The 576,716-nt window shown below is 40.4% G+C and overlaps 7 protein-coding genes and 1 non-coding gene across 37 annotated transcripts; 3 read left to right on the forward strand and 5 right to left on the reverse strand.

Moving 5' to 3' along the window:
• Nucleotides 1-4,024: 4,024 nt before the first annotated feature.
• NEMP2 (nuclear envelope integral membrane protein 2) lies at nucleotides 4,025-42,094 on the forward strand. 7 transcript variants are annotated; one of them, XM_015474563.3, is made up of 12 exons: nucleotides 4,046-4,314; nucleotides 12,416-12,531; nucleotides 17,788-18,019; nucleotides 18,167-18,239; nucleotides 19,580-19,673; nucleotides 20,490-20,604; nucleotides 22,438-22,666; nucleotides 27,428-27,604; nucleotides 28,305-28,891; nucleotides 35,231-35,354; nucleotides 36,707-36,841; nucleotides 38,499-42,094. In XM_015474563.3, the coding sequence occupies exons 1-9, from the start codon at nucleotides 4,209-4,211 to the stop codon at nucleotides 28,444-28,446; spliced, it is 1,284 nt and encodes a 427-aa protein (XP_015330049.1). In that variant the 5' UTR covers nucleotides 4,046-4,208; the 3' UTR covers nucleotides 28,447-28,891; nucleotides 35,231-35,354; nucleotides 36,707-36,841; nucleotides 38,499-42,094. The 7 variants fall into 7 exon arrangements, with proteins under 7 accessions (XP_059733727.1, XP_015330049.1, XP_059733712.1 ...); XM_059877729.1 differs by having other exon boundaries at nucleotides 28,305-35,354; XM_024979690.2 differs by having other exon boundaries at nucleotides 34,192-36,841.
• Nucleotides 36,311-125,461, reverse strand: MFSD6 (major facilitator superfamily domain containing 6). Of its 7 annotated transcripts, XM_005202247.5 has the most exons (9): nucleotides 125,161-125,461; nucleotides 107,514-107,597; nucleotides 97,915-99,523; nucleotides 66,762-66,859; nucleotides 42,932-43,093; nucleotides 41,995-42,093; nucleotides 40,336-40,616; nucleotides 38,585-38,609; nucleotides 36,311-38,435 (listed from the first exon to the last, which is right to left on the reverse strand). In XM_005202247.5, exons 3-9 carry the CDS (start codon nucleotides 99,468-99,470, stop codon nucleotides 38,425-38,427), a joined length of 2,232 nt encoding a protein of 743 aa, XP_005202304.2. In that variant the 5' UTR covers nucleotides 99,471-99,523; nucleotides 107,514-107,597; nucleotides 125,161-125,461; the 3' UTR covers nucleotides 36,311-38,424. The 7 variants fall into 7 exon arrangements, with proteins under 7 accessions (XP_005202304.2, XP_024835417.1, XP_002685265.2 ...); XM_024979649.2 differs by lacking the exon at nucleotides 107,514-107,597; XM_002685219.7 differs by lacking the exon at nucleotides 38,585-38,609.
• Nucleotides 125,462-152,413: 26,952 nt separating this feature from the next.
• INPP1 (inositol polyphosphate-1-phosphatase) lies at nucleotides 152,414-188,478 on the reverse strand. 8 transcript variants are annotated; one of them, XM_005202192.4, is made up of 6 exons: nucleotides 188,245-188,478; nucleotides 162,547-162,810; nucleotides 160,294-160,354; nucleotides 157,215-157,415; nucleotides 154,517-154,691; nucleotides 152,414-153,148 (listed from the first exon to the last, which is right to left on the reverse strand). In XM_005202192.4, exons 2-6 carry the CDS (start codon nucleotides 162,748-162,750, stop codon nucleotides 152,587-152,589), a joined length of 1,203 nt encoding a protein of 400 aa, XP_005202249.1. In that variant the 5' UTR covers nucleotides 162,751-162,810; nucleotides 188,245-188,478; the 3' UTR covers nucleotides 152,414-152,586.
• Nucleotides 188,479-198,539: 10,061 nt separating this feature from the next.
• On the forward strand, nucleotides 198,540-354,014 carry HIBCH (3-hydroxyisobutyryl-CoA hydrolase). Of its 7 annotated transcripts, XR_003030586.2 has the most exons (15): nucleotides 198,540-198,657; nucleotides 210,654-210,696; nucleotides 226,108-226,248; nucleotides 228,045-228,129; nucleotides 231,904-231,984; nucleotides 243,314-243,366; nucleotides 270,893-270,971; nucleotides 282,895-283,040; nucleotides 288,653-288,739; nucleotides 293,467-293,525; nucleotides 294,232-294,313; nucleotides 304,543-304,662; nucleotides 309,180-309,213; nucleotides 346,778-346,897; nucleotides 350,967-354,014. XR_003030586.2 is itself a non-coding variant. In XM_059877750.1 (14 exons), exons 1-14 carry the CDS (start codon nucleotides 198,623-198,625, stop codon nucleotides 340,822-340,824), a joined length of 1,125 nt encoding a protein of 374 aa, XP_059733733.1. In that variant the 5' UTR covers nucleotides 198,540-198,622; the 3' UTR covers nucleotides 340,825-343,682. The 7 variants fall into 7 exon arrangements, 6 of the variants coding, with proteins under 6 accessions (XP_059733733.1, XP_024835497.1, XP_024835466.1 ...); XM_059877750.1 differs by lacking the exons at nucleotides 346,778-346,897; nucleotides 350,967-354,014 and adding an exon at nucleotides 340,745-343,682; XM_024979729.2 differs by lacking the exons at nucleotides 346,778-346,897; nucleotides 350,967-354,014 and adding an exon at nucleotides 322,423-327,212.
• On the reverse strand, nucleotides 205,415-205,486 carry TRNAW-CCA (transfer RNA tryptophan (anticodon CCA)). Its single transcript has one exon. It is a non-coding gene; the product is annotated as a tRNA-Trp (tRNA).
• On the reverse strand, nucleotides 315,122-396,019 carry C2H2orf88 (chromosome 2 C2orf88 homolog). Of its 5 annotated transcripts, none has more exons than XM_059877048.1 (3): nucleotides 391,504-391,621; nucleotides 322,647-322,688; nucleotides 315,122-318,887 (listed from the first exon to the last, which is right to left on the reverse strand). In XM_059877048.1, the coding sequence occupies exon 3, from the start codon at nucleotides 318,715-318,717 to the stop codon at nucleotides 318,430-318,432; it is 288 nt and encodes a 95-aa protein (XP_059733031.1). In that variant the 5' UTR covers nucleotides 318,718-318,887; nucleotides 322,647-322,688; nucleotides 391,504-391,621; the 3' UTR covers nucleotides 315,122-318,429.
• LOC132342936 (protein kish-A-like) lies at nucleotides 383,742-384,817 on the reverse strand. The gene has a single exon (XM_059877767.1). It carries the CDS (start codon nucleotides 384,750-384,752, stop codon nucleotides 384,570-384,572), a length of 183 nt encoding a protein of 60 aa, XP_059733750.1. The 5' UTR covers nucleotides 384,753-384,817; the 3' UTR covers nucleotides 383,742-384,569.
• A 100,513-nt stretch (nucleotides 396,020-496,532) lies between the features above and the next one.
• MSTN (myostatin) lies at nucleotides 496,533-503,160 on the forward strand. The gene is given in 3 exon segments (NM_001001525.3): nucleotides 496,533-497,038; nucleotides 498,867-499,240; nucleotides 501,273-503,160. Coding segments are annotated over 3 exon segments (1,128 nt in total). The 5' UTR covers nucleotides 496,533-496,665; the 3' UTR covers nucleotides 501,654-503,160.
• The last annotated feature ends 73,556 nt before the right edge of the window (nucleotides 503,161-576,716 follow it).

Genomic DNA, 576,716 nt, shown 5'->3' on the forward strand with positions numbered 1-576,716 from the left:
TAATCATCAAACACTTGAATATTTTTTCCCCACGACTTGTACAGTATGGTCCGAAGACTATTTGCCTTAGAATTGTAAACGTGGATTCCTACGTCATTGCACGGACCTAATAAATAAAGATCTTTGGAGATGCGACTCAACCATACCAAAATCTGAGAACCACTACTTTAAAGAATACCACAGCTCTCAATTTGAACAGAAAGATTGCATTTGACCAATTATGTTTTATCAAGGTCTTTAGCAATTTAGAGAACATATGATGTATTTCTTAATAAATTATGGTTATTCTAATCCTTCCCAACATCATTTATTCATACTGAAAAGCTACCTATCTGATGTGAATTATTAAAGTTACTGAGCTAGGATATGGCAAGTCAATTTCAAAGTATTTTCTAGATGAAACATGCTACAAAAAACATGATCCAACAAGTCAGTGTCTCTTTCTATTCTTTTATGAGAAAATCTTGAACAACCTGTTTTTTTTTCTCTTGATGTATAAAATTCTAAAAATGGGAATTGTTAAATAAATGACGACATACAGCTTCTGTAATCTTTGTGGCATTGCTGGGTATCATTACAGTCTTTCTAAATCTTCCTTTATGGAAGAATCCAAAGTAACAGAACTTTGCCTGTTTTCTTCTAATTCATTTAATTAAACCTTCTACCAACCTAGAAACCAAGTGAAAGTTCCTAAATAATTTCTGACATGAACTAAATTTTACTTCTGATTCATAATGACTGATTATAACCCTGTGACAGTTACAGAAAATTAATTACAAAGAGCAAGAACTCCAGAAATAAAAACGCAGAGGCTGAAATTTGAATTGCAGTCTTTATCACATTATGTGAAAATAGTCAAATGGAATTAAAGAACTTGGGTCACTTATTATGTATTGGTTTTTGAAAAAAATAAGTAGATGTCATATTCTAGCAATATGAATTACATAAAATGCACACACGGTATTTTAGTTGTGATTACAAACTTGCCCCATATTCTACTTCCAGTCAAGCATGAAACTTATAAAACTCATAGTCCTAATATTTTTTAATTACTTGGGGTAAATATTAAGAAGAGACATTTGGGTCTCTATGCCAAATGGACTGACTCAGTCTCAGGAGGGTATGTCCTGGGAATCTGCCTTTACAGCGTTAAATATTTAAATATTACCCACACCACTAGCATTCTGCCGAGAGTTCTAACGTCTTCCTCATCTATGAGTTCCAGACAGGCAGTGCTTTGTTTGTCTTAGAGTTTGCCACAGAGTGTTTACTGGAAATCCATAGCTGAAATCTGTAGGCAATACAATTGGGCAACTTCTTCAAATAGACAATGAGTTTTGTCCTTTTTCAAGCATCTCTTTTGGGGTAGAAATGTATTGGCTGGTGTTAAAATCTAGGTACAATTAATTGTCTTATATCACCTGGGCAAGTATAATGGCAACCCCCAATTACAACTTTCTTACCTCACTGATCCACTGATAGGCCAACATATTCTGTTTTCTAACAGAAAGATAGAAAGCAAACCTGTATAATATCCCAGAAAGCTTTGAACAGAAGATTCTGCAGGAGTCTTGTTTATATGGATTTGGTATTGGTTTGGTTTGTTTAATCAGTATCATTGTCTTCTAGAAAGGCACCACAAATGCTGATGTAATTTAAGCACAATAGACTGCACTAATCACAGATTGTTAATCCCATCTGCTTCTCATGAAAAGGAAGCAGTATTCCATAATGATGTGAAAGAACCCGTGAGTTTTCCTAAATCTGACCACTCTCCTTACTCTTAATCTTACTCTCCTTACTCTGTCTTCTTGTATTTCTCTCTCCACAGTTCTTTAGTATCTTTTTCCCCCCTTCATTGCCACTGTCACCACAAAGCTTATCTATTTTCATATGAGCGGTTTTCATAAGAGAGAAAGTTTTGGGGAGGTTTAGTTTAATTTCATCATAGTCCCCCAGTGATAAAATGGTCACCTTCTAAGATTCTGTTATCTCTAGGAAAATATTTATTGCTATCCTTTAAAGCAGAATGTGGTGTTTTGATTTAGCTTCCTTAATAAGCTAAAGATATTTATTAAGAATATTCTACATGAATAGCACTTAAAATATTAATTTAATACACACTTGTTTCCTTTTATTCCTCTACTTGATACAGATGTAGGAAAACATTTCTGTCATTTGAGAATATACCTGTTTCTTTTAGCCACATTTCATAATGCCATTCAAAATTAGACTAAATCAAAATAAATATGGTTAGAAAAAAGTGTTGTGCAAGGGGCAAGTGGGGTTAGGGTCTCTGCTATTTCTCTGGAGGTAGTCTTCAGGGTCAGACAAGATAGGAGTTCAAATAATAACAGTTTGTAAAAATCATCCTCCCCAAGAGCCCCTTACAAGATTTCTGAACTCTAAGAGTTCTTTATAAGATTTCTGAATTTGCAGAAAGCAATAATTGGGTGTACACATGGCACCAGGGGTTTGAAGGCAGTTGGTTTAACTTTACTTTGAAGCCAGGGAAAGTCTAGTGGGTTTTACTCAGACCTTTGGGGGAAATGAGGCTAAACTATTTTTAGAGGATCATTTCTGTCACAATTGGGTTCTCTGGAGTATCTTCGCAGAAGCCCAAAATTAGAAAAGAGGAAATGAGCTCTTGTTCTACTGAATGTTTAGTGTTGTGAAATACTGAATCACATTAATGGGTTTCCAAGGCCTGAAGAGGATCTGTGCCTTTAAAAAAAAAAGTACAGTTTAACGGTGTTTCAGACTAGGAGTTCTCTACTCATTATTGCTATTAAAACCACTCAAGATATTTTTCCAGTTTTATTGAGATACTGACATATAACATTGTGCTTGTTTTAGGGGTACAACATAGGGATTTGATATATGTATATACTGTAAATATAATCAATTTATTTAACATCCACTTCCTCACAGTTGCACGCTTTTGTTTAAATGATGAGAACTTCTAAGATCTGCTGCCAGCAGTTTTCAAATATAGGTTACAGTATTGTTAACTTAAGTCACCATTACATCCTTAGAACTTATAAATGGAAATTTCCACCTTTTGACCACCTTCACCCAGTTCCCTCGTCTCCCCACCCCTTCTCCGGCAACCACCAATCTGTTCTCTGTATCTTTTTACACACACACACACACACACAAGCTAGTTTCAAGGGGTATGTTATATTGGTGAGAGAATGTTTTCAGTTCAGTTCAGTCGCTCAGTCGTGTCCGCCTCTTTGCGACCCCATGGACTGCAGCATGCCAAGCCTCCATGTCCATCACCAACTCCCGGAGTTTACCCAAACTCATGTCCATTGAGTCGGCGATGCCATCCAGCCATCTCATCCTCTGTGGTCCCCTTCTCCTCCTGCCTTCAATCTTTCCTAGCATCTGGGTCTTTTCAAATAAGTCAGTTCTTCGCATCAAATGGCCAAAGTATTGGAGTTCCAGCTTCCACATCAGTCCTTCCAATGAACACCCAGGACTGCTCTCCTTTAGAATGGACTGGTTGGGTCTCTTTGGAGTCCAAGGGACTCTCAAGAGTCTTCTCCGAGAGACTGTTTTACATGCTCTTTGTACTGAAATGTGAGAAGTCAGTCTATTTAAGCAACCAAATTGCAAATTTGTTGTTATAAACAAAAAGGAAAATGAAAGATGAATTGATTTTTATTTTTTTATAAGTAAAGGGGGTTGCTGAAGATTGACGGCAGACGGGGACGGCAGAGGATGAGATGGTTGGATAGTATCACCAACTGGATGGACAGGCGTTTGAGCAAGCTCCAAGAGTTGGTGATGGACAGGGAAGCCTGGCGCGCTGCAGTCCATGGGGTCTCGGACACGACGGAGCGACTGAACTGAACTGCCCTAGCCTTCCTGGGATGTCACGCAAGGGAACTCTGGAAACTGAGCCCTAAAACCCGGCAGTCGGGGGTCAGGGCAGGTTTCTGCACAGACGGTCCTTTCGGGCCCGCACCCTCCGGGGTTAGAGCGGGCCCAAGAGCCTCCAGGGGGAGACGGGGCGGAGCCCGGCGGGGCGGGGGCTGGACAGCGGCCGCACCCTTCCTCCGCCGGGGGAGGCGGGACGTCCGCCCTTCCCGCGTGCAGGCCGCGCCGCCCCCCGCTCTCCTCCTGCGCACCGCGCCATTTCCGCTACTCTCGCCCGAGGAACCCCTCCGCCCAGGGCCGAGCGCGGCTGGCCCTCGAGCGGCATGAGGCTGACCCCCGAGACGTGCTGGCTGCTGCTCTGGCTGCCGCCTCTGGCCGCGCAGCCCGCGGGCGGCGAGCGCGGGGAGGAGGAGGCGGCAGCCGTCTCAGGTAACCGCGGGCACGGGCTGCGGGCGCGCGCGCCCCCTCTCTCTCCGGCCTCCTGTCGCCCTTCCCCCCTCTTCGTCCCCGCCCACGCCGACACCCCGGCCCGGCGGTGACCCAGGCTCTCCCCGCCCCCGCGGCGCGGAGCCGGGCGCGGGCGGCGTCTCCCTGCCAGATTTAAGGCTTCCTCCGCGAGCGCGGCCCTTACCGCCTGCTTCGGCTTCCCTGGACTCTGCCGGGGACTGGATTTTAGGATTAGAAGCAGCTGCAAAGTTCATTCTGGCCCAGTTCCCACGTTTTACAGAAGCAACCAAAGTCCAGAGAAGTTTTGATTTGTCCAAGGACCTGAGGACAAGTCATTGTTACAGATGATCCTTGTCTCCAGACTTTCAACACAGGACATTTGTATTTATCAATTTAGGTCGAAAAATATTCTTTCCCTATCTAGCCGCAACTTTGGACTCAAGATTCGGGATGGTAAAAGCTTAGCTTTAGAATTACACTGAAATTCTGCTACCCTGACTAGTTCTGTGACCTTGAGTCAGTCAAGCCACTACCGGTCGCGTGTAAAACATGGATAATAATATTTCACAGGATTGTCGTGATGTGTAACGTGTGTGCAGTCCCTGGTCCAGAGGAAACAGGAAATGGTAGCTGCTTCTGGTATGGCTATCTGTGGCGTGCTCTCAAGATCCTGACTCCGGGCAGGGCAAGAGTTCTAACTTCAGTTCTGCTATGAGCTTAACATTTCTATTTCATTAATTTTCCCCATTAAATCCTTTAAAAGATTTCCTGGACTCACGGTCCACTAACTTCCCTTCATCTTTTTGCCCACCTTCGGTTGCAAGGGAGGCAACCAGCTGTGGGCTTATAGGTGGGGAAAGCTGCCTCCTTCTGTTAAAATCCGGATTGTCTATGAATGAAGGCAGTTACCAGATTTTCAGCTGGAGCTGCCAACTCCTGGTAGTCTCACAGTGAGGTACTTGGGGCTATTCTAGATCAGTTTTCATTGAATAGAAGTTTGTCAAGTGTTTACTTTCTACTGGGCAGTGTTAAAAGTGCTTTGATTGCATTATCTTATTTAATACCCATAGTAGCCCTATAGGGTAGGAACCATTAAATACGTATTTTACAGAAGAGGGCTTGGTAGTAAAAGAGGTAACCAGTATATACTGATAAAAAAATAAAGCACAGATCTGTCTAAGAGTTTCGGAGCATGGCAGCAGCCAGAACATTGTAAGTAGCCTGGACCAGCATCCAGAACTTTGATTTCTTCTTCGGTCATTACATTCAGCCACTCACTCGTAGAATTATCTTGGTCCAGGCAGATAATCTTTAAGGGCCATAGTTTTCCCATCAGTAAAACAAAAATCTTCTGTTGCTGAATGTTCTCCAATATTTTCCTTACCTTTTTCTCTTTTTAAGGGAATCTTTTTTTTTTTTTTTGGCTTTGGTGGATCTTTGTTACTGCTCAGGCTTTTCTCTAGTTGTGATGAGTGGATGCTACTCTTCGTTGAGGTGTGCAGACTTCTCATTGTGAAGGCTTTTCTTGTGGCGCGCGGACTCCAGGATGCGTAGGCTTCTGTAGTTGTGGCTCGTGGGCTCCAGCGCGCAGGCCCAGCGGCTGTGGCTCGTGGGCTCCAGCGCGCAGGCCCAGCGGCTGTGGCTCGTGGGCTCCAGCGCGCAGGCCCAGCGGCTGTGGCTCCTGGGCTCCAGCGCGCAGGCCCAGCGGCTGTGGCTCCTGGGCTCCAGCGCGCAGGCTCAGCGGCTGTGGCGCACAGGCTTAGTTACTCCGAGGCATGTGGAACCTTCCTGCACCAGGGGTTGAACCAACATCTCCTCATTGACAGGCAGACTCTCATACACTGTGTGCGCTACCTTTTCTTTACTTTTATTTGCCTCAATGAGCCCGTTGTTTTTCAGGTTTCAGCTGGTACTTCGTTTTCAAAATAGGGCCCAGCTATAATGTGAGATGCTTGGATTAGATGATACTTCCTGTTCTAGAAATCTGTCTTCCAATAACACACACACTTAGACACACACATACCCTTACACACCCTTCCATGGAATGGAGAACATCCAGACTGAGGCCAGAACAGCTTTCTGGCTCCCCATTTGGAGGAAAGTCAGAGGCAATTGATACAGGAGGAGCAGACAGTTGTCTGGCTAAGAGGAAGAGAACCTTCAAACCAAAGTAACCAGGAGTTTGGAACCAGCGGGCGAGGTCCTTAGATGAAATTCAGGCCACTGCGATGAATTCCCAGGATTGAACCATAGTGATAGGCCATTTGAAACCACAGCTTTCAAATTCATCCATGGGGAAGAAAATCAATACTTGAAGTTAAAATCAGACCAGAATGTGCATTTGCATATGATAGTTGCAGTTTCCTTCTCTACCTTCTTGCATAGAGAATGCAATGAAGAGAAATGAAGATCAAGATTCATATTCAAGCCAGGTTAGAAAAACAACAAGTACGGTTAATAGAGAAGTTCTTTTGTAACTTTGATACTACCTGCTAATTAGTTTGAATTTGAACTTACAAAATAATACCCAAAAAAATCCTCCCGCCCTGCGAACTCTCAGGAGTTCAAGTTTATTGCTTTTTAACTCTTCTCCCTGCCTTACCTTATCCCTAAAGAAAAGCAGTCATATAGGCCAGATGGGGAAAGTGGGAGCCTGATTTAATAAGTGATTTTATTATTCTATTATAATTTCATCTGAAGATATTTTTTCCCATAAGGGCATGTAAGGTTAAATTTTCAGAAGGAACATTGCTGAAATATTTTTACGTTGGAGATTGTTTAAAATCTGCAAACACCTGAAGAGTGTTTGTGCTCTTTATTTTTAGCATATTCTATAAGTAGATTTAAGTACTACCTGCCCTTTTTTGAAGTTTTGACAATATTTTTACCTTAAAAAGTAAGTTTAGTTTATGACTAAACTCTTTAATTATATCCTTATACCTGTAGGAAAACTAATAAATGACAAAAGTAGTACGGAAGAGTAATTTTAAATTTATTGGTTGAAGCAAGTGATGTGAAGCGGTCTCTTTTATATATGATATGTAGTCCTAACATTAGATTGAATGTTTTCAAGTCGAGTGGTGTTTTAAATGAACTAAGGGATCGCAGTGGTAAAGGGAACCCTGACTCAAATCCTTTGGTCATGTAAAGAACTGAGCTTCGTCATAGCAGTTTGGGCACAGCTGGCCAGAAACCCACTGTTCTCTAGAAGTCGGGGTTATTGACAGGTTCAGGAGAGCCTGCCGAGGATTGCAGGTGGTTAAGGAGGGCTGTGCTCGGTGGTGGCCTTGCTGGGTCGTCATAGTAAGGATGGCACTTGGGGTCGGTCCTGCAGATGCTCCGAGGTGCTTGGGAACTGAGGCAGAGCTGGGCCGGCCCACACTTGCAGACCATTCTCCTGACCTGAATCAGGGTTGAGGAAGTGAGTACCCAGGTTACGGGGGTGGGGGGGCACCCGCTGGGAAGGAGATGGGTTTCAGCTCCGGGGAAGCAGCGGCTCTTTCTGGGCAGGTGTACTCTCTTCTGACCCAGTGAATGATTGTTTTGACATTTGTATGTATCCCTAAAAGTTTCCTTTTGTTTTCTGGATTGCCTTGTAAGGGGATGTTGCTATTATTGAGATATATGTCCTTTTGCCCAATCTACCACCAGGAAGTTCCAATGGTACCTGATTGAATGGGCAAAGACCGAGGCTGCATGAATAAATGACACCTGCCGACATGCCCGCAGCCTCATAGCCTTCAGTGTCAGGGCTTGAACAGGTGACAAAATTCAGCCAATCAGTCAAGCTGGCTACAGTTTTTGTCTGCCCCCCTCCAGCGGAGGTAGAGGAAGTAGAAACTGCCTAATGAAATGTCTCTAGAAGAAGATAACTGAAAGGAGGCGAGGCCTAGGAAAGACATGACCTTTATAAATCATCGAAATGAAAAGATCTGGTTCCCTCTAGGAAGACAATAGGCCAGCTGTGTTAAGAACCTTGGTTGTCAAAGTTACTATCTTACGCTGGCCCAACTAGTCCATGACTTAAGACTCCTTGGAGTGAATTCGCTTGGAGCTAGGGTTGAGCTTTCTTGTAGCTTGAGTTTCTAGTTCCTTAGGTAGTTAGGAATTCTTGTGTGGGTTGACTGAGGTGCAGTCACCTCAGGAGACAGGTGGTAACAGAGCAGCCAGAGAACATCATGAAATGCCAGTGCCTCGTCTGTGATGTCTCCTGTGTGAATTCAATGTCAGTCTCACCTCCAAAGCCAGACGTTGCTCTGGAGAATTCCAGGGGAGATGCTGTTGGCAACATGCTCTTAGTAGTAGATCTGTAGGTGTCAAAAATCAGGGCAGCCTGCCTCTATCTGTGCTTTCCTTAATCTGGTTGAAGACCAGGTGACATCGGAGCTAGTTCTCGTCCTCCAGCTGGGAGGTCCCTTACAGAGAATGCGCTGACGTACCGTATCGAGTACAACGGCAGCAAGCGGATTCCCGCCTCTTGTCTCCCGCTCCCTCCTCTGCCTGGTGAGGAGAGAGAAGATGGTTCCCAGCTCGAGGGGTGTTAAGGGTTAGCGCTCTCACCCTGTAGTTCAGGGCACAGGGATGCTGGGATAGGGAAGGGGCGGTGGAGCCTGCAGGTTCTGTTGTGGGGATGGCCATGGTGCAGGCTGGACAGGTGCTGAGCATCAGGTTGCTTCAAGGGGAGCCTGGAGAGCACCCCCTCTTATGGTGCCAGCACTGGCCAGGCTCTTGTGAAGACTGGCCATTGCAGGGAAAGAACAAATTGGCCAAAATGGCGTCGTCAGGCTCTCTTGCCCCACGTTTTGTAGATGGTGATGATGTAACCACTGAGATCACTTAAAGTGCTGCACGTGCACATCACGAGGTACCCAGCTGACCATGGGCTGCTTTTGTTCTGTAAGCACATATAAGCTCCACCTGGGAGTGACCTTGTGGCTGTGTTGTGGCTGCATTATGTCTGTGTCTGCTGGGTCAACCACGAGAGGAGAGAAGACAGCGTGTCTGCAGTTCCTATCGCTCCTCGAGTTTTCTTCCAGCTTCCCTGCTTGTGCCTTGCCTGCCATGGGTTCATCAAACAGCGCGCACAGTGAGATACAGCGAGACAGCCTTGCGTTCACTAGGTCAACTCTGCGACCCTGTGGACTGAAGCCTACCAGGCTCCTCCGTCCATGGGATTTTTCCAGGCAAGAGTACTGGAGTGGGTTGCCATTTCCTTCTCCAGGGGATCTTCCTGACCCAGGGATCGAACCCGGGTCCCCTGTATTATAGGCAGATGCTTTTACCGTCTGAGCCACCAGGGAAGTCCTAAATAACCCACCAGTCCTCTGCAATTACAGCACACGAGTAAAAGACGAATACTTAAATGTGGGGATACAGTAATGAACATGCCGTGTCCTGAACTTCATGAAGGGAGAGTATCAACTAAAAAATATGTATGTAATATGAAGAGAAGAAAGCAGAGTAAGAAGGGAGGGGTTGGAGTGTGCCGTTTTAGACAGCAGGGTCAGAGAAGGCCTTGCTAAGAAGGGAACGTTTGAGCACACAAATGTTATCTATTGGAAGGAGAAACTCTGCCAGGATCTGGGGAAAGCAGTTGCAAGCGGAGGAAACCGCTTGCAGGAAAGCTTGAGGCGGGGGCAGCTCAGCGTCCTGAGGACAGGTTGACCGATGTGGCCAGAGGTGCCTGGATCCCAGGAAAGGAGAGCAGGTTTTGCTTTGAGAAGTCGTTTGGGGAGGGGGTGGTTGAAGAGGTAAACGATGTGCTCTGATTGATGTTTCTAAAAGGTCCATGTGCTGGAAAGAGGATAGTTGTGGAGGGGGGAATTGAGGCGGTTCTGGGAGCCGACCAGCTCGCAGTCCTTTACGTTCATCCAAGTGCATGAAGCCTGTCTGGACGACAGGAACATTTACTCCTAAAGTCAAGCTATTGCCCTGTACCCAGATTGCATCATCTTGCTCGTAGCTGAAGAGTTACAAATATCAAATGATTTAGGAGACAGTCTTAGGACCAAAATGAAAAAAAGCCTCAGTGGAAGGTAACGTTTGCTTGTGACGCTCAGGCTCCACAGCACATTTCCTCTGCCCACTAACAAGCCCGCTAGCCATCAGTTCCCACTTGTGTGAACTGATTTGACCTGTGTAGACGTGGAACTCTCTGAGAGGAAGGACCCTGGAAGGACCACAAGAAAAGCCCCTACGGTGGGCACACGTAGTTTGAGGAGCAACCCTGAGGAAGGAACAGCTGGGGTTCATGTTCTCACGATGGTCTGGGCTGCTGGGGTCTGCAGACCGCTCTTCACCTGCCTCTCCCCCACCTCCACGTGTGCTCCCTCCGCAGTGACAGGCAGGGATCCCCTCTTTTATTGGAGACTCCCAGCAGAAAGATCTCCGCTCTGGCTGACCGATTTCACGTGGTTCCTCCTGAGTCATTACGGGTCACCCCGTCCTTCCCCAGCTTTGGTGTATTTCAGATTTTCCTGGAGAAACAACTGATCACACTCTCCTTAGGGGAGTCAGGGGTTGGCCTGTGGTTTCTCTGTGTGCCCTGTTGATGTTCCATGCTTGACAGATGTGGTGGTGGTACCCTGTCCTAGGTCCAGGACTGGCTTTTGAGTTTCATCTCCCTTTATTTATAATTCAGTAGCAGCAGCTGCAGAGTAAAATGAACCCCATTACTTTATAATTTGGTTGTGGCATTTACTACAGTCATTTACCACCTGTAATGCAGTACTTGTCTTCTGTTTCACAGTGTTATGCTGTGTTACATATTACATACTATATATTGCATATTACCTAGAACACACACACACATGTATGTACACATCTGTTTTGAGCCAGACTTCTCCTGTGCTCCAGACCTGTCATCTTTACCTAGTCCCATCAACCAAGACCTCAGTACATCTAGAAGTGAACTCATGCCCTTTTCACTGGACAGACTTGCTTCTTCTCTGGTATTCTGTATGTGGATAAAGGGCCTCACCATCTCCCCGCTCACCAGAACCATCAGGTTGCCTCTGAATCTCTAAGTCTGTTGATCCGACTTGCTAGGTGTTTTTGATCTGCTCTTTCTCCCTCCTGCTTGGTTCATTTCTTACTCAGATTGCTTCGGGAGCCCCCACAGCTCCGCGTGCCATGCTCTTCCCCTCTGGGTTTCACATGGCTTCCAGAATGCTCTTTCCAAGACACGCCTGTGTTTTCTGTTCCCGCAGGTCCGTTTGCCCTCCTCTCCCCTGCTCAGTGCCAGGGAGCTGGCCTCTGCGGGCTTCTTCGCCCTCTGGCTTCCCACTGGGTTTGGCCGATGAGAGACTGGTAGGGGGTGGGGGCAGGAGAGAGCTGCCCCTGGAGTCCCGGCAGTGTCTGTTCCCTTGGGTTGCTGTCCTCTCAGCTCTGGCACCTCCAGTGACAGCGGGTCCCCCTTTGCCATCTCAGGCCTAGGAAGATTGAAGGCTTTCTGCTGTTGTCGGTGCCTGGGAACCCCCATCCACGTCTTCACTGAACTCTTCTCAGTTAAACCCTCTGGCATGTCAGCAGTTTCCTCCTGAAACTTTGTTTGCCTGAAATCCCTCAGTGCTCTGCTTTCAGCCAGAAGTCCTTGTTACTCACTGTAATGATAATTGCTGCTTAGCTCTCTAGCTGCAAGTGTTAAAATGCCCTTGTGTATTCCCTGCGTGCCATCCTCATGAATGGCTAGACCACGTCCATCGTTTCCCTCATCTCTGTGGATCTCTGCGCACTTGTCACCCCCACCCCCTGACTTCTAGATCACTGCCCCCAGCTGTGGTCAGTGGTCCACTCAAATTTCCTCCTCTCCAGGAAGCCTCTCAGTCCTTCCCCTCTCTTTCAAGATTGAAGATGTGCCTGTTCTCCTTGCTCTTACCGTCCTTCCATCTGCCATATGACTTTTGTTATTAGACTGTAATATTTTTTGTCTCCTGCTAGGCTGGAAAGACTGAAGGACTATAATTACTGCCTAGAATAATTTAATGTTCATAAAGTATAAAAGCAGTCATCATTAACCCTGTGAATAAAAAAGATTTTGGGCAATTATATATTTAGGAAATATATTCTCTTTTCCATCTTTCAGTTTCTACGTGTCAAGTTTTGAAGGAGATGAAGATAATTAAAGCTTCTCTGTCAGGCTGTTACTGCTACAATCAAAATTCCCAAGTGCAATGGAAGTATATATGGTCAACTGTGCAGGTAAGAGCTTACTTTCAAATTATGTCTTAGGAACAGAGACTTTAAAGGTACTATTTCAAGAGTAGAAATAGACATAGAGCTTTTATATGACTTAGAGCTATTACCAGTAGGAAAGCTGCCTGGGGAATCACACGGTAGTTCAAGCAGAGGGATGTGGTAGAAACATAAACTCTCCATATTCTTCATCAGCCCTTCTTCATCCACTCCAAGTAAATATACTATATGATGCAGTGTGCTTGCTGTTGAGACATGGCTCAGGGCAACATCCTCTCATGTACTTCCAAAATCATTGCTGTCTCAGGCCTTTCTATATATATATTATAGAAATTCTGAAGTTATCTCTGATCTCACATATGGTCAAGATAGTCATCCTGGAGTGCAAAGTCAAGTGGGCCTTAGGAAGCATCACTATGAACAAAGCTAGTGGAGGTGATGGAATTCCGGTTGAGCTCTTTCAAATCCTAAAAGATGATGCTGTGAAAGTGCTGCACTCAATATGTCAGTGAATTTGGAAAACTCAGCAGTAGCCACGGGACTAGAAAAGGTCAGTTTCAATTCTAATCCCAAAGAAAGGCAATGCCAAAGAATGCTCAAACTACCGCACAATTGCACTCATCTCACACGCTAGTAAAGTAATACTCAAAAGTTCTCCAAGCCAGGCTTTAATAGTACATGAACCATGAACTTCCAGATGTTCAATCTGGATTTAGAAAAGGCAAAGGAACCAAAGATCAAATTGCCAATATCCACTGGATCATAAAAAAAGCAAGAGAGTTCCATAAAAACATCTACTTCTGCTTTATTGACTATGCCAAAGCCTTTGACTGTGTGGATCACAAGAAACTGTGGAAAATTCTGAAAGAGATGGGAATACCAGACCACCTGACCTGCCTCTTGAGGAATCTGTATGCAAGTCCGGAAGCAACAGTTAGAACTGGACATGGAACAACAGACTGGTTCCAATTAGGAAAAGGAGTACGTCAAGGCTGTATATTGTCACCCTGCTCATTTAACTTATATGCAGAGTACATCATGAGAAACGCTGGACTAGAAGAAACACAAGCTGGAATCAAGATTGCCGGCAGAAATAACAATAACCTCAGATATGCAGATGACACCACCCTTATGGCAGAAAGTGAAGAGGAACTAAAGAGCCTCTTGATGAAAGTGAAAGAGGAGAGTGAAAAAGTTGGCTTAAAGCTCAACATTCAGAAAACTAAGATCATGGCATCTGGTCCCATCACTTCATGGGAAATAGATGGGGAAACGGTGGAAACAGTGTCAGACTTTATTTTTTTGGGCTCTGCAGACTGCAGCCATGAGATAAAAAGACGATTACTCCTTGGAAGGAAAGTTATGACCAACCTAGATAGCGTATTCAAAAGCAGAGACATTACTTTGCCAACAAAGGTCCGTCTAGTCAAGGCTATGGTTTTCCCTGTGGTCATGTATGGAAGTGAGAGTTGGACTGTGAAGAAGGCTGAGCGCCGAAGAATTGATGCTTTTGAACTGTGGTGTTGGAGAAGACTCTTGAGAGTCCCTTGGACTGCAAGGAGATCCAACCAGTCCATTCTGAAGGAGATCAGCCCTGGGATTTCTTTGGAGGGAATGATGCTAAAGCTGAAACTCCAGTACTTTGGCCACCTCATGCAAAGAGTTGACTCATTGGAAAAGACTCTGATGCTGGGAGGGATTGGGGGCAGGAGGAGAAGGGGATGACAGAGGATGAGATGGCTGGATGGCATCACTCACTCAATGGACCTGAGTCTGAGTGAACTCCGGGAGTTGGTGATGGACAGGGAGGCCTGGCGTGCTGCGATTCATGGGGTTGCAAAGAGTTGGACACGACTGAGTGACTGAACTGACTGAACTGAACTGAAGGTGTCTATCAGTTTGCAGTTTTACTACTACAAAATGACTATCCTCACTTCTGTGGTGAATGAATATTTTGAGGGGATAATTTGAGACTAGGTATATATTCTGTTGCTCATCAAACTTTCACCCGTTAGTTTTATTATCCATTGATGATGCTTGCCTAAATCAGTCATCATCACAGTGTTTATCAAATGGTGATTTTCTAATTCCATTATTCCTTCTACAGTTGGCTTTCTTCCTTAAGGAAGAGTTTATCTCTCCAATTTTATTTAGATCCATATAGTCTCGTGGATTGCCAGTTCATTCACTGGACTACAGTTGATTACTTGTGTTATTTATTTTTATATTCATATTGTCCTGGATTTGGCCAGTAAGAGCCCCTTCAAACTAGCTCCTATGACTTTTACCTTGTGCTTATCATTATTTGAGCACTTCTTTACCTTCTGGCAAATAGGATGTTCCCAGGCTTACTCTGTGATTTCTTAGACCCGGCTCTGGAGTCATACATTTTCTGAGGAGCCTTAAGTGTTAGGTGTGTTCATCACTACTGGGTATCATTGTCAAATGTGTTTGTACACACATACGCATCCATATTCCTGTACACATAACTGTTCTTCCTTCCTTTCTTCCTTACTGTCTGTCAAAAACCATGCATTCTTCTCTCTCCAGTACCACTGGATTCTAGAGTCTTCATCCTTTCTATCTCTGTAACTCTCTTCTTGGATTGTGAGAAACCTGGTTCCCATTATCTTCAATATATTTTCCTATTCCTAGAGTAATTTCAGAGTTGCTAAGCCATACTGTTGTGAAAAGCAAACCTAGTAACAAGAACTCAGCATTTGTTTACAACGTTTCATCCTCATAGTTTGCACTATCTAAATACTAATGGGGTTACAAATCTAAATACTGTGCTCAAAAGTTACTTGGGTTCCTGCATTCCCACCCATCTCCCTCAAATCTGGTTATATTATTCATTTGGAATACATTTGTTCCTATTTGTTACCATTGCAGAGTTCTTCCTCATTCTAGTTGATTTTATTGTCATTATTTTTTTTAGTGTGTACAACATTAAAAGGGTACAATATTAAAGGCCCCAAAGTCAAAACTACACAAAGATGTTCTCAGAGAAGTGTCCCTCCATCTCATCCCTCTGACCCTTTCCCATTGGATACATGCAGGGAATCAGTTTTGTTATCTTTCCTGTGTTTCTTTTTGCAAAAGAAGCAGTGAGGCATATTTATAGATCATACTTAAAGCCATGAGGCTAAGCAGTGAGTTTAGATAGAGAAAAGGAAAGGATCAGTGGCTGAGACTGGGTCAGTTTGCTATTAAGACATCGGGGTTGAAGGGGGGGATGTGCAGCAGAGGAGACAGAGAAGGAAGAGCAGGTTGAGGAGGAACGCCGGGAGCCCAGGAAGTGCCAGAGGGAGGAGCGGGGGAGGGCCCAGCCGCGCCGGACTCTGAGGACGGGTCAGACAGGATGACAGGGAATGCACTGACCGTTTGGTTTAGCAACATGGAGGTCGCTGGTGACCTTGTCAGGGGCAGCCTGTTGGGAACGAAAGCCTGACTGAAGTTCTAAAGACAGAAATAGGGGAGAGGAACTGGAGAATGCAGAAGAATTTTATTGCAGTGGGAAGCGAGGAAAAGGGTGATAGCTGGAGGGTAAAAGGAAGTCAGTAGAAGGTTTTCGTGTGTGTGTGTGTGTGTGTTTTTTTATGAGAAAAATACTGTCATGTCTGTAAGCTGATGGGAATAATCTAGAAAAGTGAGAAGAAGTTCTGGTGGGATGTCCTTGAGCAGCTGAGTGTGTCGGATCCAGGGCACAGGTTGGGAGCTTATCTTTAGAATGGAGCATGTCAGTCTCCTTGTGGTGGAAATTTCCTCCGAAATACACAAGCTGGAAGCAGAGCATGTGCCTGCAGGTGCTGACAGGTGGGGAGATATGGGGTTAGGAGCCCGTCCAGGTTCTCTTCAATCTCTTCCGTTCTCTGTGAAGATGGAAGAATCCTCAGCCAACAGTGAGGAGGGGAGGAGTTATTGGGGTGTTGAGGACGGAGAAGCTGTGAGGTCAGGGTTGAAGAGAAGGGAAGAGTGACTGGACAGGAATGGGTGGTGTGATGGCAGGCAGCCCTCTGGTCCCACTTCAGGTTCCCACACACGGATTTGAAGAGAGCACTGCTGGTTTTTCCAGCACAATGGTGCAAATGCAGAAGTGGGAAAGGTGGAGGGTTGAATTTTGTGAGTGAGTGTGACAGAGCACGAGGGGTACAGACGAGGATTCATGGAGGGAATGTTTCGTGATGATCGATCATGGAACTCAGTGGGCAAAAAAGGGGCTGAGGCCACCCAGGGTGCGGAGGAGGGGAGAGACGCTTGATCAGTGCTGGGGTCCATGCTTGCTGGCGGCCGGGAGTCAGCGGGGCACGCTGGAAAGACAGGTGGTGGTTGTCTAGTGGGGTGCATTTGATGCAGCCTGTATTTGGGGCTGCAGTTTGGGACTGACAGGATCTAGCCTGTGGCCGCGAGAGTGATTACCTGAGGTGTGTGGAGAAGAGGAGCTGTAAGAGGGGAGAAGTTCGGAGAACCAAGAGGCCAGGATGTTGGAAGGACAGGATGTGTGTATTGTGTGAATTTAGTCCCAGAGACGTATAACAGGAAGTAGTATTTGGAGAGCAACGGTGAGCCAGGAGCTGAAGTCCCAAGAGGTTTGAGGTGTAGGTGGACAGATTGTGGGTGGTACCACCTGATGCCTGAGATTCAGGGCTGCTGCTCTCACTCCCCTTCTCAGGCTCGCCCTCTCCTTGGACAAGGAAGAAAGAGAGGGATAAAGGCAGCAGCAGAGTGTCGTTTAATGGTCCCTGGGCTGTTGGCCTCTGCTCAGCGTTCTAGATGGCGCTTTGCTGCGGGAGTTGAGTAGGACCTGGGGTTGGGTCCCTCTTCAAAGGACATGGTGACAGAAGCCTGAATCACATGCTCAGCTGGTCCGGAAGACAGAAATGTTTTTTTTCTCAGTCACAGTGGAAACAGTAGAGAGAGAGAGCCTCTTCTCATGAGGTTTATAACCCAGTAGTTGCTGCCCGTTATTTTCTCTCATCTTTTTTCGTGTGGCCTTTGGTCACAGTAAGCTGCTGGAAGAAGGCGTTAAATCAGCCACAACTCGGGAAGAAGCATCCACTCTCAGAAGTGTCTGTGGTCCCATATGTGTTGGCTACACCAGAAATCCAGGTCCATCCCTGGGATCAGAACGTGACCAAGTACTCTGAGTGTTCTTTACTCACCCAGTTCTGGGTTCTCTTTATTCCTTTGCTCATAATTTTGAGAAGCTGTTAAGAAGTTTTAACTTTTCTGTTTGTAAATTTGTTGATTCTTGTTTCATAGGTGAAAATTAACAGTTCAGACCTGTTCAATGTTGTATATATCACAGAAAGGTATAATTGCCAGTATCCAGAAACCATTCTATCCATCATCAGATGTATGATTCATAACTTTTGGACACCAGAGGAGTCTAATGATATAACCATCACCATCCATCCATACGGACAGACTGTGTGTTTCTCTGTGAAGCCAGCCAGGAAGATCTTTATCTATACGATAAGTGTGAAACAAAACAGTAAGTCTGTTTTTATTATACGTGACTTTCTGGTTCAGCTTTTCTGGAGTGACATTTCAGTAAGCTGCCTGTCTTTCACTGACTGCATTGACACAGAATCCTTGTTTGTCGTGTTTCTGTGTTTGTTTGTTTGTTTTTTTGCTCCAGTTGTGGATTTCAAGCTCGTCTTTGTGTTTGTGGTGGGCATCTTCCTCTTCTTTTACGCAAAGACCTTGAGTCGGTAAGTATTCATTTTTACTTTCTTAATTTTGTGAGTCAAAAAGGGTAGAACAGGAGGATTCCCTGCTGGTCCAGTGGTTAGGACTCTGGGCTTTCACTGCCAAGGGCCCGGGCTCAGTCCCTGGTCAGAGAACTGAGATGACATAAGCCACAGGGCATAGCCGGCAAGGGAAAAAAAAGAGTAGGACACTTTTGACCTTGTGCTAAATGTTTCCATACTAGTTGTAGTTCTTGCTTTAGGTTTTGCCAACAACAGGTCTCAAGATAGTTTTGAAAAGGTTTTTAAAACCAGTGAGAGTTATTTGTATAACGTGGCGTGTTCCGGTTACACCGTGTTTTCACACGCATTATTTTGTATCATGTATCAGCATACGTTATTTTAACTGATTTGTTTCTCTTAACAACTGTGTGAGCTCTGGATGCTGATTCTCATTTTATGGATGAGAAAACCAGCATCCATCATCACAAGACTAGCCTTGCCAGGGCTGAGATTCACACTCAGGTTTTCTGATGCCGTGCCTCTCTCTCTTACATTTGTACCACCTCCTGGATTTGTGACTCTGATACAGAAGGTTGGATTTAATGTATTATCCTGATGCTTTCTTTCTTATAACTTCTTTTTGGAAAAATTTCTTTTCAGTAATATTTTACTTCTTGACTTGCTATTCTGAACATTGTTTATTTTTGAGCTTTTCATTAGAGCTTCACAGTGTGTATTTAATGTCCTCCATGGTCTTAATTAACTATATGTTGCTTGCATAACCTGAAGAGTAAAGCTTGGACTCAGAGGAGCTGGGCTGCAAGCCTGAATCCTTCCAACTGGCAGATACTGACTGGAGGAAGGTCTTTAACTTCTTGGTGCCTGGGTTTCCTCCCACATAAAACTGAGACATGGATAGCTATTGCACATGGAGTAGGAAATGGCACCCCACTCTAGTATTCTTGCCTGGAAAATCCTGGCAGGCTACAGTCCATGGGATCACAAAAGAGTTGGACATGACTGAGCAGTTGAGCATACACGTAGCTCCTATACAGGGCTATTGTGAATGCATGTAAAGCTCTCAGACAAGTGCCTGCCACATGATAGGTGCTCCAGTAATTACTGTTGGACCAGATTCTGAACACAGGAGATAACTCAGACGTTCTGTTCTGAGTCAGTGGCAAGCTATTTACCATAAATTTCAAGTAGAGATTTCACTTTTTAAGAGTATAGGATATAATTACAGCTGGCATCTTAGTTTTTCCTCTTAGTATTCTTTATTGCATCTGTCAAATTCCACGTTTCTAATACCGAAAGTGTGACTTGGCATTTAAATGACTTTTTTCTGCTTGTCTTGACAGAAGCCCTGTTTTCTTTTACTCTTCGGGGACTGTGCTAGGTGTTCTAATGACATTAGTCTTTGTCCTGTTGCTGGTGAAAAAGTTCATTCCTAAGGTAGGTATATCAGGTACAGATGAATTAAAAAATGGAAATCATTATCTTATAAACATGAAAAATTGATTAAAGTTAATTCATGTTTATTATGACAGTTCCTAATTTCTACATTGTATAAACTGGCTTAAATTGTGTCTTTTCTTAAGAGATTCTATTTTCATTTGTTACAATGTATAGGTTTCAGAATTACATTTTGGCCATACTTTTTTTGAGACCCTTTTATTTTCTAGATAGTGCAACGTTCTTATGAGTGATGGGGACTCATCCTATGCTGAATGAAAATTTCTCTTGTCATAGTTGAGGAATGTCATGATGCTGAACCATCAGGGCCTTGAATAACAGTGTTGCAACACCTGGGGATTTCTTCATCGTTATTAGTTCCCCCAAAACATCTTCCATAAAAGAATGGCCTGCACTTAGTTGAGGATACATATGTATTAGTTCTCGATGCTAATGTTGGGTTTACTCTGATGAAAGCCTATAACACCAGCATTATTTTGAGATAAATTTATTTAGAACAATGTTTCTCCAACTGTAACGTACATGCAAGTCACCTGGAGTCCTGTTGAAGTGCAGTCTCTGACTCAGGAGTCTGCTGTGGGCCTGAGAATCTTAGTTGCCACTAGATTCCTAATGACACTGAAGCTCCTGGTGCACGGACCATACCTTTAGTGAGACTTGAGAAGAGTGTCTTGTCTTGACTTCAGTGTAGTTTGATATACAGATTTCAAATACAAAGGGTTTTATTTGTTTACTTCTACTTTTATGAGCGTGAATGAACCAAAAACCATGTGATTTATTTTCTTCCGCACACAGTATAGCACCTTTTGGGCTCTAATGCTTGGTTGTTGGTTTGCTTCAGTTTATATTCTGGGGCAACTGATGGAAGAGCTGAAGAGACTGTGGTATGAAGGCAGAATATGTGTATTAGGTAGGTAAAGATTTGAAAAATACAGTCTGTTATTGGTAAAGCTGAAAAGTACAGCCAGGGGCCCTTTCTTGACATACGCTCCAGCATTCAGATTTTCATTTTGAACTAAGGAGAAGAACTGTTAAAAATAATATTTTATTCCCACAGTTGGTGGTTTCAGTTCATTAGATATCATTTTAGACTATTTCTCTTTGACATTCTTCTTAGTTTTCTACTCTGATGATCAAAAGAGCAGAACAGCACTTGCCCTTTTTGACTGCACATGCTTTTAAATTGCAGTTAATAACCACCTCTGAATTGTAATGAAAAAATTGCTCTAAAATGCAACTCTTTATTTCTTTTTCTTAATGTATTTGTTACAAAAGGTAAGAAATTGTAAATGACCAATGAAAACTTGACTTTTAGAGACAGACTTGTTATTGTCATTTAAAAGAACAAAAATATCAACTTTTTAGAGTGTTTTAATTGGGAAATAACAGAGAATGGGAGAATCCATTTTCTCCTAACCTCTTAGTCCTGAATTTCTCATATAAGTACTCCCACCCAAAGCAAAAGCAATCGATTTTTGTTTCCCTTGAAGCTTTTATGTTTTTAGTCCATTATTCTTTTTATAGTAATGCATTTTCAAAGTAAATTACTGCTGCTATGGTGTGTTTCTTTAAATACTTGACTTAATACTTCTATAAGGCAAGAACATTTTCCTCTATAGTTCAATAACTAAATCTTTAAAAATTAATAGTTACCTAAGATTATCTGTTACCTAGGCCATGTTCAGCTTTCCTAAACATCCTTGATATTTGGTTTTATAAGGTAGGATATAGTCCAGAATCACATTTTGCATATATTGTGTCCCTTAAGTCTCGTTTAATCCATAACAGCTTTCTGGTTTGGGCTTTTTCCCCCCCATCTCAGTGATATGCTAAAGAGACCAAGTTAGTTGCCTTACAGCATGTTCCACTTTCTGGGTTTCTCTGATTATTCCTTTGTGGTTTAATTTAACTTGTTTCTCTCCTGTATCTTATATAAGCTGGAAATTGGGTCTTGAGACTTGCTTAGATACAAATGAAATGCTCACTGAATACCTGAGAGGTGATGTGCTCTCGACATTGGATCGCCACTTGTCCCTCTGTTCATAGCACAGAAGCTGAGCACCAGAATGCAAGGGTGATAGCTGATCCCGTCACTGTAAAATCACTTTGATTTAGTGATTAGAAAATTAAAAATGGGTTTTGTGGCAGACTATGATGTACACTAAGGCTTATTCCTGACCAAAGCAGCTGTGATAACATCTGTCCTCTATGACTCTGGGCCAGAAAAAAGGTACACTTATGTAGTAGTATTATACATCCTTCGGAGAAGGCAATGGCACCCCACTCCAGTACTCTTGCCTGGAAAATCCCGTGGACGGAGGAGCCTGGTAGGCTGCAGTCCATGGGGTCGCTAAGAGTAGGACACGACTGAGCGACTTCACTTTCACTCTTCACTTTCGTGCATTGGAGAAGGAAATGGCAACCCACTCCAGTGTTCTTGCCTGGAGAATCCCAGGAACAGGGCAGCCTGGTGGGCTGCCGTCTGTGGGGTCGCACAGAGTTGGACACGACTGAAGCAACTTAGCTGCAGTAGCAGCAGCATATATCCTTAAGTACTGCAGGGTCCACCTAGTATCTCACAGGGGAGGAATAACTAGCCCTAAATGCATTTTTCAGCTTCACTGGGGAAAGAAAAATGCAGGTGTTCTGATATGTTCTTAGCTCTAAGTCATGACTCCGCCAGGTTTTTCCCATAACTTTGCAGATCTGGCATTACGTTTTGTACATCTTTCTGCTCTTACAGGCTACATCTTGACAGTTGGCTGTGTCAGCTTTGCTGTTTGCTACAAGCACGGGCCCCTGGTGGAGGAGAGGAGCGTGGTGCTCCTGGCATGGCTGCTGCGGCTCCTGTCCCTGCTGCTGGTGTACATGGGGGTATCCGCGCCCCAGTTCGCCTGCACGGCCGCCCTGCTCCTCTTCCTGTCATCTGGGAGTCGGTGCTATCCACGGAGCGTGCTCGCCTGTGTCGGGAGGTATGTGGCCTCTTTTCTTTCCTCCATCATAAGTTTGATGTTTTGAGCTCTGGTTTTATTTATTCTTTGGGGGAATTTTTTGGACACGTCTTATTTGATATCACAATTCACTCCACTTCATCTGGAGATTTCAGATTTCCCTCTGAGAAGGGGGTAAGGTTAGAGAATGTAAGTGCCTGATCCAAACTCCATTGCTAGCCGTCGTTAGCCCCCGATTACCAGGTAATGACGGCTCACCCAGAATTCACTAAAATCCGTAACAAATTACTTGGGCGTGGCGTCACCTAACATTTTACATTTCCTTTCTTTTGCGCCCAAGGACTGCTTTGGGGCTACTTGTGCTTACAAGATACGAGGGAACAGAACTGAATAACAAATTGTTGAAAGTTACAATTTATATAGTCAGGACTTTCTTTTTTCTTAGGTTTTAAGATAAGGCTTAAATGTCCTTCAGCCATGGAGTCTGAGCACCTGTCCTGTGCCAGGTACACAGGTAAAGGAGTGGCCCCCACCCTGGAGGTGTGCTCGTGGAGACATAGGCGTATGGGTGCTAGAGCAAGTGTTCAGATAGGCCTGCCCATCTGAAGTACGCCTGCTTAGTCACTCGGTTGTGTCCAACTCTTTGTGATCCTATGGACTGTAGCCTGCCAGGCTTCTCTGTTCATGGGGATTCTCCAGGCAAGAATACTGGAGTGGGTCGCCATTTCCTCCTCCAGGGGATCTTCCCGACCCAGGAATTGAACCCAGGTCTCCTGTGACGCAGGCAGATTCTTTACCACTGAGCCATTGAGGAAACCCACCCAGAAAGTGTAGCATGTAGAAAAAGTTCAGGAAAGTTTCTGGAAAAGAGACTAATGGGCTGAATCCTAATGAATCAAAACAGCCAGATGAATAAATGTAGGAAAGGCCTTCCTGATAGGGAGAAAGCCCCGTTTGCAGGCAAGTGAAGTGGATGTGGAGGCCTCTCAGGCAGTGCTGGAGAATCTAATCTGATCCTGTACATGGTGGAGGCACTGCCCTTTCTGCATGTCAGGCCATGCACTCTAACTGCTGCCCAGACAGGAGTTAGAAATCAAATGCTTGGGGCCCCAGAAGGTACCGAGTGAAGGATTCCTAGCAGAGGCAAGGCAGAAGTGAGACTGTACAAAGTTCTGCAACTGCCCCAGAGAAATGGGGTCAGTTACCACTCAGTTGGAGCTGATGATTGCCATTTGGGAATACGGGCCTTGCCAGATCACCTCGTTTTCTAGAAAAGCTGGGAACGTGGATTGAATGTCAAGTCTTACGATTTTTAAATGGTGGCAACTAAAGAAAGGCAATGCCAAAGAATGCTCAAACTACCACACAATTGCACTCATCTCACACGCTAGTAAGGTAATGCTCAAGATTCTCCAAGCCAGGCTTCAGCAATACGTGAACCGTGAACTTCCTGATGTTCAAGCTGGTTTTAGAAAAGGCAGATGAACCAGAGATCAAATCGCCAACATCCGCTAGATCATGAAAAAAGCAAGAGAGTTCCAGAAAAACATCTATTTCTGCTTTATCAACTATGCCAAAGCCTTTGACTGTGTGGATCGCAATAAACTGTGGAAAATTCTGAAAGAGATGGGAATACCAGACCACTCAACCTGCCTCTTGAGAAATCTGTATGCAGGTCAGGAAGCAACAGTTAGAACTGGACGTGGAACAACAGCCTGGTTCCAAATAGGAAAAGGAGTATGTCAAGGCTGTATATTATCACCCTGCTTATTTAACTTATATGCAGAGGACATCATGAGAAACGCTGGACTGGAAGAAACACAAGCTGGAATCAAGATTGCTGGGAGAAATATCAATAACCTCAGATATGCAGATGACACCACCATTATGGCAGAAAGTGAAGAGGAACTCAAAAGCCTCTTGATGAAAGTGAAAGAGGAGAGTGAAAAAGTTGGCTTAAAGCTCAACATTCAGAAAACGAAGATCATGGCATCTGGTCCCATCACTTCGTGGCAAATAGATGACGAAACAGTGGAGACAGTGTCACTTTATTTTTCTGGGCTCCAAAATCACTGCAATTGGCGATTGCAGCCATGAAATTAAAAGACGCTTGCTCCTTGGAAGGAAAGTTATGACTAGCCTAGATAGTATATTCAAAAGCAGAAGCATTACTTTGCCAACAAAGGCCCGTCTGGTCAAAGCTGTGGTTTTTCCTGTGGTCATGTATGGATGTGAGAGTTGGACTGTGAAGAAGGCTGAGCGCCAAAGAATTGATGCTTTTGAACTGTGGTGTTGGAGAAGACTCTTGAGAGTCCCTTGGACTGCAAGGAGATCCAACCAGTCCATTCTGAAGGAGATCAGCCCTGGGATTTCTTTGGAAGGAATGATGCTGAATCTGAAACTTCAGTACTTTGGCCACTTCCTGCCAAGAGTTGACTCATTGGAAGGGACTCTGATGCTGGGAGGGATTGGGGGCAGGAGGAGAAGGGGATGACAGAGGATGAGATGGCTGGATGGCATCACTGACTCGATGGACGTGAGTCTCGGTGAACTCCGGGAGTTGGTGATGGACAGGGAGGCCTGGCGTGCTGCGATTCATGCGGTCCCAAAGAGTCAGACACGACTGAGTGACTGAACTGAACTGAACTAATATGAAAATAAAAACACAATCAACAAGCCAGAATCCAAGCAGAAGCCACAGTCACTCATTGGGCAGTGCGATGGGGCCCATCTGTCTTTGGGTGCAGAGGGTGGAGGTTAAGGGCAGGTATGGGGGCAGGAGACCAGTCATCAGACGTCACAGGGGTCCAGGCAAGAGGTGAGCAGGGCCTGGAGCAGGGCAGTGAGAGCAAGGCTAGAAGAGGGAGTTAGTGAATGTTTACGAGGTAAACTTGACTGTGAGGAGACTCTGTGCCAGCTGATAGTTTATGTATCTGCTGATTCCACGGGGGGTGATGTCACAGGGTTAAAGGGGCACCAGAGGCAGGGCAGGGCCTCTCTGCAGAGGATGCTGGCAAGGCTGCTGCCAACTGCTTTCTCTCTGCCCTGTCTCAGAGGCAGACGCTGACTGGGGCTCTTGGAGATGCCTCTGCCAGGAGGGGACTGGCCACTGCACACCCTTTAGGCCTCTCGTCCCTTGTCTGGCTTGTGGCCTGAGGAACCCAGGAGAATTCCTTCCACTTTCCTTGTCAACATCCACTACCCTGCCAAGAGCCGAGTGTGTTCTCTTATCTGCACAGTGATCCTCTTATGCATTTGCTGTGCATTCTGTTTAACACAGACCTAACGATCAAAATGGACTGTAACTTCGTCAACTTTTCATATTGCTGGTGAGTGATTATGTGAAGGATTAGGAAATAAAATAGGAACTCATAGGGTAAACAATAAGCCAAAGAAATAATACTTTGATCGTACAGTACTTTCTAGTTTACAAAGAGCTGTTTGAATACATTTTGATAATATATGGTGTTACTATTTTGTCTCTGTCGAACACTTACTGTGCTAAGCATTTGACACAAAGTAATGGTTTTCATCTGTCCAGTGACCTCCTGAGGTAGACGGATGTTGCTTTCACTTTTCTTCCGTGTGAGCAAAGTGAGGCTCAGAACTGTGAAGGAGCTGCCCAGCTCACACAGTGGGTAAACCTCACAGCTCAAAGCATGCCCCTTCTTGTGCTCCAAGCCCGGGCGTTTTCCTCCATGGAGACCAGGCTAGGTGTTCAGTGCTCAGAATAGGAGGAGGAAATAATGTCAGTGGTTCCCTAATCCAGTTTATCAACCAGCAGACGAGCTGTAAAAGTTTACAGATGTTCAGGCCCCAAACCTCAAGGAAGCAAACATACGTTAAAACACCTCCTGGTGATTTTGTTGCTCATTTGTATTTGGGAATCTTTGGTTAAATTTTAAACCACCTAAAACATTTTTTTAAAACTCACTGATAAATATATGTGTTAAAACCTCTTCATCATTACCATTCCTTATGAGATTCTTCTAGGACTGTTTTGGTTGGAAAAAAGTTCCATTTGTGAGCCCTTCCATATGTAGCAAAAGAATAATGATTTTAATATTATGAATTACTGTGTGTACAGGACCCTTGTACTCGGGGGAAGTGTATTTACTTCCTCTGAGGTTAGTCAGTGTCTGCACCACTAGGTGGAGGCCATACCCCGCACATCTTCCCAGCTTCTCTGTTGAGACTCAGTGGCAAGTGATTCTGCTGGGTCTCCATAAAAGGTCATCTCAAAGGTTTGCTGCTGTTGGTGCCCAAGAAAATCAGCAGGGCAGGCAAAAAGAAGCCAGGTTTTTAATTGCCTGATTTGAAAGCACCGAGGAAGAAAAATACAATTATGTCTCTATCAGAAATTGATGCTCAGGACTTCTTGGTGATCCAGTTGGCTAAGGCTTTACACTTCCAATGCAGGAGGCCCAGGCTCAGTCCCTGGTTGGGGAACTAGATCCCACGTGCCACAACTAAGTCTGCATGCCACAGCTAAAGATCCCATGGGCCGCAGTGAAGATGCCTCAGCCCAAAAAAGAGAAAAAGGATCCTCGGTGCCTTAGGACATTATTTAAGCTGGTCCAGGAAGAGGGGGAGTGTGCAGTTAGGCCCAAATTACACGTTCTATAAACTTCAATTGGGATAACAAGAGAAATAAGTATAGTATGATATAGAGGAAGTTAAGAATTATTACTTTCTAAGACATGTATTTTTATAAATCTTAAGAGTTGAATTGAGCAACGAGATATGGCCAGGAATCTAGCAACCAAATGCTGCCTGTTTTAGGAAAATGAAGAAATGGTTTACATCAGAGAAGCCGGCGGTGAAGTTTCTTACTGAAGATGAGTACAGGGAACAAGCTGATGCCGCCACAACCTGCGCCCTGGAGGAGCTCCGCCAGGCCTGCCGCAGCCCCGGCTTCCCGTCCTGGCTGGCGGTCTCCAGGCTCCAGGAGCCGAAAAAGTAAGCCTTGCCCCGCTGCCCACACCACAGCTGGGTTGGCGTTACCCCGGAAATAACATGGCAGTTTGGACCAGGTACTTAAGGCTAGAAACACAGCTTCCCGGGTAACATGACATGGAAGCTATCGAGCTTCTTTTGCTTCAGTGCTCTGCATTGCACCGTAGAACTGCCAGGGTCGGAGTAAATGTTGATCTGATGTATTATATAGGGAAGGCCATAAAGACCACTCATAGGAGAAGGGAGACAGAATGGGATGCGTCATCTGCTTCTCATGCTTTAGGGCTGGAAACTCATTTATAAAGTTCACCAAGAAAGAAAGCTCTGCCCCAGCCTCTTTTCTTTACTGTTTTTCCTTCTTCATTGCTTTATCCAAACAGCAGCGCTCTCAAATTAAAAATCGAAGGGGGAAAGACACTAAAATAGTAAATAATACATTTAATAAGAGAGAAAAGGAATTAGAAAACTGGAGTGGGTCTGTTTCGCAGCACCTGGGCTTCCAAGTCTGCCTGCTTCCTGATCCTTTCCTGAATGTCTGGAGGAGCACACAGCCATTCCTGTTCTCACACCCACTGTGCAAATGCCATCCTGTACTGATGCAAAGCCAAATTTCATTAAGGGGGATAAGTAGCCAGGGAACATGTTATCTTCCAAATAAAGCTTTCTGTGATAACATTAACTTTATTTTTAAAACAAATACTAGGTTTGCAGACTTCGTTCTGGGAGGAAGCCACTTGTCGCCTGAAGAAGTGAGGCTCCATGAAGAACAGTATGGCCTTGGGGGTGCCTTCTTGGAAGAGCAGCTCTTTCACCTGAGGACTCCTGACAGTCTGCCTGCACAGTGACTTCATCCTGGACAAGGAAGTGGGCATGGGCGGGCGGGCAGAACTGTCCAAGGAACAGTGGCCAAAGCGCTCGCCACAGAGAAACATCAAACCATACCGGAAAGGAAAGCTAAACTTCATTGAAGATAACTGATCCTTCTTGGTCAGTTCTGTGTGTTGTCCTGTAGGCGGCCACTGAGATTGTGTGACGATCATTATCACTTTCCTTGAATGAAGACTCTCGTTAGGAACAAGGGAATCGTGTTGATCTTCAAAGGTCTAGTCAATGTGAATAAGTTCCTTGTCAACTCCAGGTCATTAAAGCCTCTCTTAAACCTCAGAACCTGCAACAAAGTAGTGCACTGCTCTTCCTGCCTGTTATCAGTGTCAGGGCTGGAAGAGACCTGGGATATGCTGGACCAGTGTTTTCCAAAGTGTAGTCCACAGGATGCTGCAGTGTTAGCAGGTAAGCGATCCTGAGGTCAACCAGGATGGATGCTGCAGGACTTCTCGGAGCCTTCAGTAATGCTAATGCGTGTTGCGTGAACCTCCTGAAGAGGGGAAATGGTGTGTAGCAGTCTCTGACTTAATTTGAAAACAGAACCCTTCTTTATGAGATTAATATTCCTTGGACAGAATGTTTAGAAAATGCTGATGGTGAAGGAATGGAGACTTGGAAAAGTTAAATAACTTATCCAAGACCACAGAGATTTTTAGAGGCAGCCCTGGGACTAGAACTCCAGCCCTACTGCTTCCTATGATTCAGGTAGAAGAGACTTTTAGAAGCAAGCTGAGGGGCCATCTCTCCACAGCCTTGGGTCTTACAGTATTGGTGACGTATTTTTTTACTTTTTAATAATACCCAAGTAACTGATACCTTCAGTAAAGAGAAACATTTCCTAAGGTTATATTTTAAAGTTTTGACAAGACTTTTATAGACATATATTTAAGATTAGAAGTTAGAATTACTTTTCTAGATCTTTGTGTGTGCGTTGAAATTGTTGAACTACTTTTTGTATTTCTTTGTATGTTGAAATTTAACCTCAAGTTTACTGGCCTGTTTTTTAAAATTGCGTAATTATATATAACAATTTCCTACAAAACAGATTTGTGTTCTTCCTTATAGAGAACAGATCTTTCTTTTTCTTGATCCATGATGTTAATTCTGGAATGAAGTGAGAGACTGATGGTGAGCTTTGACCCTGAGGAAAAGAGGCCAAAACCTAGGTGTGAGGAAAGATCTGAATGTGGCACAGCAACCCAGGGGTTAAGATGTTGTTGAATTGATTCTTTTTAAGAATCAAACATGGACTCTTCTGCTATGGGGGGGGGCCTTGAGTAGCAGCATAAAGGACAAGACATCTCCCGTCTCTCGTCTGCATTGAGTAAAGGGGTTCTGCCCTCCTCAGGTGGTTGGCACGGGCTCTGTGCCTCATGCCACCGTGGGCGTGTAGCTGGGGAGCACAAGGGAACCTTCGTTGTGTTCCTGCTTCCACAGGCTGCCTCGTAAAAGCTCACCATTGCTAGCAAATTGGACTGTTGGACACCAGCATATGTGGGTGAGAGGTAGTGTAGGTGGCCATGTTTAAATAATCGTATCATTCTATATTATTCTTTAAAGGTTTTACAACATATATCACAAAAATTGCTTTGTGAACTAGTTGTTTAGTTTGCCTGTAATACTTAGGGCTGAATTACAAGAGAGTGTCCATCTGACATTTAGGACAGTATTTGAATTCATGACTTTTTTTTTTTTAATCAAGAAATTTAAGAAATTCTAGATTTTAAGAGGTTTGGAATAGTTGATATCTAAACATGTGAAAGAGTTAAGACCCCCAGAATGGCATCAAGAAAAGACAAAGGATCTTATATTTTTTTGTATGTGATTATTACTCCAGAGTTTAGAGAAGTACAATGTTTAAATCACTTTTTTTTTGGTCCAACTGAAAGAAGGATCCTGTGCAAAAATAACATAATGGATGTAGAATTTTGAAGACTCCTGCAGTAAGACAGGTATTTTTAGCTGACCCTAAGAGCCAGATGCTTTCTGTATTTTTTTTATTTCCTCTTTTACATATTTTTAATATGTAATATTAAATATTAAAAATATTTTAAATAACTTATTGAGATATAATTTATATACACATCTATTTAGAGTGTACAGTTCATGATTCTTAATATATTCAGAGTTGTACAACCATTGCCATAATCAATTTTAGAACATTTCTGTCACTCTGAAAAAAACCACTGTGCCCGTCAGCAGTCACTCACTGCTTGGCCCCAGTCTTCTTTCCCGGAGCCACAGCACCTAGCAGTCTCCTCTCCACCTCTCTGTATGTGCATATTCTGAACATTTCATATCAGTGCATGCATGCTGCTCTGCAGCTTCAGTCAATAGCCTCATACAATTTGTAGCCTTTGGTTTCTGGCATTTTTCATTTAGTATAATATTTTTTTTTAACTTATTTATTTTTTAATTGAAGGATAATTGCTTTACGGAATTTTGTTGTTTTCTGTCAAACCTCAACATGAATCAGCCATAGGTATACATATATCCCCTCCCTTTTGAACCTCCCTCCCATCTGCCGCCCCATGCCTCCCCTCTAGGTTGGTACAGAGCCCCTGTTTGAGTTTCCTGAGCCATACAGCACATTCCCGTTGGCTATCTATTTGACATATGGTAATGTAAGTTTCCATGTTACTCTCTCCATACATCTCACCCTCTCCTCCCCTCTCCCCATGTCCGTAAGTATTCTCTGTGTCTGTTTCTCCATTGCTGCCCATTCTTCGGTACCATTTTTCTAGATTCCATATATATGCGTCAGAATACGATGTTTATCTAGCTCTTCCTGGCTTACCTCACTCTGTATAATAGGTTCTAGGTTCATCCACGTCATTAGAACAGACTCAAATGCATTCCTTTTTATGGCTGAGTAATGTTCCATTGTGTATATGTACCACAACTTCTGTATCCATTTATCTGTCAGTGGGCATCTAGGTCGCTTCCATGTTCTAGCTATTGTAAATAGAGCTGGAGTGAACAATGGGATACCTGTGTCTTTTTCAATTTTTATTTCCTCAGGGTATATGCTTAGGAGTGGGATTGCTAGGTCATATGGGTGGTTTTATTCTTGTTTTTTAAGGAATCTCCATACCATCTTCCATAGTGGCTTGTACCAATTTACATTCAACAGTGCAAGAGTGTTCCCTTTTCTCCACATCCTCTCCAGCATTTATTGTTTGTGGACTTTTGGGCGATGGCCATTCTGACTGGTGTGAGGTGATATCTCATTGTAGTTTTGATTTGCATTTCTCTAGTAATGAGCGATGTTGAGCATCTTTTCATGTGTTTGCTAGCCATCTGTATGTCTTCTTTGAAGAAACGTCTATTTAAATATTTTCCCCACGTTTTGATTGGGTTGTTTTGTTTTTCTGGTATTGAGTTGTACGAGCTGCTTGTATATTTTGGAAATTAATCCTTTGTCAGTTGTTTCATTTGCTATTGTTTTCTCCCATTCTGAGGATTTTCTTTTCACCTTGCTTATAGTTTCCTTTGCTGTGCAAACGCTTTTAAGTTTAATCAGGCCCAACTTGTTTACTTTTGTTTTTATTTCCATTACTCTAGGAAGTAATGAGGATCTTGCTTTGATTTATGTCATCGAGCATTCTGCCTGTGTTTTCCTCTAAGAGTTTTATAGTTTCTGGTCTTACATTTAGGTCTTTAATCCATTTTGAGTTTATCTTTGTGTATGGTGTTAGGAAGTGTTCTAATTTCATTCTTTTACATGTAGCTGTCCAGTTTTCCCAGCACCATTTATTGAAGAGGCTGTCTTTGCCCCCACTGTATATATTCTTGCCTCCTTTGTCAAAAATAAGGTACCCATAGGTGCATGGGTTCATTTCTGGGTTTTCTACCTTGTTCTATTGGTCTATATTTCTGTTTTTATGCCAGTCCCATACTGTAGCTTTGTAATATAATCTGAAGTCAGGAAGGTTGATTCCTCCAGCTCCATTCTTCTTTCTCAAGGCTGCTTTGGCTATTTGGGGTCTTTTGTTTCCATATGAATTGTGAAATTTTTTGTTCTAGGTCTGTGAAAAATGTCATTGGTAATTTGATAGGGATCACATTGAATCTGTAGATTGCATTTGGTAGTGTAGTCATTTTCACAATATTGATTCTTCCTACCTAGGAACATGGAATAGCTCTTCATCTGTTTATGTTGTCTATGATTTCTTTCATCAGTGTCTTATAATTTTCTGTGTACAGTTCTTTTGTCTCCTTAGGTAAGTTTATTCCCAGATACTTCTTTTTGTTGCAGTGGTAAATGGGGTTGATTCCTTAATTGCTCTTTCTGATTTTTCATTGTTAGTATGTAGAATGCAAGTGATTTCTATGTATTGATTTTGTATGCTGCAACTTTGCTAAATTCACTGATTAGTAATTTTCTGATACTATTTTTAGGGTTTTCTATGTGCAGTATTGTGCCATCTGCAAACAGTGAGAGTTTTACTTCTTTTCTGATCTGGATTCCTTTTATTTATTTTTCTTCTCTGATTGCTATAGCTAGGACTTCCAGAACTATGTTGAATAACAGTGGTGAAAGTGGACACTCCTGATCTTAGGGGGAATGCTTTCAGTTTTTCACCATTGAGACTCATGTTTGCTGTAGGCTTATATATGGCCTTTATTCTGTTGAGGTAAGTTCCTTCTGTGCCCATTTTTTGAAGAGTTTTAATCATAAATGGGTACTGAATTTTGTCAAAGGTTTTTCCTGCATCTGTTGAGGTTATCATATGGTTTTAATCTATCAGTTTGTTAATATGGTGTATCACAATGATTGATTTGTGTTTATTGAAGAATCCTTGCATTGCTGGAATAATCCCAACTTGATCATGGTGTATTAGCTTTTTGATGTGTTGCTGAATTCTGTTTGCTAAAATTTTGTTGAGGATTTTTGCATCTATGTTCATCAGTGATATTGGCCTGTAGTTCTTTTTTTGTGTTGTCTTTGTCTGGTTTTGGTATCAGGGTAATGGTGGCCTTACAGAATGAATTTGAGAGTGTTCCTTTGTCTTTGATTTTTTTGAAATCTTTTTTGAGAAGGATAGGTATAAATTCCCCTTTATATGTTTGGTAGAATTCCCCAATGAAGCCATCTGGTCCTGGAGTTTGGTTTGCAGGGAGTTTTATTATTTCAGATTCTATCTTTTCTAGTGATCGATCTGTTCAAATTGCTTGTTTTTTCTTGACTCAGTCTTGGCAGGCTGTATGTTTCTAGAAATTTGTTTCTTCTAGGTTGCCCAGTTTGTTGGCATATAACATTACTTGTCATTTATCCCCCCATCCTCTTCAACTTATGTTTTGATTAATTTTATCCTTTAATATCTCTGATCACTTAATGTTTACAGTTCATGTTGGAACTTATTAGAATAAGTTCCAATGGAACTAATAATGGAATGCCTTATTAGACAGCTTACTGGGTATAGGTAAGCATGTAACATAGTACTAGAGTACTATATCTATAGTACTATAGATAGATAATACTAATCTGTGGTACTATAGATTATGCATGCATAATCCAGCGTGCAGTGGATTCAAATGTCACAAAATACTCAGAGCTGGAACTTGATTGGAGAAATGAGACAGCATTTGTGTCTGTCTGCCACACAAGAATGCTGGCAGTATTATGGAGTGCGTACTGTGTGTAAGGCATGTCATTTAGACATCAGAAGTAAGGCCGATGCTTGATGACCTTGACTTTACAGAGGAGGTCCCTGATGCCACACAGGTTACTTCCAGGTGTAAGTCCCCACTGGCAGCAGCGAGACGCACATCCACACGGTGGGGCTCCATGGCCAGCACTCTAGAGGTCCTTGGGTTGCCGTCAGAAAGTGGGGACCTCCCTGGAGCCACAGTGGGGTAAGTGGTCCTGCATTCACACCTGAAGGAGATGGGAGCTGAGTGAGAATAAGGTACTCACCTGGTCTGGCTCATATCTTCCCCCTCTGGACATCACCAAGTTTCTGGCTTACTGGTTTAAAGTCTTACTTTAAATCACAGTTTGTCCTTGCGTAAGGTAAGTCGCTTTGTGATTTGAGAGCCCACTTCCCCTTCCCCCTTTATTCTCTGTCTGTCCAGACACCAGCCTTTCTCCAGTCTGCCTGGTGATTTGGGATTCTTGAGCCAGGGGTTCACAGGACTGCTCTGGGGCTTCAGAAGTAGCTTTCTCCATTTCTCGCACCCAGGAACAGAAGAATTTCTGAAGAGAAAACCATCTTTTGCTTCCCTACATTCAGCTCTGTCACAACCTAAGAGTCGATGTGGAGTTAGGCAGTGATTCTAGGTTAGTCACTCACAGGAAGCCACACCCATTGTTACTGGGCGCTTGTTGTGTGCTGATAACCTTGTCATTTTGTCCTTAAAACCACATGAGGTGGTGTAACGTAATGCCTCTTCACAAAATAATGTTAATTTTAGGGTCCAGCCTTTCACAGTGAAGATGAGAAAACTAAGACCCAGAGATCTGCCAAAGGTGGTTTCTTCCTCTGTTTCTGCATGTCCAGCATAATAGCCAGGAGCCACATGTGGCGGTTTAAACAGCAAGAGAAATTGAATTCCTCGGATGTACTAGCCACATGGCAACCACTTAAGAACTGCTTGTGGCTTATGGCTGCCACACTAGAGGGCGCTCTTCTACAAGGCTGTCGCCTCAGGACATGGAGCAGTGGATGTGTCAGCTGGCCCTTCCTGACTCCATGGCATTGGTCTTCAGAATCCCCGCTGACCTCCAAGTTTTCTCTGCAGGTTGCCAAACCTTCCAAGTTACCCCCAGGGTGGCACTCACGACTAACAGCTGGAGTTTGAAGGTGCTGGACTTCCACGTATCTGGAATATCTAGGGATCCTAAATGGAGCTACAACCGTGCCCTGTGAGTACCAGGCACGTGAGGGGGGGATTCAGAATGACCAGGGCTTTTCTTCAGGCTCATTTTACCACAACAGAAGCAGGGAAGGCCTCCCCGCCTCCTGGGGTCAGGGAAAGTCCTGGGTGGACATTAGGTGGGTTTGAGTTTTGAATCCTGGCTTTGTGACCTGGGCCCCATAACATAAGCTGAGTTAGCTGCAGAATCCTCATACTTAACGTGGGGACAGTGATACGTATCACAGCGGGTGGTTGTAAGGCAGAAGAACAAGGTCATCAGCACACTGCAAGCACCCGGTAACAACGGGTGTGGCTTCCTGTGAGTAACTAACCTCCCAGAATCGCTGCCTAACTCCAGATCCACTGCAAGGAATACTGCTTAAATAATGGTCCCAGCGCCATGGCAGCCTCCACCCTGGCAGTTTTGGAGGAACTGCCATCAGAGGGAAGCACTTCAACAGCATTCTGCTTCCTGTGGCCCATGACAAGATGAATAAGCCAGTAAGGCTGTGATCTTCCTGTGAATTCCTTATACTTTTCATGAGGTTTTTTTGGTAGGTGGAGGTATGTGTGTTAGGGTCATCTGTTATCTACTGAAGGCTCTGAGCAATAGTTTACTAATTCGCAACTAACCTCTTCAGATACCACATGCGCTCAGCGCTTTGCCTGATTTACTTTTTCTACAATTAAGGGAAAAATATGAAACAGGTCATTAAGGCACTGATTGCCAGCCTGGGCTTTGTGACTTCCCTAGGTATTTCCAGGGGTTCTCAAAAGGGATTATAAAATTATCAAATCAAAATTTAATTTGCACTCTATTTTTTAATGGCACTTTAAGGACAGAAGTCACAAAGTCTACAAACCCATGAAGGTGTCTGTTCTGAAAGGTTGGAAATTACTGCATTGTTGAATCAGCTCTCAGAGTAAATGTCTCATAATAAAGGTCTGTAGAATTTGATCTCATTCATTACAGAGCAAGGGACTTTTATTTGTTTGGTCACATCATTATCATTTAGGAAATATTTAAAAATGGTTAGGTTTATTTGAACATGTCAACTGTGCATTTCCAAAACAGCAGGCTTTTCAGAGGAATAAATCAGAACTGTAAACACAAGACACAGTAGAAGTTTTTTGACTTCCTACAGTCAGTTTCACAAATCCACATACTGTATATTCATAGGTGAGGTTCAGCCTGTCACCCGTCTCTCTATTTCTATAATTACATAAGCATAATAAATACATCTGATTTTTAAAGGTCACTTAAAATGAGTTATGATAATTTACAGTACAGTACATTTCAGTCAAGTGCAAAAATAACTATTTGCTTAATTCTGTTCCTTCCCATTATTTTATTTTTAGGCTGTGTGCTGTGGTAAAGCTAGATATCCAAGTGTAGAGTGCCTTCTCCCAGATGCTGTTGTGGGCAGAAGTGCGGTGTCGTGAGGAAGCCCTTACTTTACAGTTGGTCCTGCCTAGTTGGGGTCAGAGAGGAAGGTGAGTTTTTCATTTTTAACTCTGTTCTTTTCTTTCCTCTCCTCTGTGCTCATCCACAGTATCGTAGACACTGTGTAACTGACCTTCCTTCAGCTGAAGCCGTGTTCCCTTGTCCACAGCCCTCCCCCAAGGCTTCCTGTAACCTCAGCGTTCATTTTTAGCAGCATGCTCTACGCAGGAGTCACCTGGCCACTGTCCTGACTGTAGCTGCAGTATCCCAGTAGTGTGCTCATACCTGAACTGTCCAGTGTCTGACTGTGTCTTCATGGGAAAGAATGTACTGATATTTGTGTCTTAGGTCATTGGAAAGTGTACTTAACTTCTTATTTCTGTCTTTCCCGTTCCTGGCTTCCTGTCACCACCTTTTCCCCTCACCAAAAACAAAACAAAAACTGAGCCATTATGTAATTTTAAAAAATTGTATCCCTCCCCAGGCACTTAAATCTTATACTGTTATTTGTAAGTAGTACTGCTTAATTAAAAGAAACCCTTAGGAATTCATTGATTTTGTGTTTGTTTTATTCCATCAGCTAATTAGAGCCCAAATCACTAGAAAGCTGTAAATAGTGATAGAGGCTATTTACAGTATCAATATATTTAGTAAACCTTTGTCTATCAAGCCACAGCATACTGAGTTGGTTGGTTTATTTCAAATATTCCTTCCTCTGGTCTTAAAGCCCATTTAAAACAGAAGGCATTTTAAAGCTCAGCTTAGCTTGCAGTGGTCAGTAACAGCTTTTGCTGCTCCAAGAATTGACTATTTTCATTATATACCATACACATATAAAAATATATTTCCTAGAGATATCCCGAGTTTCTAACGAAACTTTTTCCTTTTTTTTTTTTTCTTTCGTATTAAACAAAAACATAGATGCTACCAACTTTTATCTGGTTACTTTTAAAATAAGTCTTATAATTTTTAAATGGTTCTTTTTAAAAGAAACAAAATTATAGATGTATTCTGTTTCTTCCCCGTTTGCATTAAGAACCAAATAATCAGAATAAATAATCAGAAGAGGGAACTTACATCAGCATTCACCTTGAAACACTTTCTTCCCCTCCACCCATTCAGTGTAACTGCTGGCTCCAACTCTTACTGCCCTGGCAGAGAAGTCCTGTGGTCCTTAACCTACAAACCCAGAACCGAAAGCCCTCACTGACTCCGTTTTCCCCCGTGACTCCGGTGGGGCTGGGGGAGGTGGCCTGCTTCTGCCAATATGTACTGCAGCTCCTGTGTGTGTGAGTGTCTCCATGGTGATGAGTTCAGGTGTTTAGAAGCGTATGTGGCGCTATGCTCCTCAAGTGAGGCGTGTCCTGGGTTCAGGCGCCTCTCCCTCCGTCCTGGCAGAGGAGCCCAGCTCCATGCAGGGTGTGAGGTGAGCGGGACGCCTCAGTGTCCCCCAGCGGCAGGCGGAGCCTGGTGGTCCTCACTGTCTTCTGCGCGCGGGTCCACACTGGGGTGAGCAGGGCTGCTCTGCGTCTGAGATGCGGCTGCTGGAGGGGATGGCTGGCTTCTAGGTGGGTCAGGGGGAGCCTCACATGGTCCAGGCTGGGCTCCACCAGCTGCAGAAGTTTTCTGATTCTCACTGGTCCCCTGGAAGGTAAAGATAGGATATGCCCCATGGTCAGTGCTAGCAAACTTTTTATATGCTTTCAGGTAAGACAGAGGCAGCATGGGGAGAGCATCCTGAAGCAGCGACTTCAGGAAACAAGTAATTGAGGAATAAGGGTGGAACGGCTTACCTTTCATCTCCTTTCCTACGTGCAACTGCCAAAGCCGCATGAAAAACATAAACACTGTAAGCAGATGTACCTTGTGGATAAAGGATACATTACTACCAAAATGCCTGTTACTCTGAGGAAAACAGTCTACATCAGCAGATGCTTCCTGGGCCACCACTGGCCATTGTGGCAAGTCGCTGGGTGAGCAGCATGGAATGGAAACTCATGCCGTTTGCTGAGGCCAGAGCATTCAAGGCTGGAAGGCACCTTGTCTAACAGGGAGTGAGGAAGGCGTTCTCGGCCTTGGAGATGGGACCAGGAAAAGAAAGGTCCTGAAATGAAGAATCCTGATGTGTATTTAACTAAACAAATAAGGTGGAACATCAATGTAAAAAAAAAAAAGTAAATGAGCCCCTATGTGACCAGCTGGTTTGAGGGAGCACCTATCACTCCAGAACATCACCTACACCATGTCTGTAAAATACCACATTCCTGGTTTCTGAAAATCAAAAAATATGTTTTTGTTTTTGTTTAATGGATTGCCCTCCAAACTAATACCCATCACTTCAAATAGCTAAGCACCAAAAAAAAAAAGTTTTATTTCTGTAATTGATTCTAAAATGTGAAAGAAAAAATCGTATGATGACTTCTTTATAAGTTATACCAGCTAGTTTTAATTAATCTTAACATACCAGAAAAAAATGTTTCATGATACTTAAGCCTCATAGGCTTCTGTGAAAATGAGGATAAGTGTCCGAAGTATGAAAACACTGCCGTTTGGGCAGAAGACCTTATTTTTTTCTCCTGCTTCACCTCCTTCATACGGTCTTCCACCCTCTTATCGTCCCTCTTGACTTGTGAGCAGAGGATTTGCATGAGTTTATCTTGATAGACCAGTAAGATCATACATGGACTAGACGTTACCAGCAAAGAATCAGATTTGGTTTAAGCTATAGAAATACTATGTTAGTTTACAAAATTGTGATAAATTAATGTATTTCAAATTAAAGAAATTATCAAAGTACTCTTTAAGTCTTTCTCCTTTATTTTTTTTCCTCCTGTGTCCTCTGAAACTGCTCTAGATATAAAACTGACGATTCATCCCATGAAAGAGAATGATTTGATTAAAAGAACACAGGGACGTTAAACTCGTTACTTTGGCTAAACGAAGTCACACTTAATCATTTTCCAAAAGTATTAATATAGCTTCAGTGACAATTACCTACAATGTTTTATCCATGCGATTCGACTCTACTCAGGAGAGACCACAACTCTAAGGATAAGAAAAACCACACTTTTTATCTTTGAGGTGAGCCCACCAGCAAATCCACACTCCACTCGGGTATCCTATAAGACGCCTACAGTGGCTCAGAGTACTAACTAATTCATCAGATATTTATTGACATACTACTATATAGAAAGTCCCCACTAGGATTTTTAAATTAGAGATTAATATATATATAATCCACCAAGGCAAGAACCATATATCCACACAGTAACTAGTGTCCATCAACACAGACATTTTAAAGAAATATAGAAAATCAGAATGAACTTCTTTCAAGAAGTACTGTCTTCTCTGGAGGCCTTTCTGAACTGTGTAAGGCAGAGTTTTCCCTATGAGACCTTGTATACACCTCTGTAACACACTTGTCACGAAAGTACTGAAATTACCTGTCTGCATGTTTATTTCCCCCGTCAGACCTCCCAGAAGTTTCGCTGAACGAACATCTGGAACAACCAGGCCCGTGTAAGGTGGGGCAGAGGACCTTTACCTGGAGAGGCTGTATCTCAGAAGCACGGCTGTCCCTCGTGAGCTGCATCAACTCTTTGATCTGGTAGAGTGCGTAGGCAAAGGTCACCCAGGGAGAGGAACTGACCCCCCAGGCTGGCTTGTTCACATCCTCCTGTTCTTCCTGGTGCTTGGTTTTCTTGGGGGGAAGTCTGGGCTCAGTGCGTGGCATAACATCTTCTGTCTGTTGTTGGACCAAGTCGATGGTTGCTATGGGAACAGGGCTAGAAGGAACAGGAATCCTTTCTGCCAACATCGTCTTGTCTGGAGAGAAAATCGTGTTTAAATCATTTGTCAATTTTCTGCATATTTAAACAGATGCATGTAAGTATATATAAACAGTAAAAAATAAACAGACAACCTTGATAAGCCCATTCTAGTGTGCTTGGGAATGTCAGCAAGTTGCAGTGCAGCAAGGGAGGCTTCTCTACCTGGTGGAGATTACTGAGCAAATGAATGTGATGTCTGCCTTCCAGGTCTTACAGAGCCTAACAGACATGAACATATTTTTGAAACGTATTGTTAATGTATCAGTATATCATATTTGTGGGGCATAGGTTATAGCTTCAGCCCACTTAAAGTAACTGAAATTGTAAAGATAAGCATCAAAATGGGAAAATCACATGACAGATGCTTTTATCAGACTTCTACTGAAGACATGGACCAAGCTATGTAAGAGATATGATGTGGTTAGGATTATGGTAGAACAAGACTGAGAAAAGTCAGCATTGGTCTTTCTGACTGAGTAACTTGTTGGCATTAAAATTTGTCTCTGGGGTTTCTGTAACAAGTTAGTTTTTCTCTTAATAGAAGCACTTTGAGTACTTGAGGCAAATGCTCCTCAAAGGACAAGACACCATAGAAGATGAGCCTGTTTCAGGACTCAGGAGCTGAGAAAGAATATTTGTTTTAATGGTTGGCCTTCTTCATTCAAAAACAAATTAAAAAGTTCACCGCCCAAATAAGTTGAAAACTTGTTTTCATCCACATATTATATTGGATATAACCTTAGTGTATAGTAATTTTAATGAAGTCCATATCTAATCTGCCTGCAATGCAGGAGACCTTGGTTCAATCCCTGGGTTGGGAAGATCCCCTGGAGAAGGGAATGGCAACCCACTCTAGGACTCTTGCCTGGAGAATCCCATGGACCAAGGAGCCTGGTGGGCCACAGCCCATGGGGTCACAAAGAGTTGGACACGACTAAGCAGCTACCATTTTCACTCTCATGCCTAATTAAGGGAAGACTTCAAATTAACGTTTAGGCTTTTTTTTTTTTTCAGATGAAGTTAAGGCACAGAGATGAATACCACTTCCTGTCCCTAATAGTAAAATGACTGTACAGTCCTTTATGTATTTAAAATTTAAATCTCTTTAGAATACCAGAGAAATTTAAAACCAATACTTTCCCCAGTACCTTGTACCATAAGACAAAACAAAAGGAAGAAAACCCCGTTTTATTTAAACAACCAGTATTCTTTTCAACACAGCAAGTGGCATCTCTCCAGCCGTGGTGCACACGAGCTCAGAGCCACGCAGGTCTGTGGCACATTGTTACCACCTCTGGGTTTCTCAGGGGTATGTGCAGAACTCCCCTTGGCTTCAGCCTTTAGAACCATTAAGGATCAATGAACATGTCTACCTTCTTCCTCATCTGGTACTGCCAGCCACTGGATCAGGGCAAAGAGCAGGAGGATCACCAGGCAGGCCATGCCAATTCCTCGGAAGGTTGCAGCAGCCCCTGTGAAAACAAGTGACACTCTAGAGAGTAGTTCCTGGAAAGGCGGGTAGCCCTCACCCAGGCCTGTAGATGTTCTAAAGCTGACAAAGGCAGCAGAGCAGAGAATGGCAAGTGGCCGTTAGCTTCATACCGAAGGAAAAACAAGTCTGGGTAGTTGTCAAGAGACCCAAGAGCTGGTATTGCATATCTGTCATTGATCAGACTGCATTTATAAAATAAAGGGACTGTCTCTGAGTGCCTTTTTCAAATGCAGTGGGCTCTCTTCTTCATAAAGGCCATCTACCTGTTATAAACAGTCCTATTAATCTGTAGTTAAAACAGCCAAGCTCAATAGGTGCTATAAATTCAGACATCTCTGAGCCCACCTTCTATAGATGACTGAGTAGTCCAAGATCCTGGAGCAGAATAATCCCACCTCCACCTCGGCCCCTGTATTTCCGGTAAGGGGGAGCTGATGGAGCAGACAGACTGTTACCACAGGCGCAGGGAGGTCACCAAAGCCAGATGGAGAAACAGTGATGATTCTCTTTTCTCCAGCGTTTTCATCAACAGGTTTAGGGCACTTCACACCAAAATCACGCGGGCTTGTTCCTTTGTTTGGCTCCTCTGAGGTACCTGGGTTGCACTGCGGTTAACTGTCTGTCTGCTCTAATCCTCTTAACTACTGAAGCACACTGCACTGCAATTCTGACTACTGTGAAAGCTAGAAAAAGAATATGAAAACGAGAGTCTAGCTTCTGGCGATCTTCAGTAATAACCTGAGCGTTTATGGAGGTGTTGCTGAAAATTTTTAAGGTTTCATCAAAGAAGAAAGGGAAAGAAAGCAAGCCATCCTTACCAAAAAAGTTGACTAACACGCCTCCAATCATGGCACCACAGCCTCTCCCCAAACCCAGATGCAGGCCTTGCAGGATGCCCTGAGCAGACGTCCTCAGCTCAGGGGGAACCGCGGCACTGAGATAAGAAATGCAGGCCGCCCAGATGGCCGCGTGTGTCACTCCTGGGGAGAGAGGGGAGCAGGCGGGATGGCTGATCAGCACTCCTCAGGCTACTCTTTTTTGGAATGTGAGTTACTAATGAGGTACATACACGTGTACACATACACACATATATACACATCTAACAAAGATGTATACTTTTTGTGGTAAAATACACGTAACAAAATTCGTCATTTAACCATTTTTAAGTGTATGGTTCGGCGGCTTTAAGTACAATTCCAGTTTTGTGCACCCATCACTGCCATCCATCTCCAGAATTTATTTTCAGCACAAACTGAAATTCTGCACCTGTTAAACAACACCATCTCCAGGCCTTGAGAACCACCGTTTATTCTCTATGTGAGTATGACTGCTTGGGTACCTCATACAAGTGGGCTCATACAGGCTTGGTTCTTTGGTGTCTAGCTTCTTTCACTTAGCATAAAGCCTTCAGAGTTCGTCCATGTTACATGTGCCAGAATTTCCTTCCTTTTTATGGCTTATGGATATGTAGCCTTGCAACACTGTTTATCCATTGATCTCTTGAGGGATATTTGGGTTGTTTCCACCTTTTGGCTGTTGCGAATGCTGCTGCTGTGAACACTGAAGTGCAAGTGTCTGAGTCCCCATGTCAGTTCTTTGGGGGTATATACCTTAAAGTGGAATTACTGGGTTACATGGTAATATATTTAACACTTTGAGGGTCTGTTTTCCACAGTAGCTGCACCCTTTCACATTCCCAGAAATGCCCACTAGAAATTCCCACTCAAGAATTTCAGTTTTTCCATATCTTACCAGATGTTATCTTCTGTGTCTTTATAATAACGATACTAATGGTTATTAGGGCTTCCCAGGTGGCACTAGTGGTAAAGAACCCGCCTACCAATGCAGGAGACATGAAGAGATGCAGGTTCGATCCCTAGGTCGGGAAAAGCCCCTGGAGGCGGGCACGGCAACCCACTCCAGTATTCTTGCCCGGGGAATCCCCATGGACAGAGAAGCCTAGCAAGCTATAGTGCACACGGTTGCGTACTGTCAGACATAACTGAAGCGACTTAGCACAATGGGTATGAAGTGGTATCGCACCGTGGTTTTGATTTGCATTCCCTAATAGCTACTGATACTGAATGTTTTTCATTTATTAGCCATCTATAAATCTTCTTGGAGAAAATCTATGCAAGTCTTTGCTCATTTTCAAATTGGGTTGTTTGGGTTTCTTTGCTGTTGTAGTCGTTTTTAAATATATTTTGGATATTAAAACCTTTTATTGGGTACCTATTTTGACATTAAGAACAGATACATAGATCAATGGAACAGAATAGACCTCAGAAATAAACCCATGCACATACAGTCGATTAGTCTACAACAAAGGAGGTAAGAATATACAGTGGGGAAAAGGCAGCGTCTTTACCGTGTGGTGTTGGAAAACATGAACAGCTACATGTAAATCAATGAAATTAGGACACTCCCACATACCATATACAAAAGAAACTCAAAATGGTTTGAAGACCTAAATGTGAGACATGGCACCATAAAATTCCTAGAGGAGAACATAGGCAAAACATTCTCTGACATAAATTGTAGAAATATTTTCTTAGATCAGTCTCCCAAAGCAATAAAGAAATAAAAGCAATAATAAATGGGACTTGATCAAACTTAAAAAGATTTTGCACAGAAATCATCAACAAAATAAAAAGACAACCTAAGGAATGGAAGAAAATACTTGCAAGTGATGTGGCCAACGAGGAGTTACTATCCAGAATCTCCAAACAGCTCATAAAACTCAATATTGTAAAAACAAAGAATGGGCAGAAATCCTAAACAGACATTTTTCCAAAGAAGACATACAAATGGCCAACATACACATGAAAAGATGCTCATCATTGCTCATCATTAGAGAAATGCAAGTCAAAACCACAGAAAGGTATCACCTCACACTATTCAAAATGATCATCATTTAAAAAGTCTGAAAATGCTGGAGAGGGTGTTGAGAAAAGAGAGCTCTCCTACTCTTTGGGGGGAATGTAAACTTGTGCAGCCACTATGGTAAAAGAGGTTTGGAGGTTCCTTAAAATGCTAAAATAGAGCTAGCATGTGACCCAGTAATCCAACTCCTGGATAATTATCTGGAAAAGGCAAAAATTCTAATTTGAAAAGATATGTGTACCCTAATGTTCACAGCAGCACCATTTACAATAGCAAGACAGAGAAGCAACCAAATGCCCGTCAGTGCATGACTGGCTCAAAAGATGTGGCACACAGATGCACAGTGGGATATAACTCAGCCAAAAAAATGAAACATTCCCATTGACAGCAACAGGCATGCGCCTAGAAGTGTTATAACGAAGTTAGGCAGATAAAGACAGTTACTATATGATATCACTTATATGTGGGATGTAAAAAATAATACAGATGAATCCATATACAAACCAGAAACAGGCTCACAGCCATAGAAAACAAACATATAGTTATCATAGGGGAGAGGGAGGGAAGGGGGTACAAATTAGGAATATGGAATTAACAGATAAAACTACTATACAAAAAGCAGATAAGCAATAAGGATTTACGGTATAACAGGAAATTCAGTATCTTGTAATAACTTGTAATGAAATATAATCTAAAAAAACCACTTTGCTGTACATCTGAAAATAATGAAGTAAATCAAGTACGATTTTTAAAAATTATTTCCAATTTTTCCAGTATATTAGCACTATGATTAACATTTTCAGAGAGATAGCTTTTATGTATCTTATTTACATTGGCTATAATTCTATAAGTGGGGTTAATGACTCGAAGGATATAATCATTTTTTTCTTTTTTGCCTTTTAATATATAGTTCAGTTTGTTTTCCAAAAGACTGCAGGGACTATTTACAATGCCTCATCACCAGTTTCATTATATCTTCACCATTGGTTGGCAGGGAGAGGAGGATAAAGATAATAGGTTGGGAAAAAATTGATCATTAAGGTACAGCATCTACACACTAAATGAATTTAAGTCTTTATTAGAACACAGCTTTACATGGAACAGGAAGATACCATCACAGCAGGTTTATAAACAGCCGCAAAGGATTAAGAAGTCATCTGGTACTGCTTACATTAAGATATGGGCTTGCTCCTGAAAACTAATCTCGCTTGGAGATAACATCATCAGAAAGTTTTAACCCATGTTTTGGAAAATTAAACTGAAAGAGTAATATTCATTTAAGATTTAATCTGACAATCTGCTTCTGGCCAAACTGGAATAACAGGTACTGGATTTACTTCCTTCTTGAAACAACCAAAAACTGGACAAAATATATGAAACAATAGTTCCTAAGACACTGGACGTCAGCAATAAGGGCAGTGATCTCTGAGAGACGGGAAACAGCGAGGGGCCCAGTGCACTGGGCCAGAGTCCGACAGCCGCAAGGCACAGAGCGGGCCAGCAAACTGAGGAGATGGGGCACAGTCTGGGAAGACGGGGCAGCCGGGACTCCCGGTCAGAGAGCCAGAGAGAGCGCGCCACAGGAACTCCAGAGGCCCGCAGATGGCTTCCCTCAAGTGTCCAGCAGAGTGCTGCTTAACAGGTGCATGTGTTAGAAACCGTCCAAAGCCAGGTAAAGAAATGCCCAAGACAATACAAAAAACACTCCTCAGAGCCCATCCAGGGCCGGGAATAGTACCCGTTTCTACCAGCCAAACTGGAAAAACTCGTGATTCCTGGGACTGCTCGATTCAGAAGGGTCTTGTTTTAGGACAACCAACAGGGACCTTCTGTACAGCACAGGGAGCTCTGCTTACTGTTCCACGGCAGCGAGGATGGGAGGGGAGTTCGGGGAGAACGGGTACATGTATGTATGTGGCTGAGTACCTTTGCTGTCCGCCTGAAACTCTCACAATTGCTGTTAATCAGCTACACTCTAATGCAAAATAAGGTTTTTAAAAGACACTGAGGATAAAAACAAACAAAAGGTCGTGTGTTAGTATTACGAAAGAGCCCTAGTTTAAACAACGTTCTGGTCCCATCTAAGTAATGTTTAAAAGCAAGACTCAAGAGGGTCATACTCTTTCTAAGTTTAGGTATGTTCCAGAACAAAGCTCAAGAATATTTGTAGGAAAGCAAAAATATTCAGCACCTAAGGTAAAATTCACAGTGTTGAGCATGTAATCAAATACATTGCTATTCAGTTGCTAAGTTGTGTAGGCCTCTGACACCCCATGGACTGCGGCACACCAAGCTCCTCTGTCCTCCACTATCTCCCAGAGTTTGCTCATATTCACGTCCATTGAGTCGATAATGCCGTCTAACCGTTTCATCCTTTGTTGTCGCCTTCTCCTTTTGCCTTCAGTCCTTCACAGCATCAGGGTATTTTCCAATGAGTCAGCTCGTTGCATCAAGTGGCCAAAGTACTGGAGTTTCAGCTTCAGCATCAGACCTTCCAATGAACAGCCAGGACTGATCTCCTTTAGGATGGACTGGTTGGCTGTCCGAGGGACTCTCAAGTCTTCTCCAACACCACAGTTCAAAAGCAACAATTCTTCGGCGCTCAGCTTTCTTCACAGTCCAACTCTCACATCCATACACAACCACTGGAAAAACCATAGCTTTGACTAGACTCTCAAGAGTCTTCTCCAGCACAATTTGAAAGGATCAGTTCTTTGGTGCTCAGCCTTCTTTATGGTCCAACTCGCATCTGTACATGACTACTGGAAAAACCAAAGCTGTGACTATATGGACCTTTGTCGGCAAAGTGATGTCTCTGCTTTTTAATACACTGTCTGGGTTTGTCATAGCTTTCCTTCCAAGGAGCAGCGTCTTTTAATTTCATGGCTGCAGTCACCATCTGCAGTGATTTTGGAGACCAAAAAAAATAAAGTCTTTACTGCTTTCACTTTTTCCCCTTCTATTTGCCATGAAGTGATGGGACCAGATACCATGATCTTAGTTTTTGAATATTCAATTATAGGCTAGCTTTTTCACTCTCCTCTTTCACCTTTATTATGAAGCTCTTTAGTTTCTCTTCACTTTCTGCCATTATAGTGATATCATCTGCATATCTGAGGCTTTTGATATTTCTCCCAGCAATCGATTCCAGCTTGTGATTCATCCAGCCCAGAATTTCACATGTTGTACAATTCATATAAGTTAAATTAACAGGGTGACAATAGATAGCCTTGTCATACCGCTTTCACAGTGTTGAACCAGTGAGTTGTTCCATGTCTGGTTCTGTTAGGTTGGTGCAAAAGTAACTGCAGTTCTGCTCTGTAGAACTTTACCATTTGATATTAGAATACATTCTTAAATATATGTGGTTATGTTATACATCATTTTAATGGGTGTTTCTCGCTTCATTTTTTTGCTAATGACATTATTTGCTGTTTATACTTAGGGAAATGATGTTAGACAAAAAGCAGATTTTATCAGTTTCTTGATTCAAGTTCAAAATGAGTCATAAAACAGCAGAGACACTCACATCACCAATGCATTTGGCTCAGAAACTAACGAATATACAGTGCCGTGGCGGTTCAAGTTTTACAAAGGAGACAAAAGCCTCAAAAGATGAGGAGTGCAATGGCCTGCCATAGGCAGCTGACAACAACCAAGAACCGTCATCGAAGTTGTGAAAGAACTCAACGTTGACCATTCTGTGGTCATTTAGTATTGAAGCAAATTGGAAAGGTGAAAAAGCTCCATAAGTGGTTGCCTCATGAGCTGACCAAAAATTTTAAAAAATCGTTCTGAAGTGTCATCTCAAAGTCTGCAAAATAGCAAGCCGTTTCTCCATCAGATTGTGACAAAAAGTGGATTTTATATGACAGCTGGTGATGGCCATCTCAAGGGTTGACCGAGAAGCTCCAAAGCACTTCCCAAAGCCCCAGATTTGCACCAAAAAGATCATGGTCACTGGTGGTCTGCTGCCAGTCTGATCCACTACAGCTTTCTGAATCCTGGTGAAACCATTACCTTTGAGAAGTATGCTCAGCAAATTGATGAGATGCAGTAAAAACTGCAATGACTGCAGTTGGCATTGGTCAACAGAAGGGGCCCAGTTCTTCCCCGTGACAACGCCCGACAGCATGCCGCATAATCAACGGTTCACGAGTTGAACAAATTGGGCTCTGAAGTTTTGCCTCAGTAGCCAGATTCACCTGACCTTGCATCAACTGACTACCCTTTCTTCAAGCATCTCGACAACTTTTTGCAGGTAAAAGCCTTCCACAACCAGCAGGAAGCAGAAAATGCTTTCCAAGAGTTAACTGAATCCTGAAGAGAGGGTTTTTATGCTACAGGAATAAACAGATTTATTTCTCATTGGCAAAAATGTGTTGACTGTAATCATTATTATTTTTATTAATAAAGATGTTTTAAGCCTAGTTAAAACGATTTCAAGTTCACGGTCCGAAACTGCAATTACATTGCACCAATGAATAAATGTTACTTCTTGACCACATACAGGTTTCTCAGGAGACATGTAAGGTGGTCTGGTATTCCCATCTCTAAGAATTTTCCACAGTTTGTTGTGACCCACACAGTCAAAAGCTTTAGCGTAGTCAATGAAGCAGATTTTTTTCTGGAATTCACTTGCTTTTTTTACTATCCAATGGACATTGGCAATTTGATCTCTGGTTCCTCTGCCTTTTCTAAACCCAGCTTGTACATCTGGAAGTTCTTGGCTCACATACTGCTGAAGCCTAGCTTGAAAGATTTTGAGCATTGCTAGCAGAGCCTGGTGGGCTGCCATCTATGGGGTCGCACAGAGTCGGACACGACTGAAGCGACTTAGCAGCAGCAGCAGCAGGTGAAATGAGAGCAACTGCATGGTAGTTGAAACATTCTTTGGCATTGCCCTTCTTGGGGATTGGAATGAAAACTGACCATTTCCAGTCCTGTGGCCACTACTGAGTTTTCCACATTTACTGGCATATTGAGTGCAGCACTTTAATGGCATCATCTTTTTAGGATTTTAGATAGCTCAGCTGGAATTCTGTTACCTCCACTAGCATTGTTCATAGTAATACTTCTTAAGGCCCACTTGACTTCACACTCCAGGATGTCTGGCTCTAGGTGAGTGACCTCATCACCATGGTTATCCGGGTCATTAGGACCTTTTCTATATAGTTCTGTGTATCTTGTCACCTCTTCTTTATCTCTTATGCTTCTATTAGGTCCTTACCATTTCTGTCCTTTATCATGCCCATTCTTGCATGAAATGTTCCCTTGGTATTTCCTGAAGAGATCGCTAGTCCTTCCCATTCTACTGTTTTCCTCAATTTCTTTGCATTGTTGATTTAAGAAGGCCTTCTTATCTCCCCTTGCTATTCTCTGGAAGTCTGTATTCAGTTGGATACACTACTCTTTCTCCTTTGCCTTTGCCTTCTCTTCTTTCGTCAGCTTTTTGTAAAGCCTCCTCAGATAACCACTTTGCTTTTTTGCGTTTCTTTTTCTGTGGGATGGTTTTGGTCACTGCTTCCTGTACAATGTTATGAACCTCCATCCATAGTTCTTCAGGCACTCTGAATATCAGATCTAATCCCTTGAATCTACTTGCACTTCCACTGTATAATCATAAGGGATTTGATTTCGGTCGTACCTGAATGGCCTAGTGGTTTTCCATACTTTCCTCAATTTAAGTCTGAAGTCTGCAATAAGGTGCTCATGATCTGAGCTGGTCAGGTTCAGGTTTTGTTTTTGCTGACTACAGTACAGAGGCTCTCCATCTTCAGCTGCAGAGAATAGAATCCATCTGATTTTGGTACTGACCATCTGGTGATGTCCATGTACAGAGGCATCTCTTGGGTTGTTGGGAAAGGGTGTTTGCTAAGACCACCATGTTCTTTTGACAAAACTCTGTTAGCCTTTGCCCTGATTCATTTTGTACTCCAACACCAAACCTGCTTGTTATTCCTGGTAACTCTTGACTTTCTACTTTTACACTCCAGTCCCCTATGATGAAAATGACCTCTTTTTTGGGTGTCAGTTCTAGAAGATGTTGTAGGTCTTCATCAGTTCTGTAGCTCAGTCATGTCCGACTCTTTGAGACCCCATGGACTACAGCACAGCAGGCTTCCCTGTCCATCACCAACTCCTGGAGCTTGCTCAAACTTATGTCCATCAAGTCGGTGACACAATCCAACCATCTCATCTTCTGTCGTCCCCTTCTCCTCCCGCCTTCAATCTTTCCCACCATCAGGATCTTTTGCAATGAATCAGTTCTTCACATCAGGTGGCCAAAGTATTGGAGTTTCAGCTTCAACATCAGTCCTTCCAATGAATATTCAGGACCGATTTCCTTTAGGATGGACTGGTTGGATGTCCTTGCAGTCTAAGGGACTCTCAGGAGTCTTCTCCAACACCACAGTTCAAGTATCATTTCTTCAGTGCTCAGCATTCTTTATAGTCCAACTCTCACATCCATACATAACTACTGGAAAAAACATAGGTTTGACTAGACGGACCTTTGTTGGCAAAGTAATGTCTCTGCTTTTTAATTATGCTGTCTAGGTTGGTCACAGCTTTTCTTCTAAGTAGCAAGCATCTTTTAATTTCATGGCTGCAGTCACCTTCTGCAGTGATTTTGGAGCCCAAGAAAATAAAGTCTGTCACTATTTCCATTGTTTCCCCATCTGTTTGCCATGAAGTGATGGGACCAGATGCCATGATCTTAGTTTTTGTAGGTCTTCATCAGTTCAGTTGCTCAGTCATGTCTGATTCTGTGCGACCCCATGGATGGACTGCAGCACTCCCGGCTGTTCTTCACCATTTCCCATAGTTTGCTCAAACTCATGTCCATCTAGTCACTGATGCCATCCAACCATCTCATCCTCTGTCATCCTCTTCTTCTTTGAATGTTGAGTTTTAAGCCAACTTTTTCATTTTCCTCTTTCACTTTCATCAAGAGGTTCTTTAGTTCTTCTTCACTTTCTGCCATAAGGATGGTGTCATCTGCATATCTGAGGTTATTGATATTTCTCCCAGCAATCTTGATTGTAGCTTATGCTTCATCCAACTTGGCATTTTGCATGATGTACTCTGCATATAAACTAAATAAACAGGGTGATAATATACAGCCTTGATGTACTCCTTTCCCAATTTGGAACCAGTTCCATGTCCAGTTCTGTTGTTCCATGTCCAGTTTTAAGTTGCTTCTTGACCTGCATACAGGTTTCTCAGGAGGCAGGTAAGGTAGTCTTATATTCCCATCTCTTGAAGAATTTTCCACATTATGTTGTGATCCACACAGTCAAAGGCTTTGGCATAGTCAATAAAGCAGAAATAGATGTTTATATGGAACTCTCTTGTTTTTTTGATGATCCATTTTCAATGTTGGCAATTTGATTTCTGGTTCCTCTGTCTTTTCTAAATCTAACTTGAACATCTGGAAGTTCACAGTTCATGTACTATTGAAGTCTGGCTTGGAGAATTTTGAGCATTACTTTGCTAGCATGTGAGATGAGTGCAGTTGTATGGTAGTTTGAATGTTCTATGGCATTGTCTTTCTTTGAGATTGGAATGAAAACTGACCTTTTTCAGTCCTGTGGCCACTGCAGAGTTTTCCAAATTTGCTGGCATATTGAGTGCAGCACTTTCACAGCATCATCTTTCAGGATTTGAAATAGCTCAACTGGAATTCCATCACCTCCACTAGCTTTGTTCGTAGTGATGCTTCCTAAGGCCCACTTGACTTCACATTCCAGGGTGTCTGGCTCTAGGTGAGTGATCACACCATCGTGGTTATCTGGGTCATGAAGATCTTTTTTGTACAGTTCTGTGTATTCTTGCTACCTCTTAATATCTTCTGCTTCTGTAAGGTCCATACCATTTCTGTCCTTTACTCTGCCTATCTTTGCATGAAATGTTCCCTTGGTATCTCTAATTTTCTTGAAGAGATCTCAGGTCTTTCTCATTCTACTGTTTTCCTCTATTTCTTTGCACTGATCACGGAGGAAGGCTTTCTTATCTCTCCTTGCTATTCTTTGGAACTCTGCATTCAGATGGGTTTATCTTTCCTTTTCTTCTTTGCCTTTAGCTTCTCTTCTTTTCTCAGCTATTTGTAAGGCCTCCTCAGACAACCATTTTGCCTTTCTGAATTTCTTTTTCTTGGGGATGGTCTTGATCACTGCCTCCTGTACAATGTCACGAACCTCTATCCATAGTTCTTCAGGCAACCTATCAGATCTAAAGCCTTGGGTCTATTTGTCACTTCTACTTTGTAATCGTAAGCTCTAGACAGTCAGCAAAAACAAGGCCTGGAGTTGACTGTGCCTCAGTTCATGAACTCCTTATTGCAAAATTAAGAGTTAAATTGAAGAAAGTAGGGAAAAACCTCTAGACCATTCAGGTATGACCTAAATGAAATCCTTTATGATTATACAGTAGGTCTCTATAGAACTGGTCAACTTTAGCTTCTTCAGCATCAGCGGTTGACCATAATAGAATAAACATTATTTTCACTGGGTACATTAGATTATATGCCTTGAGAAATACCACAATAATTTTTCTTATGTATGTTTCAGTAATCATTTAAAGTAGGTTGTTTTTTAACTAGAAAGATGAGCTAGATGATTAGAGGCATACTTAATTAATTTCAACAGAATTCAAATGAAATATTTGCTTTATCGGGCTTAACAACTACAGTACCTTAGATAATGCCAGCCTTCTCCAAATTGAACAATGCCTGGATAGAATCTTGATTATAAATGTTGACAGTAGTATACAATTTAAATATTATAATATATATATATATCTATTTAAACAAAAATTTTTAAAGATGCTGCTAACGCTAACTTTTCAGATATGACTGTTTTTTCATTAGCACTTAGGGAAAAACCTCAAAACTATTCCAATAAATAAAATGAAATTCATTCAAAATCAATTCTAATTAATAACCAGCATAGATTTTGGAAGTCATTTCTTAAAGATGAATCATCAAAGACCTGAAACCACATGAGATGGTTTTAAATTAATTTTAATGGTGATGCCAACTCGATTGTTATGTCTGTGTTTCAGCAATCAATTACAGGATTTACAAGGAGACACAGATGGGTCTACGTATTTATATGATGCTCAGTGTGTCTGACTCTTTGCAACCTCATAGACTAGCCCGCCAAGCTCCTCTGTCCATGGGGATTCTCCTGGCAAAAACAGTGGAGTGGGTTGCCATGCTCTCCTCCAGGGGATCTTCCCAACCCAGGGATCAAACCCAGGTCTCCCACGTTGCAGGCGGATTCTTTACCATCTAAGCCATCAGGGAAGCCCTTTATGTTACCAAATGGTAACAATGTATTTTTGCTATAATTCTATATCAAATATAATTCTAGCAGTTATTCTCTTAAATGTGAAGGCTTGGACACACACAAAATCTTTCAATAATAAAGAGTTTGTTTTCTTTCTTTTTTTTCCAGTCCTAAGGCAATGGCACCCCACTCCAGTACTCTTGCCTGGAAAATCCCATGGGCGGAGGAGCCCGGTAGGTGGCAGTCCATGGGGTCACGAAGAGTCAGACATGACTGAGCAACTTCACTTTCACTTTTCACTTTCATGCATTGGAGAAGGAAATGGCAACCCACCCCAGTGTTCTTGCCTGGAGAATCCCAAGGATGGGGGAGCCTGGTGGGCTGCCGTCTATGGGGTCGCAGAGTCGGACACGACTGAAGCGACTTAGCAGCAGCAGCAGCAGCAGCAGTGTGTATACTGGCAACCCACTCCAGTGTTCTTGCCTGGAGAATCCCAGGGATGGGGGAGCCTGGTGGGCTGCCGTCTATGGGGTCGCACAGAGTCGGACACGACTGAAGTGACTTAGCAGCAGCAGTAGCAAGGGCTTTCTAAAACTTTGAGTCTTTTAGGATAATTAAAGCATTTTCCAGCAGGATGACTGAAAATTAGGATACTTTTAAACTAAATTTGTTGGCTGGTATTAAGTGGCAGTTATAAAAAACTCTCTGTAGTTAGAATCCTAGAGTTTCCTTATTGCTTTGGGGGACTGATTAGATAATTGGAAACTACATTCTTTAAAGCAACTCAGGGCTTTAACTGAAGGGAAAAATAGTAAAGCATTTAGAGAAAAAATTTTCTCTGGTACTAAAAGCAGAAGAATGAAAGCAATTCTGTCTATATGCTCCAACATTTTCCAAGGTAGATGTAGAATTAAAATTGGTTCATCTGAAATACCTTATTTCAAAATATCATGTAAGTGGAAGAATCCATATTACTTCCAAGAACTAGCAAATCTAAATCCACAAGAGAGCATTCGGTTGATAACAACACCTTGTATACAAAAGACTATTGTGGAGTTGTAGTTCTTGTTCTTAAACTAATGCAGACTTCTAGTAATTCTATTAATAATCTGAAACACTTGCCAATATTTTTACTACACTTGTGTTCTAGTCCTCTAACTTTGAATCATAAAGCAATCTAAAAATCTAAAAAAAGAATCCATTTTCCATATTTGTAAAATTGTATTTTAGGTATAAAAAAACTTTCCTTTAAAATTTAAAGGGTAAGAGATATCATAAGCAGGAAAAAGAAAAGGTTTCTTATGTGCTTGCCTTTTTATTAGATAACTATGAAAAGGAATAGGTGATTATTCTCTACATAATGAAATAAGCTAATGTATTCAGTGGCATGGGTAAATATGTTTATGCTAGAGTTACCCATTTTTAAACCTTGTAGTATGAGATAACTAAGTTGGTGGATCAAACAGGACAAATTAAAAGATGTTACCTCCCTGACTGATAATAGTAACAAAAGCACATGAACTGATTCTCCTTGCAATATGTATTACTCTTCCTTGACAACTCGTCATCAAACCACTGGTAACTTTGAGTGGCAATTCAACACCAACTCACATAACAGGTGCTTAATAAAGGTGTTTGGCAATTCAACACCATAGGTTAACTGACAACTAGTGATTCTCCAAGATCACACAGGTCATGGAAACTTAGCTTCTCAGCCTTTTCCCCTTCCCTGGGTCCCTCAGGATCACCTTCAAGGCTAACAGAAATTTAGAGATACTTTCACACCACCTGCTGCCAGGACCTTAGCTGTTTGTGAATACACTACATTTCAGTAACCTTGAACCACTGGAAAGAATTAAGATGAATGTTTAACTTTTCCCATTAATAATGATAATTTTTAAGTCTGTGGTGGCTTAGTGGTAAAGAACCTGCCTGCCAATGCAAGAGACGTGGGTTCAATCCCTGGGTCGGGAAGACTCCCTGGAGAAGGAAATGGCAATCCACTCCAGTATTCTTGCCTGGGAAGTCCCACGGACAGAGGAACCTGGCGGGCTACATCCATGGGATCACAAAAAGAGTCGGACATGACTTAGTGACTAAACAACAACAACAATAATTTCCATTAATGTTATTACAGCAGCTTACTCTACCAGAACTGTGCTAAGTATTTTATATAGCATTATCTCATCTGTTGTTCTTAGTAACAGTTACCATTTTTTTCTTCATTTTCCAAAAGGGAAACCAAGGGACAGAGATTAAAGTGCCTTCTCCAAAGTGATACAGACATCAGGGTAGTGGAACAGAATTTGAAGCACTTCAGTGCTTAAGAAATAAACTGTACCTTCTCATAACTATTGAAAATATTCCATAATAGTGTGTGTTAGCCGCTCAGTCGTGTCCAACTCTTTGTGACCCTATGGACTGGACCCCGCCAGACTCCTCTGTCCATGGGGTTTTCCAGGCAAGAATATTGGAGTGGGTTGCCATTTCCTTCTCTTTATTATTCTATAATAAAGGTAATCATCTAATTTGAGAGGTTTTATTGATAATATCAAACATGCCCAACAACCTATCAATTTTTTTCAAGTATATTCTCACTACCTTCCTCTCTTCCCTTCTAAAAGTGCTCAGAGCACACATAATATCGAGTTTTTTATCTGCCCCAGAGAACTCCATACCTTATAATACTCAACATTCCCACCTGATTCTGCCACATGAAGTTCAAGATTGTTCAGTCTTGGCTCACAAACATGCTCTATTACAATGCATGGCAGGTATGAACAAGAAAAAAAATCCTTCTTCCCAAGTAGACAGCTGCTCTTTGTACAATGCTGCTTGGCTTGGGGAAATCACATCATAATGGCAGGGAGGGGTGAGAACTGACAAAGCACTGGGGAACTAGGGTGGTTTTGTTTTTCTTGCTCTGTCACTGACATGCGCTTACTCAACAAAACAGACACATCCCTTTAGCACTGGCACACTAGATCACCTGTGACAAACCTTTTCCATGCACGGACCAAAGCAGACATTTCAATTAGTTCACTGGACCATTCAAACGTTGAGATTAAAAGACGTTTCTGAGAGATCAACGTGGTGAAAATCAGTAAGAGACTCTTCTTCAAAAAACAACACAAGAAAAAGAAAAACCAAACAGAACCTCCGTTGGGCAGGCAATAAAAAAAGGAGTCAGTACTGGTTACGGCCGTGCTGCTGTGGTGAGAGACAGGCCTCGGAGCCTTAGTGGTCTCACCCACTGCGCGGTTTCTTGCCTTGCTCACGTCAAGTCCAGTGGGCAAGGAGCCCCTCAGGGCCCCGAGGCGGGCTCACTGCTGCGCTCCACACACGGGCACCTGGGCAGCAGTGCCCGGTGGAGGAGGGAGGAGAAGATGACACGGGGAAGCCTTTAGAGGGGGTTTACAAGCGACACGTCATTCCTGCTTACTACCAGTCAGTCATCTGCTCATACCTAACTGCTAGGGAGACAGGCAGGTGGAGTCCAGCATGTGTCTATGAAGAAAGGGACACAGCAGGTAAACAGCAAGCCAGTCTCTCTGCCGAAGTCAGGGCCACCAACAGCAAGGGACCTTCCAAAGAGAGAAGAGGACCCCACCAAGAACAGTGGTCCTAGCAGAAGCTTCAAGAACCTTCTGTGTCTTACATGAAGGTAACTTTATGAATGGCAGGCGACAATCGATGCTCCCAAGCCCACCAACATACTTAAGAAACCGCTGCAAGAATCTGCTTCATTTATTCCTTCACGAGCACTTACCGAGCAGCCAGACTAGGTGCCAGAGGCCCTGCTCTGCACTGAGACTGTGGCGATACACAGAACATATCTCTAAGCACTACAGAGCTTACAGTCTCGCGGATGGAAGGGGATAGGATGCACTTGAAGGAGGAGCTGACCGAGCTCCCTGAGGAGAATGAACAGGCTAGGGCCTGGCTCAGGGCTTCACACACACTGGCAACTGAGCAAAAGAGCTGGAATGAAACTCAGCAGGCAGTGGCCTGCGGGCTGGGATATGAGGAAAAAGCATTTGTGGAAAAAAGGTACCCTGGGTAAGGATGGAGAAAACTAACTCCCATGTGTGAGTGAAAGTGGAAAGCAGAAATGAAGCTTCTATAAACTTCACTTTGCAAAAAAAAAAAAAAAAAAGACTTATAAGTTGCTTTTAAAAAAAAAAAAAGGGTCTGTAGTTAATACACCAATGTTTTGGGGGCCTTTGTGAATTTTACATGCTGGCATAATAACCTTGCGTGTGTGCTAAGTTGCTTCAGTCATGTCCGATTCTTGGTGACCCCACGCACTATAGCCCAGGCTCCTCTGTCCATAGGATTCTCCGGGCAAGAGTACTGGAGTGGGATAGCATGCCCTTCTCCGGGGGATCTTCATGACCCAGGAATCAAACTCGAGTCTCTTACCTTTCCTGCATTGGCAAGCAGGTACTAAATCACTAGCGCCACCTGGGAAGTTATTATACCCTTCAGCTCAGATCAGTTCAGTCGCTCAGTCCTGTCTGACTCTTTGCGACCCCATGAACCACAGCACGCCAGGCCTCCCTGTCCATCACCAACTGCCAGAGTTTACCCAAACTCATGTCCATTGAATCCGTGATGCCATCCTATCATCTCACCCTCTGTCATCCCCTTCTCCTGCTCTCAATCTCTCCCAGCATCAGGGTTGTTTCAAATGAGTCAGCTCTTTGCATCAGGTGGCCAAAGTATTGGAGTTTCAGCTCAGCATCAGTCCTTCCAATGAATACCCAGGACCGATCTCCTTTAGGATGAACTGGTTGGATCTCCTTGCAGTCCAAGGGACTCTCAAGAGTCTTCTCCAACACCACAGTTCAAAAGCATCAATTCTTTGGTGCTCAGCTTTCTTTATAGTCCAACTGTCACATCCATAAGTGACGACTGGAAAAACCATAGCCTTGACTAGACGGACCTCTGTCAGCAAAGTAATGTCTCTGCTTTTTAATATGCTGTCTAGGTTGGTCATAACTTTCCTTCCAAGGAGTAAGCGTCTTTTAATTTCATGGCTGCAGTCACCATCTGCAGTGATTTTAGAGCCCCAAAAATAAAGTCAGCCACTATTGCCACTGTTTCCCCATCTATTTGCCATGAAGTGATTGGGACCAGATGCCATGATCTTAGTTTTCTGAATGTTGAGCTTTAAGCCAACATTTTACTCTCCTCTTTCACTTTCATCAAGAGGCTCTTTAGTTCCTCTTCACTTTCTGCCATAAGGGTGGTGTCATCTGCATATCTGAGGTTATTGATATTTCTCCTGGCAATCTTGATTCCAGCTTGTACTTCTTCCAGCCCAGCATTTCTCATGATGTACTCTGCATATAAGTTGAATAAGCAGGGTGACAATATATAGCCTTGACATACTCCTTTTCCTATTTGGAACCAGTCTGTTGTTCCATGTCCAGTTCTAACTGTTGCTTCCGGACCTGCATACAGGTTTCTCAAGAGGCAGGTCAGGTGGTCTGGTATTTCCATCTCTTGAAGAATGTTCCATAGTTTATTGTGATCCACACAGTCAAAGGCTTTGGCATAGTCAATAAAGCAGAAATAGATGTTTTTCTGGAACTCTCTTGCTTTTTCCATGATCCAGTGGATGTTGGCAATTTGATCTCTGGTTCCTCTGCCTTTTCTAACACCAGCTTGAACATCTGGAAGTTCATGGTTCATGTATTGCTGAAGCCTGGCTTGGAGAATTTTGAACATTACTTTACCAGCGTGTGAGATGAGTGCAACTGTGTGGTAGTTTGAGCATTCTTTGGCATTGCCTTTCTTTGGGATTGGAAAGAAAACTGACCTTTTCCAGTCCTGTGGCCACTGCTGAGTTTTCCAAATTTGCTGACATATTGAGTGCAGCACTTTCACAGCATCATCTTTTAGGATTTGAAATAGCTCAACTGGAATTCCATCACCTCCACTAGCTTTGTTCGTAGTGATGCTTTCTAAGGCCCACTTGACTTCACATTCCAGGATGTCTGGCTCTAGGTGAGTGATCACACCATCGTGATTAACTGGGTCATGAAGATCTTTTTTGTACAGTTCTTCTGTGTATTCTTGCCACCTCTTCTTGATATCTTCTGCTTCTGTTAGGTCCATACCATTTCTGTCCTTTATTGAGCCCATCTTTGCCTTAAATGTTTCCTAGTATCTCTGATTTTCTTATTTTTTAATTATTTTTTTTTAATTAAAAAAATTTTTAATTTTATTTTTAAACTTTACAATATTGTATTAGTTTTGCCAAATATCGAAATGAATCCGCCACAGGTATACATGTGTTCCCCATCCTGAACCCTCCTCCCTCCCCATACCTTCCCTCTGGGTCGTCCCAGTGCACCAGCCCCAAGCATCCAGTATCGTGCATCGAACCTGGACTGGCGACTCGTTTCATACATGATATTATACATGTTTCAATGCCATTCTCCCAAATCTCCCCACCCTCTCCCTCTCCCAGAGTCCACAAGACTGATCTATATATCAGTGTCTCTTTTGCTGTCTCGTACACAGGGTTATTGTTACTATCTTTCTAAATTCCATATATATGTGTTAGTATACTGTATTGGTGTTTTTCTTTCTGGCTTACTTCACTCTGTATAATAGGCTCCAGTTTCATTCATCTCATTAGAACCGATTCAAATGTATTCTTTTTAATGGCTGAGTAATACTCCATTGTGTATATGTACCACTGCTTTCTTATCCATTCATCTGCTGATAATCTCTAGTCTTTCTTGTTTTATTGTTTTCCTGTATTTCTTTGCATGGATCACTGAATAAGGCTTTCTTATCTCTCCTTGCTATTCTTTGGAAGTCTGCATTCAGATGGGTATGTCTTTCCTTTTCTCCTTTGCTTTTCACTTCTCTTCTTTTCACGCTTGGCATATCTTGAAACAAGTTTGAGAAGCCTGCCAGCACACACTGCTGTGTGTAAGGTCGAGACTGAAAAGCACTATGTCCCAGTTGTTCAGTGTCTCCTCATAGCAGCCTCCCAGAAGAACTTCTTTATTGCAGAGCTTGTAAACATTTCACTTCCCCGAAGATAACTTTAAAAACCTGTTCACTGACTAGTCACTTATGGCAAGGCTTTAATGCATAGTCGCAATTTAACTTTTTAGAGTAGGATTTTCTAAATTATATTTCTCCTGGTCCTAATTTTTATGATAATTCTTTGTTTTACTTTATTGCATATTATTTAACATTTATTGAAAGCTAACTATGTGCCAGGTAATATGCTAAATACTTTGCATAAATTAATTTATTTAACACTCATTTCAGCCTGATCTGTGGCACAAAAGTCTAAGAGGCTTAGAGTGAGTGATTAAGCAGTTTGTGTAAAGGACACAGACCTACAGGTAGGGGAGCTGGCAAGATGATCTAATTCAAGCACTGTATGGTTTCCAGATTATTGCATATTTTGGTATGCTGTCTCAAATAATATACAGGACAATGTAGGAGCATAAATAAGTAAATAATTAAGACGCACTGATGTTTTTAGAAAGACGCAGTGGATGGCAGGATGGCATCCTAGGGGAAAAGCTATCATATTAAAGATTCAACTTTTAAATTTAGTTTTCAGCTTTTCTTCCCATATTTGTAAGTCTCTGAGACAGAACCTCCTGTATTATTCAAAAGCTTTAATAATTAGAAAACATCAACTACATTTCATCTCTCAGGGGACTGTGAAACCAGAAAAAAAGCATTTATAGTATGTCTTCCTATGACCATGTCTCTTTGAAGAATTCAAAAAGCATAAGATGTGGTCTTTGCTCTTAAGGGTTAAAACCAAGTCAGGAAGTAATATTTGTTCCATAAAATAACTGGGTAACAAGTAAGTGCTAAACTGTAACACAGTCCCTAAGTTTGAGAACAGTTCAGAAAAGGAAGAGCTAAATGTCAGATGCAATTTGCCAGCAAAGCATTCTTGGGGCAGGAGATATTTAAATTCTAAAGGGACAAAATAATGTCTATTTTGAAGATGTTATGTATTAATAAGAACTTTCAGTAACTGTAAAGCATGGGCACGATAAAGAATAAAACTGCTCTGTTACAATTTATAAGATTCTTTTGATTAAAAATTCACAGTAACATCAATGACCTCCGTATGTCAGTCTACCCACTGAAATATCAAGAGCATTCTGTATATATTATGTATTCATGTGACAAGCTACTTGTGTTTCAAGAGTTAAGTCAGACAGAAAATTTCCAATATGGATGATAGCAGCCTAGAATCACAGCTAGAATTTCCACTGTCAGATAAGGACCACATAGCTAATATTTCATAATTCCGCACTCTACCAGAACATGAGAGGAGAGGAAACGTGATTCTCACTTGGCTGAGCAGGCATACTAAACAAGAAGGTAAAGCTTCATGAATGTCAGTTCAAGCCTTCCTACTGGTGACATTAAAAAACTATCTTCTATCAAAATCTTAACCCACATCTTACTGATCAAGCGTCCTGCAGACGAGGAACCAACACAGACCTCATTTTCACAGTTCAGTGCTCGAGCCATTAAGGTGAGCACCACAGAAGGACCTCTTCAGTTACAGCAGTCCTGGTCTGGCCTTCTTCTCCTTAAATACATTTTAATAGCAAGAATAATTTGGATCACATGCATCTCTAAGTCTTGCAAGGGTTTATAACTAATACCCACATAAAAATGAGCATAACAAATCTGACCTTGATTTTTTTTTTGACCTTGATTTTTATCAAAAGTGTATACTCCTGCTCACAATCAAGAATATATTTAAATGCTTCTCATACAGAAGGAGAAAAACCTATGGGTTTTGAAAATGAGATCTTTAAATAAATATAAACTATCCCACCCCTTCCACTGCAACCAGCAATGCTCTGAGGCACTTAGACTCACCATCTCTTTTTAAATTAAATTACAGGCTCCTTACCACCGACTACCAGTTGGTAAAGAATTGGCCTGCAATGCAGGAGACCTGGGTTCCATCCCTGGGTCAGGAAGAGTCCCCTTGAGAAAGAAATGGCAACCCACTCCAGTATTCTTGCCTGGAGAATCCCATGGACAGAGGAGCCTGGCAGGCGACAGTCCATGGGGTCAGAGAGTCTAACATGACTTAGCTACTAAACCACCACAGGCTCTTTATGAGTAGAAAATGTATCTTTCTGCTGCTTTACATGGTAGCACCAGTTGCCTACTGAACAACACATTTGCTGCAAGAGACACTGGCTACTATATGTAAGAAAGAGCAGGGAAAAGAAACATGCTCGTGATCCCCAACAGTGTCCAACAGTCTTACCTCTATCCCCAGATAGTTACCCACATGGCCTCTTTCCTAGGGGCCTAGAGGAGAAGAAATATGCTTTATCCCCATCCCATCTGCCAATTATTACCAGCATGGCCTGAGGAACCAAATGCTAAGATGATGATAAACAGCTTCCAGGAATGTGGAATAACAAGGCATCCTCCATCAGTTACAGGCAGCCCCAAAAAGGAAGAGAGGAGCAGCCCGAGATATGGGTTCAAGCATACCCCTTGTCTCTGCCCCTTTGGTTGCTCAGAGGGTGCTGGTTCTCATGGTGTTTGTGGAACGAGGCAAGGGGTGAGAGGGACGATGAGGAGCCAGCCCTCGCCTCTTTTTTTTTAAGAAGACCCTCTCGTGTGGCTCGGGGGAAGAATTAAAGAGTGCAAGTGCTGTCGTGAGTATTAGGGTGAAAGCCAACCTCCCCCACCCCACCCTCCCCTCCTATGGCTGGGTCTTTGGAAACTGTCAGGTAGCAGTTCCTGCCACGGGGTTACGGGGCATCTATCGTGACAGCGGGCTTGGCCTGTAATTAAATCGTTCCTGCTTTGTCATCATTTCTTGTCTGACTGCATCACCATTAGAGCTGCCTAAAGCACCAGGACTTGACAGTCATTTGGACAAGCCTTGCAAATATGCAAGAATCCAGACTGGAAAACAACCCTGTTCACTCAGAAGTGTGTTCCTAAAACGCAGGATTTACTCCACATAGATAATCCACTGTTTTCCGTGGCAGGCACGGGTCAAAGGCAAGGGAGACTGTGGTGTACAGCCAAAACACTCAGGCCTCACTTCCGCCAGGGGATGGACCCGTCCCCTCCAGGCTTAGACACAGAGAGCACTGTGGAGCCAGTCCCAGAGCCCTGTTAGATGAGGAGGCTCTTTGTATTTACAGATTCCCCCTTTTTACTTACTTCAGATCAGTAACTAGGTCTCTGCTGGCACAAGGTGAAATAAAATCAAACACAGAGGTATAAACTGCAGCCTGCCACAGGAGGCAGGGTGACCTGGAAATTTATATTTCCAGGTAGGAAATATAAATATAGCCGGAGAGGCATGTATGTACAATTTATAAAACCACGTCCTGGGTCAGCAGCTGAGGACGACAAACCCACCGAGCCCTCGCCAGGGTCTCCCACTCGGGTTCCCGGGAGGCTAGTCTGCTCCGCACAGACTGCTTCGGCAGGGGGCTCTGCTCTAAGCCAGCATCTCCACTTCTCTTTAGGTCCCTGGCTGGAGTCCTAGTCCCCCTTCAACATCCTGCTCACCTATGATCTCCTTGGGGAATCTTTTAACAATATCTCCATCCTCCCACTCTCTGCTTCACAAAGCTGATCATTCCCTCTCTGCAGCATCTCTGGTACCTGGCACATTGCTCCTGATCCATCTAACACACAGGGTAGCAGGCATGTGTTTACACAACTGCCTTCCAGAACAGTTGGCGAGACCTTGAGGGCTAAGTTAATACATTGTTTTTTAATTCCATTCCTAGCACCCGGCATCCTGCTTGACTTGTGGTGGCTGTTAAACATTTCTTTGATAAATTAACAGGAGAAAAAGTGTCTCGATTCACAACAGCATTTGTTTTCTTCCCTCTTAAAAAATTCTTGTTATAAATATCTTCTTTAATCATAAAAAAAAAAAAACTTCTCTCATTAGCTCTATTTTCTTAAGTCACTAACGCAAACCATCTTTTTTCATCTAATTCATATTAAATTAAAAGGAGAGAAAAAAGTACATGCATGTATTATTATGACAGGTATACTGGGTTTTTTTGTTTGTTTGTTTCATTTCTTAGATAAGGGTCTGCACCTGATATCATACCAATAAATAAAGTAGTTAAACCAGGTGCACATCCTCCTCATAGAACAGAGTAGGAATTAGAGGTGGAATTCCTAAGAACTGTGTTGCATATATCTTGTTATCATTGCACATTTCTTTCCTGCATTTCATATTTTGTGCTTTTTCTTATATGACAGAACACTGAGATGTATGCTCCACCTTAAGACTCTTCAAGAGTTCTCATGATTACAAACAATTTCTTACAAGACCAAATTTCCATTTTATATATATATATATATATTTATAAATAGAATCTGTTTTCATCATTTATACCACTGCATCAGACCTGTGAAAAACATCTTTAAAGTGTGTACATACTTGAATTTTATAATTATCATATGACTATAAATTATGTCTCCTTTCAATTCGGATAATTTTTTTTTCTTGAAACGATGGCATTTGATGAATGACCTTGCATTTTGTACATTTCAGTTAGATATATAATTGTGAATCTTTCATCTTCTATATTATGATAGAGAATTATGTTGATGGTACTGTATTTGTATCTTCAGGGTTACGGAAAATGATAACAGCAATCAATAAAGCTAATGAAATTGTATATAGTCACAGATTATTTGGTACAATTAATGATTTAGGAGCCTGGGAGGTCCCAGAAGACCTAAATTCCAATGATGTTGTCCTGAACCTTTATTTTAATCATAATACCAATCACCAAATGGAACAGCCAAGCTGCTAACAGAGCTTCTCAGGATACAGTCTGGCTTATATAGAGCTAATGAATAGAAATCTATGTTTTCACTGTTCTTAAACCACATGGCAAGAAACTTTTTTCAAAGTTACATGTTTCAGGGAAACAGTCTAGTGAAGCAAAGAGAAGAGCTTAGGTCAGGATATTTGAGCAAAGATTTTAAAGGTTCACAGGAAAACAACAGTCTGACTGTAAAGCTTTAGTTACAAATCACTAGCTGTGATCAAAGTAACTGAAGAAATAAAATAATTATGGCAAACATTTTTATCAATTAGTTAACTGACAAAAACACCAAAATCTTTAAAACATAAATCCTCTTATATTTAAAACCACCTTTGGATGTGCACACCTCACAATTGTATGTAAGAGTTTATTGCAGAGTTCCTCTTTCTTTGTTGAATCACAGGGTGTGGGAAATAGTCCAGCTTTGTTTGGCTTGACAAACACAGAACACTCAGAGGAACTGAAGAGCCAGTCCCGCTGATGTCACCTCTTCCTTCACAACCATTTCAAACTCATATAAAACAGTGTGTCTGTCCTTCCTTTGTAGAGTCAGATGCTGAAGGCCACTGAACTTTCATGCAGTCATAACTCAGGTAGAAAAATAATCCTAACTCCAACTATTAACTTACCTTGAAGAACTTCCATGGGCAGAACAGTCCAGGCGTTTTCCAGGTAGGAAATATAAATATAGCGAGCTGTATTACAGGCCAGACCAATGTACAGAACCCTAAAAAAAAAAAAAAAGAGTCACTAGTAGAAATACAAAACATGCAAACATCAACTCCTTTTCCCCCTGCCCAGAATATCCCTGATCCAACAGATGGCTTTCCAAATTCAGGAGTGGAGAAACTAAAGGACAATTAAATGCAACCATGAACTCTTAGGAATAAGAAGACTGCTTCTAACATATCTGCTCTCAGCCTTTTCAAAATGCTTGTTAATATAAAAGCAAACGTTGCCCTTCCTGAAACTTAATTAGTCACAGAGATGATGCTTTTTTAAGATAGTCTGGGCACACTGCCATCTGTAATGACATTGCTGGCTTCCTTCCAGGTGGCTGTAGGGTAAATATGCCTAGGATTGTAACTACCTCACTATGATGGGGAAGGACAGGATAAAAATGAGAACGTATGAACATGTGGCCTCACTTGCAATACACAAGACACCGAGTAGCTTCACAAGGAGACTCTCAAGGTCATTGAAAACTATCCTCCAGTGATGAATAATAAACTACTTGGAAATCAAATACTTTTTTCCTATGAGTTCAATTGATACAAGTTCATTATTTTTAAAAAATCCATGATATCGCATGCTTATGAAATTGATAAATGCATATCAGCCTCTAGCTTTCACCCTCACAATCACCGCCACCAAAATTACAAGTGAAAACACGATGAACAAAAGCCTCAAGTGGTGAATCCAAGCACAAGGTTCCGATCTCTCTCTTCTGAGCCAGTTGGGCTGGTTTAGACGCACACGGCGGCTTCTTCTCTCTACAGAATACAGCCTGGGGGGTTTCCTTCTATTGGTTGTTTTCCATTTCTTGGGTAATTTCCAAGCTTAATACTTTTCTTGTTTTCTAAATCCAAGTGAATGAAAAGTAGAAGGTAAAAGAAGGAAACCAATCTGACGGTCAGCAGTTATTTTCCTAATTTTGCTCGACCGTGTTTTTATACCAAAATCATTCCTATAAACAATGTTCTCTTTTTCCAACACTGGATTAAGGAAAGGAAATGCTCGGAGCTATCCAGCTGGCGTTAACGGCAAATATGTGCAGAAGATGGGGGAAGGCAACAAAAGGGCTGAGGTGGTGGCAGGGGCTAGGAAACGGGTATCAGGCACGATTTGGGAGATCTTCAACGGTGAACTGGCCGGGTTATCATAACCTTTGGATTCTGTGTTCTTCTTATTTGTATGCTTTGAGGGAAAAAGTATGTCTCAAACCTGTGTGATAAAAAGTCAGCCGAGCAAACTTGCTATAAATCCGTCAACCAGGGCCCTTCTGCTAGGAAATAACAAAAAATCCACAGGCGATTAAAATGTAAAGTGCACTATACAAAAAACAAGGTACACAAATGTTTCCTTCCAGGTTCTAAGGCAGCCCTGATGTGGACATCAGCTTCACCTCACTCACGCTCAGCAAACACGCTCTATAAAGGGCCATACAGTAAACATGCTTCCAGATCTTCTGCAACTACTCAACTCTGCCTTTGTGGCGTGAAAGCAACCATAGACAAAACGTAAATGAATGAGCATCGATGGCTGTGTTCCAGTACAGATTGAATTAGGAACACTGAAATTTAAATTTCATGTCATTTTCATGTATTGCAAAATAGAAGTTTTTTTTTTTTTCAACCATCTGAAAGGGTAGAAACAATTCTTAGTTCCTGGACCCTACCAAATAGGCAGCAGGCCAGATCTGGCCCCTGGGTCACAGCTAGCCAACCTCTGACCTAGCTCATTAGTTCTGATTAACTTTGTACATCAGAGCTACTTGGGCAGGTGTTAACAACTACAGATGTCAAGGCCCATACCACTCTCAATTAGGCTGAACCCAGGCTCTGTGCTTTTAAAAGCTCCCCCGGTTATTCAGATACTAAGCTAAAGATGGAGAACCACTGATCTGGCCCTTTCCAGGAAGCTCCCAGTAATTCTTGCCCATAATCCCATCATGAAATATTGGGCAATACATCTTCCTCGTGTTCTTATTGCCTGTGCGTGGTAACTTGCTTCAGTTCTGTCTGACTCTTTGCGACCCCATGGACTGTAGCCCACCAGGCTCCTCTGTGCATGGGATTCTCCAGGCAAGGATCCTGGAGTGGGCTGCCATTTCCTTTTCCAGGGGATCTTTCTGACCCAGGGATTGAACCTGTGTCTCTTATGTCATATTGCCTGTCCTGAAGCTTTCTTTTGAGCCCACTTTTGAATCAGTTACCACGACAACCACTATTCAATCCAGGCCACGGTCCATAGGTCTTGGCTCCAAGTAACCCAGAATTGACTGGCCCAGTTTGAGAGGCAGACTGTGCTATACTTCAAACCTCTGCCCATGTGGAATTCAGTCGAATCTGTAACTTTTGGGAGCCTTAGGTCTCAGATTACCACCAACAAACCCAGGGGATACAAGTTGATACATCCTTCTTTTCCACACTGCTAATCTCATAACTGATAGTCCTTCAGGACCAAACATGTGCCTTAAAGGAAAAACACAAAGTAAGTATCCAGGGCAAGTTACTTCATGTCTCAGAGCCTCAGTTTCCTTATATATCAAGTAGACAGTAACATCAGCTCTGCAGGCTCATTGTGATCATTACAACACAGTGAGTTGCCCATGATAAGCACTCAGTAAAAGGTGTTATTATTACTAGTCTTATTAAAGAATAGTATCCAAGTATCTATTTTTCTGATAAAACTTTGATCCCAGAATTCCAAAAGAGAGTGTGGAGCTTTCCTTCCTTACCAACCATTCTGGGGAAGCCAATGGCTTCAAAAAATCATCAAAGGTAAAAGGATAAGCAGAAAGGAAGACGGCATTTTGGTCTATGAAAAGAGAAAGTAGTAGATACATATTTATTGAATAATCAGTGAAAAGTACTGCAGCAAGCTAAGAATCTCTCTACTATCTGAATGGGATATTTAAACTGAGACATTATTCACTGACTTTTGTGCTGATTGTGTCATCTCTAAAATGCATATGTTGAAATTCTAAGTTCTAAACCCTAGGATCTCAGAGTATGGATATGAAAGAAGGACCTTTAAAGAGGTAATTAAGGTAAGATGATGTAACATCAGTTCAGTCTCTCAGTCGTGTCCGACTCTTTGCAACCCCACAGACTGCAGCACACCAGGCTTCCCTGTCCATCACCAACTCCCAGAGCTTGCTCAAACCCATGTCCATTGAGTCGGTGATGCCATCCAACCATTTCATTCTCTGTCGTCCCCTTCTCCTCCCTCCCTCAATCTTTCCTAGCATCAGGGTCTTTTCAAACGAGTCAGTTCTTCACATCAAGTGGCCAAAGTATTGGAGTTTCAGCTTCAGCATCAGTCCTTCCAATGAATACTCAGGACTGACAGATCTCCTTTAGGACTGACTGGTTGGATCTCCTTGCAATCCAAGGGACTCTCAGGAGTCTTCTCCAACACCACAGTTCAAAAGCATCAATTCTTCTGCGCTCAGCTTTCTTCACAGTCAAACTCTCACATCCATACATGACCACTGGAAAAACCATAGCCTTGACTAGACGGACCTTTGTTGGCAAAGTAATGTCTCTGCTTTTTAATTATGCTGTCTAGGTCGGTCATAACTTTTCTTCCAAGTAGCAAGCGTCTCTTAATCTCATGGCTGCAGTCACTGTCTGCAGTGATTTTAGAGCCCCCGAAAATAAAGTCTGTCACTGTTTCCATTGTTTCCCCATCTATTTGCCAGGAAGTGATGTAACATGGGTGGGCCCTAATCCCACGTGACTGGTGACCTGATAAGATAGGGTAGCGACAGACACAGAGGAGGGACCAGGTGAGGACAGTGGAAGGCCAGCCAGGGAAAGAAGTCCTCAGAAGACACGCATCCTGCCAGCACTGTGGCCTGGGACTTTCAGCTTCCAGAACTGTGAGGAAATAACACTTCTGCTTTGTGGGGTGACAGCTCTAGCAAATGAATACATGCACACTCGTGGAATTAAGACTTGCTAATAAAAAGGAATTTACAATATGTTTTACTAAATCATCTTCTGGACCATCAAATTCATTATACCGCATAGAGAGCACACGTTTGAGGTCCAGAACTTTTCCTGGGCACTAAGAGGTCTGGAAATACAGAAGAGTCTGAAAAAGGCCTCTCAGTGAAATATGGAGACCTACCAAGCACCTATAGTGAAACAGCTCAGAAACAATATCAGTGCTTTCCTGTTTCACAGCTGGAAGTCGGTAAGTATAAAAGTAGACAAGAAATAAAGACAATTTTAGAACTGGTGGCATAGATAAATTAACTGTAAAGAACACAGTTGGTAAGGTGCAGATGATTCAGCAGAAAATACCACACCATGGAAAACTCAAATCACACGTCAAACTCCTTGATTTGATACTTGAGCAAAATATAACGGTGGGAGAAAAGTACTCTTGAGATTCTAATTTCTTACAAAACTACAACCCACAGTATTAACAAGATAAGTTGATTGGTGATTATCTTATAATAAAACGGGTACTTTTTTTTTTCCCCCCAGAAAGACAGTATTCAAGATACAGATATAATTAATTGTGAGTCATCCTGCAATTCCTAACACAGTTGTGGGTTAATTATGATGCCCTACTTTTGTAGTTCAAACCATCTATAACATGGCTGAATGCCCCCTGAGAACATTTCTAAACCACAGAGAACATGAACTTTGCTCAATAAACATTAACGAGGTAACACTCTGTGCTATACACTATGCTGGACTAAAGGGGAATTTTAAAAAATGAAGTGAAATTGGGATTTCTTTAGTGATCCAGGACTAACACTCCACGCTCGCAACTCAGGGAGCCCAAGTTCAATCCCTGGTCAGGAAACTAGGTCCCCTGTTGCTGCGATGAAAGGGTCCTACATGCTGCAACAAAGGTCGATGGTCCTTCATGCCATTACTAAGGCCCAGCGCAGATGAATAAATGAGCAAAAATAAACATTTAAAAAATGTTTCTTAAAAAATGGAGAAATCCTCCACGCCTTCAAGTAACTTAGTCTAGTGGGGAGACAGACACAGAAGCAAGTTAAGTTAAATACAATACTCCAGGAGGTGTGTGACAAAGGAGACATTCCAAGACATCTGCTGCTGCTGCTGCTAAGTCGCTTCAGTCATGTCTGACTCTGTGCAACCCCATAGATGGCAGCCCACCAGGCTCCCTCGTCCCTGGGATTCTCCAGGCAAGAACACTGGAGTGGGTTGCCATTGCCTTCTCCAACGCATGAAAGTGAAAAGTGAAAGCGAAGCCGCTCAGTCATGCCCGACTCTTAGCGACCCCATGGACTGCAGCCTACCAGGCTCCTCCATCCATGGGATTTTCCAGGCAAGAGTACTGGAGTGGGGTGCCATCACCTTCTCCACAAGGCACCCGGGTTAGAAGCAAATGGACAAAGAGGGAGGGCTGAGCATCACAGGCAGAGGAAGAGTAGAAGGTTAACCATGAGACCTCAAGCATGTATATGTAGATAGGGTGTTTGAAAGATATAAGAAGGATCAAAGTCTCAGGATTTATGAAGAGATGAGTGAACCTCTCCAGTCCAGATCCACTCTGAAAATTATCCTCTGTTCCAGAGACAATACAGGTTATGAGCAGCAGAGAAAGACTGAAGAAGGATTATACTACAATGCTCTCAAACGAATGAGACAAAAGAGCAATACCACAGGGAGAGAACCCATTCTCAGCTGAATGAGTAACTGGCAGCAAGCATGTTGCCAAGCCTCTAAGGGACAAACAGAAAAGTTTCTCATAAAAGAAAAACCATGGGAGGGGACTTTCCTGTTGGTCTAGTGGTTAAGAGTCTACCTGCCAATGCAGAGGACACAGGTTTGATCCCCGGTCCAGGAAGACCCCACATGCCGTGGAGCAACTGAGCCCATGCACCACAGTTACTGAGCCCACACACTCTAGAGCCTGTGCTCCGCAACAAAAGAAGCTGCTACAATGAGAAGCCTGCGCACTGCAACTAGAGACAGCCCAAGTGCAGCAATAAAGACCCAGCGCAACCAAAAAGAAAAGTTTTTTTTTTTTTTAATTTTAAAGAACACTGGATGAAAACAAAATACCCTGGGTAAAGATGTTTTTTATCAACCAGACATGAGGTATTTGCAGATGGAGACTGAACATGCGCTCAACCTGTGGTTCAAGTCCTTCCACAAAGACACAGTATTCCCACGCACACAAGTGTTGCTCCAGGACTGGAACAAACCAAGATTCAGAAAGTAACACTGTGGCAGGTCACAGAGCACTATGCAATGTCCTCAGCTACACCTGGCTGGAGCTTCACAGGAATACCAACTGCTAATGGGGAAGAAGCGGTCCTAAGTACCAGACGCTTGGAGTACTGTCTGCGGTTTGCCTCAGGCCTGAGTCAGCTTAGGTTTGCTGAAGGGTGAACAGTACATGGGCTCACCTTTTAGGCTGGGTTCCGTTATTCCCAGGTCGTTCTTTTCTGGTCTATATAAACTTGTCAGAAAAACAAACAAACAAGCAAATTCCTTCAGACACCATTACAGATGTCTTTCTAGAGCAGGCAGACACCAGCTACTAATTAAAGTCAGCATTCAGTGTAAACAGTGAATGAAGAATGAAGCTTATTTCCAGTGTAATTACCAGTTCATACTGACAACCTTATAGTAAGATGATGTTCCCGACTGTCAGCTCTAAAAGGTAGGAAAACACATACAGACTTTTTAGAAGACAACTAAAATAGAAGATTTAAGCCCCAAAGAGTTAAATTTTAGCTAGAGAATTCCTGTTTCCTCATATCCATCCCCCTCCTCCCATCCAGCCTCCACGAGGGACCCTCACTGTGGGTGTGCTCAGAGGGGTTCTCTGCCCCGTCTAGTAGAAAGGGGTTCACTGTCACCGTCTGCAGCCTCTTGTCCTGCCTCCCCTTTCTTGTCCCATACCCAGGGCTGGCTGGCTTGAGTGGACCCTGGCTGGCATTCCTGGGAATTCCCACCCGAGCTCCCGTCATGGGCAGTTCTCATGCTACAGTGGTAGCAAACACAACCAGACAGGCCGTGGAGGTGTGGCCGAGAGGCAGGGGCCCAGCAACGTGCGGCAGCAGCGGCCACGCCCACGCCCGGCGCTCGCCCAGCAGCGGCGAGCCGCTGACACACCACCGCTTCCTGCTTCCAAGACACGACCTTGGGGGCTAGTATCTCTGACTGTGAGAGTCTGATCCTTGAAAGGGCTGATCTCTTCTAAGGAACCTTCTCAAATGTCCCCAGGGGTAACTGATCCCCTCTCGCCCTGTTCTTCTGTTAGACTCTGTTTCCATCCGAGTGCTCGTCACAGCCTACACGTGCTGCACACAGATGACTGAGCGTTCCTGGGAGGCGAGGACTGGGTCTGGGTCACCTTGTTCTCAAAAGGAGCCCCTCTGCTCACGCGCTCTGTGAATCATAGTAACTTAATAAAACTGATGTAGATGGGTAACACCTGAGGACAAAAACCAGCACTATTCTCAGGAAAACAGTATTTCAGGATGGGCCGCTCTCATTTTGGATGGCATAATTTTTTATCATACGGGACACACCCATTCACTGGGGGATGTTTAGGATCCTGGCTCTTGGGCACTAAATCTCTGGAAAAACTAAAATGCTCTCCCCTCCACCCCTGACACACATACACTTCTAAACCTCCTTTTGGGAACTATTAGAAAGATCTCTCTGAAACAAAGGCCTCCTGGTCACTGTGTTATAATGCTGAGTGTGTGTCTCCATATTCAAATTATATCAGTACATAAACAAATCTGCAAGACACAGACACTAAAACATGACCGATGGTTATCTTAGAGATTTGTGATAATAGATCATTCACTGTCTAAGGAGTGCATTTCTGTAGATTAGAGTTTGTATAGTGGGTTATGTACTTTTTGATAATCATATAAAAATTAAGATTTAAAAGATGGGAAAAACTATACAATTAGGCATAGGAAAGCAACCATTAAAAACCTAGGTTAAAATAATAGAAAGACTAGTAGAATTCCATATTCAGATGGTCTTTAAAGTATCTTTACATCTGTGTTCTACACTAAAGAAACCAAAACCAATGGAAATCATAAACCCCAATAACAGAATCGTTTTCAAGGAAAAGATTTTGCCCTACATCCAAAGATTAGCAAATGTTTTTATATTTTTGTGTTTTAAAATGCTTAAGTTGTGAATATATCACATTTCATCAATAATCCACCAGCCACTAACCATCTGGATCTGATGCTGTCACCTAAAGCAAGCTAAAAGTCACTCAGTTCAGTCGCTCAGTCATGTCCAACTCTCTGTGACCCCATGGACCACAGCACGCCAGGCCTCCCTGTCCATCACCAACTCCTGGAGTTTACTCAGACTCATGTCCATTGAGTCGGTGATGCCATCCAACCATCTCATCCTCTGGCGTCCCCTTCTACTCCCACCTTCAATCTTTCCCAGCATCAAGGTCTTTTCAAATGAGTCAGTTCTTCACATCAAGTGGCCAAAGTATTGGAGTTTCAGCTTCAGCATCAGTCCTTCCAATGAATATTCAGGGCTTATTTCCTTTAGGATGGACTGGTTGGATCTCCTTGCTGTCCAAGGGACTCTCAAGAGTTCCCCAACACCACAGTTCAAAAGCATCAATTCTTCAGCACTCAGCTCTCTTCACAGTCCACCTCTCACATCCATACATGACCACTGGAAAAACCATAGCTTTGACTAGATGGATCTGTGTTGGCCAAGTAATGTCTCTGCTTTTTAATATGCTGTCTAGGTTGGTCATTACTTTTCTTCCAAGGAGCAGCATCTTTTAATTTCATGGCTGCAATCACCATCTGAAGTGATTTTGGAGCCAAAAAAAAAAAATGAAGCCAGCCACTGTTTCCATTGTTTACCCTTCTATTTGCCATGAAGTGATGGGACTGGATGCCATGATCTTAGTTTTCTGAATTGAGTTGAGCTTTAAGCCAACTTTTTCACTCTCCTCTTTCACTTTCATCAAGAGGCTCTTTAGTTCTTCTTCACTTTCTGCCATAACAGTCATCTGCATATCTGAGGTTATTGATATTTCTCCCGGCAATCTTGATTCCAGCTTGTGCTTCATCCAGCCCAGCATTTCTCATGATGTACTCTGCACAGAACTAAAATAAGCAGGGTGACAATATACAGCCTTGACATACTCCTTTCCCGATTTGGAACCAGTCTGTTGTTTCATGTCCAGTTCTAACTGTTGCTTCCTGACCTGCATACAAATTTCTGAAGAGCAGGTCAGGTGGTCTGGTATTCCCACCACCAATTTAAGAATTTTCCACAGTTTGTTGTGATCCACACAGTCTAAGGCTTTGGCATAGTCAATAAAGCAGAAGTAGATGTTTTTATGGAACTCTCTTGCTTTTTCAATGATCCAGTGGATCATTGAATTTGATCTCTGGTTCCTCTGCCTTTTCTAAATCCAGCTTAAACATCCAGAAGTTCATGGTTCATATACTGTTGAAGCCTGGCTTGGAGAATTTTGAGCATTACTTTGGTCTCTGGTTCCTTTGCCTTTTCTAAATCCAGCTTAAACATCCAGAAGTTCATGGTTCATGTACTGTTGAAGCCTGGCTTGGAGAATTTTGAGCATTACTTTGGTCTCTGGTTCCTTTGCCTTTTCTAAATCCAGCTTAAACATCCAGAAGTTCATGGTTCAGGTACTGTTGAAGCCTGGCTTGGAGAATGTATAATAGGCTCCAGTTTCATCCACCTCATTAGAACTGATTCACATGTATTCTTTTTAATGGCTGAGTAATACTCCATTGTGTATATGTACCACAGCTTTCTTATCCATTCATCTGCTGATGGACAACTAGGTTGCTTCCATGTCCTGGCTATTATAAACAGTGCTGCGATGAACATTGGGGTACACGTGTCTCTTTCCCTTCTGGTTTCCTCAGTGTGTATGCCCAGCAGTGGGATTGCTGGATCATAAGGCAGTTCTATTTCCAGTTTTTTAAGGAATCTCCACACTGTTCTCCATAGTGGCTGTACTAGTTTGCATTCCCACCAACAGTGTAAGAGGGTTCCCTTTTCTCCACACCCTCTCCAGCATTTATTATTTGTAGACTTTTGGATCGCAGCCATTCTGACTGGTGTGAAATGGTACCTCATAGTGGTTTTGATTTGTATTTCATATTCTAACACCATACACAAAAATAAACTCAAAATGGATTAAAGATCTAAACATAAGACCAGAAACTATAAAACTCCTAGAGGAGAACATAGGCAAAACACTCTCTGACATACATCACAGCAGGATGCTCTATGACCCACCTCCAGAATATTGGAAATAAAAGCAAAAATAAACAAATTGACCTAATTAACCTTAAAAGCTTCTGCACATCAAAGGAAACTATTAGCAAGGTGAAAAGACAGCCTTCAGAATGGGAGAAAATAATAGCAAATGAAGCAACCGACAAACAATTAATCTCAAAAATATACAAGCAACTCCTACAGCTCAACTCCAGAAAAATAAACGACCCAATCAAAAAATGGGCCAAAGAACTAAATAGACATTTCTCCAAAGAAGACATACAGATGGCTAACAAACACATGAAAAGATGCTCAACATCACTCATTATCTATTGTTTTCCTTATTTCTTTGCATTGATCACTGAGGAAGGCTTTCTTATCTCTCCTTGCTATTCTTTGGAACTGCTGAATAGCAAATACAGCATTCTAATCCTCACGTCAGAGGAAGAGAGTTACATACACATGTGTGCACTTACACATGAAGAGAATATCTCTGGAAGAAGATGCTAGCCCTCATGTCACTAAGGGGCTCCGGGGGACAGGGTAGGGGGGCTGAGGGGCTGTCCCAAGGGTGGGAGAGACAGACTTTACTGGTTATCTTTCAGTGCTCTCGTGTATGTGTGTGCTCAGTCATTCAATCAAGTCTGACTCTTTGCAATTGCATGGACTGTGGCCCACCAGGCTTCTCTGTCCATGGGATTTTCCAAGCAAGAATACTGGAGTGGGTTGCTATTTCCTTCCCCAGGGGATCTTCCTGACCCAGGGATCAAACCTGCATCTCTGTGTCTCCTGCACTGGCAGGCAGATTCTTCACCACTAGCACCACCTGGGAAACGCCTTGTGTATATCTACTTTCTCAAAGAATAGGGATCAATTATGTTTCATGTAGCTGTAAGCAGACACAGTAAGTGATGTATGATGTCTGACCCAGGGCTCTCCTACCAGAAGGAATAATTATCTAGATTCCTATTTTGGTTTAAAAACAATACAACGTCCTGGAAGAATGGATCCATGTGTATGTACAGCTGAGTGCCTTCACTGTTCACCTGATACCATCATAAGATTGTTAATCGGCTGTACTTCAACAGAAAATCAAACGCTTAAATGAAAAAACAATACAACCTCCTAACTTAATTAATTAAGTCAAATAGTCATACAAATAGTTAAGAAAGGCACATGAAATACTCAGTATTGCCATGATTGGTTCCTTCTGGACAAAGAAAATTGGTATTCTGTAGAGATAAACTTAAGAAAGTATTCATTTGCCTCAAGAGCCACCTGGATCATCTGAAAGTATTATATGTAATACAATAGGGAACTCGGAATCAAAACTGCTAACGAAAAAGTTTCTATTATAAAGCTTCTTTTTTCAGTAGCCTTTATGACACAGTGCTCTGCCTAGCTCTCTGTCCTCTAGCCGCATGAATTCCCAAGGGACCCACTGGGCCACTGTCCCCACCCATTCCTACCTGTGCCCTGATGTCCCACTCCTCCTCCAGAGCTCACTCAGCTCCTTACATGTGATCACAGTATCATGTGCTTCTCCTCATAACCCTTTTCTGAGTTGTAACTGTACACTGACAACTTGACTGTATGCTCCATGCAGGGTGATGTCTATTTAATATTATGTTGATGTAGATTTATCCACTCTGCTTGACACATAGTACACACTCAACAAATACTCATGGACTAGTGGGAAAATATCAATACTTTAAATAGAACATTACACAACAAATATTTATTGAACATAATCTGTGCTAAGTGCCAGGTGTAGGGCAGTGAACAAGGTATAAATGTAAACTCTGCACAAACTATCCTTCTAATTGTATGTATATGTAGGCACCTGCTGGGCTTCTCTGCTGGGCTCAGCTGGTAAAGAATCCACCTGCAATGCAGGAGACCTGGGTTCGATCCCTGGTTTGGGAAGATACCCTGCAGAAGGGAATGGCTATCCACTCCAGTATTCTTGTCTGTAGAATTCCAAGGACAGAGGAGCCTGGCAGGCCACAGTCTTTAGGGCTGCAAAAGAGTATGTCTGACTCTTTTGCAACACACAGGCACCCATTATATTGGTAATTATACATGCATACTTGTAATTATATACATATGTATATTATAATAAGATACTTGATCATGGTATAGGAATAAGTGATGGGTATGTGGGTTTTCCAAGTGGTGCCAGTGGTAGAGAATCTGCCTACCAATTCAGGAGATCCAAGAGACATGGGTTCTATCCCTGGGTCTGGAAGATCTCCTGGAAAAGGAAGGCAACCTACTCCAGTATTCTTGCCTGCAAAATCCCATGGGCAGAGGAGCCTGGTGGGCTACAGTCTATGGGGTCGCAAAGACTCAGACATGATTGAATGACTGAAAATATGTGTACTTAGTCAAAGGCTGAAGGTCTTTCTTTTTCTTTTCACGTGAAAGAATAAACTGTCTTATAAAAGAGGCCTACAACTAGGCTGATTAAAACAGTGGATGTCCACATTTGGCAGTATTCTTGATTAATGTTAACAGGCTACGCTTGAAGATAAATATCCAGTCATTTATGAACAAACAATAGTTCAATGAATAGTTGACTGCAGTTTGTATTTTGGGGGGGCATCCTGAAGTACTATTCAATGGATCCCCAGCACATGTGCACAAGCAGATAACAAGGCTCTTGGGTACCCACAGGCCTATCTCACCAGGGTGAGAATTAGCATATAAGCCACAAAGCTCAAAGAGTCAGTCAGTGGTGCTGCCATGCCAACCACAGCACAGCCAAAGGGATCACCAACAGGGACTCTGGAAGACATCAAGCTTCTATCGCCAAATACAGCTGGCCACTAGCCCATCTTTGTAGAACACAGCATAAGACTCATACCATATGTCAGAAGAGTAAATTGGGGAGGGGGGAAGAATATCCATTTAGCTGTGTATGTTTTCTACAGCTACTAATATTTCCTTCTATTTTTTCTGCTAGAAAAAGAAAAGGTAAAAGTGAAGTCTTAGTCTCTGCTGGTCTTAAGTCATTCTTTATTTGCTGCCTTCAAATCTTTCTTCTCCAAATGACCAACAAGCTAAGCTAAGAGAATGACAGTGGTAACCATCAGCCAGGTCAAGGTGCTGGTTCCTGGCCATTTGTACATTTCTCCATTGCTCTTTTAGTTTTTATCAATCTGCTTTTTCTCAGCTTGTGTATATCTCTAGGTAGAAAAATAAGGACGTTTAAAATAAAATAGAAAAAAACAAAAACAAAATATACCCCTGATTAATGGAGCCCAACCAGCTGAAAGATACAATATGCTGTTTTGTTGTTCTACTTTCCATCTGGGCAAAAATCACATGACCAAATACACGTACATATACATACACATACATATACATCCCCACACACCACGATTTTGTTTAAAAACTTTCCGTAAGATGGCCTGAAGTACACATAAAATACAAACTCTGTAATTTCCAGACAGGAACCACTGACATCCGTCATAGCAATTAATTTGAAAAAGGCCTCAGGAGTTTTAGTTGACCCTATGCTGTAAACAAGTCCATCAAAATTCAGGCTGAAGGAATATCATGACCAAACCAAAAGGACATAATAATCCTACTGTTCTTGACTTTGGCCAGACCATAGCAGGAAGTGGTTACAATCAGGAGATCACTGACCAAAAAAAAAAGAAAAAAAAGGAGTCTGAATGAGGGGGAAGATAAAAAGAGGAGAGTCTAGGATAAGATGTTCTGTGGAAAATCCCTGAGGGAACTGGAGAAGCAAAGCTGTAGGAGGCACATTCAGATATGTGAGGGGCTTTTCTGCTGAACAGGGAGTGGGCTGTGTGGGCCCAGAGTCATACCTGTGAGCAGTCAGCCAAACAGGCATGTTGTTTCAGCTGCTAAGCAGAAACAAAGGGAATGCAGCACTTTGTCCTTTCAGCTGCATTTGATCCTGGAAAGATGTGGACCTGCCTGGGACCTCCGGTGAAAGCCTGGAATATACCCAATAGGAGACAGCAAGCTCTGGTCACACCTTTTGAGACCCAGTTACAGCCACACCTAAGGCCATCTGCTGGACTGTTCAGTTAGACAATACCCTCCTTGTTTTGTTTAAATACCCTGGGTAAGGTTTTCTGCCACCTCAAGTCAAAGAGTCCTAAGTGACCCAAGATCTTAGCTGCCTTGTGAGGTAGCAAGTTCCACATGATTAGAAGGGTCCAAACAAAGGCTAAGTAACCATCTACCAAGGATTAGGGGGAGAGAAGCCAACTGGGCTGAACTTAGGCCCCTGTTATTTTACTGGGGCTACCACAACAAATGGGCTTCCCAGGTGGTACAGTGCTAAAGAATTCACCTGCCAGTGTGGGAGATGAAGGGGATGTGGGTTTGATCCTTGGCTCAGGAATATCCTCTGGAGGAGGAAATGGCAACCCATTCCAGTATTCTTGCCTGGAAAATCCCAAGGACAGAGGAGCCTGGTGGGCTACAGTCCATGGGGTCATGAAGAGTCAGACACAACACAGGGACTAAGCAAAGGGCACCATAACAAATACCACAGACTGGGCAGCTTAAATTTATTCTCTCCTCATTCTGGAGGCTCTAGGTCTACGACCACGGTGTCGGCAGGATTCGGGTCTTCTGAGGCCTCTCTCTTTGGCGTGTAGATGACTACCCTTTGCCTGTGTCCTCACGTGGTCCCCTCTGCATGTGTCTGTGCCCCAATCTCCTCTTCTCAAAAGACAGCAGTCACATTCGATTGCTGCTGCTGCTGCTAAGTCACTTCAGTCGTGTCCGACTCTGTGTGACCCCAGAGACGGCAGCCCACCAGGCTCCCCCATCCCTGGGATTCTCCAGGCAAGAATACTGGAGTGGGTTGCCATTTTCTTCTCCAGTGCATGAAAGTGAAAAGTGAAAGTGAAGCCGCTCAGTTGTGTCCAACTCTTCGAGACCCCATGGACTGCAGCCTACCAGGCTCCTGCATCCATGGGATTTTCCAGGCAAGAGTACTGGAGTGGGGTGCCATTTCCTTCTCCAGTCACATTCGATTAGGGGCCACCCTAATCAGTCAGTTCAGTCACTCAGTCGCGTCTGACTCTTTGCGACCCTATGAATCGCAGCACGTGAGGCCTCCCTGTCCATCGAGTCAGTGATGCCATCAAGCCATCTCATCCTCTGTCGTCCCCTTTTCCTCCTGCCCACAATCCCTCCCAGCATCAGAGTCTTTTCCAATGAGTCAACTCTTCTCATGAAGTGGCCAAGGTACTGGAGTTTCAGCTTCAGCATCAGTCCATCCAATGAACACCCAAGACTGATGTTCCTTTAGAATGGACTGGTTGGATCTCCTTGCAATCCAAGGGACTCTCAAGAGTCTTCTCCAACACCACAGGTCAAAAGCATCAATTCTTCAGCACTCAGCTTTCTTCACAGTCCAACTTTCACATCCATACATGACCACTGGAAAAACCATAGCCTTGACTAGACGGACCTTTGTTGGCAAAGTAATGTCTCTGCTTTTGAATATGCTATCTAGGTTGGTCATAACTTTCCTTCCAAGGAGTAAGCGTCTTTTAATTTCATGGCTCCAATCACCATCTGGAGTGATTTTGGAGCCCAGAAAAATAAAGTCTGATACTGTTTCCATTTTTTCCCCCATCTATCTTCCATGAAGTGATGGGACTGGATGCCATGATCTTCGTTTTCTGAATGTTGAGATTTAAGCCAACTTTTTCACTCTCCTCTTCCACTTTCATCAAGAGACTCTTTAGTTTTTCACTTTCTGCTGTAAGGGTGGCATCATCTGCATATCTGAGGTTATTGATATTTCTCCCGGCAATCTTGATTCCAGCTTGTGCTTCTTCCAGCCCCGCATTTCTCATGATGTACTCTGCACAAAAGTTAAATAAGCAGGGTGACAATATACAGCCTTGACATACTCCTTTTCCTATTTGGAACCAGTCTGTTGTTCCATGTCCAGTTCCAACTGTTGCTTCCTGACCTGCATACAGGTTTCTCAAGAGGCAGGTCAGGTGGTCTGGTATTTCCATCTCTTTCAGAATCTTCCACATTTTGTTGTGATCCACATAGTCAAAGGCTTTGGCATAGTCAATAAAGCAGAAATAGATATTTTTCTAGAATTCTCTTGCTTTTTCGATGATCCAGCAGATGTTGGCAATTTGATCTCTGGTTCCTCTGCCTTTTCTAAAACCAGCTTGAACATCTGGAAATTCATGGTTCACGTATTGCTGAAGCCTGGCTTGGAGAATTTTGAGCATTACTTTACTAGAGTGTGAGATGAGTGCAATTGTGCAGTAGTTTGAGCATTCTTTGGCATTGCCTTTCTTTGGGATTGGAATGAAAACTGACCTTGTCCAGTCCTGTGGCCACTGCTGAGTTTTCCAAATTTGCTGACATATTGAGTGCAGCACTTTCACAGCATCATCTTTTAGGATTTGAAATAGCTCAACTGGAATTCCATCACCTCCACTAGCTTTGTTCGTAGTGATGCTTCCTAAGGCCCACTTGACTTCCCATTCCAGGATGTCTGTCTCTAAGTGAGTGATCACACCATTGTGATTATCTGGGTCATGAAGATCTTTTTTGTACAGTTCTTCTGTGTATTCTTGCCACCTCTTCTTAATATCTTCTGCTTCTGTTAGGTCCATACCATTTCTGTCCTTTATTGAGCCCATCTTTGCATGAAATGTTCCCTTGGTATCTCTCATTTTCTTGAAGAGATCTCTAGTCTTTTCCTAATAGCCTCACTTTAATTTACCTCTCTAAGGACCACATTTCCTAATGCAGTCACATTCTGGAGTACTGGGGATTAGGACTTTAACAGGTGAATTTCAAGGGCCACAATTCAGCTCACAAAAATGACCTCTAAGCCTACTTACAACTCCAACATGAAAGAAAGTTGAGTAAAAAGTCCTAATTTGTTTTGCTCAAAAGCCATCTAGGCCTCCCCTGTGGTACAGTGGTTAAGAATCTGCCTGCCAGTGCAGGGGACCCGGGCTTGATCCCTGCTCCAGAAGAGCCCACATGTCCTGGGGCAACTAAGCCCACGCACCATAACTACCAAAGCCCGAGGACCCCAGAGCCTGTGCTCCACAGTGAGAAGTCAGCGCAGGGAGGAGCCCACACGTGGCAACTGGAGAGCAGCCCCCGCACCCTGCAACTCGAGAAGCCTGCACGTAACAACAAAGACCCAGCGCAGCTAAACAGAAAAAATACACACACTTGGCAAGTGTGACTGTAAGAAGAAGCCATCTGCTCCGTGGACCAGAGACAGAGCCTGGGCAAGCAGAGGCAGCTTCCCTGGGCCTCTGAAGTCAAAGCGAGTCCGCACCCTTAGAGGAGGAGTGTTAGCATTTTGTACAACCCAATCTACTGTATTTACTCATTTATGTTATCTAGGGCATTGCTGTTTACTCTTCCAGAGCTGATGTAAAATGAAAGGCTTTGACAAACAGTGCTAATTTACACATTTTCACAAGGGGCAGTGCGACAGGGCGCCTGCTGCACCCGGGCTGAAGCGGTGGCATCCAGGGCACACACAACAGGAAGGGGACTTTTCTCAGGAGTGGTTCTGGGTCATACTACAGGCATTTTGAAAAGATCAAATAAGCATGTTAAGAAAAACACAAAACAGTGCGCAAATGTGTAAACTCCCATTAGGTACAATGCACATATCTCAGCAAGAGCAGCCAAGTCTTTTACAAATTCCATCTGAGCCAGCACATGGAGAAATGTTTAAGGTTTAGGATGCTAACATCCACTGAAGTCAGCGGGTGCTGGAGAAAGAACATTCTCCATACAGATCCCAGTGGCTGCTGTCATCAATCACCTCCCCTATCACGGTCTGGTGTCACGGCATGGCCTGGATGAGTTGGCATGAATGGCTCTGTGTACATTTCTGACTTATCAGCAAAAGCCACGAACACCTAAGTCCCTGGTGGGGTGGCCAGGGAGGAGTGAGATCTGACGTGTGGTTTTTCACATAGAGAAACCAAGCAAAGTAAAAAAATTAGATCATTAGCATCAACAAAGACACAACATCAAATCCAACCCCCTTGTTTCACAGAGACAAGAAAATGCAGGTCCAGAGAGGCAGGAGAGGGCCACAATTAGTAGGCCAGTGGAAGGCCAAGGGCCCTCTGCTCTGTGGCTCTTAGGCCGGTAACAAAGTGCTCTGCTCCTACTGCAAGGCCCCTGCGTAAAGTCAAACCTACACACAGGCTTGAAGAAACATCTCTGAATTGGATTCAGGAAGTTGGGTATATGTTTAGGTTGACTTTAGAAGATGGTTGGCTGGATGGCATCACTGACTCGATGGACATGAGTTTGAGTGAACTCCAGGAGTTGGTGATGGACGGGGAGGCCTGGCGTGCTGAGATTCATGGGGTTGCAAAGAGACTGAGTGACTGAACTGGACTGACTGAAGATTTTAAACTTTGATGAGTCAGTAGGAATGAGGGAAGAGGAAAGTAGAAAAACAAAGGCCACTCAACAGCTGCCCAATATCCTGGATCACAAAAGAAACATTCACCCAGAAACAAAATTTTGGGATGCTAGATGGAATGGCTCAAAAGACCCTTTCTACTGATGCAGAACCAGAGACCTCAAGTACCAGTGCTGTGGTAGGACACAGGGTGAACCAGCATTTCTGCCTCCACCCACGGGCTGGAAAAGGGCTGCCTCCAGCAAGCAGACTTCTAAGTCAAATAATCAGAAGTTGACTGCATGGTTTGGGTTGGGTAAGGAGCAGAAGGGATTGCCTGGCGGCTCAGCAGGAAAGAATCCACCTGCAACGCGGGGGACCCAGGTTCCATCCCTGGGTTGGGCAGATCCCCTGGAGGAAGAAATGGCAAGCCATGCCCGTGTTCTTGCCTGGAGAACCCCAAGGACAGAGGAGCCTGGTGGGCTATGGCCCATGGGGTCACAGAGCCACACACAACTGAGCCGCTAAGCGTGCACACACATTCAAATTGTAATGCCTACAAAAATATCATAGATTCATTTCTATTAGTGATCTAGAAATTGGAAATGGAAACAATGATTTTCTGATTTAGCCTAATTAGGAAACTGAGCATAAAACTGTTCCCCTATAAAAACTACAAGAATCTTCTTTGTGGAATAAAGTATATTACAGCTATTAGTAGCATTCCTGAGGTAGGGTAATAAAAATCAATCCTACACTCGGGCATTTGTGTTAAATAATAATAATAATAATTGATGTGTTTGCTGGTCTAGTCTTGGTTTGTTTTCTTTCCCAGTTTAATTGCACCTAACAGATAAACACTGGGGCTTCCCTGGTGGCTCAGAGGTTAAAGCGTCTGCCTAGAATTCAGGAGACCCAGGTTCGATCCCTGGGTCAGAAGATCCCCTGGGGAAGGAAATGGCAACCCACTCCAGTACTCTTGCCTGGAGAATCCCATGGAGGGAGGGGCCTGGTAGTCTACAGTCCATGGTGTCACAAAGAGTCCGACACGACTGATCGACTTCACTTTCACTTTCAACAGATAAACAGTAGCCACAGAAGATAACCCTTAAGCCATTAGGCCATTTGGGGCATCATATTCCCTCTGGCATTGCGTTTCTCCAGGCAGAAATCCACTCTGGAATGAAGTCCTTGAGTTATGAGTTAATAACACCAAAAGAGCATTAAAGATACAGCCACAACTTCATGTCCTGACTTTAGAATATAATTTTCTTCCCCTTACAAGCACTGAACTTGTCTCTTCCCGAAAGTCCTGCTCCATGGTACAGCTTCCAGAAGTAACGCTGATAGCGTCATGTGTCTTGTTTGAGGTAGGTGATTGCCCCCAATAGCTTTACTAGCTGAAGGGAAGGCAGGAGAGCGGAGGAGGAGGATGGTCACAGAAATCCCGGGCTGAAGTTAGCTGTTGTGCCAAGGTTTCCCACAAACATCTCTAGCTTCATTCTCTCTCCCGAGATCTAGACTCATAAACACAACTCCCCATTAGGCATCTTTCTCATCTAATAGGACCTCCACAAGTCCCATTCTTCAGAACTGATACCCCTTCCCTGGGTTTCCTTGCTTGGTGAGTGGCACCACCAGCCATTTGGTATCCAATTCACAAGATGACTCTTCTCACTCCACCTACAGTAGGCCTGCCCCCCCAAAACTCTTGATTTTACTTGCTTTACTCTTTTCCAACTCCCAGTGTCTCAGGTACCTAAGTTAACACTTCTGTGACACCTAGTATTTTCCTTTTATGTTATGGTCCTCCACCCCCTACCAGACAGTGAACTCCTTGAGAGAGGAACCTTATCTGTCTTGTTCAGCACTGCATTCATAGAATAGAACCTGGTCACTTAATAAAGACTTCTTTAAAGAAATACTGAGAGAACGTAATATTTAACTGTGAATTAGCTCTGTTAATGACGTATGATACCTAGTCATGTCTGATGGCTGGTCATCGTACATACATTTCTGTATGATACCTAGTCATCATTAAAAACAGTTTTGCCACTTATATTCAGTGTGAATTGGTTTAATCACATTACTCTCTTCCTAACACTTCTTGAGGGTAGTTAATCTGGAGGAATGACAATTTCACTGGGGGTAAAAAAAAATAATTTGAGAGAATGGGGTATTTTAGAGGAATGGAGAGCTTACCAGGAAGACAAAAGAGGGTGGTTGGAACAGGTGAAAAAGTTGTATCGGACACTGCTCACTGAGAGCAGTCTGAGATGTGAGGCTCGGCTGCATAAAGGGGCAAAATACTCTCCAGTCTAAGACGGTGCCTACGAACCTACAAGGCAGCTGAGAACACAGGCTTTGGAGTCTGTGTGGTTGGTTTGAATTCTACCTCTGCTAGTTACTAGCTGTATGACTGTGGGCAACTTACCTTTGCACCTTGAAGTTCCCCACTCTATGATGGACATAGCAGTGCCTAACTCACAAGGATAAACGGGGGCTTGAAGACAAAACATTTCACACAGTGCCTTGGAGGGCACTTGGATGTAGTAAATGCTGAAATGACAGTGTTAACAACTATTATTATTTTCTCAATATTATACTATAATTATAATGTTTGTTAAGTTTGGAGATTTCTTAATTTAAAATTTTTATTTTTTAATAAAATTTAAATTTTTTAATTTAAAAAATTTGCTATTCTGCAATTTTGAAGTTGCTAAAAAAAAAAAAAATTTTTATCTGGGACTGGTGGAAGGCACATCAACAAAGGTCATGCATGAGTCACCAGCTTGTGACTCAAGCAAGAAAGGACAACTCATTATTTATCTGAAACTCAGAGAACAAAGTAAAATGGGACTTCTCTAAAGTAGGGCAGAATAAACAATAATAAATGCTCCACCCAGAGAAGTGTTGCAGAAAGGGAACCCCTTCCAGGACCTGAGAGCGGGCTCTTGTCTAACATTCAGAAAGGAATTGTCCGGAAATGAATGGTCCAAGGAGACACAGTTGACAAACCATAAAACCCGAGACAGCGAGCCATGCAGCAGAGTCCTCCTGGCTTCCTTTAGCCTGTTGCTGTCCGCCCTTCCCAGTAAAGTCTCACGCTCTGTCAGCCGTGTCTCCCTGGATAATTCACTTCCAAGTGTTAGATCCCCTCTGGGGCCCTGGAAGGGGTCCCCCTTCCTGCAATAGAAGTGTTTTAAAGAAACATCAAGGCAGACATCTGTTCATGTCACCTCTTGCTCAGACTCACCAATGACTTCCCATTTCTCTCAGGGAAACACACTCTCTCTCAGTGGGACCCGGAGCCCTTGCACGAGCCCTGCCCACCTTGCTGACTTTATCACTCCTCATTCCTCGTTCAGGCGACATGCACACTTGTGGTTGGTTCCCTCATCTTCCCTGGGCGGCTTCTGTGCAAACACCACTCTGCTCAGATGTCCCTTCCTTAGAGAAAGCCTCTCTGTAAGCTCAAGCGGAAAAGTCGCCTCTTCTCAGTCGCTCTGGGAACCTGAGTCCTGCGTGAATTTTGCCACGTCGTCATTCATCATGATCAGAAATGAGATAATCTGTGTACTGTTCACTGTCTACCCCAATAGAGGCTCGTCCTATGAGGACTGGCCTTTGTCTATCTCATCACACATTCCAAATATCCCCAAGACCTACAAAAGTGCCTGTCACATAGGGCATGTTTAAGAAACACGTGTTGAAGGAGTGAATTAATAACAACAGGAATAACACCACCTGTTGTTTACAGCTGAGCACTTACTATATGCTATGCATTATCTTATTAATCTTAACAATGGTATCAAGTCAGATACAATTATTACCACCATGTCACAAATGAGGAACCTGAGGCTTAACAAAGCTAAATTGCTGGCTTATCCAAGGTCAGATACAGTTGAGCACTTATTATATTGCTATGCATTACCTTATTAATCTTAACAATGGTATGAAGTTAGATACTATAGTAAGTGTGGGATTTGAACCCAGGTCAAACGCACACACGCACACATGTGTACTTTTTACAGGTGAACCAGCAAAAAGAAGAACACAAGGAGACAGGAGAACTACTAGACGACCCAACACTCCTACCAGGGTTTGGGAAGATGACTAGGGTCAACCCTGGGCCAATTTACTTTCTGCTCCTGTTCATTCTCCTAAGTGGAGTGAAAGCCTGGCCAACATCCACAGTTATTACCAAGGACCATGCCAATCCTCCATTGCTGAGGTGACCTCGCTGCACTCAGCAGTCAACCACACCACACAGCCTCACAGTCCAAAACTACGGTCCCCAGACGAATGTAACTCAACACTGATTCTTTCTGAAAATGTCTGAGCTTCCTTCCATGTGTTATCTTTTTAAAGGAAAGAAAAAGTTAACAAGCTACTGTTTGTCAGCCTCCAGACTACTATTCGAAGATGTTGGTGACAGCAGACCAAAGGTGAAGAAGAGATGATTAATACTTGAGAAATAAGAATGGGGTGCGATTCTTCCAGTTGGAAAGGTTTTGGAGGGATATGCTATGAAGGAAGCTTGAAGAAAAATTCTTATCTACTATTCAAAGTATCCTATTGAAATTATATAATTAAAATCTACCAAGCATCACAAGAATAAGTAGAAATAAGTTAGCCACACTGCTTAGGCTTTTGACTTGCACAAAAAAGGCAGTAATTGACACTGTATGACTCAAGATAATTAAACAGCTGGTGCAAACACTCATACTTGGACTCACGTCAGCAATAAAATGCATGATCTCTGGGATATCACTTGACTTTTTAGTACCTTGATCTCTTAATATATAAAGAAATATTATAATTACTGCCCAAGTCAGGGTTATTTGATACATTTTGATATTAATTCTTAATGAGGTACTATAAATTTCCACCTGATTTCATTTTAAAGAAAAAGAACTAAGACCTGAAGCCATGATAACTATGTAAAAGTAGACTTCTAATCATTAAATGTGTGCTACTTAGGGAAAGCTATACGGGAGAGCCAGGTGCTCAATGGTAAAGAGTCCTGCCGATGCAGGAGATGAGGATGCAATCCCTGGGTCAGGAAGATCCCCTGGAGTAGGAAATGGCAACCCACTTCAGTACTCTTGACTGGAAAATTCCATGGACAGAGGAGCCTGGTGGGCTACAGTCCATGGGGTCAGAAAGCGTTGGACCCAACTGCTGCTGCTGCTCTGCTAAGTCACTTCAGTCGTGTCAGACTCTGTGCAACCCCATAGATGGCAGCCCACCAGGCTCCCCCGTCCCTGGGATTCTCCAGGCAAGAACACTGGAGTGGGTTGCCATTTCCTTCTCCAATGCATGAAAGTGAAAAGGGAAAGTGAAGTCGCTCAGTCGTGTCCAACTCCTAGGGACCCCATGGACTGCAGCCCACCAGGCTCCTCCATCCATGGGGTTTTTCAGGCAAGAGTACTGGAGTGGGGTAGCGGCACAAAATCTCAGTGTTTATTTTACCTGATATATAAAGATACAATATGTCTCCTTAGAACATATACAGCTTTAAACAAACATAAGCTCTCTCTCACTCTCTCTCACACACATATCTGGTTCCTTTATGGGAAGATAATTATATTGATTCACTATAAACAGACCTAAGCTTCAAGCTCTTTTCCAATCGAAAATACCAAAAAAGGGAGAGAATACATATATCTAGCACCAAGAATGGAAACTTTGAATATTTTGCTGTCCTTCCTTAAAGAAACAAAATGTTACAGATAAACGGAGGGCTTCCCCTGCCCTCTTTCTTCCCCAACCAGTCCCCTTCTTTTTATGTCCTGTCTAGAAAGCTAGGGCTATATGAACTCAGGATGCATTTTCCCTCCATAAATTTAAGTGTTTTTTTTTCTATACAATTAGGCATATCCATAAAAGTATGTATAACTTTTGAAACGTATTGCTAAAATTTGCATAAGTGCACCAAACTGTGTATTATTTTGCTTTCTCCCCCATTCAACATCATGGTTGGAGAGCTTTCTATGTTGACATACTGATATAGTACATTCCTTTCCTGCATACTATTCCGTCTTACGACTATCCTACTCTGAATGCACCTATTCCCCAACTGATGAATATTTAGACCAGTTCTCTTTCTCACTGTTAGAAAGCTGCAGTAAGCAAGCAGCATCTTTGTACATGTCTCTCTGCATGTGTGTAAAAGTTTCTTTGATGGCTCATACGGTAAAGAATCTGCCTGCAACATGGGAGACCTGGGTTTGATTCCTAGGTTGGGAAGATCCCCTGGAGGAGGGCATGGCAACCCACTCCATTATTCTTGCTTGGAGAATTCCCATGGACAGAGGAGCCTGGCAGACTATAGTCCATGGGGTCACAGAGTCGGATACGACTGAGCAAATAAGCACCGCACACAGCAAAAGTTTCTCTAGGCAGGTAAGTATCTTAAAATGCAATTATCAAGCCATAGGAAATGTCCAACTTGTACATTACCATGGACTGCTGAATTGGTCTCCACAGTGGTTATCAAGCAACATAATCTACCAGAAGATTGGCTAAATAATAATAAAAAAAATCAAGAGAATTAATATATGCAAGTCACTGTTCTAAGCAATTAATGTGCTTTATCTCATTTAATTTTCATGAAAAAGAGGTTAATACTAATGATATTCCTACTTACAGATGACAAAACAGACATACAAAAAGTTATATAACTTCTCCAAGGCCACATGGTTCCAAGAGGCACAGTCAAGTTCTACACCAGCAACACGCCCCCAGTCCATGCTTGTAAACACTGTGGACACTGCCTTTCACGAATAAGGACGGGAAGAGACCTTTCCCTGGAGACTGCAGCTATTTCCTTTCTCCATTTTCTTACTCTTGATCCCTGTTCCTTTCATTCCTTGTCCCTTTATTTTTCCCTCTCCCTTACTCACGTCTCCCTTGGTCCACTTGTAAACATGTCTAGAAGACCATGGCTCAGGTGATGGCATTGGAGGGGTGCTCAGAAAGGCACTTGCTCCTGAAGCAAGATGTGGAAACAGGTTACAGTATCATATAGTTCCCCATAAACATGAGGATACAAGGATACCTACTTTAAACCATAAAAGAGACCAACATTTCAGTAAGATCAGAAACTCAGAACAGAATCTTGGAGACAAGCATAACTGATTTTCCTCAGCCCATTTCTCTTCTTCAACAAGGCTTCCTTGCTCACTTTGCTCATGTTTCTGGTTTTAACTATCCCAAATCTGTATTCCCAACCCTAACCTCTTTTTGGGCTTTTATAACAGTCAACTGTCTGTTAGACACTCCCACAGAGATGTTTCAATTTTAAGGTAAACAAACCCATGACTGGATTCTGACGAACTTCTACCCTCTCCTCTGTTCTGTATCTTCTCAGATTTCCTCCTGGGTCTGGCAGAACCACTGCACCCAAACTGAAACCCGAAGGTCTCTCCATCACTTCTCACATCAAGCCGTTCCACTGATTCTACCTCCCACCACACTCCGTCTCTGAACCTCTGCTGCTACTGCTATATTCCAGGCCTAATCATCTCTCACTTGGACTGTTTTAAGAAACTTCTCAGTGGGCTTCTGCTTCCAAGTTCCCCACTGCGCTGCAAATAAATCAACACCGGTGGCTCTCCTTGGCTCTGAACCTTGCCACACTGCCCTACTGCACCCAGGATAAAGCTCCTTTCCTAATCCCAGCTCCCATCTGGCCTTCTCTCCCCCCATCTTTTCCAACCCCCTTCCTTTTAGTGTTCATCCTTGCATCCTATTAATCTAGGTTGTCCAGGCCTAAATAAACTCTTCAATTAAACTAAACAAGTATGCAGAGTTTTGATTTTTAAATGATAGAGTAATAGTTACTCCTTTAGATCATGTTTAATTTCAAACGAGATGGTTGAATGGCATTACCAACTCAATGGACATGACTTTGAGCTAGCTCCAGAAGATGGTGAAGGACAGGGAGGCCTGGAGTGCTGCAGTCCATGGGGTGGCAAAGAGTCGGATACGACTCAGTGACTGAATAACAATGACAACATGAGAAATAAGCCTTATCATCTTTTTTCTATTGTGGTAAAGTCACTTTGTAAATAAAAAATAACATTCCACTAAGAAAAGAGAAGGAAAAAATGTTCAGGTCCATCCTCTGTTGTTGTTTTATTTTTTAAATCAAGAATTGAATTATTCTATTTCCATTGTTTCCCTTCATTGTGGCGATTGCCAGTATAAGTTCGAAGCAGTTAAGGACTGTGGATGTCAGGATATGATGAGGGAAACAGGCACCAACCTTAATTCAGGGTGGTTAGACAGACGCCGGAAGAGCTGAGAAGCCAGAGAACCTGGAGAAAGCTGCAGACAGCCTCCGCAAGGCCTAGGTCTGAAGGATGGGGGTGAGAGCCGCATTACCAGAGCTTAAGGTCACAGCGCACAGAGCCACAGGTTAGCGGTGACTTGACAGGGCATGGAGGACTCGGGTTGACAGGAGGCAGGGCTGAGTCTGGGAGCAGGGCTGAGCACCGCAAAGCGGGGAACTGAGCACATCGAGTGAGGCCTGCAGAGGGCGGCCCTCAGTCTCCAGCTGAGTACTGGTCAACACCTGCATCTGAGCAAATCACCGAAGCCGGGGCAAGAACCACGTGAAAGGATTACAGGGAACAATCTCCAAAGTTCACCCAAGATGAAAGAGGGAAGGTTTTTCCCTTTCTTCACACCCTCTCATTCTCCACCTGGGCCTCTCACCAGCCTGGCAGTTACCACCCTGGCTGGAATACCTAGGTACACACCCCCAGACAGCTTAAGGCAATTGGTCTACATGTAGCTGGAGCATTAGGAGTTTTAAAAGCTCTCCCAGTGTGAGTCTACCATCTGAGCACCACTGCAGCAGTGGACCCAGAAGACCAGGGGCTGGGAGAAGCAGCTTGTGGAAGCCTGCACCGTGCCCCGCGAGGTGCGGAGAGGCCCCACGAGCCAAGGGGGCCAGGATCAACAATGAGGCCGAAGAGGCAGGTAGAAGCAAGGGAGAGGATACGAAGCAAGAAAGTCATAAACACAGCCCTAAATCTCCAGCTCTAGGTCAGCTCCCCCGACCTCACCAGCTGCGGTTTCCGCCCTCTTCTGATGCTGCCGGCTATCCCTCCAGTGACAGGCTGCTAACACTGCCGCACGCGTCCTCAGCTGTGGGCCGGCGTCCCGCTCTCTGCTCTGGCTCTCTCTGCAGCACCCACCAGGAATGTCTGTGTTCCTTCTCTTGCTAGTAGCATCATGTATTTCCCTCTCTCCTCCCTAAATGACCAGCCAACTCATTTGGATACTTGGCAACTATTTAGTAGTAATTAATGGCTAATGATGGTTAATATATTATCGCTTCCAGACAGTATTTGCATGACAAAACTGACTGAGTACAAGAATTTCAGGTCAAAGTCAGAATTGCTTGAGTAGATTTTTGTGTGTCCCTTAAAATGTAAGTCAATTTGAATTGCATAACATAGGTGATGGCCTAATATTAAATGGTAATGATTTTTGTTGTTCTTCTTAGTCACTCAGTCATGTGTGACTTTTTGTGACCCTATGGACTTCAGCATGCCAGGCTTTCCTGTCCTTCACTATCTCCTGGGGTTTGCTCAAACAAATGATTAATTAAAATGTATTTTGATCACAACTCTACTGATGGTTGCTGAAACATTCAACAACGTGAATATAGCCTTAAAATATATTTATATTTCTAGATAAAGAAATCTAGTCATTGTCATTACATAAATTAGCCTAGAAACGTACTTGCTGTAAATACCCAAGTTTTGTGGGTTTGAATCAAAAGAAATTTACTTTTTTAGTGGAAATAGGAAGCATTATCCTATTTACCTGAGATAGCCACTTTCCAGTGGGGAAAAAATCCAAGATTGAAATCAGAAATCATTTACTCTGTGTGTGTTTAGACTGATAGATACGTTAGTCAATGAAAAATGGGGCCCAAACTGCAGAACTGTTACAATAGTAAGTGGTTCAAAATTGGACATGCTGTTTTAAACATTGTTTTCTGGTATGATGGTTTCTTTACTACGAACCTATATAAACTTACAAAATCTACTTTTTAAAAATTCTTTTTGTTGCTGTTTTCTTAATTTATTTTTAATTGAAGAAAAATTACAATACTGTATTGGTTTCTGCCATACATCAACTTTTGACTACATTAGGATAGTTACAATTTTTGTGGTTATGCTGCCTCCTATAAACAAACCCCCATAAGATGGTCACAGAACACTGGAAAACATGAGTGCATATATGTGGGCCAGACAGATCTCTCCTTATGATCCTACAAGGAAAACATAAAGGCTATTCACAGAAAGAGATTTCTGTTTATCAGCGAATACATGATATTCTTCCAATTAAAAAGTGAAACTGTCATCACTACATTTTTAAGCCCTCAAATCTCAACCACCACTAACCGGGCTCCAAAAATTCTCACCAAAAGAAACATATCCATTCTACCTAAACACATGGGCATAATCTCACCACAGCTATCAGAATCAACAGGATAAAAATCCAAAAGCAGTAAATGACCACAAACTGATGGAATCCCAGTAGGCTTCTGGGAACAACAATGTGACCACAACAGCTTTCTTCTTCCATTACATCATTTAAGGAAAAAAAGATGCTTTTGTATGTAAAACTAGAAAATTAAGGTTAAGTGAGTCATTAATTTTTATATAATGAGATATTAGCATTCATGTAATGAGTTTTTATGTAATGAGTTCTCTTTTATAAAAAGAAAACACAAGTGTGAAGTTTATGTAATTACCAAACCTAATAGTAAACCCGCTAGGATTCTATCATAAAGCTGTACACTAAAAAAAAAAAAGCTATATACTTTAGACAAAAGCCAAAGGTAAAAGAGACATTACTTTTCGTAGCATATGAAGACCTTAACAATTTCTGTGAAAATAAAACCTACATGCACACTCTGTACTGGGTCGACATTCAATTAACATTACTGAGTGATTAAATCATGATGTCTAGAAAAGCCACTCATGAGTAAGACCTAACAAAGTACCTTTCTGGGAATAAATGGCTGTGGGTTTTAAACACACTATTAGGTGAGAGGAGATCCTGCTCATACAACCCAACCAAGCTGAAGAAATTCATCACCGTGAGTCTAATTCATTACAGCGCAGACAACATAAACATGACCTGGACAAGGTTAAAGGACAACCCCAGACCATAATATCAGAAGGCTCTTTGCCGACTGGCCCCACTGAGTGTGCCTCAGGGACCCTGTGTCTCTGGTGGCTGTCCATACAGTGCCTGACTTTGTTTGTGACAACAAAGGGGTCAAAGATTTGAGACGGAGAAGGAACGGGACACAGCCTCCCAAAGCAAAATCAAACAAGGAAAAATAGCCACAATTGCATTGGGAAAAGAAAGATTCTAGGTTGAAACCTGACAATAGAAAATATTTTCTTCAGTTAGTCAAAGGAATATTAAAGGAAAAAAGATCAATGTTTCTCAGATCTTGCCAGCATCTATTTCTCCTTCATAATTTCTCATAGAAACAGTAGATTTAAAGATTACCACATACACACAAACACACATGGTTGCTTTTAATTACAGCAACTTCAAATTTTAGGGACAGACATGCCATGCCTTTCTGTGAGGTTTAAGTGTATCTGGCTCCACACTTTAGAGCCAAGAGCAAAGCAGAAAGACATAAAGAGCAAGGTACTATTCACACAACTTCAGACAAACATTAGTGGTAAGAAACTTTACATAAAAAATACTAGGTATTTATAGATTTTTCTGCTTAAAAGGATTACATGGGAAATTTTAGGTAGAAGAAAGATTTTTAAGTATCCCATGCTTTCATGGCAGATAAAAATGCAGAGACCCATGTAATAATCAGAAAAAATTATATAAGATGCTCTTCCATGTAATATCATGGATTAATGATTTTGGTGGGTCACATCACAGCCTTATTAAATATAATGGACATCTTCAATACACCAAATGTTCAAGGTGTTTCTGCATCAGCAAGTAGCTGAGAATAACTGAAGGCTGAAAAAACATAATCCTCTTTATCTACTTAAACCCTTCTTCATAAATGTCTTAGACAGCTGGACCCTTCAAGGTCCATAGAGTAACAGAGTCGACTAAATTGGTGCTTATATACTTGAAAACGTTTAATGTAAGAGTCCCTTAGCATACAGAGGGGAAACATCATATATTGAGATAATTCAACTAGGTTCATCATTTCCTTCCTTTTGATTCTATTTTAAAGAGAAAGAGCAACCGAAATTGCCACTCCCACCTAAACCTTACCCCCAACACAAATTATAAATGTGCTCAAAGGATCTTATAAACTATGAAAAGATAGAGTTCAACTGCGAGGGGCAGCAACAGTAGGCATGCTCTTACCTGATGTGGCCAATCAGTTCAATAAGCTTGTGACTAAAAAAATAAGCTGTCAGCTCAGACACGTGGCTCAGGACTGAACAGACCCCAAAGAGAGTTGTTGTTCCATTCAGGTCCTCCAAATGCCAGTAGAGAAAGGTGAACACGAAGCCATATCCGAAACCCATAAACCAAGCCACGAACAACACGGAGCCGTACTGCACACTGCAAAGCAGCCTGATCAAGTCCCAGAAGCTGAAGGCCTGCGAGTGGCTGGTGGCGGTCGGTGTCTCCTCAGAGGACTCCGTGGAGTTGTTCCGCTCCACCTGAGGGATCTCTACCTCTTTCCCTTTACTTTCACTGTTTTTGAAGTGGCTGTAGCGGAACCGGAACTGAGTAGCAACAATCAAGGCCATGGTCATGAGAACCCCAAAGACGAAGAAGACGATCTGGTAGTTCCGGTACTCGGGCGGCTTACAGCCCTTCCCTTCGATGAGCACGTCTACGTGGGTGTAGTCGATGCCGATGCCCACAGACAGCATGGCCAGGCCCCAGCCCAGGGACCCCCACATGCGCTGCAGGCCGTAGCGGTCTCTGTGCTTCCCCAGGTACTGGAGTGTTACTGTGTCCACGATTGTGACGGAGGAGGCACTGAAAAACTCTCCTATGACAACAACTACCAAGACCACCAAGAAGATGGCCTCCACTTCTTGTTGATCATAAACAAGAGTGACTCGGTCAGAAGGTACAGACTTGGTGGTCGTGACCATAGAAGTGGTTGTCTCCCTGGCTGAATTTCCTGGCGGGGTAGAGGAGGTTGCAGTGCTTGAGTTCAAGGTCACAATATGGTCAATAATTTCATCAGTCTGAGTCTGCAGAGTGGGTGCACTGGTCTTGTTTGGAGCTGTCGAGAAGATGACAGTTTCTGTGACGTTGGGCCCCACTTCTGACATCACTGGCCCACCATAAGGAAGCAGTTGCCTTTTGTCACGAATTCTTGGGGAGGTGGTGATGAAAGAGACAATGGAGGAATTCGTCGGCAGGATAGTGAATGGGTGACTTGAATTGGTGGGATGAACTGTCGGGGGGATCTTTGGTACACATCGCAAGGTAGCGGGTTTGACAAATCCAATGCCCAGGTTGAATAAAACCCAACACAAAAGAGAAAAGAGGAGGACGATTTTGCCTTTTTTAAAGCGATCTGCAACTACACCCCAAAAGGGGGCACTGCAGAATTCAATGAAGTATCGAATACCTACCAGCAGTCCACTCTGGCTGGGTGACATTCCCAGCTGCTTGTAATACACAGGCAAAAGGGGGTAGAGAGAGCCATATGCAGAGTAAAAGAAAAAATAAAAGACCTTGGAAATGAGAAGATCATTGTTTATCTTAACGCAGTGTTTCTCTATCCAGTCTATTTCCTCCTCGGGAATAGCAGCTGTTTCAGAGGGGGACGGCGTTTCATTTGAAGGTGGTTCTGGTTCCCTGGAAATACCATTAAAAGGATCAGCAAGCACGTATTTCCTCTTCTGTTCCTCTTCATCATCGGTTAAGATGGCAACTTTATCATCTGTCGCCATGGCTTATCACCACCATTAGAAAGTTGACGACCTTCAAAATTTTGGCTGTTGATCTGTAAAGTAAAATTTAAAAGAAGGCTTAGTATGAAAATGATAACATTTAAACATAAGAGTTTCACCTTGTAGGAAATAGAGGAGTTTCAAACTACAGCTAAAAATAATAATTGTGAGAGAGAACTATCACCATTCACTTGCAGCCATACAATAATGATAAGGAAAAATAACTTTACAAAAATTAAGTGCTCTCTCTGTGGCCACTGACTGGCTATAAGTACATCTTCTAATGGTTCATTCTTCAGGTTCATTCTCAATCTTTTCACTGATTCCTAGGGAAAATGTACAAATAATAGGGATTACGTCTAAACCAAAGAGTGGGTAAACAGTATTTACAGTTTCTCGAGTTTACTTTTCAAACAAACCCATTGCACTATGAAGTCTAGAATGCTTAGAAAATAAAGGCAGCTAAAACCATTTCAGTTTCTAGGGGAAAAAAACAGAAATAAGCCCTTAACCATGACTACAAATGTGATGAGAAAAAGGGACCCAATCGCACATTTGCATCTGCAGTTGGTCACTACAGCCATAACAACGATATCCTGATAAGGAAGTAGTCCTTACGTTGCTTATATCACATACATTTTCTTTTTTTTTTCTCTCTTTTTTTTTTACATACATTTTCCAGATGTGCTTTTATAGACTGTAGTTTAAGAAAATGTCAGAAAAACAGCAGATAGCATTTCCTGAGCACGTACTCTGCACCAGACAACACTGAAAGGCCTTTAAATGTGTTAATTCACATTCATCACAATATCTCTACTGTCTTCTCCATTTTACAGATGAGAAAAAATGAGGCGTAGTGAGTTTAAATAACTCACATGTGCACAACAAGGATTTGAACTCCAATATTATGATTTTAGGCTTCCCATATGGCTCAGTGATAAAGAATCCACCTGCCAATGCAGGAGATGCAGGTTCAATCCCTGGATCAGGAAGATGCCCTGGAGAAGGAAATGGCAATCCACTTCAGTATTCTTGCCTGGGAAATCCCGTGGACAGAGGAGCTTGGGAAGCTACAGTCCATGGGGTCGCGAAAGAGTCAGACATGACTTAGCAACTAAAACAACGGCATTATGGCTTTAGGACATATACTCTAGTATAGCACACTAAACTGCCAAATATCACATTTTGGATAATAAAGTGCTATTAAATCTTTTTATGAGACAGGGTGTTTCATATGAAAGATAAGCAATATAACAAAGGGATAAACTTATCGGAACAATGCCACATTCCCCGGAATGTCCTTTTCTTCTACTATACAAATGATTAAAGAGTCAAAAGGTCTTGCTTACATCAAGATTTGTCAAGGTGCAATGAGTATATTTGTATGTAGGAGGTGTACATATTAAATATCTATTAATTCCTTTCATCTTCTTCACTAGAGAGAAATAACTCCACCCTTTGGAGTACATTTTGCTCTCCCTTTTCCCAAAATGAGAAGTAAATTTCTGAAGATCTTCCAAAATCATGCTTGTAAACATTTAAAAATCTCTACCTAGCTCCAGGCAGACAGTAGAAACATAACGTAATGAGGCCTGTGTAATAAGTCAAATAAGTCAAATTATCTTTTATCACCAAAAGCCAGGTGTCAACATAGTTCTAGCTTTGAAAATGTTCATATATTTCTCTTTTTTTTGGTTAAGTTTTTTTTTTTAATTTGAGGTAAAAATTAAAATTCATGTAACAAAATTAAATTCATGTAACAAAAAATGAGCCATTTTCTTTTTTTCTTTTTTAGATTTTTATTTTTTTTATTATTTTTTTAAATTTTATTTTATTTTTAAACTTTACAATATTGTATTAGTTTTGCCAAATATCGAAATGAATCCGCCACAGGTAAAGTGAATGATTCAGTGGAATGTAGCACTTTCACAATGTTGTACAGCCATCACCTCTCTCTAGTTCCCAAATCACAGTTTTCTTAATCATGGAAAACTTTTTTCATCTCCCACAAAACTTGAAGGAAAAGCAAAATCCAACCTTCTGCTGCCAGGCTAAAAGATTTTCCTCACTGTTCTCTATTATTTTTCTTTCATCATTAGTGCCTCCACCTACTCAAGTCAGCACCTCCAATTCTATTTCATCACCTGAAAAACACAGTCATTCTCCTTTGGACTTATTTTCTAAATTAATTTAAGTTTGAGTTCAAACTTCAAAGAAATATTTGTCATTTTTAAAATGTATAAAAATCACATGACACTTCTGGTAAAAATGGCAGATTGAGCACATCTGTTTTACTGCATCCCTAAACCTGACTCAAACGGCAACACCAACAAACATCCACGCTTTTAAAGTCATAATCCAAGCTGTGAAAATTAAAAGGTACATAATAGCAATAAAATAAAATTCCGGAAGCCAAAACATAGACAACTGGTAAATAATGGTGAATCTGAGAAAACTGGAACCCTGGTTGACAGTGGGGAAAGCCAAGAACAATAAATTACAATTCATTCCTCAGAGTCCCTCAAAGGCTCACAGGTTGGCCATATGAGGTTTATCTGCAAGTAAGAGGGTATGTGTTTAAGTGGGGGTTGCTGCTAACAACAGAGTTAATGGAAAGTCTGGACCCCAGCGCAGAAGGCTCAGTCCCCTTCCCCTCTCCACCTAGCTAGCCAATCAACTAGAGGATATCCCTCTGGAGAGGATAAAACGGAGTTCTTGAGTCATAGAGGACCAGTAACAGCTGAGATTACGGCACCATACTGAAAAGAGGGGGCCGCTGAGTGAACATACACATCCGAGATTCAAGCCCTGGCCTGGACCCCAAGCCCTATCCCACTTGCCACACTAGGTTCTCAGAGGCTGGAAGGGTCTTCCCTGGAGAATTTGACCAACCCAAGAGAAATGACCTCTCAATCATGATATTGAAACCTCCCCAACTAAACTATCCAAGCAAATCACTCCACACAGGAGCTCAGGGTCTTAACAAGCCCTGTCACTAAATGTGAGCAGTCACCAAGAATTCTAAGACATTTAACAAATGGCTCTTACAGGAAAGAGGGAATCAAAACAGACAGGAAAAAAAATCAATATGGAGAAAACAGAAGTTCTATGAGGAGGAAAATAGTTCTTAAATATAACATTAATATTTTCATAAATAAGATACATACATGCTACAAACATGCTTGAAACAAATAAAAAAAATAGAAAGTTGAAGAACAGAAATAATAGAAAGTCTCAGCAGTGTAAGAAATATATATATAAAGAAAAACAAAATGGAAATGTTAGAACTGGAAAATACAATAACCAAAACACAAAAACTCTATGGATGGACTCAACAGCAGAATGGAGGAGAGGGAAGAATCAGTGAACTGCAAGTATAATAGAAATTATACAATCTTAACAACAGAAAAAAAATAGATTGAAAAAAAATTAACAGGGCTTCAAGGACCTGTGGGACTATAACAAAAGATTGAACATTAATGACATCAGAGTCCTTAAAGGAGAAGAGAAAAAGAGCAGCGCTGAAGTATTCAAAGAAACAAAGGCTGAAAACATCTCAAAAGTGGCAAGAGACATGAACCTACAGATTTAAGCTGAATGAACTCTGAACAAGTGAAACCCACACCAAGACACAACATAGTCAAACTGTAAAAACCAAACACACAAAAAATCTTGAGGGCAGAGACAGAAATCACAACTTACCAACAGGGGAAAAACCATTCAAATGATAGAATGTTTGTTTCTTTAAAACCGGACCCAAGAAGAAATACAATATTTTTTAAATGCTGAAAGAGAAAAATTGTCAAGCAAGAATCCAGTATCCAGAAAAAAAGACAGTCGAAAACCCAGGAAACTATGGACCAATATCCCTTATGAACACAGACATGAAAATCCTTAACAAAGTATTAGAAAATTTAGCAAGAAGAATTGTGCATTATGACCCTGTGGGATTTATTCCAAGGATGCAAGGCTGCTGCAGTACTTGAAATTCAATCCATATAATCCACCATATAAACAAGCAAAGGAAAAAAAAAGGTATCATGGTCCTAACAACTGATGCAGAAGAAGCGTTTGACGAAATTAAACACTCATTCCTGAAAAGTCTCAAAAAATTGGAATAAAAGGGATCTTCTTCAACTCAATAAAGATCTCCTACAAAACCCCACAGGTAGCATTACTTTTAATGGTGGAAGACTGAATGCTTTTTCTCTAAGATAGGGAAGAAGGGAAGATGTTCTCATCACTCTTAGGCAACGTCGTGGTGGAAGTTCTAGCCAGTGCAATACAGGGAAAAACAGGAAACAAAAAGTATATAGATCAAAAAGGAAGAAACTGTCTCTGTTTACAGTGGCACAATTGTCCATGCAGGAAATCCCAAGAAATATAAAAAGCTTCTAGAAAGAAGAAATATTTCAGTATAAATTAACAAAACATGTACAGGACTATAAGCTGAAAAACTACAAAATGCCAGTAAAAGAAAGAAATCTGAAGAAATGGAGAGCTATATCATGTTCATGGGCTGCAACACTCAACACAGTAAAGACTTCAATTATTCTCAAATTTATATACAAGTTTAACACGGTCCCTATCAAAATCTCAGGAAGGCTTTCTGGGAATTTGGGTGAGATCACTCTAAAATTTGTCTGAACAGGAAAAGGAATTAGAATAGCTAAAGCTGGTGTCTCAGATGGTAGAGAGCCTGCCTGCAGTGCGGGAGACCGGGGTTCGACTCCTGGGTCAGGAAGATCCCCTGGAGAAGGAAATGGCAATCCACTCCAGCACTCTTGACTGGAAAATGCCATGGACGGAGGAACCTGATAGGCTACAATCCATGGGGTCGCAAAGAGTCGGACACGACTGAGAGACTTCACTTCACTTTAAAGCAACATTGAAAAAGATTTATCACCTGAAGTGAAGTCGCTCAGTCGTATCTGACTCTTTGGGACCCCATGGACTGTAGCCTGCCAGGCTCCTCCGTCCCTGGGATTCTCCAGGCAGGAATACTGGAGTGGGTTGCCATTTCCTTTTCCAGGAGATCTTCCCGACCCAGGGATCGAACCCAGGTCTCCCGTATTGCAGGCAGATGCTTTTACCATCTGAGCCACCAGGGAAGCAACATTGAAAAAGATTTATCACCTAGCCACATACTAATCAGGCTGTGTGATGCTGGCAGAAGAACAGACACATAGATGAGTGGGACAGAGCAGAGAGCCCGAGAATAAATCTATGCAAACATGTCCAAGTGATATCTGACAAAGATGCAAAAACAATTTGGTGAGAGAAAGATGATGACCTTTTCAACAAACAGTGCTGGTGCAATTAGACATCAGTAGGCAAAAAATAAATGGCTCATACGTTATATGAACACTCACTCAAAACACATCATGGATTTGAATGAAAAACTATAAAACTTTTAGGGGAAAAAGACCCCTAGATTCTAGTGCTAGGCAAACAGTTCTTAGACTTAATACCAACAGCATGACTCATAAAAGGAAAAATTGATAAATTAGACGTTATCAAAATTAAAAACTTTTGGCCGAAACCAACACAATATTGTAAAGCAGTTATTCTCCAATTAAAAATAAATTGATTTTTTAAAAATTAAAAACTTTTGCTCTGGGAAAGACTCTATTAAAAGAATGAAAAGAGGACTTTTCCTGGTGGCCCAGTGGTAAAGAATCTGCCTTCCAGTGCCGGAAAAGTGGTTTCAATCCCTGGTCCAGGAAGATTCCATATGCTGAGGGGCAGCTAAGCCCATACACCACACGAAGACTCATCACAGCCAAAAAAGACAAGACAAGACAAGCTGTAGACTGGGAGAAAATATTTGCAAGCCACATATTCAACAAAGGGCTAGTAGTATCTAGAATATGTAAAGAATTCTCAAAACTCAACAGAAAATATACCAAACAATCCAATTAAAAAACAGACAAGACATGAAGAGACATTTCATCAAAGAGAATATATAGGATATACAGATGCAAATAAACTTGTGAAAAAATGTTCATTGTCACTAACCATTAGGACATAAGTTAAAAACATGATATACCACTACATATCTATAAGAATGGATAAAATAAAAAATAGTAACAACACCAAATTCTAACATCAATAAAGAGAAATTAGATCATTCATACATTGCTGTTAGGGATGTTAAATGGTACAGCCACTCTGCAAAGCAGTTTGGCAATTTCTTATAAATTTAAACAGTGACTAGTGACCCAGCAATTTCACTTTTGGGCATTTATCCCAGAAAAGTGAAAGCTTATTTTCACACAAACACCTGTTCACAAATAAAGCAGCTTTATTGTAATAGCCAAAACCTGGAAACAGCGTAGGTGTCCATTGCGGATGAATGGTTAAACAAACCGTGGCACCTCAATACCACTGAAAACTGTTCAGCAATAAAAGGGAATAAATGACTGACACAGTAACCTGAATAAATCTCCAGAGAATTAAAAAGAGAGAAAAAAGCCAATCTCAAAAGATGATGTACTCCATGATTCCATTCACAGACCATCCTAGGAGTAACAGAAGTACTGGTGTGGAGAACACAAGAGAGAATGCTGGGGCTCACCAGGAGTGGTGTGGGAGGGGGAGGAGATGGCTGCAAAAGTGTGACAGGAGGGCTCTGGTGCCCTGAAAGTGCTCTGCATCTCGACTGTATCAATGTCAGCTGTTCTCCTAATGGTTTTGCAAGATGTTACCACTGGGGAAAAGTGGGTACTGGATCAATGGGCTCTCTCTGTATTATTTCCTATAATTGTATGTGAATCTACAATTATCTCAGAATAAAACAGGTTAATTTTAAAAACTCAAGATAGCAGTTACCCTGGGGTGAGGTAGTAGCTAGAAGAAGGTCTGGGGTCCTGATAATTGTTTTCTTTTTTAATCTGGATCTTTTATTAAATGGAAGTGTTCACTTTGTAAGACGTCAGTGAACTATATTATTTTTCAACAGAAAATTAACTTGGGGGGGGTGGGGTGGGAAGGGGGTTCAAGAGGGAGGGGATATATATACATACATACACACACATATACTCAAGGCTAATTCACATTTTTGTATGGCAGAACCAGCACAACATTGTAAAGCAATTATCCTCCAATTAAAAATAAAATTAAAAAAATAAAGTGAAGCACAGAAACAAAAATGAACTTAAAGACTTAAAATATAAAAAGAAAAGAGATGAAAGTACAAGAGAAAAGACAATTATAGGATCACCCAGAAAGACAGGTATCTAAAAAACTGCAACTCTGAGACAAAACAGAGAAAATGAAGAGATGGGAATTCTTTAATTCAAGAAAATTTCTCAGAACTGAAATATATGAGCTGTCTGAAATGACCATGGAGTACTTGACATAGTGGATAAAGCAGACCCAAGCCAAAGCACATGAGCAAGCTCTCAGAACTTGAGAACAATCGGATAGTCCTACAAACTCTTAGAGGATAAAATGTGTCACATACTAAGGACCAGGAACCAGAATGGCTTCAGGAGTCCCAGCAATAACCCTGGAAGCTATTCCCAACCAAATTATCACTCAAGTTTATAGGGGGAAAAAGACACTTTACATACGCAATTTCTCAAAAAACAAATGCACCTCTCGTATATCCTTTCTTAGGTTGAGCACCGCCAAAACAAGGGAATAACACAAGAGAGAGTAAGACATGGAATTTAGAAAGTAAGAGAACTAACACAGGAGAGAGGCAAAGGAAAGATGGTGTGCTGGTGGCTAGAGGTCCTAGGCTGGCACAAAGGGCAGGTGTCACTGGGGCAGGTCTGTAGGCACCAAGCAGATGCTTTGTCAGCAAAGTGACATCGCCAGGATACCAGTACCTCTGAATGTCCTAAGGTCAGACCATTGCTGAGAGTTTAGGGATTAATTACTGGTAAGTGTAGAGAAAAGTAAATAAAACCCTATAAGAAAACAAAAAGTTGCACAGGAAAAGACAAATAATCATACTTCGCTATTCATACATGTCTCAGCTACATGGTCACAGTAATGTAAGCAGTGAGTAGTAAACTATTCAAAACTGCCACGTACCTATATGAAGAAAACAGGGAAATGAGAAGGCTGAATGCGCATGGAGAGCCGAGGCAGGATGGACACTTAGCTCTGTATCTTCCACTGTGGGAAAACAATAGATAATGCCTTCATTTAAAAACCACGAACTCAGAATACCAGCTTTTTATTTCAAAACACACTGGTAAATATCAGAATAATCACCTTAAAAGCAGAAAGTGAAAGTGAAGCTGTTCAGTCCTGTCCGACTTTTAGCAACCCCATGGACAGCAGCCTACCAGGCTCCTCCGCCCATGGGATTTCCCAGGCAAGAGTACTGGAGTGGGGTGCCTTTGCCTTCTCCCCTTAAAAGCAGAGAATGTATTAATATTTGCCTCTGAGAGAAGAAATGAGGCAAGATGGTGTAAAAAGTCTAATTAAAAAAAAAAAAAAGCCTTGCAAACTTGCTCAGTTTTTTAAAAAAGCTTTGTATATACATAACTCATTTTAAAAATAAAAATCAAAGCTAAAAAATAATTATGCAGTTGTAAGAGCTATGTTTTTTTGAAAGATAATAATCAAAAGCAGTTACTAGTATCCTTCCATCACAGACTAAAAAGAGTTTTCAGATTTGTACAGATCAAATTCTAACTGCACGAATTCTAGCCAGGTGGCCTTTATTTAATTATTCTCCATAAATCAACTGCTGATTCTATAACAAGTGGGTCAGAGAAGGACACAAAGTTGCCTTTAAAAAGCATAATTTCTAAATTGTTCAAGGGATGATGAAGAACTAATGCCCAAATAGTAATTCAAAGTTGCAAAATATCTTACATTAGGAGGTTGATTTAAACCTTGATGAGTGACTTTCCCCTAAACCATTCTTTCCTCTCCATCAGATTCAAATGATTTTTGATTATCATAAGGTTATGAAAGGTTTCTCTTGGTACCTGAGTCCAGGTGTTAAGTAGTTCTCAGAGTATCAACCAATGCAAAGTAGTGAAGAAAATGTTCATGTAATATGACATTCAGTACCTGTTATATGAATGTCACATTCAGTAACTTTTTTATATGAACTTCAAATCTAAAAATACAAACAAAAACTTTTTGTTTCAACTCAGGATATTAGTGTTTAGACACTAAAATTTTCAGGTCATCCTTAGATACTGAAGAAAAGGAACTGAGATAATCCACATTGTGAATACAGAAACAAAATAAAGTATAACTATAGCCATCTGTAGACTGGTTCCAAACTGGTTCCAAATTGGGAAAGGAGTAGGTCAAGGCTGTATATTGTCACCCTGCTTATTTAACTTATATGCAGAGTACATCATGAGAAATGCTGGGCTGGATGAAGCACAAGCTGGAATCAAGATTGCCGGGAGAAATATCAATAACCTCAGATATGCAGATGACACCACCCTTATGGCAGAAAGTGAAGAAGAACTAAAGAGCCTCTTGATGAAAGTGAAAGAGGAGAGTGAAAAAGTTGGCTTAAAACTCAAGATTCAGGAAACTAAGATCACAGCATCTGGTCCCATCACTTCATGGCAAACAGATGGGGGAACAATGGAAACAGTGAGAGACTTTATTTTCTTGGGCTCCAAAATCACTTCAGGTGGTGACTGCAGCCATGAAATGAAAAGACGCTTGCTACTTGGAAGAAAACTTATGACCAACAGCATATTAAAAAGCAAAGATATTACTTTGCCAACAAAGGTTCATCTAGTCAAAGCTATGGTTTTTCCAGTAGTCATGTATGCATTTGAGAGTTGGACTATAAAGAAAGCTGAGCCCTGAAGTGATGCTTTTGAACTGTGGTGTTGGAGAAGACTCTTGAGAGTCCCTTGGACTGCAAGGAGTCCATCCTAAAGTCCAACCAGTCCATCCTAAAGAATATCAGTCCTGAATATTCCTTGGAAGGACTGATGATGAAGCTGAAACTCCAATACTTTGGCCACCTGATGCAAAGAACTGACTAATTGAAAAAGACCCTGATGCTGGGAAAGATTGAAGGTGGGAGGAGAAGGGGACGACAGAGGATGAGCTGGTTGGATGGTATCACCAACTCAATGGACATGAGTTTGAGTAAGCCCGGGAGTTGGTGATGGACAGGGAGGCCTGGCATGCTGCAGTCCATGGGGTAGCAAAGAGTTGGACAAGACTGAGCATCTGAACCTAACTGATAGCCAGCTGTGTAATTAAAAGATCAGGAACAAAAAAGAAACAAATGAACTCCACCAAAACCTCTGTGTTTTACTAAAATTGAAACGTGTCCCAAAGCAGGACATGCTTTGGCTGACTTAGATTACATTTAATTTGCCATAAGGATTGACAGAATAAGTATAGGGAATAGTAAGAATATTTATATGTTGGATGAAGTACTTACTCTGTCTGCAAACCTAGGAGAGATTTTGTTTATTTAACAGTCCATCAACTTGAACCCATTAAGCTAATATTTTGTTTTAAACTTCTGAATCTTAAAGATTTTTTAAAACAAACTTTTAAAAAGAGAGAAGACATCTTAAATTATAAGCAGAAAAAAATCTATGAACTTCTCTGGAAAATCTTTATATAGGTTTGCTGCTGCTGCTGCTAAGTCACTTCAGTCGTGTCTGACTCTGTGCGACCCCATAGACGGCAGCCCACCAGGCCCCGAAGTCCCTGGGGTTCTCTAGGCAAGAACACTGGAGTGGGTTCCCATTTCCTTCTCCAGTGCATGAAAGTGAAAAGTGAAAGTGAAGTTGCTCAGTCGTGTCTGACTCTTAGCGACCCCATGGACTGCAGCCTACCAGGCTCCTCCATCCATGGGATTTTCCAGGCAAGAGTATTGGAGTTGGGTGCCATTGCCTTCTCCGATAGGTTTGCAGTTAATCCTACTTGGATGAAGAGGGCAGGGGGGGCTTTTGTTTTTCAGAAAATCAGAAAAATTTTCTCACCTGGCACTCTCTAATGATCGTAATCAACATCATTACTGTGAAAACCTGGAAAGGCATTCAACTAGTATCTACACCAAGTCATTAAAAAATAGCAGGTATTTCTGAATTATTGATGAGAGGTGATTAAATCATTCTTGTTAAAATTGATAGCTTTCTTCATTAAATATTTAAATTCAAACTGCTAAACCATATACTGAGTTACCCACAAGTAGATGAGTATGGAAGCAGATTCAACTTTTGAAGAAAAAAATCTTAAACCTGAATATATTACTTGGAACAACAAATGCCAAAGGTCAGATCTACCAACACACTATGATGATGTGTGCTTTACTGTAGCAGTGACATAACCATTGGTGACGGAGAGGAAACAACCCTTGGCTTACCCAGAAGGAGACATTCCCTCCTGGCAACATTGCTCTCTTAATGCACTGCTGCCCAGAGACCAGAACTGAGGCTGCAGATGGGGAAAGAGCTACCCTGTCAGCTCTTATGGGCCACTCACTAGGCTTCTGAGCAACTCAGATCATAGAGCAGAACTTTAACTATGGCTGCAATTTATTCCCAACACAGACATGGAAAAACCGCTGTAAATGAGCCTTAAGTGAAGTTGCTCAGTCGTGTCCGACTCTTTACGACCCCATGGACTGCAGCCCACCAGGCTCTTCCGTCCATGGAATTTTCCAGGCAAGAGTACTGGAGTGTGGAGAAGGCAATGGCACCCCACTCCAGTACTCCTGCCTGGAAAATCCCATGGACGGAGGAGCCTGGTAGGCTGCAGTCCATGGGGTCGCTCGAGTCAGACACGACTGAGCAACTTCACTTTCACTTTTCACTTTCATGCATTGAAGAAGGAAATGGCAACCCACTCCAGTGTTCTTGCCTGGAGAATCCCAGGGACGGGTGGGCTGTCTCTGGGGTCGCACAGAGTCAGACACGACTGAAGCGACTTAGCAGCAGCAGTTAGCAGTACTGGAGTGGGTTGCCATTTCCTTCTCCAGGGGATCTTCTCAACCCAGGGATCGAACCCGGGCCTCCCACACTGGAGGCAGACGCTTTTACTGTCTGAGCCACCAGGGAGCCTTAGCATCCTGGTATTCACACAGTGCACTGTGAACCGTTCAGTTCAACCCCCAGTGTTTTCCAGAATAGAGTTTTCCTTAAAGGCACAGCACTCAATGTCAATTCCAACAGACCTTTTTTTCAATAAGGACTGCTTTAGCATCTGCTACACACTGAGCCAACGTCATGAAAAAGAAATATAAGGTCGGTTTTATAACAGTCCCACATGCTGCAGGGCCACTAAGGTACGCAAAGGTGAATGCCTGTTGTGGAATCTGCCTTTTCCTCTGCGAGCATTTTGACATGACTCCTTTATGGCTGCATGAAATTGTGAAAGAACCAAAGCAGTTCTAGTCTTGTCAACCCTGTCTGATTCTCCAGGGTCCAACTGGAGCCCTGCAGGTGCTCAGTGCTACCCACAGACTCCCCACAACCCTTCCCAGAACCCAGAACCTGCCATTTCTTGTCATTCATGGTGGACCTTTCCCAAGCTTGTAGCAAAATGCGTCTGCTAGGGGACAAACTGATCCAAGTGGTGGTTAATTCATAGCCTGCGGCTGCCCACTTTAGACAATGCTTTTGTATTTTAATAGGAGCTTAGTGGGCTATATTATTCTCACTATTATTACTAAATAAAACACAACACTTAAACAGCACTTGCTGTGGGCTTAAAATGGACTAACTCATTATTCCTCACAACAGTTCTCTGGGGCAATATGATTACTTCCCCCACGTTTCCGATGAGGAACTTGAGAAAGAAAGAAGGTAAACAATTACCCCAAGGGAATAAGTGGCAGATCTGGGATTCAAATTGCGAAGTCTCTTCTCTTAGCAGCCACTGCCTCTTGACACGCAGGGCAGCTACTAGACAGGGAGCCAAAGACCTGGTCTTGGGTCTCAAAGACTTCATAGTTAAAAGGTGAGCCCAAAGCACAAGGAAGGTTTAAATGACAAGTCAGAAGAATAACAGAAGCCACAGAACACTGCAAAATCAAAAAATGTTACTGACAACAGGCGTGCTTCCGGAGTTCAGAGAAGAGAGCCCAGATTCCAGATGGGAGCTGTCAAGAGGATGAAGGACTTAACCTGACCCTTGACAGATGTGCAGGGTTAGGCTTTAGGCAAAGAGGATGAGAAAACTACTCCGGGATGAGGGAAAGAAAAGACAGCAAGACTTCTTTACAAGGTTAACGCTGGGGCTGATGAGGCGAGCAGACAGTAATAGCTTACAGGAGGCCTCAAGTAGTAAGCTATGGGATGAATGGACAGAATACAAAATACTACATTAGGGACTGATAATGAAGATAAAAGGCTTCCCTGGTGGCTCAGTGGTAAAGAATCTGCCTGCCAATGCAGAAGATGCGGGTTTGCTCCCTGGGTTGGCAAGACCCCTGGAAAAGGAAATGGCAACCCACTCCAGTATTCTCAGGAAATCCTAAGGACAGGGAGGAGCCTGGTAGGTTATACTCCACGGGATCGCAAAGGAATTGGACACAACTTAGTGACTAAACAACAGCAATGAAGACATTCTTTTTTTTAACCCCACAAATATAAATCTAGCATCAACTATTAGATGGGATGCATGCTTGGTGAGCAACAATTCAAACAGTGAAGAACCTGCTGCCCTGCTATTGAATCCAGTGGTGAGCCAAAGGGCAGGGGCAAGTGTGGGCAACACAGGAGTCTCTGGGGTGGGTCTTAACAGAGTGGGAGTCTTAAAGGATGAGTAAGAGACACCCACAGAGGAGGCACAGGGGAGGGGCTGAGCACGATGCCAAGGCGTTCCTGAGTGGGAGGTGAGACGGGCAGAGACTGAGAGCCTCCCTCTGCTACCGTCAAGCTCTGTAGCTTTGGGAAGGCTTCCAGCTTCTCCAAGTCTTATTCTTCCTCATCTACAACATGTGGAATACATGGATATTTTTCCATTAGGGTAGCCGTGAGGATGAAAAAAAAGATGATGCCTGTTGAACTCTTAGCACGGCGCCCAATCTGTAAGAATGTATGCATGTTATTTATTTTGAGCATAATGGAGAGCCACGAAAGAGAAGAGGAGGGCAGAATGACCACATCTGTATTTTGCAATGATCGTCAGAGGTTCAGTATGGAAAGCAGATCGGCAGCATTCTGTTACTGCAACCTCTACTAAGGATTTCCTAACATTTGATCTTTTCTTGTACTGTGGCTCAATGGTAAAAAACCTGCCAGCCAATGCAGGAGATGTGGGTTTGACCCCTGAGTCATGAAGATCCCCCCACTCCGGTATTCTCACCTGGGAAATCCCATGGACAGAGGAGCCTGGTGGGCTACAGTTTATGGGGTCACAAAGAGTCAGACATGATTAAGCGACTAAACAACAACAACTGCACTTAACACTAATTGCAAATACTAATATCCTGTGATGGAACCATTGTAGCAGAAATTTATGAATCTAATGCGATCTTTTACAATGTCTGGAAATCAAATAAACTGGCAGTATTTTCCTGACTCCTTCCTCAACTTCTGGAGGTTGCTCTCACACCTGAGCTGTTGCATGATTTAGGGGTGATTTTACTGCTATTTTAATAGATATTTCCTGTGTGCCCCAACTAGATCATAAACATCTCGAGGGAAGAATTCAGGACTTAGTATATTGCCCTTTACTCTTACTGCTAAGTCGCTTCAGTCGTGTCCGACTCTGTGCAACCCCATAGATGGCAGCCCACCAGGCTCCCCCGTCCCTGGGATTCTCCAGGCAAGAACACTGGAGTGGGTTGCCACTGCCTTCTCCAATGCATGAAAGTGAAAAGTGAAAGGGAAGTTGCTCAGTTGTCTCCAACTCTTAGCGACCCCATGGACTGCAGCCTATCAGGCTTCTCCATCCATGGGATTTTCCAGGCAAGAGTACTGGAGTGGGGTGCCATTGCTTTCCCCACCTTTACTCTTAAGCTCTCAATAAATATTGGTTATCTTTTACAAATACCTGATGGCAAGATTCTAAAGGTTTTACTAAGGCTTAAAATGGCAGACATTTATTTTAGGAAGTGCAGAGAGAAGTCCCAGTTGCTCTCTTGGCTTTGACACAGCAGTGCCTCTTTCAGCCTCCCTTTCCTCAGTATAAAATGGAGACTGAAAACACAAACCCAAGTCAACTAACTCTCAGAGGGATTCTGGGGCTTAAATGAAATAATGTATGAAAAAGCAATTTTTCTAACTCAAAAGCAACATAGGAAAATTCGGTGGTGGTGGCTGTGATCTTATTCCAGGGTATGATATTTCATTACAACTCTGGGTCTTATTTTGCCATTACTCCAAAAGCATTCTTCCCAAGTGTTCTCGTGGTAATCTCTGGCACCACCCTTGAACCCCGGCACCCAGCTAGTATTTTATCCATCATTGCTCATGAATTTACATCCATAACCATTCCCATGACTACAGCCTAGCTGCGGAGTGGGGAGGAGGTGCACAGGCTCATTAGAGGATACATTGTTGGATTATGAACTAGAATAATTAAGTAAACCAGGCAAGAAATAACTATCCATTTAAAATACAGCCCCCTTAGGAACATTTTAATTATATTTGTAACATAGTAAATGTGAAAGAAAGGAGATGAAACTATCTCTAACATATTTTCCTTCACTTGCTAAGATGGTGAAAAGAACAAATTATTTTCATCTCAAGAAGAAGAGAGGCAGAATAGACTTTAACCTTAAATAAGGTTTTAGTGATTAAAGCCAAGTGGATTTTCACTTCTACTTTGTGAAAGACACACTTAAATATCAATTTTAAAAACTGTAATTTAGATTCTCAGACGTTATCAGCTATCATAGAAACAGATTTCTATTAATTCCTTTAAGGCTTTTGGTTAAATATTGTGTCAAGAGGTTACAGTATAAATTTGAAGCAAGGCCCAGAACCTCATTTCCTTCTCTCTCTCAAATAAACCTCCTGTCTTAAAACAAGCCCAGTGTGAGGTACAAGCAATGGTTCATAGTATAGCATGGAAAAAAAGTGTTTAAAATTTTTTTTTATTATCTTGTGAATTTATCCAAACCAAAAAAATCCAATCAGATCAGATCAGATCAGTCGCTCAGTCGTGTCCAACTCTTTGCGACCCCATGAATCGCAGCATCTGTCATCCCCTTCTCCTCTTGCCCCCAATCCCTCCCAGTATAAGAGTCTTTTCCAATTAGTCAACTCTTCACATGAGGTGGCCAAAGTACTGGAGTTTCAGCTTTAGCATCATTCCTTCCAAAGAAATCCCAGGGCTGATCTCCTTCAGAATGGACTGGTTGGATCTCCTTGCAGTCCAAGGGACTCGCAAGAGTCTTCTCCAACACCACAGGTCAAAAGCATCAATTCTTCGGCGCTCAGCCTTCTTCACAGTCCAACTCTCACATCCATACATGACCACTGGAAAAACCATAGCGTTGACTAGATGAACCTTTGTTGGCAAAGTAATGTCTCTGCTTTTCAATATGCTGTCTAGGTTGGTCATAACTTTCCTCCCAAGGAGTAAGCGTCTTTTAATTTCATGGCTGCAGTCACCATCTGCAGTGATTTTGGAGCCCAGAAAAATAAAGTCTAACACTGTTTCCACTGTTTCCCCATCTATTTCCCATGAAGTGATGGGACCGGATGTCATGATCTTCATTTTCTGAATGTTGAGCTTTAAGCCAACTTTTTCACTCTCCACTTTCACTTTCATCAAAAGGCTTTTGAGTTCCTCTTCACTTTCTGCCATAAGGGTGGTGTCATCTGCATATCTGAGGTTATTGATATTTCTCCTGGCAATCTTGATTCCAGCTTGTGTTTCTTCCAGTCCAGCATTTCTCATGATGTACTCTGCATATAAGTTAAATAAACAGGGTGACAATATACAGCCTTGACAAACTCCTTTTCCTATTTGGAACCAGTCTGTTGTTCCATGTCCAGTTCCAACTGTTGCTTCCTGACCTGCATACAAATTTCTCAAGAGGCAGATCAGGTGGTCTGGTATTCCCATCTCTTTCAGAATTTTCCACAAAGTGTTCAAAATAGGAAGTGAAATTTACTGGACATGCTGTTAGTGACGCCCTGCATTATTTGTCAAGAAGAGAAACAATATAAGGATTTAAGGGGGTCACAGGTTTGTAAAAATTAGAATCAGTGCAGAGTCATCTCTCTCTAAACCAAGATCAATAGCCAGATGCATCAATGAAACTGTTTAGAATAACCAAGCTCCTGAATAGGCTGGGTTTCCAATATTCACTGAACTTCCATAGCTGAAGCTTAGAAACCTTTTCCCCACTGAAATAATATTACAAATAGTGGTGGAACTCAGATGATGGAACCAACAGTGCTAAAAGTTACAACGTGCATAACTTTTCAGTTCAGTCGCTCAGTCGTGTCTGACTCTTTGTGACCCCATGAATCGCAGCACGCCAGGCCTCCCTGTCCATCACCAACTCCCAGAGTTCACCAAGACTCACATCCATCGAGTCAGTGATGCCATCCAGCCATCTCATCCTTTGTCGTCCCCTTCTCCTCCTGCTCCCAATCCCTCCCAGCATCAGAGTCTTTTCCAACAAGGGGAAATTCTTTCTTAATACTTTTCAACCTGTAATGTAAGCAACATGTCATGAAAGACAAGCCCACTCAGAGGTTCCCCATCCACTCTCCTCCATCCAGGAGCCACGGAAGTGGGCATGGAGCCACCAGCCACTTGCTTCCTCCAGGGCAACAGTTCTATGAAACTGTGGCGTTCCTGCCAGTGATCTTAGAAACCACTGAATAAATGCGTCATACATACATGTTCCACTCATTTCCAAATGTATGTTGATGCTACCATCATATTATCTTCTTCTCTAATAAATGTTTATGCAATTCCGATTAGCTTTCTGACATTATGCGGTTTCTCAGACAGGGGCCCCTACAAGGGCAATTAGCGTCAAGTCGGAGCCCGAGAACCATGGTGTCTGCAAACACCTTGGAGGTAATAGAACAGGTACTGCATTAGAAGAGGAGAGGAAAAGGAAAGTATGAAACCTGGTCAACACGAGCACAAGCCCAGTTATACTGGGAGCCTCGATTATCAAATTATTTACTATTTTAATGATTGTAAACACAATCTTTGTTTCTTTGCCAAGAAGTTAACACAGAAAAATCTTACCTTTTTGTTTCTCTTTTCTTATTTTTTCAAAGCATAAAACAAAGAATTTTTAAAAGGTTGATAATGAAAGTTGAATTATTTAGAGTCTTCTCTGTAAAGTACCACTGTATACTTCAGAAGCAATTTATACAGAATATATATGATTATAAAAGGAATTTCAATTCAATTAAAATGCTTTTTGACTTTTAAAAGGTTTTTTATTTTTAAACCTATGTGAATGCTTGTTTTATATACAGACACACATTCATTTTTTTTTTTCAAATCTGTTCAGAAAAGGACTGACCTGAGCAAATACAATTATTATAGGACCATGAGTCTAAAATCTAGAAATACAGGAAATACGAAATACTAGAAACACAAGAAAATTAGACTGTGGAAAAATAAGAATTATACTGAGAAACAAAGAGACAACTCCAGGTATTAGTTCTATAACACTGGGTTAGGACATCAGCACGTGTGTCCGTTGTGTAAAATAATGCTGTATTTATAATGGGTGCTTGATAAATGCTTATTCAATAAAAGACTGGCTTAGTCAAGAAAAGACTTACTTGGCTATTCTGGCATTATTAGTCACTGAGAAAGTTACGAGGCTTAAAGAGTGTACAGTCTATACATAAGACATGGCATTCTAAACAAAAATTTATAGTTGCTTCTTTCTCAAACATGTCTTTTATGAGTTTACAATCTAGATCAAAATATAGATCTCACAGTTTAAAATACATTCTTCCATAGACATGTAGCTATCACCAATGACTTTTCCTTATACCCTCTAACTACACTATAGTTTAAAACAAAATTTTATATACTAAGCACATTCCAGCATATGTAATCTAATTTGTCTTGCTTTTTATGCTGTTAGGACTCTGTTGAATTCAGAGCTACCAAGTGCTATCAGTTTCTTTCAGATTTATTACCTAGCCCATTAAATAAGGCACTTCAATAAACATACCATACTAATACTTTTGAAAATGAAAATATTCAATGCTGGTAAAGATAAATATTAATAGGCACTCTCATTAACTGAGAGTAGAAGAAAAGTCTTTCTAGAAGGCAAGGATTTAAGTGTATGGATGTTTATCATAATGATGAGAACTGAAACAAAGTCAGTGATCAGCAATGGAAGCAGTTGAATTATGTATCTGAACATAAGAGAAAAAAAAGAAACTTATACCCACAGGATGGAAAACTGAACTTAACAGAACTTAAAATTAATAGATAAATGTTCATGAAAAAAAAAAAAGCATTAAGTGGAGAAAAAGCAAGACACAAACCTGTATGTAAGAGTTTACATTTGTAAATTTTGTCCTTTATACAAAATATACTTTAGAAAAAGATTTGAAAATAATATCAAAATGTTACTCTAAAAGTAAAATTAGGAGTTATTTAAATTTTTTTTCTTTTAGTTTACTGAATTTTTTTTCCCAACAAGTATCACTTTGAAAATACATATTTAAAAGGAATCATTTGAAATACAAAGCATCTGAGTGATAACTGGGACACCTTTGATCCTGCAGTCCCGGAAAGGTCACTGGGACTTGCTCAATTGAAGTCTGCCTATCACTGTGTGGGATCCTGCAGGAACAACTGAAAGGGCCAGTTATAAGAGCTTTGAGATGCTCTTAAAAGATAAAACATCTTCAAAATAGGGGAACCTCATTTATAGGAAATAAAAGGTAAATGGATATCATTTTTACACTTTTGAAACTCTTTTATTCAAACTCTCTCATAAAGGTGAGTTTGGGTTCTATCTGTTCATTAAACACAATTTCCCAGGAATCATTTTCAAACAGAAGAAGGCACGCCACAATAGCTACAGAAGCTGGGCTATGCTGGATTGGATCAGTGCATTTCTGTAAAAGTCATAGAGAGTTAGTGTGTCACTTTGTATGGTTCTGCTTTAAGTGTTTAGTGTGGGGGCTTTGGGCTTGGCTCTGCTGAGAAAGGCCTTGGTTACCTTGGGCCAAGGGTATTCTACCTTAACCTTGTCCCTAAAAATGCCCAGAGCAGTTATAAGAATTGAGCATGTGGCTCACAGGGATGCAGTCCTCCTCCTCTGGGAGTCCTGAGCTCTGCTGGCCCCGTCTCCAATCTTCACTCCATGGTGGCCATGTGGGAAGTGGGGTAGGAGCACCTGCCCCACTCTACGGAACCACTTGGGGCTAGGATGCCAGCCTAGGCTTTTTGCTCACTTTCACTGGACACAATTCATCCATAAATCAGACTTGTTGAGACAACACCAGTTCCTCTTTCCAGTTCTTCTTTTATCCCCCGCAAAGCCACACCAGAGCTCTCTCGGCCACCGCTGATTCACGGCGTCCCATCTCTTTCTCTCCCCCAAGTTCCACTCTTGGTCTCAGATCAAAACATTTCCTCATTCACAGTTGAGAAAAGAGTCATTCAGACTTGGACTTCCCTGTTTTCTGCACATTCTCTGAATCTGTCTCCCCTACTCAAACACAGGCCAGGACAAATGTCAGAAAAGATGTCTCAGCCCTGCTTTCCTCAATCTTCTTTTATATCTCTGGAATATGGTTTTTCTAAGAGCCTAGTATTCTTCCTATCTTTGCCCCCATCCTTTCCTATTCTTAATATTCAGCGGGACCACCAGGTTCCATGGTAATACAGGCCAGTCATTCACATTTCCAAACCTTAACATCTCTTCAATGTAACGGACAAAGGGATAAAGGCAGATGAAAGCTACTTTCACTTTTTTCTTTTTTTCTTGCCAGGCCTCAAGGCATGTGGCATCCTAGTTCCTGACCAGGAACAGAACCTGCACCCACTACAGCAGAAGCACATGGTCATAACCACTGGACCTCCCGCGAAGTCAGGAAAGCTACTTTTATTACACAACATTTGGGATATTTTTTGTTGGTGCTGAGGTAGGGGTGTGTATGTGTGTCTGTTCGCATATGCTATTTAAAGCCACAGACTAGCAACCAGAGTTGCAATAGCTATAGCATAATATAGACATATATTAATATACAGGTTCACAGCTTAGGTGTTCCACATTTTTTATTTGGTTTGGTTTAGTTTTCTATTTGGGCTGAGGGCCCATAAATCATTACCTTAGCAAATGACTCTCATAGTTTTCAAAAGTGCCCAGCCAACTAACTTAAATGATACCATTATACAAAGTAGCAAATAAGTATCTTATAAATACAAAGAAGGAAAACCAGCTACAAAGCAAATGTTACTGAAACCCAACAATAGGGCTAAGTACTGGATAACATGTCATTCAGGATTTAGGACAATAAATCAAGCTGACACGGGCCTTCTCACCCTCCAAAATGCCAGTAAAGTATAATAATGGCCACAGACAGCTACTGTTGGGTAATTAACTGTGGAAGAATCATATCCAAGTGGAATGTTCTGGATGGAGACATTAGGATGTTTTCTTTGCCCCATGCAGAATTCACAGCAGATATATATGTCTGCATTTCCCAAGAATCCAAAATGCTGTGTCCTGGAAAATAACACATTCATTTTGCTCTGGGGAAAAGGTTTTACCCAAACTGGCTTTCCACTAGGGTAGGATTTTGCACTTGATTTGTGGGTTTAAAGAGGACCTACTGAGCAACAAAGTTTCCTAAATCAAAAGACTGAGACTTCCCTCAGACCAAAACAGAATTAGAACCCTACACGAAATGTTGGATGTCACTTAAAATTGTCAGAATATCTCTTATGCAAAATAATTTTACAGTTACCCTTTTCTCAGGATTGCCTATTACATTTACAATGAACCAATCTTATTCACTTTTCCTTCATGTAAAAAACACAAGGAAGAACGTGTTTCCTTGATTCTGAAAACCGTGAATGCATTTGATTCTGGATTTCTAAGTCTGAGCAGGGAAATGTATTAATTTTTAAGAATTCTAAGCAGTGTTTTTTATTAGTATTATATAAAACTAAGCCAAATTGTGGGATTGTATATATACCCATCAGACAAGATTATCTATATATACACATATGTATGTTTCTAAACTATATGTGTATGGATATATATATATGTATGCATCAGATTAGATTAACTTGATAATAGCTTCCTGCTCGTGAAATTATGTTACTAAAAATAATTACACCTGTGAAGTCATTTCATAGACATGACACAGCAGGTAAATTTATATCTCCTACTCCTAACTTCTGGGCTTCCCAAGTGGCTCAGTGGTAAAGAATTTGCTTGCCAAGGGAGGAGACACAAATTTGATCCCTGGGTTGAGAAGATCCCCTGGAGGAGGAAATGGCAACCCACTCCAGTATGCTTGCTGGGGAAATCCCATGGACAGAGGAGCCTAGCAGGCTAGAGTCCACTGGGTTGCAGAGTCAGACACGACTGAGCACACAATGCACGCACTCCTACCTTCCACATAAAGACCAATTATGCTTCCACAGATAGCCACCACTAGCAAGAGCAGGAAGAAATCCTTACCACCCTCTCCAGCAGATAACCTGGGGTGGGTGTGGGCTTCCCTGGTGGCTCAGTGGTAAAGAATCTACCTGCCAATGCAGGAGACATGGGTCTGATCCCTGGTCCAGGAATATCCCACATGCCACAGAGCAACTAAGCCCACGAGCCACAACTACTGAGCCTGTGCTCTAGAGCCTGGGAACTGCCTCTGGGGCCTGCGTACCCTAGAGCCCTGCTCCCCACGAAGCGAAGCTGCTGCGGGGAGAAGCCTATGCACTGCAACTAGACAGCAGCCCTCGCTCGCTGCAACTAGAGAAAACTGCAAGCAGCAAAGACCCAGCACAGCCAAAAAATAAATAAAATTTTTAAAAATTGGGGTGTGTGTACCAAAGCATTCTTATTATGGAGGAAAATCGGGCATACTATAGAATATGCTATAGGTATTATTAGAAAAGATAAAACTTAGTCATCCAAGATTCATCACCCTTTGCTCCCCTACCTGCAAATTCCAGAATACCACCTTCCTCTTTGACATCCTGAGTCCCATGTTTCACTCCTCTAATATTACAGAGTTTAGGCACATTCACTTTTTTCCTTATTTTCTGTTATTAAGTGAATCAATTCTACTCTTTTTATTTCTCTATTTAGTTTATATAATAAAAGAACAAGTGCCTGTTGCAAAAAAAAAAAAAAATGTTTAGTAAGCCCAAAATAACTTTATAAGGTAAAAAGGAAAAGTGCCCTCCTCTCTTTATCATCTGAACCCACTTCCTTCAGGAAGCCACCTGAAGAGACAAGGTATATGTGTGCTTGTATGCAGGTCTGTATATAAAGATCTTCTGCAATTTCCTTTTTTCACTTACCATATCATGATTTTTTTCCTAAGATAATGTGCCAAAGCAGTTAACAGACACATTTACATGTAGTGCACTTCCTTTCCCTACAATGAGACTGCTAAATCAAGATTTACTGAATAGCAAAAGAAGTAAAACAAAAAACCTCTCGGTCTAATACTAACATATCTGGTTATGATCATTTTTACACTTGCCTTCAACATACAAATGGTGAAAACAAACGGGTGAATGTACATGCATAAATACATATGCACTATAAGTATGTAGATTATCTTACACAGATAAATGTTAACATAGTAATGTATGTATATTGAAATGAAATTAATTTTCAAAGGCAAGAAGCAAAGGAAGGCACCCATGTAGGTGGTGAGGCTTCTGGGTCTTGAATAGGGAGGGACACCGTGTGGAAATTTCCTGGGCTTTGGAGGCAGAGACACAGGGTCAAATTTAACCCCACCTCCTACAGATTTTGTGGTTTTTGTATGTCTCTTAACCATTTGAGCTTCCTTTTCATCATCTGTAAAATGGGAAAAGATTTATCTTACAGAGTTTTAGAATTTAAGTGTTTAAGATGGTGCCTTGAACATTCTAAGTGCTCAAAAAGTGCCTTATTACCGTTAATAATCCAGAAACTATATATTCTAGACCTGGTGACCTGATACCTCATATCACCAAATACCTACAAACCCTGCTATTTTGTTTATCTTTGTGTTTTGGTTTGGCTTCATGTTTTTATATTGATTTTATTCATACAGACACGGAAAATGTCTTAGAAATAAATTACTGTAAACATGCCTAGTAGCTGTAATGCATTATCGAAATATGATCCTTTCTCCTCCTAGTCCCCCAGGGTATCTTGCTCTGGGCTCAGTAGCAATTTCCAAGCCTCCTCCTTAAAGCAATCCTAAGTTTTGCTTACAACTTGTGACAAACGCAAGTCATCTGAGTACCACAAAATCACTGAAAATACCTCTCATGTCTGCTGATGCCCAGCAGCTTCAAGTGTCAAAAGCTGACCTTTCCAGTGAAGCTGCCTCCTGGCCTCCCCTTTCACTTGCCAAGGCCATCAATGATGCACACGTACACCTGTGGCAGACCAGTGGCCACGTCTCGGGGAAAGAAATGCCCTGCAGACACCAGGGGCCTGCTTTTATCACCTCCTTGGTCAACCGGACATCCACCACACCTTTTGCATTCATTTACTTTTGAAGAGGTTAGACTTCCACAAAATCCTAAACTTCTAGAACAATTAGAGAGAAGCTTGTCCACTATACTGTTCAACCATCTCCTTTGACAGGTGAGAAAACGGAGGCTCAAGATGTGACCCGTCTGACGACATACAAATAATCTAGACACCAGTTGGGATTAAAACCTCAGCTCTCTAAGGTTCATTCCTATTACTGACAGGTATGGTTTTATCTGTTCCAGTAGCTCTGTCAAATGTTTACTGAATATTTTCGGATGAAAGGAAACCTTCTTGGTTGCGAGTGTGTGGGAGAGGAGAAACCACACCGTGTCCTGGCCTTAAGGGTAATCAATCCACCTGCCTCTTCACATGGGGGTGGATAAATGAAGGGGAAAGTTGCATCTGGGATTTTTCACCATCCTACTTAAATTTGTAGGGGGCTGTGTAGAAGATAAACTGGACCCCAAAGGCCTAGAAACCCCTACTGTTACCTCAAAATGGCTCTAGGGACACGTTAGGCCAAGTTGAAGTAAAAAGAAGCACAGAGGTGGTGTATTTCTTCTAGGATGGTAGTAGGCAAGGGAAAGAGGGCTTTTTGGGGTTTTTTCCCCCTATTTGTTCACCTGGGGGAAGCAGACGCTGTCAATTTCCTCCTCTAGCCACACAAGCGTCTATGTATCTGTTCGCTGGCTGCGTGCTGGTTTTCGCCAACGATGTTTATGGCAAGGGCGCGAGTGGGGCTGGGCCAAAAAGGGCCTGGACACTGGGGCCCAACCTCACCCCGCACCCCGGCTGCTGCCGGCGCCGGGCGAGGGCTCCCTTGGGCAGCGCCTTTGTTTTCCTGACTCCAGTTACGTTTGCGGAAGTGCTGCCCGCGCCGGGGTGCCGGCTATAGCCGGCCCTAGCACCCCAAAAGATGACAAACGACTGGGGAATCCAAGGGGAGGGAGACAGCAGCGGGTGATCGGGGCTGAGAGCGGTGACACCCCTCGCCCCGACGCCCGGGCTCTGGACCCGTCCTCGCCAGCCGCCCCCCCTCCGCACAGCAGGTGTGCGCGCCGCAGGGGGGGCTCCCCGCCCTTGGCTCGGCCCCCGGCGCTCCGGGCCCCGACTCACCTGCGGCGGCGGCGGCGGCGCTCAGCTGCGCGGGGCGCGGGGCACCATCTCCCCCCGGCGCGGGGCGGCGGCTCTGGGCGCCCGGGCGGCGGCTGTCGGGGCGGCGCGCACCATCTCGGGCGGATAGCCGGCTCCTCCGGGGCTGCGGCGGGGGAATGCGAGCCGGTGGGGAGACCAGGAGCGGCGAGCCGAGCACACCGGCCGGCCCGACCTCCTCTCTCTCTCCACTCCTGCCTCCTCCTCCCGCCCGGCCTCCGCCGCTCGCTACCGGCTGGACCCGTTTCAGGGCCGAGCGCTGAGCAGCCGCCGCCAGGTGCAGCGCTCCGCCTCCTGCGGCGGCGGCGGCGGCGGCTGCGTCGGCGGCAGCTCCTCCCGGCTTCCCGCCCGCCTGGGCGGCCCCGGGGGACCCGCGGCCTCAGCCCTGCCCGGGAATCGCGCCGAGCTGGTGGAGAGGAGACGCGAGGGTCGATCCTCGGGTCCCCCGACCCCGGCTGAGACCCACCCCCGACAAGGCGAACGATGCGGGCCTAGCTCCGGGGGGATGGGGCGGAGAGCGAACGGAAGGCTGGTTGGGAATTGTAAATATCAGCAACAATCATAGCCATCGTTTATTGAGCGTCTATTAAGTGCCAAGCAGAATGCCGACAGTATTAACGCGTTCGTTCTGCGTCTCTAGACCGACCGTGGCCTGGCCAACAGTCCTCAGGTGACCCGGGAGAGAGGAGCTGGGCAGGAGACAAATAACCAGGGTGGCAGGACTCACCAGGGAAGGGCCGAGACTGAAGCAGGCTTTCAAACTGAGAAGGTGCTACCCGAGTATCTCGCTGAAGAGATAACGATGTGTGTTGCATCAGAAATGTAATTAGAGTTGTATTTCTGGCTAGACATGCAGAGAGGGTGGGGAGAGTGGAGTTGGCTGTAAAAGGTATTCCTTCAGCAGGCATTTTTGGCTGTAATAGGTATTCCTTCAGCAGAAGGAATTTTGGGGGCGCCTGTGATGGGCTTTTGGGGTACCAGATCCTGCTCTCAGGGAGCTTATGTCTTGTTCTGGCAATAACGACAATAATAATGACAGCTAACATGGATGAATGTTTCTCATATAGGAAGCTCTGTTTAAGTACTGTTTAAGTTTTACCGTAATCCTAAAAATACAGGTACTATTATTCCCATCTTACAACTGAGGACACCAAGGCTGAAACTGAATGTGACCTACCTAAAATGACTTAAATAGTAAAAGGTGAGAAGCCATTCATGTCTAGAGTTTTAGCTCTTAACCACGAAATCGTACTGATGAGAATTTTATAGGCCACGAAGCTTTAGGGTCAGAGGCCTAGAGCTTTAGAATAAAACAAAGTTATGCAGTCACCGTGGCCCCTCCTGGAATCTGGGACTGGGTACCTGAAGCTTATGCTCCATTAGCCTCATGATGAACCCACTTGCAATACAGATAAAAGCGAAACAACGAAAGGCACTGGGTGTTAAAGCCTCATGAAGGAGATGGAGGTGGTGATCGGACTCTGAAAAGGACAGGCTTTGGTCTGGTGTGGCCTATAGATGGCTTCCCACGCAGAATTGGGAACTGAAGAACTACAACCAGTTGGTAGCTGTCATAACAGAATTATCATGCTTCTTATCTGTCCCAATATTAAAGAAGCAACCTTTGGAAAAAGAAAAGGAAGAAAGTGAACAAACTCCAGGTCTAACATGATTCAGTTTCTCTCCTGTGTATGAAAGGAAGGCAGGAAGGACCTGGGTGGGGTGTGGGGGATTGTTCTTAATCTAGAGCTGCCCAGAGGTGGTTCCATGTTGACAAGTGAAGCGAAATCATTCTAGAAGTTGAAGCTGGTTTCAGATAGGAAGGGTGCCCTCAAGGGTCAGCAGAGCACAAAATGTTGTTTTAATTGGCATTTTTAGGGCAGGATTTTTTTCCTGGTGTATGTGTGTGTGCTCAGTCATGTCTGATTTTTTGCGACCCCAGAGACTGTAGTCCACCAGGTTCCTCTGTCTATGGAATTCTCCAGGCAAGAATACTAGAGTGGGTTACCATTTCCTACTCCAGGTTTTTCCTGATAGCCCCTTCCCTTTTCAGTATAACTAAGGAGAAGATGAAAATATGCAGAAACAAAAAGTGACCTGCTTCTCCTCCCACATCTCCCTACCCCTGGTGAAGTGACTAGTGGGTGTGGATTGGGAAATTAGCTTTCAACTACACTACAAGGCAAGCTGTCCTAGAGATCATTGCCCAGAAAGGCTCAAAGACAAAATTAGGGTGTTGAAATCACGTGGCTAATTGAATCAATTTAAAACGCAGAAGAAGAGATCAGGAGATAGATTAACACACAGACTAGGGTATAAGCAGATGGTATATTTTATGAAATATGCAGAGAACCTGTGCCTTTATCTCCTGTGTCAGTTTTCCTGTGCTGATCATGGGATTATAAGGATCAGAGTTGAGGTGGATCCTGGCAGTCAGAGGGTACCTGGGGCCAGAGGAAGCACGTATTTTCTCTACTGAGAGATAAGAAGTGAGGATGGCTGGCCAGTTCCAGCTCTCCAATTAGCCTGATGAGCAGCTGTGGGATTTTATCGGCATTTCTCAGGCAGAGAACAAATGGAGTCTGTGTAGCTGTCACCAGTGGGTGGTCATTTGAAGCCTGCCTGAATATTGAGTGCTAGTAAGCTTCATGAATATTTACTGTTCCAAGAATATTTGGTGCCTACTTGGACTTTCGGACATTTCCTCTCTACGTTCAGCTGATATATGCACTACTTAGTCTTACAAACTACTTGCTTTTATTTAATTTCTTCTCCTTATCGTGTTTGTTTCTCTTCTTTCCTTTGGCAGAATTGACTTCTTAAATAACAAAGCAAACATATTACAATAGGTAATAGTGAGAAAAAATAGCTCACACTTACATAGAACTTACCTGTGCCAGGTACTGTTCAAAGCCCTTTTTAAGTATTTATTGATTTAAGCCTCACGACAGTCACATACACGTAGGTACTGTTATCACCTCATTTTACAAAAGAGGAAATCGGTGCATATAAATGTGGAGTGACTACCAAACTCAAACCACTTGTCAGTGATAGAATCTGCATCTAGGTAGAATCGCACCTCGGTAGTCCAGCTCCAGGGCCCAGGCTCTTAATCAGTCCCTCTTCCTAGCATATGCAAACCCTTACAAACATGAATATTCACATATGGCAGCTTGGGGGATTTTATTTTAAGCCAAATGATGTCATCCAGTTTTCTCTCAGCAACATGGGACACGATGGACCCGCAGCTCACCTTGAAACTCTCCCTTCCACTGACTTCTGTGACGGACAGCCTTGGGTTTTGCAATTCCTCTCGGGCCACTTCAGGTTCCACTTCAGTTTTGTTCTTGGCCTCTCTTTCCTCCTTTTTTTCTGTGATTGCTCTCACCCCCTCCCTTGGCTTTAATCCCGGAATATTTAAGGATGCCCCCAACCCCTCTCTCCAGGGCAGCTCCTCTCCTGGTGCCGGACCCATGTGGCCAATTCCACAGGGTGTTTGTTTCACAGGCGCCCATCTACCACCCCTCCCCCACTGGCTTTTACTTCTGGGTTCCCAAACCGCCCTGGGCTTCTCTGGTGGCTTAGATGGTAAAGAATCTGTCTGCAGTGCAGGAGACCTGGGTTTGATCCCCAGGTTAGGAAGATCCCTTGGAGAAGGGAATGGCTACCCACTCCAGTATTCTTGCTTGGAGAATTCCATGGACAGAGGAACCAGGCGGGTTACAGTCTGTGAGGTTGCAAAGAGTCAGACACATCTGTGCGATTGACACTTTCACTTTAAACCATCATCCCCACCTGGTTGTGCAAAGCGCTGTACTTACCTCTCCCTTCACCCTAACCCCCACACCCAGCATGTTAATTTCCTATGCTGCTCTCACAAGCTACCATGAATGCAGTGAAGTAAAACAGCAGAAATTTACTATCTTACATGTCTGTAAGTTGGAAATCCAAAGTGGGTTTCTCCAGGCTAGAACCAATGTGTCTGCAGGGCTGCATTCCACCTGTAGGCTTTGGGGGAGAATCCACTTTTTGGACTTCTCCACCTTCTAGAGGCTTCTTGGCTCCTAGCCCCTTTCTCTCTTCTTCACAGTATATACATCACTCTGACCTCTGCTTCAGCAGCCACACTGTCTCTTCTGACCCTCCTGCCTCCCTCTTATAAGATCCCTTTTGATTACACTGGGCTCACCTTCCTGGTCCAGGGTCATCTCTTCCTCTCATGAACCCTGACTTGATCATATATCCAAAGTCCTTCTGGCAATGAAGGTAACAGAGTTGCAGGCTCCTGGGATTTGGACATGGACATATCTAGGAGGCCATGATTCTGCCTATCACACCCAGTAAACACCAAGCCCTGTGGAGTCCACCTTTCAAAATATTCCTGGAATTTGACCTCTTCTCTGTATTCCTGTGCTGTGCTCATGCATGAGGTACTCTCTCCTCTGCCTTATGACGGTCACTTCTCTGGCCTCTCTGCCTCAGAGTGTTTTCTCACCCCAATCAATCTTCCTTATTTCAACCAAAGTAATCCTTAAGAACACGAGACAGTGTCATTTATTTGCAGCCCCTCAGGGTTGCCCAACACCATGGGGTACCTACCGTTTCTGTGTTGTGCCTCCTGGATGGGCTACCAGCAGACCTTAATTCTCTACTTAAAACCCATCCAAGTGGTTAGGACTTTACGTTTTCACTGCCAGGACACAGGAACCCTGGTCAGGGGAACTAAAAATCCTGAGATCCCATAAGCAGTCTAGCTCAGCAAAATAAATAAATAAATAAATACACCATCCATCCAAGGCCTCCTTTACTGTAACAAAGAGATTCAAAAGTCCAGTAGTTAAATAGGATTATAATTTTTTTTTCTCATGTAGCAATCCACAAGTAGGTAATCCACGATTGATAGTATGACCCCACCATCCACACAACACGGATTCCATGCTTGGTCCAGGTTGACCATTTCCAGCAGCAGCACATGGGCCAGGGAGAGGATAAGCTCTGGCACTTAAAGGGAAGCCCTCAAACTCTCACACTTGCACACATCATGTCCATACGTATCACCTTGGCTGAGACAGTTGCATGTCCATATCTGAGTGCAAAGGAGGGAAAGAGTTTTAGCTACGCGGCCAAAGACCCAGCTGAACTCCATTGCTACGAAAGAAAGGGAGAATGGATTCTGGGAGTCAAGGAGCAGTCTTCCACAGGAGAGAAAACAGTGTCACACAAGGGAAAAATGAAAGAAGGTAACTTAGATTGGAAGATAGGGAGGACCCTTTGAGGAAGTAAGAGTAAACTGGACCTGAGGCATAAGTTGGAGATGACCAGGTGGAGAGCTCTGGGAAGATTTTTCCCCTAAGAAGGAGCTAACTTGAGGCAGCTTAGGTAACTGGAGCAGAGGGAGTGGTGGCCTAAAGGGAAATGTCAAGAGATGAGGTTGGAGAAGTAGGCAAGAACCAGGTCAGGCGACAACCTTCATGTGATGGGCATCACAGCAAGCATCTTGAATTTTAATTCACATTCAGTGAGATCTATTGAAGAATGCTTAGGAGATCTGACTTGTGTCTTTAAATCACTGCAGCTGCTACATGGAGAATGGTATGGAGAGGGCAGAAGTGGAAGTGAGACTCAGTTGGAAAGGAGTTAGTGGTGAGGAGAGAGATTAGCAGTGTTTTGGGGGCAGGGTGATGAGCAGTGGGATGAAGAGAAGTGGACGGATTCGAGAGAGTGTGTTGGAAAGTGTCTCAGCACACTTGGCGATGTACTGGGTGTGGGAGGCAAGGGAAAGGAGGTGTAAGAATGACTCACAAGTTTCTGGCTCGAGCAGCTGGGTGGATGGTGACAACCTTTACAGAGAGGGAGAAGACCGTGGGAGGAGCAGGTTGGAGGGGAGAAAGGAAGAGCTCACATTTTGGCATAAGTTGGAGGAGCCTGTGAGACTTGCCAGTGGAGCTGTGAAGTAGTCAGTTAAGTCTGTGTTTACAAAACTCAGAAGAGAGGGTTGGACCTGGCAGTTATCCAAATCGATGTGCTATTTACGATCACAGGAATGAAGGGGTCACCATATACTAACAGAACCCTGAGAAAGGCCAACATTTACCAGTTGGTATAAGAGGAGGAAGGGCTTCCCAGGTGGCTCAGTGGTTAAGAATCCACCTGCCAAGCAGGAGATGGAGGTTCGATCCCTGGGTCGGGAAGATCCCCTGGAGAAGGAAATTGCAACCCACTCTTGTATTCTTGCCTGGGAAATCCCATGGACAGAGGAGCTTGGCGGGCTGCAGTCCATGGGGTCTCAAAGAGTGGGACACAACTTAGTGACCAAACAATTCAACAACAATATAGGAAGAGGAGCCAAGAAGGATGAGCCATAGAAGTAGGAGGAAGGTCTACTAATTGTGGTCATCTTACTATACATGGTAATACATCTATTGCAGTGGAGCAGAGTTAAACTCTGGTGATAGAAGGAAATATAAAATCCGGTCCCTTCCATCAGAGGCTTGTGAATTTACTAGCAAAGACCTGGCTATAAGTAGATTGATTATAATAGAAGGTAGCATATGCTATGAGTGGTACACAGATTATCTTTTTAAAAACATCACTTTCATTATTTCTGGCCCATTGCATTAAGTTTCAATCTTTAACTACTTTCAATCAAATGCTAAGTCTTGCCAACTTTATCTCCTTGGTATTTTGCTAATATGTTTCATCTTATCCATCTGTACACACAGTACTCCAAGGCCCTAACGCAACAGTCTCAATAATGACTTTGCTTTTTCCATCCTTGCACATCAATCCAGTACGAACCAAAGCAGCTAAAATGGATCTCAGTTATGTGATTTTTAAAAATATACTTATTTGGGGGAGTTCCCTGATGGCCTCATGGTCAGGATTCCAGGCTTTCACTGTCATGGCCTGGGTTCAATCCCTGGTCAGGGAACTGAGATCCTGCAAGCCACGTGGCATGGCTGAAACAAACATATATACAATTAAAAGTTATTAAAGTGGTAAATTTCATGTAATATTTTTTGCCATAATTTTAAAAAGTGAGTTTATGAAGCAACTAATATGAGAATTGATTTTAGAAGATATGTTGGCAAACTTCATGGCAAAATTATCCTGTTTATACATTTTAGATTCTGCTGATATTATAAATTATACTCAAATTCCACCCTGAAAGAAAAAAAAAAAACCACAGAAATCAACCTGAAAGAATATGTAATGGCAAAATACAGAACAATATGAGAAATAAAATACATAATAATATTGAATTTTAAGTGAAAGAATAAAATAAATATCCATGAGTCAACACTAAAATAAATAAATGAATAAACAAGTGAGGAAGAAGGAAAACATTTTTGTTCAAAAATTCCAATTCATAAATGTAGAAGTAATGAGGAAAATAGAAAATGTCCATTAGAACATCACAGTAATAACAGATCTAGCATGTAGAACAATGTTGAAAAAAAGCAAAATTGAAGGATTTACAGTATTTAATTTCTACACTTACTATAAACCTATGGTAATCAAGACATTGAGGTATCGGTATAAAGATATAGGGACCAATGGAACAGAATGGAGAGCCCAGAAGTAAATTCACAGGCATATACAACTCATTTTCAACAAAGCTACAAAGGCAATTCAGTAGAAAAAGAATAATCTTTTCAAAATAGGTGCTGGAACAATTGGCTCTCCATATTTAAGAAGTGAACCTTGATTCATGTTGATGTATGACAGAAACCAACACAACATTATAAAGCAATTAAAATGATTAATTAAATTAAACTAATTTAATTTAAACATTGATAATTAAAAATAAATTAAAATAATTTTAAGTGAACCTTGACTTACCTTTTACCATACATAAAAATTAACTCAAAATTAATCATATAGATAAAACATAAAACTTCAAGAAGAAAATGGGAGAAAACTATAGTTACATTTAATTTGGCAAGTTTTATTAAACAGAATACAAAAAATACAAACTATAAAGAAAATAGTCAATAAATTAGATTTCATCAAAATTAGAAACTTTGCTTTTCCAAACACAATGCTCTACAAATGGAAATACAAGATATAGAATGGGAAAAATTACTTTCAACCGTATATCCAACAAATGACTTGCATCTAGAATATTTAAGAATTCTCACAACTCAATAATAAGACAAATAACTCAACTTTAAAATAGACAAAAGTTTTCAAAAGATACTTTGCTAAGAAGGTATATCAAGGGCAAATAAGCCCATGAAAAGATGGCCAATATCACTAGTCATTATAGCAATGCTTTTAGTTGGGGGCAGTTTTGCTCCTACACACCAAAGACATTTGGCAATATATGGAGACACGTTTGATTGTCACAACTGAGGTGGGAAGTACTACCGGCACGGAGTGAGTAGAGGCCAGGGATGCCCCCTAAAGTTCCTGCAATGCACAGTGCAACCCCCAACACAAAGAGTTGTTTGGTCCAAAATGTCAATAGTAAATGGGGCTTCCTAGGTGGCGCTGCACCCCATTCCAGTACTCTTGCCTGGAAAATCCCATGGATGGAGGAGCCTGGTAGGCTGCAGTCCATGGGGTCGTGAAGGCTCGGACACGACTGAGCGACTTCACTTTCACTTTTCACTTTGATGCATTGGAGAAGGCAATGGCAACCCACTCCAGTGTTCTTGCCTGGAGAATCCCAGGGACGGGGGAGCCAGGTGGGCTGCCGTCTATGGGGTCGCACAGAGTTGGACATGACTGAAGTGACTTAGCAGCAGCAGGTGGCGCTAGTGATAAAGAACTTGCCTGCCAATGCACGAGATGTAAGAAACTCGGGTTTTACCCCAGAGTACGGAAGATGCCCTGGAGAAGGAAATGGGCCCCCACTCCAGTATTCTTGCCTGGAGAATCCTGTGGACGGAGGAGATTGGCAGGCTATGGTCCATCGAATCGCAGAGTCAGACATGACTGAAGCAACTTAGCAAACACACATACACGTCATTACTAATAATGTTGAAAAATCCTGCTTTGCTGCTGCTGCTGCTGCTAAGTCGCTTCAGTCGTGTCGGACTCTGTGCGACCCCATAGACCGCAGCCCACCTGGCTCCCCCGTCCCTGGGATTCTCCAGGCAAGAACACTGGAGTGGGTTGCCATTTCCTTCTCCAATGCATCAAAGTGAAAAGTGAAAGTGAAGTCGCTCAGTCGTGTCCGACCCTTCGAGACACCATGGACTGCAGCCTACCAGACTCCTCCGTCCATGGGATTTTCCAGGCAAGAGTACTGGAGTGGGGTGCCATTGCCTTCTCCGAATCCTGCTTTAGAGAAGCACAATACATGTTGTTGAATAGGCAAATAAGTAACATTAAAAATGAGCATACTAACTGTTGTAGAGTATGTGGAGAAACTAGAACCTCATACAAAGCTGCTGGGAATATAAAATCATTATAATACTTTGGGAAATAATTTGGCAGTTTCTTAAAAAGTCAATCATAAAGTTACCCACAGTTATTCCACTCCTAGGTACTTCCCTAAGAGAAATGAAGGCTTACGTTCACATAAAGTCTTACACATGAATGTACGCAGCAGCTTTATTTGTAATAGCCGAGACCTGGAAACAACGTAAATGTCCACCATTTTGCGAACGGATAAGCAGATTGTGGTTTTTGCATGCAGTGGGATTACTACTCAGCAACTAAAAGAAACAGACTAGAGATGCATGCATTGATGAATATGTAAACATACATGGATGAATATAAAAAATAATTATCGAGGAAAGAAGGTAAACAGCCACCTATAAAAAAATGTTTTATAATTCCTTTTATAAAACTCTTAAAAATGCAAACTGATCCATAGGAACAGAAAGCAGATAGCTGACTGCCTGGGAATGGAGCTGGGTGGAGAAGGGAGGGGAGAGAGGGCATAATTATAAAAGGGTGTGAGGACATTTTAGAGGATGATTAATACGCTCTTTACCTTGACTGTGGTGACTGTTTCAAGATGATTTATAAACGCTTATCAACGTGTGAAAGTGAAAGTTGCTCCGTCGTGTCCGACTCTTTGCGACCCCATAGACTATACGGACCATGGAATTCTCCAGGCCAAAATACTGGAGTGAGTGGCCATTCCCTTCTCTGGGGGATCTTCCCAACTCAGGGATCAAACCCAGGTCTCCTGCGTTGCAGGCAGATTCTTTACCAGCTGAGCCACCAGGGAAGCCCCTTATCAAAGTATAGGCTTTCAATAGGTGCAGCAGCTCCTATGTCAGTTATAACTCAGCAAAGCTTAGGAGGCCTGGAGGTTGCAGCTCATGTTGCTCTTAGTGAGTAAAATCATCCCTTCCGTCCTGGACCACATCTTATTCCAAAAGCCAAACGCAACTCTGCAGTACTGGAGTGAAAGGCAATCAGTACCTCTGAGTATTCTTGACTGCTAACACTCTGCCTGGTAGGAGTGACCTATACTGACAGGCACCCTATACTTGGGTCCAAAGGACCCAAGATATTATACAGCAGATGAGGAAATTTCCCTCCCTTGCTATATAAAATTACTGTTTAATAATAAACTGTTACTAATAAGGATAATCCACACATGTTAAGGAGCCAGAAAAGTACACCTAATTATACCCATCTTCCACATGCTTGCTGAAACATTCTTCCAGAAGTTCTAGTCAATGCAATATGAAAATGAAAGATGGGTTATACATGTGGAAAAGGAAGAAACAAAATCATAATATTTATACTGTTTGATTGTATACCTAGAAAATTTGGGAGAATCAAACTGAAGAATTATTAGAATTAATAATAGGCTTGTGTAATATGATAAGGTACAAAATTAATATACAGGAATCAGTATTTCCCAAATAGCACTTTAAAAACTAACACTATAGTATGGGGAGGAAAATGACTCCATTCAGACAACATTTTCTCCATCCTGATCACTTCTTCTGAACATTTTCTAAAGCTTCTGCATCCTTCTTCAAGTGTTTTATTTGGGGGAAGGAATCAACTAAAATGGTCCTTATGCCTTTCTGGAAAAGCTATCACTGTGGTATCCAAAGTGGCATCATTTCCCCTGGATTCAGTGTAAAGCCTCGGTCTCTACCTCGTTCAGTATTCTGCCTGCCACAGCCATGGCAGGCTCTGTCCTATCATTTCAGTATCTGGGAATTTACTAATCAACTGATTTGCACAAAATGTAAATACGGAATTTTTTTATACTGGTTATTTTTCTATATGATGATAGACTCACTTAATTCAGGAGAGCTGTGTAGGTAAAGCAACATATTTGTAATTATGAAAGTGAAGTCGTTCAGTCGTGTCTGACTCTTTGCGACCCCATGGACTGTAGCCCACCAGGCTCCTCCTTCCATGGGATTCTCCAGGCAGGAATACTGGAGCAGGTTGCCATTTCCTTCTCCAGGGGATCTTCCCGATCCAGGGATCGAACTCAGGTCTCCCACATCGCAGGCAGAGGCTTTAACCTCTAAGCCACCAGGGAAGCAGTAATTATAGATTTAGTTAAACAACAATGAAAGCAAATACTTGTATACTCACCAACTTGTGCAAATAGAATTTACTACTTTTTCTACATGGCATTTTAAATATATCTCAAAGTATGAAACAATTAAAATATTTTTGGTTATTTAAAACCAAATAGGTTTTATTATTAAATACCCCAACTGTTCACTGTGGGACCCTGAATTCTGAAGGAACTGAGTTCCCTCAACTGTGTGAAACTTTCTAGATATGAGAGTCTCCTATAAAATTAATGAACTGAGAATTGGTTATCTTTAAGGCCTCTTTAGCTAAAAATTTTTGTAATTGCATTCTGTACATCTCAAGCATTTTCATCTTCGTCTTGCTTTTAAAATATTATGCAGTAAATGTTTCCCTTTAAAGCCAAAAGCAGCTCCATAGGTCAGGAGTTAGAGCACTGGTCTTGTAAAGTCAGAAGCCTTGTACTTTCCTTTGTGTTGCTACTGCTGTACATTTGTTTGTAATATTAATATTCGTCTTGTAACCTATTTTTAAAATGTTATTATATGGTACATGGGGAATGTAAAAGGAACCATAACTCTATCTATCATCACTTAACTAGATTCAAAGTTGAGTCTCTGTTAAATTTAATATTGCCAAAATAAATGGGAATGACTTTTACATTCTTAATACCAGGTCATTATTTTACTATTGACAATATGTAAGTAACTTAATGATTATTCAAATACTGTTGGTTAGGCACTGAAAGTCCTGGTAAAGTCCTTCCTGAAATGAAGTAATGCAGAGCGCAGAGAGAACAAGCATGGCATGAAGGTCCTGGCTGTCCCGGCGAAGAGCACGTATTCACAGCCTGCTTCAAGAGCACGTCACAGCTGACCCTCGAACAGCATTGTGTGAGGCCGTTTATGTGGGTTTTCTTCCAATAAATATCAGTTCAGTTCAGTTCACTCAGTCGTGTCCAACTCTTTGTGACCCCAAGAACTGCAGCACGCCAGGCCTCCGTCCATCACCAACTCGCAGAGTCCACCCAAACCCATGTCCGTCGAGTCAGTGATGCCATCCAACCATCTCACCCTCTGTTGTCCCCTTCTCCTCCCACCTTCAATCTTTCCCAGCATCAGGGTCTTTTCCAATGAGTCAGTTCTTTGCATCAGGTGGCCAAAGTATTGGAGTTTCAGCTTCAGCATCAGTCCTTGCAATGAACACCCAGGACTGATCTCCTTCAGAATGGACTGGTTGGATCTCCTTGCAGTCCAAGGGACTCTCAAGAGTCTTCTCCAACACCACAATTCAAAAGCAAATTCTTTAGTGCTCAGCTTTCTTTATAGTCCAACTCTCACATCCATACACAACCACTGGAAAAACCATGCTTTGACTAGATGGACCTTTGTTGGCAAAGTAATGTCTCTGCTTTTTAATATGCTGTCACGGTTGGTCATACATTTTCTTTCAAGGAGCAAGCGTCTTTTAATTTCATGGCTGCAGTCACCATCTGCAATGATTTTGGAGCCCAAAAAAATAAAGTCTCTCCCTGTTTCCGCTGTTTTCCTATCTATTTCCCATGAAGTGATGGGACCAGATGCCATGATCTTAGTTTTCTGAATCTTGAGTTTTAAGCCAACTTTTTCACTCTCCTCTTTCACTTTCATCAAGAGGCTCTTTAGTGCTTTGCTTTCTGCCATAAAGGCAGTGTCTTCTGCATATTTGAGGTTATTAATATTTCTCCCTGCAATCTTGATTCCAGCTTGTGCTTCATACAGCCTGACATTTTGCATGATGTGCTCTGCATATAACTTAAATAAGCATGGTGACAGTATACAGATTTGATATACTCCTTTCCCGATTTGGAACCAGTCTGTTGTTCCATGTCCAGTTCTAACTGTTGCTTCTTGACCTGCATACAGATTTCTCAGGAGAATACCAATACCAATAAATATACTATCTGTGTTTTCATTTTATAGATCTTTAACTGTGAGGAAAAGCTTGTATTTGATTAAAGATCCCGAAATATGGAATCAAAAAAAACTAGTATTTGAGCCCTGCTGCTGCTGCTAAGTCACTTCAGTCGTGTCCGACTCTGTGCGACCCCATAGATGGCAGCCCACCAGGCTCCGCCGTCCCTGGGATTCTCCAGGCAAGAACACTTGAGTGGGTTGCCATTTCCTTCTCCAATACAAGAAAGTGAAAAGTGAAAGTGAAGTCGCTCAGTCGTGCAGACTCCTAGCAACCCCATGGACTGCAGCCTTCCAGGCTCCTCCATCCGTGGGATCCTCCAGGCAAGAGTACTGGAGTGGGGTGCCATTGCCTTCTCCGGATTTGAGCCCTGCTGCTGCTGCTGCTAATTCGCTTCAGTCGTGTCCGACTCTGTGCGACCCCATAGACGGCAGCCCACCAGGCTCCCCCGTCCCTGGGATTCTCCAGGCAAGAATACTGGAGTGGGTTGCCATTTCCTTCTCCAACGCATGAAAGTGAGAAGTGAAAGGGAAGTCGATCAGTCTTGCCTGACTCCCAGCAATCCCATGGACTGCAGCCCACCAGGCTCCTCTGACCATGGGATCCTCCAGGCAAGAGCACTAATTCTATCCAAAATGTTGTTCCTGCCCTCTTGGTGAGTCATTTGTCAATTCCTTTATTTTTGAGGCAGAGATAACAGTCCATGGATTTTCAACTGCACAAGTGGACAGCACCCTGAACCCTCTTCATTGTTCAAGGGTCAACTGTATTTGAGGAAAAATACTTGACTATATTCAAGTGATCCTCCTTAAAATATTCCTCCATAATACTATGGGTAGCACTCCTTTGTAGATAATTAGATATAGGAAACCAGCTCCAGTGTTTTAACACTCATGTCACATATTTGGGGGCATATTGATTCAATTGTTCATTCATTCAACCAATATTTACTAAGCACTTGTGCTTCCCTGATAGCTCAGTGGTAAAGAATCCACCTGCAATGCAGGAGACCCTGGTTCAATTCCTGGGTTGGGAAGATCCGCTGGAGAAGGGATAGGCTACCCACTCCAGTATTCTTGCGCTTCCCTTGTTGCTCAGCTGGTAAAGAACCTGCCTGCAATGCAGGAGACCTGGGTTCGATCCCTGGGTTGGGAAGTTCCCCTGGAGAAGGGAAAGGCTACCCACTCCAGTATTCTGGCCTGGAGAATTCCATGGTCCATGGGGTCGCAAAGAGTCGGACATGACTGAACGACTTTAATCTAATCTAAGCACTTACTTTGTGCCCCACACTGTTCTACGTGCTAGGAACAGAGCCGAATAACAAAATCCCTACTCCCATCAAGCTTATATTCTAGAGGGAAAATATAAGTTGTAGCCCAAATGTTAGTTTTTTCTTAAAGAAATGTAGTATCAAGTTTTGTTTCACTGTTTTCCCCGAGTTATAGAAAGTAATTCTTGTCTATTGGAAACAACAAAAAAGATGATACAGAAAAGGAAGATTCTTTTGTAATCCCACAGGTTGGCATAATTACCATGAATAGTTTGATATATATACTTCAGTTCAGTTCAGTCGCTCAGTCATGTCTGACTCTTTGCGACCCCATGAATCGCAGCACGCCAGGCCTCCCCGTCCATCACCAACTCCCGGAGTTCACTCAGACTCATGTCCATCGAGTCGGTGATGCCATCCAGCCATCTCATCCTCTGTCGTCCCCTTCTCCTCCTGCCCCCAATCCCTCCCAGCATCAGAGTCTTTATACAGAGTGTAAAAAATTATTTTTAACTTACAAACTGTACTGCTTTTCTATGAAATGTTTTTTTTTCACTTACCAACAGTGTACCATGAGTTTGTTTTCATATAGTGCCTTTAGATGTAACTCTTCCTTTTTCTTGCACAATATACCATCCTATCAATTCAGTTCAGTCACTCAGTCACGTCTGACTCTTTGCGACCCAGTGGACTGCAGCACGCCTGGCTTCCCTGCCCATCACCAACTCCTGGAATTTGCTCAAACTCATATCCCTCGAGTCAGTGATGCCATCTAACCATCTCATCCTCTGTCGTCCCCTTCTCCTCCTGCCTTCAATCTTTCCCAGCATCAGGGTCTTTTCTAATGAGTCAGTTCTTCACATCATATATAGGCTGCAATTTATTTTAACCATTCTTCCATTTATGATCTTGGAGGTGATTTCCAGTTTTTCCATGATAACTAGTACTTTCAGTGTTTTGTTTAAAAAATCTTTGCCCAGCCCATGGTATTTTAAACACACACTGTAGGGCTGAGAGACAGAGAGCCCCCAGTGGCAGCTGCCTTCCTGGGCTGGGAAGACAGAAATCGGAGTTAGGGACTTTAACAGCCATTATCTAAGGGCTTAAGATCCCAGAGGAAAGAGGAATATACAGCAGTGAGATGGATGCTTTGACTGCAGTTTCCTTCCAGGGCTTTTCCAAATTCTAAATTGTACAAATGTGGGGTAAAAGGCTGAGAAACTCAGCAAAGAGCTGCTAGGTGCAAAGAGACTCAAAATCTAAGATGAAATTTTGACAGTCTCACCTGTTTTTCTTAATTTCCTGTGTGTGTGTGTGTGTGTGGTGGGGAACAGGGGTGGGAAGTGGGCTGTAAGAAAGGCTTGAATGCCAAGCTAAAGCCCAGGAACTAGGAGAAAGTCACCAGAGGGTATTAGGGAATGGAGGACCTGACTGAAACTCAGTTTCATGATGTAGGCATTGGAAGAGCCTCTGGTGAGTGTCCTTCCAACGAGGACAGTGTAGCATAGACAGCTGTGTCCACCCATGGTCACAGATCACTCACAGCAGCTGAGCCAAGGCCACTACCCCTAGTCTAGGTTTTCTTGAACTACTGCAGGTGCCTCAAAGCCATATTGGCAGTGTGTGTGCAAGGGGAGTCAGGGCCAAGGGGAGGGCTGGCCAAACATGGTGACTTTGGAAGTTTGAAGGATGAAAGGATGTTGGAGCCCAGGGTATGGGGAGACAGCAGGGAGGAAGAGCTCAAGGATAAGAATAGGACCCCAGAGCTTCCCTCAGGGAAGGATATGAGAGAGAAGAGCTAGAATCAGAAAACTAAAAGGCTGGAGGAGTCTATGAAGAAGGGGGTGGGCAGGATGGGAACCATGATTACTTTCGGAACTGTTGAGTTTCACCAACTGGCAAGATGTGGAGGCAGAAACGGTCAGCAGGTAATTAGATATATGGGTCTGGAGTTTAAAAGAGAGATTGGGGTTTTCTCCTCATTCTAATCCATTCATTCCTTTATTCTTTTCCATCTTTTACAAATCTGGGAATCAAGTATACAGGTGATATAAAGTTGTAAATATCGATGAGATCTTTAAGTGGATAAGTACATAAAGAAAAGAATTTCTAAGCATGGTATTATTACGATTTTACTCCACTCCCACCCCAAAAGCCACAATAGAGATAATCTGATTTATTATGAAAACTACATGTCATGGTTAGAATCCCAGAAAAGTATTGTATAGATTCTACTTGAACCTGATTAATGACTTTAAAATTAATGGTAGTTAGAACACAATTCATTTCATGGCTGGAAACTTCAAATTCTTTGAAAGCCTCATGTATTGAGTTCAAACTTGCTTCCCTATAATCTTTGCTCATTGGTTCTGTAATATAAGTATTTACACTTTTATCTTCTTTCCACAGTAAAACTGTATAATTCAAGGACTACACTAATGCTTACAACTGGCCAACTAATCATCAGCATATAATTAGTTTTAAAGACGAGCAATGGAATATTAAAACAACCTGATCTACTTTTCTCACCTATTAGATTTGAAAGATTGACGCTATCTTGTTTTGGCAAATGAATATTCTGATCCTTTGTTGATGATATTTCTATTGGTACACCTTTTCTGGAGGATACTTTGTCACTAGGCACCGAAATTTAAAATGTCCATTTTTATTTTATTTTTTGCCATGCCATGCTGCAAGTGGAATCTAGTTCCCTGCCGCTGCTGCTAAGTCACTTCAGTCATGTCCGACTCTGTGTAACCCCATAGATGGCAGCCCACCAGGCTCTGCCGTCCCTGGGATTCTCCAGGCAAGAACACTGGAGTGGGTTGCCATTTCCTTCTCCAACGCATGAAAGTGAAAAGTGAAAGGGAAGTAGCTCAGTCGTATCCGACTCTTAGCGACCGACCCCATGGACCGCAGCCTACCAGGCTCCTCCATCCATGGGATTTTCCAGGCAAGAGTACTGGAGTTGGGTGCCATTGCCTTCTCTGCTAGTTCCCTGATCAGGAATCAAACCTGTGCCTTCTGCATTGAGAGCAAACAGTGTTAACCACTGGACCACCAGGAAAGTCCCTAAAATGTCCATTTTTGATCTAGCAGTTCCACTTCTAGGAATTTATCTAAATGAAATAATTAGAGAGTGCCTGGAAAATCCCATGGATGGAGGAGCCTGGTGGGCTGCAGTCCATGGGGTCGCTAAGAGTCGGACACGACTGAGCTACCTCCGTTTCACTTTTCACTTTCATGCATTGGAGAAAGAAATGGCAACCCACTCCAGTGCTCTTGCCTGGAGAATCCCAGGGACGGGGGAGCCTGGTGGGCTGCCGTCTATGAGGTCGCACAGAGTCGGACACGACTGAAGTGACTTAGCAGCAGCAGCAGCAGCAGCAGATATACACATTCATCAAGCATATCTGTTGGCTTTTTTCTTTCCTGGTAAATGTTTTAATTAAGTGTTAATATAGTGTGTGTGCTCAGTTTTACCTGACTCTTTTGCGACCCCATGGACTGTGGCCTGCCAGGCTCCTCTGTCCATAGGATTCTCCAGGCAAGCATACTAGAGTGGGTCACCATTTCCTCCTCCAGGAGATCTTTCCAACCTAGGAATCGAACCTGTGGCTCCTGCATGTACTGCATTGGCAGGTGGATTATTTACCACTGCAGCACCTGGGAAGCCCTGTAAATACAGTGAAATGACTAAACTTAAGTCTATAGGGCAATGAATTTTTACAAAGTGAACACACCTATGTGTCTGCCATCGAGGTGTAGACCATTACTGGTGTTTCCCCATCACTGCTGCTGCTAAGTTGCTCAGTCGTGTCCGACTCTATGCAATCCCATAGACAGCAGCCCACCAGGCTCTGCCGTCCCTGGGGCTCTCCAGGCAAGAACACTATAGTGGGGTGCCATTGCCTTCTCCCGCCATCACTGCCTTCCCAAAGGGAATCATTACTCTCAGGTTGAAGATCAAGTTCCCAGAGAAGCAGATACTGACATTACTGTACAGCTGGGACCAGTACTTATGGGAGAGAAGGTGGTAGAAGGCCAGGGGTCCAGAGGAAAAAGGAAAGAGAGGGAAGAAACATGATTGGGCAGAAGTAAAAGTGGCTGAATTACAGCCTCAACAAAGTCTTCAGCTAACTCTACAGGGCACTCTGAACCTGGGACAGCTGTTCAGAGTTTTCCCAGGTTGAGTGAGGGCCTTTATAGCCAGCTCCATAATTGGGGATATAATTGGAGGTCAAATAGCTCTCTTCACCTGAGGCACTTCCTAAGAAGACTTCCTGAAGGGGGACCTTGAGGGTGTATTCCATGAGGGCGGCTTGGTTTTGAAGATTAGAGTATCACCCAGCATATACTTTTGTGTGTTGCCTCTGTCATTTCACATTATGTATGTGAAATACGTGCTGTTTCATTCCATTTCTGTGTACCATACTATATTTATTCATTCTATGATAGTTGAGCATTGGCTTAGTTTTCTGGTTTGGGCTATTATGAATACTGCTGATATGGACATTCTTATACATGTCTTTTGATGATTATTTGCATGCATTTCTGTTGGGTATGTACCAAGAGAAGGGTCATAGAATAAGTACATGTTCAGCTTTATTAAATATTGCCAAATATTTTTGTACAAATTGTAATTCCACCAGTGAGTATATGTAAGAGACTTAGTTGTTTCAAATTCTCACTAATATTTGACACTGATTGTTAAGCTTTAATTATTGTGGTGGATGTAGTGGCTCTACAGTGTTAAAATGCATTTTCCTGATGATTAGTGATGTTTATGCTTTTGATATGCTTATCAGCCATTTACTCTCTTTTGTAAAGGGTTTTGTGGCCACTTTTCAATTGGACTTCGTATATTTTTCTCGCTGATTTATAGGAGTCTTTTATATCTACAGGATATAGATCTTTTGCTAGGTATATGTTACAAATATCTCTCCTACGCTGTGGCTTATGTTTTCATTCTTCTATGCAGAGAAAGAAAACAACTCTAGGAAAGTTGACTAAAATGCCAACAGTAGTTTTGTCTGGAAGTTAGTTTTTCCTTCTTTCTACTTTTTCATATTTTGTAGTTCTTTAAGAAGCATGTAATGAAGAAATAATTTAAAACACAATGAAAGAAATGAGTTTTTAAAGAAAAACAGCATATTGAAAACATGATGTGTGTATCTGTATGCATGTGTGTGTGCACACGTGCTTAGTCATGTCTGACTCAGTCGTGTTTGACCCATCAGGCTCCTCTGTCCGTGGAATTTTCCAAGCAAGAATACTGGAGTGGGTTGCCATTTCCTCCTCTGGGGATCTTCTCGACCCATGGATTGAACCCACGCCTTTTGTGTCTCCTGCATTGGCAGGCAGATTCTTTATCACTGCACCACTTGGGAAGCCTTTAAAACATGATGATGTATTTTAAAGGCGACCCATCGGAAGTGGTTAGTGTGGACAGGAACTTTGCTACAATTTTCCTTCACTGTTACATACGTGCCTATGCAAATCTGCTAGAGACACCTGGTGGAGAGTGTTGTAAAGTTTACAGCAAATGTTCCAATGTGCTCAAATTGCTTGAGAAGTTAGAGCAGGGAGGGCCAGCTTACTTACCAGGGGAGAAATGTTTGTAAAACATATTTTGGTTCTCTTATCATCTCAGCTTCCAAATAACTGAAAAGATTCTGCTACTCCCAGGTTTGGGTAGACCTAGCTCACCAATGGGCTGAGTTTGGACCTGACCAACAAATATGATAAAAATCCAGAGCAAACAAAAGACAGTGAGGTTAGGAGTAGAAATGGGGCCAGTTCACAGCTGGATACATAGTTGGTAGCACCCTGGAAAGATGAAATAGTGGGGCTCCCTTACAGAAAGCAGGAGAAAATGTTGACATTAAAGATACTAAAGTTAAAAGGTTTTCCTTTCTTCTATTCTCTCTTTCAACCTGTCATGCTATTATTTGCTATTTAATGTCAATAAGAAAATTCTTAAATTTAAATTGTTAGCTTGAATTTTACCATTTGTATTTATATAGCACAATGCCAGTTTTAAGTATAAGAGTGTAACTCATATGTGCAATCACCAAAATTACACGTTTCATTTTTCATAGCTTGTGCGTGTGCGCCGAGCCACTTCAGTCGTGTTGACTCTTTGGGACCCCATGGACTGTAGCCTGCCAGGTTCCTCTGTCCCTGGGATTCTCCAGACAAGAATACTGGAGTGGGTTGCCATGCCCTCCTCCATGGGATTTTCCCGACCCAGGGACTGAACCCATGTCTCTTGCATTGCAGGTAGATTCTTTACTGTTTAAGCCACCAGGGAAGCCCATGGATACATATATTATCCTCACTACAAAAGTGGAAAGAATGCAGAAAAGTAACTCAGCTGGTTTTTAGTTCAATTCTTGATATGTACACATCCTGCTAACTCTTTCTACCTTCAGTTTTCTGGCAAGGAAAAACAAGAAGAAAAGGAATTATGGGTGGCCCTATCTTTTAAAAAATATTTACTTATTTATTTGGCTGCACTGGGTCTCAGTTGAGGCATGCAGGATCCAGTTCCCCGATCAGGGAACAAACCTGGGCCCCTGCATTGGGAATGCACAGGCTTAGCCACTCGACCGCCAGGAAGTCCCTAGGTGGCCCTAACTTTCCCTTTCTTTCCATGCCATCATTTTCATCCTACGTGATTTGGTGTAATTATACAGGGAAAAAAAATACTAAAGGGCATAATAGATTTCCTTGGTCTTTTTATGTTTCTGAGAATGCCAGTACCATCCTTTGGCATTCCAAGCAAATTCTAGTTCTAGGGGGCTGTTCAATTCAGTCGCTCAGTCGTGTCCAACTCTTTGTGACCCCATGAGTCGCAGCACGCCAGGCCTCCCTGTCCATCACCAACTCCCGGAGTCCACTCAAACTCACGTCCATCGAGACAATGATGCCATCCAGCCATCTCATCCTCTGTCATCCCCTTCTCCTCCTGCCCCCAATCCCTCCCAGCATCAGAGTCTTTTCCAATGAGTCAACTCTTCACATGAGGTAGCCAAAGTACTGGAGTTTCAGCTTTAGCATCATTCCTTCCAAAGAAATCCCAGGACTGATATCCTTTAGAATGGACTGGTTGGATTTCCTTGCAGTTCAAGGGACTCTCAAGAGTCTTCTCCAGCACCACAGTTCAAAAGCATCAATTCTTCGGCGCTCAGCCTTCTTCACAGTCCAACTCTCACATCCATACATGACCACAGGAAAAACCATAGCCTTGACTAGAAGGACCTTTGTTGCCGAAGTATTGTCTCTGCTTTTCAATATGCTATCTAGGTTGGTCATAACTTTCCTTCCAAGGAGTAAGCGTCTTTTAATTTCACGGCTGCAGTCACCATCTGCAGTGATTTGGGAAAAAATAAAGTCTGACACTGTTTCCATTGTTTCCCCATCTATTTCCCATGAAGTGATGGGACCAGATGCCATGATCTTCGTTTTCTGAATGTTGAGCTTTAAGCCAACTTTTTCACTCTCCTCTTTCACTTTCATCAAGAGGCTCTTTAGTTCCTCTTCACTTTCTGCCATAAGGGTGGTGTCATCTGCATATCTGAGGTTATTGATATTTCTCCTGGCAATCTTGATTCCAGCTTGTGCTTCTTCCAGCCCAGTGTTTCTCATGATGTACTCTGCACAGAAGTTAAATAAACAGGGTGACAATATACAGCCTTGACATACTCCTTTTCCTATTTGGAACCAGGCTGTTGTTCCATGTCCAGTTCTAACTGTTGCTTCCTGACCTGCGTATAGGTTTCTCAAGAGGCAGGTCAGTTGGTCTGATATTCCCATCTCTTTCAGAATTTTCCAGTTTCTTGTGATCCACATAGTCAAAGGCTTTGGCGTAGTCAATAAAGCAGAAATAGATGTTTTTCTGGAACTCTCTTGCTTTTTCGATGATCCAGCGGATATTGGCAATTTGATCTCTGGTTCCTCTGCCTTTTCTAAAACCAGCTTGAACATCTGGAAGTTCACGGTTCACATATTGCTGAAGCCTAGCTTGGAGAATTTTGAGCATTACTTTACTAGCGTGTGAGATGAGTGCAATTGTGCAGTAGTTTGAGCATTCTTTGGCATTGCCCTTCTTTGGGATTGGAATGAAAGCTGACCTTTTCTAGTCCTGTGGCCACTGCTGAGTTTTCCAAATTTGCCATCCCCACCTAATTAGTCATAATAAATGTAATTCACTTACCTTGTACTTGCTTTAAGTCTCACTGAACCTCTATACATCAGGGGTCTGTAGGAATTCTGTGCTCACACGGCACTGTGAACACTACATGAATGGAGTGGGGTTAGGGGGAAGAGGCAAACACATTTGTACATCACATCTCTGTTCACACGCATGCTCCACTCTCCTAGAAACTTAATTTACAAGTTCAAAGACAAAACGTTTGAGAATTTCAAGACGGCACTTGCAGAACCAAGCATGGTCCCGTGAGAAGCCTTCTGCACCCGCACAAGTCACAAGCCCATGAAGCCAGCCTAAGGATGGTCTTTTTTTCTTTTAATGGAAAAAGCTCTTAATCCTATATGACAATGGCTCCCTGAGGATCAGGAGCATTGAAAATACAGCCTAGAAAAGGAAAATCATATTAAAAATTACAGACATTTTGTTACAAAGTAGTCACAATGTTGGCTAGGCTGATTATCAAATAGAAATTATAAGCATATAAACCTTTTAAGAAATATGTCTTAAAAAGTGCTTAGCACAGCTACTTCCCCTGGACCAGTTTCAAAGATCCATTTGTATACACACCAGCTTTTAATTGAGTTCCCTGCCACTCTGAGGGGACAGTCACAGTCCCTTAGGCGTGCTTTATGGATATGTGTTACAATATCAGTACCAAGCCTGGCACAATGAAAGGTCTTAACTATGGATGTGAAAGGTTATGACTTACCGTTTCTACTCTTCCTTTGCATTTAGCACTTACAGAAAAAATAAAATAAAAACAAAACTGAAGCACAAGAAGGAAACTCTCAGACACTTTTGTCTGCTTTTTCCTCCTTTTCAGAATGTATGTTTGACCTTTTCTGCCATGGAGTGGGCAGGGCTGTTTCTGTGCCGAGTGTGCGGTGCGCGGTCAGTCGCTCAGTCATGTCCAACCCTTTTACAACCCCATGGATTGTAGCCTGCCAGGCTCCTTTGTCCATGGGACTTCCCAGGCAAGAATACTGGAGTGAGTTGCTATTTCCTTCTCCAGGGGATCTTCCCGACCCAGGGATAGAACCCATATCTCTTACGTCTCCTGCATTGGCAGGCGGGTTCTTTGCCACTGAACCCCTGGGGGCGCCTGCATAATTACTGCGTGTGCGTGTTAGTCACTCGGTCGTGTTTGACTCTGTGACCCCATGCACAGAGGGTAGGGGGTAGGGTCCTCAGTCCATGCAATTCTCCAGGCAAGAATACTGGAGTGGGGTGCCATTTCCTTCTCCAGGGGATCTTCCCAACCTGGGGATCGAACCCACGTCTTCTGCATTGGCCGGCACATTCTTTAACGCTGAGCCACCAGGGAAGCCTTACCATCTTGACAAATGTATTTATGCACTCTTCATTCTTTGGGGGATGAAGTGGATAAGTACGTCAAAAGTAGATGAGTGTAGCTAAGCGTTGAAAACATCTGCTCTTAAATGTCATGAGACCTTAGTGAATAGAACAAAAGGTGTGTGATCAGAGGTCAGATGAAGACAGAAGCCTGGACGACTCATTTGGCCCAGGTGATGGAGATTGCTAGATGTCCTCTAATGCCCGGCTCCTAACTCCCGGGGTGATAAAAAGCCTGGTTTTCAGTTGAGCCCATGGTTGCTCCAAATGGAGACTTCCTACGTGCAGTCATGTGGCTAGGTTCTGGTCAGTGACGTGAAAAACTGCCCTTCCCTTCTTTGTCTTCTCCTCTGTCTTGCTGCCTAAAATGCAGATTCTGTTGTCTTAGACCTGAGAAGGAGGGTCATGGTCTGGGGTTGGGAGAGCAGTGAGATGGAAGGAGTGTGACTCCCTGAGGACTTTGGGGTGGAGCCTCCTTTCAGCTCTGGACTGCTCACCAAATACTTTTGATCTTATTTAAGCCATTATTATTTTGGCATTTTGCCACTCACAGTTAAACCTAATGCTACTGCAAACTTATCCTGGCTGCACTTCTTCTAGACAGAAGGGCTATCTTATAGGACTTTACACTCAGACTCAAAGATCTGCTTTTTCATACTCCCATCATTATAACACAGCAGAAAGCCCTTTATACAATATGTACCCCTTGGCATGTCAAAATCTCATTCAGAGAGCCTATAACTAGGGGCTTAAGAGGCCACAGCAAAAAATTAGCAATACATAAAGTGCATTAAAAGGAAATAACCATTAGAACCCTACTCAACATGGCTGCCAGTCCTCAGGAGCAGTTGAATTGAGACTGGTGTGATGGTTAAGTGGAAGCATGTGGCTAGTGTAGAGAGTAACAGGTATATTTGGAAGGTTGAGCCAAGAGGATCAATCTCCTGAGTGATTGGATGTGGGCTGTAGGAGCAAGAGAGGAACCAACACTGACCTGGCTTCCCAGGGACTGCTCTTACTGATGTGCAGGGGGCTCTCTTTTTATCATCCTCTATTTAAGCAACCTGGCAGATTCATCTGTCTGCCAGCCTCCTGCAAAAAAACCCTGGCTGATGCACAAGACGCTCGATCTTGGCGACCAACAGGCTACTCTTTGGAGCACCCAACCCCTAATTCCCACTCCATCAACTGAGTTGTGTGTTTGCTTAGACTGATTGACTTCATTCAAAAATCATATTTCAATGGCATCTTTAATAATAGATCAAGTATAATGTAAAATGAATTTGAAAACAAAGAATTTAAGGCTTTTAAAGTATTGATAGAAATGAGTCTTAAAAACTTACTGAGTATGAGACAATTGTAAAGATAGAGGGGAAAAAATTAAAATCCAGAATGATTATGTTGTCAGACTATATGGCAAATATTTTTTAACTTCTTCCTCTAAAGAAATCAGAGCCTGAGAATTCCCTGGTGGAACCAGTGATTAGGAATAGGTACTTCCACTGCCAGGTCAGGTTCAGTTCCTGGTGGGGGAACTAAGATCCAGTAAGTCACACTGTGCAGCCAAAAAGAAAGAAATCAGAGCTACAGATCACACTCCCATACGTGTGGTTAATGCAAGACCGGCACACACATGCTTAAGGAAGGGCCTTAGCTTTCTGGCAAAGATTGACAATGGACGGATGTGTGCAATAGATGTTTACAGAATGTATTGGATTCTCCGTTCTATCCAGTTTCCCCCCCAATAAAATGGCACATTGATAGATCACATAAATAAATAGATCACATTGAAGATGACTGTTTTCACTGCGTTGTTATTGATAATTTACATATTCTAAAAATGTTTATGTGCACAACATGCTTTTTCTTGAACTATATTCTATTTTTCCATTCTGATGACTATCAGGCAGCACAACCAGTTTCTGGGGTTTGGTTTCTAATGTGTTTTGTGAAGAATGAACTCACTTTGACTTAAAAATCAACCTTTAAAATTAGAATATACAGCTCGAGGACCCACCATCAATCACAAAGCATGTACAGACTTTTAAAAGCTATGTAACTTTTTCACTAAATAAGTCGTTGAATCTTCTGTGTGCAATGAGATACCTTTAAATAGCCTCCAATTAAAATAAATAAATTTAAAAAAATAAACTAAAAGTTTGACATACTGTGATTCCTTTGTAATTGCAGATAAACAGAGGATGCTGCAGAAAATCTTTTGGCCTCAAGAGGGCGTAGGGCAGAAAGGAGATAGCTGAGAGTTTGGTATCTCCAGATGGTGGAAATCTCTCCTCACCAGGGCTGCTAAAGAGATAGGAAAAAGAGGTCTCACCCACCTCAGAGGACATTCAACATGGGATTCTAGCAGACCAACGACTGTATGTATTTAACTCTACCTCTGGTTTTTGAAGTGTAATAAATACTATGCAAAAACTACAGAAATGTCTTTATCCTCTCCTGTCTTACTGACAGAAGAGTATGTTAAGTGAGAGTATTAGAGAGAACTAGAGACATAATTAGTGGCAGAATCAGAGAATTAGAATGAGAGAATAAGAATATAGATTTGAGAGAGAGTTTCAGAATGTGTGTCTGAGTGTGGATGTGTGTGAGTGTGAGAGTTCATGAGTAGGATGGTGCCATCAGGGTTCCGGGCTTTAATTCTTGTAAGAAACAGTGTCACTGAAAGCGCATGAACACGGCCAAATTATGCTTTAGATTCACAGTTCTAAATGTTCTGCCAAAGGCTAAAGCTGAAGATTTTTGTTCCAGACAGGAAACACACAACCCCCTTTGCTCTCCCTAATATTTCAGTGACCTTAACTTATCATCTCTAAACTCATGTTCTAAAGAGCTTTATTAATTGAGCAGGAATTTTTCCTGTCTTCAATATTTTATTGAAGCATTTCAAGCAGCAATAATTGCACAAAATCCTCTATAAAGAATCTCACACATTTAACTGCTGCATGAATATCATTCATTTATTAGCATTATGAACACATAATGGAAAAATGCTCCCCCAAAGAGGAAGGCGAATGTTGACTGTCAATAGGACAAAGCTGTCTTCAAAAGACAAGAGATGTGGAAATTAGGTCCACAGTTGGGCTGTGGAGCCCATGAGGATGGAGCTCATCTACGTGTGTGTAGCCACAGGGGCAAGGTGCTGGAGGAGGCGGCTCAAGAACGTCTCCAGCTGCTTCTCTGATCTGTATGCGATGAGTCCTCCCTTGTTGGCCCACTGATCTACTCCAGCAGCGCCTTCGTTTCCCACGTGATACACCAGCTGTGGCAAGTCAAGGCCCGTGTCAGGATTTCTTTCCAGGCATTCTTTTAAGTCCACCATGCCCCCACCCATGGCCCTGAGGATGGCGTGGGCAGCACAGGAGTCCCACTTGAACGTGGTATCTTCTGAGAAGATGTAAATGTCAGCGAGGCCGAGGATCACACAGAGGCTCTTGTAACCAGCCCCAGCTGCCCGGAAGATGCGCTCTCCACACACATGCGACAACGCGCCCTTGATGGTCTCCTTTTCACTGGTACTAATGACCACTGAGAACCGGCAGGAGCCTTCGGAGCTGGGGTTTTGGGTCCCTTGGCTCTGCGCTTCGCTGTTGCTTCTTGTAGAGACAGGAGGCAGAAGGGAATGGATATTGGTCCCCAGGTAAGAAAGGCCCCAGTAGCACTGTCCTTTCCACCTACGGAAGAGAACGTTCAGTTTGTGGCGGCAAGTTATCACATTGGTTTTTCATTGCTCCTGTGGCTTCCCAACTTGATGTGGAAAATATATAACATAGTGAGTCTCAAGGCCCTTAAGCCTAGAGATAGTAATCAAATGGCTAATTCATTTCTAAAAGTTACTCCCTGTGCATGTTGCTGCCTGTGTTGTTGCCAGTTAGGAATGCGTTCAGTTTTTTTTTTTTTTTTTTTTTGCATTATCACATTCATCTAGGACAGTGCTAAAATATTTGTGGGATTTCTAGCCTCTGGGAACACAGCGAAGTTTCACTGCCTCTTTTTGCATTTAAAGTCTAATGGGGATAAAGATGAACAGATAAATAAGATTTTCAATCCGCAAATCTTTCACAATGCTGAATTTTTTTCAACCGGTAACGCCTTTTCATCTTCCAATTCACTAGCTCCACTTTGGCTTTAACATCAAGAAAGATGGACTCTTTTTTTTGGTGGGGGGGGGGTGGGCAACAACAAAAATACCATCTAACATTTCTCAGTGTTTAACTTACTCTATACGCTGGATAGTTTCTTTCCAGAGAAGGAGACTGAGGCTTAGAGAATGTAAGTGTTTAAGAATGTAAATCAGTGGTAGAATCTGCTATCAAACCCAGGATTTGTGCCAACTACTTTGTCAACCATTTCTAGGTCATGATTATGTCAACATCCAGTCCCACTTATTTTTAACTTCTTGACGACCCTTTAAAGATAACAAACACTTTCAGTTTGGAAGAAGGCAGGGAAGAGGAAAAATATCAACACTGCAGAGGTATAGTTTAAGACTATTAAAGAACAAACAATTCTTAGTTACTTGAAGCAAGTCAAAATTTAATTAAAAAATATATAGTTCTACATGAGTGGAAAAAAATGTCATTTATTTCAGTAAAAAGCTGAAACCACAGGAGAAAAGCTGCTTCTACTTGAACCCTGCCATGCTCTGGAGTCAACCCTGTCATACTCGGATCCGTCGGCCGCGGATCAGGGTAACCAAAGGCTTGGCCACCCTCTATGCTCTTCGAACAGTCCACGGGAGTGTGAGGAAGGTGGAAGCAGATAAGAAAGTGATACTGACAGTTTTTTTGTTTGTTTTTATAGGGAGAGGTTCTAATCCTGGCCATACCTACTTATCTTTTCGTTAGATCATTTTCACATTTTGTTGTGAAACCTAGGATTGAAAATTAAAGGACCATTCATTCAAACATGGAGATTTTTAGTAGGAATGCCCAATGTATCGAGTCATGGGAATGTCACATGGAGAGATAATCCTGACAATAAACAAAGCTGAGGTTGTAAATTCTGAAAACCATAATATGCCGAAAATATTCAATTTTTACCTGCGGGTGTGTAGGTCTTGTGATACAAAAGGTTGGTTGATGACTCCCATGAGAGGCACCCCTGTCTGTATGTCATAGACACCAATCAAAACAGTGACGCACTGAAGTCCACTGGGGAAGATTCCTTGGTTGGGTGTAATGTCAGCAGAACCTTTTATATACTGGTAAGTTGAATCTGAAAAATGAAGCAAATCTGTTAGGATTCAGGTAATGATTATTTAGAAGATAATGATGAAGACACCTGTAAAACCTGTCCTAGATCATTTCTAATTTGGTAACAGCTATGGTCTAAATGTTTGTGTCCCCCAAAATTCTAACCCTCAGAAGTTGATGGTATTAGTAAGTAGGGCCTTTGGGAGGTACTTCAGTCCTCGGGGTGGAATCTCATGAATGGGATTAATGATATTCTTAGTCTCTTCCACTTTATGAGTACACTGTGAGTGTTAGTCGCTCAGTCGTGTCTGACTCTTTTGCAACCCCATGGAATGTAGCCGGCCAGGCTCCTCTGTCCATGGGATTCTGCAGCCAAGATTACTGGAGAGGGTTGCCATCCCCTTCTCGGGGGATTTTCCTGATCCAGGGATCAAACCCGGGTCTCCTGTATTGCAGGCAGATTCTTTACTGTCCGAGTACACAGTGAAAAGACGCCAATTATGAATCAGGAAGAAGACTCTCACCTAATCATGCTGGCACTTTGATACTGGACTTCTCAGCCTCTGAAACTGTGAGATATAAATTTATCTTGTTTAAAAGCTACCTAGTCCATGGTATCTTGTTATAGCAGCCCAAATGGACTAAGATAATAACCAATCACGTTTTACCTCTGGGTGCCACTTATATGGAATTATTATTTGACCTTTTGTACTTCACTTTTAAGCTGCTTGTGTTTCATTTTCCCAACCATACATAAATTCTTGGACAAAGGGGACATGTCTACAATTCCTATGGCAGCTAGCATGTCTTCCTTCCTTTTTGTGTTGTTAATTGCTCAGTCATGAACAACTCTTTGTGACCCCATAGGACTGGAGCCACCAGGCTCCTCTGTCCATGGAGTTCTCCAGGTGGGAATACTAGAGTGGGGAGCCATTCGCTTCTCCAGGGCATAACACCTTGCAAATGGTAAGAAGCACTCAAATATTCATCACCATGTCAAAATCATTTAAAAGGTATGGGGGTTCCTTTGAGCTCTTACTAATCAGAGGACAGGTCCAACCAAGGTGGGCGGGAAAGTCTCCTTCCAGGAATCTGAATTCCATTTCATTTGAATTCCATCAGGGATGGAATTGCCTTTTTACTTGTTTGTTTTGTCCCTCAAATTAGGAGGAAAGAGACAATGGTGTCACAAGAGGAAGAAGCTCAGACAGTAAAGCGTCTGCCTACAATGCGGGAGACCCGGGTTCAATCCCTGGGTCGGGAAGATCCCCTGGAGAAGGAAATGGCAACCCATTCCAGTACTCTTGCCTGGAAAATCCCATGGACTAAGGAGCCTGGTAGGCTACCGTCCATGGGGTCGCAAAGAACCTGGGAAAAAGAAGCTAAGGAGTGAGGTTTCTGCTTAAAAGATGTACCTGCCAGCAGCTGACTGCCAGCATCTAGTGAATTAATACCCAGTTAAGGATGTGCCAGGCACAAGATCCAGAGAGCTAGCTAACAGAATCAATTCAGGACAAAAACAAAACAAGGTTTCAGTTCCTCAAAAACCATAACTGAGGCCGATTTACCTTTAGGCGATAAAAGATCCTGGAAAACATTCATAGTCTACATAACAATCCACTGACTGAATGCTCTACTGCTGTGATTAAAGGCATGTCTATCACGTAGGGGAGAAGGTGTAGGGGAGAAGGTGAGGGGAGTCTGCCTACTCAGCTTAATGATTGGTCCCAGTTGTGTTGGGTACACTATGCCAGGAAGCTGGGGGAAAAGTGGGACTTAGACCGAGGGCATTATATTAACGGCATCATTGAGATAGGCCTATAGTTTTAAAACAATGAACTATAGATTATGGTTCTACCATAATCATGACCAAAAAAATAATGGCGAGGTATACACAGGACTCACCAACCGACTGCTAGGAGTCACATTCAGTTGTGTTTTGCCTGACCTGTACAGCGGTTCTGCTTGTTTACTTACTTAAGTGAGTTAGGAGCCAGGAGTTAAATTGTGAGAGCTCATTTAAAAACCTGGATTTGCGTTTTTATTATTTTTAAATCTGAAGATCTGCACTGTACTTCCAGATGGTAATAATCTGCCGGAGCTGAATGTTCTCAAGATGCATGTGTGTTCAATTAGTTATAGCTGCCATCATTTCATTCTTCTCTCATATTTAGCAGTCTGGCCCCTGAGGTCTTTCAAAAATGAGTTAATTCAGTTTTGTATATGTGCCTTTATATGTGTGTGTGTGTGTATACACACATGTGTGTTATAAATATGTGTATATGTATATAATACACACCTCAACTCTTCATTTATTTATTTAGGCCCCAGTGTGTAGCTTGTGGGGTCTCAGTTCCCCAACCAGGGATTGAACCCAGGTTACAGCAGTGAGAGTCATTTATCATTTTAAAACTTCAAAAATTTAAAAACTTCTAGGAGAGTTAAACCATATCCTCAATTTTCATTTTTCCAACACTACCCCCTCACAAAAAAAGGATTACTAAGGAGAGCAAAGAGACAAAAGCAAACACTCTCCCCTGCTTACCTATAGGATCCACCCAGATTCCCAAGATGTCCTGTGGAATGTTGATCTCTACTGAATCCAGAGCTGGGTCACTGAAGAAAACGTCCTGGTGCACAACCTTGGCTAAGGCCTCAGATGCCAGTTTGTTACCATTAAGGACTTTGCTGAGAAGAGCTACTGTTTCTTCCTCTGTTGGACCCAGTCTCATGATAATCTTTTCCCCTAGAGTCAAGACAAACTGAAGACCATCACATCTCAAGTTTCAGAGGAGAAAGAACAGGGGATTGGGAGAAGCACCTCAGATTAGGTGAGGATAACACATCCAGCCCATTCCACTGTTCATTTTTCCTTTTTCCTTAACACCAAAACATTTTGTATTGGGGTCCAGCCAATTAACAATGCTGTGATAGTTCCAGGTGAACAGTGAGGGGACTCAGCCATACATACACATGTATCCATCCTCCCTGAAACTCTCTTCCCATCCAGGCTGGCACAGAATATTGAGCAGAGTTCCCTGTGCTATACAATAGGTTTCTGTTGGTTATCCATTTTAAATATAGCCCAACTCCACTATTCTAAACTGGAGAATCCCATGGACAGAGGACCCTGGTGGGCTACAGTCCATGGGGTCACAAAGAATTAGACACAACTGAGCGACCAACACACACATACACACACACACACAAAGATATCCAGTCTAGTGTCTCCTAATCTGGCTAACCGCCAGAATCTCCCCAGTGGGCTTCATAAAGTCAAAGCTGATTCAGTAGTCACTCAACCACCTCACAGTGAGAAATGAAATCCAGGCACCAAAGGGCCTTCTCTCCAAAAAAAGTTCCCACATGGGCACATGCACAGTTTTTGTATCCAGTTTAAGGCAGCTCATGTTAAGAATCCTGAACCCTGAGTCTTTGATAAACAATATTCTGTGTCTTTTACCTTGTGGCTTTTAATATCCTGGAGGTCACCCTGTTCACGTTTGAATATGTTGATTGAAAAGAAAAGAGTTTTTAATAAGTACACAGAAAGGCTTCTACCTCCCTCTATGATGCTGCTTTTAACTAAAAACTGTCTATGCTCCGTAAATATAAGATGACATACATTCGTCTTTAAATGTGGTAAAGCTGTAGGACTCTAAATCACATATGTAGAATAGCTCTCCTCTGTGAAACCACTGGGAATCAGGATGTAAGCAAAGCTGCTTCTGCAATTGGAACCCCACGTTACCAAGTCCATGTGTTCGCCATCACTTTAAAGATACTTCTTAGACCCCTGCTTCATCTGGTTTCCAACCCCCCAAGCACAAATGAGAAGAGAGGCTCTCCTAGGACTTTTACCAACAAAAAGCGACAGCAATGCAGAATATAAATTTCTAAAAATTAAGAAAACATGGCACTTTGGGGCTCCTGAGGTATCTCGACAAACACTCCTAGCTATCCTAGCCATCCCAAGAACCAGCAGCGGCGCCATCACTGGAGCGCCTGTTAGACATTCAGAACTTTAGTCCCCATCCCAGACCTGCTGAGGTCTGACAGGATCCCCCGGTGACTCCTGTGACTGTTCGAGTTTGGGAAGCACACTGTGAATCTATGACAGTGACGATTCTGAAACAGCAAGAATCAGTCAATTAAGTTTAATTCAAATTACATGAGATTGTTAAAGTTGGGGAATAATGTTAATCACCACCACTTGTTGAGCAGCTACTCTAGGCTCGGGAAAAGTCATGGGTTCACTCAAAGGAGCAAATCGTATCACCTTACTCCACGGCTTAAAGTTTGCCGCTGAATTCTCATCATACTTAAGGAAACTCCTTCCTTTGAACTTCCATGATCTTATCTCACCTCATCCACCAGCTCCTCCTCTACCATAGGTCTCTGCCCTCTAATAAACTAAAACCATCCTTTCCTTCAGTTCTCAGGAAAATGTATGTGGAATGCATTTTTGCCTCTATCATTCTAGATAAATATTACAATAACTGTTTATGCTGTAGCCAAATATAGGTTTTTCAGTGTAGGATTTCTTATGGGGGTAAGTCACAGGTGATTTTTTTTAACCTTAAGTTTAACTGACATTTCTCTTTCTTCTTACTGAGTGTCACAGAACTATCTTAATACGCATCCCATGAAATGACAAATTTTTTCCAGAGTTAATCCAGAAATTAGTTTCCTTTGTAAATATGCCTCTAGATGTTTAACTATTTGTCACATGATCTGTTTAAAGTTCACTATTTTAATGTTCTACCATAAAACAAACAAAACCCAGGCAAACTAAAAACCGCTTGCTTCTCTAAAAAAGGGTCAGAGATGTTGTATTTTTCTCTCTACCACAAGGGAACACGGGGGTCCATCAAAGGAGAATTTGGCTCACAGGAAACCAATTAGAGTTAAAACTTGGTGCTAAAAGGAACCTTTTAGGTTGTCCCGCTCCCTTTACAGAGGTTCTGAGACCAGAGAAGCAGAGATCATTCAGGGACAGGGGCTTCTGCACATGCTCAGCCTAGGTCTGTGGACTACCCAAAGTGTCAGTCACTCAGTCCTACCCGACTCTGTGTGACCCCATGGACTGTGGCCCACCAGGCTTCTCTGTTCATGGGATTCTCCAGACAAGAATACTGGAGTGGGTTGCCGTTCCCTTCTGCAGGGGATCTTCCTGATCCAGGGATGGAACCTGGGTCTCCTGAATTGCAGGTGCATTCTTTACTGCTGACCCACCGGGGAAGCCCATGGGCTCTCCAGGAGGTCCACAAATGGGTCTACTTGGACGTGAGATCGTCTGCACATCTGTGTAGATCTGCATCCTTTGCGGGGCATCTATAACTTCCATCAGATTCTCAAAGGGCCGTGCAACTTTCCCAAAGGTTAAATCATTGTTCAATGCTACAGAGTTACAGCTAGAATACATGTGAACTTGCTAAATAATTCTAAGATGCCACATCTCTGTCTTACGTGGCAGGTTATCCTGAAGTGCTGAATGAAGTTTAACATTCAAATGTGTTATCTACATGAAAGGCCTCCAAACATTCATTTCATGATGTAAGTTGAAAATAAAAATACCATATGATAATTAAGTTATAAAATTATATTAAGATTCTTGTACTTACCCAAATCATTAGTAAATTCATTGGATTCTTCTCCAAAAATTTTTTTCCCCAAGCCTGGAAACTGAATGATTCAGAATATGACAAGAATGCAAAACAGCAACAAAAAAAACCCCACATTCATGCTCAATTCTGAACAGATTTCCACTTTATATTTCAAACTAAATAGCACAATAGGTCAGAAATTTGAGAGTTTACAATTCCAGAAATCAATCCAAGTATAATAAGTGAAGTCAGATTGGTTCCGCACTTTTCTAATATCAGTAGTTTTCTATACTTCCCTGCTCCTTTGCCCCTTTAGAAAGTCCAAATCATGGTAGAAGTCTGGTTTCTTTATGTTCTGTTGAGTCTGCAGAAGTACTTCTAGAACTTCATCCTTCTAGTTAAGGGCCATGAGCTAGAATGCTTACAAAGGAGATGTTTTAACTGCTGCTCCTACAAAGTACCCAAGTAACTTGCACAAGTTAATGTTACTGACAAGTACCTAAGATGATTACTTGAACCCGGATAGAAAGGAACAGAGGATAACATTTAATTTTGTTTTCTGCACATGTTAAGGTATCCTTAACCATCAGGCTAGGAAGGCCATGTAGCAAAAAAGGGGAAATATTTTACTTGCCAACAACTTATGCATCAATATTTTGATGGAATGAAGAAACAAACAAAAAGAAACAAGCTAAATAGGAAGCTTCTCTCATCTTTGTATGACCAGGAAGCTTTTGGACACATTTTGCTTCTGATTTTCTCTGTAGTAAAGATAATTTCTCTCAAAATATGTGCTGAATTATGGTAAGAGTACAATTCTCAGGCAATGAAAGCAAGGAAATGCTTCAAATGTTTGAGCTCAGTTATTCACAGATGGCCAATGGATGTAACAGTGCCCACAACTACTTGTTATTTTTAACTCTTTTGAAGAACAATGAAAGTCACCACATAATGGCACTGAACCTCTCGATGAAGTCATCAAAGGCTGAAGCTCCAGCCCCCCAGTTTGCCTAGAGACCCTTTCTGAGGCTGTAGTACGTAAGTAAGAGTCATGACACTTTATACAAACCAAAAGTGAGTGTCATTTATGTGTTCATAAATCCTGGCAGATACTTCGTGAATGAACAACTGCCTGAACTTGTTATAATGCTCTGAGGCAAATATTAGCCCACAAAACTTACACTTCTAATCCAGTTGCTCAACCACCCCTTCTACCCAGCTCTCTTGATCAGTAACAAAAATAAATTTCCTTCCACTGGATCCAGATTGTATAGGGCATGAAAAAGAACAGTTTGTAGAAATTTCAAGGGGTCATTTATTCTCTCTTCCTACCTGTGGTCAAGGACTCACTTAAATTATTCTAAACAATCCCTAACATTTTGAGAATTTCATAGAAACAATTCCAATATTTTGTAGGGCTTTCTGACATAAAATTCTATCCTCCCAAATCTAAAAGAAAAGTAATTCGATTATTACATAATAGGTAATATAGTATCACAAACAGCATAGACTCTGGAGTTGGTCAGCCCATGTTCAAAAACCAGCTCTTCCATTCATTTGCTGTGCAACCCTAGGCAAGTTATTTAACCTCTGTGTCTCCCTTTTCTCTTCCATTACATTGAAATAGTTCTTACCTCATAAAATTGTTATTTGTTAAACTAATATATTTAAAGCCCTTAGATAAGTACTTGGCTCATAGTAAGCATTTACAAGTGCTTGCTAATGTTATTGTTTGCTATAACTGCTTATGAATATAGTTTATTTACCCTAGTCAGCTTAAAATACCTAGAATTACAATCATTGTTAGTTACAAACAACGTTTTCCTACTAAAATAAAGAGAGACTCTAAGTCTCCAGAACCCTATGAGGCTATCACTGAGGCAACCATTAGGTAAATGACTATGTCAAAAGGTGGGACTTAATATTATCAAGTTAAAAAAAAAGTTATAAAACAGTATGTTCTCATTTCTTTAGAGTTAAGTTAAACCTGCCATGCACACATAGAAGGAAAACATTCTAATATTTAGCAAAACAGTTGTGGTTTTCTCTAGTGATAGAATTAGGAGGATTATTTTTCAACATTTAAGTTTTTCCTGTAACACACATTTTAGTAATACTGCAGTCAAAATAAGGGGGGAAAACCTATTTGTTTATTAGAATCCATGGTGCTGGGGGGCAGGTTGTGGGGAGGAGGAGGCGGCGAGCTATTTTACAGGGGGGAAACCACAGGGGCAAATAATTTGCAATTACCTTGGCTGTGACATTCCTTACCTTGTTCTCCATATTCTCTTTGATAACTTCCTGTACCAGTACATCAGCCAGGGTCTTGAAATCAACTGCAAACTTCTTGTTCTTTTCTCCCTCTTTCTTTTCTTCTATCAGCAGCTGGAAGAGGGTTTCCTGCTGCCTGCACGCCCGGGCAATGTTGGCAGCTTTCTCAGAGACTCGGAGCAGCTCTTGGAGGATATCTGACATTTCTGAACCTGGCTGGTTGCAGCAGCTGGTGGAACAGGCACCCACCCGCTGAGCTGTCAGCTGGGAAAGTACAAGAATGTGAAACAGAAAGCAGTTCAGAGAGTGTGAGTCAACCTGTGAGCATGGCTGAGTGGCTAGTAGAGATCACAGTCACAACCTCAGGTGGAAGCTTCATCTAAAACTTGAAACTTATCTTTCAAGATCAACATACTTATAGTCTCAAATCCATTAGGCAAAAAACTGACTTTTTGGTGAAAGAGAGAGTCTACACTATATTTACCAAACTCTAGACCAATAGGCAGGTGGATACACAAGCACAATGTTAGAAGGAAAAGCCAAGTTCATGAAATGACCTTCAAATGAGCACATGAGCTTGGCAACACTATTAAAGTAGTGCTCTTTCCTTCACCCTTTGGGAGAAGGAAGAAGTGAAAGTGGGTTTATCCTATCAGTCTGGGAGCAACTTCCTAAAGTACCAAGCACCACCCCGGCAGACATCTCAGTGTCCTGCAAGACTCTTGAGACCACACACGAGCTAGCAGCCCAGGTGATGTACCAACCGGCTTCCCCCCCCCCCCCCCCGCCGACCCCCTGCTTTTTTTTCTATTTAAAATGTCCCACTAGCTGTGCCGCTTACAGCAAATTTAAATAATAAAATGAAGTAAAACATGCAACTTGTTGGGATTTGAAAAGTCCTGGCTTCTAAGAGGCATGCTACAATGCCTTGACATACCTCTTGGGTAAATAGCAGAGAAACATTTCTCTGTTTCAACAGTAGCTGCATTTTACTGAACGCTTTAATAATTCTTATCTCATTATTATGAGAATTACTGTGAGGATTATCAGCCTTATCTATAGTCAAGGAAACTGCAGCTTGGAGAAGTTAAGCAACTCGTTTAGGTTACATAAGACTAAACGGCAGGGCTCAGACTCCGTCGTACACACAAGCTCACGCTCTTTATTATTGTAACAAATACTTTACTTCTTGAAAAAAAAAAAAATCCCTTAATGGACTGTGGGAGGCTGACAGTACAACAGTTAAGATGTCAATGCAGTGGAGTTAACTGTCAACTGTCATCGCTGTGTTGTCTTAAGCAAGTCTGCTTTAAAAATCACATGCTATTTTCTTAAGATAATGGGCCAACCATCATCAGAAAATATGTCCAACCTCAACAGTAATAAATGGCAAGTGAATAAAACAATGAGACATCCTACTTCACGATTAGATGGGCAAAACTGTTAACATTCATTCTTCCAGGTGTGGAAACAGATGCTGATATTCTGCTAATGGGCACGTAAAAATGTGGGTTTGTAGAGGAAAATCTGAGAAAAATGGATCAAAATCCCTAGAGATGCTATTACCTTCAGCCACTAATTCCAGTTGGCCTTATTTTGAATTAAGGAAGGTATATTTTTTTAAGAAAGTTATATTTAACATTTTAAATATTTCTGCACAAGAAGGATTAGTATTATTGACTGTAGCAAAAAGTTAAAAACATCTTAAATACTGGTGGAATGTAGATTAAACTATTATATAGTTATTAAACAATATTTTTGAAGAAATTTAATAGGAATATGTTAAAATGCTATAATGTTAAGTATATATAGTATCACAGTATGTTCCTAATTTGTGTTTAATACACACATACACTCTGTTTATACATATGGAGAGAGAGTTTGAAAGACTAGATGATGTTCTAATGGTAGTTAAATGTTTAATGGTGGTTATCACTGCGTACTAGAATTGTGGAGGATTTTTCTCATTATGCTTTTCTGTAATTACCAAATATTCTACAGTAAATAATACTGTTTTTATAATACTAAAGGATATGTTAAAATGCTTTAGGACAATTAAGCACAAAGGACTGCAAGTCGTGAAGATATCTGTCCAAACAAAGAGGTGCTATGGCCACAGCACAAATCCAGATGACACAGACGATAGAGTTAGAAATTAGAAACACCTGCCTACCTTAGCTTCCCCGCCCAAGGAATAAATACATTTAAAAAAATCACTTTGGTCAACAAACTTCAACATTAAGAAAAATAATTATATTAATATAGCTGAGGCATCTTAGAAATAACTTATGGCATCTATATGCTATTAATTATAAGTTTTATATAATATATACATGCATGGATACATATATATCAGTAGAATACATTAAGTTCCAAGTATATAAATTCAATAATTTTTATTTCTTAGGATGCATTATATAATTATTATAAGGGAAAAGAATTAATGAACTAATAGTATCTAAGTAACTTTTTATCTTAAAAACAGCATGAAGATTTTAAGGAGTCCAATTAGAAAACTTTCTAGATTAACAGTCAGTGTGTGTGTGTGCGTGTGCACGTGCTCAGTCACGTCTGACTCTCTGTGACCCCACGGACTGTAGCCCACCACGCTCCTCTGTCCATGGAACTTCCCAGGCAAGAATACTGGAGTGGGTTGCCATTTCCTCCACTATGAGATCTTCCTCACCCAGGATAGAACCCACATCTCTTATGTCTCCTGCATTGGCAGGCAGATTCTTTACCCCTAGATTAATAATACCAGTAGGGAATTCCCTGGCGGTCCAGTGATTAGGACTCCAGGCTCTCACTGCTGAGGGCCCAGGTTCAATCCATGGTCAGGGAACAAAAAGTCCACAAGCCACACAGTACAGCCAAAAGAAATAAAAGCTTCCATCTAATGGATATTATTAAAAAAATACCAGTATTGTCTATTTTACTCCACTTTGTTAAAACCGATTACCTTTTTTAAAAGGAACACCGTACCACCACACCGTTGAATAACCAAAAATCTCCCCCATGATGTCCTGAGAACTCATTCAGGTGAGTTACACAGGGTACAAGCTCCAGGCACCACCACCACCCTTCTCTTCACACAGAAAACTCACCAACCTAGTCCTGATAAGTTTCTATACAGCAGCCGAGAGATCTGGTATGTCTCCCCTTTGAACCTGAGAACCTGATCTTTATTTCCTCAATAATGAGTATTCTCACGTCACCTGAGCAGAGCAACTTGACCAACAGGGGAAAAAATTCAGCTCTAAACTTCAGTTCCATAATTAACAGGGGCACAGATGTTCAGAATTCATCGTAACACAGTAAACCAGGTTTTTCAGTTCCAAGGTTATCCCAGCGCTCAACCTTAACCACCCTTTCTTCTGAACCTGGAAACACTAGGGTATCTTGTCAAGCTCCAGGCTGAACACCCAGTTTCAGCTCAGGACGAGGCTTTCTGTAAGCCACCCCCAGAATTTCTTTAGCTCCAGGGTCCAAGCCCCCTTAAAAAAAAAATCTCTCCCAGCCATCATCATCTACATGCAAGACTTCCTAATTAATTTGCACAGCTAGCCGGCTGTTTTCTGGCTGACTGGACTGTTTTGTCCGAATGAATGAGGCCCCGTCCTCTGTGCTTCTCTCCGTTAACTGCTTCCAGATCTCGCACAGAGTCGGACATGCCTGAAGTGACTTAGCAGCAGCAGCAGCAGCAGCAGCAGCAGATAAGTAAGCTATTGCATTTACCATAATTTAATAGCCTTGAATATGGAAGAAATTCCTTGGGATTAGTGGTTAATGGGTGTTCTGAGAACCACGTTAGAAGTACCTAAGGTGTCTATTACAAGACAGATTTCTGGGTTCCATCTCAAGTTAGCGAGTCAGAACCTCTGGAGACAGGTCCCAGGAATTTGTATGTTTGTCAGCTTCCTAGATGACGCTCAGCACTGAGATGTAATGGCCACTGTTCTTAAGGCTGTTCATCCTTCAATACTGTGCTGGTAATCTCCGTGGGGCTCAGGCATCTCTGTGGGACCATGCGCTCTCAGTTATCCATGCACAGACACAGATCCAGGCTAAAATAATAACAGCCAGTATGCAGTAGGTGCTTTACGGCAGGTATCCTTCTAAGCACTCTACATATTGTTAACTCTAATTCTCATACAACCCTAAGAAGAAAATACTATTATCTATATTTTAACTGATAAAGAAACTGAGGCACAAGAGGGTTAAGTAATTTGCCCAAAACCACACAGGTGGGAAGTGGCTAGGACAAGATTCAAGCCCAAGCAAACTGGTAGCAAACTTTATTGGCTAAGCCAATGCTCTAGCCAATAAAATCTTCATAAATTGTTAGTTGTTAACTAAGGGAAGAAATGAGCAATCATGGGATCAATAATCACTAAACTATTATTATAAGGTACTACTGCTGCTGCTAAGTCGCTTCAGTCATGTCCAACTCTATTCGACCCCATAGACGGCAGCCCACCAGGCTCCCCCATCCCTGGGATTCTCCAGGCAAGAAGAACACTGGAGTGGGTTGCCATTTCCTTCTCCAATGCAGCAAAGTGAAAAGTGAAAGTGAAGTCGCTCAGTCGTGTCCGACTCTTCGTGACCCCACGGACTGCAGCCCACCAGGCTCCTCCGTCCATGGGATTCTCCAGGCAAGAGTACTGGAGTGGGGTGCCACTGCCTTCTCCGAATTAGCTGTGTGGCATTAGGTAATTTACCTACCCTCTTTCTTCATCTGCCATATGAAGACAATACTTATCTGTGGAACATGCTCCCAGAGTCATAAGAAACCATACATGCTTAAAGATCAAGCACAGAGCCTTACATACAGTAGAGGGGATCTTCCCAGCCTAGGGACCAAAGACGTGTCTCTAAGTCTCCTGCATTGGCAGGTGGGCTCTTTACCACTAGCACCACCTGGGAAGCCCGTAACAAATGACAGCAACTACTATTAAATACAGTTTCACAGAACTCACAACCACAGTCCTTACTTGAAAAATAAGAGGTTGGCAGCTTTGTTACGGGTCACCGAAATCTTTTCTGAAAATTTACTACTCTATTAAATCCAAAAGGCTGGAATCTACTTGCAATTATTCGAATGACCCAGAAAAAAGTTCCTTTATGAAGGCCAGATCTGATTGCTTCGGTTTCTGGGTGTCTGGGTAGAAACTCTGGCTCCTGGATGTTGAAGACTACTCTGGCTTCACGGTAGACTACCTACAGATGGCTCCAGAGGGTCATTATTCTGTCAAGGGGTCATTTTGTCAGGAAATCTATAGAGATTCTAAGGCCAATGGTGTCTGTTCTTGTGGGAGGGGCCTGGTTGTACCGGAAGCTGGCCGTGCCCTTGTGTTGTTTGTGAGGATGGAAGTAGGACAAAACAGACGGGGGCATCAACAAAACAGAAATGCTCGCTAATGAGTAGGCAAGTAGGTCAGAGCATTTCTGGTGACAGTCATTCCTTCCTGCAGATAATCCACTCCTTTTATAGAGCCCACATTCTTGCCCATCAGACAATTCCACCCCATTCCCACCATTCATGACTTGAATTCACTCTTTCACTCATCCCTGGAGGACTGGCAATTTGCAATGACTGTGTGGTGGCCGTGACTGACTGCTATTGCTGTTGGGGAAAACAGCTCAACTTCCATGAGATTCCTGGGTGTTTCACTAGAAGTGTTTTTGGTGACCTCTCACAGGGCGCAGCTGTCCAGGACTCACCCTGGGCGGGCACATGCTGAGGCTGGCCAAAACCCTCTTTAGCTCACATTGCTCTTGTAGGGGGAACAGAGACCTTGTTCCTCATCCCCTTCCAGTTTAGGGCTGCTTCAGGGAGTAGTTTAGAGAATGGAAGCTGCTCAAGCAGAAAGGATGGTGTACAGAAGTGAGCCCACACAGACGGGCTCAACTGGATCAACCGATGATGGCGAATGTGCAATTTGCTAACAGCAGCCTCCCCTGACATCCCTAGGAGACGCTCATCTGCCCACCCGGTCACATAGGCCAGAAGGAAGACCGTGCCACAAGCACTAATAGGGATTTATAAACTGTACCTTTCAGCTCATTGGAAGTTGAGTTGTCCTTCCAGTGTATAAGCTTTGTTCAGCTTTCAGAGACTTGGTCATTACATGTTTCTCGAAACCCACTGAGTGGGACAGCACGGGACAGCCTGTGCTTCTTTTGTGTCGCTCTACTTTGATCTCTGCGATCCTACTGTCAGCACTTCACAGGCTCTGACTAAGCCCGGCACTTCAGGGGCTGCTCTCCCACTCTCGGTCCGTTCACTCCCACGCTCTGGGCAGATCATTCATTTGCACATGCTGTTCCCTCCTGCCTGTATGCCTGATGTCTATTCGCCTTCTCAGAATCTATTCAAGGACAAGAAACTTGAACAGATGCTTCATCAAAGGGGCTATTCAGCTGGCCAATAAATATATGAAAAGATAATAATTATTAATATAATAAAAGATAATGTTAATAATTAATTATCAGGAAAATGCAACTTAAAAATCACTACAGGGTACCACTGCATGTCTGACCAAATAGCTAAAAGTAAAGATTGAAAATGTCAAGGTTTGCTGAGGATGTGAAGCAATGAGCCTCTTCCACTGTGAATGAAATTGGTACAACCATGTTGGAAAACTAGAATTTGTTGACTATAAGCATAACCTATGACCCAGCAGTTTCTCTTGTGGTCTTGTCCTCAACAGAAATTCCTGCTCATGTATATTAAAAGACATATACAATATTTATGAGCAGCATAATTTAAAAATCACTGCAGATGGTGACTGCAGCCATGAAATTAAAAGATGCTTGCTCCTTGGAAGAAAAGTTATGACCAACCTAGACAGCATATTAAAAAGCAGAGATATTACTTTGCCAACAAAGGTCCGTCTAGTCAAGTCTATGGTTTTTCCAGTAGTCATGTATGGATGTGACAGTTGGACTATAAAGAAATATGAGTGCTGAAGAATTGATGCTTTTTGTTGGAGGAGACTCTTGAGAGAGTCCCTTGGACTGCAAGGAGATCCAACCAGTCCATCCTAAAGAAAATCAGTCCTGAATATTCATTGGAAGGACTGATGCTGAAGCTGAAACTCCAATAACTTTGGCCACCTGATGCGAAGAACTGACTTGTTAGAAAATACCCTGATGCTGGGAAAGATTGAAGGTGGGAGGAGAAGGGGATGACAGAGGATGAGATGGTTGGATGGCATCACTGACTCAATGGACACAATTTTGAGTAAACCCTGGGAGTTGGTGATGGACTAGGAAGCCTGGCGTGCTGCAATCCATGGGGCTGCAAAGAGTCAGACACAACTGAGCAACTGAACTGAACTGAACAGTAGAAATAACTCAAGTGACTATGAACAATAAAATGAAATAAACTGAGGCAGACTTACAGAAGAAAATACTATACAACAGTGAGAATTACTGAATTACTGCTTTGGGCAATAACATGGATTCATCTCACAAAGGCATACTGCTGAGTGAAAGAAGTCAGACACCAAAAAAATAAATACACTGAGCAATTTAATTTAGTTGATGTTCAAGAGAAGGTAAAACTAACTTATGGTGTTAGAAGTTGCAATGGGGGTTACCCTTGGAAAAGGAGAAGGAATTACTTACTGATGGGGGTAAATGACGGGGCCTTTAGGCATTCGGAATGTTCTGGATTTGAGTGATGGTTATGTGGGCGGATTGGCTTTGTGTAAGTGCATCAAGCTACACACTCGGGCCTTGCATACTTTTCTAATTGAATAAAAGTTTTTAAAAGGGTGTGTGTGTAGCGAGGAGAGTCCGTGTGACAGTTGGCTCCTCCAGGAGCAACACCTGACCCTCCATCTTTTGTACCAGGGCCATGGGAGAATGCAGGCATGCCAAATCTCTTTCCCAGCCCTCCAACACACTGTACACTGGTTTGCTTCTCTGTGCTCTGTCTGGCAGGAGATTTAAATGTGTGTGGTTTCTTATGACTCTGAGCACATACCTCAGAGGTGTTCAATAAGTGTTGGCTGAAGAATTTCCTCTTAGCTTTGTAAACACAAAATTCACCTTTGTCATATTGTTTATTACACCTGGTTTTATACCCAAGTGCCATTTCACAGGTGCCATTAGGCACATGGGCCCATATTTATTTATATCAAAGCCTATGTATAATCAGGGCTTCCTTGGTAGCTTAGTCAGTAAAGAATCCCCCCGCAACACAGGAGACCAGGGTTTGATCCCTGGGTCAGGAAGATCCACTGGAGAAGGAAATGGCAACCCACTCCAGTATTCTTACCTGGAGAATTCCACAGACAGAGAAGGTCCATGGGGTTGCAAGGGTCTGACACAACTTAGGGACTAAACCACCACCACCACTACATACATCCTACATTCATTTACAAAAACAAAGCAAAGCTGTATCTGGATGATTAGCAAATGAACTACATTTCTGAGCACCAAAGAAGATTCTGATATCATGCTCTGTCATCTGGCAGTGACCTATCTTGATTAATTTCATTGATTAAATGGCCCAAAATGGTAAGTTTAATTTGGCTTCGTTAGAGAAGACATTAACTAGGGGATATGTAAATTCATCTATTTAACCTTCACATTTCTCTCTCCCTTCTTCCCATCCTTCAAACAATGTTGACATACAAGCCTGTCTCTAGGCTGATCAGTCTACCTCACCCTAGCCCTACTGAGGCTGCTCTTGGACCACATTAGCCCACATTTTTGCTCACTGATGGGGCTCAAAGCAATAGAGCACAAAGACAGCCTCTATCCTCAAATGTTATTCTGGTAGCTTTTAAGTGAGAGCTTGTGCTAAAGTAGTGTTTTCCAAATGCGTAAGATCAAGAATTAATTGAAACATTCATTAAAAATATAGAGTTTTAGACTTCCCCTGGAGATATTGATCCAGGAGATCTGGGTTGAGGACAGGGAATGTCACTCAGCTATTTTTATTCGACAATTTAAGGAAACACCAGGTTCAACCATCAGCGATGTCTCTCACTGGGTATTCAGGAGCAGAACAGGGAAACGCTATTAGCTACTGCAACTGCCTTGGTTGGCTAAGGGTCAACTATATTGACTTTTTTTTGTAACAAAAATTAAGTGCTGGAAAAAAAGTTGATCTACATAAGTATTTCACATTAGTATAATATTGCCATTGAAATATAGACTTCAATATCTTCTCAGAATGCATTTGAAAAGTATGAAAAAATATTCCATTTAGAAATACTTTTAAATTTGATAGTGACTCCTTTTTATCCTCTCCTCCAGAGTTAGAAACATTTTCACTAACTATAAGCTCTTTTCTATCCGCTGCCTTCCAACTACACACTTAAACTTCTGTATGCTAAAAGATGTTTTTAGCATACCACCGAGGTGTCAGAAATGAAACCTGAAATCATATAGAATATTAAAAAAAAAAAAAAAGTAGATTCAGTGTAGCTATCTTAATTGTGGGAAAAAATAAAATATTTTAAAATTTAATGCCTAATTCAAGACAAAAAGAAAAGACACAAGAAGTATGGCTTGTAGAAAGAATCTTTTCCAGCAGAATATCAGTCTGGTAGCTGTTAATCCTATTATTAATCTTGTTGTTTTTCAGTAGCTAAGTCGTGTCTGACTCTTTGCAACCTCATGCACTAGCACACCAGAGTCCTCTGTCCTCAATTATCTCCCAGAGTTTGCTCAAATTCATTTCCATTGAGTTAGTGATGCTATCTAACTGTCTCATCTGCTATCAATCCCTTCTCCTTTTGCTTTCAATCATTGCCAGTATCAGGGTCTTTTCCAGTGAGTTGGCTCTTCGCATCAGGTGGCCAAAGTATTGGAACTTCAGCTTCAGCATCAGTCCTTCTAATGAATATTCAGAATACTCTCGAGATTCTTCTCTAGCACCACAGTTCGAAAGCATCAACTCTTTGGCACCCAGCCTTGTTTATGGTACAACTCTCACATCCATACATGACTACTGGAAAGACCATAGCTTTGACTGTATGGACCTTTGTCGGCAAACTGATGTCTTTGCTCTCTAGGTTTGTCATAGCTTTCCTTTCAGGGAATAAGGTCTTTTAATTTCATAGCTGTAGTCAACATCCACAGTGATTTAGGAGCACAGGAAAATAAAATCTGTCACTATTCCCACTTTTCCCCCTTTTACTTGCCATGAAGTGATGGGACTATATGCCATGATCTTAGTTTTTTGAATGTTGAGCTTTAAAGTCAGCTTTTTCACTCTGCTCTTTCACCTTCATCAAGAGGCTCTTTAGTTCTCCACTTTCTGCCATTAGAGTGGTATCATCTGCATATCTAAGGTTGCTTTCTCCATGAGTATCATTAATCTTATTAATCCTCAAATCCATTTTTAATGTTTCCTTTTGAATGTAACATTTTTAGTCATTTTATCTTTTCTTCTGAACTTTGAAACACTTACTTCTGGCACCAACTCACTTAACACTTGCTTTTTATGGTCTATAGGAGCCATGTTTAGGCCACAGGAGAGCTGGTTCTTAGGCTCTGCCTGGACTTTAACCAACCAGGTGTAAAACCTTAGCCACATGGGTAAGCTCTCAGGGACTTGTTTTCCTCATTTTTGCAAACATAAAAAAGGAAAAGAAAGAAAGGACAGGGAGATTGGAGGAGATGATTTCTATGGTCTGTTCCAGTTCCAAATTTTCTGACTTTTTAATTATCCATTTTCCAGATAAAAGAGGTTGGGGAATATTATTCAGCCTTAAAAAGGAATGACATTTTCTGGCATATGCCTCAATATGCATGAACCTTGGAAACATTATCCTAATTATAAGAAGCCAGGCTTAAAAAAACAAGTATTGTATGATTCCACTTATATGAGGAACCCAGAATAGTTAAATTCATAGAGACAGAAAGTAGAATGGTGATTACCAGGGCTGGGAGAAGCTGGCAATGGGGAGTTATTGTTTAAGGGATCCAGAGTTTCAATTTGGGATGATAGGAAAGTTCTGGAGATGGATAGTGATGATGGTTGTATAACAGTGGAAATGTACTTAATGCAAGAGCAATGCATACTTGAAATTGGTTAAAATGGTAATTTTATGTTATATGTATTTAACTATGATTTTTAAAGAGTAAAACACAAAATTACAAGTTCAAAAAAACGTACATTTCAAAAGCTTTTGATGTTTATCATCAACCTAATAAGGAATGGCATAATAAATATTGTTGGTTGAATGAAAAAAAAAAACAAGGTTGGGAAGAAGTCATGAAAATTAAGTTGAAAAAGAGCACTAGGCTCTTTACCTTGTATTTGATTTTACACTGCAATCACACTGGTTTTATTGTTTTGGCCGTGTTGTGTGGCATACAGAACCTTAATTCCCCAACCAGAGATTGAACTCATACCCCCTGCATTGGGAGCAAGGAGTCTTAACCACTGGACTGCCAGGGAAGTACCCACACTGGTTTTTATACTTAAATTGTGTTTCCGGGTTACAGTGGTTTGGGTTAGTGAACCTTGTGAAGAAGGCCTAAGCCCCTGACCCCAATTCTAATTGTTCTCTCTCTAAGAGGTTTTAAGTTCCTCGAGAACAGGACACACAATTTTTTATCCCCTCATGATACACAGTGGGAATTCTGTAATTTAACTGACTGATATCATTCCATTTGAGATAAATATGTTTAAAAGGATTTTACTGCACTAAGATTAATCTGTAAGGGTTTATTCATTATGTAAATTTTAGGATTATAATTGTGAGGAAACATGATTCAAAGGAGTTCTTAACACAACATTTTAGAAGATGGTTATTATTATTTATTTCTGCAGTGATAAATTACATGACCTAAAATATATTCTCTGAATATTATAGCAAGAAAGCAAAGATCACAGATCACATTATATGTCATTTTGGCAGACTGGATTTCTGGCAGCCTATATCTTATCATTCTACTTCCATTTTGTAGAGGTGAATGTTTACTTTTAACAGATATTTAAGGAACACAAAGAAATAGTACCTTTTACTTGAAAAGGTCAAAATACTAAAAAGATATAAAAGGTTCATTAAAGCCATTCCAATACATTAATATACTAAATGCGCTTGCATTCTTGTTAATCCTGAAACCACAGGTAATTGTCTAAGCTGGTTAATATTTATCTTCTTGATCTCATTTTTCCATTTTTATTTCCCTCATTTTTTGCTATTCATGGAAGCTTACAGTCAGCCATATTTTAAAAACAGATCTTTCATGATTCCCAAATCAAACTGAGATTATATGGGGTTATATGTCATTGTGGCAAACTCCAAGGAGTTAGCTAGAGGGGTTTTCTAGAACTTGGGAGATGAGATCCTATTTTTCAAACTGCTGCTAAGTCACTTCAGTCGTGTCCGACTCTATGTGACCCCATGGACTGCAGCCTACCAGGCTCCTCCATCCATGGGATTTTCCAGGCAAGAGTACTGGAGTGGGGTGCCATCGCCTTCTCTGATTTTTTTTTTTAAGTTTAAGTACATTAGGATTACCTTAGCCATTTTCCTTTAGTCATTTGAATTTAATCCTTTTCTATTTATTACAGCTCTCATTAGTATCAAGGGAAACCTACCATCATCACTCTGTAAAGAAAAAGACAAATGTAAGTATCTATTGATAAAGTTAGCAAATACTTACATTAATTTAAACTTGGATAATTAAGTTAAAAGATGTTAAATACTGAGTTGATTAAAATGAAAACAAGAAAGCAAGGAACCCTTTTCCACCTTTCAAAAAGAAAAAAAAAAAAAAAGACAGAGTGCCAAAGGAATAGAGACAGAAAGAAACAAATACTTCCCATGTGGTAATTCATCTGAATGAATTCTTTTATAGATAATTAATATTTTACTTTGTCAATTCGTTTTCATATATAATTAACCAATTTTATGCCCAAGTTTTGTTTTGTTTTTTTCTTTTTTTAGATGGTGTTGGGTCATTTTAATAAAAGTTATAAATAAGATACTAAAATTTGCATGCTGGTCCTCCCTGAAGTAACAAATAAGGCTGTTATATGAAAGAAAAATGATCAGGTACAATGTTTTGCTGTAGATTACTTTCACAGTTAGTTAGTTCACTCGCTCAGTCGTGTCCGACTCTTTGTGACCCCATGAATCGCAGCACACCAGGCCTCCCTGTCCATCACCAACTCCCAGAGTTCACTCAAACCCATGTCCATCGAGGCGGTGATGCCATCCAGCCATCTCATCCTCTGTCGTCCCCTTCTCCTCCTGCCCCCAATCCCTCCCAGCATCAGGGTCTTTTCCAGTGAGTCAACTCTTCACATGAGGTGGCCAAAGTACTGGAGTTTCAGCTTCAGCATAAGTCCTTCCAATGAACACCCAGAACTGATCTCCTTTAGGATGGACTGGTTGGATCTCCTTGCAGTCCAAGGGACTCTCAAGAGTCTTCTCCAACACCACAGGTCAAAAGCATCAATTCTTCGGCGCTCAGCCTTCTTCACAGTCCAACTCTCACATCCATACATGACCACTGGAAAAACCATAGCCTTGACTAGACGGACCTTTGTTGGCAAAGTAATGTCTCTGCTTTTCAATATGCTGTCTAGGTTGGTCATAACTTTCCTTCCAAGGAGTAAGCGTCTTTTAATTTCATGGCTGCAGTCACCATCTGTAGTGATTTTGGAGCCCAGAAAAATAAAGTCTGACACTGTTTCCACTGTTTCCCCATCTATTTCCCATGAAGTGGTGGGACCGGATGCCATGATCTTACTTTTCTGAATGTTGAGCTTTAAGCCAACTTTCTCACTCTCCACTTTCACTTTCATCAAGAGGCTTTTTAGTTCCTCTTCACTTTCTGCCATAAGGGTGGTGTCATCTGCATATCTGAGGTTATTGATATTTCTCCTGGCAATCTTGATTCCAGCTTGTGCTTCTTCCAGCCCAGTGTTTCTCATGATGTACTCTGCATAGAAGTTAAATAAGCAGGGTGACAACGTACAGCCTTGACGTACTCCTTTTCCTATCTGGAACCAGTCTATTGTTCCATGTCCAGTTCTAACTGTTGCTTCCTGACCTGCATACAAATTTCTCAAGAGGTAGATCAGGTGGTCTGATATTCCCATCTCTTTCAGAATTTTCCACAGTTTATTGTGGTCCACACAGTCAAAGGCTTTGGCATAGTCAACAAAGCAGAACCTGCACTAAATATCCATTAATAAAATGCTCTTATAACATTAAAGAACTTAAATTAAGATTGCCTACCACAAAAAAGAGACTGAATATGTAAAAATCTTTGCTAAATTCAATCACGCTGGAAGGCTTGACTAAGAATGATATAAAAGTTTCAGATTTCCTCAATGTGTGACATTATCACATTAGCAAAACCACAGTTTCCATTTATGAACATGTTATCTTCAGGAATGGTAAAAGATTATATCAGCAACAGTTATTGCCTATCTGTGATTTCCAATCTTGCCTTTTGTGTTTGTTCTGGTTTGCCCTTTGAAATTTTTATCATTTTGACCTATTTTAAGTATCTTCTTTCCCTTAGAAATTCTGATTCAGAAAATCCCAGGTAGCAAACTGGAAGTCTTTTAGAACCAATGCTGTCCTCCCCTCCTCTCATGTGCTCTTTAGTCCCTGGGTAATTTTAAAAATTAGACAAGTTTGGGGACTGCTACTCACCAATCATGAGAGATGAGAAACAAAGTACCCTCAGCTCTTCCTTCATCTCTAAACTCCAAATCAAACAAAAACATCAATCTAGAGAGTTGTATTTGCTTCATTAATTTAAGCAATTATTAATGCTTAAGCAATTAATGCTTAAGATTCAAAATATTTTAACAAGGACATTTATTGAGGACACATATCTAGAAAAATTTCATAAATATAGCATCCTCACTCTTAATAAATGAAGACACATGGTTTTATTATCACCATTATCTCAGGCAATTTGTCTACAAAATGAAATGGATTAAGACATATTCTAATTGGTATCAGAGACAGAAATAAAAGCAGAAATAAATGTATAATGAATACTGTAAAGCTTTTGTTTGCCTCTGCTGCTGCTGCTAAGTCGTTTCAGTCGTGTCCGACTCTGTGCGACCCCACAGACGCCCTAATAGGCCTTATATTTCAAATTAGACATGATTTTTTTTTCAGAACTACCACTAGTATAGCTGTAATTTAAATCTATAATAAGACATTTCACATTAAGTAGTATGAGTCCAAGCTGCAATTTCCAACCAAGTGGTAATTTAGTCCAAAAGCTTGAAAAGAAATGGTAGCTTATTCTATGAAAAAATAAATTGTAACTTTATGCATTTTACGTAATCTTCTTCATGACTATGAGTAAGAACTAACTTCAAGAGTAGTTTAAAAATCCACAAGAGCTTAAAAGTAGATTCTAAGAATACAAATATCTGCCTCGAAAAAACGAACTATTCTATTACCTTTCTCCCCTTAATATTCCCTATTTTAAAAAGTAAAAAATTAGGTCACTTAGCTAAGTCATCAGTCAATAGTGGTTCGGTAGATTATTTTCATTATTAGACTATTATCAGGCTGAGTACGGCTGATCCTTATCAATTTCTTTGATTTTTAAAGCTAGGAGTCACAGGAAAAAAGTAACAAAAAAGGTTTTATTCAACATGTGGGATGCACTCAAGAGGTCTATCCACACAGCCTTAACCCACTGTTCTGTGAAAGTGAACGCATTCACACAGCGGGCAAACTTCTGCTTATTCAACACTTTAAAAGTAGCTTTAAAACGGAAAAATCCCCCAAATACTCTAATCGTTTCTATGTATTCTTCATGAGTGTAATAAATAATCTAGGGAATTTTTTTTCACGCTCTTTGTATCTTAACAATATACTTAATTCGGCCAAACCCATGTGAACTATTTTCCCCTCTACTCTGGTCACACCAAATAACTATGCACATCTCACAAAACAGCCTTTCAAAATGCAGGGGATTAAAAGCAAGAAGGCAAAGGCTTCTAAATATAGTCCCTTCATGTTTATTTTACATTCATCTTAGGTCACTAGCGTCAGCCAACATTGGTGGACACTTGGAAGCATCTCTCAAAGCAAAACGAGGGGGCGCTTGACAGCTACGCCATCTACCTGTTGAACCTGGACCACGGCGCTCGGCTACAGTCAGATGAGCTTCTACGACTTAAAAATGCTAATGATCGAGTTAAAAAAAAAAAAAGTTGTTTGCCAGTCTTTCTTCCTTCCGTCTATTTCTTTCGGGCAGTTTCTGCGTAGCTGAGGGAGCCAGAGGACTCGAGAGCTCCTCCGCCCGGCTGGTAGCGGCAGCGAGGGGGCCGGGCTGGGTGGCGGGCTCGCTGCAGTGGACAGAGGTCATCACAGGCCGGGCGGAGAGGCAAGGCGCCCTCCCGACCCAGGTTTACTCACCTACCGTGCGGAGAGGCGATGAGTGCGTGCTGTTCGCCCAGCGGGGAGACCCAGATCCGAGCAGGAAGGGAGGTTGTGGCGCCGGGGCGAGGGGCGCGTAAAGAGGAAAACGTATTACCTAAGCCGGGATGCGGAGCCCAGAAGGAGGCTGCAGCCTTTCCCTCCAGAAACGGAAGAGGCGGGGGAGGAGGAGGCGGAAAATGCGGAGGAGGAGGTGGCCCGGAGTGCGAGGCTAGCGAGGGGCGCCGGGCGTACGGCCGCCGGCGCAGCTCCAGGGCGAGGGGCGGGGAGCGCGGCGGTGGTCGTCCGAAAGCGAGGCGCAGCCGGGCAGCTCGCGGCCTCGCTCGGCCCGGGATCGCAGACCGCAGCATCCGCCAAGCCGCCGCCCCCTCGCGTCCCCCGGGACCGCGGCGTGGAAAGCCGCGGTGACGCCTCGAGGCTCCCGGGGCGAAGCGGGCATCCCACGCCTGTCTGCCCGAGTCTGCAACGTCACAAGTGGAGCGTGATGATTCAGAGCGAAGTGCCAGGAAGAGAAGGGCTCCAGGGTCACCTAATGCACTGTTGTTTTGTTCTTGCAATCGCCCACAAATTCGGTTTTAGTATCTTCCTCTTCCATTCTTCCGTACCCCCCCCCACCTTTTTTTTTGAGGATTATGGGTTTGACGAACGGGTTGGCAGCTGTGAAGATGGACTTCCTGAGGGTGACAGTGGGGTCCCATTGTTCTACTAGAAATGTCAAGCGTGCGGGTTGTTCGGCAAACCCGCGCAGCCTCTCCTGGGCGCTTGACTTACACGGTGTGGGCTTAAGGCCACCTTGACCGGAAGCACACCGTGGGTAGGAAACTCTTCTCTCTTAAACGCTTTGAACTGTGGGATTCAGCATACCTTAAGGATGGTTTTGAATGCTGGGTGGAGATAGGAATGAGTGGTGACAGGGAGAAGGGTAGACATTTTTAAAGGGCTACAGAGTTTTGAATAGAAGGGGGCTGGCCGGCGGCCCAGCAGGCTGGATGTGGTTAGTGAGCACCCTGGGCCTTCTAAAGCCCTTCACACATCCTATCACTTCATGGCACACCTAAGAAATGATCACGTCTGCAGGACCCCAAATGACAAACAGGCTCATGTAGGAGGAACTGGGCCCTTCCACCTTGGAGGGCAGAGGAGACCACTGTCTATATACTCATTCCCTGGCATGAAATTACAGTGCTCTGTTTTAGTGTTCTAGCTACCAGATTTTCTGATCCCCATTTCCCCAAACCTCCTGAGTTATCAAGACCTGGTCCTCACAGCAGTGGGAAACCACCAAGATGGGTCTGGTGTAATGCTCAACTTGTCATAGTCCAGGAAATGATGCTTGAAAGGTTAGTCTCCCAGACAGATTTGCTCCCAGCCTGCTTCTGTGATGTCTGACTGAGACAACTTCTCCTCCTTCCCACCCCAACTCCATTACCCGGCTTTCACTCACTAGCAAGTCCAGCTGATTCATTCTTTCTTGTCTCTCCAGATTCATTTTTTAGATCCATCCCCTTAGGGCTCGTTAGGTCCATTTCCTTTGTTATTGTTTATTTATCATTATCCCATTTCTATCTTTGATGGACAAAGGTCAAGAAATAGTTTGAACATGATCTTTGGAAGTAAAGAAGCAAATACCAGAATAGAGAGAGCAAAGAATTTGCCCCGAGGGAGGAGGAACTGGGGGAGTGAAGGGTGGAGCAGGATGTTTTTGTGACAAAGCTGTGTTCATCTGCAACTGAATCTATTCCACTTTCCACTTTGCTACCACAGAGCTCACCCTACATTGCACGTCTCAGTGGGTTGCTTGCTTAAAAGCCTTCACTGGCTCCCGCTACCCCGGTCGTCCTATGGAGAGCAAGCTTCTAGGCAAAGCTTCTCTCCCCCTCCAATCTGTCAACCCTGCCCCCTCACACTTGACACCCCGTTTTACCACACCACATCTAGTTTCCTAAATGCATAAATTTGTTTCATTCCTTTGTGCCTTTATACATGTTATTTATTTTGCCTGGAGTATTCTCTGCTGCTATGATAATAGCTAATGGCTAAGTGCTTTTGTCTTTTATAGCTATTCATTCCTATATCAATCCTATGGTTAGGATTACTGTTAATCTCAATTTAATAAACAACAAAACTGTGACTTAGAGAGGTTAACCAATTTATTCAACTATGTAGCATGCATGTGTGGTAAGTCGCTTCAGTCATGTCCAACTCTTTGGGACACTATGGACTGTCTGTGCATGGGATTCTCCAGGCAAGAATACAGAGTGGATTCCATGCCCTCTTCCGGGGGATCTTCTCAACCCAGGGACTGAACCCAAGTCTCTTATGTCTCCTGCCTTGGCAAGCAGGTTCTTTACCACTAGCCCTACCTGGGAAGCCCAGAGTGGTGAGACCACGTTTGAACTCAGCAGTATGACTCGGGGACTCACATTATTTTACCTGTTCATACTTTTTAAAAATTCTCAGACACTAAATTTGAGCAGGATTTAAAGTTTTTAAAAAATCTTAAAAGTGAAAAAAAAAATCTTAAAAGTGCAAAGAGAAAATATAAGTGAATTGCTTTTCATCTCAAAGTAAGTGTGGAACAAAGGATAAAATTACAAAGGAAAGTGACAGATCTGACTATGGAATTTTCAACTTCTTTCATCAAAGAAACCCATACGGTAAAAGTAAAAATTACTCCAAAATATACAATATAGGGACTTCCCTGGTGGTCCAGTGGTTGAGACTTCCCTTTCCAGTGTAGGGACTGTGGGTTCCATCCCTGGTTGAGGAGCTAAGATTCCACATACCTTGTGGCCAAAAAACCAAACCGTAAAACAGAAGCAGCAAGCAGCACTTCCCGTAGTCCAGAATTAATACTCCACGCTTCCACTGCAGCAGGCTTAGGTTCAATCCCTGATCAAACACTTCACATGCCATGTGATGTGGCCCCCCAAAAAAACCCAGGAGCAATGTTGCAACAAATTCAATAAAAACTTTAAAAATGGTCTACATTAAAAAAATCTTTTAAAAATGTGCATTATATATGAAATATGAACGTAACGTCCTCATTTAATAAGATCTTAAAAATAAAATATCTTGTTTTTAAAAATGGGCAAAATATAAATTAGTTAAATCATGAAAGTCAAATGCAAATGGCCAAAGTATTTTTAAGAGAAGTGAAAATGTAGAAATGAAGAAAATGCACCTTCAAGGGAGTGAGGGAATAGAGCTAACAATTCGGGCCACCGACCCTTGAGACAGGATGTATGGCAAATGAGCAAGCTCATCTGCTGAGAAAAGCATAACTTACCTCAGTGTTTCTGGAGGGCAGTTTGGCAGAATGCAATCAAAGCCTCAAAAATGTTCACACCCTTGGACTCAAAAATTACATTTCTGGGAATTCATAATGCAGGGATTGACTAATATTTTCTATAAAAATCCAGACAGTAAATACTTTAGGCTTTGCTGGCCACATACGTCTCTCCTGCTTTTCTTCTTTGTCTGTGTGGTTTTTTTTTTTTTAACTCTGCAAAAATATGAGCGCCATTACCTTGAATGTTGTAGAAAAACTGGTTGTGGCCTGAAATTGGCCTGAGATCAGTAATGCGTGCAAAGAGTTGACTGCAAGAAAGTTGATCATGGTGAATTCGGTAATAGTCAAAAAGAAAGCAACTAAATGTCTGAGGATAGAAATTCATTTCAACCAAGTGTGAAACAAGTTTTTTTTAAAGTTTTTAAATGTTTAAAAAATTTTCAGAATGATATTTGTTGCATGATATAGTATTCATGGTTTGTTAAATGGAAAAATACAGTTTACCAAAGAATATCTGCTGCTGCTGCTGCTGCTAAGTAGCTTCAGTCGTGTCCGACTCTGTGCGACCCCATAGATGGCAGCCCACCAGGCTCCCCCGTCCCTGGGCTTCTCCAGGCAAGAACACTATGTTATACCAAATTCAACATAATTATGTGTATGGTGGTGGTGGTGTAGTTGATAAATCATGTCCAACTCTTGCAACCCCATAGACTGTAGCCCACTAGGTTCCTCTGTCCATGGGATTTTCCAGGCAAGAATATGGGAGTGGGTTGTCATTTCCTTCTCCAGAGGATCTTCCTGACCCGCAGATGGAACCTGGGTCTCCTGCACCGCAGGCAGATTCTTTTCTGACTGAGCTACCAGGGAAGCCCAATTATGTGTATATATGCATAGAAAAAGAACTGGAAAAATACAAGCTGTCGATATTATAAGATGTTGATAGTGACCTTGGGATAGGGGTGAGATTGTAGCTATCTGGGGCTTTTTGTTGTATGTATATGCTTCCAATAGTGAATATGTAATTGTTTTTGAAATAAGTAAAAATAGAAACTTTGCTTGAGCAACAACAAGGCCTTTAGTTGACGGTTTGAGAAAAGTTCCCCCAAATTCACTTTCCCTCTCTCTGTGTACTCCCTGAATACACAATGATCTTTTGAGTACCATTATTTATTTCACTGGAGAATGGTCAGTACCTTTATTTAGCTATGCATTCCGCTGTTATTGGACATCTGGGTTCCCAGTATGCCCTGTTGTAAGTATGCTGGTTATTTCCTACTTGCTGCTTGCCAGATCCTGTTTCCTTCCTTCTTTGCCGTACTCTGTCCTCAAAAGGCAGAACTTTCAGAGACTATTTTCTTTGGGCTCTGTTGCCAGCTGGCTTCCTCTGAGGATTGGGCAGTGGGTGAACCAACAGTAGATTGAAAGTGAAAGTTGCTCAGTCGTGTCCAACTCTTTGAGACCCCATGGACTATACAGTCCATGGAATTCTCCAGGCCAGAATACTGGAGTGGGTATCCTTTCCCTTCTCCAGGGGATCTTCCCAACCCAGGGATCAAACCCAGGCCTCCCGCATTGTAGGCGGATTCTTTACCAGCTGAGTCACAAGGGAAGCCCAGGAAAACTGGAATGGGTAGCCTATCCCTTCTCCTGGGGATTTTCCCAACCCATGAATCAAACTGGGGTCTCCTGCATTGCAGGCGGATTCTTTACTAAGCTCTCAGGGAGCCCAACAGTAGATTGGAGAGTAGCAAAAGGAAAAAGGAGGAAGGTTGGGGGATTTTTTCCCCCCACCTCTTTTTTTTTTTTTTGATGTTTTGGGCCTCTAGGGTTCTTGCAAGGCAGCCCCTGCTGCTGCTGCAGCTAAATCGCTTCAGTCATGTCCAGCTCTGTGCGACCCCACAGACGGCAGCCCACTAGGCTCCCCCATCCCTGGGATTCTCCAGGCAAGAATACTGGAGTGGGTTGCCATTTCCTTCTCCAATGCATAAAAGTGAAAAGTGAAAGTGAAGTCATTCAGTCGTGTACGACTCCTAGCGACCCCATGGACTGCAGCCTACCAGGCTCCTCTGTCCATGGGATTTTCCAGGCAAGAGTACTGGAGTAGGGTGCCATTGCCTTCTCCAAACCTAACCCTAAGTTTCTGTAAATAGTCAGCTCAATAAAATCTCTTCTGTTGCAGCATCTAAGTGGAAGTTGGTTCCCATTAAGACAGAATGATGGATTAAAGAACACTGAAAGTGAAAATGAAAGAAAATCGCTCAGTTGTGTCCGACTCTTTGCGATCCCATGGACTGTAGCCTACCAGGCTCTTCCATCCATGGGATTTTCCAGGCAAGAATACTGGAGTGGGTTGCCATTTCCTTCTCCAGGAGATCTTCCCGACCCAGGGATTGAACCCGGGTATCCCTCATTGTAGGCAGATGCTTTACCATCTGAGCCACCAGGGAAGGCACGTTGGTGAACACCGTAAAACACAAATCTTTTATTTTGTATGCATCATATTTTACATCTGAGCTTTCAGGTATTGGCAAGGTAATTGTAGAATGATTTACAAGTTTCCTGAAACAGGAATTTGAATTACTCTGAGGCCAGTGCTTGGGAATGTAACCCTCTGACTATTGTTCACTTCTCCATACGTTTTTTGACAAGAAACACTCAGTTGCATTTTATTGAAGATATCATCCACTACAGTATGGTGGTGTTAAAATTTGATGTTTTCCATGGAATCTTTAAGGAAATATTCTTAAATATCAGGTATACCATATAAATGAGACAAAAGTCATATATAGATTTGGGAGAAGCTTCTTTCTCATCTTTGAACCAGACCTTAGGACATGCCTGCAGAATCCCAGGGCTCCTTGGAACACAGTTTAAAAATACAGATTTGGAGAGTACAAGAGTCTGGAAGATATATCCTTCATAAATATCAAGTGTCTAGTATATGTCTCTAGGTTAGATTCCTAGAATCACACGGTCAACCATATGATTTTGCCCATTGCCCTTCAAAACCCTCCTCACTGTGAATGATCTTGCTTTTCTCGTTACTGCATCTATTATGAAATACAAACCACCCCCCCCCAACATTTCCTAGTTTCTCATCACAATTTTAATCACATTTTTATTATTAGTGAATTTATTTCCCTTGTCTATTTGCCATTTATATTTCCTTTTATCCTCTTCCTTCCCACCTGTTTTTAGCTGCATTTTCATGTTTGACCATTTTTTATCTATTCAATACATATTTTTTTTTTAGTTATTGTATATAAGGAGGATAATTGTTTTGCAATGTGCTGGTTTCTGTTGTACAACAATGTGAATGAGTCATAAGTGAAAGTGTTAGTTGCTCTTTTGTGACCCCATAGACTCTAGCTTACCAGGCATCTACGTCCATGGGTTTCTCCAGGCAAGAATACTGGAGTGGGTTGCCATTCCCTTCTCCAGGGGATCTTCCCGACCCAGGGATCAAACCTGGGTCTCTGCATTGCAGGCAGATTCTTTACTGTCTGAGCCAGCAGGGAAGCCCATATATATGTATATCCCCTCGTTTTTGAGACGCCCCTCTCGTCTTCCATCCACTCCAACACAAGACGACCCTGTGTTATACAGCAGCTTCCACATATAATTCCTTGTATCTAGGTATTCTGCTAATGGATATAAATGATAAACAATACAATTATGCCTCTGCCCTAATGGAGCTCACAAACTAGTAATATTGTAGTCTTACTATTTACCCTGTTTAATTCAATTAATAATATAGTGCATATGGCAACTCTTTGTCACATTTGTTGTGAGTAATTTGTTATGATGAATTTTTATTATTACAAATTAAAATTTTTTTGTGTGTAGTCAAATCTATGAGTCTTTGTGTTTATGCCTAGAAAATCCTTTTACAACCAAAGATCAGATCAATATTCACTTTTATTTCTCCTGCTATTTTTCACTATTTGATATTTTAGATTTAAGTCTTTAATAATCTGTAAGTTTTTTAAGTCTTTATTGAATTTGTTTCAATATTGCTCCTGTTTTGTCTTTTTTTTTTTGGCCGGGAGGCATGTGGCTCTTAGCTCCCTGACCAGGGATCCAACCTGCATTGGAAGGCAAAGTCTTAACCACTGGACTGCCAGGGAAGTCCCTAGAGGTTATTTTGGGACGCTCTAAATTGATTTCCCCGGCTCAAAAATCTAGCCAGTTTTCCTGACATCATTATTGAACAGACATCCTTTTCCTACTAATCTCTGATGACAAATAGATCATGTATTAAATTCTTTTATGCTCTAGGCTATATTTCTGGATCCTCTATTTGTTTTTGTTCATCTTCATCCACCTCTGAATTGCTGTGCCAAAGTCATAGCTTTTTATTTATTGTATTTATTTATTTGGCTGCATCACATCTTAGTTGCAGCACTCAGACTAAGTAATTGCAGTATGTGGATTTAGTTGTTCCTCGTCTTGTGGGATCTTAGTTCCCAGACCAGAAATTGAACCCGTGACCCTTGCATTGCAAGGCAGATTCTTAACCATTGCACCACCAGGGAAGTTCCTGGCATAGCTTTTTAATAGCAAACTGGGTAACTCTTCATCAAAATTCCTTCCAAATATTCAAAATATTTGTTTTTAGATGAAATTTATTAACCACTTTTCTGGTTATAAAAACAATGCATTATGAAGACAAGTTGTAGAAACTTTGAGAAAATATGGAAAATGTAAAGAATGAAACAAAACGCATCCCAAATTCTGTGACTGTTAACATTTTGGAGTATAACTTTCCATCTTTTCTGTGTGTGTGTGTGTGTATATATATATATATATATATATATATATATTTTCCACAAATATTTCCAAACATACTGTTTTGTAAACTGCCCTTTAATAATCATTTATGAGCATTTCACCATATCATTAAATATTCCTTTGAAATATGATTTTTAATGACATATTAGCCAAGACCTCTAGCATAAGGGTCAATATAGTAGTGTCAGCAGGGAGTGCTCACAGCCTCCTAGACTCAGTCATATCCTTCACTCAGTCATATCAAGCTAGCACTGAGGTCACCAGTTGTTGTCACATGGATCAGTGTTACATGCCTGTCACTGTCACACTTCAGAGCTTGAAATCAGCTGTTGCAAACTTGAAATCGGTGTTGACTGTAATCCGCTGGATTGTAATGGGTTTTGGAGCATTTGCACCTATATCTTATCTGTTAGGCATCTGTAAAAATGACTCAACCATAGGATGTTAGGTAGCTAACAAATAGGCAGAAATGTAGGTTATTCAAACAAGAACTAAACTTGAATTGATTTAGTTATGAGATTTCTAGCACCGTATTGCACAATCTTATTTTTGTTTTCCTTTAAAAATCATTAACTGATAGGACTTCCCTGGTGGTGGAGTGGATAAGAATCCACTTGCCAGTGCAGAGGACAGGAGGTCAACCCCAGCTCTGTGAAGACTCCACTTGTGGTGGAGCAATGAAGTGGGTGTGCCACACCTCCTGAGCCTGTACTCTGGAGCCCTCGAGCCACAACTCAGTAGCCAGTGTGCTGTAACGAAGACTCAGCGAAAAAAAAAAATTCATTAATTAATACAAATCGTTTATACTCGCCTTAGAAAAGATGGAACAACTCATGAAAATAAAGCATATCCATGGTTTATGGAAGAATTTAGGGGAAGAAGAATCCTTAATGTTTTTGATAGAATATTTAAAACTCCTTGAATTTTTCTTAAATTACAGTGAAATTAACTAAACTATATAAAGTAGGGAGCTTTGAGTGTGGTATTGAGGGCTACACATAGCTGAAATCCCACAAAAGCAAAGGGTTAATTTCTAGAACAAGTCATGCAGATATATTTATAGGCACTTCCCAGTATATGGGAACATAGGCTTATCTCTATCAGTCTCACCAGGCCTGAGTGTATCTTTACTCTCTCACACTCTATACACACAAACAAAACCCAAACACATACATGCATTAAACTTCATAAAATGAGAATTATCTTTTTTTCACTTACCTTTCCGTAGAAGGGCTGATTACTGAATTCCAAGATGTGAAACAGAATAAACGTCAAAGCCTTGAAGTATTACATATGGATACTTAGGATCTGAGCTCTCCTCTGTCTCAAGGGAATTAAAAGCTGGAAACTGAGAGCAAAATATTCAGGGTAGGGACACTGGATAGCCTTGCTTCATCTGAACACTTTTTAAATTAACTGCCCAGCTCAGTCCCTGCTGATTAGGTGTAGAATTCTCTGTTGTTCAAGTACAAAGGTTAACCTCTGGAGCAAGCATATTATCAATGAGTCATTTCCTCCAATTGTTAAATATTCCTCAATATTTCCTTGTTTACTTTAGCTATCCATGTAAAGTCCTAAAATCAACTTTTGTTGGAGACCCCTTGATACTCTTTAGCTTATATTTCTAATATTTATATCTTCATTGCTTTTTCCTTTTTTGATTTTTGCTTTGAAATACATTTGCCCAGCATTTTTTTTTAGAACTGTTAATTTTATAATCTACCTTTTGGATATTACATGGCAAACATGAGTATGATACTAATTTCATAGGGAAAGGTGCATTAAAATTCTTTAAACTTCTTAGGCATTCAAAAATAGAACTTTAAGAAGCTTGTTTAAGATGTCTAATATGCAGAATCCAATTCTTACCCCAAACCACACCCTCCATACCTCATGTTACCTACTTATTCTGGTAAAACCTTAAGCCAAGAGACTGGAAAGGCCAGTGGAAACAAGTAGATCTTTCATATGCAAATTATACTGTGATCTCTTTTGTTTAGTGACTTCCTTCTATGATCCATAAAGTTCATCGTTACTTAGGTAATATTAGGAAACAAGTATATAATCCTAACACTTAACAACTTAAAAATAATTTTAGCTTTCAAATGTCTTTACAGTTACTGAACTTTTTATCCGAAGTGCTTTTCATGAAAAGAAAAGTGTTTTTTCCCTACAGGATATGCTGACACTGAAATGTTTACTGAAATGTTTGCTTAGTGTGATCAGTCTCAAATTTCTACAAAGGAAGTTTCGAAAGAACACATTGGAAGATTAGAAAGAACATATACTGAACTCCTGTTTTGGCTGTTATTGTTCACACAGCTTTATTTTTTAATATTTGTTTGTTTCTGCCTTAGGCTGCACTTGGTCTTAGTTGAGATACTCTGGATCTTGGGTCTTTGTTGCAACACGCGTGTGGGATCTAGTTCCCTGACCAGGGATCAAACATTTTTCCTCTTTTTTTTTTTTTCACAAGTTAAATATATTACCTGAATATACAGTTAAATTTTACCTTGGAAACAGCAACAAATGTGGTTCAGCAGATGCTTCTGTGAGCACCAGTGAGTTAATGAAAGTTGCAGACTATTGCTTGACACCAAGATGAGGAAAAGGACGCTAATTCCCAGTCACCATCTATGTCCCCACTGCCATTTCTGGTCTCTTGCTCATCTTCCCTTTTTAAAAAAAAAAAAATTATTTAATTTTGGCCATGCTGGGTCTTCACTGGTGTGCAGGCTTTTCTTTAGTTGTTGGTGCAGAGGCTACTCTTGAATTGCACTGCACAGGCTTCTCATGGCAGCGGCTTCTCTTGCTGTGGAGCGCAGGCTCTGGGGCACGTGGATTTCAGTAGCTGTGGCTCCTGCGCTCTAGAGCGCAGGTTCAGTAGTTGTTGCACACGAGCTTAGGTGCTCCGGCGCATCTTCCGCCACATCAGGGATTGAACCAGTGGCTCCTGCATTGGCAGGTGAATTCTTTACCACTGAGCGACCAGGAAAGCCCCTGTCTTCACTTTAGATAGTCTTATCTTCTGGGTGATTATGGAGGTTTTGTCCTCAACATACTCCAGGGTCTAGGAGGAGATGAGAGTAGAGCTGCAGCTATCTCTAATTCGTTGTTGTTGAAGTCATAACTTAAAACTTGGGGAAAAGTGTTTTCCCCAAAAAGAAATCTTTGATGTTATGATTTATCACAAGTTTTTCATCAGCTGCATATTATTTCCTACCTCATCCACTCTGTGGCAGGAAGGTTTTTTTTTAAATTTCATTTATTTATTTAGGCTGTGCTGGGTCTTCACTGCAGTTTGAGGAAAAGACGTTGGTTTAATAGTTGTGGCACACAGGTTTTGTTGCCCCGTGGCATGTGGAATCTTCCCAGACAAAGTATCGAACCTGTGTCTCCTACATTGGCAGGCAGATTCTTAACCATTGGATCACCAGTGAAGTCCCCACTCTGAATCTTAAAAACACACACCAAACAAATATTGTGATCTTGCCTTCCACTATCTTTTTGTTTTAAGTGACAATTTTGCTCCTAAATACAGGCAGAAATTTTACAAATTTTGATTGATCTTACCACTAATAACATGGGATGCATTATCTTGGTTTTTTTAATTTAAGATTTGGAGGCAAGGGTCTCAAAGGAGGGTTTCTGAGCATTGAGGCTGCACAGAATACTGATATTCACGTTTCTCGTTTGTTACCTTTTTATCTTTGGGAAAGTGAATGTAGCATTAATAGTAGCAAACCTCACCAACCAAACACCAGAACAATAAAAATATGACTCTGAAAAGGACTCGAAGTCTTCTCATGTAAGTGGAAAAACATATGATTTTGACAGTCATTTGATTTTATTTCTCCTCCTCCAAAGAAATAGCAAATATTAAGAAATCCAAAGTTCATAAGAGTGAAGTATATGCATACTTTAAGATAAATTTTAGTCTTCCTACATATTATTATTGCTATGTATGCATGTGTGTATAGTTGCTTCAATTGTGTCTGACTCTTTGCGACCGTATGGACTGCAGCCCACCAGGCTTCCTGTATGAGGAATTCTCTAAGCAAGAGTACTGGGGTGGGTTGCCATGCCCTCCTGCAGGGGATCTTCCCAACCCAGGGATGGAACTCCCATCTTCTGTGGCTCCTGCATTGCAGGAGGATTCTTTACTGCTGAGCCACCAGGGAAGCCCATTGTACAGATGCATACAATTCTAGGGAAACCTAGAAGAGTTTAAAGGCTATAATTATCACAAAATGTTTTCCTGATTACATAGTTTCCAGTTGACCTTGCTAACATCACAGTATTTGTAACTCTACTTATCAAACTTGGTAGGACAGGTCAATTTACACATTTATTAATTTGGGGATGTTATAGTGGTAATATAAAATATTTATTGCTAAACTGAAATCCTCAAGACTGTATATAGTATGCATATTTCAAAATAATGATGCTAATTTGACATTACATATTAGAAATATGCCCATTATTAGAAATATGCAAATAGACGTTTGTACTATTATCATGTACCAAGGCTTATGTTTTTTGAAAATACAGTGCTTCATAATGTCAGTGTTATATCTTGGGCTGTATATATAAGAGTTATGCATGTATTATTATTTTAATTATTAAGGACACAATTGTGCATGCACTATATCAAAATAAGCAATAAATGAAAGCTCTTACATAAGGAATCTGATTTGGAGACACTACCTTAAGAAAAAAACATGTCTTTCCATCTTTGATGTGATGTAATCACCACCTGGTGGCAATTTACTAGAAACCTAGTGCACATCGCAAATTCATCCAAAAAGTATTTGGGGAATCACCTACAAAGAAAACGTGGTAGGTCTTGTGTAATGTTTTTTATGTCCTTAAAAACCACTTTTTGTTGCAAAACAATTATTTACTCTCAAGAGAAACAATAAAAAATATAAATTGTAATAGCGAAGTAGAGAGTCACCCCTGTTTCTACTACCACCCAAGGATGACTGCTGCTAACATTTTGGGTATATATTCTTCTAGTGTTTCTGTGCATATATACACAGATTTTTTTTTCTAACAGAAACCATCTTTGTTTTTGAAATTTCCTATTTTATTCATGCTCCTAACTTTATCAGCTGCTGTTTGAATCAATACACTGAGCATGATACTGGCTGATGATCTGAGAAACAACCCATCATTGCCTACCAAATCCACATAATGCTGGAACTCATGAACATCCCCAGTATCCAAACAGATGGTTAAATCTCATGATCTCTGGATCTAAGGTGACCAATTTATAGCTCAAAACAGTTAAACCAGGGACTTCCCTGGTGGTCCAGTGGTTAAGAATCTGCCTTTCAATGCATGGGAGGTGGGTTTGATCCCTGGTTGGGGAACAAAGATCCCATATGCCACAAAGCAGTTAAGCCCGTGCCACAACTCCTGAGCCTGTGAACCACAATTAGAGAGTCCGTGGGCCACAATGAAAGACCTCACATGATGTAATGAGGATTCTATGTGTTGCAATTGAGATCCAAAGCAGCCAAATGGATAAAAAACAGAACAACCTGAATTCTTCTGAGTAGCCTTTTCTGATTCCTAGACTATGACAAGTGGCCCTACTCTGTGCTCCCATTGCACCATGTAAACTCCAAGGCTGCAGGGCCTAACACCTAACTCAGCATCTGGATCATTAGAGGCCCTCAGTGACTAGACAAAGCACCAAGAGAGAGGCAGATATACCACAAGTGTGTATGAAATTCCATGTGGCCAGAGAGAGGAAGTTGAAAAGAAAGGGCACTCAGAAATGTGGCTCAAAGGTAAGCAATATTAAAAAATATTTTAGTCACTGGTTCAATTGTTAAATTTAAATTAAAAATAATTCATTTCCTCAGTTGCACTAGACACCTTTCAAGTGCTCAGTATCATTTGTGTCTGGTGTTGAACAACATGTGTGTATGTTAAGTCGCTTCAGTCATGCCCAACTCTGTGGGACCCCATGGACTGTAGCCTGCTAGGCTCCTCTGTCCATGGAATTCTCTGGGCAAGAATACTGGAGTGGGTTGCCATGCCCTGCTCCAGGGGATCTTCCCAACCCAGGGATCGAACCCTCCTCTCTTACATCAGGAGATGCACTGGCAGGCAGGTTCTTTGCCACCAGCACCACCTGGGAAGCTTGAACAGCATAGTAATAGATGACTGGGAGATTTTTTAGCAATTAAATAATAAGTCAAAAGGTATCCTAGGAAGGCTTGTTATCAGTAAAATCAGTAAAGGATGTGATGGTTGAGAGATAAGAGAGAAGTTACATCTGGGATGAACATGAATATGGGTACTAGGACAGTAGCAGTGAGGTGTTAGGAGTGGGCAAATCTGAGATAGGTTGCAAAGAAATCACTGGTATGCCTGGATGACTGATTGGCAACGAGAGAAGAAAAAACTATTCAAGAGTGGTAGCCAGCCTCCAAACAGCCCTCGATGACATCCCAGTAATCACGCCCTGGTGGAGTCCCCTCCCACACTGTACCAGGCGTGGTCTGTGTGACCCATAGAATAGGGCATAGTGATGGTACCTCATTCCCAAGATTAGGTTATAAGAGATATGGTGGCTTCTGTCTTGGTGGCTCTCTTTTGGATCACTTAGTCTGGAAGAAGCTAGCTGCTACTTTGCAAGAAACCCTAAAGAGAGGACCTTGAGGCTAGAATTGAAGGCTGCCAACAGGCATGTGAGTGAGTTTGGAAGTGGGCTCTTCTGCCCCAGGAGAGCACTCAAATGACCATTGTCCCAGCTAACGAATTGACTGCAATCTCAGTGAAGATTCTGAGCCAGAACCATCCACCTAAGCCTCTCTCTGATTCCTGAGCCTCAGAATCAGAGACGTAATAAATATTTGTTGTTTTAAGTTGCTAAACTCTGGGGTAATTTGTATCAGCAACTGATAATTATTGCATCAAACACTAATAAAAAGATAATCTAATTTAAAAATGAGCAAGAGAGTTAAAACTGCTACTTTACAGAAAAAGATAAAAAGTATATGAAAAAGTGCTCAATATCATTAGCTACAAGGGAAATGTAACTGAAAACCACAATGAGACAATACTATACACACACCAGTAGACTAAAATTAAAAAGACTGACAGCACAAAATATTGATAAGGATGTGGAGCAAACACAATTCTGTTTTTTTTTTTTTTTAGGTTTGAGACATAATTCATGTATAATACAGATTTATCAATTTAAATTATGTAATTCAATAGTTTTTAGTTTAGTGCAACCATCACAATGGCTTTCCATGGTAACTCAGTGGTAAAAAATCCACCTGCCAATGCAGGAGATGCAGGAGACTCGGGTCTGATCCCTGGGTTGGGAAGAGCCCCTGGAGAAGGAAATGGCAACCCACTCCAGTACTCTTGCCTGGGAAATCCCATGAACAGAGGAGGCTGGCAGGTTACAGTCCATGGGTTCACAGAAGAGTCAGACATGACTTAGCAACTAAACAACAACAACAAAAAATCAGAACATATTTTGGAATATTTTTATTACACCAAAAAGAAACTCATATGACTTAGCTGTCACCCTCCAGTTGTCCCACCACTCCTCCCAAGCCCTAGGCAGCCACTAGTCTACTTTCAGTCTCTATATATTTGCTTGTTCTAGACACTCATATCACTGGAATCATAAAAAATGTCATCTATTGTGACTGGCTTCTTCACGTTGCAGTGTTTTCAAGGTTCATTTATGTGGTAGCATGTATCAACAGTTCATTTCTTTTTATTGTCAAATAATATTTTATTGTGTGCTTATATCACTTAAAAATCCACCAGTTAGGCCAACTTTTTCATGATTATAAAGAATGCTTTCATAAAGATTTGTGTGGACTATGTTTTCATTTCTCTTGGGTGTATATCCAGAAGTGGAATTGTTAGGTCTTGTGGTAACTCTGTGTTTAACCATTTAAGGGACTGTCAGACTTCTTTTCTGAAATGGCCATGGCATTTTACATTCCCACCAGTATTCAGGATTCCAATTTCTCCACCAACACCTGTTATTATCTGTCTTTTTGATTATAGCCATCCTAATAGGTGTGAAGTCACATCTCATCATGGTTTTGATTTGAATTTCCCTGATGGCCAATCATATTGAGCACCTTGTCATATGATTATTGATCATTTGTACATCCTCTTTGATCTTCCATGGTGGCTTAAACAGTAAAGAATCTATCTGCAGTGCAAGAAACCTGGGTTCCATCCCTGGGTCGGGAAGATCCCCTGGAGAAGGAAATGGCAATCCACTCCAGTATTCTTGCCTGGGAAATCCCGTGAACAGAGGAGCCTGGTGGGCTACAATCCACTGGGTAGCAAAGAATTGAACATGACTTAGTGACTAAACAACAACAACAACTTCTTTAGAGAACTGTTTTTTCAATCTGCTGTCCATCTAAAAAATTGGGCTATTTGTCATTTTTTACTGTTGAGTTGTTACAGTTCTTTACACATTGTAGATACCACCTCCTTACCATATATATCATTTGCAAATTTGTTTCCCATTCTGTGCATTGTCAGCAACTAGAATTCTTAACCTAAAATAATAAAAACACTGAAAAAGATTTTAGGTTACATAATTTGCCCAAGGTCACTAAATTCTTAGTGTGTTAGAGGCAGGTCAGGACTGAATACATAATTTGTGGAGCTTAGTGCAAAATGAAAATGCAGATTCCTTTGTTCAAAAATTATTAAAAGAATAGCAATAAAGCAAAGGCACAGTCCTTCTAAGCATGGGGCCCTGTAAGCCACAGATTACACACACATGAGGCTGGGGCATAGGGAAGATTTGAATTTTGGACTTATCATGGGAAAGCCCATGCTTTTCAAAGTAAACCATGCTGATGATTGTTCATTTTTTGTGCACACTAACTGACGGTGATGTCAGAGTTCAGTTCAGTCACTCAGTAGTGTCCGACTTTGCAACCCCATGGACTGCAGCACGAAAGTCTTCCCTGTCCATCATCAACTCCCGGAGTTTACTCGAACTCATGTCCATTGAGTTTATTATGCCATCCAACCATCTCATCCTCTGTCGTTCCCTTTTCCTTCTGCCTTCAATCTTTCCCAGCATCAGGGTCTTTTCAAGTGAATCAGTTCTTCACATCAGGTGGTCAAAGTATTGGAGTTTCAGCTTCAGCATCACTCCTTCCAATGAATATTCAGGACTGATTTCCTTTAGGACTGACTGGCTGGATCTCCTTGTAGTCCAAGGGACTCTCAAGAGTCTCCTCCAACACCACAGTTCAAAGCATCAATTCTTCAGTGCTCAGCTTTATAGTCCAACTGTCACATCCATACATGACTCCTGGAAAAACCATAGCTTTGACTAGATGGACTTTTGTTGACAAAGTAATGTCTCTGCTTTTTAATATGCTGTCTAGGTTGGTCATAGCTCTTCTTCCAAGGAGCAAGCGTCTTTCAATTTCTGCAGCCACCATCTGCAGTGATTTTGGAGCCCCAAAAAACAAAGTCTGACACTGTTTCCACTGTTTCCCCATCTATTTCCCATGAAGTGATGGGACCAGATGCCATGATCTTAGTTTTCTGAATGTTGAGCTTTAAGCCAAAATTTTCACTCTTCTCTTTCACCTTCATCAAGAGGCTCTTTAGTTCTTCTTCGCTTTCTCCCGGCAGTCTTGATTCCAGCTTATGCTTCACCCAGCCCAGCATTTCTCATGATATACTCTGCATATAAGTTAAATAAGCAGGGTGACAATATACAGTCTTGACATACTCCTTTCCCAATCTGGAACCAGTCTGGTGTTCCATGTCCAGTTCTAACTGTTGCTTCTCGACCTGCATACAGATTTCTCAGGAGGCAGGTCAGGTGGTCTGGTATTCCCATCTCTTGAAGAATGTTCCACAGTTTGTTGTGATCCACAGAGTCAAAGAATTTAGCATAGTCAATAAAACACGAGTAGGTATTTTTCTGGAACTCTCTTGCTTTTTTGATGATCCAGTGGATGTTGGCAATTTGATCTCTGGTTCCTCTGCCCTTTCTAAATCCAGCTTGAACATGTGGAAGTTTGCGGTTCAAGTACTGTTGAAGCCTGGCTTGGGGAATTTTGAGCATTATTTTGCTAGCATGTGAGATGAGTGCATTTGTGCCATAGTTTGAGCATTCTTTGGCGTTGCCTGCCTTTCTTCAGTCCCAAAGAAGGTGATGTCAGAGGGTGATGTCAAATAGCAATTTCCCACAACTGATTAAAAACTGAATTGGAAGTCAGGAGTTCTTTCTGTCGCCCTGTTTGTCCTCTGTTCAATGGTTATTTGGTAATTATATTTGAGGTAAGTAGAAAGGTAATTTTGGACCAAAGCCTTTACGGTATATCCACAGATGTCAAATTGCTGAGACTAACTCCTTCAAATTCCCTCTCTCTGAAATTCTTCCCTGAGTTCCACCTTCTTGATAAATCTATCAGTGCTTCAGTGGCGATGAAATGTTTGCTGAGGGACATCTGGGTGTATCAGGTGGCAGAGGACCAATCTTCTGTATCTATGTAATAGTGGATACCAGTGGATGAGTTAAATTTTGGTTTCATTGAAGAGTAGGCTACTTTCTAAGTGCAATTATGCTTTCACTGATAACAGTAACTTAGTTCAGTTGAAGACATATCTATCATCTCTTAAGGAGATAATTCTTGTCTGTCATTAAGACTGGGGAATTTATAACTTTTCCAAAAAACAGGAAATATTAATATCTCAATACTAATATTCTGCTGTTAGGCTAGCAAAAGATTACATAAATGTATTCTTATCACATATATTTCATCCATTTGATTCTCAGAATAGAGAGTAAGTTTATATTTTTTAAAATTAAAAACAAAATTTTTTTGACCCCACCGCCAGGCATGCGGGATCTTAGTTCTCAAATCAGGGATAAAATTTATGTCCTCTGAAGTGGCTGGCTGCACAGTTTTAACCACTGGACAGCTAACGAAGTCCTAAGCTTACATTTTTAATTTTAAAAAAGGCCTTAAAGCTCCAGAAAAGTCTCTTCTATCACTCTTCGATAGTCAAAGTAAGCTACCTTGACCGCTTGGGCTTTTCCCAACAGAGCCCCTAGCGAGCAATCTCCTCCCACGCTCCCTATCAGCCCGCCTCTGCTCTCTGACCGCGTCTTCACCCCCACCTCGACCTCCGCCTTCACCCGGCCCCGCTCCGCCCCCCGGCCCCGCTCCGCCCCCCGGCCCCGCTCCGCCCCCCGGCCCCGCTCCGCCCCCCGGCCCCGCTCCGCCCCGCGGCCCCGCTCCGCCCCCCGGCCCCGCTCCGCCCCCCGGCCCCGCTCCGCCCCCCGGCCCCGCTCCGCCCCCCGGCCCCGCTCCGCCCCCCGGCCCCGCTCCGCTGGGCCCAGCCCACCTCCTTTCTCTCTCAGTCCATTTCCTCAGCAGTTGTTCCCGCCCTGCCCCTTAGCGAGGCGCAGCGGAAAAGGCCTGCTCTAGGCCTCTCTAGCTCTCTGGAGGACTTGCCGTCTGTTTCCGGAGGCTTCCGGCGGCAGTAGGCGGGCCTGACGTGAAGAGCCACGCCAAGGGGGCTGCTCAGTCAGCGCTGATTTAGCTCGCGTGTTTTGGCAATGGGGTTGCAGAGGTTGTGCAGACTCATGTCGAGGTGAGTAAGCGAGCGGCTAAGGACAGCCTCGTCAGTTGCGCTTGCCCGGATGAAAAAGGTCGGGAGTGGGGACTGTCTGGCCTTGAAGTTTCTCATCGCCTTTGGAGACTCAGCTCTCAGACCCGACTCGCGCGGGTCATCCCTCCACCCACCTCCTCGCCTTACTCCTTCTAGCACCGTCTTCTCAGCATCGCCTTCGTTTTCTGCCTCTCTGGCTCTTAGGCAGCCTTGACCCCCGTTCCTTTCCTTCTTTAGTTGAGTAAGTTTGGGGGACACGCAGAGTTTCCACTTGGAGGAATTTTGTGGCATTTTTGGTGCTGCTAACAAACATTCGTGCTTTGCTAGGTGTCTCTGTGCTCGTGGTGTGATTGGTGTGCTAGGTGTCGCATGATTCCAGCGTTGGTATAGGTGTCTGAAACTTTGAGCCGTGTGTTGCGCACACACAGCTTGCCTTGGGGAAGTGTGTGTGCAAAGATGTTTAACGTTTGAAAGTGCTGCTTAATGCCACTGGAGCTCAGCTGAGAAAATCTGATAGCTATCACTGTAGGCAGGCAGGCAGGCTGCAGCAGTCCTGAGACCGTTTGCCTGCCCCCCGTGCATTACCAGGTAGCAGATGGGACCACTTGAAGGAGAACCGCTAATTGGCCTGACAGCTGAAATTCCTGGGGTTTTTTTAACCTTGGCTTTTGCCTTGGGGATAAGAGATGGGAGTGGTTTTTTCATTTAAGGATAGTTGAAATGGCAACCCACTCCAGTATCCTTGCCTTGAAAATTCCATGGATGAGGGGCCTGGTGGGCTGTAGTCCATGGAGTCGCCAAGAGTCGGATACGACGGAGCGGCTTCACTTCATTTTCAGGGCTTTAGAGGGGGCTTCCCAGGTGGCGCTAGTGGTCAGAAACCCACTTGCCTGTGCAGGAGACAGAAGAGACCATGGGTTCGATCCCTGGGTGGGGAAGAACTCCTGGAGGAGGAAATGGCAACCCACTACAGTGTTCTTGCCTGGAGAATCCCATGGACAGAGAAGACTGGCGGGTTATAGTCCATAGGGGCGCAAAGAGTCGGACACGACTAAAGCGACTTAGCATGCACAGCTTTAGAGCAATGTGTCTTGTCTTAACTTTGTATCCATGGGCCTGGGGGCTTCCCATGTGCGCTAATGGTAAAGAATCCGCCTGCCAGTGCAGGAGACATAAGAGAAGTGAGTTTGATCCCTGGGTCTGGAAGATCCTCTGGAGGAGGGCATGGCAACCCACTCCAGTATTCTTGCCTGGAGAATCTCATGGGCAGAGGAGCCTGATGGGCTTATAGTCCACAGGGTAGCAAAAAGTCGGACACAACTGAAGGGACAGCATGAATGGACACCGAGGACCTGGTGTTCAGTATTTGGGGAAAAAAAAAAAAATAGAAGAGTTGCTTTTGTTCTCTCTGTGTGGTTATTTTTTAAAAAATTTATTTACTTGTTTATTTTTATACCTTGAAATTAGTTGTCCCTGTGGCTCTAACCAGCTCACAGAGAGACTTGGCAGGTATAAAGAACAATCAGTTCTTTATAAAGAACAATCACTGCTGCTGCTTTTTTGAAGCTGTGAACAAATACCAGATTGTTTGAGAAACAAACTGGGAAGGCATATTTGTTAACAAAATTAAATGACTTGGGAAAGACTTTGTTATTCCCAGAGTTCAGGCTGGCTTTGTTCCTTCCAGTATTGCAAGGTGCACTAATTAGGCAAATCCTGGACCCATTTGGGGGTTTTGATCAGAGATGCATTTTCCAGGAGTAGGCCTGGTGTGGGTATTACCCTAGCAAAGCAGAGCACGGAGGCCAGTATCATCCAGTCTATAACAATGTAGTCTACAAATGTACTAAGTAATAGGGTGCCACAGTTTTCTGAGAGGAAGTAGGGTCTCTGTGCTGTGGTTGACATTGTTGTCCAGTCCTTGAAGTCCGGCTACCCTTGGCTGTTCGGCCAATGTCTTGCTTTCCTACTACCACTGTCCACTACTTATCTTGCCCTGGTGCCAATACAGCCCTTGGAATTTGTTGTCATTATTCCCCAATAAAGTACCTCTCTCTGAAGATAACTCTCAGGTTTGTATGACTAACCCTAATTTGTCCTGAGCTCCAGTACTATTCACAAACACCTGAATGTCTTCTTTGCACCTCAAATGTACATTTGGACGTAACTGCAACCCTTGTTCCACCTCTGCACTTTCAACTTCTTAGTACTGTCCATCCTTTTAGATTCCTAAAGTTATCTAAGTTCTCCCACGCGCTCAATCCTTATCTCTTCCTGCTCATTTGAATTTGAACACACTTCTTATGTTCACTTTGTGGAAACTTGATTTATCTCTTGTTCAGTCGCCAAGCTGTGTCCAGCTTTTTGTGACCCCGTGGACTCAGCTCTTCAGACTTCACTGCCCTTCACCATCTCCCTGAGTTTACTCAAACTCATGTCCATTGAGTTGGTGATGCCATCCAACCATCTAATCCTCTGTTGTCCCCTTCTCCTCCTGCCTTCAGTCTTTCCCAGCATCAGGATCTTTTGCAGTGAGTCAGCTCTTTGAATCAGGTGGCCAAAGTATTGGAGTTTCAGCTTCAGTATGAGTCCTTCCAATGAATATTCAGGACTGATTTCCTTTAGGATGGACTGGTTTGATCTCCTTTGTGGGAATTTTCTTCCCGGGACTTGGAAACAGTGAACCTGAAAGAATAACACTTGGACAGTCTCTGCAAGGACTGACAATTTTATTTCTGCAGTCAAGCCTTTTTATAGGAGCAAGGAACAAAGAGCTTAGAGCATACGGCCAGCAGAGCACGTACAAGGCTAAGATATAATCAGTAAAAGATACTTCAAGGAACAGCGTGTTCTTAACGACCCATGTGTTTATCCATGACCCATTTTCTCAAGCAATGTTTTTAACGTTTAATTGCTAAATTTTGGCGCCGAGCATAGCCAAAGGCAGGAAATGTTTTTCAACTATCAATACACAATGCCTGGGTACTTCTGGCCCTTCACCATTTCCCCGAGGACCTTCTCCTTCAAGGCTATTTTGCATTGCACCTCCCAACATCCTTGCTGTCCAGGGGACTCTCAAGAGTCTTATCCAGCACTACAGATCAAAAGCATCAATTCTTTGGTGCTCAGCCTTCTTTATGATACAACTCTCACATCTGTACATGACTGCTGATTTATCTCTTATCTCTTTGCAATTTGAATAGTTTCTGCACATGACTGCCATGTTAATCTTGTGAAAGTTTACTTCAGTGCCATCCATTTCTCTGCTCAGAAGCTTTTAGAGGTATCCTCTTAGCTATGGCAACCTCCTTCAAAAGATCCCGTGCATGTACTGCTACATTCACTGCCCCCACCCCTGCAGCAGGCCGCCACCAACCCATGCCTCCACTGGAGACTCCTGGACACTCCTCAGCAAGTCTGGGTCAGTCTCATGTGGGGTCATTGCTCCTTTTTTCTGGGTCCTGGTGCACAAAAGGTTCTGTTTGTGCCCTCCAAGAATCTTTTTCCCAGTCCTGTGTAAGTTCTGGCAGCTCTATGGTGGGGTTAATGGCAAGAATGAATGTTGACATTTTAGGAATCAGTGAACTAAAATGGACTGGAATGGGTGAATTTAACTCAGATGACCATTATATCTACTACTGTGGGCAAGAATCCCTTAGAAGAAATGGAGTAGCCATCATAGTCAACAAGAGTCTGAAATGCAGTGCTTGGATGCAGTCTCAAAAACGACAGAATGATCTCTGTTTGTTTCCAAGGCAAACCATTCAATATCATGGTAATCCAAGTCTATGTCCCAACGAGTAATGCTGAAGAAGCTGAAGTTGAATGGTTCTATGAAGACCTTCAAGACCGTTTAGAACTAACACCCAAAAAAGATGTTGTTTTCATTATAGGGGACTGGAATGCAAAAGTAGGAAGTCGAGAAACACCTGGAGTAACAGGCAAATTTGGCCTTGGAGTACAGAACAAAGCAGGGCAAAGGGTAATAGAGTTTTGCCAAGAGAACTCACTGGTCATAGCAAACACCCTCTTCCAACAACACAAGAGAAGACTCTATACATGGACATCTCCAGATGGTCAATACTGAAATCAGATTGATTATATTCTTTGCAGGCAAAGATGGAGAAGCTCTATACAGTCAGCAAAAACAAGACCAGGAGCTGAGTGTCGCTCAGATCATGAACTCCTTATTGCCAAATTCAGACTTAAATTGAAGAAAGTAGGGAAAACCACTAGACCATTTAAGTATGACCTAAATCAAATCCCTTACGATTATACAGTGGAAGTGAGAAATAGATTCGGGGGATTAGATCTGGTAGACAGTGCCTGATGAACTATGGAATGAGGTTCGTGACATTGTACAGGAGACAGGGATCAAGAACATCCTCAAGAAAAAGAAAAGCAAAAAAGCAGAATGGCTGTATGAGGAAGCCTTTCAAATAGCCATGAAAAGAAGAGAAGTGAAAAGCAAAAGAGAAAAGGAAAGATATACTTATTTGAATGCACAGTTCCAAAGAATAGCAAGGAGAGAAAAGAAAGCCTTCCTCAGAGATCAGTGCAAAGAAGTAGAGGAAAACAATAGAATGGGAAAGACTAATGATCTCTTCATGAAAATTAGAGATACCCAGTGAGCATTTTATGCAAAGATGGGCTCAGTAAAGGACAGAAATGGTATGGACCTAACAGAAGCAGAAGATATTAAGAAGAGGTGGCAAGAATACACAGAACTAAACAAAAGAGATCTTCATGACCCAGATAATCATGATGGTATGCTCACTCACCTAGAGCCAGACATCCTGGAATGTGAAGTCAAGTGGGCCTTAGGAAGCATCACTATGAACAAAGCTAGTGGAGGTGATGGAATTCCAGTTGATCTATTTCAAATCCTAAAAGATGATGCTGTGAAAGTGCTGCACTCAATATGCCAGCAAATTTGGAAAACTCAACAGTGGCCACAGGACTGGAAAGGGTCAGTTTTCATTCCAATCCCAAAGAAAAGCAATGCCAAAGAATGCTCAAACTACTGCAGAAGTGCACCCATCTCACACACTAATAAAGTAATGCTCAAAATTCTCCAAGCCAGGCTTCAACAGGATGTGAACCGTGAACTTCCAGATGTTCAAGCAGGATTTAGAAAAAGCAGAGGAACCAGACATCAAATTGCTAACATCCGTTGGATTTTGAAAAAGCAAGAGAGTTCCAGAAAAACATCTACTTCTGTTTTATTGACTATGCCAAAGTCTTTAACTGTGTGGATCACAACAAACTGGAAAATTCTTCAAGAGATGGAAATAGCAGACCTTCTGACCTGCCTCCTGAGAAATCTGTATGCAGGTCAGGAAGCAACAGTTAGAACTGGACATGGAACAACAGACTGGTTCCAAATAGGAAAAGCAGTATGTCAAGGCTGTATATTTTCACCCTACTTATTTAACTTAACAATAACCTCAGATATGCAGATGACACCACCCTTATGGCAGAAAGTGCAGAGGAACTCAAAAGCCTCTTGATGAAAGTGAAAGAGGAGATTGAAAAAGTTGGCTTAAAGCTCAACATTCAGAAAACTAAGATCATGGCATCTGGTCCCATCACTGCATGGGAAATAGATGGGGAAACAGTGGAAACAGTGTCAGACTTTATTTTTCTGGGCTCCAAAATCACTACAGATGGTGACTGCAGCCATGAAATTAAAAGATGCTTACTCCTTGGAAGGAAAGTTATGACCAACCTAGATAGCATATTCAAAAGCAGAGACATTACTTTGCCAACAAAGGTCCGTCTAGTCAAGGCTATGGTTTTTCCTGTGGTCATGTATGGATGTGAGAGTTGGACTGTGAAGAAAGCTGAGTGCCGAAGAATTGATGCATTTGAACTGTGGTGTTGGAGAAGACTCTTGAGAGTCCCTTGGACTGCAAGGAGATCCAAGCAGTCCATTCTGAAGGAGATCAGCCCTGGGATTTCTTTGGAAGGAATGATGCTAAAGCTGAAACTCCAGTACTTTGGACACTTCCTGCGAAGAGTTGACTCATTGGAAAAGACTCTGATGCTGGGAGGGATTGGGGGCAAGAGGAGAAGGGGATGACAGAGGATGAGATGGCTGGATGGCATCACTGACTTGATGGACGTGAGTCTGAGTGAACTCCGGGAGTTGGTGATGGACAGGGAGGACTGGCGTGCTGCAATTCATGGGGTCGCAAAGAGTTGGACATGACTGAGTGACTGATCTGATCTGCTCTGATTTAACTTATATGCAGAGTATATCATGCAAAATGCCAGGCTGGATGAAGCACAAGCTGCAATCAAGATTGCGGGGAGAATTATCAATAACCTCAGATATGCAGATGACACCACCCTTATGGCAGAAGGTGAAGAACAAAGCCTTTTGATGAAAGTGAAAGAGAAGGGTGAAAAAGTTGGCTTAAAACTCAGCAGTCAGAAACCATAAGATCATGGTTTCTGGTCCCATCACTTCATGGCAAATAGATGGGGAAACAGTGGAAACAGTGACAGACTTTATTTTTGGGGGGCTCCAAAATCACTGCAGATGGTGACTGTAGGCATGAAATTAAAAGACGCTTGCTCCTTGGAAGAAAAGATATGACTGACCTAGGTGAAGTCGCTCAGTCATGTCCGACTCTTTGCGACCCTGTGGACTATGTAGCCTACCAGGCTTCTACATCCATGAGATTCTCCAGGCAAGAATACTGGAGTGGGTTACTGTTTCGTTCTCCAGGGGATCTTCCCTACCCAGGGATCGAACCCGGGTCTACCGCATTGGAGGCAGACGCTTTAACCTCTGAGCCACCAGGGAAGCCCTATCGACCTAGACAGTATATTAAAAAGCAGAGACATTATTTTGCCAACAAAGGTCTGTCTCTTCAACAGAATGGTTTTTCCAGTAGTCATGTATGAATGTGAGAGTTGGGCTATAAAAAAAACCTGAGTGCCGAAGAATTGATGCTTTTGAACTGTGGTGTTGGAGAAGACTCTTCAGAGTTCCTTGGACTGAACCAGGCCAATCTAAAGGAAATCAGTGCTGAATATTCATTGGAAAGACTGATGCTGAAGCTGAAACTTCAACACTTTGACCACCTGATGGGAAGAACTGACTCATTGGAAAAGACCCTGATGCTGGGCAAGATTGAAGGCGGGAGGAGAAGGGGATGACAGAAGATGAGATGGTTGGATGGCATCACCGTCTCAATGGACATGAGTTCGAGTAAACTCTGGGAGTTGGTGATGGACATGGAGGCCTGGTGTGCTACAGTCCATGGGGTTGCAAAGAGTCGGACATGACTGAGCAACTGAACTGAACTGAACTTAGCTATGGAATTAAATAAAAACTTCCCAGCCTTGGTTTCAACGATTTGACCCCAGTTTACCTCATGAATTCAATGGTACTTACTCTTCTGTTAACAGCTCCTGGGAGATAGTATTCTAGGCGCTTCTCTTATCCTGTGGCCAAACTAGACTACTTGTTCTTATTGTTTCTTACTTCAGGTCCTTGAAATCCAGGGGGATCAGATGAGAAACAGATATTTAAATAGAAGTAATATTTATCAGCTCTGGTAAGTGTGTTAAAGGAAAAGAGAACCAGGTTTAGAAGGAAGTGAGAGATCAGGGAGCCTCTTCAAAGGGATTGATCTCTTTTAAGTTGTTAGTAACACTCATTCCCTTCATCTTCTCTGTGGTTTGCTGAACTGTATTCTTTTGGTTTGGTTCTTGGTCTGCCTCTCTTTACTCTTACGTAGTTGTTTCTGAAGACTCAATACTTGATTCAATTTTGTTTTCCTATGCTGAAAGTGAGAGTTAGTCACTCAGTTATGTCGGACTCCTGGAGTTTGCTCAAACTCAAGTCTATTGAGTTGGTAATGCCATCCAACCGTCTCATCCTCTGTCGTCCCCTTCTCCTCGTGCTGTCAGTCTTTCCCAGCATCAGGGTCTTTTCCAGTGAGTCAGCTCTTTGAATCAGGTGGCCAAAGTATTGGAGCTTCAACATCATCCTTACAATGAAGGAAGGACCCCATGGACTGCAGCTCCTTTCTGTTCGAAGAGTCCCAAACTCATATGCAGATGCTCAGATGGGAGCATTGAGTGGTGCTAGCTGGTGGGGATGAGCAGGGAACCGGTGAGCAATCGAGGGGGCTTCCCTGGTGGCTCAGTAGTAAGGAATCTGCCTGCCAGTGCAGGAGACTTGGATTCGATCCTGGGTTGGGAAGATCCCCTGGAGAAAGAAATGGCAGTCCACTCCAGTATTCTTGCCTGGGAAATCTCTCGGACAGAGGAGCCTGGTGGGCTACAGTCCATGGGGCTGCAAAAAGTCAGACGTGACTTAGCGACTGAACAAGTGAGCAATAAAGAGCCCTCTGTCTCAAGGAGGCAGCTTTTCTGCCTTGGGCATTGTTGCCATTGTGAAACCTAGTCCCAGTGTTTCCATAACTATCAATATTTCTGGAAAGACTGGAAAACTCCATTTTTAAGTGAAATCTCTTGATTTTTTAATCTTCATAATTTTAAAATCCTGCTAACTATACAACATGTTTGTCAGCACAGGAAGCCTTCAGGCCACGGTTCTTAGCTGCAACTTTCTAATTTATTCCCCATAGAGAACTGAGAGGTGTGTATGCCTCAGTGATTGTCTATGCATGTGACTTGTTGACAAGTCTTTAGCTAACTTTTCTTTCAAACTCCAGTCTCTTCTCCACTCACTGTTGAATATTTTTACTTATACCATTACAAATTCAAGAAATTAAAAATGGAATTCATATTTCATTCTACAAACTAGCTAGTTTCCTTTCCAACCTTTTCAGTACCTATTTCTCCTGATTCTCTTGGCTTGAAATCTTGGGATCATTTTTGGCATAATTCTTTTTCTTTTCCGTTGAGTTTTTACTTGATAATAACTCTGTAAATCATGCTTTTGTTTCCACAATTGCTTTTCATCAGTTCATGTCTGAATTACTTGGCCTTGGACTTGATCTTCTATTCTATTCATATTCTACTTTGCCTATTTCTGCTGTAATAATCTTCATTAAGCACTGTTTTTATTATATTGTCATCTTAAACAGGTTCACTGAAAGTTAATTTTGTAAGCCCGTGTGTGTGTGTGTGTGTGTGTGTCGATAATCAAAAATTTCATAAATGATAAGGTTCTCATTCTTCTTAGTTGTTTTTAACCTTAGCATGTATCAGGATTACCTGAAGGGTTTGTTAAACATAGATTTCTGAGCCTTACCGCACAGTGTCTGATTCAGTAGGTGTGGATGGGGTCATATATTTGCATTTCTACCATGTTCCCAGGTAAACTGATGATGTAGGGCCAGGGGCCACTTTTGGAACAACTGCTGCTGGCAGTAGAGTTGACCATCGTGTGAAGAAAGTAAGCCTTATAAAGAGAATTAGTAAATTAGCAGTAGCTGGGATGTGCATGCCTCTTCCCTTCCACCAGATGGCACTCTGGGAGCCAATAGGAAGGAATATGAAGATCATAAATTCAGAATTACTAGGAGACTCTGAACATGCAGATACATTTTTGAGTTATAAAAGTTAATACCAGTTTAAAAATAATAGTTGAGTATAAATTGGAATATATAGAACTAATAGATTATATAGAATCTGGCAGGAAACTTAGTTGTACTTAAGTTTATTTTCTATTTGCTTTATAGTAATTGGTCCAGAGATTTTTTGACCTGTAAAGGTGATACATAGTGGTTTGAACTGATGTTTTATAGTTTTATATTAACTTTCCTCAAATGAAATAAAATTTTTTTTGTGCTCATTGATTTATTCACCTTTTCCCCTTTATTGTGGACTTGAATTTTCACTACTGGAATGGTGGAACAAATTTGGGGTAGTTTCTTTTTAAAAAAATTTTTTATTGGAATATAGCTGCTTTACAGTGTTGTGTCAGTTTCTGCTACACAGCAAAGTACATCATTTATACATACACATATATCTACTCTTTTTTAGATTTCCTTCCCATGTTCAGTTCAGTTCAGTCGCTCAGTTGTGTCCGACTCTTCGCGACCCCATGAATCGCAGCACGCCAGGCCTCCCTGTCCATCACCAACTCCCGGAGTTCACTCAGACTCACGTCCATCCAGTCAGTGATGCCATGCAGCCATCTCATCCTCTGTCGTCCCCTTCTCCTCCTGCCCGCAATTCCTCCCAGCATCAGAGTCTTTTCCAATGAGTCAACTCTTCTCATGAGGTGGCCAAAGTACTGGAGTTTCAGCTTTAGCATCATTCCTTCCAAAGAAATCCCAGGGCTGATCTCCTTCAGAATGGACTGGTTGGATCTCCTTGCAGTCCAAGGGACTCTCGAGTCTTCTCCAACACCACAGCTCAAAAGCATCAATTCTTCAGCGCTCAGCCTTCTTCACAGTCCAACTCTCACATCCATACATGACCACAGGAAAAACCATAGCCTTGACTAGACGGACCTCTGTTGGCAAAGTAATGTCTCTGCTTTTGAATATGCTATCTAGGTTGGCCATAACTTTTCTTTCAAGGAGTAAGTGTCTTTTAATTTCATGGCTGCAGTCACCATCTGCAGTGATTTTGGAGCCCAAGAAAATAAAGTCTGTCACTGTTTCCACTGTTTCCCCATCTATTTCCCATGAAATGATGGGACCAGATGCCATGATCTTAGTTTTCTGAATGTTGAGCTTTAAGCCAACTTTTTCACTCTCCTCTTTCACTTTCATCAAGAGGCTTTTTAGTTCCTTTTCACTTTCTGGCATAAGGGTGGTGTCATCAGGTCACCACAGATCATTGAGTAGAGTTCCCTGTGCTAAATAGTAGGTTCTCATTAGTTACCTGTTTTATATATAGTAGTGTATATGTCACTCCCAGTCTCTGAATTTGTCCCCCTGTCTCTGCTGTAACCATAATGTTCTTGCATCTATAACTCTATTTCTGTTTTGTCAATAAGTTCATCACAGTTATTCTGGGGGACTTCCCTGTGGTCTAGTGGCTAAGACTCCTGTGTTCCCAATCAAACCTAGGATCAAACTCCTGGATTTGATCCCTAATCAGGAAACTAGCTTCCACATGCCTCAACTAAGAACCGGCATAGTCAAATAAATATTAAAAAAAAAAAAAAAAAGTTCAGTGTTATTCTGGATCTAAAAAAAAAAAAAAGAAATTAGCACTTAACTTTTTTGATACTTAATTTTTCTTTCTGGAAGGTTTTGAGTTAAGTTGAAATAAGTTTTAGAAATGGTGCTTTAGGGTAAGTATAATTCAGATTTTAAAAGTCTATATGAAATTTATTTTAGAAATGCTCCTAAATAAGCTAGAATCTATCACTTCAGATTTATTGATTTTAATGATAACTTGTCTGCACTTTGGAATCATATAGGAGGAGCTTCAAACAAAATACGTGTCCTATTTTGTTATGTTAGGACACAATATGTCTGTATCCTTCCATAGTTTTCAGAATGTCCTATGCTTGGGATCACAATATATAGCCTTTTCAGATTGACTGCTTTTGCTTAGCAGTGTGCATTTAAGGTTCCTCTGTTTTTTTGTTTTTTTAATGGAATAGTGTTGTTTCTTTTTATTGCTGAGTAGTATTTCATTGTATATATATACACCACAGTTTGTTTATCCATTCAGCTATTGAAGGACCTCTTGGTTACATCCACATTTTGGCTAATATGAATAAAGCTATCATCAACATTTACGTGTAGGTGGACATAAGTTTTTAGCTCATTTGGGTAAATACCAAGGAGTGCAATAGCTGGGTCATATGATAAGAGTATGTTTAGTTTTTTAAGAAACTACCAAAATTTCTTTGAAAGTGGCTGTATTGTTTTGTGTTCATACCACAATGAATGAATTAAACTTTTTTAAAAAATTTTTTGTTCTAATAACTGTTCAAAGAAGCTAAAGCAAACAAAAGGGAATGTTGTATTTATACATTGAAACATGACTATCCACATTACTGTGTTCATTGTATTCTACATTTGTTTCAGGTTTAATTCATATAAAAGGACTAATATCATACTGCAGCATTTGGTAAGTTTGGATTTTGTTTTTCTGGCATATTTATTTATTTTTCCATAATAAATTATTTTTCCATCATAAATTACCCATCATATTATAAATTCTGATGGGTAATTTAAAATGTTGTTAGGGAAGTAGAGAAATACTGTCAGATTTTGTTGACTGTGGTACACTGTGATTTCCAATTTTATAGTGTCAAATTTGACACATATAACTTGTAGGAGGTGGCATAAGGTTATAGGTAAGAGGATGAATCTTCAAGTCAGAATGCTTAGGTTTAAATAACGAATCTACTACTTAATCTTGGGCAGATTACTTGCTCTCTCTCAGCCTCCTTTATTGATATTTTAAAAAGGGGGATATTAGTATTCACCTTAGAGTGCTTATGAATAATAAATAATTCATTTAAAAATCTGATATAATGCTTGGCATATAATGGTCATTTAATACATGTTACTACTACTATTGTAATAGTACCCTTCCAGAGCTTAGATGGTCTTAGTTTATCAAGTTGTAAGGAAGAAATGATTTTTATTCATTTTTGTATATCTCCACTATCGACTGAATCTGTCCCCCCAAATTCATATGTTGAAATCTAATTGCCAGTGTGTTGATATTTGGAGATGGGGCCCTTAAGAGGTGATTAGGTCAGGAAGGCAGAGCTCTCATGAGTGAATCAGTACCTTTATAAAGGAAACACCAGAGAGCTCCCTCCCCTCTTCTGCCTTCTGAGGAAGGATGTAGCGAGAAGACAGCCATCGATGTATGAACTGGGAAGTGAGACCTCACCAGACACTGAATCTGCAGGCGTCTCGATCTTGACTTCCCAGCCTCCAGAACTGTGAGAATCAAATGCTGTATAAGCTATGCAGTCTATGGTGTTTTAGTTATAGCAGCCTGAATGGGCTAAGACACCCTCTCATACAATCTGACAAGCACCTTGCACATAAAAATGACAAGTCCCTCTGATGTAGCACTTATGGCATGCCAGGTGCTATTCAAAGTACTGATACTTATTAATAGTTCAGTTGATTCTCGTAGTCTTATGGGATAGATACTACCGATCTTTCATCTGTAGTTCTGAAACCTCAAAATCAAACGTTTGTGGATGTTTGTGGTAAATGCATTTGGTGGCTGTCTTGCAGTGATCGCTGAACCCAGGGTATGCAAGGCACAAGCTAAGAGACTGGAAGGAGACTCAGGAAGCCATAGGAACTGCAGACACATTTATTCTCTCCCGGCTGGCACGGCAGCCATAACACAGCCTCTCTTCTGGCTGATGCAGCAGCCATAGCAGCAGCCGTAACATAACCAGAACGCAGCTGTGACATATTCATAGCATAACCTCACATAACATAACCATGATGTCACTCCAGTATAGCCCTGATGCAGCAGCAGCAGCAACTGGGGCTTTCATGGTGAAGCTCATACAGGTGTACTGCGCACACTAGCCTGCGACCAAGTGAGTACCTCGTGATGCGCATGCGCAGTACCATAAGCAATCTCAGCTGTTACATACCGTGCACAGTCATTGTCTACAGAACACGGGGTGAGAGGGCCTGACTCGTGCCGTCTTGTTGATTTCTCCACATTCCACCCCTTCAGGCTATAGTCCATGGGGTCGCAAGAGTTGGACATGACTTAGAGACTAAACCACATTCACCCCTTCAGGGTCTCTCACCTCACAATCTATGCACAGTCCATCGTCCACAATATTCCCTTGGCAAGTAATGCTGATCTTTGAATTTAGATCTCCCAAAAGCAGTAGCTATAACAACAGTTACATCCCCCAAAATATAGAAAATCCAGTGTCAGGTATCACCTGGAACTCATGTTGCAGTCCTTGCCCTCATGGGGCTAGAAGAGCCACCTACTGCATGTGGAGTGCCTTTTTCTTCCTTGACCAAGTCCAGTCCCCGATCTGTCCTTGTGAGATTTCAGGAAAGCCTTCACAGGAGCAACTCCACCCCTGCTGGTGTGTTTTTTATTAAGGATCCACAACCCCCCCCCCCCCCCCCCACCCCCATAGGCTCCAGGCCCAACCCCTTCTAGGAGGGGATTTTTTTTGTGGTATTCAGGGACAACCCACATGATTCCAAATGTTTTCACACTGTTCTAAATATGCAAGAGAATTAGAGGTTAGTAGCACATCACAGGACACAGCCTTTGCAGTACACTGTTCTACTAAATCTACATCATAGGACACAGCCTTTGCAGTACAATCTATATCACAGGACACAGCCTTTGCAGTGCCCTGTTCTACTAAGTCTACATCACAGGACACAGCCTTTACAGTACACTATTCTACTAAATTTACATCATAGGACACAGCCTTTGCAGTACAATCTATATCACAGGACACAGCCTTTGCAGTGCCCTGTTCTACTAAGTCTACATCACAGGACACAGCCTTTACAGTACACTATTCTACTAAATCTATATCACAGGACACAGCCTTTGCAGTACGATCTATATCACAGGACACAGCCTTTGCAGTGCACTGTTCTACTAAATCTACATCACAGGACACAGCCTTTGCAGTACGATCTGTATCACAGGACACAGCCTTTGCAGTACGATCTATATCACAGGACACAGCCTTTGCAGTATGATCTGTATCACAGGACACAGCCTTTGCAGTACACTGTTCTACTAAATCTACATCACAGGACACAGCCTTTACAGTACACTGTTCTACTAAATCTATATCACAGGACACAGCCTTTGCAGTACGATCTACATCACAGGACACAGCCTTTACAGTACACTATTCTACTAAATCTATATCACAGGACACAGCCTTTGCAGTACGATCTACATCACAGGACACAGCCTTTACAGTACACTATTCTACTAAATCTACATCATAGGACACAGCCTTTGCGGTACGATCTGTATCACAGGACACGGCCTTTGTGGTACACTGTTCTAAATCTACATCATTTGGCCACCATAGCCATCAGTGTATGCACTAGGAATGGGAAACTGCTCTGGCTTGCCATAAACAAGGCTGCATTCAGCACCAGTGTCACCCAGGGCCATTACTCTTTGTACACTGGCTAGTGACCAGTGAATTGCAAGTTCTACATGGGGCCTCCAGTCCCTGTTTGGGCTCAGGAGGGTGCCTTGATCTGAGCCGTATTCACGGTGAAAAAGGGTGTCATCTAAAGGAATATCTTGGGTGCATGTAATCGTCTAACGGAACCACCTACATCTCTTGCTGTGGGTGCTTCCTGAACTTGGTAAACTGCTCCTTCAGTCTGTTGCCTCCATAGCTCTCTAGGAGCAGAGCTCTGGGCTCTCAACTTTATTTCTACAAACTCCTGCTGCCAGCAAATCAGCCCACATTTGCAGTCTCATCACCTGGGTGGGGCTGTTATCAGTTTGGGCCCCCTTCAGGGTCCTCACACTTCTAATCCCCTGTGCTTGTGGCCATCCCTCTATTTCTCCCAAGCTAGCCACCATCGAGATCACTGCATAGATGGGACATCCGACATAGGGTGCAAGAATAGCAGTCAGGGATCCAAAGTGGTAGATGGGGCATTGTTCAAAATAGTATCTTGAATGCCACCAGTAAAATGCTCATCATCTAGGCCTCAGCATTAGGGTTAGATATCTACTGCTTCATGCCCGGTTCTCTCACCACTTGGGTAAACTCGGCATAGGTATGCCTCTTAGAGTATCTGGGAGCTCTCCCGTGTTTGACCACATGGTGCAGATGGCAGCGTTAGTCCATTCCATCAGGGTGTGTGCTTGGTTAGGTGCACCCTGCATGAGCCACCTAGCCTTCTGTGGCCTTTGTCTCAACGAGAAGTGAGTGGTTATAGATGCCAGCTGTTCTACCTTGTGCCCGGAACACAAGATACCGTCTACCCTGGTATCCCAGAGTTGCAAAAGCATCCATACTGCCAAGGGTTCCCTGTGCGTTTGCTGAAACTGCGTACCCAAGTCAGCTAGCTTGACCTGAGTATACGGTGGATGCCTCATTAACTCAGTCGCATTGGAGCCTGCTTGAGGATGCCCCCGCCCCAGGTCACAGACCGCTTATGCTTCACTTTCTGCTGCACGACGGGCCTCACTGCCAAGTGGAGACCCGCAGTCTCAGAGCGTTCATCACCACTGTCACTTACCGCCTCGCTGTCAGAGATGCTGGGTTCCCCGGGGCCATGGGGTTCTTGCTCCAATGCCAATACACTTCTTCCAATCATCTTTGCACGTTGCACACTGGTGTGGCATCATGGAGAGCACTCTCCATGTTCGCCTTCAAGGCAGCCAGGAAGGTCTACCGCATGGTGCCAGTGGCAGTCCGTGCCCCTTGCGCAGCAGACGGGAACTCACCGCCTGGTACGCCTTTTCAGTGCTGTCCAGTGAACTGTCCACCACTTCGCGGTCTTCCACTGGAGCCCACACCAAGAGGATCGCAGCCACACAGTACCACATGCTATGAGATGGCCACCGTCTCCCCCATCCGGTGGAGCCTCAGGCTCCTCTCCCTGCTGGGTATTCTGCCAACTACACCAGTTGTCTTGCTGTTCACACTGTCCTCACTGTTCGCTGAACCCAGGGTAGGCAAGGCATGAGCTAAGAGGCTGGAGGGAGACTCAAGGAGCTGTAGGAACTGCAGACATGTTTATTTTCCCCGGCTGGCACAGCAGCCATAACACAGCCTCTCTCCTGGCTGATGCAGCAGCCGTAGCAGCCACAACATAACCGTAATGTAACCATAACAGACTCACATAACATGATCATGACATTGCTCCAGTGTAGCCCCAGGGCAGCAGCAGGCAGGGCTTTCATGAAACTCATACGGGTGTACCGCACACGCTAGCCCACAACCAAGTGAGTACCTTGTGACGTGCATGCACAGGGCTATAAGTGATCTCAGCCGTTACACAACCACGTAAGGTCATTGTTTACAGAACATGGGGCGAGACGGGGTAAGAGCAGCGGGTGAGAAAGCCTGATTGGGGCCATCTTGTTAGTTTCCCCACCGTGGCAAAATATGACTGGAACATACTTTTGAAACTCTTTTTGTCTTTATCCTTTTTTTAAAAAAAAATATTAATTTATTTTAATGGAGGCTAATTACTTTACAACATTGTATTGGTTTTGCCATACATTGACATGAATCCACCATGGGTGTACACGTGTTCCCCATCCTGAAACCCCCTCCCACCTCCCTCCCTGTACCATCCCTCTGGGTCATCCCAGTGCACCAGCCCCGAGCACCCTGTCTCATGCATTGGACCTGGACTGGCGATTCATTTCACATATGATAATATACATTTTCAATGCCATTCTCCCAAATCATCTCACCCTCTCCCTCTCCCACAGAGTCCAAAAGACTGTTCTATACATCTGTGTCTCTTTTGCTGTCTCGCATACAGGGTTATCATTACCATCTTTCAAAATCCCGTATACATGCGTTAGTATACTGTATTGGTGTTTTTCTTTCTGGCTTACTTCCCTCTGTATAATAGCCTCCAGTTTCATCCACCTCATTAGAACTGTCTTTATCCTAACTAGTGTACATATTCATGGTTCGGTGCAGAAGTAGTAAAGCATTTGGTTACAGTGTACTGACCAAGACTGTATGTGATATGTTCTTTTACCTTTCCAAAGTCTAGAAAATCTTCTGAATTTTGAAATGCATCTGGGCGCAAGAAGTTTTGATAAACACTATGGTCTTATCTCTGTTTACTGGGTCAGCATCAGAGGCTAAGTAGTGTGCCCCAGTGTCCCTGCCACAGAAGTAGGAGGTGGGGTTTGAATCCAGGCTGTCTGGCTCCATAACTGCCTACTGCACTCTGTGGCCTGTGGCACAATGGGCACTGAGTTTAACCACTGCAGCATGTTTCTCCGTCCAGCCTAAGTGGAGATGGGCATATGAAAACTGAAATGTCTTACCCTTGTTTATTTTAGTCAGCTGATTTACACAGAGGCTGAGGAGTTCCCTGGAAAAAGAACTTAGAACAATGTTATTTTTCATATTTAGATTCATATTTAGATACACACACAAGTGGAATACCCACTTCCAGGGGTATTCCAAGAATATTCTTGCCTGGGGAATTCCATGGACAGAGGAGTCTGGCAGGCTACAGTCCAGGAGGTTACAAGAGTCAGACACGACTTAGTGACTAAACCACCACCACAAGTGGAATAGAAAGACATGACAATCCAAATTTCATAGGATTGTGTGACCTGGGGTATAAACCACTTTGAGCAAAGGAATGTAAATTGGACTCTCATCAAGGCCTGAGGGCTGAATGGTTCTAGGTACCAGTGTTGGTTTTTACATGTCCTCAGATCTGGGGGGAGAGGAGCTTCCCAGGTGGCACAGTGGTAAAGAATCTGCCTGCCAATGCAGGAGACATGAGTTTGATCTCTGGGTCGGAAAGATCCCCTGGAGAAGGAAATGGCAACCACTCCAGCATTCTTGCCTGGAAAATTCTGTGGACAGAGGAGTCTCGTAGGCTGTTGCCCATGGAGTTGCAGAGTTCACATATGCACATATGACTGAGCACATATGCACACAGAAATAGGGAAGCTGTATCCCAAGAAGTCCTTCTGTGACCCTTCTAAGAGAGCTAATGACTCCAGGAGTGAGAGCCCTTTTGACTTCATAGCAGAATGATGGAAATATGTCATTGATGGCAGAACTTTAGGCAGAGTTATGAGAAATGGATAGAACTGACTTGCGATAATAGTGTGACATTCCTTTAGGACCCTTCAGAGATATTAGATGGACCTTACCTGCCTCCTGAGAAATCCGTATAAAGGTCAAGAAGCAACAGTTAGAATTGGACATGGAACAACAGACTGGTTCCAAATAGGAAAAGGAGTATGTCAAGGCTGTATACTGTTACCCTGCTTATTTAACTTATATGCGGAGTACATCATGAGAAATGCTGTGTTGGAAGAAGCACAAGCTGGAATCAGAATGTGAGGAGAAATATTAATAACCTCAGATATGCAGATGACACCACCCTTATGGCAGAAAGTGAGGAAGAACTAAAGAGTCTCTTGATGAAAGTGAAAGAGGACAGTGAAAAAGCTGGCTTAAAACTCAACACTCAAAAAACAAAGATCATGACATCTGGTCCCATCACTTCCTGGCAAATAGATGGGGAAACAATGGAAACAGTCACAGATTTTATTTTCTTAGGCTCCAGAATCACTGCAGATGGTGACTGCAGCCATGAAATTAAAAGATGCATGATCCTTGGGAAAAAAGCTATGACCAACCTAGACAGCAAAGCAGAGACATTACTTTGCTGACAAAGGTTTTTCCAGTAGTCATGTATGGACATGAGAGTTGGACCACAAAGAAAGCTGAGTGCTGAAGAATTGATACTTTTGAACTGTGGTGTTGGAGGAGACTCTTGAGAGTCCCTTGGACTGCAAGGAAATCAAACCAGTCAATCCTAAAGGAAATCAGTCCTGAATATTCATTGGAAGGACTGATGCACAGCTCTAATACTTTGGCCACCTGATGTGAAGAACTGACTCATTTGAAAAGACCTTGATGCTGGGAAAGATTGAAGGCAGGAAGAGAAGGGGATGACAGAGGATGAGATGATTGGATGGCAACACTGGCTCGATGGACATGAATTTGAGCAAGCCCCGGAAGTTGTTGATGGACAGGGAAGTCTGGTGTGCTGCAGTCCATGGGGTCACAAAGAGTCAGATACGACTGAGCAACTGAACTGAACCTGGAAAGGAGGTCAAAGTTCTGCGGGTTTGTCAAGCTAATGTAACCTGGTGGGACCTATTAATGAGGTCTTATTTATATTCATAGGCTGAATGAATGTTCTAATGTTATATTTAAAACTCATATACAGCATTTAATTTAAAATGCAGAAGCTCATTTTTTTTCCCACATAAGTTTGACCTGGACATGGAAAAAACTTTTTTCCTTCAGAAAGTAGTTCTTTTCAGTATGAAGGCATGCTGGTTGGACTGCATGAACTGATACTGCATATATCACTTTCATGACAGCAATCATGTTTGTATGTCCAGATGATCTAGAATCAGTATCAACCAATTTATAATCTATGCCTTTTGAAAAGACATACATTAAATGTTTGCTTTGTGTATGTAAAGAACTTGACTAAGCGGTTAAGAACATTATTATGAAAAAGACAATTCCTGACTTCAGAAACGAATAATGAAAGAGGTAGAAATATGTACTAATAATGTATTGTAAAAAGGCCAGATGAATTAGAGGTGTGAACAAAAATGGGATAGACTGATATTGGCTTTATGTCCAGTGAAAGCTTACTGGAGAGAAACCATTTATTTGATCTGAGCCTTCAAGCGTGGTTAGGGTTTCAAGAGGGTAGAGATGGGAAGTGGTGGGAGTTCACAGAGTAACACTAAGAGATGATTCTGTTCTCTATCGTAAGGTGATTTCCATTACAAACGCAGAAATTGAGGTTCTGAGATGAGCTTGTCTGAGGGTGTATTAGTCGTGAGTGGCGAAACTAATGTTTGAGGTCATCTGACTCCAAAATCTGTTTTCTTTCTGTTACACAATATATTTATTCCTGTGCAAAGAACTGTGAGATAGGAGAGTGGAGATTACACTCAGGGCTTTCTATGTATCCTTGGTAAGGAGTGCTGTGGGATGGTGAATTTTCCTGGAATCACATGTGGAGAGACTTGAAGGCCAGGTCATGTAATTTGGATGTTTTTGAAATTAATGGCCTGAGTCATGGAACATTTCTGCATGGGAGTAACAAGATAGAACTGTGCTTTGGCAAAATTCTCTGAATGCAGTGTGACAAATAAACCATCTGGCAAAAATTCTGAAAGTCTGCCAAAAAGGAAAGTTATAATACTGCTGTATGGCTAGGGTAATGAGAATAGAACGTAATGGATAGACAGAATCATTTTAGAAATAGTTTCTCTAGTATTTGGTAACTGCTTCAAGTTATTGGCAGAGAGAGGAAGAGAACATTTAGGAATCAAAGATAACACTAGCATTGTGTGCTTGTATAACTGAAAAAATGGTGTTACCATTACCTGATAGAGGAAACAGAGGAGGAGAGACAGATTTGTCACAGAGATATTTCTTGGTAAATGTGGTTTCTAACAAGTTGAGTTTGGGGTGCTGAGTAGGTACCTCTGTAATTGTAGCAGGCATTTGGAATAAAGGGCTGGGGCTCTGGAAAAGTAAAGATACAGATGTAGGTTTGAGTCAGCTGCTTAGAGGTAATAATTGAAGATGGGAAGTAGATGATATCACAAAAGGCGAGAGAATAGAGCACAGCTGAGGACAGTTTGAAAGATTCTCTAAAGTGTTTCCATATGGAGGAATTTACTGATGCAGTTTGAAGGCAGGAAGGATTGAGTGAAGCTTGAGTAATCCTTTAGCCAGTGTTTTTTGATGCTTTCAGTTCTATGTGCTTTGGTGTCATATTTTGTTACATTAACTTAAATTACATTCTTCAGTATTGGCTGGAAATTGATTAAATGTCAGAATAAATCATATTCTGCAAAGGTAGGCTATCTCCCTGGGTATGTCTTTGAGTGCAACTTAGTTCACTGCCGGAGGATATTATATATAGTGAAAGGTATGTGGTTGAAATTTGAGATTTGTTGTGTTATAGTAGGACTGCGTCCATATAATGATGGATTATTCATTCAGCTTATTAAACATTTGTGGGAGACGTGCTGAGTGTCAGACACTCTGTCTTCCTCAAAGGAAAGGCTTGTTTCTCTCTACAGCATTTTCCAAAATGTAACCTGTAAAATACGAGTCCCAAGAGAGCTTTTCCATGAAAATGTAAAAGTTCTTTAATCAAGTGAGAAATATCTGCATATTGTATTTTAAAAGTTTACATTGTATTCACATATTAAAGACTAAAAATCTTATAGCAATTAAACTTTACATTGGTTTAAGGTTTTCTCAAACTTATTTGCCCATGGGTCATTTTCTCCTTCCACATAGCAGCAATAATCATCTTTTTGCACACTTTGGGAAGTGTTGCTACTGTGGATTTCGCCAGAATAGTTCCACGTTCCAGCAGAGAATATTCTAAGTTATTTTTGTCTCAGGAATTTTATTTTGACAGGCTTTACGCACTCAGATCAGCGTAGGGCTGTGTGTTGATGGTGTCCATACATTTTAAGAAGTTTCCTTCTCATTTCTCCATTGAATGGATGTTCTCCTTATCCCTGCTGTCGTCCTCCCCAGCCCCAGGTTTGGGTTGTATGTGAATTTCATTTCTGACTCTCCTTCTCTGTAATCTTTCCTAGTATGAGAAATTTTTCTTCATAGAAACCTTTTCTAGGTTTTAACTAAAAGTTAATGATATTTTTGGAAAAGAGCTGTTTTCTGCAGAATTAACATACATAAAAGACACTAATACTGAGGACTTCATCTTTTCCCCTTCTTCCCTTTTGCATGAATGTTTTTGATTAATGCACCAATAGTTGTTTTCAGGTTTTAAGAAGGCCATGAACTTTTCAGATAGGAAAAAGGATCCTTTAATAATTTTATCATACTAGTGGCTTTTAACAGAAGATTTTGTAATATTCTTTGTTCAAAGTTTGACCCTCTTTGTAAATGTCCTGCAAAAATACTTCACCTAAGTGCTGGGAAGTCCATGTTTAAAGATACTCCTACATCACTGTAATAGCAACAGTAAACAATTAGACACAGTGCTGATCAGTAGGGGACTGACTAAACCATAATTGAGAATGAACAACTGTTAAAAATAAGTGGGTAGCATGAGTGTGCAATTGGCAAAATGCATACTAGGAAATAGCATAGGTTAGATGCTCTTCTCCCTCCCCCGCAACAAACTGTAGAGAAAACAAAGGGATGGAGGCTGAACCTGAGATTTTAAGACTCAAAAGATACACCCACTTTTAAAAAATGAACAGATGACGTTTATGGATGTATATTTTGTGTTTATCGTGAAAACCAAGGCAGTTGTTACTTTTGAAGGGAAGGAGGAGTCTCTGATCGGGCTGGGGCAAGTGAAGCTGGCTAGATAACAGAGTTTGGGTTAGGTTTTAGTCTGGTAACTAGTAGTTAGCCCGTTAAAGTTCCATGGATGCTGGGAAAAGATATGAAACTCTTGAGTTAGAGATAGAGAACATCAGTATTAGTGACCCAGCGAGCAGCGTTGAGCTTCAGGTTAGTTCCGGTTCCCCTTGCCCCAAGCCCCATGGGGTGGCAAAAGACCCAAATGAATGAGTTCATATGCAGTGAGTTGCATTACAAGGCAGTGGTACTGAGTTTGGGGGAAACTGCCAGTCTGTAGCATGCTGTAACCAAGCTACTGTCTGTCCCAGTGGGACACTTTACCTTTTCTTCAGTTTTTCTCACAGCAAATACAACTCTGAGCAGAGCAGTCAGGCCCTTGGATACATGACATACAGCACTAAAGTACAGGGAAACCTCAGGACCCGCGGTGGATGGCTTCTCCCAACAGCCAGTCAGGTCACTGCAGGTGTAATTAGTTAAAATGAGGTCATATGGAGTAGGAATCACTGGAGTAATTCAGTATCGCTCATCCTTACATTGTCCTCGTTGTTGTCCAGGCGCTAAGTCATGTCCGACTCTTTGTGACCCCGTGGACTGCAGCACGCCAGGCTCCTCTGTCCTCCACTTGTCCTTATATAAAGGGGAAATGTGGAGATACACACAGGAGAATGCCATGTGAATATGTGAGTTATGCTGTGACAAGCCAAGGAATGCTCAGAAGCTAGGAGAGAGGCCTAGAACAGGTCCTTCCCTAGTGACTTCAGAGGAGGTTTGGTCCTGCTGACAGCTTGATCTCAGCCTTCTAGCCTCCACACAGTAAATTTCTGTTTAAGCCTAGACTTAGTCTGTGGTGCTTTGTTACAACAGCCCTAGTAAAGGAATATAGTTACTATGTTACACTTGTCAAAATTAAGAACATTGCAATATTAGTGTTAGTATTAATTTTGGACTTTGTTTGGATTTCACCAGTTTTTCCGTTAATTTTCTATTGCAGAATATCCAGTCCAGGATATCACCTGGCTTTTCTTTGTCGTGTCTTCTTAGTCTTCCAATTTGTGCTCTTTATCAGTCTTTCCTTATTTTTCATGACCATGGCAGTTAGGAGGAACACTGTCTGGTAGCCTGTAGAATAGTCTCTAATCTTGGCTTGCATCTATTGTTGCTGTTTGTTTTTTAATAACTAGACTACAGTTAAAAGTTTTTGGAAAGAATATTACAAAGGAAAGCCCCCTTCTCATCACGTATCAGGGACTATCCGAGGGTTTTGACATATGCCTCAGGGAGTGCATGACATCCTTATGACAGCTGGTGATGCTGACCTTTATCATGTAGCGAACATGGTATTTGTCAGTAGCTCAGCTGGTAAAGAAACCACCTGCAATGCCGGAGACCCCCGTTCGATTCCTGGGTCAGGAAGATCTGCTGGAGAAGGGATAGGCTACCCATTCCAGTATTCTTGGGCTTCCTTGGTGGCTCAGCTGGTAAAGAATCCACCTGCAATGTGGAAGACCTGTGTTCAATCCCTGGGTTGGGAAGATCCTCTGGAGAAGGGAAAGGCTACCCCCTCTAGTATTCTAGCCTGGAGAATTCCACGGACTGTATAGTCTATGGAATCACAAAGAGTCGGACACAACTGAGCAACTTTCTCTGCTCCCTGAAGTTACCGTTTTTTTCCCTTTTCTACTCTGTGTTTTGGAAGCATGTCAGTAAGTTCAGCCCACACTCAGAAGGTGAGGGGGGCTACGCTTTACCTTCTGGAAGGGGGATTTCCATAAGTTATTTAAATTCTTCTGTGGGTGAGATCATCTCATCTCTCCCATTGATTTTTTAAAAAAATATTTATTCCATTTTTATTTGGCTGCATGGGGTCTTCAGCCCTGGTCCACAGGCTCTTTGATCTTCACTGTGGCATGCCAGATTTTTAGTTGCAGCTTGTGAACTCTTAGTTGCAGCAGTTAGTATCTAGTTCCCTAACCAGCTTTGCAAGAAATGTTCCCTTGGTATCTCTAATTTTCTTGAAGAGATCTCTAGTCTTTCCCAGGAATGGTATGGACCTAATAGAAGCAGAAGATATTAAGAAGAAGTGGCAAGAATACCAGAAGAACTATACAAAAAAGATCTTAATGACTCAGACAGCCATGATGGTGTGATCACTCAACTAGAGCCAGACATCCTGGAATGAGAAGTCAAGTGGGCCTTAGGAAGCATCAACAAACAAAGCTCGTGGAGGTGTGGAATTTCCAGTTAGCTCTTTCAAATCCTAAAAGACGATGCTGTGAAAGTGCTGCACTCAGTATGCCAGCAAATTTGGAAAACCCAGCAGGGGCCACAGAACTGGAAAAGGTCAGTTTTCATTCCAATCCCAAAGAAAGGCAATGCTAAAGAATGCTCAAACTACCACACAATTGCACTCATCTCACATGCTAGTAAAGTAATGCTCAAAATTCTCCAAGCCAGGCTTCAACAGTATGTGAACCATGAACTTCCAGATGTTCAAGCTGGATTTAGAAAAGGCAGAGGAACCAAAGATCAAATTGCCAACATCCGTTGGATCATCGAAAAAGCAAGAGAATTCCAGAAAAACATCTCCTTTGCTTTATTGACTATGCCAAAGCCTTTGACTGTGTGGATCACAACAAACTGTGGAAAATTCTTCAAGAGAAGGGAATAGTAGACCACCTGACCTGCCTCTTGAGAAATCTGTATGCAGGTCAGGAAGCAACAGTTAGAACTGGACATGGAACAACAGACTGGTTCCAAATTGCGAAAGGAGTACATCAAGGCTGTGTATTGTCACCCTGCTTATTTAACTTATATACAGAGTAAATCATGCAAAATGCCAGGCTGGATGAAGCACAAGCTGGGATCAAGATTGCTGGGAGAAATATCAATAACCTCAGATATGCAGATGACACCACCCTTATGGCAGAAAACAAAAAGGAACTAAAGAGCCTCTTGATGAAAGTGAAAGAGAGTGAAAAAGCTGGCTTAAAACTCAACATTCAGAAAACGAAATTTAGTGTGAAGAGAGATGAAAGTTTATTAATACTTGTATGTAGCATGTTGTATAATATGAAACTTTTATCCGTATTATTTTAAAATTTAGAATGATGTAGGTATCTGAAAACTGCAACTTTTTTGGTCTATCATCTGTTTTTTTGTCTGAGTGAGGGTTTAATCAAGGAAGTAGAACCACTGAGTATTGAAGGGGAGCAAAATACACCACCCCAAGACGTGCCACTTGCCTCACTCAGCGTGGTGCGTGAGGCCCTTCTTGTTGTTGCTTAGTCACTTGGTCGTGTCTGACTCTTTATGACCCCATGGACTATATATAGTCCATCAGGCTCCTCTGTCTATGGGATTTCCCAGGCAAGAATACTGGAGTGGGTTGCCATTTCCTCCTCCAGGGGATCGTCCCAATCCAGGGATCGAACCCGAGTCTCCTGCGTTGGCAGATGGATTCTTTACCACTGAACTGCCTGGGAAGCCTGGGTGAGGCCCTAAGAACTTCTGTATGAGGCATGTTCTTCACTACTACTGAATATGATTTTGTAATCCCATTTTATAATCTGGCCTTAAAGCACTTTTTCTGCCTACTTTCCTGTCATTTTCTCAAGCAGCCTTTATTCCACTCCTGTTTAACAACTTAATATTTTCAGATAGTCGTTGTTCATGTTTTAGCAATGTGCTACTCTCCAGGATTTTCACTCCTTTTTTTCCTAGAGTACATCAAGGTCCAGCTCAAATATCATTGTTTTTTCTTTTTTCCAAGTTGTTGGTAGCTACTATAGTCAGAATTACTTGCCCTCTGTGTTCATCTTTGATTTTCAAGTACCTAACATATTGCTTCAGAGAAGGCAGTGGCACCCCACTCCAGTACTCTTGCCTGGAAAATCCCATGGACAGAGGAGCCTGGTAGGCTGCAGTCCATGGGGTCGTAAAGAGTCGGACACGACTGAGCGACTTCACTTTCACTTTTCACTTTCATGCATTGGAGAAGGAAATGGCAACCCACTCCAGTGTTCTTGCCTGGAGAGTCCCAGGGACGGGGGAGCCTAGTGGGCTGCCGTCTATGGGGTTGCACAGAGTCAGACACGACTGAAGCGACTTAGTAGTAGTAGTAGTAACATATTGCTTGGTATACAGTAATAAAGATTTAAGAGTATTTCATAGTCTAAGAAATTTTAGGACTGGGTTCTAATCAATTCACAAAATTAAGAGATTTAAGAGATATATATCTTTTTTGGAATTGTTTATCTACACTGTGTAAAGAACTTAAGGACACTTTGTGAGATGTACCAAGTTGTCCGTTTGATTAGCTGCTCTTAACATTGTATGAAAGATGTGCATTTAATGTGTGATGTTGATGTTGACTTGTGACAAAAACGTAATGAATTTTATCCTAAAGTTATTCTTTGTTTACACAGAAAATGTCTAATCACACAGATGCAGCAGCAGAAGTCCTGTTGGAAAGAAAAGGTTGTGCAGGAGTGATAACACTAAACAGACCAAGGTTTCTGAATACCCTGACTCTTGGTATGATTCGGCAGATTTACGCACAGCTAAAGGTTTGTCATTTCCTTAAAACAGTCATATGGATCCTTTTAAAAGTTGTCTTTATAGAACTTTCCTAGTGTTTTTTCCCGCAGAATTGCTTCAGTGTATCGGCGCAGTGCCCAAGCCCCATTGCTTCTGGAGTCCTCGGTTCTTTCCTCAGTGGTTGTCCTGGAGCGTCCCTAGTGACGGGGAGTTCATTGCTGCATAAGACACGCCATTCCACTTTAGCATGGCTCCAGGTTGTGGTGGCTCAGATGGTGAAGAATCCGCCTGCAATGTCGAAGACCTGAGTTCGGTCCCTGGGCTGGGAAGATCCCCTGGAGGAGGGCATGGCAACCCACTCCAGTATCCTGGCCTGGAGCGTCTCCATGGACAGAGGAGCCTGGTGGGCTACACTCCATGGGTCACAAAGAGACACGACTGAGCGACTAAGCACACCACAAGTTTCTTCGTACATTCTGCCGCTCTTCATTTTTCCAACGTTTTGACCAGTAATATTGGCTCTGCCTCTTGGGTCATGAGTATACACATATAGTCTGCTTCTACATGACAGCTTTTTTGGTTGGAAGATGACTGTTTTTGAAGTACTTGTCCAGCCTTTTCTTGGAAAAGGCCTTAAGCTTTCCTATTCTAAGAAAACTGCATGGTGTAGTGGAAAAACATGACTCAGTCACACTACCTGGGTTTGAAATTTTGAATTTCTATTTATTAACTGTATAGATTGGAAATGTTATTCTCTCTGTTACTCCATTTTCCTCGGCTGTGAAACAGGGATGGTAATTCATAGAATTGTTGTAAAGATGAAGTGAAATAGTATACCTGATACACTTGGCCACATAGGGGTTAAAGATGAGTTCTCCCCTGCTCACCAGTTCCTTAATTCCTCATTTGATGAGTCTTCCATTCTTTATCTGTTTGGGCCACCTTATAATATGAGCTTAAGTGTGATATAGAGGAATAAACCAGGTGTTCCAGGTTAAAGTGGAAGAAAAGTAGAAACTTCCATGTTAGAATACCATATTTCCATTAGTGTAATCTAGTATTGCATTAACCTGTTGGACAACCACCTCTTCCCAGGTACATCTCTTCTTTATCTTGTATATTTTTATTCTCTAGTGTAGAATTCATGGAACCCCGGTTAATTCTTCTGACTCTGGTAAACTAATTTTTTATTTAGTCTATTGTTCTAGCCTTTTCAATATCCATTGGCTCTTGATTCTTTCATCCTGCTTATTTATTAGCTGTCCTTACCAACCCCAAAACACTTCCAGATTTGATCAGGAAAAGTGTTTCCACTCTGTTATTTACAAATTTGTCAGTAGGACAGAGCCTTTATCACCACAGTAGAAAGATTACTGCTGTTTATCTGCAATCTCTGGGCTGATTTGTTTATCAGATTTATAAGCTTATGTAACATAACATTATTAGGCCCATATTTTTTTCACCTTGGTATCAAAGTTGTCATTATCAAATACGGATCACAAAATGTACTCATTTAGCAACTTTGAAATAGCTTCTAATTTATGTCAGAAAAGAAAATGAAGTTAGAATCCATTCTTCTGGATATGCTTTATAAAGCTTATGCTTTGCGTATATCCATATATGTCTATATATACACATATGTGTTTATGTGTATATGGATATATCTCATTCATTTTTGTAATTTATTTTTTTAATTGATGAATAATTGCTTTACAGAATTTTTTCTGTAAAGCAGAAAAAACCTCAAACCTCAATGTGAATCAGCCATAGGTCATGAGTTTGTATTTATAATATGCTTATACCATCTTCTTTTACATTTGACCAGAAGTGGGAACAAGATCCGAAAACTTTCCTGATCATCATAAAGGGAGCTGGTGAAAAGGCTTTCTGTGCTGGAGGTGATATCAGAGGTAAAAACATTGCTCCCTTTCACCCAAATACTTTATTTCCCCTAATCATCTTGAACAAAATGTCTAATTTATGATACGTGAATTCACTTTTTATTTTTAAATAGCTGTTATTAAGCAGCTCAGTTTATCACAGGCAGGCATGCATGCATGCTCAGTCGCTCAGTTGTGTCTAACTCTTTGCGACCCCATGGACTGTAGCTCACCAAGCTCCTCTGTCCATGGGATTCTCCAGGCAAGAATACTGGATTGGATTGCCATGCCCTCCTCCAGGGGATCTTCCCCACCCCGGGACTGAACCCACATCTCCTGCATTGGAAGGCAGATTCTTTACCACTGAGCCACCTGGGAAGCCCTTTGTTTAGGCGGTTTACCAGAAATGCTTCCTGGTTATAACTCAGCTTCCTCTCCCTAAACACTCATAGGCCTGACAATCTGGCTATGTTGAGTACTTGCCATTCTCCAGATATAACGTACTCTTACATATATCTATGACTTTGTGCTTTCCCACTGTTCATGATCCCAAAGCAAGAATGCACTTAATATAGTATTTATCCTGTTTATATTATCAATGTTTTTATGTTTAAATACACATGTTGAGATAGTCAAAAAGATTAATTTTCCTTATCTTGCTAATTATTTACGTCAGTCTGTACACATTTAACAGTTAAAGACGAAAGAGAGAAGAAATGTTGAGTTTGTAGGCTCCTGGGATTTTTTTTTTTTTAGTGTTTTATTTTTTATATTTGATTTTTTTGTATTGTGTTAAGATGGTGTTAGGGTTATTCTGTTTGCTAAATTTATAATTTTATGTAAACCATTACATTTGGAATAGAAAGAAACAAGCTCAATTCAGGACATAATTTCGAATATCTATTAAAGGAACTGAATCTTGAAATCTCACTTTGAAATTTTCAGCTGCTTAGACTGTTTTTGGCTGTGCTGGGTCTTTCTTGCTGTGGGCTCTCTCCAGTTGCGGTGAGCAGGGTCTACTCTAGTTGTGGTGCTTGGGCTTCTTATTGCGGTGGCTTCTGTTGTTGCAGAGCATGAGCACTAGGGCATGCGGGCTTCAGTAGTTGCTGCACATGGGCTCAGTAATTGCGGTTCTAGGGCTCTAGAGCACACTGGCTTAGTTGTCCCACTGCATATGCGATCTTCCCAGACCAGAGATCAAACTGATGTCCTTTGCATAGTGAAAGTGTTAGTTGCTCAGTCATGTCTGACTCTTTGTGACCCTGTGGACTGTAGCCCACCAGGCTCCTCTGTCTGTAGAATTCTCCAGGCAAGAATACTGGAGTGGATAGCCATTCCCTTCTCCAGGGGATCTTCCTGACCCAGGGATAGAGCCTAGGTCTCTCCTACACTGTAGGCAGATTCTTTACTGTCTGAGCCATCAAAGAAGCCCTAGAATGACTTGTTAACTGAATTGTTTTTGAATTTATTGTTTTGCCTACAACTTAAATATTTTTAAAACACTGTTTTTCAGCCTAGAATTAACTTTTGCTCTAGAGTTGGGCCTTTGATCCTGTCAGTTTACAAATGAGCAGAGCCTTATGTGTTGATTTTAGCATCTTCTATTTGTGCGTATGAGTTTTAACTTTATATTGCTGTTTGGAAATACATTTAAAAATTCTAGAATTATTCTCATTTACATGTATTAAGTATTAAGATCTCAATTCCAAGAAATTTAGTTTCTTTAAACATCATAGTCCGAGACAGTAAGTGAGCACTCTGAAAAAAAATTTTTTAATGATATTACTAAAACATCATTTAATTTATATGGAACTATTAATAATTGATTAGAATAAGATTAGAAGGCAATCTCAGAGGATTTCTGAAGTAAAAGAGATTTATTTCACCAGCAATACAATTTGTACTCCTTTTCTTTTAGAATTGGTGAGAAATGAAAAAAGATAATGGATAAGAGTTTTAGGGATTTTATCAGTGAAAGCCTCAGAATGAGGCTCAATAGCAAACCTTTTTAAAAATTTTTATCTTTTTAATTTCACTTTCAATGATTAATTAATTCGGCTGCACTGCATGGTCTGTGGGTAGTTCCCTGACCAGGGATTGGACCTGGGCCATGACAGTGAACTCTGACTCCTAATCACTGGACCATCAGGGAGTTCCCAATCTTTTAAAAAAAAAAAACCAACAGGAAAAGAAGTCAATATTTGGTTAGAACATTTTGAAGGAAGCTGTATCAGTTCTGAAGTTTGTCTAAAAATCTAGTAGTCACCAGTTTTTATGCAGCTGTTTCTCATAAAAGAAGAAACATGTATATATATTTAGTTTATATTTTAGTAGGTAATTTTCATGGAGAAGGAAATGGCAACCCACTCCAGTATTCTTGCCTAGAGAATCCTGTGGACAGAGGAGCCTGGTGGGCTGCTGTCCATAGGGTTGCACAGAGTTGGACACAACTGAAGCGACTTAGAATGCATTCGTGTGTTGGAGAAGGAAATGGCAACCCACTCCAGTATTCTTGCCTGGAGAATCCCAGAGACAGAGGAGCCTGGTGGGCTGCCGTCTATGGGGTCACACAGAGTCGGACACGACTGAGCAACTTAGCAGCAGCAGGTAATTTTCATAGGACTTAAAGACAGGAAAAGCATATACACTTGGTAGTATATGGAAGAGAGTTTTGATGGCAGTTTTGACATTGACCATAGTAAGAGTGTAGTGGATGTGAACTCTGGATAACAGAAAATTGCAACAGAAATGAAACCATTTGATTTTAACATCCTTATTTATTAATATCCATGAAAATATAATAAGAATATTACTATGTCATTTACCTCTCGAGCCTCACCTTTTACCATTCTCCTTTAGTCTTTTAAAACTACTTCTTTTTCTTTACTTATTTCTTGATTTTATTCTTTCTTGCCTGTTTGCCATTGTAGGTACTCCTTTGTCTACTCAGAGCCCCCAACCCCCCACTGCCATCATTTTCTAGAAAACCCTCACCTATCCTTCACATTTGGCTCAGATGTCTCTCTTCTGGAAAGCCTTCTTTTAATCATTATCTCTTCTGCTTCCATTTCTGTCGCATCCCAACCCTAGAGTGGGCATGGCACAGGGAGTATATTTTAATAGTCTGTCTTACTAGTCTGAACTCCAGGCAGCTGTCTTATAACAGCACTGAAAATAGCGCATGGTATCTAGTAGATGCTCAGCAAACGTTCCATGAGATGAATATGACAGACGTATTTAACTAGTTAGAATATATAGAACTCTGTGTGTGCGTGCCCAATGTGTGCATTCATTTCTTTGTGTGTATGCATATAATGTACTTTTTTTTGGCTGTGCTGCATAGCCTGTGGGATCTTAGTTCCGCCACCAGGAACCGTGCCCCCTGCAGTGGAAGTGTGAGTCCTAACCACTGGACTGCCAGGGAATTCCCTGTATAACGTATTTGTGTTAAGATACGTTGTCAAAGAAAACATGTATACAGCAAATGTTTGTTCAGGTGGTATAGAAAATAGTCAAAATAATATGCATTTGGTACCAATATATAACTTACAATTTATAGCACCTTGTAAGTTGTTCTAAATAAGAATTTTTGCCTTGAAGTTTTGACATTGGACTATGGATTTGGGGCTGACTATAAGATGTCTGTGGTATGGGCGACTTCAGAACCTTAAGAAACCATTCTAGACTTTCCCTTTGGTACTTTCTGTCACAGTATTTTAAATTTATCTGACTGTATTGACTGGAAAACACTTTTTTATATTTGTAATCCTTTTTTTTTTTTTTTTCCCTTTTCTCGTATTTTAGCACTCTCAGAAGCTAGAAATACAAACCAGAAAATGCTTCAAGATTTATTCCGAGAGGAATATATTCTGAACAATGCCATTGGTATGTGTGCCCTGCTGAGAGCTTTGAAAATGGAATGAAGACAAAAGCTGCATAGAATGAGTTATTAAAATGTAGTCAACATGCTTTATTTAGTCTTTTATATACTTTGTGACAGAAATGAACTCAATTAGCCTGACTGCTCAGTTCAGTCACTCAGTTGTGTCCGACTCTTTGTGACCGTGTAGACTGCATCACGCTAGGCTTCCCTGTCCATCACCAACTCTCGGAGCTTGCTCAAACTCATGTCCATTGAGTCGGTGATGCCGTCTAACCATCTCATCCTCTGTCATCCCCTTCTCTTCCTGCTTTCAATCTTTCTCAGCATCAGGGTCTTTTCCATGGAGCCAGTTCTTTGCATCAGGTAGTCGACGTATTGCAGGCTCAGCTTCAGCATCAGGCCCTCCAGTGAATATTCAGGGTTGATTTCCTTTAGAATTGACTGGTTTGGTCTCCTTGCAGTCCAAGGGACTCTCAAGAGTCTTATCCAACTTCACAGTTCAAAAGCATCAGTTCTTCAGCACTCAGCTTTCTTTATGATCCAACTCTCATATCCGTACATGACTACTGGAAAAACCATAGCTTTGACTAGATGGGCCTTTCTTGGCAAAGTAATCACGAACAAAGCTAGTGGAGGTGATGGAATTCCAGATGAGCTATTTCAGATCCTAAAAGACGATGCTGTTAAAGTGTTGCACTCAATATGCCAGCAAATTTGGAAAGTCGGCAGTGGCCACACGACTAGAAAAGATCAGTTTTCATTCCAATCTAAAAGACAGGCAATGCCAAAGAATGCTCAAACTACTGCACAAATACACTCATCTCACACACTAGCAAAGTAATGCTCAAAATTCTCCAAGGTAGGCTTCAATGTTGTGTGAACTGTGAACTTCCAGATGTTCAAGCTGGATTTAGAAAAGGCAGAGGAGCCAAAGATCAAATTGCCAACATCTGTTGGAGTATTGAAAAAGCAAGAGAATTCCAGAAAAACATCTACTTCTGCTTTAATGATTATGCCAAAGCCTTTGACTGTGTATGTAGATCACAACAAACTGTGGAAAATTCTGAAAGAGATGGGAATACCAGACCACCTTATCTGCCTCCTGAGCAATCTGTATGCAGGTCAATAAGCAACAGTTAGAACCGGACATGGAACAACAGACTGGTTCCAAATTGGGAAAGGAGTACATCAAGGCTATATATTGTCACCCTGCTTATTTAACTTTTATATGCAGAGTACACCATGCAAAATGCTGGGCTGAATGAAGCACAAGCTGGAATCAAGATTGCCGGGAGAAAAATCAATAACCTCAGATATGCAGATGACACCCCCCTTATGGCAGAAAGCAAAAAGGAACTAAAGAGCTTCTTTATGAAAGTGAAAGAGAAGAGTGAAAAGACTGGCTTAAAACTCAACATTCAGAAAACTAAGATCATGGCATCTGGTCCCATCACTTCATGGGAAATAGATGGGTAAACAGTGGAAACAGTGAGAGACTTTATTTTTGGGGGTTCCAAAATCACTGCAGTTAGTTACTCTAGCCATGAAATGTCTTTTAATGCTTTCTCCTTGGAAGCAAGCATTGCTCCTTGGAAGAAGGCTGTGACCAACCTAGACAGCATATTAAAAAGCAGAGACATTACTTTGCTGACAAAGTCTGACTGCTCATTCCAGAACAATTCACACTTTTTTATTAAATGGCTTCCCTGGTGGCTCAGATGGTGAAGAATCTGCTTGCAATGATGGAGACTCAGGTTCTGTCCCTAGTTTAGAAAGATCCCCTGGAGAAGGGAATGGCTACCCACTTCAGTATTCTTGCCTGGTGGACTACAGTCAGGTTTAACTACTGTTTGCCCTATAATCAACATGGAATCATGGATTCTCATCATATGGTTGGGTTTCTTGGAAAACAAAAAAATAGGGTCCCAGTTTTCTCTATAAAATGAAGTATCGTTTCCTAATTCCTGAGAAACTCTGGGATGAAATTTCTTTATAGTCATCATTCTGGATTTCATTGGAAGTGAAGTAGTAGTTACTTTTATCAAGCATGTGTTTCAAGTGTTAAATTACAGTGGATAATATAGTGAATACTTGTATATCCACCAGCTCAGAATGAACAGACCTCTGTATTTTATTTCTGTTTGATGTTTTGAAACTTATTTAAATTAAATAGAATACTATGAATTTTTAAAATTTTTACTGTCCAGTCTACTTCGTTGCTCGCTTCAGTGCCATTTCTTTCTCCAGAAGCAGCCTGATCCCTCCTCAGAAGAAACCATTGTCATTAATTTTTAGCACATCTGATTAGGCTGTACGTTATATTTTTACTATATATTTATGAACAAAAGTAGTATTATTTCATGGTTTTGAAATTTTCATAAGTACTTTCTTACTGCATATGCCAAAAGTTGTTTTTTAATAGCATGGAATGTAACTGTTCTATGTTATTCAGCTACCCAGTATTACTTACCTATTTGACATTAATGGATATTTTAGATTATTTCAAATTTTTATTAATACAGATTGTTACATCTTTATATGTAAATCCTTGGTGCCCATGTGCAGAAGTTTCTAGAAATAATAGAAGCCAAATGGATGGGTCATAGTTTATACCTCTTCAGTGTGTTTCCATATTCGTCTCCAAAGTACAAGACTTTATTTTCTGCATGTCATTGCTGTCATTTGTTTGTTTTTAAACTTTGTTAGCTTGATATCTTACTGTGGTTTAATTTGTGCTTCATTGTAAGTGCATGAGGTAGAAGGTGTTTTATGTTAATCATTTAGATTTTCTTTTCAGTTTCATCCTTTGTTTTTCTTTCTTATGTTTTTCTTTCTTATCATTTTTTTCTTAATTGATTTTATAGGTCTTTATGTAAACACACTTCTCTCAGTCTGCTACTTTATCTTTTCATATATACAAGTTTTTGTTTGAGATGAAATGAATGCATTCTTTTCCTTTATGATTTGTGTTCTTTTGCACTAAAAAAAAAAAAAAAAAACAAAAACATGGGAGTATTTAAGATGTTCTTTTATATCTTCTTTTAATAGTTTGTTTTTTATACTCTAAATCCAATGTACTTGGATTTTTTTTGCATGTGACATCTTTTATTTTCTTTTTAGAAAACTAGATGTGTAATGTCTTTGACTGAAAAGGCTTTGTCTTCCTCACTGGTTTTAATGATACTTCTATCGTATATCAAGTTCTTTGTGATCAGATCTGTTTCTGGACAACTTTATTCATTGGTCTGTTTGTACTTATGATGAAACTATAGTGTTAAAATTAGTATGGCTTTAAGATATGTCTATATGTGGTAGGAAAAGTTACCCTTCTTTTAGGATTGTCTTGGCTACTCTTGGACTTGAGTTTCCAAAAGGATCTTAAAATTATTTCGACGTTTAGTAAACTTATGCAGACATCACCATAAACCAGTTTTAGCACATTTTCATCAGATTGACTTTCATGTCCTTTCATGTTTTGTAATTTTCTCTATAAAGATCTTGCTGATAAAAGTATTTTTTAAGTGTTATTCTTAAATAGTTTGTTTTGTTACTTGTTACATTTCCTAATTGACTATTTCTAGCCTATAGAAATATTTTTGATTTTAGTATTTTGTTTTTATAACCAGCAACCCTGCTGAAATTTGTTGTTAGTTCTAAAGATGTTTCTGTAGATTATCTTGGCTTTTCTATATAGGTAATTCTACCCTCTGCACATGACTTTTCCCCATCTCTTTCCAGTCCTTATATTTATGACTTTTCTTGTTACATTTGGTTAGAACCTCTGTTATAATACTGAATGATTGTAGTGTTGTCTTATTTCTGATGTACATGGGAAAGCTTTTAAAATTTCATTCTTTAGTATAATCTTTTTGTAGACGCTTTTTTACCAAGTTACAGACATTATTTCTATTCCAAAGTTGTTTGGGGTACTTTCTTTTGTTTGTTCAGTTGCACTGGTCCAGTACTTGAGCATCCACTTTTTCTGACTTCTTCCTCTTCTCTCCTGGGCAGGGACTTACTGAGTCCCAGCATCAGCAGGTAGAGTTTTCCTAGCTATGTTTCACAAACCACATAGCTCTTATTACTATAAGGCTTTATGTAGGTAGCTCATTGCATGTTCTGTGTGGCCTAGAATTTCTTCCTGATTCAGAACAGATACACACACCCTCGCTCATAATCTTTGGCTGTAGCTTCCATACAGCTATTAACTTTGAGTTTTCTTGTATGTTTCTGGCACTTGGGGATTTCCCTTGTTTGGCTTTGAACTTGGATATATATTGAAAAAAATTTATTTTCTAGAATTTCAGTGTCTTTGAAGTAGCAGTGGGGAAAAGAGGCTGTTTCCCAATTTAAGTGAGCCACTTTCAGTGGAGAGCTCACATTTCTTTCATAATCTGTAAAATTATACAGATCAGATTCACTTAGAATGTTTTATTCATTCTAAAAATTCTTACCAGCACTGTCCAACAGTACTTCCTGGAATGATGAAAATATTCTGCTTCTGTGCTGAGTAATATGGCCACTGCTAGTTACACGTGACTAACAAGCACTTGGAATGGGGCTACTTGTGATCAATAAGCCTAATTTTACCTTTGTTTAATTGTAATTAATCTAACTATATTTGGCTGTTGGCTGGTATATTAGTGCTGCTGCTGCTATACTAAATAAAAGAGGGGATAAAACCTCTAGTTTTAAAAGAGTTTGGGGGAAAAAAAAAAGAAGAAAAGAGTTTGGTAAAATATTAATATACAAGAGAAAGCCTTCCAGGCATAATTTCTGTACATTATAATGACCTATCTTAATCATGAAGGAATTTGACAAATTTTGGCCTTGTGTCCTGCATCAGTTAGCTTTTAATACTTTATAACTAAAATATATGCATCTGTAGCTGAAATGGTGAATTTGTATGTATCTCCACCCCTATCACGATTGAGCGACTTCATTTTCACTTTTCACTTTCATGCATTGGAGAAGGAAATGGCAACCCACTCCAGTGTTTTTGCCTGGAGAATCCCAGGGACGGGGGAGCCTGGTGGGCTGCCGTCTATGGGGTCGCACAGAGTCGGACACGACTGAAGCGACTTAGCAGTAGCAGTAGCCACCCCTATCAATAGAGACATTAGTTTCTATTGTTTCTAGGGGATTATAGTTAAAAATTGAGGGCTGTGGACATGCTTGTGTATGTGAAGTTAAAATTGTACTTTGGTGGTTTATTTGGCAGGTTGGGAATATTTACAGAATTGCTAGATGGATCAAAACTGAAATTTTATATTGGTCTTTGGTAAGGAAGTTATATTGGCAACAAACTAGTAGAAGTACAGTGATGGATATGTTTATGTTGTGGGTGACTCCCTCTCTCAGAGGAAGGAAGAACAAAAGAGGGAAAGGAGCAGAGTAAAAGTTGGCAGAATTTTTGAGCTGGAAGGAACTTCTGAGGCAAGTCTCATTTAATAGATGAGAAAACGTATCTATGTATCATATACATGATATAGACATGTATGATAGGCATATATACATATAGCTTATGTGTGTGTATATGTATACAAATGTGTACATATATGGAAATGCCAGTATATAAGTAGAGACATCACCTTGCCAACAGAGGCCCGTATAGTCAAAGCTATGGTTTTTCCAGTAGTCATGTATGAATATGAGAGCTGGACCATAAAGAAGGCTGCTGCTCCTGCTGCTGCGAAGTCGCTTCAGTCGTGTCCGACTCGGTGCGACCCCATAGATGGCAGCCCACCAGGATCCCCCGTCCCTGGGATTCTCCAAGCAAGAACACTGGAGTGGGTTGCCATTTCCTTCCCCAATGCATGAAAGTGAAAAGTGAAAGTGAAGTTGCTCAGTCGTGTCCGACTCTTAGTGACCCCATGGACGGCAGCCTACCAGGCTCCTCTGCCCATGGGATTTTCCAGGCAAGAGTACTGGAGTGGGGTGCCATTAGCTGAAGAATTGATGCTTTCAAACTATGGTGCTGGAAGACTCTTGAGAGTCCCTTGGACAGGAAGAGATCAAACCAGTCTATCCTAAAGGAAATCAATCCTGAATGTTCATTGGAAGGACTGATGTTGAAGCTGAAGTCACCTGATGTGAAGAGCCAACTCACTGGAAAAGACCCTGATTCTGGGAAAGATTGAGAGAAGGAGAACGGGGTGGCAGAGGATGAGATGGTTCATTTCAGTCACTCAGTCGTGTCTGACTCTTTGTGACCCCATGGACTGCAACTTGCCAAGCTTCCCTGTCCATCACCAACTTCCAGAGCTTGCTCAAACTCATGTCCATTCAATAGGTAATGCCATCCAACCATCCCATCCTCTGTCGTCCCCTTCTCCTCCTACCTTCCATCTTTCCCAGCATCAGGGTCTTTTCCAAAGAGTCAGTTCTTCGCATCAGGTGGCCAGAGTATTGGAGCTTCAGCATCAGTCCTTCCAATGAATATTCAGGACTGATTTCCTTTAGGATGGACTGGTTGGATCTCCTTGCAGTCCAAGGGACTCTTGAGAGTCTCCTCCAACACCACAGTTCAAAAGCATCAAGTCTTCAGTGCTCAGCTTTCTTGGGGTCCAACTCTCACATCTGTACATGACTACTGGGAAAACCATAGCCTTGACTAGGCAGACCTTTGTTGGCAAAGTAATGTCTCTGCTTTTTAGTATGCTGTATAGGTTGGTCATAGCTTTTCTTCCAAGAATCAAGCATCTTTTAATTTCATGGATGTAGTCACTCTCTGCAGTGATTTTGGAGCCCAAGAAAATAAAGTCTCTCATTGTTTCCCTTGTTTCCCATCTATTTGCCATGAAGTGATGGGACTGGATGCCGTCATCTTTGTTTTTTGGATGTTGAGTTTTAAGCCAGCTTTTTCACTCTCTCACTTTCATCAAAAGGCTCTTTAGTTCCTTTTTGCTTTCTGCCATAAGGGTGGTGTCATCCGCATATCTGAGGTTATTGATATTTCTCCTGGCATCTTGATTCCAGCTTGTGCTTAATCCAGCACAGCATTTTGTATGATGTTCTCTGCATATAAGTTAAATAAGCAGGGTGACAATATACAGACTTAACATACTCCTTTACTAATTGAAACCAGTTCCATATCTGGTTCTAACTGTTGCTTATTGACCTGCATACAGATTTCTCAGGAGGCAGATAAGGTGGTCTGGTATTCCTATCTTTTGAAGAATTTTCCAGTTTGTTGTGATCCACACAGTCAAAGGCTCTAGCTTAGTCAATGAGGCAGAAGTAGATGTTTTTCTGGAATTCTCTTGCTTTTTCAATGATCCAGCAGATGTTGGCAATTTGGTCTCTGGTTCCTCTGCCTTTTCTAAATCCAGCTTGAACATCTGGAAGTTCTTGGTTCACGTACTGTCGAAGCCTAGCTTGGAGAATTTTTAGCATTATTTTGCTAGCGTATGAGATGAGTACAACTGAGTGCTAGTTTGAGCATTCTTTGGCCTTTCCCTCCTTTGGGATTGGAATGAAAACTAGCCTTTTGCAGTCCTGTGGCCACTGCTGAGTTTTCCAAATTTGCTGGCATATTGAGTGCAGCACTTTAACAGCATCATCTTTTAGGACTTGAAATAACTCAGCTGGAATTCCATCACTTCCACTAGCTTTATTCATAGTGATACTTCCTAAGGCCCACTTGAGCTTGCACTCCAGGATGTCTGGCTCTAGGTGAGTCATCATACCATCATGGTTATCTGTGTCATTAAGATGTTTTTTTGTATAGTTCTTCTGTGTATTCTTGCCACCTCTTCTTAATATCTTCTGCTTCTGTTTGGTCCATGCCGTTTCTGTCTTTTATTGAGCCCATCTTTGCGTGAAATGTGCCCTTGGTATCTTATCTGTAATTTTCTTGAAGAGATCTCTAGTCTTTCCCATTCTGTTGTTTTCCTCTATTTTTATGCATTGATCACTGAGGAAGGCTTTCTTATCTTTCCTTCCTATTCTTTGAAACTCTGCATTCAGATGAATGTATCTTTCCTTTACTCCTTTGCCTTTTGCTTGTCTTCTTTTCTTAGCTATTTGTAAGGCCTCTTCAGATAACCATTTTGCCTTTTTGCATTTCTTTTTCTTGGCGATGGTTTTGATCACAGCCTCCTGTACAATGTCATGAACCTCTCTCCATAGTTCTTCAGGCACTCTGTCTATCAGATCTAATCCCTTGAATCTATTTGTCACTTCCACTGTATAATCATAAGGGATTTGATTTAGGTCATACCTGAATGGCCTAGTAGTTTTCCCTACTTTCTTCAATTTAAATCTGAATTTTGCAATAAGGAGTTTATGATCTGAGCCACAGTCAGCTCCCAGTCTTGTTTTTGCTGACTGTATAGAGCTTCTCCATCTTGGCTGCAAAGAATATAATCAATCTGGTTTTGGTATTCACCATCTGGTGATGTCCATATGTAGAGTCGTCTCTTGTGTATGGAAGAAGGCATTTGCTATGACTAGTGCGTTCTCCTAGCAAAACTTTGTTAACCTTTGCCCAGCTTCATTTTGTACTCCAAGGCCAAACTTGCCTGCTGCTCCAGGTATCTCTTGACCACCTACTTTTGCATTCCAGTCCCTTATGATGAAAAGGACCACTTGCCTGTTGCTCCAGGTATCTCTTGACTGCCTGCTTTTGTATTCCAGTTCCCTATGATGAATAGGACATCTTTTTTTGGTGTTAGTTCTAGAAGGTCTTGTAGGTCTGCATAGAACTGTTCAGCTTCAGCTTCTTCAGCATTAGTGGTTGGGGCATAGACTTGGATTACTGTGATACTGAATGGTTTGGCTTAGAAACAGAGATCATTCTGTCATTTTTTAGATTGCACCCAAACACTAAATTTTGGTCTCCTTTGTTGACTATGAGGGCTACTCCATATATTTTAAGGGATTCTTGCCCATAGTTCATCTTCCAGTGTCATATTTTTGCCTTTTCATACTGCTTTTGGGGTTCTCAAGGCAAGAAGACTGAAATGGTTTGCCATTCCCTTCTTCAGTAGACCACATTTTGTCACTGGAGAAATGGTTAGATAACATCATTAAATCAATGTACATGAGTTTGAGCAAACTCTGGGAGACAATGAAGGATGGGGAAGCCTGGCATGCTGCAGTTCGTGGGGTTGCTAGAGTTGGACATGACTTAGTGACTGAACAACAGCAGCAACATATATATTGAATATTGTTGAATTGCCAGTTAATGACAAAGCAGAGACTGCAATTTGGGTCTTCTCACTCTCAGTCCATGCTTTTTCCTGTATGCTGCACTTCTCTTTATATCCAGATGCTTCTTTAGATGCATAAAAAACAAATTATGTTCTTTAAAATACAGCTGTGTTAGATAAACATTCATGACTTACAAGGGAAACATTGTTTTTCTCAGTAGCTGAATTATATGGTCTTTCATTTGTTTCAAATTGAGGTATTGAGTTATTTAATAACAATGAATAGCTGATTAGGATTGTATATGAATTGATGTTTTGTTTATTTTTTAATTTTATTTTATTTTTAAACTTTACAATATTGTATTAGTTTTGCCAAATATCGAAATGAATCTGCCACAGGTATACCTGTGTTCCCCATCCTGAACCCTCCTCCCTCCTCCCTCCCCAGTACCCTCCCTCTGGGTCATCCCAGTGCACCAGCCCAAAGCATCCAGTATCATGCATCGAACCTGGACTGGCGACTCATTTCATACATGATATTATACATGTTTCAATGCCATTCTCCCAAATCTCCCCACCCTCTCCCTCTCCCACAGGGTCCATAAGACTGATCTATACATCAGTGTCTCTTTTGCTGTCTCGTACACAGGGTTATTGTTACCATCTTTCTAAATTCCATATATATGCGTTAGTATACTGTATTGGTGTTTTTCTTTCTGGCTTACTTCACTCTGTATAATAGGTTCCAGTTTCATCCATCTCATTAGAACTGATTCAAATGTATTCTTTTTAATAGCTGAGTAATACTCCATTGTGTATATGTACCACAGCTCTCTTATCCATTCATCTGCTGATGGGCATCTAGGTTGCTTCCATGTCCTGGCTATTATAAACAGTGCTGCAATGAACATTGGGGTACATGTGTCTCTTTCCCTTCTGGTTTCCTCAGTGTGTATGCCCAGCAGTGGGATTGCTGGATCATAAGGCAGTTCTATTTCCAGTTTTTTAAGGAATCTCCACACTGTTCTCCATAGTGGCTGTACTAGTTTGCATTCCCACCAACAGTGTAAGAGAGTTCCCTTTTCTCCACATTTATTGCTTGTAGACTTTTGGATCACAGCCATTCTGACTGGCGTGAAATGGTACCTCATAGTGGTTTTGATTTGCATTTCTCTGATAATAAGTGATGTTGAGCATCTTTTCATGTGTTTGTTAGCCATCTGTATGTCTTCTTTGAAGAAATGTCTATTTAGTTCTTTAGCCCATTTTTTGATTGGGTCATTTATTTTTCTGGAGTTGAGCTGTAGGAGTTGCTTGTATATTTTTGAGATTAGTTATTTGTCTGTTGCTTCATTTGCTATTATTTTCTCCCATTCTGAAGGCTGCCTTTTCACCTTGATAATAGTTTCCTTTGTTGTGCAGAAGCTTTTAAGTTTAATTAGGTCCCATTTGTTTATTTTTGCTTTTATTTCCAATATTCTGGGAGGTGGGTCATAGAGGATCCTGCTGTGATGTATGTCAGAGAGTGTTTTGCCTATGTTCTCCTCTAGGAGTTTTATAGTTTCTGGTCTTACGTTGAGATCTTTAATCCATTTTGAGTTTATTTTTGTGTATGGTGTTAGAAAGTGTTCTAGTTTCATTCTTTTACAAGTGGTTGACCAGTTTTCCCAGCACCACTTGTTAAAGAGATTGTCTTTAATCCATTGTATATTCTTGCCTCCTTTGTCAAAGATAAGGTGTCCATATGTGCGTGGATTTATCTGTGGGCTTTCTATTTTGTTCCATTGATCGATATTTCTGTCTTTGTGCCAGTACCATACTGTCTTGATAACTGTGGCTTTGTAATAGAGCCTGAAGTCAGGTAGGTTGATTCCTCCAGTTCCATTCTTCTTTCTCAAGATAGCTTTGGCTATTCGAGGTTTTTTGTATTTCCATACAAATTGTGAAATTATTTGTTCTAGCTCTGTGAAGAATACTGTTGGTAGCTTGATAGGGATTGCATTGAATCTATAAATTGCTTTGGGTAGTATACTCTGAATTGATGTTTTAAAAAACATGTTTGTATTATAAGCTGTATATTTAGTCTACTTGATATTTCACAGTTCATGTAACTTGTGATTTTTGGAAAAAGCAAATGTGTTTTAAACATTGTGACTAATTACAACTCCATTTCTTTTAGATTCTTGCCAGAAACCATATATTGCACTTATTCATGGAATTACAATGGGTGGGGTAAGTAGCCTGCTCACTCTCATCATTGTTGTGTGAGTGGTATAAAAAAAAGTTGATTATTAAATAGAAGTGAGATGATGAATGTAATAAAATAGGACTTGTTGAAACAAAATCATATTTGGAGCCTTGCAGGTTTGGGGTGTAATATTTGCTTTTCTCAGAAGACTATGTTATATGCTATTTCTGCTTCTTCAATTAGTAAGTTTTTTAAGCTAACAAATGGGCTTCCCTGATAGCTCATTTGGTAAAGAATCTACCTGCAATGCAGGAGACCCCTGTTTGATTCTTGGGTCAGGAAGATCCACTGGAGAAGGGATGGGCTACCCACTCCAGTATTCTTGAGCTTCCCTTGTGGCTCAGCTGGTAAAGGGTCCACCTGCAATGTGGGAGACCTGGGTTCGATCCCTGGTTTGGGAAGATCCCTTGGAGAAGGGAAAGGCTGTCCACTCCAGAATTCTGGCCTAGAGAATTCTATGGACTGTATAGTCCATGGGGTCGCAAAGAATGGGACACAACTGAGTAACTTTCACTTCACTTTAGCTGACAAAAATGATTGAGTCTTTTTTCTTTTGTAGAGCCCTTTTTCAACTTACAAGTGAACTGATTGCTTTCACCAGTTTCATGAAAGAAACTGGAATATTGAGGTCTTTTTAGACTCTGTATAGGATGTGGTTACCTAAATTATATGTACTGCACAAAATTTCACCTTAGTGAAAGTGTGTGGATACTCTGTAAAGTTCTCTGAAAGTACATTTCTGTCAATTGAAAAACCTTGTAATAACACAGATGCAAAATAAATAAGTCTTAGATGTCACTAGCCTTGAACAACTTTATAAGGAGTTGGAGAAAACATGAAATAATTACAGAAGAACTGTTCAAATGTATGACACTGACAAAGACAAACTTTTAAAGTGAGAGATCACAGTGGGTCTTTATGGCAGGAAAAGATAGGATTTAAGAAGGTAGTACGAAGCTGAAGGGTGAAATTTCAGTGTTTGAACTTGTTAAGTGTTTCAAAGATTTTGTCAGTGAGAAAAGTCTCCCTTCTTCTAGGAAGACCACACCCTAGATGAGGTCTCTTGGGCACTTGGAATTGCTTAGATTTAAAAAAAAAAATTTTTTTTTTTTGAAGCATAGTTGAAGTGTACTGTGTTAATTTCTGCTGTACAGCAGAGTGATTCAGTTACACATATATGTACATTCTTTTTCATGTTCTTTTCCATTATGGTTTATCACTGGATGTTGAGTATAGTTACTGTGCTATACAGTAGAACCTTTTTGTATATCCATTCTGCATGTAATAGTTTGCATCTGCTAGTTACAAACTCCCTATCCATTGGAATTGCTTAGATTCTGCACATGATTTTGGAAAAGGGCTTCTACATCTTTGTTAGTGGTGGGTATTAAGCCTGAGTTGATTGTGCCTTTTTTGTCAACGAAGTGTTACCATGGGAAAAATGAGAAGTCTCTGAAAGAATTCTGCAGAACAAGGGGAAGGAGCTTAATTGGAAGCACTGAAGAAAGAGCCCCCTGTGAATGTGAAATGAACTAGGAAAAAATGAAAACAAACAAAACACCATTGGGCATACTTAATAACGTGTAAAATGATGTGGCTTCAATAAAATAGGAAAGATAGTCTGTAAGGAGACGACAGGCTCAGATGCAAGGGCAGCAGTTTACACAGGGGAACAGCTAACATAAGGAAGGCTGACTGGAAACTAAGACACAATAGCAGAACCTGACACTCCACTTTGAAGGCCATAGATTAGGAGTTGAATTTAACATTACAGATATGAAGTTGTGTCTGTGGAGGACAAACTTAACAAGCTCTCACCAAGAAAGGACAAGGATAAGAATGATGAGAACAAATGTTGTGAGGTAATGAAAATGAAAGAAAGATACTGGGAACCCAACAAAGAAATGACAACTATTCAGTGGAAAGTAAATCAAACAAATGGTCATATATAATTAAAGATTACTTTCTTTACCATAATCAAAAACAACAACAAACCCCTCTTAAACCTAAGATATGTATAATCAAAGAAAAACAGCTTCAGGTTAAAAAAAAAAAAAAACCTGTGAAAAGAGATCCACATGTAGATAAAAACTCAGGTAAGGTTTTTAGAATTGTATACTTTAGGAAACAGTGCAGGTGTTCAGGCCAAACACTGCTGCTGATGCCTGGGTTCTTAGTGTATCAGTTCAGTTCAGTCACTCAGTCGTGTCCGACTCTTTGCGACCCCATGAATCACAGCACGCCAGGCCTCCCTGTCCATCACCAACTCCTGGAGTTCACTCAGACTCACGTCCATCGAGTTAGTGATGCCATCCAGCCATCTCATCCTCTGTCGTCCCCTTCTCCTCCTGCCCCCAATCCCTCCCAGCATCAGAGTCTTTTCCAATGAGTCAACTCTTCGCAAGAGGTGGCCAAAGTACTGGAGTTTCAGCTTTAGCATCATTCCTTCCAAAGAAATCCCAGGGCTGATCTCCTTCAGAATGGACTGGTTGGATCTCCTTGCAGAGTACATCATGTGAAATGCTGGGCAGGATGAATCACAAGCTGGAATCAAGATTGTGGGGAGAAATATCAATAACCTCAGATATGCAGATGATACCACTGTAATGGCAGAAAGTGAAGAGGATCTAAAGAGCTTCCTGATGAAGGTGAAAAAGGAGAGTGAAAAAGCTGGCTTAAAACTCAATATTCAAAAAACGAAGATCATGGCAACCAGTCCTATTACTTCATGGCAAATAGATGGGGGAAAGTGGAAACAGTGACAGTTTTGATTTTCTTGGGCTCCAAAATCACTGCAGACCGTGACTGCAGCCACAAAGTTAAAAGACACTTGGCTCCTTGGAAGAAAAGGTATGACAAGCCTAGACAGCATATTAAAAAGCAGAGATATCACTTTGCTAACAAAGGTCTGTATAGTCAAAGCTATGGTTTTTCCAGTAGTCATATGTAGAGGTGAGAGTTGGACCATACAGAAGGCCAAGTGCCTGAGAACTGATGTCTTCAAACTGTGGTGCTGGAGAAGTTTCTTGAGAATTCCTTGGATAGCAAGGTGATCAAACCAGTCAATCCTAAAGGAAATCAACCCTAAATACTCACTGGAAGGACTGAAGCTGAAGCTTCAATGTTTAGGCTACCTGATGGAAAGAGCCATCTCACTGGAAAAGACCCTGATACTGGGAAAGACTGAAGAGAGGAGAAGGGGACGACAGAGGACGAGACGATTGGATGGCATTACTGAGTCAGTGGACATGAGTTTTGAGCAAACTCCGGGAGATAGTGAAGGACAAGAAAGCCTGGCGTGCTGCTGTCCATGGGTTTGCAAAGAGTTGAACATAACTTAGCAGCTGAACAACAGCAACATATTGTCAGCCCTGCGCCTTTAAGACAAACTAACAAAATCATGTCTTTTCTTCCATCAGTTCGCCAACTACAGTGCCCCATATGTACTCTACATATAATTCATCCTTAATAAAGACTGAAGTTCTACCCTATCTTTTTAAAGTCTTAAATACCACTATGGTTTGATGTGATTTCTTTCTTCATTGACTTGGTGCATTCAAACTTTACTGCAAATATGGCATTTATTCTTGTTGTCAGTTATTATGAAATGTGCTTAAGTATGTTAGATGGTTTATAAAGGCAACAACTACTTTTTAACGTTTCCATAGCAACTAGTGAATGCATAGTAAGTATTTAACAAATTATTTATTGAAAATTCTACTTTAGATAATAAACATCTTGTAGCCTTTGAAAGAGTAAAATTTACAGACTGGACACAAAGCAGTTCTTGTAATAGGATTTTGTATGTATCTTGGTTTTGAAAGCTAACTGTTGTATTTTTTCACATTTCAAATAATGTCAAATTATTTAATCTTTGATTTTGGTTGAAAATAATAATACACACAGAGTTAAAATCATGCCAAGGAAATAAACTAGGTATGAAAAGTTGCATTGAAAGGACATTCTGTTATTCTTAACATGGCAGTGTTCTCAAAATAAAATTACATTAGAAGCCCTCCAGCCTGGTCACACTTTGGAGCTTACCTGTAACTGACTGGTGGGGGTCCTTACTCTGGTACTACATGGCTTACTAACATCAGACATCGTGTTTGTATACCCAGAGAAATATGAAGCTGAAAGCCTTGCTCTGTGGTCCACTTTTCCATTGGTTAGTGATAAAAAGGTCATTGGCACCCTGCTTGCTGCCTGACCTGCACTGAACCAAACGCGCGTGCAGTGTTCTCCGTCTGTTCTGGTCTCTGCATCTTTCTGAGGATCTTTCTGGCTAGCTGAATTCTGAGATGGAATCTGAAAGCTGGTTGAGGACTCTTGTTTTTCTGTTGTTCCTTCTGGCTATGCTTTTTCTTGAAGGCTAACTTTTCATGTCTCATTTACAAACATTGCTTAACCTAAGACTCAGTGAACTTTAACTTTCGAAAATGTAACCCCCTAGATCTGTGGCTCTCAACTTTGGCTGCCTTTTAGAATCACCTGAGAGATTTTCAGAAACCCCAGTTCCCAGGCTTTACTTACCTCCCAGAACCATTAATCAGATATTGCAGCAGGTCTGAGGCATTTTTAAAGCTCTCTGGTAATTCCAACGTGAAGCATAAGGTAATGAACTGCTGATCTACTAGTGATTCCTAACTAGTAGTCCAGTGTTAGCTGTGGACCCTTTTCAAAATTCCCCGAAGCCAGTGGTTCTTACAAGTTGCTGCTGTTGCTGTTTAGTTGCTCAGTGCTGTCCAACTCTTTTGCAACCCCATGGACTGTAGCCCACCAGGCTCCTCTGTCCATAGGAATTTCCAGGCAAGAATACTGGAGTGGGTTGCCATTTCCTTCTCTAGGGGATCTTCTCGACCCAGGGATTGAACCCTTGTCTCTTGCACTGGCAGGCAGATTCTTCTTTTTTTTTAAAAATTTATTTATTTTTGACTGGACGATAATTGCTTTACAATATTCTTTTGGTTTCTGCCATATATCAACATGAATCAGTCATGGATATATATTTGTCTCCTCCTTCTTGAACCTCTCTCCCACGTCCTGCCCCATCTCCCCACCCTCCCAGGTTGTCACAGAGCACCAGATTTGAGCTCCCTGTGTCATATAGCAAATTTACACTGGCTATCTAATTTTACATATGGCAATGTATATGTTTCAGTGCTACTCTTTCAGTTCATCCCACCCTCTCCTTCCCTTCTGTGTCCACAAGTTTGTTCTCTATGTCTGTATCTCTATTGCTGCCCTGCAGATAGGTTCATCAGTACCGTCTTTCTAGATTTGCATTCCCACCAACAATACAAGAGTGTTCCTCCTCACCTTCTCCAGCGTTTATTGTTGATTTTTTGATGATGGCTATTCTGACTGTGTGAGGTGAAACCTTATTGTAGTTTGACTTGCATTTCTCTAGTAATGAGTGATGTTGAGCATCTTTTCATGTGTTTATAAGCCATCTGTTTGTCTTCTTTGGAGAAATGTCTGTTTAGGTCTTCTGGCAGGTGGATTCTTTACCACTTGAATCAAAACCCAAGGACTTGTTAAAAGGTAGGTCTCCCATTCCAAATGCCAGTTTAGTCAGTTTGAAGGATGGGCTGAGAATTTGCATTTCTAGAAGTCCCAGACGCTGCTGCTGGTGACAGGGAGCGTGCCTCACTTTTGGAGCTGCTGCCTTAAGGTGTTGAGAGCTCATAGTTTTTATGCAAAAGGCCTTTTTATTTTCAGAATTTTTAGTAGAATGTTAGTATTATATGTAGTTGTTTTATGGATATGTTTTAAATCCTGATGTAAAAGCATGAGAATAAGATAGGGAAAATGTAGCTTTGAAAAAAAGGTGGCTAAAAAAAAAAAAAAAAGGTGGCTAAATAGTTTTGTCTCTGTCTTTATCTTGATTCTGATCAATAAATTGTTTCCTGTAAGAACGAATTATAAAAACTTGAACAGTCCAAAAGATGGCTCCATAGTGCTTGATTTTTATTTTTTTCTTTTTACTGTAGAAAAAAAAATTTTTTTTTCAGTAAGGAGAATGACAGTTTTACAGTCTCTTAATGTTTACCATAAAGAGTAGAGGGGATGCGCTATGTGGAAGGGATGACTAAATTCTATTATGTTTCAGCTTTCAGAAATTCAAATGTTTATTTGATATTTTGATATGCAGTAAAATAAAATGTTTCTGAGTGGTTTTCCGCTTGGTTAATCAAAACTATGTAAGATTATGTCTTTACAGTGTTTCTGAAATATACCAAATTTTCTGAATAGCAATTTGAAAGAATATTCTGTTTCCAGGAAGAAAGAATTTTAAGTTCCTTTACCTTTTATTTTAAATATCTAAAGTCATATTTTCTTAAGTTAATATATAACAGGAAGGCAAACTTGCTTTAAAATTAAAATTAATTTTAAGTATATATGCATGTATGCTAAGTCGCTTCAGTCGTGTCCAACTCTGTGTGACCCCATAGACGGCAGCCCACCAGGCTCCTCTGTCCCTGGGATTCTCTAGGCAAGAATACTGGAGTGGGTTGCCATTTCCTTCTCCACCAGTTCTATGCTACTGCTGCTGCTGCTGCTAAGTTGCTTCAGTCGTGTTAGACTCTGCGCGACCCCATAGACAGCCTCCTACCAGGCTCCTCTGTCCCTGGGATTTAAGTATTTATATAGAAGAGAAAAAAAATCATTTTTATTTTGTATATGTAGTACTACCTGCATTTCCTTCCCAACTGAATTGAATATAAAGAACTTTTGATTCTTTCCTTTCTTTGTCCCTTTCTCCCTTCCTCCCTTTTCTCTTCCCACCAATGCACCAACTCAAAATATGTATACAATATGGTATTGTTTTTGTGTTTCTCAAAGTGTCCTACAGATGCTGCCAACAGAAGGGTTTGTGATCAATATAAATGGAAAATTAAGATTTCAAGGCATACTTTAGAAGGGGCATATTCTGATGAATAGACAAGAAGTGGGAACTGGGTTGGAAGCACTGAGCATATACAGTCTCCGAAAGACTTTCTGGGCCACAAACCAGACGCATGGAAAACTGACTAGTGCTCAGTTAAGTGGGACCTGCTGAGTCAGATTAAGTTGAGCCACTGATTAATGTCACTGAGACATGTTCTTGTGAAAAGAATGAATAGTCTCACAGACTGAATTAGCTTGATGTACTGCAAGGGTCTGTAAGACATAAGACATCTTTGTTCTGTTTTATTTATTTATTTCTTCTTGCATTGCTTTTAAAAAAAATAAATTTATTTTAATTGGAGGTTAATTACATTGGAGGTTTTGCCATACATTGACATGAATCAGCCATGGGTGTACATGTGTTCCCCATCCTGAACCCCCCTCCCACCTCCCTCTTCATCTCATCCCTCAGGGTCATCCCAGTGCACCAGCCCTGAGCACCCTGTCTCACGCATTGAACCTGGACTGGCGATTCATTGCACGTATGATAATATACATGTTTCAATGCCATTCTCCCAAATCATCCCACCCTCGCCCTCTCCCACAGAGTCCAAAAGTCTGTTCTTTATATCTGTGTCTCTTTTGCTGTCTCATGTATAGGGTCATTGTTATCATCTTTCTAAATTCCATATATATGCATTAATATACTATATTGGTGTTTTTCTTTCTGACTTACTTCACTCTGTATAATAGGCTCCAGTTTCATCTGCCTCATTGGAACTGATTGAAATGTATTCTTTTTAATGGCTGAGTAATATTCCATTGTGTATATGTACCACAGCTTTCTTATCCATTTGTCTGCTGATGGACATCTGGGTTACTTCCATGTCCTGGGTATTATAAACAGTGCTGCGATGAACATTGGGGTACACGTGTCTCTTTCAGTTCTGGTTTCCTTGGTGTGTATGCCCAGCAGTGGGATTGCTGGGTTGTATGGCAGTTCTGTTTCCAGGTTTTTAAGGAATGTCCCCTGTTTTCCATAGTGGCTATACTAGTTTGTATTCCTACCAACAGTGTAAGAGGGTTCCTTTTTCTCCACACCCTCTCCAGCATTTATTGTTTGAGAACTTTTTGATAGCAGCCATTCTAACCGGTGTGAGATGGTACCTCATTGTGGTTTTGATTTGCATTTCTCTTGATAATAAGTGATGTTGAGCATCTTTTCATGTGTTTGTTAGCCATCTGTATGTCTTCTTTATTAACTATGTTAGAGAAGATTTTTAAAGAAGCTTTTAACTTTGGTACACCTCTCCCCCCATGCCATTTAAATATCTTGATTAAAAAACATTATTGTAATACTCTTTAATACACATTAAAGAGTACATTGTAGTATGATGAGACCAGTGAGACTTTCACAGGCCATGCCATTTTTAAATGAGAAACCATCCAAGAAGCTTTCAAAAGATCAGATATTAAGTCACTAACACAGCCTGGAAAATACCCTAAATTTACATTTTAGCCATTTCAGTTGTTTATGCTTGAGACTTTCATTGTGAAGGTTGTAGTCCACCAACCAAAGAATGTTCTTTTTCATGCAATAAAGATAGAAAGGGCTATGCATAGAAAATCAATCGTGTATTTGCTCCTGCACACCATTCATTAGTGATGTTTTGTTTGAAGACTAACTGAGAGGCCTAGCCATGTTACAAAAAAAGAGTTTAGAGTGACCAACCTTCCTCCAGTGAAATAAAAATCATAATAATTCTTACAACTAGAATGAGGTGTGATTGATAGGTAAATTGCAACTCAAGTATGTAACTTGATGATATATAAATACATTGTGAAAGGAATATATTACGAAAGGATCCTCTGATTTTATTCATCTTATAACTTCTGTCTTTTTTGGTTGTGTATTTTAAACAATGTCTTCATATTTCCCCACTGCCGAGTCCTGGCAACCTCAATTCAAGGCTCTGAGTATACTTTATATTCAAGGCTCTGAATCATACTTTTTGTTTTAGTTGTTCCACAAAATAAGTGATATTATCCAGTATTTGTCTTTCCCCTCTGGATTATTTCACTTAGCATAACACCCTCCAGGTTCATCTGTATGTATCCTGCAAATGGCAGGATTTCCTTTTTTAAGATTGAATGATATTCTGTATTTTATATATATGTAATTTATACTGTGTGTATATTACATAATTACTGTATATAATATGCTATATATTCATATTATATATGTGTGTGAATATACACACACACACCACATTTTCTTTATCCATTTATCTATGGACAGACACATAGGTTGTTTCATGTCTTGACTATTGTGAATAATGCTGCAGCGAACATGGGAGTACAGATAACTCTTCAAGACAATAACTTCATTTTCTTTAGGTATATACCCAGAAGTGGAATTTCTAGATAATATGGTTCAGTTCAGTTCAGTTGCTCAGTCGGGTCTGACTCTTTGCGACCCCATGAACCGCAGCATGCCAGGCCTCCCTGTCCATCACCAACTCCCGGAGTCCACCCTGCTTTTAATTTCTTGAAGAACCTCCATACTATATTACAAAGGGGCTGTACCATTTTTCATTCCCACCAACAGTACAAGTATTCCCTTTTCTCCACATTCTTGCTAGTGTTCATCATTTGTCTCTTTAATGATAGACATCCTAACAGATGTGAGGTGAAACCTCATTGTGGTATTATTAACAGATGTTGAATACCTTTTCATGTACCTGTTGGCTATTTTATATACCTTATTTGGAGTAATGTTCAGGTCTTGTGCCCACTTTTCAATTGGATTGTTTTTTTTTTTTTTTGCTATTGAGTTGTGTGAATTTTTTGTATACAGTTGCCCCTTTGTATCCACAGGGGATTGTTTCCAAGACAATGCCCCCTCCCCTGTGCTATGGATACTAAAATCTATGGATGCTCACTGATGCATAGGTGGTTCAGTGGTAGAATTCTTGCTTGCCACATGGGGGGCCTGGGTTTGATTCCCAGCCCATGCAGCTTCAGTGTACCCTTTGGGTTCCCTGATGGCTCAGATGGTAATGAATCTGCCTTCAGTGTAGGAGACCCAGTTTTGATCCCTGGGTTGGGAAGATCCCCTAGAGAAGGGAATGGAAACCCACTTCAGTATGTTTGTCTGGAGAATTCCATGGACAGAGGAGCCTGGTGGGCTACAGTCTGTGGGATCACAGAGAGTCACAACTGAGTGGCTAGTCCCTCACATAAATGGCATAGTATTTGCATATAACCTATGCATATCTTCTTATAAACTTTAAATTATCTCTAGGTTACTTATCGGAGAAGGCAATGGCACCCCACTCCAGTACTCTTGCCTGGAAAATCCCATGGATGGAGAAGCCTGTTAGGCTGCAATCCATGGGGTCGCTAAGAGTCGGACACGACTGAGCGACTTCACTTTCCCTTTTCACTTTCATGCATTGGAGAAAGAAATGGCAACCCACTCCAGTGTTCTTGCCTGGAGAATCCCAGGGACGGGAGCCTGGTGGGCTGCTGTCTATGGGGTCGCACAGAGTCGGACACGACTGAAGTGACTTAGCATAGCATAGGTTACTTATACCTAATATGATGTAAATGCTGTGTAAATACAATGTAAATAGTTGCTGTTGTACAGCAAAATTCAAATTTTGGTTTTTGGATATTTTTGAAAATTTTCCTTCCAGATATTTTCAATTCAGTTGGTTGAATCTGCAGGTTTGGAGAGTTAAGTGTATTCTGGATATTAACCCCTTATCAGTTATATGACATTTCTCCCATTTCAGATGGTAGATGATTTCAGGTCTCCATTCTAGTCTTTAATCCATTTTAAGCTGATTTTTGTGTATGGTGTGAGGGATTTAGTTTCATTTTTCCCATGTGGCTAGTTTCATTTTTTCCCATTCCAGTTTTCACATATTGTGTGGCTTTATTAATGTTTATAGGCTCACTTTGCCTTTTTTTTTTTTTTTTGAGTGGGGTTCCATTGATTTTTTTATGCCAATACCATAGTGTTTGGATGACTGTAGCTTTGTAATATGATTTGAAGTCAGAAAGTATCATCCTTCCAGCTTTTGTTTTTCTTTCTCAAGATTGCTTTGGCTGTTTGGGGTCTTTTGTGGTTTCATACAATTTTTAAGATTATTCTATTTCTGTGAAAAATGCCAATGGAATTTTAAGAGATTATGTTAAATCTGTAGCTGCTTTGGGTATATGGACATCTAAACAACGTTAATTCTTTGAATTCATGAGCACAGAATATCTTTCCATAATATGTATCTTCTGCAGTTTCCTTCATCAGTGTCTTATAGTTGTGCATATGCAGCTCTTTCACCTCCTTGGTTAAATTTATTCTTAGCTATTTTTTTTGTTGATGCAGTTGTAAATGGGAGTGTTTTTAGGTTCTTTTTCTGAAAGTTATTTGTGTACAGAAACACAACTGACTTTTGTGTACTGATTTTGTATTCTGAATTTATTTACTAGTTTAAACAGTTTTTTGGTGGCATCTTTAGGATTTTCTATATATAAGATCATGTCATCTTCAGAGATAGTTTTACTTCCTTTCTGCTTTAGATCCTTTTATTTCTTTTTCTTGCTATTCTTTGGAACTCTGCATTCAGATGTTTATATCTTTCCTTTTCTCCTTTACTTTTCGCTTCTCTTCTTTTCACAGCTATATGTAAGACCTCCCCAGACAGCCATTTTGCTTTTTTGCATTTCTTTTCCATGGGGATGGTCTTGATCCCTGTCTCCTGTACAATGTCACGAACCTCATTCCATAGTTCATCAGGCACTCTATCTATCAGATCTAGGCCCTTAAATCTATTTCTTACTTCCACTGTATAATCATAAGGGATTTGATTTAGGTCATACCTGAATGGTCTAGTGGTTTTCCCTACTTTCTTCAATTTAAGTCTGAATTTGGCAATAAGGAGTTCATGGTCTGAGCCACAGTCAGCTCCTGGTCTTGTTTTTGCTGACTGTATAGAGCTTCTCCATCTTTGGCTGCAAAGAATAAAATCAATCTGATTTCGATGTTGACCATCTGATGATGTCCATGTATAGAGTCTTCTCTTGTGTTGTTGGAAGAGGGTGTTTGTTATGACCAGTGCATTTTCTTGGCAAAACTATTAGTCTTTACCCTGCTTCATTCCGTATTCCAAGGCCAAATGTGCCTGTTACTGCAGGTGTTCTTGACTTCCTACTTTTGCATTCCAGTCCCCTATAATGAAAAGGACATCTTTTTTAGGTGTTAGTTCTAAAAGGTCTTGTAGGTCTTCATAGAACCGTTCAACTTCAGCTTCTTCAGCGTTACTGGTTGGGGTATAGACTTGGATTACTATGGTATTGAATGGTTTGCCTTGGAAATGAACAGAGATCATTCTGTCATTTTTGAGATTGCATCCAAGTACTGCATTTCAGACTCTTTTGTTGACCATAATGGCTACTCCATTTCTTCTGAGGGATTCCTGCCCACAGTAGTAGATATAATAGTCATCTGAGTTAAATTCACCCATTCCAGTCCATTTCAGTTCGCTGATTTCTAGAATGTCGACATTCACTCTCGCCATCTCTTGTTTGACCACTTCCAATTTGCCTTGATTCATGAACCTGACATTCCAGGTTCCTATGCAATATTGCTCTTTACAGCATGGGACCTTGCTTCTATCACCAGTCACATCCACAGCTGGGTATTCTTTTTGCTTTGGCTCCATCCCTTCATTCTTTCTGGAGTTATTTCTCCACTGATCTCCAGTAGCATATTGGGCACCTACTGACCTGGGGAGTTTCTCTTTCAGTATCCTATCATTTTGCCTTTTCATGCTGTTCATGGGGTTCTCAAGGCAAGAATACTGAAGTGGTTTGCCATTCCCTTCTCCAGTGGACCACATTTTGTCAGATCTCTCCACCATGACCCGCCCGTCTTGGGTTGCCCCGTGGGCATGGCTTAGTTTCATCTTGACTAATTGCTTGGACTAGACTTTCTATGGTGAATAAAAGTGGTGAGAGTGGGCATCCTTATCTTACTCCTGATCATTAGAGGAAAAGCTTTCAGCTTTTCACTGTTGAGTATGATATTAGCTGTGGGCTTGTCATATATGGACTTTATTATGTTGAGGTACATTTCATCTACATTTAACTTGTTGAGGGTTTTTATTGTAAAAGAATGTCAAATTTTATCAAATGCTTTTTCTGCAACTATTGAGATGATCATGTGATTTTTATCCTTCATTTTGTTAATGTTGTACATCCTGTTGATTGCATATGTTGAGCCATTCTTGCATCTCGGGAATAAATCCTACTTGATCATTATATATGGTTCTTTTATTGTTGAATTTGGTTTCCTGATATTTTGTTTTTCACATGTGTGTTCATCAGGAATATTGTTCTGTAATATCCTTTTCTTATAGTGTTTTTGTCTAATAAGAATGATAGACATTTTTATTGCTAAGCCTGTTTGTGTGGATCAAGGTTACCTGATCTCAGAACATGAATCTGAGACAAGTATGCATTGAACTCTGGTATGATGGAACTAGACTTGAATGTGCAAGGATAAAGGGATCAGTCAGAGGCTAAAGGAAGGTATTGCAGTGCAGTTGCCCTGGGAAGTAAAAAGAACTGTATTGACAGGCAAAGTTGTCTTATAGAGAAAACAATAAAGTATATTAAGAGAGGGAGAATAATCAGACAAAAAAGGATATGGGGAATTCCCTCCTGGTCCAGTGGTTAAGACTAGGAGCATTCACTGCCAGGACCCGTGTTTGATCCCTGCTCAGGGAACTAAGATCCCACAAGCTGCATGGCATGGCCAAAAAAAGAGAAAAAGAGCCTCTTTAAAGAATAAAGATTGGTAACATGGCAGGATCTATAAAAGGAAGAATAGAGAGGAAATTTTCGTTGGATTTCTAAGTGTTTAGAATAAATTATACATTCATTTTCATTTGTGTTCACTAATGAAATGTTTTCAAAGGGGTGGAGATCTTTTTCTTCATAGAGAGGGTTAGGTTCCTGCCCTTCCCCCATAGCATTCTATCTACTTATATTTTGTTCTGCTCTTTGAGGAAAGAGTAAAGATTGCTTTTATTTGCAGAATTTCTCATAATAGATTTTTAGGGTTATCTCATTTCTCGGCAAACCTTTTTCATAGGTAAGCATGGGGTTCTGTTTTTCAAGATATGATGGATTACCCTCTAACAAATGTTTCTCCAACATTTAACCCCATGTCACCCATTGTCTGTCTTATTAGATAGGGCCTTTTAGCCTGTCCTTCCCTCTACTGTTTTCACCCTAGCTTTTAGCCCAGACATATCTAGTACAGAATTGGGGAGTGCTTCCATTTACTAAGCAGGAACTTCGCTTTACTGCTTGCCCTCTGCTCAATCCCTATCCTCACTTTTAGGTATTGATTTCTGAGAAGTAGGACTTTTAACTTTCCAAGAGTGTGGGTATTCTTGGCAACTTTCATAGACTTGCAGATTCTCAGATCTACAGAGAATTCTTTTCCTTTTTCCTTGGCCATTTCCTGTGGTCCTACTGGTCAGGATTTTGGTTCATTTCCTTTTTAACTGTGAAAGTGTTAGTCACTTAGTCGTGTCTGACTCTTTGCGACACCATGGACTATAGCCTGCCAGGATCCTCTGTCCATGGGATTCTCCAGGCAAGAATACTAGAGTGAGTTGCCATTCCCTTTCTCCAGGGGATCTTCCTGACCCAGGGATAGAACCCTGTTCTCCCACATTGTGGGCAGACTCTTTTCCATCTGAGCCATCAGGGAAGCATACTAGGTTCTTGGTCAAGTGGCATACAAGGTCTTGGTCTGTGCCATTCTCATCCTGCCTCTATTTTACCCCCACTGTGCTGAGTTGGATGATTTGTGGTCTAGAGGGCTTTGTGCCTTATTGATGCTTCAGATTATTTCACAGAGAAGAAAGGGGTAGGGGAGCTCCACTTGCCCATAAAACGAGCTCATTCTCCTGATATATGCACACAAGAGGTTTAAGACTAACTAGAGGTTCATTTTGATTTTAGCCATAATATGAGGTTGCTCTCAGCTGTTTCAACAACTAGCAAAAGTTACTGGATGTACTGGTGAGGCTCTGGGGATAAGATAGTGAGCAGGATAAATCTGTTTTCTTTCCTTATGGAGATTACTGTCTTGTGAGGCGAGTATACGGTGGTCTGGAAATACATGAGTCCCAGCCTTAACTGTGTATGTATGTGCAAGCACTTTAGTAATGGGGATGGTGTAGGGAAAGGATACTGGAGGAAGTTTTATTTAAGCTGAGACTTAAAGAAAAACCAACCAGGAACAAACAAGTTGGGATAGTGGACAAATGTGATATAGTTGTTGCAGGTGCATTAAAGAGGTTGATGGAGTATAGAAGATACTGTGTGAGAAGACAAGATTAATAGTATATGTGAAGCTGAGAAGATTCATGTTTGGGAAAAGTTAAATGTGCCTAGATTTGAGATTGTGAAGGAGAAAGTGGTTCAGATCTTTGGTTAGAGAGGAAAGCAAGAAGCCAGGTCAGTCCTCTTATATAAGATATATTAAGTTGTTTATCCTGATATCAAGAGGGAAAGCCATTTTTATTTCTTGTGGGAAGAACAGGTGTAGGGGGCATGGGTAGGTTCGGATGTAAAGAGATTATTCAGGAAGCTATTGTAGGGATCCAGGTGAGTGATTGTGGTGATGTTGAGCTAAGGAAGAGATAATGAAGGGGGAGAAAATTAGGTTTAAGGGAGATACTTAGGAGGAGACTTGTGGGATTCAGTGATGTATTAGGTGTGAGAGATAACGGAAAGATAGAGGCAAGGATTAATCCCAGATTTTTAGACTGGGCAGTGGGATGAACAATGGACTATTTAAGATGTGGGAGGAAGTATGGCTATGAAAAGAAGAGAAGTGAAAAGCAAAGGAGAAAAGGAAAGACATAAGCATCTGAATGCAGAGTTCCAAAGAATAGCAAGAAGAGATAAGAAAGCCTTCTTCAGTGATCAATGCATAAAAATAGAGGAAAACAACAGAATGGGAAAGACTAGAGATCTCTTCAAGGAAATTAGAGATACCAAGGGAACATTTCATGTAAAGATGGGCTCGATAAAGGACAGAAATGGTATGGACCTAACAGAAGCAGAAGATATTAGGAGGAGGTGGCAAGAATACACAGAAGAACTGTACAAAAAAGATCTTCATGACCCAGATAATCACAATGGTGTGATCACTGACCTAGAGCCAGACATCCTGGAATGTGAAGTCAAGTGGGCCTTAGAAAGCATCACTATGAACAAAGCTAGTGGAGGTGATGGAATTCCAGTGGAGCTGTTCCAAATCCTGAAAGATGATGCTGTGAAAGTGCTGCACTCAATATGCCAGCAAATTTGGAAAACTCAGCAGCGGCCACAGGACTGGAAAAGGTCAGTTTTCGTTCCAATCCCAAAGAAAGGCAATGCCAAAGAATGCTCAAACAACTACCGCACGATTGCACTCATCTCACATGCTAGTAAAGTAATGCTCAAAATTCTCCAAGCCAGGCTTCAGCAATATGTGAACTGTGAACTTCCTGATGTTCAAGCTGGTTTTAGAAAAGGCAGAGGAACCAGAGATCAAATTGCCAACATCCGCTGGATCATGGAAAAAGCAAGAGAGTTCCAGAAAAACATCTATTTCTGCTTTATTGACTATGCCAAAGCCTTTGACTGTGTGGATCACAGTAAGCTGTGGAAAATTCTGAAAGAGATGGGAATACCAGACCACCTGACCTGCCTCTTGAGAAACCTGTATGCAGGTCAGGAAGCAACAGTTAGAACTGGACATGGAACAACAGACTGGTTGCAATTAGGAAAAGGAGTTCGTCAAGGCTGTATATTGTCACCCTGCTTATTTAACTTCTATGCAGAAGTACATCATGAGAAATGGTGGACTGGAAGAAACACAAGCTGGAATCAAGATTGCCAGGAGAAATATCAATAACCTCAGATATACAGATAACACCACCCTTATGGCAGAAAGTGCAGAGGAACTAAAAAGCCTCTTGATGAAAGTGAAAGTGGAGAGTGAAAATGTTGGCTTAAAGCTCAACATTCAGAAAACGAAGATCATGGCATCCGGTCCCATCATTCATGGGCAATAGATGGGGAAACAGTGTCAGACTTCATTTTGGGGGGCTCCAAAATCACTGCAGATGGTGACTTCAGCCATGAAATTAAAAGACGCTTACTCCTTGGAAGGAAAGTTATGACCAACCTAGACAGCATATTGAAAAGCAGAGACATTACTTTGCCAACAAGGGTTCGTCTAGTCAACGCTATGGTTTTTCCAGTGGTCATGTATGGATGTGAGAGTTGGACTGTGAAGAAGGCTGAGCACCGAAGAATTGATGCATTTGAACTGTGGTGTTGGAGAAGACTCTTGAGAGTCCCTTGGACTGCAAGGAGATCCAACCAGTCCATTCTGAAGGAGATCAGCCCTGGGTGTTCTTTGGAAGGAATGATGCTAAAGCTGAAACTCCAGTACTTCGGCCACCTCATGAGAAGAGTTGACTCATTGGAAAAGACTGTGATGCTGGGAGGGATTGGGGGCAGGAGGAGAAGGGGACGACAGAGGATGAGATGGCTGGATGGCATCACTGACTCGATGGACGTGAGTCTGGGTGAACTCCGGGAGTTGGTGATGGATAGGGAGGCCTGGTGTGCTGCAATTCATGAGGTCGCAAAGAGTTGGACACGACTGAGTGACTGTTCTGATCTGATGGCGGGGGAGTGGATTGGAGAGAGAGTAAAGGGAGATGAATTTAATTTGGGCCTTGTTAGGTGTGAAATGCCTGTGGGCTTATCCATGTTGGAGTATGTTGTCTGAATAGCAGTGTTTCCTCAGTTCTGTAGGTCTGGAGCTCAGGGTGAAATGCCTGTGGGCTTATCCGTGTGGGAGTATGTTGTCTGAACAGCAGTGTTTCATCAGTTCTGCAGGTCTGGAGCTCAGGGTGCTGCCTAGGTAGGAAGTGTAACTTGAGGATTCAGGCACAGTATGCTTCATGATGTATGCTTCTGCAACGTGAATTAAGTCATAAGTGATTGGTAATGGGAAAATGATATTCAGTTCAGTTCAGTTGCTCAGTCGTTTCCGACTCTCTGCGACCCCACGAATCGCAGCATGCCAGGCCTCCCTGTCCAATCACCAACTCCTGGAGTTTACTCAAACTCATGTCCATTGAGTCGGTGATGCCATCCAGCCATCTCATCCTCTGTCGTCCCCTTCTCCTCCTGCTCCCAATCCCTCCCAGCATCAGGGTCTTTTCCAATGAGTCAGCTCTTCACATGAGGTGGCCAAAGTACTGGAGTTTCAGCTTCAACATCAGTCCTTCCAATGAACACCCAGGACTGATCTCCTTTAGGATGGACTGGTTGGATCTCCTTGCAGTCCAAGGGACTCTCAAGAGTCTTCTCTAACACCACAGTTCAAAAGCATCAATTCTTTGGCACTCAGCTTTCTTCACAGTCCATTCTCACATCCATACATGACCACTGGAAAAACCATACCCTTGACTAGATGGACCTTTATTGGGAAAGTAATGTCTCTGCTTTTTAATATGCCATCTAGGTTGGTCATAACTTTCCTCCCAAGGAAAGTTCATGGCTTTTAAGTTCATGGCTGCAGTCACCATCTGCAGTGATTTTGGAGCCCCAAAAAATAAAGTCAGCCACTGTTTCCACTTTTTCCCCATCTATTTCCCATAGGATAATGCAAAAATTAGATTGGTTCAAGTGCAATTTTCTTTTTTTTTCCTAGGCAAGGAGAGATAGGATATGGCAGTAGATATATAATCATCTAGTGGAGCTTCCCTGGTGGTTTAGATGGTAAAGAACCTGTCTGCAATGCGGGAGACCTGGGTTTGATCCCTGGGGCAGGGAAGATCCCCTGGAGAAGGAAGTGGCAACCCATTGCAATAGTCTTGCCTGGAGAATTCCACAGACAGAGGAGCCTGGTGGGCTACAGTCCATAGGGTCTCAAAGAGTCGGACATGACTTAGCAACCAACACTTCATTTCAGACAGGAAAAGAGCACTTAAGTAGCTCAGTCGTTACACTGTGAATATAAGTTTTCTTGTCTGTATTTTAAGAAAATTAAAAAAAAAAACCCCACAGAAACAAATGCCTGTAGCTGGGGGCGGGGGGGACCTCCTCCATTAGGCGAACTCCCAACTCCTGGCACTTGGTGTTTAATGGCAGTCCCACTGGCTCATAGCTACGCTTCAACCAGTGTCACAGTATCTTCTAGGCCCGCTCTGATTAAAGTATTGTCATTCTTTCTACTTAATTTTTGTGCATTTTAAATTTTGCTGTGGCATTCTTTATTCATATTGAGCTGGCAGTCCTAATCAAGTCCCTGGGACCATTTAGACTTTCTATTAGCACTCAGATTACAAAGCTGCATAGGTTTTGGGCAGACTGCTGAAACTATTTTTCTTATAAGATCTGTCCAGTTTTGTAGAGCCTGAGGATTTTTTCAGGAACTTATATTATAGCAGAGATACTTGTATTGAAAATTTGTCAGTAGAAAAGATTGTGCAAGGAAATGTGACGAAATAGAGTGAGAGCCAAAATAAGTCCAGAATGGAATACAAAAGTTTATTGGCCAGAGGCAAAACAAGGAGCCTATAAAAGACATTGAAAAAAGGGAGCCCAGAAGATTGGGGCAAACCAGAAGGATGGACTTGTCCTGGAAACCTTCATGTTGGTTTCTGTACCCCCAGAAACCTTTGATAATGTGCTTTGTGGTAGAGAACCATATTCCAGGTTCATTTGGTAAATTTCATTCACCAGACTTAGAAATCAGCTGTTTTTCCGAGGATGGATAGCCATAATATTCTTCTTCGTTGGTGTTTAGTCACCAAGTCATGTCCAGCTCTTTTGCAACCCCATGGACTGCAGCCTGCCAGGCTCCTGTGCCCTGGGATTTCCCAGGCACAAATACTGGAGTGGGTTGCCATGTCCTTCTCCAGGAAGATACCCTGCATTACAGGCAGATTCTTTACCACTGAGCTACCAGGCTGGCCCCAGTAATAGCCTGGCACTCGTTAAGTTTGTAACTGTTTTCTAGGCTTTTTTGAAGAGAACTTAGAATGTGTTTTGTTTTTAAGAGAAAACAGATCCTAAATTGAATACTTCCTATGCAAATTTAGATTCTTATTCCTTTGATATTTGTATCTTTCTTCCCATATATGTTGAATATCTTGTTTTTTAAAAAAGTAACATTTATATGGCTGTGCACCTGAAACTGTCACAACATGGTTAGCCAGCTATACTCCCAATATAAAATAAAAAGTAAAAATAACATTGTGACAAATTTGCTTTGTCCTAATGTGTGTAATAGTTTCAGAATAACAATAGCAACATTATTATGAAGAATAGTCACTTGAGATAATTGCTATCTTTGCCCTATACCAATTTATTTTAGTAACTTAGCTTTTTCATATTTTCCCAGAGTATTTGATTCTCATGAAACAATTATTTATTTATGACTGTTATTTGGTAAACTCTGAACTCAAAAGATCAGAGAGGTGAAAGTCGCTCAGTCATGTCCAACTCTTTGCGACCCCATGGATTATACATTCCATGGAATTCTCCAGGCCAGAATACTGGAGTTACTTTTCCCTTCTTCTCCAAGGGATCTTCCCAACCTAGGGATCGAATGCAGGTCTCCTGCATTGTGGGTGGATTCTTTACCAGCTGAGCCACAAGGGAAGCCCAAGAATACCGGAGTGAGTAGCCTTATCCCTTCTCTAGGGGATCTTCCCGACCCAGGAATTGAACCCAGGTCTCATGCATTACATGCAGATTGTTTACCGACTGAGCTATCAGGGAAGCCCTGCATCAGGCATATCAGAGAGTAGCTTTCAGGATGCTAATTAATATGGATATTAGTTAATGTTTTATGGAGTTAATAGAAATCTTTGGTAAATCTGAGGTCTATTAAGAGTTCCTCTATTATAATAACCCTTCTTGTTTGAATATATGATATAAGGCAGTGGTTTCTTAGAGCCTCTCTTTTTAAGCATCTATTAAATACATAGGGGCTTCTCTGGTGGCTCAGACAATGAAGAATCTCCCTGGAATGCAGGAGACCTGAGTTTGACCCCTGGGTGGAAAAGATCCTCTGGAGGAGGAAATGGCAACCCACTCCAGTATTCTTGCCTGGAGAATCCCATGGACAGAGGAGCCTTGCAGGCTACAGTCCATGCAGTCACAAATACAGATGTTTAAATATAATATGTGATAATGTTATATTGGGAGAATGTGATTATTGAGGTAAAAACCTTGAGTATGAATTTAGGAGGTGTGTGTAAGAGTTATTTATAATTTATGTTTTAAAGTATGATGTACCAAAATTCATATTTTACTCACTGGCTTTTTTATTGTGACATAATTGATGTATAATTAGTTTTAGGTGTACAACATAATAGTTTGATGTATGTATATGTTGTAAAACAATGTTAATACTCATCACTGCACATACTTGAAAAAAATGTTTTTTTCTTATGATGAAGACTTTTAAGATTTATTCTCTTAGCAACTTTCACATCTCTGTTTTTCGTTTAAAGCAGAACTGTACCTTCAAGGATGTTAGACTGTTAATTCATAAATAAGTTAAATATTTCTACCTCAATTATTTGTTTCTATTGAATATGTTTTGTCTAAACATAGCATGAACTATGTGCATCCAAAGCAGAATAAAAAAATGTGTCTGGTGCTAATCTCTGTAGTCTATCAGTATACATTAATGTTACATCGTCATTATGTTAATACCACTAATATGCAGTATTAGCCTGTTAATGTGAGAAGTGTCACACATTAATATTAATGTGAGAAGTGTCACACAATAAAATGTCATTGTTTTTACTGTGTAGGCTGCTAATTTAAAGCATGTGGACCTGAGATGCATTATGAAACTTATGATACTTATAATATTACATACCATAGTGAGATTATGTGTGATGAAAAATCTATTTGAATTTCTAACAAAAATATCTAATTTCAAAACACCATTTATAATCATGAATGATGGTGATAGAAGACTGTCTCACATACTCTCTGATACTGTGATGTACTGTTTGTTCTGGACAGGCGCTTACTCATTCTCTGTGATTATAATTTAAATTCATGAGTCTGTGTGTGAGCATTAGTCACATCACCCCATTGTCTGCCTTTCTGACTTTGTTGTTTTCTTTACTGTGGTTGTTGGTGCTGGTTACTCTGGAACATTTATTTTTATTCTCATTTTGGTTAAAAGGACTGTTTTATTGTGATTATTATTTATTATATTTATTATATATATATTTATATATATTATATATAATGTTTATATTTATTATATAAATAAATAAAATTTATTTATTATTTATATTTACTGTTGTTATTATTTATTTCTGTAAGTTTATTGTGTAAACTTACAGAAAAGTTGCAAAAGTAGTACAGAGAACTCTGATGTATCTTTCATCCACATTCCTTGTTATTTCCACATTTGCTTTATTTTCTCTTCTCTCCGAAATGTGTCTAGTTTCTGAACCATTTGGGAGAATGCTGGAGACATGATAATCCTCTGTTTCTAAATTATTCATTATGTATTGCCTTGGAATAAGGACACCAAAATCAGGAAATTTAATACCGAAATATCTGGAACATTTCTTTTTCAGCTACCAAACTAAATTGTTCTACGTGTGGTTTGTTTGTTTTGTGTTGGGAGATTAATCTTGTCTTTAGTGGAAATCATGGAACAATTGACTATATTAAATTAACTTTAAATACCTGTATAATTTTCAGTTTTTAAAAATTAATGTTGCTTTTTTGTCTAGAATAACAATATTGAAATACTGAAGTGATGCTTATTTCTAAAGCATCAGATAAACAGATTTGCATTTTGAAGGCTTTAATTTGGGGCTTCCGTGGTGGCTCAGTTGGTAAAGAATCCACCTGCCAATGTGAGAGATGCATGTTTGATCCCTGGATTGAGAAGATACCCTGGAGAAGGAAATGGCAAACCAGTATTCCTGCACAGAAAATCAAAGGACACAGGAGCCTGGCGGGCTATAGTCCATGGGGTTGCGAAAGAGTTGATTGCAAAAGAGTTGGACACAACTTAGTGATTAAACAACAACAAAATTTTGCTTTTTAAAGTAATTATAATGAGATCTTCTTTAAAAGCCTTAAAGCTATACCAGCCTTTCCTGTCATTAAACAGTCTGGAAACTCACCTGGCTACGTCTCTTAATTTAAAAAAAGTTTTAGATTGCCTAAGTTTTGCCTTTAAGAATGTGAAGCTTAAAGTAGGTTACAAGTTTGCCTACATTCATATATTCAGTTATTCATGCTTATCCACATTCGTATTCTCTATATGAGATTATAAATATGGATCAGACTCATTTTATCTGCACATGCTCATACAGTATTGCAATTAAAATTATTTAATAATAATCCAGCTAAAAAGCAATGTCAGAATGCTTGCAATATCATAATTATAAGACCCAGAAAGATTAAATGTAAAATAACAGAAAAAGATACCATACCAATACAGAATAAAGCTAATGGTTATTTTTATATCAAATAAGGGATGTGCTTGCATGTGTGCTAAGTCGCTTCTGTTGTGTCTGACTCTTTGCCACTCCATGGACTGTAGCCTGCCAGGCTCCCCAGTTCATGGAATTCTCCAGGCAAGAATACTGGAGTGGGTTGCCATGCCCTCCTCCAGGGGATCTTCCTCACCCAGGGATCGAACCCACATCTCTTTTGTGTCCTATATTGGCAAATGGGTTCTTTACCACTAGTGCCACCTGGGAAGCCCCAAGTAAGGTACATTTTATGGCAAAAACTTGTACTTGGTTTAGAAGGACATTTCACAGGTATAAAAATAGGTATAACAAATCTAAATTTGTATGTCCTGTGAATCTTTCTATTGTGTATTTTTTCTATTAGGCTTTAGTCATGTGGTCTTATGTTGGATTATTTCTAATCAAGTGCTGGTTATTTATGATTGACTTATTTCTACTTCAGTATTATTTGAGCCCTAAGATATAATCTCCTGACCTTTGTATCTAGTAGTATTTAGGCTAAGGGCTCTAGCATCCCAGATCATCTCAATTCAGTCAGGAATGAGAGGCTTTGAAGCTGATCTTCACTTCGTGTGAAGGATTATTTGAATCCAGGCCACTGTAACTCATAATGTATAACATTTGGGGGCTCAATTCAGCAAGCCCTAAATTTCAGTTCTTGTTCTCTCAGCAGGTAGGACTTAGTTCAGTTCATTGAAAATTGTTCAGCCTTTCTCCTTAAGATCAGTGAGATCACATTCTGAAAGTAATCTTATTGATTATAATCAACATAGAAAGATATTTTATAAGTATTGTGTAAAACCGTTTCTAGCAATGAAGCAGAACAGAATTACTTAATGAGTTTTGTAACATATGACTCTGAGAAACAGTGGGAACAAGCCTCTGCCTCTTAAGATAACTCTAGTGGTGTGATATTTTCAAACATTTAAAAATGTGTGGTCTTTCAAAAAATTGGAAAGTCCTTAAAGGAGAAATAGACAAAATCACAATCCTAGGAGAAGTTTTGAATATACTAATTTCAATAACAGATGAAACAGACATAAACAGTATATATATATGTGTATACGATCATTTTACATGCAAGCACATGATTTGAACATTGTTCAGTGAACTTGATCCAGTTAATATGTATTCAATAACTTTCATGTTCATTTCATGTGTGCATGGAGCATTTACCAAAATTGGCCCTAGAATTAGTCTCAGCATATTTCAAAGGCTTAATCTGACAGGCTGTTCTCTGGCCCCAAAGGAATTAAGCTAGTTTTCAATAACAAGTGAAAGTATTAGTCTCTCAGTTACGTAAGACTCTTTGCAACCCCTTGGACTATAGCTCACCAGGCTCCTCTGTCCATAGAATTCTGCAGGCAAGAACAAGCCCTAAGTGGGCCTTAGGAAGCATTGCTACGAACAAAGCTAGTGGAGGTGGTGGAATTCCAGCTGAGCTATTTCAAATCCTAAAAAATGATGCTGTGAAAGTGCACTCAATATGCCAGCAAATTTGGAAAACTCAGCAGTGGCCACAGGACTGGAAAAGGTCAGTTTTCATTCCAATCCCAAAGAAAGGCAATGCCAAAGAATGTTCAAACTACCACACAATTGGACTCATCTCACATACTCGTAAAGTAATGCTCAAAATTCTCCAATCTAGGTTTCAATAATACATGAACAGAGAACTTCCAGATGTTCAAGCTGGATTTAGAAAAGGCAGAGGAACCAGAGATCAAATTGTCAACGTCTGTGGGATCATCGGAAAAGCAGGAGAATTCCAGAAAAACATCTCCTTTGCTTTATTGACTATGCCAAAGCCTTTGACTGTGTGGATCACAACAAACTGTGGAAAATTCTTAAAGAGATTGGAATACTGGAGCACCTTACCTGCCTCCTGAGGAATCTGTATGCAGGTCAAAAAGCAACAGTTAGAACCAGACGTGAAACAACGAACTGGTTCAAAATTGGGGAAAGAGAATGTCAAGGCTGTATACTGTCACCCTGATTATTTAACTTATATGCAGAGTACATCATACGAAATGCTGGGCTGGATGACTCACAAGCTGGAGTCAGGATTGTGGGGAGAAATATGAATAACCTCAGGTATGCAGATGATATCACCTTCATGGCAGAAAGTTAAGAGGAACTAAAGAGCCCCTTTATGAGGGTGAAAGAGGAGAGTGAAAAACCTGGCTTAAAACTCAGTATTCAGAAAACTAAGGTCATGGCATCTAGTTCCATCACTTCATGGCAAATAGATGGGGAAAGAATGGAAATAGTGACAGACTTTATTTTCTTGGGCTCCAGAATCACTGCAGATGGTGACTACAGCCATGAAATTAAAAGATCCTTGCTCCTTGGAAGAAAAGCTATGACAAACCTAGACAGCATGTTGAAAAGCAGAGAGTTCACTTTGTTGACAAAGGTCTGTGTAGTCAAAGCTGTGTTTTTTCCAGTAGTCATGTATGGATGTGAGAGTTGGACCATAAAGAAAGCTGAGCGCTGAAGAATTGATGCTTTCAAACTGTGGTGCTGGAGAAGACTCTTGAAAATCCCTTGGACAGCAAGGAGATTAAACCAGTAAATCCTAAAGGAAATCAGTCCTGAATATTCATTGGGAGGACTGATGCTGAAGCTGAAGCTCCAACACTTTGGTCACCTGATGCAAAGAGCCGACTCACTGGTGCTGGGAAAGATTGAGGGCAGAGGAGAACGGGATGACAGAAGATGAGATGGTTGGATGGCATCATCAACTTAATGAACATGAGTCTGAACAAATCCCTTGAGATAGTGAAGGACAGGGAAGCCTGACGTGCTGCAGTCCATGGGGTTGCAAAGAGTTGGACATGACTGAGTGACCGAATGACAACGAAAACATTGTAATAAACAAAATTGCAGAGTAGAATGTGAGGCAAGGGTTCTTACAATAATACAAAAAATTATTAATAAAACTCGTGCATGTGTGCATGCCAATTCGTTTCACTCATGTCCCACTCTTTGTGACCCCATGAACCGTAGCCTGCCAGGCTCCACTCTCCATGGAGTTCTCCAGGCCAGAATACTGGAATGGGTAGCTGTTCCCTTCCTTCGGGGCATTTCCCAACCTGGGGATTGAACCCAGGTCTCCCACACTGCAGGCAGATACTTTACCATCTGAGCCACCAGGGAAGCCAAAGATAGAATTCACTGGTTCAGAAGGATTAAGAATAAGTAGATGTTTTGAGTATTGTGAAAAGAACATAACGTAGGAAATGTATGTCACAATGTGAGCATTGATACAAACTTGAATTCTTTGTAATCACATATGTACCTCTTATTTTATTCAAATATGTCTGTTTATTCCAGAGATGTCTCTTAAGTTTGTCCTTTTCAGTGTGTTTATCAAATCAGAAAAGAATTTCAGCCAAATCTTTTTATTTTGTAAAACTTTTGCATACTAATCAGTTTTAAGAGTTAAACAGTTCCTAAGTGGTATGTCTGAGAAAAATGTTGCTAATTTTATTTGATGGAATAATGTGAATAAATAAAATGTGTGAATATTCTATTTAAGGCCACTGAAATTTGCTAGAAGAGCTTGGTTATGCTTTTTTGATGATTCGTCCCACTGAGAACAGCCAGTGGTTCTGTGAATAGTCAGTACTCTGTAATGCTGAGTCTGGTTTGAAATGAGAAGGAATTGGGGGAGAGGATATGAAGTAGAACACAGGACACTGATGAAAGGTGGCTTGCTGCTAAAACAAATCTGTTCCATATATCAGGAATACCCATATATCTTTTTGCTTAGTAAGTTCTGAAATTGTGCGGTTTAGGTTTTCCCTCTCATCTGTCTCCTGAAATTTCCTTTAAAGATATGCTTTATGAGGTGTTATAGATAATGCATATTATGTATGTCTTTATATATAATATATATGGATAATTTACTTGGCTTTTAATGTTTATAAATGTGAGAGTTTAATTTTTTTTTTTTTTTTTTACCCCCACATTATTTTTAAGTGATTTTTTGCCTTTTTCCTAGGGAGTTGGTGTCTCAGTTCATGGGCAATTCCGAGTGGCTACCGAAAAGTCTGTTTTTGCGATGCCAGAAACAGCAATAGGTAAACTAAAACAAAAACCACCACAATAATTACTTTTAGAATGATCAGATTTTGATACTTTTCAAATTACATTGTTATTGAAGGAATCGATGGAATTTTGTGTGAGCTACAGCAAAGAAAGAACTTTTAAAACAAAATTATTATAGGAAGATACCTGAGAGTTTATATTAGCTCACAGGTTTATCTGAAAACAGAAAAGCAAGCATATTTAACTGGAAACACTAGCACATTGTAGTTGATTTTATTTATTTATTCTTATTGAAGTGTACTTGCTTTACAATGCTGTGCTAAGTTCTGCTGTACATATATTTAATTTTAGATAAAAAATTATTAGAGGAAATATTCTTGCATTCAGATCTAGTCTTAATTTGGAATTAACTTTTTATGTGGTGTGAGGTGTGGGTCAAAGGTATAGATCAAAGTTTAGGTCAAAGGTATAGATCAAAGTTTATATTTGCTTATGGAGATTAAATCATTCCCACATTATTTTTTGGAAAAAGCTGCTGTTTCTCCACTGATTGCCTTTATGCCTTTGTAAGTGCCAATCATGGTGCTAATGCCCTGCTGTTTTGATTACTGTTGCTTTACAGTAAGTCCTGATCAAGTAATGATAATCCTCTAATTTTGTTCTGTTTTTTCCCCTCCCAAATTGTTTTGGCTATACAGATCATTTGTATTTCTGTATGAATTTTAGAGTTGTCAGGCAAGTGTATTCTCCTTGGTTCTGTCTCATCACAACAAATATTTGGAGTGATGGACATTAAAGCCGTCCGTGCGTCACAGCTCTTGGGTCTTGAACAGACTGTGTTATTGCTCTTAGACAGATCAGTGTTACAGCTCTATTTTATTTAGAAAATAGCAGGAAAATCCATCCTCGAGGCATGAGGGCATGCCGACCGGAAGACACGAAGAGAAAAGAGTTGGAGAATGCGTCAGTGCGCGGGAGAGAGAGAGAGAGAGACCTAGTCCTTTGGCTCCTCCTTTTATATGTTTTTTCCTCCCCCTGGGCCTGCCCTATGTAAATTGGGCTAGCCAGGAGTGCTGTTTGTTCTACCTGAGGCCCTCACTCTGGTCCTCGGACCTTCTTTTGACCTTCCTTTGTTCTATTTTCGTGGGCTTTTCCCTTCCTTGTCTTTTAGCCACCTCCATTTTGGACTCCTGTTTCCTATTCTAACTACCTAACAGAATGATTTTGTAAGTTTGAACAAGAAAACCTATTAGAATTTTTATTTGGCTTGTCTGCTGCTGCTGCTGCTGCTAAGTTGCTTCAGTTGTGTCCGACCCTGTGTGACCCCATAGACGGCAGCCCACCAGGCTCCCCCGTCCCTGGGATTCTCTAGGCAAGAACACTGGAGTGGGTCGCCATTTCCTTCTCCAATGCATGAAAGTGAAAAGCGAAAGGGAAGTCGCTCAGTCATGTCTGACTCTTAGCGACCCCATGGACTGCAGCCCACCAGGCTCCTCCATCCATTGGCTTGTCTAGGATCTATCAATTTAGGGAGAATTGACATCTTAACAATATTGAGTCTTTAAACTTGTGAGCAAGGTATATCTTTCCATTTATTTAGATCTTCTTTAATTTCTTGAAGCCAAATTTTGTAGTTTTCAATTTTGTATACATCCTTTGTCAGATTTTTTCCTTAAGAATTTAATATTGTTCAATGATATTATAAATGATATTTAAAAAATCTAGTTGTGATTGTTAGTTATCAATATGTAGAAAATGACTTTTGTAGTTTGTATCCTGGGAGAAGGAAAAGGCAGCCCACTCCAGTATTCTTGTCTAGAGTATCTCCATGGACAGAGGCGCCTGGAAGGCTCCAGTCCATGAGGCCGCAAGAGTCAGATACGACTTAGTGACTACACCACCACTACCACTTCATATCCTGCAGTGATAGATTCACTTATTAGTTCTAGTAGATGTTTTGTAGATTGAATTGGATTTTCTAAATATAGTTATGTTCTTTACAAGTAAAGTATGTTTTACTTTTTTTCTTTCCCATCTGGATACTTTTTATTTTTTCTTGTCTAATTCTGCTGGGTAGAACCTCTAATACAGTGTTGAACAGATATGTTGAGAATGGACCTTCAAACATTCAGTCTTCACCAATTAAGTATAATGTTAGATATAGGTTTTTCATAGATGCCCTTTATGAGGATGAGGAACTTTCCTTCTATTGCTTGATTTCTGGGGGATTTTATTAGGAACGGATTTTAGATTTTGTCTTTTTTTCCTGCATCTGTTCATATGACCGCTGGTTTTTTTTTCTTTTCTTTTCTTTTTTAGTTTTTCTTTTTTAGTTTATTGTTAAAGGTGAATTACTTGATTGTTTTTTCAACAGTAAACTAACTCTGCATGCTGGGATAAATCTCACTCTAGTATGTTGTGTTCTACTTTTTAATATGTTGTTGGGTTTGGTTCACTGAAATTTTATTTGGAATTTCTGCATCTGTGTTCATGAGGTGTATTGATCTGTAGTTTTCTAGTAATATCCTTGCTTCTTTTTGATGCAGGATAATGCTGGCTTCATTTCTTGAAAAGTTTTTGTAGAATTGGTTCTTTTTATTTTTTTCCCCCACTGGTTTGGTAGAATTCACCAGTGAAACCATCTAGGCTTGGAGTTTCCTTTTCTAGGCCTGGTAAGGTTTTTAGCTACAAATTAAAATCTTTAATCGATGTAGAATTTTCAAGTTGTCTGTTTCTTCTTGCACAAGATTTGGTCATTTGAGTCTTTTAAAAGTTTGTCCATTTACTAGCATAAAGTTAATTTCCTTATTAGCTTTTCAGTATCTGTAGAACCAGTATCTGGGTCTCTCATTCTTGATATTAGTAACTGTCTTCTGTTTTTTTTCTGATCAATCGAATTAGCATTTTGTTAATTTTATTGATCTCAACATTTTTTTTGGTTTTATTTATTTTCTATTTTATTGATTTCTGCTCTGATATTTATTACTCCTTTCTACTTTCAGTTTCACCTCTTTCTCCAGTCCCCTAAGGTTAAACCTGAGGTCAGGTATAGAATTCTGTTCTGATGTTTAAATGTGATCTTACCCTTATCTTGGTTCCTCTGTGGGTTTTTTTTTTGGTTTTTTTTTTTTTTTACTTTCTATGGCTGCTCTTAAAACTTTCTGTTGATCATTTGATTACGATGTACCTTTGTGTAGCTTTCTTCATGTTTCTTATGTTTGTGCGTGTATATTTTTTAATGGTTGTGCTTGTCTAGTTATGTTTATAGTTTTTGTCAGATTTGGAAATTTTGACATTATTTCTTCAAATATTTTTGTGTTCCACTGTTTCCTTTACAGGAACTCCATTTAAACTCTTATTAGGCTCACTCATGCATTATTCATTTTTAAAAATTTTCTTCTTTTCACCTTGTTGTTGTTCATTCGCTAAGTCGTGATACTTGCTCTTCCTATATCTTCAAGTTCACTAATCCTTTCTTTTACAAAGTTAAAATTGCTCTTAGTCCCATTTAGGTATTTTTTTAGCTTATACATTCATCTTAGTTTTCATCTGTAGTACTATCATGTGGGTGTTTTTTAAAAATATCTTTTTTGTTTTTAGCTTTTTGAACATAAGGTACGTGTATATTATAACTGTGTTGATCTCCTTGTTTGCTAATTCTCATGTATATGTCAGTTCTGAGTCAATTTTGATTGTTATATCATGTCATTATGGGTAGCATCTTCCTGGTTTTAGATACCTGGTATTTTCTTATTGGATCCTAGACATTGTAAGCTTTACTTTGTTGGGTGCTGGCTACTTTTGTATAGATGATTCCTAACTTATGATGGTCTGACTTATGACTTTACAATGGTGCAAAAGCAATATACATGTAGTAGAAACTGTTCTTTGAATTTTGACCTTTTCCTTGGCTGGCCATATCTGGTATCATACTCCTGTGATGCTGGGCAGTAGCAGTGAGTCATTCGTCTTAGGCAGTCATCTAATCACTAAGATAAATATCTGGTACTTGGAACCATTTTGTTTTTCACTTTTAGTGTAATATTCAATAAATTATATGAGATATTCCATCAGTTCAGTTCAGTCGCTCAGTCATGTCCAACTCGTTGCAGCCCCCATGAATCGCAGCATGCCAGGCCTCCCTGTCCATCACCAAATTCCAGAGTTCACCCAAACTCACGTGCATTGAGTCGGTGATGCCATCTAGCCATCTCATCCTCTGAGATATTCAATATTTTATTAAAAAATAAGCCTTGTGTTAGATGATTTTGCCCAACTGTAGGCTAATGTAAGTGTTCTAAGCACATTTAAGGTAGGCTAGGCTAAGCTCCAGTACTTTGGCCACCTCATGCAAAGAGGTGACTCATTGGAAAAGACTCTGATGCTGGGAGGGATTGGGGGCAGGAGGAAAAGGGGACAACAGAGGATGAGATGGCTGGATGGTATCACTGACTCGATGGACGTGAGTTTGAGTGAACTCTGGGAGATGGTGATGGACAGGGAGGCCTGGCGTGCTGCAATTCATGGGGTCGCAAAGAGTCTGACATGACTGAGCGACTGATCTGAACTGAACTGAACTGAGGCTAAGCTATGATTTTTTGATAGATTAGGTGTATTAAATGCATTTTTGACTTACGGTATTTTCAGTTTATGATGGATTTATCAGAATGTGACCCCTACACACAACCCCAATGTAAGTTGAGGAAGATCTGCATTCTTGTAAATGTTCTTTACTTTGCTTCTAGGATGAGGTTAAGTTACTTGGAAATAGTTTGTTCAGGTCTTTTAGGTTTTTTGTTTGTTTGTTTGTTTTTAATATAGGATTGGAGCAGTGTTCAGACTAGGGCTAATTATTTCCTACTACTGAAGCAAGACCCTTCTTTGCATTCTACTCGGTACCTCCACGAATCCTGAGCTTTCATGGTCTGGTTGGTGGGAACAGGTACTATTCTCAGCCCTGTATAGATTCCCAGTACCGTTCTCTGTAATCATTCCTTGTGGTTCTTTCCTTAACCTCACAGTTTCTTCATTGAACACATGTATTTATCAGTACCAAGCTGGGGATTTAAGGGAGACACTCTGCAGATCTCCAGTGTTTTCTCTCTGTGCAGCCCTCTCCTCTCTGGTACTCTGTTCTGGGAATTCTTTCTCCCTGAATTTTTAGCTTAATTCCCCTCAAATCTAGGACTGTTTTGGGCCTGGACAGTATCTCCAGGCATTAAGATGGAGCTTTTGTAGGGCTTGTTGTTTAGTCTCTTCATTGTGTCTGACTCTCTGAGACCCCATGGACTATAGCCCACCAGGCTCCTCTGTCCATGGGATTTCCCAGGCAGGAATACTGGAATGGGTTACCATTTCCTTCTCTAGGAGATCTTCCAGACCCAGGGATCAAACCCGTGTCTCCTGCATTAACAGGTGGGTTCTTTACTACTGAGCTACCAAGGAAGCTTTTAAGTAGGGTTTACCTCACTTGTTTTCAGATATTCAGACATCACTTTCCTTTACTGCTTGGTGGTCCAGTATGTTGAAAACTTATTTCATATACTGCAGTTGTTTTTCTATACTTATTTCAGGTGAAGAGTAAATTCTGTCCTTCTTACTCCATCTTACTCAAAGTGTAATTCTCCTGGATGGCTATTTTTAGCTTCATTTCAGTTCAGTACAGTCACTAATTCTGTCTGACCCTTTGCAGCATGCCATAGACTGCAGCACGCCAGGCTTCTCTGTCCATCACCAACTCCTGGAGCTTACTCAAACTCATGTCCATAGAGTCGGTGATGCCATCCAACCATGTCATCTTCTGTCGTCCCCTTCTCCTCCTGCCCTCAATCTTTCCCAGCATCAGGGTCTTTTCAAATGAGTCAGTTCTTCACCTCAGATGGCCAAAGTATTGGAGTTTCATCTTCAACATCAGTCCTTCCAATGAATATTCAGGACTGATTTCCTTTAGGATGGACTGGTTGGATCTCCTTGCAATCCAAGTTATTCTCGAGTCTTCTCCAACACCACAGTTCAAAAGCATCAATTTTTCGGCACTCAGCATTCTTTATAGCCCAACTCTCACATCCATACATGACTACCATAGCTATGGAAAAACCATAGCTTTGACTAGACAGACCTTTGTTGGCAAAGTAATGTCTCTGCTTTTTAATATGTTGTCTAGGTTGGTCATAACATATCTTCCAAGGAGCAAGAGTCTTTTATTTTCATGGCTGCAGTCACCATCTGCAGTAATTTTAGAGCCCAAGAAAATAAAGTCTCTCACTGCTTCCATTATTTCCCATCTCTTTGCCACAAAGTGATGGGACTGGATGCCATGATCTTAGTTTTCTGAATGTTGAGTTTTAAGCCAGGTTTTTCCCTCTCCTCTTTCACTTTCATCAAGAGGCTTTTTAGTTCTTCTTGACTTTGTACCATAAGGGTGGTGTTATCTGCATATCTGAGGTTATTGATATTTCTCCTGGCAATCTTGATTCCAGCTTGTGTTTCCTATAGCCCAGCATTTCTCATGATGTACTCTTTGTATAAGTTAAATAAGCAGGATCACAACATACAGCCTTGACATACTCCTTTTCCTGTTTGGAACCAGTCTGTTGTTCCATGTCCAGTTCTAACTGTTGCTTCCTGACCTGCATACAGATTTCTCAGGAGGCAGGTCAGGTGGTCTGGTATTTCCATCTCTTTCAGAAATTTCCAGTTTCTTGTGATCTGCAGTCAAAGGCTTTGGCATAGTCAATAAAGCAGAAGTAGATGTTTTTCTGGAATTCTCTTGCTTTTTTGATGATCCAACGAGTGTTGGCAATTTGATCTCTGGTTCCCTTGCTTTTTCTAAATCCAGCTTGAACATCTGGAAGTTTACAGTTCATGTACTGTTGAAACTTGGCTTGGAGAATTTTGAGCATTACTTTGCTAGTGTGTGCTGCTGCTGCTGCTGCTAAGTTGCTTCAGTCGTATCCGACTCTGTGCGACCCCATATACGGCAGCCCACCAGGCTCCCCTGTCCCTGGGATTTTCAAGGCAAGAACACTGGAGTGGGTTGCGAGTGCAATTGTGTGGTAATTTGAGCATTTTTTGGCATTGCCTTTCTTTGGGATTGGAATGAAAACAGACCTTTTCCAGTCCTGTGGCCACTGCTGAGTTTTCCAAATTTGCTGGCATATTGAGTGCAGCACTTTCACTGCATCATCTTTTAGGATTTGAAGTAGCTCATTTGGAATTCCATCACCTCCACTAGCTTTGTTCATAGTGATGCTTTCTAAGGCCCACTTGACTTCACATTCCAAGATGTCTGGCTTTAGGTGAGTGATCCTGGTTATCTGGGTCGTGAAGATCTTTTTTGTATAGTTCTTCTGTATATTCTTGGTACCTCTTCTATTCTGCTTCTGTTAGGTCCATAACCACTTCTGTCCTTTATTGTGCCCATCTTTGCATGAAATGTTCCCTTGGTATCTGTAATTTTCTTGAAGAAATCTCTAGTCTTTCCATTGTATTGTTTTCCTCTATTTCTTTGCACTGATCACTGAGGAAGGCTTTCTTATCTCTCCTTGCTATTCTTTGAAACTTTGCCTTCAGATGGATATATCTTTCCTTTTCTTCTTTACCTTTTGCATCTTTTCTTTTCTCAGCCCTTTGTAAGCCCTCCTCAGACAACCATTTTACCTTTTTGCATTTCTTTTTCTTAGGAATGATCTTGATCACTGCCTCCTGTACAGGGTCACAAACCTCCATCCATAGTTCTTCAGACACTCTGTCTATCAGATCTAATCCCTTGAATCTATTTGTTACTTCCACTGTATAATCATAAAGGATTTGTTTTAGGTCATAACCAAATGGTCTATTTTAGCTTAGATGATTAAAGAAGTTGTCCACGGAGATGTCTTTAAGCTGAGATTTGAATGACAGGAAGCAAGCAGCTATATTAATATCTTTTATAAGAGAACACTTTGCATTAAGAAAAGTTAGTCTAAAGCAAGAATGAAGCCTTACTTTATTTGTTCAAGGAACCAAATAGTGTCTGCTGTCTGAATCGGGGGCAGAGTGATACACTGTGGTCTTCCAGAGCTACACAGGCAACTCAGGTGAAGAGTTTGGATTTAAACGTAAATGTTATGGGAAACTGTGGGAGAGTTTAAAGCAGAGAGTGACGTGGTCTGGTATACATTCTGATACCACTCTGACTGCTTTAAGGAAAATGGATTGTATGTGTGCAAGAGTAATGGCAGAGAGGCTTGTTAGAAGGTTATTACATTAATCTAGAGCTCTGTTATCTAATTCTGTAGCCACTAATCACATATGACTGTTTAATTTAAATAAATTCAGTTCCTCAGTTGCACCAGCCATATTTCAAGTGTTTAATAGCCATATCTAGTGGCAGCATAGATTACAGAACATTTTTACCATCAGAGAAAATTCTATTGAACAGCACAAGTCTAGAGAGAGAGAATTTTAGGCTTGGAGTGATAAGAAGCACTAAAGTTGGAATAGAGAGGATATATTTGGAAAATGTTTGGAGTTAACTTGTGATGTAGTGAATCAGGAATAACTTCAAGGTATTTAGCTAGTGCTGCTAGATGGCTATAAGGCCACTAGAGAAGGAGCAGTGTGGTTGGAGGAATGTGACTCAAGGCTTGTGTTTGCCATGTTATATCTGGGATGTTTATTATCTGTGTGGTTAAATGCAGATATGAGAGTTCATATCCAGGAGAAAAAACCATAACTAGATAGATAGATTTGGGTCTTTATTGAGCTGCCAAAGCAAAATACCAAGACTGGGTAGCTTAAACAACATTTATTTCTCCCACTTATTCCTCCCGCTGGAAGCAGGAAGTCCTATATCAAAGTATTGGCAGATTTGGTTTCACCCAAGGCCTCTCTCCTAAACTTGTAGAGAGCTGTCTCTCTCTGTGTCCTCACATGGCCCTTTGTCTTGGAGTCTTTCCTCTTCTTATAAAGACACCAGTCCTGTTAGATAAGGCCTCACCCTTAAAACCTCATTTAATCCTCAGTTCAGTTCAGTTGCTCAGTCGTGTCCGACTCTTTGCGACCCCATGAATTGCAGCACGCCAGGCCTCCCTGTCCATCACTAACTCCCGGAGTTCACTCAGACTCACGTTCATTGAGCTGGTGATGCCATCCAGCCATCTCATCCTCTGTCGTCCCCTTCTCCTCCTGCCCCCAATCCCTCCCAGCATCACAGTCTTTTCCAATGAGTCAACTCTTCGCATGAGGTGGCCAAAGGACTGGAGTTTCAGCTTCAGCATCATTCCCTCCAAAGAAATCCCAGGGCTGATCTCCTTTAGAATGGACTGGTTGGATCTCCTTGCAGTCCAAGGGACTCTCAAGAGTCTTCTCCAACACCACCGTTCAAAAGCATCAATTCTTCGGCACTCAGCTTTCTTCACAGTCCAACTCTCACATCCATACATGACCACAGGAAAAACCATAGCCTTGACTAGATGGACCTTTGTCGGCAAAGTAATGTCTCTGCTTTTGAATATGCTATCTAGGTTGGTCATAACTTTCCTTCCAAGGAGTAAGTGTCTTTTAATTTCATGGCTGCAATCACTATCTGCAGTGATTTTGGAGCCCCCAAAAATGAAGTCTGCCACTGTTTCCGCTGTTTCCCCATCTATTTCCCATGAAGTAATGGGACCAGATGCCATGATTTTCGTTTTTTGAATGTTGAGCTTTAAGCCAACTCTTTCACTCTCCACTTTCACTTTCATCAAGAGGCTTTTTAGTTCCTCTGCACTTTCTGCCATAAGGGTAGTGTCATCGGCATATTTGAGGTTATTGATATTTCTCCCGGCAATCTTGATTCCAGCTTGTGCTTCCTATAGCCCAGTGTTTCTCATGATGTACTCTTCACATAAGGTAAATAAACAGGGTGACAATATACAGCCTTGACGAACTCCTTTTCCTATTTGGAACCAGTCTGTTGTTTCATGTCCAGTTCTAACAGTTGCTTCCTGACTTGCATACAGGTTTCTCAAGAGGCAGGTCAGGTGGTCTGGTATTCCCATCTCTTTCAGAATTTTCCACAGTTTCTTGTGATCCACACAGTCAAAGGCTTTGGCATAGTCAATAAAGCAGAAGTAGATGTTTTTCTGGAACTCTCTTGCTTTTTTGATGATCCAGCAGATGTTGGCAATTTGATCTCTGGTTCCTCTGCCTTTTCTAAAACCAGCTTGAACATCTGGAAGTTCACGGTTCACGTATTGCTGAAGCCTGGCTTGGAGAGTTTTAAGCATTACTTTACTAGCGTGTGAGATGAGTGCAATTGTGCGGTAGTTTGAGCATTCTTTAATCTTAGTTACCTCTTTAGAGTCCCCTTCTCCATATTGTCACATTGTGGTGCTAGGACGTCAGCTTAAGATTATGGGACACAGTTTGGGATACAATTCAGTCCATCACATCAATGTTGTCTAAAGCTGTCAGAGCTAAGGAAACATTTGTAGTGGGGAGCGGATAGTCTAAGATGAGGCCGAGGTACAGCAGCATGTGCAGGCCCAAGGGAAGGAAAGCCAGCAGAGGCACTAGAAGGAAGCAGCCACTGAGGCAAGGGGTGGGGAGTACGTGGGCTCTGGACCAGATGAAAGTGCTTCAGGATAGAGGTGTTTTTGCTTGGACAGAGTGCTCCTGAAGTTTGGGGGTAAGTAGGAATGAACACTGAGGAACAGAAAGATGACCAAAGTGCCTGGGGGTTAGTGAGTGAGTGGTAAGAGATGTAACTGAGAAAGTGATAAGGGGTGTTGAAGACTGATAAAGGTGTTAGTTTTAATCTAAAATAAATGGGCAGTCATGGAAGACTTTTAAGCAATAGAATACAAGACTCATCAAAATTTGTGTTATTAAGATAATTTAAAAAATTCAATCAGACAAGAGCATTAAAAAAAGATTTGTGTTATTAAAAAGATCACTGGCTGTTGTGCAGAGAACTGTCTAGAGGAGGAAACAACAGATCATAGTTGTTGGTGGAGGGTTGAGGGGGTGGTACAGGGGGAGATCTGTGTCTGGGTAGTTGTACCCTTTATTGGGGTGGGTGATACTGGATGACGGTGTTGGTGGGGGTAGGCAGGGGTTATGAATTCAACTTTAGACCTATGTTGTTTGAGATGTTAAGAGATATTTCTATTTACAGTAACATGCCACTGATTCTTTCAAGTCTAGGAACTTTTTGGCAAGTGGACCTGAAAGGAATTTGAATGCTTGTATTTTTATCTCAACTTAACTAATTGAAGCGATTTTGAAATAGCTTTTAAACCTAGAGAGTCAAACTTGTTTAGGAAGCTCTTAAACACCAAAAAGTAGTACATTGACAAATATTTGCATATCTGCTCTTTTTAGTTGTTGCCAGTAGAGAGAATAAGGGAATTTTTAAAATACTCATGGTTAAGAAAAGAATAGGTGCAATTTCTGTTGATTAGGTATAAACTTGTTCATTTATTAGAACTAATGGTTATCACATCACTTTAAGTATCTTGAATATTAGATATTTGACTGTTTAGAAATTGATTTAATGGTAATAATAATTTATCACATAATAGCCACAGATTACATTTTTTTCTGTGCTAAATCATTTGGACAGGAAATATTTGTTTTCAGTGTTTACCTATATTGGAGATTCTTAAAAAGTAGTAGTTGAGATAAGAAATTTAGGTAATAGTTATCAAGTACTTACATGTAAATACTGTGTCATCAAACCCTTTATTGTCTTCTATAGAAATGAAACATGAAAATTTTGAAAGATATCCCAATTAAGTTAGCACAATTTATAGCAAGTCTTTTGTGATATTGGTTGTGTTGTATGTGTTACGTTATAGTACCATGGTATAGTAATAATATTTTTAAATATAGATTCAGACTCCAGAGAAGAATGGCTCTTTGATATAAAGTAAGAGAGCTGCAGTTATCTCTTTCATTTGAATCATTATCTCTTCTTGTTTTTAATTACAGGGCTATTCCCTGATGTGGGTGGAGGTTATTTCTTGCCACGACTTCAAGGAAAACTTGGGTACTTCCTTGCATTAACAGGATTCAGGCTGAAAGGAAGAGATGTGTACACAGCAGGAATTGCTACACACTTCGTAGATTTTGAAAAGGTATTTACTTGGATGGCTGCACTTTGTGTTGTCGGAATAACTCATATTCCATGGGGTATAAGTGTTTGGGATAACAGGCTTTTGGCAAATGTGGGTCTGAATCCTGCATCTGCCCTTAAAGCTGTGTGACCTTGGGGAACGTGCTTAAGCTCTTCAATCCTCAGTTTTCTCATATGCAAAATAGAGATAATTATATCTAGATCCAGGGCTGTTTTGCCTGGTACCTCCAGTGAGTATCTTTTAATGAATAATTATAGTCTGTGTGAAAAAAAAAAGTAATATTTTAAGAAAGTCTAATATATAAAATCTGAATTTATAGAAGAAGAAGGCTAAATGCTGAAGAATTGATGCTTTTGAACTGTGATACTGGAGAAGACTCTTGAGAGTTCCTTGGATAACAAGGAGATCAAACAAGGCAGTCCTAAAGGAAATCAACCCTGAATATTCATTGGAAGGATTGATGCTAAAGCTGAAGCTCCAATACTTTGGCCACCTGATATGAAGAGCCAACTCATTGGAAAAGATCCTGATGCTGGGAAAGATTGAGGGCAGGAGGAAAAGGATTTCTGATCTTGAGGGCAGGATGTTAGGGGATAGGGGAGGGAATGTTATTAAAATGTATGAAAGTATACAAAGTTGAAGGTTGTCCCTGTAACACTGACATGAGGGCCTTTCATCACATTTGCCTGAATTTTCAGATCTTTACGGGCATCTTCAGTCACATTGAGTAGGTGGCTGTCGCATTCTTCCCTGAGCTATAACAGGGAGCAAACAGGGGCACTCTGTTACCTACTCTGGAGGGACACTCTTGACTATAGTGGCATTTGGTTAAGGCTGGTGGGGGCAACTGATCCACAACCCTTCCTTTTTTTGTCAGTCTGCCCAGTAATCTCTGCAGTGCATAGGCTACCATTTACGGGGCCTGAAACAGTTAATAGAAATGAGTAGTACCCATTGAGAATGGAGCTAGAGGTAAAAGAGAGAAAAAACCACCTGTATCATCTGACAGAGTAAAGTATGATAAGTCTACAAACAGAATACAAAGAAAGGATTCAATGGACTGAAAGGAGGAAGAGCTTACTTACAAAAAAGGATTGAGAAGATGCAAGAAAGGTTTAACAAGGACCTAGAAGAAATAAAAAAGAGTCAATATATAATGAATAATGCAATAAACGAGATCAGAAACATTCTGGAGGCAACAAATAGTAGAATAACAGAGGCAGACAATAGGATTAGTGAATTAGAAGATAGAATGGTAGAAATAAAGGAATCAGAGAGGAAAAAAGAAAAATGAATTAAAAGAAATGAGGACAATCTCAGAGACCTCCAGGACAATATTAAACGCTCCAACATTCGAATCATAGGAGTCCCAGAAGAAGAAGACAAAAAAAAAAAGACCGCAAGAAAATACTTGAGGAGATAATAGTTCAAAACTTCCCTAAAATGGGGAAGGAAATAATCACTCAAGTCCAAGAAACCCAGAGAGTCCCAAACAGGATAAACCCAAAGCGAAACGCTCCAAGACACATATTAATCAAATTAACAAAGATCAAACACAAAGAACAAATATTAAAAGCAGCAAGGGAAAAACAACAAATAACACACAAGGGAATTCCCATAAGGATAACAGCTGATCTTTCAATAGAAACTCTTCAAGCCAGGAGGGAATGGCAAGACATACTTAAAGTGATGAAAGAAAATAACCTACAGCCCAGATTATTGTACCCAGCAAGGATCTCATTCAAATATGAAGGAGAAATCAAAAGCTTTATAAAAAAGGACTGAAAGTTTTCTCCTATAGGTTGCAGTTCAACTTGAATCTTAACAGGTCAACTGGGCCTTAAGACAGGAGAAGGTTTTCTGGATAGAGGAAGCTGTAGTGAGCAAGCCTGTAGGGTAGAAAAGCATTAGCTTTGTTTTAGAAACCTTGGAATATGGAATGAAGCAGGGTAAAGACTAATAGAGTTTTGCCAAGAAAATGCACTGGTGATAACAAACACTCTCTTCCAACAACACAAGAGAAGACTCTATACATGGACATCATCAGATGGTCAACACAGAAATCAGATTGATTATATTCTTTGCAGCCAAAGATGGAGAAGCTCTATACAGTCAGCAAAAACAAGACCAGGAGCTGACTGTGGCTCAGATCATGAACTCCTTATTGCCAAATTCAGACTTAAATTGAAGAAAGTAGGGAAAACCACTAGACCATTCAGGTATGACCTAAATCAAATCCCTTATGATTATACAATGGAAGTGAGAAATAGATTTAAGGGCCTGGATCTGATAGATAGAGGGCCTGATGAACTATGGAATGAGGTTCGTGACATTGTACAGGAGACAGGGATCAAGACCATCCCCATGGAAAAGAAATGCAAAAAAGCAAAGTGGCTGTCTGGGAAGGCCTTGCAAATAGCTGTGAAAAGAAGAGAAGCAAAAAGCAAAGGAGAAAAGGAAAGATATAAACATCTGAATGCAGAGTTCCAAAGAATAGCAAGAAGAGATAAGAAAGCCTTCTTCAGTGATCAATGCAAAGAAATAGAGGAAAACAACAGAATGGGAAAGACTAGAGATCTCTTCAAGAAAATCAGAGATACCAAAGGAACATTTCATGCAAAGATGGGCTCGATAAAGGACAGAAATGGTATGGACCTAACAGAAGCAGAAGATATTAAGAAGAGATGGCAAGAATACACAGAAGAACTGTACAAAGAAGATCTTCACGACCCAGATAATCACAATGGTGTGATCACTGACCTAGAGCCAGACATCCTGGAATGTGAAGTCAAGTGGGCCTTAGAAAGCATCACTACGAACAAAGCAAGTGGAGGTGATGGAATTCCAGTGGAGCTCTTTCAAATCCTGAAAGATGATGCTGTGAAAGTGCTGCACTCAATATGCCAGCAAATTTGGAAAATTCAGCAGTGGCCACAGGACTGGACAAGGTCAGTTTTCATTCCAATCCCAAAGAAAGGCAATGCCAAAGAATGCTCAAACTACCACACGATTGCACTCATCTCACACGCTAGTAAAGTAATGCTCAAAATTCTCCAAGCCAGGCTTCAGCAATATGTGAACTGTGAACTTCCTGATGTTCAAGCTGGTGTTAGAAAAGGCAGAGGAACCAGAGATCAAATTGCCAACATCCACTGGATCATGGAAAAAGCAAGAGAGTTCCAGAAAAACATCTATTTCTGCTTTATTGACTATGCCAAAGCCTTTGACTGTGTGGATCACAGTAAGCTGTGGAAAATTCTGAAAGAGATGGGAATACCAGACCACCTGACCTGCCTCTTGAGAAACCTGTATGCAGGTCAGGAAGCAACAGTTAGAACTGGACATGAAACAACAGACTGGTTCCAAATAGGAAAAGGAGTTCGTCAAGGCTGTATATTGTCACCCTGCTTATTTAACTTATATGCAGAGTACATCAAGAGAAACGCTGGACTGGAAGAAACACAAGCTGGAATCAAGATTGCCGGGAGAAATATCAATAACCTCAGATATGCAGATGACACCACCCTTATGGCAGAAAGTGAAGAGGAACTAAAGAGCCTCTTGATGAAAGTGAAAGTGGAGAGTGAAAAAGTTGGCTTAAAGCTTAACATTCAGAAAATGAAGATCATGGCATCCGGTCCCATCGCTTCATGGGAAATAGATGGGGAAACAGTGGAAACAATGTCAGACTTCATTTTGGGGGGCTCCAAAATCACTGCAGATGGTGACTGCAGCCATGAAATTAAAAGACGCTTACTCCTTGGAAGGAAAGTTATGACCAACCTAGATAGCATATTCAAAAGCAGAGACATTACTTTGTCAACAAAGGTTCGTCTAGTCAAGGCTATGGTTTTTCCTGTGGTCATGTATGGATGTGAGAGTTGGACTGTGAAGAAGGCTGAGCGCCGAAGAATTGATGCTTTTGAACTGTAGTGTTGGAGAAGACACTTGAGAGTCCCTTGGACTGCAAGGAGATCCAACCAGTCCATTCTGAAGGAGATCAGCCCTGGGATTTCTTTGGAAGGAATGATGCTGAAGCTGAAACTCCAGTCCTTTGGCCACCTCATGCGAAGAGTTGACTCATTGGAAAAGACTGTGATGCTGGGAGGGATTGGGGGCAGGAGGAGAAGGGGACGACAGAGGATGAGATGGCTGGATGGCATCACTGACTCGATGGACGTGAGTCTCAGTAACTCCGGGAGTTGGTGATGGACAGGGAGCCCTGGGGTGATGCGATTCATGGGGTCGCAAAGAGTCAGACACGACTGAGCGACTGATCTGATCTGATCTGATCTGAAAAAGTCCATTTGGCTGAGCTTAGGAATAGGTATGTGAGGGATATAGATGGAGAGCTGTTGGAAGATAGAGGGAACAAAAGTACCCACCAAACTGGGACAGTATCTTGAGACCAAAAAAATGAGGCAGGTGTCTCCATATAATCACTGGATCAGTTTATATAGGGTAATGTATTCTCAGGGTGGGATTGGGCAGACAGTGATCTGGCAGCATTCACAGCTGAGGGGCCACTGGGACAGTTTTATAGTTGACCTCTGGGTATGGGGGTGTGTGCTTGGAACAGGACGTGCATTCCTAAATCAGGATTTATGAATGGTTAACTCATTTCTGGGCTTCCCTGGTGGCTTAGATGTTAAAGAATCTGCCTGCCATGCAGGAGACACAGGTCCTATCCTTGGGTTGGAAAGATCCCTTGGAGAAGGAAACATCTGCCCACTCTAGTATTCTTGCTGGGAAATTCCATGGTGGGCTTCCCGGATGGTGCTGCTGGTAAAGCACCTGCTTGCCATTGAAGGGGATGTAAGACGTGGGTTCCATCCCTGGGTTGGGAAGATCCCTTGGAAGGCATGGCAGCCCACTGCAGTATTCTTGCCTGGAGAATTCCATGGACAGAGGAACCTGGAAGACTACAGTCCATCGGGTCACAAAGAGTCAGACACGACTGGAGCAACTTAGCACACACACAGGAATTCCATGGCATCTCTTGGGCACTGGGGATATGTTAGCCAGAGTCTTTATCATCGTCTGGGGACTTAACAGAGCATGGAGACCACCTGGCCTCAATGATTATTAAATGAGGTCTGTTAACCACAGAGCACTTGATAGAGAAGGGTTACTGCATAGCACAGTCTTGGTAGGGTCAGTGGAAGAGCAGAAGAACCTGTGTGGGCACAAGATGGCATCAGTTATGTTAACAGCTGTCCAAGAGTTAAGTGTGGCTATATTATAGAGCTGTGCATTGACTACAGTAACTGTTAGTCACAAGTGGCAGTTTTTAATTAAAATTGGTTAAAGTAAAATTTATAGTTCAGATCGTTGGTTTGCAGTAGCAGTGCTCAATAGCCAGAGGGAAACAAAGATGAATGTCTCTATTTCTCCTCTTCAGTTTTGTTCATCTTTATCCATTCCTTGCAAGGCAGCATTTGCTTTGTGGGAATGTGTGTGCATGCAACTTCAATGAAAATTGCCTTCATTGACTCAGTGGAAAAGCGAGTGTCATAATTTTAAGACAAGGATTTTTATTAAAGAATAAGATTTCTTAAAAAAAATGGTGTTTCTATGGGTTTTTAAATGTTTTCCTTTTTTTCCACCTGTAGTTGGGCATGCTAGAAGAAGATTTGTTAGCCCTGAAATCTCCTTCAAAAGAAAATATTGCAGATGTCTTAGAAACTTACCATGCAAAGGTAATCTTAACAGTATTCTAACCTCAGATTTTAATTCATGGGAAAGGGGAAGTGACTGAAAAATTAGAAGTTGATGAATATTATAGTTTGTGAATATAAATAAACACATTGGGATTTATTTACTGTAAAACCTGATGGGAGTGTCAGTGTTTCACAGTTGTTAGGATGGCCATCTGAGAAGATGACTTCTTTACCTGCAGCTACATGGCTTGTTTTCTCGTTGCTGGTGAATTTCGGGGCATAGCCTCGTGACTGGCCCTTGCAAGGAAGGGCTTTTTACAACATACTGTGACTTTTCTATAATGTAGGTTCAATGTAGATACTACTTGTGGAGCTGCTAAAGTGAAACTCTGGTATCCGTCTGAATATAATAATGCAGTACATTGCAGTGTTTTCTTTTAATTGCTTATGTAGTCTACCTTAAGTTTTCTTTTGAGTGCTCAGAATCTATAAACGTGCTACATGACTTCTAGTTAAAAATGATATCAAAAGATTGAATATATGCTCTCTCCTGAACCCCACTAAAATTATAATAAAGGAATAGAAAAGGCAGGAATCCACAAAGAGAAGGAGAACAGAAGAGGAGACAGTGGCAGGTATGAGATGTCACTATTCTGGAAGCTTGAAAGTGGAAGGATGAGGGCAGCTACTTATCCTTCAATGCGGGAAGCCAATAAGCAAACCAGTTCTTGCTGTAGACTCTTTGTAGGTATCAGGGCCTCTGACAGGGCCTCGCTGGCTAAGGGCAGGGTAGATGAGGTATTCTACTGAAAAGATGAAGAACATATTAAATGGGAAGAATGCTGGCCTTTTTTTCCTGGTTGGCTCCTAGAATTCTTACATACCATCTATCTTAGTTTGGGCAGCCATAACAAAATTGCTGTAGACCTGTGGCTTAAACAACAGAAGTTTCTCAGGGTTTTGGGGGTTGGCAAGTCCATGATCAAGGTGCCAGCTGATCAGGTTCCTGGTGAGGGCCCTCTTCCTGTTCTGCAGATGAACGCCTTCCTGCTGTATCCTCACACAGCAGAGAGAAAGTGAGCTCTCTGAGGGCTCTGTGTATAAGGGCACTAATCCCATCCCGAGGGCTCCATCCTCTTGACTTAGATACCTCCCATAGGCCTCACCCCCCAAATACCATCACATTGGAGTTAGGGTTTCAATGTGAATTTAGTGGGGACACAAACATTTAGTCCATAGCACCATCCCACTCCCAAGCATTTCATTAGAAGGAAAAGAAAACGTGTGGCTATTGACATTCGAGGACCCCTCTAATGAAAGAAACATTCAGGCCTTTGTGTGATCATCTCATAATGTATAGATAATTGACACTTCTATAATTGCAATTGACATTACAGAGCTTCTAAATTTTAGTACTTCACACAGAAAAACAAGGATTGTCAGGCATTAAAAACCAGAGATTGGCCAAAAAAGGTACTCGAAGGGAGTAGACAGTGCAAGGAGAAGGAAACTAAACAATTATAGATTTGGCTGTGTTTGTTTTTTTTTTTTTGATCTTCAGATAAGAGGAAAATATTTTATCTGTGAAATAAGAACAGTTGTTACTAAGAGAAATAGTTAAAGAATAAAAAAGATATTTAAAATATGACAGTGAAAGGGAGAAAAAAAACCCACAATCGATTAGACTAAAATTGGTAGATGAGGAAAACTCTAAGAGGATAATAAGATGAAAAATGAAGAGAAAGGAAAATTATTCCAGGAGGTCCAATATCTTAACTGTCAGGAATTTGTTATAGAGGATAGGAAATATTTAGAGAAATAGAAGGCAATGGCACCCCACTCCAGTACTCTTGCCTGGAAAATCCCATGGGCAGAGGAGCCTGGTGGGCTGCAGTCTATGGGGTCGTGAAGAGTCCAGCACGACTGAGCGACTTCACTTTCACTTTTCACTTTCATGCATTGGAGAAGGAAATGGCAACCCACTCCAGTGTACTTGCCTGGAGAATCCCAGGGACGGGGGAACCTGGTGGGCTGCCGTCTGTGGGGTCGCACAGAGTCAGACACGACTGAAGTGACTTAGCAGCAGCAGCAGCACCCTAAAATTACCCAGAACTGAAAAACATGAGTAGAGATTCAGGGCCTTGAACACTTAATGCTGTGAATATGAATGCAAGCATGTGAGGGTTTCATCGGAGTTTGTCAAAGCATTTGACAGTCTCTTATGTTGTCAAGTTGGATAAATGAGGGATGGATCATAGTGTGTGGAGGCTGAAGGGCCTTACCAGAGAGTTCTGATAAGTGTGTAGCTGTTGGTCTGTAAGTAAAGTCATCTTGGCCTTATTCAGTGTTTTGTTTTGTTTTTTGTTTTTTTTTCAGTTATTTGGATAAGAATGTTGATGGCATTTTGATCAGATTGATTTGAAACTAAGAAAATAAGTTAGGTAAACATGTGGGCGGAAAAAAAAATACTTCCAGTTCAGAGTAATATGTTTAATAGTAAAAATATGAAATTTGATCAGTGGGTGGGGAACATCCCGTGTGTTCCCTCTATTCTCTCACCACCGCGTGTTCACGACACGCTGACGCAGATGTGTTTGCTTTCCACATATTAGGCGGTCCTCCACAACACCAGCGGGGCATCTTATGACTCATTGCAGTGCCAATGCTACCCACCTGAGATTACTGTCAGATCACACAACTCACGGGCCCGGACCCACACGATGGGCCGTCCTTCAGACTCCAGTTACAAATCTCAGGTTGTCACCTGTACCTGTCACTGACTGGCAGCAAACTGGGGTGCTCATGATCCCCTCCTCGGCTTTGAGAATTTGCTAGAGTGACTCATAGAATTCAGGGACACACATAACATTTTTTGGTTTATTATAAAGCACACAGTGAAGGGTATGAATGCACAGCTCAGTGGACATATGCATTGGGTGAGATCCAGAAGGGCCCCACGCCCAGGAGCTCTGTCCCCATGAAGCTGGGGTGAACCACTCTCCCTGCGTGTTCATCACCGTGGAAGCTTTCCAGACCCCGTCCTTTGGAGTTTTTCGGAGGCTTCCCTATGTACAGACAGTTGATTAAATCATTGCCCACTAGTGATCAGACTCAATTTCCAGTCCCTTTCCCTTCACTGGCGATGGAGAAGGGGGAGGTGTGGGAGAGAGTGGACAGTGAGCGATGAGACTCAGAGTTCCCTTGGTCGGTTTCCCTGGCACCTGGGGGCTTTCCTCAGGAACATAAACAGAGGTATGATTGAAGAGGGCTTGTGAATAACAGAAGACACCCGTTTCACCTTCATGTCAGGAACGGAGGACAAAAGACCACATATTATAACAAAAGATTCTCCACTTAGGGATTTCCATGGGTTTTGGGAACTGTGAGCCTGGAACAAATGCCCAAATATATGGGTGAAGACCAGATACATGTTTTTTATTTTAAATCACAATGTCACAATAGAGTTAATTGAATTTCAGTCCAGGGTACCAAATTCATAAGTACAGGATGGAAGAAATGTAGCCTACAACAGCACCAGTTTAAAAAAAGTCTTAACTGTTCAGTGGAAACCAGTAGCGTAATAAGACTGCCCCTAAACTAAGCCAGAGTTGTTGCAGGAAGGGGGACCCCTTCCAGGGCCTGAGAGTGGGCTCTTGTCTAACACTCAGAAATGAATTTCTGAGGAGACGCACGTGCTGACAAAGCAAGAGATTTTACTGGCAAGGGGTGCCCGGACAGAGAGCAGTAGGGTAAAGGAACCCAGAACGGCTCTGCCTCGTGGCTTTATGGTATGGGACTAGTTTCTGGGTTGTCTTTGGTCAGACTCTCTGATTCAGAGTCCTTCCTGGTGGTGTGCACATCGCTCAGCCAAGGTGGATGCCAGTGAGCAGGCTTCTGGGGGATGGTAGGACACGTGGCATCTCCTTGTGATCTCTTCTGAACTCTTCTGGTTGGTAGTAACTTACTAGTTCTGTGTTCCTTGCTAGGACCTCCTGTCCTAAAACATCTCACGCACATGGTTACTATGGCGCCTAGGCAGGGTGGGCGGTCCCAGTCAGCGCGCTCCCCCTAACAGTTAGTCCTGTTACATAAAGCGTTGTTTGCAAAACAAGCAAGGTGTGCAGAGCCTTGTTGCACTGCGCTATGATTCAGCCACACCTGCAGCTAAGGCGCTGGACCACACTTGGAGAACAAACTGGGACTTGGACATAGGCAGCTCTGGAGTGTAAGGGACTCAAAACTGCACTGTGCAAGAAGAGCAACTCAGGGGCATTAACTAGAACTATAAACAGGAGAGGGTGGATTTTTGGTCCAGAATTTTTTTTTAATGCTAATTATAGTTTTTCACGCACTCCTGAGTTCCTTTCTGAGGTAGTGTTTTTTCCCCTGGCGGTCAATGCTGTGGGGATATCAGAGATGTGGTAGGAATTTCTGTATCAGAAATTGGGGCAGGATGACTTCTCAGGTCCCTTGCAGTCCTTAAATTCACTGACACACTTTGATGATGACATCATCGTGTATAATGCCTACAAATAAAAATACAAGAACATTATTTTTGCTGTTGATACTTTTATCAAGTATTAGTCCAGAATAATACCTAGTCTGACTTTTGAACATACGGTGGTAGTTATTTATGAGACTGGATGTAATTTTGACCGAAAGTTATAATTTCCCTCAAAATATATCATTAAATATGGTGAAAATTTTAAAGGTTTTACAAAGATTTGTATTACTTCAAATTAATTAAAGGTTTTCTTTTCAAACAGTCAAAGACTGATCAAGACAAGCCTTTTATACTCGAGGAACACATGGACAAAATAAACAGGTACTTAGAGATCTCAATTATATCTGTTCCTTTGGAAAGACTATATTAAATTGAATTTACTGACACTGTAATTGTGCTGTTTGACAATGCACCGAATTCTGAGATCAGGTAACATAGTGTTTTTATTTTCACTTACCTTTGAAAGTGGCTTTGTGCCCACTCTTTCAGGGGGAAATAAATTCATTATATTTAAGTAATCTATCACGTTGTTTCATTTTATCACAAAACATCTTTCTTTTTCTTTAATGGGGAAGAGAGGCTAGAAAATAACAACTTATCTTTTATCTTCGTGAAGTCATCTTTTCTGAAGGTCTTATCAAGCTGTTCAGCAAAAAGTTTTGTGCAGTGTTTGAGAGACTGACTGACTGAAACGTAAGACGAGGAAAACACCACTGGAATAGAAGGCAACTATCTTTATGCTTTAGAAGCATGAGTTTTTTTAATAGTTCAGACATCATTTATGTGTATATAACAGATTCAAGAAAGCAGAAGAGAAAATTTAGGCTATATTCATATTAGTGAAGGTAGATTGCAAACACATACCCAGAGAGGCAGTATTTTATTTCATCATCCTGTGGTATAGGTTGGAAATTTTTTCATTTTTGAAATAAGGTTTAAGGGAAATCTATGTTTAGATTCGTTGCTATCATGGAAAGAAGAAATCGCTTGCATATTGTTGAAGTCATATGTTTCCTTTTTTTAATAGTTGGTTCTCAACTAATACTGTGGAACAGATTGTTGACAATTTACAGCAAGACGGCTCGTCTTTTGCCCTGGAGCAGCTGAAGGTAATAGACTGTCTCTGCCTGGAGTGTGGTGAACTCGTGACAGAGCAGCCTCTGGGGGTGTCAGAGCTCTGTGCTGGGGGCGTGGCCCACTGCACAGCATTCTTTCTGAGCTCCATTGAGCATCAGAGAGTAGTTCCACAGAGCCTTTACCTAAACTCAGATGCCCTGTCTACCCACTGGATAGTGACAGCAAAGCTAAGCTGTTTTTAGGTTCTTTGAATGGAACAGAGAAGGACTTCATAAGCATGCTTCATCTCCAGTAGTCCTTTTTGTCTTGAGGGAGAAATGTTCAGGGACATTTTTATTAGAAGGGCTAGATTGATGGACAACAGTCACCTTATAATTTATTGCAGTTGTGACATTAAAATGTAAGTTCTGTTAAACTTGCAGCGCGTCAGGATATGGTCTTTTCTTTTTCTTTTCTTTTGTTTTTTAACTTTACAATATTGTATTGGGGAGGATATGGTCTTTTTAGCAGGAAGTTTAATAAGAAAGTGATCCCTTTTAAACCAGCAAGAGGCTCCATCTTCAGCCATAGCTGAGCTCTAAGTGGTGTTCCCCAGTGTTAGTACGCTTTGGTCTTTCTTCAACATGACTCACCTCATGACAGCATGTTTCTGTGTAAATGAGTGCACATTGGATACTGACATTTGTGGAACCGTCATGTGACTGTTAAACTTGGTTTATTTTAGACTTCCAGACAAAGGAAAGAAAAAGTATGTTTCCTTACCCTGAAAAGAAATGGTGGTTTCTCATTATCTGATAGTATTTTTCAATATATAGGTATAGCATTTCAGTTGTCAGATAACGTATTGACAAAAATTTAAGTTAAGTCTTACCTGTAAAGATGAAAACATTGCCTCATTCTTGAGGGAATGTTAATTTGTCACTTAGGATCTTATTTATTATGGGGATTTTATTAACTTTCAAAGTGAAGTTGCTCAGTCGTGTGAGACTCTTTGTGACCCCATGGACTGTAGCCCAGCAGGCTCCTCCATCCATGGAATTTTCCAGGCCAGAGTACTGGAGTGGGTAGCCTTTCCCTTCTCCAGGGGATCTTCCCAACCCAGGGGTTGAACCCAGGTCTCCCACATTACAGGTGGATTCTTTATCAGCTGAACCACAAGGGAAGCCCAAAACAGCCATGCTAAGTCACTTCAGTTGTGTCCGACTCTGTGCGGCCCCACAGACGGCAGCCCACCAGGCTCCCCCGTCCCTGGGGTTCTCCAGGCAAGAACACTGGAGTGGGTTGCCATTTCCTTCTCCAATGCATGAAAGTGAAAAGTGAAAGTGAAGTCGCTCAGTCATGTCCGACTCTTTGCGACCCCATGGACTGCAGCCTACCAGGCTCCTCCATCCATGGGATTTTCCAGGCAAGAGTACTGGAGTGGGGTGCCATTGCCTTCTCCCCAATTCACAAAAGTAATGTTACCATTAACAACTCTCAGGAATGTTTGCATAAATGTAGGTAATCATTTTATATTTCAAGGATTCTGACTTGGAATTTGATTCTCTTGGTTTCAGAGCAACACAGAAGCCAGCCTTCCTGGCCCTGCCTTCCCCTGCCCCCCTGCAATAGCGTTAAGTATGTACTCGGCAGTTTCATTTGAAAGCAGTTACCAGGCAGCATATTCTCTCATAGGCTATATAGCATCACTTTAAGGCAGTACAGAAAAGCAGCTAGCCATATTATTTTAAAACCATTGGCCTACCCCAAAACTGAAGAATGGAACTCAGATCAGTTTTCCTCCCATTCCTCTGGCAGTATGTTTATTCTGCATTCAGAGGAGGCTACTTGGCAAGTCACCTTTCACAGCTAGGGTCAGCACTGACCACTCTCACTGGAAAGACTGATGTTCATTTTTATTCAGTTGACCTGCTCTGGTGAATGAATGTGGCTCCACATATTAGTATCTGCTGGGCATAACATGCTATAGGGATCAAAAATTCCCACTGAGGCTTCCCTGACAGAGTTTAGATATAGGGCTCCTTTTAATTATGTCAACCGGGACACACACCAGAGAACAACCCCGAGGGAGGAGATAGTTGTTAGTGCTTCAGTGACAGGTTTGCAGAGCATGTATTTGAACAAATTTTAAAGAAGATTCTACCTCTGTGTCATTAAACCTCAAAGATTGCTCCTAACCCTGTGGGCTCTTCAGGGATTCCTGTCTTTCTTCTGCAAGCCCTAGTGATCTAGTCTGTGTTGATGTTGGAAGTTGCAAACATCTGCTCTGTCTTAGGGGTTCTTTTCTCTCCAGGACTGTCCATGAGGAAGGACAGGATTCTTTTCAACATACTTGCTTATCATTAAGTAACATAAGGTTTTTCTTTAATCCTTTCTTTAGATTTTTGACTACTGATCACTGTTGGGCTTCCCTTGTGGCTCAGCTGGTAAAGAATCCACCTGCAATGAGGGAGACATGGGTTCACTCCCTGGGTTGGGAAGATCCTCTGGAGAAGGGCAAGGCTACCCACTGCAGTATTCTGGCCTGGAGAATTCCACGGACAGTATAGTCCATGGGGTTGCAAAGAGTCGGACACAACTGAGCGACTTTCACTTTCACTATAGGATAACATGTGGACTTCAAAAACGATAAATAGGGAAGTTGTAAATTCTTTACAGCTGATGGAATTTTTATCGTACCTATTTTATGGCTTCTAATGTGCTTTTTTAGACTTTCCTCTTAAGTTCCAGTATACCATTTTCCATTATTTAAATAATGCTTAAGGTTGGAATTCATCAAATCTCCTGTCCTGCTTATGGGGTACATTGTTCACGGTGCCAAGCAAACTTCTTTGGCTGTGTCGGTCTTAGTTGTGACATGCGGGATCCTTACTGCATCACGTGAGATTTTTTTGTGGACTCTCTGGTTGTGCCGCACAGGCTCTAGAGTGCACGGGCTCAGTAGTTGTAGCATAACGGCCCCGTTACTCCACAGTATATGGGATCCTAGTTCCCCCACCAGGGGTCGAACCGGTGAGCCCTGCATTGCAAGGCCGACTCCCTGGACTGCCAGGGAAGTGCCTTCTGAGCCGCTTTTGAGTGTACAGTTTAGCATTGAGTATATTCACGGTGTCGTGCCGCCAACCTCCAGAATATTTTCAGCTTGCAAAACTGAAGCATTATACCCATTAAACCATAACTCCTCATTTCCCTCTCCTCCCAGTCCCTGGCAACAACCGTTCTACTTTCCTTTTCTGTGAATTCGACTACACTGGACACCTTGCGTAAGTGGAATCATGCAGCGTTTTTTCCTTTTGTGACTAGTTTATTTCACTTACCATGATGAAATAATTCACTTATGTCACTTACCTTGATGAAAAAGCAAGGTTCATCCATGTTGTAGCTGGTACCAGAATTTCATTCCTTTTTAAGGCTTAATAATATTCTCTTATATGTTTATGCCACAGTTTATTTATCCATCCATCTGGAAGCATTTGAGTTACTTCTGCCTTTTAGTTCTTGTGAATAATGCTGCTATGAACGTGGGTGTACAAATATCTGCTTTTAATTGTTTGCAGACATACCCAGAAGTAGAATTGCTGCATCACATGGTAATTCTGTTTTAATGTGTTGAGGACCTCTGTACTCCTTCCCATAGCAGGTGCCCCACAGACAACAGTACACAGAGGTTTCAATTTTTCTGCATCCTTGCCAACACTTGTTATTTTGTCCTTTTTTTCCCCTCATAACCATCCTAATGACTGGGCGGTGATGTATCATTGTGGTTGGTGATATGGAACATCTTTTCCTATGCATATTGACCATTTGTATTTTCTTTGGTGAAATGTTTATGTTCTTTGGTCATTTTAAAATCAGCTATTTGTTTTCTTGGTGTTCAGTTGTAGGTTGTGCTCTCCTGTTTCAATCTCCCTTTTCTGTTAACGAGACATGCAGGCTTGCCAAAGTAAAGAAGGTTCTTGGGGGCCAATCAGAGAAGTATTTCTTTTCCAGGATTACAAGTGATGTCAGGAATCAAAGGAATCATAAGTAGAAGAGGTTGAGACTACCTGCCTCACCTCAATTCTCAGCAAGAACACTAAGCCAAGGAAGGAATTTAAATGAGTCACCAGCCCTTAGGAGCACTGAGGAATGACATACTAACGGCCAAGAGAGGCAGAGAGACAAGAGCAGGGAGCAGTGAGTCAGATTAGTGTCCAGGAAGGTGGTCCTGAGCAAAGGACCAGGGAATCCAGTGTTGCTTTTGACTTGTCCTTTGGGTGTTTTCTGGTTATTGATGTAGGACAGCCTGCTGTGTTACAGGCCTAGAGAGGGCATGTACTTTCTTTTTCCAGTACTACAAAATTTATTAGATTCTTAGGTATTTCTTTCTTTAATCACCAATGTGAGATTTATGTGTGTTTTTATTTTACAATGCTCATTTCATGAAGAATGAAATGAAACTGTTTTTACTTGAAGAAGATAACATACACCAATATGACAAGCCTCTGTATATAATTTGTGCACTGAAAAATTGGAGGAAAAATAGGAAAACTGAGAACATTAACCAGGGTATAGATTTTAAGAAAGAGTAGTAGCAAAGTATTAAAAAGAGAAACTTAAAAGATTACTCAAATATGCAGATGACACCACCCTTATGGCAGAAAGTGAAGAGGAACTAAAGAGCCTCTTGATGAAGGTGAAAGAGGAGAGTGAAAAAGTTGGCTTAAAGCTCAGCATTCAGAAAACAAAGATCATGGCATCTGGTCCCATCACTTCATGGGAAATAGATGGGGAAACAGTGGACACAGTGGCAGACTTTATTTTTCTGGGCTCCAAAATCACTACAGATGGTGACTGCAGCCATGAAATTAAAAGACGCTTACTCCTTGGAAGGAAAGTTATGACCAACCTAGATAGCATATTCAAAAGCAGAAACATTACTTTGCCAACAAAGGTCCATCTAGTCAAGGCTGTGGTTTTTCCTGTGGTCATGTATGGATGTGAGAGTTGGACTGTGAAGAAAGCTGAGCACGGAAGAATTGATGCTTTTGAACTGTGGTGTTGGAGAAGACTCTTGAGAGTCCCTTGGACTGAAAGGAGATCCAGTCAGTCCATTCTGAAGGAGATCAGCCCTGGGATTTCTTTGGATGGAATGATGCTAAAGCTGAAACTCCAGTACTTTGGCCACCTCATGCGAAGAGTTGACTCATTGGAAAAGACTCTGATGCTGGGAGGGGTTGGGGGCAGGAGGAGAAGGGGACGACAGAGGATGAGATGGCTGGATGGCATCACTGACTCAATGGACGTGAGTCTGAATGAACCCTGGGGGTTGGTGATGGACGGGGAGGCCTGGCGTGCTGCGATTCATGGGGTCGCAAAGAGTCAGACACGACTGAGCGACTGAACTGAACTGAAAAGGTTACTAATCTTTCTGTAAGCTTTGAGAATTACCTGTACACTGTACTATATAAGAATAAAATGACCTGTATTCAGAAAATTTGTTATAGGAATTGTTCTCCTGTAAACGACTAGAGACCTGGACAAAATGTATGAAACAAGTGTTTATAAACATTGGACACAGCAGGCAGCACGTATGGTTCCTGAGAGAAGAGAAACAAACAAGAGAGCCCTAAGATTGATTCAGCTTTCTTCTCAGAGGAATTTCCAGGATATTGATCTGTAAACGTTATGGGTAAAACTACACAAGACCAGGGAAAGAGTCACAGGAAAACAGTAGTTTGAATAGTTAGCAAGGCTCACACAGGTCTGGGAAGTGTTCACCTGCCATGAGCCAGAAAGTTTACACTTGAGCAGTGGGGATAAATTAATACTAGATTGAAACTTGCTCTGAACTCCCAGGATAATTCAGTGGGGAGAAGAAAGCCTTTTCAACAGATGGCTCTGAAACAAATGGATATCCATATGCAGGGGAAAAACGGTTACTGGCTCTTACTTTGCTCTTGTAGGGAGGAAAAAATTCTCTATCCTCTTAGGTTCTCTGGCTGGTCTGAGAATCACACTTATGAGAATCACATAAGACAGATCAATGGGAAAAGAATATACAGATTTTATTAAATTTTTACAGGTACATGGATGTCTGTACAAGAGAATGAAGATGTGAAGGATGACCAGAGCAGGAAGCTTTCATAACTTTTAGATAAAACAGACAATAAATTTGTGAAGAATTGACAAGACAAAGAACTTTTGGTTAGGAGTAGTACATGGTAAAGAAGTAAACAATGCTTATTTGTACGGTTTTATTGGCCCCAGTGTAGAAGAAAATGGCAACCCACTCCAGTATTCATGCCTGGAGAATCCCATGGACAGAAGTGCCTAACGGGCTATAGTCCATGGGGTCGCAAATAGTCAGATATGACTGAAGCGACTTAGCACACACACGTTGGCCCCAGATTCCCTGTTTCTGGTGATCAGGATGTCTTCCTTCCTCCTGGCACAGGGAGGGTACCTTTTACATAGGGATTGCAGCTCCTGCTTTCAAAAGAAAAGGAGGGTCAGAGTGCCCTTCTTATACCTATTGTTTCCCAAAGCCTCAAACTCAAAATAATCAGTATGCCAAGGTAGCATATCTTGGGGTAACATGCTTTGAGCTCCTTCACACCAGATGCAGTTCAAAATGTTGGATTACAAACCTAAATGTAAGTGCTAAAACTGTACCACTCTAAAGGAAAGTGTAGGAGAAAATCTTGGTGACTTTGGGTTAGATAAGATTTTCTTTTAATGTGAAAAGCTGGAATTGCAAAAGAAAAAGAATTATAAATCTTTATTACAGTCAAACACTTTTCCTCTTTGGGAGGAAATATTTGTAAGACATGTATCTGATAACAAGACTTAAATCCACCATATATGAAGAACTCATGACATAAGAATGTAAACACAACTAAAAATGGGAAATGTGGACATTTCACCAAAGAAGATACTCAAATGGATAGGAAGCACATGAAAAAATGCTCGGCATCTTTATTATTATTGTTGTTATTTAAAAAATATATCTGTGCCAGGTTTTAGTTTCAGCTTGATGGATTCTTAGTTCCCTGACCAGGGATTGAACCCAGGCCCCCTGCATTGGGAGCATGGAACCTTAGCCACTGAGCCATGAGGGTAGTCACTCAAGATCTTTAATCTTTAGGAATATGCAGATTAAAGCCATGACGAGATGCAGCTGAGCATCTGTTAGAATGGCTAAGATTTAAAAGGTTGATAGTACCAACACTTAGTGTTGGTAAAGATGTGGAGCACCTATCTCTCACATATTTCCGGCAGGAAAGCAGTTTGGCAGTTTCTGATGGAGTTAAATGTACATTTACTGGGAAAATCCAACAATCCTGCTTCTAAGGATTTACCAAAGAAAAATATAAACATATGTCTACACAGGTGCTTGTACTTACATGTTCATAGTAACTTTATAGTTGCCCCAAACTGGAAACAATCCAATACCTGGCGGTGTTGAATGAGTAAACAGATTGTAATAAATTCATACAGTGGAATATTATACTCAACTATAAGAAGGGATGAGTTGGTACATCAAAAGCTTGGATGAATTTCAGAAGCATTATGCCAAGTGAAAGAAGGCAGACACAGAGGATTACTTAATGTATGACTGTATTTTTATGAAATTCTAGAAAAGCCAGAACTGTAGGCACAGAAAACTGTTTCTCCATGGTAGAATTGAGGGAAGTAGAACTCTTTGGGGTGATGGAAGTGTTCTACATCCTTATTGTGGAGGTAGTTGTACAACTGTATACATCAAAATTTGTAGACCTAAATTCACGTAAAATGAGTGAATTTTATATGTAAATTATACTTCAGTAAAGCTAATTATTTAAAAAATAAAATGATATGCCAAATTATGTTTTAAAGTTTGTGCTATAGAAGTGGGCATTAAATTTGCTGCAGTTTTGCTTTTTCTAGGACATTTGAGGTTATTTGTAGTTTTTTACTGTTAGAAATAATGCTGCTATGAACAATTTGGTCTATGTCTTTGGGTAACAAAGATACACATTTCTGTATACACCTAGAAGGAGTTCTGCAAAATCATGTGTGTTGTTAAAAGATACACTGAGGCATATTAAAATTTTTAAGAGTTTATTTGAGCAAAAATTGATCCAAATTGGGCAAAGTCTTTTATGGAAAGGAGGTGGAAGCAAAGCTTATTTGTTTGGCTATAGCTTAAGCAGTAGCTTTATTTGGGAAAGCCTAAATTGGCTGTTTATGATTGGTTGTCCTTAAGTTTTGACTTTTAAACTTGAGGCATTACAGGCTTAGATTTTGGTTTGCTTACAGGCTACTAAAGCATTAAGGGCACTTCAGTTGGATGGCCTCTTTAATTTAACAGTATGTACATTTATGTTGGTTACTGTCAGGAAGTTTTCCAATATGGTTGTACCAATTTACATTGCATAGTAAGTTGCTCTACATTCTCACCAATGCCTGAGATTACTTATGTTTTTCATTTTAGTCACTTTGGTATATGTAAAATAGCATTGCATAATGATTTTAATTTGCATTTCCCATGATGACTAATGAGGTTGAGTATTAATTCATACCTTTATTGACAGTGTGGTATCTTTTCTTGTAAGGTGTCCGTTAAATCTTTTATTATTACTGTTAATATATAGGAGTTATTTCTATGTATGTGGATATTTCTATCCATATTAAGTCCTTTATCCAGTACATAAGCTACATACATCTTTCTCCTATCTGTTACTTGCCTTTTTTCTCTCTTAATGGTGGCATTTATTTCTGTTCAAAATGTGTGAAGAAGGTTTCCTGAAGATTTGGGGCAGACCCATAAATGGGAGATTTCATTAAAGACTCTTTACATTGATCAACTGTAATGTAGGATAGGAGTTTGTTATTTTGTGGTTTTAAAAAAATTAAAAATCCAACTGTATACAGTGTCTCTAATTAGTATTCCTTACTTTTTTATTTTCTAAGTGTCATTTCCCCTTGTAGAAAACATTACTTCTACTCAAAATGGTTTCTATACTTTTTCAAATAATTTGTTTTGACCTGTTTAGCACTGATTTATTTGTCTTGTGCCTTGCAAGTATTTTAAAATATCTGCTATTCAAATTAAATAATTAAATAATTTCTATTGTATGAACAAATGATTTCTTCTTCTTCTCTGACCTCTGTAATTTGAAAACTACATTGAATAGTTCTTAAGTGAATATTGCCTGTGACTTACGGAAACTTTTCTCCGTGCCATTTTTAACAGTTCAAAGAAAGTTTTTATTTTTTTAATTAATTTATTTTTAAGCTAATTTTCTTCTTTTGTATAATTATTTATTTTTTATTTATTATTTTTGGCCGTGCTAGGTCTTCGTTGCCACAGGGGCTTTTCTCTGTGGCAAACAGGGACTGCTCTGATTGTGGTGCGCGGGCGTCTCGTAGCGGCGCCTGTTCTCGTTGCAGAGCGTGGGCTCCAGGGTGCGCAGGCTCCAGGGTGCGCAGGCTCCGTAGATGCTGCGCGTGGGCTCCGCAGTTGTGGCTTCCGGCCTTCAGAGCACAGGCTCAGCATTTGTGGCAGACGGACTTAGCTGCTCCGCGGCACGTGGGATCTTCCCGGATCAGGGATCAACCCTGTGTCTCCTGCATTGGCAGGCAGATTCTTTAGCACTGAGCCACTAGGGAGGCCCCAAAGACAGTCTTTAAAAAGTAGTGATTGTGGTTTTTTAATGGAAGGATTAGAAAGTTCATCTCATAGTATACAAATAGATTGGGAATATTCTGTAGTCTTTCATTAGAAGAGAGCAGAATTATATGCATTTATATTTTTTCCTATACCTTTATATATTCTTTTGAGTTAGATGAAGAATAAGCCAATTTGTTGCCTTTAATTAGCTTCTTAAGCTCTCAGTTCCTGTTCATTGTCTTTACCCTCTATTTAATGTCAGTATCAGCTCCATTTTTTAATGCATTTTTAAAGAGTAAAATGATCTAAATTTACTTGAATTTCTTTCTGTTAGTGTTCCTTCTTTTGAGATTAAATCTGACAGAATTTAAACTTTAGAGAACGTTATACATTTTTTTTTAGTAAAGAAAAAATGATCTTCCTGGTACTGGACTAAAAACTTTTGTTTGGTGCTTTGCCACGATTATGCTAAGGCATAATCTTACTTTTGTGAGATTTTGTTGTATGAAGGTATTGTTAAGGAGCAAATTTTAATGTGATTTATATCAAAGCTCAGCTAGTTTATTATTTAAAAGTAAAGGAAGTATTGGGCTAAAGCTAGTAAAAAAAATTTTTTTTCTTTAATAGGTAATTAAAAAAATGTCTCCAACTTCACTAAAGATCACACTAAGGCAACTCATGGAGGGGTCTTCAAAGACCTTGCCAGAAGTATTAATTATGGAATATCGGCTGAGTCAAGCTTGTATGGTAAGAATTTTTCTTTAAAGTATTTTCATTTTCTAGTTGTGAAAGTCATATATGTTCATTATAGAACATGATAAATATAGAAAATTTATAAACAAGAAAATTGAAACTGTCTGTAAATTTACTCTGTGAAAATACAGTGGGCCAGTTAGCTTAAGGTGTGTGGAAATACTAGATTGTTAAGCCTTTATGAAATAGCAGTTACATTTGCATGTAATTGTAAGAAGGACTCTGACCTTTCTTGAAATTCAAATAGAAATTATAACCATTTTCAGAAATTATATGCCACTTTCAGGCATAGGCAAGAAGCATAAATTCTCTAAATCTAAATATATATAAAATGCACAAAGGGAAGTTATTAGTCAGTTACATGTTTCAGTTAATAGACTAGCATTAAAATACCATTATGGATACACTTAAAATAGGCAATAATCACATAGAATATTATTGATTTCATGAAATATTTTAGTCATAGTGATTTCTTCTTCCAGATAAATTCTTTTAAAGCAAAATTATCTCTTTTGTGTTATGTGTAGAGAACCTTTGCATTAATAAACTCATCGCCTAAAGGAAATATTATGTTTAATATCTAGAAAGCAGATATACCTAATGGACTTCCATGTCCTGGAATATTATTGTGAAGATACTCAAAATAGTTCATATAACTATAAATTAAGCTCTATTAGTCATATCTTGAGGTTATTCCATAGTATGTAAATTGCAATGAGGTCTTTTATTATAAGTCAGTACTGTGTTTGTACTTTATATGTATTCTCTCCATTAAATATTACACCGTCTCTAGAAAGCAGGTATTGTTATTGTTTCCACTTTGCAGATGAGGAAACAGTGGCATAGAAGAGTAACCTGCCTCAGGTGATACAGCTATTAAGTGGCACAGAGATGGCAGGTGAAGCCCGGTGGCCAAAGTCTTGACCACCACCCAGTATATCTCACCCAGGCCCTGTTCTCCTCCGTACATTTAGCGCCCTGGCTGGATGGATTGGTTCCTTCCTGCCTTCATTCTCCCAGCAAATACACTAGCCATATGCCAGGCACTGTGCTGGGTATTACGTTGTGGTATGTCCTTGTTCTCGTGTAATTTATTGTTTCCTGAGACTATAAAAAACAAAATAAGTAAAATAATCACCAACCTATAAGGTTGGTGATAGAATGATGTGGGGAAAAGAGGGAATGGGGGAACCTTTAGATAAGTAGGTCCAGGAAAACATCTTGAGATGTTAGCTCACCTGTGACCTGAAGGGTGAGACATGAGCGTGTTGAAAAGCCTTGTGGGTTTCAGCAGGGGGTGATTTGGTTTGATTTGTTTCAAGAAGGTAATTATTCCTGCTGAGTGATGACGGGGTTGGAGGGGTTTCAGAGCGGGGGTGAAGATCAGATATGAGTTTACTGCAGTAATCCAGGTGCAGAATAGTAGTGGCTTAGACCCAAGAGGTCACAGTGGTGAGGAGTAATTGGATTTGAGACAGATGTAGGAGATAGATAGGCCTTGATGGGTATGAAGGACAGAACACATTTAGGAGCTGGAGTTTACAGGTGTGGGTTAGAAATTTAAGTCTGAAAGACAGCACCAGTTTAAAAACAAACAAACAAAACTTTGGAGATTTGCTTATTTACTTAACAAATAAGAGTGCTTATTACCATGTGCTTGGCATGAATACATAGGTGAACAAAACAGACATATCCCTCCTCTCGTGGAACTTACTTTATAGTGGGGCAGATAAACTATAAATAGATAAATGTGTTAAATATGTAGTATATTATTATGAATACTAAGGAGAAAAAGTAAATTGGGAAGAAGGGTGTGGAATAAGGAGGATAGAAGTTGAACTTGTAGATAGGATGACAGAGAAGACCTCACTGAGATGGTGATCTTTGAGTGAAAACCCAGAAGTGTGCTAGTGAGTCAAGCGCACACCTGGACGGCACCTGAGCACAGGGCTCTGAGCTGGGTGAGGGCGGCCTTCCTGTTCTGGGAAAGCAGGTAGGCCTTGTGGATAGAGTGGGGCGGGGTGGTCAGTGGGTGAGAGAGAAAGATCAGAGCTGACAGGGTAGGGAGTGGCAGTGCAGAGCATAGGAGCCTGGGAGGTCTTTATTAGACTTTCTAAGATTGCTGCAGGGGTGCTGTAATTCTCATGGCGTGCAACCAGAAAGGCAGGAATGTGGAGTAGGATTGCTGTCATGGCATTTTATGGGATCATGTCCATACAGTACCCAGGGCAGAAGAATGAGTTCCTACAAAGCTGAAGTTAAATTCGTAAAAGACTTAATCGGTTTTCTCTCCTTTTCACTTTTCAACATGTGGCTGTAGGTAGGGTAGTAATCCTTCCTGAACATTTCCTGTACAGTAGTCATCTGTTTTAGCTCTGGCAACTGCTTGCTTTGTTCTGAGTAAAATGGGAAGGCACTGGATGTTCTTGGAGCAGTGGAGGGCCAGAATCTTATATTTTAACAGAATTGATTACTTAGGCGCTGCTGTGTTGAGTTTAGAGTGGATAAGATCATATCCTGATGCTGGGAAAGACTGAAGGTCAAAGGAGAAGGGGGCAACAGAGGATGAGATGGTTAGATAGCATCACTGATTCAATGGACATGAATTTGAGCCAACTCCAGGAGAGAGTGTAGGACAGAGGAGCCTGGCGTGCTGCAGTCCCTGAGGTCACAAAGAGTCAGACATGACTTAGCGACTGAATGACAACAAGATCGTATAGAAGGAAAATGAGCAGTGGAAGAGGAGGAGGACAGAGGTGGGAGGACCAGGAGAGCATGGTGTCACGAAAGCAGGAGAGGAGTGCCCCAAGGAGGAGGAGTGCTGCCGAAGCCTCTGGTAGACAAGAATAAAGGCATACTGTGCAATGGCAGCACTGAAGATACAGGTGATTTTGGCAAGCCGTTTCAGGGGTGTGTTGAAGCAAAAGTTACAGGGTGCTAAGTTGGGGAGAAGAGGGGAAATGAGTAAATGGGATGCGAAGAAGCAAAGACTGTGTTCACAGCCTTTTCTTCTTGAAAGAGAAACAGGGTAGAAGCTGAGGCTGTGAAATCAAGTGAGATTCCTTTTTTATTTTGAAAGGTGGAAGTTACTAGAACATGTTTGTAAATGATTGGGAATGATCCAACAGGGGAAAAGGATTATGTTGATGCTACTAATAATAGTTAACATTTACTGAGCACTTACTGTCTGTCAGACGTTGTGTTGAGATGTTGATTAAAATAATCACGGAGAAGGCAATGGCACCCCACTCCAGTACTCTTGCCTGGAGAATCCCATGGGCGGAGGAGCCTGGTAGTCTGCAGTCCGTGGGGTCGCTGGGAGTCTGACACGACTGAGCGACTTCACTTTAACTTTTCACTCTCATGGATTGGAGAAGGAAATGGTAACCCACTCCAGTGTTCTTGCCTGGAGAATCCCAGGGATGGGGGAGCCTCGTGGGCTGCCATCTATGAGGTCGCACAGAGTCGGACACAACTGAAGTGACTTAGCAGCTTAGCAGCAGGATGGAGGTATTATCATTTCATATAAGGAAACTGGGAAGTAGAGAAATTACTGGCCCAGGGTCACGTAGTTACCAGGAGATGAGCCCAGATATTTGAAGTGTATGTACTTAACCACTGAGTTATACTGTGTACCTTGACCACGCCAGGAAAAGAGAGAGAGAGACCTTCTCAGGCATAGCCCTTGAGAAGAGGGCAGATGAATGGGAAGGCAGGGGAGGACTGGCCTTTGGCAGGGGAGGGTCCCTTCTGCCTTAGTTGGGACTTGGAAGGCATGGTGCAGATGGCTGTAGTTGGACTGCAGGTTTTTCGATAGTGGGAAGAAGAGAATGTTCATGTCTTAGGGCTTCTCTTTCTTTTTTAAAAATAAAGGTTAAGTCATTAGCTGAGAATATAGGCGGTTAAATCATTAGTTGAGAATCTAGTGTAGAGAGTAGAACTTGCCTAGGGGTAGACGTTGAGAGGACGAAGACAGTGGAAGTCATATCCAGCAGTGGGAAAGAGAGCATGGATTGTGAGGCAGTTTTCTGTGCCTTTGAGATTTGTGATCATGACTTTTACGCAGCCAGTCACAGCTGTATGGTTCTTCTGCAGTGAGATTTAGCTGTGTGAATGCAGGCAGAGATAAATGGTAGGGTTTAGCTGGTGTGGAGATTTTGGCAGGATAGACTAAATGGGAGAAAAGGGCTTGAGGGAGATGAGGGCATTTTCAAGAAAAAAATGACTGCATTAAATAACTGGGGAAACCGGGCTGGATGAAGAGCAAAGTGAAGCCAGAACAAATGGTAAGAAAGTCATAGGTCACTGGAGCTCAGTAAGATCGGGGATTTGAAGCAGTGGAGATACTTAGCAAATAAGAATAGGAGGAGGTGATCAGAGGTGGTCCAGTCTCTGAATGTCGTGGCTCAGGGTGTGGCCACGAGAGAGGGGACTAAAGAGGGTGGAAGAGCAGGGCTCATCAGGAAGGAGGATGCCCAGAAATTCCTCTTTGAATCTTGATTTTCTTTCAGAAAGGCCATGACTTTCATGAAGGCGTTAGGGCAGGTAAGTGACACTTGTTTCCTTCCTGGCTATTATGGAAACGGGATTTTTGAGCATATATTGTTTAAAAAAGACAGTTGTTTTATTAGTGAAAATCAAACTTTTGTAAAGATTGAAAAAAAAATTTAATTTTACCAACTGGCATATGAGGGAAGATCAATCTTTGAAACCAAAATTGTTTTAAAATTTCCAGTAGCCTTGTCACTGCTCCCTAATTTATATGTAAGAAGTAATCCTGCTCCTAGCAGTCACACGGACTACCTTGGCTGAGTGCAGTGTGGGTTTGTCAACTCATTCTGCAGCTGAAGCCTTTGAAAGGTGCCTTTGTTCTCTTGCAAAAAGCCCTGAGGTCCCTGCTCTTCTTTTGTCCCGCCTTGGTGAAACCCCGGCCATGGTGAACCCTGCCATCTACCACTTTGCCTGTACCTAGCAGCTCAACATGGCCTTGAGAAAAAACTGCATGACATAATTCACAGCATCTGCAAATGGTATTAATTCCTATTTTTGCTTGTCATCTTCAATCAGAATATTAAGAAAAAACAAGCAATTGATTTTTGTTCTAGCAAATTTGCAATCATTTTTTAATGTATGAGCTCATATCCCTATAAATAATAGCTGTCATTTATGTTGTATAAAATGAGTTATTTCCCTCTGCATGTATTTCACATATCTACCTTTCTTGTGTTTTTATTTATCACTTTAATATAGTACAGACTCTGGATATACTTTATCTGAATAAAAGGTTATATTCTTTGAGCAGTAAGCTTCAGTAAACACTGGTCACTATGGTAGAATTCTCTTCATTTCTGGCATGATATAGTATAAGAAATAAAAAATCCTTTTAGAGAACACATGGAGCTGAATCAGAGGAGATGGTTATATGTTTTATAGAAAACATACATTCATTCCACTGATTCCCTGCAAATTCTTGCTGCATGTGGATCAGAGCTTAGACCTCTGATTTGAGGAGGACCTGTGTGCTACTTCGGAGAAGGCAATGGCACCCCACTCCAGTACTCTTGCCTGGAAAATCCCAAGGGCAGAGGAGCCTGGTGGGCTGCAGTCCATGGGGTCACGAAGAGTCGGACACGACTGAGCGACTTCCCTTTCACTTTTGACTTTCCTGCATTGGAGAAGGAAATGGCAATCCACCCCAGTGTTCTTGCCTGGAGAATCTCAGGGACGGGGGAGCCTGGTGGCCTGCCGTCTGTGGCGTCACACAGAGTCGGACACAACTGAAGCGACTTAGCAGCAGCAGCAGCAGCAGTGTGCTACTTGGGTTATGCTGCTAAAGTATTCAATGTATGTTAATAGAAGCCCTTCTTAACTTAAAAAAGAAAGGTATTATTTTTAGGTATACCGTTAGATATTTTAAGGAAAAAGGACTGAAACCAAGTGACCTCAAAGTTCTAATTCACAGGGTAGGGGCTTATCAAGCTACTTTTTAATGAAGAGTAAGTATGCACCCTCATCTTTCAGCATAACCTCTTTATTCAGAAAGCAGTATCTATTCTGAGTAAAACTGTTAAAATGTTCTTGCATAACCAAATGTTTGTTACAATTTGCTAATTATAAAGTATGTTAGCAGATTAATTAAACTACCAAATTAGAGGAATGGTTGTCAGAAATGCTCTTAACATCTAGAATAAACTTCTTCCTTTAGAACTTACAGAAAAGAATTTTAAAAGGATTAACTCAGATTTGCTGGAGTTACCAACTAGAGTTTTGAGTGGGTACCTCATGAAACCTTCTGAAAAACCTGTTTCCTACATGGCAAGAATGTTTTATCTGTGCTGGATTAAAAATGTTGTTAGTTTAAAATTAAGTAACATTGAAGATTTGATTAATATTCTCTCTGCTTTTGTCCTTCAGTAGACTGTTAAGAAGGTATATAGCATTGACTTGAGAGCTTAAAAGAGATTGTTGTAGAAAGAATGTTCCAGGATTGTTTTTATTTACTCTGTCCAGGGAATGTAAAACTTTCAAATTGGCTGGGATCATAAGCATCAGTGTTCAGTATCACCACTGATCAGATACTGGAATCCTGTAGTCAGGCAGCCAAACCTTGGAACCCTCCAGTATCCACATTTAATTATGCATAAATCCCCCTTCCCTCTATCTCCTGGGGCAGCCTGCTGCCTTTGGTTCCCAGATTGCTTCTTCTTTTTTTTTTTTTCTAATTTTATTTTATTTTTAAACTTTACATAATTGTATTAGTTTTGCCAGATATCAAAATGAATCCGCCACAGATTGCTTCTTTAATTATTTAGCCTTTTAGTGATAAACTCATTTTTTAATGTTGGCTGGTTGGCCTTGTATGTTTAAATTTAATTTTCATTCCTCACAAGAATTATGCACAATCTAAGCGTGGTTGAAATTCCCTACCACAGCTCATTCTCTTTTTTTTAATATTTGAGATAATTGTAGATTTACATGTAGTTGTGAGAAATAATATGGAGAGGTCCTCCATACCCTCCACCCAGTTTCCCAAATGGTAACATTTGTATAACTGTAGTATGTGATCACAACCAGGAAACTGACATTTTCCTCCCTTTTAGAAGGAGGTTATGGATTGCTTCATACTTAAAATCCTGTGGGGATTCTGTGTGGCTATGCTAAGTGATGACTATACTTGAAATAAGAGAAGTAGAGCTTCTCGTGATAACCTGAGGTGGTCTGGTGTTTTAATTCAGTGTGAGCTAGATGATTCAGCAAAACAGCAGTATGCATATTAATTATGCATAAAGTCTCTTTCCCTGTACCTTAAGTAATTTTCTTCTCAGTTCAGTGTAGAGGTTAGAAGACAGATCTGGGCCCTCCACCCTCCCCTGCCTTCCCTTCAAACCACACCAACTCTGGTTTTAGCTCTTTTACAGCAGAGATTTCATTTATGATTTTATTAGAAAAAGTTTGAAGGCTTAAATCACTGGATTAGTTCAGTAGGCTGTATTCAAGTTAGAAGCATCAGGCTTAGCATGTTAGGTCATCATCCACACTCTGTGGGGGCTTAATTTAAGGGGAGTAGGGGAAGGAACATATACAAAAATTTCAGCTTTGCAGAAAAAGAAGTGCTGTAGAAAAATATGCCTAGTCCAAGGTAGTTTGTGTCAATTCAGTAATTAAATTCTGGTAATACCAGAAAAAAATAAATATTAACATTTGTTATGTCTCTACTTGACAGTTTTAATAGATAAAGACCAGAGTCCAAAGTGGAAACCAGCTGACCTAAAAGAAGTTACTGATGAAGATTTGAATGATTACTTCAAATCTCTGGGAAGTAATGATTTGAAATTTTGAAATGATTGGATTTTTAAAATATTATTTTGGAGCAGAGGTTGCCAAACTAGGGCACATGGGCCAAAGCCAACCTCCTGCCTGTTTTTTTATATATCGCTCAGCTAAGAATGGTTTTTGCATTTTTAAATTTGGGAGAAAAGAAATCAAAGACCAATATAGCATGGCATGTGAAAATTACATGAAATTCAAATATCATTGTCTATAAATAAAACTTTATTGGAACATGGTTTTACTCATCTGTTTACATATCTATGGCTGTTTTGAGTAGTTGCAGTAGAGATTGTAAGGCCTGCAAAGCCTAAAATATTTACTTAAGTCTCGTCCTTTTCACAAGAAGTTTGCCAACCTCTATTTTAAAAGATGGAAAAATTTGAAGGTCTTTAGAGATTCCTGAGTTAGCATATCTAACTGAAATGGGAATTTTATGTTTTGGCTCTGGATATTGGTTTTTAATGTTCAGTTCAGTCGTTCAGTTGCATCTGACTCTTTGCGACCCCATGGACTGGACACGGCAGGCCTCCCTGTCCATCACCAACTCCCAGAGTTTAGCCATACTCACGTCCATTGTCGGTGATGCCATCCAGCCATCTCATCCTCTGTCATCCCCTTCTCCTCCTGCCCTCAGTCTTTCCCAGCATCAGGGTCTTTTCCAATGAGTCAGCTCTTCGCATCAAGTGGCCAAAGTATTGGAGTTTTCAGCTTCAGCATCAGTCCTTCCAATGAATATTCAGGACTGATTTCCTTTAGGATGGACTGGCTGGATCTCCTTGCAGTCCAAGGGACTCTCAAGAGTCTTCTCCAACACCACAGTTCAAAAGCATCAATTCTTCGGCGCTCAGGTTTCTTTATAGTCCAACTCTCACATCCATACATGACCACTAGGAAAACCATAGACTTGACTAGACGGACCTTTGTTGGCAAAGTAATGTCTCTGCTTTTTAATATACTGTCTAGGTTGGTCATAACTTTCCTTCCAAGGAGTAAGCTTTTAATGTTAAGTTTAATGTTAAGTAAACTTATATGTAGGTTATAAAATGTTTTTTGGATACTTTGTTAACACTTCATAGAATTTCATAGTATAAAAATCTATTTTAAAGAATTCCGAGTTACTGTAGCTAAAGTGTTCCTTTTATAACATTAGAAATCTCAAGCAGAGAGAAAAAGGTTATTATGAGATTGTCTCTTCATTATTAACTCAGCCTTGGCCTTCCCTGAAGTTAATCAGAATCCCTTCCTATGGTGAAAGTAAAAGCATTATTTCTTGTTGCTTGCAATATTTGCTAATCTGGCAGAATGAGGTATTAGAAAATTCTTATCTCTTAAGATAGACACTGTGCAATTTACATCAGACTTTGGTGTGATAACAGTAATTTATCCTTACAGTAGTTCAAATCAGGAGAAAAAACTTGAAAACCTTCTGGTTTCAAGAAAATACTTGAAACCCTTTTGTTCTGTGAAATACCTTCAGTAATTGCTACTGTTGACAAAATGAGTTTAAGGTACACAACTGTCAAAGCTAAGGTTTTTTCAGTAGTTATGTATGGATGTGAGAGTTGGACCATAAAGAAGGCTGAGTGCCAAAGAACTAATGCTTTTGAACTGTGGTGCTGGAAAAGACTCTTGAGAGTCCCTTGGACAGTAAGGAGATCAAACCAGTCAGTCTAAACGAAATCAACCCTGAATATTCATTGGAAGGACTGATGCTGAAGCTAAAGCTCCAATACTTTGGCCACCTGTTGTGAAAAGCCGACTTATATGAAAAGACCCTGATGCTTGGAAAGACTGAGGACAGGAGGAAAAGGGGGCGATGGAGGGTGCGATGGTCAGATGGCATCATTGACTCAATGGTCCTGAGTTTGAGAAGACTCCAGGATATGGTGAAGGACAGGGAAGCCTGGCGTGCTGCTGTCCATGGGGTCACAAAGAATTGGACACGACTGAGTGAACAACACAATTGTGGATGTCCCAGACTTGGGACGTTAATGTCTAGGTAAGAATCATTTTTAAAGATTAGCTTATAATTTATTTTATAACTTGGTTCAGTTTTTCCTTCATTCCAAACCCCTCAGAAACTAAGAGAACTTTAGTTTTGAAAACTGAAAAGCAGGCAGAACTGAAAAAGACAAAGATTATATCCAGCACTCTTTTCATAGATGAGAAAATTGCAGTCCAGAAGGATTTGCCTTACATTTTCTGTTCTCAATATATTTAACATGAATCATCACTCCCCTCCCCCAAAATTAGGAACATACTTGGAAAAAAGATGCCATAGTAATGAATGAACATGTTTACATTTATATTCTTTTTGTTTGTTTTGGCTGCCCACCACTGCATGAGGGCTCTTCCCCCACCAGGGATCAAACCCATGCCCTCTGCATTTGACGCATGGATTCTTAGCCACTGGACCACAAGGGAAGTCCTACATTTATATTTTTAAAGCTCCTAAATATGGATGCAAATGATCTAGGAAAATATTTTGTATAAATGGATCTTTATTTTCTTTGTATTTGCTAGAAATGCAAAAAATGTTAAGTCCTTTATGTTAAAAAAGTTTTAAATCACACAATGGGAAAAAGCACTTGCTTGCATCAATTAAACAAGAACTCATAACTAGTTAATTGCAACTGGACTTTTATTGTACAGTTAGGAAAAGTGTTTTCACAAAAATAATTGGAAAAAATATACCATTTCATAGGTAAGTCTTACAGTGAAGAGAATTTGCTAACAAATGTCATTTCAAGATGTAGGGAGTATGTTTGAGCTCGTGTCCACTGCTGCAGGGAAGACATGTCCAGTTTGGTCACAAAGATACAGGATGAGGGAATTATGATTAAGCAAGCCATTTATTTGTTAGAACTTTGTTTTTAAATTACTGTTCATTGATATTATAATTTGTCTTTTAACTTCTGATTTCTAAAAATATTTAATTACAAAAGTATAGTTCCCCTATCTCATAAAATGCCAATGATACCGAGTGGGCTATACACGTGTCATGCTACTTGATTCATTCAGCATGTCTCTCTTTAATACTAATAAGGCAGTTTGACACAAACGATTCCTTTGGGACTAAGATCACATTTATCCCCTTCAAAATTGTGCTTTAAGTGCTAATAACCATAGGTGGTTTGCAAAGAACTGATAAGGCAACAAAGTGGAGAGGTCTCGGATCAAAGGCCTGGGCATAAAAGGTGGTGACTAGCACTGAAGAGAGGCTGCATGGGGAAGGGAGCGGTGAGAGTGCGTCTGTGGGTGTGTGGGCTTTAAGTGAGGAACTGGTGCCTCTTCTCCGCTCATCTGCTGCTTCTACAGCTGCCCCTGCAGGTACTCTGTCATCTGCTGGCATTCATCTCCCCCTCCACCGGGTGTTTTTGAGGTAAAAGATTGAATGGTTTTGCACGTGTCATGTGGTAACCAATGGAGTGGTGTGGGAGCGGGGGCAGGTCTTGCCCTCAAATAGCAATACTGGAAGCTTGTTTTTAGAGCCTGATGGGAGTGTTGTTTCTTGGTCCCTCTTTCCCCCGCTTTTCTTTCCCTTATAGTTTGGTCACTGTTCTTATTTCTTCGTGTTTGTGATCTAAGTTTGAACAAATGTTTTCAGGTCCAGTAGCTAATAATTCTTTCAGTCTTGTCTTCTTAATGTCTGTCTCCTTCCTTCTCAAACAGCCTTTCTACTTTGTTCATGAAAGACCTTCAAATGGAGGAAATCTGATATTTAAATATTAAGGCAGGTTAGAAATGGAATTATCCTGTCAAAGATGTTCTCGTTTATTTTGCCATCACACCAAACAATATCTTGATAACAGTCATATGCAGTACATTTGATCTAGCTGTTTCCTGCCTGCCCCCAATATGGTTTATCCACTAACTCACTGACTATACAAGCTTTAAGTCTCTGTGTCACAAGCTACTATAACTCTGTTAAAATGAGTTGGGAGTGAGGAGGTGGTGCTCAGTGACAAAGCCATAGAATCAGAGAGGGTGGCAACAGAGATTAGGCTTCTAGCTAGATTACGATCTGGCAGACATCGTTGTATTACTCCCCTAGAAAGTAAAGGCCAGGGCAAAGGAGGAACCTGAGGTTAAAATATTTAGATGTAATCAAAGCCTACTAGTCTATATCCCTATGTATGCTGAAAAATCTAGTGTAATGCACTTTCATATGGCTTTGTGTTCTCACCATAATATGTATTATCTTATATACTTAATTATATCTTTTAAACAGCAATGACCTTGTAGTGAAAGTATATGATGTGAGATATAAAATGAATGAAAAATGACATCTAGGCTTTTGTCTGAGTTATTAGTATAAACACTCATAAAACTAAATTTTTCTTCATGAGCTGGAAATGTTTTGCATGTTTTGGGAACTTTCTATTCTTAGCCTTGTGACTTCAGATCTTTGTAAGAACAGGGTGGTGGTTCTTCTGTTTCTGTTGCTAGATTATAAGTACAACAGTACAGTACAAACCCTGGGAGCAGGTGAAGGTTAAATGACCAGTTGTACAAATGCAACGAAAGATGACACGCCTGTCACTTTGAAAAATTTTCTTTGCCCATTTACCTTGGAGAATTTAGTCTGTTTGACTGTGGGCTTCAAAGTATAATGCTAAAACTAGAGGTCACAATTCTGCTTGCTCATAAGGTCATATACATTTATGTCATTAGAGGTCACAAGCTTTTTTCTGCCTTTATTTATTTTTGATTATAAGGGTCTACTGTATCTTAGTAAAAGGATCTTATAATGTATCAGTTTTCTTGCAGGTTATGTCTTCTTGGTATCTTCTTTCTGCTTTCCTGAATTTTCTGTCACTATCTTAAACTAATTTTTTTTTTCAGAAAACTTCCCCAAAAAGCCAAATTTATGAAAATAGTATAGTATATGGCTGTAAATGCCCCCATGGGCTTTTTTACCAGTAAAAATATACATGTGAATATTTCCTTTAGAGGAGTATTTGATCTTTTGTAATAACTATAAATCTCATGCATAATCCGAATAGTAATCTGAATGGTGCCTGTCCATGTACCAATCCCTTATATCTGTGAGACAGTAAAACTTAACACACATGCAGCACTGAGACCGGGTTCTTCTTCCTACCTCACCAGCTAGGGTTTCTGTTACTTTAGTTTTTTGGATTGCTGTTTATAAAAGCTATGCATGCTTGTTTTCTTATATAGTAATATCACTGGGCTACCTAATTCAGTGCAGTAAACATTGTCATGACTTCTATAAATTGTATCTCATTAAGATGCTTATATGCAAAGTCTGAATCATCCAATAACAGCTGTGATTAGTTAGGGCCCTGACTAACTATCCAGGTGATAGTTATGCTTTCATCTACAAAAGTAAATATTTAATTAAGGACAGGGTTCATGGTAGACCTCTTCCACATGGGTTGCTTTCTTATGTTTGACCATTTGTGTTAAGGAGGGATCCAAACCTTGACCCAAAAGGTTTTGACAAACAAACCCATCGTTAACCACTCTGGCTTGAGTGCCATTCCCTTACCCAGGCATTTCAAGAAAAATCCTTTTGTACCTTGCGGGTTTTGTTTAAATTGACAGTTATTTTGTAAACCCAAGGTGCTTTTAAAATTCTTACTTCTTTGGTGATGGCATTACTGCCTCTGGAAGGAAGTGGTGTGACACACAGCTGATTGATTCCTGTGGCTCCAGAGGACTTACATTTAAACCTTTAATGACTCAAATCCAAGACCAAGCAGAGAGAAACTGCTGTTAATGTAGAACTGCTTAAAACACTTCATTTTAGGTATTAGACTCTTGAAGCTATTGTAATATTTTTCTTTACACCCAGATGAAGTTATTTGTATTTATTCACACCAGTTTCTGCTATTGTTTCATGTATTTAAACTAGCACCAACTTTATCCACAGTTCAAGAAAGTGTTGTCATCCTACACATAGAATCAAGGCCCTTCACTCTCAATATATGGGATGTCATAGTACTTGAGGTTGTTGCCTGCCCACTGCTGCAAGGCATCACTCAAGATTTCCTGGGACAGGTGCTGTGCAAATTCGAAGACCACAATTTGAGGCCCTGGGGGTTCCTTCACTTCCTCTTTGACATTAACTAGAGAAGGTATCCTGGGTAGAAATTTCTCTTCAGGCATAAAGTTTTCTTCACTCACATGCCTCTTCTCACTCTCAAGTGTGGTGGGAAATGGAAAAGTTTGTTTTGATTTCATGCAGCCCATGTTATGAAGAGCTCTGACTGAGTGAAGGGAAGCAGTAGCAAAGACTACTTCAATAGCATCTTTGGAAAACACCAAGCATTGTCCACTTGATACTGACCAGTGTTTTTCCTCTCCAGGACACTTCAGAAATCAATATTCACTTTCACCAATCTTCACATGTAGTGTTTTATCTGTCAAGAGAAGGTAAATTTCATTTTGAAGTCATATAATGCAAATTGTGCCCAATTAGGTAGCAAGTAGAAACAAATCTTTACTACTTTACTAAGGTATCAACAGCTTTATCTTATCAATAGAAAAGATAATCATTCAAAACTGGCAATTAAGAAATAGGAAACATTTTTTCAAGATCATGAAACTTTTATAAAACTGAAAAGAGTCAAACTGTTGTTACCTTAGATTTTTTTTTTTATGTACACCAGGGTTCAGCAAACGATATATAGCCTTTGGTTGTAGTTCACCGCAGGGACAAGAACACTGGTGGGCATAATCCTGGGGAAAACTCACTGGTATGAGCTCCTTTGGCCAGGTGAGATGCTGAGAAAGATTGAAGGCAAGAGGAGAAGGAGACAACAGAGGATGAGATGTTTGGATGGCATCACCGACTCAATGCGTATGAGTTTTAGCAAACTCCAGAAGATAGTGAAGGACAGGGAAGCCTGGAATGCTGCAGTCCATGGGGTCGCAAAGAGTTGGACACAACTGAATGACTGAAGAACAACAATGAGCTCTCCTGGAGGTGGCCATAGAGAGAAGTGAAGAAGAGAAGTGAAGTTGTTCAGTCGTGTCTGACTCTTTGTGACCCAATGAACTGCTGCCTGCCAGACTCCTCTGTCCATGGGATTTTCCAGGCAAGAATACTAGAGTGGGTTGCCATTTCCTTCTCCAGGGAATCATCCCAACCCAGGGATCGAACCCAGGTCTCCTGCATTGCAGACAGACTCCTTACTGGCTGAGCCATGAGGGAAGTTCAGAGGTGGCCATTTTCTCCCCAAAACCTGGCCCCACCCCAGACCCTACAGGCTCCAGTACTGGGAACCCTCAAGGCAGACAACCAACAGGGTGGGAACACAGACCCACTCATCAGCAGACAGGCTGCCTAAAGTCTTCATGAGCCCATAACTGCCAGCTAAACACATCCTTGGAAATAGCCCTGCCCACCAATGGACAGGAACTAGTCCCTCCCACCAGGAATCCTGCACAAGCTCTTAGACTGGCTTCGTGCCCCAGGAGGCAGACAGCAGGAGCAAGAGGAACTACAGCCCTGCAGCTTGTGAAATGGAAAGGGCAATCGCAGAAAGTCAGACACAATGGAGATGGCACAGGAATACGTCACAGACAATGAACAAGATAAAAGCCCTAAATAACAACCAAGGGAAGTAAAGCTAGGTAGTCTACCCGCAAATAAAGAATTCAGAGTAATGACAGTACAGATGATCCGAAGTCTCAGGAAAAGAATGGAGGCACAGTACAAGAAGATACATACATGTTTAATAAAGAGCTAGAAGATCTAAAGAGATGAACAATGACAATAACTGAAAATACATGAGAATAAATCATCAGAATAAATGGGCAGAAAAATGGATAAGTGTGAGTTGGAAGACAGAATGGTGGGAATCAAAGAAAGAAAATACTAAAACAAGGGAAAAGCAACAAATAATATACAAGGCAATTCCCATAAAGTTTTTCAGCAGAAACCTTGCAGGCCAGAAGGGCATGGCACGATAGATTTACAGTGATGAAAGGGAAGAACCTTCAACCAAGAATATTCTACCCAGAAAGTCTCTCCATTCAGATTTGACAGAGAAATCAAAAAAGTTTTACGGACAAACAAAAGCAAAAAGAATTTGACACTATCAAACCAGATTTGTAACACACTAAAGGAACTTCTTTAAGCAGGAAAGATGGAAAAGCTCATTGGTAAAGGCGAACATACAGTAAAGGTAGGAAATCATCTGACACAAATACAGTATCACAACTAGCAATTGTGAAGAGGGTACAAATGCAGGATACTGGAAATGTATTTGAAATTAAAAGACCAGTAACTTAAGACAATCTTGTTTATATATAGAGTGCTATATCAAAACCTCATGATAACTGCAAACCAAATATCTACAATAAATTCACTCTCACACACACAAAGGAATCCAAATACAGTACTAAAAGTCACAAGAGAAAAGAACAAGAGGAAGGGGAGGGAAAAAAAAAAATCCACCACAATTAACAAAATAGCCATAAGAACCATATATATTGATAATTACCTAAATGTAAATGGATCAAACATTCCAACTAAAAGAACTATATTGGCTGAGTGGATTAAAAAAAGCAGGACCTTTATATATGCTGTCTACAGGAATCTCACTTCAGATTTAGGGACACATACAGTCTGTAAGTGAGGGGAGGGAAAAAGATATTCCATGCAAATAGAAATCAAAAGAAAGCTGAAGGAGCAATACTTGTCAGATAAAATAGACTAGAAAGACTGTTACAAGAGACAAAGGACACTACATAATGATAAAGGGATCAATCAAAGGAGATATAATAAGTATAAACACATATGCACCCAAAATAGTATTTGCCTTATATATTCAGGTGCTCCTAACAGCTATAAAAGTAGAAATTGCCAGTAACAATAATAGTGGGAGGTTTTAATGGCCCACTTTCATCAACAGACCAGACAGAAAATCAATAGGGAAACACAGGCCTTAAGTGACATATCAGACTAGATGGAGATCATTGATATTTAAAGAGCATTCTATTCAAAAGCAGAATACACACTCTTTTTAAGTGCACATGGAGCATTCTCCAGGATTGATCACATGCTGGGCCACAAAGCAAACTTGTTTAGGAAAATGGAAATCATATTAAGCAGCTTTTCTGACCACAACACTATGAGATTAGAAATCAACTACAAGAAAAAACTTGTAAAAAACACAAACACGTGGAGGCTAAACAGTATGCTACTAAAAAATCAATAGATCACTGAAGAAATCAGAGAAAATACCTAGAGACAAATGAAAACAAAAGCCACAATGACCCAAAGCCTATGGGATGCAGGAAAAGCAGTTCTAAGAGGAAGTTTATAGCCATACAATTTTACATCAGGAAACAAACCTAACCTTACACCTAGAGCAACTAGAGAAAGAACAAACAAAACCCAGTTAGTAGAAATCATAAAAACCAGAGCAGAGATAAATGAAAGAGACCAAAAAAAAAAAAAAAAGAAAAAATCAATCAAAAAAAAAGCTGGCTTCCTGAAAATATAAAATTGATAAACCTTCAGCCAGGTTCACCAAGAAAAAAAGGGATCATCTTGAGATTCTGCCTGGGGCATCTTCCAGCATTTAACACTAGAAGGTTGAGTCCAAGCAGAGTGGCAATTCTGCTGTGTTACAGAGGCAGAGACTGAATTACTGAAGTAGATGAAATTACAAGAGAATTCAAGAGAAAAAGGAGTTTGGAGGGAGGAAGAAATTTGCATGAGGTCTCACTAAAACCAAGCAGGACCCTGCAGGGCCTTCCTTGGGAGAGACCTGTGGGTCCTCTGCCTTTTCTAAGCCCTTCTCTGAGTTCCAAAGAACAAATGCAGAAACAAAGGAAAACAGTCAAGCAAGACAAAATAATAATGGCCGTGAAAAAAAGTCAAGGATCTTTAGTTCCTCTTCAAGTGCTATAGATAATACCTTGAGCCATATTCTTGCTTTGCAGATACTAAAACCACCAGGTGAAGGACGTTAACTGTCTGCTGACCACCAGCATGCAGACCCCAGACTGGGTGGAACCAGAAGGTTGATGATATTAACTCCAAAGTGCCACCTAGTTACCTCACCACTAACCAATTAGAAGGATGTCCATGAGGTGATCACACATCCCGAGACCGTCTCCCTCACCCTGCCTTAAAAAAAAAAAAAAAAAACTTAAAAAATATATACCTGTATATGTATAACTGAATCACTTTGTCACTTCACTATAACCTGAAAATAACATATTGTTAATTAACTTTACCCCAATGTAAAATAAAAACTTAAAGACAAAATGTCCAATGATAAAAAATAAATTTGATACTTTTCTATTTAATGACTATGTTTTAAACAGTGTTTCTGTATGTTTGTCACTACAGCATCCTTAATTAATCTGAACATGGGTAATAAAGCTTCTTAAAAACAAAAACCCCTTGACTAAAGCCATCAAGGAGTTCAGGGATTTTGACCATGATCTGTTTATTCTCCTTGCTTGGCCCCACACTAGGCATCTTGCAATAAAACTGCTGTCCTTCACCACAACCTGGTGTCAGTTGCTTAGCTTTGATGTGCATCAGAAAAGCAGACCTAAATCTGGTTTGGTTGAGGGCTGGGGTGTGTATATACAGAAAACATTTGCAAGACTTAGCAAATGAATACCTGCTCTGGGACTTAGAATTGAACAGTGATGCTATAATTTCAATAGTGCTAGGGAATTCCTGAAGTTCCACACCAGCCAAAGTGAAGAAACCTCACTGAACACTTGAGGCATTTAGCTACTACTTTATGTGACACTTTAGGAGTGAACCCTAGAGCAGAGTTTAATGAAACTTTTCACTAAAGGGCTAGATAATATAGTAAGTCCCCTGCATACCAACAGATTCCATTCTGAGAGCACATTTGTAAGTCCAGTTTGTTCCTAAGCCCAACAAAGTTAGCCTAGGTACCCAATTAACACAATCAGCTATGTAGTACTGTATGTAATAAACGTTTATAATACTTTTCACACAAATAGTGTATAAAAATAAAACATTTTTGAAAATGGCAGAGTAGAAGGACATGTACTCATCTCCTCTTGTGAGAGCACCAAAATTGCAAATAGCTGTTGAACAACCATTGATAGGAGGACGCTGAAACCTACCACAAAAAGAAACCCCACGTCCAAAGACTAAGAAGCTGCAGCAAGTTGGTAGGAGGGATGCAATCACAATAAAATTAAATCTCATACCTGCTAGGTGGGTGACCTACAGACTGGAGAACAATAATACCAAACAAGTTCTTGCACTATTGTGAAGGTTCTGAACCCCAAGTCAAGCTTCCCAGCCTGGGCATCCAACAAAGGGACTGGGATTCCTCAGGGAATCTGGCCTTCAGGGCCAGCGGGATTTGATTATAGGCCTTCCAGAGGACTGAGGGGAACAGACACTCTAGTCTTGGAGGGCACAAACAAAATTTTGCATGCACCAAGACCCACAGGAGAGGAGCAGTGACCCCACAGGAGACTGAACACCACCTGCCAGTGTTGGAGGGCCTCCTGTGGAGCATGGGTTGGCAGGGGCTCACCACAGGGACGGGGCACTGGAAGGTCCCCCTGGGTGTAAACCCTCTTGGAATTCACCATTAACCCTACCATAGAGCCTGTAGACCCCTCAGGCCAAACAACTACCAGGGAGGGAGTGCAACCCCACCCATCAGCAGACAATTAGATAAAAGCTTTACTGAGCAAGGCCCTGGCCACCAGAGCAAGACCTAGTTTTCCCATGCCAGTCCTTCCAATCAAGAAGCTTACACAAACCTCTTAGCCTTATCCATCAGAGGACAGAGAGAAGAAGCAAGAAGCACAGTCTCACAGCTGCTGAAACAAAAACCATATTACAGAAAGTTAATCACGATGAAAAAGCAGAAAGTTATGTCCTAGATGAATGGACAAGATAAAATCCCAGGAAAACAACTAAATGAAGTGGAGATAGGCAATCTTACAGAAAAAGAATTCAGAATAATGATAGTAAAGATGATCCAGGATCTCAGGAAAAGAACGGAGGCAAAGATTGAGAAGATGCAAGAAATGTTTACCAAAGACCTAGAAGAACTAAAGAACACATAAACAGATGAATAATACACTAGAAGGAATCAACAGCAGAATAACTGAGGCAGAAGAAAAGATAAATGACTGGGAGGACAGAATGGTGAGAATCACTGCCACAGGACAGAACATAGAAAAAAGAATGAAAAGAAATGAATACAGCCTAAGAGACCTCTGGGACAACATTAAACACATCAACATTCACATTATAAGGGTCCCAAAAGGAAAAGAGAGGACCTGAGAAAATATTTGAATAGATAATGGCTGAAGACTTCCCTAACATGGGAAAGGAAATAGTCAGCCAAGTCCAGGTAGCACAGAGAGTCCCAGGAAGGATAAACCCAAGGAAGAACATACTGAGACACACAGTAATCAAACTGACAAAGACTAAAGACAGGGATAAAATATTAAAAGCAACAAGGGAACTCCCATCAAGCTATCAGCTGATTCTCAACAGAAATGATACAAGCCAGAAGGGAATGGCATGGCATATTTAAAGTGATGAAAGGGAAGAACCTAGAACCAAGAATACTCTACCCAGCAAGACTCCTTCAGATTTGATGGAGAAATCAAAAGCTTTCCAGACAAGCAAAAGTTAAGAGAATTCAGCACCACCAAACCAGCTTTACAATCAAAGCTAAAGGAACTTATCTAGGCAAAAAACCCAAGAGAAGGAAGAGACCTACGAAAATAAACCCAAAACAATTAAGAAAATGGTAATAGGATAATGCTGCTACTGCTGCTAAGTCGCTTCAGTTGTGTCCGACCCTGTGCGACCCCACAGACGGCAGCCCACCAGGCTCCACCGTCCCTGGGATTCTCCAGGCAAGAACACTGGAGTGGGTTGCCATTTCCTTCTCCAGTGCATGAAAGTGAAAAGTGAAAGGGAAGTCACTCAGTCGTGTCTGACTCTTAGCGACCCCATGGACTGCAGCCTACCAGGTTCTGCCGTCCATGGGATTTTCCAGGTAAGAGTACTGGAGTGGGGTTCCATTGCCTTCTCTGAATAGGATCATACATATCGGTAATTACCTTAAAATAAATGGATTAAATGCACCAAGCAAAAGACTTTGACTAGTCGATGAAAACATGTGCATGTATGCAGTTCAACTTACCACATCACTCTGCTTGACCCCCCCCAATTGTATGTAATTATTTTATATTGTTAACTTAATCATGTTCCCACTATGACTTAGTTATAATTATCTTCTATTTTTTGTCTGGCTATTGATTGTGAAAACTGATAAACATCTTTTACTATTGTGATTATGTAACTGTTACTCACTTAATACCACTGTATCATGATTGGTCAACAGAAAAATAATAGAGCTTTATATTACCAAAGCTGGGATCTAATAGAAAAACCTGTAGTCAGTTTTTAAAATCCAGATGCATATCATAATTATCTTGAAATTTTTTGAAAAATACAAATGCTCAGGTATTGCTTTTCTCCAGAGCTCCAGATATTATGTTTGTAAAGAGCAGTCATGTTTAAAAACAACTGGACTATATGATGATCTTTTATTTTTATCTAGTTTGTTTTACTTTTCCTATTTCATATTCAGTATTCCCATTTCATTTAGTTTATGTTCTCCAATTTCTCCTTCTCTTTTTATTTGATGTTCTTTCTCAAGCCTTTAACAAGTGTAGTAGGAAAGCTTTTGTGTGTGTGTGTATATATATATATATGTGTGTGTGTGTATATATACGTATATATATATACACGTGTGTATATATATATGTATATATATACACAAATGTGTAAAATATATATTAGAAAACTTATGAATTTTTGCCTAATTATGACATTTTGATTCTGTTTTATTTAATATGAATATAATTTTGATTTCTAATTAAAAATAGATATACAACAAGCAACAAAGATTTACAGTAGAGCATAGGGAACTATATCCATATCTTATAATAACTTATGATAGAAAATAATTTCAAAATAATATATGTGTATTTGTATAACTGAATCACTTTGCTGTGAACCTGAAACATTATGAGTCAACTATACTTCAATAAAATATATATATATTTTTTTTTTAATAAAACATTTTTACTTGAAAAGTACAATACTACAGTAACAATAGCTGGTGCTTCTTAACTGTACCAGCTGCATCACTGCTGCTTTTATGCTTGCTTCTGGACATCCTAAACTTGAAATAAAGATACTGTACTGTGCAGTAAAATATGCAAAAGCAGAATCACTTGCAGAGGATTACACATGTAGGCCAGATATGGGAACTAACTTAAGTGACAAGACACGTTTGTATCTTTGAAAGTTCGCAACTTGAATGTTCACATATAGGGGACTTACTGTGTATAATTTAGTTTTGTGAGCCACATGGCCCATGTTACCCTACTCAGGCCTACTATTGTAGTGCAGAGGCAGCCATAGATAATTTGTAAACAGACGGGCAAGGAGTAAGTTCCAATAAAACTTAATTTTTTTAAAACAGGCAGCCAGTCCAATGGGCTGTACTGGACTAAGTTTGCACAAACAGTTCCATTTGAACAAAGGATAAAATTCAATACTGTTGAAAGGAAGATGGCATAATCCAAATTCCTACAAATTATCCACAATGTCTACCACATAATAAAATATTACTAATAATGCAAATAAGCAGGAAAATGTGCCTATTCAAGAAATAAAATTTACTAGAAACAGATCCACAGATGACCAAGCACTTGGTAATTAACAGAACTTAATAGAACTTTAAACAGCAATGTAAATAATTTCAAGGCTCAGATGGTAAAGAACCTGCCTGCAATGCAGAAGACCCAGGTTCAATCCCTGGGGTGGGAAGATACCCTGGAGAAGGGAATGGCAACTCACTGCAGTATCATTTCCTGGAGAATTCCATGGGCAGAGGAGCCAAGCCATGGGATCACAAATAGTCAGACACAACTGAGCAACTAACATACACACACAAGGACATAAAGGAAAAATGATCATTGAGTGAGCAAATAGAGTATCTCAGCAGAGAAATAGGAATTGTAACAAAACACACAAGAAGTAAATTCAAGAGCAAATGAAAAACTCATTATATGGGCTATTGGGCATCGGAGAAGAAAGATTAGTAAGCTTGAATATAAATCCAGAGATACAGCCAATCTGAAAAGGTGGGGGGGGAGGGAAGATTTTAAAAAACTGAACAGAGAAACCACTAAAAAGATAACGTAAATATGGCTTAAAAACAATGAGACATTAGATATATTTAACCTAGAAGAAGGCAGGAAAGGATGAATATAGGAGGAAAAAAATAATGGGACAAATAGAAAACAAACAGCAAAGTTGCTGACCATAGATATCAGAAATTACTTAATGAACTAAAAATTTGAATTAAAAGGCAGACTAGGTAAATAAGATCCACATGTAATCAACTAATCTTTGACAAAGGAGCAAAGGTAATAGAGCAAAGACAGTCTTTTCAATATGTACTGAAACAACTGGACATTCATTGTAAAAAAAAAAAAAAAAAGTTTAGACCTAACACCTTTCACAAAAGTTAACTCAAAGTGAGCCACGGTCTAAATATAAAGCAAACTGTAAAACTTAAAAGATAAAATCCAGGAGTTAAATGTAGAGAAATCTAAATGACCTTGGGTTTGGCAATGACCTTTCAGATACAATATCAGAGGCATAATTCATGAAAGAAAGGAGTGATAAGTTGGACTTTGTTAAAAGTAAAGATTTCTGTGCAACACACTGCCCAGAAAATGAGGAGACAAGCCACAGACTGGGGGAAAGTATTTGCAAAAACATATCTGATAAAGGATTGTTTATCCAAAATATACAAGAACTCTTTAAAACTTAATAAGAAAACAGGTTGACTTAAAAATGGACACTAGATCTGAACAAACATACCTTCCCAGAGAAGACAAAAGGGAAATAAGCATGTGAAGGAGTATTTAACATCATATATCATTAGGGAGTTGCATTTTAAAACATTGTGATATCAGTACAATCTATATGAATGGCAAAAATCCAGAACACTGACAGCACAAAACACTATTGAAGATGTGGAGAAACAGAAAGCAAAGTTGCACAGCCTCTGCGGAAAACAGTTTGGCAGTTTCTTACAAAATTAAATATATTCTTTCCATATGATCCATCAATTACACTCTTTGGAATTTACCCAAATGAGTTGAAAAATTATGTTGACACAAAACCTCATACATGGATGTTTATAGCGGTTTCATTTAAAATTGCAGAAACTGGAAGCAACCAAGATGTCCTTCAGTAGGTGAATGGGTGAACAGTGGTATATCCAGACAATGGAGTATTATTCAGTGTTAAAAAGAAGTTATGTTATTAAGTCATGAAAAGTAGCTGAAAAACCTTAAATGTGTATTACTAAGCTCTAAAGAAGACAATCTTTCCAACTGTATGACAGTCTGAAAAAGTGAAAATTATGGAGACAGTAAAAAGCCCAGGGGTTGACAGCACGGAGAGAGGAGGGAAGATTGACTAGGTGGAGCACAGAGAATTTTTAGGGTAGTTCTCTGTGTGCTACTATAATGATGGATAATGTGCCAGTTGTCAAGCCCACATAATGTACAGCACCAAGAATGAAACCTAACGTCCGGTAAAGACTTGGAGAGGTCATACGTCAATGTAGATTCACTGTAACTCTCAGATTGGAGTGTTGACAGTGGGTGAGGCTGTGTGTGTTGGAGCGGGTGAGGGGAATGGGAAGAAGGTAACTATTTCCTGCTCAACTTTGCTGTGAACCTAAAACTGCTCTAAAAAAGGAAGTCTATTTAAAAACTCCAACTATATGCTAATTATAAGAGATACACCTTACATACAAATATACTGGTTGCAACGAGAAGGTGAGAAAGGATATACAATGCAAACAAGAAGTATAAAAAAGCTGCTGTGGCTATATGAATATCAGACAAATCAGACCTCAAAGAACCAGTAGTATTACAGAAATTAAGAGGGACATTTTATGTGTCAATGAGGAGAAGACATTATAATCATAAGTGTATAGGTAACTAATAACAAAGCTTCAAAACACATTAAGAAAAACTGATAATTAAAGGCAGAAACAGTATTCTCTCAGTAACTGATAAGAATACCCAAAGGAAAAAAATAAGGAATTCAGTTTTTTAACAACACTATAATTCTGCTGGACTTAACTGACATTTATAGAAAATTATACCCAACAACGGTAGGATACACTCTTATAAGATGAATATAGAACAATCACCGAGAGAGACTACATGATAGTCTCTACAGATTTCAAAAGCTTGGAATATAGAGTATTCTTGGAAAATAGAGTATATTTTCCAACCATCATAGAATTAATAAATAATAAAATATCCAGGAAAGTCCCAGATACTTGAAAACTAAACAAAAACCCATGGGACAAAGAAGAAATCATAAGGAAATTAACATATTTTCAACCAAGTAATAGCCACAACATATCAAAAATTTTTAAATGCACTTTTGAAAGTTTAAAGGGAAACTGATAGACTTGAATCCTTTTAACAGAAAAGAAAGCATTAAGTCAGTGATCTAAGTTTTCACCTTAAAAAGCTAGAAAAGGAAAAGTAAATTAAACCCAAAGTAAACAGAAGGAAGGAAATAGTATAGATGAGAGCAGAAAAAAAGGAAAGGAAATGGAACCAATAGTAGTGCTTAAAAGAACATCTCATAAAATAGCTAAGTCTGTATCTAGTCTGATCAAGAAAGTGAGAGGACACACATAACCAAGAAGCGATGGGGAAAGGACATTACTGTATACTCCTTACTCATTAAAAGACGAAGAAGGGAATATTATGAGCAACTCTGAACACACCAAACCACCAAAACTGGCACAAGAGAAAACAGAAAGTCTGACATCCCTATATAAATGAAAGAAATCATATTTATAACTTAAACCTTCCCGGGAAGAAATCTCTGGGCTCAAATGGCAACTCTGAAGTTCTAAATTCTTTCAAATGTTTCAGAAAGAAATAATACCAATCTTGCCCAAACTCCAGAAAATAGAGAGAGAGGATTCCATATGCATTCTGTAAGAAGTCAGGATCCCCCTGCTACCACAAGTAAAGACAGTTCAAGAAAAGAACACTCTGCAAGTCAATATCCCTCATGAATACAGACTCACATAACACTTTTTTAATGGCAAATTGAATCCAGCATAGAGTATGGTTGCTACATCATGACCCAAGTGGGATTTATACCAGAACACGATGTAAATTTTGATTGTAACATTCAAAAGTCAATGAACATAATTCATTGTGTTAATATAGAAAACAGCCAGATGATCTCAATAGATGCAGTAAAAGCATTTGATAAAACAACCATTCACGATAAAAATTCTTAGCAAACTAGAAATAGGAGAGTCTTCCTCAAACAAATATATAACAGTGAAAAGACTGAATAACTTTAGCCATGATGGGAACAAGGCAACAGTGTTTATTCTCACAATTTCTATTTATTTTGCAATTTTTACTTAATATTGTACTAGAGGGAAGAAATACAAAGCATACAGTTTGTCAGAAAAAAAACCTGCCTTTAATTGCAGATGACATGACTTGTATATGTATGTAAAAAATCCAAAGGAATATATATGAAAAAATTAATAGAATAAATGATTTTAGCAAAGTCTCATGGTACAAAGTTATAGAAAAATTAACTGTACTTCAGTATACTTAGTAATTGAAAGATGAAATTAGTGCCATTTGCAATATATAAAAACTGAACAGCTAGGGGTATATTTAACAAAATATATGAAAAACTACACTGTATATGCCATATGTAAATAATATAAATTGTAAACTAAATAGATAAAGTGTTCATGATCTCAAAGATAATATTGTTAAGATGTCAGTTCTCCCCCAATTTATATATATATAAATTTACATATAAGCACTATTCCAGGAGGCTATTTTGTAGACACTGACAAACTGATTCTAAAATTCCATTCAAAATCCCAGCAGGATTTGTTATAAACACACCAAGTCTAAGCTCACTATGGAAATGCAAAGAAAGAAACTAGAATAGCCAAAACAATTTTGAGAAAGATCAAATTTGGAATACTCACATTACCCACTTTTTTTTTTTTCCCATAGGTGTGATTGGGGTATTAAAGTCTCCCACTATTATTGTGTTATTGTTAATTTCTCCTTTCATACTTGTTAGTATTTGTCTTACATACTGCGGTGCTCCCGTGTTGGGTGCATATATATTTATAATTGTTATATCTTCTTCTTGGATTGATCCTTTGATCATTATGTAGTGACCTTCTTTGTCTCTTTTCACAGCCTTTGTTTTAAAGTCTATTTTATCTGATATGAGTATTGCTACTCCTGCTTTCTTTTGGTCCCTATTTGCATGGAAAATCTTTTTCCAGCCCTTCACTTTCAGTCTGTATGTGTCCCCTGTTTTGAGGTGGGTCTCCTGTAGACAACATATGTAGGGGTCTTGTTTTTGTATCCATTCAGCCAGTCTTTGTCTTTTGGTTGGGGCATTCAACCCATTTACGTTTAAGGTAATTACTGATAAGTATGATCCCATTGCCATTTACTTTATTGTTTGGGGTTCGAATTTATACACCATTTTTGTGTTTCCTGTCTAGAGAATATCCTTTAGTATTTGTTGGAGAGCTGGTTTGGTGGTGCAGAATTCTCTCAGCTTTTGCTTGTCTGAGAAGCTTTTGATTTCTCCTTCATACTTGAATGAAATCCTTGCTGGGTACAATAATCTGGGCTGTAGGTTATTTTCTTTCATCATTTTAAGTATGTCTTGCCATTCCCTCCTGGCTTGAAGAGTTTCTATTGAAAGATCAGCTGTTATCCTTATGGGAATTCCCTTGTGTGTTATTTGTTGTTTTTCCCTTGCTGCTTTTAATATTTGTTCTTTGTGTTTGATCTTTGTTAATTTGATTAATATGTGTCTTGGGGTGTTTCGCCTTGGGTTTATCCTGTTTGGGATTCTCTAGGTTTCTTGGACTTGGGTGATTATTTCCTTTCCCAGTTTAGGGAAGTTTTCAACTATTATCTCCTCAAGTATTTTCTCATGGTCTTTCTTTTTGTTTTCTTCTTCTGGAACCCCTATGATTCGAATGTTGTAGCGTTTAATATTGTCCTGGAGGTCTCTGAGATTGTCCTCATTTCTTTTAATTCGTTTTTCTTTTATTCTCTCTGATTCATTTATTTCTACCATTCTATCTTCTAATTCACTAATCCTATCTTCTGCCTCTGTTATTCTACTATTTGTTGCCTCCAGAGTGTTTTTGATTTCATTTATTGCATTATTCATTATATATTGACTCTTTTTTATTTCTTCTAGGTCCTTGTTAAACCTTTCTTGCATCTTCTCAATCCTTGTCTCCAAGCTATTTATCTGTGATTCCATTTTAATTTCAAGATTTTGGATCAATTTCACTATCATTATTTGGAATTCTTTATCAGGTAGATTCCCTATCTCTTCCTCTTTTGTTTGGTTTGGTGGGCATTTATCCTGTTCCTTTATCTGCTGGCTATTCCTCTGTTTCTTCATTTTGTTTAAATTGCTGAGTTTGGGGTGTCCTTTCTGTATTCTGGCAGTTTGTGGAGTTCTCTTTATTGTGGCTTTTCCTCGCTGTGTGTGGGTTTGTACAGGTGGCTTGTCAAGGTTTCCTGGTTAGGGAAGCTTGTGTCGGTGTTCTGATGGGTGGAGCTGTATTTCTTCTCTTTGTTCAGTCGCGCTATGGGGAGGGAGGGAGGGATGCTGCAAACAAATAACACTGGCGTGCGCTCGCAGTGCCTCAGCCACACTGGGTCTGCCCCCGCTCACGGCGCGTGTAGCCTCCCTGTCCACACTGCTCGGGCTCTAGGTTGTTCCGCCTGGAACAATCCGAGGCTGGCCCTGGGTTGCATGTACCTCCCAGGTCCAAGCCGCTCAGGTTCAGGCACTCGGGTAGTCCTCAGAGGCGCAGACTCAGTTGGGCCTGAGTTTTGTGCTCTTCCCAGGTCCGAGCAGCTCACATTACCCACTTTTAAGAATGATTAAAAGGCTACAATAATCAAGACAGTTCTATATTGATGAAAGGCCAGACACACAAATTTTTGGAACAGAAGAGTCCAGAAATAAACCCACAGGAGTATGGTCAATTGAGTTTTGACAACTGTGCAAAAATAATTCAGTGCAAAAAGGCTCATTTTTTCAATGACTGGAACTAGAACAACTGGACAGTCATATCCACCCCCTCAGAGATCTATACCTTACCCTTTATATAGAAAATTAACTCAAAGGGAGTCATAAATCTAAATGTAAAATATAAGACTTTCACAAGACATTACAGAAAACATTCATGATCTTGGGTTTGACAAAGAGCTTCTAGATATGACACCGAAAGCATGAACCATAAAAAAAACTGATAAACTTGACTAAAGAAAAATTGAAAACTTTTGTTCTGAGTAGAACACAGTTAAGGAAGTAAAAAGATGAGCCCCAGATGGAGAAAAAAATATTTGCACGTCATTTGCCCAACAAATGAATTCAATCTAGAATGGTCAAATACCAAAAGTCAACAGTAAGAAAACAATCCAATTTTTAAAGGATGTGTAACAGAATTTTCATGCAAGACATCATCTATGGATGGCAAGTAAGTACATGAAATGAAAGTGAAGTTGCTCAGTCGTGTCCGACTCTTTGCGACCCCATGGACTGCAGCCTACCAGTACATGCTCAACAATACTGGCCATTTGAAGAATGAAAACCATGGTATGATACATCTGTACATCTATTAAAATGGGTAAAATTAAAAATATGCAATACCAACTGCTGGTAAGTATGCAGAGCAATTGAAACTTTCATAATTGCTAGTGGGAATGCAAAATGGCACAGCTACTCTGGGAAACAGCTTAGCATTTTCTTATAAAGTTGGAACAACTACTTATCATGTAACAGATCAGATCAGTTGCTCAGTCGTGTCCAACTCTTTGCGACCCCATGAATCGCAGCACGCCAGGCCTCCCTGTCCATCACCAACTCCCGGAGTTCACTGAAACTCACGTCCATTGAGTCAGTGATGCCATCCAGCCATCTCATCCTGTCGTCACCTTCTCTTCTTGCCCCCAATCCCTCCCAGCATCAGAGTCTTTTCCAATGAGTCAACTCTTCGCATGAGGTGGCCAAAGTACTGGAGTTTCAGCTTTAGCATCATTCCTTCCAAAGAAATCCCAGGGCTGATCTCCTTCAGAATGGACTGGTTGGATCTCCTTGCAGTCCAAGGGACTCTCAAGAGTCTTCTCCAACACCACAGTTCAAAAGCATCAATTCTTCGGCGCTCAGCCTTCTTCACAGTCCAACTCTCACATCCATACATGACCACAGGAAAAACCATAGCCTTGACTAGATGGACCTTTGTTGGCAAAGTAATGTCTCTGCTTTTGTTTTTTCGTTTTTTTTTTTTTTTTTATTAACTTGTGGGATACCTGGGTGTCGGCGCCGCCTGCTGCTCGGGTCTTGCTTACGCGCGGACCCACCCGGGACCATGTCTCTGCTTTTGAATACGCTATCTAGGTTGGTCATAACTTTCCTTCCAAGAAGTAAGCGTCTTTTAATTTCATGGCTGCAGTCACCATCTGTAGTGATTTTGGGGCCCCCCAAAAATAAAGTCTGACACTGTTTCCACTGTTTTCCCATCTATTTCCCATGAAGCGATGGGACCGGATGCCATGATCTTCGTTTTCTGAATGTTGAGCTTTAAGCCCACTTTTTCACTCTCCACTTTCACTTTCATCAAGAGGCTCTTTAGTTCCTCTTCACTTTCTGCCATAAGGGTGGTGTCATCTGCATATCTGAGGTTATTGATATTTCTCCCGGAAATCTTGATTCCAGCTTGTGTTTCTTCCAGTCCAGCATTTCTCATGATGTACTCTGCATGTAAGTTAAATAAACAGGGTGACAATATACAGACTTGACGAACTCATTTTCCTATTTGGAACCAGTCTGTTGTTATGTCCAGTTATAACTGTTGCTTCCTGACCTGCGTACAAATTTTTTAATACCAGATCAGGTGGTCTGGTATTCCCATCTCTTTCAGAATTTCCCACAGTTTATTGTGATCCACACAGTCAAAGGCTTTGGCATAGTCAATAAAGCAGAAATAGATGTTCTTCTGGAATTCTCTTGCTTTTTCCATGATCCAGCAGATGTTGGCAATTTGATCTCTGGTTCCTCTGCCTTTTCTAACACCAGCTTGAACATCAGGAAGTTCACGGTTCACATATTGCTGAAGCCTGGCTTGGAGAATTTTGAGCATTACTTTACTAGCGTGTGAGATGAGTGCAATTGTGCAGTAGTTTGAGCATTCTTTGGCATTGCCTTTCTTTGGGATTGGAATGAAAACTGACCTTTTCCAGTCCTTTGGCCACTGCTGAGTTTTCCAAATTTGCTGGCATGTTGAGTGCAGCACTTTCACAGCATCATCTTTTAGGATTTGGAACAGCTCAACTGGAATTCCATCACCTCCACTAGCTTTGTTCATAGTGATGCTTTCTAAGGCCCACTTGACTTCATATTCCAGGATGTCTGGCTCTAGGTCAGTGATCACACCATCATGATTATCTGGGTCATGAAGATCTTTTTTGTACAGTTCTTCTGTGTATTCTTGCCATCTCTTCTTAATATCTTCTGCTTCTGTTAGGTCCATACCATTTCTGTCCTTTATCGAGCCCATCTTTGCATGAAATATTCATTTGGTATCTCATTTTCTTGAAGAGATCCCTAGTCTTTCCCATTCTGTTGTTTTCCTCTATTTCTTTGCATTGATCACTGAAGAAGGCTTTCTTATCTTTTCTTGCTATTCTTTGGAACTCTGCATTCAGATGTTTATATCTTTCCTTTTCTCCTTTGCTTTTTGCTTCTCTTCTTTTCACAGCTATTTGTAAGGCCTCCCCAGACAGCCATTTTGCTTTTTTGCATTTCTTTTCCATGGGGATGGTCTTGATCCCTGTCTCCTGTACAATGTCACGAACCTCATCCATAGTTCATCAGGCACTCTATCTATCAGATCTAGGCCCTTAAATCTATTCTCACTTCCACTGTATAATCATAAGGGATTTCAACACACCTAGGTATTTAGAGAAATGAAATTTGTGTTCACATAAAGGGCTTTATGTAGTTATTTATCACACTTTATCCACGACTGCCAAAAATTGAAAGTAGCAAAGGTACTGATACCAATATGGATGACTCTTAAAGGCATTATGCTGATTGAAAGATCCCAGTCTTAAAAGGTTTTATGTTGCATGATTTTATTTATTGCATAGTGCATGATTCTGGAAAAGGCAAAACTATAGGAACAGACAACAGATGTGGTCTTTGGGGGTCAGGGTAAGAGGAGAATGTGACTACAAAGAGGCAGCAAAAGGGAACTTTTTGGGGGTGTTAGAACTGTTATGCTTACTTAACTTATATGCAGAGTACATCATGAGAAATGCTGGGCTAGATGAAGCACAAGCTGGAAACAAGATGCTGGAAGATCAATAACCTCAGATATGCAGATGACACCACCTTATGGCAGAAAGCAAAGATGAAAGTGAAAGAGGAGAGTGAAAAAGCTGGCTTAAAACTCAACATTCAAACAATGAAGATCATGGTATCTGGTCCCGTCACTTCATGGCAAATAGATGGGGAAACAATGGAAACAGTGACAGACTTTATTTTCTTGGGCTCCAAAATCACTGCAGATGGTGACTGCCGGCATGAAATTAAAACACTTGCTCCTTGGAAGAAAAGCTGTGACAAACCTAGATAGTGTATTAAAGAGAAGAGACATTACTTTGCCAACAAAGGTCCATCTAGTCAAAGTTATGGTTTTCCAGTAGTCATGTATGGATGTGAGAGTTGGACCATATAGAAAGCTGAGAGTTGAATTGATGCTTTTGAACTGTGGTGTTGGAGAACACTACAGAGTCTGTTGGACAGCAAGAAGATCCATCCAGTCCATCTTAAAGGAAATCAGTCCTAAAAATTCATTGGAAGGACTGATGCTGAAGCTGAAACTCCAATACTATGGCCACCTGATGCAAAGAACTGACTCCTCTGAAAAGACCCTGATGCTGGGAAAGATTGAAGGCGGGAAGAGAAGGGGATGACAGAGGATGAGATGGTTGGATGGCATCACCAACTCGATAGACATGAGTTTGGGCAGGCTCCAGGAGTTGGTGATGGACAGGGAAGCCTAGCATGCTGCAGTGCATGCAGTCGCAAAGAGTCAGACATAACTGAGCAACTGAACTGAGAACTGTTAAGTATCCTGATTGTCATAGTGGTATATGAATCTATACATATATCAAAACTCATAGAACTGCTCACCAAAATAATGTCAGCTTTGCTGTATGTAAAGTAAAAATTAAAAAGCTGTTTTCAGAACAATACCACCATTATACACTCATTAGGACTTCTAAAATTTAAAAACCTAGCAATGCCTAGTGCTGGTGAGGATGTGGAATGCATATATTGTGGTGTGAGTGGAAAACAGTACAACCACTTGAAAGAACTGAACTCACCATTTTATTTCTAGGCATTTATTTATGACAAATGCAAACATGTCTGCAAAAAACCTTTATTCCAATGTTCATAGCAGCTTTATTCATAATACTGAAAGCTGAAAACAAATGTCTATCAATAGGTGAATGGATGAGTAAACTGGGATATCCATAAAATGGAATACCACTTGTCAGTACAATCCATGCAGCAACATGGATGAATCTCAGAAATATGTTGGGTCAGATACAAAAGATTGGTCATATTTATATGAATGAACAGTACTAATCCTATGAATGGAAATCATAAGAGCAGTTCTTTTGAGTGGGAGTTGGTAAGGACTGCTTGGAAGGAGGCATGAAAGAAATGTATAGGTTACGGAAATGTTTTATATCTTGATGGAAATGTCAAACGCTTTGATTTGAAATCATGTCGATAAAAGAGAAATCAGTTTACAAATTGGATATGATGGTCCTTTGTCCTAAACAGTATTGTTCCTGAACTTGTAGCTAATGGGAGTGGAGTGGGAAGAGGGATAGACAGCCTTTCTAAAGAAATGGATTAGTGATACACCATTCCCTACAGTACAGTCTTTAGTTTGAGTACATTATCTTGATTATCTACAGGACTGCAAAATATCTAAGTGATAAAATATTTATGCCACCAACTAGGTTTCGCGACACTGCTTCTATCATGGATAGAATATTCTATAGTTATCACTTCAGTTTATTAATTTATATCATGTTTACCATCTGCTTCTTTCCAACTAATAGCACCAAAAAGCAGACAGGCCTGGATATTTCCACTTGCAGAGGAAACTGACCCAGAGAGGTCACAGTTGCCAGTGTGAGCTCCCATTCCTAATTACAGGTTCTTCTGAGAATAACAGTTGCTCCAATAATACTTTATCTTATAATTTTTTAGTGTTTAACACTTATAGGTTTTAAGTGTTAAACATCCTCCCCCTCTTGAATTTACAGAGCCTCCCTCCCCACCTCTAGCTTTGAAGTTAATTCTGACAAAGACCAATACAGCTCCTTCCGAGGCTCTCCTGTTACTCTCTGGTCACTGGCCTAGTGTCTGATCTGGTCTCCAGCAGCAGGGACATTATAACTCAGAGCTTCCCAGGCTCCCAGAGACCACTATGTAGGACTAGCCGTCAACTCTGGTCTTCAGGGCCTCTCTTGGATAAAATGACACTGATACATTCATGTCATTGGTTAATCAACTGGTCCAGTAACTGTATAATGGAATTTCTTATCGTCACATGCTTAGAAAAGATGTACTTGCCCTGATAGAACAGGATTGGTAATCCCATATCTTTGTTCATCAGATTGTAATTCTGTGGTTTTCTGGAAGAGTGATCCTGAAAGGAAAATTGGAGCTGAAAACAAAAAGTTTATGCTACTTCTGTTCATGGTAACAGCTGTTCAAACACTTGACAGACATGAGAAAAGGCAAAAACAGAGAGTTTCCTGGTGGTCTTGCTGTTGTTTGGTTGCTAAGTCACGTCCAACTCTGTGACTGTGTACTGTGGCCCTCCCGGCTCCTCTATCCATGAGATTTCCCAGGCAAGAATACTGGAATAGGCTGCCATTTCCTTCTCCAGGGGATCTTCCCAACCCAGGGATCGAACTCTTGTCTCCTGCATTGCAGGTGGATTCTTTATCACTGAGCCACCAGGGAAGCCCTCTCTGTTGGTCTCTGGTAGTGCTAAGATTTGGTGCTTTCACCACTGTGGCCTGGATTCAGTCCCTGGTTGGGGAACTGAGATCCCCCAAGCTGTGTGTCATGAACAAAAATAAATAAAATTACAGATGTGAATAAAGAAATGTGAATAAAATTACCTTAAAGGCAATGAAATCCCAACCTGTATGTCACTGAAGAATAAGCTTTATATAATTTCAGTCTCCTCTAATAAGACAGTTGATTCATAATGAAGCAATAGTTTCAACAGTGTTCACTATTAATGCATGCCAATAGTTGGGCAGATATGATTGGCCTTCTAAGGATTGGCCTTAGGATGAGCTCTCCTAAGTTAATTCTTAGACTGTATTATTCATCTGGCAGGTTAGAAAGTTACCACAGCTATCAGTTAAAGGTATGATATATTTAATGCTGGATGTTAGCAAAGAAAAGTTTTTTGGCTGTCTTGTCACTGGCTGATATAGAAGTATAAGTATGAAATGTTTTTTAAAATACACTTTTCAAAAATACTGAATATCAATTTCTTTTATACTATAGTTTAACATTTTAAGATACATAAAGAGTTGTCAATGAGAACATTCTTCAACCATCTAGCCAGTATTTAATGAGTTTCTGTGTCTTCAGGACCAATATCCATCAATATAAGTGCTTTCAAAATGTACTTAACAAAATAAAATCAAAGGGAGATAGAGTGAGAATGAGATGACAGCTCATTCAGGCTATAATTAGTGCAAATGCCCAGAAAGGATCTTTAGCATTATCTTTGTCCCAATATGTGAAGTGGCCATTTATTCATGCCACTGCCAGCAAAAATAAAATACAAAGATGTCTTTTCCCCCACCATTCCTTCCCCAAATCCCAACACTTATACATATACACACACACATACATCAGAGTCACATGTAAAGAAAAGAAAGCCCCTTTTACTTGGTTCCCTCCATGCTAATGTAATGTAATGTTAGTCGTTCAGTCATGTCCTACTGTTTGAAACCCTATGGACTGTAGCCCACCAGGCTCCTCTGCCCATGGGATTCTCCAGGCAAGAACACTGCTCTTCTCTAGAGGATCTTACATCCTTCAAATAGAAGATGTAGTTTACAGCAGCTCATTCTGTATATTTCATCCTGAAGCTGTGGCCCTCCATCCTGGATTCAATGTCATCAGATTGAGCCTGGTGAGTAAGCTCCTTGGGAATATGTCAGGGAAGGTTCACCAAAAAGCTATAACTTGAATATGAAAGTGAAGTGAAAGTGAAGTCACTCAGTCATGTCCAACTCTTTGTGACCCCACGGACTGTAGCCTGCCAGGCTCCTCCATTCATGGAATTTTTCCAGCAAGAATACTGGAGTGGGTTGCCGTTTCCTTCTCCAGGGGATCTTCCTGACCCAGGGGTTGAACCCAGGTCTTGCAGGTCACTGCAGGCAGACTCTTTACTGTCTGAGCCACCTGGGAATCCCCAACTTGAACATGAGTGGAGCCAATACACACAGCTCTATCAAAGAAAAAACACAAAAACTTCCAAAATCTGCTCTGGGAATGAACAGGCTGCTAAATCCTTGAGAGTCTTTCTTAAATACTAGATTAACAGAAATGGTTATTACTGTTGTCGAGTTTATTTCATATTCTAAGCCTTTAAACAGGTTTTAAGGTTTCATATCTCAAGCTATAGCTTTAAATGGGCCCTAGCCCTGAATTAATGCAAATATCTATATAATAAAAACCACACTGTAGTCTTTAAAAGCTGAATGAATATACTGTCTTTCAGCCAGGACATGGAAGCAACCTAGATGCCCATCAGCAGATGAATGGATAAGAAAGCTGTGGTACATATACACAATGGAGTATTACTCAGCCATTAAAAAGAATACATTTGAATCAGTTCTAATGAGATGGATGAAACTGGAACCTATTATACAGAGTGAAGTAAGCCAGAAAGAAAAACACCAATGCAGTATACTAACGCATATATATGGACTTTAGAAAGATGGAAACAATAGCCCTGTGTACAAGACAGCAAAAGAGACACCGATATATAGATCAGTCTTATGGACTCTGTGGGAGAGGGAGAGGGTGGGGAGATTTGGGAAAATAGCATTGAAACATGTATAATATCATGTATGAAACGAGTCACCAGTCCAGGTTCAATGCACGGTACTGGATGCTTGGGGCTGGTGCACTGGGACGACCCAGAGGGAGGGGAGGGGAGGGAGAAGGGTGGAGGGTTCAGGATGGGGAACGCGGGTATACCTGTGGCGGATTCATTTCGATATTTGGCAAAACTAATACAATATTATAAAGTTTAAAAATAAAATAAAATTAAAAAAAAAATAAATAAAAACAAAGTTTAATGCAGTTAATTGAAATGCCAATTCTTTAAAAATATAAAGTTCATTAAAAAAATAACAAAGTTCCTAGCAGCACGTTTGTCATTGTTTGTTCTGTAATAATGGACACTAAGAGTATATTTCCCTTCTTGTAGAGGTCCATGAAAATCAGAGAGTTAGCAGAGGACTCTGTATTGGTAAATCTGACTGTAAATTCTTAACCGGATCCAATGACACCAGCTAAACTGGCAAACAGACACGAACTCAGATGTAATACTCTCATGAAAAAGTAAAGGCTAGAAAAGCTAGCAGATGTGATTTTGGTCTGTCTCAAGGTCACCTAGAGGGCACTACCGTACAGTCTTGGATACTGAGTAGCTGGTTTCGTCCTCAGACACACAGAACACAGGCTGTGTGCAGCTGGTCTTGAGCAGGCTGTCACAGGGGCTCTTCATGACGTCACACGTGGGGCCAACTCTTCTCAATGGGGAGGCAGAAAAAACAACATTGAGAAGTGGAAGGATGATATCTGAGAGTCTAATAAACCTGAGTAGAGCCGTGTGGTGTCTTTTTCTGTAAAGTGGGAATCTCCCTCGGATGTTCTTCATAAAAATTACGTGCGCTTCTACACTTAAAGCATCTAGAACTGCCTTGGAATAGGGAAGGTGTTCAGTAAGATTTCTTTCCCTTCTCTCTCTTAGATTGTCTCCTAAATCTACTAAAATCAAATTATTAACTATTTTAAGTGCTTTAGACAAATGGATAAGAAAGACAATATCTGTGTCTCTTTTGCTGTCTCACATATAGGGTCATGTTTTCAGAATTACAATTAGGAAAGAGAATTATAACCCAAGAATGCTGACAGTCCTTTGGGATATTAAAAGAGTTATCAGGTGACCGAACTATGTCAGGTGTCAATTACCAGGTCCTCCAGGTGACGACAGGAAACAGGCTTTGTTCTGGGTACAAGTCTGCTTCACCTCACCATGCCTATTTACGACTATAAATATTGAACTTCAGTCTCCAGCCCTATAATCTAAACCCCTGTAGAAAATGACAGGTAGCTCCCGATCAACTAGTTGAAGAATACCTGATCTAGATAATCACCAAGATGGTAAAACATTTAAACTTTATATTCTGTACTCATTTCTCAGGCATATCATGTTCTAACTCAATGGCACAACTGTACTAATGACACATGAATTAAGTTCTGTAAAATTCTTAAGCCAGTTCCTTAAGCAACTGTTGCTAAATGGAGGTGGGGAGTGGTGGGTACTAGGTAACAATGTCAGAATATTGTTGTTTGTTACAACTGGATTATTATTTAGACCTTGTAATTGAAATTAAGAATCTGAGCCCAAATCAGAACATGAAACTAATAAAACACAAAACACAAAAATGAATGTTCAGTCCTCAATAAACTGCAATCTGAAAATCATGATCCACTCATTCTTATGTACTAAGCCAATTACTGACTCCATAGACTCCTATATCACATTTGTAAAATGTTTTCTGTTCTAAAAGGGCTTTCTTATTTTTTCCTCTTCTAATTCACATGGATCTTTTCTCTTTACAGAGTGACTGATTTTTTAAAAAATTAATATTTTAATTGCAGGCTAATTACAATATTGTAGTGGTTTTTGCCATATATTGACATGAATCAGCCACGGGTATACATGTGTCCCCCATCCTGAACCCCCTCTCCCCTCCCTCCCCATCCCATCCCCCAGGGTTGTCCCAGTGCACCGGCTTTGAGTGCCTTATTTCATGCACTGAACTGGGACTGGTCATCTATTTCATATATGGTAATACATATGTTTCAATGCTATTCTCTCAAATCATCCCACCCTTACCTTCTCCCACAGAGTCCAAAAGTCCATTCTTTATATCTGTGTCTCTTTTGCTATCTCACATACAGGGTCATTGTTACCATCTTTCTAAATTCCATATATATACATTAATATACTGTATTGGTGTTTTTCTTTCTGACTTACTTCACTCTGTATAATAGGTTCCAGTTTCATCCACCTCATTAGAACTGATTCAAATGCATTCTTTTAAATAGCTGAGTAATATTCTATTGTGTATATGTACCACAACTTTCTTTTTTTTAATTTATTTATTTTAATTGGAGGCTAATTACTTTACAATATTGTGGTGGTTTTTGCCATACATTCACATGAATCAGCCATGGGTGTACATGTGTTCCCCATCCTGAACCCCCCTCCACCTCCCTCCCCATCTCATCCCTTAGGGTCATCCCAGTGCACCAGCCCTGAGCACCCTGTCTCATGCATCGAACCTGGACTGGCAATCTGTTTCACATATGATAATATACATGTTTCAATGCTATTCTCTCAAATCATCCCACCCTTGCCATTTCCCACAGAGTCCAAAAGTCTGTTCTTTACATCTGTGACTCTTTTGCTATCTTGCATATAGGGTCCTCATTACCATCTTTCTAAATTCCATGGATATGCATTAATATTCTGTATTGGTGTTTTTCTTCCTGACTTACTTCACTCTCTATAATAGGCTCCAGTTTCATCCACCTCATTAGAACTGATTCAAATGCATTCTTTTTAATAGCTGAGTAGTATTCCATTGTGTATATGTACCACAGCTTTCTTATCCATTCATCTGCCTGTGGACATCTAGGTTGCTTCCATGTCCTGGCTATTATAAACAGCGCTGTGATGAACATTGGGGTACATGTGTCTCTTTCAATTCTGGTTTCCTCAGTGTGTATGCCCAGCAGTGGGATTGCTGGGTTGTATGGCAGTCCTATTTCCAGTTTTTTAAGGAATCTCCACACTGTTCTCCATAATGGCTGTACTAGTTTTCATTCCCACCAACAATGTTAAGAGGGTTTCCTTTTCTATGCACCCTCTCCAGCATTTATCCTTGTAGACTTTTAGATAGCAGCCATTCTGACCAGCATGAGATGGTACCTCATTGTGGTTTTGATTTGCATTTCTCTGATAATGAGTGATATTGAGCATCTTTTTCATGTGTTTGTTAGCCATCTGTAAGTCTTCTTTGGAGAAATGTCTATTTAGTTCTTTGGCCCATTTTTGGGGGCCAAAAATTGGGTCGTTTATTTTTCTGGAATTGAGCTGCAGGAGCTGCTTGTATATTTTTTAGATTAATTCTTTGTCAGTTGCTTCATTTGCTATTATTTCCCCCCCATTCTGAAGGCTGTCTTTTCACCTTGCTTATAGTTTCCTTCATTGTGCAAAAGCATTTAAGTTTAATTAGGTCCCATTTGTTTATTTTTGCTTTTATTTCCATTACTCTGGGAGGTGGGTATAGAGGATCCTGCTGTGATTTATGTCGGAGAGTGTTTTGCCTGCGTTTTCCTCTAGGATTTTTATAGTTTCTGGTCTTATGTTTAGATCTTTAATCCATTTTGAGTTTATTTTTGTGTATGGTGTTAGAAAGTGTTCTAGTTTCATTCTTTTACAGGTGGCTGACCAATTTTCCCAGCACCACTTGTTAAAGAGGTTGTCTTTTCTCCATTGTATATTCTTGCCTCCTTTGTCAAAGATAAGGTGTCCATAGGTGTGTGGATTTATTTCTGGGCTTTCTATTTTGTTCCATTGATCTATATTTATGTCTTTGTGCCAGTACCATACTGTCTTGATGACTGTGGCTTTGTAGTAGAGCCTGAAGTCAGGTAGGTTGATTCCTCCAGTTCCATTCTTCTTTCTCAAGATTGCTTTGGCTATTCGAGGTTTTTTGTATTTCCATACAAATTGTGAAATTATTTGTTCTAGCTCTGTGAAAAATGCCGTTGGTAGCTTGATAGGGATTGCATTGACTCTATAGATTGCTTTGGGTAGTATACTCATTTTCACTATATTGATTCTTCCAATCCATGGACATGGTATATTTCTCCATCTATTTGTGTCACCTTTGATTTCTTTCATCAGTGTTTTATAGTTTTCTATATATAGGTCTTTTGTGGCTTGTGGGATCTTAGTTCCCCACCCACAGACTGAACCTGCACCTTTGGCAGTGACAGCACAGAGTCCAAACCACTGGACAGCCAGGGAAATCCTCCAGATAGACCCATTCTTAAGTGTCCATCCCAAGTACACTTCTAGTGTAAAGGCCTTCTCACTACCTGATAGTACTCTATCAGGTAGTTTCCATAACATAGTTATCTTTGTCACTGTACTTTTCTCATTCTGCTTGTTTATAAGTGTGCTAGACTCTTGAAGGCAGACAAACAGCCTTCTTAAATTCTCTGTGAAATAAGATGGGCAATAAGTAATTGTTCATCTCTGTATCTCACTCTTAATATGCCTAGCACAGTGAGGGGCGTCCATAATTGATGTAAATAATTTAAGTTTAGATATTTTAAATAAAAGTCCAATACTCTTAGCAACAGAGTATGTATAGTCCTAAGTTACAAATGATAACCAAGTATCTGGAGCTTTTCAGAGTAAATTACCCATCTATCTCTACTATTTCTGTTGAGCATTATTTCACTTGCATTTTCTCTTTTCTTTTTTTCCTGGTATCTTATAAGTGAATTTATACAACAGAAAGGGATTGTTTTTCCTCATTTTACAAAACACATTGATGTATAACTCTGTAAGTAAGCAGCTTAACTATCCTACCTTGGGAAGCATGTGACCTTGATGATACTGTATGATAAATCAAATGCAATGCCTGTTGTAACATCCATATCTTTTGATTCTAATTTCAGGGATCTTGCTATATGACAGTGCTTTCCTTTCACATTTCATGACGTGCTAATTCAAATAAATTGCCTAATTATGGAACAATTTATTTTATAAACCTATTCTTCTAAAGAACTCTCCCCCAGGTAAGCCTTCAGATAAGACTATAGCCCCAACCGACAACTTGATTTTGAGAGACTTTGAAGCAGAGGTACTCATCTAAGCTGTATCCAGATTCCTGATCCACAGAAACTGTGAAATAAATATATGTTTGCCATTTTAAGCAATTAAGTTATAGGGTAATTCATTATATGAAAATAACTTTAAAAATATTTAGTAACATGAGAAAATGTTCATATGTTCATTTTTTAAATTACTGGTCAAATGGTTATATATCCATAGCAAAACAATGAAAAAACTCAGGCTGTAAATAACAAAAATATTGCTTAAAAACAGACTGTGCACTCACATATTTGTTATTTGAACTAATAATTTCCTACAATATTTCTATTTATTGAAAATATTTTCAAGACTGTTATAAGTCGACCTTGTAATATCATATAATCTTACCTGTAATTAGCATTTAGCTAAAGAAATGACACCAAACATTTAAGATATTACAGTCTAAAATAAATAAAAAATTTGCAGAGATTAGAAGATTCTTCCAAGTCTCTAGAATTCATAGTTAATTTTTAAAAGCAGAAGACTATAATATACATGTATGATTCTAATTTTTTAAATATATATGGTTTTAAAAGAATAGAAAACAGGCCTTCCCTGGTGGCTCAGTGGTAGAGAATCCATCTGCCAATGCAGGAGATGTGGGTTGGATTCCTGGTCCAGGAAGATCCCACATGCTGTGGGGCAGCGAAGCCCATGTGCCACAACTACTGCCAAGCCTGTGCCCTAGAGCCTGTGTTCCACAACCAAGAAGCCACAGCAGTGAGAAGCCTGAGCACTGCACCTGGAGAGCAGGGCCCACTTGCCACAACTAAAGAAAAGCCCATGTAGCAACAAAGACCAGCACAGCCAGTAAATAAATAAAATTTTAAAAGATGGACTCAATTCCATGAAGGATTTTTTAAAAAATAGAAAACAACAAGTGTTTCTCTTTGGATGGTGGAATTATAGGTAATTTAAATTTCTTCTTTGCATTTTTTTCTGCTCCTCAATTTTTCAAATGCATATATTATTTTTTATCATCAAATATATCTTTTTTAAGAAAGTCAAACTGATAATTTGATGCAACACATTTTAGCTGCTTCAAACCAAGATTTAATGTGAATAAAAGACTCAATCATTTTGTGAAGAGAGAGAATAATAATAGCACTGAACCCATACAAGATGTGACTTCCCTAGTAGCTCAGATGGTTAAGTGTCTGCCTATAACGCAGGAGAGCTGGGTTCATTCCCTGGGTTGGGAAGATCCCCTGGAGAAGGAAATGGCACCCTACTCCAGTACTCTTGCCTGGAAAATCCCATGGACGAAGGGGCCTGGTAGGCCACAGCCCGTGGGGTCGCAAAGAGTTGGACACAATTGGGCAGCTTCACTACACTACATATCAAGATTTAGGGGATAGCACGCAATTAGCAGGTAAAAAGTTAATAATATAGTATATCTAAATTTCTTTTTTAAAAAAAAGATGAGTAAGTAGCTTTGATGCTGAGAATCAGATGAGAGTTAAATTAATGCAGGGTTCAGAAGCAGGAATGAGTTTGTGAGGGGATTTGACAGATGTGCTCCATGGTACTGGTCCAGAAGTTCAGGGTTTACTAATAAATTAGAACATCAGAGAGCCGAGCAACTCCTGTATCTCCTATAAACTCAATATTTATCACCTATGATTTACTCGGAGAAGGACATGGCAACCCACTCCAGCCTAGAGAATCCTGTGGACAGAGAAGCCTGGTGGCTGCTCTCCATGGGGTCATACAGAGTCGGACACAACTGAAGCGACTTAGCATGCACGCACGCATTGGAGAAGGAAATGGCAACCCACTCCAGTATTCTGGCCTGGAGAATCCCAGGGACAGAGGAGCCTGGTGGGCTGCTGTCTATGGGGTCTCACACAGTCAGACACGACTGAATCGACTTAGCAGCAGCAGCATGATTTACCCAAATATGCTTGAATCTTACATTCTAGCCCATATCAACTTTGAGGATTTTTTCTATGTACAGTATAAAGTGTGTTTTCTATTAAAGCTTTACCTATAGGGAGAAGGGGAAAGTTGTTTCAGATTTTAGGACTTGGTAAAATAAATTTTTTGTCGAGCCATTTCTCACTTCTCTGAGTGCAGACAGGTCATTCATCCAAGACCCAGACGAAGTTCTTTTGAAAAATGACACCTTGATATTACAAAATAGCAAACCTAAAAGGCTCCACTAAACAAAATGACTTTACCCTCAAAATCAATGCATAAAATCTTTTTCTCACAGTTTTCTTTGAACATCATGAGCTTAAGGAGAGAAGTTTTTCATGCACAGCAAACATGTGTCATTCCGTACTCAGAAAAGTCAGAAAAACCAATAGATTCTAACTAGAGAGCTCTTGACATGACTTCTGCCTAAAAAAAGGTAGAGGAATTTAATTAGCAGTGCAACCACAGGAATTTTTCTTTTCTTCTTTGAGACTCTGCTTCCTCATCTTTATACTAAATGTAATAATGCCTGCACCAAATTCATCGGGAATAGTGATAAGGAAAAACAGAAAGTACCATAGAAATGCAGCAGTTATTTTGCTATTATTATTACTAAACTGATAAGGAGGTAAAAAGAAGGAGGAAAACACTGTGAAAAGGAAGGGAAAGATGACTGTTGAGTAGATTATGTTGAGTAACTCACATTTCCTGGTCCTGAACAGTTCTTCCAATCTCCACAAAAATCTACCCATAAGAAACACATCAGATACCTCAACCTCAAAACTTCCCTTAAAGGTGGAAGCCATATACTCCAAAACAATTGTAAAATGTTGATCCTTGTGGAATTACATTTCACTGTGACTGCATATCCCATTCTAGTGGGATGGATGGTGGGTCTGTCAGTCTCTTTCACAAATCTATGAATTTACGGAGGGTAAACACTTCTCCTTAGTCAAGCCTGAACCCTAATATGTAGTGTCTCATCAAGGCTGGTCCAAAATACCTAAATCTTAATCATTTTAATTGATCAAATAATCTTAACTGACATTTTTTTCGGAGCCATTACATTTTATTTATCTCAATTGTCATTAAGGAATTTGAGAGGGATTAGAGTTTGTCACCCCAAAATATGCACACTGCCCAAGCCTTGTTTTGAGCCAAAGCCAATTAGGCCTCTGCCCTCCAACTTTTTGTCCAAAAGCAGGGCAAAAGCACCTTTGTAAAGGTGTCTCACTCTCCTTGATCAAGAAGAGTGCCACTCTGGAGACAATTCTCTGCAGAACAAACAACCCTATTTATCATATATTTCCTAGCCACCTTCACAGAACCCACTGTCATGCCCTTTTCTTTAGTCTAGCCTCTTTCCACACTTTATCATCCTTTGTTAAGATGGTATGTAAGTCTGCAATTTTAACCATCCCCTTGAAACATGTTTTTTTGTGAACTCCCATGCATACAGAGGCAATTAATTCCTTTCTCCTGTTAACCATTCTGATTTGCAGGCCCAGCCAATGACCCTAAGAGAGTATATGATCTTTTTTCTTCCCTACATCGTCAAAATAAGTTAGTCCTTATGTTATGTAGTGAAGCCACCTCAAATATTTTAGAACAAGTAGGAGGCATAAATAATGAGTGTTAAGTGCTAAGCACGGAATTAAATTCCAGGCAGCAGTACACATAATTTTGAATAACTAAAAGAACCATTATTCTTGGGTAGAGACATGAGAAAAACATGGTATTCAAATCCACCTGGACTCTAGGTCAAATGACCAAGAATTCTGAAAGCTTTGCTATTTAAATTTTTATAATGTTCTCATGATACATATACCACACTACTGAGAAGTGTGATTATAGAGTGATTATACCCTAGTCTCTGTAGCTGATGGTACAGTATTTCAGGATGGGGGGTGGAGGTAAGGTACGGCAGAGGTACATTTAAACATTTCTAAAAAATCTTCTTTTTACCTATTGGATTTAATTCCTCACTAATCCAAGGACACGTCCTCCCCCATCAAGATATTATCTTTACCACAAACACACACATATCCTCATTTTCTCCTTCTGACTTTCTCTTAGGTTGAAAAACACCACCTGCCCTGTATCTCCAGCACCCTTTCCCTCTTCCCCGCGTAAACCAAATCTGTGCCATCTTTAACGCCAGAGGAAACGCCATCTCCTTCATGCAGACCTCCTGGAATTCCTCAGACCATTACCCAGAATTCTTCTTGAACTTGTGTCCAGACTATTAATTTATAAGTGCTGCCTCTTCAAATGAGACCAAACATTCCTCAAGGGCAGGAGCAACTTCTCCTTTTGTTATTTGGCAGAGAACAGTTCTCTCCCTAGAGGCACTTAATGCTAATTAAAGTTTGGCTGCTTATCAAACACCCATGTGCTTCACGGAGTGTTAGATACTGGGGATAAAACAGTGAAACTCCATGTAGTTCTACCTCTTTCAGGACACTTGCAGCGAGCAGAAGCCACACACTCACAGCCAGTGTTTCCTTTGAGCAGTGTAATGTTCCAACAGCTCTGAATTAGAATAGCTCTAAGCTGGGCGTTCACTCTCCAGTTTGCAGGACTCTCGTCACTCTCTCATGTCTGGAACCCATCCAGCTTCACTCGTTTATGTTACCCTCAAAGCCCCTTGTGAAACATCCTTTATTTCACAGCTCTTAATTTATAAGTAATAAATTCTTAAAGTACAAGCTCTTTCTATATCATATATTGACTAGTAATTTATTACCCCCTAAACTTTCAACATGATAATGTAATATTTCTCCACCACCATTCTGTTCGTATCAGTCTTACTATGGAAAATAGGCTCCAGTTTAATAAAAAAAAGAAATCCCCAATCCAAGGCAGATGGTATATTAACTAATTAGGGAAAGGAAACAGAACTGCTCAGCAATTGTTTTGCTTTCTTAAAAGCAAATGATCTTTAAGCTGCAAAGTACAGAAGAAACCTCATTAAGAGAGAACAAACGCACAAGCAGAAGAGGTCACTTTAAAAGAATTCATGTCTTCAAAATCTGGTGAATCACATTCCAGAGAGAATTGGCAGATGTAAGCACAAAAATATTCTGATAACCTCAGAAAAACATGGAGAAGGAAGGAAGTCTCAAGAGACTAGAGATTGAAACACACTTTTTCTCCCCTAATTAAAAAAGAATTCAAAACTGAAGGAAAGAATTAGAATTCCTAGGCAAACCAGTTAATTTAATACCAATCTCCAGCAAAATTCAAGATTTAATCAGAAAACAGGAGGAAAAATACTGAGGGTTTCAAAGAAGTAGGACTTTACTGAGAATCAATCATTTTTAAGCTAACATCATTTACTTTTGTGATAGGTAAGAGAATATGCAGGATCTTTAATTCTAGCAAAGCATTTGATTAAAACTATTCTCATAATGTCTGTATGAAGAAGACTGATCTGTGGGCTAGAAGAGTTTAATCTGAAGGGCAGTGCTAAGTTCAGCGGATTAATTAGTCTCAACAATACCTAGTGAGGGCCAAATACATCTTCCCAACCAGTACTGTAGTTGTCACTTTCAGCACATTACTTTGAGTTCTAATAATTACCTGAAAGGCAGAAATGCCTAACCTCAATTTATTGATATGGAAAAGAAGTTTCTCATGGTCACAAAGCTAGTAGCCAGGCTCCAAAACCAGGATCCAAAAGTCCCCATCTTTCTATGTGCCACAGGCTTCTATAGAGGCCACATGCCAAAAGGACCTGTCCCATGTATTATTAGTGATATAAATGTCTAGTGAACAAACTCACCACATGTGCAGGTAACACAAAACCAGAGGCAGAATGAATATGATGAAAGCCACAATCAGGATTAAAACACATCATTGGAAAAGACCCTGATGCTGCGAAAGATTGAGGGCAAGAGGAGAAGGAGGCGACAGAGGATGAGATGGTTGGATGGTATCACCAACTCAATGGACATGAGTCTGAGCAAGCTCTGGGAGATGGTGAAGGACAGAGAAGCCTGGTGTGCTGCAGTTCATGTGGTTCCAAAAAGTCAGACAGGGCTTAATAACTGAATCACAACAACAACAAGCTGGAAATTGGAGACTTAAAGTAATAGACGATAAGAGAAAAAGTGTTCATATTCAAGACATTAATTGCATAATTTAAAAATGAATAAAGCCTACCTAGACAGCAAAGTGTGTGTGTTGGGGGGGTGGGGCGGGGTGGGGTGGATAGTGGTGGTGGTAAGTTTTTTAGTCAACTTTGTTGTATTTGCTACAAAAGCTGATTAAAAATCCAATGATTTTGTTTGAAGATAGGAACTTTTTGCAGTCTGTACTGTTCAGACTAGACTGCATTTTTGAATTCAATTTGGGACTAAGGATCTTTAGCACAGAGAAAGGTCTTAAGTAAGGGGAAACAAAATGAATATTATTTAGTGACGATAACAAACATTTACTAACTTCTAGGCAACTTTGATAGGTACTTTATGAATATTATCTAATTTAATTCTCACAAAAACCCTATAGGTAAACAGAGTATATTATCATTCCTATTTTACAGATGAGGAAGCCAAAGCTGTCAAGTAAAGGAGACAAAAGGCTTACTCTAAACCGTTTTAGACTTTCCATTTCTTAACAATTTTTTGGTCACAAACTTTTTCAGATGGATTAAAGTCTTAGATCTCTGCTGAAAAATTCTACATATAATTTCACAAGCTAGAGGGCTACTGGCAAAAGCAGGATTAATGAGAAGCTGGTCCAAGGAAGCAGTTGTCAGCTCAGTGTCAACAAGGCCTTGCTGACAATAACAGAAAGGAGGGACACTCACAACGCAGTGAGCTTCCTGTCACTGAAGTGCCCCCCGCAGAGTGTGGCCAGTCTGTCAGGAGAGCAATAGAGGGAATGTTAAAATGGACCGGACGTTGGTCAATGATTTTAAAGTATCCTTTTGTTGTAAGACCGTGGGCCTAATGAGTAATTTTTGTTTGATGGCAAAACAAAGAAGTTAAAAACTGAAGTTATGGTTTTAACAGACTATTCTGCTGAATACCTAAACATTAGTTATTTCCCACTTATATATGGTATCTGTATCAAGTATTTGAAAACTACCTCATCCAAATATTAAAGGTATATTCAACTGTTGATCCTGATGTGATTTATACACTGTCATAATAAAAATACACCCTTTATTCCTCTGAATTCTTAACTAAAATATTCCCTACGATAAACACCGTAAATCTCCGATCCGAAAACGATGGGGTCTTTGATGAAAATGTTTACTATTTCCATAAGAGATGGGGAGCGGGCAGACGGGACACAGGAGAGAAACAAATTCTAATTGTTCCGCTCTGCTTCCCAGACCCCTTCGCTAACAGCCAAAGGATCTTACCGTCAGCTCTGCTTCATTTCCCATTTGCAATATAATTCACCTCCAGATTCAGCCTCCCACAGCTCCAACGGGAGCTCACGTTTTGCTCTTGACATGCCATTCGGAGCACAAGCCTCACAGCTTGGCATACAAATTAAACGTTCATAGGCAAATCTTTTACCTGAAAATCTTCTTCACTCTTCAGGTAAGAAGGAGGGAAGAAGGTGAAACTGCAATTCATTAATGCAAAGCTTTAAATTTGGGGGCTGAGAACAAGGGGGATGGGGCGGGGGCTAAGTTCTTAATTAGGAGCCGGAGACACGAGGCTCTAGCAAGCAGCTGGCCCAGAAAGGTCCGGTTTAATCAAAGCCTCCTGGAACTCAGATTTCTGTCACTCAAAATCAAAAAGGCAAAACGGAGGAGCAGAGGCCGACGGACAGGTCGTCCCAGGAGTTCACTTACACGACAGGACCGCGGGCAGGCGCTCGCCTCTGAGGCGTCTGGCTGGCGGCGGGGAGGGAGCAGGCATCCGAGGCGGGTGGGCGTCAGGGCGGGGGGAGCTGAGGCCCGGCCCGGAGCGAAGTGCGGGCCAGCTGTGCGGGCAGTGGCGCCGCCTTCTCGCCAGCGGCCGGCTCAGTCAAGTGGCAGCGTTTGGAGGACGGGGTGCCCTTCGGCCACGCTCCGGGCTCCTCCTCTCGCTGCCGCCGCCGCCGCCGCCGCCGCCGCGCCCGCCGCGCGCTCCAGAAGGGTTTGCGCCCAGCACCCGTCTGGCCGGCCCCGCAGGTGGCGGCGGAGGGGCGCGCTCGGCTCCAGGGCACGCCCTCTGCGGGCGGCACTCCAGCGCCCGGCGGGGCGGCCTGGGCAGCCGGGATCGCGTCCTCAGGCGCTGGTGGCGGCAAGGGCGGAGTTGGGCCGTGAGGCTAGCGGCTCCGGCCACCGCCCTTGCGCCCACCCTCTATACACTATCCGGACTGCAGCTGTCCCCGACCCCAGCAGGAATGAGAGCCCCAAATTTCAAAGACAACATAAACGAGCAAGTCACTTTACTGCCTGGCCCCTGATTCGAGCCACCAGGGCTGCTAACACTCTGCTCTGCCAAGATGAGAAGAGGGGTTGGTCCCTTGTGGGGCTGTGGGGAGAACAGGAGCCCACGTGCACAAACGCAGCAGCCTCACCGAGGTCTTCCCAGCTAAGGGTTCCGGCGCCCCGGTCCAGGCTGAGAAGCCAAACCCACTTTGACCTCAGACCCTCACACCCTGCAAGCCTAGGTCGGGGACTCTGCCCTTCCTAACTAGCGTGCACACTGAGTATACGGAGCAAAAGTGCTTGATGTCATTAAACATTTAAAAGGACACATCCATCTGGTACTTCTCTATCCAGAAATACTCAACATTTTCCAAGCATGTTTCTCCTTAAAACACTACTAACAAAACATCACTGAAGATAGTGATTGCAGCCATGAAATTAAAAGATGCTTACTCCTTGGAAGAAAAGTTATGACCAATCTAGATAGCATATTGAAAAGCAGAGAAATTACTTTGCCAACAAAGGTCCGTCTAGTCAAGGCTATGGTTTTTTCAGCGGTCATGTATGGATGTGAGAGTTGGACTGTGAAGAAAGCTGAGCGCCGAAGAATTGATGCTTTTGAACTGTGGTGGTGGAGAAGACTCTCTAGAGTCCCTTGGACTGCAAGGAGAGCCAACCAGTCCATTCTAAAAGATATCAGCCCTGGGATTTCTTTGGAAGGAATGATGCTAAAGCTGAAAGTCCAGTACTTTGGCCACCTCATGCGAAGAGTTGACTCACTGGAAAAGACTCTGATGCTGGGAGGGATTGGGGGCAGGAGGAGAAGGGGACGACAGAGGATGAGATGGCTGGATGGCATGACCTACTCAATGGACGTGAGTCTGAGTGAACTCCGGGAGTTGGTGATGGACAGGGAGGCCTGGCGTGCTGTGATTCACGGGGTCGCAAAGAGTCGGACAGGACTGAGCGACTGAACTGAACTGAACTGAACTGAACAAAACATCCTTTACTAGCTCTTTTTGGTGCTTAAGTCTCTATCTCAAAACATGGACATAATTCAGTGGTGTTTCTGTGCACATTCGCTGTGATGCCTTTATCTTTCCAGCGTGATTCCTAGCAACAATAAAAGTCCCAAAAGAATTACAGAAGAACCATTATTTTAGTTATGTTCTACAACAGATTAATCATGCAAAACTAACGCTTGAAGAGGCTTTGGTGATAACTTCACCTGACTTCTTTACATAACAGGTGAGGACAGAGGCCCCGAGTCCAGTGGCAAAACTAAATGTGAAAAAGAAAGGCTGGAACCTACACAGCTCACAATCTGTAGATTAACATGAAGGTTAGCTCTCTAGGGGTATAGTAAAGAACATGCCTAGATTGCAGAGTAGTGGAGAAGCATAAATCATACAAAATCTAAATAGTTCAGACTTTTTTAGACTTTAAATGAATCAAACATTCCTACTTATTATAATGCTTAAATTAACTAAAGTAACTTTTATACACAAAGACAGTAGCTCAGGAATACAATTTTCCTTCAGCATAATATTGATGGAATTGGAGTAGTCACATTCTGACAATTTTAGAATATGAAATACTTATATTAATTGATTTGTCTGCTCAGTATTAATTTCTAATGTATACCAGTTGACTACACTAAGATGAAACAAGTATTTAGTTCTATATATTTAAAGCATATCATGCTAAATAATTAGGATCAAATGCAAGGTTCCACAATTAGGCCTAATTCTTCCCTGAAGGTGTCACTGTTTGCCCTCCCTCTTCACCAAAGCCTTTACCAACTTTGTGCTGCAGGGATCCGTAAGAGACGTCTGGGTTCCACACTGAGAGATCAGTGTTAGTTCATGATGTGCTGAAGGTGCACACAATACCTCCATAAAGCCAGCCACAGAGATACAATAGTCATGAAATAACTACAGAAGTTCAGTTCAGTTCAGTCGCTCAGTCATGTCCGACTCTTTGCGACCCCATGAACCGCAGCACGCCAGGCCTCCCTGTCCATCACCAACTCCTGGAGTTTACCCAAACCCATGTTCATTGAGTTGGTGATGCCATCCAGCCATCTCATCCTCTGTTGTCCCCTTCTCCTCCTCGCACTTTCAATCTTTCCCAGCATCAGGGTCTTTTCAAATGAGTCAGCTCTTTGCACCAGGTGGCCAAAGTATTGGAGTTTCAGCTTCAACATCAGTCCTTCCAATGAACACCCAGGACTGATCTCCTTTAGGATGGACTGGTTGGATTTCCTTGCAGTCCAAGGGACTCTCAAGAGTCTTCTCCAACTAAAGAAGAGATATAAGCAAACCAGCCAGTAAGTATATACCAGTGGATAGAAGACAGAATATACTGTAAAATGTAAATCATAAGAGGTCAGCGAAAAGTGAGTAAGTTTTGATTAGGGTCATGAGACCAGCATAGAATTTTAATTGTTGCCAGAAGATGTGTAGTTGATGCTATATCCACAGGGGTGGCAATGAGCCTGGAACACATATGAATGGGAAGAAAATGAATCCATGAGAAACAGCAAGGCCCGGGGGCCACTGATGTCAAACTAGGGTGATTTGTTTAGAGAAATAAATCAGCCACTGAAAGTTCTTAAATTATAAAGTGATGTAATAAAAATTGTCCTCGACTAGAATAGATTTAGGATTAATTTGGCAACTCTAAGGAATTAGGTAGAGATTTGTAGCACAAGCCAATCATTCTGCAGAAATCCAGATGGAAAAATATCATGATCTGGCCTACTATAATGCCTGAGAATGAAAAAATACTCATAGAAGATGCTTTGTTATGTTCCCTTCATAAACTTTATCTGTGGTTATTCTTGACAAGATCTGAACTACCGAGATCTGAAACACTTAAAGCTTACTGGAGTTTAAGTATTACTTAAGTATACACTGAGTTTTAAATATTTCAAGTTATAAGAAATTTGCTCAGGCAATAAAAAGTATCTACCAAGTACATATTTCTAGAGTGGAGTTGAAGAAATCACTCATTTGCTCAGTAAAAATAAGACAGTTATTAGCTTAGTCTGAAATTGCTGGAATTTGAGAAAGGCTTTTGTTTTGAGAACTTAACCTTTTTGTAATGAACACTGATTACATTTGGAGTCAGAAAAAAACCCAGTAAGACAGTTTACATTTTGAAAAGAAAAGTTGAATAGTTTTAGGCCACCTCTAATGCTCAAAATTCTCCAAGCCAGGCTTCAGCAATATGTGAACCGTGAACTTCTTGATGTTCAAGCTGGTTTTAGAAAAGGTAGAGGAACCAGAGATCAAATTTCCAACATATGCTGGATCGTAGAAAAAGCAAGAGAGTTCCAGAAAAACATCTATTTCTGCTTTATTGACTATGCCAAAGCCTTTGACTGTGTGGATCACAATAAACTATGGAAAATTCTTTAAGAGATGGGAATACCAGACCACCTGATCTGGTATTGAGAAATTTGTATGCAGGTCAGGAAGCAACAGTTAGAACTGGACATGGAACAACAGACTGGTTCCAAATAAGAAAAGGAATTCGTCAAGGCTGTATATTGTCACCCTGTTTATTTAACTTATATGCAGAGTACATCATGAGAAACTGGAAGAAACACAAGCTGGAATCAAGATTGCCAGGAGAAATATCAATCACCTCAGATATGCAGATGACACCACCCTTATGGCAGAAAGTAAAGAGGAACTCAAAAGCCTCTTGATGAAAGTGAAAGTGGAGAGTGAAAAAGTGGGCTTAAAGCTCAGCATTCAGAAAACAAAGATCATGGCATCTGGTCCCACCACTTCATGGGAAATAGATGGGGAAACAGTGGAAACAGTGTCAGACTTTATTTTTCTGGGCTCCAAAATCACTGCAGATGGTGACTGCAGCCATGAAATTAAAAGACGCTTACTCCTTGGAAGGAAAGTTATGACCAATCTAGATAGCATATTCAAAAGCAGAGACATTACTTTGCCAACAAAGGTTGGTCTAGTCAAGGCTATGGTTTTTCCTGTGGTCATGTATGGATGTGAGAGTTGGACTGTGAAGAAGGCTGAGTGCCGAAGAATTGATGCTCTTAAACTGTGGTGTTGGAGAAGACTCTTGAGAGTCCCTTGGACTGCAAGGAGATCCAACCAGTCCATTCTGAAGGAAATCAGCCCTGGGATTTCTTTGGAAGGAATGATGCTGAAGCTGAAACTCCAGTACTTTGGCCACCTCATGCGAAGAGTTGACTCATTGGAAAAGAGTCTGATGCTGGGAGGGATTGGGGGCAGGAGGAGAAGGGGACAACAGAGGATGAGATGGCTGGATGGCATCACTGACTCAATGGACGTGAGCCTGAGTGAACTCCGGGAGTTGGTGATGGACAGGGAGGCCTGGCGTGCTGCGATTCATGGAGTTGCAGAGTCGGACACGACTGAGTGACTGATCTGATCTGATCTGAAGAAACCATGATTATGTTACGGGGTCCTTGTTTAGGAATTAGCTACTAGTTTTAATAAAGTTTTAGCTAGTACAGTTTTAGCTTCTTTATCAGGCCTTGCTTGACCTTGAGTAAAATATTTTGGACAGTATTTTCACTGTTTACCTTTAAAATTTTTTTAATTTACATGTTGTAATAGAGAATTAGAATTATTCATGCAAGAGGCAATTTATGGATAACCTATGACGTAAACCAAAGGAGCTAGATGCTTTAAATCATATCATTGGCTTCCGAGAGTTCCTCCTATGATCCCTCCTCCACCTAATGTACTACTTGCAATTGAGCTAAATTGATCATCTCCTTTTAAAGGATCAGCTTCTAATTAAAAGCAGTTACTGGGGGCCCATCAATTATTTCCCAGGAGAATGCCTAGCTCAGTTCCAGAAAGAGTTCAATTTCTGGGACATTACTACTTATTCAGATGTAGGATTACTCAGTCTTTATGGACAGGGAAGTTCAACACACATAATCTACAGTCAACATTACAGATTCCTAACCTGATTCCAGCCTGATCTAACAACTGAGATCGACTCTACAAGTCTAAAGAGACCAGAAAAGAGTGAATCTACCTAGGGTAAAGTACAACAGAACATAGATACAACAACTGCATTATCTCAGTTTTATGCATGGATCTCAGCTCCCATTTCCTCCAGTGCATAAGACCAACACCACCCCTCCTATTAATGTGAGTGAATCACAGCCTGAGCTACTAAGCTTAGGGTCTCTTTCTGGCTGAGATGACCCCACCCTTCTTGCCCCACTTGTACCCACCCCTTCTTGATGTCAGCCGCTCTGCATACAACTCTAGCTTTCAGTTGCTTCTTTGGAGGGAGATACCAGGTGAGGTACCTTTCTTGTGAGGCCACTCTACATTTCAATTTGTTATTTGAATTTAGCATGGCTGTGTGTGTGTGTGTGTGTGTGTGTGTGTGTGTGTGTGTTTAATGTAGCAAACATTGCTATCTCCTGAAACACACTAAATAGGTCACTAGCCAGATTTGGCCTTTGGGTCATTGGTGGTCCACCTCTGCATTAGTATACGGCAGTTTTGGTTTTTTTTTCATGGCTGTGTGTTTAGAGAGTGATGAGTCACGTATCAGTTCAGTCCTCCTTTTGCTAGAATTGGAGGCCCCCTTTGCTCTTCAGCATAACTCCAGCCTGGCTTCTATTACAGGGATATTCCTGCCACTCTTAAGATGCCTGTTCCTGCCAGTCACCAATGTTCCTGCATCGTCAAATTCAAGGGACATTTCTTAGGCCTTAATTTTTAGTGCATTCATAAGAACTGAAACACTATTGTATGACGCTGGTTTCCCTCCTGTGTCTCTAACTGCTCCTAGTCTTCTGATGAATCTAAATACTGTTGTCACCCAGGGTCTGATGCAGCTTCTTTTCTTTCTCTGCACTCATTCTTCAGAGGAGCTTATCCATTTGCACTGCTCTCATATCATCCTCCTGCCAGTATCCCAAATGTACATGCTCTGCCTTGGAGGCCTAACAGGCACCTCAACTTTAACATGTCAACAACAGGACTCTTGACACCTATTCTCCAAATAAGTTCCTCCTCTGGTCTTCTCCAACTCAGTAAATGGTAACTATGCTATGCTATGCTAAGTCACTTCAGAACTAGTGGCTGTTAATAAAATCACACTTAGGAGTCATTTTCAGTTCTCCTACTTGTATTCTCTCTCCTCCCATTATATACAGTTTGCTAGCTGTTACTTAGATTACCTCCTCTTCAATTTTACCTTGCACAGGTGATTCCTTTTCTCACTAAGTCCTAGTCACACTTACCTGTGCACTTCAGGACCCCTCTCACCTCCCATCTCCTCTGCTTTTCCCACTTTTTCACTTGGCTGTCTCCTTCACATCTTGCACGTCTCAGTTCAAGTGTCCCCTCTTTGGAGATGACTCTCATGACTGTCTCCTAAAGCAGCCTTCTCTCTATAACCAGCCACTCTTTTATACATCACACTGTGTATTTCCTTCATAGCCTGTATCACTACTTGAAATTACCTTATTTGTTTTGATTTTATCTGTCTTCTCTAGAATTTGAGATCCATGAAAAGAGTAACTTTTAATAGCACTTAAACATTATTGGACTTCCCTGATGGTACAGTGGAAAAGAATCCGCCTGCCAACTCAGGGGACACGTATTTGATCCCTGGTCCAGGAAGATCCATATGACACAGAGCAGCTAAGCCCATGTGCACAACTACTGAGCCTGTGTCCCTAGAGCCTGTGCTCGCAAACAAGAGAAGCCACCACAATGAGAAGCCCGCATACCGTCCTACTGGCCATGACTAGAGAAAGCCCATGCACAGTGAGAAAGGCCCAGTGCAGCCAAAATAAATAAATAACTTAAAAAAAAAACAAAGAAAACCCCCATTATTTACCAGTGCCTAGGATAATAGTACCTGGGATACAGTAGGCACTAAAAATATTAATACTTCTTGAGCAAATAACAACAAGCTATTTCCACTTCCAATTATAGGAGACTAATTTACATTACATCAACTTTCCCCATGAAAATAAGTATAAAATTTGGATAAAATCTTAAAAAATTGACCAGAAGTATCCAAAAACTATCAAGGCAGTCAAGACTCAAGGGACCAAGATCCTTATTTGAATATAAATGCTAAAAAGTGAACCCCATGTTTTGTGCAGCATGTCCACTTTGAGGCTTTTGCCAGTTTGTAAGCAACAGCCAAGAGGCTGAGAAGCTTTCATTCATTTCACAGAGTTTGGGAGTTGGAACTGCTGAAGTGCTACATTGCAGGAATAACCAGAATAAATCATAAATAAAGTGAAAGTAAATCAGCTCTCACAAAGACTAAACCTAGTCTTGATTAGCTCAAAACATTATGTAGTCTTTCCTAGTCTGCTGCTGCTGCTGTTGCTAAGTCGCTTCAGTCGTGTCTGACTCTGTGCGACCCCATAGACGGCAGCCCACCAGGCTCCCCCGTCCCTGGGATTCTCCAGGCAAGAATACTGGAGTGGGTTGCCATTTCCTTCTCCAATGCATGAAAGTGAAAAGTGAAAGTGAAGTCGCTCAGTTGTGTCCGACTCTTAGCGACTCCATGGACTGCAGCCCACCAGGCTCCTCCATCCATAGGATTTTCCAGGCAAGAGTACTGGATTGGGGTGCCATTGCCTAGTCTAGCAGACTGCAAAAGCACCATCTAGAGTCTCGAATTACTCCTAAAATTTTCAAATCACAATGTCAGAGATTCGATTAATTACTGCCACACATATTCTGAAGACAAAGACCAAAGACTAAGAGAAAAATGGGAAAAATAAGTTGATCTACAAGAGTTCCAGACACAGATTATAAAATAACTCTGATTAATAAGGTAAAAAATAGAAATCCACACAGAATCTTTGTTTTAAATCATATAGAAACTTTAGAACTGAAAAAGGCAATAACTAAAATTAAGAACTCAGATAGACTGAATGCAGATTAGACACAAATAATAAGAGGAATGGCTTCCCTGGTGGCTCAATGGTAGTCTGCCTGCCAATGCAGGAGATGTGGGTTTGATCCTTGGTCCAGGAAGATCCCCTGGAGAAGGGAATGGCAACCCACTCCAGTAATTCTTGCCCGGGAAATCCTGTGGACAGACGAGCCTGGTGGGGTCTAGTCCATGGGGTTGCAAAAGAGATACAATTTAGCAACTAAACCACAACAACAAATAGAGGAATAGTGAAGAGAAAGATTGGACCACAAAAAATATCCAGACTAAATCTTCAAATCTTAAAAAGATGAAAAATGTAACAGACTTATAAGAGGAAAATATCTATTATAGGTGAAATTAAGAGTTTCAGGAGAAGATATAGACAATAGGGCATAAGTGATATTTGAATAGATAATAGAGGATTTTCCAAAACTGATGAAAATCATCAAGCCACAGATTCAAGATCCTCCATGAATACCAAGCTAGATAAAGCCCAATAAAATCACATCTAAGCACCTATTGGTAAAACTGCTGAAAACCAAACAGAAGATCTCAGAACAGCAGAGGAAAAGAGATTATAAATCATCCTCAAAAGATCAATCGTATTTACAACTGCCTTTGAAAAGAATTGATGAAAGCTAAAAGGCAATAGAAACAACATCAAAGTATTTAATAAAACCTGCCAATATTTGTATGTTTTCATAACCCTGCATAGGCAAATATTTCTTAAACAGAACACAAAAAGGATATCCATAAACAAGACTAAGTAATAGTATCAAATTAAAAGAAAGACCTTCTTTTCATGAAATGATACTAAGAATGAAGATGTGAAACATATCATAGGAAAAGGTAATTGCAATACATATATCTTAAACAGGACTCACACATAAACATAACTTCCGTAAGAAAAAGATAACCCAATTTTTAAAATGCTAAAAATTTTAATGGGCAATTTACAAAAGAGGATATCTAAGTGGGCCTTTTACAAAAGAGGATTTATAAATATATGCAAATATGCTCATCATTACCAGTCACTATGAAGTGCAAATTAAGATCAAAATAAGATACCACTAGACACCCACCAGACTTGGGAGAACACCAAATATTGGTTAGGATAATGCACAACTGGAACTCTCATATGCTACAAGTGGGAGGAAAATTGGTGCAATCATTTAGAAAGATGTTAGGTGCTATTACCTAGAGCTAAATATTTTCCTATCATAAGATATGGAAATCACATTCATAACAAAAATTTATGTGCATGTGTACCAAGAGACAAGAATATTTACAGCATCACTATTTATGATAGCTCCAAAACTAGAAATGCTCATCACTATTAGAACCACATCTGTTAATTGGTGTGCACTCAATGAATATAAGTTTTATTATCTTTTTAGCCTATGAAAGTCTTTCCATTATATTGTACATTCTAAAAAATCTGTCTAGCTGAGAACCAAAAACATCTGCTCAGAAATATCTAATGAAATATAGTAATTGGAAGTACCTAAATAAAATAATTACTACCTCAAGAAGTGTTAAAATTTATAATAAATTTAATCATTGAGTTTTTTTCTTTCAAGTACCAGAATTCCAACATAAGGCATAAATTAGATTCAATTTAAGAGGCATCCTCTTATGACACTGGAACAAAGATTCATCTCTCTGTTGAAATGCAGAACTAAGTTTTTAAAGTAAATATCTTGCAAAGAAAAGAAAAAAATTGTTACTTCACTATAAATCATTAGTTAACATCTTGGCTACTAACTGTGGCCAAGTGAATCAGATAACTTCAGGGTTTTTTATTCAGGAAAAAATAACCTGAAGTTATCAGGTTCACTAAACTATTACCAGTCTCCGTCAGTAGCTGTGAGCCCAACTGAATGGTTCCTCCGTAGATACTAGAGTCTTGTTTTTTCAAGACCTCTCATGCTACCTTTTCTAAATGATGGCTGAAAAAGATTTACAAGGTGCAATCCTAATCCTAAGAATGATTGGTTTAAAAAATATACACACACACAAAATATATACACACACATACTGCTAAGTCATTTCAGTCGTGTCCGACTCTGTGCGACCCCATAGATGGCAGCCCACCAGGCTCCTCCGTCCCTGGGATTCTCCAGGCAAGAACACTGGAGTGGGTTGCCATTTCCTTCTCCAATGCATGAAAGTGAAAAGTGAAAGTGAAGTCGTTCAGTCATGTCCGACTCCTAGCGACCCCATGGACTGCAGCCCACCAGGCTCCTCCATCCATAGGATTTTCCAGGCAAGGGTACTGGAGTGGGGTGCCGTTGCCTTCTCCAGACACACATACTGGAGCTTGGTAAATATGATTTGTTAAAATTCCTACATATTCTTTCTGAAAATGCAAAACCAAGGATACACAATTAGTGGCCAAGGAACTAGTCATAATCTACATGACTGATTTAGGAGCACTTTCCCCTATCCTCCCATTACATTTTATGTATGTGTCCCTAATAAGATACACTTAGTTGTAATGAATGGTTTGCATTTATGTATTCTCACTCAAATGACAGAAGTGATGTTTTAGTTAGCAAGTTTGAGATGGACATGTACACACTGCTATATATAAAATAGATAACCAACAAGGATGTGCTGTATAGCACAGGTAATTCTGCTCAATGTAACAACATACTTGGGAAAAGAATTTGAAAAATAGAAACATTTATATGTATACTGACTTAATTTGCTGTACATCTGAAATGAACACCATATTGTTAATTTACTGTACTCCAATAGAAAAGTTAAAAAAAAAAATGATGTCTTTTCATTAGCATGCCCAATTCCTAGCTGAGTACCTAGTGCCTAATGGGAACTTAAGATGTGCCAAATGGATGAAAACCAAAGGAAGTTATAAATACACTAGAGACAATTGTGAATTCTCTCTAGTCAAGGTCTCAGATTTGTAAATCACAGGGCAAGGCAAAACTTTGTAGAACTTGATATCCCCTGGGTGACCTAACAGGAACCAAATCCTAAAGTTAAAAAACACAGCAGTTGGATGATGTCTATCTCAACATGATACAGTAATCTGTTTCAACATTGGGACAGTCTGGCTCATATTTAATATAATGCACTCTTCTGCTTACGTTCTATTTGCTTGTCTAAGAACTTTTATTCTTTTATTTCTAGTGAAATAGAAAAATTTACTCTCAAATATCTAGATAAATAGGTGACTACTTAAAATGATAAATCTATCATCATTGTATTCCAGATAAGAAATTTTCATTAAAATGTTTCCTTAGAAATTGCTCCCATGAGCCCAACATCTTAAGCAAGAAAAATCCATAGCATTCCTCAGATATGTCCATCAGAATTTAAGTTTGGATTGTGTTTATTACCAATAAACCTTAAACAAGACTTAAATAATTATTTCCCTGGTATTTTGTTAAGTGATCATGGGGACATGATCCTTTCAATTTTACTGATGGAGAAATCAAAACGCATAAAGCCCTCCTGCCTTACTGCAGTTCTAAATGGGAGAGAGATTACTGTCCAACATGTTTCTCTCAGGTGTTGCCTTTGTGGCTCTATTAGCAATTCTATTTTCTTTTCCAAGGCTTCTTTATTCATAAAGTTTAGTTCATAAAGATTTAAACTTTATTCATAAAGTTTAATTCATAAAGATTCATAAAGTTTAAATTATAATTGTTTCTTCTGTATATATTCCACATTTATGGCTTCTTTTTCTTCACAAGACTTTCACTCCATTTTTTCCCAACTAATTCATTGCCTAGGGTGGTTGAGAAGAATATTCTGCTTAAACAGAAAGCTATCATGGGACCAACATCGGTTCTGTTCAGTTCAGTTCAATTGCTCAGTCATGTCTGACTCTTTGCAACCCCATGGACTATAGCACGCCAGGCCTTCCTGTCCATCACCAACTCTTGGAGATCACTCAAACTCATGTCTGTTGAGTCGGTGATGCCATCCAAACATCTTATCCTCGGTCATCCCTTTCTTCTCCCACCTTCAATCCCTCCCAGCATCAGAGTCTTTTCCAATGAGTCAACTCTTCGCATGAGGTGGCCAAAGTACTGGAGTTTCAGCTTCAGCATCAGTCCTTCCAATGTATATTCAGGACTGATTTCCTTTAGGATGGACTGGTTGGATCTCTTTGCAGTCCAAGGGACTCTCAAGAGTCTTCTCCAACACCACAGTTCAAAATCATCAATTCTTCTGTGCTCAGCTTTCTTTATAGTCCAACTCTCATAAATGACTACTGGAAAAACCATATCTTTGACTAGATGGACCTTTGTTGGCAAAGTAATATCTCTGATTTTAATATGCTGTCTAGGTTGGTCATAGCTCTTCTTCCAAGGAGCAAGCGTCTTTTAATTTCATGGCTGAAGTTGCTATCTGCAGTGATTTTGGAACCCCCCAAAATAAAGTCTGTCACTTTTTCCAGTATTTCTCCATCTATTTGCCATGAAGTGATGGGACCAGATGCCATGATCTTTGTTTTCTGAATGTTGAGTTTTAAGCCAACTTTTTCACTCTCCTCTTTCACTTTCATCAAGAGGCTCTTTAGTTCTGCCATAAGGGTGGTGTCATCTGCATATCTGAGGTTATTGATATTTGTCCCAGCAATCTTGATTCCAGCTTGTGCTTCATCCAGCCCAGAATTTCTCATGATGCACTCTGCATATAATTTAAATAAGCAGGGTGACAATATACAGCCTTGACATACTCCTTTCCCATTTGGAACCAGTCTGTTTTCTATGTCCAGTTCTAACTGTTGCTTCCTGATCTGCATACAGATTTCTCAGGAGGCAGGTAAGGTGGTCTGGTATTCCTATCTCTTGAAGAATTTTCCAGTTTGTTGTGTTCCACACAGTCAAAGGCTTTGGCATAGTCAATAAAGCAGAAATAGATGTTTCTCTGGAACTCTCTTGCTTTTTTGATGATCCAGCAGATGTTGGCAATTTGATATCTGGTTCCTCTGCCTTTTCTAAATCCAACTTGAGCATGTAGAAGTTCACAGTTCACATACTGTTGAAGCCTGACTTGGAGAATTTTGAGCATTACTTTGCTAGGACCAGTATATGCATAACCAAATTGCTAAAAAGTTATTGTATTAGAATAAAAATTAACTCATATTACTACTCAGATTTTCAAAGAACATAAGTTCTCTATTTCCTACAACCTGTCCCAATCAATCTCCACCCCACCAGGGAGCATCCTGGAGGTGAAGGTGGGGCTTTGGGGAGTAGCCATGTGTGCTCAGTTAACCATCCTGATCTGAAGAGTCTCTGGGCGTAAATCTCACATCCTCTGTACCAGAAGGGAGCATCCTAGGCAGCAATGCATTTGAGGAAAGCTGATTACAGGGCTGTCAGCTACCAACTCGTGGAGAAGGCAATGGCACCCCACTCCAGTACTCCTGCCTGGGAAATCCCATGGATGGAGGAGCCTGGTAGGCTGCAGTCCATGGGGTGGTGAAGAGTCGGACACGACTGAGCGACTTCATTTCAGCTACCAACTAGGTTAATGACTTTAGTTTTGGAATCATTGATCTGAAGTCATTTTCTTTTTTTTTCTGAAAGAGATCAGAGAGTAGAACCAAGAGTCTTCTAAGGTCACTCCTGGTTCCTGATAACAAACTCAATATATCATCTGAAGAGGTCTTTTTTTTTTTGAGGCTGAGAAAAAAATGTAACCCATTTATCCAGAAAAGTCTGGAACACATTCCTATTTCCTATGCAGTCCTAAATTTTTTCTTAGGCCACAAGAGACTATTTCCACTGCTCAACCCCTGTTTCCGCACAAACATCTGTAACAGGCGCTGCATTTTATCTCATAACTGATTCCCACCCCAGGAGTCAAAGGCTGATGAAAGATCAAAAAAAATCAGAAAAATAAAAACTAATAATCTGCTTCACAGTGAGTCCAACAGATCTGTCCACAAGACAACATAACAATAATAAAAGAATGGAGTAGTCATGCCTGGAGTCCACGGCCACGGTCTTGGAATGTAGGGCTCGGAAGTCCATGGAAAACAAATCTATAATTTTAGATGGAATGCCTATTAAGGGAATAGTTTACCATTTGGTTAAAGAAATGCCTTATAAAGGCTGGTATAAACTACATTCTGGGTTCAACCATATTAGACCATTTCCTGTGGGGCTGATTAAAGGCAAACAAATGACTAGTTAATAAGTATGTCACCATAAGAAGTGTCATTGATCATTTCTGGAGGTAAGGTCTACCTTCAAGTAGCAGCACCTTCACTGAGATTAGTGGAAACCTCTCTTCAAGAGCAGCTAAAATTCAGTTACTCCCTCACGGTGGCCCACTTTGGACATCAGCCTGTTCCCTCAGTAACTTCAGCAAGGAGAAAAGCGAGGTATGAGTCCTATTTTAGAATTATCCTTTGGAATAAGCTGCAGCATCAGAAAATGATCCTCACTATAAACTGAAGATGGTTTGAGAAATCAGAAATAATTGACAATTGATAAATTGTTTTCTTCTCTCATATTTGCTCACATTTTTTCATTTTTTTGCAGTCAAACTGTATTATAGATACCGTACAACGTCATGCATAAACCCAAGGAAGTTACTTCCTCCACACACACAATAATATACAATAAACTATAACAAATAGGGCCTTAAAAAATAACCAAAATCACCATTATATTAATAACTAACAAAAATTACAATTATTCCCTAATGGCACATGGAAACATCCATGTCCAATGTACCTGTCTGACCCAAATCTCTGGCTTTGACTTTTTATTAGAATCCAAATAAGTATCTTACAGAGTACTAACTGAAATATAATTTAATCCTTTTAAAATCTATAATAGCCACTCCCCTTTTCTTTGCTTTTCCTGTGATGAAAAGACTGAATTATTTATTTATCCTGTAGAATTACTCAGATTCTGTATGTCTCTGTATGCATCCTGCCTGAACATACCATGTATATTTTTAAGAAGAAAGCTTAATTTAATTATAAATGTATTAATCAAGGGAACTGAAGTAAAGCCCCAGTTTTGTCCCTAGGTAACTGAGAAGCTTTAAAAATATTTGTCTCTTAGAGACTGTTTGCTCTATAGGTTTTTCTAATGAATCATCTAAAAGCAACTAAAAGTTAAATTTTAATATTCTTCATAGGTCAGTATTTTATTAACTTTACTTTCACTTAAGACTGTAAGTGATAAACCAGAAATTAAACTAATTCTACTATTAGTTATTTTAAGATTAAGCAGAAAAAAAAATCAGCATGTTTTTCAAAGATAAAATCTTTCAATATTTTGATATATTTCCTTTCAATTTTTTATATATTTTATAGTAAATATAGTAAATATTTTATAGTAAATATAGTAAAAATAATATTTTATAGTAAATACTATATTTTATAGTAAATATAGTAAATATATATTTTATAGTAAATATCTAAAATTATATTTTGTATAGTGCTTCTTATTTAAGTCTAGTTCCATAATATGACTTTTATTTCAAATAACATTAAATAGTATTGACTTTTCTGTAATTCTTGACTATATTTATAGTATTTAACTGAATGAAACCATATTTTCCCTTAAGGAGACTATCTGGAATATATTTCTTTCTGATTTAAAGCAAGTGTGACTAGACTTTTATGTAACTAAAAATGAACATGTAGCATCATTAAGAAATGTTACTGTTATATTAAGAAATAAAAGTTAGTTATCCATGGGATAATATACTTACCTGTCTTGGAATCTCTCAAGCATTAATCATCCCTCATGCTGAAGTCTTTTGTGGTTATTATTTAATATCTATAATTTTCAAAGCCTATTCCTCTTAAAATATCCTAAATGAATAAAAAGAGCTAATTATATAAAACACTTTGTCTTAATGTCACTTTAACTAGATAGTGTAAGGCAAGCACAATATCTGCATTAAAGGAGAAAGAAGTATATCCTAAAATTCCAATTTGTCTCCCATTCCATGAGTTAACACACAAGTTTAATTATATTTTGTGGATATCATGGGAGAAAACACATTTCAAAGTGTATGCTTTTAGCCCAGGATATGGGAAACTATTCAACTCTCACACAAACTATAAATAAAAGGTTAAGAAACTAGTATTTAAGGGTTCATATTTTGAGGTGGGAGATCCCCAAAGAGGAACATGGACTGATATGTCTAGGACTATGGCTTAAAAAAGCCTTTTTCTAGGACTAGTCCCATCAAGGCAGGAAGGAAAAACTGGAGGAGAGTGTGGGGATAACAGACCAATGTTCAAGGGCAGTTCATAAATGACGACATCATCAGCCCACTCCTAGGCTCTAAATATGTAGTTGTTTTCAAAGCAACTTAATTTAAGAAACATAAACCAAAAAGATCAAAGTAACTTGAGGTTGAAAGTCACATCAAAACTAGGTCCATGAAAATATCAACTGGTTCCTGACTGTCCTTAAAAAGTTCCTAACGTTGAAAATGAACCTCCACTGTCAGACCCTGATGCTGGCAAAGACTGAGGGCAGGAGGAGAAGGGGACGACAGAGGATGAGATGGCTGGATGGCATCACCAATTTGATGGACATGAGTTTGAGCAGGCTCCAGGAATTAGTGATGGACAGGGAAGCCTGGCATGCTGCAGTCCATGGGGTTGCAAAGAGTCAGACACGACTGAGCAACTGAACTGAACTGAAGATTTTCATACTGAACAATATTATGAAAATCTCTCCAAGTCAACTGGCATAAAGAGAAAATACAGAGTATTGAACAGGGTTCACTGAGGCCTTGGGTAACTTTGTAACATTGTAACCTGTAACAGCATTACTACCTACTTCATCTCGTTGTTGTGAGCCTGAGAGCCTACCAGGGGAAATGCTTCATAAGAACCCAATTTCTTTCTTTCAACGGCTGCATAATACCTGATATGGTTATGCCATAAATACTTAAATCATTTACCTCCTGAGGGTCATTCACTTTGTTTTCAGTCTGACTAGTACAGTGTACAATAAACATAATCTCATATATACCTAATCTAGTGATTTTATTCCCATGGAGTAGATTCCTAAGAGTGGTGTAAGTAAATGTGTTATCAACTTCAATGGCTAATAACATATTTCTTTTCAAAACGGCTGAAACAATGGCCATTTCCACATACATTAGAGTACCCAGTTTTCTTCATAACAGGTATTTTCACTCTCAGCTTTTGGTCATCTAATGGCTTTGAGGGGCTATGTCATTGTTTATTTCCCTAACTCCTAGCAAGGTTGAACAAGAGCTCACATTCACTGGCCACTTGGATTTGTTTTCTCCAAATCTCATTTGCCCATTTTCCTTTGTGTTTTCCTTTGTGGTTATTTACGTTATCCTTCATTGGTGAGCACTTTTGTACAGTTTCAGTTCAGTTCAGTCGCTCAGTTGTGTTTGACTCTTTGCGACCCCATGGGCTGCAGCACACCAGGCTTCCCTGTCCATCACCAACTCCCAGAGCTTGCTCAAACTCATGTCTATCAAGTCATGAAGCCATCCAACAATCTCATCCTCTGTCGCCCCCTCCTCCTCCTGCCTTCAGTCTTGCCCAGCATCAGGGTCTTTTCTAAGGGGTTAGTTCCTCTCATCAGGTGGCCAAAGTATTGGAGCTTCAGCTTCAGAATCAGCCCTTCCAATGATATTCAGGACTGATTTCCTTTAGAATGGACTGATTTGATCTCCTTGCAGTCCAAGGGACTCTCAAGAGTCTTTTCCCACAACACGGTTCAAAAGCATCAATTCTTCAGTACTCAGCTTTCTTTATAGTCCAACTCTCACATCCATACATGACCACTGGAAAAACCACAGCTTTGACTAGGTGGAGCTTTGTTGGCAAAGTAATGTCTCTGCTTTTTAATATGCTGTCTAGGTTGGTCATAGCTTTTCTTCCAAAGAGCAAGTGTCTTTTAATTTCATGGCTGCAGTCACCATCTGTGGTGATTTTGGAGCCCAAGAAAATAGTCTGTCACTGTTTCCATCATTTCCCCATCTGTTTGTCATGAAGTGATGGGACCAGATGCCATGATCTTAGTTTTCTGAATGTTGCATTTTCAGCCAGCGTTTTCACTCTCCTCTTTCACTTTCATCAACAGGCTCTTTAGTTCCTTTTTGCTTTCTGCCATAAGGGTGGTGTCATCTGCATATCTGAGGTTATTGATATTTCTCCCTGCAATCTTGTATAGTTTAGATCTTCTCTACTATGTATATCAAATAATTTCCCTTAAGTTATTATTCTCTTCTTTAAAGTTTATTGAAGCACAATATTCATTTCTTTCTAATTTACATTTAATCTTTTGTAAATAGATTAAATTTTAAAATGAGTCTCTTTTCCTTTACAGCTTCCTAGTTAATCTATAACCTAAGTGATACTTGCATGTATATAAAATCTATTATTTCACTCTACAATAGGCTCCAGTTTCATCCACCTCATTAGAACTGATTCAAATGTATTCTTTTTAATGGCTGAGTAATACTCCATCGTGTATATGTACCACAGCTTTCTTATCCATTCATCTGCTGATGGACATCTAGGTTGCTTCCATGTCCTGGCTATTATAAACAGTGCTGCGATGAACATTGGGGTACACATGTCTCTTTCAATTCTGGTTTCCTCGGTGTGTATGCCCAGCAGTGGGATTGCTGGGTCATAAGGCAGTTCTATTTCCAGTTTTTTTAAGGAATCTCCACACTGTTCTCCATAATGGCTGTACTAGTTTGCATTCCCACCAACAGTGTAAGAGGGTTCCCTTTTCTCCACACCCTCTCCAGCATTTATTCCTTGTAGACTTTTGGATCACAGCCATTCTGACTGGCGTGAAATGGTACCTCATTGTGGTTTTGATTTGCATTTCTCCAATAATGAGTGATATTGAGCATCTTTTCATGTGTTTGTTAGCCATCTGTATGTCTTCTTTGGAGAAATGTCTGTTTAATTCTTTGGCCCATGTTTTGATTGGGTCGTTAATTTTTCTGGAATTGAGCTGTATGAGTTGCTTGTATATTTTTGAGATTAGTTGTTTGTCAGTTGCTTCATTGGCTATTATTTTCTCCCATTCTGAAGGCTGTCTTTTCACCTTGCTTATAGTTTCCTTTGTTGCGCAGAAGCGTTTAATTTTAATTAGGTCCCATTTGTTTATTTTTGCTTTTATTTCCAATATTCTGGGAGGTGAGTCATAGAGGATCCTGCTGTGATGTATGTCAGAGAGTGTTTTGCCTATATTCTCCTCTAAGAGTTTTATAATTTCTGGTCTTATGTTTAGATCTTTAATCCATTTGGTGAATGAAACTGGAGCCTATTATACAGAGTGAAGTAAGTCAGAAAGACACCAATACAGTATACTAACGCATATATATGGAATTTAGAAAGATGGTAATGATAACCCTGTATGTGAGATAGCAAAAGAGACACAGATGTCTAGAACAGTCTCTTGGACTCTGTGGGAGAGGGAGAGGGTGGGATGATTTGGGGGAATGGCATGGAAACATGTATAATATCATATAAGAAATGAATCGCCAGTCCAGGTTCGATACAGGATCCTTGGGGCTGGTGCACTGGGATGACCTGGAGGGATGGTACGGGGGAGGGAGGTCGGAGGGGGGTTCAGGATGGGAAACATGTGTATGCCCATGGCAGATTCATGTTGACATGTGGCAGAACCAATACACTATTGTAAAGTAATTAGCCTCCAATTAAAATAAATAAATTTAAATTAAAAAAAATTAAAAGAAAATAAAATCTATTATTTTCTTCTTTCTTTTCTTTACTCAATCTGGAAGTTATCTGATATACTTTTTTCCAGATGACTAGGTTGTTGAGTTAGCACCATTGTAAAAATAACCCATCTATTCCCTTGCTACTGAAATACCATTTTTGTTTTATGTCAAATATCTGCGTGTACTGAGATCTATTTCTGACCTTTTAATCTGTTTTCTGGCTGGTCTCTTTCTAAGCTCAAACCAGAGCCAAAAAGGAGGTCATAATATGCTTCAGTCATATGAAGCAAGTAATTCTTTCCTAGTCTTATTTACAGGATTTCAATAACCCTTAAGATCACTTTATCCACCCATCTTATTCACATTTAAATCAGAATTGTATTACATTTGCTTAATTTCAGGAGAATTCATGTTTTTATGATATTAAATCTTTCTGTCTAAAAACAGATACAGTTTAATGTCTTTGTATAAAGTTTTTCAGCTGACCCATTGTTATTTTTTTCTCTTTTACAACTTGCTGCTAGTACAGAAAAAGGTAATTTATTTTTATCTTGAGTCAAATTCAACTTTAGTATTTCAATGAACATTCTAAACCTTCCTCACTGTTCACGCCGTCCTCGTTCTCACCAGACACACTTGCTCCTACTTCATTTTACTTCATTTAAAAAAAACTAAGGTTATCAGCTTTCCAGACTCCTCTGTGTACAATCACCTATGTTCAAACCCATTCTTAACACCTTTCCTCTGTTTCTGAAGGATGAAATTTGTTTCCTTCCCTTCAAATCCAGGCTTTATTGACTCCAACCCTTTCAACTTCCTTGAGTACCTTGCTCCATTAGTTATGCCCCCTTCACTCTTGTGTCTTCCACCTCTGCTTCTTCTTTCTCTTTTTCAGTCTTTGTGCTCTGTTAAACTCCCCTTTCTGTTGTGGAGAGGCTCCTTTAATTCCCTTGGCTAGATTGTACAGTCATGCAGCCATTTCCAACCACCAGAAACATCATTCTGATGGTCAGCTCTTCTCTTATTTAACTTAGGCCAAAGCTATGCTCTGTTGCTTAGAGTGAGAAGAAAGGGCAAGGAACAAATGTCAGATAGTTATTTTTGGGAGAAAATTTTATGAATCCCAATTTCTTGTAACTTCTCATGTTTCAGTCCAGTTCAGTTCAAGTCGCTCAGTCGTGTCCAACTCTTTGTGACCCCATGAATTGCAACACACCAGGCCTCCCTGTCCATCACCAACTCCCAGAGTTCACCCAGACTCATGTCCATCAAGTCAGTGATGCCATCCAGCCATCTCATCCTCTGTCGTCCCCTTCTCCTCCTGCCCCCAATCCCTCCCAGCATCAGAGTCTTTTGCAATGAGTCAACACTTCGCATGAGCTGGCCAAAGTACTGGAGTTTCAGCTTTAGCATCATTCCTTCCAAAGAAATCCCAGGGCTGATTTCCTTCAGAATGGACTGGTTGGATCTCTTAGAAAAGCACTAAAATCATTAACTAAGATATCTGTGCCTTGTGATTTGCAGTAACCTTCTACCAAGATGTGTGCTTGTCTACACAGACTCCCTTCACCAAAATCACATGCTGACTCTCCTCAGCTCCCTACCTTTTCAAAGCAGTTCCTCAGGACTATTTGAGAGGCTGTCTCCCAGGCTGTAGTCCTCACTAAACTCCAAATAAAACTGAACTCACAACTGTCACATTAGACTTTTTTTTTTTACCCAGTCCACACATGGATACTTAAGTGTTAGTCACTCAGTAGTACTTGACTCTTTGCGACCCCATTGACTGCAGCCCACCAGGCTTCTCTGTCCATGAGATTTTCCAGGCAAGGATACAGAACTGGGTTTCCATTTCCTTCTCCAGGGGATCTTCCCAACCCATGGATCTAACCCATTTCTCTCCTGCACCGCAGGCAGGGTCTTTACTGACTGAGCTACAAGGGAAGCCCACACAGATTCTTAGATAAGGTTCAAAAAACATCTCTTTCCAGCACAGTTTCTTCAGAGGGAGATCAGCCTACAGGCATGCATTTCTCTCCACTCCCCAGTTAATTCCCACACAGGCAGTCCACCTCATTGCCTGGAGTAGATCCCATTCTTTGGCCAAACAGTAACAATATTTTGCAACTTCTCTCTAAGAATGGAGTTAACTTTCCAACCCTTTGAATCTGGACTCAGCCATGAAATTTGCTTTGGCCAGTGGAACATAAGAGAATGTGACTTTTGGGGTTTGTATGCAAGCTATAAGGCATACTTCTATTGTAAAGCAAAACTGAGCCCTATGCTGTAAACAAAAGGCACTCCAGAAGTAATGCAATTCAGTTCAGTCACTCAGTTGTGTCGGACTCTTTGTGACCCCATGAACTGCTGCACACCAGGTCTCCCTGTCCATCACCAACTCCCTGAGTCCACCCAAACCCATGTCCATCGAGTTGGTAATGCTATCCAACCATCTCATCCTCTGTCGTCCCTTTCTCCTCCTGCCCTCAATCTTTCCCAGCATCAGAGTCTTTTCAAATGAGTCAGCACTTCGCATCAGGTGGCCAAAGTATTGGAGTTTCAGCTTCAACATCAGTCCTACCAATGAACACTCAGGACTGATCTCCTTTAGGATGGATTGGTTGGATCTCCTTGCAGTCCAAGGGACTCCCAAGAGTCTTCTCCAACACCACAGTTCAAAAGCATCAATTCTTTGGCGCTCAGCTTTCTTTATAGTCTAACTTTCACATCCATATATTACCAGTGGAAAAACCATAGCCTTGACTAGACGGACCCTTGTTGGCATAGTAATATCTCTGCTTTTTAATATGCTAGCTAGGTTGGTCATAACTTTCCTTCCAAGGAGTAAGCGTCTTTTAATTTCATGGCTGCAATCACCATCTGCAGTAATTTTGGAGCCCAGAAAAATAAAGTCAACCACTGTTTCCCCATCTGTTTGTCATGAAGTGATGGGACCAGATGCCATGATCTTAGTTTCTGAATGTTGAGCTTTAAGCCACTTTTTCATTCTCCTCTTTCACTTTCATCAAGAGGCTCTTTAGTTCCTCTTCACTTTCTGCCATAAGGGTGGTGTCATCTGCATATCTGAGGTTATTGATATTTCTCCCGGAAATCTTGATTTCAGCTTGTGCTTCTTCCAGCCCAGCGTTTCTCATGATGTACTCTGCATAGAAGTTAAATAAGCAGGGTGACAATATACAGCCTTGACGTACTTCTTTTCCTATTTGGATCCAGTCTGTTGTTCCATGTCCACTTCTAACTGTTGCTTCCTGACCTGCATATAGGTTTCTCAAGAGGCAGGTCAGGTGGTCTGATATTCCCATCTCTTTCAGAATTTTCCACAGTTTCTTGTGATCCACACAGTCAAAGGCTTTGGCATAGTCAATAAAGCAGAAATAGATGTTCTTCTGGAACTCTCTTGCTTTTTCAATGATCCAGCAGATGTTGGCAATTTGTTCTCTTGTTCCTCTGCCTTTTCTAAAACCAGCTTGAACATCTGGAATTTCATGGTTCACGTATTGCTGAAGCCTGGCTTGGAGAATTTTAAGCATTACTTCACTAGGTGTGAGATGAGTGCAATTGTGTGGTAGTTTGAGCATTCTTTGGCATTGCCTTTCTTTGGGATTGGAATGAAAACTGACCTTTTCCAGTCCTTTGGCCACTGCTGAGTTTTCCAAATTTGCTGACATATTGAGTGCGGCACTTTCACAGCATCATCTTTCAGGACTTGAAATAGTCCAATTGGAATTCCATAACTTCCACTAGCTTTGTTCATAGTGATGCTTCTTAAGGCCCATTTGACTTCCCATTCCAAGATGTCTGGCTCTAGGTGAATGATCACACCATCATGATTATCTGGGTCTTGAAGATCTTTTTTGTACAGTTCTTTTGTGTGTTCTTGACACGTCTTCTTAATATCTTCTACTTCTGTTAGGTCCATACCATTTCTGTCCTTTATCGAGCCCATCTTTGCATGAAATGTTCCCTTGGTATCTCTACTTCTCTTGAAGAGACCTCTAGTCTTTCCTATTCTGTTGTTTTCCTATATTTCTTTGCATTGGTTGCTGAGGAAGGCTTTCTTACTTCTCCTTGCTATTCTTTGGAAGTCTGCATTCAAATGGGAATATCTTTCCTTTTCTCCTTTGCTTTTTGCTTCTCTTCTTTTCACAGCTATTTGTAAGGCCTCCTCAGACAGTCATTTTGCTTTTTTGCATTTCTTTTTTTTGGGGATGGTCTTTATCCCTGTCTTCTGTACAATGTCACAAACCTCTGTCCATAGTTCATCAGGCACTCTGTCTATCAGATCTAGTCCCTTAAATCTATTTCTCACTTCCATTGTATAGTAATAAGGGATTTGATTTAGATCATACCTTAATGGTCTAGTGGTTTTCTCCACCTTCAATTTCAGTCTGAATTTGGCAATAAGGGGTTCATGATCTGAGCCACAGTCAGCTCCTGGTCTTGTTTTTGCTGACTGTATACAGCTTCTCCATCTTTGGCTGCAAAGAATATAATCAATCTGATTTTGGTGTCAACCATCTGGTGATGTCCATGTGTAGAGTCTTCTCTTGTGTTGTTGGAAGAGGGTGTTTGCTATGACCAGTGTGTTCTCTTGGCAGAACTCTGTTAGCCTTTGCCCTGCTTCATTCTGTACTCCAAGGCCAAATTTGCCTGTTACTCTAGATGTTTCTTGACTTCCTACTTTTGCATTCCAGTCCCCTATAATGAAAAGGACATCTTTTTGTGGTGTTAGTTCTAGAAGGTCTTGTAGGTTTTCATAGAACTGTTCAACTTCAGCTTCTTCAGGGTTACTGGTAGGGGCATAGACTTGGATTACTGTGATATTAAATGGTTTGCCTTGGAAATGAACAGAGATCATTCTGTCATTTTTGAGACTGCATCCAAGCACTGCATTTCGGACTCTTTTGTTGACTATGATGGCTACTCCATTTCTTCTAAGGGATTCCTGTCCACAGTAGTAGATATAATGGTCATCTGAGTTAAATTCACCCATTGCAATCCATCTTAGTTCGCTGATTCCTAGAATGTCAATGTTCACTCTTGTCATCTCCTGTTTGACCACTTCCAATTTGCCTCGATTCATGGACCTAACATTCAGGTTCCTACGAAATATTGCCTTTGCAGCATCAGGCCTTGCTTCTATCACCAGTCCCATCCACTACTGTGTGTTGTGGATGCAATTCAGTAAAGAGAAAAACAAAAGGATGAACAAGTACTAACAAAAAGAAAGCATGGCAGTGATTTTGGTATCAGTGAATACAGAACTGAAATAAGAAAGCAATTTTAAAAGACTTCTTTTTTAATGCTAAGGGTAAGAATTCAAAAGGAATATAAGAAATGAATACCTAGGTACCAAATAAGTGACTTGGTAATATCTAACTTTCATGAAGTAAAAACCCATAGACTATACAAGGAGAAACAGAAATACACTACAAACAGGATACTTTAATTTACTTCCCAATCCAAAAATATCAGTCAAAAAATGATACAAAATAAATGGAAATAATCACAAAAACAAAAGGGATTATAGAACTATTTTGTACAACTCTATGAAAAATAAATAAAGAAATAGATAAATTCCCAGGAAAAAGTATTCAACCAAAACTTAGCCCAGCAGGTTTAGGAATTCTATTGAGCTCAATTTCTGTTGAAACTTATAACTTAGGCTGTAGTAGCTAAAGTACAGTTAAAAGTATCAAGGTTAAACACTGTAAGATACTGAAGTTGTGTATCGGAATTGAGGGAAATCTGACAGAAGTGGTTGCAAACTAGCTTAATTGCTGGTTATATGTATTGCAAATATCTACTCCACCCCTCCAAAAGTACTATTTTCTAGTTTCACAGAGAAGTCTTTAGAGAATAGGTAATTCTAACATTATTTAAACTATCTCAGATCTCAGAAAAATGTCTCAGTTCTCAGAATAATGAAAACTTAAAAATTATCTCATAAATCATTGATACTAAAACTGATAGAATGCAAAAAGATGAATTATATTTATGAATATCACTTCAAAAAGACAATAAAATATTAATAAACAGTACAGTAAGAGAATTATTGTCATAATCAAATTAGGTTCCTCCCCACCTCCTGTATAAGAACGTCTGAATAGTTAAATAGTACAACGTTTAGTCCTGTATTTTAGCATATTAATAAATCCATGGAAAAATTTCATTTATATATAATCATAGAAGGGAAGATACCCTGGAGTAGAGCATGGCAGCCCACTTCAGTATTCTTGCCTGGAGAAGTCCATGGACAGAGGAGCCTTGCAGGCACCAGTCCATGGGATGGCAAAGCCTCGGACACGACCGAAGCGACTTAGCATGCATGCACATAGGCACAGAAAATAAATTTGCTAAAAATAAATCTACCCTTGATTTACAAAAAAAAAGCACTCAGAATAAGAGTTGATGAAAACTTCACTTGTATGATTGGACATATTGTATCTCAGTCCTAAGGCAAACATATTTCTTAATGGAGAAACATCTAAGATATTTCTCCTAAAGTCAGAAACTAGATAAACTGTCATTATCAAACTATCAAACTTCTACAATAATCACTACAATAATCCACTACATTGGATACAAATGAACACTGTCTAATTAATTGCCTAATACCTCAAAAACTATAGAAAGTTAAAGGTACAAAAATTGGAAAAAAAATTAAATTATCTCCATTTTGCAGATGGTATGATCATATACCTGAAAAAGTCCAAGAGACAGCAAATGAAATGGACAACTAAAGAGAATTCAAAGTAGTCTGATATAAAATGATTATTATACAGAAATTAATCTATTAAAATAACAATGATGAAATAATGTGTTGAGTAGACTCCCTTTCAATAACAACAAAAGATGAAATATTCAGGGCTTAAGAAATACCCAGAACCCAAAGGAGAATCTTTCTAATACAAAGAATATGAAACTTCACTTGGGAGGATGTGGAGAAAAAGAACCCTTGTGCGTTGTTGGTGTGAATGTAAACTGGTGTAGCTGTTATGGAAAACAGTATGGAGGTTCACGAAAACTGCACACCTGAAACACACACTGTAAATCAACTATACTCCAGTATAAAATAAACATAAAAATAAAACTTGAAAATAGAACTATCATATGATCTAGCAATTCCACTTCTGGGTGCTTTTCTGAAGGAAACAAAAACATTAACTTGAAAAGACATGCTCATGTTTACTGCAGCATTATTCACAAGAGCCAAGATATGGATATGGAAGTAACTGAGGTGTCTACTGCTGGTGGATGAATGGACAAGGCAGATGTCGAATAAATATTTATGATAATTTAGCCATAAACAGAAGGAAATCCTGTCATTTGGGCCTTGAGAGTGCTATACCGAGCGAAATAATGAGAGAAAGACAAAATAAAATAATGAGAGAAAGACAAATATTGAATCATCTTACTTATATGTTCAGTTCAGTTTTTTTTGCTTAACTTATGTGGAACCCAAACACAGAAGCAATTAACATAACCAAGCTGGTACAAACGATTACCAAGGCTTGGATATGTTGAGTATGTTGGCTATCTCCTACATGGTATAATGTTGATTGTTCTCGATTAATGTCTCAATCTGATCGCTATCAACTTCAACTGGTCTACCTGACTGTGGAGCATCATGCAGTGAAAAATTTCCAGCATGAAACTTCACAAACCACTTTTGACATGTTTGGTCACTCAGAGAACCTTCTCCATACACTGCAAAAATCGTTTTTTTGTGTGTTTTAGTTGTGTTTTTACCTTTCTTGAAATAACAAAGCATAATATGCTAAAAATTTTGCTTTTCTTCCATTGTCAATAATAAAACAGCTACAAAAAATTTGCCAATTTTTTAAAAAATGCATGCCAATATGACAGCTGTCATAATACAATCTAACAAAATATTTTGAATGAAGCTGAAGACTAAGTGCTACTAAAGCCATCTTATGGGAAAATCCTGAACGAACTTTTTGGCCAAGCAACTATATCAAATTATTATGTTGTACACCTGAAACTATTAACTAAATTTTATGTGTCAATTATATTGCAGTGAAGACAATTTAACTTAGATTAATGTAAAGATGTATTGTGTTCTTTAATGGGAAGACAATATCATAAAGCAATGTGTGATATTTTTAAATTATCAAAGAACAAACAGTAAAAATATGGATTATTTTCTGGAACTAGATAAACCAATTTTAAAGTGCACAGGAAAAAATAAATGATCAAAGAAGAATGATCTGGAAAATTCTGATAATGAACAATAAAGGTACTAACTCCTACCAGTGTAAAAATACTATAATGCATCAATCATTAAATTATAGGATTGGCTCATGAAAAGACAGACTAATCAAATAGGAAAGAAAGTCCAGAGATAGACGTGAATACCTATGGGAATTTAGTGAACTGTGAACACTGCACATCAAATCAAACAGTAAAGAAAGACTTTTTAATAAACAGTATTGGGAAAACTGGGTAGCAAGTTGGAAAAAATAAGGCAGATTCCATACTGATGCTATGTATCAAGTTAAACAAATAGATCCAAATGGATCAAAGATTTAAATGTAAGAAAATGAAATTTAGAAGTATTAGAAAACAGCAAAGGTGATTTTTATTATAACCTTGGGAAAGTATTTTATCACAACTATTTATTTATTTTTATTAAAAAAACAAAAATACAGTTTGTATTTTGGGGTAATTAAAAATGTACAGACCTAACACTAAAAAGAATGAAAAACACATCCAAGATTATCATTCTGTAATTGTTCTGCTTAGCTCTTTTTACTCCAAGTATGTAGTCTTATTTGGAGAATGACAGCTGGTCAAATTTTTGCTTAAGACATTTATCCATACTTAACCAGAGGTTTCAGAGATAATAACACCAGTCAGGTATTCTGAATTATTTTATGTTAAATAGGAGCATTTTCCCAATAGTCTTAACATTTTCTCTTAAGTCACATCTATCTTCTTCCTTAAGAACTACATAAGCTTGTTTTAAATAGTTTAAACACCTGTAATAAACTACAGATTGCTAAAAGTAGAGGTACTCTGGTTAATGCTCAAAATGGTATGGCCAGAGGAAAGCCAGCATTATTAAATATGAATGCAATCCTTATAAATATGAATGCAATCCTTACCAACACAAATTGAACCTTTTTTTTCCCCCCAATAAAAAAGCTAGTCCGAAAAAAGGTCTCATTCTTTTTTTTTTTTTAAAGGTCTCATTCTATAAAGATTTATCATTTCTAAATCACAGTGAAAGGAACTTGAATAATTTACCAATTTTGTTTTCTACTATGGGCCTTAAAGATACCTCACTAAAAACTGGTATCTAGCACAACAGAATGACGTGCGCAGAATGTAATATTGTAGCAACATTACTGAGGTTGATTGTTACAGACACATTTCAACTCTGAGTATTAAATGTTACATCCTAATTATTTATATAGAACATTGGTCCAATAACAAAAATAGAGAACAGCAGCTGAAAGTGTAGCTCATTCAATGTTCAGAGATAAAAGGGTTAACCATTCTTTCCACTATTTTCGGCAGATCAGTTCTTTTTTGTCATATTTAAATATGATGGCGACCGAAGAATTCTGGCATTTTTCCAAGCTACTGTATGAAAAGGATGTTGAAGGCCATCACGATCAGCACACTGCAACATAAGGACTCTTCCGTTCACCAATTCTGGCACACTTCCAAAATATACCCAACAACCCAGTTTTATTTCTGTCCAGGAGGCTGGGTGCCAAGAATCGGATATAAGCATAGGTACATATAAGCAGCAAGATTACAGCCAACAGACTCTGAAAATTGAAAATGGCAGACATAGTGAGGCCGGCAAAGCCCCAGCCGCATCACCCTTCTGGGCCCAGGGCCTATCATAACTATTTAACTGTGACTCAAATTTTGGAAAAGCTAACAGTTAAAAGTAAATATAAATGAAATCAACACTTCTGCATGTCAAAAATACACCATTAGCAGAGTTAAAAACAAACATAACAAAATAGGCAAGATATCTCCAACTCATAGCACAGACCAAATGCTTACATTCTCAATATACATTAAAAACTTTTAGGAATAGAGAAGAAAATGACTAACTTTATAGAAAAGTAACCAAAAGTTATGAATGGACAAGTCACAGAAAAAAACCCAATGGCATAGCCACTAAATCAATAGCATCTAAAATGGTGCTAACTTCACTAGTAAAAATGCGAATTAATATTACTCTGAGATATAACTGCTTAACCATCAGATTGGCAAAATGCAAAAATGTTATAACATGCTGTTGGAGAGGAGGTTATGGAGAAATGGACACTTTCAAACATTGTTGGTAGATGCAGAAATAACCATTAGGAAAGAATTTCTGGAATTATCAATCAAAATCTCAGATGCATTTACTCTTGATGTAACTGTCTAAATCTTAAGAATCTCATACATATGTGTAAGAGATTTATTTTGCTGCTGCGTGTTCTCTGTCATGTCTGACTCTCTGCAACCCCATGGACTATTGCTTGCCAGCCTCCTCTGTCCACAGGATTCTCCAGGGAAGGATTCTGAAGTGGGTAGCCATTTCCTTCTTGAGAGGATCTTCCCAACCCAGGGATCAAACCCACATCTCCTGAGTCTCCAGCATTGGCAGGCAGATTCTTTACCACTGTACCGCCTGGGAAGCCCGTGTGTGTGTGTGTGTGTGTACATAACATAGGAAGATACAGATACTGTGTGTAACATGCATACACATACAAACTTATACACATGTGTGCCTAACTATATATCCGTGCTAATTTGAAATGACGGTTTATTTTTTGCAGAATTGTTTGTAAAAGCAAAAGACTAGAATGCAGCATCCAGCAGTATGGGACTACCTGAATAAATCATGGTATATAAAAAATTCTGCACCCACAAGAATGACTAAGGAATATCTGTATCAACTACTGACTTGGAAATATCTCTAGGATAAATTTTCATGTTAAAAAAAGTGAAGAATTAAAGTGTGTGTATATTTTAGGCTATGTACTGCAGGAAACACAGGAGAGGCAGGTTCGATCCTTGGGTCAGGAAGATCCCCTGGAGGAGGAAATGGCAACCCACTCTAGTATCCTTGCCTGGAAACCTCCATGGACAGAGGAGCCTGGCGGGCTGCAGTCCACGGGGGTCACCAAGAGTCAGATACCAATGAGTGAAAGAGCACAAGACAATCTTTATATAAAAATACATTCATATTCGCTTGTTTTTGCATAAAGAAATACTGAAAGGACAACAGGTAAACTAATAAAAAAAGGCAATCTAGTGTAGCTGGAGGAAAAAGGTGAGATGGCATAGGTAGGAATGAGACTTCAATAAACTGATATTTTAAATTCAGACGTAAATTGAAGAAAGTAGGGAAAACCGCTAGACCATTCAGGTATGATCGAAATCAATACACCCTTATGATTATACGGTGGAAGTGACAAATAAATCAAGGGATTAGATCTGATAGACAGACTGCCTGGAGAACCATGGACAGGCGTTTGTAACATTGTACAGGAGGCAGTGATCAAAATCATCCCCAAGAAGAAGAAATGCAAAAAGGCAAAGTGGTTGTCTGAGGAGGCCTTATAAATAGATGAGAAAATAAGAGAAGCAGAACACAAAGGAGGAAAGGAAAGATATATCCATCTGAATGCAGAGTTCCAAAGAATAACAAGCAGAGATAAGAAAGCCTTCCTGGTGATCAATGCAAAGAAACAGAGGAAAATAATAGAATGGGAAAGACTAGAAATCTCTAAAAAAATTAGAGATACCAAGGGAAATTTTCATGCAAAGATGGGCACAATAAAAAACAGAAATGGTATGGACCTAACAGAAGCAGAAGATATTAAGAAGAGGTGGTAAGAATACACAAAAGAACTATACAAAAAAGATCTTAATGACCCAGAAAACCACAATGGTGTGATCACTCAACTAGAGCCAGATGTCCTGGAGTCCAAAGTCAACTAGGCCTTAGGAAGCATCACTACGAACAAAGCTAGTGGAGGTGATGGAATTCCAGCTGAGCTACTTCAAATCCTAAAAGATGATGCTGTGAAAGTGCTGCACTTGATACACCGATAAATTTGGAAAACTCAGCAGTGGCCTGGAAAAGGTCAGTTTTCATTCCAATCCCAAAGAAAGGCAATGCCAAAGAATGTTCAAACACACAATTGTACTCATCTCACACACTAGCAAAATAATGCTCAAGATTTCCAAGCTAGCTTTCAACAGTACATGACCTGAGAACTTCCAGAAGTTCAAGCTGGATTTAGAAAAAGCTGAGGAACCAGAGATCAAATCGTCAACATCTGTTGGATCATCAAAAAAGCAAGAGAGTTCCAGAAAAACATCTACTTCTCCTTCACTGACTACACTAAAGCTTTTGACTGTGTGGGTCACAACAAACTGTGGAAAATTCTTCAAGAGATGGGAATACCAGATTACCTTATCTGCCTCCTGAGAAATCTGTATAGAGGTCAAGAAGCAACAGCTAGAACCAGACATGGAACAGATTGGCTCCAACTTGGGAAAGGAGTACGTTAAGGGTGTATACTTTCACCCTGCTTATTTAATTTAACTTATACGCAGAATACATCATGTGAAATGCCAGGCTGGATGAAGGACAAGGTGGAATCAAGATTGCCAGGAGAAATAGCAATAACCTCAGATATGCAGATGACACCACCCTTATGGCAGAAAGCAAAGAGGAACTAAAGAGCTTCTTGATGAAGATGAGAGAGGAGAGTGAAAAAGCTGGCTTAAAACTCAACATTCAAAAAACTAAGATCATGGTATCTGGTCCCATCATTTCATGGCAAATAGATAGGGAAATACTGGAAACAGTGACAGACTTTATTTTCTGAGCCTCCAAAACTGCTGCAGATGGTGACTGCAGTCATGAAATTAAAAGATGCTTGCTCCTTGGAAGAAAAGCTATGACAGACCTAGACAGTATATTAAAAAGCAGAGACATTACCTTGCTGACAATGGTTTTTCCTGTAGTCATGTATGGATGTGAGAGTTGAGAAAACTTTCATATAAAGAAAACTGAGTGCTGAAGAATTGATGCTTTTGAACTGTGGTGTTGGAGAAGACTCTTGAGAGTCCCTTGGACTGCAAGGAGATCCAACCAGTCCATCCTAAAGGAGATCAGTCCTGAATATCCACTGAAAGACTGATGCTGAAGCTGAAGTTCCAATTCCTTGGCATAGTATCATCAACTCAATGGACATGAATCTGAGCAAACTCTGGGAGATAGTAATGAAGACAGCAGCCTGGTGTGCTGCAGTCCATTGGGCAGCAGGGAGTCAGACATGACTGAGTGACTGAACAACAACAAATTAAATAAATTATAAATAAAATTGACTGCATTTACATAACTTCTTTTCAATAGAAAACTGTTATTTTCTGGAGAAGGAAATGGCAACCCACTCCAATATTCTTGCCTGGGAAATCCCATGGACAGAGAAGCCTGGTGGGCTGCAGTCCATGGGGTTGCAAAGAGTCATATATGACTTAGCAACTGAACTGACTGAATCAAATTAAAAAAATAAAAATATAAAGTTTTCTTAAAACTTCCTGCCAATTTTTAGAGCAAAGATATCTGGATAAACTTTAGCAAAGTAACACAGTTTTAGAGAATTATATGAGGAAATTACCAATCTTTACTTTCAATGTGCCAATCTTTTATTAGGGTATTTTCCTTTTAGTGGAAACTGAAAACTCAAAAAACTTGACAAAATCAAATTTTAATGAAATCACTTACGTCAGGTACTGAGGATGCAATAAGAATACAAGTTCTTGCTCTCAAGGAGTTGGTGGTCTTATAGGGAAGAACACACACCAAAAAAACATTGATTATGTAGTGTTGCTGCTGCTAAGTCACTTCAGTCATGTCCGACTCTGTGCGACCCCATAGACGGCAGCCCACCAGGCTCCCCCGTCCCTGGGATTCTCCAGGCAAGAACACTGGAGTGGGTTGCCATTTCCTTCTCCAATGCATGAAAGTGAAAAGTGAAAGTGAAGTTGCTCAGTCGTGTCCGACCTTTAGCGACCCCATGGACTGCAGCCTACCATGCTCCTCCGTCCATGGGATTTTCCAGGCAAGAGTACTGGAGTGGGGTGCCATTGCCTTCTCCGATTATGCAGTGTAAGATCACCAAAAACTATATGCAATATGTAACATGATTAACTACTTCTTTGCCAAGGCAGTTTTCCTAGAAAAGACAAAAGCCAAAAGTGAAACGAAAGTGTTAGTAGCTCAATCATGTTCAGACTCTGTGGGCTACAGCCTGCACCAGATTCCTCTGTCAGGGTATTTCCCAGGCAAGAATACTGGACTGGGTAGCCATTCCCTTCTCCAGAGGATCTTCCCACCCCAGGAATCTCGTTCTCCTTCTTTGCAGGCAGACTCTTTACCGTCTGAGCCACAAGCCAGACTCTAAAGCATGACTAGGAGCTTGAAGAAGGCCCTGGAAGAGCAAGCACAGGCAGCAGCAAGTCCCAGTATCAGAGCTGCGCTGTTATGCTTGTAGGATAAATCTCAAGTTCCTTAGCCTCAAAGCAACCCTTCACAAGCTGGCCCTGGCCTATCTTCCTTTCCTTATCTCCTACCATCCTGGAGGCCTGGACATGGGTAAGTGTGGCAGGAATTGGAAAGTCAGAAATTGTGGTCAGGAGTTTACTGGCATATGTCTCCTGTAGGGGAGCCCCTGGAGTTGAGGATGTCAGGCGCTCTGAAATAGGAGAAGAAGCTGAGCTTATCAACAGAAGGCAGCAGGAGTCTGGGTTAGAGAGAAACACTGTGACCCAGGGAGACTGCACTCAATAAATACTACAGAGCAAAGCCTACGTGAATGTAACTGCAATTACTGAATAGGTACTATTCTAAATGCTGCCCTCAGAGACATTTTTTACCTGCATAAATCGTGTTACACCCTTACGTAAAATCATTGCTTCTCATTACATTTAAAATGAAATTGAAACTCCTTCATCTGGCCTTCACATTCGGGTCCCACAAACGGTGTGCCCTGCCTGCATCTCTAACCATGCCCTGTGACACACACTCTCTCTTGCAAACGCCTGTAAGGTCCCCTCTGCCTACAAACCTCTCTCTTTCCTTTGCTCCACTGCCTATATCCTACCCGTCTTGCTCCTCTCACTTTAAATGCTTTAAATCCTTTAAATCTCACTTTAAATCCTCAGACCTTGCCGCCTGACCACCTCTCCACCATCTAAGCTATACCTATAAATAAACCTTTGTTACCACACCCTATATTTTCTCCCATATTAGATTTTGTAATTATCAGTGTATAGTCAACTTTCTTGCCTCATGAAACTACAAGCTTTATGAGGGAAGGATTTGTTTTGTTGAGTACTCAGAAAAAAATGCCCAGCACAGGGTAAGTAGCAACGATTTGTGAAAAGGATGAGTACATTTAATCTCCATAGCCTTGCAAACACAACTCCCCTTTTTCAGATGTGGAAATTGAGACTCAGGAATGTAATGTGATCTACTCAACATCTCAAAATATGGGTTCAAATCCAAATCCCATGATCCTAAATGCTATATACATTGTCTCCCAAATGAAGAAGGGCTTCTCATGAAAGTAAGAAAAGTCTGGAAGTGGCCTAGGCGGTTAAAGTGAATGACAACCTGCCCCCTGGCTCTGGTTTATGAGGTTAAGGTTATGCACAAAGAGCAGGCTCTGTTTGAGGGGGCTGAAACATGAATAAGGTCTGAAATAAAGATGCCATGGAATATACTCTAAACAGGTAGAGCAAAGTGCATTTGCAAAGGAATAGGGCTTTCAGAGGACCCTGTGGAACTGAATTTGGAGACTGGGCAGCAGTAAGAAAATGGGCTAGGAAAGAGGGTGAGACTTCCAAGCATCCACAGGGATCGAAGAACAGAGGGATGTTTCACTGAATGCCGTGAGTACTTAACGAAGCACATGGGGACTTGAAATAAGCAGCTTGGACATGGTTAGAGGGACTGACCGACCAGGAGTATCAGGAAGTACTCAGGCAGTGTGAGGCTACAGTATTCACTACCATCCTTCTCCCTGGACAGACTTCTCCACTAAGATGGCCTGTCTGTCCCTCATCAAGTTCTGGCGTAACCCTTGGTTCCTCTGGAAACTCCTGCTTCACTGCTCTTAGCTGAGCTGTATCCTGCTGCAAGGGCCAGAAGCAAGAAAATAAATCCCAGTCAGTAGCAGGAGTAGAAATGTAGAAATACAAGGGGGCCAGGGATGGGTTTTTCAGGAGGAGCTGAAAGTTCCTGGGGTATGTTTAACACCATATCTTATGCTCTTGGAAGTGGGTGTAAATCTGGGTTATTATCCTAGACCACTGAAGAATGTGTCAAGCCTAAAAGGAACAGATAGGAACATTTTAAAAAAATCACTGAAGCTCCTGACTTCAGACATATTATAGTGTAGTTTAGAAGATCTACATGTTTACATTATATTCAGAGGTGGATTAAAAGTAATAATTGTACATTTATTGTACCAGTCACTAAAAAGCAAAATATTTAATATTAAGAGTGGCTAAGAAAAATTCTACCTTAAAACTGGAATTCAGATCATCCAAAACAGATATCCCAGGAGGTGTGTAGAGGCAGGCTGATGGCTCCTGAAAGGCGGCAGCCGCGGCCGACTCCCAGCCACCTTTCACCTAGAGACAGTTGCTAGGCAGTACTAGATTTGCTCATAAATGCACTTTTTACCCAAGGATCAGTATTATGATAACACACATACCCCCTCCCACTCAATTTCTCTGCTCCTGTTTCATTAAAGGCAAGAGACTGATAAATAGTATTGGTGATGGTTAATAGTCTCATGGATACTGAATTGTGCTGGGCTGTTTCCTGGACAAAAACATTATTTTTGCCTCCTAGGAGGATGTAGAAAAGTCTGAAAGCTACCTGATTCATTTGTTCTTAAATTTCTTTGAGTCTGAGTACAAATGCTGTCCAGGGAACAAAATGACGGGATAAAGGATCTGAGACTTATTTTTCTTTCAAGTTCTTTTGTTGATTCATAAATAAGCTAATAATTAATTAATTATTAATACAAATTAATAATTAATCTAAAAGCAACTCATTTAGATTAATGGGAAAGACACAAGAATTTGAACTATGTAAAGAAAACAAAGATGTTTCCATTCTAGAATTTTAAGGTTTTACCTTTGTAAGATGCTAGTGAAGTGCTCAGTAATACAATAAGAGGAAAAAGCATTATTGGCTTTGTTTTTGTGAGGTTGGTTTATTTCTCTTCATCAGTTCTTGTCTCACTGCAACAATAATTTGGAGTGAGACTAAAAGGTGCAGACCAACAGACAAGTTGAAGCTCAGTTCAGCTCAAGCAGACAAATCTTTTATTAATCAGACACTCCCAAAGGAGTCTTCCTATCGATCATCCTTCGATAGGTCATCCTTCCTATCGATCCCGCTTGGCTCCCCCTGTTATCCTTCCAGTCTCCTCCTCTTGGTTATGCCTGGTGCAAAGTAGGGCTTGTGCCCACAGTCAGTCAGTGAAAGGGAATGGAAATGGGCATACCTTAAGGCCGATTGACAACGGTAAGTTATACAACAGCAGGCTATGTTGTCTGTCTTCCCATAATTCAGTCTGTTATAGTTCCCGCCTGTCAATGCAGGAGATGTAAGAGACACTGGTTCGATCCCTAGGTCTGATTCCCTGGAGGAAAGCCCTGCAATCCACTCTGATAGTCTTGCCTGGAGAATCCCATGGACAGAGGAGCCTAGAGGGCTATGATTCATAGGGTTGCACAGAGTCGGACACGACTGATCCCCTGAAGGAAGGAAAGATCCCCTGGAGAAAGGAATGGCTACCCACTCCAGTATTCTTGCCTGGAAATCATCTATTTAAAACCATAAAGCAAAAATAAAGGAGCATGCCAATTCTTTTCATGTCATTTATATATGTCTATTATTTAAATAAAAACTACCTACTCCACCCCCTTTTTCTTACCACTTTTACTTTCCCCAAATCTATGATTTTGTGGGTCAAAATTTGTTTATTTTGTCTTTCTTTACCTAAAGTCCTAATTCTGTAACTTATTTGAATATGCATGTAAACAATTTCATATCCAGGGGTTTTCCCTAGGATCTAAAGTAACATTAACCACCAAGTGAAGATTTTTGTTGTTGTTACAGAAGGAAATAAAATAGAACAATACTCCTTATATTTATTTTAGATATATGTAGAATGCCACATAAAACAGCTCCTTGTAGGTTTCTCTTATCTGTGAACTAGGGCACTAATCATAGATAAGCATTTTTTAAAGGATATTATTAAGGTGCTTTCAGATCACTGTAGTTTATACATATTTAACACAACATGCTTTTTTGTTAATAAAAATTTACATAATGCTACTTTCCAGTATACAACGTATCTTCATTTTTAATACATTACATCTGGAACAATTAATAAACCTCAACAATTAAAGACATTGTTTTCAAAATGATTTTGAGGGTAAAAATATCTCGTCATATATTTTACATAGCTTTATATAAGTAAGAAAGCCTTCCTCCGTGATCAGTGCAAAAATAGAGGAAAACAATAGAATGGGAAAGACTAGAGATCTCTTCAAGAAGATTAGAGATGCCAAGGGAACATTTCATGCAAAGATGGGCTCAATTAAGGGCAGAAATGGTATGGACCTAACAGAAGCAGAAGATATTAAGAAGAGGTGGCAAGAATACACAGAAGAACTGTACAAAAAGATTTTTCATGACCCAGATACTCATGATAGTGTGATCACTCACACTCACCTACGGCCAGACATCCTGGAATGTGAAGACAAGTGGGCCTTAGAAAGCATCACTATGAACAAAGCTAGTGGAGGTGATGGAATTCCAGTTGAGCTATTTTAAATACTGAAACATGATGCTGTGAAAGTGCTGCACTCAATATGCCAGCAAATTTGGAAAACTCAGCAGTGGCCAAAGGACTGGAAAAGGTCAGTTTTCATTCCAATCCCTAAGAAAGGCAATGCCAAAGAATGCTCAAACTACTGCACAATTGCACTCATCTCACACGCTAGTAAAGTAATGCTCAAAATTCTCCAAGCCAGGCTTCAGCAATACATCAACCGTGAACTTCCAAATGTTCGAGATGGATTTAGAAAAGGCAGAGGAACCAGAGATCAAATTGCCAACATCCACTTGATCATCAAAAAAGCAGGAGAGTTCTAGAAAAACATTTATTTCTGCTTTATTGACTATGTCAAAGCCCTTGACTGTGTGTATCACAATAAACTGTGAAAATTCTGAAAGAGATGGGAATACCAGACCACCTGACCTGCCTCTTGAGAAACCTGTATGCAGGTCAGGAAGCAACAGTTAGAACTGGACATGGAACAACAGACTGGTTCCAAATAGGAAAAGGAGTACATCAGGGCTGTATATTGTCACCCTGCTTACTTAACTTAAATGCAGAGTACATCATGAGAAATGCTGGGCTAGAGGAAACACAAGCTGGAATCAAGATTGCTGGGAAAAATATCAATAACCTCAGATATGCAGATGACACCACCCTTATGGCAGAAAGTGAAGGACTAAAGAGCCTCTTGATGAAAGTGAAAGTGGAGAGTGAAAAAGTTGGCTTAAAGCTCAACATTCAGAAAACTAAGATCATGGCATCCGGTCCCATCACTTCATGGGAAATAGATGGGGAAACAGTGGAAACAGTGTCAGACTTTATTTTTTTGGGCTCCAAAATCACTGCAGATGGTGATTGCAGCCATGAAATTAAAAGACGCTTACTCCTTGGAAGGAAAGTTATGACCAACCTAGATAGCATATTAAAAAAGCAGAGACATTACTTTGCCAACAAAGGACCATCTAGTCAAGGTGATAGTTTTCCCAGTGGTCATGTATGGATGTGAGAGTTGGACTGTGAAGAAGGCTGAGCACTGAAGAGTTGATGCTTTTGAACTGTGGTGTTGGAGAAGCCTCTGGGGGTCCCTTGGACTGCAAGGAGATTCAACCAGTCCATCCTAAAGGTGATCAGTCCTGGGTGTTCATTGGAAGGACTGATGTTGAAGCTGAAACTGCAGTACTTTGGCCACCTGATGCAAAGAGCTGACTCATTTGAAAAGACCCTGATGCTGCGAAAGATTGAGGGCAGGAGGAGAAGGGGACGACAGAAGATGAGATAGCTGGATGGCATCACTGACTCGATGGACATGGGTTTGGGTGGACTCCAGGAGTTGGTGATGGACAGGGAGGCCTGGCGTGCTGCGCTTCATGGGGTTGCAAAGTCTCGGACATGACTGAGTGACTGAACTGAACTGAATCTTAGCCTTTCAACTGTCCAACAAGCCTCTGCCCTAGTCACCCTATTCCCTCCTCAAAGTTCCTGGCACCTAACAGACGTGATCCTTGATTTTCTCTGTCCCTCTTCAAACCTTCATTACTGCCTCTAAGTTTGTTTTACCTGAAAAACTCATAAGGTTTTTGTCTCTAATCATTTCCAAATTTAGTTATCCCATAAAACTATTCTGAATTCCCATTCCTCCATAAAGCCTCCTCAATTTTTCACACTCCACTAATAGAACACCCTCAATTAGTAACGTAAGTTTTTTTTAATTGAAGTATAATTGATTTACAATGTGCTAATTTCTGCTGTACAGTGCAGTGATTTCTGCTGAATCACAGCAGTGATTCAGTTATATTAATACATGTATGTATCTTTTTCCATTATGGAAGATATAATACACATTGGCTATATATGTATTATATATATATAGGATATTATATACATATAATACATCTGTCCTCTTCAATTATGGTTTATCACAGATATTAAATATAGTTCCCTGTGCTATACAGTAAAATCTTGTTGTTTATCCACGCTATATACACCAGTCTGCATCCGCTAGTCTCAAAGTCCCACTCCAACACTCCCTCTTCCCCCTCTGTCTTGGCAATCACATGTCTGTTCCCTGTCTGTGAGTCTGTTTTGTAAGTAAGTTCATTTGTGTTGTATTTTAGATTTCACATATACTCACTCGTAACTTTCAAGTCAGTTGGCACCACCATATGTTCTAGAATGTTATCAGTCAAGAATCTTAACTCATAATGAGAGCTGATACTTACATAGTGCTTATTCTGTCTCAAGTGCCAATCTACTTTATCTATAATAAACTCAGTTATAAACATCAACTTTTTGAAGAAGAAACTATTAAAATTCCTACTTTCAAGTGAGGAAACTGGGGCACAAAGAGGCTGTATAATCTGCCCACTTAGTAAGTGGCAGAATTGGGAAACAAATCCAGACACAATGGTTTCATAGTCCATATGCCCTAAACCACTAACCCTTACTACAGGTTCCCTTCAGTTCGAAAATTGCTATACAATATCTAGATCACCCTCATCATCTGATCAAAGAGAAACAAAGGAGGAGAGATATTCAGTTACAAAAAGTTACATAAAGCAGTGTTTATCAAAACTGAATATGCTGTGAATCACCTACGGGTCTTTTAAAATGCAGATTCTAATTTAGTTGATATAAGATGTAGACTGCAATTCTACATTTGTAACAAGTCCCCCCATGATGCTGACTTCACTGGTCCATGTATTTCACACCAAGTGACAAGAACAAAGAGAAACGTAAGCTGAGACTGGAACTCAGTTTTGACTTATTCCCTTCACTCTTATCCCAAACATTATGCTAATAGTTAAGGAGGAAGAAAAATGTGACTAAGAGAATTTACTGGGACAAATTTTTCTTCGTTTTCAATCATCTTCTTGCTGATCATGAAAGGCAAAGTACAGTTTATGATGCTTTTTTCCACATACATTTTAATTTTGTAGTAGTATAAAAAATACATTTAGGGACTTTGCTTGTGGTCCAGTGGTTAAGAATCCACCTTGCAATGCAAGGGACATGAGTTCAATCCCTGGTCAGGGAACTAAGACCCCACACGCCACGGTGCAACTAAGCCTGTGCACCACAATGAAAGATCATGCCACAACTAAGACCCAACATAATCAAATAAATTAATTTTTTTTACAAAGTACATTTACACAGGGCAAAGCTTTACCGGTTTGTAATAGTAAATACATTTACTATTCATTTCTCTATCCCATTGATTTGTTGCTCTGGGTAGTGCCTTGGGGATATGGGATTGAAGGTGGAAAGAGTATGTGGTAGGAAAACAAGCTCTCCAAGATACCAGAAAGCTGGAGTCTGGACACCACTTGTGAATATTTGGGCATTCAGTCTAGTTTTTCCTCTGAATGAGTTCATCACCGAGTTAGACTAGAAAACCAGAGTCCCAGATGTCAATTTTTTTTTTTTTTTTTTTACAATGGGGTATATATTTCCTAAAGAAAAGTGAAAGTCGCTCAGTCATGTCTGACTCTTTGCGACCCCATGGACTATACAGTCCATGGAATTTTCCAGGCCAGAATACTGGAGTGGGTAACCCTTCCCTTCTCCAGGTGATCTTCCTAACCCAGGGATTGAACCCAGGTCTCCTGCATTGTGGGCAGATTCTTTACCAGCTGAGCCACAAGGGAAGCCTAAGAATACTGGAATGGGCAGCCTATCCTTTCTCCAATGGATCTTCTTAACCCAGGAATTGAACTGGGGTCTCCTGCATTGCAGGCGAATTCTTTACCAACTGAGCTTTCAGGGAAGCCCATATATTTCCTAAGGGCTTCCTAAATAGTGATATATGTCCTTGGTATACAAAGCACAAGACAAAATTAAGCTTTCCAGATCTGGAAAGACTTGCCTCGTGCAGCTGGTGTTAGCAGTTGTAAATCCCTCTTTTCAGGAGCTCTGGTGGCCAAGAGAAGCCGCACTGAGGTAAGCCAGGAAATGTGGCCAGCTGGTTTCCATTAAGTGTGTGTGACCTTAGCCAAATATACAAATATGTCAGAACTGGAGGAGAGTGTGTGTGTTCTCTTTCTAGCCATCTATTACTATTTAGGGGCTTCCCTGGTGGCTCTAATTTATTTAACTAATATGCAGAGCACATTTTGAGAAATGCTGGGCTGGATGAGTTACAAGCTGGAATCAAGATAGGCAGGAGAAACATCAATAACCTTTGGTATGTGGATGATACCACTCTAATGGCAGAAAGTGAAGAGGAACTAACAAGCCCCTTGATGAGAGTGACGGAGGAGAGTGAAAGAGCCAGCTTAAAACTAAATATTAAAAACTAAGATCATGCCATCTGGTCCCATCAATGGCAAATAGAAGGGGAAAAGGTAGAAATAGCGACAGATTTCCTCTTCTTGGAGTCTAAAATCACTGCAGATGGTGACTGAAGCCATGAAATCAGAAGACGATTGCTTCTCGGCAGGAAAGCTATGACAAACCTAGATAGTGTGTTAAAAAGGAAAGACATCATTTTGCAAGAAAAGTCCGTATAAGCAAGGTTATGGTCTTTCCAGTAGTCCTGTACAGCTGTGAGAGCTAGACAATCAATAAAGAAGACATAACACTGAAAAATTGGTGCTTTTGAACTGTTGGAGAAGACCCTTGAGAATCCCCTGGACAGCAAGGAGATCAATCCTGAATACTCACTTGAAGGACTGATGCTGAAGCGATACTTTGGTTACTTGATGTGAACAGCCGACTCATCGGAAAAGATCCTGATGCTGGGCAAGATTGAAGGCAGAAGGAGAAGAGGGTGACAGAGGATGAGATGGCTGGATGGCATCAATGATATAATGGACAAGAACTTGGGCAAACTCTGGGAGATGGCAAAGGACAGGGAGGCCTGGCATGCTGCAGTCCTTGGGGTTGTGAAGAGTTGGGCATGACTTGGCAACTGAACAACTGTTGGCTTAGATGGTAAAGAATCTGCCTGCAATGCAGGTTTGATTCCTGAGTTGGGAAGATCCCCTGGAGGAAGGGAATAGCTACCCACTCCAGTATTCTTGCCTGGAAATCATCTATTTAAACCCATAAAGTAAAAAAGAGGAGCATGCCAATTCTTTTCATGTCATTTATATATGTCTATTATTTAAATAAAAATTACCTACTCCACCCCTTTTTCTTACAACTTTTGTCCTTCCCAAATTTATGATTTTGTGGGTCAAAATTTGTTTGCTTTGTCTTTCTTTATCTAAACTCCTAATTCTGTAACTTCTAATATGCATGTAAACAATTCCATATCCAGGAGCTTTTCCTATGGATCTAAAGTAACATTAACCACCAAGTGAAGATTTTGTTGTTAGAAAAGGAAATAAAATAGCACAATACTCCTTATATTTATTTTTGATACATTTAGAATCCCACATAAAATAGTTCTTTGAGAGCTGAAAAATAAACCGTGTAGATTTTGCTTATATATGAGAATTAGGGCATTATTCAAGGATAAGCATTTCTTTTTTTTAAAAAAGGATACCATTAAGGTGCTTTCAGATCACTGTAGCTTACACATATTTAACACAACATGATTTTTTGTTAATAAAAATTTATATAATCACACTTTGCAGTATACAATGTATCCTCATTTTTAATACATTACTTCAAGAACAATTAATAAACATGAATTATTAAAGACATGGCTTTAAAAAAGATTTTGAGGGTAAAACTGTCTCATGTCATACATTTTACATAGCTTTCTGTAAGTATTCATTGAAAATAAATAGCTTTGAAACCTGTTGTGCTGTTTTATTAACTTGCCTCCTCATTCCACAGTATAATTAAGTGTCTTGGGGAGGGGAGACTTATTTTGTTGCCCTCAATATTTCATTAATTAGTTTACAGAAAGGTGTTTTACCCATAAACTTTTTAAAATTAAGATACAATTGATCTGCGATAATATATTAGTGTCAAGTGTACAATGTAACAGAGTCAAAATTTTTATGGATTATACTCCATTTATAGCTATTATAAAATATTGGCTATATTCTCTGTGCTGTACAATATATCCTTGTGTCTTATTTAGTTTGTGCCTCTTAATCTCCCACCCCTATCTTGCTCTCCTCCCCTACTCTCTCCCCACTGGGAACCACTAGTTTGTCATCTATATCTTTGAGTCTGTTTATTTTTATGATATTCTCTAGTTTATTTTCTAGATTCTACATTAAGTGATAGCATACAGTACTTATCTCTGTCTGACTTATTTCACTAAGCATAACATCCTCCAGTTCCATTCATGTTGTTGCAAGTCCCATTAACTTTCATTAATAGCAGATTGCCTTTAGAGTGCCACGTCAGGCACTGTGTTCTTTGTGTAACAGACTTCTCAACATATATCCCCAAAAAGGAGTAGGCAAAGAGAAAGCTCTCTCAGATAACTCACTATTCCAGCACAGATTCCTGCATCAAGTACAGAGGCTGATTTCTTGCTTCACCATCCCCCACCCCCTGTTTAAGTCAAGCCCTTGTCAGCTGTGTTAAAGAGCACAAGAGAATCTAACACCATTTCATTAAGGTGGCTTTGGAAACCAAAAAAAAAATCCTTTGAATTATGTAGAGGACATCATTTCACTGACAGAGGGGCTTCGTGTACTCAACATACTTCACTAAGTTTTGTAATTGTGAGCTATCTGCTTTTGGCAATGCTACAGAGTCATATATTCCAAACTTAGGAGAATATAAATTTGAAAGAATTAAGACATCTTCTAAAAATACACTTGAATTAAATGTGGAAGACTTGAGGTGAAGAAAGAATTTAAAAGCTAATGATATTATCTCTTGATAATCTTTACAAAAGCACAAGACTGATTTATAACATGAGGAATAATCAGACTTCACACCCAAATATGAAGTTTTTCAGAAAAAGATTTTGGAGGAGCAAACAAAGAAAAAAGAATCATAGCTACAGTTTTGCAGGTAAAATAAATCTATATAAAAGGAACGTTAAGGGACTTCCCTGGTGTTCTAGTGATTAAGACTCCAAGCTTCCACTACAGATGAGCTGGGTTCCATCCTTGTTCAGGGAACTAAGATCCTGAAAGCCATGTGACACAGCCAAATCATCAACAGCGAAAACCCCAGGGCTGCAAAAAGCGGAACATTATAATGAGAATGATATCTAGTATCGTGTTACATGAAGATTTTATTTGGATTACAGATAGTGTAATCTCTTCAATCACAAAGATAAAAGCAACTAAAAGTCTGCTGTAAGGTAGAAGTGATTAAACAAGCAAATAGGAGAAATTAGTCCACTGGTCCTGTTACTGCCTCTTTTTAAAAATTATTTTTATTTAAACTTTTCTTTAGACTTATTCTTTTTTTCTTTCTTTCTTTCTTTTTTTTTTTTACTGGAGTATATTGATTTACAATGTTGTGTTCCTGCATCTTTAAAGAGACAAACTGAGAGATGTAATCAGAAGCTTCAGACCCTGTAGAAAATGCTACATCCAGTGAACAGCTTCAGGAATCTGATTAAAGTCATCCTTCCTCCATTTCTAGCCCACTTACAACATAATTTGAAGGTCAGTCTACACAAGAAAGGCACCAGGACACTTGTCTGTGTGTGTGTTCCCACTCTGAATTCAAAGGCAGCATTCATCAATGGCCCAGCCACTTCTTACAATAAGACTCACCACTAGGCTGCAGTCTTGGCTCAGCCCCTCCTTTGAGAACAAATTACTGTGCATAAAATAAATAAACTACAAGGATATATTGTACAACACAGAGAATACAATCAATATTTTATAGTAACTATAAATGGAATATAAGCTTTAAACCTTGTGACTTACTATGTTGCACACTTGAAACATATAATGCTGCACGTCAATTACAGCTCAAAAAAAAAAATGCATTCATAAGCAGTTAACCATTTAGTGGTTTAACACATATTACTTTTCTCTTGTGACAAAAGCTGACACAAGCCACATTCAGTTTAACAATCAGTTCACTGGCCCATCCAAATGCCGTGCAGAGTGTTTTTCAAGAGCATCAAAACTCACATATTGCCTGTCAAAATGTTCCCACTCATCAGCAGGCAGCCTCCTTAAGAACTTTGTTCAATTACAAGCGGATAATCATGTAGCTCCCCATATCATTCCTTGGGTACTTTAAGCCTCTAGTTTCAATGTAGAACAACTGGTTAAATAACAAGTACATAACTGTCCTCCTCTTTGTTCCATTGCTTACACTGGGTCTTGAGATCTTCATGTAAGGCCATGGAGGTTGACTCCTTTGAAAAGTCCACCTGTCGGTAATTGCTGTCAGCACTTGCGCTAGTATTTTCCCCAAAAAACTTCAGGTAATATTCATTCTTTAATCCCTAAAGGCATATTTTTAAAGGAATGCGACACTTCTCATTTTAAAAGAGAAAATCCAGAAATAAAACAGGGAAGCAAAACAATAATTTATTATTTGTAATGCATTTGAATTCTTTTGAATATTTTCTAATGGAAGTGCCTGTAAATGTATTCCACAAATGACTCAGTTCTGTGGGTGTTTTAGGGTGGAGGAGATAGCTATCACAAACTTTTCTGGAGAAAATACTGAGAAAAAGCCTTTAGGTGAACCTGTTTCTGTTTTCCTGGCTTTGGCCTGGAAATGGGAAGAGTGTTCAGTAAGCAAGAAAATGCCAAAGGCAGGGCAGGGAGAACAGCTCTTGCCTCCCCCCATTTTCTGGAAACAAGTTCTCTCTGCACGGCCCCCCTGCCAGCCCCCACTCCCGCCAAGCATGGGCAGACAGACAGAAGCTAAGAGGTTAGCTTTCTGGGCTGAGAAACTTATCAGATGGTGGCCATGGGCAGGGAAGATGACCATCCTCAGAAGCTGGCTTTCTCAGGCAGGACTAAATGGCAGCCACAGATTTCAGAGGGGAGCTTGCTCACTCAAAGTGTGCCCCCATATTGGACAGTGTCAACATCACCACTGGCTTAGAGCTTGTTAGAAATTTAAATTCTTAGGCCCTTCCCTGGTTTTGGTGGTTTAGTTGCTAAATCGTGCCCAACTCTTGTGACCCCATGGACTGTAGCCTGACAGGCTCCACTGTCTATGAGATTCTCTAGGCAAGAATACTGGAGTGGGTTGCCATTCCCTTCTCCAGGGGGTCTTCCCAACCCAGGAATCGAATCCGGGTCTCCTGCATTGCAGGCAGATTCTTTACCAACTGAGCTACAAGGGAAGCCCTAGGCCCCACCCTAAATCTACTTAATTAGAATATCTGGGGTTGAAACTTATAGCTTACTATGAACGATGTCGGATTTGTGATCTCCGAAGAAAAAGATTTACCTTCGGGACCAGGGACCAAGCTTGATCACTCAAGAGCTTTTGTGTAGCAGAGTTTTATTAAAGTGAAAAAGGGACTGAGAAAGCTTCTGGCATAGACATCAGAAGGGGGATGGAGAGTGCCCCCCTTGCTAATCTAAGCAAGGGAGTTATATACATTTTAAATGGGTTGTTACAAAAAATCAAAAGAATGTCTCAAGATTATAAAGATCTTACTAGACCTACTCCCATAATTTACATTTTAAGATAACAGGATTAGCCAGAAGGTTTTCAGGAAGGAGAAACTGTCCTCAAGCAGGATACATTGTTGTTATATAATCCTTAGTACAGTACAGAGTTTAAACTGAGTTGATTGTTCTGTAATCAGCAGTTCCGAGTTTAAAGAAAAAAACGTTTTATGTGACTAAGGCTAAGGAATGTAGAGAGAGAGAGAAAAAAGATGTTTATTTTTCACTCCTCCTTGAAAATTCCAGACCCCTATCTCCATTTTGAGAGCCCCAGACCCCTTTCTCTTCCTCAGGGACCCCGGACTTCTTATCAACCTGCCTAGGAATTGATTCTCTCAAAATCAAGGAATCTGCATTTTGATAAGCTCTACAGATGACTGATTCATGTTAAAGCTTGAGAAGCCCTGGTCCATAGCCATTGGAAGCCTAAAAGTGAGGCTGAGTCTGTCAGTGAGGCCCACAGGAGGCTTTGCCCAAGTTGAGAAGGATCAGCAGTCTCCTTCAGCCACTCCTCCTCATGGAGAGGAGGCAGCCAAGGGAGAGTCCTGGGGTCCCAGGAGCCTGTCTGGCCCTTGTGTCTTACGATCATGTAAGCCACATACCTCTCTCCCAGGTATCTGGCCTTCCTGGAGGAGGAAAGAAGATAGATAAGAGACTTGACATCTCATGCAAGAAAACCCAAGCACTACCCAGAAGAATTATTTAAAATATTGGATAGGACTTTTAACTGGATTGGACATTTTTTTGTTTTATTGTTTGTTTTTCTAAGCAGAGAATGGTGAGCATGGGAAGAAGACCAGATCAGCTACAAAGTGAAGAAGCTACAAGCTATCTGTACATTTGAATTATGTTAACATGCATTGTAAATTTCCAAGAGTGGAAGGCTGTATAGCATTTCCACACTTATTTCAACACAGATCCCTATTTTCCCCTCCAAAAATAATAAAAGCTAACCCTGATTGTGCACTTATTATCTTCCAGGGACTGTATTAAGAACACTTAAATAGAATAGAGAATAGAATAACAGGAATGTAGATTCCATTGCCATTGTAGCAGTGGATATGCAATGAAGTGAAGACTTAAGACTTGGGGGTCCTCCATGGAAACAACTAAAAATGTCCATCATTCAGCGAAGGAATGAATAAAGAAGATGTGGCACATATATAATTGAATATTACTCAGCCATAAAAAGGGATGAAATTGTGCTGTTTGCAGAGACATGGATGGACTTAGGGACTGTCATACAGAATGAAGTAAGTCAGAAAAACAAATATTGTACATTAACGCATATATGTGGGATCTAGAAAAATGGTACAGGTGAGCTCATTTGCAAAACAGAAAGAAACACATTGTAGAGAACAAACGTGAAAATCAAGGGGAGAAAGGGAGGTGGGGTGGATTGGGAGATTGGGATTGACATATATTCTGTGTGTGTGTTAGTCACTCAGTTGTATCCGACTCTTTGTGATCCCATGGTCTGTAGCCCACAGACTATTCTGTCCATAGAATTCCTGAGGCAACAATATTGGTTGTGATTCTGTTCTCCAGGGGATCTTCCTGACTCAGGGATCAAACCTGGGTCTCCTCCATTGCAGACAGATTCTTCATCATCTGAGCCATCAGGGAAGCTCATATATATACTACTATGCATAAAATAGATCACTAGTGAGAACCTGCTGCATAGCACAGGAACTCGACTCAGCACTCGATGGTGACCTAAATGGGAAGGAAATCTACAAAAGAGGGGATATACATGTACATACAGTGGATTCACTTTTCCATACAGCAGAAAATAACACAACATTGTAAAGCTACTATACTCATATAAAAATTAATTTTAAAAAATTAAAAAAAAAAATTAGGGGTCCTCACTTGTATAGCCCCTTCCAAGGCCCTGTATCTAATTTCATATTGTTTTCTTCAAAAAGGCTGCTGGATTTCAGCTTCACTATCCTTGGCCACCTGGCTGCCACCTACATTAAATGTAAGGTCAGTGATAGAACTTACCTGGTAAAGAAAAATAATGGGGAAAAAGATGTGCCTTAGCCAGCTATACCTTGGAGATTAGGAAACTGAGATACAGTGGGCTGAAGGAACTTATTCAGTCAAAAAGCATCAGTTTACCTCAAGAGCTGAGGTTTGAGCCTTGGTCACCTGACCCCATGCTCCACACTCTTAATCACTATGCTATCCTGCCTCTCCAGCTTAAGGTGTTATTACCATAGTAAACTAGTTTTGGAATTTCTTTGTAGTAGACTAGGTCAGGCATCTTGGGGAAAAAGTTAATCTGCCTACATACACTCATGAAAAGTTAAAGAACCACATGAGAGTTGAAGAATAAAGGAAGCCCAGTTCTGTCAGATGGGGGAACTGAGTCCAGGCTGATCGTTTTCACCTTATACTCAAGTCTGGGCAGGCCACAAGAGGGAGGAAGAAATTTATGAACCCAGAGTCAGGCTAAGCAACGGAAACAAGCCCTATTAGTGGTCCTTTGGAATCAGAAAGTCACAATGGAGAGAGCAAATGGTGATGAGGATGGAGGGAAGGGCCATACGGCTACAACCAGGGTATGCATAGATGTGGAGCATGCTCATGTTAAATTCTTTCCCTCTCATTCTCCTGCTCAGTTCAGTTTAGTCACATCCAACTCTTTGTGATCCCGTAGCCTGCAGCACGCCAGGCATCCCTGTCCATCACCAACTCCCAGAGTTTACTCAAACTCATGTCCATTGAGTCGGTGATGCCATCCAACCATCTCATCCTCTGTCGTCCCCTTCTCTTCCCGTCTTCAATGTTTCCCAGCATCAGTGTCTTTTCAAAAGAGTTAGTTCTTTGCATCAGGTAGCCAAACTACTGGAGTTCCAGCTTCAGCATCAGTCCTTCCAATGAATATTCAGGATTGATTTCCTTAGGATGGACTGGTTGAATTTCCTTGCTGTCCAAGGGACTTTCAAGAGTCTTCTCCTGTAGGAACCTAAAACCGGAGTTGCAATCATAGTCAGCTAAACTGGGACCAGAACGATAATACACATTCTCTGATTAATGTTCCAAGTTTGACCAACATTAAAGGCTTTCAGATTTGTGTAGAATTCTGCAAAACAGGGCACTGGATGTACATTCACACACACACACACAGATGCACAAATGTGTTGCATGAGCACAAATTTCCCAGACTCAGAACGGTGCCCATTATGTTGATCTCACAGAGACGGAAAACAACAGGATTAACTGGGAGCAGCCATGTGGATACAGGGCAGAGCCTGGACCTTGGCGAGTGGAAAGCCAGAGGAAGTAGTACCCACTGTTGCCTAAGTATTTCCCCTGTCCCTCACTCCCTGACCAGGAAAGGAAGCAAAAAACAAAGCCATTTGCTTTGAGACACAAACAGTGCCTCTAGTGGAGGGGTTGAGAATACCCCAAGGGAGAAGGGGACTGTTGAAGGGAAAGTAGGAAATAATAGAACTCATTAAATGGAGTCGCTGAGTGGGGTCTAACTGTTTGTGACCCCATGGACTGTACACCACCAGGCTCCTCCATCCATGGGATTTTCTAGGCAAGAATACTGGAGTGGGTTGCCATATCCTTCTCTAGGGGATCTTCCTGACCCAGGGATCAAACCTGGGTCTCCCACATTGCAGGCAGACTCTTTACCATCTGAGCCACAAGGAAGCTCAGATTAATGAGCACAAGCATCTCTCCTCTCCTCTGTTCTCTCCATTCTCCTTCCCTTCCCCCATCCCTTTCTCATGCAAAAGTATATGTGCACACACATATACACACAATCCCTTTGAGAAACATAAGCCAAGGCTTAGGCTTTTGTTCAAAGTGAAAAAACCAAGGCAATACATTGTGCCAAAAAATAAAGATGAGCTTAAAGAGAGAAATAAGTAATCTCTGAGGAACACAAGCATTTTGAAACAAAGATAACAAACCCAAACAAATTACAACAAAATTTAACAATATCAAAGACAGCGAGGGACTTCCCTCACTATGGTCTAGTGCCCAAGACTCCACACTCCCATTGCAGGGGGCTAGGGTTCAATCCCTGGTCAGGGAACTAGATCCCATATGTGGCAACTAAGAGTTTGCATGCTGTTAGGGAAAGCACACTGATTGAAACAGCCCACCCTGGCCAGGCACCATAGCAACCGTCTGCATGAGTTGTTTTACGACAGGAGCTAATAGCTAATAGGAACTAATGGGAGCTAAGGAACATGGAACTAATAAGCCTCCACCAACCAGAAGAGTTCGGAAAAGGTCAAAAGGAGACACCACATGTCCGACCACCTCCTAGAATCTTCTCTGGCATCCATCTTGGCTGAACAAGGTGTGCACCACCAGAAAGGACTGAGTCAGAATGATTGGCTAAAGACAACCCAGAAACTAATCCCATCTCCATAAAACCCAAGACTGAAAGCCATGTGACAGAGCTGTTCTCCTGGGTTCCCTTACCTATTTCTCTCCACCCGGGTCCCCTTTCCCAATAAAATCTCTTGCTTTGTCAGCACATGTGTCTCCTTGGACAGCTCATTTCTGAGTGTTAGACAAGAGCCCAGTTTCGGGCCCTGGAAGGGGTCCCCCTTCCTGCAACAAATGGCAACTCTGGTGGGGACTCTTTTTTGCTGAGACTGACATCCTGACCACTCAGGGTACTCAGGGGGCAGCTTGCCTGCCAATGGACCAGACCCAGCGGCCACAACTGGGACCCTTTTGTCCCTGGTCTCCTCCTGATGCGGACAACTGGCCAGAGTACCCCGACCGGTAAGGAGCAAGAGACTTTATTGACTTCTCTTCCCCTTCCCTTTCCTCTCCTTAATCCTTCCTATCCTTCCCCGTTTTTCTAGTCCCCCGGTCCTGGATGCTGGAATCTGGTCGAAGGGCCTTGGCCTGAGCTGAGGATTGGAGACTGATCACCCCCTCTTGGCAGAGAACTCGAATTCTAATTTGAATTCTGGTTTCTGGTAGGGCCGAGTTCCAGTCCTCCCTTCTCTGGAGGCCCAGGGTAAAGTCTCATAATGCCTGGGTATCTGCAGGTGGCAGGAGACGTCTGTAAGGAAGGGCTTCCTTTCCTCCCTTTGAAATCTTTGAAGACCTGAGATATTTTCCTTTATTCTGTTAGTACTTGGATCTGAAGTTTTGTGTCTCTGTAGGTTTTCTTATAGAGAAAACCTTATAGAGAGACTGTATTCTTATATTTAAGGGAGTGTCTGATGAGGACTGCCAGGTTTATATGTGTGTTTTAGCTCTGTGTTCTGTGTTGTGATTTTTGAAGGCCATTTTGCTTTGTCTGGCCACCATTTGGTTTACACCTGATGCCATTTTGTTAGAACTTGATTTTCTTTCCCTGTGCCTTGAGACCAGGGCTCTCAGGAACACTTATCTAGACCATCTCTAACTCCTGAGACTGAGGAAAAATGGGAAAAAGCCTGTAAAAATTTTATTTATTCCAACTGTTTTTTATAAACTATTAAATTTTATATTGTAATATCTAATTCATGACTAAACTTAGAAAATGAAGTTAGATCTTGCACTGTGTCTGTCTAAATATGTCTTCGTATGTCTTTGTCTCTGGGCAATATTTTTGAGGTTAATTTGCAAATGAGCTCTATTTAATTGGCTTAAAGAAAAGTAAGCACTTACAAATCAAATAATTCTAAATTAAACAATAAATTCCAGGTTCATGTGAACTGGTAAATATTCAGTATTAAATACCTGATATTAATGTTTGTTTGTTGACCTAATATAGACATGTCTTAGAGTAATTAACATTAAGTAGAATATTTTTGTTGTACCTAGGTTTAATATAAGTTAAATATTATTGTATCTGTTACAAGTTTGTCAACAAGGACATTACCTTGAGTGAAGAAACTTCTTTAAAAAATGTAAATGAGATATGAGCTTTTAGATAAGCTCTATCATGAATAATTATGCTTTAGGAATATCTGTCTAAAATAGTCTCTCCAGATTGGGGTAACTTGAATTTCTAAGGGTTGTGCTAAACTAAGTGTTGGAAGTCTATTGAATAGTTAGGTCATTTCCAAATAAAATAAGATTTGGAAACATTTACTACTAAACAGTGATTTCCTTTTACAGAAAAACTAAAGAGATTTGGGACTATAAATGAACAGTGTTTGGTGCCATCCTAAAATGTTTTAAGAAAGCAAGGGTTTTAGAAATTATCACTGGTATTTATGCTCATCAGTCTATAAAATGCTAATATAAAAGTTCTTGGTTGCTAAAGGGAAGTGTGTTTTCAGTAAAAAAAAAAAAGTATGAAAAAATACTAAAAAGAGTTATGCATGATCAGGATTTTTAAAAAATTGGATTACAATTGGTTAGATAAATGGATTTTGTTAGGAATAACACAGCCATAGGAAAACTGGTTAAAGCCAAAACTGGTTAGGTCCATGATGGCTGAGTCGACTTTCACCAGAACTTCAGCCTTGGTATATACCCCCATTGTGACATATCAACAAGCTAAATGATACACCCATCAACATTGACTAAATCTGACCAAATGTTCTAAATCCTTTTAATTGATTTTTTTGACAAAACCTCCTAAATCGAATTCTTTTGAAGTTACTTTGACCTCTAGCTAACTTTGGAGTGCTTCAGAGGGCCCCTGAAACATCCCAAAGAAAGAGATTAAACTGTGTCTATTTGGTTGGTTAAATTACATGAAAAATATTATCAAATGAGTCATAAATCCTCTCATGTTATAATGTATGGTAAATATTACTAATATAGATATCCTAGAAATTATATGGAGCTCTTAACATTCTGATATGTCCTGGTATTCTAATGAAAAACCTGATGACCTCACAAAAATTAACAAAGGACTGAATGAACCAGCAAATATGCTTATAACTTTTATGTTTCTGTCTGAAAAATTACGGGTTTGAATCTTGTGTTTTCTGGGAATAGGGAAAACCTTCCTCTCAAACTAATTATGACAATAATTTGGTAAAATTATACATTATAAACAAAACAATTATATTTTCTCTCTATCTGACTCCTCCAGAAATTGGAAACTCTTAGGTTTCCAGTAAGTTTATCAAATGAGTTAGGAAGGTTATCTCATTAACAGGGATAAAAATCTCAAGGGATTTTTGAGATCTTAAAAAGGGAAGAATTCACCTAGATTTGTTAAGCTAAATCTGTGATAAGCCTTTGGTGTGAGTTTCCCAGGGTTATTTTATTTTAAAAGTTCAATCTGAGACTCTATAAATGTTTCAGCAAAATAAAAAGTCTATGATCAATTATAGTTATATAAATCATCAGGTCAAAATTAGTGAGAGTAGATCTATTTTGCAAATAACCTAGGCTTAATTTGGTTATATTTGATAAAAATGAGGGTAATTTTAGGGAGAAAAAGATGTTTCAATAAATGTTAAATCCCAGTTTGTTAATGGAGGTTTGCATCTAGTAAGACTCATTTCTTTGCTGTTACGTGATATTAATGTAAAATTTAATTGAATTCTTAAAGAACACCCTGTTTGTTTCTGAAGCTTATCTCAGTAATCTATCTTTGGATGAAGATCAGATGCCTCATGACCTGCAACCAGGACTGGAAAAAGACATAATTTAAGGGACTATCTCCAACCTAGATGGAAGGGCTTTTTTTTATCAGGTACTCTTATCTAGCTCATGTACAATGAAACTGAAGGGAAATTAACTCAGATTAATCCCCACTTCCAAAGGCCCCTACACTGGACTGGTCTATAGAGAAAACAGCTGACCTGATCTCACCTTAAAATGATGGTCAAAGAGAGGAGAAACTACACTACACCAGGATGAGAAGACAATGACATCAGAGGTAGACAGCTTGCCCAAGATGCTGGACCTGATTCGTATGATCATTTATAATGTTTTCTTGACTTCTTAGACCTTTGTATATAAATCACACACTTTTCTAGCATAGGCCTGATCCTATGCTAGTTTTAGAAATCAATCCAATTGTTGGGTTTGTGGCCAGTTACCTGTGTCTAGTTCTGGGTTGCCTTGATAAATTTCTCTACTACAAGGCTGTAACTGGTTGGCCTTGAGAAAATTTATTTAAAAAATTAAAGTCATATTCAGGTCACTATTGATATTATTAGATGGGATCCCCTCATTGGGCCAATTAATAATGCCTCCTCTGACTCTGGCCATAAATTTGAGCTTTCTTCTATTACTCAAGCTCAATCAGAGCAACAAGCAAAGTTTCAGCAAAGGAGGAAAAATCTCCCATAATTATGGGATGGATTTATATAGATAACACCATGCTATGAGAATCCCAGGGATGGGGGAGCCTGGTGGGCTGCCGTCTACGGGGTCGCACAGAGTTGGACATGACTGAAGTGACTTAGTTGCAGCAGCAGCTTGGTAATTTAGGTTTAAAGTCTCCTCTATGTTGGAAACAATTAAATCATACTAAGAATAATCAGTCTAGTAACACTAGAAACTCGGCTATGTGTCTTACGGACAGTGTCAATATATAATTTTCCTGGAAAATAAAGATTCGTACAGAGTAGACTAAGTCAGATGACCTAGGATATACTGGGCTACATCTAATGGAAGCTCTTAACTTAAGTCTTCTGGAGAAGTCAATGGCATCCCACTCCAGTACTCTTGCCTGGAAAATCCCATGGACAGAGGAGCCTGGTAGGCTGTAGTCCATGGGGTCGCAAAGAGTCGGACACCACTGAGTGACTTCACTTTCACTTTTCACTCTCATGCATTGGAGAAGGAAATGGCAACCCACTCCAGTGTTTTTGCCTGGAGAATCCCAGGGACAGGGGAGCCTGGTGGGCTGCCGTCTATGGGGTTGCACAGAGTCGGACACGACTGAAACGACTTAGCAGTAGCAGCAGCAGCAACTTAAGTCTTACTTGTGACTTTACCAATATTGCTATCTGAGGGGTGGTCCTAAGATGGTGGAGGAATAGGACAGGGAGACCACTTTCTCCCCTACAAATTCATCGAAAGAACATTTGAACACTGTGGAAATTCCACAAAACAACTTCTGAACACTGGCAGAGGACATCAGGCACCCAGAAAGGCAGCCCATTCTTTGAAAGGAGATAGGACAAAATATAAAAAATAAAAAGAGAGACAAAAGAATTAAGGATGGAGACCCATCCCGGGAAGGGAGCCTTAAAAGAGGAGAAGCTTCCAAACACCAGGAAACCCTCTCACCAGCAGGTCTGTGGGGAGTTTTGGAATCTCAGAGGGCAACGTAACTGGGAGGAAAAATAAATAAATAAATAAAACCCATAGATTATGTGCCTAACAGCAACTCCCAGTGGAGAAGCAGCCTGGATGCTCACATCCGCCAGTAGCAAGCAGTGGCTGAACAAGGAGGCACTGGCTGCATTGCTTAGGGTAAGGACCTGGCCTGAATGCCCTGAGGGCAATCTGAGGGAGCTAATGTGAGATAGCAACCCAAACTGTGGGATAGCCAGGGAGAGAAAAAAAGAGAGAGAGAGAGAAAACTATCCCACAAAAAGCCCTAACCTAAGGCACTGCCAGGCCTGCTCACAGAACAAAGGACTGAGCAAATACCAGAGGAGAGCTAGCGGGCTGTGGACTGGCCCATCCCCCACTGGAGGCAGGGAGGCAGGCAGGTGGCAGCCAGAGCCAGAAAGGGGCAAACTCGGCCCCAGAGATGGCATCCTCTACCAAACTGCAAGCAGGCTCCCAGTTGCTAACCAAGACTTCCTGGGATTCTGGATGGCTGACATCTGCCAGGAGGGTCGTGGCCAGAGATCAGCTCCCCAGAAGAGACACACGGCACACCTGAGATGGTGCTCCCGCTGTGCACCCAGATAACAGAATGGCTGGGATGGGGGAGGTGATAAGAGGCACCCACCAACCTGGGAGAGTGCGCTCACCAAGCACCTGGTCACCTGAGCTGCTTGGACCTGGGAAGGGCACAAAACCAGGCCCAACCGAGTCTGCGCCTTTCTGGAGTACCTGAGGACCTGAACCCGAGTGGCCTAGACCTAGGAAATGTACACAACCCAGGGCTGCTTTAGGCAGCTCCCCTGCAGAGCAACCTGGAGCCTGAGCAGTGTAGACCAGGAAAGCACACATGCTGTGAGCAGGAGCAAACCCAGTGTGGCCCAGACACTGTGAGAACTCCCCACACACACCAGTGATATTTGTTTGCAGTGTTTCTCCCTCCCCACAGCACGACTGAACAAGTGAGCCTAAATAAGTGACCACCTTCGCCCCCTTGTGTCAGGGTGGAAATTAGACACTGAAGAGATATGCAAACAGAAGAAGCCAAAATAAACAGAGGGAACCACTTTGGAAGTGACAGGTGCAAGAGATTAAAATCTTGTAGTTAGCACCAACTACATTGGAAGGGGCCTATAGATCTTGGGAAGTATAAGCTGGAACAAGGAACTATCTGAAAATAAACTGACCCCCCTCTGCCCACAACAGCTGCAGAGAAATTCCTAGATATATTTTTACTATTATCATTTTTTAAAGTAAAAAAATAAAAATAAAAAAATTTTAAGTCCTCTATTACTCCTTTAATTTTCATTTTAATAACCTACTATTACCATGCAAAAAAGACCCTATATTTAAAGCAAACATCATATATATATTTTTTTGCAATTTTTGTGATTTTGTTTTGTGTTTTTAATATTGTATTTTTGAGAGTCTAACCTCTACCCTAGATTTTTAATCTTTCTTTTTGGTATTTGTTATCAATTTTGTACCTTTAAGAATCAAATCTTTAGTACCCATTTTTACTTAGGAGTGTGATTACTGGCTTGATTATCCTCTCTCCCTTTTGACTCTCCTTTTTCTCCCCCATGTCACCTCTATCTCTTCCCTTCCACTTCTCTTCTCTATCCAACTCTATGAATCTCTTTGTGCGTTCCAGGCTGTGGAGAACACTTAGGGAACTGATTACTGGCTAGATTTGTCTCTTTCCTTTGATTCCCCCTTTTCTCCTCCCAGTCACCTCTATCTCCTCCCTCCCTCTTCTCTTCTCTATGTAACTCTGTGAACCTCTCTGAGGGTTCCAGACTGCGGAGAGGACATAGGGAATTGATTACTGGGTAGATTGCTCTCTTTCCTTTTGATTCCCCCTCTTCTCCTCCTGGTCACCTCTATCTCCCTCCTCCCTCTTCACTTCTCCATGTAACTCTGTGAACTTCACTGGGTGTCCCTCACTGTGGAGAATCTTTTGACCATTAACCTAGATGTTTTATCATTGGTGCTGTATGGATGGAGAAGTCTTGAGGCTACTGTAAGAATAAGACTGAAGACCAGAGGCAGGAGGGTTAAGTCCAAAACCTGAGAACACCAGAGAACTCCTGACTCCAGGGAACATTAATCGATAAGAGCTCATCCAAAAGCCTCTATACCTACACTGAAACCAAGCACCCCCCAAGAGCCAACAAGTTCTGGAGCAAGACATACCATGCAAATTCTCCAGCAACTCAGCATCATAGCCTGGAGCTTCAATATACACGCTTCCCAAAGTCACACCAAACCCATAGACATCTCAAAACTCACTACTGGACACTTCATTGCACTCCAGAGAGAAGAAATCCAGCTCCACCCACCAGAACACCGACAAGCTTCCCTAACCAGGAAACCTTGACAAGCCACTCATTCAACCCCACCCACAGGGAGGAACCTACACAATAAAGAGGAACCACAAACTGCCAGAACACAGAAAGGCCACCCCAAACACAGCAATATAAACAAGATGAAAAGGCAGATAAATACTCAGCAGGTAAAGGAACATGATTAATGCCCACCAAACCAAACAAAAGAGGAGGAGATAGGGAGTCTACCTGAAAAAGAATTCAGAATAATGATAGTAAAAATGATCCAAAATCTTGAAAACAAAATGGAGTTACAGATAAATAGCCTGGAGACAGGGATTGAGAAGATGCAAGAAATGTTTAACAAGGACCTAGAAGAAATAAAAAAGAGTCAATCAATAATGGATAATGCAATAAATGAGATCAAAAGCACTCTGGAGGGAGCTTTTGAATAGTAGAATAACAGAGGCAGAAGATAGGATAAGTGAGGTAGAATATAAAATGGTAGAAATAAATGAAGCAGAGAGGAAAAAAGAAAAAAAAATTAAAAGAAATGAGCATAACCTCAGAGACTCTGGGACAATGTTAAACGCCCCAACATTTGAATCATAGGAGTCCCAGAAGAAGACAAAAAGAAAGGCCATGAGAAAATACTTGAGGAGATAATAGTTGAAAACTTCCCTAAAATGGGGAAGGAAATAGTCTCACAAGTCCAAGAAACGCAGAGGGTCCCAAATAAGATAAACCCAAGGCAAAACACCCCAAGACACATTGTAATCAAATTAACAAAGATCAAACACAAAGAACAAATATTAAAAGCAGCAAGGGAAAAACAACAAATAATACACAAGGGGATTCCTATAAGGACAACAGCTTATAAGAGTTCAATAGAAACTCTTCAGGTCAGAAGGGAATGGCAGGACAGACTTAAAGTGATGAAAGAGAAAAATCTACAACCCAGATTACTGTACCCAGCAAGAATCTCCTTCAAATATGAAGGAGAAATCAAAAGCTTTACAGACAAACAAAAGCTGAGAGGATTCAGCACCACCAAACCAGCTCTTCAACAAATACAAAAGGATCTTCTCTAGACAGGAAACACAGAAAGGGTGTATAAACTCAAACCCAAAACAAGAAAGTAAATGGCAACGGGATCATACTTATCAATAATTACCTTAAATGTAAATGGGTTGAATGGCCCGACCAAAAGACAAACACTGGCTGAATGGATACAAAAACAAGACCCCTATATATGCTGTCTACAAGAGACCCATCTCAAAACAAGGGACACATACAGACTGAAAGTGAAGGGCTGGAAAAAGATATTTCATGCAAATGGAGACCAAAAGAAAGCAGGAGTAGCAATACTCATATCAGATAAAATAGACTTTGAAATAAAGGCTGTGGAAAGAGACAAAGAAGGACACTACATAATGATCAAAGAATCAATCCAAGAAGAAGATATGACAATTATAAATATATATGCACCCAACATAGGAGCACCGCAATATGTAAGGCAAATGCTAACAAGTATGAAAGGGGAAATTAACAATAGCACAATAATAGTGGGAGACTTTAATATCCCACTCACACATATAGATAGATCAACTAATCAGGAAATTAACAAGGAAACACACACTTTAAATGATAAAATGGACCAGTTAGATCTAATTGATATCTATAGGACATTTTACCCCCAAACAATGAATTTCACCTTTTTCTCAAGTGTACATGGAACCTTCTCCAGAATAGATCACATCCTGGGCCATAAATCTAGCCTTGGTAAATTCAAAAAAATTGAAATCATTCCAAGCATCTTTTCTGACCACAATGCAGTAAGATAACATGTCAATTACAGAAAAAAAAAAAAAAACTATTAAAAATTCCAACATATGGAGGCTGAACAACACGCTTCTGAAAAACCAACAGATCACAGAAGAAATCAAAAAAGAAATAAAAATATGCATAGAAATGAATGAAAATGAAAACAAAACTATGCAAAACCTATGCTGCTACTGCTGCTAAGTCACTTCAGTCGTGTCCGACTCTGTGCGACCCCATGGACTGCAGCCCACCAGGCTCCTCCGTCCATGGGATTTTCCAGGCAAGAGTACTGGAGTGGGGTGCTATCGCCTTCTCCAATGCAAAACCTATGGGGCACTGTAAAAGCAATGCTAAGGGGAAGGTTCATAGCAATACAGGCAAACCTCAAGAAACAAGAAAAAAGTCAAATAAATAACTGAACTCTACATCTAAAGCAACTAGAAAAAGAAGAAATGAAGAACCCCAGGGTTAGTAGAAGGAAAGAAATCTTAAAAATTAGGGCAGAAATAAATGCAAAAGAAACAAAAGTGACCATAGCAAAAATCAACAAAGCTAAAAGCTGGTTCTTTGAGAAGGTAAATAAAATTGACAAACATTAGCCAGGCTCATCAAGAAACAAAGGGAGAATAATCAAATCAACAAAATTAGAAATGAAAATGGAGAAATCACAACAGACAACACAGAAATACAAAGGATCATAAGAGACTACTATCAGCAATGATATGCCAATAAAATGGACGACTTGGAAGAAATGGACAAATTGTTAGAAAAGTATAACTTTCCAAAACTGAACCAGGAAGAAATAGAAAATCTTAACAGACAGATCACAAGCATGGAAATAAAAACTGTTATCAGAAATCTTCCAGCAAACAAAAGCCCAGGACCAGACATCTTCATAGCTGAATTCTACAAAAAATTTAGAGAAGAGCTAACACCTATCCTACTTAAACTCTTCCAGAAAATTGAAGAGGAAGGTAAACTTCCAAACTCATTCCACCATCACCCTAGTACCAAAACCAGACAAAGATGCCACAAAAAAAGAAAACTACAGGCCAATATCACTGATGAACATAGATGCAAAAATCCTTAACAAAATTCTAGCAAACAGAATCCAACAACATATTAAAAAGATCATACATCATGACCAAGTGGGCTTTATAGGGATGCAAGGATTCTTCAATATGTGCAAATCAATCAACATAATACACCACATTAACAAATTGAAAGATAAAAACCATACGATTATCTCAATAGATGCAGAGAAAGCCTTTGACAAAATTCAACATCCATTTATGATAAAAACCGTCCAGAAAGCAGGCATAGAAGGAACATACCTCAACATAATAAAAGCTATATATGACAAACCCAGAGCAAACATTATCCTCAATGGTGAAAAATTGAAAGCATTTCCCCTAAAGTCAGGAACAAGGCAAGGGTGCCCACTTTCACCACTCCTACTCAACATAGTTTTGGAAGTTTTAGCCACAGCAATCAGAGAAGAAAAAGAAATAAAAGGAATCCAGATTGGAAAAGAAGAATTTAAACTCTCACTGTTTGCAGATGACATGATCCTCTACATAGAAAACCCTAAAGACTCCACCAGAAAATTACTAGAGCTAATCAATGAATATAGTAAAGTTGCAGGATATAAAATTAACACTCAGAAATCGCTTGCATTCCTATACACTAAAAATGAGAAATACACTAGAAAGAGAAATAAAGGAAACAATTCCATTCACCACTGCAATGAAAAGAATAAAATACTTAGGAATAGATCTACCTAAAGAAACAAAGGACTATATGTAGAAAACCATAAAACACTGATGTAAGAAATCAAAGAGGACGCAAATAGATGGAGAAATATACCACGTTCATGGATTGGAAGAATCAATATAGTGAAAATCAGTATACTACCCAAAGCAATCTATAGATTCAATGCAATCCCTATCAGGCTTCCCTGGTGGCTCAGAGGGTAAAGCGTCTGCCTACAATGCAGGAGAGCCGGGTTCAACCCTTGGGTCGGGAAGATCCCCTGGAGAAGGCAATGGCAACCCACTCCAGTACTCTTGTCTGGAAAATCCTGTGGACTGAGAAGCCTGGTAGGCTACAGTCCATGGGGTCACAAAGAGTCGGACATGACTGAGTGACTTCATTTTGACTTTTTTATCAAGCTATCAATGGTGTTTTTCACAGAACTAGAACAAATAATTTCACAATCTGTATGGAAATACAAAAAACCTCAAATAGCCAAAGCAATCTTGAGAAAGAAGAATGGAACTGGAGGAATCAACCTGCCTGACTTCAGGCTCTACTACAAAGCTACAGTCATCAAGACAGTATGGTACTGGCACAAAGACATAAATATAGATCAATGGAACAAAATAGAAAGTCCAGAGATAAATCCATGCACCTGTGGACACCTTATCTTTGACAAAGGAGGCAAGAATATACATGGAGAAAAGACAACCTCTTTAACAAGTGGTGCTGGGAAAACTGGTCAACCACTTGTAAAAGAATGAAACTAGAGCACTTTCTAACACCATACACAAAAATAAACTCAAAATGGATTAAAGATCTAAAGACCAGAAACTATAAAACTCCTAGAGAAAAACATAGGCAAAACACTCTCTGACATATATCACAGCAGGATCCTCTATGACCCACCTCCCAGAGTAATGGAAATAAAAGCAAAAATAAATAAAAGGGACCTAATTAAACTCAGAAGCTTTTGCACAACGAAGGAAACTATAAGCAAGGTGAAAAGACAGCCTTCAGAATGGGAGAAAATAATAGCAAATGAAGCAACTGACAAAGAATTAATCTAAAAAATATACAGGCAACTCCTGCCGCTCAATTCCAGAAAAATAAATGACCCAAAGAAAAAATGGGCCAAAGAACTAAACAGACATTTCTCCAAAGAAGACATACAGATGGCTAACAAACACATGAAAAGATGCTCATTATCAGAGAAATACAAATACATCACTCATTATCAGAGAAATACAAATCAAAACCACAGTGAGGTACCATTTCACGCCAGTCAGAATTGTTGCTATCAAAAAGTTTACAAGCAATAGATGCTGGAGAGGGTGCAGAGAAAAGGGAACCCTCTTACACTGTTGATGGGAATGCAAACTAGTACAGCCACTATGGAGAACAGTGTGGAGATTCCTTTAAAAAAAACTGGAAATAGAACTGCCTTACGACCCAGCAATCCCACTGCTGGGCATACACACTGAGGAAACCAGAAGTGAAAGAGACACGTGTACCCCAATGTTCATCGCAGCACTGTTTATAATAGCCAGGACATGGAAGCAACCTAAATGTCCATCAGCAGACGAATGGATAAGAAAGCTGTGGTACATACACACAATGGAATATTACTCAGCCATTAAAAAGGATACATTTGAATCAGTTCTAATGAGGTGGATGAGACTGGAGCCTATTATACAGAGTGAAGTAAGTCAAAAAGAAAAACAATACAGTATACTAACGCATATATATGGAATTTAGAAAGATGGTAACGATAACCCTATATGAAGATGGCAAAAGAGATACAGATGTATAGAAAAGTCTTTTGGACTCTGTGGGAGAAGGTGAGGGTGGGATGATTTGTAAGAATATTATTGAAACATGTATACTATCATATGCGAAACAGATTGCCAGTCCAGGTTTGATGCATGAGACAGGGTGCTCAGGGCTGGTGCACTGGGATGACCCTGAAGGATGGGATGGGGAGGGAGGTGGGAGGGGGGTTCAGGATGGGGAACCCATGTACACCCATGGCTGATTCATGTCAATGTATGGCAAAACCACTACAATATTGTAAAGTAATTAGCCTCCAATTAAAATAAATAAATTAAAAAAATACTTCTAGCTATGTTATTTGTATTTCACCTGTTTTACAAAATTGCTGTTCTTACACTGCCAAATATGTGACTGAGGCCTCTGATAAAATAATATATAGTTCCATATGAGATCAATAATGGTAACAGTGTAACTAGATATGGGAAGAAGCAACAAGAGGGAATGTTTTCCTGGACCAAGAGCTAGTAAGACAGGTGGTCCAGAGAATTTTGGTTACTGTTTTATGGCCTAGTCCAGTAACAGCACATTGAGTGACCTGTCAACAAAATCTTTGCCAAACCTGAAAACGGACATTCTCAGCACCATGGGATAAAATGGTTATGAAATGCCCCCATCAAAATCACGGTCAAGTTTATGAACAAAAAGGGGCTCTGTCAACTGAAAACTGACACTTGCCATCTACGTCTACAAAGATTAAATCATGGCCACTGCAACTGTTGACTTTCAACACCCCTGAAAGGAGTTCAGGGTGAAAATCAGGAATGAGGCATTCTGTGTTCTGGGAAAAACTGGCAGAACAAGCCTTCAGATAGTTAGATCTTTTCAGGAGAAGATTTAATGAGTCCCAATTCTTGCATCTTCTCATACTTAGAGAAGCACTGACATCATTAACGGTGACATCTGCTTTGGCTATTATGGAAAATTTTACATTAAAAGTCAAAATAGAGTGGCTATGGTTCAGACATCCTGGGAAATAACTAGGTAATACTATGGGTGTAATTTCAGATTATACATTCTATTGCTAAACACTTGAGTTTTCTGAGCCGTGTCAGGCTTAGATGCCACCATTCTCAAAACAGTGTCTGCTGGAAGCTAGTAACTGCTACCTTACTTTTTATAAAACTAGGCAACTGGCTACCTGGCTACAAGTCTCCCCAAAGTGCCAGGTCCAGACTGGGTTTCAGGTCTATTCTTCTAAAAAGAAATGAGATCTATTTTGCCTATTAAAATTCCAGTTACCCCACCTCCGGTCCATTACAACAAAATGGCAGACCAAGGGATTGAAATTTTAATCATACAAGCCTCAGATCAAGGACTTGGAACTCAGGAACACATCCAATTCAGTATCTCTTTTCCAAACTGAGGCAGTCCTATGCCCCATTTTGACAGGAAGTTATCACAGTCATAGTTGCCCTGTTCCCTAAATTAAAACTGAGCAGGACTCTGTGGGGCTCTGGAGTACAGATCTCTTCTGTGCTCTCCATTTCTTGTCTGTAAGATATAGGCTTCATTCAGCCTCCTTGATCTTCACTGAATTCTAAAGGGTGGATTCAAACAATTGCTAATCAGGGAAGGGAGGGGATATAGAAACACAGGAGAAACAATCAAAGGTTGGTACAGCCTCCAGATAGGGTCCTGGTTCCTACTCAAAGAAATATGCATAACAATGTCTTTGAGTTCTTCTACAGAACTGGAGCCCCCACCCAGGTGGAGGATGGTAATTTCAGACTAAACACAAGATTCCCAGAGCACAGGTCTGTTGCCTCACCACCAACCAATCAAAAAAAAAAAAAAAGTCACAAACCCTGCAGCCCTCACCCCAAATGTTGCCTCTTGTTTCTGGGGACCAGTGATGACCATCCTGTTAGGTCTCCTGTTTGGCCCCTGTCTATGTCATCTCTGAGAGGAGCCAACAATTTCAAACTAAAGTGCTGTTATTACAAGGGTGAATGCTGGTTTCAGGTAAAAAAAATACCTTGACTTAAATCAGGTAGAGAGAGACTTCTGCTCTGCTAGGGAGGCCTACGCCCATGCACAGCTGGAAGAAGTTACAGAAGAAAGAGACCTCCACCCCAAGAAATATCTTTAGTATGAAGTCTCTTGAGGGGAGTTGTTAGGGGAAGCACACTGACTGAAACCGCCCACCCTGACCAGGCACCATAGCAACCATTTGCATGAGTTGTTTTATGACAGGAGGTCCTGATAAGGAACATGGAACTAATAAGCCTCCACCAACCAGAAGAGCTCAGGAAAGGTCAAAAGGAGACACCACATGACCAACCACCTCCCAGAATCCTTCTCTCTGGCATCCATCTTGGCTGAACAAGGCGTGCACCACCAGAAAGGACTGAGTCAGAATGATTGGCTAAAGACAGCCCAGAAACTAATCCCATCACCATAAAACCCGAGACTGCAAGCCATGTGACAGCTGTTCTCCTGGGTTCCCTTACCCTACTGCTCTCCACCCGGGTGCCCTTTCCCAATAAAATCTCTTGCTTTGTCAGCACATGTGTCTCCTTGGACAACTCATTTCAGAGTGTTAGACAAGAACCCAGTTTCAGGCCCTGGAAGGGGTCCCCCTTTCTGCAACAATGCCACAATTGAAAAAAAGATCCTGCAGGATGCAGTGAAGATTGAAAATCCCACAACTAAGACCACAACTTGGACCACATGCCACAACCAAACTGCAGCCAAATAAATAAAATATTTTTAAAAAATCCAAAGCCAGAGAAAATTCTAAAGGCTTCAAGAAGTAAAAAGAAAAACAATAATAAAAAAGGATATTAAAAAATACATTGTAAAAACAAGAATCATGCATTAAACTTTTCAACAGTAATATTGGTTAGAAGACAACATTGGCGTTATACTTTCAAAATTTGGAAGGAAAAAATTTAGACCTAGAATCTTATTTCCAGCTAAACTGTAAATGCAAGCACAAAATAAATATTACAGAAAGTTTACCATCTATCCTTTTTGAAATAACTATCATGGGCCTTACTCCAGGTAAAAGATCTAAGAGCCCAGGAGCAGGCAGTGAGAAATGTGTGAAAGACTAAAGCATTGAGTAATTTATTATTGTTTAAATCAGAAATTAGTACAAATAAACCCACTTGATCAATATGAATCCGGGATTTAAACACTAAATGATACAAATAGGAGTTAGTGGTTGTATAGGTCAAAGTGTGTTAAGAACCAATTAACAGGACTTCCCTGGTGGTCCAGTGGAATCTGCCTGCCAATGCAGGGCACAGGGACTTCCCAGTCCCTGGTCTGGGAAGATTCCACATGCCTTGAGGCAAGTGAGCCCACGCACCACAACTACTGAGCCCTTGAGCTCTGGAGTCCCTGAGCCACAACCATCGAAGCCCACACACCTAGAACCTGTGTTCCACAACAAGAGAAGCCAAGCAATGAAAAGCCCATGCACCACAGTGAGACAGTAGCCCCCACTCACCCCAAATAGACAAAGCCCGTGCATAGCAACGAAGACCCAGTGCAGCCAAAAATAGATAAATCAATAAAAGTTAGTTTTTAAAAAAGAACAAGTTAAGATTACTGGTTTGCTTGTGGTAAAGACTGAGATATTGATAAACTTCAGGTAAATGCCCTTGATTCAGTACCTTAAGGGTAATTACCAGAAAAATACAGGGAGGGAACACAGGATTTAATGAGCATGGCCTTGCCCACCAGAGCAAGACCCAGTTTTCTCCACAGCCAGTCCCTCCCATCAGGAAGCTTCCATGAGCCTCTTATCCTCATCCATCAGAGGGGAGAAAGAATGAAAACCACAATCACATAAAACCAACAAAACTGATCACTTGGATCACAGCCTTGTCTACTTCAATGAAACAATGAGCCACATTGTGTAAGGCTGCCCAAGACAAGACAGGTCATGGTGGAGAGTTCTGACAAAATGTGGTCCACTGGAGAAGGAAATGACAAACCACTTCAGTATTCTTGCCTGGAGAATACCATGAACAGTATGAAAAGGCAAAAAGATATGATACTGAAAGATGAACTCCCCAGATCAGTAGGTGCCCAATATGCTACTGGAGAAGAGCTGAGAAAAAGCTCCAGAAGGAATGAAGAGAATGAGCCAAAGCAGAAACGATGCCCAGCTGTGAATGTGTCTAGTGGTGAAAGTAAAGTCCAATGATGTAAAGAACAATACTGCATAGCAACCTGGAATGTCAGGTCCATGAATCAGGGTAAATTGGAAGTGGTCAAACAGGAGATGGCAAGAGTGAACATTGAGATTTTAGGAATCAGTGAACTAAAATGGACGGAATGAGCAAATTTAATTCAGATGATCTTTATATCTACTACAGTGGGCAAGAATCCCTTAGAAGAAATGGAGTAGCCTGCATAGTCAACAAAAAAGTCAGAAATGTGATCTTAAAAATGATAAAATGATCTCTGTTTGTTCCAAAGGCAAACCATTCAGTATAACAGTAATCCAAGTCTATGCTCACAGTACTAATGCCAAAGAAGCTGAAGTTGAACAATTCTATGAAGACCCACAAGACCTTCTAGAACTGATACCAAAAAAAGATGTCCTTTTCACCATAGGGACTGGAACCTAAAAGTAGGAAGTTGAGAGATACCAGGAGTAACAGGCAAGTTTGGCTTTGGAGTACACAATGAAGCAGTGCAAAGGCTAACAGAGTTTTGCCAAGAGAACACACTGGTTATAGCAGACACCCTCTTCCAACAACACAAGAGAAGACTCTACACATGGACATCTCCAGATGGTTGATACTGAAATCAGATTGATTATATTCTTTGCAGCCAATGATGGAGAAGCTCTATACAGTCAGCAAAAACAAGACCAGCAGCTTAGTGTGGCTCAGATCATGAACACCTTATTGCAAAATTCAGACTTAAATTGAAGAAAGTAGGGAAAACCACTAGAGCATTCAGGTATGACCTAAATCAAATCCCTTATGATTATACAGTGGAAGTGAGAAATAGATTCAAGGGATTAGATCTGGTAGACACAGTACCTCAAGAACTATGGATGGAGGTTTGTAACAGTGTACAGGACAAAGTGATCAACTCTATCCCAGAAAATGCAAAAAGGCAAAATGATTGTCTGAGGAGGCCTTACAAATAGCTGAGAAAAGAATAGAAGTGAAAGGCAAAGGAGAAAAGGAAAGATATATCTATCTGAATGCAGAGTTCCAAAGAATAACAAGGAGAGAAAAAAAAGCCTTTCTCAATGGTCAATGCAAAGAAATAGAAGAAAAAAATAGAATGGGAAAGATTAGAGATCTCTTCAAGAGAATTAGAGATACCAAGGAAATATCTCATGCAAAGATGGGCACAAAAAAGGACAAAAACAGTATAGACCTAACAGAAGCAGAAGACATTAAGAAGAGGTGGCAAGAATACACAGAAGAACTATACAAAAAAGATCTTAATGACCCAGACAACCATGATGGTGTGTCACCTAGAGCCAGATATCCTGGAGTGTGAAGTCAAGTAGGCTTTAGGAAGCATCTCTATGAACAAAGCTAGTGGAGGTGATGATATTCCAGTTGAGCTATTTCAAATTCTAAAAGATGATCCTGTGAAAGTGCTGCACTCAATATGCCAGCAAATTTGGAAAACTCAGTAGAGGCCACAGGACTGGAAAGGTCAGTTTTCATTCCAATCCCAAAGAAGGACAATGCCAAAGAACATTCAAACTATCACACAGTTGCACTCATTTCACATGCTAGCAAAGTAATGCTGAAAATTCTTCAAGCCAGTCTTCAATAGTACAGGAACTGAGAACTTCCTAATGTTCAAGCTGACTCAGAAAAGGCAAAGGAACCAGAGATCAAATTACCAACATCTGTTTGATCATGGAAAAAGAAAGAGAACTCCAGAAAAAACAACTGCTTCATTGACTATGGTAAAGCCTTTGACTGTGTGGATCACAACAAACTGTGAAAAATTATCAAAGAAATGGGAATACTGAACCACCTGACCTATCTCCTGAGAAACCTTTATGCAGGTCAAGAAGCAACAGTTAGAACGGGACATGAAACAACAGACTGGTTCCAAATCGGGAAAGGAGTACATCAAGGCTGTATATTGTCACCTTGTTTATTTAATTTATATTCAGAGTACATCATTGGAAATGCTGGGCTGGATGAAGCACAAGCTGGAATCAAGATTTTGCCAGGAGAAATATCAGTAACCTCAGAAATGAAAATGACATCACTCTTATTCCAGAAAACAAAAGGGAACTAAAGAGCCTCTTGATGAAGGTGAAAGTGGAGATTGAAAAACCTGGCTTAAAATTCAATATTCAAAAAATGAAGATCATGGCATCAGTCCCATCATGTCATGGCAAATAGATGGGGAAACAATAGAAACAAACTTTATTTCCTTGGGTTCCAAAATCACTCTAGATGGTGACTTCAGCCATGATGTTAAAAGACACTTGCTTCTTGGAAGAAAAGCTATGACCATCCTAGATAGCATATTCAAAAGCAGAGACATTACTTTGCAGACAAAGGTCTGTCTAGTCAAAGCTATGGTTTTTCCAGTAGTTAAGTATGGATGTGAGATTGGACTATAAAGAAAGCTAAGTGCCAAAGAATTGATGCTTTTGAACTGTGGAGTTGGAGAAGACTCTTGAGAGTCTGTTGGACTACAAGAAAATCAAACCAGTCAATCCTAAAGGAAATCCTAACCCTGAATGTTCATTGGAAGGACTGATGCTGAAGCTGAAGCTCTAATACTTTGGCCATCCGATGGGAAGAAGTGACTCATTGGAAAAGACCCCAATACTGGGAAAGATTGAAGACAGGAGGAGAAGGGGACGACAGGCACAAGATGGTTGGATGGCATCACCAACTCAATGGACATGAGTTTGAGCAAGCTGGGAGATGCTGAAGGACTGGGAAGCCTGGTGTGGTGCAGTCCATGGGGTCACGGGGAGTCAGACACGACTGAGCGACTTGACACAATGTATATTCTGACTCTAATGCAGTGAAATTAGAAGGAAAATCATTCACAATATTCACAAGGTTGTCCTCCTCCTCTGTTTTTGGTTATAGTAAACTATATTACTGGATGAACCCTTCTATTGAAAAAATCTAAATACACTGAGTATACGATTTTTAAAGATGTCTTTAAATTAATGAAGAATTGACAAGATTGTAAGAAATTACTAGGCAAAGCCTGAAGGGCACAGAGGAAGGTAAAGAGGTAAGCTCATACAGGGTCCTCTTTTGACCTGAAGGCCAGTCGCAGTACATTTGAACTTTCATTTTGATGACTTCATTTGAATGAGAAGATCAGAAAAAAAGCTCAGTGTCAGACAAGGAGAGGAATCTAATGCTAGAGATTTCTCATGATAAGCTGGGATCTCAAAGACTCTGAGACTGGGGTTAACTGGAAACAAATCAGCACATATATATATAATAATATATACTTCCATAATTGCAGCAGACCGAGGAAACTTAAGTCTTGAACTTGCCTCAGGGTGGCACATTATAGTGATACAATTAATGTTCCTCAGTATCTGATAGAAGCCAATTTAAATTTTCTCTGGAAAAAAGTAAATTTATTTTAGATCTCAGAATTTTCTGTAATATTTTTTTAAGTACAATGGCTATAAAGCAGCCAAAGATAATAAATAGAACACAACAAACAAGAACTGGAAAAAACAGCAGACAAACGAAACAGATCTATAAACCTTCAGATGCCAGAATTATCAGTCATAGACTACAAAACAACTATGTTTAAATAAATAAGACAAATATGGAGGGAGAAGTTTGCAAGGAAGAAGAACCTAAAAACTGATGGATTATATCCAAAAGAAACCAAAAGCTCTAGCACTGAAAACTACAATGAACCAGATTAAGAACTCAGTGGATAGGCAAAAGAGCAGATTACAAACAGCTGAAGAGAGAACTGGTGTAAGGGAGAGAATATACAGAATGCAGCCCTGGGAGATAAAAAGATAGAATACATAAAAGAGAGGGTAATATAGTTAAAGGACAGGGTCTAACAATCAACTGGAGTCTCAGATGAAAGAAGAGACTGATCAATATTTTCAAAGATAGCAACCAAGCCGTGTATAGAATTTATGAAAGACACCTTTTTATATATTCAAGAAACAACCAACAAGAAAACTTACAGCTGATTTTTACGGCAACAATGGAAGCTAAAAGGAAGTAGAATGGCATCTTTGTTGTGCTGAAAAATAATAGTCAAACTAGATTTGGCAACAATATTTTTTAAGAATAAAGGCAAAATAGTCAATTTGTGACTAAAATGAAAGCATTTGTCAAAATACACTCACAGTAAAGAAAATTCAAAGCATCTATAGATGAATAAAATGATGAATATGTAGGTAAACCTATATAAACGATGAGTGATATAAAACAGTAGTAATAATGTCTTGCAAGGTTTAAAAATTATGTATTTTTCCTGTAATGGTGAGCCTGGTGATTCCAATCAATGCGCCCTCTGAGAACAACTAGAAAACTGGCATCAGAGAGCCCATGGAGAATCACAGTGCCAAGGCCCAGGAAAAGAAGTACAGATAGGAAGCCTGCTATTAGGAACATCTATTAATTACTGAAGAATCAGCTAATTAGGCCAAAAGCTAAAATGAGCTTTTCATAGACTCATAGGGTCAGCAGCATAAAGACTGAAGTTCAAGACCAGTTGAGTGGTAAATGGGGCTAGTAACACCTCCGCTTCAGGTGGCATCCCCAAATGCTACACTTGAGGGATAAGTGAACTAAAATATAAAAGCCAGCTTCAAATCACCAAAAGACTAGATTGAGTTAAAATAATCTGAGATCACTTGTACCCCTGGACACTTGCCTGCAAGGGTAAGTCTCCTTTGGAAGAAAAACAGCAACAGTCTGGCCTCAAAATTTTCTACAATTTTTCAGAATCAATTCAAGCACTCAATCTAAAAAACTAGGCATACTAGAAAACGTGCTGAAATAACAGACCATAGAGAAAGATGCACTAATATACAGATACTATCAGATATGGTACTGTTTTTAAAATAACACGATATTTTCAAGGAAGTACAAACAGGATTTAGAATTTTGACAGAGAACTAAAAACTATACAAAATAGCTGAATAGAAATTCTAGAACTGAGAAGTACAATAGTAAAGCAATGGATTGTTTTCAAAGGCAAATTACAGACAGCTTAAGAAAGGATCGATGACCTAGAATATAGACCACAAGCAAATGTCCAAACTGAAGGACAGAGACAAAAATGGAAAGTAGAGAAAGCAATGTAAAAGACAGAAATTGCAGTGGGACAGTCTGATACTACATGTAATTAATATTCCAAAAAGGAGAAAGAAAATGGGACACAAACGTTTGAAGAGATGGTGACTGATAATTTTTCAAAAACAGTAACAAGCTACAGATTCAAAAGAATGATAAACAAAGGAGAATAAACACAGAGGGAAAATACTAAGGAATATAACTGTAAAACTGCTGAAACAAGTAGAAAGAGGAAAAAGTCTTAAAAACAGATTACCTGTCCCACCCACTGCCACACACAGGGGGCTTCCCTGGTGGTTCAGAAGGTGCAAGAAACCATCTGAAATGCAGGCAACGCAGGTTCAATCTCTGGGTCAGGAATATCCCCTAGAGAAAGGAATTGCAACCAACTCCATTCCTGCCTGGAGAATCCCATGGAGAGAGGAGCCTGGTGGGCTACAGTCCATGGTGTCACAAAGAGTCGGACATGACTAAGGGGTTAACCCTTTCACTTTCACCACCACACACACACACACACAAATATAATTCATAGCTGAATTTAAAACATAAAAAAAAGCCAGAAGACAATGGAATGATAGCTTTGAAGGGCTGGAAAAAAATTCCATAACCAATTAAAAATAAACATTAAACAAGGACATTTTCAGATAAAGCTGAGAGAACCAGGCACCAAAAGACCCATTCTAAATGTGGAAGAAAAATGATGCCATATGGAGGCTTGGGGTATAGGAGAAAATGGGGAGAATGAAGTCTGAAGATCATGGCATCCAGTCCCATCACTTCATGGCAAATAGATTGGAAAAAGTGGAAAGAGTGACAGACTTTATTTCCTTGGGCTTCAAAATCACTGAGGACAGTGACCTCAGCCATGAAATTCAAAGATGCTAGCTCCTTTAAAGAAAAGCTATGACAAACCTAGACAGCATATTAGAAAGCAGTGACATCACTTTGGTGAAAAAGATCTGAATAGTCAAGGTTAAGGTTTTTCCAGTAGTCATGTACAGATGTGATTGTTGACCATAAAGAAGGCTGAGTGCCAAAGATATGATGCTTTCAAACTGCGGTGTTGGAGAAGACTCTTGAGAGTCCCTTAGACAGCAAGGAGATCAAACTAGTTAGTTCTAAAGGAAATCAACCCTGAATACACATTGGAAGGACTGATGCTGAACCCGAAGCTCCAATATTTTGGCCACCTGATCCACAGAACTGACTCATTGGAAAAGATCTTGATGCTGGGAAAGATTGAAGGCAGGAGGAGAAGAGGGAGACAGAGGATAAGATGGTTGCGTGGTATCATCAACTCAATGGACACGAGTCTGAGCAAACTCTGGGAGATAGTAATGAAGGACAGCAGCCTGGTGTGCTGCAGTCTATTGGGCAGCAGGGAGTCAGACATGACTGAGCGACTGAACAACAGCAAATTAAATAAATTATAAATAAAATTGACTGCATTTACATAACTTCTTTTCGATAGAAAAGTGGTATCTTCTGGAGAAGGAAATGGCACCCCACTCCATTTTTCTTGCCTGGGAAATCCCATCTACAGAGAAGCCTGGTGGGCTGCAGTCCATGGGGTCACAAAAGAGTCAGACAGGACTTAGTGACTAAACAACAACAAATTCATCATGGCACTATTCACAACAACAAACACATGGGTACAATCTAAATGTACATTGACAGATGAATGGATTAAAAATGTGGTGTATATATATATATATATATATATATATACACACACACACAGTGGAATGCTATTCATCTTTACAAAGAAGGAAATTCTGCAATATATAACAACATGGATGAACCTTGAGGGCACCATGTAAAGTGAAATAAGCCAGTCACAGAAAGACAAATACAGCATGATTCCACTTATATGAGATACCTAAAATAGTCAAATTCATAAAGTCAAAGAGTGGAACACTGGTTGCCAGGGGTTGGGGGAGGGGGAAATGAGTTACTAATCAACAGGCATAAAGTTTCAGCTAAGCAAGATGAATAAGCTCTAGAGATCTGCTGAACAACACTAACTTCAGACAACACTACTTTATTATGCATTTAAAATTTATTGTGTGTAGATCTCATTAGGTGTTTTTACCATAGTAAAATAAATTTTTAAAAAACTGGTGGTAAAAAAGGTCACCTAGCCTAAGTAAAATATTTTTAATGGCTCACTTAATTATGTAAATAGATACTAATGTTGATAAAAAATCTATTCTGTTATTAAACATTTTCAACTAACTTCCATAAAAAAGTGCTGCCTTCATATATTATATCCACACATATATGTATATACATACACATACATGCTTATCTATGTATGCATATACAGGCATATGTGTACACACATATATGCATGTAATGATGTTGAGTGTCTTTTAGTGAAACTCTTGTTCACTCTATTGAGTTGTCCCTCTCTCAGTAATGGAAATAATGAAAAGAAACATCAGGAAGAAAATCTCAAAATATTTAGAAATGAATGAAGGCTTATTAAGAGAAAAGGGGAGGAAGATGTAAATAACAATATATGGAACAAAAAAGTTAAAGTAGTCAAAAGGATAACAGATTTTTTTAAATTATGAAAGAATACCATAAATGAATTAGTGAACTTGAAAAATTAATGAAATGAAAATACTGAAGATAAAATTTTAAAATTGGCCAAGTGAAAGAAAACTTGAATAGATCAATAAGTACTAAGAAAATTTAATCAATCATTTTTTTTTTAAATGTAAAAACTGGCTAAAGCCCATAATTTCCAGTTACTGGGAAAGCTACTCAATTAATTTTATAACAATAGTATTCTCTTCATACAAAATATAATAAGGATGGGAGAAGCAAAGGAAATTATGGGCAATTATATATATAACATTGATGCAAAAATACTAAATAAGGTATCAAATAATAGAACCCAGTGTGCCATAAATAATAATAACAAGGACAAGAAGAGCAATAAAACATCATGATCAAGTAGAGTTCATGCCAGGAAGGTAAAGTCTAAGGAGGGAAGGCATATGACCAACTCAATCAGTTCAGTTGCTCAGTTGTGTCTGACTCTTTGTGACCCCATGGACTGCAGCATGCCAGGATTCCCTGTCCATCACCAACTCCTGGAGCCTGGTCAAACTCATGTCCATTGAATTGGTGATGCCATCCAACCATCTCATCCTCTGTCATCTCCTTTTCCTCCTGTCTTCAATCTTGCCCAGCATCAGGGTCTTTTCCAATTAGTCAGTTCTTCAAATCAGGTGGCCAAATTACTGGAGTTTCAGCTTCAGCATCAGTTCTTCCAATGAATATTCAGGACTGATTTCCTTTAGGATGGACTGGTTGGATCTCCTTGCAGTCCAAGGGACTCTCAAAAGTCTTCTCCAACATCACAGTTCAAAAGCATCAATTCTTTGGTGCTCAACTTTCTTTATGGTCCAATCTTGCATCCATACATGACTACTGGAAAAACCATAGCTTTGACTAGATGGATCTTTGTCGGCAAAGTAATGTCTCTGCTTTTTAATATGCTGTCTAGGTTGGTCATAGCTTTTCTTTCAAGGAATAGATGCAGAAAAATAATCTGATTACATCTAAAATCTACATATGTTAAAAAGCTCTTAATAAAACTAGAAATGGGAAAGAAGACCCTTACTTTGATAAAATTATCAAAAAACCTTTAGGAAGAATCATATTAATGGAAAAACTTAAAAAGTGTTCCCTTTACATTCAGGAACAAGATGAATATTCTCTTTATCACTGTAACAGAACACTGTGGGTCCTGGCCAATAAAAGTTCAAAAGTACATAATTAAAAAGAAATAAGAAATAGATTAGAAAATGAGCATATCAAAATTTGTGGTGTTCTACTTTCCAACAAGTAGAAGGTAAGAAATCACAATAGTAACAAACAAACAAAAAAAAAAACTAAGAAGACGCTACATAAATCAACAATGCATACATAAGGAAAGTCTAGAAAATCCTCTAAAAGTTAAACATAAGACTACAAAATTTTATTAAATTTATAAGATCTGAATAATTGGAAGTATATATTAATACTACATTTATTACTAGAATCATGACTCAGGCAGAAGTGAGAAGGAAAAATGTTATTCTAAACTAAAAATGTAATGTTGAGTGAAAAAATAAGTGAATTTGTACAATTTATGTAAAATTTTTAAACCAAGGACTAAACTATGTATATTTAAGAATACGTACGGCTCATTTCCACATACATACACACGAACACATATACATTCCTGGTATGAACCCTATTTCTTTATCATGATGTGTTTTTACATATATCCATATATTCTATTTGAAGGATGAACATTAAAGACCCATAGAGGCTTGTTTCTCCCTGCACAAGTGCCTTCAAGGGGTGACGTAGTCTGGGCCTGAAAGACTTAATCTCTCTAAATACCTAGCTTAGTTTACTTCGAGTTGAAAGAGATGTTGCTGGCACACTCACAAAGTTAGAATGATGGTAAAAATCCTCCAGAGGCATTTTCAGTGTAATATCATACTTCTGCCTGGGTTTATTAATGCACTCCACGTGATGGCTAATGGATCCTGGGCACGCTGGGGCTCAGTCTCCTATTTGAGATGATGTCCCACTCAGTAATTCGATGACCAGAAATGGGACTCAGCCATGAGAAGGAATCTGATTTCATTTCTGGGATGGAAAGAAGCGAAGTAACAGAAACATTCCAACTCAGGTTGCGTTTTGTTTTCAAAGTGGGTGTTTTGACGAGGTATCTGGATCAGCTGGCAGCTCTGAGGCCTGGCTCAATTTGCAATCTCCCTGCCCTGTCCACACGCAGAACAGACCCTTCCCTGCACTCTGAGGGGTTCTCTCCTCTCCTGGAGGCCTAAGTCATCTGCTCTTCCCACAGAATTAGAATCACTGCTTTCCAGTTCTTGACCACTTGTCTTTGGAAAGATTAGGAGTCATAAAGACACGGTTGTGATCGTGCAGCCTGTCTTTGAGCTTCTAAATGCTCTGAGAGTTAGATCCTGGGACACCGCGGAAGCCCCTTGCCTCGATGGGTGTGCTCCACGTGCTTAGTCTCTTCAGGCAGACTGATGTGTGTGACAGAGGATAAGACTGGTTCTCAGCGACGGTAAACGTAGCCGCATCGGGGGCCAGCATCCATTAACATCCATTAATGGCCAGAAGAGTTTCCTTCCCCAGTTTACCTTCCTGAATATCACAGATCACAACTTCTAGATCATTTTTAAGACCAGGTGAATCTACGGTAAAAAAATAGTAATGCTATTTACATTACAGAGTCATCCTATATAAGAGAAGGAAATAATCTTGCTATTCTGCTGATTCTACTATATTTGTCTACCTTATAATGTCAACTTTCTTTTGATTTAAGCTTACCTCTAAGCAGAGTCTGGGCTAAATTCAGGATTTAAAAGAAGTAAACGACCTTTAAAGAAAAAAATACTCAATTTTTCCCCTTGATATCAAAGGGAAAATAGTGCACAGCAGGATGTGAGGACCATTGTTTTGTATGAGTCTGGAAAACAATGCACTTTATTCTCGGTGAGCATTTGAATATAATGATGCCATGGTGATGCTTGGCAGCTTTCTTAGTGATTTATTGTCTTCCAGTGTGATATTCTGTCTGAATGTTGTCAGTTTAAAATATTTTTATCTTACTGAAAAATAGCTTAACATTTTTTTGCCAAATATACCCTCATTATATGATATTTATGGGAGCAGCAGGTATGAGTGAGTGGTCCAGGCCATTCTGACGTTGGGCCACTGTATTTTGTTGTGGTTTTGTCTAGATCTCACCATACACCAGGCCAGTGGTTTGCAAACTGTGATTCCTGGGCCAACAGCATCGGGATCACATGAGAACCTGAAAATTCAAATTATCAGGCACTACACCAGACCAACTGAATTGGAAACTCTGGAGTTTGTGTCCAGTAATCTCTTTCAAGAGAAACTTTAGGTAATCCTGATGCTTGCTTAAGTCTGAAAGCCACTATCATAGGTCAATTATACCCTCAATATGCAGCATCCATGGTAGCACCAGAGAGGGTTAAAGGAATCAAATTTTCTTAAGCCAGGCAATTGCATTTTTTTAATCAATGTCCTGGGGCTTAGAGGGCAAGTCCACAGCTTGAGGTTACAGTTTCTTTAGAAAGAAAGTAACAGTCCTATTTTGAGAACTCTAGAAAAGAAGCAAATCCTGGGATAGGTAATAGGCATTTAGGAGGATACCCTAGTTCTCAGGTTTGTGGGGATTATTTCCCCCTCTCTAGTCTGATGGTTACACGGGCCTTAGGAAGAGGGGTGTCTGTTCCTCCTAGGACAGAGTGGCCAAGCGGAGACGAGTGCCTCCCCAGCAGATGGGATGTTGTGGGCTCACATCCCAGCAGAGGATTAACTGGAGTCCTGGAAAAGGCATTGTCCATCCAGCAGAGGGATCTTGTGAGACTGTCAGCAGAAGGTGGCATGCAGGCCTGTTAAGGAGCCTGTGTGACAGTTTTGGGGACACTGTCAGATAAAACCTGAGAAAATAGTGTAGAGGCTAAAGGCAGGATGGATGCCATAGGCAACGTCATGTTGGTAAAACAAATGAAGATTACACCAACTGGCTGAAGATACCTGGACACGCATTCATCCCTGGGCATGCATTCACACCTGCTGCATGGCCTCGATACTACAAACTCCTTCACTTCTTGTTTGCTGACCTCTGATTCTAACACTGCCTGCCTGCTTTTCTTATATCTCACAATATGCATACCTTTCCCCCTTAGCCCTGGCTATAAATCAATGAGATTTGAAAGGCAGGAAATACAATTTCACAAGTAATTCAAAGGTGTTGTAAAAACATATCTTATTAAGACAGATTATTCCTCCATACCTCCTACAATATTATAAACCAGCACTTGAGAAGTAATCAGAAAGTAAAGAAAACAGAAACCCCACATAGGAATGTTGAGAGAGCTAGCTAGCCTTTGCCTTTTGCCAGTAAGAATTTGAGTAAGTGAGGCAAATTTTAGTTAGAGTCCAGTCAACCTTTTAGGCCTCTTTGACTTTTGCTTGAGAGTCTGAAATTTATGTTTAAAAGATTTTAGAAGGAAATATTTTATCCTCTATCTTGAAATGAGGCCTTTGTGAAATTTTATTGAGAATCCTAAGGAGTCAAGAAAAACAAACACGGATGGGTAACACAGTGTTTATTACTTGCTCATCACATGCTTTCTATTCTCTCTAAACATCACAAACTCCCATTTTCTTCCTGATCCCAACAGACTCTTCCTACACATGTCTTATGGGTTTGATATCCAGGCTGCCCAGAGAAACATCTTGCCTAAGATATTCCTTGATTTGTGCCCCTGAATCCAGTCATTTCTATAACTTCAGCATTTGTTCAGGGGATGGCCACATTCTACAGGGAGAAGTTGCCATATAAGCACCAAGAATAATTCCTAGTTAAATCAGAGGGAATTTCCAATAACGTTTCCAGAGAAAGGTTTTTTTTTTTTTTTTTAATATAGTAACAGATTTAGTTTTCTTTATGTAACTAGAAGTGATTACATTGGTTAATAGATCTTTTTGAGTTGTCTGTATGTAAAATTTGAACAACTTCTTTATTTCTACATGAAACAGAAATTGTACTACCAGAGAGTTTAGTGGTAAATATACTGGATTATCAGTAAAGTGGCCAAGTTACTTTTCCAGCCTATCATTTCTTCATCCATAAAATGAAGGAAGTAGACTCTGATCTTTAGCAATATTTAACAGTAATTAAGGTCAACTCCAGAAAAAAATTTTTATGCTGTAAAATTCAATTTGATGTGTTCTGTTGCATCACCTTACCTTGTCTAGCTGTTTCTATGCACAGAATACTAATAAGTGTTACTGGATGACTATCAGACTGTGTTTCCAAAACTGTGTCCTGGCGTTGCTTTCCTGAGACACCCATGCCTGACTTTGTATGACTCCACTCTTTCAGCAATGCACTTCTGGAACAAGCAGTACTCAGGCTGGTGAAGGATGAGGCTGGACAACATCCTGAAATCAAATAGACTCATCTAAATAGCCTACTCCTACTGGCAAACCAGCCCAGTTCCATATTTCTCAAACTGAAATAAAAACCCACTTCATTTCCTTCTCCAACTTGGAGTCCTGAGACCAAGATCATGTAGATGAATAATAAGACAAAATGAAATTTTAACGAAAACTTGTTTTAAATAATTGCCTCTTTCATGCCAGATGTTCAGATACTTTTAAATATCTTTTTTAAAATTTACTGTATTAAGAACCCAGTGAAGTAACTATTATTCTTCCCATTTTACAGATGAAGACAAGGTCTCAGTGAAATTTGGTGACTTGTCAAAGGTCACACATAAGGAAAGGCAGAATCAACTAGAATCCAGGTCAATTTGAATGCTCTCCCAACTATATCACCCTGTCTCTCATGTTTTAAGTACTGACTGATAAACATGTGACAGCACAGATACTTGAGTAAAAAGTCCTATATTCCACATAATATGGCCCTTCTCTTCAGTACACCTAGATGTGGCCCACACAGTTGCCAAAGATTACTTAGCAGTCTCTAATTTCACCTCTTCTCTCTCCAGCTTATGTTTCTTGCTGGCAGAATAGTAGCGTCTAGGAATAGAATCTCCTCAGTTGGGTGAATTTAAGCTGTTCCTCAGTGATGGTCACCACTTAACATTACCACAACAAAAAACATACCGCTTGAGTTGCTATACAATTGTTTAACCTAAATCCTAATGAGGGAATATGTTTTAATGAACAATTAGCACCTCTTTTTGAGACAGAGACAAAGAATACAGTCACTTAAAGACATTTTTTGAATTGGTCTCATTTCTTGGCAATTTGGGATGAGGCTGATTGCTTTAAGATACTTTATTTGGATTATGGTTAGGATTTGCTCAGATAAGAATTAATCTGCATCCAAGCGATAAAGACCTTATGACTGTCAAATTCAGAATCATCCATGAGTACAGAAAACAGGTGATAAGGAGAGAGGCTAGGAAAATGTCAAATTACCAATGTTCAAGAGCTAGACAATAATTAGGAACAGAGACTTCAGCAGAGATAGAACAGGATGAACAGATACTGGACAACCAGAGTAAGGACTAGGATGAGAACTTCCAGATGATGGCACAGATGGTTGGAAATTTGGAAGGAGCTTTCCCTAGGGTAGGAGCTATAGCAACTCAGCAAAACTGAAAACATTTTATAAGACTGAGAGTGTATTTGGAAATATATCAACTGGCAACCTCCAGTGACAGAATTTTCAGATATCCTTGATCTCAGTGTCATTTGGCGCCTCAGAACAGACAACACAGAGGAATATAAGGTCAGTTGCTGCTGCTACTAAGTCACTTCAGTCATGTCGGACTCTGTGCGACCCCACAGACAGCAGCCCACTAGGCTCCCCTGTCCCTGGGATTCTCCAGGCAAGAACACTGGAGCGGGTTGCCACTTCCTTCTCCAATGCCTGAAAGGGAAAAGTGAAAGTGAAGTAGCTCAGTAGTGTCCGACTCTTAGCGACTCCATGGACTGCACCCTACCAGGCTCCTCCATCCATGGGATTTTCCAGGCAAGAGTACTGGAGTGGGGTGCTATTGCCTTCTCCGATAAGGTCAGTTAGATGTAAGCATAAAAATACAATTAAATCCTAGTATGATGTATCTACAGCTTTAATTATTATGCTACCTCATATTACATAACATAAATAAGAAAAATACACTCTTAAATTTTTATGCTGTGTTAGTTTGAAGTGTACGGCAAAGTGATTCATATATATATATATGTATATATACACTCACACATATATATGTGTAGCTATATTCTTTTCTAGATTTTTTCCATTATAGGCTATTATAAGATTTTGAATATAGTTCCTAGTGCTTCAGTAGGTGTGTGCATGCTCAGTCATATCTGACTTTTTGCGACCCCATGGACTGTAGCTCACCAGGATCCTTTGTCCATGGGATTGTGCCAGCAAGAATACTGGAGTGAGTTGCGATTTCCTCCTCCTGGGATCTTCCCAAGTCAAGAAAGGTGGATTCTTTACCACTGAGCCACTTGGGAAGCCCATACAATAGGTTCAGTTCCATTCAGTTCAATTGCTCAGTCGTGTCCAACTCTTTGTGACCCCGTGGACTGTAGCACAGCAGGCTTCCCTGTCCATCACCAACTCCCAGAGCCTGCTCAAACTCATGTCCACTGAGCCAGTGATGCCATCCAACCATCTCATCCTTTGTCATCCCCTTTTCCACCTGCCCTCAATCTTTCCCAGTATCAGGGTCTTTTCCAATGAGTCAGTTCTTCGCATCAGGTGATCAAAGTATTGGAGCTTCAGCTTCAGCATCAGTCCTTCCAATGAATATTCAGGACTGATTTCCTTTAGGATGGACTGGTTGGATCTCCTTGCAGTCCAAGGGATTCTCAAGAGTCTTCTCCAACATCACAGTCCAAAAGCATCAGTTCTTCAGTGCTCAGCTTTCTTTATGGTCAGACTCTCACATCCATATGTGACTACTGGAAAAACCATAGCTTTGACTATACAGACCTTTGTTGGCAAAGTAATATCTCTGCTGTTTAATATGCTGTCTAGCTTGGTCGTAGGTCTTCTTCCAAGGAGCAAGCATCTTTTAATTTCATGGCTTCAGTCACCATCTGCATTGATTTTGGAGCCCAAGAAAATAGTCTGTTACTGTTTCCACTGTTTCTCCATCTATTTGCCATGAAGTGATGGGACTAAATACCATGATCTTAGTTTTTTGAGTGTTGAGTTTTAAGCAAGATTTTTCATTCTCATATTTGAATTTCATCAAGAGGCTAAGTTTCTCTTCACTTTCTGCCATAAGGGTGGTGTCATCTGCATATCTGAGGTTATTGATATTTCTCCCAGCAATCTTGATTCCACCTTGTGCTTCATCCAGCCCGGCATTTCACATGATGTCTGCATATAAGTTAAATAAGCAGGGTGACAATATACAGCCTTGATGTACTCCTTTTCCAATTTGGAATCAGTCTGTTGTTCCATGTCCTGTTCTAATTGTTGCTTTTTGACCTGCAGATTTCTCAGGAGGTGGAGAGAGGAGGTACTTATTGTTATTTATTTTATACATAGTCATGTGTATATTTTAATCCCAAACTCCTAATTATCCCCCCTTTTCCCCTTTGGTAACCATAAGTTTGTTCTCTATGTCTGTTTTATAAACAAGTTCATTTGTATAATTTTTTTTTTAATTCCACATGTAAGCAATATCATATGATATTTGTCTTTCTCTGTCTGACTTACTTCACTTAGTTTGAGAACCTCTAGGTCCGTTCACCTTGGGGCAAATGAAGAAACATAATATAGTCTTGTCTTTTTTTTCATGGTTTAAAAAGTTTATAAATTAGGTGCTAATCTTGTCACACCACATGAATACTGAGACTACGCTCCATTGTCCCACTTATGCTTCTTGTATCAGTTCTTTGTCATTTCATTCTCATCCTCATTCATTCATTGTTCAAGTATGTATTTCCGGCACTTTCTCTGTGCCAGGAAATCTGCTAGATGCTAGAGGAAGAGATGAGTAAGAGAAGGGCCCCACGGCCAAGGAATTCTATTCGGCAGGATAACTAGATTCACAATCACATAACCCCAGTACAGTGTGACAATGCTGGGGCAGAGGTATGCCTGCGGTTTGCTGGGATTTTAGAGACAGGAGTAGCATAGAAACATTACTAGGAAGCCTTGAGGGTCCACTAAGAATGGAGACAGTGAATATGCAGTGGGATCAACTCACTCTGCTGCTATAGAAAAATCCCCAAATCTATCAGACTAGGTCAAAAAAAAAAAAAAAAAGCAAAGAAACCAAGTGGATTTATGGTAGATCTAGAGATTTGTAAGGATTGTTGAACAGGAAAAAAAAAAGGATCAAGAGATATGGGGTATTAATACTTTTCATGAAAAGAGCTCAGACTGAAGTAGCTAGGCAAGAGAGTAAGCTAAAAGAGGTTAGGTGAGTTTGCAGATAAATAGAAAAGGAGGAGGATCAAAGAAACCAGAGGTCTCGATGAGATTTTAAGGGCCAGGAAAGAGGGAGACGGCGAATTAGGCATTTAGGTTCAATAAACCAATCGGCCCACAATCAGGGTATTCATACAAGTTTTATTGCTCAGTGAGAGGAAGTGAAATAAATTATTAATCATTATTCCAGGCAGCAGATGTAAACTGGAATGTCCCTAGGATAGCGTTCAGTTCAGTTCAGTTCAGTCACTCAGTCGTGTCCGACTCTCTGTGACCCCATGAATCGCAGCACGCCAGGCCTCCCTGTAATCCACATATTAGATAGACACTGTGCTAGTTACTAGGGATAAGATAGAAAACGAGGTAGAAATCTCACCTGTCATCATAGTCATCTAGGAATGACAAACATTGAACAAGACATTATTACAGTGATGAATGTTGCTAAAAAGGGAAATGAAGGAGCCATGAGAATTTATTACAGAGGGAACCAACATCTTCTCACAGGTCAGCAAAGGATCCCCTTTGCTGAGATTGCAAAGATGAGTAGGATTTTGAAGGTGGAGAAGTGAGACATGACTGCACAGGCAGAGGGAAGAATATTTACTAAAGGTCTTCAGGTGGAAAAGAACATTATATTTGATTTCTAAATTCCATTGGCTTTATAAAAATCCGTATCATTTTTTCTTGTTGTTTTTTCCCCTATGTTTTATACTCCTTCCTTTATTGCTTTGAACATTTAAAACATATATTGTAAACATTTTATTCTGGTTATTCTTCTCTTTCAAGCATTGGCTTCTCTTTCTTTCATCTGCTGACTCTTACAGATAGTGGTTTGTTTTAAGGTATAATTTATCATTTGTGACTGTCATTAGAAGAGAGTTCCCTCTGGGGAAATAGTCTACAGGGTACTGTTCTTCTCAACTTGAGCAAAACAACCAGATTTCTGTTCAGGTTGATTTCCCAGCTTCAGGTCCCTGCACACAAGGAATGTGATTTTAGACTCTCCATCTGCATGTGGCACAGATCTGGAGTTTTGATTTCTTGTAGGTGAGGTTTTCTCATTTGTGATCCTGGGATATTATAAACCTTCTTGTTGTTTATATGAGCTGTTGGGAAGAGTTTCCTAAGTTTCATTTCAAAGTCTCCACAATCCTTTGTGACTCCCAGATTTATTGAAATAGCTCAGTTCCAGCTTTCCTCCGAGGGCCTGGAGCTTGCACTCTCCTTCCAGGGAAGTTAGTTGTTGGAACCATTTTCAGCATCTAAGGCCTATATCTGGTTCCAACAATTCTATGAGCTGTTTGGGCACAAGAGTCTGCTTAGCACTCTGATTTGACATTCCCTCTTTAATTCTGACATATGGAGGGGCTCTCTTGGTTTCAAGTGAGCCACATACTTAAAGTTGTAGCCATATTTTATTCTGTGTTTAGAGCAGAAAATAATTATTTTGTAACAGCTTATGTTATAATATGGTACATTTTATAAACTGTTTTAAAAAAGTATTCATTCATCCAAAACATATTCATGGGGCACCTGTGATGTTCTAAGGATTACAGGACTCAAAGGTAGAAAGTGCGGGAAGAGGGGCATTATATCAAGAATGAGTTAGTTGTGCAAAACATGTTAACAGTCTGGATTTTTCTTGAGAGCAAAAGAGCAGCTACTGAAAGATTTTAAAACAAGTTTGCATTTTTAAAATGCAGAGGAGAAACGGATTAGAGCCCCAAAAGAATAGATGTGGGAGAAGTGTTCAGTCATCCAGTAAGTGATGACAGTGGCTTGAACTGGAGAGTGAGGACAGATAAAAGGGAAGGTACTTAAGAGGTATTCAGGTAAATAATTTAGTAATACTTGCTTATGGACTTAATTGGGAAAGAGAGATGAGTCAAATGCCAATCTTAGGTGCTTGGTTTGAGTATCTGAGTGTTGTTAATGGCATTTAATGACAGAGAGAGTACAATGATAAGGAACAAACTTAATGGAAACTATCTCAGGTTCAGTTTGGGGCATGTTGAATTTAAGGAACCAGATATCATGTGATATCACGATGATATCAGGGTAATATCAAGTAAGCAGTAGGCTATTTGGACTGGAGACTCAGAGCCTAAGTCTAAGACGGAGATGAAAATGGGATTTTGTGGAGTAGATGAGGTTTCCTGAAGAGAGAGGGTAGAGTGATCCTAAAATTCACATGGAACCACAGAAGGCTCTGAATTCCCAAAGCAATTCTGAGAAAAAAGAACAAAGCTGGCAGTGCCATCCTTCCAGGCTTCAGACAAAGCCACAGAGCTACTGTCATCAAAACAGTTTGGTACTGGCACGAAAACAGACATATAGGTCAATGGAACAGGAGAGAAAGCCCAGAAATAAACCCACGCACCTATGGTCAGTTAATCTATGACAAGGAGGCAAGAATATACAGTGGAGAAAAGACAGTTTCTTCAGTAAGGGCACTAGGAAAATTGGACAGCTCCATGTACAATGATGAGATTAGAACATTTCCTCACCTTTTTGTATTTTATTAAAAAAAAAATAAACTCAAAGTGGATTAATGATCTAAATGCAAGACCATAAAACTCCTAGAAGAGAACACAGGCAGAGCATTCATTGAGGTAAATCACAGCAATATTTTTTAGATTGCTCTTCCAAGGCAAAAGAAATAAAAGCAAAAATAAACAAATGGGACCTAATTAAACTTAAAAGCTTTTTCACAACAAAGGAAACCACTGACTAAAGGAAAAGACATGTTATGGAATGGAAGAAAATATTTGTACATTATATAACCAACAAAGGTTATTTGATATCATTTATATCAAAATGATATAAACAGTTCCTATGAATCAGTATCAAAAAATCCAAACAACCAATCAACAAATGGGCAGAAAACCTGAATAAGCATTTTTCCAAAGATGACTTACAGATGGCCAACAGGCACATAAAAAAAGCTCAACATCACTAATAATTAAAGAAATGCAAATCAAAATCAAATGAGATATCACTTCACACTTATCAGAATGGTTATAGTCAAAAGGTGTCCAAATAACAAATGTTCGCAAAGATGTAGACAAAAGGGAACTTTTTTTTTTTACCTCATCATACAGCATGTGGGATTCTCCCTGACCACAGGTCAAACTCGTGCCCCCTGCAATGTAATTACAGAGTCTTAACCATTGGGCTGCCAAGGAAGTCTGAGAAAAGGGAACCTATGTATACTGTTGGTAGGAATGCAAATTGGTACAGCCACTATGGAAAACAATGGGGAACTAAAAACACCAAACAGAACTACCATCAGCTCAGTTCAGCCATTCAGCTGGTCTGACTCTTTGCAACCCCACGGACTGCAGCACGCCAGGCCTCCCTGTCCATCACCAGCTCCCAGAGTGTAATCAAACTCATGTCCATTGAGTTGGTGATGCCATCCAAGGATCTCATCCTCTGTCATCTCCTTCTCCTCCCAACTTCAATCTTTCCTAGCATCAGGGTCTTTTCCAATGAGTCAGTTTTTCACATTAGGTGGCCAAAGTATTGGAATTTCAACTTCAACATCAGTCCTTCAAGTGAATATTCAGGACTGATTTCCTTTAGGATGGACTTGTTGGATCTCCTTGCAGTCCAAAGGACTCTCAAGAGTCTTCTCCAACATCACAGTTCAAAAGCATTAACTCTTCAGCACTCAGCTTTCTTTATAGTCCAACTCTTACATCCATATGTGACTACTGGAAAAACCATAGCTTTGATTAGATGGACCTTTGTGGGCAAAGTAATGTCTCTGCTTTTTAATATGCTGTATAGGTTAGTTATAACTTTTCTTCCAAGGAGCAAGCATCTTTGAATTTCATGGCTGCAGTCACCATCTGCAGTGATTTTGGAGCCCAAGAAAATAGTCTGTCACTGTTTCCACTGTTTCCCCATGTATTGCCATGAAGTGATGGGACCAGATTCCATGATCTTAGTTTTCTGAATGTTGAATTTTAAGCCAACTTTTCACTCTTTTTGACTTTCATCAAGAAGCTCTTCAGTTTCTCTTCACTTTCTGCCATAAGGAGGGTGTCATCCGCATATCTGAGGTTATTGATATTTCTCCTGGCAGTCTTGATTCCAGCTTGTGCTTCAACTGGTCCAGGATTTCTCATGATGTACTCTGCATATAAGTTAAATAAGCAGGATGACAATATATAGCCTTGATGTACTCCTTTTCCAATTTGGAACCTGTCTATTCTTCCATGTCCGATTCTAACTGTTGTTTCCTGACTTGCATACAGATTTCTCAGGAGGCAGGTCAGGTGGTGTGGTATTCCCATTTCTTGAAGAATTTTCCACAGTTTGTCATGATCCACACAGTCAAAGGCTTTGGCATAGTCGATAAAGCAGAAATAGATGTTTTTCTGGAACTGTCTTGCTTTTTTGATGATTCAACGGATGTTGGCAACTTGATCTCTGGTTTCTCTACCTTTTCTAAATCCAGCTTGAACATCTAGAATTTCACAGTTCACATACTGCTGAAGCCTGGCTTGGAGAATTTTGAGCATTATTTTACTAGCATGTGAGATGAGTGCAATAGTGTGGTAGTTTGAGCATTTTTTGGCATTGCCTTTCTTTGGGATTGGAATGAAAACTGACCTATTCCAGACCTGTGGCCACTGCTGAATTTTCCAAATTTGCTGGCATATTGAGTGTAGCACTTTCATAGCATTACCTTTTAGGATTTGAAATAGCTCAACTGGAATATCATCACCTCCACTATCTTTGTTCACAGTGATTCTTCTTAAGGCCTACTTGACTTTGCATTCCAGGATATCTGGCTTTAGGTGAGTGATCACACCATCGTGGTTATCTGGGTTATTAAGATCTTTTTTGTATAGTTCTTCTGTGTATTCTTGCCACCTCTTCTTAATGTCTTCTGCTTCTGTTAGTTCCATACTGTTTTTGTCCTTTATTGTGCCCATTTTTGCATGAAATGTTCCCTTGGTATCTCTAATTTTCTTGAAGAAATCTCTATTCTTTCCCATTCTATTGTTTGCCTTTATTTCTTTGCACTGATCATGAGGAAGGCTTTCTTTTCTCGCCTTGCTATTCTTTGGAACTCTGCATTCAAATGGGTATATCTTTCCTTTTCTCCTTTGCCTTTTGCTTCTCTTCTTTTCTCAGCTATTTGTAAGGCCTCCTCAGACAGCCATTTTGCCTTGTTGCATTTCTTTTTCTTGGGGATCACTGCCCCAAGAAAGAGGCAGTCTTGATCACTGCCTCCTGTACAATGTCACGAATCTCCATCCATAGTTCTTCAGGCACTCTATTAGATCTAATCCCTTGAATCTATATCTTACTTCCACTGTATAATTGTAAGGGATTTGATTTAGGTCATACCTGAATGATCTAGTGTTTTCCATACTTTCTTCCATTTAAGTCTAAATTTGGCAATAAAGAGTTCATGATCTGAGCCACACTCAGCTCCTGGTCTTGTTTTTGCTGACTGTATAGAGCTTCTCCATCTTTGGCTGCAAAGAATATAATCAATCTGATTTCAGTATTGACCATCTGGTATGTCCATGTGTGGAGTCTTCTCTTGTGTTGTTGGGAGAGGATGTTTGCTGTGACCAATGCATTCTCCTGGCAAAACTCTATTAGTCTTTGCCCTGCTTCATTTTGTACTCCAAGAGCAAATTTCAAGAACTACCATAAGATCCAGCAATTTCACTCCTTGATATATATCTAAAACAATGAACACACTAATTCAAAAGATACACGCACCCCAATTTTCATAGCAGCTCTATTTACTGTAGATAAGATATGGGAGCAACCTAAATGTCTGTCAACAGACAAATGAATACTAAAAGATGTACATATGTGTGTGTGTGTGTGTGTGTGAGTGTGTGTGTGTGTATACAAAATGAAATGTTACCCATTGAAAAGAATGAAAATCTATAATTCGCAGTAACATTGAAGGAACTCGAAAACAATATTCTTAGTTAAATAAATCAGATAAAGACAAATATTTCACGTTATCACTTATAAGTGAAATCAAAAAACACAAATGAATGTACAGCAAAACAGAAAGACTCATAGATAAAGAAAACTAGTCTTACTAGAGAGGAGAGGTAATGGAAGAGAGGTATATTAATTTAAGGGTGTGGAATTAAGAGATACAAACCACTATGTAAAAAATACATAAGCAACAGGATACATTGTATAGCACAGGGAATTATGGCCATTATCTTGTAATAACTTTTAATGGCATATAATTTGTAAAAATACTGGATCACTATATATATATGTATACTTGAAACTAATAAATCAAATATACTTCAATTAAAGAAATAAACAAATAAGCTAGTTTAAAAGAAAGAGTATAGACTGAAAAGAGAAGAGGGTTTGTTATTCACCTTGAGGAATTCCATCACCTAATGTTTTGGTAGAGGTAAAGAAAAGCCAAGAAAAGAACTGCTGGAAGGGAATGTTATATCAAGAGTGATTTTTTCTCCTTAAGATGGAATAGATGGAGGATATTTGATGACAGGAAGCACATCAAGGAGAAGGCTGAAGTCACTATACAGAGGAAAGACCTGAGAATCCGGAAGAGGATAGGGATTAAGGGCAGAGGTAGAGGACTGTTCTTTGACGGGGACAAAATGCTGAAACAGGAGGGAAGGAAGGCAGGATGGGGACAGATGCAGACAGCTTCATAGAGTTGATTTTTGAAAAGCCATGGTAGTTCTCTGATAGTGTGTTACTTTCTGTGTAAAGCTGATGGTGAGTTCGCCTGTTCCATGTAATAGCATAGGCAGAAGGACAGAGGCTTGAGGAAGTTTAAGACTGAACTGGCTGTAAAGACACAGTGGGATTTCCAGGGAATGTTGACAGCTCAGAAATTTGCTTTTTAGTATGATTTATTAGTGTTCTTCAGCCTGGGTACACGTATAGAGAAGATGGGTAGCTGGATTCATCCAGCATGGGCTTTATCAGTTTGGGGCTTTGACAGGTGCTACAGAAAGACAATGAGGCAAGGCCAATTAGAATACTGACAGGAAACCGGTGAAAATGACGGCTTGTAGAATATACACTGGATGAGGGAGGGAACTAAATACAGGAAGGAGATGATGAGATGAAGATAGTAGAGTGGAGCTAGGGTCTGAACGTTTGTATCCCGTCAAAACTCACACGTTGAAATTCTAACCTCCAAAGATGCTGGTATTAGGAAGTAGGGTTTTGGGGGTGAGGGGTGTGCTTAAGCCATAAGGATGGGATCCTCATGGATAGAATTAGTGCCTTGTATAATACAAGAAACTCTAGAGAGTTCCCTAGCTCCCTTTTTCCCACCTTGTGAGCACACCGAGAGGAGGTGCTGGCTATGAACCCAGGAAAAGGCTCTCCCCCAACTATGCTGGCACCTTAATCTCAGACTTTTATCCTGTAGAACTCTAGGAAATAAATTTTTATTTATAGGCTACCCAGTCTGTGGTATTTTGTTACAATAACCCTAACAGACCAAGATGAATGGGCAATGAACTGAAAGTTTTTAACTGAAGTAGTGGTAGATCCAAGTGAGCAAGCCAAAAAGCTCAGTGTCTATAAACTAAGAATGTGAAGTTTCTAGAAGTGGTTTCAAAGGTGGAACTTTCCAGTGATAAGTTCTAGAGTTTGAATCTGGGAATGGTAGCTGTACTAGTCAGGAAAATATAAGCTATTCTGCATTAAAAGATTGATTCCAATCTTAGATAAAATCTCAAATAAAACAAAGCTTTATTTATCACTCAAGCTGTTTTATTTTGGCATACTGCCATTTCAACACATAGCCTTCAGGTTTCTATGGCAGGAGATGAAAAGACCGTACTGAGTTCTTAGATGCTTTGTTCTAGAAGCAAAACATGTCACTTCGGCTAACAGTCCTTTGTCCAGAAGTAGTCCCATGGCCCCATCTGCGGTGCCCATTTGCAGTGGGGCAAGAATTTAAAAGAGCACAAGGATATTTAGTGAGGAATAAATGTCTCTCCACAGCAGCTGAGATGGATGAAGTAGATGATTAAAAATAAAGTGATTACAGAATGTCATCTTTGATGAGCTGCTGGAGTGTGGTAGAAAGGAAAACTGAATGAGGTGGTATGGCCTTCAGTGAAGGGGTGGGCAGATGCTAGTTGGTAAATGACAGCAATGAGAAGAGAGCTGGATGGTGAGTCTTAAAGAAGAGTGGAATTTTCTCCTGGGTGGAGAAGAAAGTGCCCAAGAGAAAACGATAAAGAAATTTATCACCTGGGCAACAGTAATCTAGCCATTCCATTAGACTGCCCGGGAATCTGGACTATTGCTCACTAAAGTCTTGTAGAGAGATTAGAACCGCCATCCAGCTGATCTTCAGAAACACAGAATGCTGTTGTGTGGTAGGAAATTATTTCTGAACAGAAATTGATGTGTTCCCTTGGATTTCTTTCTCCCTATTGTGTTTGCCCCTATAAAGAGCTGTTTGTGCTCCTTGCCTCAAGGTAAGAGTTGTGGCAAGGTGGAAAGCAAAGGCTCTGAAACATGCTCCTACGTTTGAGTGTACCAATAGGCCAGCCTATGACAAGAATGGAAAGGTGTGATAGCCAGAACAATGGCTCCCCTGGAGACGTCCATGTCCTAATCTCTGGAACCCGTGAATGTGGTAGGCTAGCCGGCAAGGGGGAAATAAGATTGCGGATGAAGATACTAAACATCTGACATTAAATTAAGGAGACTTAAATGTAACACAAGGATCTCTGAATATGGAAGAGGGAGGCAAAAGAGTCAGTGTCAGGCTTATGCAGCATGAAAGACCTGACTGGCCAGCAATGGCTTTGGAGATGGAAGGGGGCCATGAACCAAGGAATGTGGGCCAGTTTTAGAAGGAAAAGGAAACGAAGAGCATTCTCCCCTAAAGCCCCCCGAGGGCACAAAGCTCTGCCAACACCCTCATTTCAGCCCAGTGAGGCTCACGTCAAACTTATGAACTCTAGGATAAATTAGTGCCGTAATGTGCTACAGCTGCAGTAGGGAACTAATACGAAGGGCACAGGCACAGTTTCGAGAGCTGCAAGTTTAAAGAGGGAATTACCCAGGGGGAGGGACGGTCAAGCAGTGCCCAAGCAGAGGCACAAACCCAACACGGAGCTAACAGCAGAGAGAGAAGCCCAGGACGCGGCTCCCCCACGGAGCACAGAGGCAGGCGGTAGGCTCCCTGAAGTGGCATTACGACCCGAGCTTCAAACCTGGCACCATGTGGGGAGACAGCAGACCCCCACTGAAAATGGCACCTTAATTAGCCTCAGGAAGAGTTTGTTTTATTTTGGCCACAGGTATTTTGTTCTCTTTTCCAGTGCTATACCATAATATTGTTTTTGTTTAGTGTGGTGATTTTGTAATGGTAACCTGGCTAGCCTGAACTAGAGTTCTTGGTTTTCCTTTCCTGTAGGTTGGGGTGAGCCCCAAGAGAGATTTTTTTTTTTTTTTTTTTTTGTGGAGGGGGGTGGGCATGGGGCAGCACATGAAACCTTAGTTCCCCACCAGGGATACAAACCCTGCCCCCTGCAGTGGAAGCTGGAGTCTTAACCGCTGGCCACCAGGGAGTGCCCCCAAGAGAGGTCCTTGTGGGTGATGTGGAGGGCAGAAAGGAAAGTGCAGCTCGGCTGTGGGGTCACTTGATGCTGCCGAAACTGCCTCACTTTCCCCTGGAGCTTCCTTCTTCTCCAAATCCTGCTCCAGGTGTGGGTGTTTAGCTCCCTGAAGAAAGCCCTGCCTTTGTATTCCTTTCCTGCTGCAGGATAGCCCACCCCACCACGAGCGCTGTAATAAGAACTGACACAGGTGTGTCCTGTCAGCTCCACCTCAAACTGGGTTCTGGCTGCTTCTTGCTTCCTCCTACGTTATATCCATCTTTCTTTCCCATCTGCCTGCTGTGGACTTCAAACTCCCAGTTTAGATGTGAATATAATAGCTTTTCAGAGACTGCTTAACCAGCTCCCCATTACACAAAATCAAATTACTGTGATAAATAGCTTGAATATGATGTGTGTGTGTGTTAGTTATTCAGTCATGTCTGACTCTTTGTGACCCCATGGACTGTAGCCTGCCAGGCTCCTCTGTTCATGGGATTCTCCAGGCAAGAATCCTGGAGTGGGTTGCCATTTCCTTCTCCGTGAATATAAGAGAATGTATATGACAGAAGGTCAACAGGCACACAAAAATATGCTTAACATTGCTAATTATTAGAGAAATGCAAATCAAAACTACAGTGAGGAATTACCTCACACCAGTCAGAATGACCAATAATAAACACTAGGGAAGGTATGGAAAAAAGGGAACTCTCCTATACTGTTGGTGGGAATGTAAATTATGCAGTGACTATGGAAAGCGCTATAGAGGTCCCTCAAAAAAAAAAAAAAAAAAACTAAACGAAAAAGAGAGTTGCCATATGACCCAGCAATCCCACTCTTGGGCATATGTCCAGAAAAGATGAAAACTCTAAATTGAAAAGATACACTCACCCCAATGTCCATAGCAACACTGTTTACAAAAGCCAAGGCATGGGAACAACCAAGTGTCCATCAACAGATAAATGCATAAAAAAGTGGTATAATCTATACAATGGAATATTATTCAGCCATAAAATGAATGCATTATTGACATTTGCAGCAACATGGATGAACCTAGAGATTATCATACTGAATGAAGTAAGTCAGACAAAGACAAATATTATATCACTTATATGTGGAATCTGAAGAATAATGCAAATTAATTTATTCACAAAAGAGAAACAGTGTCACAGACATAGAAAACAAACTTATGGTTACCAAAGGGGAAAGGAGTGGGGGATAAATTAGGAATATGGGATCAATAGATACACACTACTATATATAAAATAAAACAAGGATTTACTGTATAGCACAAGGAACTATATTCAATATTTTATAATAACCTATAATGGAAAACAACCAAAAAAAGAAAAAAATATAATTGAATCACTTTGCTGTACATCTGAAACTAACACAATATTGCAAATCAACTATACTTTAAGATAATGTGTATATATACAGGAGGCAGGAGGAGAAGGGGATGACAGAGGATGAGATAGTTGGATGGCATCACCGATTTGATGGACATGAGTTTGAGGAGGCTCTGGGAGTTGGTGACGGACAGGAAGGTCTGGTGTGCTGCAGTCCATGGGGTCACAAAGAGCTGGACATGACTGAGCAACTTAGCTGAACTGATGTGTATACATATGTCCTGCTCCTCCGAACCTTTGGTCTCCATCATATTTGTTTTTGATATAACCAAAAATTCTTTCCAATTTCTGTGATTTGTAGGAGTTATATTTAGTGCTGCTCATGGATTATTATTCTGGTCATTTACTCTTTTAAATTATCCCTCACTTTTTCTGAATACTATTTTTCTTGGATCAGTAGAACATGAACAACTCATTCAGATAAAGTAATCATTTGTTTCCTACTTAAAGCTATCTTTAAAACGCCTCCCCTCACCTCTCCTCTAACACCCTCCAAAAAGCCTTGAAAGGATTGTTCAAAATACACAACAGATATACTGCTAATAAGGAACCAGTGATCCATGAATAAATTATGAATAGTGACAGAAGGCAAGGCAATGTTTGTGATTCAGCTCAATAGACTTTGCTGGCAGGAAAACATCCTGTAATCAATCCTTTGATTGCTGGAAAACATAGTTCAAAATAAAAAATGAAGTAATCCTGCACCTACAGCCAGAAACATAAGAACAAACACCACAAACTTGTAATTCCCCTCCCTGGGCCTGCTTTGAAACAAAACTTAAGCAGCCTGGAAAGAGTGGGAGATATGATAGTCAGATAGTCCTGGGTTGAAACCATGGTTCTGGCACTCTGCAGCTCTGTGAGTTTAAGCCAATGATTTAACTTTCAGAAGCCAAATTTTCTTATCTACAAAATGGCAGTAATAGTACCAAACTCATAGGATTGTGGAAAAGATTAAAAATAATATGTAAAACTTCTAGCACATAAAAGACTATTAGTAAACACCCCAAATAGCAGTTGCATCCCCTTTATTAATACCTTTAAAAACATATGTCTCTGAAAATGATGTCCTAGAAAATCCCTATAGGTGAGCGCATGTATGTTTACCGGTTGCTTAGGCCCGTTCATCTTACTTTGCAGCTGTAACACCCACTGAGGCCAAACTAAAGTAGTGCAGGAGCTCGCCCTCTTCACAGCTGGGGGAAGACGGAAGTTCTTGGCAGGAGTGTGGAAGCTTGGAGAAAGCGAGGCCCTTGTCCTCATTCAGGGAGCTGCTACCTCAGTAGGTGCACTGCGTGCCCGGTCACGAGACAGGGGAGGACAGAAGGAGCGCAGGCCCTCCTGGCCCAACCTGGAGTTGAGTGCGTGAGGAGACCGCTTTCCTCTCCAACCGCCTCCAGCTGTATCCCACCTTCTTTTACAAGTTCCTGTGGTCAGGTTACCAAGCCAGGGCATTCCTGAAGTGAAAATACACTGACAGCGTGTTTGGAATCTATAAATAACATTTTAACAATTACGCACAGAGTCAAATTTAACACTAAGACTATGGGAAACTTCTCCCCAAAACTGAATGAAAATGAAGAGGTCACGTGACCCTCAAATAGAGTGAAATTATGGATGAAGAAAGGAAGATTGAAAACAAAACGTTCTTGTGTTCCAGACAATAGTTTATAAAATTCTGGGGCCAAGAGTGGTGGTGGTAGTTTAGTCACTAAGTCATGTCTGACTCTTGTGACCCCATGGACTGTAGCCTGCCAGGCTCCTCTGTCCATGGGATTCTCCATGGAGTGGGTTGACATTTCCTTCTCCATGGGATCTTTCCCACCCAGGAATTGAACCTGGGTCTCCTGCATTGCAAGGGTCAAGGGTACATAACCTTAAGTAAGACTCTTTATTTCCCCCTACCTATGCAATAAGGCATCCTAGAATATTTATTTTCTGATTCTTGCACATGTATTATTATTACTTTAGGTTAGTAGTTAAAGACTTTTTTTTTTTAATTTAATTTAATTTAATTTTTTAACTTTACAATATTGTATTGGTTTTGCCATATATCAACATGAATCCACCACAGGTATACTCGTGTTCCCCATCCTGAATCCTCCTTCCTCCCTGTACCATCCCTCTGGGTCGTCCCAGTGCACCAGCCCCAAGCATCCAGTATTGTGCATCGAACCTGGACTGGCGACTTGTTTCATACATGATATTATACATGTTTCAATGCCATTCTCCCAAATCTTCCCACCCTCTCCCTCTCCCACAGAGTCCAAAAGACTGTTCTATACATCAGTGTCTCTTTTGCTGTCTCGTACACAGGGTTATTGTTACCATCTTTCTAAATTCCATATATATGCGTTAGTATACTGTATTGGTGTTTTTCCTTCTGGCTTACTTCACTCTGTGTAATAGGCTCCAGTTTCATCCACCTCATTAGAACTGATTCAAATGTATTCTTTTTAATGGCCGAGTAATACTCCATTGTGTATATGTACCACAGCTTTCTTATCCATTCGTCTGCTGATGGACATCTAGGTTGCTTCCATGTCCTGGCTATTATAAACAGTGCTGCAATGAACAATGGGGTACACGTGTCTCTTTCCCTTCTGGTTTCCTCAGTGTGTATGCCCAGCAGTGGGATTGCTGGATCATAAGGCAGTTCTATTTCCAGTTTTTTAAGGAATCTCCACACTGTTCTCCATAGTGGCTGTACTAGTTTGCATTCCCACCAACAGTGTAAGAGGGTTCCCTTTTCTCCACACCCTCTCCACCATTTATTGCTTGTAGACTTTTGGATTGCAGCCATTCTGACTGGCGTGAAATGGTACCTCATAGTGGTTTTGATTTGCATTTCTCTGACAATGAGTGATGTTGAGCATCTTTTCATATGTTTGTTAGCCATCTGTATGTCTTCTTTGGAGAAATGTCTATTTAGTTCTTTGGCCCATTTTTTGATTGGGTCATTTATTTTTCTGGAATTGAGCTGTAGGAGTTGCTTGTATATTTTTGAGATTAGTTGTTTGTCAGTTGCTTCATTGGCTATTATTTTCTCCCATTCTGAAGGCTGTCTTTTCACCTTGCTTATAGTTTCCTTTGATGTGCCAAAGCTTTTAAGTTTAATTAGGTCCCATTTGTTTATTTTTGCTTTTATTTCCAATATTCTGGGAGGTGGGTCATAGAGGATCCTGCTGTGATGTATGTCAGAGAGTGTTTTGCCTATGTTCTCCTCTAGGAGTTTTGTGGTTTCTGGTCTTACGTTTAGATCTTTAATCCATTTTGAGTTTATTTTTGTGTATGGTGTTAGAAAGTGTTCTAGTTTCATTCTTTTACAAGTGGTTGACCAGTTTTCCCATATGATTATCTCAATAGATGCAGAGAAAGCCTTTGACAAAATTCAACATCCATTTATGATAAAAACCATCCAGAAAGCAGGCATAGAAGGAACATACCTCAATATAATAAAAGCTATATATGACAAACCCACAGCAAACATTATCTTCAATGGTGAAAAATTGAAAGCATTTCCCCTAAAGTCAGGAACAAGACAAGGGTGCCCACTTTCACTATTACTATTCAACATAGTTTTGGAAGTTTTGGCCACAGCAATCAGAGCAGAAAAAGAAATAAAAGGAATCCAAATTGGAAGATAAGAAGTAAAACTCTCAATGTTTGCAGATGACATGATCCTCTACATAGAAAACCCTAAAGACTCCACCAGAAAATTACTAGAACTAATCAATGAATATAGTAAAGTTGCAGGACATAAAATCAACACACAGAAATCCCTTGCATTCCTATACACTAATAATGAGAAAACAGAAAAGAAATTAAGGAAACAATTCCATTCACCATTGCAATGAAAAGAATAAAATACTTAGGAATATATCTACCTAAAGAAACTAAGACCTATATATAGAAAACTATAAAACACTGGTGAAAGAAATCAAAGAGGACACTAATAGATGGAGAAATATACCATGTTCATGGATTGAAGAATCAATATAGTGAAAATGAGTATACTACCCAAAGCAATTTATAGATTCAATACAATCCCTATCAAGCTACCAACAGTATTCTTCACAGAGCTAGAACAAATAATTTCACAATTTGTATGGAAATACAAAAAACCTCAAATAGCCAAAGCTATCTTGAGAAAGAAGAATGGAACTGGAGGAATCAACCTACCTGACTTCAGGCTCTACTACAAAGCCACAGTTATCAAGACAGTATGGTACTGGCACAAAGACAGAAATATCGATCAATGGAACAAAATAGAAATCCCAGAGATAAATCCACGCACATATGGACACCTTATCTTTGACAAAGGAGGCAAGAATATACAAAGGATTAAAGACAATCTCTTTAACAAGTGGTGCTGGGAAAACTGGTCAACCACTCATAAAAGAATGAAACTAGAACACTTTCTAACACCATACACAAAAATAAACTCAAAATGGATTAAAGATCTAAATGTAAGACCAGAAACTATAAAACTCATAGAGGAGAACATAGGCAAAACACTTTCCGACATATATCACAGCAGGATCCTCTATGACCCACCTCCCAGAATATTGGAAATAAAAGCAAAAATAAACAAATGAGACCTAATTAAACTTAAAAGCTTCTGCACATCAAAGGAAACTATTAGCAAGGTGAAAAGACAGCCTTCAGAATGGGAGAAAATAATAGCCAATGAAGCAACTGACAAACAACTAATCTCAAAAATATACAAGCAACTCCTACAGCTCAATTCCAGAAAAATAAATGACCCAATCAAAAAATGGGCCAAAGAACTAAATAGACATTTCTCCAAAGAAGACATACAGATGGCTAACAAACATATGAAAAGATGCTCAACATCACTCATTGTCAGAGAAATGCAAATCAAAACCACTATGAGGTACCATTTCACGCCAGTCAGAATGGCTGCAATCCAAAAGTCTACAAGCAATAAATGGTGGAGAGGGTGTGGAGAAAAGGGAACCCTCTTACACTGTTGGTGGGAATGCAAACTAGTACAGCCACTATGGAGAACAGTGTGGAGGTTCCTTAAAAAACTGGAAATAGAACTGCCTTATGATCCAGCAATCCCACTGCTGGGCATACACACTGAGGAAACCAGAAGGGAAAGAGACACGTGTACCCCATTGTTCATTGCAGCACTGTTTATAATAGCCAGGACATGGAAGCAACCTAGATGTCCATCAGCAGACGAATGGATAAGAAAGCTGTGGTACATATACACAATGGAGTATTACTCGGCCATTAAAAAGAATACATTTGAATCAGTTCTAATGAGGTGGATGAAACTGGAGCCTATTACACAGAGTGAAGTAAGCCAGAAGGAAAAACACCAATACAGTATACTAACGCATATATATGGAATTTAGAAAGATGGTAACAATAACCCTGTGTACGAGACAGCAAAAGAGACACTGATGTATAGAACAGTCTTATGGACTCTGTGGGAGAGGGAGAGGGTGGGAAGATTTGGGAGAATGGCACTGAAACATGTATAATATCATGTATGAAACGAGTCGCCAGTCCAGGTTCGATGCACAATACTGGATGCTTGGGGCTGGTGCACTGGGACGACCCAGAGCGATGGTATGGGGAGGGAGGAGGGAGGAGGGTTCAGGATGGGGAACACATGTATACCTGTGGTGGATTCATTTCGATATTTGGCAAAACTAATACAATATTGTAAAGTTTAAAAAAAAAAAAAAGAAATCCCTTGCATTCCTATACACTAATAATGAAAAAATAGAAAGAGAAATTAAGGAAACAATTCCATTCACCATTACAACAAAAAGAATAAAATACTTAGGAATATATCTACCTAAAGAAACTAAAGACCTATATATAGAAAACTATAAAACACTGGTGAAAGAAATCAAAGAGGACACTAATAGATGGAGAAATATACCATGTTCATGGATCTGAAGAATCAATATAGTGAAAATGAGTATACTACCCAAAGCAATTTAGATTCAATGCAATCTCTATTAAGCTACCAACGGTATTCTTCACAGAGCTAGAACAAATAATTTCACAATTTGTATGGAAATACAGAAAACCTTGAGTAGTTAATGACTTTTTAAAAGCTGTAAACATTCATCTTTTGCCCTCATATACATGTTTGCGGTGGCTTCCCTGGTGGCTCCAGAAGGTAAAGAATTGGCCTGCAATGCAGGAGATGCAGGTTCAATCCCTGGGTCAGGAAGATGCCCCGGAGAAAGGAATGGCTACCCACTCCAGGATCCTTTCCTGGAGAATTCCATGGACAGAGGAGCCTGGTGGGCTACAGTCCATGGGGTCTCAAAGAGTCTGACGTGACTGAATGCCTTAGCACATGCCTATCTGTACTATTGATAAACTTTTCTACCTATGGTTTGAGGTTTCTGTAGATATGGGATCGAGAAGAGCATGAAGTTCAAAAATAGAGACATAGTCTGAAAAATGAAAATTGACAACACAGCCTTTCTGCTGTGTTTTCTTCTGCTTCTACCAATAAGCCCAATACAAGTGAAATTCTATTCACATAGGTTAGAATTAGACAATAGAACCAAGGTGGTGGTTTGAGACATAAACGAGTGGAGAAAAGAAGGCTGCCCTGCAGAAGCCTGGTGAGGAGAGTGGATTCAGCTCACTTGGGAAGAACTGCTTCCAAGATGGCTCACGAATGTGGTTGGCACACTGGTGCTGGCTGCTGTCAGGGGACTTCATTTCCTCTCTACAGCCCTCCTTGAAGGATGGCAGCTGGCTTTTCCCAAAGTAAGCAACCCAGGAGACCCAGGCAGAAGAATACTTCCTACGACCTTGTCGCAGAGATCACAGACTTTTGCTGTGAATCACCAGGCCACCCCGATTCACTGTGGGAGGCTTTCCTCACTTCAGTTCAGTTCAGTTCAGTTGTGTCCCACTCTTTGCAAACCCCTGGACTGCAGCACGCCAGGCCTCCCTGTCCATTCCAACTCCTAGAGTTTACTCAAACTCATGTCCATTGAGTCCTTCCTTATTAACAATAAAAAGAAACCCAATGATCTGCTAGACTAGGACTTTAAAATAATACTATTGGAAATGGCAGCAGCCCCTGAGATGGGCAATATCAATCTTTGTCCAAGGGGAGGCAGGTATGTATAAGAAGGGAAATGGAAGATAAGCTTAATGTGTCTACCATTCGCTTACATTTATAAGAACTGTTTTGGGCTAAGCAGTGTCATAATGGGGTGCCATATACATCGTGCCGAAGGACCAGAGACACAGAGCTTCACTGTATAAAAAGTCAGCTCTCTTTGGTTCCTGGCGTGATGGAGCCAGTGTCAGCTTTTGCATGAGCACATGGAGTCTGGGGAAAGGTTTTAGGGCAGACAGAACCTCTTCAGAGTAGTCCTAAATGGAATCATAGCTCTAAAGAGTCCTAAGATTTAGGATTCAAGACTCAGGACTTAATCCCCAAATTTAGAACTCTAGGGAGTCCCATGACTTTTTGGGAGTAAATCCCTTATGATTATACAGTGGAAGTGAGAAATAGATTTAAGGGACTAGATCTGATAGACAGAGTGCCTGATGAACTATGGATGGAGGTTCGTGACATTGTACAGGAGACAGGGATCAAGGCCATCACCATGGAAAAGAAATGTAAAAAAGCAAAATGGCTGTCTGAGGAGGCCTTACAAATAGCTGTGAAAAGAAGAAAAGTGAAAAGCAAAGGAGAAAAGGAAAGATATAAGTATCTGAATGCAGAGTTATAAAGAATAAAAAGGAGAGATAAGAAATCCTTGCTCAGTGATCAGTGCAAAAAAATAGAGGAAAACAACAGAATGGGAAAGACTAGAGATCTCTTCAAGAAAAATAGAGATACCAACGGAACATTTCATGCAAAGATGGGCTCGATAAAGGACAGGCATGTTATGGACCTAACAGAAGAAGAAGATATTAAGAAGAGGTGGCAAGAATACACAGAAGAACTGTATAAAAAGGATCTTCACTACCAAGATAATCACGATGGTGTGATCACTCACCTAGAGCCAGATATCCTGGCTCTATCCTGGATGTGAAGTCAAGTGGGCCTTAGAAAGCACATCTTCACATCCTGGAATGTGAAGTCAAGTGGGCCTTAGAAAGCATCACTATGAACAAAGCTAGTGGAGGTGATGGAATTCCAGTTGAGCTATTTCAAATCCTGAAAGATAATGCTGTAAAAGTGTTGCACTCAACATGCCAGCAAATTTGGAAAACTCAGCAGTGGCCATAGGACCGGACAAGGTCAGTTTTCATTCCAATCCCAAAGAAAGGCAATGCCAAAGAATGCTCAAACTACTGCACAATTGCACTCATCTCACACGCTAGTAAAGTATTGCTCAAAATTCTCCAAGCCAGGCTTCAGCAATACATGAACCGTGAACTTCCAGATGTTCAAGCTGGTTTTAGAAAAGGCAGAGGAACCAGAGATCAAATTGCCAACATCTGCTGGATCATTGAAAAAGCAAGAGAGTTGCAGAAAAACATCTATTTCTGCTTTATTGACTATGCCAAAGCCTTTGACTGTGTGGATCATAAGAAACTGGAAAATTCTGAAAGAGATGGGAATACCAGACCACCTGATCTGCCTCTTGAGAAACCTATGCAGGTCAGGAAGCAACAGTTAGAACTCGACATAGAACAACAGACTGGTTCCAAATAGGAAAAGAAGTATGTCAAGGCTGTATGTTGTCATCTTGCTTATTTAACTTATATGCAGAGTACATCAAGAGAAACGCTGGACTGGAAGAAACACAAGCTGGAATCAAGATTGCCGGGAGAAATATCAATAACCTCAGATATGCAGATGACACCACCCTTATGGCAGAAAGTGAAGAGGAACTAAAGAGCCTCTTGATGAAAGTGAAAGAGGAGAGTGAGAAAGTTGGCTTAAAGCTCAACATTCATAAAATGAAGATCATGGCATCTGGTCCCATCACTTCATGGGAAATAGATGGGGAAACAGTGGAAACAGTGTCAGACTTTATTTTTGGGGGGCTCCAAAATCACTGCAGATGGTGACTGCAGCCATGAAATTAAAAGACACTTACTCCTTGGAAGGAAAGTTATGACCAACCTAGATAGCATATTCAAAAGCAGAGACATTACTTTGCTAACAAAGGTCCGTCTAGTCAAGGCTATGGTTTTCCCAGTGGTCATGTATGGATGTGAGAGTTGGACTGTGAAGAAAGCTGAGGGCTGAAGAATTGATGCTTTTGAACTGTGGTGTTGGAGAAGACTCTTGAGAGTCCCTTGGACTGCAAGGAGATCCAACCAGTCCATTCTAAAGGAGATCAACCCTGGGTGTTCTTTGGAAGGAATGATGCTGAAGCTGAAACTCCAGTACTTTGGCCACCTCATGTGAAGAGTTGACTCATTGGAAAAGACTCTGATGGTGGGAGGGATTGGGGGCAGGAGGAAAAGGGGACGACACTGGATGAGATGGCTGGATGGCATCACTGACTCGATGGACGTGAGTCTGAGTGAACTCCGGGAGTTGGTGATGGACAGGGAGGCCTGGCGTGCTGCGATTCATGGGGTCGCAAAGAGTCGGACGTGACTGAGTGACTGAACTGAACTGAACTGAACACTGATATTGCAAGATGTCTGCCTTTCAGCATCACAGGCACAGTGATCTCCAGCTGTCTGCGTGATATGTACGGTCACAATGTCTTCAGAACAAAAACATATGGTATAATTTGGCAATGGACAGGGTTATTGGAAATTAGAGCTATCTTTGAAATCCTTACCCAACTCTTAGATATATGAACTTGTCCTTTTATATGAAAAGCAAAGTAGCTATGGGGAAGTATAAGCAATTAACAGAATTCTAGAATTCTCAAGGATGGATGGGTTCTAAAGGAAGTGAAGGCTTTTTTTTTTTTTTCAGTGTTCATAGATTAAGAAAAGAAGATTGAATTTTGTTTTATGTTTTAATATAATCTCATATTTTTAAAGAAATACACACTATTTTAAATTTACCACAATTTTAAGAGGTGAGAAATATGACATAGCTTATTAAAATAAATTCTCCTGAAAAACCTCCAAGTCAATGGAGGGGAAACATCACCTGTGACTGGAAAAATAAATAAATAAAATAAAGGAAAAGAAACAGAATAACAAAATACCTGAAGATGAATTCAGGTAACAGATGGGTGCAGATAGGTCTGTGTGGTCTCAAACAGAAATCCAGACACAGGGTAGAGGGATGCACAGTTACAGGATTAGGGCTCGATGGGACTATAGTGACCCCTGCTGGAGCCTATCTTTTTATTTTTAAATTTGAGAACTGAAGTCAGGGCCTGTGTAAAGATAATTAAAACTTCTACAGAGTAATGAGTTTGAAAGTTGGGTAAACGCTTAGAGAGCATTTAGCATCCCCTCATTATTTCATCGGAGAAGGCAATGGCAACCCACTCCAGCACTCTTGCTTGGAGAATCCCATGGACGGAGGAGCCTAGCAGGCTGCAGTCCATGGGGTCACTAAGTGTCAGACTTGACTGAGCGACTTCACTTTCACTTTTCACTTTCATGCACTGGAGAAGGAAATGGCAACCCACTCCAGTGTTCTTGCCTGGAGAGTCCCAGGGATGGGGGAGCCTGGTGGGCTGCCGTCTATGGGGTTGCACAGAGTCGGACACGACTGAAGCGACTTAGCAGCAGCAGCAGCAGCAGCAATATTTCATAACTGAAGAAATGGGTCTTTAGCCCACAGAGTTTAAAATGACTCACTTTAGTTCACAGAACTGGATTACCAGGGGAAAAAAGACATCTGCCCAGTTTGTGGGCCTGTTTATACAGGTGGAGTTTTGTGTCACAATAAATAAAAATATCTGTAACTCACAAAATGAAGAGGCCAAGCAACATATCAGGAATTAAGCTTATTTTAAAATACACTATTTAGTGGATTTGTTTAGTGAAGACTCAGTTTTGCTGAAAAGACAAATTTCTAATCCATACTAACATGACATTTATTTTTCTTTCTTTCCTCTTTGGCCTTTATGAGCTTACACAATGTCATATCAGAACTAAGTGTATTTTTGGAATGTTAATTTCTGTCCTTCACTGAGTTACCTATGTTCCCTACCTCTGCTGTTTTGACCCTTTTAAAATATTTCTTTGGGCTTGAGTATGCTTTTTATGTCCTTCCCCGCTGTCTACCTGTAAAAATCTCCTGACACTGTATTGAGAAAAAGGATGAAAGGGAAATAACACATATGGGAATTGTTCTCATATCAGGATTTTCTGGAAAGCCTGACTCTAATTCTTTCCCTCTACTCAGGGCCCTGGGGTCGCCCATTCCTGAGTGCTCTGCTTTTTCGTCTTTCTCTCTTCACTCAACATCTCTCCTTCTCCAATCCTTAAATCAGAGTTCCCAAGACACAGGATGACCCTGGGGTTTGTGCGTTTCTTCTCCTCTCACTGTACCAGGGAGGCAAGATCCCGGTCCCTGCTTATATTCATAGGTAGCTATGAAAATTTTGGCAAAGCCACTTTTCTTCTTCCACATTTTCAGTTCTGTGACATTTAAATGAATACAATATTGGCTGTATTTACTTCACAGTATTTCAGTTCAATTCAGTTCATTCACTCACAGTGTTTAGTGAGGTTCAAATAAGAAGTATTTGAAAGAGATTTGAAGAACAGAATGAATTTTGGATAGGATAATTTCTGAGATATTATTTTTATCATTTTCTTTGTAATTTGTTTCCTCTCCAACTATTATTCAAGCAGGTAGCCAGATTCTTTTCTCTCTCTCTCTTGTTTTTTTTTTTTTTTGCTGGTGGAATTTTTTGCACAGGGAGAACTTAAGCTATCTGAGGTTTAAAAATTTCCTCTTATCTTTTATAGAAAAGATTATGCTAGGAACCCTTGGAGAAGGAAGGAAGAGGAGAGACGTAGGCAATGAGAACAAGATGGAAGTCGGTCCCGCTTAGACTAGAAAGGTTATAGAGATTTATTGCTTTCATACTGCACAGCCTGAGGTTGCCCCTGAGTCAGGTAGCAAGACCTCCAGATAGAAGACTTCATAACAGAGATATTAAAACCTGACTGTCTGCTCTGCTTGCAGAGAGACAGAGAGAAGTGGAGATCTACATCAGCTCGTGGGCAAGTGCTATTTGACCAAGGAGTCAGGGGCTTGAAGGAAAGGATTAGAGGGCTGATTAAAAGGAGGTCTGATGCAGACTTATGTGAATGGGCCTCTCAGAGTGGGCAGACTGAGGATATTTGCATCCTATACAGAAGTTTACTAAAAGGTATCCATTGAAAAAGATCCTCAGTAATCAAGTAAGTGATATGACCCATTTTGTGAATGTCAGTTAACTATTTTCCCCAGTCACCCTGGTGCCTGACAGTGGGCCCAGCAAGAATGCGGGCTTAGGAATATAGGCTCCCTTTCATCCAGGCCGATCCGGCTACTTGCCCTGATAGTACTTATCTAATCAATATCCGAAATCACACTGAACTCCCCAAATGGCATCAGTTCCAGGACTTGTCAGTCACCTAATGGCAGGTTGGTTACACTGAACCTCCGTCATCACAGAGGAAAAACATACTCTGGATTTGGATTTGTCTTTTTGCCTATAATGTTTCTGTTAGCACCACTATTCACGGACTTAGGGGCTGTTCTGTTTACTCTCCTGGAACCCCATGAAAATTTTGACTAAGGAACTCCATTAAAAGAATAAGAATTGAAGACATGGCTTCATGTCCAGAGGGAAAATCTGCCTTGATAGAATGGTGGAATGATCTATTAACAACACATGTATATTGCCTCTTGTCGGGCTGGGGAGTTGCCCCACAAGCTATACTGAATTCTCTGAGCCAGCAACCAGTATATAATGCTATTTCTCCCAGAGCCAGAATATTTATAATACAGAATTATAATGAGCAGTGGTCCCTTCATTATAATTGCTAACGACCTAATCGCGTAACTCTCATCTCATCTCGATGTTACCTCATAGCTTCCAGGGAGGAATACGTCCTCTAGGAAACACCAGAAGGGTTTCACGGAATAGGAGCTGAGACTGCCACATAGCCACTTGAGTTCTTCATGCCGCTGAACCAGCAAGCAAAGAAGGGCACTGACTCCTGTACTGACTGGGGAACTTGATCATAATTAGGAAATAAGAACAGGGTTAGTACTACACCGTGAAGGGAGGCAGGACTGTGTCTGGAAGCCCAGGGATTTTTTTGGGCAACTCTTCGTACTCCAAGATCCATGTAACATCTCTGGAGGATTAGAGTAACCATAGCCAAGCAGGAACCATGCATGGTTCAGCTCTTTCAAGGGTGGAAGTTTAGGCTACCCTAACTGACAATCACAACTGGTGAGAGTATTATCTGAAGACAAAGAGAACAGTGGAAAGCTTGTACAAGAAGGGACTTGCAAATACCAACAATGGCCCATAAACTGTGTAGAAATAAGGACTGTAATCATCATGTATATTTTCTTTTTTTTTTTTTCATTTTCATTTGCTTCCCTGAGGTCTATCGGTATCCGAATCTAATTATGGACTAGGCCTGTGTCTGGAAGCAATGAGAAGCAATGGGTTTGACTTTGAAGAGATTCCTTATCCTCTGACAAATCAACTATCTTGGGTGATACTGAAACAGGTTATCCTGTGACTTCCCTAGTAGTCCAGTGGTTAAGACTCAGCGCTCCCACCAGGTGCCTGGCAACCTGTCAATAAATGCTGTACCTTCCTTCACCACCTACACACACGCACACACACACACACACATACACACACTAAGACTCAGCAATCCCAATGCAAGTGTTGCAGGTTTAATTCCTGGTAGCAGAACTAAGGTCCCACATGCCACAAGGTATGGCAAAATTAATAAATAAATAAAACAGGGTACCAGGCAGAGATACTAAGATTATCAGACAGAGGACCAAGGGTTGCTTCTGGGAAGGTGGTGCAAGTGGTAAAGAATCCACCTGTCAATGCAGGAGATGCAAGAGATGCCGGTTTGATCCTGGGTCTTGCAGATCCCCTGGAGAATGGCAACCCACTTCAGTATTTCTTGCCTGGAAAATTCCATGTAGCCTGGTGGGCTACAGTCCATGGGGTTGCAAGGAGTCAGACACGAATGGGCACACATGTCCCTAAGACTCGGTGGGATTTGGGGATTCAAGGTGGCTAGATTCATCAGAAACTACCCAAGGATTTCCATTCTCAGGATCCCACTCTCCTAATTAATGCCTAGAAGACCTGCATGGCAATGCACAAAGCTGCAGAATCAAACTTTGGTTTATTTTTTAGTACTTCAATCCCACTGGTTCAAGAAATAAGACATTTTTTTAGATAGTCAAGGAAGCTTTCTGATTCTGACAGTGCCCTGAATTAAAAATGTAAATCTCTGACTTTGTCATTTAGGTAAGCTTTCTAATGCAATTAGAACCACACCCCACAGCTCGCATAATTTCCACCGTGGTAATTTTACTGTAACAGCCACTGTCTGTGCACGCTAACTCGCTTCTGGAGTGTCTGACTCTGTGTGACGCTGTGGACCAGGGCCCACAAGGCTCCTCTGTCCATGGGATTCTCCAGGCAAGAATGCTGGAGTGGGTTGCCATGCCCTCCTCCAGAGGATCTTCCCGACCCAGGGATCGAACCTCCATTTCTTATGTCTCCTGCATTGGCAGGCGGGTTTTTTCACTACCAGTGTCTTGTTTTCCACTGACAGATCACTACTGATTTCAAATGTGACCTATGTACATGTTAATGTCCACTATATGCTCATATTATGTGCTAGGCTGCTTGGGAAGAAAGGGATACAAATGAAGAAAAGAAATGGGCCCTGACCTCAAATATGTTGTGATCTTATACTTGGTAGCTAAAAGAGTTCTCCTAAACTCTGGAAAGCAAACAGCATTCTTTGAGCTGCTCCATTCCCTTTTCACTAGATGACCAGTGGGTGCTATATTTGTTAAGCTGAGTGAGAGAGGAAAGAAGAAGTTTCTTGAGTCCCCCCATATTTTTCATTGAAATAATGTTATAAATGATGGTTCTTTTTATACACATTCTTCAAAGACGATTGAACCCTAAAAGTTACTGAAATGCAATGCTATTTGTATATAAAACAGTCAATTTCTGGCAAAATTATAAATAATCTTTAAGTGAGTAACCAGGAAGCCTAATTACTATCCAGACATTGTTTCTATTATAAAATATACTTCACATCTACTATACGACATTGAAAATGTTCTTACCTTTTCCCTCTCACCTAAGCATACAGACCAACTCTGGCATCAGAGGCCGAAAGGGAACCCTCCTGTCCTGGTCACCTCTCAGTGACTCCAGGTGGTCTGACAATTAAGGAATCATCCCTGCTGGCTTGGGAAACATGTGGAGGCAGGCGTGGTGGGCAGAGAGGGCTTTCCCAAGGCACTACATGCAGACTGCACCCTCCCGACCAGGCCACCAGAAGCAGCATTCACTCCATACGTTCCAAGATAGAATCCTTCCCTCAAAGACACCTTTTACTTCTTTCAAAATTAGTACCTGACAAAATAACTTTGCCAAGGTCACTCAGCAAGAGTAGCAGACTAAGTTTTCAACCCACTCTAGTATTCTTGCCTGGAGAATTTCATGGACAGAGGACCCTGGCGGGCTACAGTCCATGGGGTCCCAAAGATTCAGACACAATTGAAGTGACTTAGCACTCTCTTCCTCCAAAGACCACATTCCTTCCTCTATGTACTTTAGTACTTTCTAGAAAATACAGTCACTTTTAAAAATAGTCCACATTTCCCACTGAGTTATCCTGATAAATGAAAGCATGCCTTGCCTCAAAGCTTTCTATTCACTTTTGAGAGCTATGGTCTCAAAGCTGACAGCACTTTAAAATCATCTGGGCTCTACTCCAGACCAACCAACTAAATTAGACAGGGCTTTTTTTTTTCAAAGTTCCACATATGATTCCAGTATATTCCCAGGGTTGAGAACCGCTGGTGTTTGAGTATCAGACCTAGGCTTGAAGTTGACAGCTATATTATGCTGGCTGTTTTAGCAAGGTACCTAGAGTCATATTAAAAAAATTCATGCTGGTCACAGGCAATGTATTTGAGCATCTCACACCGTGTCTGGCAAGTAGTAGAAATAAATAATAAATGTTATTATTATAACTGTTAGCATTAAAACTGGAGAGTGGTATAATGAAAAGTAAGTGGGGCTGTAGTTAGATGGACCTGATTTCAAATCCCAGTGTTAGTATTTTTAGATTTTTGTAAGTTAAATATTCTGTGGCTTTGTTTCTTAGTTTGTATAACAGTTATAACAATTCCTATCTCATAGAATTGTGATAATTTTTAATCAAAATTGTGAAAATGTTTGTGAAAAACCTGGCATATTCCTCCTATTGTTTGTAATCTATGTTAGTAAAACAGTCATTGAAAACAGTTATAGAATGTTCCTTATATTTAGAAATGTTATGTTTTAGATGTGGAAATGTACAGGTTTTTTTGTTTAGTATAACAGATTCAAAGGACAGTGTGGATTCTATTTATTCTATACTATTCCGTACTCTGCTACAGAATAAAAGCATAGAGACTTGATGATTGGGTATGATAAAGGGGCTTATTGAAGACAGTACAGGTGGAGCCCATTGGGTCAATGGGCTGGAACAAGAAATGCAGGCGTCTGGGTTCTTCCATCCATGCTCTGAGAAGAGAGGTGGCCTGTCCCTGAGCCAAGCGCAGATCAAAGTGGCCCAGAACGCAGCGGGGAGCCAGGCTAGCCGTCACGGCTGCCATCATGAAACTGAGTCCAGAAGAGTCTTTAGCCGCTTCAGTCTCGACGCAGTCCCTGCTGCGCAGGGGCTGCCATCGAGACAGGATGTGTCAGCAGTGTTAAAGCAAACGTCCCTGCTCCATCTGGAGGGCAGAGTCTATAAATAGGAGATCTGGACATGGCTCACACCAGACCCTTGTGTCATTATCTGCCTTCACAGGATGTGCCTGGCACAAAGGGCTAAGCAATCTGGAACAGTGCCTGACATATACAAGGCACTCGATAAGTGTTCCTTGAATTGAATTGACCCGTGTCCTCTGCCCGGGACACTTTTCTGATGGAACTGCGTGTTAACATTTACAGGGTCCTACCAACTGCCTGGCCCTGTCCTAGGCACTTTATATAGAGATCATCTCATTCATCTGGCAAACCCTTGCCCATCCTTCAAGATCTAGCTCAAATGTCACCTATTCTGTTAAACCCCTTGATTCCCTGAGGCAGAGCCCTCTGTGCTTTTGCACTGACAGCTCTTTGCTCAGTCTTCAGAAGGGCACTTACCACCTTCTACTTTAACATATCTGTTTACAAGTCTGTCCCCCACTGGAGTGAGAGGTCATCAGGGGCATCACGTCTTTATTACTTTTTTTGTTACTGGTACTTAGCACAGCATCTGAGGCAGTTAATTTTCAAAACTTGTTTGCAATTCTTCTGACTAATGTCATGTTGAATATATTTATTTCAAAAATGGCATCTTTCTACACATCAAGCCAGCTAACATCTTTATATAACCGAGGAAGGACAACTTTCATATAACTAAGGAAGAGTGAATCCTACACCACAGAGTCTGAACTAGTGAAGAGTGAGATCCGAGGCCTCACTGCACGCATCAGCTGTGAGAATGAGCACCTCCCAGGAAGTGCCTGACATACTTCCACTGGCACCTACCTAGGGACCCAACTGGAGTTCTCAGGATATCTACAGTACCCGGCCACTGTCTCCTGGCAGGACCTACAGGCTGCAACAAAGAGAAACATGAGCGGATTTATGTAATAAACACGCTAACACATACACACCCCTCATTTTTCACTAAAGCATTATCACCTGAAAACTTAAACTCCAGTTATAAAATGGAGAAATAACACTTGCTTTGCACATTGAGTGAGGATTAAATGAGATAACATATATGAAGTGTCTGGTACAGTGACTAACTTATTGCTACCAAAAAGGGAGTGGTAGCCATGGGGCCACTAGGAGTCGGACACGACTGAGCAACTTCACTTTCACTTTTCACTTTCATGCCTTGGAGAAGGAAATGGCAACCCACTCCAGTGTTCTTGCCTGGAGAACCCCAGGGATGGCAGAGCCTGGTGGGCTGCTGTCTTTGGGGTCGCACAGAGTTGGACATGACTGAAGTAACTTAGCAGCAGCAGCTATTTTATTATCCTGCAACCAGAAAATACTCTATTAACCTTCCAGCTTTCTGATTCCTTTATTGCATTGAACAGCATGGAGCTGGGAACTTCTCAAGAAAAATTCCTTGAGTCCCAGATGCTTGACATGAACAAGTGGTTGAATGATGGTGCCATGTATTGAAAACGAGAGGTCTGAGTGGGAAGGAGAGGATGAGTAACTAGCCATGTTAAATTAGAAATTCGTATTAACTATCCAAAAGGGATTAACGCAGTCTGTTGAATATGAGTCTGGAGAAAACATCAGCAAATATTTAATACTAAAGTCATAGGCTTGGATGAAATATCTATGGAGAAAACATACATACATATTAAATGTAACTTTTCTTCTTTTCATAGTTATAAAATCTGTTCTAAAATTTGTTTTTTCTACTTAGCATGTGATATTCATCTTTCTATGTCACTGCATACACCTAGATTTACCTGGACATACTAAAATCAATTTAGTTTAATTTATTTCTAATTATTGGACATGTAGGATATTTTCAACATTTCAATATAATTAACTCCACAAATATTTTTAATAGTTTGTACATGTTGATCTGAGGGGAAAGTTCTAGAAAACAGATTTCCAGGTCAAAGTGCCTGGCATATTTAAAATTTTGAAAGAGAATGCCAAAATGCTCTACAAAGTGGATAAAAATTAAAATTTACACTTCTACTAAGAGGGAAAGAGGGCACTATTTTCCAATGCTTATTCTACCACTTGAATGAGAGATGGTATTTCACTGATATTTTAATGATATTCTTATTTGTGAGTGATGTTGAACATCTTTTCAGATTTATTGGAAATATGTATTTCTCTTTTGTTATTTTCCTACTGGGTTGTTAACTTTTTCCCTTATTCTTAAGGGTAACTGAAGGTAAGAGAAATGTAGTCTTTTCCCTCTCATAAGTGTTACATTTCCCCCTTTCTACTGTTTGTCTTCTCAGGGACTTCTATCCCTGGTCACATTTGTTATCTGGTACTGTACTTGCCTTCCTGTTGTAAACGATTAGAAAACAGGATAAAGTACACACACACACACACACACACAAAACCCACAACTGTTTCAGAAACTGGATACAGACAGAATAAATATAAATGAGTGCTGAATTTTGTCAAAAGCTTTTTTGGTATCTATTGAGATGATCCTATGGGTTTATTCTTTAATTTGTTGATGTGATGTATCACATTGATTGATTTGTGGATACCAAAAAATCCTTGCATCCTTGGGAAGAAGCCCAGTTGACCATGGTGTATAATATTTTCATGTATTGTTGCATTTGGATTGCTGTTAATAGTATTTTTTTGAGGATTTTTACATCTATGTGTATCAGTGATATTGGCCTGTAGTTCTCTTTTTTTGTGTATCTTTCTATGGTTTTGGTATCAGGGTGATGTTGGCCTCATGGAATGAATAGAGACAGACAGAATAAGACTGTGGTCTTTAAGAGAAGGGAAACGATTGATCCGTAGAATTGCACTGGACAAACATTTTGGATCACAGCGCAGAGAAGTGAAAGCCAAGCAGAGTACAATAATCTTGCTAAGCTGGGGAAACAGAGATCAGAAATGGGGGAGGTCAAGGGCACTGGATATTATGGGGTGGCGTGCTGAAGAGAGGGAGCTATTCAAAGGAAGACTCCAGAAATCTGCATGGAGTCCCCTTGAAACTGAAACAGGCTGCAAATGAATAGAGTAAAACTTCATGGGCCAGGCAAAGAATAACCAGGGAACTGTAAGTTGGGTACTTCTTCAAGGTCACAAAGGGCTCCAAGTTCTGATTAGCCAGAGAGAAAGGCTTGCTGAATATCCAGGGCATTAAACAACCTCAGAAAGTTTGTATGTTCCTAGTTAGATTGAACGAGGCCCGGAGTAAAGGCTACTGTATACCCACTGTAGCAAGCCTGAAAATCAGCCTCAAAAACATCAAACTGATCTACAAGTAACTTATCTGCTTGTCTAAACCAACTTGAACACTCATTAGAGAAAGACAATTTAGACCCTCTATAACACAGCATTTACAATTCTGTACACCTAATAAAAAATAGCAAACATACAAATGAGCAAGAAAATGTGACTCAAAATAAAGAGAAAAAACAACAGTCAATATAATAGACACAGAGGAAAGACACTGATGATGGAATTTTCAGACAAGGATTTTAAAAGTCATTATAAATATGCTCCAAGTTTAAAAGAAAATAAATGAACATAATAAGGAAAGAAATGGAAGGTATAGAAAGGAACCAAATGGATTTTGGGGGATGAAATATGATATCTGATATTAAAATTTCATTTGAGGAGACTAACAGATTAGACATTGCAGGAAAAAAAAACCTCAATGAACCAGAAAAACAGCTAAAAGTTGTCAAAACTGAAGCACACAGAGAAAAAGAGAAAGAAAAACAATATGAATCGTACCTCTATGACCTGTGGGGCAACATCACATTGTCTACTTAATACACGTGCAGTTTCAGTCCCAGAAAGGAATAAGGAAAACATTTGAATAATAATGGTTCAACTTTTTCAAAACTGATGAAAGCTCCAAACCCCCAAATTCAGAAAAGCAAATGAACCACAAGCAGAAGGAGAATTAACAGAGAGAAAACCACATCAAGGCACATCATATTAAAACTGCTGAGAACTAATAACAGTCTTAAAAGTGGTCAAAGAAAAAGGCAGACTAATGCAAGAACAATGATAAGTATTACCACTGATGTCTCTCAGAAACAATGCAATGCAGAGGACAATGAAATGGCATCTTGAAAATCTAGGAAAACAATGGGGACAAAGAATTTTACACCCAGTGAAAATATCCCTCAGAAACAAAAGTGAAAAATGCCGTTTTTTTAGACAGACAAAACCTGAGAGACCGTTTCACCAACAATCCTCAGGTAAACTAAATGCTCAAGAATTGCTTTTAGGCTGAAGGAAGATGATTTCACATAGAAACATTGAGCTCTCCCAGTGATTCTCGACTGTTGATAGTTCTGTCCCCTGGGGAAACATCTGGCAGTGTCTGGAGACATTTTTGGTTAGCATGACTTGGGGGAGAGTTGTTACTGGCATCTAATAAATAGACCCAGGGATGCTGCTAAACATCCCACGGTGTACAGGACAGCGTCCTACAACAGAGTTATCCAGCCTGAAGCGTCAATTGTGCGGAGTGTGAGAAATCCTGATCTGTACAGTGAATGAGGAGCATTGGAATTAATAAATATATGCATAGGGGTGTAATTGTTTGAGGCAAAATGAATAACAATGTATTAGGAAATTTATAACACAGGGAGAGATAAAATGTGTGACAGCAACTGCACAATGGATGGGACAGAAGAAATGGAAGCATATTATTAGGAAGTTCTCAGATTATAAATAAAAGCAGTAAAATATTACTGGAAAGTAGACTGTGATAAGTTAGAGATGCATATTATAACTCTAGGGTAACCACTACATAAATGAAACAATCAGATGCAGTGAATAAAGCCCTGAAAAATACTCAATTTGAAAGAAGATGGAAAAAGAAGAAAAATGGAAAAAAAAAAACAAAACAGGTGGGACAAATAGAAAACAAATAAAACATGCTAGACTAAAACCACAGAGAAGGCAATGGCACCCCACTCCAGTACTCTTGCCTGGAAAATCCCATGGAGGGAGGAGCCTGGTGGGCTGAAGTCCATGGGGTCGCTAAGAGTCGGACACGACTGAGCGACTTCACTTTCACCTTTCACTTTCATGCATTGGAGAAGGAAATGGCAACCCACTCCAGTGTTTTTGCCTGGAGAATCCCAGGGACTGGGGAGCCTGGTGGGCCGCCGTCTATGGGGTCACACAGAGTCGGACACGACTGAAGCGACTTAGCAGCAGCAGCAGCAGCAGACTAAAACCAAGTCACACTGATAGCTGCAGTAAATGTAAGGGTTTCCCAGGTGGCACAGTGGTAAAGAATCTCTCTGCAATGCAGGAGACACAGAAGACTCAGGTTTGATCCTTGGGTTGGAAGATCCCCTGGAGTAGGAAATGCAATCGACTCCAGTATTCTTGCCTGGAAAATTCCATGGAGACTGGTGCCTGGTGGTCACAGAGAGTTGGACATGACTGAGGATGCATGAATTAAATGTAAATAATCCAAACATTCCCAATAGAAAGCTGAGGTTGCAAGATTAAAAAAGCAAGACCAAAGTATATCTGGTCTATAAGAAACCTACTTTATTTTATTTCTTAAATATTTTTCTTTTTCCTTATTATTATTATTTTTTTGAGCCACACTGTGTGGCTTATAGGATTTCAATTCCCCGCCCAGGAATTGAACTCAGGCCATGGCAGTAAAAGTACCAAATCCTAACCACTAGATAATCAGGGAACTCCCAAGAAGCCCACTTTAAAAATAGAGACCCAAAAAAAAAAAAAAAATAGAGACCCAGACAGGTTGGAAGTAAATGGATGGGAAAAGATATACCATGCAAACACTAATCCTAAGGAATCTGGAGTTAGGAATTCCCTGGCAGCCCAGTGGCTAAGAAACCTGATGTGTTATATTAATACCAGACAAACACAATTTAAAGGACAGGAATATTACCAGATATCAGAGGGGCATTTCATAACCACAAAAATAATCAATTTAATTCATCACAAAAACATAACAATTGTAGGCATGTATACATCCAACTGTGGGTGTGTGTGTGCTTAGCCGCTCAGTTGTGTCTGACTCTTTGCCACTGCATGGACTTGTAGCCCACCAAGTTGCACTGTCTATGGGATTTTAAAGGCAAGAATACTGGAGTGAGTTGCATTCCCTTCTCCAGGGTATCTTCCCAACCTAGGGATCAAACCTGAATCTTCTGGATAGGCAGGTGGATTCTTTACCATTAAGCCATCTGGGAAGCCCATACATCTAATTACAGAGCTTCAAAATACTTGAAGCAAAAACTGACTGAACTTCAACACTCCTCTCCTAGTAACTGATAGACTAAATAGATAGAAAATAGGTAAGGCTATATATAACTTAAACAACCCTACCCGACTAATTGACACCTTGAATCATACATTCAACAACAACAGGATACACCTTCTTTTCAAATGCTCCTGAAACATTCGCACAGATAGACCATCTGCTGGGCCATAAAGCCAGCTGCAATGAATGCAAAAGGACTGAAATTATACAGAATGTTATCTGATTAGAATAGAATTAAACTAGAAATCAGTAACAAAAATATATCTAGAAAACTTTCAAATATTTGGAAACTAAACAACATACTTGTAAATAGTTAAAAGGTCAAAGAAATAATCATAAGAAGAATTAGAAAATATTTTGTATTGTGCACAACTTTGTTTTCTTTACCATGCTGAAATTTAAATTTTTTTAAAATCTGGGCACATCTATTAAGCTACAATAGAAAAGATTGATAAATGGGCCAAGTTAATTTTAAATTTCATCATAACAAAGAAAACCTCAAACTAATTCATGAATGTATATGTGCTTAGTCTATATGATACCCAATCCAAAATTTACATCATGGTATTTAAAAACCACTCACATTTTACTCTCATACTGTTTCATTTTTGAGATTTAAATTTCTGATGAATATGGAACTGTGCCTGTCTTCATGGAGGTTATAGTCTAGTAGCCAGAGGTCTATCTGGCTATATCTGCCCCAGTGCCAATACATAATCCAGCTATTTAACGGCCTAACTTCAAATGACACTATTTATCTCTTATGTAGTTTTCTTGGGGCTTCCCAGGTGGCGCAGTAGTAAAGAATCTGCCTGCAATGCAGGAGATGCAGGAGATATGAGTTTGATCCCTGGGTTGGGAAGATCCCCTGGAGTAGGAAATGGCAACCCACTTCAGTATTTTTGCCTGGAGAATCCCATGGAGAGCGGTGCCTGGTGGGCTACTGTCCATGGGGTCATGAAGAGTCAGACATGACTGAGCATGCATGCATTAAATGTAATAATGTACATTATTTTCCTTACATGCTTGTGTCTATTTTTCATTCTTTTTTTTTCTGTTTCACATCTCTTTTTATTTTTTCCATAAATACCATGCTATGTTAAATTACCAGTCCTTAAAATGTTTTCATATCCATTAATGCTAGTCCCCTTTCATTCTTCTTCCTTACCAAAATTTACCTACCTATTCAGAAATATTTGTTATGTTTATACAATTGATTCATGTTTTAAATGGAACTGCTTTGTATTTATAGACTAAAGAGAATGACATTTATATTATAAATCACTGAGTCTTCCTATTCAAGAACAAGGTATGTCTTTCCCTTTGAGTTTTAGTATTTTCTTCATATGAAGCAGTGGCTTTTTACCCTGGTTGTATACTATAATCACTTTGAAAATGAAAGTGAAAGTCACTCAGATGTGTCCCACTCTTTGCAACCCCATGGACTATATAGTCCATGGAATTCTCTAGGCCAGAATACTGGAGTGGGTAGACTTTCCCTTCTCCAGGATATCTTCCCAACTCAGGGATAGAACCCAGGTTTCCTGTATGGCAGATGGATTCTTTACCAGTTGAGCCACAAGGAAAGACCAAGAATACTGGACTGAGTAGCCTATCCCTTCTCCAGTGGATCTTCCCAACTCAGGAATCTAACTAGGGTCTCCTGCATTGTGGATGGATTCTTTACCAACTGAGCTATCGGTTCATTTCAGTTCAGTTCGGTTCATTTGCTCAGTCGTGTCTGACTCTTCGTGACCCCACGAATTGTAGCACGACAGGCCTCCCTGTCCATCACCAACTCCCAGAGTTCACTCAAACTCACGTCCATCGAGTCGGTGATGCCATCCAGCCATCTCATCCTCTGTCGTCCCCTTCTCCTCCTGCCCCCAATCCCTCCCACCATCAGAGTCTTTTCCAATGAGTCAACTCTTCGCATGAGGTGGTCAAAGTACTGGAGTCCCAGCTTCAGCATCATTCCCTCCAAAGAACACCCAGGACTGATCTCCTTTAGGATGGACTGGTTGGATCTCCTTGCAGTGCAAGGGACTCTCAAGAGTCTTCTCCAACACCACAGTTCAAAAGCATCAATTCTTTGGCACTCAGCTTTCTTCACAGTCCAACTCTCATATCCATACATGACCACTGGAAAAACCATAGCCTTGACTAGCTGGACCTTTGTTGGCAAAGTAATGTCTCTGCTTTTGAATATGCTGTCTAGGGTGGTCATAACTTCCCTTCCAAGGAGTAAGCATCTTTTAATTTCATGGCTGCAATCACCATCTGAACTGAGCTATCAGGGAAGCCATAATCACTTTAGACAGTTAAAAAAAATACAGATGTTTAGGCCCCAACACCAAAGGCTTAACTGGTTTTGGTGTAGAGCACAGGAGTTGTGTATTAAGAGCTTAACCCTAGTCAGGGTTGCTGCCACCGCTGCTGCTAAGTCACTTCAGTCGTGTCCGACTCCGTGAGACCCCATGGATTGCAGCCTACCAGGCTTCTCCGTCCATGGGATTCTCCAGGCAAGAACACTGGAGTGGGTTGCCATTTCCTTCTCCAATGCATGAAAGTGAAAGGTGAAAGTGAAGTCGCTCAGTCGTGTCCGACTCTCAGCAACCCCATGGACTGCAGCCTACCAGGCTCCTCTGTCCATGGGATTTTCCTAAGGAGAACTCAATAAGTATGCAGGCCGGCTTTGCTAGTCAGGGTTCAGATCAGATCAGATCAGATCAATCGCTCAGTCGTGTCCGACTCTTTTCGACCCCATGAATCGCAGCACACCAGGCCTCCCTGTCCATCACCAACTCCTGGAGTTCACTCAAACTCATGTCTATCAAGTCGGTGATGCCATCCAGACATCTCATCCTCTGTCATCCCCTTCTCCTCCTGCCCCCAATCCCTTCCAGCATCAGAGTCTTTTCCAATGAGTCAACTCTTCGCATGAGGTGGCCAAAGTACTGGAGTTTCAGCTTTAGCATCACTCCTTCCAAAGAACACCCAGGGCTGATCTCCTTCAGAATGGACTGGTTGGATCTCCTTGCAGTGCAAGGGACTCTCAAGAGTCTTCTCCGACACCACAGCTCAAAAGCATCAGTTCTTTGGCGCTCAGCCTTCTTCACAGTTCAACTCTCACATCCATACATGACCACAGGAAAAACCATAGCCTTGACTAGACGGACCTTTGTTGGCAAAGTAATAGCTCTGCTTTTCAGTATGCTATCTAGGTTGGTCATAACTTTCCTTCCAAGGAGTAAATGTCTTTTAATTTCATGGCTGAAATCACCATTGATTTTGGAGCCCAGAAAAATAAATCCTGACACTGTTTCCACTGTTTCCCCATCTATTTCCCATGAAGTGATGGGACCAGATGCCATGATCTTCATTTTCTGAATGTTGAGCTTTAAGCCAACTTTTTCACTCTCCACTTTCACTTTCATCAAGAGGCTTTTGAGTTCCTCTTCACTTTCTGCCATCAGGGTGGTGTATCATCTGCATATCTGAAATTATTGACATTTCTCCCGACAATCTTGACTCCATCTTATGTTTCTTCCAGTCCAGCGTTTCTCATGATGTACTCTGCATATAAGTTAAATAAACAGGGTGACAATATACAGCCTTGACGTACTCCTTTTCCTATTAGGAACCAGTCTGTTGTTCCATGTCCAGTTCTAACTGTTGCTTCCTGACCTGCATACAAATTTCTCAAGAGGCAGATCAGGTGGTCTGGTATGCCCATCTCGTTCAGAATTTTCCACAGTCAGGGTCAAGAACTAGCAAAGCCGGCCTGCATACTTGTTGAGTTCTCCTTAGGTGTTTTTACTTGTTTTGGCTTAGTTTGGGCTGTTATTTTGAATGGTGTCTGTTTTGTTCATTATTATTTTCTAATTGATTACTTTCTGCATAAAGAAAATCCAGGATTTCAGAATGTATTATTTTTGTAACTTGCCACCTATTGAATTTACTTAATATACATATTTTCAGTCAATTATTTATATTTTATAGGTATTAAATTATACTACCTACAAAAATAATGACAACTCTGCCTTTTCTTGTCCTATACTTATGCCTTATTCCAATATTTTGTCTATTTGTGTTGGCTAATAATTCCAGAAAAGTAACAAGTAATAGTTATGGTATCTTTGACATATTTCTGATTTTAATGAGACTATGTATAGTGTTTCACCATTAAGCATAATGCTGGTTTATCACTTCAAGAAAATATCCATCTTAAAGGTTTTTTAATAAGGAATGGTCCTAACTAAAGGACTCCTAAATTCTATCAAGTGTTTCACAGGAATAAATTAAGATGATTGTATCTTTTCTCCCTCTTCTACCTAATAATATGTTGAAAAATATTAATAGGTTTCAGATGTTGAACCGTGTTTGTGCTGCTGGAGTGACTTGGCTTCATTACAGTATATTGTTCTTTTCTGTGTACTGCATAATTCTATTTGCTAATATTTAATTTAAAATTTTGGGTTAATTTTTTTTCTTGCTTTCACTGACAGGTGTTAGCAGTATTGTGGTAGCTTAAATTTTTTGGTAAGCTTTCTGTATTAATTTATTTTTATTCTTTACTTTCCAAAAATTCTAGAACAGTGGCTTTCAGAGTATTTTGATTGTGACTCAGAGTAAGAAATATACCTTTAAAAGGGGACTTGACATAAATACATGCATTGTGACAAATGTTTCAAATAATAATACTTGTCCCATGAGTTTGACTTTATACTATTCTATCAGCATAAAGAAATGCTCATCTCAAAACACTATTTTGAAAAATACTGTATGTTATTTGAGGATTTGGAAGAACCATCTATAAACTGGTGCTTTTTTCAGAAAGTAGCTCTCTGGTAATTATTCCATTTTCTTTCTTGTGTTTTTTTTTTTTTTTTCTAGACAATCTATATATTCTTAATGTCACATAGGTCTTAAAATTTATTTACATAATAATTTTGCTGCTGCTGCTAAGTTGCTTCAGTTGTGTCCAACTCTGTGCCACCCCATAGATGGCAGCCCACCCGGCTCCCCCGTCCCCAGGATTCTCCAGGCAAGAACACTGGAGTGGGTTGCCATTTCCTTCTCCAATGCATGAAAGTAAAAAGTGAAAGTGAAGTCGCTCAGTGGTGTCCAACTCTTCAGGACCCCATGGACTGCAGCCTACCAGGCTCCTCCGCCCATGGGATTTTCCAGGCAAGAGTACTGGAGTGGGGTGCCATTGTCTTCTCCGCAGTATACTCTAATTCTTTAACTCTCTCACAGAGTCTGTAAATCACTTCTCTCTGTCCTTTCTTATTTAGAATATTAGTGCCTTCTTTGGAATTTCTAAAATTGACTGACTTAACCTAGTATATTCTTGTTTTTTTTCTCCTTAAGGAAACAGGCTATAGATTTATATTATCATTTCTACTGCTTTGCTGTTTCTCATTTTACCTTTTTATTTCTTTTCTGCTTTTTAAGGTTTAATTTGTAGTCTATTTTGTAGTTCATTTTCTATTTTTTTTAACTTAAATAGTATGTTATTTTCTTGTGTTTGTGTTTGAAACCATGACTATCTGCTGAACACAGAAGTTGTACTCTACAGCTTTGGGTGTATACTGTTTTAATTACTGTTTGTATGCATTCTGGAGTATCAGTTTTCTTTCTTTCTTTTTTACCAAGGTTGCTTTAAATAGTTTTCATATTTCCAAGTAGTTGAGATGTTCATTTTTATTTTGGTCATTCACTTTTTGTTGAATTGCATTGTTTTCAGAGAATGTGGTCTGGATTACTTCTAATTTTGGGAATTAACTGAGAGATCTGGGTGTGTGTATGCATGCGTGTGTGTGCATGCACATATGTGCAGGCCAACATATCGTCAATTTTGTAAATGTTTCATGAGCTTTTAAAATTAAGATTGATTTTCAGTTAACAGGATATCCGTTTCATCTATTATTTTATCAGATCAGATCAGTCGCTCAGTCGTGTCCGACTCTTTGCGACCCCATGAATCGCAGCGCGCCAGGCCTCCCTGTCCATCACCAACTCCCGGAGTTCACTCAGACTCACGTCCATCGAGTCAGTGATGCCATCCAGCCATCTTATCCTCTGTCGTCCCCTTCTCCTCTTGCCCCCAATCCCTCCCAGCATCAGAGTCTTTTCCAATGAGTCAACTCTTCGCATGAGGTGGCCAAAGTACTGGAGTTTCAGCTTTAGCATCTTCTGGAGTAATTTCTCCACTGATCTCCAGTAGCATATTGGGCACCTACTGACCTGGGGAGTTTCTCTTTCAGTATCCTATCATTTTGCCTTTTCATACTGTTCATGGGGTTCTCAAGGCAAGAATACTGGAATGGTTTGCCATTCCCTTCTCCAGTGGACCGCATTCTGTCAGATCTCTCCACCATGACCCGCCCATCTTGGGTTGCCCCACGGGCATGGCTTAGTTTCATTTAGTTAGACAAGGCTGTGGTCCTAGTGTGATATTATTTTATCAACCAAATCTATTTCATCAAACCCACTGACTTCACTGTTCAAAATAACTAACTACTGACGTCTTGATCCAGGAAGTGAATTAAAGCAGGCTACTGTGATTTTGTTTCTGATTATGTTTCCTCATAGTTCTGCAGTTTTTCTTTATGTACTTTTACTGTATATTATTTATCCTTTTAAGATTTATGAAAGGCATATCCTTTCTGTAGATCCTTTACCATCATAAAATTTCCCCCTTCATCTTGTATTGTACTTTCTGCCTTAAATATCATCCTGTCTGACTAATATCATGACCCCAACTTTCTCTTTGCTAGCATTTGCCTGGCAGATCTTTCCCCACTTTTTTCTCTCTAGTTTTCTAGTCATTTTGCTTTAGATCTTCCTCTGTGCTTATCATGTATACCAATCCCTCATTTTCAGTTCAGTTCAGTTCAGTTCAGTTGCTCAGTCATGTCTGACTCTTTGCAACCCCACGAATCACAGCACATCAGGCCTCCCTGTCCATCACCAACTCCTGGAGTTCACTCAAACTCGTCCATCGAGTCAATGATGACATCCAGCCATCTCATCCTCTGTCGTCCCCTTCTCCTCCTGCCCCCAATCCCTCCCACCATCAGAGTCTTTTCCAATGAGTCAACTCTTCGCATGAGGTGGCCAAAGTATTGGAGTTTCAGCTTCAGCATTAGTCCTTCCAATGAACACACAGGACTGATCTCCTTTAGGATAGACTGGTTGGATCTCCTTGCTGTCCAAGGGACTCTCAAGAGTCTTCTCCAACACCACAGTTCAAAAGCATCAATTCTTTGGCACTCAGCTTTCTTCACAGTCCAACTCTCACATCCATACGTGACCACTGGAAAAACCATAGCTTTGACTAGACGGACCTTTGTTGGCAAAGTAATATCTCTGTTTTTGAATATGCTATCTAGGTTGGTCATAACTTTCCTTCCAAGGAGTAAGCATCTTTTAATTTTGGCTGCAATCATCATCTGCAGTGATTTTGAAGCCCCCAAAAATAAAGTCTGACACTGTTTCCACTGTTTCCCCATCTATTTCCCATGAAGTGATGGGACCAGATGCCATGATCTTTGTTTTCTGAATGTTGAGCTTTAAGTCAACTTTTTCACTCTCCACTTTCACTTTCATCAAGAGGCTTTTGAGTTCCTCTTCACTTTCTGCCATAAGGGTGGTGTCATCTGCATATCTGAGGTTATTGATATTTCTTCCGGCAATCTTGATTCCAGCTTGTGCTTCCTCCAGCCCAGCATTTCTCGTGATGTACTCTGCATATAAGTTAAATAAGCAGGGTGACAATATACAGCCTTGATGTACTTCTTTTCCTATTTGGAACCAGTCTGTTTTTCTATGTCCAGTTCTAATTGTTGCTTCCTGACTTGCGTACAGGTTTCTCAAGAGGCAGGTCAGGTGGTCTGGTATTCCCATCTCTTTCAGAATTTTCCACAGTTTCTTGTGATCCACACAGTCAAAGGCTTTGGCATAGTCAATAAAGCAGAAATAGATGTTTTTCTGAAACTCTCTTGCTTTTTCGATGATCCAGCGGATGTTGGCAATTTGATTTCTGGTCCCTCTGCCTTTTCTAAAACCAGCTTGAACATCTGGAAGTTCACGGTTCACGTACTGCTGAAGCCTGGCTTGGAGAATTTTAAGCATTGCTTTACTAGTGTGTAAGATGAGTGCAATTGTTACAAAATTAAATTTATATATTTTCAATTTAAAAAATATTTCTAGCACAAATTAGTATTAGTAATAGGAATACTGTTAGGTATTACTGATATTTTTATTAGATAGTGATAGTGACTTTAATATTTAATATTTATTAAGCACTTACTTGACAACAGGCATTGTTCTTGGTACTTAAACATTATTATCTCATGTAGTCCTCACAACTTGACTAACATTTCCATTTTACAGATGAGGAAATGAAGGTTTCCTAATTTATCCAAAGTCTGAGAGCTCATAGGTACTAACTGGCAAATGTGTTTCTTTATTCACAGGTTTTGGAGAGGGGAGGTTCCATAATCTTGTTTTTAGTCACCTATTGATACTCTACTCGGTATTGTGAGTATCCCAGGTACCCACCATTTCACCAAGAAGCTGTTGGTCTGTCCCATAGTCCATACTCCATTCCATAACCTTGCACTTGCTCAAGTACTGTTTTATAACTATGACCCACTTCTCTTTAGGTGTAGGGCAATGTTGTACATAAGTATACTCAATGCCAACCACAACCAGTGAGTGTTAAATAAATTTGTCGAGATGAAATTCTAACTAGGGTCTTTACCACATTTCATCAAGTATTTAAATTTCACCTGTTATCTCATCAGATTTGTCCTCTGAGTTTGAGTGAAGATGAAAAATGTCAGATTTATTCATAGCATATTGAAAAGCAGAGACATTACTTTGCCAACAAAAGTCCATCTGGTCAAGGCTATGGTTTTTCCAGTGGTCATGTATGGATGTGAGAGTTGGACTGTGAAGAAGGCTGAGCACCGAAGAATTGATGCTTTGAACTGTGGTGTTGGAGAAGACTCTTGAGAGTCCCTTGGACTGCAAGGAGATCCAACCAGTCCATTCTGAAGGAGATCAGCCCTGGGATTTCTTTGGAAGGAATGATGCTAAAGCTGAAACTCCAGTACTTTGGCCACCTCATGTGAAGAGTTGACTCATTGGAAAAGACTCTGATGCTGGGAGGGATTGGGGGCAGGAGGAGAAGGGGACGACAGAGGATGAGATGGCTGGATGGCATCACTGACTCGATGGACATGAGTCTGAGTGAACTCCAGGGGTTGGTGATGGACAGGGAGGCCTGGCGTGCTGCGATTCATGGGGTTGCAAAGAGTCGGACATGACTGAGCGACTGAACTGAACTGAATGATTTATTAATTTTAAATTTAGGTAGAATATTTTATTGTATTACAGTGGATTTAAATTCATTGTCTCAATAATGGACATGTTAAAATGTCCATTATTTAACACAGATTTTGAGTCTTAATAGTAATGCCTTATTTATGGGTTTTATTCAATACATTTCTATATGTTACAAAAAAGAGAGTAGATACATAAAACTGAATTCAAAGTTTAACCTGAAGTCCCTATGACCTTAGAAAGATTAACAGTACAGGTGATGTAGTTCTTAGAGTTCCCAGCAGGGGCCAGAATGTTCATATTAATGAATATTCACGTTAAATGACAATGTTTTTTACTGTAATTCAAGATTGTATCTGTTTTTAAACAAATAAGAAAGTCAAATAGAACTTTTTATACTTAAAATTACTAGAAACTTCTGACTTATTCATTAAAAATTTTAAGAATGTAAATATATAATTCAAAATATCAAAAAAAAATGAGTTTGACAGAAGTAGTAACGTTCTGTAACAAAAGGCTAACCCCCAGTATCTGAGGAAATGGGAAGCCTAAGTAGTTTTAGTCAGTAGACACTAAAACCCCTACACTAATTGCCAAACTCAGGTCACTAGGTCTTTTGGTTGCCAAGCCAGGCCATGGACCGGATCCAAGAATAAAGGGCACCACTGTGGCACTGACCCAGGAAATTGAGCACTGACCTTATTTGTTAATTTTAGAATATTAAAAAAAATTCTTAACTCAATATAAAAAAGTCCTGGTGCTTCAAATGTATTTCAATGCAAATTGCCTTTGCAGATCAAATGAACTTTTAAAATTTAATTCTAATTTAAGTCATGTAACCTCTCTCAGGGCCTCAGTTTCTCCATCTGCTCAAGAGTAGATCAGATATGATAATCTTAAAATTCTGATGTTCCTAAAAGTTAATTTTTCCTCTTAGACAATAGGCATCATTTTTTTTTCCTGTCTCTAGTTCTTGGCATGGTCTCTAGCACAAACCAGGTGCTCAGGAAATGTTAAATGAACAAATAAATTAATAAATAATTTTTAGAGAGTTCCTCTCTAGGAATTTACAGAAGAATTTGGAAACAGAATGCCTGTGAAAGCCAATCTTCCGTGAATTATGAAAAACAATGCTTTAGGCAATTTCAAGGAAATGAGAAAACATTTTCTGAATACTCTTGAAAAAAACTGAATTCTTCTATGGCTATCACCATGTCCAAAACACTACCTGAGTAAAGAAGGAGTCATTTTTTTTTTAAGGGTTTAAAAAATTAAAAAATTTTTAAATTAAATTTAAAATTGAAATCTAAAAAAATTTTAAGAAAAAATTTTTTTAATCTGCAGAAACATACTCTGTATTGAGTCTATGGTTACCAAAGATCCCCCCAGAACAAAACCCCAAGAATTGCAAGATTTTCTCTTGGGAAGTGTTTGTTTACTGGAAGGCTTATTAACTCAATAATAAGGGAGAGTAAAGACTTCAAAACTAAAGATCTGTTTTTGTCAGTTCAATCTATATTGTCATCTGCTCTGGAAACCCTGAGCTTGTTCTAAAGTAAACTGAACTATCATGAAGAAAATCAGCCATCAAAATAATGAAAACGAACCTCTTACACTCAGTTTTTTCTCATTTGTAAATTTAAAAAATTTAACTTCATTAAGTCTGGGGACCAATGTATAGCTGCAAGCAGGAATTTTATGCCTTCTTAATCCAGAGAGGTGGGCAATGGTGTGGGTTTAGACCAGAAGTAAGGATGTGGGTGCAGCAAATATGACAGCCCAACTGCTGCTGCTGCTGCTAAGTCACTTCAGTCGTGTCCGACTCTGTGTGACCCCAGAGACGGCAGCCCACCAGGCTCCCCCGTCCCTGGGATTCTCCAGGCAAGAACACTGGAGTGGGTTGCCATTTCCTTCTCCAATGCATGAAAGTGAAAAGTGAAAGTGAAGTCGCTCAGTCGTGTCCGACCCTCAGCGACCCCATGGACTGCAGCCTACCAGGCTTCTCCGTCCACGGGATTTTCGAGTCAAGAGTACTGGAGTGGGGTGCCATTGCCTTCTCCATGACAGCCCAGCTAGAGACTGCTATAACTTATATCAGAGAATCTGAAACTCCCTACAGGCTATCTTGCTATATGTGCATTCAACATGAACAAAAAGAAAATTCAAGTCCAGTAAAAAGCGCTAAAATAGTGAATCACAGACTTTTGCCAAACAACAGTCAATGATTTGGGCAAAGGACTTAAGTAGCTATGCTTATTTGCTATTAGTAGAATAAAGAAATGTTTGAGCCTGGTTCTCAATGCTTGAATAATAAGATTCCTTTTCAAGGAAAAACAATTTTTTTGAGAACTCATAGATAAAAGTCAAATCTATCACTTTAGATGTCACTTGAAGCCAACTTGATTATAGTAAACAAATTCAGCTGTAAACATTTTTTTATAACACTGTAGACACTGCATTTTTATACACTATATAAATGAAGACACTGAAGATGTAAAGTGGTGACCTGGATGATCCAGAATATGCAATATGCACCAAAAACTAAGTTTTTTAAATGATACAAATGAACTTACTTACAAAAGGGAAATAGAGTCACAGATGTAGAAAACATACGGTTACCTAGGGGGACGGGGGGAGGGTAAACCGGGAGATAGGAATTGACACATACACTCTACTATATATACACTAGGTAACTAATACGAACCTACTGTATAGCGCACAGAACTCTACCCAATACTCTGTAATGACATTTATGGGAATAGAATCCAAAAAGAGCAGATATGTGTATATGTATAAACTGATTCACACCCCTTGCCTTGCCTAAACACACACAGACACACACAGACACATCCATTTTGAGATTTCTTTCCTCCTCTTTGGCTACTTTTGACTCAGTTTGACCTAGATAGGACCTGTGCTGGGTAAGGGCTTTGGCAGTCTTAAGTAGTGTCAGAGCAAGCACAGTCACTCCCTAGAAAGGTCTTATTACTAGCTACAGAGTCTCTCTGTGCAGTCATAGATCACTGAGTGCAAAAGTCCAGTGCAATGTTTGAGTCCCATGCATGCTCTCACAGAACTGAGAGAGGAGGCAAGGACATAGGACCCTCCAGTGCTGGGACTCTCTACTGGGGTGAGCAAGAGGGAACCCGATAGAAATGCTGCGAGCCACAGAGCCACTCAGAAATATAAATATAAACATAACAACACATTATGAATATATAAGTATAAGTATACCTACCAAAAAATCAGAAAGTTGAACTTTTTTGTATTCAAGGGAACAGTCATTCATTTATCGGTTCAGTTATCAGTAAACACATTTGGGAACTGTAAAAATCTAATCAGTTCAGTTCAGTTCAATCGCTCAGTCGTGTCTCTTTGCGACTCCATGAATCGCAGCACGCCAGGCCTCCCTGTCTATCACCAACTCCCGGAGTTCACTCAGACTCACGTCCATCAAGTCAGTGATGCCATCCAGCCATCTCATCCTCTGTTGTCCCCTTCTCCTCCTGCCCCCAATCCCTCCCAGCATCAGAGTCTTTTCCAATGAGTCAACTCTTCTCACGAGGTGGCCAAAGTACCAAGTCTTTGAGTCTAGTCTCTTTTTTCAATGGAGAAGAAGAGGAAACCAAATTATAACTTAATTTTTATTCTTTGTATTACAAGTGTATAATTAATACACTGGAGTTTCCATTTCAGAAAGGAAGAAGAGAAATCACATTTTGCAGCTTTCCTGAACTAATACAGAGAAATGCAGAAGTTTTCTTAACTGGGATATTATTATGACACGTTGCCATAATATGAATGTCATCATCTCAAGACTGACCTGAAAACCAAAATAATAAAAAAAAGAAAAAGAGAGAGAGAGAGAAAAAAAAAAAGAAAACCCTCCAGACCAGATTTCAGTCTACCCCTTGAGCTGACAAACATTGGCCAAATGTCCTCTACAGAACCTGTAAGTTAGTAGTCGGTAATTATAAAACAATAAAGTGTATATTTCTGCTCCTGGCAATAATTATGTATCAGTTAAAAAGTATACATTGTCTAAAAAATCACCATATTTGATGTCTCGTTAAAACAAAGTTACAAATTTTAAGATGAGAGGGCTTAAAGTTAGATGGGAAAATATTCAATTGAAGCAGTATAAAATGCATTACTCTGGGGCAAAGTGTGGTCTGGAGATCCCTGGAGTGAAGACCCTTTTAGACAATCTGTGGAGTAAGAACTGTTTTCATAACAAAGCTAAGATTTCCTTGCTATTCTCATTTTCTCTTACGTATATAGTCGAGTTTTCCAGAGGTTCCATGTTATGTAACATCATCATTACTCTGTCAGCAAATAGAATACATGTTTGCATATGTCTATATTCTAACATTTCTCATTTTTAATTTATAATTCATTAAATATTGATAGATATGACCCACATAAACAAAAGCTTTTCAGGATCCTAAATAACTTTTCAGAGTAAAGGAATCTTGAGACCGAAAGGTTTGAGAATTACTGTTTTAGGGGATACACCTCAAGTGAAAGAGCACGCCTCATCACATTTCCACTCTATATGGAAGAATCTAGAAGATTGAACCTATAATTGAAGAGTGCAGGCTTTATGAAGACAGTGACTGTTTCTGTCTGCTTTCTCCTCAGAATTTAGCATGATGCCAGGCACATAATTTGTTGTTGTTCAGCTGCTAAGTCATCTCTGACTTTTTGCAACCCCATGAACTGCATGCAACATGCCAGGTTTCTCTGTCTTTCACTATCTCCTGGAGTTTGCTCCAACTCATGTCCATTGAGTCACTGATACCATCCAACGATCTCATCCTCTATAAGACACATTATAGACATTAGAATATTTCATAAAATAATAAGTGAATTAATACAGCTGAAACTCAAACAGCATAGGGGTTACAAGTACCAACTCGCGTCCAAGTTGAAAATCCACATATAATCTTAAGGTCAGCCTTGGATACATGCATATCCAAGGTTCCCCATCTGAGGATTCAACCAACCTCAGATAGTGTAGTACTGCAGTACACATTTAGTGAAAAATGTGCATATAAGTGGACCCATGCAGGTCAAACCTGCGTTTTCCAAGGGTCCACAGTACACACACACATGCATACATGCATCTCTAAATGAAAGCTTTGCCATCTGACTTACTCAAGGTCACATAAAACGTCAGCGAGAAACCCAGAACTATATTCCAGATCTCTGTTCCTATACTGTTACTCCCTGAGTCAAGGGTACTTTTGTTTTTGTTCATTTTTATTCTGTAATCTATTGAGATCACAGATAATCAGATGTTGCCACCGTAGGATGGCAGCCTCTCATGCTGTTATGTGAATTGAGCACTATCCAGTTTGTTTCTGGCTTTAAGTGTAATCAGAACAGTGTTATATCAAAGGGCTATCATCACAAGGAAATGGCAAGAGTGATCAGATAAAATGCATCTTTCTCTCTTTTCCCACAACAGACTCGAATTTTTCATGATTCATCCTTATTCTAATTCTTCAGTTCAGTTCAGTTCAGTCCTTCAGTCATGTCCGACTCTTTGCCACCCCATGAATCTCAGCAAGCCAGGCCTCCCTGTCCATCACCAACTCCCAGAGTCCACCCAGACTCACGTCCATCGAGTCAGTGATGCCATCCAGCCATCTCATCCTCTGTCGTCCCCTTCTCCTCCTGCCCCCAATCCCTCCCAGCATCAGAGTCTTTTCCAATGAGTCAACATTTCGCATGAGGTGGCCAAAGTACTGGAGTTTCAGCTTTAGCATCATTCCTTCCAAAGAAATCCCAGGGCTGATCTCCTTCAGAATGGACTGGTTGGATCTCCTTGCAGTCCAAGGGACTCTCAAGAGTCTTCTCCAACACCACAGTTCAAAAGCATCAATTCTTCGGCGCTCAGCTTTCTTCACAGTCCAACACTCACATCCATACATGACCACAGGAAAAACCATAGCCTTGACTAGACAGACCTTTGTTGGCAAAGTAATGTCTCTGCTTTTGAATATGCTATCTAGGTTGGTCATAACTTTCCTTCCAAGGAGTAAGCATCTTTTAATTTCATGGCTGCAGTCACCATCTGTAGTGATTTTGGAGCCCAGAAAAATAAAGTCTGACACTGTTTCCACTGTTTCCCCATCTATTTCCCATGCAGTGATGGGACCGGATGCCATGATCTTAGTTTTCTGAATGTTGAGCTTTAGCCAACTTTTTCAATCTCCTCTTTCACTTTCATCAAGAGGCTTTTGAGTTCCTCTTCACTTTCTGCCATAAGGGTGGTGTCATCTGCATATCTGAGGTTATTAATATTTCTCCCGGCAATCTTGATTCCAGCTTGTGCTTCTTCCAGCCCAGCGTTTCTCATGATGTACTCTGCATAGAAGTTAAATAAGCAGGGTGACAATATACAGTCTTGACATACTCCTTTTCCTATTTGGAACCAGTCTGTTGTTCCATGTCCAGTTCTAACTGTTGCTTCCTGACCTGCATACAGGTTTCTCAAGAGGCAGGTCAGGTGGTCAGGAACATTCTCTTTCAGAATGTTCCACAGTTTATTGTGATCCACACAGTCAAAGGCTTTGGCATAGTCAATAAAGCAGAAATAGACGTTTTTCTGGAACTCTCTTGCTTTTTCGATGATCCAGCAGATGTTGGCAATTTGATCTCTGGTTCCTCTGCCTTTTCTAAAACCAGCTTGAACATCAGGAAGTTCATGGTTCATGTATTGCTGAAGCCTGGCTTGGAGAATTTAGAGCATTACTTTACTAGCATTACTTTTCACAATAAACTGTGGAAAATTCTGAAAGAGATGGGAATACCAGACCACCTGACCTGCCTCTTGAGAAACCTATATGCAGGTCAGGAAGCAACAGTTAGAACTGGACATGGAACAACAGAGTGGTTCCAAATAGGAAAAGGTGTTCGTCAAGGCTGTACATTGTCACCCTGTTTATTTAACTTATATGCAGAGTACATCATGAGAAACGCTGGACTGGAAGAAACACAAGCTGGAATCAAGATTGCCGGGAGAAATATCCATCACCTCAGATATGCAGATGACACCACCCTTATGGCAGAAAGTGAAGAGGAACTAAAAAGCCTCTTGATGAAAGTGAAAGTGGAGAGTGAAAAAGTTGGCTTAAAGCTCAACATTCAGAAAACGAAGATCATGGCATCTGGTCCCATCACTTCATGGGAAATAGATGGGGAAACAGTGGAAACAGTGTCAGACTTTATTTTTCTGGGCTCCAAAATCACTACAAATGGTGACTGCAGCCATGAAATTAAATGGCGCTTACTCCTTAGAAGGAAAGTTATGACCAACCTAGATAGTGTATTCAAAAGCAGAGACATTACTTTGCCAACAAAGGTCTGTCTAGTCAAGGTTATGGTTTTTCTTGTGGTCATGTATGGATGTGAGAGTTGGACTGTGAAGAAGGCTGAGCACCAAAGAATTGATGCTTTTGAACTGTGGTGTTGGAGAAGACTCTTGAGAGTCCCTTGGACTGCAAGGAGATCCAACCAGTCCATTCTGAAGGAGATCAGCCCTGGGATTTCTTTGGAAGGAATGATGCTAAAGCTGAAACTCCAGTACTTTGGCCACCTCATGTGAAGAGCTGACTCATTGGAAAAGACCCTGATGCTGGGAGGGATTGGGGGCAGGAGGAGAAGGGGGCGACAGAGGATGAGATGGCTGGATGGCATCACTGACTCGATGGACGTGAGTCTCTGTGAACTCTGGGAGTTGGTGATGGACAGGGAGGCCTGGCGTGCTTTGATTCATGGCGTCACAAAGAGTCGGACACGACTGAGCGACTGATCTCTCTCTCTCTTACTAGCATGTGTCTCCTCCTTTTTTTGCCACATCATCAAACTCCTGGCAAACTTTACATTAATAACATTTGGGAGCTTCCAGAATGCAAACAGTAAAACCATTAATGTTTTTTGGGAAATATGCTTTATACTCTCAATGTTGTTTTGAAACGCACACCCCCTCCCCTGCCACCTGGTGTTTGTAAGACAGTTGAGAGAAGTTTGCTTGCTACCTTACTTATGGTTACACAAACGTAAGGCCTCCTGAGTACAAAGAAGAACATGGGGAACGCAAACTTCAGGCCCTGTGAGGAGGGGCACTGGACTCCTGTGAGAAGAAACTGCTTTCAAAGAATTCCTGGGAGAAATTCTCTATGCACTCATCCTAGCAACAAAGTCCTGTCCGAAGTTAGGCCCGCAGCACCCACACGGCAGTGAAGGTTCCTACTGCTGGTGAACCTTGCTGCTCCGAAGCCATAGGAAGGTTGCAAATCCCAGCACTGGAGAAGGAAAACACGTTCTTGAAATTTCTTGAGTACCTCTTAATTCATTCAATGCTGACCTCCGGAGATTGGATAGAGCTGACTCTCATTATTCACAGTGGTTATGTTCTACCCAATCACTGCCAACATGAATAAGTGATTCCTGAACCACTGCCCCTAGGGGAACTACAAGGTTAGATTCCCGTCAGCCTCTGGTCACGTTTTTGTTAACCAATCAATAAATAACCTTGTTTTGTGTGCATTTCTGTTTTAAAATATCTTATTTAATACGTACCGCTAATTCTTCAACATTGGTTCACAACCAAAAGGCCTATAACTGAAGCCTGAATGAAGCTTACATAACACACATTGTTTTTCTATGAGGAAAAATTTTTCCTTCAGTCCTGCCACAGCCTTCTTGCTTAAAATTGTGGACAAAATATACATAACATGAAACTGACTATTATTTAACTGATTTTAACTGTACAGTTCAGTGGCATTAAGTACACTTACCTTGCTGTGGAACTATGATCAACATTCATCTCTAGAACTTTTTGATCTTCTCGAATTGAAAACTCTGCATCTATTGCACAGTAGCTTTCCCCCATCACACCGCACCCTTCCTCCAGCCCCCCGGCACCACCATCCTTCTTTCCATGACAGTCATCCTGTGCCTAGGAACACAGCCCTTCAACACTACGCTTGGGGGGCACTGTAAGCAACAGGATCACTCCCTACCGCCACCAAATGCACACAAAAATATAAAAAGCATGGTGGCATATCGATTGCAAAAAGGGTGCTTGCTAAGTATGAGGGCTGAAACAAGGCAGAGAATTGACTAGGTTGACCTCAGCTGGGATCCTGTGTGTTGGAAGCCTCAAATTTTCCATTGTTCTGTGCATACGCACAAATGCTTATAAAAGCACTGTAAGGATTGATTATGAAGTTAAGATAAATCTCAGCAAGACATAAATGTGCAAGCACGGGATCCATGAATAACGAGCACTGACCATGTGGAAATGATAATCTTTGTTTCCTTTATTCCAGGCAGTAAGGAGAAAGCGCTCACAGGGCTGCCTTACACCATTTTACTAGAGAGCTAGCCTATGTCAGTCGGTAGCTGGCAATTACAAACTGAAGCAGTTCTAGTTCATGTGGAGGATGAATTTAACCATAATCTCAACCCCCTCTGCATGAAACAGAGACTAAGTACTCAAGTACCAGTTATCAGTCACTTACTATATGACAGGCACTGTACTCAACAATTTACATGTATTATTGAATTACATGCCCCCAACACTCTATGAGGAAGCTGAAGGTTAGAGAAGTATCTCATTCATTATTACACAGTGGCAAACTGAGATCTGAACTCAGGTCTATCCAACTCCAGGACCTGAGATCCCAATTGCTACACAATTCTAATCAAGTTAAAAGGGAAAAAGGATTTGATTTGCTCAGAAGTGTATAGGGGCATATGTTACAATTATAACATTACAAAGATTTATATGTTGAAAAATAAATTTACCAAACAAATAAAACTTTATAAGCCTGATCTAATACTGCTCCGCAACAAAGACTATCTGAAATCCTTCAGGGCATCTGGTTTGTGTCTGGTTTTCCTTAATCTTTAATGATGGGCAAATCTAATGCATTATGTAAGGCCATTTTTTCTCAAGAGATGTAGATACCTCTTAAGAATTTGATGAAAATGCATTAACTTTTCAGGCTACTGAGTTGCATTTTAGTGCACTGAGGCAGTAAATTAGTGTACAATGTGCGAAAGTAGTGACCTAAAAAATAAATATTTGATATGAACCACTGCACTCTCTTGGGGAAAAAAGTAATGGATTAACTCTCTTAGGAGTCCTTAGCTTCCCCAAAAGTAGTAGGAAAAATAAATCTCCTGTGGCCTGGAAACAGCTTCTGTTTCTTGCTGGCTATATTTGTTTAGGTTTTTAATAGTTCATTTGATTAGACCTTGTGGCTCCCAAAGCTAAGGTTGAGAGTTTGATCCCTACAGAGGCCACTTCAATTTAGAGAACAAAAAGCCCCATTCTCTGCTCCCAGACCTTACCCCAAATCCCTGCCAGGTGTCTGCCCTCCGGTCAAATGAGAAACTGGCAAAGGAAGTACTAGGAGGTCGCACAGTACTAGGAAGTAGAAAAATGGACTAGCACACTACTGAGAAGCAGAAAAATGGGCACCCTTCATGATGGTGTTCCTTTCCTTTTCTGTGTTCACAATGCTCCGATATAATTTACAGAGGGTAGATAACTACATTTTTTTCTTTTACCACTGGAAAGCTGAGGAAAACTTTGTTACCCATCATAAAATTCACTATCTTCTAAGTCATTCTATGTTATTCTAAGATCAAATAGCTGACAATATCCTCTTTGTAATAAACAATGAAAAAACACATCCTCTGAGCAATATTAATCTGCAACTTTAGGATAGGAAGTAACTTAATACTAGTCAATTGAAACTGAAATACAATTTTCATATGAATAAAAGATATTATTTAAAAGTAATTCCATGAGCAATTTAATATTAAAGTAGGATTTTCATTATGTGTTAAGAATTTATTCAGGGAAACAAGTTTCTCAAATTATAGCAGAAAATCTTTTACTAGTATCACAGTCTTTTCATTTAAGTCTTCCTGAATAAATCTGTATTTTCTAATTATACAAGACTAAAAATAATTTAATATAACAAATAAAATTATTTTTACTTCAAATGCTTACTTAAATAGTATAAAATCATTTTATTTTCTGAGGGAAAAGCATATCAACTTTTTAAGTATGAAGTGTAAATTAAGATTTATTCACTTAAATTATAATTTTTAAAGTTTCACATATAAAGATGAATAAGATCTAAGTGTATATGTTATTGTTAATAAAGTTTTTAATTTTTCGAATGTCACATACAGCCTTTATTATTCATAGATTTATTCCTTTTAAGAAGTAGTCAAATGAATCAGCTCACCCTTGACTGTAACAAAATACTGTTTGGTGACTTGTGACAGACAGGGTTTTAACCTCTGACAGCGAGATTCATTGTGGAGCAAGAGCCAATCACAGATCCCGACGACACTTGTCTCATCAAAGTTGGAATATAAAAAGCCACTTGGAATACAGTATAAAAGATTCACTGGTGTGGCAAGTTGTCTCTCAGACTGGGCAGGCATTAACGTTTGGCTTGGCGTTACTCAAAAGCAAAAGAAAAGTAAAAGGAAGAAGTAAGAACAAGGGAAAAGATTGTATTGATTTTAAAACCATGCAAAAACTGCAAATCTCTGTTTATATTTACCTATTTATGCTGATTGTTGCTGGCCCAGTGGATCTGAATGAGAACAGCGAGCAGAAGGAAAATGTGGAAAAAGAGGGGCTGTGTAATGCATGTTTGTGGAGGGAAAACACTACATCCTCAAGACTAGAAGCCATAAAAATCCAAATCCTCAGTAAACTTCGCCTGGAAACAGCTCCTAACATCAGCAAAGATGCTATCAGACAACTTTTGCCCAAGGCTCCTCCACTCCTGGAACTGATTGATCAGTTCGATGTCCAGAGAGATGCCAGCAGTGACGGCTCCTTGGAAGACGATGACTACCACGCCAGGACGGAAACGGTCATTACCATGCCCACGGAGTGTGAGTAGTCCTGCTGGTGCAGAGCAACGACTCTGCTGACTGCTGTTCTAGTGTTCATGAGAAACCGATCTATTTTCAGGCTCTTTTAACAAGCTGCTGGCTTGTATGTAAGGAGGAGGGGAAAGAGCTTTTTTCAAGATTTCATGAGAAATAGACCAATGAGACTGAAAGCTGCTACTTTATTTGTTTCCTTAGAGAGCTAAAAAGCTAAAAATCAAAAATGAAATGCTTGCATAGCATTCATGTTATATAGTTTAGTATGACAACTATAACATGTTTATGTTTTCACAGCTTAATGCTACCAAGGTAAAGGATTGGGAGACAGTATCAGCAATGTGAAAAATTTACATCAAATTTCCTAATTGCATTTGGTTGCCTGAAATATGCATTTATAATAACAGGTTTTTTTTTTTTTTCATTAATAAAAGAGAAAGGAAGAAATCTGTAGAGGTTGAAGCCTATCTGGGCATTTGCTGAACACTTAGAATGACTTCTGTTATTCAAAACTATTTCTCATAGGGTTTTTATGGTCTTCACAGAGTATCTAATTTTGAAAGCTATTAGAGTGGAAAGGATAAAAGAATATTCTTAATAAACTTAATGTATTAGTAAGAGCAATAAGGAAGTAAACACAGCATAGTGAAAAATCATGAGCTAATCAGCAGAAAATTCTAAGAAATAAACATTTTAATTACAAAGTTCCACTTATACCCTGACCATGGTACTATTGTTGAGAGTACCTGGTCTGCACATATCTAGGAGGCACATGCTTAATAACCTTCTAAAATATTATTGTATTCCTCATAGGAGGGAGAACTATTACCTATATGTAGTACCTATGTTGTTTCTGAAAGATAATATGTTTCATATATTTCTGTTGCAGTCAGTTCAAACCTATACTCAAGGAAAGGGAGACAGGCATCTCAACAGAGAAGGCATGACCAGAAAGAGTTTTGTGCCATGTGTCTGCGATCTTGCTTTATACAGGCCTCTACCCACTTTAAACTGGACTCAAAACAGTTTCAAAATACTGCTTTTTCTTATTAAGTAACTAGTTTATAAGGCAACAAATAAATTTCCTTTAAGACTGTGCTATCAGATAATCCTGGAATAGATTTGCCTTACTTATAAACAATCTTGAGAAAACAAAAAGGCAAGAAATTGCTAAGTGCTTCTGCTTACAATGACAGCCTGGCCCTAAAGACAATGTTTTCTAAGTTTTGAAACAGCTTGAATACAACATCTAAGTTTTGGTGCTAATTACCTGCTAGTTTTTTTATTTTTTTCCTTTAAAAGGCTGTCCCAGCGTCCTAACATAACAGATGCACTATATTTTCTGCTAATTCCCGAGGCTCAGTTAGTTGCTCACTGTGTCTTGTCCCCAGGTAATTCAGGCCTGGGGGAAGGGTTCCTTCCTCCAGACTGATTGGTACAGCTGCTCAGTAAGTGTAACTACTCAGATTCCCAAAGAATTCTAAGTGGATGTTCTTCCACAGTGTCTCTTGTTCTCTCTAATCATCATCATTTTAAAATTTCATCCACTTTTCATTCCTTAATAGAATTTTCCTTAGTCCACAGTTCTCTGGAAAGGAAGTAGGCTTCTCATAACAGCTGAAAAAACATATACCTAAAAGATTCTGAAAAGCTGTAATAACTGTTATACTTGATATTTTGCTGTTATGAATGAAATGCTACATATTTTTCCATTTTAAAAGACTAAATATGCACACATTATTCCAATTAAAAAATGTTCATAGATTGATATGGAGGTGTTCGTTCATTTTTCATAAAAATGATCTTAGTAACTTTTTTTCTTATTCATTTATAGCTGATCTTCTAACGCAAGTGGAAGGAAAACCCAAATGTTGTTTCTTTAAATTTAGCTCTAAGATACAATACAATAAACTAGTAAAGGCCCAACTGTGGATATATCTGAGGCCTGTCAAGACTCCTGCGACAGTGTTTGTGCAAATCCTGAGACTCATCAAACCCATGAAAGACGGTACAAGGTATACTGGAATCCGATCTCTGAAACTTGACATGAACCCAGGCACTGGTATTTGGCAGAGCATTGATGTGAAGACAGTGTTGCAGAACTGGCTCAAACAACCTGAATCCAACTTAGGCATTGAAATCAAAGCTTTAGATGAGAATGGCCATGATCTTGCTGTAACCTTCCCAGAACCAGGAGAAGATGGACTGGTAAGTGATTACTGAAAATAACATGCTAAAAACCTTGTTATGTGTTTATTCATAATGTGAATGAATAGTAGTGAAAAATAACTACCAGTTTCCTGTGCTTATAAGCCAGACAAAGGCACCTTACCCCAGTGGTAGCCCTGTACTCAATAAAAGTAGGTGTCCCATTTCACATCCTATGAAACACTCTCTTGATACTTTGACTTTGCATGAGGATTTAAAAGAAAAAAAGTTATACCATGGTCCTTAAGTTTTTAGGGAATTCTTTGGAATTGAGAATGAAATATAAAATGCTTTCCGTTGATGTGCTACATGATTATATAAATAAAAACATGAAGTCTTCACAGTGGATTCTAGTACTCACCCAACAACACATTTTTTCCCCCAGAAGAGTGACCAATTTGTTAAAATTCTTTTGCTTAATAAGGCAGAAAAATGAACTCTACAAGTTATAATTAAAATAAAATGCTTTTACTTATAGAAATTAACTAGATATATGTTCAGGTTTATATACTATTAAATATACTATATTTAAGATCTCTCATGATAAATATGTTCCTTGTTTTATAGACTATTGATGCACTGATGTATATGTGGATTACTTTGTGAATTACCCCTGGTAAAATTAAAAATTTCAGGCTAGTTAACTTGTACTACTTAGCTATTTTCTGAACTGTCTTACTGTTCTTTAACAGGAGTTAACTTAGGTAATGTCAACTAATTTAATATAAAGTCAAACAGAAAATAATGCCTTATATATTATAAAAATTAATAAAAAACCATTTTAAAATCTAGTATAAGTTTAGAGCTACTCACTCTTCTGGCTTATCTATGCTTGTATTTACTTCTGTTTTCAAAAAATTTTTTAATGTGACCATACCTTTTATTTCCAGTTATTGATATAATTTACAACAAAAGATTATACTTGCAAGCTTTATAGTTTTTAAATGGTCTTATTTGTAGTGAATATCATATCTAAATGATATCTAAATGTAAAGTAAATCATACCTAAATGAAAACATATTCTTTAAGTCATTATAAAATTTTCCAGGTGATCAATTTTTCTTTAAATATACTACATAAAATGTTATTGACTCCCAAAATGATGTTATTTTGTATAATCTTAAATACCAATAATTACCAGGTCTATTTTGGTTTTAGTGTAGGATAAAAAAGAATGTGTTCTTTTTTCTAGGTAGCATTTTAATGATCAAAGTTGGTGACGTGACAGAGGTCTTAAGTATTATTAAACAGATGATTAATAAGATGTATTCCTCAGACTTTTCCATATAAAAGGAAAAATGTCTCAAATTCATGAAAAGATTGGTACAGGAGGAGGATTAGCAAATTGTAGTTTAAATATCTGAATGGAAACACTTTTTAGTGAAAGAATAAAGGGAATATCATTGTATCTTCTTCTGAGTCTGTGCCTCTCTCTCTTGGAGTTAGTCTTTCCAACCCTATATACTTACCACTATCTTCATCCCTCTACCTTCCTTTTTCCCATTACATCTGTGCAGTACTGGGTGGCAACTATTGTGTTTCGGTGTTAATATCCAAGTTTCCCTGAATAAGACCAAGTGAATGGAGGATGAATGAGTATACCTATCCCTCCAGGGGTCATCAGACATATTTAGCCACCATATTTAATCAATAAGCAGGAAGACATAAGCTAGCCTTGTCCTTCTTCTTTCCTCCCTGCTCCTTTCTCTTCTCTTCCCCCTCTCCCTTTACTGTCATCCATCAGTATTTTCAGAGCATCTATTATGTGTCAGGCATTCAGATACTCAAACGGAGGAAAACAAGAATAAACAAGACAAAGATCTGACCACAGGGGAATCCCTATGGCTACTGTAGACTTTTGAGCCATAAAGGAAGAATCAAGCCTAGTGTAAATGAAAATTCCTTAATGCTGTGCCTTTTAAAAAGAAATGTGACATAAGCAAAATGATTAGTTTCTTTCTTTAATAATGAGTCCTTGAGGTAGGAGAGTGTTTTGGGATCTATTATTAACTCTTCTTTCCTTTCCATACAGACTCCTTTTTTAGAAGTCAAGGTAACAGACACACCAAAAAGATCTAGGAGAGATTTTGGGCTTGATTGTGATGAACACTCCACAGAATCTCGATGCTGTCGTTACCCTCTAACTGTGGATTTTGAAGCTTTTGGATGGGATTGGATTATTGCACCTAAAAGATATAAGGCCAATTACTGCTCTGGAGAATGTGAATTTGTATTTTTGCAAAAGTATCCTCATACCCATCTTGTGCACCAAGCAAACCCCAGAGGTTCAGCCGGCCCCTGCTGTACTCCTACAAAGATGTCTCCAATTAATATGCTATATTTTAATGGCGAAGGACAAATAATATACGGGAAGATTCCAGCCATGGTAGTAGATCGCTGTGGGTGTTCATGAGGTCTATATTTGGTTCATAGCTTCCTCAAACATGGAAGGTCTTCCCCTCAACAATTTTGAAACTGTGAAATTATGTACCACAGGCTATAAGCCTAGAGTATGCTACAGTCACTTAAGCACAAGCTACAGTATATGAGCTAAAAAGAGAGAATATATGCAATGGTTGGCATTTAACCATCCAAACAAATCGTATAATAAAAAGTTTTATGATTTCCAGAGTTTTTGAACTAGGAGATCAAATTCCATTTATGTTGAAATATATTACAACACATGCAGGTGAATGAAAGCAATTCTCCTTGTCTTCTGGTGAATTAAAGGAGTATGCTTTAAAATCTATTTCTCTACAGTTTCACTTAATATTTACAGAAAAATCTATATGTAGTATTGGTAAAATGCAGTATTGTTATATACCATTATTTGAAACATCCTTAAACACTTGAATTTATATTGTATGATAGCATACTTGGTAAGATGAGATTCCACAAAGTAGGGATGGCACACCATACGCAGGTTACCATTCCTATACTGATTGATACAGTACATTAACAGTTTTTGCCAATGGTGCTAATACAATAGGCTGAATGGCTGATGTTATCAGGTTTATCAAGCAAAAAACATTCAGGAAAGTAATAAGTTTCTCCTTTCTTCAGGTGCATTTTCACACTCCTCCCTATGGGCAATGGATGTTCTATAGAGAAAGAAAACTCATTTTCCTAGAGGTCTACATTCAATTCTGTAGCATACTTGGAGAAGCTGCATTGAAAAGGCAGTCAAAAAGTATTCATTTTGGTCAAAATTTCAAAATTATAGCCTGCCTTTGCAATACTGCAGCTTTTAGGATGAAATAATGGAAATGACTGATTCTATCAATATTGTATAAAAAGATTTTGAAATAGTTGCATTTATATAATATGTATACAATATTGTTTTGTAAATAAATGTCTCCTTTTTTATTTACTTTGGTATATTTTTACAGTAAGGACATTTCAAATTAAGTATTAAGGCACAAAGACATGTCATGTAGGACATAAAAGCAAAAGCTTATATTTTGGAGCAAATTAGTTGATTAAATAGTGGTCTTAAAACTCCATATGCTAATGGTTAGATGGTTATATTACAATCATTTTATATTTTTTTACATTATTAGCATTCACTTATGGATTCATGATGGCTGTATAATGTGAATGTGAAATTTCAATGGTTTACTGTCATTGTATTCAAATCTCAACGTTCCATTATTTTAATACTTATAAATATTAAGCATACCAAAATGATTTAACTCTATTATCTGAAATCAGAATAATAAACTGATGATATCTTACAAATTGTTAATTTTATTTTATAATTTGATAATGAATATATTTCTGCATATATTTACTACTATTTTGTAAATCAGGATTTTGTTAATCAAATAAATTGTACTTATGATTAAGTGAAATTATTTCTTACATCCAATGTGTAGAAACAATTTAAGTTATATTAAAGTGTTTTCACCTTTTTTGAAAGACAACAGTTTCATGTTATAATGATTAACTCTAGATTTCTGGTTTCCACTTTATTATAAAAGTTTAATGACTGAGCACAAAAGTTTGGTTTAGAAATTTTAGGTCTGCTACTCTAGTTTCTCATGAGTGAAATTCCTGTTAAATTGGTTCTGGTCAAGTTGCTTTAAACATACAAAAGCAAGGACTAGTTACATCTGTTTCATTTCTCTTTATCTTGACCTGAAAACTATTTATATGTTTTCTTAGGTTCAATTTCCAAATGCATTGCAGTTGGCAAGGGTATATGGTCCTAGAGTTACAAGTTCTACTGAAGCCACAGGGACACAGGGAGGCTGCATCTTTTCCCGAGCACTTAATGAGACTGACACACTTATCTGAGTTTGGGGGAATACATTTTCAAATTGAACTGAGAAATAATTAGGAAGTGCCTAGAATCCTTACGTGCAACACTATTTATACATGTTTTTGAAGTGAGCTCTCTTCTCCACTCCTGGCCAGTTTAATAACTTAGCTCTAAAGAAGTGACTATGTTTAATTAGCAGTGACTAATTCTCTCTGGTGTTCTGAGTCTTAAATAAATAATTTATAAGTATGATAAATACAATTTTAAACTATATTACAGCAATTTACACTCATACAAACAAAATGTACTACTTCTTCTAATTGTGATAATATTTAACACTGACAATCCTGGAGCTATACGTGAGTTGCTCCTGGGGGGGTGCGGGGGCAGGAAGGAGCCAACTGTGGTGACGGGCTAAGGCCACTTTTTGGTTGCACATATCAGAACCTACTTTTATCTGGGCCATGAGTATACATGACCTAAAAGTCGGGGTCAGCAGGTGCATCCACGCACCTTAGGCTCTGGAGTACAAATAACTGGGGCCCTTGACCTCTACAGTGAGAAATGTGAGGAAGTATCCCTCTCAGTTTCCAAGGGCCCAGTCACAGGACTCCTCAGTCTTCATACTCAGCCTCACCCATGGGTCCCCAGGATCACATCACCAATCTCTCCATTTGGTAGTCCTTTTCAAAACCCATAAGACCATGAAAGAAAGCATCAGGACCAATTTCTTCTGTGACAAGACCTAGGCATTTCCCCCCCCTATTTTGCCAAAGTCATAGGAATGGCAAATGTGCTTTGGTAGTCTGTTTATGAGCACATCACTTTCATTTTCAGCACCCCAGGAGTATTCACTTGTGACATGTGACACTAATCCCTGAAATTTTCAGAAAATATCATGTAAAGTTCACTGTAATGTATCTGTTTTAATATTCTGAATGTTTTGTAATACTTCTCATGCTTCCCACAAATCTATATTAGTTTAAAAGCACAATACAAATTAAAAACAAACAGAAAACCCTTACAAACTCTATGGTTCTCTTTGTATTTAAATTTATTTTTGCACTTCTGTATAGAACTTTAATTTCTTAAACTAAAAAGGCAATATTTTGACACTGACAGCAGATAAATTATAACTCAGTTACCCTATTCCCCCAAACAAAAACAGATCTACTTCACTTTAAGATACCATATACTTATTGAAGAATATCTATGACCCTGTTGGGTCTGTTGAAAACTAGGGACACACTCACCAGGAAAAAGAAAACTCATAATTTTGCATAAAATATCAGGAAGTTTAGGGTCTTCCTAGAGTTTATTCATGGAGAAGGCAATGGCACCCCACTCCAGTACTTTGCCTGGAAAATCCCATGAATGGAGGAGCCTGGTAGGCTGCAGTCCATGGGGTCTCTAAGAGTCGGACACAACTGAGTGACTTCACTTTCACTTTTCACTTTAATGTATCGGAGAAGGAAATGGCAACCCACTCCAGTGTTTTGCATGGAGAATCCCAGGGACTCGGGAGCCTGGTAGGCTGCTGTCTATGGGGTCACACAGAATCGGACACGACTGAAGTGACTTAGCAGCAGCAGCAGAGTTTATTCACAGAATCTAATTTATAAACCCTTAGGAGGGATATCAAGTTTTCCTTCTTAAGGTAAAAAATTGTTTATGAAGTATTAAGACATATTTATAAGGACCTGGTTCCCAATTAATTAGTTTTAATTCTTAACTAATTTGAATATTTGAAGAGGAAAATGAATATCAAATCATCCTAGATGTCTTAACATGACTAAGTAAAAGTCACTCAGTCGTGTCTGACTCTTTGAGACCCGGTGGACTATACAGTCCATGGAATTCTCCAGGCCAGAATACTGGAGTGGGTAGCCTTTTCCTTCTCCAGGGGATCATCCCAATCCAGGAATCAAACCCAGGTCTCCCGCATTGCAGGAGGATTCTTTACCAGCTGAGCCAGAAGGGAAGCCCAAGAATACTGGAGTGGGTAGCCTATCCCTTCTCCAGAGGATCTTCCCAACCCAGGAATCGAACTGGGGTCTCCTGCATTTAGGATGGATTCTTTACCAGCTGAGCTATCAGGGAAGGCTCAACATGACTAAAACCCTTTCTAATTGCCAATTAATGATTGGATGATCTTTAAGAAACACAGAATGTTTTATAACCTGACTAAAACCTTTGATAATTATAAAAACATTCTGTTTCTTAAAGATTATCCAATCATCATTTGGCAAGTCTGTGGCAGATTTAACTAGACAGCTGAATAAAAAGCACTTCAAATTATGAACCCAAACTATTTATTTGTGTCAAAAACAAAATCAATAAATCATCAAGGTTTTGATGTCTGAGTATCAGAATTAGGCAGGTATGAGGAGACAATATTTGCTGAGCACCTTTGCACATCTGTGCTCAGAACCTTCCTCACATGGTCAGTATAGGAGACATTACCGTCCTCACGTCACAGAAGAGAGCTCTGAGGAAATGAGACACCAGGAGGCGCCGCAGTGGCTGGTCTGGATTTGAACTCAGAGAAATCTGACATAATGATCCATTGCTCTAGTTACAACAATTCTTCACCAATTCCTAATGACAAAGTGAAGCTATATTTTTTAATGTTTATAATTTGTAATATATCCTTATCTATATTCAGCATTGGTTTCTGCACATGTTGTATGGCTGTATTTTAATAAGTATTAGGAGAAGGTAGAAGAAGAGCAGGTAACTAGCAAAGCCAAGAAACAACATACAGAGACAGAAGTGGATCAGTGTCAGAGGATGTGAGAGCTGCAAGAGACCTTAGAGACCATCTAATTAAATATGACAGAATATGACAGAACCCTCTAAAGAGAGAGATGCCCAAAGTCATAAATTGAACTGGTTCACAAACGGAAACAAGAGTTCTGCAATGCTGGAGGAGAGTGGGTTGTGGGTCAGAGTGAGAAGAAAGATTCCAAGAGGCAAAATGCAGGAGAGCTACCAACGAAAACAGGCTCTGAGTCTTCGTATGCTGGCTGAGTAATGTCCATACCGGGCACTAACTAAATATCCATAAGATGAAAACGATTTACATGTATCTAAATAAATCTCTTATCAACTGGAGATTTTCTTGGACAAATAGACTCCAGAAGGAAATCTATGGCTGCTGCTGCTAAGTCGCTTCAGTCGTGTCCGACTCTGTGGGACCCCATAGATGGCAGCCCACCAGGCTCCCCCGTCCCTGGGATTCTCCAGGCAAGAACACTGGAGTGGGTTGCCATTTCCTTCTCCAATGCACGAAAGTGAAAAGTGAAAGTGAAGTCGCTCAGTCGTGTCCGACCCTCAGCGACCCCGTGGACTGCAGCCTTCCAGGCTCCTCCATCCATGCAATTTTCCAGGCAAGAACACTGAAGTAGGGTGCCAAAATCTATGGCAGTATGTCATTAAAACCACTACTTTACTCTCCATAGTAATACAAATGAACAATATCTTTCAAAGTACCCTCACATTAATGATGTAATTTCATCTTCATAATGCTTAAAGTATTATTATTATGCCCATTTCATAGAGGGAACTGAGGTTCAAATAAATTAATCAAACCGCCCAAGGAAATATAGCATTTATATTTGTATATTAATTATACAAGAAACAGAAATCTAAGGGTTAAATTTGTTTGATCATTCATTCCAATAGTACTTATTAAAAATGTAGCTTGATAAAAAATTTCATTTAAGGAAATTTGCTGTATGACTCACGGAACTCAAACCTGGGCTCTGTAACAACCTAGAGGGGTGGGAAAGGGTGGGAGGGGAGAGGGAGGTTCAAAAGGGAGGGGACATATGTACACCTATGGCTAATTCATGTTGATGTATGGCAGAAATGAAACCAATATTGTAAAGTAATTACCCTTCAATTAAAAATAAATAAATTTTAAAAAATCACGCAAACAAAATTCCATTTAAAATATCACATGATCACTTTAAAAAATAAGACACACGAATACTACCCAGTAATATAACTAAGAAATTAAACCTTAGGCTAAAATATGATATGCAAGTCATGACTTGCCTGGCACATGACATATAGTGTTGAAATGTCATTTGCATGGCCATTCAGTTCCAGTTTACACATTGCAAAACACATCAAAGTAAACTATACTGATTCTGGTCCTTGCTGAGTACAGTGTCAAGCAATGCAAAGTGGTAGTAAATTTAGTTCATTCATGCCCAGATGGAATTTTATAGTCTTTAAAAATTAATATATGTTCATTAGAGAGCATTCATTTACAGCAAGATTATCTTTGCTACCATTTAAAACACTAGATAGATTATTTACAAATACTTTACTAGCTTACCTGTCAAAAGACCTCAATGAATGTCACATCCTGTCAACAACACAGAATGCTCTTGAATGTAAGACTTTATATATGAAGCTGTCTAATTTATCTGACAGGCATAACATATACATGTAATAATGATAGACAACTCTCTAATAATATTACAATGGTTGAACAGTTCACTTCAGCTACTGTTTAACATTACACTAAATGTTCCTGATACAGAAATACATAGTTTTGTCACTGAAACAACAAAAAAAATACATGCTTAGTCTTTTCACTGATTCCAATTTTGCATTACTTCAAGATAGAAAAGTTTTTTAAATAGTACAATGCTATTATTTAGGTTGTATAATAAAGGTAATTTTTTATTAAACACACATATATTGACTTTCTTGAAAAACTGACTTTAATATTTTCTTTTATTAGTTCTGCATATCACTATGATAAAACACTATTCACTGGAATTAACTTATCTAAAACATATTTCTGATTCTGATCTTAAGGAGATCTGTGGAGCATTCTTCCAAGAAGGGCCAACAGATAAATTTGATTCCATTAGTCTTAAAGGTAAGCTTTAGGTAAACCAAAATAATAAAGAGATTAACCTACTAATTCTTATCTTTCATTTGTTTTCCTAACCATTCAAGACCATTCTACTAAGAAAATTTTTTTCCTATAATGTTATGTTCTTTTACTTCCCCTAACATCTTATGAAGGACCCTATTCAGAACAAAATCTGATTATGCGGTTTTGGCCATGGATCCTCCAGAGGACTTTCCCATATCCGCTCCCACGGACACTAACTCGAAGAAGCCAAACGTCTCTTGGCTCTGTTCCCATGGAACTCAGAATGTTGGCATCGCCTCTCCACTAGCCAAAAACAAAACATGTCAATACAGGAACGTTCGCCTACATCACGACATCAGATCTTCAAAATGCTGAGATAGGATTCTGAAAGTGAAAATCAAGCATAAAACACCAATTTACTGAGCAGACCGAAGTGACTGTGGGAGAAAACCCAAACTGTTAAATGGAAACAATAGGGCAGTCATTGAGGCAACTGCTTGGCTTGAGCTCCAAGAATATCTTCCTGAAAAGCTGCATACTTCTCAGCAGCTCAAGAAATGGCCTGAGTTATGTAGCTGCCTGCACCCTGAGTAAAGGATCTACTGAGGCCATCTTGGGCTCTGAACCAGGCCAGGTGCTCTGGGATAGCGCAAAAGAGACCAAATGAGAGTATTGGTTCCTACTTGTAGATGTTCCCTGGCAGCAAGTAAAACTGTCCCAAAGTCTAGAATCTATCAGGATCTATAACTTATGAATTAGTGAATTATAGTTCCTTACAGTTTCAGAGTCATACAAAATTCCAAGGAAGTTGCATAGGAGACGGGAAGCTAGCTGGGCTCCCATCTACCCATAGGTCAGGATGCATCTCTATGACTGAAATAACTTGCACCAACTGGGACTCTCCTGGGGGAAGACCTTACACTGCAGTGCCAGCAGAGCTCTCTCCTTTGCTGATAGGGGAGGGTAGACTGTGACTAGTGAGCCCCACATTGCTTTTACCAGATGTTTGAACAAGCAGTCCTGGTACTGGCCAAAGAGAGCAGTGTGATTTCAGGCAGAATTTGTGCCAAAGGCTGGAATTTTGTGCCAAATGGCTTTATATCTGTTGATACAACATGTATTGTGTTGACACACTGTATCTGGTAACCAGGTACATTACCTGGTTAGTATTCTTGGGCCTCATATATCCTGTTCAGATTGGCAAGAAATAAACTACTCATGGAATCTTGGACAGGAAGCATGAACATTTATTTACAAGGGAGAAGTACATTATACAGATATTAGTATCTCCACTTTTAAAATGAGGAAGTTGAGGTTTAGAGATGTTTGTGACCAAGTGACTACGACAGGTGCAAACATGATGAGAGAAACACAAATACAGAACTAATACAACACTGTAAATCAACTATACTTAAATAAAAAAAAAATTACAAAGGGACCTACTAAAAAAAAAGGACCTACTCTCCTTATTATGCAAATAAATGTAAAAAGAGACATTAAATAGCACAAGGAACTATATTCAATATCTTGCAATAATCTAAGCAAAAGAATATGAAAAGGAATATGTGTGCTCAGTCACTCAGCCACTTCGACTCTGAGACCCCATGGACTGTAGCCTGCTAGGCTCCTCTGTCCATTCTTCTCCAGGCAAGAATACTGAAGCGGGCTGCTATTTCCTTCCCCCAAAAAGGAATATATATATATATATATAAAAGAACTCAGCCTATGAAGTAGGGCATCAAAAAAGATCACTGTCTAAAACTTCTCTCTTTCCATCAAATTCATTTCCATCATAAGCTCATGAGATCTTTACAGGAGAGGATATAGGAATAGGTTCTGGCTATAAGAGCACACACACACACACACACACACACATATATAAATTGAATCACTGTGCCTATACCTGAAACTAACACAATACTGTAATTCAACTATACTTCAGTTAAAAAGGTAAAACAGCCAAAACCTCCCAAATGTAGAAGTAAAGTTATTAGTTCAGATGTGAAACTATTAGTTCAAATGTAAAGCTATTAGTTCAGACGTAAAAAAATAGAATTTTTTAATTTTGAAACTGACATCAGCTTTTATCTCAAGCTTCCTGTGCTATATCACCATTTCTGCTCTATAGAGGCACTGTGATATCAATGGGACCTGCTCTAATGCTTCTCACCTCCACAGACCTCACCCAGAAAATGATGAACAATATCCCCCTACTCTCAAGTCTCCAAATTTAGAGGATGACTATAACATGTTTCTCTTCTCTACATCTAGCTCAGCCTATGAAGTAGGGCATCAAAAAAGATCACTGTCTAAAACTTCTCTCTATCCATCAAATTCATTTCCATCATAAGCTCTTGAGATCTTTATGTGAGAGGATATAGGAATAGGTTCTAGCTATTTGAATCTATTTATTAGTACTTTATATTTCATACCTGAACCCTAGACCCTTGAACTTAAATTTTTCTAAATACTTTTTTTCTTGATTCTGATCTGAAAAGTACCTTCTATAAAAATTTAACCTTTTAATAAATTATACTATTCATTCTAATGATAAAAAATGTAAATTAAAATTATATACTATCCTTTCACCTACAAATCTACTAAATTTTTATATTAAAATATAGTGTTATTAGTAAGATGATCAGCAATAAACACTCTAAACATTGCCCATAGAAAGGCCCTGGCCAGCTGCCTTCCAATATTTAATAAAATCCTTAAAGTTTCTACAGAATAATTTTAATTCTAAAATTTTATCCAGGGCTTCCCCAGTGGTTCAGTTGGTAAAATTTTATCCAAGGAAAACAAAGATAAAAATACTTACATGAAATCACAGTGCTATTTACTGTTTTTAAAATTGGAAGTTATGTCTCCAACAATAAGAAATGGTTACATTGATTATGATAGATAACAATTGCATGTATGCATGGTAAGTCGTTTCAGTCACGTCCAGCTCTTTGCGATCCCATGGACCGTAGCCCCTCAGGTTCCTCTGTTTATGGGATTCTCCCGGCAAGAATACTGGAGTGGATCTTCCTGACTCAGGAATTGAACCCGCATCTCTTCTGTCTCCCAAATTGGCAGACAGTTTCTTTATCACTAGCACCACCTGGAAAGCTTGTAACACTAGTATATTAAAATTTAAAGACAATCTGAGGACACAGCAAATACCATGAGGATGAAAATGAGATACAAAAAGAATCTAAGTCTTCACGATATTACCGAGATACTGATCTTACTGTACCTAGAGCTGCCTTACATCTGGACTTATATAATTGATTTTTCTACTGTTAAAGCCATATTTGAATTGGGGTTTCTGTTATTTACAGTTGAAAGGATTCCAAATAAATAAATATGTATATATAGCATGTGTGGGTATCTTTAATTTTAATAGATGTTGCCAATTTTTTACTCTGTAGAGATTGAACAGCAGCAGCAGAGATTGAACCAATTTATATTTCCATTAATAATGCATGATGTTACTATTTTCCTGCACCCTCATCATTCTTATTTCTGAAATGAGAGGTAAAAAAAGGTTTTAATTGCATTTTTTTCTTATTTTGAGTTTGGTTAATAATCTTTTTATATTTAAGGATTATTTGTACTTTGTTTTTCTGTTAATTATTTGCTTTTACCCTTTGCTTATTTTTTCTATTAGGTTGTGGGTATTAAAACAAAACCTGCATACTTAAGAAATTAGCCGTAACTGGGGAATTACCTGGTGGTCCAGTAGTTAAGACCATGGGGTACAGCCAAAAAAAAAATTAGCTATAGATTTTCAGACAGATTGCCATTTGTCTTTTGACTTGTGGTTCCATGTTTTTTTAAATATAGAATTCAAAATATTTGCATGATGCTACATATTTTAGTCTTTTTTTGATTTCCATTAATTTTCTTTTTGGTCATTCTATGCAACTAACAGGATGTTAGTTAGTTGCCTGACCAGGGATTGAACTTGGGCCATGGCAATGAAAGTGCCGAGTCTTAACCACTGGACTGTCAGGGAATTCCCTGGTTTCCAACTCTTGGTAATACAGAGACTTCTACAGTATATTTGTAGTTTTTAATGTCATAATTTCTTCTAACACATTTTTGGCTTGCTAATTACTTTTGAAATCTTTGATCCAGCTCAATGCTATCATCATAGTCTGAGGTAGGAATCCACTTTATTTTTCTTCAGATGACTATCCATTTGTCACCATTTATAACACTATCTTTCCCCTAGTGATTTGGAATGTGGAATGGTGCTTAGTGGACACTTGTTCTGACCACATGGATCCATAGATCCAAAAAGTCATCTTTAGAGAGTTTAGCAATAATACACGATGCTACTGTCAAATCAGCCACCTTCTCGAAATCGAACTACAAGCAAGTTCAGATGAATGTGAAAACAGTAGCATGATTGATGATAACACGGTTTCTGTCCAATCAGAAATGACCAGATATATTTATGCACATTCATATTACTTCATTTATTCTGTCAAAAATTTAAGTCTACTATTGTCATATTTTAATTCCTGCTTCACCTTAGGTATGGCATACCTAGTCCATAACAACCAAATCCATCCAGGACAAAGTCCCTTACCTCTACTGAAGCCAAAATCCCTTTCTCCCACAACTCCAGAGGAAAAAAATGACACTTCCCTCCTCTTTCAGTCACAAAAAAATATTCTCAATCATTCAGCCTCCTGAAGGAGCAGTATTGTCCCTCCAGTGTCATCAGAAGAGGAGGGCAGGAAAATGATTGTCTCTGGTATTTTCTCTCTGAAATAACATATTAATTCTGTTCATATCTGTGTGATAGCCCATCAGGTTTTACCCATCCACCGAATCCTAGATACCACTGCAGGAACTGTAGAAGGAGGAGAGGCGTAAATCATGGTTCTTTCTCCAGGAATGCACAGGCGAGTGACAGCGGAAAAGCACGCCGTCAACTTTAATAAAATGTGACAAACGGTTTACCCAGGGTGCCGGGGGAGAGAAGAGGAACGTCATCTCACCATGCTGGGAGTTCACTGAAGACTTACAAGGAGAAATTGATGTTAGATGTCTTTAATAATGAATAAAAGTTTGACGGATGAGTAAGGAGAAAAAAGACAAATGAGGAGAAAAAAGAAGGAAGGGTATTCCAGAACAAAGTCCCCACCCACAACACATATACACGTGAATGCAGGCATGAGAGAACATGGCGGCTGCCAGGTCCTGCGAGTATTTCAGAACGGCTGGAGGGGGAGGGCCTTGGACAGTGAGTGACAGGCCATGAGGCTCGGGGGGAGAGCGACAAGCAGGACGTGCTTTGTATGTCTTTCTGTGGAGTTTGTACTTGATGCTGTCAGTGATGAAAGCTAGTGAAACATTTTAAGTAGGGAGCAACATGGTTAGAGGTTAAGTTAAAAAAAAAAAAAAAACTTCTTTTTTTTTGAACTTTCCAACAGGTTTTTATTTTTGCTTTATAATCTATTATGGTGTTCGAAACCTACAGAAATACATTTTTTCTTCAAATTTGGATGTGCGTATCAATATCACTTGTCTGGACTGAGCACACTCTATGCCATGATTTTTTGACCCATATCTGCTCCAAAATTATGAAGCTTTGTCTGTCTACTCACGGACTCTGAGAACATGGAAAACAATAGCGAGAGAAAAGAAAAAACATTTTAAACAATGTACTTAAAATTTTATTGTGCCAAGTACCTCCCTTTTGATATCTGATCAAGCCTCTTTATCCCTTCTCAGGTTTTTTTTTGTTTAAATAAATGGTTTAAAATACATAATTATAAAATATTTAAATGTGTCATATAATAAAATCTGATAGCACAGAAACTTACTAAAATGAGTAACATCTAGTAGTAGAAGTAGATGTAGTAGAGCATCCATCATAATTTACAAGTGGTGACATAACCAAAAGGGGCTGATATCCAAAATACATAAGCAGATCATGTATTTCATTACCAAAAAAACAAACAACTTGATTTTTAAAAATGGGCAGAAGACCTGAATAGACATTTTGTGAAGAAGATACACAGATGATGAACAGGTACATGAAAAGATGCTCAATATCACTAATCATCAGAGAAATGCAAATCTAAACCACAATGAGATATCACCTCACACCTGTCAGAATGGCTATCATCAAAAAGACCATGAGCAACAGATGCTAATGAGGATGTGGAGAAAAGGGAACCCTTCCACACTGTTGGTTGGAAGTGCACATTGGTTCAGTCACTATGGAAAACAGAATGGAGGTTCCTTATGAACCTAAAAAGGGATCTATCAAATGATACAGCAATTCCACTCCTGGGTATATATGTAGAGAAAATAAAAACACTAATTTGAAGATACATGCACCCCCAAAATTCATAGCAGCATTATTAACAGTTGCTAAGACGCTCACTCCTTGGAAGGAAAGTTATGACCAACCTAGATAGCATATTCAAAAGCAGAGACATTACTTTGCCAACAAAGGTCCGTCTAGTCAAGGCTATGGTTTTTCCTGTGGTCATGTATGGATGTGAGAGCTGGACTGTGAAGAAAGCTGAGCACCAAAGAATTGATGCTTTTGAACTGTGGTGTTGGAAAAGACTCTTGAAGAGTCCCTTGGACTGCAAGGAGATCCAACCAGTCCATTCTGAAGGAGATCAGCCCTGGGTGTTCTTTGGAAGGAGTGATGCTAAAGCTGAAACTCCAGTACTTTGGCCACCTCATGCGAAGAGTTGACTCATTGGAAAAGACTCTGATGCTGGAAGGGATTGGGGGCAGGAGGAGAAGGGGATGACAGAGGATGAGATGGCTGGATGGCATCACCGACTCGATAGACATGAGTTTGAGTGAACTCCGGGAGTTGGTGATGGACAGGGAGGCCTGGCGTGCTTTGATTCATGGGGTTGCAAAGAGTCGGACACGACTGAGTGACTGAACTGAACCGAACTGAAGATATGGAAGAAACCTAAGTGTCCACTGATCGATAAATGGATGAAGACGATGTAATATATATAGATACAATGGAATATTGCTCAATTATTTAAAAAATAAAATGTTGCTATTTGCAACAGAATGAATGGATCTGGAGGGCACTGTGCTTAGTGAAATAAGTTAGACAGAGAAAGACAAATACTGTATGTTATCACTTGTATGCAGAGGAACCATAGATCAAATTGCCAACATTCACTGGATCATAGAGAAAGCAAGGGAATTTCAGAAAAAATATCTACTTCTGCTTCATTGACTATTAAAGGCTAAAGCCTTTGACTGTGTAGATCACAACAAAGTACGGAAAATTCTTAAAGAGATGGGAATACCAGACCACCTCACATGTCTCCAGAAACCTGTAAGCGGGTCAAGAAGCAACAGTTAGAACTGGACATGGAATGACTGGTTCAAAACTGGGAAAAGAGTACAAGGCTGGATAGTGTCACCCTGGTTTTTTAACTTACATGGAAAATACATCATGAGAAAATGCAGGCCTGGATGAATCACAAGCTGGAATTAAGATTGCTGGCAGAAATGTCAACAACCCCAGATATGCAGATGATACCACTCTAATGGCAGAAAGAGAAGAGGAACTAAACAGCTTCCTGATGAGGGTGAAAGAGGGGAGTGAAAAAGCTGGCTTAAAATTCAACCTTCAGAAAACTAAGATCATGGCATCCGGTTCCATCACTTTGTGGCAAATAGATGGCAAAAAAGAGGAAATGGTGACAGATTTTATTTCCTTGGGCTCCAAATCACTGTGGATGGTGACTGCAATTGTGAAATAAAAAGACGATTACTCCTTGGAAGAAAAGCTATGACAAACCTAGTGCTGATGTGCTCAGTCGTGGCCAACTCTCTGCCACCCCATGGACCATGGCCCGCCACGTTCCTCTGTCCATGGCATTTTCCAGGCAGGGATACTAGAGTGGGTTGCCATTTCCTTCTTCAACGACAAACCTAGACAGTGTATTAAAAAGCAGAGACATCACTTTGCCAACAAAAGTCCGTATATGGTTTTTCCAGTGGTTGTGTATAGATTTGAGAGTTGTACCATAAAGAAGGCTGAGCACCGAAGAATTGATGCTTTCGAAGTGTGGTGCTAGAGAAGAATCTTGAGAGAGTCTCAAGGACTGCAAGCAGATCAAACCAGTCATTCCTAAAGAAAATCAAGCCTGAATATTCATTGGAAAGAGTGATGCTGAAGCTGAAGCTCTAAAACTTCGCCCACCTGATGCAAAGAGCTGACTCATTGGAAAAGACCCTGATGCTGGGAAAGATGGAAGGCAAAAGGAGAAGGAGGAGGCAGAGAATGAGATGGTTGGATGGTATCACCAACTCAATGGACATGAATTTGAGCAACCTCTGGGAGATAGTGAAGGACAGAGGAGTGTGGCGTGCTATAGTGCTTGGTATCTCAAAGACTTGGACACAACTTAATGACTGGACAGCAACAACAATGTGGAGTCTAAAAAAAAAAAAACAAACAGATGAATATAACAAAATAGAAATTGACTCACAGATATAGAGAACGAACCAGTGGTAGTGGGGTGGACAGGAAAGACAGAAGGAGGGGATTAAGAGGTACAAACTACTACGTATAAAAGAAATGTTACGAGGATATATTACACAGACAGGGAATATAGCCAATATTTCATAATAAATAGAGTATAAGTTACAAAAATACTGAATCACTATGCTGTGCACCTAAAGCTAATATATTATTAATCAACTATAGTTTAACAAAAATAAGTTAAATAAACAAAAGTAGTCATGAGCATATATGAGATAATTGCAAAAGCTACAACTTGATATGAAACATTCATGATTTTTGTTGGTGACGTGGTAACATATTATGAATAGTTTTGTGCCTTCAATCCTATATTCAAAATGGAAAGAAATGCCAATTTTTAATTTTGTGAGAAAAAAATAAACATGATTTTTCCAATCCAATTCTCAGATCTTCTGAATTCTACACAATTGTATTAATTAAAGGTGGAAATAGAGACAATGAATTCAATTAGGAATCTGTTTTACTAGTCTAGAGGAGAAGTGATGATGGTATGACTAGTAATAGCTAATATACTAATAAAATCAAGCAATTACTATATTCCGGGTACTGTTCAAAGTGCTTTATATGGTATCTCATCTGCGGAATTAGGGCCATTATTAACCTATATTTTTACAAGCAAAGAGACTGAAGCACAGAGAGTTAAGGAACTTTATTCAGTTTGCACAGCTGGTGAGTAGCAGAACTAGGTTTTGAATTGGGATAGCGTGACTCCAGAACCTCACTCTTATCCACTACTGGGGCAGTAGGAACAGTGGTAAAAAACATACTAGATGCATGTGGGGAATAGGGTGGACAGGACATGGAGAAGCAGGAGAGAGGGGCATCTACAGAGAAGTGCAGGTCAAGGGGCGATACTGTAAAAATACTTGCCACCCACTGTTCTGTCCTTCTTGGCAATTCCTCCCTCCCTGTCCTCATTTAGTCATTAAGGGTAAATCATGAGGGTGAGAATTATTGTCCTCAGAAAAGTAAAGAAAATACTAACTAGGAAATTGAGATATGATACTTTCTCTGGACCAAGAAAGAGACAGAAAGGGAGTGAGAAAGGATAAATCACATCCAAATAATCTTTCTCCATTTTGAAAGTCCAAACATGGCTGTAAGAGGTAAGTAAAGCACAAAAATTCGGACAAATCTGAGTGAATCCAAGAATACTGGTGCTGGTGCCCGGACTCCTATGTAGCGTGGAAGGTCAGAAAACTTCAAGAGAATTGTTCTGCTTGATATGGTCCTGTATCTGATGTGATGTTACAGGAGTTGAGCTGCAATGACCAAGAAGGTACCTAAGCTAAGAGCATCCACAATGGATCTGAACTTTCCGGATTGTTTCTGAGAGAGTATCTAGGAGCCACCCAGTCTCCAAAAGAGGACAGTTAGTTGAATGTGTTGCTGGATTGGCTGCTGGGTATGGGTGAGGATGACAAAGGCCTCTTAACTGAAGGCAGTAGCGTTGCCCTCAGCAGCACCTGTCCGCACAGTGCTCCGAAACCCAGGTGAGATCAGCGGCACATCAGCGGCCTTACACACAGGATGCTCAGTCAGCAGGGAGCCTTGCAGACCCATCAAGAGGGGAGGATGCTCAGTCAGCAGGGAGCCTTGCAGACCCATCAAGAGGGGAGGATGCTCAGTCAGCAGGGAGCCTTGCAGACCCATCAATAGGGGATGATAAGGCCTTGAGGCCAGGCAATACAGACCGTGTCAGGAAGGCTGGGAAGAGGACTAGAAAACCCTTCTGCAGAGACAGGAAGCTGGGTGAGCCTTGCTGCTCAGATTCACTTAGAAAAGCAGAATAGGAGGAGGGGGAGAACCTTCCTGCAGTGAGAAATATTGAAAAAGTGGCCCCCCTAAAAACTCTAAATGTTTTTGATATTTAATTTAGTTCTATTTTTTAAATTGTGGTAAAAGAAACCTGTACATAAAATTTACTGTTTTAGCATTTTCAAATGTGAATTTTGCTAAGGTTAAGGCAGAGGAACCAGAGATCAAACTGCCAACATCCGCTGGATCATCGAAAAAGCAAGAGAGTTCCAGAAAAACATCTATTTCTGCTTTATTGACTATGTATGCCAAAGCCTTTGACTGTGTGGATCACAAGAAACTGTGGAAAATTCTGAAAGAGATGGGAATACCAGACTACCTGACCTGCCTCTTGAGAAACCTATATGCAGGTCAGGAAGCAACAGTTAGAACTGGATATGGAACAACAGACTGGTTCCAAATAGGAAAAGGAGTACGTCAAGGCTGTATATTGTCACCCTGCTTATTTAACTTATATGCAGAGTACATCATGAGAAATGCTGGACTGGAAGAAACACAAGCTGGAATCAAGATTGCCAGGAGAAATATCAATAACCTCAGATATGCAGATGACACCACCCTTATGGCAGAAAGTGAAGAGGAACTAAAAAGCCTCTTGATGAAAGTGAAAGTGGAGAGTGAAAAAGTTGGCCTAAAGCTCAACATTCAGAAAACGAAGATCATGGCATCTGGTCCCATCACTTCATGGGAAATAGATGGGGAAACAGTGGAAACAGTGTCAGACTTTATTTTTGGGGGCTCCAAAATCACTGCAGATGGAGACTGCAGCCATAAAATTAAAAGACGCTTACTCCTTGAAAGGAAAGTTATGTCCAACCTAGATAGCATATTGAAAAGCAGAGACATTACTTTGCCAACAAAGGTCCATCTAGTCAAGGCTATGGTTTTTCCTGTGGTCATGTATGGATGTGAGAGTTGGACTGTGAAGAAGGCTGAGCACCAAAGAATTGATGCTTTTGACCTGTGGTGTTGGAGAAGACTCTTGAGAGTCCCTTGGACTGCAAGGAGATCCAACCAGTCCATTCTGAAGGAGATCAGCCCTGGGATTTCTTTGGAAGGACTGATGCTAAAGCTGAAACTCCAGTACTTTGGCCACCTCATGTGAAGAGTTGACTCATTGGAAAAGACTCTGATGCTGGGAGGGATTGGGGGCAAGAGGAGAAGGGGACGACAGAGGATGAGATGGCTGGATGGCATCGCTGACTCGATGGACGTGAATCTGAGTGAACTCCGGGAGTTGCTGATGGACAGGGAGACCTGCCGTGCTGCGATTCATGGGGTTGCAAAGAGCCGGACACGAGTGAATGACTGATCTGAACTATATTCACATGTTATGCAACAGATCCCCCTCCTCACCACTCCCTCCTGCAGCCTTTGGTCAACACTATTTTCTGTTTCTATGAGTTTGAGTACCTTCTATAAGCAGAATATAAGTGGAATCATACAGTACTTACCTTGAAAAAGCCTAAAAATTTCCCTGGAAAACTGGAAACATTGATTGGCAAACTCAAGCATTTTCCATCATTAGAAGGAGAGGGGGTTTAAAAACAAGGTGAGAGCAGTTAAAGAAAACTAGATCTCTTCAACCCCAGTTTGTGACCATTACAACTCCAGTCACATCACAGGCCCTAAGAAAGAAAAGTGATTCATCAGACTCTGGAGCTAGAGTCACACTCAGGAGCAGCGTGAGTGTCAGCTCTGAGTCATGCCTCTTGTGAAGCTAACATAGCTCCACTAGGGTTTTCTTAGTCCTTTTAAACTTAACTCCCACAGTACTAGCAGTAGGTTTTTCTTCTGCCCTGGCTTCGGAGTTCATTCTCCAGCATTTAAGACTTTAGTTGTCTCTACCCACTACCCCTCACCTCCCCTGAAAAATCTCAGTACTTTGAAAATTCAAAGTCCAAGCAAAAGTCCAAGTTCCCCATAGCATTTTTCCCTTCAAGTGTCTGGCTCTGGCCTCAGGCTGGCTTGGATTTCTAGGATTTACAATCATTCTGTGTTGCAGATGTAGGCTGCGTCTAAAATCTTGGGCATCCTAGACAGGTTCTGAATGACTGCAGCACTTGGTGCAAATAAATATTATTGTGGGACCGTGTCCATCTTCCAGTCTGGGTAGCTATGGCAAAGTATCAGATCAAGTCTTAGAAAGCCAAAAGAAATCAAGTCTGATTACTCTGCGGGTAGATTTCAAAAGGGATGTCTGTTCCCTGGGGATTGAGTTATTTCAGGTCTCACTGGAACTTTCTCCCAGTTCAAGGAATCATCAACAATATCATTATCAAGAAGGTATTTGGCCTTCTCTGAAAATAAAGTGAGACCTCATACCTTCTTGGTTGACAGTTCATCTGCTGTGTTGTGCTACGGATTTCAAAGATAGATACACTATATAAATGATTCTTGTATAAATTGCCCAAATTTATTTAATAGCATAGAGTAACTCCTGTGCATTGATATTGCATATTAAATAATGCTTGCACCTTGTGGTTCTAGCAGTTTTAATTTTATCTGGTATGTTTAGAAGGTACACTAGATACAGATCTAGCATAGGGCTTTACTGTTGGTAATACTCAATTCAGTTCAGGTCAGTTCAGTTCAGTTGCTCAGTCGTGTCCGACTCTTTGTGACCCCATGAATCGCAGCACGCCAGGCCTCCCTGTCCATCACCAACTCCCGCAGTTCACTCAGACTCATGTCCATTGAGTCAGTGATGCCAACCAGCCATCTCATCCTCTGTCGTCCCCTTCTCCTCCTGCCCCCAATCCCTCCCAGCATCAGAGTCTTTTCCAATGAGTCAACTCTTCAAATGAGGTGGCCAAAGTACTGGAGTTTCAGCTTTAGCATCATTCCTTCCAAAGAAATCCCAGGGCTGATCTCCTTCAGAATGGACTGGTTGGACCTCCTTGCAGTCCAAGGGACTCTCAAGAGTCTTCTCCAACACCACAGGTCAAAAGCATCAATTCTTTGGCATTCAGCCTTCTTCACAGTCCAACTCTCACAGCCATACGTGACCACAGGAAAAACCATAGCCTTGACTAGATGGACCTTTGTTGGCAAAGTAGTGTCTCTGCTTTTCAATATGCTATCTAGGTTGGTCATAACTTTCCTTCTAAGGAGTAAGCGTCTTTTAATTTCACGGCTGCAATCACCGTCTGCAGTGATTTTGGAGCCCCCCAAAATAAAGTCTGACACTGTTTCCACTGTTTCCCCATCTATTTCCCATGAAGTGATGGGACAAGATGCCATGATCTTCGTTTTCTGAATGTTGAGCTTTAAGCCAACTTTTTCACTCTCCACTTTCACTTTCATCAAGAGGCTCTTTAGTTCCTCTTCACTTTCTGCCATAAGGATGGTGTCATCTGCATATCTGAGGTTATTGATATTTCTCCTGGCAATCTTGATTCCAGCTTGTGTTTCTTCCAGTCCAGCGTTTCTCATGATGTACTCTGCATACAAGTTAAATAAGCAGGGTGACAATATACAGCCTTGACGTACTCCTTTTCCTATTTGGAACCAGTCTGTTGTTCCATATCCAGTTCTAACTGTTGCTTCCTGACCTGCATATAGGTTTCTCAAGAGGCAGGTCAGGTGGTCTGGTATTCCCATCTCTTTCAGAATTTCCCACAGTTTATTGTGATCCACACAGTCAAAGGCTTTGGCACAGTCAATAAGGCAGAAATAGATGTTTTTCTGGAACTCTCTTGCTTTTTCAATGATCCAGCGGATGTTGGCAGTTTGATCTCTGGTTCCTCAATTAATGGTAGTTAAAAATAAAATGTTGACAATAATAATATATCTGAATCTATTCTATACCATGCTGCTGCTAAGCCACTTTAGTTGTGTCCAACTCCGTGCGACCCCATAGATGGCAGCCCACCAGGCTCCCCCGTCCCTGGGATTCTCCAGGCAAGAACACTGGAGTGGGTTGCCACTTCCTTTTCCAATGCATGAAAGTGAAAAGTGAAAGTGAAGTCGCTCAGTCGTGTCCGACTCTTAGCGACCCCATGGACTGCAGCCTATCAGGCTCCTCTGTCCATGGGATTTTCCAGGCAAGAGTACTGGAGTGGGGTGTCATTGCCTTCTCCAATTCTATACCATACTAAAGCAATAACTAATAAAGCACTTTTAATTTTCTAATAAAATTGAAAATAGGTCATAGTTTTAACTCCAACACCTTTCAAAACTCTGATGACAAAAAAGCAATTCTGTCAAGAATCTGGAATGCTTGACAACGAAATTATTTCACCAGGGCAAAGGATAATGCTTTAATACTAGGATGCCACTATTTATACTTTATTTGCAAAATACCCAATGGAAATGATACTTAACATAAAAAGAACCTATTTTAACTCTACAAATAAGGTTTATTTCTTTAGTGGCAGCTTCATTTAACCACAAAAATGAATCTTCTCGTCTGCAGTCTTGTAAGGTACAGGCTGATTTAAGCCCCGACTTTCCTAAATCCAAACACGTTACAAAGATCAAGTCAGCTGTACTGCACCGTGGCCCGTAGCCACACTGCGATTTGGGGAGCACATAGTTGGCCAGGCGGTACCATGCTCTGTCCAAGACAACTCTAGCCAGGCTCTTGCCAGCAGTAAGCAGCAATATCAAGCAGTCCTGATAGTTGCTTCAGTGAGTCTTACTGCTTGGAGTAATAAAAATAACCAAGCACTTTAGATCAAAGATTTATTAGTAACAGAAATTTAGAACTCAAAAAAAAAATTGTATAGGTTTCTTAACTTAAAATTTTGTACCAAAATACACTGAATTTTTCACTGCAATGGTGTGCCCGCTTTGGAAAGCAGTTTGGCTATTTCTTATAAGAGTTGACATAGTCATCGTATGACCTAGAAATTCCACACTTAGGTATTTACCCAAGAGAAATAAATACATATATCTATGGAAATGCCCAAATGCGAATGTTCAAAATTGTTTTGCTCATAATAGCCTAAAACAGGAAACAACCTCAAGGTCTATCACCTGCTGATAACCTAGGTATGTCCATAAAATGGGGCTTCCCAGGGGTGCTAGTGGTAAAGAATTTGCTTACCAGTGCAGGAGATGTGCCAGAGGTGTGGGTTCAGTCCCTGGGTTGGGGAGATCCCTTGGAGAAGGAAATGGCAACCCACTCCAGTATTCTTGCCAGGAAAATTCCGTGGACAGAGGAGCCTGGAGGGCTACAGTCCATGGGGTCACAAAGAGTCACAATGCAATATGTGATGCTGTGCTGAAGGAATGATATATATATGTATATATAAACACACATATATATATAATATATATAAACATATGACATTCTGTGCTGTGCTGTGCTTAGTCGCTCAGTCATGTCCAACTCTTTGCAAATCTGTGGACTGTAGCCCGTCAGGCTCCTCTGTCCATTGGGATTCTCCGGGCAAGAATACTGGAGTGGGTTGCCATGCCCTCCTCCAGGGTATATGACATTCTAGACAAAGGCAAAAGGAGAAGGGGGTGGCAGAGGATGAGATGGATAGATAGCATTACCAACTCAACATGAATTTGAGCAAACTCCGGAAGACAGAGAAGGACAGATGAGCCTGGTATGCTGCAGTCCATGGGGTGGCAAGCATTTGGATATGACTTAGTGACTGAACAACAATGACAATTTCTTTTTTTAATTTTTGTATTTTATTGTAGTTGATTTACAGTGTTTCAGGCATACAGCAAAGCGATTCAGTTATACATATATGTATTCTCTTTCAGATTCTTCTCTGTTATCTGTTATTATAAGATATTGAAAATAGTTCCCTGTGCTGTACAGTAGGTCCCTGCTTATCTATTTTGTATATAGTAGTATCTGTTAATCTCAAAATTCAAATTTATCCCTCCTCCTTTTCCCTTTTGGTAACCATAAGTTTATTTTCTATGTCTGTGAGTCTATTTCTGTTTTGTAAATAAATTTATTTGTATCATTTTAAATAAGTACATTTGTATTTTTTTTAGATTTCACATATAAATGATATATGATTTTTGTCTTTCTCTGACTTACTGTACCTTACTTAGTATAGTAATCTCTAGGTCTATTCATGTTGCTGTAAATGGCATCACATCATTTTGATGGCTGAGTAATACTCCATTGTATGTATATATACCACACTTTACTCACTCACCTATTGGACACTTAGGTTGTTTCCAAGTCTGGGCTATTTTAAATACTGCTGCTATGAACACTGGGGTACATATATCTTTTTGAGTTAGAGTTTTCTTTGGATATATGCCCAGGAGTGGGACTGCTGGATCATATGGTAGCTCTACTTTTAGATTTTTTCAAGAACCTCCACAATGTTATCTACAGTGGCTTCACCAATTTACATTCCCATCACCAGTGTAGGAGTTTTCTTTTACTCCACACCCTCTCCAGCATTTATTAACTGCAGACTTTTTGATGATGGCTATTCTAGCCAGTGTGAAATGATACCTCATTGTGATTTTAATTTGCATTTCTCTAATAATAGTGACGTTGAACATCTTTTCATGTGCCTGTTGACTATCTGGATGTCTTCTTTGGAGAAGTAACCATTTAGGTCTTCTGTCCATTTTTTGATTGGGTTGGTTGTTTGTTTTGATAATGAGCTATATGAGCTGTTTGCATATTTTGGAAAGTCACGTCATTTTCAAATATTTTCTCCCATCCCATAGGCTGTTTTGTTAATCATTTTCTTTGCTGTGAAAAAGCTTTTAAGTTTAATTAGGTCCCATTTGTTTTTGCTTTTGTTTCCATTACTCAAAGAGATGAGTCCCAAAAAATATTGCTGTGATTTATAATGTTGAGTGTCCTGCCTGTGCTTTCCTCAGGAGTTTTATAGTATCCAGTCTTACATTTAGGTTTTTAATCATGTTTAATGTGTTTCTTATATGGTATTAGAGAATGTTCTAATTTCATTCTTTTACATAAAGCTGTGCGGTTTTCCCAGTATCACTTATTAAAGAGACTGTCTTTTCTCCATTGTATATTTGTACTTCCTTTCTTCTCAATTAATTGTGCCTGGGTTTTTATCTGGGTTCTCTATCCTTTTTCATTGATCTATATGTCTGATTTTGTGTCAGCACCACACTGTTCTTGATTAGTATAGATTTTTAGCATATCTGAAGTCAGGGCCTGATTCCTCCAGCTCTGTTCTTCTTTCTTAACAATACTTTGGCTCTTTGGGATCTTTTGTGTTAAAATACAAATTTAAAAAATGTTTTGCTCCAGCTCTGTGGAAAATGTCATTGGTAATTTGATAGGGATTTTACTGAATCTTAGTTTCCCTTGGGGTATATGTTCATTTTAACAATATTGATTTTTCCAATCCAAGAACACAGTATATCTTTCCATCTGTTTGTGTGGTCTTTAATTTCTCTCATCTGTGTCTTAGTTTTCAGAGTACAGGTCTTTTGCATCCCTAGGTAGGTTTAAGCCTATCTAAACCTATCCACGTGTTTTTTTAGGATTCATCTAAGTATGAGACAAAATATTTATTTATTTATTAGCCAAGCCACATGGCTAGCAGGATCTTAGTTCCCTGGCTGTGAACTGAATTGAATTCTGGCCTTGGTAGTGAAAGCACTGAGTCCTAATCGCTGGACCACCAGGGAATTCCCACAAAACATTTATTTAAATGTAACAAAAATGAATAAAGCAAAATTATTTATGCAACCATTCTTCAATAAACAGCTCTCAAGTTTCTACATGTAAACACATAATAATATCTGCGTCAAGGAGCTCACAAATGCAAATTAAACCAGCTACAACACAGCTGCTGTATACGAGGAAAAAAATCAACAGTACCTGCTATGCAGAGTGGATGTGGTTGGTGAGAGATGTGAGAGGACTAGAAAAGGATCTATAGACTCTTTAAACCCAGAAATTTGAGTTGGAAGTTTACTGGGCCAGGAGAGTGGTGTGGATGTGAGGGAAGGGAAGAAGGAAGAAAGAAAAAGAGCAGATTCTAGTGAGATATGCAGGCGGACGCACAAAGCACATTTGGGGACTGCCTGGAGTAATAACAGAGAAGCAGCAAAGCAAAACTGAATAATTCTTTTATAATCAGCCCAATCTGTTACTGTCAGGTCCATGAGCTGTGCAATTTGCTAATGCATATTGCTAATGAATTCATGTATTTATTTCACAAATAGCTAAAGTGGTTTTGTCCGATGGTCATAAGATATGTCAACAACTCTTGTCAGCTAGTCTATAAAGGTATGTTACTAACCCTGAGGCCAGACTCTGGATATGCTTTTATTGCCTCTATTGGAAAACCAATGTAAACTTCATACTGTCATTGTTTTTTGTCTGCAAATACATGTATTTAAGATATGTTCTTTTTAGCTTATCCTGAGCATTCTGGAAGAAGTTGTAGGAGAGAACAGTTTGCTAGTTATTAATAAATTTAAGAGACTATATAACCAATAACCAAGGATCACTACTGAGTCACTTCTTAAGCAGATAATTGTAAGAGTAGAAACTTGCAATTAACAAAATTATCAGATTAGTGTTGAAATACTTATCAGCTTCTTTGTTCCACCTGACTAAAATCCTGTTGTTGGCATGGGTGAGATTAAATTCATGTATATAGACTTGCATACCATTATGCTCCTTTACTGAGGAAAAAGGATGATTTTTACTACATGATACCAGTGAAGATGGACATTTTTCTTTCTCCTCTTCACCCACTACCAGCTAGGGAAGGCTGAGTGGGCTGCTTTTGTTTCCAACTGTATAGTATATAAAGCCACAGTCTTTGAATGACAAATATTAATGACGCTGAAAGACAATTCTTTCCGTAATATTTAATTATTAGTGATGCAAGTTCTTAAACAATTAAGAGCATATCGATACCTCTAAATTAAATTCCAAGGAGGGAATAAATTAGAGGAATGAGTCTACTAATCCCTGTGGGTGATAAGAAGAAGGAACTTAATGCTTTATATTGTTTGACGGTTCAAAAGATAGACAAAACATTTCACTAAGGAAAAACACTTAGATACAATAATAAAGGAGTCCACTGTGAAAAAATGCATATGGTCAATTTTAGGAGTAAATTAATCTAGTCAAAGGAGCAGACCCAAAGACTTTTCTATTACACAAGCACACTTGAGCCTATTTAAAAACGCACATTAGTAGGGGTGAAGAGAGTTCAGGCCAGTAAGTCCTTGGCACCTCAATCAAGATTGCCAGCATAGTTATCAATTAATATTGCAGTGGTTTCAGTAATGCATACACGTGTCAGATAGGAACTATCCTGAGTCTGCCACTTCATTTTACACACGATCCTGAACACCTGTCAGGTCGTGATGATTTTCAGTCACTACTGACCCAGGATAAATTTTAACAGGTGACAGGCTTTGGATCAAATTACCAATTCCCTGAGGCATTCAGTCCTCCCAAACCTAAGTATTTCTGGCATGATTTATATGTTCTTTAGCTTCCTTTATAATGTAATTTAGCGTTATGTCAGTTCTAGTACTATTCTTGAAATGTGAGAAAATACCCAGTGTTCAGTTTTTTAAAACTCCTTCGCAGAAAACTATAAACCATAGAACATAAAGGAAAAACGTTTTTTTTTAATCATTGTTTTAATGCTTTATTGTGCAAAACAAAAGCAGGCAATTCTTGTTGGTCTCTTAAATTAGATATAAAATTTTAATAGTCTGAATTTAAACATCTGAAGACTGATGGTTTACAAGGATACCGTAAAGACTAATTATCATGGATTCAAGACCCTTCACGATCAGGATTTTGGCTGTTTTCCCAGACTTTACTTCTCTTTAGTGACCTTCCCTAATGCACAGCTTATACAACTGAATGAATATTTGAGTACATAATTTCCAGGAATTACTGATCACTTCTATACCTTCAAATCTTTGTTAATATTACTCCTTCTGCCTGAAAAACCCATCCCCATTCTGCCTGGAAAATCCTCAAACTTCTTATCCCTCACGTCTTTTGTTTTTTAGCAGATGATGACAGCCTTCTACATCATGAGAAAAAGGGCACTCAGTGTCCCCCTTTTGTACATGTTAGACAACTGAGTTATCCTTGATAACATTCTCCTTTACCGCTCCAAATCTAGTCCATTACTAAATCTTGTTACTATTTTTAAAATCCCAGAATCAATTTACCTCTTTTCATTTCCTCTGCAATCTAACTAGTGAAAGTCACCATCATATCTTGCCTAGATAACTACAGGTAAGATTAGCTGGCTTCTCTGCTTGTTCCCTGGTGGCTCAGATGGTAAAGCATCTGCCTGCAGTGTGGGAGACCTGGGTTTGATCCCTGGGTTGGGAAGATCCCCTGGAGAAGGAAATGGCAACCTACTCCAGTACTCTTGCCTGGAAAATTCCATGGACTGAGGAGCTTGGTAGGCTATAGTCCATGGGGTCTCAAAGAGTCGGACACGACTGAGCGACTTTCTGCTTGTTCACTTCTCAGTCTCTGAGTACACTTCTAACACTGATATTGGGAATCCAGGTTCACAATCTATGCACTTTGTGATGAGTCAAATGTTAAAGTTGAGCTATTAATAGTAAATCTAAATTTTAGCACATCTATCGGAGGAGTTTGATGTAAAGCCTAAGTCTACATGAGGAGCTGAAAGTAGTTATGGGGGACTGATTATTTTAAGTGGGTGTGAGTTTGAATAAGTTCCCAAGACAGACTTGGCTATCCGTCACTTTCACAAAAGTCCAAATGATACCTCCATGGAGGTGGCATCTGAACTCACGAGGATGCCACAGGAAACAACGTACTGAGAGAAGAGAACTAGGAGAAACTTGGGGAACTCCTATATTAAGGGGATAGGAAGAGAAACCAGAAAGTTGGCAGTAAGAGAAAGAGTGGAGCCAAGAAAGTAGTGTGTGTGTGCTTGTATTTATTTTTATTACAAACTTGGATTAATTCTGATAGATTCTAGAAGGCCAGGATAATAGAATTCTAGATTAAATATATATATTCAGGTAAATCTGGCATTTGTGCATATACTGGGAACAGAAAAGGCTATAAAAATTAGGGACAAGGGTACCATTAAAGAAGCAAATACAATAATGCTGGCTTGAGGTGATTCTGTACCAAATAAAATGGTGAACTATATTTAAATATTACTGTATTTGGTATGTACATATGTAACATAGAAGATCTTAGAACTCTCAGGCACATTAGCCTACAAACCTGTTTTTCTCAAGGACAAAAAGTCTCTTAATGAAATAGATAATTTTTTACAACTTTTTCTGATGCCTATAAAAACCAAATAATACAAAAACTAAAAAATAGCAAGTAAAAATCATCTAGAATCCCCCCTACAGAGCCATACTGTTAACATTTGGGTGCACATGCTTCTAGAAATGTATATTCTTCCTCTCCCAACAACACACACTCTTTTACATATGTCGTAGGGGTCAGCAGCTAAGGTGATCATCTGTTTCTGTACATGAAGATTTACTGGAACACAGCCATAGTCACTTGCTGGACATGGTCATAGTCTACACATTATCCATGGCTACTTCTGCACAACAAAAGGAAAGTTGAATAGTATGACAAAAACTATATGACCTACAGAACTTACTTACTACCTGGCTTTTTACAGGAAAACTCTGACAACCTTGATATGCAGAATCATAACACATATATTGTATTATAACTTAGTTTTTCACTCAACATACCGTTAATATTTTAACTGATCAATCAATATACATTATCACTTTAATGGCTGCATGGAATTCCATTATATTAAGGAGCTATAATAAATTTCTGTTGATGGCTATTTAGAGTTCTAATTCTTCTATATTATAATCTATGCTGCCACAAAAACCTTCACAGACGTCTTAGCACACGTGACTATCTTAAGATAAATTCCTGGAGATAGGATTGTGGGGTCAAAAGCTCTCTATATTTTACATTTGATACACTTTTTCCAACATGCTTTCCAGAATGAACCAAAATAACTTTCATTCTTATCAGGAGAGAACGAAAGTGTACATTTTTTCTATTTCCTTGCCAATCCTGAGAATAAGCAAGTATTTTGAGTCTTTGAAAAAAAAGATACATCAGCTGTTACCATTTGTCTTGTTTGATTCTTATAAGGGAAAATATCTTTTATGATTATTGGACATTTATGCCTCTTTGTGAATTATGGATTGCATTACTTTATATTTACATAAAAATGTACTTCATTTATTTACCTTGCCAGTTTTTCTGTTGAACCATTTCTTAAACTGATTTGTAAGTGTACTATGTGCTACATAACTTAACAAATATCTACTGAACATTAAAGACATAAGACCTATAGCTATATTCCATATAAAGAGGAAAGGAGGTATGGTCCCTGCCTTCACAGTCTTATAAAAGAGAGGAGTTATCATTTTGTTTGACATATAATGCAAAGCCATTCCTAAAATTCAGTGAATTGTTTCATAAACATCTCCTAGGAAAAGCAACATCCTGAACAAGTAAAATCAATTCACTTGAAAATTAATCTTAATCATGGGAAACTAGGCTTGTCTCTAAAGCCTACACATTAAGAATCCGACTGATTAAGTTCTTAAAATTCTGAGAATGTCCAATGCTAGTTTTTTGCCATCAGAATAATTTTTTCATTTTTCTAATTCTTATATACCCCAAACAACACAGAAAAAAATATAAAGGAGAAAGTAAAACCACCTGAAATACTCTACACAAAAGTACTTTTATGTTTCTTTCCACTTTTCACTAATTACTGTACATGTCTGAAGCATATGGCAGGTAATGAGGGTAATCAAAAAGCTAGGCAAAGAAAGGGAATCTAAGGGAAACCAGAAAATAAGGCAAGTCTGAGCAGAGAGTAGCAGAATATAATAGAACAACCATCCTCTGCTCCTGAGGTTTCTTCTGGGGTTACAGAAAACAGGCAGTTAAGAATTGAATTTTATACACAAAATTACATATTGAAATTCGACAATACCTGGTCTGATCATTTGCTATAGGTTTGCAAACAAACAAAAAAAAAAACAAAAAAAAATCCTCACATTTAAATTTAAGGATTTTGAACAAGTCTTGTTACACATGAAAGAATTTAAAGAATTCTGAACATTCTTTCATTACCTCTTATAAAACCGAAGAGTGGGCTACCATCTCCTTATAGTTCTTACAAAATGTACAAGGGAAATTGATAATCAAACACCGCTGATGACAGATATTTATATCAAATTCACATAACTATTCCTAATTATAAATATACATTCCAAGATTATCCACAAGTATGAACTCCTATTAATACGTATTGCAGTTACATATGCACACTGTAAAGAGATATGCCCTTTCACCTTTTATGTACTACTCAGAAATATAAGAGTATCACCAGCTGCCATAAAGGTCACACTGAATTTTGGGTGCTAATTGTGGCAGACGTATGAACATCACTTTATTTAAAAATAAAGAGTGTTGTTTAAATCTTCATTCTAATCTATTTCCTCCTGCTTAAATGGAAATGAAAACAAAATTTACCAAGAGGCTGTGTTTATATGTACCCCCCCGCCCCCCGCTATGAAAAAAGAGATTGGTATATGCAGCATGTGAAACCTGATAGAGAAATTAGTTAGCTGAAACCTCAAGCCAAGTTTGATCTCGAGTACGTAGTACCACGTGATCCCCACTGACTCTACGAAGAGTACAGCATTGTGCACGCATGTCCCAGGCTTGGATTTGGAACATAATGTGGCATGTGGGGTGAGGGCAAGGGTTAGGGGGCAAGAAATATTACTCTTTTAACAAATGGTGTTGGGTATAAAGTTAATGCTAAGGTGTATAATCTTTCCAAGGGCCAATTTAAATACTTATATTTCAGTGCATGCAGTAAAGTTGTTCCCAAATTCTAATCATGGAATTTTGGACCTGGGTTACACTTAAGTTCATAGTTGAAATACATATGTATAAAAGACTTAAGTAAATTAATATGTTTGGTTGAAAAATAAAATTTCTCTTATTTTTAGAAACTTAAGTAATTACTTTAACATGAAAAAATTCATTAAGTTATAGCTACAATGTACTGACTCCCCCAAAAATGCCATTTGCTTTCACATCTTGTTGCTATGACTCCTGCTTTTTCCTTTAAATTTAATTTCTCCACTCAGTTTCAAAAGCCTTTTCGATATCTAAAGTGTCAACCATTTCCTCCAAGAAGCCATTTTCTTTCTGTCCTCCAAGCTGAATTTATTCTTTGCCCTGATTTCTTTCAGGACTTCACCTGTAATCTTTTTTCACCAACTATTACATTATACCTCAAGGCATTGTTAGTTGCTACACTTCAGCCTTTCTTGCTGGCTTGGCTTACAAGTAGTAGATTGTAAACTACTTGAAAGCAAGAAATGGTTTTATTACTTAAGCATTCTGTGAAGTGCCTAGCACACTAAGTGACCAAAATGTTCCTTCAATTTAATTCAATAAACCTTTACTAAGAACATGTTTTACTCAAGACAGTAGGCCAGTGTCCTAGGAACTTTTCATTGACACTCATCTCCTACACATTCACACTTCTGTATTATCCCTTGAATCACTGGGACTAGTTGCTTGAAAATGACGTTTTCCAAAGTCCATAGCCAAGCGAATTCCAGTTAGATTCTGCCATTTGGAGGCACTCACATACAATCAGAAGGTAGGAATTCGATAGTAGCCATTTTTTTGTTTCCAGCAGTGACAAAGCCAGGTATAATAAGGCCATTAGAAACGTTGTTGTTCAGTTGCTCAGTCATGTCCAAATCTTTGCAGTCTCATGGACTGCAGCATACCAGGATCCTCTGTCCTTTGCTATCTCCCAGAGTTGGCTCAAACTCATGTCCATTGAATCAGTGATGCCATTCAACTATCTCCTTGCTGTCTCAAGAGTCTTCTCCAACACCACAATTTAAAAGCATCAATTCTTCGGTGCCCAGGCTTCTTTATGGTCCAATTCTCACATTCATACATGACCAGTGGAAAAACCATAGCTTTGACTGTATGGACTTTTGTCCGCCAAGTGGTGCCTTTGCTTTTTAATATGCTGTCCAGGTTTGTCATAGCTTTTCTTCCAAGGAGCAAGCTTTTCATTTCATGGCTGCAGTCACCTTCCACAGTGATTTTGGAGCCCAAGAAAATAAAGTCTTTCACGGTTTCTGTTTTTTCCCATCTATTTGCCTGAAGAGATGGGACCGGATGCCATGATCTTTGTTTTTTAAATGTTGAGTTTTAAGCCAGCTTTTTCAATATCCTCTTTCACCTTCATCAAGAGGTTCTTTAGTTCCCCTTCATTTTCTGCCATCAGTTCAATTCAGTTCAGTCGCTCAGTCCGAATCTTTGTGACCCCTTGGATTGCAGCATGCCAGGCCTCCCTTTCCATCACCAATGCCCGGAGCTTACTCAAACTCATGTCCATTGAGTTGGTGATGCCATCCAGCCATCTCATCCTCTGTTGTCCCCTTCTCCTCCTGCCCCCAATCCCTCCCAGAATCACGGTCTTTCCCAATGAGTCAACCCTTTGCATGAGATGGCCAAAGTATTGGAGTTTCAGCTTCAGCATCAGTCCTTCCAATGAACACCCAGGACTGATCTCCTTTAGGATGGACTGCTTGGATCTCCTTGCAGTCCAAGGGACTCTCAAGAGTCTTCTCCAACACCACAGTTCAAAAGTATCAATTCTTCGGTGCTCAGCTTTCTTGACAGTCCAACTTTCACAGCCATACATGACCACTGGAAAAAACATAGCCTTGACTAGACAGACCTTTGCTGGCAAAGTAATGTCTCTGCTTTTTTTAATATGCTATCCAGGATGGTCATAACTTTCCTTCCAAGGAGTAAGCGTCTTTTAATTTCATGGCTGCAATCACCATCTGCAGTGATTTTGGAGCCCCACAAAATAAAGTCTGACACTGTTTCCCCATCTATTTGCCATGAAGTGGTGGGACCAGATGCCATGATCTTAGTTTTCTGAATGTTGAGCTTTAAGCCAACTTTTTCACTCTCCTCTTTCACTTTCATCAAGAGGCTTTTTAGTTCCTCTTCACTTTCTGCCATAAGGGTGGGGTCATCTATGTATCTGAGGTTATTGATATTTCTCACAGCAATATTGATTCCAGCTTGTGCTTCTTCCAGCCCAGCATTTCTCATGATGTACTCTAAATATAAGTTAAATAAGCAGGGTGACAATATACAGCCTTGATGTACTCCTCACAACTGCAAATGCTAATACATGATTTGGAGACATAACTGTAATTCCTCTAGACATTAATAATTTTGAATTGATTATAAATGTATTTAGAGATTTCCTTTCAGAGAATGCAATGGCATCCCACTCCAGTACTCTTGCCTGGAAAATCCCATGGATGGAGGAGCCTGGTAGGCTGCGGTCCATGGGGTCACTAAGAGTTGGACACGACTGAGCGACTTCACTTCACTAGAATCAGTATGAGTGAATTTGAGTGCACACTGAAGGTTTCAAGCCTAAATTAAGACCTAAACAAATTACACATGTGCACTGGTCTTCAATGACATAATTTTAAATATGCTTCAACACTTAACACTATAGATATACTTAGTATAGTTTAGAATTGCATAAGACTTGTGCCCAGTCTACAGTTACACAAGGTATGTATAAATATGGCTTTATTTGTGCCCCTGTACACAGTATTAGAAAGAACTGGGCAACTTAAAAAACTAATAAAAACCAGTCTCATAAATCTTATCTTGGTTTCTCATTCAAAAAGACTTTGCAGATTCCAAGTGCATATCAGCCAACTGACTGCCTGATGGAGGCTCACACCTTTAGGAAGCCCGCATCTACCAGGATGTTGTCCCATAACAGCATCTCCAGTCAAAACATCATGGTCGACAGGATGATTCTCTCCCATCTCTTGACTTCCACATACCTGCCATTTACACAGTATGACATCAAATACATTCATTATTGTATCTAGTACCTCCCTGGAGGATATTATAGATTTTATAAGGCAAAAACAGTATAGATTTATAGGTATGGGTGATAATCCAGACATCACTTTGCTGACAAAGATCCATATAGTTAAAGCTATGGTTGTTCCAGTAATCACATACGGATGTGAGAGTAGGACCATAAAGAAGGCTGAGCACCAAAGAATTGACACTTTCAAACTGTGGCACTAGAGAAGACTCTTGACAGTCCCTTGGATAGCAAGGAAATCAAAGCAGTCAATCCCAAAAGAAAACAGCCCTGAGTAATCATTAGAAAAACTGATGCTGAAACTGAAGCTTCAATACTTTGACCACCTGATTCGAAGAGCCAACTCATTGGAATAGACCCTGACGTTGGGAAAGATTGCAGGCAGGAGGAGAAGGGGATGGCAGAGGACAAGATGATTGGAAGGCATCATTGATTCAATGGACATGAGTTTGAGCAAACTCTGGGAGATAGTGAGGCACAGGGAAGCCTAGCGTGCTGCAGTCCATAGGGCCAAAAAGAGTCGGACACAACTGAGTGACTGTACAACAAGGCTTCAACAGTACATGAACTGAGAACTTCCAGATGTTCAAGCTAGATTTAGAAAAGGCAGAGGATCAAATTGCCAACATCTGTTGGATCATAGAAAAAGTGAGAGAATTCCAGAAAAACATCTACTTCTGCTTCATTGACTACTCTGAAGTCTTTGACTGTGTGGATCACAACAAACTGTGGAAATTTTTTAAAGAGATGGGAATACTAAAACATCTTACCTTCCTCCTGAGAAATCTGTATGGAGGTAAAGAAGCAACAGTTAGAACCAAACATGGAACAGCAGACTGGTTCACAACTGGGAAAGAAGCACGTCAAGGCTGCATGTTGTCACCCTTCTTATTTAACGTACATGCAGAGCACATCGTGAGAAACGCTGGGCTGGAGGAAGTTCAAGCTTAAATTAAGATTGCCCGGAGAAACATCAATAACCTCAGATATGCAGATGACACCACCCTTATGGCAAAAAGTGAACAAGAACTAAAGAGCCCTTTGGTGAACGTGAAAGAGGAGAGTGAAAAAGCTGGCTTCTGTTTATAATAGCCAGGACATGGAAGCAACCTAGATGTCCATCAGCAGATGAATGGATAAGAAAGCTGTGGTACATATACACAGTGGAGTATTACTCAGCCATTAAAAAGAATACATTTGAATCAGTTCTAATGAGGTGGATGAAACTGGAACCTATTATACAGAGTGAAGTAAGTCAGAAGGAAAAACACCAATACAGTATACTAACGCATATATATGGAATTTAGAAAGATGGTAACAATAACCCTGTGTACGAGACAGCAAAAGAGACACTGATGTATAGAACAGTCTTATGGACTCTGTGGCAGAGGGAGAGGGTGGGAAGATTTGGGAGAATGACATTGAAACATGTAAAATATCATGTAAGAAACGAGTTGCCAGTCCAGGTTCGATGCACGATACTGGATGCTTGGGGCTGGTGCACTGGGACGACCCTGAGGGATGGTATGGGGAGGGAGGAAGGAGGAGGGTTCAGGATGGGGAACACACGTATACCTGTGGCGGATTCATTTTGATATTTGGCAAAACTAATACAATTATGTAAAGTTTAAAAATAAAATAAAATTAAAAAAAATTCAACATTCAAAAAATTAAGATTATGGCATCTGGTCCCATCACTTTATGGAAAATAGATGGGGAAACAATGGGAACAGTGACAGACTTTATTTTCTTGGGCTCCAAAATCACTGCGGATGGTGGCTTCAGCCATGAAATTAAAAGACATTTGTTCCTTGGAAGAAAAGCTATGACAAAGCTAGACAGTGTATTAAAGAGCAGAGACATTACTTTGCCAACAAAGGTCCGTCTAGTCAAAGCTATGGTTTTTCTAGTAGTCATGTACGGATGTGAGTGTTGGACCATAAAGAAGGTTGAGTGCTGAAGAATTGATGCATTTGAACTGTGGAGTTGGAGAAGACATCTGAGAGTCCCTTGGATGCAAGGAGATCAAACCAGTCAATACTAAATGATATCAACCCTGAATATTCATTGGAAGGTCTGATGCCGAAGCTGAAGCTCCAATACTTTGGTCACCTGATGTGAAGAGGGGACTCATTGGAAAAGACCCTGATGCTGGGAAAGATTGAAGGCAGGAGGAGAAGGGGATGACAGAGGATGAGACGGTTGGATGGCATCACTGACTCAATGGACGTGAGTTTGAGCAAACTTCGGGAGATGGTGAAGGACAGGGAAACCCAGTGTGCTGCAGTTCATGTGGGTTGCAAAGATTGGCACACAACTGAGTGACAGAACAACAACAACAACTCCAGGGAATCTTCCTGGAGGGAAGGGATCAAACCTGCGTCTCTTGCATCTCCTGCAAGCAGATTCTTCCACCACCTGGGGAAGCTGCATGGCATAGAAATAGATAAAACAGCTCAGTTATTAGACACATACCCCAGTGATTGAAACCAGGGACTTGAGATATTTGTACATCCATGTTCATAGCTCAATGGTATAAGCAAGCCTAATGTCCACTGATGGATGAATGGATAAACAAAATATAGTATACACACAACAGAATATTATTCAGACTTAAAAAGAAAGGAAATTTTGACATCAACAACATGGATAAACCTTGAGGACATAAGCCTAAGTGAAATAAGCCAGCCATAAGAGATAAACCTACATGATTTCATTCATATGAGGTATCTAGAAAGTGCTGTGCTTAGTCGCTCAGTTGTATCCAACTATTTGCAACTCCACGGACTGTAGCCTGCCAGGCTCCTCTGTCCATGGGGATTCTCCAGGCAGGAATACTGAAGTGGGTTGCCATGCCCTCCTCCAGGGGATCTTCCCAACTCATGGATCAAACTGAGGTCTCTCTTATTGCAGGCGGATTGTTTACCACCTGAGCCACCAGGGAAGTCTGGTACCTAGAATAGTCAAATTCACAGAGACAGAAAATAGAATGGTAGTTTCCAGAAGGGGGTGGGTGGGTGGGGACTGATTAATGTGTACATAACTTCACTGGGAAAGATGAAAAGATTCTGGAGATAGATGGGTGGTGATGATCGCACAATAATATAAATGTGCTTAATACGGCCAAATTGGTTTATTTTTAATGGTTTTAAAAAAACACCCAGTTTAGTTAAACAGAATAGGTAATCCAGAAATCAATCTGAGCGTATATGTGACAAATGCAGTATTTCAATTCACTGGGGAAAATATACTATATATAATATATGATACTGACTCAATTAGCCAGTCATCTGCCAGGACCCTGGACCCTGATCTCATAGCATATACAAACTTAAATTCTAGATTGATTAAACACTTAAAACTAAAAGTAAAAATGTTAAAGGTAAAAAATGATACATAAAACATGTTTGACTAAGTTAAAACGATGGTAATGATGACCCTATATGTGAGACAGCAAAAGAGACACAGATATAAAGAACAGACTTTTGGACTCTGTGGAAGAAGGTGAGGGTGGGATGATTTGAGAGAATAGCATTGAAACGTGTGTATTATCATATGTGAAACAGATCACCAGTCCAGATTTGATGCATGAGACAGGGTGCTCAGGGCTGGTGCACTGGGATGACCCAGAGGGATGGGATGGGGAGGGAGGTGGGAGGGGGGTTCAGGATGGGGGACACATGTACACCCATGGCTGATTCATGTCAATGTATGGCAAAAACCACTACAATATTGTAAAGTAATTAACCTCCAATTAAAATAAATAACTTAATTAAAAAAAAACATGTATGGCATAAAAAATTATAAACAAACTTAAAAGATATGACATTTAGGCAAAAAAATTTTTTTCACTGCAGCTGACATAATGGACTGATGTCTGATATAGCAAGAACTCAAATATTGTTAGAACAAGACAATGCAGAATCTGAATGGAAAAATTGATATGAATATAAAATTGAGGAACAAATCTACATGTCTAAAATCTATCTCACACACAGCCCTCACATCAAGAAAAGATGGGGTCTGTTCTTCCTTCCCTTGAATCTGCACTAGCTTTGTGACTTGCTTCATGAAGTCATGTCAGATGTCACTCTCACAACAATGTGGGACAGAAGTGATGTTTTAGGTCTTCTATTCTCGGGTACTGAAAGGACTAGCATCTTTTCTTTCAGCCCTCCTAAAATTCAGCTTTTATGCTCTACAAATTCAAGCTTGCACTAATGAGAGATTTGAGGCCTTTGGGGAAAGAAGACCTGGAGGATGAGGATGATGGTTATTCTTGTTTCAGCCAAGATTTATGTTCGAGGTTCCAGCCTCAGCTACACTCCTAAGTAAATGCAGCCTCATAAATGACAAATACACTTGTGAGGAAAGATAACTGAAAATAAACAGTATGATACCATTTACAAGCTTCATAGTGGGCAAAGATTTTTTTGTTGCTTGCAGGTCAAGATATGCAGAAAATAAGACTTGAAGAGAGTTGAGTGGAAGATGACAATTGGCCCACAGAGTTTGAAGAAGGTACTCTGACAACCTTGTATTCTTATGGATTGTCCTTAAGTCACTCTGAAAACACTATCAGATTTGAAAACAAAAAAAGAGACTGAGTTAGTTACAAATTTTCTCATAAAGAAAAGCTCATGTCCAGATGGTTTCTCTGGTGAAATCTATCAAACAAAGAAGAAGTAATCAAATCCTATTTCTTTAAAAACTCTTTCAGTAAAGAGAAGGGAAGAAATAATTTTCCACTTATTCTATGAGATCAATATTATCCTGATTTCAAAGATAGACTAAGACATCACAAGAAAAGAAAAGAAAGGTAGAGACAAATATTCTTCATAAATAAGACACTACCCCACTCCAGTACTCTTGCCTGGAAAATCCCAGGGACGGAGGAGCCTGGTAGGCTGCAGTCCATGGGGTCACACAGAGTCGGACACGACTGAAGAGGCTTAGCAGCAGCAGCAGCTGCTACTGCTAAGTCACTTCAGTCTGCTGCTGCTAAGTCTCTTCAGTCATGTCCGACTCTGTTCGACCCCATAGACAGCAGCCCACCAGGCTCCCCCATCCCTGGGATTGTCCAGGCAAGAGTACTGGAGTGGGTTGCCATTTCCTTCTCCACAAACATCCTTAAAAATATTAGCAAATGGAATCCAGCATATAAAAAGGATTATAACACCAGGACCCATTAAGATTTATCTGAGGAAGCAAGCTTGGTTTAACATTTGAAGATAAATTAGCACCATACACTATATTTATAGAATAAAAGACAAAAACCACATGATCATCTCAATTGATGCACCAAAAATATTTGACAAAGTCAAATATTAATGACAAAAACAAAAAACTCTAAACAACTAAGGAATAAAGAAAGTATTCTTCCACCTCATTAGAACTGATTCAAATGTATTCTTTTTAATGGCTGAGTAATACTCCATTGTGTATATGTACCACTGCTTTCTTATCCATTCATCTGCTGATGGGCATCTAGGTTGCTTCCATGTCCTGGCTATAATAAACAGTGCTGCGATGAACATTGGGGTACACGTGTCTCTTTCCCTTCTGGTTTCCTCAGTGTGTATGCCCAGCAGTGGGATTGCTGTATCATAAGGCAGTTCTATTTCCAGTTTTTTAAGGAATCTCCACACTGTTCTCCATAGTGGCTGTACTAGTTTGCATTCCCACCAACAGTGTAAGAGGGTTCCCTTTTGTCCACACCCTCTCCAGCATTTATTATTTGTAGACTTTTGGATCGCAGCCATTCTGACTGGCGTGAGATGGTACCTCATAGTGGTTTTGATTTGCATTTCTCTGATAATGAGTGATGTTGAGCATCTTTTCATGTGTTTGTTAGCCATCTGTATGTCTTCTTTGGAGAAATGTCTATTTAGTTCTTTGGCCCATTTTTTGATTGGGTCATTTATTTTTCTGGAGTTGAGCTGTAGGAGTTGCTTGTATATTTTTGAGATTAGTTGTTTGTCAGTTGCTTCATTTGCTATTATTTTCTCCCATTCTGAAGGCTGTCTTTTCACCTTGCTAATAGTTTCCTTTGATGTGCAGAAACTGGAGCCTATTATACAGAGTGAAGTAAGCCAGAAGGAAAAACACCAATACAGTATACTAACGCGTATATATGGAATTTAGAAAGATGGTAACAATAACCCTGTGTACGAGACAGCAAAAGAGACACTGATGTATAGAACAGTCTTATGGACTCTGTGGGAGAGGGAGAGGGTGGGAAGATTTGGGAGAATGGCATTGAAACATGTATAATATCATGTATGAAACGAGTCGCCAGTCCAGGTTCGATGCACAATACTGGATGCTTGGGGCTGGTGCACTGGGACAACCCAGAGGGATGGTATGGGGAGGGAGGAGGGAGGAGGGTTCAGGATGGGGAACACATGTATACCTGTGGTGGATTCATTTTGATATTTGGCAAAACTAATACAATTATGTAAAGTTTAAAAATAAAATAAAATTAAAAAAAGTATTCTTAATCCTTCAAAGAATATATGCAAAAAATTCATAGCTGACATCACACGTATCGGTGAAAAACTTACACTTTCACCCTAAAACTAAAAAAAAAGGCAAAAAGGTCTACTTTTATCATTTATATCACCTTTGTAATACAGGTCCTGAAAGTTAGTGCCATGAGAAACAAAAATAGGTTAAGGGCATCCAAATTCTTAAAAAAAAAAAAAAAAGTAAAATTGTCTTCTTTTTCAAATTCTTTTGTTTATTCTAGGCCTTCTGCATTTCTATATAAATTTTTAGGATCAGCTTGTTCATTTCTACCCAAAAAAAATATCTGCTAGGATTTTGATAAGAATTGAATTGAATTTGTAGATCAATTTAGACAGAAGGTCATCTTGACAATATTGAGTTTTCCAATATATGAATATGAAATCTCTCTCTACTAATGCAGATCTTTAACTTCTCCCGGCATTGTTTTGAAGTTTTTAGTATACAAGCATTGCTACTCTTTTCTGAAATTTATCTGAGCTACCCTGCTCTACATATTTAGAAGTTATAGTAATTTTTTGAGAATGCCTTGAGATTTTTCTATACCCAGAATCAAGGAGACATTCCTAGATAAGTTTCAACATCTTTTAAAACAATATCCATATATACCACAGCTCTGTTTACAATTTGTGCTAGTTTCTGCCGTACAACTCTGTGAATCAGCTGTAAGCATGCATATATCACTTCCTTCTTGGAACTGCCTCCCAGCTCACTCCCCATCCCACCCCTTCAGGTCATCACGAAGCACTGAGCAGAGTTCTCTGTGCCATACAGCTGCTTCTCACTAGCTATCTATTTCACACAAGGTAATTGGTATATGTCATGGCTACTTCCTCAATTCACCCCCACCTCTCCTTCACCCTGCTGTGTCCACAAGCCTGTTCTCTTCCACATCTCTATTCCTGCCCTGTAAATAGGTTCATCAGCACCATTTTTCTAAATTTCATACATATGTGTTAATATATGGTATTTTTCTCTTCCCGACAAACTCAATATTATTCTGATTATAGTAACTCCTCTACATACAGACAAGCTCTGTTCTGAGGGCACATTCATAAATCCAATTTCATGTGTAAGTCCAACAAAGTTAGCCCAGGTACCAAAGTAACACAATCACCTATATAGCACTGTACTGTAATAGGTTTATAATTCTTTTCACACAAATGATACATACAAAACAAACACTCAAAAATAAACATTTTTAATCTTATAGTACAGTACCTTGAAAAGCACAGTAGTACAGTATAAGAGTTGGCATCGAGTGGACAGGGAAGAAGAGTTACTGACTGCAGGGGGGAGAGGAGGTGAGAGATGGCAGAGCTGAAGGATTGTCAGCAATAGAAGACAGAGGGCAAGCTGCAATTTCACTCACGCCTGATGGTTCTGGTTCCTTGCTGGACTCAATTCTATCTACCCTCCTGAAAAAAGATCCAGTGATGTCTGTGTGGTGGCTCTTTTTTTCCTCATCATGGATGACACTGTAGCACTGGACTGCGTTCTGAACAGCTGCTGCAACCTTCCTGCAGCGTTCTACATTTGGGTCCTGTGCCTCAAAGGCTAACAGTGCCTCTTCCAGTGAAGAATATTCCCCTGCCATCTCCTGCGTCCTGGGTCTCTCTGGTTCTTCAGTTACTTCTTCCTCTGGTCTCTCTTTGTCCTTTCTCTGGGCCTCCAATTCCATCAGGTTTCATTAGTAAGCTCCTCGTGTTGCCTGGCAAGGAGTTCAGTGAAGTCGTTCTCTTGCAGATCTCTTCCCAGCTTCTCGCTGAAGGCCACTGAGTTGCTGAAGACCTCTTTGGACTCCTCATCCAAACACACATTTGCATCTTTGAAAGCTTCCAACTTGAATGTTTGTATGTAGGGGACTTACTGTATTGCCTCATATAGTTTTGCTATTCTTTTTACTTTTACCTTTCTATATTATGATGACTTTTAATTGATGAGTTTATTAGTTCAGTACATTATTCCAATTATTTATACTTCTGGGCTTGTTACTATAATCTTATTTTGTGCTATTTGTCCTGTTTTTCTCCTTTGCTTCTATTACTTTCTTGTCTTTTGAGTAGGAAGGAGAATTAAGACTTTTAGACTAGAAGTTCAGAGAAGGCTATGGCACTCCACTCCAGTACTTGTGCCTGGAAAATCCCATGGATGGAGGAGCCTGTTGGCTGCAGTCCATGGGGTCACGAAGAGTTGGACATGACTGAGCGACTTCACTTTCACTTTTCACTTTTCACTTTCATGCATTGGAGAAGGAAATGGCAACCCACTCCAGTGTTCTTGCCTGGAGAATCCCAGGGACGGGGGAGCCTGGTGGGCTGCCGTCTATGGGGTCACACAGAGTTGGACACGACTGAAGTGACTTAGCAGCAGCAGCAGTAGCAGACTAGAAGTTATGCATTATATTTTTATTTGTGGTTACCCTTAAGATTTTGTCATATGTGCTTAACAAATTCTATCTTAAGACATTGTCCTAGCTTTCTGAATTAATAAGCTACTCAAAGATACAGATCCTTAACAAAAAAGAATTTCTCCATTTGATCTCGACATGAGCAGTCCAGGTTAAAAGCAGTCCAGGATATATGGACCTCTGTTCCATATCACTCAGGGCTCTGGCCTTCTTCCATGTCATTGCACCATCATCTGCTGGGATGCTGTCCTCGTCTGCATGGTCAACACTGGACTGCTGCCACATCTATGTTACACAGGAAGGAGAAACGGAGGAAAAATCCAGTGCAAGCAATTTTCTTTCAAGCCAATGAGGCAGCAGTTACCCAGCGTTCCTGTCTAAAAGCAAGTAGTCAGTCACATGGCAATATCCATCTGCGAGTCAGACTGGGAATGTAGTCTCTTGCTGCTAAGACCAAGTACCTAGGAAGAAAGGGAGAATAGACCTTTTGGAGACAACCGGAAGTCTGGCCATTTAAATGCCTATGCCTACTTTTCTTCCACACATAGAAAAGGTCTGTTGCCTCTTTATGAAACACAATCCAAGATCCCACCTAATCCAAAGTCCAAACATCCAGGTGCTGCAAAATTGTCTCCATTCAGCTCATATGAGGTGCCTTTTAGTCCTATGAACAATATGCTAATAGAAATTATACAAACCTTAACCCTACTACACTATGATGGAAGACCCTTTGGATAAAGGAAAAACTAGAACTACAGAGTAGTCACCTGCCCACAGAAGGGAGAAAAATCATGCTGAGCAGGAATTACAAAGAACCCCTTGGCCTAGTAGCAAAGAAGGTTTCTTGGTTACATACAGGTTCTAATCTATTAGAAAAATTCCCCTATTAACTATCGGCTCTGCCTTTGCGTTCTAGTCATGCTTCATTGTTCGTAATCTTCTGTGGTCCTATGTGATTTGGAGAGACTGTAGCAGGGTGGATTAGGAATGCAGGAGTGTACTGTTTTTATAGCCCACTTCATTGTTAGAGCAGGTTTGGAAGCCTGAGGGTTGCATCAAGGATTGAACAACCACAGTCTTTCACAAGATCTCACTTACAGACTTGTTGGAAATGTAATTTGCAAAACACCTTATTTGGCTTTGGTTTTATTTATTTCCTATTTGTTTATATGCCAGAAATCCCATCAAAATTTGGGTTTTGTTCTTTTTCTAGGCAAAGTTTCTAAGCCAGCTCTTGCTTGTCTTGCTGCCCTCTCTCCCTCTTTCTCATTTTGGTGATGGCTACTTTGAAGCTATCTCAACAATAGGTTTAGGTTGGAAGGCAACACCCGCAGTCTGATCTCTGTCAAAAGACTGTCTTTCTTTGATGAGGATTTAGGGAAAAGCTGCAAGTTACAGTTTTATCTCATGCTATTTCTTATAATACATTACTAAAAGCAATAAGGAATATGTGTTCACTACTCTTGTTGCTTTTAGCGAGGTATTATAAGAAAAAGATGAGCTAAGGCAAGAATATGCCAATTTGCAAGCAGAGAAGGAAGGGGATACAGAATCCAGAAATTTGAGCCTTACAAGCTGGAAAAGCCAACTGCTTCTGTACCCCACACAACATAAGATCTACTGCCTCACTGCTAAGCCCTAAATTTTGCTAAGCCAAATGCCCCATATTTTAGGTTCCTATGATTGTTGCACTCCAGCTGCAGGGACCAATTTAGTTAATGTTAAGCTTAAGCTGCTCTAAGAAATAAATCTAAAAATATGAAGAGTTAAGTAATGTAAATCTCTGTCTCATGTGATGGTCACAAGAGTCAGGTTAGCTGTATGACTCTGCTCTACTCAGTCATTCAGGGACCCAGATGATTCCATTCTGTTGTTCCACTGTCCCTTGTGTCTGTATTTGTATGTTCAAAGCTAGGTCTCTATGTTTTCCATGTCCAAACATCAGAAAGGAGGAAGAGAATTCAAGGATAAACAAATTCTTTTCAGAAAACAAGATGAAAGGGGCATACCTGACTCCAACTCACATAAGATTGGTGAGAACTCAACATACGACCACCTCGCTGTATGGGGGTCAGGGAAGTATGGTGTCTGATTAAATGGCCATGTGCCAAAGAAGGAGAGGAGATGAGATTTAGAATCTGATCCCCTTTTAGGAGGGATAAGTGAAGTGAAGTCGCTCAGTCATGTCCAGCTCTTTGCGACCCTGTGGACTGTAGTCCACCAGGCTCCTTCATCCATGGGATTCTCCAGGCAAGAATACTGGAGTGGGTTGCCATTTCCTACTTCAGGGGATCTTCCCAACCCAGGGATTGAACCCAGGTCTCCCACATTGCAGGCAGACACTTTAACCTCTGAGCCACCAGGGAAGCCCTTAGGAGGGATACCACACCTACAAATCTCTGCTTCTCAAATACAGCTCTGAAAATATTTTAACTACAGCCAGCTCTCTTTCAGTTGATATGCTTTCGCTTAAGAGTTTTGTTTTTGTCATCCTTGAAGACCCTCCCAAAGAGATAATACTGTTATTTTTCACATATATGTTTAGATTTACTTACAAGTTTACCAATTTATTTTTACTTTTTTTTTTTTGGCATTGTATCAGTTTTCTTATTATTGTAAAATGAATTACCAGAAGCTTAGCGGCTTAAAACAACATTCACTCATTAGCTCACAGTTCTGTAAGTCAGATGTCTGACAAGGCAAGGAGGGTTCTTTGCTGTAAATATCACAAGGCTGATATGAGGTTGTCAGCTAGACTCAGTTCTCATAAGGAGGCTTTGGGGCTCATTGCTGGAGCCCAAGTCTTCCAAGTTCACTTTTTTAAAATTGGAGGATAACTGCTTTACAATGTTCTGTTGGTTTCTGCCATACCACAGTGTGAATCAGCTATAAGTATACATATGTCCCCTCCTTCTTGAATCTTCCTCCCACACCCACCCCACCCCACCCCTCTGGGCTGTCACAGAGCACTGCGTTGCCAAGATCACGCTTTTGTTGCTAGAATTCAGTTTCTTGGGGTTGTACAACTGAGGTCCCCATTTTCTTACATAGGCAACTGTCGGCTCTTTTCCACATGGCCCCACAGGCAGTTCTCAGAACGGATGCATGTTTTTGAGATCACACAGATAGTGTCACTTTGACTTCCTCTTTTGCAATACGCTGAAGATACGCCTGTGTGTGTATACCTATATAATACCTGCATGTGTGTGTTATACTAGACTCTCAACTGCTCTTTGAATCAGTCATAACAGCTTACTGAATAAAATAAATTCTTTGGTCCTTGTCATTTTTATGTATATGACTTGTGTTTTTTAATCTTCTTGAAAGTTGTACTTTAAGAGTGGCATCCAGTAAAAAAAGCCAGCTTGCTACAGATTGCCTTATAATAACAACTGCTGATCATCAAGCCCCACAGATAAATAGGAGCCTGAAATCTGATTTTTGGTGCCTCGCTATTAAATGTGAAAAATGAATTTACATTTAGCCTGCAGTGTGAAAATATAGCAAAAAGAAGCAATCAAATCAAGAATAGACTGAGAGAATGTTAGGAGCAGAAGAAAACTTAAAAGAAATGATATTTAAATTCTCAGAGAAACTCCCACTTCTGGATAAGATGGAGTCAGCACATTCAACCCTGCCTCTTTTGCTGATTATAGTGAAAAACCTATGGATGAAATACACAAGGCAATTATCAGAAGATGGTGAGAAAGAGAGAAAAGAAGGCAGACTAGGTACCAAGCAATCTGAGAAATCGCCTGTGTGAGATGCTGATTTTTTTTTCCTGTTTGTTGCTTGTCTCCTATATGTGCAATGGGCACAGATCAAGACAAAACAAAAACAAAAACCCCAAGGAAAACCCATTTTCTCTAGTGTCAAAGGACTAGGAAAAGGATGGCTTTGTAGAATGCAACCCATCTAATTACATCCTCCCAACTCCAGACAAGCATCATGAAAGGAACAGCGCCCCGCTTCCTCCATACCAGGCACTGTGGGAAGGGAGCTCCGCTGACCATTTCCGTCTTGCACTAAGCATAAGAGCAAAGAGCAGCATCCCATCTCCTCCCAAACTAGACCTGGGGTGGAGGGAGGATCAAAGAGAGAAGAGGTAGAGAAAGGGACTCCCGAATATGTCCACAAAGCCCTGGGCACAACCCCAAGTGGCCCTGGCACGAAACAGAAAAGAATCAACACTGTAAAAGTTGTAAAAACTGAACTATAATGCAGACTATTACCAGGTTTCAAACCGACCTCCGGACAGTAAAGACACACGCCAGATTTGCACTACAATTGCTTTGGAAACTAAACTGTCATTCAAGCCACAGTCAACAAAAAAATGGGTCGGGATGTGTGTTCTGAACCTAAAAAGGATGACTGTCTGCTAGAAGAGAGGACTTGAATAAGAACTATATTCTCACAACATAATACTCAAAATATCCAAGATACAATTCAAAAGTACATATCACATCAAGAAACAGGGAAATTTAAACTTGAATGAGAAAAATAATCAATACATATGAGATAATATGAGCTGTTGGAATTATCAAACAATGACTTTTTTTTTCAGTTGCATTGTTCAGCTTGTGGAATCTTAATTCCCTAAATAAGGGATTGAACCTGGGCCCCTGGCAGTGAAAATGCAAAGTTCTAATCACTGGACCAGCAGGGAATTCCCCCTCAAACATTGATTTTAAAGAGCTATCATAAAAATGCTCCAAGACGTAATTACAAACACTCTTGAGACAAGTGGGAAAACTGAAAATTTCAGAAAAGAAATGGAAGATATAAAGAAGAACCAAAGGAAAATTTTAGAACTGCAAAATACAATAACCAAGCTGAAACAAATCACTAGATGGACTCAGTGAAAGAATGGAGATGACAGGAAAAGAGTCAGTAAACTAGAAAAGTCAACAGTAACTAACAAACATAAGCAAGTGAGAAAATAGATTTTTAAAAAGATCTGCACCTCAGGGACTAGTTAGGACAATAACAAAAGCTCTCTTATCCATGTTACTGCAGTTTTACAAGAAGGAAAAGGGTGCAGGGGTGAAAAACTTTTTGAAGAAGTAATGGTTGAAAACTTCTCCAATCTGATGAAAGACAAAAGACATAAACTTACAGGTTCAGGAAGCTTAGTGAGCTCACTAAAGAAATCAGTAAGTAGGATAAGCCCAAAGAAACTGATGCTCAGATGCCATACCCACATTTCTGACAAAGTAAAAACAAAGAAAAACTCTTGAAAGTAGCCATTGATAAAGAATACAGTACCTGAAGGGGCCCAGTAAGAGTGGATTCTGCATAATAAATCAAGAGGCTAGAAGGAGGTGGCAGGTGGGGGTAAGGCTTCATGGCATTGGTCTTGACAGTGATTACCCTGACAATGATTACCACAAGCACAGGCAAAAAAAAAAAAAAAAGGCGAAATAAAAAATAAGACTACATGAAACTAAAAAGCTCTTGTACAGCAAAGGAAAGAAATCAGGAGAGTGAAAAGACAACCTATGGAATGAGAGAAAATGTCTGCAAAGCATATAACTGATAAAGGGCAAATTTTGAAAATATATAAGGAACTTCTACAACCCAACAGCAGGAAAAATTAATAACTGTATTAAAAAGCGGACTTCCAAGGAGTTATATACAACTGACTGACAGGTATAGGAAAAGATGCTCAAAGTCACTAATCATCAGAGAAATGGAAATCAAAACCACAATGCGATTACTTCATACCTGTGAGGACAGCCATTAAAAAAAAAAGCACACACACACAGAAAATAATGATTGGTAAGGATGTGAAGAAACTGGAATTCTTTTTAACAGTTGGTGGGAATATAACATGTGCAACTGCTATGGAGAATGATGTAGAAGTGCCATAAAATAAAACAAAACATAAAACACAGAACTACCATATGACCCAGTGGCTTACTTCAAAGTATTACCAGAAAAACTGAAATCAGGATATCAAGGAGATATCTGTACTCCCATATTTACGGCAGCGTTGCTCACAATAGCCAAGAAGCAGAAACAAGCTAAATGTCCATAAAAGATGAATGATAAAGACAACACGGCATATACATATAACAGAATATCTTTAGTCATGAAAAAGAAAGGAATTCTGTAATATGTTACAACATGGATGAAATTTGAGGATATTATGTTGAATGGAGTAAGCCAGTCACAGAAAGACAAATAGTAAACAATTCCACTTACTTAATTCACTTGAGTTATCTAAAGTAGTCAAATTCATCAAAGTGCAAAACAGAATGGGGTAGTTGGCAGAAACTGGAACGAAGGGCAAATGAGGAGCTGCTGTTCAATGTGTGTAAAGTTTCTGATATGCAAGATGAAAAACTTCTAGAGGTCTCTGCCCAACACTGTGCTAATTGTAAACAATACTGTATTCTTTAACATTTCAGAGGATAAATCTCACATTATATGTTTTTTTCACAACTGAAAACAAAAAGTGACACAATATTTTTAAAGCGCTGAAAGGAAAAAAACTGTCATACAGAATTGAACACGTCAAAAAAGCTGCAAAAGTGATTCAATGGGGAAAAGATAATATTGGAACAATTTGACAACTACCTGTGGGACAAACAAAGCAGAGAGAGACAGAGAGATATTCACGAACTCAGCCTGAGTCTCACACCTTATACAAAAAGTAATACAATATGGATCATGGACGTAAATGTCAAATGTGTAACAATAAAACTTTCAAAAGAAAACCTAAGAGAAAATCTTACCTAATCATGACCTAACATTAAGCAAAGCATTCTTAGACATGATACCAAAAGCACAATCCATAAAAAATAAGTTAATTAGATTTTGTCAAAATTAAAAACTGCTCAGTGAAAAATATTTGTCAGGGAATGATAACACAAGACAGAGACTGTTAGAAAATATATGCAAATCACATATAAACCATAAGAGTGGGGAAAAAAAAGACAATAAGAGAACCTTTTCATCATTTTAAAGAGGTTCCAGAAAAAGAAGAGAAATTAAATTGAGGGGAAAGCATCAAAGAAATAGCTTTTAAAACTTCCAAGCACTGAAGAATATAGGTCGTAAACCTGAAAGTATACAATGAATATCCATGAAAATTAAAGACAGGAGAGCTAGAAAAAGGAACATCATAAAATTTTAGAAAACTGGGAACACAAAGACAGACTCAGAAGCTCCCCGAGAGAAACAAGTAACACAAAAAGGACCAATAATAAAAATGTCTTCAAGTTGTTCTTGTTGTTCAGTTGCCCAGTCGTGTCCAACTCTATAACCCCAAGGACTGCAGCACGCCAGGCCTCCCTGTCCCTCACCATTTCCCAAAGTTCGCCCAAGTTCATGTCCATTGCATTGGTGATGCCATCCAGCCATCTCATCCTCTGATGCCCTCTTTCCTTCTGCCTTCAATCGTTCCCAGCATCAGGGACTTTTCCAATGAGTTGTCTGTTTGCATCAGATGACCAAAATACTGGAGCTTCAGTTTCAGCATCAGTCCACCCAATGAGTATTCAGGGTTGATTTCCTTCCAACTTGACAGGTTTGATCTTCCTGCTGTCCAAGGAACTCCCAGGAGTCTTCTCCAGCACCACAGTTTGAAGGCAACAAATTCTTTGGCACTCTGCCTTCTTTATGGTTCAGCTCCCACGACCATGAGTGACCAACGAGAAGATCATAGCCTTGACTATACAGACCTCTGTCAGCAGAGTAATGTCTCTGGTTGACTTCCCTGGTGGCTCAGACAGTAAAGCATCTGTCTACAAAGTGGGAGACCCGGGTTCAATCCCTGGGTCAGGAAGATCCACTGGAGAAGGAAATGGCAATTCACTCCACTACTATTGCCTGGAAAATCCCATAGACAGAGGAGCCTGGTAAGCAACAGTCCATGGGGTTGCAAAGAGTCAGACACGACTGAGTGACTTCACTTATGTTAATACACTGTTTAGGTTTGTCATAGCTTTCCTGCCAAAAAGCAACTGTCTTCTGACTTCATGGCTGCAGCCATCCACAGTGATAATATCATCGAACTTCTCATCAAAAACATTGGTTTCCCATTAACACTAGGATAATTTCAGAACAAAAGCCCATTACATGACCTTCAGGATGTGTATATCTAGCTCCTGTCCACCTCTCAGGTCTCTTACTTTTTCTCCTTTCATCTCCGTTTAATTCAGACGCATTGGTCCTTTTCCTCATCCTTAAGTGGAAGATTCTTTTCTTCTCATATCAGCTAGTTTATTCCATCTACTCTTGACATCTCAGTTCAATTATCCTTGTTTCACTTTTCAGTACAATTATGACTTTTAGGGGAAGTCTTTAACTCAAATTTTTCCACTACATGACTATATAGTATTATGGCTATCCCTTCATAATACTTATCTCAGACATGATATTTTTAGTACAATTTTATTAATTCTCAAACATCATCTTATTTGAAATAACAGCAGTAATTGATAGCTTATCACTCCCTCCTTGAAATATTGCCTTTGTTAGGCTTCCAGGACCCTGCAACTCCTTTTTTTCCCTAACTGAATACTACTCATTTTCCTCTGAGATTCTTTCACATCTCCAACAACTTCAATATGCTAGAATGTCCCAAGGTTCCATCCAAAGCCTCTTTTATTTACCATCGACACCCATATGAATTTAACTGCTTATCTAACTTATATGCAGAGTACATCATGCAAAATGCTGGGCTGGATGAAGCACAAGTTGGAATCTAGACTGCTAGGAGAAATATCAACAATCTCAGATATGCAGATGACACCACCCTTATGGTAGAAAGTAAAGAGGAACTATAGAGCCTCTTGATGAAGGTGAAAGAGGAGAGTAAAAAAGTTGGCTTAAAACTCAACATTCAAAAAACGAAGATCATGGTATCCAGTCCCATCACTTCATGACAAATAGATGTAGAAAAAATGGAAACAGTGTCAGACTTTATTTTCTTGGGCTCCAAAATCAGTGCAGATGGTGACTGTAGTCAGGAAATTAAAAGATGCTTGCTCCTTGGAAGAAAAGCTATGACCAACCTAGACAGCATATTAATAACCGGAGACTACTTCATTGCCAAAGGTCCGTCTAGTCAAAGCTATGGTTTTTCCAGTAGTTATGTATGGATGTGACAGTTGGACCATAAAGAAGGCTGAGCGCTGAATAATTGATGCTTTTGAACTGTGGTGTTGGAGAAGACTCTTGAGAGTCCCTCGGACTGCAAGGAGATCCAACCAGTCCACCCTAGAGAATATCAACCCTGAATATTCATTGGAAGAACTGATGCTGAAGCTGAAGCTACAGTACTTTGGTCACCTGATGTGAAGAGCTGACTAACTGGAAAAGACCCTGATGCTGGGAAAGACTTAGGGCAAGAGAAGAGGGGGGCGATTATATGCTAATCATTCTGGCATGATTGCATGGCATTGCTGACTCAATGGACATGAATTTTAGCAAACTCTGGGAGATAGTGAAGGACTGGGAAGCCTGGTGTGCTGCAGTCCATGGGTTTGCAAAGTGTTGGACACGACTAAGCGACTGAACAACACCACCACCACAACAGCACATTTCAATAATTTATCCTTTCTCATGGCTTTAAATACCATTGATCAGTTCAGTTCAGTTCAGTCACTCAGTCGTGTCCGACTCTTTGTGACCCCATGAATCGCAGCCTGCACGCCAGGCCTCCCTGTCCATCACCAGCTCCCAGAGTTCACTCAGACTCACGTCCATTGAGTCGGTGATGCCATCCAGCCATCTCATCCTCTGTCATCCCCTTTCCCTCCTGCCCCCAATCCCTCCCAGCATCAGAGACTTTTCCAATGAGTTAACTCTTCGCATGAGGTGGCCAAAGTACTGGAGTTTCAGCTTTAGCATCATTCCTTCCAAAGAAATCCCAGGGCTGATCTCCTTCAGAATGGACTGGTTGGATCTCCTTGCAGTCCAAGGGACTCTCCAGAGTCTTCTCCAAGACCACAGTTCAAAAGCATCAATTCTTTGGTGCTAAGCCTTCTTCACAGTCCAACTCTCACATCCATACATGACCACAGGAAAAACCATAGCCTTGACTAGATGGACCTTTGTTGGCAAAGTGATGTCTCTGCTTTTCAATATGCTATCTAAGTTGGTCATAACTTTCCTTCCAAGGAGTAAGCGTCTTTTAATTTCATGGCTGCAGTCACCATCTGCAGTGATTTTGGAGCCCCCAAAAATAAAGTCTGACACTGTTTTCACTGTTTCCCCATCTATTTCCCATGAAATGATGATAGGTGACTACAAAAGTTAAATTTATAGCCTGGATTTCTCTTTGGAGCTCCAGACTTGAGTGTCTTAATGCTTATCTACTTAGATGGCTAACAGGCATAACCCATTTTTCTAGACAACCATCATTTTCAATAACAGCATTCAATATTGGAAATTATAACATCCTTCTGAGATAACTTTAATCATGACATATCTCTGGATTTCTTCAGTTCAAAGTAGATATTTACATGAGAGTTATCAAACTGAGTCCAAAGGAAAGCATTCAATTATACGCTATAAGCAGAAAAAGGGGGAAAATCACTTTGTAAGCTCCATTAGGGCAAGGATAGTGGTCTACCTTATTTACTATTATACATTCAGCAGCAAGCACAATGATAGAAGACTCTCGATAAATATTCAATAAGCAAACTTGTACTAGAGAGTTCCAGAAAAACATCTATTTCTGCTTTATTGACTATGCCAAAGCCTTTGACTGTGTGGATCACAATAAACTGTGGAACATTCTGAAAGAGATGGGAATACCAGACCACCTGACCTGCCTCTTGAGAAACCTGTATGCAGGTCAGGAAGCAACAGTTAGAACTGGACATGGAACAACAGACTGGTTCCAAATAGGAAAAGGAGTACGTCAAGGCTGTATATTGTCACCCTGCTTATTTAACTTATATGCAGAGTACATCATGAGACATGCTGGGCTGGAGGAAGCACAAGCTGGAATCAAGAATGCCAGGAGAAATATCAATAACCTCAGATACGCAGATGACAGCACCCTTATGGCAGAAAGTGAAGAGGAACTAAAAAGCCTCTTGATGAAAGTGAAAGAAGAGAGTGAAAAAGTTGGCTTAAAGCTCAACGTTCAGAAAACGAAGATCATGGCATCTGGTCCCATCACTTCACGGCAAATAGATGGGGAAACAGTGGAAACAGTGTCAGACTTTATTTTGTGGGCCCCGAAATCACTGCAGATGGTGATGGCAGCCATGAAATTAAAAGATGCTTGCTCCTTGGAAGGAAAGTTATGACCAACCTAGATAGCATATTGAAAAGCAGAGACATTACTTTGCCAACAAAGGTCCATCTAGTCAAGGCCATGGTTTTTCCAGTGGTCATGTATGGATGTGAGAGTTGGACCATAAAAAAAGCTGAGCACCGAAGAATTGATGCTTTTGAACTGTGGTGTTGGAGAAGACTCTTGAGAGTCCTTTGGACTGCAAGGAGATCCAACCAGTCCATCCTAAAGGAGATCAGTCCGGGGTGTTCGTTGGAAGAACTGATGTTGAAGCTGAAATTCCAATATTTTGGCCACCTGATGTGAAGAGCTGACTCATTTGAAAAGACCCCAATGCTAGGAAGGTTTGAGGGCAGGAGGAGAGGGGGATGACAGAGGATGAGATGGTTGGATGACATTACTGACTCAATGGACATGGGTTTGGGTGGACTCTGGGAGTTGGTGATGGACAAGGAAGCCTGGTGTGCTTTGGATCATGGGGTCACAAAGGGTTGGACACGACTGAGTGACTGAACTGAACTGAACTAGCCTCTCAGGCTATTTTTTGAGTAGTAAAAACTAATGGAGAAGGAAAGGCAATTCATGAAGGGAGAAAACTAAACGGCCAATAAATATATGAAAAGTGATCAGGCCAATAAATATATGAAAAGTGATCAACCTCATTAAGAAAATGCAAGTTAGAGCCATCAGTTCAGTTCAGTTCAGTCACTCAGTCATGTCCGACTCTTTTCGACCCCATGAATCACAGCACGCCAGGCCTCCCTGTCCATCACCAACTCCTGGAGTTCACGCAGAGTCATGTCCATTGAGTCGGTGATGCCATCCAACCATCTCATCCTCTGTCGTCCCCTTCTCCTCCTGTCCACAATCACTCCCAGCATCAGAGCCTTTTCCAATGAGTCAACTCTTCGCAAGAGGTGGCCAAAGTACTGGAGTTTCAGCTTTAGCATCATTCCTTCCAAAGAAATCCCAGGGCTGGTCTCCTTCAGCATGGACTGGTTGGATCTTCTTGCAGTCCAAGGGACTCTCAGAGTTAGAGCCATAGGGAGATATAATTCCATTTTTATTATTACAAATTTAAAAATATTTGACAATACTGAGGATGTGTAGAAACAAACTTTTATATGCTAATGATTATCAGTTCAGTTCAGTTCAGTTGCTCAGTTGTGTCCGACTCTTTGCGACCCCATGAATTGCAGCACGCCAAGCCTCCCTGTCCAACACAAACTCCCAGAGTTCACTCAAACTCATGTCCATCAAGTCGGTGATGCCATCCCGAATCTCATCCTCTGTTGTCCCCTTCTCCACCTGCCCACAATTCCTCCCAGCATCAGAGTCTTTTCCAATGAGTCAACTCTTCCCATGAGATGGCCAAAGTACTGGAGTTTCAGCTTTAGCATCATTCCTTCCAAAGAACACCCAGGACTGATCTCCTTTAGGATGGACTGGTTGGATCTCCTTGCAGTCCAAGGGACCCTTAGGAGTCTTCTCCAACACCACAGTTCAAAAGGATCAATTCTTCAGTGCTCAGCCTTCTTCACAGTCCAACAGGACTGATCTCCTTTAGGATGGACTGGTTGGATCTCCTTGCAGTCCAGGGGACCCTCAGGATTCTTCTCCAACACCACAGTTCAAAAGTATCAATTCTTTGGCTCTCAGCCTTCTTCACAGTCCAACTCTCACATCCATACGTGACCACTGGAAAAATTATAGCTTTGACTAGACGGACCTTTGTTGGCAAAGTAATGTCTCTGCTTTTGAATATGCTATCTAGGTTGGTCATAACTTTCCTTCCAAGGAGCAAGTGTCTTTTAATTTCATGGCTGCAATCACCATCTGCAGTGATTTTGGAGCACCAAAAAATAAAGTCTGACACTGTTTCCACTGTTTCCCCATCTATTTGCCATGAAGTGATTGGGACCGGATGCCATGATCTTCGTTTTCTGAATGTTGAGCTTTAAGCCAACTTTTTCACTCTCCACTTTCACTTTGATCAAGAGGCTTTTTAGTTCCTCTTCACTTTCTGCCATAAGGGTGCTGTCATCTGCGTATCTGAGCTATTGATATTCCTCCCGGCAATCTTGATTCCAGCTTGTGTTTCTTCCAGCCCAGAGTTTCTCATGATGTACTCTGCAAAGAAGTTAAATAAGCAGGGTGACAATATACAGCCTTGACGTACTCCTTTTCCTGTTTGGAACCAGTCTGTTGTTCCATGTCCAGTTCTAACTGTCGCTTCCTGACCGGCATATAGGTTTCTCAAGAGGCAGGTCAGGTGGTCTGGTGTTCCCATCTCTTTCAGAATTTTCGACAGTTTATTGTGATCCACACAGTCAAAGGCTTTGGCATAGTCAATAAAGCAGAAATAGATGCTTTCCTGGAACTCTCTTGCTTTTTCCATGATCCAGCGGATGTTGGCAATTTGATCTCTGGTTCCTCTGCCTTTTCTAAAACCAGCTTGAACATCTGGAAGTTCACGGTTCACGTATTGCTGAAGCCTGGCTTGGAGAATTTTGAGCATTACTTTACTAGCGTGTGAGATGAGTGCAATTGTGCGGTAGTTTGAGCATTCTTTGGCATTGCCTTTCTTTGGGATTGGAATGAAAACTGACCTTTTCCAGTCCTGTGGCCACTTCTGAGTTTTCCAAATTTGCTGACATATTGAATGCAGCACTTTCACAGCATCATCTTTCAGGATTTGTAATAGCTCAACTGGAATTCCATCACCTCCACTAGCTCTGTTTGTAGTGATGCTTTCTAAGGCCCACTTGACTTCACATTCCAGGATGTCTGGCTCTAGGTGAGTGATCACAACATCATGATTATCTGGGTCATGAAGATTTTTTTGTACAGTTCTTCTGTGTATTCTTGCCACTCTGCTTCTGTTAGGTCCATACCATTTCTGTCCTTTATCGAGCCCATCTTTGCATGAAATATTCCCTTGGTATCTCTAATTTTCTTGAAGAGATCTCTAGTCTTGCCATTCTGTTGGTTTCCTCTATTTCTTTGCATTGATCACTGAGGAAGGCTTTCTTATCTCTTCTTGCTATTCTTTGGAACTCTGCATTCAGATGCTTATATCTTTCCTTTTCTCCTTTGCTTTTGGCTTCTCTTCTTTTCACAGCTATTTGTAAGGCCTCCCCAGACAGCCATTTTGCTTTTTTGCATTCCTTTTCCATGGGGATGGTCTTGATCCCTGTCTCCTGTACAATGTCACAAACCTTCATCCGTAGTTCATCAGGCACTCTGAGTATAAATTGGTATAAATATTTTGGTGAGTAACTTGACAGTATTCTATGAAAATGTGCAGATTTTATGACCAGTATTTCCATTCATAAGCACAAAACTCAAAGAAACTCTCACATAAGAGATATGTAGAAAAATTTTCATAGAACTATTGTTTGAAATAGCAACATGTGGATAACCTAAATGACTATCAACAAAGAATAGATTAATAAATTGAAGCAGTATATCAACACAATGGAATATTACTCAGCAGTGAAAGTGAATGAAACAGTTGTTTCAACTTAAATATAGTGATAAAACACAACATTGAGCAAGAAAGGCAAGTTGCAGAAAAATTCATAGTGATACCGTTTATGTGCTAAAGTCACTTCAGTTGTGTCCGACTCTTTGTGACCCCATGGACTGGAGCCCACCAGGCTCCACTGTCCACGGGATTCTCCAGGCAAGAATACTAGATTGGGTTGCCATTTCCTTCTCCATTGTTAAAAACAAGCAACAGGATACCATATTGCTAAGGATACATATTTAATAAAAGTATTCAGAGAAATATGGGGATGATAAATATAAAATTCAATATAGTGGTAACCTTTGGAGAAAAGTTGGTTTCTGTTAATGACAGTAGCTCCTTTAAAAAAAGTGCTTTGTCTTTTCTTTTTGGTGTTCTGCAGTTACACTGTGATAATGTCTAAGTGTGTTATCAGTTTAGGGAAGCACGAGATGTGTAATGAGGAAAACTAAAAACAAAATCGTTCAATATTGTAAAGTAAAAAAAATTATAATAATAAAAAATAAAAAAAAAGAATGAATAGCAGTCAAGGGACATTTTAAGACATACATTAGATAATAACACTTCTGTGAAATTGTTCAATGACATCTTATGGTTCATTAATAAAGTCAACCAACCTCTCCCCCTCCCCCCCAAAAAAAATCATTCAAAATGACAGGGACTATCTAGACTGCCTACCCCAGGCTGATCCGTGGGCTCTCATCCACAGTGTTACTCAGGAACCCAGCTTCCTTCCACCTTGTTTCAATGACATTCCAACAGTCAAACCAGGCCTCAGGCATATTCTTGCTTTGGTTTACACGAAAGGGAAAGAAAACAGAGGTAGCCCGTTTATTCCTTACGGTTCCCAGCTGAAAACATTATACACACAAGAAATTAGGCATTAAGTCACACCAGACCATACAGGAGATTGGAAAATATAGAGTAGTTGAAAAGTCATGTCCTTGGTACTTGACTACTAAGCAAGAGAGGGAAATTGCAAATTAATGAATTTGCAAGTTTGTAAAGTTGTCCTTTACCACTCTACTTACAGATTTCCTTTACTTACGTTGCTTGGGCTTATCTGAGCTAGTTGAACTGTGGTATTTTTCATAATTACTGGGGAATTTTTAGCTATCCATCATTTTATGTGAATTTTTTGAGATAATTCACATGAAAATGTAAGAAATAACACAGCCATATCCCCTATGTCTACCCAATTTCCACTAATGGTTCAGTTCAGTTCAGTTACTCAGTTGTGTCCTACTCTTTGCGACCCCATGAATTGCAGCACTCCAGGCCTCCCTGTCCATCACCAACTCCCGGAGTTCACTCAGACTCATGTCCATCGAGTCAGTGATGCCATCCAGCCATCTCATCCTCTGTCGTCTCCTTCTCCTCCTGCCCCCAATCCCTCCCAGCATCAGAGTCTTTTCCAATGAGTCAACTCTTCGCATGACGTGGCCAAAGTACTGGAGTTTCAGCTTTAGCATCATTCCTTCCAAAGAACACCCAGGACCGATCTCCTTTAGAATGGACTGGTTGGATCTCCTTGCAGTCCAAGGGACTCTCAAGAGTCTTCTCCAACACCACAGTTCAAAAGCATCAATTCTTCGGCACTCAGCTTTCTTCACAGTCCAACTCTCACATCCATACATGGCCGCTGGAAAAACGTGACATCTTACAAAACCATAATTCAATATCGAAAACAAAATATAGACATATAACCACTAATCTATACAGATTTCCCCAGTATATCACTTGTGTAGGTCTGTGTATACACCACCACAGTCAAGCTACACAACTGTTCCTTTATCACAAGAATTCTTAGTGCTGCCCTTTTATAACTACTCTCATCTTCCTCCTCCTTCCCCCTCTCATCCCTAACTCCTCAGTTCAGTTCAGTTCAGTCGCTCAGTTGTGTCTGACTCTTTGCGACCCCATGAATCGCAGCACATCAGGCCTCCCTGTCCATCACCAACTCCTGGAGTTCACTCAGACTCACGTCCATGGAGTCAATGATACCATGCAGCCATCTCATCCTCTGTCGTCCCCTTCTCCTCCTGCCCCCAATCCCTCCCAGCATCAGAGTCTTTTCCAATGAGTCAACTCTTCACATGAAGTGGCCAAAGTACTGGAGTTTCAGCTTTAGCATCATTCCTTCTAAAGAAATCCCTGGACTGATCTCCTTCAGAATGGACTGGTTGGATCTCCTTGCAGTCCAAGGGACTCTCAAGAGTCTTCTCCAACACCACAGTTCAAAAGCATCAATTCTTCGGTGCTCAGCCTTCTTCACAGTCCAACTCTCACATCCATACATGACCACAGGAAAAACCACAGCCTTGACTAGCCAGACCTTTGTTGGCAAAGTAATGTCTCTGCTTTTGAATATGCTATCTAGGTTGGTCATAACTTTCCTTCCAAGGAGTAAGCGCCTTTTAATTTCATGGCTGCAGTCACCATCTGCATTGATTTTGGAGCCCCCAAAAATAAAGTCTGACACTGTTTCCACTGTTTCCCCATCTATATGCCATGAAGTGGTTGGGACCGGATGCCATGATCTTCGTTTTCTGAATGTTGAGCTTTAAGCCAACTTTTTCATTCTCCACTTTCACTTTCATCAAGAGGCTTTTTAGTGCCTCTTCACCTTCTGCCATAAGGGTGGTGTCATCTGCATATCTGAGGTTATTGATATTTCTCCCGGCAATCTTGATTCCAGCTTGTGTTTCTTCCAGCCCAGTGTTTCTCATGATGTACTCTGCATATAAGTTAAATAAGCAGGGTGACAATATATAGCCTTGACGTACTCCTTTTCCCCTAACTCCTGGCAACCACTAATTCGTTCCCTACTTCTAAAATGTCATTTAAAAATGTTATATGCTTGTGCTCAGTTGCTTCAGGTGTTCCTGACCCTTTGTGACTCTATGGACTATAGTTTGCCAGGCTCCTGTGTTCATGGTATTCTCCAGGCAAGATACTAGAGTGGGCTGCCATGCCCTCCTCCAGGGGACCCTCCCAACCCAGGGATCAAACCCACATCTCCTGTATTGCAGGTGGTTTCTTTACCCCTGAGCCACCTGGGAAGCCCTAAACGTTATATAAATGCAATTATACAGTATTTAACCTTTGGGAACTATTTCTTTTGCCACACAGTATAATTTCCTGGATATTTATCCAAGTTGTTGTATGTATCAACAGTTCCTTTTTATTGCTGAGTAGTATAGTATGGTATGGATCTGTTAAGTTTGTTTAACAATTCACCCACTGAAACATATCTGGGTTATTTCCAAGCAGTGTAAAATGTGGTTGCTACCACTGTATTATAATGATCCAACTTATATGCTGTAAAAAATATCCAGTATTTACAGTGAAGCATCTTACATGATACAGTGTTAAATTTTTAAAAATAGATTTTCCTGTAAAGAATTCAGTTTAGTTTTAAAATTGCATATACATGCTTACTGTAAAAGTTCAAACAGTATCAAAGTGCATAACAAAGTACAGTACATTATAAAAAGTAAATGTCCACCCTTATGCCTCAGCACTAACATCTCTTTTCTCTTCCCAGAAGTGACTACTATTAATAGTTTAAAGTATATGTGTGTCTTGGATCTGGTCAGATCCAAACGTTTTTCAGTTGATTACTTTTCATTTGTGAGAAATCACATTACCTGCTTGTGGTAGTCTGTTTCTTCCCCAATATTAATCCTGCTTACACTTCCGCCTTTATAAAAATGTTGAAAGTGAAAAAAATAGGTAGTGTCTTTAATTGCTACATTTAATATTTGTAACATTTACATATTCATGTATTCTAATTCTGTTTTCAGCAATTTTCATTGTTTACATGAGATTGGTAACATTTTCGATGAAAATATTAACGTTCAAACCGTTTGTATGAGACTTCATTGTGTATGTATCAAAAGAGTTTTAAATATGGCCTACTTGAGCGTGATACTTTGTTCCAAAGCATTTTAAAATGTAAGAACCTTGACAAGATGTAATGATGCCATCCACCAGGAGGTAGGTGAAATCAGGATTTTGACCTATTGAATATATGAGGTGTGGAGGGCCAGGAGAAAGAGAGGGAGCTGGTATATGTTTCCTAGCCAGGGAATAACTGTTAACCTGATTAGTCATATTCCAGAACAAATACTGCGGCATGTGTGTGTGCAAAGATCATGGGTATGGCCCTCCCTCCCTTGTCTTCTTCTTTATAAGGCTGCAACTGGTATGAGGACCTGATTAGAAGGAGAAGGAATTCATATTTGTTCCCTGGCTTTTTATTCCCTCTGAATCCCATGAGGTAGAATTTGGGCATTTCAAAGCACTGGCCAGACAATAATGGTCAAAGATTGGGCCACACACCAGGGTCGTATTCTAAAATCTAACATAGGCTGAAGTGCAAACCTGGGCATTATTTGGAACAGAAAATAGAAAAGGCATACATTTTTTATCTAGTCAGGAGTTGGAGTTAATAACTTCTTATGGCTGATATCAAAAAAGGCATCTCTGTAGGCCTGCTATACTTCTATTAAAAGTAGTAATAAATATCAAAGAATCAGCCACAGAAGGGGGGTCAGGAACCTCACTATCCTGACCTTGATATCCTCTGGCTAGCCATATGACAGGTCTCACTGAATAAAATTCAAAAGCTGTCTGCATCAGCATATTTCTTTTTAAAAACATAGTGAAAGTCTGCCAGAGGTTAAGGCTTAATTAGTGTTCAGGAATCTGACCAATTATGTTAATTTATACTCCTCTCCAGAAAAAAGCAGGGAAGATTCTTCCCTTCCAAGGGGTAGAGTCCCTCTTTTGCTTTATTTTAAGACTGAAAACTAGCAATGACTGGGTTAACAGACTGGAAATAAAAGTGTGTGTGCTGGGAGGGAGGCAGGGGTACAGGAGCTCTATCAGCTCTTTCTGCTTTTTGCTCACCCCACCTCTTTGTTCTTCCCGAGTTTGTTTATTTCCTCGAGGTAGAGGGGCCGTATCTTCTACTCCAGTTTATCTGAGTACCCTAGCCTCAGGTTTGGAGTATCAGATACAAGATAATCTAATAATATACAGATACAAGATAATCTAATAACAGATGGATTTGGATTTTTCCACTTTGCAGTTGACTCTCATGTGTATATTTTCCCTCGGGAATCGTATGAAAATGGGTAGTCTTAGTCAAGAAAGATTTAGGCATGTGGTTCTCTTGAGCTAACATCAAATAGCAGGTATTCAATAAAGAGTAGTTATTATCAGGTAATGATCAAACATATTATATGTATCAAAGATAAAAATTAATATGAGACTAACTTGAACTGGGTCCTGCCAAGGCAAGTGAACTCGGACTGAATACAAAAACATATTTTCTTTCATTTTTAAAAATTCTTTTTGATGCCTGTAGGCAGAAGTGGCTCAGTAGTGTCTTCCTGTGAAAAGAATGTGAAAAAAAACTACACAAATGTTACATTAAGATTCTTTTCATTTTATGAAGAGAACATTGAATATACAAGTAATGATACCACAAATATTTCTGGGGATGTATTTTCTCATTTGAAATGAATATAACATTATCTACTCCCTCCAATAAAAAATTATAAATGGATTTTTAAGTTAATGAATCATGAAATATTTTTGTTGAGTTACAAGTGAACCAAATGGTCCTATTTATTTTAACACCTGGAAGAAGTCAGGATGTGCACAGCTGGCTGTGAGCTTGTCACACATTCCTAAGTGTACAGTTACGACTAGTGTTCTCAAAGTCCACTGACAAACAGTTGCAGGTGGCCAAGATGTTTGTGTGCAGGAACAGCTTTACTCAGCAAAATCTAATAATGTATCAATAACAGTATTTACTTTTGAAACCATCAGTTTCTAAGAATGGCAATTTCTATTTTCTTTAAATTATTTGAAGCATGCTTGGCTCTGCTAATAAGAAATTTGCAAAATCTCTCTATGTCAAACAAATTTCAGCAAATAAAAGAGCATTTAAGAATACTGTCAAAGAAAAAGTTTATCTGCTAAAGTCTAACTATTTAGAATATTCTTACAGTGGAAATAGCCACACCCTCAAAGTATAATGAAGGTTACCTATAAAATTCATTCTGTAGAGATCATTTCTAGATGACATGCAGTTAGTATTCCAGAGGAGGGAAAATAATTATTTTATAAAAAAGTAATTCTCAGATTTTTATTTATTTATTTATTTATTTATTTTATTTTATTTTTAAACTTTACATAATTGTATTAGTTTTGCCAAATATCAAAATGAATCCGCCACAGGTATACATGTGTTCCCCATCCTGAACCCTCCTCCCTCCTCCCTCCCCATACCATCCCTCTGGGTCATCCCAGTGCACTAGCCCCAAGCATCCAGTATCGTGCATCGAACCTGGACTGGCAACTCGTTTCTTACATGATATTTTACATGTTTCAATGCCATTCTCCTATATCTTCCCACCCTCTCCCTCTCCCACAGAGTCCATAAGACTGTTCTATACATCAGTGTCTCTTTTGCTCAGATTTTTAGAAGATATAAAAATTTATGTTCTAAAGTAATTTAAGTTGTTTTATATAATGCACTTTAATTAAACCTCTGATGATGTTTTCATAATGTCAATGCACATGTGGGCTTCATTCATTCAACATCATAACCAATAAACAAATGGTGTAGCTAAGTAGTTAAGAGTTAGGTTCTGAATCCAGATACCTTATATATATCTTAGTTCTGCCAGTTATTTATTAGTAATTAGACCCTGGGAAAGTCATTCAGCTTTTGGGCATCAATTTCCTCAACTGTAAAAGAGTATTAACAAATCTATCCCATAGATTGTTGTGAAGAATGAATGAATCAATATATATATGAAAGTCTTATAAAATGACCAAAATGTATCAGATCAGATCAGATCAGATCAGTCACTGAGTCGTGTCCGACTTTTTGCGACCCCATGAATAGCAGCACGCCAGGCCTCCCTGTCCATCACCAACTACGGGAGTTCAACCAGACTTATGTCCATCGAGTCAGTGATGCCATCCAGCCATCTCATCCTCTGTCGTCCCCTTCTCCTCTTGCCCCCAATCCCTCCCAGGATCAGAGTCTTTTCCAAGGGTCAACTCTTTGCATGAGGTGGCCAAAGTACTGGAGTTTCAGCTTTAGCATCATTCCTTCCAAAGAAATCCCAGGGCTGATCTCCTTCAGAATGGACTGGTTGGATCTCCTTGCAAGTCCAGGGGACTCTCAAGAGTCTTCTCCAACACCACAGTTCAAAAGCATCAATTCTTCGGCGCTCAGCCTTCTTCACAGCCCAACTCTCACATCCATACATGACCACTGGAAAAACCATAGCCTTGACTAGACAGACCTTTGTTGGCAAAGTAATGTCTCTGCTTTTGAATGTGCTATCTAGGTTGGTCATAACTTTCCTTCCAAGGAGCAAGCATCTTTTAATTTCATGGCTGCAGTCACCATCTGCATTGATTTTGGAGCCCAGAAAAATAAAGTCTGACACTGTTTCCACTGTTTCCCCATCTATTTCCCATGAAGTGATGGGACCGGATGCCATGATCTTCGTTTTCTGAATGTTGGGCTTTAAGACAACTTTTTCACTCTCCTCTTTCACCTTCATCAAGAGGCTTTTTAGTTCCTCTTCACTTTCTGCCATTAGGGTGGTGTCATCTGCATATCTGAGGTTATTGATATTTCTCCCGGCAATCTTGATTCCAGCTTGTGCTTCTTCCAGTCCAGCGTTTCTCATGATGTACTGTGAATATAAGGCAAATAAACAGGGTTACAGTATACAGCCTTGACGTACTCCTTTTCCTATTAGGAACCAGTCTGTTGTTCCATGTCCAGTTCTAACTGTTGCTTCCTGACCTGCATACAAATTTCTCAAGAGGCAGATCAGGTGGTCTGGTATTCCCATCTCTTTCAGAATTTTTCACAGTTTATTGTGATCCACACACTCAAAGTCTTTGGCATATCAATAAAGCAGAAATAGATGTTTTTCTGGAAATCTCTTGCTTTTTCGATGATCCAGTGGATGTTGGCAATTTGATCTCTGGTTCCTCTGCCTTTTCTAAAACCAGCTTGAACATCAGGAAGTTCACAGTTCACATATTGCTGAAGCCTGGCTTGGAAAATTTTGAGCATTACTTTACTAGCATGTGAGATGAGTGCAATTGTGTGGTAGTTTGAGCATTCTTTGGCATTGCCTTTCTTTGGGATTGGAATGAAAACTGACCTTTTCCAGTCCTGTGGCCACTGCTGAGTTTTCCAAATTTGCTGACATATTGAGTGCAGCACTTTCACAGCATCATCTTTCAGGATTTGGAATAGCTCCACTGGAATTCCATCACCTCCACTAGCTTTGTTCGTAGTGATGCTTTCTAAGGCCCACGTGACTTCACATTCCAGGATGTCTGGCTCTAGGTCAGTGATCACACCATAATGATTATCTGGGTCGTGAAGATCTTTTTCATACAGTTCTTCTGTGTATTCTTGCCATCTCTTCTTAATATCTTCTGCTTCTGTTAGGTCCATACCATTTCTGTCCTTTATCGAGCCCATCTTTGCATGAAATGTTCCTTTGGTATCCCTGATTTTCTTGAAGAGATCTCTAGTCTTTCCCATTCTGTTGTTTTCCTCTATTTCTTTGCATTGATCACTGAAGAAGCCTTTCTTATTTCTTCTTGCTATTCTTTGGAACTCTGCATTCAGATGCTTATATCTTTCCTTTTCTCCTTTGCTTTTGGCTTCTCTTCTTTTCACAGCTATTTGTAAGGCCTCCCCAGACAGCCATTTTGCTTTTTTGCATTTCTTTTCCATGGGGATGGTCTTGATCCCTGTCTCCTGTACAATGTCAGGAACCTCATTCCATAGTTCATCAGGCAGTCTATCTAGCAGATCTAGGCCCTTAAATCTATTTCTCACTTCCACTGTATAATCATAAGGGATTTGATTTAGGTCATACCTGAATGGTCTGGTGGTTTTCCCTACTTTCTTCAATTTAAGTCTGAATTTGGCAATAAGGAGTTCATGGTCTGAGCCACAGTCAGCTCCTGGTCTTGTTTTTGCTGACTGTATAGAGCTTCTCCATCTTTGGCTGCGAAGAATAAAATCAATCTGATTTCGGTGTTGACCATCTGGTGATGTCCATGTATAGAGTCTTCTCTTGTGTTCTTGGAAGAGGGTGTTTGCTATGACCAGTGCATTTTCTTGGCAAAATTCTGTTAGTCTTTACCCTGCTTCATTCCGTATTCCAAGGCCAAATTTGCCCGTTACTCCAGGTGTTTCTTGTCTTCCTACTTTTGCATTCCAGTCCCCTGTAATGAAAAGGACATCTTTTTTGGGTGTTAGTTCTAAAAGTTCTTGTAGGTCTTTATAGAACCGTTCAACTTCAGCTTCTTCAGTGTTACTGGTTGGGGCATAGACTTGGATTACTGTGATATTGAATGGTTTGCCTTGGAAACGAACAGAGATCATTCTGTCGTTTTTGAGATTGCATCCAAGTACTGCATTTCAGACTCTTTTGTTGACCATGATGGCTACTCCATTTCTTCTGAGGGATTCCTGCCCACAGTAGTAGATATAATGGTCATCTGAGTTAAATTCACCCATTCCAGTCCATTTCAGTTTGCTGATTCCTAGAATTCACTCTTGCCATGTCTTGTTTGACCACTTCCAATTTGCCTTGATTCATGGACCTGACATTCCAGGTCCCTATGCAATATTGCTCTTTACAGCATCGGACCTTGCTTCTATCACCAGTCACATCCACTGCTGGGTATTCTTTTTGTTTTGGCTCCATCCCTTCATTCTTTCTGGAGTTATTTCTCCACTGATCTCCAGTAGCATATTGGGCACCTACTGACCTGGGGAGTTTCTCTTTCAGTATCCTATCATTTTGCCTTTTCATACTGTTCATGGGGTTCTCAAGGCAAGAATACTGAAGTGGTTTGCCATTCCCTTCTCCAGTGGACCACATTCTGTCAGATCTCTCCACCATGACCCACCCATTTTGGGTTGCCCCACGGGCATGGCTTAGTTTCATTGAGTTAGACAAGGCTGTGGTCCTAGTGTGATTAGATTGACTAGTTTTCTATGAGTATGGTTTCAGTGTGTTTGCCCTCTGATGCCCTCTTGCAACACCTACCGTCTTACTTGGGTTTCTCTTACCTTGGGCGTGGGGTATCTCTTCACAGCTGCTCCAGCAAAGCACAGCCATTGCTCCTTACCTTGGATGAGGGGTATCTCCTCACCACCGCCCTTCCTGACCTTCAACATGGGATAGCTCCTCTAGGCCCTCCTGCACCCATGCAGCCACGGCTCCTAGGACGTGGGGTTGGTCCTCCCGGCCACTGGATCAATATATATATAAAAGTCTTATAAAATGACAAAAATGTATAAGAATCATATAAATATCAGCTGCCTCTAATTATTACTATTATTGTCATTGCCAATGAGATATCACCTTATACCTGTCAAAATGGCTGTCATCAGAAAGACTACAAAAAAAAATATTGGTAAATATGTGGAGAAAAGGGAACCACATGTTAGTGGGAATATAAATTGGCTCAGCCACTATATAAAACAGTATGCAGGTGTCCTCAAAACCTAAAAATATTACAGAAGTGCCATATGATCCAGCAATTCCAATCCTGGGTATATATCTGAGAAAAATGAAAACACTAATTCAAAAAGATACATGTACCTCAATGCTAATAGCAGCATTATTTACAACAGACAAGACATGAAAGCAATTTAAGTGTCCATCAACAGATGAATGAATAAAGAAGATGTGGTGTACACACACACAGTGGAATATTACCCAGCAATAAAAAAGAATAAAACTTCGACATTTGCAATGATGTGGATGGAGTTGGAGGGCATTGTGTTTCTCTGGTGGCTCAGATGGTAAAGAATATGCCCACAGTGCATGAGACCTGGGTTCGATCTCTGAGTTGGGAAGATCCCCTGGAGGAGGGCATGGCAACCCACTTCAGTATTCTTACCTGGAGAATCCCCATGGACAGAGGAGCCTAGCAGGCTACAATCCATGGGGTCGCACAGAGTCAGACATGACTGAGTGACTAAGCACAGCGCGGAGGGTATTGTGCTTAGTGAAATAGGTCAGACAGAGAAAGACAAATACTGCATGTTACCATTTACATGTGGAATCTAAAAAATAAAACAAACTAGAGAATACAGCAAGAAACAAACTCAGATACAGAGAACAGACGTGTGGTTCCCATGAGGAGAGGTAAAGTGGAGAGGGGCGATACAGGGGTAGTGGTAAAGAGGTAGTACATAGTACTGTTTTACTATGTCTTAAAGAAATAAATTACGATGATATCTTGAACAGCATAGGGAATATAGCCACTATTTTTATTACTATAAATAAGAGTATAATCCATAAAAATTTTGAGTGACTATTGTATACCTGATTCTAATAATGTAAACCAACTATACACCTAAATAACATATATTGTTGCTGCTATCTGAGCACTTGAGTTGCCTTGTCCTCCTCCAGGGGATCTTCCTGACCCAGGGACTGATCCTGTGTCTCTTATGTCTCCTACACTGGCAGGTGGGTCCTTTACCACTAGCACCATCTGGAAAGCCCAGAAATGCCATCACCCTTAAAAACAGGCACCAAGGCATGAGGGCTTCCCTTGTAGCTCAGTCAGTGAAGAATCTGCTTGTAATTCAGGAGATCTGGGTTGGATTCCTAAAGCTGGAAAGATCCCCTGGAGAGGAAATGCAACCCACTCCAGTAATCTTGCCTGGGAAATCCCATGGGCAAAGGAGCCTGGCAGGCTACATACAGTGCATGGGGCTGCACAAGTTGGACATGACTTGACAACTAAGCCACCACCACCACCACCAATGCATGAAGAAAAGATGCAATCCCCTGGACTGATATAGATAACAAAGTGAGCTGACCATCTATTACTTGTTTCTGTTGCTATTATCACACACTGGTCCTCTGTTTTCATTAATTAATTAATACAGCCTATAATTTTCAAGTCCTAAAGTGATGGAATGAAAAAGTAACTTATTTATAGTAAAGACTGATGAATATTACAGCTATGTAAGGGATCATGGAAAAAGGAAGAGAGTTCCAGAAAAACATCTATTTCTGCTTTATTAACTATGCCAAAGCCTTTGACTGTGTGGATCACAATAAACTGTGGAAAATTCTGAAAGAGATGGGAATACCAGACCACCTGACCTGCCTCTTGAGAAACCTGTATGCAGGTCAGGAAGCAACAGTTAGAACTGGACATGGAACAACAGACTGGTTCCAAATAGGAAAAGGAGTACGTCAAGGCTGTATATTGTCACCATGCTTATTTAACTTATATGCAGAATACATCATGAGACATGCTGGGCTGGAGGAAGCACAAGCTGGAATCAAGATTGCTGGGAGAAATATCAATAACCTCAGATACGCAGATGACACTACCCTTATGGCAGAAAGTGAAGAGGAACTAAAAAGCCTCTTGAAAGTGAAAGTGGAGAGTGAAAAAGTTGGCTTAAAGCTCAACATTCAGAAAACGAAGATCATGGCATCTGGTCCCATCACTTCATGGGAATTAGATGGGAAAACAGTGGGAACAGTGTCAGACTTTATTTTGGGGGGCTCCAAAATCACTGCAGATGGTGACTGCAGCTATGAAATTAAAAGATGCTTACTCCTTGGAAGGAAAGTTATGACCAACCTAGATAACATATTCAAAAGCAGAGACATTACTTTGCCAACAAAGATTCGCCTAGTCAAGGTTATGGTTTTCCCAGTGGTCATGTATGGCTGTGAGAGTTGGACTGTGAAGAAGGCTGAGCGCCGAAGAATTGATGCTTTTGAACTGTGGTGTTGGAGAAGACTCTTGAGAGTCCCTTGGACTGCAAGGAGATCCAACCAGTCCATCCTAAAGGAGATCAGTCCTGGGTGTTCTTTGGAAGGACTGATGCTAAAGCTGAAACTCCAGTACTTTGGCCACCTCATGCGAAGAGTTGACTCATTGGAAAAGACCCTGATGCTGGGAGGGATTGGGAGCAGGCGGAGAAGGGGACGACAAAGGATGAGATGGCTGGATGGCATCACCGACTCGATGGACTTGAGTTTGAGTGAACTCCAGGAGTTGATGATGGACAGGGAGGCCTGGTGTGCTGCAATTCATGGGGTTGCAAAGAGTCGGACACGACTGAGTGATTGAACTGAACTGAACTGAAGAATCAGTTTGTTAAATAGCCAAAAATAAAGCTGAAATACCGTCTGACTATATATTCAATAAGTTATAGAAGATGTGACTCAAAAAAGGTGGGAAGGCAAAAGTTCTTAAAAAGATATATGCTTGTAATTATTCTACAGTTGCATATCCTCGGTACAGTGAAAGTATCCTGTTCCAAACACAAATGTAATGAGAAGTTTTTAGATACTTTAAAGGTTGTTCTTTCCACTCTGTATTGTTCTTCTTTTACCCATTTCTCTTGATTCATAAATATATATAAATATTACTCTCAGTAAAAACAGCAAATAAAGCCTAAAATAAGAGAGCTAAATGCTTGGCTTAGAACTCCAAGACAGGATCTCTATGTATGGCTTTTATTTCTAAGATCTAGATTCACATTTAAAGAGAAAACTGGTTTTGTTTTAATTCCTAAAGGTCCTGATTTTAAGATCAGAACCTCAAGCTCTGAGGATGTATCTATTAATGACCACCTTATGGCAAGGTAGGAAATAGCGGCTAACCTAAGCCTTTTCTTGGTTTGAGAAAAACGTTATACTAAAGACTAAGATAAGACAATTCTCTAACTTTAGACTTCTAGGTCTTGGAAGGATGACTGGATAAAAATATCAATGAAATGTAGTCTTGTTTACCTATACATCTATCTCCCTACTCCTTAGATCTGGCTTTCAAAGTCCTTAAAACACTTACCAAAGGATTACAGAGGAGAAATAAGTGAATCAAGGTTACTAAACAAGGAAGATTCAGAGAATGAAACTGAAGTTTCCTCTGATGAAATAGAGGAGAAAAAAGCTAACACTGAGGAAGCTTGGTGAAAGAGTCACAAAAAAATGACAAAAGAAGCCTGAAATAACACCCCAAACTCACTCCAGGTTTCCCTTATTTCCATCAAAGTGTAGAAATGATCCAGAAAAGTTCCTCAGTGTTCTGCTACTCCTATCCCTGTGGCATGAAAGACAGTTGAGGTTGAAGTCAGAGTACTTGCCAGGAGTAAAACAGAAGCAATGAGCCAAATGACACTTACCTACAGCTCAGACAGTAAAGAATCCACCTGCAATGCGGGAGACCTGGGTTTGATCCCTGGGTCAGGAAGATCCTCTGGAGAAGGGAATGGCTGCCCACTCCAGTATTCTTGCTTGGAGAATTCCGTGGACAGAGGAGCCTGGTGGTTGACTGTCCATGGAGTTGCAAAGAGTCAGACATGACTGAAGCAACTAATACTTTTGGGGCTTCCTAGTTGATGCTAGTGGTCAAGAATCTTCCTGCCAATGCAGGAGACATAAGAGACTCAGGTTCAATTCCTGGGTCAGGAAGATTCCCTGGAGAAGGGCATGGCAACCCAATCCAGTATTCTTGCCTGGAGAATCCCATGGAGAGAGGAGCCTGGTGGGTTATAGTCCACAGGGTCATAAAGAGTAGGACATGACTGAAGTGACTTAGCACAACTTAGCAGGGAGGCAAAGAGCCAAAAGGCATAGATCAATAATGGCAGCCCCAAACTGAGAAGTACAGAAGGGGCCAAATTAGCAGGGAATAGCTGAGCTCTCCAATCACTATACTCTGCCCTTGATAACATGATGATGATGACTATAAAATGAAGTTGCTCAGTTGTGTCCAACTCTTTGCGATCCCATGGACTGTAGCCTACCAGGCTCCTCCATCCATGGAATTTCCAGCAAGAGTACTGGAGTGGGTTGCCATTACCTTCTCCAGGGGATCTTCTCAACCCAGGGATTGAACCTGGGTCTCCTACATTGCAGGCAGACACTTTACCATCTGAGTCACCAGGGAAGCTTGATGATGACTATAATAAAGCAGATATTAGGTACTAAATGCTGTTTAAGTAATTTACAGGGAATGAACTTGATCCTCACAATCCTATAAGATAAATTATATTCTCCTATTTTAAAGATGAGAGAACTGACACACAGAAAAGAAGCTTTGTACAGCCAATAAGCAGCAGACTTGGACTCTGAATAAGAGAATAAATCAAGAATTATATTGGTCATGAATAATTTATAGTAGGTAATATAGACAGAAGAGGCTTATTATGCCCAGAGACCAGTTGGGATAAGACACCTCAACCAGAGGTGGTGAGGATCAGATTCCTCTTCCTCAGTGCTAGGAGAATAAGTAAACTCTTTGGATTTTAGATCATTAGCGAGAAGAAAAATAGGGCAAAAAGGAGGAGGGAGAAACCTGTATGCTTATAATGTAAGATACTTTCATATTTCATATCTATGTCTTTGAACATTTATTTACTGTGATGTCTCTAGAAAACATGTAAGTAAGGCTGTCAACTAGGCTTTTAAAAGCAATACTGGGAAGTAAACTGTTTCATTTTGGTGATCTTCCTTAGTCTTTTTTAGATTTAGGGTTTCTATTCTAAGCCTGTTTCTTACTTTCAGCAAATGCTATATTAAAGACTAAGATAAGATGACTCTGTAACCTTTGATTTTTGGGCTTTGGAAGAGTACTTAGGGAAATACTTCCCAACAGTGAAATGTAGGTAATAGTCATTTGGTTTACCTACAGATACTTTCCTGCTCTGGGCTTCCCCAATGGTTCAGTGGGTAAAGAATCCACCTGCAATGCAGGAGGCACAAAAGAGGTGGGTTTGATCCCTGAGTCAGGAAGATCCTCTGGAGGAGGAAATGGCAACCCACTCCAGTGTTCTCGTCTGAAAAATCCCATGGACAGAGAAGCCTAGGAGGCTACAGTCCACGGGGTTGCAGAGTCAGACACAACTGAGCACATACATATATTTATGTGTGTGTGTGTCTATGTATATGTATATAAACATGTAAGCATGTATGCAAATACATTAAAAAAATAGAGCCCATAGAGTACAAATATTCACAGTGAGTATTGCTGGGGAGTAGAACTATGGGTAATTTTAATTTTTTTCTTTGTATTACCTGAAGGATTTTTTCTTGGTGATATGTATTTTATTGCAGTAATAAGGAAAAAAAATTCATTTTAAAGAGATTAATGAGTACAAAGAATAAAAAATGAAACTGCAAAAGAAAATAGAGATGTACAGAAATTCCTATGCCCTCTGAGCTGAGGCAGAGACAAGGTAATAGTTCTTCTGATATGAATCCCATTTTCAGAATGCATAACAATTAAGATATGATGAAAAAGAATTTTTAATAATTGTGAATTAATTTCTTCCTCTGTTAACTTTCAGGGTTCATTTGTATTTTAAGTTAAGAATGCTATACATTTTAAATTCTCCCAACTTACTAACTTAATTGTTAATATTAACAAATTAATATTTGCATACTGCCTACAATGTGCTTACTGCTGTGGTAAGTTCCGTAGAAGGTAAAGAAATGTACTTTTAATATGTTAAACTTTCCACGAAGACAGTCTGTATGTGTGTTAGTTGCTCAGTCATGTCCGACTCCCTGCAACTCCATGGGCTATAGCCCATCAGGCTCCCCTGTCCATGGGGATTCTCCAGGCAAGAATACTGGAGTGGGTTGACATGCCCTCCTCCAGGGATCTTCCTGACCTAGGAAGGTTCAATCTTCTCCAGGGATCGAATTTGTGTCTCCTGCATTGCAAATGGATTCTTTACCATCTAAGCCACCAGGGAAACCCATGAGAGTCAGTCTGGCATGACACAACAATAACGATAACTTGGTAAATTTGCTGGTCAAAAATCTCAGCAAAATAAACATTGCTTCACATTTCCATGTAACATGGCATCTTCAGTAAAGATACTACCATTGATCCACCATCAACAAAGTGTGTACTTTTGAATAACGGTAATAAGTTCATATTCACACAAATTTGAAACTCTGGTTAGAATCAGAAATCACTAATAGTCAGCTAACTTAATAACCCATATAGGATTCAACCCATATATAAATTAAATTGTCATCTAAGGATGATGATGAGAGTGAAAGTCTCTCAGTCATGTCCGACTCTTTGCAACCCCAAGGACTATACAGTCCATGGAACTGATGGCTTATAATTAGTATTTTTTGAGTGTTTAATATGTTCCAGGTACAAAACTAAGCACTTAATCATCATCACCATTTAATGTCTTAGAAAATTTAGGCTCACAGGTTAAACAAATAGTCCAAGTTCACATG

Source organism: Bos taurus, chromosome 2, assembly GCF_002263795.3.
Source record: "Bos taurus isolate L1 Dominette 01449 registration number 42190680 breed Hereford chromosome 2, ARS-UCD2.0, whole genome shotgun sequence".
In the NCBI taxonomy this organism is placed as follows: domain Eukaryota; kingdom Metazoa; phylum Chordata; class Mammalia; order Artiodactyla; family Bovidae; genus Bos; species Bos taurus.

Bases quoted from the DNA above. Each gene is read 5' to 3' on its own strand.
- NEMP2 (XM_059877744.1), top strand. From the start codon at position 4,209: ATGAGGCTGACCCCCGAGACGTGCTGGCTGCTGCTCTGGCTGCCGCCT. The intron at 19,674-20,489 runs GTAGGTATATCA...TTCCGCACACAG, and splicing joins TGAAAAAGTTCATTCCTAAG to TATAGCACCTTTTGGGCTCT. The intron at 20,605-22,437 runs GTAGGTAAAGAT...CTGCTCTTACAG, and splicing joins AGGCAGAATATGTGTATTAG to GCTACATCTTGACAGTTGGC.
- MFSD6 (XM_059877719.1), bottom strand. From the start codon at position 99,470: ATGGCGACAGATGATAAAGTTGCCATCTTAACCGATGATGAAGAGGAA. The intron at 43,094-66,761 runs GTAAGTTAATAG...CTCTCTCCCCAG, and splicing joins GCCCATGGAAGTTCTTCAAG to GAGTGACACACGCGGCCATC. The intron at 40,617-41,994 runs GTAGACATGTTC...TTTTCTCTCCAG, and splicing joins AGTACCAGATGAGGAAGAAG to ACAAGACGATGTTGGCAGAA.
- INPP1 (XM_005202192.4), bottom strand. From the start codon at position 162,750: ATGTCAGATATCCTCCAAGAGCTGCTCCGAGTCTCTGAGAAAGCTGCC. The intron at 160,355-162,546 runs GTAAGGAATGTC...TGAATCATTCAG, and splicing joins AAGAGAATATGGAGAACAAG to TTTCCAGGCTTGGGGAAAAA. The intron at 157,416-160,293 runs GTAAGTACAAGA...TCTTGACTCTAG, and splicing joins TGAATTTACTAATGATTTGG to GGGAAAAGATTATCATGAGA.
- HIBCH (XM_024979698.2), top strand. From the start codon at position 198,623: ATGGGGTTGCAGAGGTTGTGCAGACTCATGTCGAG. The intron at 243,367-270,892 runs GTAAGTAGCCTG...CCTTTTTCCTAG, and splicing joins ATGGAATTACAATGGGTGGG to GGAGTTGGTGTCTCAGTTCA. The intron at 293,526-294,231 runs GTACTTAGAGAT...TTTTTTTAATAG, and splicing joins CACATGGACAAAATAAACAG to TTGGTTCTCAACTAATACTG.
- C2H2orf88 (XM_059877048.1), bottom strand. From the start codon at position 318,717: ATGGGCTGCATGAAATCAAAACAAACTTTTCCATTTCCCACCACACTT.
- LOC132342936 (XM_059877767.1), bottom strand. From the start codon at position 384,752: ATGTCTGCCATTTTCAATTTTCAGAGTCTGTTGGCTGTAATCTTGCTG.